Raw genomic sequence first — 528,561 nt, forward strand, 5'->3', positions numbered from 1 at the left:
AGACACATTTTAATTCATGCGCATGAAGGTCCCATACAAATGGGACCTAAGAAGTAGGGCAGCTTTTATACTTCTTAGACAAAGAAACAATACATTTGTGAGGAATTGACAGGACAAAGAAACTTCATTTTGGATGGCCAATCTAAACAGAGCTTGGGCTTGGGTAGTAAATTAGAAGAAGGAGTAAGGTTTGTTTATACAGGCTTCTTCCCTATGTTTCCTACCTCTGGTGATAAAGGTGTCCTTTTACCTCCAGGTGCAGGGAGGGCATCTTTCATATAAGATTTATTTCCCGCTCTTCAGGGAGACACAGGAGGGTCAGAGTTTCCTTCCTGCATCAACTGCTTCTCAAGCACCTTCAATTCAAAATCATCAATCTGTCGTGGTGGCATAATTTGGGGTGGCCCACCCTGAGCCCCAGCACAAATATCCTGTTCTAATAGGAAAACCATCAGCAAGGAGATTCAGAAAGCTTTATTAGTGGTCAAGTCCTCTTCCAGATGAAGTTGAATTTGATTGGTCATAAGAGGGCAAGGGAGATACGGGGAGCTCCTCCTGGGGGTGAGGGCTCTTCCCTGCTCGCATGAGGGACACGTCCACACCTGTTCCCTGCAGCAGAGTGCTCACATGCCCCACCCACCCTGGGCTCCCCAGGGCAGCCTGGGTTTCAGCCTTCTCCCCTGGCACCAGCCACAGTTTCTGGATTTTGACTTGAGTGACGTGCTCAAGTTCAGACTTCTGCAAAGTCTCAGGTCCCACCTGCAGGGAAAGAGGGCAGAGCAGGCATCGTTAGCTTTGGGAAGAGGCAGTGTGAAGATCTATGGTGGCCCCAGGACTAGGGTACAGAGGCTGAATCTCAAAGATGGAGTTCCTGGTGAAGTAAAAAAGAATAGCTTTATTGCTTTGCCAGGCAAAGGGGGCCACCGTGGGCTAATGCCCTCAAACCTGTGTGTCCCCACTTGGAGGGGGTAGTGAGGAGTTTTATAGTAATGGTTCACAGAGGAGGGTGTGATCCGCTCGTGGACTTTCTTCTGATTGGTTGGTGGGGAGGTAGGTGGGAGTCAGCATCCTCAACCTTCCGATTCAAAACTGTCTGGGGTCTCCGTGCTTGTGGGAGCATGCCGTTAACTTCTCTCACCTGGTGGGGGTTTCAGACTCTGCAAAACAGCTCAAAGAAACTGTTCTGTGTATCCCTTGAGGGGCAACCAGGACCCTTCCCCAAGGCTGCACTCTTGTTTCTTGACTTCTCCTCCTTTGTCTCTGCAACCCCTCCCTTCCCTAATTAGCACATGTTTGAATCTGTCCTTCGGAACTCAGGGAAGGTCATGGAGGCTGAATGAAGCCTGCAAACAAGAAAAGGGGGACACAGAAAGGCTTTTGTGCCCAGGAGTCCCACAGGGCCCTGCTTGGTTTCCGTCGCAACATCTCTTCACAGGGCACCAGAGTTGGAGAGAACACAGAACAGCACTGTTCACAAGCCCTTGACCACTGAAGTCATGGTTCACTTGGGTCCCTGTGCTTCCTTGGGTTGCTGGGCAGAGGCGGGAATGAGGCTTAGAGCCAGTCACCAAGCACCCTTGTCCTTAAACTGACCCTACCAAGTTCCCTCAAGTTAGTCACTCTGACCTTTCTCCTCTCGACCAGTACCTTTTGAGAGTATTCACAGTGAGGCATCTGGAGTCTTTGGGCTCTTCCTCCCAATTCTCAAACCACCTTTGGAGACGTACACAAGATGAATTATGCCCTAGCTAAGAGGAGACCAAACTGCTGCTCCAGTAAAGGGCGGCAGGGAGGGCCGGGTCTGGAGCCGGGGCTCAGAGCACGCCTGCAGCCTCAGTGGCATCAGGAGCTTACCAGCAACGCAGATCCGCGGGCTCGGCCCAGATCTGTTGAATCAGAATTGCTGGGGATGGGTGTGTCATCTGTGTTTTAATAAAGCCCTCCAGTGACCCCAATGCTCAAACGTGAGAAACACTTGTCTGAAAGACCATGCATCGCGCTGGGGGCACAGCCCCATCCATAACGGGCCAACAAGGCAACCAGCGTCTCAGTGTCCTCAGCCTGCGGCGGGAGCAAAACAATGAATCTCAGGGATGCCTCGCACCAGGTTCACCCAGCCAGCTTTGTAACAGAAGACAGGCTTTGCTCCCTTATCTCCCAGAGAAAGGGAGGGGCTTGGGGCAGGGTATTGATAAAAATTCTCTCCTTGACCAAACTTTAGGCAGGCTCCTGGGAGCCCTCTTCTGCCTGGCCTCAACCCTGGGCCCTGTCTTCAGCCTGATAAGTCAGTTTAGGGTGGATCTGCCTACCCTTGATATCTGATCACCCTGGTCTGCCTGAATCAGGAACACTGTTAAGTCAGCTTAGCAACAGTCTCCCCTGCCTTGGATGTCTTCTCTTCGTAACCTTCCACCCCGATCCCCTCTGGCGCCCCCACCCCTCCTTGGCTGTAAATGCCCTGCTGCTTTTCCCATTGAGGAGGTGTCTCCCCTGTCTCCCCTACTGCAAACAGCCCTGCCACCTGGTCCTGAATAAAGTCTTCCCTGTGGGTGTAACAAGTGTGTACATGTAAGAAGCTGCTCAAGCAGGTCTGATGTAGCTCCTTGGTCGGAAACCCACAAGCCCAGTGGTTATGAGCATGGGTGCTGAAGTCAGACAGACCTGGGTGAAACCTCAGCTCAGCTTCTCGGGGCTGTGTGACCTGGCAGGCTACCTAACCGGAACATCCTCAGCTGTAGAGTGGGGAATTCTCTCTCTCTCTCCGGTGAAAAGATTTAAGGAAGTAAGATCCTTACAGTAGTGAGCACAGCACTGGTCTGCAACAGGCAACAAACAAACCAAGTCTTAGCTGCTCAAAGTAACAGTTATCCTCAGATGGATGTGCTACATTTAACAGGATACTTCTGGATAAGGACAGGATGAACCACGGAAAATATATTTATTACGAATAAAATCTCCAGTACTCCATGGATGAGTCGGGGGAATAAATCACAGAAAGGAGTCACTTTATCCTCACACACACACACTTCTTGCTTTTTAAGTATTCAAGGGCAAAAGTGGGTCAAAAGCGGGTCACCTGAGACAGGTACATCTGACCCGGGGGCAGCAGCCCAGCGTGTCCGGGGCTGAGGCCCAACACCCCTCGGGAGCGGGTGCCCACAGTCCATGGAGACCCAGAGCCGCTGGGTGCTGAGCGTGTCCTCCAGGCGGAAATGGCGAAGAGCTGGCGGTTTCTCCCAGGCCACGGTCAGGGTGGTCCAGCCCCGCTGGAAACCCCAAGGGCACGTGAGCCGGAATGCTTTTCAGGAAGCCAAACTTGATCCAAATGCTTCTCTCACAGTAAAGACCCCACACACTCACTGGCCCAGGTTTACTACTCCCTAAAGGAGTCATTCCTCTGACAAGGGATTGAGAATAGAGGCGGCAGGCCCAGCTCTGTACCCATTTCCCAGAACAGAGTCCAGCATAAGTGCTGATGGATTTTCACAGGGCTTTGTCCTCTTGGAGCTCCTTGTTTCTGACAGTTGCTTCGTGATGGTTCTGGAGGAGAGTGGCCCCGTCTCCCCTTGTAATCAGCAACTGCTCCTCAAAGTAGAGCAGCTGGTCAACCTCAAAACAGTCACTGGCTCGCGGCACCACGGCTTCCAGAGCCGCCCGGACCTCTGTCTCACTGGCTCCCTGCTGCCTTGCTCTCTTCAGGTAACCGTAGACCTCCTCAAAGACCTCTGTGCCCAGCTTCCGCACCGCTGATCTGCCAGGCAGGTGAGGAGAGAGCAAGAAGAGTTATGTACTGAGATCACTTGGGAGGAAATGTACAGCTGGCCCTCCGTGTCCGCGGGTGGTTGATCTGGGGGTGCAGAACCCACGGACACAGAGGCCCAGTCCCACTGCCATTTTATACAAGGGACTTGAGCACCCGTGCGTTTTGTTATCTGCGAGGGGGAGGGGGACGTTTCCTGGATCCAGTCCTCCATGGATACCAAAGGATGACTGCATTTTAACATCATTAATTACACAAGTAGCATTGTAACCCTGGGATTTAGAGAAAAGACCTTGAACATTCAACAATATTCAACCAATACTTCTTGAATGTTTATTACATGGTAATGACTCTTCTGGGAACTATGAACACAGCATTCACCCAGCGAGGCAAATTCCTGCCCTCGTGGAGCTCACCTTCCGGGGTAAAGAATGAACAGGTAAAGAATAAAATGCATACCTATAAAATAGGTGGTGCTAAGAGCAGTGAAGACTAAGGCAGGGTGAGCGGTAGGGGAAGCGGGGTCAGGGCAGCCCTCCCTGAGGAGGGGTTGTAGAGAAAGACCCACTGGAAGCGAGGCCAGGACTCGGGGAAGAGGTGAAGGGATCTTGAGGCTAAAATGTGCAGGAGAAAGACTCAGAAGGTGAGTGTGGCTGGGATCAGGCAAACAAAGGGAAGAGGATGCTTGAGATACGAAATCAGAAATAGCAAAAATGAGAACAAGTCACGGACGCAGAACCCATGGATATGAAGCGCCAAGTATAAATATTTTTATAATTTTAACCGTGAGTTAATGTTTCTTTATTCTTTTGTTTTGTTTTGTTTTTTCTTCATTTCAATGGATTAGGTCAAAAGCAAAGTCAGAGGTTGTTTTCTGTTTTTCAGAATTTTTAAAGCATTACTGCTAGCCAGTGATGATGGAGATGCTGAGAGTGGCATGGAAGGCATTAGTCACAGGTGCTTTCACTCATGTTTTAAGCTTCTATTGTGCAGTACTAGTCAGCCTTGTAATCCCTAGAACACCAGGAGGTGGGTTAGGTATTGTGGCAGATGAAAAGAAGACGTAATTGATCCTGCTCTAGTTTAGAGGCTTGTAATTCTAGTGCAAGATATATGCATCTTAAATTTCAGCTAACATTTTTAGGGCACTTCAGAACTAGCAAAATGCTTTTACATTTATTATCTCAAAGGACCCTTGTGAACGAGGCAATACATTGAACCTTTATCTCCATTTTACAGAAGAGAATAAGTAGGCTGGCTTTCACAAACTCACACAGCTAGTGGTTGCTGGCACTTGAACTCAAACACAGGTCTCAGAACCTCAAGTGCTGGAGAGCTCGGCAGCCCTCAGGCCCCACATCCTTCAGCTTGTGTAGGTTTCCCACCTCTGCCAAGAGATTATCAGGACCGATCCCAGGATGCCTCACATCCCTAGTCACCTCAGCCACTCCCAGAAATCCAAGCTTTCCTTGGGACATGTACCAAACCATGGTCAGATCCTACTGCTTCCCAGCCTCAGACAGACTCCTATAACATTAGGGTCTGAGCCCTTCTCTACTCTCATTTACCAGATTGTGTGTAATCTGTCTCCTGCCTTCTTCCACCAACCTGCTCTGTCTTATCCATACTCTCTTAGTCACTAGGCTCCAATCACACCTGCCTCCTTCCTGTTTCTTAAATATAACCCAAGATTATTCCCACCTCTGGGCCTTTGCACTAGCTGTACCCTCTTTCCTGGAATGCTTTTTCCTTTGATCTGTACATCACCGCCTCCTCCTTGCCATTCAGATCTCAGCTGACATGTCAGCTTCTTGGAGAAACCATCCCTGACCACTGAGTCTAGTGGAGCCATCCAGTTACTCCACAGGGTCACACACCTCAACCATCTGCACAGCACATGTCACTCTTGGGTATTTTTCTTCTTTCTGCGTATGTTTCCTGTTACTCCCCTAATTACCCTAATCCCCTAATTAGCATACAGATTCCATAAAGGAAGGACTCAGTACCTAGAACAGGACCAGGCACACAGCAGGTGCTCACAAAATACTTGGGGGTTGCAGGAACAACCCAGACAGCCACTAAGTATCATCGAACAGTATCTCATGAAAGTTTACGGTTGGGAAAATCAGGGAACGCCCTGTGGAGGAGGAAGGGGCACCTTCTAACTTGGGCTGTAACAGCTGGAGGACAGCGGGTGGGAGCCAACCGTGGGAGTAGCGGGAGACCAGAGAGGCAGCCTGGCAGGTACGGAGGATGCGTGAAGAGGGTGAGAACCACATGAACACAACATTAAGAAACCTTAGAGGGACTTCCTGGTGGTGCAGTGGTTAAGAATCCACCTTCCAATGCAGGGGACACGGGTTTGATCCCTGGTCAGAGAGCTAAGACCTCACATGCCACGGGGCAACTAAGCCCGAGTGCCACAACTACTGAGCTTGCACACCACAACTAGAGAGAAGCCCAGGATAAAGAAGCCCCCAAATGTCCCCTGAAACCATAGTAACTAACAGTTCTTGAGTTTCTTCTGTGCGCCAGGCTTCATTCTGAGCAGTACCTCAGACCATCCTTTTAAATCCTCATAACAACAGTACAGATAGACGTTATTGTTATTCCTACTTTACAGACGAGGAAACTGAGATAGAGAAAGGTATAAAATAACTTGCCCACTGCCACCTAGCTTTAAGTGGTGGAGCTGGAATGTGAGTCCCAGCAGTTTCACCCCAGGACTCACTCTCTTCATCACTATGGTATGGACTTCGGATGCACAGAGACCACAGTTGGGTCCTGGCTCTTCCTTTCATTGGCTGCGTGATCTTGGGCCAGTTACTTAACCTCTCTGAGCTTGGGTTTTTCATATTTAAGTGGAGATTACACACACACACACACACACACACACACACACCACTTAGCAGCGTACCTGTCGCCTACCAGGAACCTGATAGCCATTGTTTTACTGTCATGTACCTCATTGTTGCAACAAATTGCACAGTAATCCTATTTCAGGTTAAGTGGAAGCTTCAAGTAATTTTGTAGTTCTACCACCAGCTAAGACACTGTTTTAAATATTTTAATATTTTCTAGCTGAATTTGAAAAAAAAATGACATAAAAAGGCTGGTGGCACAGTGGGAGCTTAAAAAAAAGTAATTTTGCAGAAATAATCATGAAAACCACGTTTAGCAGAAAGCATTAAGGAACACAGATTGTTCTTCAGACACAATTTAAGGAAACTTGAAAATGATTTTACAGAATATAAGAAATTCCTGTACATCAAATATGTGTGCAGCACTGCAGGAATAGAATGGTGCCACCAGCTTTCCTTCCATACTGCTGTCTTGATGATCGCTGGTGCTAACGAGCGCCAGGAACCTTTATGAAAGGTGGGCTTTGTGCCCCTCCTCTCCATGTCCAGTATTTCAAGTGGCTGTCCCTGACGCTGGTGGGCAGAGACAGGACAGATCTCCGCACAGGGACAGACGACTGCATTTCCCACGCTTGGGCGACTTGCGGCACCCCAGATGGGACGTGTGCTTTCAGGCCCTTTCTGAAAATGGTGTTGCCTTCTGCTCTACGCCCCGGGCAGCAGATTCTTGTTTGCTGGGCACCCTGCTGTAGCTAACCATTCCTGGAAGGGTTATTTTATTTGTGATCTCAACATCCCTTAGTAAATGCAGATGAATAAACTCATTGTTTAAAAAGCAAAATCCATCTAGGTGTAATTTATGAGACACACCTAAAATATAGGTCATTGAAAGGTTGAGAGTAAACAAATCTAAAAAAAAAAAAGATATGCCAGGCAAATAACAACCAAATGAAATCTGGGGTAGCTATATTAATATGAGACAAAATACATGTTAAGGAAAAAAAAGCGTTATTAGAATAAAGAATGCCACTAGATAATGAAAACATTTCAATTCACGAGGAAGAAATAAAAATTCTAAACTCACATGCATCTAATAAAGTAGAATCAAAATACATCAAGCACTACAGGGAGAAATTCTCAGTTACATCCTTATAATGTAGGATTTCAATACACCTTGCTCAGTTGTTGATGGAAAACATTCGAAAAATTAGTAGTAGAAAATCTGGATGTACTTAATAAGCTAAATTTAATAGACATATATAGGACCCTCTCCCTCCTGATGATTAGAGAACCTACACTCTTCCCAGACTCTCACGTAACATTTACAAAAACTGGCCATATACTAGGCAATAATTCAAGTCTCCACACATTTCAAACAATTGGTTTTATACAAGATCGAGTTATCTGACTACAATACAATTGTTAGAAACCTGTAACAAAAACATGCAGTAAACATTTCTCCATATTTTTGTTTGTAAATTTATTTATTCTAAATAAATTGTGGGTCAATCATGCCATAAACACTCATTTTAATCCAAAAGAAAAGTGACAGGTGTGCTAGTATTGTAAGACTGCACCGTAAATTTACTCTGACACTCGGAAAACAGGCTGTAATATTTCTGCAATGATGCGTTCCAGTATTTCAGGAAACATAAAATACAAAATTCTATTTAAGGGGACTCTCTTGCTGTTGTCTAAGATTTGGAAAGAGAGGGGAGTGTTCCCTCTGTTGTATAAGGGAAAAAAGGGGGCATCCAGGTTTGTTTTTTCAAAGGGAGGGGGGGCAGGAACCATCCTTTTACTTAGGAGGATATCAAATAAAAAGAACTTACATTTCCAAATGAAAAAAAAAAAGGATATTTTAATTATTTTTCACCTATTTTGTCCTATGCTTCACATCCTTGATCAATTTTATCCTCTTGTTCAAAGTATTTGAAGTGTTTAAGAGATCCTAAACACCATCTTAGTCCAGGTGCTTCCCCTACAGGCTGGTGCTCTTTGGGCCAGGTCACCGTCCTACCCAGACCAGTAGCAGACACAGGGGACCAGTTGAAGGAAGCCTCCCACGGTTCTAAAGAAGCTCCAGCTGCCTGGAGAAACCCCCAGTATGTATTTGGCTGATCCTCCAGCTGAAAAACTCCATGAAACCGCAAGGGAGCACTTCCTCCATCCTCTGTCTATCTCCTCCAAACTCAATCTCTCATCCTCCAAACTCCTTTACTGACCTCTTCTCATGCTTTCTTGTTATTTGTAAGCAATATATTTATCACATCTATTTATTTTCCCATCAGCTATTGATTGCTCTGTGCACCCTCTAATTATCTCTTGCTCAGGGGCTCTGAAGAAGAGATCTATGTCTGTATAGTTCTGTAAGAAGAGCAAACAGAAATGTCCTCACATTTCAAAGGTTATTTTAGTTTGGAAGCAAGCCCACACTTACAGAAGAGTTACAGGTATGGTTCAAAGAATCCTTTTTTGACTTGAGCCTTTTGGGAATAAGCTGCTGACCTGATGCCCCTTCCTCCCACACTCTGTGTATATTCTTTACAAATAAAGACACTCTCTTACATAACCACAGACCAGCCAACAAAATTACGAAATTACCACTGATACATTACAGCCATCTAATTCTCTCATCCATTCACGTTTCCCCAGTTATCCAGTAATGCCCCTTGTAATGAAAGGGTCCAGGTCAAAAAAATTATGTTGCATTTATTTGTTGTGTCCCTTTAATCTCCTTCAATGGCCTTGACACTTTCAAAGGTTTGAAGCAAATTATTTTGTAGACTGTCTGTCAATTTGCACTGTCCTTGCCCATGGGACGCACAAAGTCTAGCCCTCGCTCCTTTTACATAGCCTGAAAGACAGGAGTAGAGCCTTCTGTTACCTTGGGGCATTCTTAGAGAGCTCCATCTGCACCCGTTCAAGGTTTTCCCTTCTCCAGCATCCAAAAAATTTCCTGGTGGTAACAGTACCTTGTTGCTTTTGGTGCCTAGTTCATGACTCCTCCCTACAGCTTTGTTCCCAGTGTCCTGTAAGAAATAAGGGACCCCCTGAGGGAAAGGAAGCAGCTTGTGACGTGAGTTTCCAGACTTCAGGACTCGATATCTGCACTTGACTGTCTGGTAGGCATCTTACAGTTATCACGCCCAATTGAATCTTCCCTCCAAATCATCCTAACGCTGCAGCCCTGTCCACTTCTGTTCATGTCAGTTTCTGCCTTCTAATTTCTCAGGCCACAAACCTTTAGGTCATCCTTGATCTGTCTCCTTCTGTCACACTCCAATGATTCAGTGTCTCTCATAATCAGACCAGTTATTAAATCCTATTGGCTCCCACCATCTCCACCACTGCCACTGTGGTCCAAGCTGCCATGCTCTCTCACCTGACTGCTTCAGTAGCCTCTCAACTGGTGTCCTGATTCTACCCTCATTCCCCTACATTTTGTTGCCAATTCAGCAGACAGAGTGACCCAGAACCCCTCCCTCTCCTCTCAAAACCCTCTTTTGAGCTCCCCATCTTACCCAGAGTGAAGTCAGGGTCCTTCTGGTGGTCTCCACAATATCCTGAACGATGTTCCCGCCATACCGCCCCCCCCCAACTTCATTCCAGCTACACTGACCCCCTGACCTTCTCTGAGCACACCGGGCACATCCCATACCAGGGCCTTTGCACGTGCTGGCCCCTCTGACCAGAACACCCTTCCTCCAGGTATCCACATTTCTCTTTCTCATTCTCTCCAAGTCTTTGCCCTGGTGGCACCTTTTCAGAGAACTACGCTGACCACCTTCTTTTTTTTTTTTAATTAATTAATTTTATTTATTTCTTTTTTACAATAAACTGCATATATTTAGAGTGTACAATTTGGTATCCCAATCTCCCAATTCATTCCCCCCCAACCCTCCCTGCTTTCCCCACTTGGTGTCCATATGTTTGTTCTCTACATCTGGGTCTCTATTTCTGCCTAGCAAACCGGTTGATTTGTACCATTTTTCTATAGTCCACATATATGTGTTAATATACGATATTTGTTTTTCTCTTTCTGACTCACTTCACTCTGTATGACAGTCTTTAGGTCCATCCATCTCTCTACAAATGTCCCAGTTTCATTGCTTTTTACAGCTGAGTAATATTCCATTGTATATGTGTACCACATCTTTTTTATCCATTCATCTGTTGATGGACATTTAGGTTGCTTCCATGTCCTGGCTATTGTAAATAGTGCTGCAGTGAACATTGGAGTGCACGTGTCTTTTTGAATTATGGTGTTCTCTGGGTATATGCCCAGTACTGGGATTGCTGGGCCTGATCACCTTCTTTAAAACTGTAAACTTTACCCCCATTCTGCACTGCCAATCCATCCTCCCTGCTTTGTATTTTCTTCTTAGCACTGTTACTTTCCAGTGAACTCTGCTCTCCCCTTATATTTATGATCTGTCAGTCACCCCACGGGAAAATAAGGTCCATAGGGCAGGGACTGTCTTCACCTTTTTTGTTCACTGATCCCAGTGCTTGGAACAGTATCTGGTACAGCACAAATACACAATAAATACTTGTCAGATGAATGGATAAATACCTTGAAATCCAAGTAAGAAAGGAAAAAGGTGATGTTATACAATTTATTTTAAAACATTTGCATCTGAGATGGGTGTCAAGACGGTGAAGTAGGAAGACTCTGAGCTCACCTCCTCCCATGGAGACACCAAAATTACAAGTACTTACAGAACAACTACCTCTGAGAACAACCTGAAGATTAGCAGGAAAGATTTTTTTCCACAACTGAAGATATAAAGAAGGAACCACAGTGAGATGGTAGGAGGGGCAAAAATGGGTCCAGCCACATCCCCTGCTTGGTGACCCACAGGCGAGAGGGAAATCACAAGTACAGAGGTTCTCCCCACGGAGCAAGGGGTCCAAGCACAACAGCCTCAGCCTGGGGATCTTGCGTGGGGAAGATGAGGCCGGAAAGTCAGACTTAGAAAACTGGGCTTGTGTGTGGGAGAGCTGGAGGGCTCTGCTCTGGAAGGGCACGTGCAAAAGCTCACAGGATCCAAGTCCCAGCACAGAGACAGGGTTTTAAAAGGAGCCTGGGTCAGACCCACTTGCTGATCTTGGAGAGCCTCCCGGAGAGGCAGGAGGCAGTGGGGACTCCCCCTGGAGCCTGAGACGCTGGAAGCAGACATTTTGGGGATCTCAGTTTACTGCACTGGCAAGTACCACTTGGAACCCCCACTCTAGCCAATCAGACCAGGGATCTTCCTTGCCCACCGGTGGGGCCACAGCAACCACAAGCCACCAGGCTGCACAGCCAGCAGGGCTCAGCCTGGTTAGGAGAACACCCACAGCAGCGGGCCCCCCACCGCAGACGTGCACATGCACAGCTCACGTAAGGGACACCCCTGGAGCACACGGGCCACAGGGGACACACCGCTGCGGCGCGCAGGACATCTCCTGTCAGGGCATCTCCATGTCTCTGAGATCAGAAGACGTAATGGACCCACCTAATTCATAGGAATACACACAGAGAAGGAGGGAACACGAGGAGACAGGGAATATGTGCTCTATGTACATATACACATACACACACAGTGGAATATTAGCCATGGAAAAGAATGAAACCGTGCCATTTTCAACAACATGGATAAATGTTGAGGGTATTACACTAAGTGAAACAAGTCAGACAGAGAAAGACAAATAGCATACGATTTCACTTCTATGCGGAATCTAAAAACAAAACAAATGAACAAACAAAAAGAAAACAGACTCACAGGTTCAGAGAACAAACAGGTGGTTGCCAGAGGGGTAGGGGCGGGGGTGGGTGAAACAGGTAAAGGGAATGAAGAGGTACAAACTTCCAGTTATAAAATTAGAAAGTCCCAGGGCTGTGTTGTATAGCACAGGGGACATTATCCATGGTGCTCTAGTAGCTTTGTTTGGGGACAGATGGTTACTAGACATATTAGGGCCATCATTTTGTGAAGTATTTAAATGTCGAATGGCTATGTTGTACACTTGAGACTCACATAATATTGTACATCCATATCGTGCACATTAACATGTACATCAACTGTACATAAAAACAAAAGACAAAAATGAAAACACATGCATCCCTAGTATTTGTTCTGAGAATTAGCACATAGTGAAATTACAAGCGTAAGATCACTTTTGTGATTTTTAGTTGTTTTTCAAGATATAACTCTGATCAAGCGTCATTTTTAGTACTTATGTTCTTTTCATCCCTATTTCAAGTGGATTGGCTTGATGGGGCCTGTATGATACCTTTGGATGAAAACAACCTCATATTCCTCTGAGTGGAAAGGAACAAGCCTTGTTTTTTTTTTTTAAATAATTCTGTGTGGAAGGGGCTGTGTCCCTGCCGTCCTCTGCCACACTTGCCCACGGGGGCATCTGGAGAGCCTCACGTGAGAGGCCCTGGAGAAGGATGGAGGGGGAGCAGCCTAGGCGATGCCCTTCTGCAGCCGTCACCATCCGTCTGCCCTGCAAATTAAATAAGGCAGAGAACTGCGGCCTGGGGATTTCAGCCTCCTGTTCTAAGCAATATTTTAGCTTGACGGCAGAAAATGTCTGACACCATCCCCCTCCTAGAAAAGCCACAAGCAGTTTCTCTTCAGGGAGAAGGAATGAGTTTCCACCAGTGGTGCTGCATCATCAAGTTTCTAAGCTCCCTCAGCCCTGTCCCTCAGGAAGGTCTACCAGGAACGCCTCTCCCTTACCTTGGGGCGGATGTGCTTTGCAAACCATTTCTCTGCCCAGTAGAGGTTCCCCAATAATGGCTATGTTTACATTTTGGTTTCCAGATTAATTAACCACTTGAGGCGTATAAAACTGAAAGCAAAGGACTTTTGTCTGTTTCCTGGTCTGCTCCCCCCCTCAGCTTGGGGCCCCTGAGGACAGAGGGCCTTTCTTAGTCATCTTTGTGCCCAGCATGGTTCCGGCACAAAACTGCCCCTGCCTTATCTATTTATTCAGCATCTTTAATGAGTGCCTAGTCCAGCCACGTTCTAAAACGCCCCTGACGTTGGTGGGGAGGCAGCAAGAGGACCAGTGGAGGCCCACACGTCAAAATATTTATAAGTTATGAACCAAGCTAACACACTGTCAAATAAAATATGACCTACCCTCTCACCCTGACACAGTAACTCCATAAAGACCTGGAAGGCCAGCTTCAGTACTCTCAGGCTCCTCCCAGCTCTGCACTGGGACGCGGCAGAGCTGGGTGAGCCAGCCGCTGACCCGCATGCCTCGGTGCACATCCCGCCCCTGCTCCCATCTCTCCCCAGCCCGGCTCCATCTCCCACTGTGAGGGGTCCCTGCACACACGTCTGAAACCTCAGCCCCTATATCCAAGAGCCATCAATGCCTTCTGCAGACAGACAGCCACCCTGTAGGCCCCCTCAGACGCTGGGGTGTGCAAACTGGCAGCCCAGACCACCCCAGAGGAGGGGCCTGAGGCAGAGGTCCATGGACTCTGGAAATGAGCTTCAGGCTCAGGTGACCAGGGCACAGCCTAGAAGAGGAGACACAGGCTCTGAGTGTGCACGTCCCCTTGGCCCCACAGGCTCCTCGCTCTGTGGGGAGGGATGTGGCTGCAGGATGACTACAGTGGCACCAGGCCCCCTGCTGGCCTACTGCCTGGGGCCTAGGGATGGTACTAGGAGGGAGGCTTCCTTTGTCCATGTCATTAGGGAAGTCCTCTCTGGGGCGCAGGGGTAGGAACAACATTAGAATGCGGACTTGAACAGTAGGATGAGTCACTCAGGCCAGGATCTGGAGCAGAGCATTGCCCGCTGAGGGAAGAAGAGGTGGCCAGGCAGGTTAAGCTCTGTACAGAAGAAAAGAAGACTGGGGTGGCTGAGGCCCAACTCAGGGGAGAAGATGGACAGGAGATGAGGGCAGAGGTCCGGCGTAGGGAGCGACCTTAGAGGCCGAGGTAAGGAGTCCTGCCTTGACCTGGGTGCGGGGGGCTCTGCCGGGCTGACACAGCCTGAGCCCTGCATGACCAGGTCACTCTGGTGCTGTGTGACATGGATGCAGCAGGATCAGGGCACATGAACGGATCTGGGCACCACACAAAATGCTTCCGTGCCCTTGATGTAAAGATTCTTGTGATTACTTCCTCCCCAAACTTTAGAACCAAGAAAACTCTGCTAGGGTTGACTCAAGAGGGTTGACTCAGAGGGTTTCTCCTCTTGTCTAGGCTGCCCGCAAGCTCAGGGCTGAGTTGGTGCTTATTTGCAGGGTAAACTGTTCATTTATCAATCTGGCATCCAATCTCAATTTTATATCTTACTACCCATGCATGTTTTCACAAACTTTTCTCAAAACAGAAAACATTACAAGTGAATAACAACAGTAGTTAGAAACATAAGAAGTTGCAATTCAACACACTGGTACCTGACCAGTAGTTCTTTTGGTAATATGTATACCGAAAGTTGTTTGTTTTTTGTTTTGATTGTTTGCTGTATTGTAATTGAGGGGCAGGTAGCAAGGAGCTTTCAAATGCATGTTAACTTTTGCTACTAAAAAATTATAGTAACTTGTTGAGACTCAGTTTCTAATTTTTTATAAATTTATTTTTGGCTTCATTGGGTCTTTGTTGCTGCATGCAGGCTTTCTCTAGTTGTGGTGAGCAGGGGACACTCTTCATTGTGGTGCATGGGCTTCTCAGTGCAGCAGCTTCTCTTGTTGCAGGGCATGGGCTCTAGGCACATGGGCTTCAGTAGTTGTGGCTCACAGGCTCTAGAGCACAGCCTCAGTAGCTGTGGTGCACGGGCTTAGTTGCTCCATGGCATGTGGGATCTTTCTGGACCAGGGCTCGAACCTGTGTCCCCTGCATTGGCAGGTGGATTCTTAATCACTGTGACACCAGGAAAGTCCTCAGTTTCTAATGTTTACAGATAAATGAATGCCATGGCTTTTCATGACCCTCCCAATTTTATTACAGGAATGTCATAAAATATTTTAAGATATACAAAAAAAGTGTCAAGTGTAATACAATGAACATATCCAATTCTCAGTTTAAGGGTTCAAGCATCAGCAAATGCAGCTGAAGCTCTGAATTCCCTAATTATCACCCTCTCCCAGTCACCAGAGGTAACCACCATTCTCGATCTGGAGTTTTATCACCGAGCATTTAAAAAAATATTTTTATTATATGTGTAAGTATATATCCCTCAAAAATAAGTAGCACTGTTTTGTGTGCTTTTACGCTTCAAGTGAGTGGTATCATACTTGGTTCTTTTCTTGCCTTTTTCCTCAGAATTGATATTTAACCCCTTTGATGCTAGAGCTCACTGATCTTCTGTGCGTGCCATTCCATCACCACTCTGCATTTGTTCTCCTGATGAAGCACCTTTCAGCTCGTTTCTAGCCCTCCCCCTCCTCACTATCACTTTTACTAACAAAGCTGCCAGGAGTATTCTTGCACACCCTCCTCATGTGTTCATTATACCTTAAACTACAAAATATACACAGGCATGGAAAACCAAGCCTTTCAGACACAGTTCCTACATAAAGTCATTATTTTCAGAATGATTTACCATCACTCATATTCAATCCTTTATAATGGCTGCAAGATGGTTATTTTAGAAGAAAATGCAATACAGAGAGGGACGGAATGATTTAAAAATCAGAATTATGGAACTTTTGAAAAGCACTGTAAAGTACCAAGGAATCATCTAATCGAACACCTTCATTTTTTTTAAGCTCTTGATTGGAATATAATTGCTTTACACTTTTGTACCAGCTTTTGAGGTACACCAAAGTGAATCAGCTGTATTTGTACATATATCCCCATATCCCCTCCCTCCCACCCCCCCATCCTGGCATCACCCATCATCGAGTTGATCTCCCTTTGTTATACAGCAACTTCCCACTAGCTGTCTATTTTACAGTTGGTAGTGTATATATGTCTATGCTACTCTCTCACATTGTCCCAGCTTCCCCTTTGCGACACCCCCCGCAACCCCGTGGCCTCAATCCATTCTCTGCATCTGCATCCTTATTCTTGCCCTGTCACTGGGTTCATCAGTATCATTTTTCTAGATTCCTTATATGTGTGTTAGCATATGGTATTTGTTTTTCTCTTTCTGGCTTACTTCACTCTATATGACAGACTCTAGGTCTATCCACCTCATTACATATAGCTCCATTTCATTCCTTTTTATGGCTGAGTAATATTCCATTGTATATATGTGCCACATCTCCTTTATCCATTCATCTGTTGATGGGCATTTAGGTTGCTTCCATGTCCTGGCTATTGTAAATAGTGCTGCAATGAACATTATGCTACACGTTTCTTTTTGGATTATGGTTTTCTCTGGGTATATGCCCAGTAGTGGGATTACTGGGTCATATGGTAGTTCCGTTTTTAGTTTTTTAAGGAACCTCCATACTGTTTTCCATAGTGGCTGTACCAACTTACATTCCCACCAACAGTGCAGGAGAGTTCCCTTTTCTCCACACCCTCTCCAACATTTCTTGTTTCTAGATTTTTTGATGATGGCCCAAACCAGGATACTTTTGACAATGGAACAGGCACCATTGGTGATTGTGCTTCTATGTCAGGCAGGCACTGAAACCATCTCACACTAACCAAGACACAGCCCTTCTAATTATGGGCAGTTTGTACTCTGGGACCCAGTGACATTCTGGCATTGAGATGTGAATCTGTCCAAGAAAAATTGCACCAGACAGAAATCAAACAGGCCAGGAAGAATTTCCTCAAGACTATTGCAATAGGGGGGAGAGAGATGGATCTCTGCTCTGAATACAATAGGGGCAGCTGGGGATGTGCAGCCAGTGGGCAGGGAGGGGTCAGTGGATGGAAGACTACTAAGGGGATTGGTTTGGTATGAAGGGCATGGGAGTACCTGCTGAGCTGGGCCCAGTGGGACAGAGACTGCAGCTGAGGACAAGGCCTCATTGAGGAGAGGATGGACTTATAGAAGCCTGACTAAAGTTTAGTCAAGGAGGGAATTCTTATGGAATCTCATCAAACGAAGGGAGCTTTTAAAATTCACTCTTTTCCAGGGAAACCCATAGTTTCCCAACTATAATAACTCACTCTTGCTCTGAGAAATTCTTTCAAACATATTTATGTTCTAAGTTCTTTTCCTTTGTGATTTTTTTTCATTTTCCTTTGCAACTCTATTCTTGTGTTTGATTAGAAAATCTATCTCATCTTCTGATCTTTGCTTCAAATCCAGCAAAGTTAGGGTGAAACTGACTTTTGAAAAAGTAAGAATGTGGTTTGCATTGACCAAGGGAAGAACAGTCACAATTCAGCCAGGAAGAACATCACCGAGTGGTCCACATCTTACAGTGCATTGTTTAGTGGGGCTTAGTGAACAGAAGGAAAAGCAAGGGATTTATTTCACATGTATGTCCATCCTAGTGAAGGCCAGTATAGAGTCCACTCTCTGAAGCCAGTGCTCACCACTGGGAAGGCCCCTTCTCCATCTTGGAATCACTTTCCTCATTTATAAAATGGAGGTGTTTATCTTTGACAAAGGAGGGAAGAATATACAGTGGAAAAAAGACGGCCTTTTCAATAAGTGGCGCTGGGATAATCGGACAGCTACATGTGAAAGAATGAAATTAGAACACTTCCAAACACCATACACAAAAATAAACTCAAAATGGGTTAAAAGCTAAATTTAAGGCCAGACACTATAAAACTCTTAGAGGAAAACATAGGGAGAACAGTCTATGACGTACATCAAAGCAAGATCATTTTTGACCCACCTCCTAGAATAATGGAAATAAAATCTAGAATAAACAAATGGGACCTAATGAAACATGGTGCTGGCTTCACCGGTATATACTTATCTTCAAACTCATCAAGTTGTATACATTGAATATGTACAGATTTCTGTATGTCAATCATATCTTAATAAAGTGGTTTAAAAATGCAAAAAAAAAAAAAAAAAAGTAAAAGCTTTTGCACAGCGAAAAAAACAATAAACAAGACAAGAAGACAACCCTCAGAATGGGGGAAAATACTTGCCAATGAAGCAACTGACAAAGGATTAATCTCCAAAATATACAAGCAGCTCATGCAGCTTAATACCAAAAAAGCAAATAACCCAATCCACAAATGGGTGGAAGACCTAAATAGACATTTCTCCAAAGAAGACATACAGATGGCCAACAAACACATGAAAAGATGCTCAACATCACTAATCATTAGAGAAATGCAAGTCAAAGCCACAGTGAGGTATCACCTCACACCAGTCAGAATGGCCATCATCACAAAATCTAGAAACAAGAAATGTTGGAGAGGGTGTGGAGAAAAGGGAACTCTCCTGCACTGTTGGTGGGAATGTAAGTTGGTACAGCCACTATGGAAAACAGTATGGAGGTTCCTTAAAAAACTAAAAACGGAACTACCATATGACCCAGTAATCCCACTACTGGGCATATACCCAGAGAAAACCATAATCCAAAAAGAAACGTGTAGCATAATGTTCATTGCAGCACTATTTACAATAGCCAGGACATGGAAGCAACCTAAATGCCCATCAACAGATGAATGGATAAAGGAGATGTGGCACATATATACAATGGAATATTACTCAGCCATAAAAAGGAATGAAATGGAGCTATATGTAATGAGGTGGATAGACCTAGAGTCTGTCATATAGAGTGAAGTAAGCCAGAAAGAGAAAAACAAATACCATATGCTAACACACATATAAGGAATCTAGAAAAATGATACTGATGAACCCAGTGACAGGGCAAGAATAAGGATGCAGATGCAGAGAATGGATTGAGGCCACGGGGTTGCGGGGGGTGTCGCAAAGGGGAAGCTGGGACAATGTGAGAGAGTAGCATAGACATATATACACTACCAACTGTAAAATAGACAGCTAGTGGGAAGTTGCTGTATAACAAAGGGAGATCAACTCGATGATGGGTGATGCCAGGATGGGGGGGTGGGAGGGAGGGGATATGGGGATATATGTACAAATACAGCTGATTCACTTTGGTGTACCTCAAAAGCTGGTACAAAAGTGTAAAGCAATTATATTCCAATCAAGAGCTTAAAAAAATGTAATATACATCAAAAAAAAAAAAAAAAGGAAAAGGAAAAAAGTGTCCTGGTTTGGACAATAAATTATATGGTAGCACACATGTGATGTGAAATTTACTGGCTAAATTGTCATTGAGGACCTTAATGACAAGAGGACCTGCTGGACTTAAAAATCATGCTACAGCAACTACGAAGGACAAAGAGAGCAGCCTCTCTAAAGGAGAACCCTCCTTCCTGGTCCTGACTTCTGAGGCAGAGCTGCGTTGGGTTTGTATCCTTTTATGTCCCCGATTAAAATGTTTCTCCATAAATAAAAAATGATCTCCAGCACCTCATATCTCAAACATGTTCACCCATCGCCTGCATTATCCCTCTCCCTTGATGACGACAGATGGGTTTATCACAGCACATTTACCAGCAATGTGACATGCATTCCAGGGGGAGAGGGAGGGAGGGAGGGAGGAGACAGAGCCGGGAGAGGCCTTAGGAAAAACAGCTGACATCAGGGCATCACTAGCTCATTCTCTTTCTCTGGTGAGTTTCATTAAAGGACTGAAATGAATTTGCAAACAATCATTGGAGCTGACATCTGCTCGTGACAGGTGGGGGCAGATCAAGATTGAGCTGTGCTTTCACCTGCTGTGGAAAGAGAGCCAGGCAGGAGGGAATCCCTTACAGCCTCCCACCCAAAACGCTGGGTTTCTTGCCTTCTGCCAAAGGAGGAGACCCTGCCTTAAGGTGAAGTTTGTGAGTAATTTTGAGCAATGGCTTTTTTAGTTACTTCCACTTATTTGAAAATATCTGCAAGAGGCCCTTATCCTGCAGAGCTCTCCTAGGTCCAGAGGGATGGGCTTAGAGCTGCAAACTCCATAGACAAGACCTCAGACTCCGGTTCTAGGGTTCAGCTGGGCTGGGGGCAGAGGGGAAAGTGTTGGATTAGGATAATCTACAAATTTCCCCCTGCTGGGAAAGTCTAAGATTCTGTCCCCCGCTAGGTTTGTTCGTGCTGTTTTACAGGCAGGAAGACTGGAATGAGGAGAGAGCCAGGTCACGGCAGGGGGGCGGGGTGGGGGGGGTTGCCCTCTAGACTTCAGCGCTGGGTATGTGACCTGCAGGACAAGATCGTCAGTTTAGAAAGAAGAATCAAGGCAGATCCTGCTACTCAAAGCAGGACCCCACCTGCAGCCTCACCCTCACAGGAGCTGGTTGGAAATGCAGGCTCTCAGGCCCCACCCAGACCCACTGGATCAGAATCTCTGTTTAACAAGACTCCAAGTGATTCGTATGCACTTTAGAGTCTGAAAAGCACTGGCTGGAGCTGCGGATTACACTTCGAATAGCAGGACTCCAAAAAGCATTTCAAGCCATGAAATAGTTTTGAAGAAAATTCTAATGCTTTTATGGGATCAGGCCAGCTTCTAAGCTCTGAGGCATCACGTCTCATGCCAGTACCCTCTACAGAATTACTAAACTTAATTTTTTACAATATGAGTTTAAATCTGATAAAAGTAATAAAAAAAAAAGGGCCTTCATCAATTTCAGGCTGAAGCGCTCTCTCTTTCCCTCTCCCTCCCTCCCTCTCTCTTCCTCCCTCCCTCCCTCTTCCCCTTCCTTCTCCCTAAATCTCTGACTCGCAGCTTTGCATTAGTAATAACCTTGGATTCATAACACACTCTCAGCACTGTGTCTGTCTTAAGAGGGGAGGACATCGGCCTTGTCTGGGTGGGCGATTATGAACTGTAGTTTGTTTGGTAGTTTGCTGGGTTTGCTTGCACGTTTGCTCCTAATTCTGCAACAGCTAGAAGTCTCTCTGCTTAAATAAGCGGGAAGCCTCTTTCCCTTCAGTTTGGGAAATACTGTATTCTAATTTTATCTTACTGATGATCTGACTGAGAAGTCACAACAAGCATAAACCTGTGTTAATATTTTCCCACCTTTTCTTTGTATCTGGGGCAGATACTGCAGAAATCATTTGGTGTGAAATGAAGTTTCGATTAGTTCTAATATATGGGTAGTCATGGGAAGAAACGGGAAGAATTAAATTGCAGGTTTTAGTTGAACTATATGAAACTGCCACTTTTACAGGTTTAAAAAAAGTCAAATATTGGCAATTTTATTTGGTTAACCTCGTTAGAATGTTACAGGTAAGAATTTCTTGACCTAAAAAATATTAAGAGGGTTGACAGTGCTATTTGTGGAGGTTGGTTTGTCTCTTTTATTTGGAAAGATTTTTTGGAAGTTGGGGCAAATGCTTTAAAGACTAGACATCCATCTTTCTATTCTAAGCAGGTAGGGAAACGTGGGCTGTGGGAAGGTCAAGTTTGGTTATAGATTCAGGATGAATGTATGTGTCCTTGAAGGAGGCTTATAACCTTCTGAATCTGTGAAATATATAAATGGTGACACAGAAGTACATAGATAGTTGACACGCAAACTAGGGTAAGTTTCTTCTCTACTTCCTTTTTATGTCAGGTGTAGTTAATACTTACACTGACAGGAGTAAGAAAAGAAGACATTCCCCTTCACTATGTTAGCATCAGTCTTGGTTGGAATGTGAGAGAAGAGTCAGAGGGAAGAGTGAGAATCTCGCCCCTTTCTTGGCTAACTGCCACAGTTACATTAGGGGCCTACCATGTGCCACGGCACACTGGGCGTGATTCTACAATCGGCCAAACTGCGTCACGTTCTCATTGTGTGTTCAGGTGTGCGGGCCTGGGGTCCCACCTTGAGTTGAAGGTAGCGACCATGCCTTGTTCGTGATGGTGTGCCCAGTGCCTTCAGGGCAGCTTGGCACACCGTAGGCATCAGTGGCTGTTTTATGCCAAATTTTAAATTTGTGGAACAAACGATGACTTTTAATAACTAATCACATTAACAAAAATTGAAAATATTACATTAAAAATCTTTGTGGATTATGGAAACCAATTTGGCAATAAATATCAAGGATCACATCCTATGAATCAATAATTATAATAAAATCTCATATCCTATGAACCAGTAATTACATTTATCGTAGGAAAGAGCCTGAAATTCAAAAACAACATTGGGTACACAAAACGTTTCTGTCAATATTATATATGAGCTGGAAAAACTGAAAACGACTTAAAAACCCAAGAGTAGGATATAATATTATAGATAAATAAAAGATATTTTTTGGAATATTTAACAACATTGGAAAATGCACAAGTAAGGAGGCAGAGAAAAACCATGACACTGATGTCCTGCTTTTTTTTTAAACTTAGCATCACATCGCAAAGATGTCCCAAGTATTCAAAACTCTGCCAAAATAGTGTTTGTAATGGCTGTAGAATTCCACTGGATATAAATACAGTAAGTTATTAACTGTATTTTATAAATGTACACATGTACACACACTATTGTCTGGCACCTTGGTTTTCTCAGGTAACTGTGTAGTCTAGAGAGCTCACCACAGAAGCACACACAAAGGGCCGGGATACTACTCCATTGTAGAGACATGCACTGATTTTTCAAAACAACCTGTATTGATACTTTCAGCTATTTATAGCTTTTTGCTATTAAACAATCCAGCGATAGATGCTTTTGACAAACATTTCTTTGCATTTATGCAAGTATATCTGTGGGATAAATTCTGAAACTGCTGGATCAAAGCAAATGTTCACTTTAATAACTTGAATAAACATTGGCAAATTGCCTCCAAATGGTTACACCAGTGAACACTGTCTTGAACACTGTATGAAGGCACTGCTTCATTTTAAGATGGAAATAGTGGATGGGATACATTTGCATGGGCGTGTTTGAAACAGAGCTCCTAAGCTCCAGCAACACACCGAGCCATGAAACCTGGGTCTCCCTCCCTCCTTCCCTATGCCCTTCCCTCTCTGTCTTCCTTCCCTCCTTCCTGCCTTTTTTTTTTCCTGCCTTCCTTCTCTTTCCTTCCACCTTTCTTCCTTTGCCCCCTCTCCCTCCCTGCCTCCCTTCCTTCCTTTCCACCTTACTATTTGATCTAATGGGAAGAGAGACTGGCGATGAAAATGAGAGTGAAGGCCAGTGAAGGATTCATGTGGCAGTTAGTGAATTAGACGAAAACAGAAAATCAGCTTAGTTGGAGGCAGGGTGCTCCCTCTGGCGGGACAGATGCTGAAACTGGAACCACACAGAGGAGGTCAGCATGGCCCCTGTCTGAGGATGACATGCGATTCTGCGAAGGCTTCCATATTTTATGGTATCTGTGAGGTGACAGATGTATTCACTAACCTTATTGTGGTAAGTGTATCAAATCATGATGTACATGTATCAAATTATCACCTTGTACATGTTAAAAGATAAACTGAGGCATATTAAGAAATTTAAGAGTTTATTCAGCAAAAATAGATTTGAATGGAGTGGTGTGAAATTAGGAGGGGTGAGGAGCCTGCACTGACAGGAGCTCAGGGAGAGACTTCACAGAGAAAAGGTAGACGCGAAGTGAGGAGGGACTGACCGGCTGCAGCTTCAAGCCTGGCTGGTGGTTTGTGCTCGGTTGTCCTTAGGTTTCAATTTTGTAACCTTGAGACACTTACAGGATTAGATTTTGGTTTGCTGGGTCCGCTGCAACAGCATCAGAGCCACATCAGACTAATGACCTACTAGTTTAATTAACTTAGTGTACACCTTACCCTTATACAAAGTTACATGTTAGCTGTATCATGAGAAAGCAGGAACAAAGGTTGCAAGCAGACTGTTGCGGGAATACAGTACACAGAAATCTGCAGTGTGGGCAGGCCAGACATGGGTGAGGACAATTTGAGTGTGTCTCTGATTTTTGTGGGCACAGAAAGGATTCACGGAGGATCCTTGTTTAAGACGCAGATTCTGATTCCGTAGGTCTAGGGTGGGGCCTGGGATTCTGCATTTCTCATGGGCTTCCAGGTGACACTGATGCTACTGGTCTGGGCCCACACTTTGAGGGACAGGACTTAGTGGACAAGCCCCTTGCCAGAAACAACAGGCAGAGCATCCGCAATCAGTGGGGAGTGGGGTGAGAATCCCTGTTAGAGCCAGGGATGCCCCCTGCAAATGCTATGAGGTGCTAAAGTAAGGAGCAGGCTCAGCCTGTCACTGCTGCTTCAACCACCAGACCCAGCCCGAGGACCAAACAAATGCTGCATGAAACCTGTGCTTACTTTCCCCACTCTTACAGGAACCCTCACTTTTAAATCAGATCATGTTTTATTTGCTTCTTCTCCAAAAGTCAGTAATAACTTCTGTCCTTCAATATTTCCTTGATTTACATAATACCTGGTATCACAGGCACTGTCTGAGGTTTAAGTGACAATTACCTGCCTTTGGTTCAGTCCAGAGGGCGCCCACAGCCTGCAGCTGGAGGGATGGAGGCCGCACCCATTACTTTCTTTATCGGATGAGAAGAACAAAATGGATTAACGCGTGTAGTTTCAGTCGGGCTTTACAGCATTGCCACTTCCGTTGGGATTAAACCATTCGGAAGCTCCTGTACAACCTCCCTGTGTTCCACCGAGATATTTTCTGAAGTGTTACATCCGGCAAAGCTGAGGTTGTTAATGTATGTTTAGGAACCAGGATGCTTTTATATTTAATTCTTCCTGTGTGATCATTTCTTTGCCGTCAGTCCTTGCACATCAAGAGAAGTTTAGATGCTAACTTCAAAAATTCACAGGCTTCAGCTGACAGGAACATTTTTCACCTCTCTGATCCAAGCCAGACAGTGCGTGATGCTGGCAGGCTAGCTGTTCCCTCTCTCAGCTTCTGCCCAAGGATAGAGAGCCCAGATGATACCCGAGAACACACACACACACACAATCACTATGCAAATAGGAGCTGCGGCTTGAAGCCTTAGGAAAACTAGTGAATGCTTGCTCTGTTTTTCAAAACATAATCAAGAGGACAAGAATTAGAGAAGCACAGGTCTTCAGAACTTGATGAAGCTGTTCACTGTATCCTCTGTGTTTATGCCTAGAAAGGTGTCTGCATTTAAGAAATAGGTTGGATGTGAGTGAATGGCATATTCCTCTAAAACCCGGGGGGATACACAGGGTCAGCTTTCTGAGAAATAGATACAAATTAAGGATCCATGAGAAAAATTTCTAACATGTTTGTATTCACTTTAAATTTTGCTCTAATTAGGGATCATTAAAATATATGATGGTTAGCAATTAGGTTGTTTTTATGCTAGATTCATGCTTTCATTTGCATTAAAAAGTTCTATTTGAGTAGAAAATCAGAGAGGCATAATGTTTCTTTCCTTTTTCAAGAAATTAGGATGGGGACTTCCTAGGCAGTGCAGTGGTTAAGAATCCGCCTGCCAATGCAGGGGACACGGGTTCAATTCCTGCTCCAGGAAGATCCCACATGCCATGGAGCAGCTAATCCCATGTGCCACAACTATTGAGCCTGGGCTCTAGAGCCCGTGAGCCACAACTATTGAGCCCATGTGCCGCAAGTACTGAAGCCCATGCGCCTAGAGCCTGTGCTCTGCAACAAGAGAAGCTACTGCAATGAGGAGCCCGTGCACCGCACCACAATGAAGAGTAGCCCCTGCTCTCCACAACTAGAAGACAGCCCGTGTGCAGCAACGAAGACCCAACACAGCCAATAAATAAATAAATAAATAAATTTGTAAAAAAAGAAAAAAAAGAAATTAGGATGTTTGAACTGCATGTTTATAACAACCACAAAATGATTGTCTACCTGGTGTATGAAAGAAAACAAACAGCTTTTTGAGAGTTATGTTTACATATACACACACAGAAAGCCATGTGGCTCTTTACGCCTCTATATGGATGACTAAGAGAAATGCGAAGCTGGAGCCAGACAAAACCCTGTCCCAGGACACTGAATGTCAAGGCTCTTTTCCACCAAGGATGCTGAAGGAACTGCTCAGGTTTCATGGAGCAGCAAGAAGCACATAACCCTGGTCTGCTGCAAGGGCGCCTCTGACGTGGGTGGGCGGGCAAGCTGGCCAGTTAAAGAGCTACTGCATCAGCTCCAAACCCACCCTTCCCCGCTTGGCCCAGGCGTGCAGCCCGGCTCTGCTGACCAGCCGCTTTGCCACCGCTCCCTACCAGCCTCCTCCAGCAGCGGGTGGCAGAGGGAGGCAGGCGGGGGACCTCACCTCCCATCCCAGTGAGTGTCGGCCGCTCCCCGCCCGCCGCCACGGAACCCATGTCTGGTTTCTCCAGCATGTTCAGCCTTCCTGTAACCCGTCGAGAACCCAGCACCAGTGGCTGGCACCCTCTTTTTCTGAAACCTGGGTACCACCCTACGGAGCCCCTCGGCAAGCTCAGAGCCCCCAGCACGAGCTGAGCGGAGCCTCCTAGGGAAGGTCCGAGTCTCTGAGCCCGGAGCCTCTCCCCCAAGCATCTGAGGTTTTCACTGCCCCGATCTCGTCCTTCTGTTCTTCCGACCTCAGCGGCAGCTGTTCCTGCGCTGGCTCCTCTGTGATATGCCAGTGTCCCCTTCTGTCCTCTTAGCTCCCTGATACCCAGGTCACAACTCTGTGTCACACCCCCTCCACTAGAATAGCTGGTGTGTGTCTTTCTCCCAGCGCGGCCCTGCCTGTGGAGAGGCTGGTGGAGTGGCTGGCCAGGGCCCCTTCCCAAGGCGTGTTCTCCCAACACAGAAGACTTCCTCATAAGATCTGCTGTGTGATCTGATACTAAATCAGCTGTGGGTCAAGCCACCTGGTCCTTATCAGGACATCAAAGATGAGCACAAGAGAAGGTTGTTCTGTGACCGTCCACCTCCATCCGCTGCTACCCACACCCTAACAGGAAATGGGATGAGTAGGATGCGAGGTGGTGGTTACAGGATTCTACATCTTAACTTCCTCAATGCACACACACTCACCTGCAGACTCACACACTCATGCATACACACCCACCCACCGCACCACACTTTTCCACCATTTCTTCATGGAAAAATTGAAAGAAAGCAATGAGAGAGATTATGACCAGAATCCCAGGTGTGATTAGATGAAGAGAATTCTGTCATTACAAGAATAAATGCCAGCAACGTTGGGTTGGCAGCTGACACTTATTTCCCTGTACAGCGGACTAAAAAGTAAGTGCATCTCGATTTGAAATACTTTTAAAGGAGTGGAAAAAATTTCCAGTTCGTTTATTTTTAGGAAAACCACAATGTTGAAGTGCTGCTTGGTTCAGATGTCAACCAGGGGGCAACACTCTGACCCAAACTTTGCACTAAAACACTCCTGTTGTTGCAGGAGAAAGGCAGCCGTGTGCTGCACAAGTCCTGCTCAGGCATGTTCCCAAGTCCCTTTTGTTTGTGCTGGTTTAAAACAGCAAGATTGCACACGTGGAAACATAATGTGTAAAAGATGTCAGACGTGTTGCTTTGTCTGTAACACGAGGACTGGAAATACTTCTTGTGTCTTCTCTATTTCCCTTGCCTCTCATTTTTTTGTCTTCCTATTTAAAGCATCCTGAATAAAGCACTCGTGAGCACCTTAAGGGTCCTGAGACTATTGGCTGAATCACCCTTGCCCCTACTCGAGGTTAGAAGGGATCAACTCGAGGTTTGTGGTGCTTGTTACAGATGAAGAAGCTACAGTTAGAGGCTGAGTTGGCTGAACATTCATTTGACAAATATTCAGTGTCTTCTAAAGAGACAGCAGCAGGCTATGAGCAGATTCTTCAGAGAAAGGATCCCTGCAGCCCTCACCCACCCTGATACCGCACTAAACGGAAATTGCCTGGACCAGCCCTCAGGATCCTTGGAGTCTAGGTCTGTTGTGTCCATGGGCTGAAGACACTCCTGTCATCTGTAAAGTGAGCTCACAGCTACGCTGCTTGTCCCCCAGACTGCTTGTCACCCCAGACTAAACGTCCAAAGGCTAGGAAGATGCTACGCTGTCTCTGTGACACGGGAACTGTTACAGTGTTCCCAGTTTGGACATCACACCTGCCCACTCAGCCTGTGCTGGTCAGCGTCCAGCACTGAAAACCGTGGCTGGACACAGTCTGATGACTATCAGTGTGGCAGGCAGTGCTGCTGATGTGGGGGAGGAGGCCACCCCTGGAGGTGGGGTCACAGAAACGGCTGTGACTTACCCTTTCCCGGGTCCCAGGCACTGTGCTGGTCACTTAGCGTGTGTTACCTAATTACTTCAACCTGCGGAAAGAGGCGTCGTTATTCAGTTTACAGCTGATGAGATTAAATCTCGAAGAGGTAAAGCCGTTGCTCAAGATCATACAGCTGTTTACTGGCAAAAAGTCAGAGTTTGGACCTGGGTCTCCTTCTCAGGACAATCACACATCCTCATCGCCCCCCCCACCCCCCACTCCCATTTTGGCTTTAGGTGCTTTCTCCTGGGTGATTAAAATTTTATGGGCAAAACTCATAACTCCTTGGATGACTGTGGCCTGGTTATCTTCTGAGTTTTTTGTACCTACCTGGTAATTATGACAGGTTCTAATATTTTCCTAACATAAGTCAGCCAGTTCTTTAAAGTAAAAAAATAAATTCAAAACATCTCTAGCTTTTGAGGGCTTCCACTGAATTAGCCAGTGATTTACCACTGTTACTAAGTCTTCCTCTTCTCCAGTACGTTTGTCCCCAGACCCTGCTGATTTGCATACACCAAACGTTTGCAAGAAGTGTACTCTTCCTGCTGGTCTAGAGTGTTCCCTCTAAGTGAAAGACATCTGCTACTGCAGCACACTCTTTAATACTTCTGTTCTTGCATAATCATGCATTTTCCTAAACATGATTCAATCACTGCTGTTCAGCCAACAACTTGGAGTACAACAGTGGGCTTCCATGTGCTTCATCGCATTGAGGTCAAGATTCACAAGAAACAAATGAGAGGAGACTTCCCTGGTGGCGCAGTGGATAAGACTCCATGCTCCCAATGCAGGGGGCCTGGATTCGATCCCACGTGCATGTCACAACTAAATGTTCGCATGCCACAACTAAATGTTCGCATGCCACAGCTACGGAGCCCACCTGCTGCAACTAAGACTCGGCACAACCAAATAAGTAAATAAATAAATATTAAAAAAAAAAGAAACAAATGAGAGTAGGCAACATTATCTTTCCCATTTTATGGAGCAGAAAGCTCAGCAAGTCACTCAAAACTACAGAGCTGGTAAGTCACAGAGGTGATCTGGGAGTTCCAGCCAAATTCCCAAGGCTGATACAGTTCTGAGCACGTGTAAACAGAGGGCAAGGGACCCTCCACAGTGGAGTCTGTGGGAGAAGGAAAACAGTTAACAGGGCCAGTGGATACTTCCTTCCCTCCAGCCACGGCTTAGGAAGAAGCGCTGTGGTCCTCACGCTGCGGAGCTAGAAGCAACTGCTGGGCTGTCAACATTTACAGACATTCCGTCAGAGGTACTGACAGCAACAGTTTTAAAAAAAATGAAACATCATTTTCAAGTACAGTTTGGAAGATACAAACTGCTCGAGATGCCCTATTATGTTGTTTCACAACTCCTGTATTTTCTGTATTTGTCATTTTCTCTGCAGAGATACAGCCTGTACTTCCTTCTACTGATGTTCAGAAGCAGCCAAGAAACATCCCACTGCAGCTGACACTCAAGAGGTGCAAACGCCAGAGCCTCTGACACTGCTTTTCACTTTTAAGTGTGAAAGGATATTTGTCATGTACAAAGTAAAAGTTAAGAATTAAAAAAAATACTGAGATCCAAGAGATTAAGAACAATACAGTCTTTAGAAGGTAATAGCTAAAAATTGTTCATCAGTGAATTCATCTATGAAATCTCTCCCCATCTAGTCCTAAGAATTCATCTTTGAGGCCCCACTGTCTCCTATGAACACCTCGCATCAAGCCTCACATGAAAACCCTGCTCCTTACTGCAGCCCTATGTGTCATCCAGGGAAAACAAACCTCTGGTTGTCTGAAAACTGCCCTTAAATCCCATCACAGTCCATCTATGGGATTATTATAGATGAGTGAGCAATCTTTAGGAGACGTGGCGATGACATCAGGAAGAAACCCATATTTCATTCATTTATCCACTCACTCATCCTTTAGTTACTTATTGATTACCTAATCTTTGTGCCGAGGAGTCAAAGAATCTTGTGTAAGTCATCTCTATCTTTTTTCCATGGACAAAATGCAATAAGGAAGTCATATAATCACATTCGCCTTTCCAAATACACTGTTTCACCCTCACATTGCTGAACACAGGGGAGTTTTCTTCGTAATGCTCTTTCGGCTGCCTGGCAGAAGATCCCCCACCCTTCCACTTAGGCAGATAATTGTGTCTCTCTCTCTCTCTCTCTCTCTCTCACACACACACACACACACACACACACACACACACTCTCTCTCTCTTTCTCTCTCTCTCTCTCTCTCCAGGGCACTTGTCCTGTACCCAAACAACCTAGTCTAAAAGAATCTTGGTATGATTCGGGGGGTAATGAAGCCTCATTGTCTGGGAGCTGTGTTTAATGAGAACACTTTCCTGGTCTTCCTACCTTGCTTAATGGGGTCTCACAGCCAGTGTCATGGTGTCCATGCTTCTGATTGTGGGAGATCAGTGTTAGCCTGCATCTCAACTAGGAAATGACTCATTTATGACTTTTTAAAGTAGATCAAGTAACGACTTCAGAGACCAACTTTGTGTTGCTTTGGTTTTTCCCAAAGACTCAGTTGGGAAGGGATGTACACCAGTGAATTTTCGTATGTTTTTCCCAATACCATAAAGGCAAAATATTCACACAGAGACCAAGAGTCCTGATAGTCCAGAGAGCTACACGTCAAGAAAATAGCACAAAACATCCCGGAGGAATTAAGTAGCACTTTACACAGTGCATTAGAGGGGACATGAGTTACAGAGACTAGCCAGTAGTGACTGCACTTAAATGGAATCTTACCAATCCTTAGGTGCAAATACAAATAACTTTTACCCTGATACAAAGAATAGATCATCTCAGTCCCGAATAGAGTGGGCCATGCAGAAGACCACCAACAAAATATGTACCATATGAGGAGGAGAAAAATCTAGACCAGACTGGACAAGTCATGCAGTGAAAAAGTAATTTCCAAGGCCGAGGGAAGGAGGTGGAAATTCACTGTGCTCCCTCCATCTTGTCCTCTGCACCCTTTCACTTAGCCCTCCGATTTCTGCATTCATGAACTGTTCTCATGCCAAAAGGTAGAGTTGATCACGTTCTGCAAATACTTGAGATGTCTTTAGACAGTTCTAAGTTAAGAAACCCCTCCATGCTTTAATATATCAAGAACTTCCTGGCTATTACGGAAAATATATGTACACACATCCACATATATGTGTATATGTATGATAAGGCTTATATGCATAAGGCCTGCACACGGGCAAACCAGCCCAGCAGGACCCCTCCCTGAAGGCTGAAGAGGCTCCTCATCGAGTTACTGACAGATGTTATTCTGTGTCCGGCTTTTCTTAGGACATCTATAATAGTGATTGTTCTTTAACACTCCTTGATTAGGAGTTAGTTAATTCATGCATGGCAGTAGGGAAACATGCTCATCAAATCAGCCCGAGGCATCCCTGTCATTTATTCCTCAGAGACGTCACATCAAAATCTGCCTCCGGTTTTCTGCTCTTAACCCTTCTTCAAGGGCAATATATTTTTAGTAAAAAAAGAAAGAAGGAAACATTTAATTCCAATTAAAATTGACAGATTGTAAATTCTGTAGGTACTCCTAGTCTTACCTTCTTTTAAAGTTTTTAAAAAATTAATTAATTAATTGGCTGTGGCAGGTCTTTGTTGCAGTGTGTGGGCTTCTCATTGTGGTGGCTTCTCTTGTTGCAGAGTACAGGCTCTAGGCACGTGGGTTTCAGTAATTGTGGCATGTGGCCTCAATAGTTGTGGCTCGTGGGATCTAGAGCGCAGGCTCAGTAGTTGTGGCGCATGGGCTTCGTTGCTCCGCAGCATGTGGGATCTTCCCGAACTAGGGCTCGAATCTGTGTCCCCTGCATTGGCAGGCAGATTGTTAACCACTGCGCCATCAGGGAAGTCCTCCTAGTCTTGCTTTTGAATAGAGTTAGACCCCCTAGAAGACTACGTGGTCTAATTCATCATAGGACGGCTTTTTGTCACCAAGGAAGTCACCTTTATGAACTTCACATCTGCATTTCCTGCAGAAGGATTGTTGAGGGTGTGATTTCACTCAGTATGCTCTATTTGAAACTATATAAAGACAAAAGCTCTGTCTTCCCTGAGGAACCATAACAGGCACGTTCCTGATAATGAAAACTAGTAACTGTATTGTGTTTCTCTGTTTTGACTTGGCTTCCTGGAAGCTCAGAGCCACACTGTACACTCATCCACAGCAACTTTTGTCACACCTTGACTACCCCTCACTTCTCCCTGATCTTCATTTTCTATATATATTATTTTACTAGGCTTATTGTATATTGCATTTGATGTAAAAATTAAACTTCTCTCGGGTGTTAGAGGTAAGCTCCAATCAAAAAATATGCTCTTCATATGTGTCAACTGGAAATTTGATTTTTAGATCCCTTTGACAAAGAGTTAGAGAATAAATTTTTAAGTAAAATTTCAGTCTCTCAAAGGCAAAGACTCTATCTCCTATTTCCCTCTTCACTCCATCATTCTCTGCAAACAGCAGGGGCTCAGTAAATGCTACCGAAGGCAGTAAGGACTAACATTGCTTATTGAGGGCTGGGTCCATATTTCTAGGGCTTTGATGTAAACTGAGACTGGAACTTGATTCCATAGTAGGAGGTGTAGGATTAGAAGATAAGTGGATAAGATTTTAACTTCCCTTGTGAGGAGTCCTCTGATCTCATAGAGTTGGGCAGATTTGTGGCAATCTGGATGCCTGATAACAAGCTGTCCTGAGGCTCCTGCATCAAGGGCCTGGTGGAGCTGAAGAGAGTTTGGCAGCATTGCAACAGCAGGGGACAACCCTGGGCCCAGGACACTAGTGGACAATTGTCCAGGACCAATGACTTGAGTGAGAGACAAGGGAGACAGAGCCCTGGGCCTGGGCAGCAGCCTACGCCTCTGTAAGCTGCAGTCTCTCACCTGCACTGCTCCCCTCAAATATCAGCCAGTTCTCTGCTTTTCTCCATGATGTACATCATAATCTCCTGGGGTCAGAACACTGTTGTTGCAAAAGTACACTAGAAAGTAATCCTTTCTTCTTTCCTCTTGTGAGATGATGCAGAGACGATGCCCTGCCTTGCCTGAAATTCCTTTTGTCAGTCTCATTTCTGCCCTGAAATTGATGAGGGTGCATAGTTTGACAAGAGTAAGACAGGACCACGTGAGCTCAGCTTCCTATCCATGCTGCAGTCCAGGCTGCGTCTGTAACTGAGCATTAGAGCAGGGCCCCAAAGCCATGGCATAATCAGCACTGCAAAACAGAGAGGCTGAGACACCTCTGATGTGCTTGAGAAAATCTATTCCTATGCCTAGTGCGATTAGTCTGTGGAGAGACCTGGTTGATGAGTTGAAAAGATAATGCTACTCATGGAGCGGAATAATTAATATTGTTAAAATAATCACACTACCCAAGGCAATTTATAGACTCAATGCAATCTCTATTATAATACCAATGTCATTTTTCATAGAACTAGAACAAATAAGTTAAAAACTTGTATGGAAACACAAAAGATCCCAAATAGCCAAAACAATCTTGAGAAAAAAGAGCAAAGCTGGAGGTATCATGTGCTCTGATTTCAAACTATACTACAAAGCTACAGTAATCAAAACAGTATGGTGCTGGGATGAAAACAGGCACATTGATCAATGAAATAGAACAGAGAGCCCAGAAATGAACCTACACTTATGTGGTCAGCTAATCTACAACAAAGGAGGCAAGAATATACAATGGAGAAAAGACATCCTCTTCAGTAAATCGTTTTGGGAAAGCTGAACAGCTACATGCAAAAGAGTCAGATTGGACTGCTTTTTCATACTATGTACAAATATAAAGTCAAAATGGATTAAAGGCTTAAACATGAGACCTGAAACCATAAAACTTCTAGAAGAAAACATAGGCAATTTTTCTTTGACATTGATCTTAGCAATACATATATATATATATATATATATATATATATATATTTGGATCTTCTCTCAGGCAAGGGAAACAAAAGCAAAAATAGACAAATGGGACTACGTCAAACTAAAAAGTTTTTTCACAGTGAAGGAAACTATCAACAAAATGAAAAGACCACCTACTGAATGGGAGAAAATATTTGCAAATCATATATCCAATAAGAGGTTAATATCCAAAACAGACAAAAAAACTCATACAACTCAATATTAAAAAACAAACAACCTGATTAGGAAATGGGCAGAGAGGGACTTCCCTGATGGCACAGTGGTTAAGAATCTGCCTGCCAATGCAGGGGACATGGATTCGAACTGTGGTCCGGGAAGATCCCACATGCCATGGAGCAATTAAGCCCATGCGCCACAACTACTGAGCCTGTGCTCTAGAGCCCATGAGTCACAGCTACTGAGCCTGTGTGCCACAACTACTGAAGCCCACACATCTAGAGCCCATGCTCGGCAATGAGAGAAGCCACTGCAATGAGAAGCCCACACACTACAATGAAGAGTAGCCCCTGCTTGCTGCAACTAGAGAAAACCTGCACGTAGCAATGAAGACCCAACACAGCCGAAAAGAAAAAAAAGAAGAAAGAAAAGAAATGGGCAGAGAACCTGAAGAGACATTTTTCCTAAGAAGACAGGCAGACAGTCAACAGACAGATGAAAAGATGCTCAACATCACTAATCATCAGGGAAATGCAATTCACAACCACAATGAGATATCACCTCGCACCTGTCAGAATGGCTATTATCAAAAAGACAAGAAATAACAAGTGTTGGTGAGGATGTGGTGAAAAGGAAATCCTTGTGCACTGTTGGTAGGAATGTAAATTGGTGCACCACTATGGAAAACAGTATGGACGTTCCTCAAAAAGTTGAAAATAGAACTACTGTATGATCCAACAATTTCACTACTGGTTATTTACCTGAAGAAAACAAAACACTAATTCGAGAAGATATATGTTTACTGCAGCATTATTTACAATAGCCAAGATATGGAAGCAATCTAAGTGTCCATCAATAGATGAATGGATAAAAAAGATGTTTATATATACAAACATATATATATATATATATATATATACACACACACACACATTATGTATATATAATGGAATGGAATAGAATATTACTCAGCCATAGAAAAGAATGAAATCTTTCCATTTGCGACAACATGGACGGACCTTCCTTCAGGGTTATTATGGTAAGTGAAATAAATCAGATAAAGACAGGCAAATACCATATGATTTCACTTATACGTGGAATCTAAAAAACAAATGAACGAATATAACTAAACAGAAACAGACTCATAGACACAGAAAACAAACAGGTGGTTGCCGGACGGGAAGGGGTGGGAGGGGTGACTGAAACAGGTGAGGGAGATTAAGAGGTATGAACTTCCAGGTGGAAATAAATGAGTCACAGGGATGAAATGTACAGCCCTGGGAATGTAGTCAATAACTGTGTAGTATCTTTGTACGGCGACAGGCGGTAACTAGGATTAACACGGCGATCATTCTGTAACATATAGAAATATCGAATCACTATGTTGTGCACCTGGAATTAACAGACTGTTGTGGGTCAATTATACTTCAATAAGCTCATAGTAGAAGAGTTCAGGTTTGTGATTATCCGGGGTGGGGGTGGGGGGACTGGATGAAGGCAGTCAAAAGGTGCAAACCTTCAGTTATGATATAAATTAGTCCCGGGATGTAAGGTACAGCATGGTGACTATAATTACACACTGTGTGTCGTATATGAAAATTGTTAAGATTATCACAGGAAAGAAAATGTTTTCTTTTTCTTTTATTTTGTAAATTAAAAAATAATAAAAAATACTGGATGTTCACTAAACATATTGTGGTCTTCATCTCATGACGTATGTACAATAAGTCAAATTGTTATGCTATACACCTTAAACTTATACAGAGCTGTGTGTCAATTGTAGCTCAATAAAACTGGAAGAAACACATTTTTAAAAGAATTTGATTATACAAATATGCAGAGTTTTGAACGCATTCAAGAGTGTAATTAGTAATACACTGTTTACTCCAATATTTTAAATTAATATCTAGCCAATGAAGTAAACTGGGTCTCTGGAATTAAAAAAAAAAGGACGAGAGTCAAAACTCAACAAATGCAATAAACATGAGACTTTCTCCTCAACCTGTGGTTCCTGGTGGTGTTTAGGGTTTTCAACAGTGAAAAGACTGTAGATATTTCACAATAATACAGGGACAGCTGTGTTAATTCATTCTAATTCTATCACCAACATGCTTGTTTCAAAATAATGCCTATTGCCTCCAGCTAGGAGAAGTACACGTTTATTATAATTCAGTAATGGTCTTAATGGGAATCAAAGACATAGAACATATTTGGTTTATGGCCCTAAGAAGAAAAAACCTCGAACAAGGGAGACACCGGGAAGACTGCAGAAGCCCCGGTCCATGAACGTGAACATGGCCCCTGAAGTCCTTGATCTTGTGCCCCCTGCCCCCCAACACTGGACATCTGTTCTGTGCTTGACAATAGCTACAGGGGCTCTTTAGGATCATTTGCTTGGAAGCAGGATTTCAAATCTGTGAAAAGAAATTTGTGAAAAAACCTAACAGAACAAGCATTTTCATAGTCAATTAAACACCAGCTCCTAAGTCTGGGCTGTAGAGTGGCAACTGTAAGGTCAGTCAAGAGGTGTGAGCAGGGAGGCTTCTAGCCTTTGCTTGGTGTCCACTGAATAGAGCGCTATTTGATACCCATGCTAACGATGCCTCCATTTCACAGGTGAAGAAACTGAGGCTTGGAGGCAAAGAGAAAGGGGCCACAGAGTAAGAAGAGGAGCCAAGTTGCAAACCCAGATTATTCAGATTCTAAAATCCACATTCTGTTCATTTCAACAATTTACCTCTGATGCCTCCCACTGTTACTGAAATAGGACAGCTGGAATTAGGGCACAAGTGTGTTAAACTTCGGCTGGTACACACACACACACACACACACACACACACACACACACACACACACGTGTCTAGAAAAACAGGTACAGAAGACTTTTTTGGGGGAAGATGAGATCCTGAGGACAGAGAAGTGAGTGAAGCCCAAGCACAGAAGGAAAGCCTCAGATGTTGGCCTGAGAACATTTCATTTTGCTCCGAGAAAGGGAGGAAAGCAACAGATGCCAGAAAATGGGGATGAATGTGGGACTGGAGACCCCTGGGGGACGCAGTGGTCGCTGGTCCGTACCTCAAGATCCCTTATTAGGACTGAAGTCTGGTTCCCCAGCAGCTGGGAGCACACCGGCAGGCAGCCCTCCTGGGGACCTGCCCTCAGCTGAGCCCAAGAGCTGCCTCACCGGGACTCATGCCCTCCCTGTGTTCCTGCAGCCGGTGACTGGTGGGTGCAGGGCTCTTGACCTGAGTCCCCTCAAGCCAACGTGGGACAACTTTGCAGGCAGGGCCACCCCAGCTTATCCCTCTGCCCAGTCCTGCTTCATTCCCCTCTGACATGTGTGGATCCAGGGAGTCGGTCCCCAGAGGAAAACTTTTTGGAAGGAAATCATCTCAGTGAGTCTACCTGCAACAGGAAGCAAAAGACCATTTTTAAGAACAGGGATGCCTGATGATTATTTGAAGTTGCTTAAGTCCTTGTGACATGAAGCCTTTACCACAAGCTTCCAAAGCGTCAAAAAAGGTCCAGTGCCTTCACAGATAACGTAGATGAGTAAGGATGTTAAGGAAAATCAATAAAGAGGCTAGATTTTCAGTGTAAGCCAATATGGCACAGAATGGAGGCAACAGAGACAGAGAAGATACTCACCATACCCAAGGACATGCAGATGTCTCGGGAAGGGCTGTGAACCACCACGAGACGCAGACTTAGGACTTCAGCCTAAGCTGCCCTGGCCCTGGAGGGGCAGGACAAGCTGGCTGACACGTGGGTTACAGCGTGAGGCTGAGCCTTGCCTTCATACAAAGGGGAAAGTCATTCCTAGGACAGGCAACAGACACAATGGGTCCACTTGAGAGAGAAGGCATCAGCGGGGCAATGCAAGGGCCTGTCCATCCCTTTGCAGGAGATGAGCCCCTCCTCTGAACTTCCTGGGTGTTGGCTCCACTTGGGCAGAACTTGCATCCACCCTAGTCTTGTGAATCCCACTCAGGGTGTCCAGTCTCCCTAACTAGGGTATAAGGTTTCTGCCTTTCGCACCTCATGACACTTAGCACCTTCCATCTCACAGAGTCTCAGGAAAAGCACAATTAATTGATCACAGACCTTGAGACAGCTGAGTAGGAAGAAGATTGGCTGGCTCTTTAAAGGATCTCTTAAACCTTAAACATGTATTGATATATTTGGAAGGGCTGCTCTTTGGTGAAGGAGCCCTCGTTTGCTGGTCACCAAGCCTTCCTTACACACAAGCGTTTGTTTGTTGTTTTGAAATTGAAATGTTGGTTTCAATCAGCAGTTCCTTCAGAAGTGCTGACCTTTTATTAAAGAAATGGAATGTTGGAGGCATAATTAACACCTCTTCAATGAGATTTGAAAAGTGGGGGAGAAAAGAACCATGCTTCATCTATTTCTCCACTGAAGGGTTATTTCAGTCAGTCAGACAGAATGATCTTTACTCATAAAGCACTTGGAAAGCCTAAGATAGTAAGTTCTTTGTATTAAATATCTACATTTGACAAGGAGAAGCCTGAGCTCAGGGAATAAGATGCTGTCGAAATACAAACACCCACCAGCCCAGAAAAGCCTGTGATGGGCAGAGAATCTGACAGCAGCAGACTGGGCCTGCACACTAGCTGTGGCCTGGGTGTTACAGATTCTTCCTCTTTAATGGGGTGACCGCCAAATGAGAACAAGTAGCTTCCAAAGCATGAAGCAGGCTGGTGGTGATTAAGAGTTCCTGACGGGTCCCAGGCTCTCGTGTCACTCGCTCCCACTGTCACCGTCTCCCCTTGGCAGTGGTTCCCAGCACTGGTTTTAAAATTAACTAGGCTTCTATTTGAAATGTAGCTTTGCCACTTACTAGCTGTATGACAGTGGGAACATTTCTTAACCCCCTTCTTCTAGAATGGGGAGTCTTGCCCACCTCACAGACATGTGGTAAGAGCTGCATGTGATGTCAGCTGGGTGTCTGGTTTGGACCACTCCCTGGCACAGGGGAAGCCAGCTTCCCTCACATAAGCTTTGCTGTGGCTTTGGTCCAGTTCAGAGCCTGAGCTGAGACTATTACAAGCCTCATACTACTCCACATTGGAAACACTTTTAGCAAGCTTAATGCTCCAACACCACTTTTACAAGTGATTGCTCCTGTGCCATGAGCTATATATCAGGTTAATGAGAAAAACAATAAAGGTCATGGGCTTCTCATCTTCACTTTGACCTTCCTTGGTCAAGGTCTTCCTGTGATTGAAACTGAAAGAAAAATTTCAAGAACTTGTGAGCCAGCTATCCAAGACTGGAGCAATTACTACATTTGACCTCAGTGTTACTTATAGTCTCCCTGTGCCTTCTACAGCTTCTTAAGAGTTGACTTCAGCCCACATCACAGCACTCTGCCAGGTCTGTGCTCTGACCTTGGCAAGACCTTTCCAAACAGCTGACATGAGAGCTCAACAATGAAACTGCCAGGAAACTCTCCACAGCTCCGAGGCTCTCAAGCAAGGCTCTGCAGTCACAGCAGCCGACACACCGTCTAGTGCCATCTGGCCAGGACAGGCCTCTGTTATATGCACAAATACACAAGCCAGTTTTGAGCATCGGAAGGGCATGCACTTTGATGGGCTTGCTTGCACAGGTAAGTCATGGGTGCAGCCCACTAAACAACCAGGGTATGGGGCAGCTCCCTCAGCACCATCTTTCTTGCCTGTTCCTCAGTGAGGACTACGTACTAAATGCCTCCTTATGGGAGAAGCAGTGCCATGGGCGTGTGACACACCATCACTACACTGATGTGAATCATCTCACTTATGACACCAAAATCAGCACCCTGGAGAGATGATTCCTGCCACATTTAGGGATTTACAGCCCTACGAATCCCTTCACCTCATCAAGATAAATCACACAACAGTCACTTGCTAAGTTGTTAAATGCAAAAAAAAAGGATCACTTTTTATCCATGTGTGTGAGCAACACTATTTGACTCCCAATAAGCAATGTCTCTGGTAGACTGTATTGGAAATCTCAGATGAAACCTGAGGCCAAACTTGGCTTCTTCCCTTCCTCTCCAAATCTAGACTTGGAGACGTTCTGTGTACCCAACTGTCAAGTGTGTTTACTGAGAGACATGAAAATACAATAAGTCCCCTACATATGAATCTTCAAGTTGCGAACTTTCAAAGATGTGAACGTGCGTTCCAACAAAGTCAGGTGCGAGTGAAGTTGCAGCTCACCCTCCGTCTCCTATTGCTGACGAGCCTTCAGCTCTACCATCTCCCACCTCCTCTCCCTCCTCCAGTCAGGAACTCTTCTTCCCTGTCCGCTCTCTGTAGCCCCTGGATGCCCCTGTTGTACTGCACTCTGTACTTTTCAAGGTACTGTACTGTAAGATTAAATATGTTTTCTTTATTTTTGTGTTTGTTAGTTTTTTATGTATTATTTGTGTGAAAAGTATTATAAACCTATTATAGTACAGTACTATATAGCTAATTTTGTTAGTTGGGTACCTAGACTAACGTTGTTGGACTTAACGAGCAAATTGGACTTACGAATGTGCTCTCAGAACAGAACTCGTTTGTACGTAAGGGACTTACTGTACAGCTTCCTAAATTCCAAAAAATATACCAAAAGCAAGTAAAATAGACCCCACAGTAAAAGATTACACTTACAAAAAAGATAGACATACAGACAGAGAAAGATAATATAAAATAAAAAAGCTTGATAATGTGCTCTGTGGGGAAACTGAAGAAAAGGCATTCTCATAAACCACTGGTAGGAATGCAAAATGACATTTGGAAGTGTCTACCAAAATAATACTACGCATTTTTCTTTTGGCCAAGCAATCTCACTTACAGAATCTCTCTCAAACGTAAACTGGCAACAAAACAGAAAAGCTGAAAGTACAAGGTTATTCACTACAGATCTACTGTAACAGTGAAGGACCAGGAAACCCACATGTTCATCTAGGGGACAGGGTGAACAGACAGCAGTCCATCCCCACGAAGGAAATGCTGGAAGCCATGAGAAGGAATGAAGTATATTGCTACCTACGACCACGAAGTGATCTCCAGGACACACTGCCAAGTGAAGCCAACAAAAGTGTTTCTAATGTGCTACGAATTTCTCCAGGATAAAAATATTTGAATATATATTAAAAGTGAAAGAATGAGCCATAAAAAATTTAAAAATGATTCCCTTTTTGGAAACGGGAGCCTTTAGGGTAAGGCATCAAGGATAGAGACCAGTCTTCGTTAAATATGCCATTTTATGAATTTGACTTTGGACTCATGGAAACACTTTACATAATCAAGAAACAACAGTAATAAAATAAAACCAGTTTCTAAAAACTTAAAATAAATAAGCCTCTGTGTACCCCCACAGAAACTAATGATTCAGCTTAGCACAGATCAGTGCATGTGTGTGAGGGGAAGGAAAGAACAGTGTGAGTTAGAGAGAACAGTGCTTGGAGCTCACACAGAGCCAGGCCAGTGCTCTTCGTACCCACCAAGCCAATCTGTTAACTCGCTGGCCACTGTGTGGAATACACAGAAGGGTCTTTCCTCCGTCATGGCAATAATCAAGGATCGTTTAATTGCTGATCTGGTCCCACATAACAAAGCTGAATCAAACTGTTTCTAAGTAACTTAACTGAATCCTAAAACAAAGGTCAAGCCTGTTTACTGGAATACAAAAATATCTAGGACCCAACAAGGAAAAATTCACAATGCCTGACATTCAGTAAAAGATTACAGGGCATACTGATAAGTAGAAAAATATGATCTATGATAAGGAGAGAAATAAATCAATCAAAACCAACCCAGAAATGATATCAATGTTAAAATTAGCAGCCAAGGACATTAAAATAGTTATTATAACTATATTCTACTTGTTCAAATAGAGGAAATGCTGAATATGTTAATGAGACGTAACATTTTTCAAAAAGACCCAAATCAAACTTCTAGAGATGAAAACTACAATATCTGAGATAAAATATACACTGGATGGGACTAATAGCAGTTTAGACATTGCAGAAGAAGAGATTAAGTTGAAGACATAGCAATAGAAACTGTGCAAAATGAAACAGATGGGGAGAAAAGCCTAAAAAAGATGGAGCAGAGCACCAGTGAGCTGTGGGCCAGCGTCAAGAAGCCTGGTGTCTGTGTCGCTGCAGTTCCAGGGCGGGGACACACCTGCCTGCGGACAGCAGTTTGTTCCCCCTTTGCCGCGGGCATGGACTGGCAACGGGAGCTGATCCAGAGTGTGGCCACCACAAGAGGACCCTCCCCTCCAGGGGCAGATGCTCTTCAGGCGTCAGCCTCCAATGGGAGGAACAGGCTCAGAAGCTCCCCAGACCTTCAGGCCTTCTGCATGGCTTCTCCTTCACAGGCTGGTCTCAGTGAGGTGGATCTCAGCCCTAGAACTTGGTCCCCTGAGCAAGATGGTGGAGGCCACTCCTACCCCCACTGTCCCCAGGCACTAAAGCAGGAACCTGACAGGCCCCTCCCAGCGAAGTTCAACCTCAGAATTCCCCAGGTAGCAAGTCTCTAACATTAGGCTTCATGGGTCCAGAAGCCTTAGGGACAGCTGCTCTGAGGGGCCCGAGGCTTAACCCCAAACCTACCTCCCTTTGCAACAGTTCTGTGGGAAATAAAGGGATTCAGAACAACAAGGGTCTAACACATGACTTTTCATAGATCTGCACCAATATTCACAACTACTATCCAGTGACATTTGGGGCCTATGATGCTACGTGAGGAGTCCACTTACGGGATATTCTGCAACAGGCAACACTCTGAGCACAGAAAACAGATACACAATTGCCAGGGGCAGGGATGACAGGAGAAAGACTATAAAGGGGGATGGTGCTGACGTTTATATGTATCTATCAAAATTGACAGAACTGTATAATTTTAAAAGTGAATTTTATTGTATGCAAATAAAAACATGATGCATTTGTCAAACCTCATAGAACCATATTCTAAAAAGAGTGAGTTTTACTAGATATAAATGATCTCTTCCTTAATAAAATCAATAGAAAACAAGTAAACAAAAAAGTCTAAAAAACTGAGGCCTTAAAAACATACATAATAGAAATATATTTTCATACAATACTTGGCTTTTATTAAGATTGATCCCAAGTCATATTCTGGTAATAAACTCCTCCCAGGGTGGAATCCTCCTGAATCAGTGCTTCTCAAAGTGTAATACGTACCTGAGTGTCTTAAAATGCAGATTCTGATTCTGCATTTCCCGCAAGCTTCCCAGTGACATCCATGCTGCTGGTCTGCGGGCCGCACTCTAAGTAGCAAGGCTGAGGACGCCAGTGGGATCACCTGACACACGAAGGCCAAGAGCACCCTTCACTCTGACGGAACAAGCCCTTTGTGCCTGACTCGCTGCCTCGGGCTGTGTGAGTTACAGGACTGGTCCCTCGGCAACAGTGTGTCACTTACACACTGCCTGCTGAAAGCCGACCCTGTCATTCCACAGTGGAAGCCTGCAGCCAGGCCTGGAACTGAGTGCAGCTGATGGTGGTGAAGAAAGCTCTCCCTAACAGAAAGCCAGAAACTGCTGCCCTGAAGGGACAGGCTTCAGGAAGTCCGTGAAGCCACAGAGGCCCATCCACCCACCCATCTACACATGAATAGCAACATCTCTTCAAACATCCATGGAAATTACTCGGCCACGCTTATTACTTGCGATTCTGCGGATATCCCAATAACTTTGAGTGGTACCACGCAACAACTGCTCAAAGCCAGTGCTGCCTGGGCCCCAGCAGGGACATTCCATTTGTGGACCTTTCCCAGCAGGCATAAGAAGTGGCCCCCGACGGGAAGAGAAATGTTGGAGGATGGTAAATGGCTGGCTATTATAGTCAACAACTTCATGACATTTTCCCAGTGGATTGGTACCTCTTTTTGCATGCTAAAAATGCTATATAAATGCCTTCACAGGCAGCTTCTTTGCCTACAGATGCCCTCAGGTATAAAACATCACTTAGCAGGCTAACACATGACAACACCTTCAGATATTTGCTTAGGGCTTTTCAAAAGGAAGCAACCACAAGTGTATCCAGAGTCTATTTTAAGTCGTTAACGTTTATTGAGCATTACTATGTGCCGTGAAGAGCCCTAAGTGCATTTCATACATTTGTAATCCCAACTAACCCTAAAACAGCCCCAGGAGGTAGGAATCATCCCATTTTACAGATGAGAATTCTCAGGCACAAGGAGGTTGGGTAACTTGTCCAAGGACACGCGCTAGTAACGAGAAACAGGGACGTAAACCCCAGCAGTCGCTGTCCCCTGCCCTGGCCGTCCCTCCTGACTGCGCTGCCAGGGCCACCCTCTGCCTGAGGCTGCATGCATCTGTGCTTGCTGAGCCCAGGGGTTCCCAGCTGAGGGGCCCTGTGGAACACTGCACTGCAGTCATCACCTGCTCCTCCTTGCTTCCTTGCAGAGCCGTGCTCTCTCACAGCAGGAAAGGATGAAGCCATTTGCCTGGTACCCTGAAGCCACACACACTGGAAGGTTTGCTCTTACCTAGGTCCTACCTTTCTTACGTAAAGATGGGCAAAGCTGTGGAGGAAGTGAACGTGGTTCAGGAAATCAGGAGTTTGGTTTTGAACATCCTGAGTTTGAAATGCTTCATGAACATCCAAGGGAAGATGTCAGACAGCAGGTTAAAATTCACGTATTACTGCAAGATTAATGGGTGAAAAGATCTGATGAACGGTACGTTCTTAAAAGCAAAATGGGAGACTACATGGGGGTAGAGACAAAACAAGGTTTGCCATGAGTCGCGACTGCTGAGCTGGTTGATGCGCCCATTGGGATTAATTATCCTACTCTGACTACTTTTGTATATGTCTGCAACTTCCAAAAATTAAGTTTTTAAAAATTCAGAAGGACACAGCATCACTCATACAGGATACCATAAAGAGTGTATAATTTGGATCTAATCATGAGGAAATACCAGACAAATCCAAACTGAGGGACATTCTACACAACAACTGGCCTGCACTCTTTAGAAATGTCAGTATCATGAAAGGCGGCAGTAACTGAAGACCTGTTCCAGAGGAAATGACACCAAGAGGCGTAACAACCAAATGCAAAGTGTGAGCCTGGTTTGTATCCTGGGTAGAAAAAAACAGCTGCTATAAAGGCCATTATTGGGGCAGTTGGTAAAAGCTGGATAGGATTGGTATATCAAATAGCATATCAATGTGAAATTTCTTAAATTTAATCATTTACTGTGATTCTATAAAAGAATGTCCTTGTTCTCAGGAGCTGCACTTTTAAATATTTAGATGTGAAGAATCATGGTGAATGAAATTTATTCTCAAATTACATACACCTAATAATAATAATTATAATAATTTACATATATATTATATAGATAGATGTAGAGAGACTGTGCAAATGTGGCAAAATAATCGGTGAATCTAGATGAAGCAGATATAGGTGTTCATTCTGTTATTCTTACAACTTTTCTTAGGCTTATTTTTCAAAATAAAAACATTAATATGATTCACTTAATGTAATTAGTATCCCTATAATACATCCCTCAGGTTCCTTTCCTTATCACCTTTTGAATAAAAAGCTATCTTCTTTACTCTTTAGAGGTGGGTACCAAACACTTGACTTTCCTTTAAGAATGCCTCTCACATGCAGCAGTTTTATGAGCACTGTCACTGACTCATCACCGCAGGCCCTGCACATACCCTCGGCTGCTGGGGTGCCCCTGGGGGTCTGCCCTCAGTCGTCAGCCCCTGTGGGGATTGTCTTGGCTGAATGACACCATGTCGCAGTCCCTTTCCGGGGTAGCCCACATCCAGTGCTTGGTTGACCTGGGGTTGTATAGGCCTGGCCCTTTCACCCCGACTCAGGGAAGCCCTGTAGGGTCAGCCCAGCTGTAGAGCTCTCTGTGGAACCAGCGGAGGCCTCCACTGAGACCCTCTGCTTCCTTTGTCCTCCCTTCTGCAGATGTTGGCCTCGAGGACACCCCCTCACAGACCTCGTGCACAGAAATCCCCATCTCAGAGTCCACTTCCCAGGGACTCAGCTGTGGCAATAATATGATGTCCATTTTGCAGATGAGAAAACTGTACCTCTCTTACCTAAGCTCAGAAAGCCATCTACTGGTGAAAGTAAGACTCACACTCCAAATCTGTTGGCCTCCAGCTCCCCGCTTCTCTTCACCCTTCAAATCCTGCGTCTCTGTTAAGGCCGAGGTCAGGTTCTGGCTTCCCCCAGAGACGCCCTCGATTTCCTTTTCTCACCATGACGCCCTCACTGTCTGCTCAGTTTGGCACATGGCTATGGTCCCACTTGGGGACTTTCCTTAACCATCACCTCAGATTACATAACCACTGCATTGTTATTTAGTTTTCCAGTTTGAAGTTTCATGCTTTCCCTGCATTATAATCTCCCTGGGGACAAATGCCATTTATTGTTCTTCGCATCCCAACAGTTGCTGTCCAAGTGCTGAGGATGCGGCCAGTACCTCATCACCCAGGAAAGATTCCCTTTCTTCTGGCTCTGCTCTAAATCTCAGAACCTGAGGAAATACAACATCCTCTGAAGATCTTCAGCCCTGCAGCCTCAACTTCCTCTTCGCCTTTTCTGGAACGGTGTGGGGTTCCGTGACATGGACTACAAGGGCGTGGCACGTTATCCTGTGAGAGGAGCAGTACCATCCATGGGGGAGCAGCTCAGACTACACAGGTGAGCCAGAAAGCACTTGGTCAAATTCAGTCAAGCAACAAGGAAGAAAACAGAATACTGGAATAAAATCACTGGAATGCATCTTGGGCACTTCATTTGGCAAAACTGCTTTCATTTTAATTATTTAAAGCATTTTGTAATATGCTAGGAAAGGAGATGGTGTGTACTTTGCGAAAGTAATGAAGTTGTAGGTCAAAAATCTGACAACACCACATTATTAAATTTTAAGGGCGAAATAGGCGAGTCACTTTTCTTGTCTTTCAAGATTATCGACTGGAAGATTAGAAAAAGCCTTCTCCATAATATCCTCCCAGGAAGGACGAATGGAAGCAGGGAGGGGCGGGAAAGTTTCATCCAAACTCCCTCACTTCCAGATCCTGGGAGTCTCTTGTTGCCACGGTAACTGTGTTACTAGGTGACCACTCAGGTACAGGCAAGACATGAAAACAACAGACATCTAAACACATTATCAGCTTGAGGTTTGGAAATAATTTTCAGCATTTTTTTCTACTTTGTTTCCAGTCATCAGCCTGGATGGTGATGTGTTGTTGCAAGAATAATATAAATGCAAATTGACTGAAAAATAACTTTTGCCAAACTTCCTAACTATTCAACCAGCACCAATAGAGGAAGTAGATTTTAGAGAGAAGTTTCTGAGTTGGAACATCTGTAGGAGGGGTCCACAAACCATACAGCCCACAGGCCAAATCTGACCTGATATGTGTTTCTGTACATCTTGTGAGTTAAGAACTTTTGAACATTTTAAAATAGTCGAAAAAAGCAAAGGAAGAATAACATTTTGTGACACCTGAAAATTATATGAAATTCAAATTGCAGTTTAAAAACAATGTTTTACTACAGCACAGCCATACTCGTGAATTCACACTGTCCATGGCTGCTTTTGTGTTACAAGCGCAGAGCTGTAATGGTAACAGAAATCACAGGGACAATGGGACCTAAAATACTCACCACCTAGCCCTGACAGAGGAGTCTCCCACCCCTGACCTGGAGACATGAGTTGTAGAGAAGTTAGACTAGGAGGCTGTGGTCTGCTCCCTGCCAAGAAGTTTATAACAGGTGCCGTCTTAGTCTGTTTGGGCTGCTACAACACGGGCTGGGTGCTCATAAATAATGGGCATTTTTTGCTTACACTTCTGGAGGCTGGGAAGTCCTAGATCAAGGCACCAGCATGGCCACCTTCTGGTGACGCCCTCTTCCTGGGTCAGAGCTGGGGCCTTGTCACATGGCAGACGGGGCTGGGATCCATCTGGAGCCTGTTTTACAAGGCACTAATCCCACTCCTGAGGACCCCACCCTCATGATTTAAGTACCTCCCACAGGCCCCACCTACTAATACAGTCTCCTTTGGGGGTTAGGATTTCAACACATGACTCTGGGGGGAATACGTTCAGACCACAGCCAGCGCCTCCCATGCAGATTCAGGCCTCTTCAACTGAGCTGTGTACATTCCATTCACAGCTGCTTCTAGAAAAGTACAGCTGCGGTTTTCATGGCAACCAAACAGAACAGTATCACACTCTGTCCACACATTCTCACACGGCACTCTCTGTGGGGTCAGGCCACATGCTACTTACTCCTGCATGCGTTTCATCTTGGTCCTGGCCATTGCGCTGTTGAAAACTGTTGGTCCTGAGGGTGTGTCTGGAGCTGAGCTGGTGACGGTCCTTGTGTCTGAAAATCAATGGACAGCCCTTACTGACACCATCAGCACTTCAGCAACCTCAAGGGCAGTCAGAAAACAGAAGCTAATCCACCTTGGCCACAAGGTGATGCCACGCTAATTGGAGATAAATTCAATTATGATATGCATATTAATAGATTTATTCCAAATGACAGGATTATTTACAGCTTTAACATGCACAAGGAATTCCAGGACAAAGCCTCTCTCAAAAAGGATTGTTTAAACAAACACCGTTATTTAAAAGATGGGCTTTAGATACGCAGGGGGAAATACATCTATAGCCTTTGGCCAGTATCTTTCAGCAGGTGTGGAATTTCCTTTGATGACTGAGGAGTTTTTTCTAATAAGCTCAGTTTTCCCTTTATCTTAACCTCACACCTGAGCATTAGCTTTTCTGCAGTGGAAGGCAAGATGCTGACCGGGGGGCCATCGGCAGCCTTGAACTTCAGCAGAACGGAGCAGAAGGCCAAAGCTGGGTGCAGAAGGTAAAGAGCTGTTTACCAAAGCTGTGGAGTTAGAAAATCTGCTGAGAGCCACAATTTTTACCAAGATACCCTGGAGGCTCTTACAGAACATGTTAGAGCTGATGGGAAAGAAATACTCCATCAACCGAAATAACACTGAAGCTGAGGCTGCCCCCAGGTGAGAGGCAGGGTCAGCAGAGGTGGGTCTTCATGGGAGCTGAGGGAGGGGGGCAGAGTCCTCCCCGTGTCTTCATCCCTTAGGCCTCCCACAAGGTGCCTCATCCTGTCAGGAGAAGACTTGGAGCCCTAAGATCATTTGTAAACTATGTCCATGTAGTTGCTTTGTCAGACAATGTACCCACGCTGTGAAACCCCTGCTTTTCCCTCATATAACACGTGAGTCTGCTTTTGGGACCAAATGAGGAAGTGAGGGCCAACTCCCACTTTGGGTATGAGTAAAGCTTTCCCCCTATATTTTGAAATTAAAAAGATTAAATGCAAATCCTATCATTTCTTACACGGGCCCTTCTTTGTACATCCCCTGGGGGCATGCAGCGCACTTTGAGCTTCTTTTTCTTATGGACACCATCGAGATGGATGCTGTCTTGCTTCACTTTGTCAGAATCTCTGGTCTTTCCTTGGGCTCTCTCTCTAGATGCGGAATCACTGGTGTGAACTTTGCAAAGGGCACATTGCAATTAACTAAGTGAACGACATGTCCTTCCTGGTACATCATAGGTAGGTACTGGCGCCTGACGGCTCCCCCTGCTCTCACTCAGGAGGCTACCTCTCCCCCGCAACTCCCAGAGAAACCTGCCTCAGCCTCTGTCACCACAGACGGCTCCACAGCAGCGTCCTCCCCCAACAGCTCTGGCCCCACGGTTGCTTCTCTCCAGAGAAGGCTCTAGTGAGGGGGGAGACGGGCGAGGCAGAGTGGTTCATTTCATATGCATGTGGTTGCTTTTTATAACCCTCTTTCCTGGAACCTGAGAAGTTACTGAAACAACAAGCACACCATGCCAAGTAACATGCAAGCTCAAAAACTGGTGCTGCCAGGAAGGAAAGGAAGGGGATTGTGGGAAGACATTCAGAAGTCTTTCTGAAACCTTGTAAATGTTACTAAAAGTAATTAAAGTATGTGGGCTGAGTGACTGGATGCAGAATGTCCTGCTTGAGCAGTGGAGGAGCTAAGGGTGCTGGGCGTGGAGACTATGGGGGCATAGGCTACCGTGGAAACAGAATATTGACCCTCTCTGGGGGCGCAGCCCCTTTCTCACTTGCACACCTCATATCACCCTGTTTGGCCCTGGAGGATGGCTGGTTAGCCAGAGACGGGTAAGATTCCTCAGGGGAGGAACAACCTAAGACAGGCACAGTCGCAGAGGGGCCAACAGGGGTGGGGCACAGACCCCTAATCCTTCTGAGAGAGGTCTCCTTCCCCCAGGGCTGCTTTGCTCTCCACGCCCAGCTCAAATCTGCACCCTGCTCAGATCCACACCTGCTCAAATCGAACCCAGGAGGCAAACAAAGATCATTGCCCCAGTCATGTGAGGCCTTCGTGTGTTTATTTCAAAGATAGCCTTGTTTATGGGACTAAACTGGAAGCGTTAGACCCTTAGGCTATGCCAAGAACTCAATAAAAGCAACGTGGGATCAATCAGCGAGGCTCTTGATCCTAGAGGTCTTGAGTCCCCCGGTCCCATCTTTCTCTTAAATCTGTGTCTGTGTTTTCTTTAAGCTTGCGGCACCCGTCACTCACCTCGAGTCGCCGAGCTGGTCTCGGCAGGGGATGTTTCCCCATCTCTCCCAGAGAGAGCTGGCAGTCCTTAGGGCTTGTGTGAACAAAGGTCAGAGTGATTTCCCCGGAGCTGCAGTGTATTTCAATCTGGCTACTGCTCCCCTCAGTAAGGCTCTCAGCATCACGGGGAAAGATGCTACGCCTTGAGCCCACGCGTCGAGGACGGGGCAAATAGAATTTCAAGCAACAGGCTTGGTGAAGCTTGATACTCAGAGCAATCCCTTTCTCAGTGTTTCTTATTAACCAGCCTTTCTCCTTCCATCCCACCTTCTAGCCTTAACAGCAGTTGCTTTATGTCAACATACGCATTTGGCAACCATGATAAAGAACAGCTGGGCCAAGTCACAGGCTTCCTCTAACAGGAGGTCCCTGAGTTCTGGAGTACATTCTAGAGCACTGCTTCTCAAACTTGAATGTGATTTGAATCAGCTAGGGATCCTGTTAAAATGCAGATTCTGACTTAGTACGTGTGGGTGGGACCTCGGATTCTGCATTTCTAATATGCTCCCAGGTGATGCCACTGCTGCTGGACCTGGGACCACATTTTGAATAGCAAATGTGACAGGCTAGCTGCTAATCCTGGGGTCCAGTGCTAAATGACAATGCAGGGCCCCTTGTTAAAAAAGCAAGAGAAAAGCTGGTTTCTTTCTCTGCCTCTATCACGGGGCCTGTCGTGGTATTTTTTACTGGGTATTTATATCATGTCATCTTCCCTCAGGAACTGGGCTAGTACTCTCAAGGAGAGTGATGACCCTCACAGGGACCCAAGGGCCCCCGATCCCAGTCCTCCAGAAGTCATGCCTACCCCCCCACCCCCTGCCCAGGAGAGGAAATCAGCAGTTGGGGTGGGGGCAGGGTGAGGGGGTTAGTAATGGGGAGTGGGTGTTGGGAGGAGGACTCTCTCCAGGGAGGCAGCTCCAGAGCAAGGCTTCAAGGCCATGCCATGTGTTCCGCTGTCCCAACAGACTTCATTCACCAAACACAAATGCAAAAGTAAAATGATCAGGGAGTTCATTAAACCCCCTCCTGAGCCTGGGGCCCTGCGCTGGCTGCGTGCCCACGCAGCTCTGGTCCCAGAGCTCTGCCATTTTAGATATTTTAAAAATTCAATCAATCCTCAGTCCCTACGTTCATTTTTAGAAATTAACCTTCTCTGTTAATTTCAACAGCATTCTCACGCGCTTGGAAACAGCACGTGCGTGTGAGATGCCCACACGCTGTCAGGGGCACTGACGGCATCACAGGTCGGGGACTCCATGCTGTCCCCTCTCTCAGGGCCCTCCGAGCCACAGGCTGGGGACCCAGCCTCTCCACTGAGTCTGTCTCTTTTTGACTGACTTTGACTGGCCCTCACCTCTGCTTCACCTTTAGCTTTTTCTAAAGAACAGTGAATCCTGACAAGAAGCACTGCTTAGACAGCACTCTTCTCCTTCCCGGGACTTCTAAGACTGAGGAATGTCTATCGGCCGGTCACCAAACAGAGATTATACTTAATGGCGGGTGATTTTCAAGGTGGATATGTGCATGGTGGGGGCAGATTTTAGAGAAAGCTCCGACCACTCTATCCTGCCTGTGGGAAGTTCTGAAGATACCTGGCTCCGTGTGCCTCTGAGAAGAGCCATGCGTGCGGTGTATGCGGTGTGGCTGGGACCCAGTGGGTCTTCCCTGGCTGTGACTCCAGCCAGAGGGCAGCTGGGGGTCAGAGGCAGCCACACCCTGCCTCTTCCACCCACTCCTGCCTGGGCTGTGTGCTCCTTAGGAGGCACCACGACCCCATTAAAATACAGGGAGTGGGGACTTCCCCGGAGGTCCAGTGGTAAAGAAGACGCCTTCTGACGCAAGGGACGCGGGTTCAGTCTCTGGTTGGGGAACGAAGATCCCACATGCCGTGGGGAAACTAAGTCCAAGCGCCACAACTACTGAGCTTGTGGGCCTCAACAAGACAACTCGCATGCCTCAAACTACAAAGCCCGTGCGCCCTGGAGCCTGCGCACCACAACTAGAGAGAATCCTGTGCGCCACAAGGAAGAGCCCGCATGCCTCAACGAAGACCCCACATGCCACAACCAAGACCCGATGCAGCGAAAACAAACAACAAAGAAAAACAAACACAAACAAAACAAAACAAAAAACAGGGAGTGACCATCACGCTGCCTGAGCAGAGGAGGGCACCGTGCTCACAGCTCACCATGGGTCAGCATCAAAACGGAGGGCCAGACATTCTGAAAAGAAGGCAGTGACCGAAAATGTTATGTGGACAACTTGAGCATTTGCTCCTTTCCTCTCCCCCCACCCCCAATCATGTCCTTCCCCAGAATAAGCAGGGCCTTCTGCTCTAGGAAAATGGACCTGCAGGCAGATGCCAGGACTTGGTGGTTCATGACGAGTTTCCTCTAGAACCAGGACCCCTCCTCTCCCCACGTCCCTCGGCCTGGAGCCCGCCCCCTCACGTTCTCCTCCAATCTGCTCCCTGTCGCGGTAGGCTCCCTCTGTTCTGCCCCTTCCTTGGCCCCGTGTGTCAACTGTCCCCCCACCTCTCCATCCTTGGTTCCTCCATCCTCCTGTCCCAGGGGGCTGACTTGTATTTCTATTGACTTTTTGGAACTTCATTTCTATACAAATTCATTCTAGTTCATCATGAGCAACAACAGCAACAATGATAATGGCTCAACCTTTTCTGGTGAGTAAGTGCCAGTCCCTGGGCTACGCGTCTTATCTGCCATCATCTCACGGAAGGTTCCTAGGAAGCAGGTACATTTTTCAATGAGGAAAGAGAGGTTTGAGATGTCCAGCTCACACAACTGATACCCTACGCAGCTGGAATGAGACACCAGGCCTACAAGCTGGCCGCCCCTGTCTAAACGTCCCAGAGGGAACACCTCCTCCATGTTGTCCACCGTGCTGGGTGTTGGCCAAGGTGTTCCTCACCAGGTTTTGTTTTACTCTTCACTCTCTCTCCACTTCCCTACCCTTTTCAACTAGTTAGTAACTCCTTGACCACAGAGATTACATCCTGTTCATTTTTGCTTTGAACTTCTAACTCCATTTTTAAGTGCACAACTCAATGGCATTAGTACATTCACGATGTGCAACCATTACTACTATCTACCTCCAAAACGTGTTCATCACCCCAAACATTCTCCCCTCCCGAGCCCCTGGTGATGTCTAACATACTCTCTGTGTCTGTGAGTTGTAATACCCTAGATAATGTATATAAGTGGCGTCACACGATATGTGTACTTTTGTGTCTGGTTTATCTCACTGAGCATCACGTTTTCTGGTTCATCCACATTGTAGCCTGTGTCAGGACCTTCTTTTTATGGATGGATAATACTCCATTGTATGTATATATCACTTTTGCTTATCTGTTCATCTGTTGATGGACACGTGTTGTTTCTACAACAACGGACGAATGGACAAACAAAATGAGTGTTATGAGTAACACTGCTGTAGGTATTTTCACAGAGGTCTTTTGTCAGGTTTAGGAAGTTCCTTTGGATTCCTAGTTTGTTGAGTGTTTCTATCAAGAAAGGGTGTTAGATTTTGTCAAATGCTTTTCTGCATCTATTGAGATGGTCATATAGTTTTTGTCCTTTAGTCTATGAACATGGTGTATTACATTAATATTGACTTTCTGATGTAAAACTATCCTTGCATTCCTGGGATAAATCTCATTTGGTCATTCTCTATAATCCTTATAATCCTTTTTTTATTTTTTTATTTTTAATTTATTTATTTTTTTTGGCACACAGGCTTAGTTGCTCCGCGGCATATGGGATCTTCCTGGAGCTGGGATCAAACTGGTGACCTCTGCATTGGCAGGCGGATTCTTAACCACTGCGCCACCTAGGAAGCCCTAATCCTTTTTTTTAAATTGCTGTGTTTGGTTTACTAGTATTTTATTGATGATTTTTGCATGTATATCCATAATGAATATTGGTCCATAGTTTCTTATTTTTTCTTGTGATGTCTTTGGTTTTAGTATCAAAGAACAGCCTCACAGAATGAGTTGGGAGACGTTCTATTGTAGTCTATTTTTTGGAAGGGTTTGTGAAACTGGTATTAATTCCTCTTTGAATGTTTAGTGGAATTTACCAGTGAAGCAATCTGGGCCTGGTCTTTTCTTTGTTGGAAGCTTTTAAATTACTAATTTGACCCACTTGTTATAGGCCTATTCAGATTTTTTTCTTCTTGAGTCAGTTTCAGTAATTTGCATCTTCCTAGAAATTTATTCTTTCATTTAAATTACCTAATTTTTTGGCCCTTATAATCCTTTGAATTTCTGTAAAATTAGTAGCAATGTCTCCCCTTTCATCCCTGATTTCTTAATTTGAGTTTTCTTTCTTAATTTCTTGGTCAATATAGCTAAAGATCGATCAATTTCTTAAATCTTTCCAAAGAAGCAAATTCTGGTTTCATTGATGTCTTTTATTGTTTTTCTATTCTTTGTTTCATTTATTTCCACTTCACCCTTTATTATTTCCTCCCTTCTGCTTGCTCTGGGTTTAAGGTAAAGTAAATATTTTAGATGTTCAATAGGTGGGAACTAAAATCAAAGGTAATGTACGTAGTAGCTGTGGTCCTTAACCTATAAAAGGCTTGCAATCAATTGTGGAAGGCGGGATATCTACCTAAATAATCAGCAGAAGTAGTACTGAGGACATGTACCCAGGCATGGGGACTACAAAGAGGTATAATGAAGGTCTATGGAGAAAGCACCAGCCTTCAGGTAGGGGACCAGAGTTATCATTCTGTTTCTAACATCACCAGCTTCATGGCCCTCTAGTCACCTCAGTTTCCTCACTGTGTATTTAAATATTTCAGAGACTAAGGGCCTTCTTTCAACTCAAATGTTCTGTGACCTGGTATAAGACATATCCCCACACCTCCAGGGTTATAGACTTTACCTGGGAAGGTAACTCTTATAAACAAAGATAAAGCGCAAAGGGGCCCAATGCTAAGAGGCAAATGGCTGGGACCAGCAATAGATGCAACAGGCATTATATTGAACAACAGGATGTCAGGCACCAGCATCTTGAAGTTGCTCCCCACCTGTGAAGTATCGGCTGGTGAGGCTCATAACGCTTGATACCACCCATGGGAGTGTTTTGACAGTAAGATGAAAACACAGTGATATGAAGAGACATTAAGCAACTAGGAGCTGTGTTTCTTCAGAACGCAAAGCTCAGCTCATGACAATAAAGTTGTCAGGATCCCTCCTACTTCTGTGGTCTCTTACAGCAGAGCTGTTTGCCCTGAAGAAGTGACAGCTTGATGATCCTGACATTTCACCAGCAGAAAGAGATTCTTCTCTCATTTCTCCCCAAATTTCCCTTTACTCATTCCAGTTGCTGGACAAATGACCTTGATTGTAAAACAAGACCCTGCGTTTGCTCTCCCTGCTCAACGCCCTACCAGGTGGGTAACGAAGAGCTGCGGCAGGCACCGCAGAGGTGGATGTTCTGGCAAGTGAGCGCTTCCTTAAGCGCCTGGGATGTTGCTTAGTCAGGGATCCTCACAGGCTCTGTCCTTGGTGCACAGCATGTCCAGAATGCTTCTCACCTAATCTCCTTCAACCCACCTCTTTCTCTCAATTGCCTACGAAATACTCAGGGAATAGTGGTTCCTTGAGAGACACCCCTCTTTGCCCAGATTATTGAAAAGGCGCATCTTCACGGCCCACATTCTTTCTCCTCCTACTCATGAGGATGGCACATGTCCAAAGATTTGCCTAGGGGCTGGCAAACTTTTTCTGTAAAGGGTCAAGTAGTAAATATTTTAGAATTTGCAGGCCGAAGAATTTCTCTTACAATGACTCAACTGAAGACAGCCACTGGCAACAGGTAAATGAATGAGCGTGACTGTGTCCTAGTAAAACTGTATTTACGGAAACTGGCAGTGAGCCAGATGTGGCCTGGGAGCTGCAGTGTACCACCCCCTGGTCTAGATGATGGAGAATCATCATGATTCTAAGCTGGAGGGGACCATAGACCTCTTCAAGCCAAACTCCCTCACCTTCCTGATGAGGCAACTGAGGCCCAGAGAGGCTGCACGGCCTGCCCAACATCACAGAGTGGTATGGGGAGGGGCACAGGCAGGACTAGAGCCGTGGTTTCCTGAAAGCCAGGTGAATGCTCTTCCTAATGCCCCACAGAAGGGCCACATCCAGATAAGGATTTCCATGTGCTGATTTTGAAAAGTCAGGAGATCAGCTGACAAAACCCCTCCTCCAAAGGCTCAGATCTGGGGAAAATATTACACCTGTCACATCATGTCTCCCTTCTCCAACAGTGGCCCTGTGGCTTATCATAGGAGAGGCCGTGAACCAACAGGACACGGTGAGAGCAGTTCTACTGAGAGGCTCAGCTGACCCACGTCTTTGGGAAGACTTTTCCTTGAGCGTCTCCTATGATGATACTGGACATCAGGATGTCAATACAATTGGCTAAGAATCTTTGAAGCTGGCTGGTCCCCGTCTTCACTGTGTTACCCCAACACCCAAAGATGGAGTTGTACCACCCAGATCTCCTTTCAATGAAGGACGTGTCACCCAGCTGCCAGGAGTTGGGGACAGGGACAGCCTGCAACTGCGGTCCCTGCCTCAGCTGCCTCAGCTGCAGAGCCCAAGATCATGGCCTTCGCACGAGGCCCACACTTAACAACTGATGATGGTCGAGGCAGAAAGCCTGGTCATGTCCTGTGCAAATAAGACTGAGTCCTGAGCTCCCCACGGGCTCGGGTAGGGCTTGTCGGGCCTGCACTGCTCTGCAACGTCTCTGCCTCGCCCGCCTCCCTCCCCTCCTGTCCACGGGGGCCAATCCTGCATCAGTGTTCTGCCCACTTAGCTCCCCGGCAGACACTGCTTCCCAGAGAACCAAGCCATGACACATGGGGACTGGGGCTTGGGGCTCACGGAGGTGGCTGTCTTGGAGGCTTTAACAAGCTGAGTATTTGATAAGAGTGATGATAAAAATGACAATATAACCATCCTTATCCTCCTCCCCCCCCACCATCCCAGCTCTTTCAGAGAATTGTTTCTACAGGAAGAGAGCGGAAGTCACCACCTAAGGAAGTTGTTGCCAACCCTGCGGCAGCAGCTGAGTCCCAGCCAAACCCCAGGAGGAGGCTGGAGAAGAAAGCAGACAGGAGGAAAGGAAGAAGATGGGCCTGGAGAGAACAACCTGCAGACGCTTCCAGCAGGAAGGGAGCTGGGCACGCGAGGACGAGTGCATGAGCTGCTGAGGGGACCAGGGTCTGAGTCCTGACTCTGTGATGTCTGGTCACTTACAAAACTTCTGTGACTCAGTTTTATCACCTGTACAAAAAAAATCTGCTTTTTAGGGCTCTAGCAAAGCTTAAATGCAATGATCTATATAAAGGTATGTTGTCAGTTAAGGCCCAAGGTACATGTATCTACACTGCCTCTCTTGTCCCCTGGGCACCCCCTCCCCCACCCCACTGCTCTGTACAGGGCAGCTTTTCAATAAATAAACAGCACCCCGCTGCCTCTACCAAAATTAATTAGTTGGAAAAACAAGTGAGTCAGCTTGGATAAGGAAACCTGCTACTCACAGGGGAGGTGATAAATACCAGAAGATAGGAAATAAATAAACTTTCTATTTTTATTACATGGTTATTTTGCACAACAAATATTCAGCTGAATTGCATGGAAGATTAAAAACAACAGGAGTTCAGGGGTTTGCAAATGTTCATTTCCTTTTGAATACACCAGAAGAGGCCTCTAAGAATAGCACCAATCAATTAAAAAAAAAATAGAGGGAGTGTCTATTTTAGGATTGAGGCTCGGCAATTAAATGTGGATTCAGGGTAAGAGGTTTGTGGAGGCCAGACCCTAAGTTCTTCAGTTGTGCTTACGCTGTAGAGACAGTAGCCAGTGTTTGGGAGCATCAACACTCTCTTCTTCTTTCAGTAGACAAGACTCACAGAAGTCATCCATGGTCATTGCAGATAAATTAGAAAACATGGAAGGGAAAACCCCTCAGAGAACCATTATTATCACTTTGGTATTTCCAGTATGTGTGTCTATCAACTATAGTTTATTTCTTTATAACACCTTTCATGCCAATGAATATGTAACGACATCATCATTTTTCATAAATTGAGAACTTCTTTGTTCTAGAAGATACACCAGTCCCCATTGCTAGGCATTTACTTTGATTCTCAATGTTTACTATTGTAAACCACACTGCCATGAGAATCCTTGTATATATTTCTCTTTACACACAACTCTGCTTATTTCTTTAAATTCCTAGACATAGACTTGCTGGGTTAAAAAATATTTTAATCTTTCAAGTTAGTTTAACCTAAATGTTGAGAGCAAACCTTTTTCTAGGTTGTAATTAACACTCTCTTCAGTGGGGTCATAAATACATTAAGATGGAATGTGAGGCACCTTTTTAAAAACTTGATTCAACTTATGAAAACTTGTCAAATATAAGCCTGAGCTGAAGTGAGAGCCCAGGGGTTCCCGACACCCCTGTACCGACAGCCCTGGAATCACGTGGGAGCTTGTCAAAGGTGCAGATTCCTGTGCTCCCCCTAAACCTACGGCATCACGATCTCCTTGGTGATGCCCAGCGATCTGGCGGTTCTCACGCTGCCCCACCACCTGAACTTCATCCTCTCCCGTCTGGAGTTCTAGGGATTTGGTCTAGAGATGATGATACCCCAAATAACCTGGAAGTTCCCCAAAACATGAACTGTGAGCCCCACAATAGTTTCATGCTGTGAAACACTCGATAAACGTGTCATCATTTGTGAGGCAGCCTTATGTTTCCAACTTTTTGCATAAATAACCTAATAGAACTTTTAAGTGAACTGATAAGAAACCCTCTGCCCTAACAAATGGGTGGACAGTCTCCTGCCACTGACACAGCTTTACTGACCCAATCAGAAGTGGCCTCAAGAAGCAACTGTCTGGTGTATAATCACTGCTAACAGCACAGCTCGATGTTGCCCCTTCGAGAACAAGTCATGCCTAAAGTTCAAACGACCAGGTTGACTTGTTCATTTATTGGGCCCACCCAGGTAACAGCCACCTCGCCCAGGAAGGCGTGTCGATGGCTGCCTGTGCTGCACGCAATCAGACACACCCAGGAGCACCACTCAGCCTCTTCTGGGACTGAGATGGATGACAGGGGACCTTGTCTCTTCCACATCTTCTAAGCTGATGCTGTGGAATTCGAGTCTCAGCTGAGCACTCAGCCTAGCAGATTTGGGACCAGGCTTTTTGCTTCCACAGGCAGGCATTCCATTGAGACCATCGCCAGCTGGTGCTGGTGTGGTCCTCTGTGCAGGTGAGAGCACGGGACAGCTTCTCACCTTTTCCTTAGAGCATCAGTCCTGACAACTGCTGCTGAAGCAAAGGGCTCCCTCTGCAGTCAGCAGCATGGTGGATAAACTAAAGAATAACTACCTATCATCTACCCCTGCGAAAGCTGAAAGGCATGTTTAAGGTCTGTCCTTATCACAAGGAAGTTCATTACCGTAGTAAATAGTCATCATTATTTTGGGCTTCACATTCCCCTCTCCTGTTCAGGAGAATCCTCTCCTTCGTGAGCCAGAGGCCAGTCCCCACTACAGCAGCTACAGATGCCTGACGGTCACTTCCCAGCCTCCATGCTATCAGGGTGCAGGCACGTGGCCAGCCTCTGACGTCCTCCCTGGACTTACTATCAGAGCTTGTACTGAGGAGGAGTGGAGCTTGCAGAGGCCATCCAGGAAGGGGTGGGGCCCCAGCCAGGGACAGCCTAGCAGCCACGCCCCATGTCCTTCACTAGGCCTTGAGGGTGCTCAAGCGCCCTGAGAGGAGCCCCATGTGGAGGGGAGCTGAGGCCCCAGCCAATGTGCTGTGCGAGTGAGTGAGTGAGGTGTGTGGGAAAGGCGTCCTCCAGCTCCAGTCAAGTCTTCCTGTGACGGAAGACATCTGACTACAACCTTGGAGGAGACCCTGAGCCAGCAACCCGCAGCCAAGCTGCCCCTGCGTTCGTGACCTGCAGAAACCACGAGATAACAGAGGACTATTGTTGTTCTAGGCCAGTGTGTTTCTCAGTAGTTGGTAATGCAGCCACAGTTTAGGCACCAAGCTTTTACAGAGGGTCAGGATAAGAAACTAATAAATGAAGAATGTCTCTGCATATACTTTAAACCAGTTTTGAAATCATTGCTGGTTGTGCTGCTTCATGGTTACCGTAGAAGTACTGTGTTGGTAAGTTTTCATAAATACCTTAATAGGAAAAAGTAGGTGTCCTTTGGAGATGGATAAAGAATCTTAAAATTCATGTGGGGAAATGAATGTCAGAGTTAAGAATATTTGAAAAAATAAGAAAATTAGAAGATAACTGTCTTATTAGATGTTAAAATATTCCATAACGGTAGTGCAATGAGAACACTCTGGTATAGATAGAGGATTAAGAAGCTAGACCAGTAGGCCAAAAAAAGAGTCAGAAATAAACAATATACAGGAGTTGGAATATAACAAAAAAAGAAGTTAAATTAAATGGAAAAAATAGATTTTACTGGTGTAAAAACCTCAAGTGTGAAAAATAAGAGAATAAAAATTCTAGAAGAAAATTTAGGAGGCTATATATAAAATACTCTTAAAAAAACAAACAGTGGGGAAGGGATAAATTAGGAATTTGGGATTAACATATACACACTACTATATATAAAATAGATAAGCAACAAGGACCTACTGTATAGCACAGGGAACTATACTCAATATCTTATAATAATTTATAAAGGAAAAGAATCTGAAAAAGAAAAAATACACACACACATATGTATAACTGAATCACTGTGCTGTTCACCTGAAACTAACACAACACTGTAAATCAACTATACTTCAATTAAAGAAAAAAAGAAGGGGACTTCCCTGGCAGTCCAGTGGTTGGGACTTTGCCTTCCAGTGCAGCGGGTGAGGGGTTGATCCCTGGTCAGGGAGCTGGGATCCCACATGCCTTGCAGCCAAAAATAAAAAAAACCAAAGCATAAAAATGGAGGCAATATTGTAATAAGTTCAATAAGGACTTAAAAAAAGGGGGGGGGGGAATAAAAATATCGAGTCACTATGTTGTACACCTGAAAAAAAAATTGTACTTTTATTGTGATAACATTTAGATTATACTTATATTGTTTTGGTCAGTTGTACACCAATAATATTTGAAAAAAGTAAATCTGAAAAAACTGTTAAAAAAAAAAACAGAAAAGCATAAAAGTTGAGTCACATTTGCCTACTTAAAAAATAAAAAGTTTCCCCCACCAAAAATCCCAAAGAAACAATAAATAAAATTAATAGACATAAAACAGACTGGGAAAAAATTTGCTGCACATAAGACAGAAAAGAGGGTAGTAATGTCTTTATAATAATTCAGCTGAATACATTGAACATTAAATCAAGTGCAATGGCAGTGACTATTTCTCGCCACACAAAAGGGTATGGGATATTAAAGATCCTAGTAGACACCTTTTACAAGGAAAAGACTTTGTTTAGAAAAAATAATAAAAATTAGCTACCAAGATAGTCACGGCATATTCACCAGTGCAATGACTTGAACGGCTCACCACTCCTGGTCGGCCTGTGGTTCCTGCCTGCTCCTGTCCCTTCCACCTGAGAGGCCTTCCTGCCCACCTGCCCATGGCCAAAACTATCCTCATATCGGGAACGATCTCAGATGTTGCCTTCTCCTTGAAATGTCCTTGATGACTTCCATCCCCCAACTACAAGCAATATCCCCACCCTCTCAATCCTTACTCTCTGGTTGTATGGTTATTTGGGCCCTTGTCTTGGTTCTTTTTTGAAATCATAAGCCTTTAATGGCAGGATCCAGGCCTAACGCACCATCACTGTCTAATACCATTCCTCTGGAAATTATATAAACTCTGATGAAATCCCAATGTGTGAGTAATGAAGGAGTGCACGATTGCTGAGTTTCTCTCTTAGCTAGGTAAACCTGATTCCTGGAAATTTTTTTCTAAGAGTATGCTACTAAGAATGATTAATAACATTGTTTTAGGAATTTTTGTAAACTACAAACCCTTTCTCTACCTCCTTCCCATCACCACACATCTGCCAAATGTGTGTCTGGCATGGTAGTAGACACATAGCAGGTTCTCTGTAAACTGCCAGTAATTCTGAATCTATTGCATCCCTTCAAGTTTTAAAGAACTCCTAGAAACTATTAAATTTCTGTTTATAGAAGGGATAGTGGCAAATTTTGTACATTCACATCAAAATGATCCAAGTGGATTTTGGTCCAAAATATCCTTCCTCTCCTCCAAATGCAGTGGTTTCAATGTGTCAGTAACCAACAATAAGACACTATGTTGAAATCGCTTTGATTATTATGAGAAATCCTTTTCTGTCAAGGTGAAGAGCACAATAGTGCAAGGTCAAACGGCTGTCAGTCATCCCTACAGTTAACAGCTTAGAGTTCAAAGAGCTTCAGCGAAGGAAGTTTTGAAGGGATTCAGAAGCCCTGATGTCTTCTGGTCTGTAATCAGTCACATTTAGTTTAGGAGAGATTAAATAGTAATTACCAAGGTTCGATGGAAGAACTTAAGGGTAACAATTTTCAAAAAGCCAAACTGATCATTTGTGTCAACACACTAAAGAAATCATAATGGGCAGAGAGGTTTGGAAGCACCTCTCGTATTCTAATGACTTCTGTGACAACATCCTGCTTGGATGCAGTGCAAAACAAGCCTTTTTATAAATAGTTCACCCAACGTGTATCATTCTGATGATGACTTCTCTCTAGAAGTACAGCTAATTTCCCAGTCATTGAAAAGTGCTAAACTTCATATGCTGCCTTGGTTCATAATCTGGTTACCAAGAAACATAGAGACGGATTTTTCCTTTTTAAGGGAAAACAGAGGTCATCTTCTGCCCTTACTGGCTAGTGATGGGCCTGAACAGTTACTATAGCAACACTATGTGTTGTCTGTGGAATGAAAGCCCATAACCAGTTCCCCATCTCAGTTCCCCATCTCAAGTCACTTCTTTCAAAGCATCCTCCTTATTGTTTTTTAAAGCTGATCTTTTCTGACCATGCTTAAGAACCAGTGGTATCCTAGTCCACAGGGTAAAGTTTAAGCTCCTTAACGTGGCAACAAGGTTCCCCATGGCCTTGGCCCTGTGTACCCAGATTTGCTGATCCCTTTCTCACACCTTACATTCCAGCAGCATCAGCCTTCTTGAGAGTTCCATGAATACACCCAGCTGTTTCACACTTCTGAGTCCTCCACTGCTCAATCCTCTCTAGAGAACACTTCCTCTTCCTGACCATTTGGCTGCTCTACTCACCTTTCCATTCATTCATCTAATGATTATTGCCAGGCTACGTGTTAGACTCTGAGAACAATAAGACCTTGCCCTGCCCTCATGGACCCCAGCAATCACAAGCCTTCTCCTCCTCGGGGGAGCCCTGCCCCAGCTGCTCACCCAGAGTGGACCCCTCGCCTCCACGTCCCTTGTTCCCAGTATGCGTTGTCCTCATCACAGTGCCCCGTAACTACCTGCCTCCCTGAATAGACTGGGAGCTCACCAAGGGAGGGACCTTGTTTTCTCCATCACTCATAAACATCTGTAGGGAAGAAAAGAGTAGGGGGAGTGAGAGGCTGCACGTTTCAACCATGGAAATTTCATGTTTGAAGTATCTATCTGCCCTCAGAGAAACGGCTGCTGCCCACGTTCTTGGCTGTCCTCCAGGCCCCCATTCCTGGCCTTTGCTGTTCCTTTCCTCTCCTAATTCTACCTAGGATCCCTCAGCATCCTGCTCATGACTGGCCTTGCTTCTTGCATCCCAGGGGAAATTTTGAGGGGAATTTAGGGCTTCAGAAATGAGGTGCCTTTATGAGGGAGGATATGTCCTCCGTGTGTAAAAAAAGCACCTATTGGGTGGTATTGTTACAAAGCTTTGCACTGGTTTGTCCAGGACTCCACTTGGTGGCTGGCACCAGGTTCCAAATAGGTCTCAACATGGAAGTCTTCACAAAGTACCTTGAACCCACCTAAACGTCTGACACAGACATAAGGATGAAGAAAAAATACAATATTTGTTCCAAGGAAGCTCCGTAACTCTTGTATATAGTGCCAGATAGCCCAGCACATGCTGACATCACCACAAAGAGAAAAAAATTCTAGAAGAAGCTGTTTTCATTTTAGCTTATAATCAAGTTCTCTATAAGAAGTAAATTTGTTATTTTATACTTTAGTAATGTTTTGAGTTATAAATTAGGGTGGGTGTGCACGATAAGAATCTGGGAACTTATGGGCATTAAAGCCGTGGCTCTCAAAGTGTGGTCTGGACATGGAACATCAGCATCATTTGGGAACTTGTTAGAGACACAAATTCTGGGGCACACAGTACACCTGCATCTTCCCAAGGCCTCTAAGTAATTCAGATGCCTGCTCAAGTGAGAGGACCACTTGGTCTAAAGGCTTTAACCTGACCTTGATGTAGAGAGGAGACTCAGATACCAAAACTGTAATTCAAAAAGCCATCTTCTAATTCGGGATTTCCTGAAGTTCCACAAATGCTGCCTCATTCACCCTTTCCACTCCTCAGTGACACTGGAAGGGGAGGCCTCACTGCCCCTGTTTCACACGGAAATAAAACTGAGTCGGGTAAACCACCACCAGCACCCTTTCAGGGCTACAAAGTTATAACTTTCTTGATCCAAAGAACCAGAAGGACATTTGCATTTGTTGTTCTCTCCTCTCTTGTCAAGGGCTGGGAGAAGCCCTTAAAAATGTCTGCGGAAGATAATTAACAACCTGACATGCTCAACAGGCAACTGGCTATCTCCAAGATGCACAGGCTGATGGTGCCTGGGAGTGAGGCATGGCTGTCACGGGGGCCCCTGTTTAAGAGACAAGGCTTATACTCTGACACATCGAAGTTTCACGTGTCCCTGGGATCCTGTTAACATTCAGACTTGTATCAACAACCATGATTAATAAGCCCTAACTATTAGGTGAATCTCCCAGAATGTAGTTAAAGCAAAGCAGCTACCACCTACCTAAGCAATCTCCTGCCTGATGAGACTACGTGAGGGGGTTTCTCCACGGCTCCTATGTAACCACAGAGAAGCACCTGGAATCCAGAAAGCCATCACACTCTCTTCTGCAGTGAGACAGGTGTTTCAAAAGCTCGCTGGCCCGCATGTCAGTGTCTGCCAGCCCACGACTCCCTCTCCACCTCTCGACACACACTTTGGAGTTGAGCTGTCACTTTCTCTGTCCCTAAATCTCTCACCCCTCCCGCATTTGCTTTCTGTCTTCTCAGACTCACTGGCAGCTCTTACCTGCTCCCATCTCCTCCCCCGTTCCCTTTGTTTCTGCAGGTTTATATCAGCTTTATTCCTTTGCTGTCACTTTAGTGACACTCCAGGCAGAGATGAATGTGAATTTTTATTTCATGTTCTTAACTCTCATTTTTATAAAATCATACAGTCTAGAAGAGAATTTAGATATCATCTATCCAATCTAGGATTTTTTTTTTTTTTTGCAGTGGAATCTTTTTTAAGAGACAGTCTCATGTAGAAGTCTAATTTATAAAACAGATAAGAGTGAAACTATTTTGGTTGAAGCTGGGAAAGGAGCAGAGTCTGCATCTAATTTCTCTTAAAATATTTAAAAATATTTGTTAAGGGCCGCTTTTGCACCAGGCACCATGTTAGACAGGGCTTCTGTCCCCATGCTGCTCAGGGTTCCCCTCCCCCCTTGCTAGCTCCTGCAGGTCCCCAAGGAAGCCAGTTTGAGAATTACTGAGCTGGTCTAACTGAGGTCCAGAGAGAGAGACTGCTTGGCCAAAGGACAGCCTTCCTGGTCTGCAAATTCAAACTTGGGATAACAGTACCTCATAAGTGTTACTGATGTACAATTAAACAGGCACAGGGTGACGGCCAGGGGGAAACATTGGGAGCCGTGTTATGAGTGAGGCTTCTCACACAGGGACGTACAATACACTAGAAAAAGGCTATAAACTGTGCATAAACTCCTAATAAAAATAGCGCTGAATGCTGGCACACCTGAAAACTTCATCTTTATTCCTGCCATTCCCATTGAAGGGACTGCTTTTGGTCACACAATTTAAAGATTTAATATAAAATTTCACCATCAAATTTCAAAGAAAAAAATCTCACCCCTTTTCACCCAGGACCTATAAGAATAGAGTCATCCCTTGGTCTCCCTGGGGGATTGAGCCCCAGTGAATATTGAAACCTGAGGCTGCTCAAGTCCCCTGTACACAGAAGCCTAGTACAGTGAACACAGAATGCCCTCAGGAACTTCTGCCCAGGGCTGGCTGAATCTGCGGAAGTGAAACCTGCAGATAACAGACTGTATCCTCTGCTCTTCTATCTGTGTGTCAAGTGACAATTTATCATCCAGTGCTAGAAGTTATCACAGTTGGGTTTGTTGGGTTAAAAAAAGAAGAAAATAAGAAATAGGGTTTTATCTTTGAAGCACAGCAATCCCATTTATTGAGACCAACAATGCTGAAGACATTTCAGCTTTGTCTTTCAGACCAAATCTCTTCCAGGAACTGGCTGACCTTCAGAGTGATGGTCCTTTCAGCCTGCAGGAATGCAGTGTTTCTACAGGCCCAGTGAGGAAGAAAGAGTCCTCTCCCAGGAAACCTGTAAGACCTACTACCGCGCCCTACCAGGCCACCATGGATCCCAGTGGACCACTGAATTTAATGCGTTCATCCTCGGAGACCCAGGGCCGCCGAGCAACAATGGCAAACAATTCTCTTCTGCATTTCCTGGCGCGTGGGCCGGACATTCAGCCTCTGTTGGCCTCAGTTTCCTCATCTGTCGAATGAGGAGGCTGGACTAAAATATCTGTAAGATTCCTTCCAAGTGTTCTGCTTGTTGGATATTCCATTAGAAAAAATAGGCATTAGTATATTTTGGAATCTGAAGAGACTTACTCACCCAAAGTTGTGCAGCCCAGCACATGCTCCAGACACCTGGCCAGCGCTTCCATATCACTGTCCTGTCAGAACAAGAGAGATTTACTTCTCTGCACGGTAGATGTGGAAAAGTGTTCTCGCCACACGGAGGCAAGACAGAACACACAACAAATCGACTTGCAAACATATTGTGCAGTATGACCCCATTATTTAAAAAAGAAAACTCTTTATCTATATGCTTATCTCCATCTCTGCCCTCATATCAATCTGCTGCTCTATCTATTGCTCTATCTCTCTCACAGGAAGAGCACACACTAAAATGTTAACAGCAGTTTGACAAGGTGGGATTAAGGGGGTATCTTTATTTTCTCCTTTGTGTGCTTATGTCTTTTGTAAATTTTTAAAATAAACAAATATTACTTATTTAAACTATAAAAATGGTAAATACTGTGAGAATGAAGAGAAAAAGGTTTTATTCAATCTACTCAATACAACAGGAATCAAGTAAACATTTTTCCTAGAGAGCACCTCTACTGTTCTTCTTTGTAAATTTATGGTCTTCAAGGAGTCATAAATCTAAGAATCATACTTCTTATTGACTTTAACCCTCAATAAGTGTCAGGCACCCCCATAAGGATTTGGAGGGGAGAATCCCAGAACTGTATTTGATAACAGTTATTATCTTTAATGCAAAATAAATATCTGTCCTCTACCCAGGAGGCTGGAAATATCCAAAACAGCATCATAATGATCAGGGAGAATGTAAGCTCTTAATTACTTGCAGGTTTGTGGCTATATTGTGAGACATTGATAATCTATGGCTCACATGCTCTATTTCACAACAAGCTACACATTTCACGTTGTAGTAAATGTGGATTTTAGAAAATGCACTGTAGTATAATAGACTACCCTAAAATGTGACATAAACGTGTCAGGTTTCTTTTTATAACATCTGGTGGGGTTTGGGCAGCCACTTTTTATGCAAGTGGTAAAACCCTGCATGATTTCATTTTCCAAAGTACAGGAGTGCTGAGGAAGGCATCCCTAGTCAGTGCTGGTCAATGAGGCCAAAGCACTAATGGAAGACCCCAGTGCCCAGCCCTGGAACAGGGGATGGGTACCAGGTATAGAAACAGAAGGAAGAACAGGTCCCTCCCTTCTTCTATACACTTGTGATCTCCAAACTTAACAGGAGGCAGCTGTGGGTCAGACAGGAACTCGGCAGAGATATCCTCTGCAAGAAGAAAAGCAAAGCACACATCTGCAGGTGGTGATGCCAACCGACAAGCTGGATCTAACCAAGCCTGGCTCCTCCACGGACTGTGCTGGTCAAGGCCCAGTGGCCGGACTGCCCAGGTCTCAGTTTCTGCACCTGTGATACTAGGGGTTAAATCAGATGATGGTTAAGGAGCCTTCCAGCTCTCCCTATTTTTCTGGCTAACGAGCCAGATGCACAGACAGCGTGGTAGATTGCTTTCCAAGTGGCTGCATCAATCACTTGTCCCCGTGCTCCTATGCCATTCCTCGCATCAAGAGGTGGTGATCCTCCACCACCCCTGGAGCTGGCCCTGGAGCTTGCTTTGGGTCACAGAACGATGCAGAAGTAATACTGTGTGACTTCTGTAACTAGGCCTCAAGAGGCATGTAGCTTCCAGTTTTTAATCTCTTGGAAGCCAACAACCACAGAAAGAAGTCCAGGCTGTTCTCCTGGAGAGATCCCGTGGGGAGAGCCCCTGGAGCATGAGAGGCCACGAGAGGAAAACAGAGGCCGCCAGCCAACAGCCAGCACCCAGCACCACTGTCGGGCATGCAAGCGAGGCCACTGTGGACTCCCAAGGCAAGCTCTCAGCCAAACACAGTCTCAGGAGGGACTCTACACAGTATCACATGGAGCAGAAGAGCTGTCTTGTGAGCCCTGGCTGTGCACAGAGTCACAAGAAACAAGAAATCATCATTTGAAGCCCCTAAGTTTGGGGGCAGTTTGTTGTACAGGTAACTGAGGCACGATTTTGAGGTCACTGACCAGGTATTTTTTACTTTTCTGTCCCAGCACCAGCACAGACCCTGGTGTGCAACAAATGCTGAGTCTCATCTGTTTGGGTCTCCTCCAACTTCTGTGGTTTGCAAGGAAGGAAAACAGAAGAAGGGCATGAACTCTGGGCTCTCCCGCACTCAAAGTGCTTCATTCCTGGGAAAGTGGAGAGAAAGGCATGCTGCTTCTTACTTCTGTGTCCTGGTCAAGTCAGTTAACCTCTCCGAGCCTCAGTTTCCTTAATTATAAAGTGATGAGAATAACAGTCTCCGTGTCACACAGGGCTCTTATGAGACGCAAATGAAGTAATGCAAAGCCTTTACTACAGTGTATGGCTCACTGGAAATATCCAGTCAATGGAAAAAGAGAGTTACATAGGAGAGGATGGGATGGGTAAGGGACAGAGACATGGGAGGTGAAGAGTTCCACTCACTGCGCCGGCCACACAGCATGAAAAGTCTCAGGAAGCAACTGCGTTGAACCAATGCAACAGAAACAGCAAGAGCCAGAGACAGGGCTGCACGAAGCACCCAAACGGCTGGGGTACAGCAACCACATCTTCCCAGCACAGAGGTTAGGAACACTGTCCACGGGTGTGGAGAGGGCAGAAATAATTCTAACACTGTAGAATGAATGAATGAGTACTAACGTTTATTTAGTTCTTCATATGTGCCACTGTTGTACCAGGTTTGCTATTTTTCTCCCCATTTAACAATGGAGAAAACTGCTCGGAGGTTGTTGATGAAGAACCCACCCTCCCACCTCCCCCTCTTTAGCTGCATCTTGTTCCCAGGCTGTGCTCTATTTTATGTGTATCTCCCAAGGAACTGTTCTTAGACCTTCTCTTGAGTCTATACCCCAGTTCCTCCAAAAATACTATGGGCTGCTCTGGGTTAGGAGCCCTGATTTCTACTCTGCGAATGTGCAGTGGAGTACCTAAGAGGTCAGGCCCTGGAGACGTTGCCTGCGCTACCTCTAGTTGCGTGAACTCGGTCCTATTATGGAACTTGTTTGTGCCTCAGTTTTCTCAATTGTTAATCTGGGAGAAAAATAGCAAACCTGGTAGAGTTTAAATGAATTAACAGATGTAAGCTGGTACAACAGTGGCACATACACAGCCCTGCCTATCTTTCACGTCTTAGCTAGAAGTTCCGTCATGGAGAAGACCTTCTGGGAGCGTGCCGTGGCAGGCGCAATGCGGGGTCACGCTGCTGATTGGAACTTTTGCACTTTCCCCTTGTTTCACAGTGTGCATTGCTCTCTGCCGAGCTCAGCGCCTGTGGAGCACCTGTGTCGGCCTAGGTGCCACATTACAGTGTTGCCAGACTTCAGTCATTCCGGCCAACTGCCAGGAAGCTCATGTTCAAATGCTGTGGAAAACACCTAGTGGCTCCTTGGCTGATGCACCTAAATGTTCTTCCAGTCTCCTTCCTCCTAACCATCAACATCTCTAACAGGAACATGCCTCAGAGGCTCGAGGAGCATCCTTTAAGATTCAACTCCGAAAAACTGTCCCACAGATTCAAGTTCAGTCAACACCCAGATTTGTTTCAGAAACAGATGCAGTAACTTGGCTAATGAATTAGAAATGGCTTCTAGGAGGGAAACGGAAGTTGTTATAATATGTTCCCTAGTAATTCATATTTATTTCTTAATCTGGAAAACACAGAAAATTATCAAAAGAATATAAATATCACCCTAAATTCCATCATTATTAACATACCCACAAAAATACACACACAGTCTTTTCTAGACAGATATCTTTTAGATATTTGAGATTATACTATATATGTATACGTACACAGGCACACATACACTTTTGTTTGGATTTTCATCCTATGCTATTAAAAATTCTTCAGAAACATAATTTTAATAGTTATGTAACATTGTACTGTAAAGCCACATGAATTTATTTATCTATGCCCCTGTCACTGGACATCTAGATTGCTTCCATTTTTTGATAAATAACATTGCAATGACGATCTTTGCACCTAAATCTTTTTTTTTTATAAATTCTTTTTTATTATTATTATTTTTGGCTGCGTCAGGTCTCATTGTGGCATGTGGGATCTTTGCTGTGGCACACGGGATCTTTCGTTGTGGTGTGCGGGCTCCGGAGCCTGCAGGCTCAGTAGTTGTGGCGCACGGGCTTAGTTGCCCCGTGGCATGTGGGATTTAGTTCCCCGACCAGGGATCGAACCCACGTCCCCTGCACTGGAAAGCAGATTCTTAACTACTAGACCACCAGGGAAGTTGCTGCACCTAAATCTTTGACCTATGTTTACAGTTTTTTCTTTAAGTTAGGCATTCAGAAATGAAATTATTGAGTCAAAGAGTGTGAACATTTAGAAACCACTCTTCCTCTGCTCTGGCCCTTTGCTTCACGTTTCCACCCATCCCAAGTAGTTTATTTTCTCTACAATGCGCTTCAATGCCTTCATAGTTTTTTCAACCTCCTTTCTATTAAAATGTGCTTTCCTTCAAGAAAATATATGATAGACTCATTAACACAAAGATGACGGATAAGGCTTGTATGTTATCTCGAGATACTTGTGTTTCAGTAAGGATACAGCCTCACATCAGGGGAATTTCTCTCTCACTGCAGCAGTGTAGGCAGCAGCAAGTAGGTGTGTCAGGGAGGAGGTTAGGTGGTGTCTTCACAGAGCTGGAAAAATCACATTTTTCCATTTAGTTATCGGCCAGTCTGTCTGACCAAATAATCCAGATTATCTCCTCACTTTAGGGCTTTCACCCTAGTGGTGGGGAAAGGTTTAGTTCACACACACATGTGTGCACACACACACACAAAGCCACTTCATTACTCAGTTTTACTCAGTTCAGGTAGTGTGTACTAAACACCAATTATGTTCCAAATGTACACAAAGTTGAGGGAGGCAGACTGGCCTCAGCCCACCACGGTGGGACAGGCAGTCCACTCCACGTCCCAGGGCGCTGCTGCCAGTACCCTAGTGACGCACTGTTCTTTCAGCAGTAAATTCCCCGAGGATTACACAGCCAGGCTGAGAAACCCATTAAAATCAAACAAATAAAAGCCCGACAGTTGCCCTAGCTCAAGCCCATCTCTTGCCTGGGACACACAACAGCCTCCTTACTTCTCGCTCTACCTCCTCTGTGGCCTCGCTGCAATCCACCTCCGTCACAACAGCCACGACTTTGCCACTACATACGAGTAAAATCCCATCACAGCGGCCCACGCCCTGCAGGACCTAGCGCCTGCTGATCTTTCCAACATCATCCCTTCCCACTCCTCCGACTAACTGTGCTCCAGCATGTTGGTCTCTTTCTTTCAAACACACCAGGATCTTTCCCACCTTGGGGCCTGTTCACTGGCTGACAGTGCTCCCGCCTCACACGTTACGTGACTGTCTTTCTCATCCTGCAGGTCACCCGCTCAGAGAGCCTCCCTATTTGAATTAGGTTTGCTTCTACCACCAGTGGCTGACATACCGCAGTGCCTGTTTCTTTCTCTTGAGGCACTTACCCAAAGATCAATCAGTGCTTCGTTCATTAGCATTTGCTCCGTGAGGGCAGGGACCCTGCCTGCTGAGTCATTATTAGCTCAGAGCAGGCAACCAATAAACCCTTCGTGAATAGTTGGCGAAAGAAAAGCAAACAACAGGGCAACAAAGTCAAATAAAATATTCCTGTTTCTACCTCACCAGAAGATTTTGCCTAGATTCACAGCTTCTCAACCCTGCGAAAACTCTGGATATATTTCTCCCACCGAATTCTTTCAGAGGCGTTTATTTGCAAAGCTTCGTTCCAAGCCAGCTAACTGTGCATCTTCTGCTTCCATCTGCCTTTTCTTCTTGGCTCCCAGTTGTTCTATCATAAGGCTATTTTCTATCTGCTTCTGAGGTGACCCCAGAGACAGATATGACCTTACAGGCTCCCCACAAACTACAGCTTCCTTTGGTGGAATCCTTGTCACAAGGCTTCTGGGCGACTTTCTGTTGCAGCCTCCCAAATGGCCCCAAATAAGGAAGTTCGCCTCTCAAAAGATGGCCCCTCTGTGGGTTGACGCCATTGCTACAAGCGTTCCTCCCCTATGGCCACCACAGGGCGTACACCCTCAGGCACTGTGGGACACACAGCTTTGGGGGGGGTGGTAGGAGCCACATGTGGGGTGTGTGAGCGGCAGGCTCAGTGTCTCAGCGCAATTCAGCTTCCTGCTCCCTGGCCTCTCTGGCTTTCCTGGCTTCACGGCTCGTCCTCCCCGGGGCAGGTTCACTAGTCTTCCCGGTTCCACGTTCTAGTAGACCCCATGTTATTTTTCTATAGATCCTGTGATCCTACAGATTCCTACAGACCCAGGAACTGGACCCCTTACTGTCTGGGTCACAGATTTATCCACCTTGGTCTCAACCATATATGTGTGTATACACTCTGCTTCCTGGAAAACATAAAAATCTCAAAAAGAATTCAGCCGTGTAAACAAGCAATTCAGGAAGATTTTTTATAAGCAGTATTTTGTTGGAATCTGATACTTGGATAGACGCAATGAATCAAATTCTCAAAAAAAAAAAATTCTCATCTGGATGATCTATAACAGAACACGATAGTAAAAACGTAAATAGTTATAAGGTTTATACCCCAAATCAGAGCTACACAGCATCTTACATTTTTATCTTTAGTTCTTAGAGGCAAGCCCCAAATACTATCATTTGTACATGTCACAGCCATTGTTTTGTTCCTTGAAGTTTCAACCTTTGATCTGGAAGCTGACAAGATGCTGTTTTGAAAACATAATCCAACAATTATGCAACAATAATTCTATATCAATATTCTTGATAGAAAAAAAGAACCTATTTAGCATCTAAATTACCTAGGACAGTTTCAGCTACAAATAACTGAAAACCTACATAAAATAGCTTAAACAAAAAGTCCTAGTGTGTTACTTTTCAAGTATTCCCAGAGTCCTCTCTTTCCCAAGAAAGTATATCCTTAAACTTTTTGGCCAGAATTAATTGCATGTTCATCTTAAACCAATCGCTGGGAAATGGAGCCCGATGGACAGACTTCTGGGATGGATCAGGACCTACCCAAATCGCGAGAGAAGGGTGGCCACTGGCACAGAACTGAGACCAACTGAATGCACCAGAGGAGGGGGCACAGCCTGGAGGTTCCTGGACCCTGGAGCAAGCCTGCCTGAGTTTAAATCCAGCCCTGCCACTTGCCAGCATGTGTCTTGAGTACATTATTTAACCTGTAGGTGCTTCTATTTCCACATCTTGGGTTGTTGGGAGAATTAAACACATCAGCACTTTTAAAGTGTAGAGATATGTGCTTGGTACATATTAATGCTACGTGTGTTTGTTAAACAAAATGCTCAAGAATGTGTGTTGGGTACACAACCAATATGCACAGCATCTTGGCGTGAACTGGTTTGATTTTCTGCTCAAGCTATTGGAATGCATCGCAGCAGTTGAAGACAGCTCTTTCTGAAGAAGTTTGTCTCTCAAGCTGTTGCTGATGGTCATGTACCTAAGAGGCTCCGGTCACGGTGAGCAGGTCAAGCTGAAACCCGGTTTCAGAGGAAAAAGGTGAAACAAGGGGGGAACAAAGCAGTGAAAACCCACCCAGAGAAGCCTAGTCCCACGAGGCGAGCCTATCCTGAGTGTCAGGACAGGTGGCCTCTATGTGGATGAAGAGGAGACGGCAGAGGGACGACCCAAAGAGAGGCCAGGCAGGGAGTGTTAGATGCTGCGTCCCTCACTCCTCCACTCACCCTAGTGAACGCCTTCCTCTGGTTAAATGACAGGAAAAGAAATATAAGTTGCCTAGAAACAAAACATCTGTTTAAGAGAAACTTTGAGCAACTCTGAAACTTTAACGAGTTGCAAATAAACCAATGGGGGAGGCTTTAGTTACAAAGTTAGGTGAATGAAAACAATTTACACAGCCCTCTTTGAGACTGAATATATGGATGAAGAGAGAGAGCACTGATGCCAGTGAAATGGTAAGCAGTACACCTGCTGCTGGAGGAGTGCCTGCCAGGGAAGGAAGGCACGAATGAACCAACGACAGGCAACCGGCCGCCACGTGACCTTAGTGCGGGAGCAGTGTGGGCCCCAGTAGCCCCTGAGAGACTGCACACCCATTTTCAGGCACTCCTGAGAGCCCCCCGAGGCTTCCGCTTCCTGCTTCCGCACCTTGAGCGTCTGTCTGCAGCCAGTGCCCTCTGGTCCTCCCTGGGCGGGCGGCTACGCCGACTCCCATAGGCGTGTCCAGGGACGTGCGCTAACCAATACAGACACAGACACTTTCACGGCTGCAAAGTCCTGTTTCCAGAGGCTGGAAGCTGCTCCAAGCGCGTGGGAACAGATGCCTTCATGTGCTGCCCCACCTGACACCACAGCCTCTGTCTGCTGAGAGGCATAAGCGTGTGTAGGAGATGGATGTACCCTCCGTTCCAGCTGCAGCTGTCGAGAAGAGCACAGCCAAGCCCACCTCACTGAGACCCCAGGCACGTCCTCTCGTTCAGGGGTCCCTGTGTCCGTGGGAGGGAGGGGGGAGGGGCTGATCACCTTCACCTCTTGGTCACCCGGCTTCTGAGAGCTGTCCCGCAAGGTGACACCAAACCATACAGAGCCCTCTTCCCTACCCACCCTCAGGCATGCCGGACCTACTTTTCTCCTGAGAGACCTCATTTGAGGCCTCCTCCAAGCTGAAAAGTCACACTCGGGCCACTAGCAGCCAAGGAAGTGGCCTGCATGCAGGCTAAGGGCTCACGCCTCATTCTGTGCATGTGAATGTCACAGTGCTACTCTAGTTCTTCTGTAGTTTTTCTTCCCTTGATGACGTGTTATTTTTACTTATGTGAAATCTGCATTCAGTAAAATGCCCAGATCTTAAGAGTACAATTAAAAAAATGTAAGTACGCATGTAGCCACAACCGAAAACAAGATATAGGACACCTCTCTCATCCCCAAAGTTCCCTCCTGCCCCTTCCAGCCAATCCTACTTCTGCAGCGGTTCTGGTTTCCGTCACCACAGATGCACTTTATTTCAGTTGCTCTTCACTACCTTGGCCTTCTACTCTTCTTACCAGGCCTTCACGATGTAGCTACAGCTGGCCTGACGTCTCCAGCCTCAGCCACCTTCTTGCTCACCCTGTGATTTCTCCAACTGGCTGAGCCCCTGCATGCCCAGGGCCTTCCCACGTCCTCCTCCCCACTCTGGGGTGCTCCTCTCCCAGCCCCCTTTCCGTACACGGAGAGCTGCCTTTTCCCATCCTTCAGGTCATGGCTGAAAAGTCCTCTTCCAGAAACTTTCCCCACCCCCTCCTGGGTCTCCCCATGCCACCCAGTGCCCATTTCTTCTATCCCTTCAACTTCTTCCTTTCTTAGTCACGCCATCTGTTTGTGGACGGGCTTGTGGGCTACCTGTATCAACAGGCATTCAAGCACTCATTTATTCCACAGATTCTACAGAGTGTTTGCTCTGTGCCTTCTAAACACTAAACTAAACACTATTCAAGTTGCTGGGAATATAGCAGTGAAAAAAAAAAAGAAAAGAAAGAAAGAAAACCAACCAGAATCTCTGCCCTACTAGCTTGCATTCTAGTTGGGGGAGACAGACCATAAATGAATAAGCAAACAAACAGTGGTAAGTCAGATGGGGCTAAGGACTTCGGGGAGAAAGAAAGCAGGGAAGGGAAGAGGGTGTTCTCAGGCCAGCAGGTGCTATTTTACATAAGTTAGTCAGAGTCCTCTGCAGTAAGATGACGTGAACAGAGACTTGGAGGCACAGCAGCAGCAAATCATTTGTGTATCTGGCGGGGAGGGCATTCTGGGCTTCCAAAGGCAGGAACATGCCTGGTGTGTTCCGGAAACAGGAAGGCATCTGGAATGGCTGGAGTGGGGCCAGCAAGGGCAATTTCCATCGTGATGGAAGGATGGGAGCTGGAAGGCCTCTCACCAGACTTTGCCTCTTACGCTGAGTGAGATGGGGGAAGTGCTGGGAGACCAGTTAGAAATTACTGCAGCAATCCACTGAGGAGGTGACAGTGGCTCTGGCAGTGGGGTAGAGGTGCTAGGTAGCATTTGTATTCTAAACACACTGCAAAGGTCCAGACAAGAAGTTCTGCCTATGGACTGGACGTGGAATGCGAGTGAAAGGGTGTGAGTCATGGCTGGCTCAGGAGGTGCTGACTGGGACTGAGGCTGGGGTTTATCAGTCCACGTTGGAATACGTGTAGTTCAGGATGATCACTAGAAGTCCACATGACTTCCAACCCAACTCCGGGGCAAACTGGACATGTGAGTCCAGGGTTCTGGGGAGATAGAACTGAAGAATGGAAGACACATATGAGGGAGGTGACAGTCTGTGGACAGGACTTAAATACAGGTGGTGGCGTGAGATGCCTGTGAAGGTGGGGCTGTGTCTGTTTTTGTTCACCCCCGTATATCTGATTCCCAGAACACTCAAACAGGTGATGTACGAAGGAATGATCCAAGCAAAGCCCCACCCACTTTCTTTTCTGCAAGTTGCTTTACTAAGCTATTGTCCATCTCCTTCAACCATATCCACAAACAGTCCTGAAAAATGTCACTAAGTTATAGAAACTAAAACACCAAGGGGACCTTATCCATTTTCTGCACACTCAGATGAAACTTTCCCATCTCAGTTTGGTCTCATTCGAAGCCACGCCGTTGGCCATCTGCATTCATAACTCACAGGAAGACAGCAGATGCTGTTCAGCACAGAGCACAGGCCAGAGCTGGTGTCCCAGCTCCCATCTCACGGCCAATGACCGCCTCCCGCCCAGGGGAAAGGCCTTAAAGAGTGTGTATTGATGGGAACAGAGCCACATCTGCAAAACTCGAACTGCAAACAAGCCCCCCAGCTCCTGTAACACCAAACACCTCTGTCACTGCATTGGGAACCACTGGGCGTGACTGTCCGCACGTCCACATTTCACCACTGATGCCTGTTCCCTCTGCTTCATCAAAGCCTCCTAACTGCAGTGTTGCTAGTCAATGCCAGGTTTGTGGCAAGTCTGCGTCCGCAGGTTGCTTTAGGGTTTCACAGACACTCGTGGACATCCTCTGCAGAATTCTCAAGACATCCTGGGTTCCAGTCAGGAATGTAAAGAATGGAGAGAAGAAACAAGAAAGCAGGGCTGACGGAGTGGCACCACGACGCCTACCCGAGACCGTGGGCGGCAGGTTTCAGGAGCTGGTGGGGAGGGTGCTCCCCTTGCTGCCCCCGTGTCTGGAGTTCCAGCAGCTGGAGGGGAGCCTGCCTCCGTCGCTCCCCTCCCTCCCAACAGCTCACAAGCTCTTGAGGAACTGCTTTTCTCTTCACACGCCACAGCCCAACAGGCCAGAGGAGAAAGTCCTGCAGCTTAAGGAAGGTTTATTGGAACAGAAAGAGAAAGAATGTTCATGTTCCAAAAGGCGGCCCTCAAGACACACACTCCCTCATTGCAGGTTCCTATTTCTGACTCCAGTTCCAGCTTTCTTCCCATACAGATCCCACAGAGTAAGTGGGAACTTTGCCCTGTGCTAAATTATCAGATGTCCCATTTTCACACATCCTAGAGCTGTCCCTTAGGTCCCAAGCATCTCCTTATCATCTCCTTTACCAACTTCTCCAGTAAATGCTGTACTCACCCAGAGCATCTACCAGTAGGCCCGGGAGTGTTGGCTGGTTTGAATTCCAGCTCTGTCAATGCACTGAGTGACCTAGGAAATTGGTTATTCCTTCTGCTTTCTTTTTCTCATTTGGAAAATAGATGAAAGATGTTAATCCCAGAAAGTGCTGGTGAGCACACCGTGGGAAGGCACATAAAGGACTTAGCAAGGCGCCAGGCGCACTGCGAGATGGCTGTGTACTCACGACTGTTGCTTTTTCTGGTATGATGTGGACGCATGTGGTCCCAGATCAGCAGGTTAATGGAAGGACAGCACCTCCAATAACGTCCCAGACGTGTTATCCCCCTTTCCTCCCAGACTGAACACCAAAATTCTCTTTCCAGATATAAAAAATATTCAGAAAATAAAATAAAATTTCTCTGTGTAACTGAATCACAAAACAGTGGGGTGGGCCTTTTGTTCGCAAGGGCCATTTAGGAGGATTTTCATATTCTTTGCAGGCTCTTGTATGTCCGATGGTCAGGGCACCCCAGCTCTGATAACAGAGAGGGACAGGAATTGGTACATGTGTGTGTGGGGGGGGGGGTGGTGGGGGGGAGGCTGGAGAGAATAGCCCCAGAGGTACTGCTGCAAGGCAGTCAGCTCTGTGAAAACCAGCACCAACCTCTGCACCAATCTCACCCCGGCTCCAAGAGCAGCGTGGCTGTTGTCCCTGGCTCCCCACCCGCCTGTGCACGCAGTCCCCCGCCAGCAAGGAGGTGGCAGAGGCTGGCACGCTCCCGCCCGTGCCCTGCAAGGATCGCACAGACCCCGCCCTCCTGCCCAGTGTGCTCTGTCTTTATCCACCTACTGCCTGCCTTTGCCTTCTGACCCTGAACACAGCAGTGGATCTAACTGAAAGGATGTAGGGACAACGGCCTTGTACAAGGCCCGCTGTGCTGTGTCCCAGACAAGAGCAAGGTTTTGCTGGCCCCCGTCTGACCAGCAATGAGCTGTGCTTCACTCTGCACTAGAAACGGCAGAGAGGGAAGGGGAAACGGCCATGACGGAGACGAGGGCTGGAATGGGGCGGCGGTGGAAACTGTTACATCAAAGTCACTCCTGCAGCAACACACACTGCGTCTACAGAGGCCTGCTACCTGGAAAGAATGGCACCTAAACTGTGAGCTCGCTAACACTTCTGCAGGGCTGGCTGCTGTGCTGCCTGGGCCAGAGGCCGGGGATACGGATGGAGAAACGATTCAGCAGCAGGCCTGCTTGCTTCTGACAACCGATGACCACTGAGGTAATTCGAGACAAGACGTGTTTCCTCCACCATAAAGCTACATTAACTAGGTCTGATTATGCAAAATAGGAGGTGAATCAGCCCTACTATTTGGACTCAAGTGTTCTGGCACCTTCTATAAAAATTAAAAAAAAAAAAACTGTAGGAGGAGAGAAACCTGTATCCCACAACAGACGTGGGAGGCAGGCTCATTTTAGTTTCAATTTTCATAACTCAGCACTTTTCCTAGAACTGGCACAAACTTTGCCTTGCACACAGCTCAGTCATTCTCTTCAGTAAAACAGGTCTCAGCAGAGGACCAGATAAAGCAGTGGCCCCTCAGCTATTCCCTCGGACGGCTGAGCAAAGTGGTTTTCTCAGTCATCGTGGAGGAGCAGGGATTGTAACTGCTGTGCAGGAGAAGACTGTGTAAAGGAGAGGCTGCAAATAGGGGCAGAGAGTCTGGCTCTGCTACTTACTAGCTGTGTGGCCTTGGAGAAGCTCCTTCACCTCACCAGGCTGTTTCCTCTTGTGCAAAGTTAGGATAGCACAACATTCTCATCTTTCAAGGGACCTGAGTTTTAAAGTCAGCACTTCATATACTAATCAATTATAGACAAAAATATGCTGTTTCTTTTTTGAGCACCACATGAAATAGCTAGCTTGCACTTGGGGAGTACATTGTATGAAAAACAGGCGTCTTTAAATATTATGTCTCAGGCAATAATTCAAAGCACCAAGAGGTTCGTAATCAGAGAGACACACAGGTGCTGAGGGGCACTGGGGGCTCTGGATTTATAGCTCTCAATCTGGGGCATTCACTTTTTGACAGAAGCGTCGGGCATAACTGCCTGGGACCCCCAACTCACGCTCCCTTCCCCCCACCCTCGCCTTCTTCATCACCCGCACGTTCTCCCTTATTTGAATTCCAGCCAGTTAAATTCTAGTTAGATTGGCTTCAACCAGAAGACATATCAACACATACACTTGCGTCAAAGGGTCGTTGCAAGAACTGAATGGAACAATGGGCCTGTGGCAGCCACGGAGGGGCCCCTCACCTGTCTCTTCCAGGGTGAGCCTGCTGCCGGTTGTGCGGAGAGCTGCCAGGCCCCGGCTGCTGCCCCTTCAGAGTCACTGCACGTTGACGCCAAGGCCACACTCTTCCTGGGCAGCTTTCAGCTGCTGCGAGCGTGGTGGGCACACCAGAGCCAGGCCATGCCTGCCACTTTTGGGCTCCTCTAACGGGCAGTCTCTGCCCTGGGGCTCCCTCTCGGTGCAGCCAAGGCTTTTTCAGAACCGCACGGCAGGCTGAGGCTCTCACCACATCCTCTATTCTCCCCTCCCGCCCTTGCCCTCAAAGATGCAGACCAGCAACATGGCTTGAGGCTCTTCCTGCTCATTTTCACAGGCTTTTCTCTCCCATTTCTAGTTCCAGCATGTCATCTGCTCCCACAGGACCTAAACTGACTTAGCACATAAAGTACTGGGCATAGAATGAAGGTTCTGGACACATTAGCTCTTATTGTTATAATAATTATGACTTGATTAAATGAATGACTCCACTAGCAGAAGGTGCTCTGAGGGGCACCTACTCCCATGATGATCTGCTCCGAGAGGCCTCAGTGGAGTCTCAGGCCTGGCCTAGCCCGACCTTTCTCTCTGCCCTGGTGATGCCATTCCAAGGTCATTCTTGCTTTTCCTAATGCTTCACTGTGCAGACAGAATTTCAAAATCACTGGAGGATTTGGTGAAAACACGTTGAAAACTTCAGAATTAGCTCTGAAATGGGTCTCTGCAGCTCTCCGTCTTAGCAAGAACAAACACGGTGGTCCTAAGAGCCTTCTCCAGACAAGTGTCAATGAAAGCCACGTTCACTACACAGCAGAGCCTTTCCCGAGGGAGTTCGGAGTCACATCGTTATGGCCCACCTCGTACATGCTGCACCGGTGCCTACGGGACAGTGATTAGTTGTGGAGAGGGAGGTGATGGTCACGGCAGTAAGGGAAAGACGTAAGGGTCTACAGAGACACTCATCAGTCCACAGCCCTAAAACATGTCCATTAGGGCACGTGAAACACTTTTCAGTGACAGGTCCCACAAACACTGTTGAGAAACCTGCTATGATGACAGCTATAAAGTCCGTTCTCTTGAGATCTGAGAGGCCGCTTCCAATTCAGTGGCCACAGACTTCACAGAGGAGCCATCAGCAGCATGACAGGGGCTTGTGATAAAGGGGCTGTGGACGCTCTGCTTATCCAAGCAGAGAAACAACTGACAAACAGGTGCTTCACAAAACCGCTCTGGAGAAACCGCGGCTGAAAAGCTTGTCACGGGTGGCACCAGGGACCCAGTGAAGCCCGTGGCTGTCTTTCTTTTGGGAAGTACTTCCTCCATCAAAATAGAAACCGTGTGACTTCTGTTCCATCCGAAGGAAGAGGATATCAACTTTGACCTGATTCCTCACATAAAAGCCATGGGTGTGATGATCACCTAAGCAGACCTTGGGTGCTCAGGTCAAGGGCACGACTGGGGAGAAGAGGCGAATCCCAGAGATGGCGGCGGGTATCACCCAGTTCACAGAGCCAGCAGTGACTGGGTCCCAGCACGGGGTTCTGGAACTGTAATTTGCGTGTTGCTAATAAAATAACCTGAAATGAGAAGGGTAAACATCCTTCACAGCCCCACACTCACCACCTTTGGGGGAGGGGAAATTATACTGAAAAAAAATGGGGTTGTAGTTAGCTGTCTCTAATACAAACTACTCACTTGACATGTCCCCTCCTGCTTCTGTTATGCCAAGTCCATCCTAGTGTGAGACACCTTGTGCACTAAGAAAAAACCCTGGCTTGGAAATGTGATGGACCTGGGTCTGAAACATGGTTCTGACCCTTCCCCAGCTGCATGGCCTCAGAAACTCAGTTTCCTCATCTGGAAAACAGGGATAAGAATAACTGCCCAACAGGCTTTTGTGAGACAAAACACCAACATGTATGTGAGAGGCCTTAGCATCTTGTCCCAATAGATTATCTAAAATCAACCACAATCTGTCATATCACACATTACAGAGGCACAGCCCAGAGAGCAAAACTGCTGCCTGATATTTATTATTGGCCCTAATAAATAAAAAGGGATATGTTTTATACTGCAGTCGTAAACTCTCACATTAAAGAGTTTTGGAAGTATCATAAAAAAGCCACAAATGGCTACACAGCTTTATCATAATAACAGCTAATATCTCATTATTAATTTCTTCATTAAATTCTGGGCACTGGGGCTTCCCTGGTGGCTCAGTGGTTGGGAGTCTGCCTGCCAGCGCAGGGAACACGGGTTCTATCCCTGGTCCGGGAGGATCCCACAGGCCGTGGGGCAACTAGGCCTGTGCCCCACAACTGCTGAGGTCCATGCACCTAGAGCCTGTGTTCTGCAGCAGGAGAGGCCACCACAATGAGAGGCTCGCACACCACAGTGAAGAGTGGCCCCCACTTGCCGCAACTAGAGAAAGCCCATGTGCATCAATGAAGACCCGACGCAGCCAACAAATAAATAAATAAATAAAATAAATTTAAAAAAATATACTAAAAAAATAAATAAATAAATTCTGGGCACTAATCTAAGCACTTTACATTGATTACTTCATTTAATCCCCAAACCTATCCTGTGAGGTAGGAACCATTACTCTCCCATTTCACTGATTAGAAAACTGAGGCACAGTGTGGTTTAGTAACTTGCACAAGGTCATATGACCCACAAGTGACAAAGGCTAGACTCGTACAGGCAGTTTGCGCTCTAACAAGTTCACCAAAGACGGGACTCCTGGAGTGGCTGGCAAAGTTCTACTTCTTGACCTGGGTGGTGTTTGCCATATATTTCATTCCTTTGGCTTTCTGAAGTCAGTTTTATTTTATGAAACACATTTTAAAGTAATAATGTTAGTAGCTAAAACTTTACCACTTGATGCTTTGGACAGAAATAGAGGATGCGTTTTGCACATGGTGGGCTGTGTGACCACAGGCACAGATGAAGGCTCTGTAATACTGTAATGACATTCATCTCTGTTGTTCAGGACAGTGGCAGAGAAGCGGATGAACATTGTATTTTCAGTTTGTGGTAGGAGGTGCTTCTGTCCACAAGTCCATTGGAAAAAATGGGGAAATGGTGTAAGGAAAGTGTTCTTATTTTGGCATGCTGAATCCCCACTGCCTAGACTTCTCAGTATTTCTTTGTTTCTCAGTTTCTCTCTCTCATCCCTGTCTCTGCTCAGCCCCAGATCATGCCCTTCTGTTCCCTTCTCCCTGCCTCTCTCTCTCCTCATGGAGAACTCGAGAGCACTTCCTACAGGCTTTATTTATTGAGTATTATGATGAGTTGCTTAGTCTTCATTAGCAAGGACTGAGTGGATGGTGTACAACCTTCAGTTAATCCTCCTGAATTAAGTCTCCATCGACACAGGTGCCCTTTGACTTCTATCTTACTAGCTTAATGGTTCCCAGTTAGTAAAAAGCTTCTGTACCTTATGGAAGTTTAGAAGTAGGAAGACTATCAAGCTATGGCCTAAGAAGAAAATCAAATATAAGAGCGCAAATTGCCCAGAGTCATCTGCTTTTTCCTCACATCACTCTTGCATTTCCCCTCTCCTGCAGACACCCAACAGTGAAATCACATGCAGGGCTGTTTGTTAGCCTATGACCCAGACGGGGCTAATTCTTGTCATTGTTACAGAATCTATGCAAGGACACAGACTCAGACTCCAGCCCTGTAGGTAAGGGGGGACCTCAGAGCTGGAGTGGCCAGGAAGACCACCTCCTAAGCCCAGGATCTCTGGGCCCCATCCCCAGAACTAATAGTGCACTGGGACGTGACTCACAAATCTGATTACCAGGCAGAAAAGTATGTCATGTAATTTTAAATATCCTCCTCTCTCTTCTAAAGAGACACGTGCAATGTTTATCCGGCAACTGTATGTGGGATGCTCCTCCGTGTGCAAACAGTGTAGTGTGTATCATCCTCTCACCTGAATCAGTACAGGGTGCTCCAGCCCTCCCCTTCTCAACATGTCTGGACCAGATTTGTGGAATTCCACGGGGCCTTGCCTGCCCCTGGGCCTTGGACATCGAGACGCCTGTATAACACACCTGAAGTCCCCATCCCCGGCTTGGGTTCTAAGGCTCCCTTGACTTTCTGGGGAGGCACAGCCTGGTCAGCCCCTGGACAGCCCCACCACTTCCACGGGGAGCAGAGCATACCTGTTGGTGTGTCCTGTCAGCAGGTTGGGAGCCCTCATCCTCGACCTCTTCCTCCCGCACTGAGAACCCCATTTTTTCTTCCTCCCCCTCCTCACTTCCTTCAGAGTAGGAGTCAAATGCCTCAGCGTAATACTCTTCAGCCACAAGTGGGTCTTCTGGGATCTCTGAAATAAAGAATAAGCAAAAATCAGGTCCCAGCAGCCATTAAAATCACAGTGAGTCTAGGCCTCCCTGTTTCCCCAGAGATGTAGGTTTTGTTTGCACTGACAAAGCGTTCATGGAGTGCAGAGCTGAATCTTAGCTTCCTGAACGTACCTAGCGGAATGGAATAAATACTCAGCACAGTTCAACCAGTGGAGGAAAGGAGGGACGACTATTTGCAACCACCTTTGGAAAGTGGAAGAATAAAACCGTGAAAGAAGAAGAAATGATCTCTTTTAAAGTCTTCACCTTCAGGGGCATGAATCATTATTACCATGAGGGGTTTAGGAGCAAAAGCAGGCTCAGATGCCTTGGCTACAGGACCCTATTACACACCCACATGACGTTTTTGTGGAGACAGCTGGAGGGGATAAATGTCAGCACTCTTCCTGGGAATTTCTTTTTTTAAAGAAAATACTAGTAGGGAGACCAGGAAGAGGGATAGGACATATAGCAATGCATTTTGACAAGCTGAGGAAAATGTTAAAATTCTTTTCTAACAGGCTATGAAGGCTTTTGAGATGGAGTTCACTCTGGGGTCCTACTTATGTCAATATGCAGGATTTACTTAAACAAACAAACAAACAAACAAAACAAGGAAAGGCTGCCCAGTTAAGCTGATGCCAAGAAATGGCTACCTAAGTTACTTGATGCAATATTATTACTAACTAAAAATACAGCTCGTGCTTATAATGGTCTTCAACCAAGAAAGGCCAAAAATGGATCATGAAAAAGCACAGTGATATCAATTCCAGGTGCCAATGGGGGCCTAGAAATAGAGAAATACCCTTGGGGAGGGGAGAAAATTAAACACTGGTAGTCTCTCTACCTCATTAAAACCATGGGCATTTTATGCTTTGCACCATACTGCGACTTATAAACAAAATTATTCTTCTACATTGTGACACAGAGCACTGTTTTTCATCCCATTGTTGTTGCTATTTTATGTTTAGTGGCGAAAATATGGAATTTGGGGTCATAGAATCAAGATTTGAATCCAGCTCTACAGCCTCTTAGATGAGAAACGTGGGTGAGGGGTTTGAGCTGCCTGAGCTCTAACTTTTGCAGTGACGCTGCCGTAAGCGAAATCTAACAGGGTGGCTGTGGAGTTTCAATAGCGTGATTCTTATGAAAGCATCTGCACGCAGGGAAACTGTACACAAATGTTCCCTCAATTTCCACATCTATAAAACTGAACTTTTCATTAACTGATTCCAGAATCCCTTGAAAGTAAAATACTTAGTGTGTGTAGAAATCCCTGACAATGGAATACTTTAAAATCTTTGCTATCTATGGTTTCCCATAGAACACAAGAGGCAGTACCAAGGAATCAAAACTGGTCAGCTCAAAAGACAAAAATTACATATATTCAAAACTGCCTTTGTCAGTTCTTTCAGAAGGAACTTATTGGGAATCTCACACTTTCTCTCGGCAATTCCAACACAGCCTGCTTTCCCCTCAGCTCACCAGATGAAACAGATTATTTGTATACAGAGGCCATGTTTTATCAAAGTCTTTATTTGACTCACACTCAGAATGACAAGAGGATCACAGCAAGAGAAGTACATAAAAACCAAAATCTACTGGGAGGACAGCTCAGGTCTCCAGTTTTGCCCTCAAGCAGGGGCACGTGCTCACTGAGTGGAACGGTGGACAGAACCATGAGACTTCCGGCCTCCTTCTCCCCGTCGGCCTCTTCCTGAGCTTCTGTGTCTCCTTCACACAGATGTCCCTTCTCTCTGTTTCCCCACTTCCTCCCATCTCCTCTCCCTCTCCCCGCGTCTGTCTCTCTGACAGTTATTCATTTGCTGACTCGTATTTTCTCCCTCTTTTTCTCTATCCCCCCAACCCCACTTTCAAGCAAGAATATTTGCTTTCAAGTGTGACTATGAAAGAGTAATAAATATCATTTATGTTGTTGCCCAGTATACAGAAATGTGCTCGGATTTGTGTATATATAAAAACATCTTTATAGCTGAAACAAAAGCTTCATTCATCAAAATTTACCCATACTACAAATGACACGCTCTGGCATTTCTCATTCTATTCAATGTTTTGTTTGTTTGTTTATTGTTTTGTTTTGTTTTTAATGCTAGTTTCAACTTGCTAAACTGATCTCTCAACCCACAATTTGAAAAGCACTGGTTTAGAATGCTGACTGGCATCAAAAAGACCCGCATGTAAATCAAGGCTCTGACATCAGCTTCATAACATTAGGCGTTATTTAAGCGTTATTTCCTTCAGTTTTCTCACCTGCGAAGTGGGGATGGTGGCACCCGTCTCATGCAACCGTTGTGAACATTACATAGTATGATGGATGCAGTGTGCAGTGCACGTGGTGTATTCCCAATAAATGTGAGTTACTGGCCTTTAACATAAAACTTGGTAGTTTTGTCTGTAATGCTCAACACCAGGAAGAAAATAAGTATCCGGCAATCACAAATAGATACCAAGTTAAAATTTTTAACAATATTTTAAATAGAATCTCTTCTCAAAAGCCACACAGTACCCAACTCAAATGACAATAAGGAGTGGCTCCTCCGCCACCCTCCCTGCTGCTGGGCTCCGAGGGACCCTGGGCGTTTCACACTCGCCCCTCCTCCCGTCATCCCTCCTGTCCACCAGTTCCATCCTGGCTCCCTGCAGGCAGCTCAGAGGGAACCTCTGCAGCAGAGGCGAGCAAACTTCTGTTAAACGGCTGGATAGAGACAAGTGCTGGGTCTGGCAGGGTACACAGTCCGTCACAACTATCCAACCCTTTGTAGTCTGAAAGCAGACACAGACAATACACAAAAAAATGAGCGTGGCGGCGTCCCAACAGAACCTTCTTTACAAAAGCAGGTGGCGGCCGGATCACACCCAGCTCCACGCCACAGACAAATGCTCCTCCTGCTAACGGTTGTGCCTCACCCCCCACAACGTCAGTCCCTTTCCCTCTCCGACCAAGGATCCCCTCCCAGGGAGGAGAGGAGGGCAGAAATGGCCAGGGGAAAGTGCCTGTCATGAAACAGACCAGGATGGCCCTGTCTCCAGCATCTCTTAAGCAAGTGCCACTGACTTAGAGCAGCTCAGAAAGGGTGCATTTTCAAAGGGAAAGGTCAAAAAAAAAATGTCAGCTCAAACTGTGTTTGTCAAACTGCGTTTTTTGGACACTGACCCAATGTGAAGCCTTGTTAGGCTAAGGCTCATTTCTGCTGTCATGGAGGGAAAATGGCTGTGATAAATAGCTTTCATTTTTTCATACCCTGAAGGCTCGTGACAGATGCTCGGGAGTGGCATCCAGATCTCCACCACGCTGGGCGGCAGTGACGGAGCCCGTTTATGAAGGGATTCAATGATGGCTGCCTGGGCTTGAACACAGTTGTTGCAAATCCATGCTGGAGAAAAAGAGAAGCAATGGCCCTGTCCCAGGACAAGGATGCCCTTTGTCAGACCCTTCAATAGAGACCCTCATAAAGCCCTTCCTCTAAGACTTAAGTGGCAGCAGGATCACCTGCAGGGCTTGTTGAAACACAGATCGCTGGGCCCCACAGAGCTGAGCTGCTGATCAGGAGGTCGGGGGTGAGGCCCGAAAACGTGCATCTCTAACAGGTTCCTAGGGGATGCTGGTCTAGGGCCCACAGTCGGAAGACTGCTGCTCTAGGAGGCAGCCCGTTCAATGAAGGTGCTGTCATATACTATCACAGAAGCACTGGAATAAACTCACGAGGCTCTATCATATTGCTACATCGTCTAACATTTTGATGTTACAGACGAAAACGAAGAAATCAGCTTTATGTTTAGAAGAGCTCAAATTGCTGTGTTATTATCGGTCTCCACAACTCACTATCTCTGTGGAGTTACAGGGGACGGTTCCCATTTTATTGATGGGGAAGAACAACACTGTGAGTCAGCCGTCCACTCACAGCACTTTACAGGCTGTGAAAGCACATTCACATCCAGTATTCCACTTGATCACTGCAACAGTGACTCAAGTTACACCAGGAAAACATTTTTATCTCAACTTTTAGATAATTAAAGTGAGACCCAGACAGGCTGATAACCAACCCCAGGTCACACAGCTGCCTGCATGGCAGACTGGAATGTAAATTACCTGACTCCTGCTTTATTCCACCATGATAGTAATATTTTATGCTTAGCTAGGAATTTTCATCTTTACTGGTAAAACCGTGTCATAAATAAAAACTGTGATTATCTTCCCCATAACTCTGAAAGATGTCAGACAACAAGGGGTAGACTTTTGACTTAATGAGACAGAAAAATTGCAGCTTAGTCATCCTGGTAAATCATCTGGAGGGAGCTGGGAATACTGAATGCCAAGGGCCCTCCCTCAGACTCAGCCCAACTGTCACTCAGCCCAGCTCTGTCTCAGACGTGCTCAAACTGGACTGTGGGTCAGGACCACCCGGAGGCCTTTGTAAAACAGACTCCTGGCCCCAAAGCCCACTGTTTCATATTCAGCTGAGCTGAGCTGAGCTGGGGCCTGAAAGTCTACACAATGATGCTGCAACACACTTTGAGAACTACCGCTCTATCTTTTGGACCTTCAAGGAGAAAATGACATACAAGTGCCATTGTTTAATGATAAATTCCTCAATACTTCATCTACTATTACACCTGTTATTTAATTTTATACATGTTTATTGGAGTATAATTGCTTTACGATGTCATGTTAGTTTCTGCTGTACAACAAACTGAATCAGCTATATGCACACCTATATCCCCATATCCCCCTCTTCTTGAGCTTCCCTCCTACCCTCCCTATCCTGCCCATCTAGGTTGTCACAAAGCACCTAGTTGATCTCCCTATGCTATGCAGCAGCTTCCCACTAGCTATCTGTTTTACATTTGGTAGTATGTATATGTGAATGCTACTCCTCTCACTACGTCCCAGCCTCCCCTTCCCCCCGTGTCCTCAAGTCCACTCTCTATGTCTGCGTCTTTATTCCTGCCCTGCCACTAGGTTCATCGGTACCATTTTTCTAGATTCCATATATATGCGTTAGCATACGGTATTTGTTTTTCTCTTTCTGACTCACTTCACTCTGTATGACAGACGTCCATCCACCTCACTTCAAATAACTCAATTTCATTCCTTTTATGATTGAGTCATATTCCATTGTTATATATGTGCCACATCTTCTTTATCCATTCATCTTCTTTATGCCACATCTTTATCAAGGTGGACATTTAGTGCACCTGCTCTTTAAACTTCTAAAATGATCAGGAAATGTATTAAACAATTTTTTAAAAGCGCCAATAAGATAAGAACTTTGCTAAAAGGCAAAACCAAATTTCCTCTAAAGAAACTTAGTTATGTGGGAGGAACTTCTCCGCCTGTGAGCCTGCCATCACCCTAAATGATTCCAGCCATCCATATGCCTTGAGCAAATGTGGGTAACCAGCTGAGCACCATGGTTCCCAAAGGGTCCTCAGAAGCGTAGGAATAGCGTCACCCAGGAGCTTACTAAAACTGCCAATTCTCAGGACTCCCAGAGCTACTGAATCGGAGACTTTGGTGAGGGCCCAGCAGTCCACATTCTAACAAGTCCTCCAGAGGATCCTGATGCACACATCATTTTGAGAACCACTAGTTTAGCACAATGTATACAGCAGGCTCCTGGAGGGCAGAAGCTATGCTCATGCTGTTTATACCTCCAACTCACAGCTCAAAGCAGCCTCTCAAACTTCTTGTTGAGTAAGTGAATGCCTACATCTCTAATAAACTATCATACAGTATCTCGTGCAAACAATTTCCTAATGTTTATTTTGGGGAGGGGCAGAGACGGGAGGAGAAGATCAGGAAGAGATAAGAACTTTTATTCCCTGACAGCCCTCTTCCCTCTTCCTCTCTCACATCCTCTGATCTTACATCTCAGATGGAGTCATAACTCCAAACAGTAAAATATGTCTTCCTCGTACTACCATCTACAGCTACATCCTATAGGCCCACCAGGCTCGAGGACTCAGTTTAAGCTTGCCCAGCCTGGGATGGCACTCGTGTTAGACAGTGGCTTTCTGCAGCTGCCCCAGACTCTACTAGAGCTGCAAGGGCACCCTGCCTCTCTCTGCACATCTGGCAACACTGTCAGAATTGAATAATGTTTAGTGACCAAATGACTTGTGATTCGGGAACTCCAACAGACTCACTTGTACTTTTCTGCCTCTTCTCCGAGGAAATCAACAATATCCACAAGATACTTTTTAAAATGGTTCTCACTATATCCTCTATGCGGGGCGGGGCAGGGGCGGGGGGGAGAACCTCTTCATAAAGAGAGGATGCCCTGTATTTTAGCTGTGGTGAGGAAAGCTGGGGATGAGTAGGGGACCTTGGTAGCAGGCAGCTGCCCGGAGATGCCCCTCTTTATTTTTTCTTTCTTTCTTAGTTTTCTGAAAGAGGCAATAGCTTTATTACACTGAGCCAGAAAATACTAAGCAAAGTTATAATAAAAACAAACTGATTTATTATTAGATCTTGATGTGGCCTCTCCAAAGGCCATGTTCAGTGACAGTGCTCAGAATGACAACAGTCATTATTACACTGACAAGGCAGATCTCAGAACTCCTTATTTTCCCAAAAATGGCATTTGTGGATGTGAAAAAGACTGCCCTAATTATTTTAATAAAAATATTTAAAATAAAGATGTCATCTCATATGCAGGGAAAACCTGTGATTAATATGCTACAACATTCTCAAACAGCAGGGTAAAAGACAATGCTTTGAGAAGGCACTTAGATGCAGACATCGTCTCTACTAAGCTGGCTCCGTTTCCCCAAGGAGCTCCATCTTTTGTGAAGTGTGGGCCAATGAGGGTAAAAAAGACAGAAATGGAGCCCAAGTTAACTGGTGATGTCTGCTGCTTCTGAGAAAGACTGCAGAATAGTGACTAGGAGGGTTGGCTGTAGAGTTAGACTTAGGTTCAAATCTATTGCTCACTGACTGTGTGACCTTGGGCAACCACTACACCTTGATGGTCATAGTTTTCTAATTTGTAAGTGGGTGTAGTGAATACTATTGGTGTCCCACCCAAAGCTCCTTAGCAAACACACTCCCATCCACAAGTGCTGGCCTGCTCATTCTCCAGCTGCTGTGAGTGCCGTCTGCTGTGTTAGTCTTCTAGGTTTTCTATGACAGAATGCCACAGACTGGGTGGCTTAAACAACAGAAGTTTATTTTCTCATAGTTCTGGAGGCTGGAAGTCTGAGATCAAGGTGCTGGCAAGTTTGGTTTCTCCTTGGCTTGCAAGTGGTGCACTGGTGTCTCTTTTGTGTCCTAATATTCTCTTCTTATAATGACACTAGTCAGAATGGATTTGGGTCCTGCCCTAACAGCCTCGTTTCAACTTAACTGCCCCTTCAAAGGCCCTACAGTCACATTTTGAGGTCCTGGGGGTTAGGGCTTCAACATATAAATTTTAGGGGAACACAAATCAGTCCATACCAACTGCTAACAGGGCACAGATGCCCCCTTCTCCAGACAACTGCTCTCAGATCAAAGAATTTCCTTATCAAAGAGGTTACGTCTCACCTCCACCCCAGGTGCAGTTCTGGCCAGTGACTGACTGACTCAAGTGGAACCACCTCTGTGGTGTCACTCATGCCCTGAGCTACTGTGGGGTCAGGCGGGGCTGGTCTGCAGCTGGACCACACCCTTGCTCAGCAACTTCCACTGCCCTGTCCAGACATACCCCCACTCCTACCCCACCCCACCCAAAAAGACACATGCACCAGAATTACTGTCTCAGCCTCTGCTTCTAAGCAACCCAACCAAAGACTTAGGGGTAGTATAATACCTTAACTCATAGCTACAACATAAAATTTTATAAAAGCTAAGCGAGGCTATACAATAATGTAAACACCCCTTAAAGGAAAGTAGCCAGATGCCAGCAAGATTACATTCTTTTATATTATACATTTAATCCTCAGACTTTCTAGAAAACAATAGAGCCCAACCTATGGATACTGCTAAAGGGAGTCATTTGTTGACTATCAGTTATATCTCAGACAGCTAAAATTTTTATCTCTTAAGGTCTTGTCTACTTGCCCCGCTTAAGGTCTCCTTAAAATGCTCTACATATGCATAGTGTCCTGCACCTAGTAGGTGCTTAATAAATGACCATTATTATTACCTTAGCAGGTAGAAAATGTGAGTTTTCTTATGGCTGACAAGAGTGCAGGGGGAGAAAACAGGATCCCCTCCACCAGAAACAAGAGGAGGACTTTGGCCTTACTCCAGAAAAGGGATGTGGAAGGAGAGTGGGAGATTCAGAGCCAGCGGGACGGTGGATGGTCACGTGCTCTGTGAGATGCTGAGCTCATCAAACACGTGGTACAGGTGAGAAAGCTGGGCCTGCTGTCTGAACCCTAAGTGCCAGGTGGGGGCCACCAGCTTCTGTGCATGAGCTAAAGGCACAGTAATTATGAGGGGAGCTCTAGACCAGCTGCGGTTTGAGCCATGCTTCCCGAATCTCCCAAGGATGGGGTCTAAGCTGACATCTAGGGCACATCATTATTGGTGTGTAAAAAGCAGCACTCATACATAAAGACCAGCTGAAGACCTAGAGAAAACACTCCTTGGGCAGAGACAGTTGGACTCCACCATGCAGACAAGGATCATTCCTAAACCCCAGCCTTCTGTCCTCCTACCAGCTAATAAAGGTACCAGTCTCTCACCTCTGCACATATCTTCCCCTACACCATGAGAAGGAACGAACTGACCCTGAAACTTTACTGTTTTAGAAAAGGTATTTTGTCAACTTCTAAACTTCAACTTAACATTGGATTTTATTTTTCCTTTCAATTTTTAAAAGCCATGTATCCCCCCACAGTGAACCGTGAGATGGTTTATCAGGGTTACACAGTGAGTCATCAGCTGGGTCGAGAATACAGTTCCCACCGGCAGCCACTAAGATTGCTCACTGGAGCTTGGCAGTCACAGGGGAGAAGGGCGCACCCCAAGACCAGCGCTTGCTCCTTCCCGTGGTGAGTCATCCCTTTTGTGGGTACCAGGGGCCCCTGCTGGAGGTCCTGGGGAGGCCGTTACTCCATATGGCAAAGGGCTGCTGCATCTCTGGGGAGCAACTGTAACTTTCAGTCACCATTTAGAAGGGCTGGAGACTTACAGCAGCATATTTGCTAAGGGGTATTTTGAACCAATGTTCAGTCCAGGGAAGCATGTAGACAGCCCCCGGTGAAACGAGCACTCCAGAGTTCGAGGGAGAAATGAACATTCAGTGTGGGACTCCCTCCGGTCTCACCCAGCAGCCACAAATCTTGCCTAAAACACTTACCATGTCACTCTTCCCCACCAAGGACTCCCTCACTGCCAATAAAAGTGGGGATGGAATCTTCAGCTTGGCAGCCAAGGCCTTTTATCATCTGGTAGCAACCCACTTTCCCAGACCTGCCTTCTCCTACTGAAGGCTGTGGTAGCTCTCAGGTAAAGGTGGGTGCTGAAAGGGATTCTGATTGGGTGACCCTGGGCTAGGTCCAGGCAGCTTCTTTTTTTTTTTTTGGTGTGAAAGGTTTTTATTTTCTTTTGAACAATATTAAAACAAATAAATTATCGTGCAGTTCAGTAACAATGAGCACATGATAGCATTAATCTTTTAAAAGGCACTTCTGGTGAATTACACTAAAGTAATAGAGACAATTCAATAGTTATTTATCTTGCCATGCAGCTTCATTTTTATGAAGCTTTCCAGATGGTTCTCATATGTACCTTTAGATCAGGACCATGACTTTTGTAACCTGGACTCTACATTTTCCCCTGACCTTGTTCTTGCTTTCCAACTTCTGTACTTTTAAGAGCTCTCCTTCTAGAACTGCCTTGTTCAATATGGTAGCCATTAGACACATGGGGCTATTAAAATTAAAATTAATTAATTAATTAAAGGGAAACAAAATGACAAATTCAGTTCCTTATTTACACTGGCCACAGCTCAAGTGCTTGAAAGCCTCCTGTGACAAGATTATAGAACATTTCCATCCTTGCAGGACATCCGCTGGACGGCGCTGTTCTAGAGGCTCCTCCCCTGCTGGGCCACAGCCTCCAGCTGGAATTTGGCTAGATTTCTTTGAAGCCCTAGGACCTCTCGGATGCTCTGTCCCTCCCAGGAGCAGCACACCCTCCACCACCACCAACCCCACCCTTTGAAAGGGAAGGCAGAACCCCAGGCCCCGAGGGCCCCCAGCTCTCACAGTCCTGGGCTCAGCAGGGACAGGCAGTAGCTACAACCCACTCTGGCCTGGGCCTCCTTGCCTGCCCCTGGAACCACGTCAAAGGGTCCAGACGGAGCCTTCCTTTACACAGTGGCTATCAGTGGGGCTTTAACAGATGTCCAGCCCCCACCTTCACCCCAGAGAAAGGCAGCTCATGGGCCTCCCAGCTCCCCACAGCAGACACTGCCTTTCACGGCACAGCAGGGATTAAGTCCACTTTACTAATCATATCACCAACTTTACGTGGAACTAAATCTCAAATACAAACAATACATTTATATTCTTGGGGTCAGGAGTGCAGCAGTTGCTTGGTTTTATATCTTTTTGATGCTTTCTTCTCTCATGCAATAAGCTATAGGTTAGTACCAGTACCGTGACCTTTTCTAAAATAAACCCTCAAAACTAAGGCTAAAATTAGCCATGTTCATTAGCCTGCAGCATCACACATGAGGCTGTGAAAAGACATAATTTTCTTAGGCAAAATACATATTCATGACCCTTTCTGTATGGAGGGCTAAATTAACTACAGTACAGTATATATATAACAGCAGGTCCTGCTGTGAGGTTTTCTTTGAGAGACATCCCTCTATATGATCAAGTGCACCAAAGGGGCTACCCCCCCTACACACACACACACACACACACACACACACACACACACACACACACGACAAAAAGAAGCTCCATGATCCATTTGGGAGTAGGTCTCCCTCAAGCTCTCAAGTATATGCTTTTATTCTATGTGTCAAGATGATTCTCCCTTAGGCAAAACTATAACATTTCTCTGAAACATTTTTTCTGGTTTGAAGAGCAAAAGCCAAAATAAGTAGGTAAAGTCTGTGTTTTCTCCAGAAATAGATATAGGCCAGGAAATCCACTCTCTCAGAGGGAACTACAGGGAGATTGACCAGACCCTGAAGAAGCTGGTATGTAGGGCTGGATGCTGTGCTTTTGGCAGAAGACATCGAGTTCTGTGACTTTAGGTAGCTGGCTTAAGCTCCCTGGGTCTTAGGTGTCTCATCTGTAACATGCAGACAGTAATAACTCACCAGCCTGAGGGCAGGAGCCTGAACTAGATGATTCCAGGTTGTTTTCCTGCTCTAAGGGTTGCAAAAACATGACATGGAGAACGGACCAGACGAGAGTGTATATGAATTGTGTGGGGAACCTGATGAAACATGGATTCTGACTGGTGGGTCTGTGTGGGGCCTCAGAGTCTGCAGTGCTGACATGCTCCCCAAACCACACCTTGAGGAGCCACCAAATGTTTGTCAAGAAGTGAGATCACAACTAAGACTTTCACAAAGCTGAAGAATTTAAAGTGCTGTCAAAATGAAGCCTCTGCCTTTTCTCTGATTTTCCTTTGGCTGTATTTCCTCATTAGCAAGAAGCTTGGGTACATCAGAATGCATTTAGCAATTTGCTTGTTGGCAGAGAGGACATCTTGTGAGCCAAAAAGGATTTCTTCTCTGATGAAATCCTGAAGCTATAATTTCTCTTTTCCACCTCATTTCTCCTGGAAAATATTTGTTTCTCACTGGCAGCACCCCTCTGTTAACTGTCCAGCTGGAGGCAGGCCGGAAGCTGCCAGAAGATGTCTGCTCGCGCTAAGATGCTCTGAGCTTGCCAATGTGAACAGGCAAACTGAGTACGGCGACATGCGCCAGCGATCACAAAACACAGGGAAATGTACTGCATTGATACGGTGGATGAGGCTTAATTTAGATGCTTTTAGTTAAAGGAAGTGCATATCATACACATCGGTTTAGAAAAATGTTCGTGGTCCTCCTCAGGAACAGTTGCTGTCACTCTGCTGGGTTTTCCTGTGGGACCAGGGACTTCCTGTTGAATGTGATATGGCCCTGAGAGCAACGTAAACTCAAGCTTAAAAGGAACTCTTTCATGGCCTGTAAAATATAGAAAAACTTCCATTTACATGTCCCCAAAGTAAGTAATAGCAATGATTCCTTCCCTTTGTATGACCCTTCATGATGCACAGACTGATTTCAAATATATTTCCTCACTACGCAGTGTGAGATGGGTGGTGATAACCCCTTGTGTCCACACAAGGAACATAAAAGTCAGCATTCCTTGACCTCTTCAACTTAATTTGCAAGTGGCAGACCCCAAACCATCTCTCAAATTCCAGATCTAGTGCTCATTTGTATCAACCCATATTGATTGCATAATTCTGCTTGGCTGCTCTCTGAAGGTAACCACTCAGTTTGGTCACATACTTGCAAATGCAACCACAGCTGCTGACGGTGACATGAAAAGTTCACAGCAGCCTCTACCTCTTTTCCACATGCCAGCTCTTTCCCTTCTTCTCCTCAACCACTACCCATGCCACACACATGCCACTAACTACTATAGAGCACCTGCAAATAATGTCTAGAATCCTGGCCAGAGGTTAAAAGGTAACTTCTTTTTTTTTTTTTTTTCCATTCCGCCCCACCCCAATACCTGGGTTTTATTATCACATGTAATCCACTGAAGCATACAGGCAAGCCACTGAGGCTCGGCAGTGGCTCTACTCAAAGGGAAAGAAAAGGCATTAGCATTATAATTGTCACAGGAAGGGCAAAATCCAAACTCCGTACAAGGATCCCAATCAGGGAAGATAACAATCACTCTCAAAAGTCCCAAGGCTGCTAAATTTCTGTGATAAGAGACAGCCATCTATGATAACATGTGGACAAGGGCGTTTGAGACTGAATCTGAGGCGGCAGACTGCTTTCTTGGTTCCCCGATGTAAGCAGGATGCTCAGCAGTAAGGACTAGAGTGGTAGACTTCACCAGGCCCTGGGGCCATCCTTGCTCCACTCGGGTACTGGGACAATCAGACCAGGCTGACCTGCTATAGAAAGGTTCCAGAGCTAAGGGTTGGTCCCAGGTGGTAGCCCGGAATCCAAGCAGAGAGGAGAAGGATCAAGGTCACGCTTCCTGAGCAAAAGAGCTTCCACATCTCTTTTTGGTCTTCCTCACAGTATCCTACTCACAGAAATTACAGAGACAGTTCTTCCTCTTGAGACCAATTAAGACTGACCTACCTAATATATAGAATATAAAAAAATACAGAACTTTTGACATTCTCTCCTTTGGAAGTAACATATACATGATCCAACTATGGAAGAGGAAGAAGAAAGAAGAAGAAGAAGAAAGGCCAAAAAAAGGTAACTTCTTAAAATGTGAAGTCACTAGAAAGAGACTTCGGTAAAAATTACTTGCATTAGTTATCTACTGTTGTGTAACAAATCACCCCCAAACCATGGCTCAAAACAGTAATAAACATTTATTTTCTCCCACATTTTCTGTGAGTCAGGAATCCAGCAGTGGTTGGAAGGAGGTCCTGGCTCAGGGACTGTCATGAGGTTTCGGTTAAGAAGTCATCTGGGGCAACAGTCATCTGCAGGCTTAACGGGGACAGGAAGATTCAGCCCTAAGCTCACCCACGTGGCTCTTGGCGGGAGACCTCGGGTCCTGGCACACAGACCCTCCCCTCAGGGCGGCTTGAGTGTCCTCACAACATGGCAGCTGGCTCCCCCTAGAGGGGGGACCCCACAGAGCAAAGCAGGAGCGGCACTGTCTTTGCCACCTAGCCTTGGAAGGCACACCTTGCAGTTTCCACACATCCTATTGGTGTCACAGGTCGGCCAACCTAATGTGTGTGGGGACCATACAGGGGCAGGAATCACTGAGGGCCATCTTAGCGGCTGGCCACAAAAATAACCTAAAAGTTTCACTTTTCTTCCATGTTTTTTTGAGAAAAGTATTCATTTTATCTTCATGTATAAATAGCTGGGTTGTTACATTGAGGCTGTGTAATGAATCTAGTGACAGACTTTACACTAGAACTTTCTCCCAATAACCAAGTTGGTGGTACCTCAACCTTTAAAAGACTGTAAGTAGAAAAACACATGTAACAAGATTTGGTTCATAATTAGGGCAGATGTGGACTTGAATAGTCAGATCCTACTGAAATTTCACATGGTTCCCCAGGTGGTCAAAATCATATTTAGGGGAGTAAGCATGTAATTATTTTCAGCATCACATCATATTGCTAGAATGCTAAGGATTCACACAACCATGGGGAGAAAATAACACAAAGCTAAGATGTACTAAAACCTACATGAAGGTGAACATGAGCTAATTAAACAGGGAAATGGTCAGAATGAGGGACGCTGATCGGGGCATTTAATGTGATCCGTATTAGTCACAGTTTTCCAGGGAAACAGAACCAGTGTGATACGTGTGTGCACACGTGCATGCATGTGTGCATGCATGTGTGCATGTGTGTGTATGTATCTGTGTCTGTGTCTGTGTAGAGAGAGACAGGAGGAAATTGGAGACACACACAGAGAAGCTCAGAGATGGAGAGACACAGAGACAGAGAGAGAGAGAGAAATTTAAGTAATGGGCTCTTGCAATTGTAGCGGCTGGCAAATCCAAAATCTGCAGGGCAGGCCAGCAGGCTGGAGACCAGGGCAAGAGCTAATATCGCAGTCTTGAGTCTAAGGGCTGGCTAGAGACAGAATTCCTTCCTCCTGGGGAGGCCTCAGTCTTTCCTCTTAAGTCCTTGGAGTAGTTGGATGAGGCCTGCCCATGCTATCGAGGATGATCAGCTTTTACTCAGTCTCCTGATTTAACATTGATCACATATGAAACATACCCTCACAGCCAACATCTAGACTGATCTGTGCACGACAGCTTAGTCGAGTTGACACACAGAATTAATCATCACAGGATCTAATAGGAGGACTCTTTTACAACTTGTATCTGACAAAGAGGGTGAATAAAGTTGGCCAAGAGAACTCAGATCTCCCACTCAGGCTGCAAAAGTCCCAGACGGTAGAATTCCAGGTCACTTCCAGTACTGAGGGACATCTCAACACTTAAAGGTTGACTTGGAAACCAGTCAATCCAACCCTTAGGTTGAATTCCCCAGAAAAAGATGAGGGTTTTCATCAAAGTTTTTGTTTGTTTTCTAAATAAAGAAATAAATTTATTTAAAAAAAAGAATATCCAAGTTATAAATATGATATTCAGAGCCCAAAATTAAAAAGCAGTTTTTAGCATACTCCCCTCATGTCATATGGCCAAGGTTTAAATCAATCAGCGGCCACTGTGTTTTGTTTCTTTTTAGCTCTTTATTGGAGTATAATTGCTTTACACTGTTGTGCCAGCTTCTGCTATACAACAAACTCAATCAGCTGTATTTATACATATATCCCCATATCCCCTCCCTCCCACGACTCCTTCCCACCCTCCCTATTCCACCCCATAAGTCAACACCAGTCATCAAGTTGATCTCCCTGTGTTATGCAGCAGCTTCCCACTACCTATCTATTTTACATTTGGTAGTGTATATATGTCAGTGCTACTCTCTTACTTCATCCCAGCTTCCCTTCGCCCCCCACCCTGTCTCCTCAAGTCTGTTCTCTACTTCTGCATCTTTATACTTGTCCTGCCACTGGGTTCATCAGTACCACCTTTTTAGATTCCATAGATATGACTGAGCATACGGTATTTCTTTTTCTCTTTCTGGCTTATTTTGCTCTGGATGACAGACTCTAGGTCCATCCACCTCACTACAAATAACTCAATTTCATTCCTTTTTATAGCTGAGTAATATTCCACTGTATATGTGTGCCACATCTTCTTTATCCATTCACCTGTTGATGGGCATTTAGGTTGCTTCCATGTCCTGGCTATTGTAAATAGAACATTGTGGTACATGTTTCTTTTTGGATTATGGTTTTCTCTGGGTATATGCCCAGGAGTGGGATTGCTGGGTCATATGGTAATTCTATTTTTAGTTTTTTAAGGAACCTCCATACTGTTTTCCATAGTAGCTGAACCAATTTACATTCCCACCAACAGTGCAGGAGAGTTCCCTTTTCTCTGCACCCTCTCTGGCATTTATTGTTTATAGATTTTTTGATGATGGCCATTCTGACTGGTGTGAGGTGATACCTCATTGGCTTTGACTTGCATTTCTCAAATGATTAGTGATGTTGAGCATCTTTTCATGTGTTTGTTAGCCATCTCCATGTCTTCTTTGGAGAAATGTCTGTTTAGGTCTTCTGCCCATTTGTGGAATGGGTTATGTGCTTTTTTGATATTGAGCTGCTTGTATATTTTGGAGATTAATCCTTTGTCAGTTGTTTCATTGGCAAATATTTTCTCCCATTCTGAGGGCTGTCTTCTTATCTTGCTTATGGTTTCTTTTGCTGTGCGAAAGCTTTTGAGTTTCAATAGGCCCCATTTGTTTATTTTTTATTTTATTTCCATTATTCTAGGAGGTGGGTTCAAAAGGATCTAGCTTTGATTTATGTCATAGAGTGTTATGCCTATGTTTTCCTCTAAGAGTTTTATAGTGTTTGGCCTTATATTTAGGTCTTTACGCCATTTGGAGTTTATTTTTGTGTATGGTGTTAGGAAGTGTTCCAATTTCATTCTTTCACATGTAGCTGTCCAATCTTCCCAGCACCACTTATTGAAGAGGCTGTCTTTTTTCCATTGTATATTCCTGCCTCCTTTGTCAAAGGTAAGGTGCCCATATGTGCATGGCTTTATCTCTGGGCTCTCCATTCTGTTCCATTGATCTATATTTCTGTTCCTGCGCCAGTACCATACTGTCTTGATCACTGTAGCCTTGTAGTATAGTTTGAAGTCAGGGAGCCTGATTCCCCTAGCTCTGTGTTTTCTTCTCAAGATTGCTTTGGCTATTCCGGGTCTTTTGCATTTCCACACAAAGTGTAAAATTTTTTGTTCTAGTTCTGTGAAAAAATGCCATTAGTAATTTGATAGGGATTGTGTTGAATCTGTAAATTGTTTTGGGTAGTACAGTCATTTTCACAATGTTGACTCTTCCAATCCAAGAAACATGGTATGTCCCTCCATCTGTTTGTATCGTCTTTGATTTCTTTCATCAGTGTCTTATAGTTTTCTGCATGCAGGTCTTTTGCCTCCTTAGGCAGGTTTATTCCTAGGTATTTTATTCTTTTTGTTGCAGTGGTAAATGGGAGTGTTTCCTTAATTTCTCTTTCTGATCTTTCGTTGTTAGTATATAGGAATGCAAGAGATTTCTGCATGTTAATTTTGTATCTTGCTACTTTACTAAATTCATCAATTAGTGCTAGCAGTTTTCTTGTAGAATCTTTAGGGTTTTCTATGTATAATATCATGTCATCTGCAAAGAGTGACAATTTTACTTCTTTTCCAATGCAGATTCCTTTTATTTCATTTTCTTCTCTGATTGCTGTGGCTAACACTTCCAAAACTATGTTGAATAATAATGGTGAGAGTGGGCACTTTTGTCTTGTTCCTGTTCTTAGAGGGAATGCTTTCAGTTTTTCATCATTTAGGATGATGTTGACTGTTGGTTTGTCATATATAGCTTTTATTATGTTGAGGTAATTTCCTTCTATGCCCACTTTCTAGAGAATTTTTATCACAAATAGATGTTGAATTTTGTCAAAAGCTTTTTCTGCATCTATTGAGATGATCATGTGGTTTTTATCCTTCAATTTGTTAATATGATGTATCACAATGATTGATTTGCGTATATTGAAGAATCCTTGCATTCCAGGGATACACCCCACTTGATCATGCTGTATGATATTTTTAATGTGCTGTTGGATTCTGTTTGCTAGTATTCTGCTGAGGATTTTAGCATCTATATTCATCAGTGATACTGCTTGTAATTTTCTTTTTTTGTGTGACATCTTTGTCTAGTTTTGGTATCAGGGTGATGGTGGCCTCGTAAAACGAGTTTGAGAGTGTTCCTCCTTCTGCTATATTTTGGAAGAGTTTGAGAAGGATAGGTGTTAGCTCTTCTCTAAATGTTTGATAGAATTAGCCTGTGACTCCCTCTGGCCCTGGGCTTTTGTTTGTTGGGAGATTTTTAATCAGTCTCAATTTCAGTGCTTGTGATTGGCCTGTTCATATTTTTTATTTCTTCCTGGTTCAGTCTTGGAAGATTGCACTTTTCTAAGAATTTATCCATTTCTTCCAGGTTATCCAATTTATTGGCATAGAGTTGCTTGTAGTAGTCTCTCATGATCTTTTGTATTTCTGCGGTGTCTGTTGTTACTTCGCTTTTTTCATTTCTAATTCTGTTGATTTGTGTCTTCTCCCTTTTTTTCCTGATGAGTCTGGCTAATGGTTTATCAATTTTGTTTTTCTTCTCCAAGAACCAGCTTTTAGTTTTATTGATCTTTGCTAGTGTTTCCTTCATTTCCTTTTCATTATTTCTGATCTGATCCTGATGATTTCTTTCCTTCTGCTTGCTTTGGGGTTTTTTTGTTCTTCTTTCTCTAATTTTTTTAGTTGCAAGGTTAAGTTGTTTATTTGAGATTTTTCTTGTTTCTTGAGGTACGATTATATTGCTGTAAACTTCCCTCTTAGAACTGCTTTTGCTGTGTCCCATAGGTTTTAGATCGTCGTGCTTTCATAGTTGTTTCTAGGTATTGTTTGATTTCCTCTTTGATTTTTTCTTCAGTGATTTCTTCGTTGTTTAATAGCATATTGTTTAGCCTCCATGTGTTTGTATTTCTTAGAGTTTTTTCCCTGTAATTGATATCTAGCCTCATGGCACTGTTGTCAGAGAAGATGCTTGATATGATTTCAATTTTCTTGAATTTAGCAAGGCTTGATTTGTGACCCAAGATGTGATCTATCCTGGAGAATGTCCCATGTGCACTTGAGAAGGAAGTGTATTCTGTAGTTTTTAGATAGAATGTCCTATAAATATCAATTAAGTCGAGATGATCTGATGTCATTTAAAGCTTGTGTTTCCTTATTTATTTTCTGTTTGGATAATCTGTCCATTGGTATAAGTGGGGTGTTAACTCCTACTATTACTGTGTTACTGTCAATTTCCCCTTTTATGGCTGTTAGCATTTGCTTTATGTATTGAGGTGTTCCTATGTTGGGTGCATAGATATTTACAATTGCTATATCCTCTTCTTGGATTGATCCCTTGATCACTACATAGTGTCTTTCTTGTCTCTTGCAACATTCTTTATTTTAAAGTCTATTTTATGTGATATGAGTATTGCTACTCCAGCTTTCCTTTAATTTTCATTTGTGTGGAATATCTTTTTCCATCCCTTCACTTTCAGTCTGTATGTGTCCCTAGGTCTGAAGTGGGTTTCTTGTAGACAGCATATACAAGGGTCTTGTTTTTGTATTGAGCCAGTCTGTGTCTTTTGGTTGGAGCATTTAATCCATTTACATTTAAGGTGATTATTGACATGTATGTTCCTATTATCATTTTCTTAATTGTTTTGGGTTTGTTTTTGTAGGTCTTTCCTTCTCTTGTGTTTCCTTCCTAGAGGAGTTCCTTTAGCAATTGTTGTAAGGCTGGTTTGGTGGTGCTGAATTCTCTTAACTTATTGCTTATCTGTAAAGTTTTCGATTTCTCCATTGAATCTAAATGAGATTCTTACTGGGTAGAGTATTCTTGGTTGTAGGTTTTTCTCTTTCAAGACTTTAAGTATATCCTGCCATTCCCTCTGGCCTGCAGATTTTCTGCAGAAATATCAGCTGTCATCCTTATGGGTTTTCCCTTATATATTATTTGTTGCTTTTCTCTTGCTGCTTTTAACATTTTTTTCTTGTGCTTAATTTTCATTAGTTTGATTAATATGTGCCTCAGTGTGTTTCTCCTTGGGTTTATTCTGTATGGGACTCTCTGCACTTCTTGGACTTGACTGACTATTTCCTTTCCCATGTTGGGGAAGTTTTTGAGTATAACCTCTTCAAATATTTTCTGACTCTTTTTTTTCTTCTTCTTCTTCTGGGACACCTAAACTTTTTTGTTAGAAAGTGTTCTCAGGAGACACTGCCAGGGGTGGGAAGGGAACAGTGAGGAGCAGGAGGCCACACAAGGGGGCAGTATGGAGCAGAGTCCCAGGAGAGGTGATCTTGGCTCAATCCCACAGTGCTCAATAGACAACTGAGGCAACTGGCAGGAGGCACTGGAGTGTTTATACTCTTGCTCACAACAGTCACTTTAAAAATGTTGCCACCAGGGAACCGGGGGTGGGAGTGGGGTGTGGATTCCCAGACACCCTGGCTCTCATTGAGCTCCTTGGGTAAATGCAAGAGACCTTTGCTTCCATCCAGGGCTTTGGGGGAGAACAAGTAGACTTATGAGAATCTACTGGGGAGAACAAGTAGACTTATGAGAATCTAAATTCACACTCCTCATGGAGACAGGATCAAGATGGTGGAGTAGGAGGACGTGCACTCACTCCCTCTTGAAAGAGCACCAGAATTACAACTAAATGCTGAACAATCATCAACAGAAAGACACTGGAACTCACCAAAAAAGACACCCCACGTCCAGAGGCAAAGGAGAAATCGCAATGAGACAGTCGGAGGGGCGCAATCATGTTAAAATCAAATCCCATAAATGCTGGGTGGGTGACTCACAAACTGGAGAACAGTTATACTGCAGAAGTCCACCCACTAAATGAGGGTTCTGAGCCCCACATCAGGCTTCCCAACCTGGGAGTCCAGAAACGGGAGGAGGAATCCCCAGAGAATCAAACTTTGAAAGCCAGCAGGATTTGGTTGCAGGACCTCCACAAGACTGGGGGTAAACAGAGACTCCACTCTTGGAGGGCACACAAAAAAGTGTGCTTACCAGGACCCAGGGGGAAGGAGCAGTGACCACCTAGGAGACTGAACCAGACCTACCTGCTGGTGTTGGAGGGTTGCCTGTAGAGGTGGGGGACAGCTGTGTCTCACCGAGGAGACAGAGGCACTGGCAGCAGGGGTTCTGGGAAGTACTCATTGGCATGAGCCCTCCGAGTCTGCCATTAGCCCCACCAAAGAGCCTGTAAGTTCCAGTGCTGGGTAGCCTCAGGCCAAACAACCAACAAGGTGGGAACACAGCCCCACCAATTGGCAGACAAGCAGATTAAAATTTTACTGAGCTCTGCCCACCAAATTGGGTTAAAGTCTTACTGAGGGGCTTCCTAGGTGGCGCAGTGGTTGAGAATCCACCTGCCAATGCAGGGGACAAGGGTTCGATCCCTGCTCCAGGAAGATCCCACATGCCACAGAGCAACTAAGCCCATGTGCCACAACTACTGAGCCTGCACTTTAGAGCCCATGAGCCACAACTACTGAGCCCATGTGCTGCAACTACTGAAGCCCATGTGCCTAGAGCCCATGCTCCACAACAAGAGAAGCCACGGCAATGAGGAGCTTGTGCACCACAATGAAGAGTAGCCCCCACTCACCGCAACTAAAGAAAGCCTGCACACAGCAAAAAAGATCCAACACAGCCAATAATATAAAAATAAATAAATAAATAAATAAATAAATTGTATTTTAAAGTCTTACTGAGTTCTGCCCACCCAGCCCTACCCACCATCAGTCCCTCCCATCAGGAAGCATGCACGAACTTCCTAGATAGCTTCCTCCACAAGAGGGCAGACAGCAGAATCAAGCAGTATCAGCAGTATTTCATCTTGTGGAACTGAAAATCACAGCCACAGAAAGACAGAGAAAATGAAAAAGCAGAGGACTTTGTACCAGATGAAGGGACAGGATAAAACCCCAGAAAAACAACTAAATGAAGAGGAGATAGGTACCCTTCCAGAAAATGAATTCAGAATAATGATGGCGAAGATGATCCAGGACTTTGAAAAAAGACTGGATGCAAAGATCAAAAAGTTTACCAAAGACCTAGAAGAATTAAAGAGCAAACAAACAGAGATATGCAACACAATAACTGAAATGAACAATACACTAGAAGGAACCAATAGCAGATTAACTGAGGCAGAAGGGCGAATAAATGATCTGGAAGACAGAATGGTGATAATCACTGATGAGGAAAAGAATAAAGAAAAAAGAATGAAAAGAACTGAAGACAGCCTAAAAAGACCCCTGAGACAATGTTAAACACACCAACATTCACATTATAGGGGTCCCAGAAGGAGAAGAGAGAGAGAAAGTTCCCAAGAAAATATTGGAAGAGATTATAGTTGAAAACTTCCCTAATATGGGAAAGGAAATAGCTACCCGAGTCAAGGAAGCACAGAGAGTCCCAGGCAGGATAAACCCAAGGAGAAACACACCAAGACATGTAGTAGTCAAGCTGACAAAAATTAAAGACAGAGAAAAGTTATGAAAAGCAACAAGGGAAAAATGACAAATAACAAACAAGGGAACTCCCATAAGGTTAAGAGCTGATTTCTCAGCAGAAACTCTACAAGCCAGAAGGGAGTGGCATGATATATTTAAAGTGATGAAAAGGAAGAACCTACAACCAAGAATACTCTACCCAGCAAGGATCTCATTCAGATTTGATGGAGAAATCAAAAGCTTTCCAGACAAGCAACAGCTAAGAGAATTCAGCACCACCAAACCAGCCCTACAACAAATGCTAAAGGAACTTCTCTAAGCAGGAAACATAAGAGAAGAAAAGGACCTACAGAAACAAAAACAAAACAATTAAGACAATGGTAATAGGAACATATATATCGGTAATTACCTTGAATGTAAATGGACTAAATGCACCAAGCAAAAGATACAGACTGGCTGAATGGATACAAAAACAAGACCTGTATATATGCTGTCTACAACAGACCCACTTCAGACCTAGGGACACATACAGACTGAAAGTGAGAGGATGGAAAAAGATATTCCATGCAAATGGAAATCAAAAGAAAGCTGGAGTAGCAATACTCATATCAGATAAAATAGACTTAAAAATAAAAAATGTTCTGGCAAATGCTAACAACTATGAAAGAGGAAATGCAAGGCAGAGATAGAGACACAGATGTAGAGAACAAACATAGGGACACCAAGTGAGGAAAGTGGGGAGGGTTGGGGGGGAATGAATTTGGAGATTGGGATACCAAATTGTACACTCTAAATATATGCTGTTCATTGTCTGTTAACTGTATCTCAATAAAAATTCTAAAAAAAAAAGCGATAAAGTTTAAAACAAAAAATAAAAAATAAATTCGCACTCCTCATGTGCTATAGGATTTCCTAAAACATTAACATTAAATTGGTGTGGAGCAGTTATACAAGATGCCTGCCAGAAAAAGAAGAAATGACTCTGAAGGGACATTTCTACAATCGATGTTTAGCATTTGCTCAGAGAAAAATCCCCACTGAAGATAAACCCTCAATCCAAAATTACTTGCACACTCCAAACAATGTTGCAGTGAACATAAAACTTTGCAAACTTGTAGGGGTATTTCTAGAGGATAAACTACTACAAATGAAAATGCTGGGTCAAGAGCATTCCAGTCAGAGAGAATTTGCCCAGGTATATGCATGGTTTGCTCTCTCATTTCATTCAAGTCTCTATAAAATGCTACCTCCTGAACAAAACAAACAAGCAATACAAGGAATAAACATAAAGCAAATACTTATAAAACTACTATCTAGGTCAAGAAATTTAGAATGAATCAGTGCCCCAGAAATACCACCCACATTCTTGAATTCCATATCCCTTCCTGCTCTTCACCTTAGAAATAACCAAATATTTTTACTTTTATGGTAATTGCTTCCTTGATTTCCTTTCGTTTCTAAACTTTATATAATTCTTGAATGATACAGTCTAATTTACCTGGTTTTGATGGTTATGTAAAAAGAGTTATACTTCAGGGATTCTCTTGGTTCTTGCTCCTTTTATGTTTACAAGGTTTATATGTGTTTTCACAAACGAAGTCTGTTTATTTTTATTTTTGTATAGCATCTATTGTATAAATATATGATTTATTTGTTATATTATTAATAAACATTTGCATTGCTTCTAGTTTGGGGCTATTACAGCATTCTTGTGTATGTCCTGGTGTACATGTGCATACACATTTCCAAGGAATAGACCCAGGAATGAAACTGCTGAGCCCTACAGTGTGCATATTTTCTTCTTTATTAGATGATACAGAGCTATTTTTCAAAGAAGGAGCACCAATTTACACTCCAATAATGGAAGTATAATTTGTCTTTGCAGTTTCACATACTTGATAACACTTGTTATTATCAAACTTTAAATTTTTGTCTGTTTGAGTAGTAGGTAACTCAGAGTGGATTTTAGTATCCATTTCCTGGTTTACTCTGTATGGAATTGTAAGTTGGAAGTTATTTTTTTTAGCCCATTGAAGATGGCAATGACTTATGCTTTCCTTTATTGCTATTAAATCAGCAGTTAGTTAACTGTCACTCCTTCGAAGATAATTCCTTTTTTCCCCCCTTTGGACTCTGAATATCTGAACCTTTCGTTGTCTGAGGTTTTAATGTATCAAGCTATAGATTTCTTTCTGTTTTCCTACTTGGCATTGGTGGATCCCTTGAATCCACTGAATGATTTGTATCATCAGTTCTGGAAACTTCTCATCTTTAATTCCTTGAAATATTGTTTACATTTGTTTCTGAAACTCCAATTAAATGATTTGAGATTTCACTATATCCTCCATGTCTTTTGCCCTTTCTTCTGTAATCTCCATGTTTTGTCTCTCCATATTACAATGTCCGCAACTTTTCTTTCCATTCGTTAATTTCTGCTTCAGGTGTGTCTAATCTGCTATTAAACTCATTCATTGAGTTCTTAATCTCAATGTATTATAGTTTTCATTTCTATAAGTTCTATTTGGTTCTTTTTCAAAAGGCTATATGATGTTTATAGCTTCTTATTTCCTGCAAATATGTTCAAGCTTTTGTTTGTTTGCTTATTTAAACAAAGGAAGCACCACTGTTTTATAGACTATGGCAGATAATTCCAGTATCTCAAGTCTTTGGGGGTATATGGTATGTGTATGTCTAGTCTAGTGAAAACTTGTTGGTATTAACAAGCCTGAATTACCAGAAGCAGAACTCCATTGTGTTTTATAACTGTATTTTATTTTATTTTATTTGTTTTTTTTTAAATTCATCTTCTAACTTCTCTTCTAAATGCTACATTCTGTGAGTTACATTTTTTAAACGACTGTATCCTCAACATCTAGAATATTAGCTTGCAGATACTTTTTAAATTAAGTAAAAATATTAATTCTTTAAAAAATATACATAATATTGCTTCAGAACTATTATGCCATGTTACCAACAATGTATTAAAAAATCCTGGTTTTCCCCCACACTTTTACTAACCCTGCATAGTCTCAGTCTTGTAAATCTTTGCCTGTTTCACAAAAAGTGACATTATGGTTTTAATTTTTATTATTAAATAATTAATGAGGTGGAATCCCTGTTGTTAGCCATTTGTGACAGGTCTTCATGAAATTGGTAATTTACCTTGTTCATTTTTTTCTTTTTTTATTGAAATATAGTTGATTTACAATATTGTGTTAGTTTCAAATGTGTAGCAAAGTGATTAAGTTATACATTTACATACATATATTTCAGATTATTTTCCATTATAAGTTATTACAAGATATTGAATATTGTCCCCTGTGATGTACAGTAAATTCTTATTATCTATTTTATATACAAGAGTTTGTATCTTTTAAACCCATACCCCTAATTTATCCCCCCCCTTCCCCTTTGGTAACCATAAGTTTGTTTCCTATGTCTGTGGGTTTGTTTTGGTTTTGTATATAGATTCATTTGTATCATATTTTAGATTCCACATATAAGTGATATCATATAATACTTATCTTTCTCTGTCTGACTGACTTCAATTACTATGATATTCTCTAGGTCCATCCATATTGCTGTAAATGGCAATATTTCATTCTTTTTTATGGCTGGGTTAAGATTCCATAGTGTGTATATATATATATATATATATATATATATATATATATATATATCTCACATCTTCTTAAACCAGTCATCTGTTGATGGGCATTTGGGTTGTTTCCATGTCTTAGCTATTGTAGATAGTGCTGCTGTGAACATTGGGGTGCATATATTGTTTTGATTTAGAGTTTTTGTCTTTTCTGGATATATGCTCAGGAATGGGATTGCTGGATCATATGGTAGCTCTATTTTTAGTTTTTTAAGGAACCTCCATACTGTTCTCTAGACAATACTACAATTGGGAGGATTATACCTCCAGCTTTGTTTTTTTTCCTCAGGATTGCTTTCATAATTCTTGGTCTTTTGTGGTTCCAGATATATTTTAGGATTATTTATTCTAGTTCTGTGAAAAATGTCATGGGTAATTTGATAGGGATGGCATTCAATCTGTAGATTGCTTTGTGTAGCATGGCCATTTTAACAATATTAATTCTTCCAATCCAAGAGCATGGGATATCTTTCCATTTCTTTGCACCATTTTCAATTTCCTTTATCAACACTTTATAGTTTTCAGTGTATACATCTTTCACCTCCTTGGTTAGGCTTATTCCTAGTTATTTTTTGACATCATTTTAAGTGGGATTTTTTTTTACTTTCTCTTTCTGATATTTCACTGTTAGTGCAAAGAAATGCAACAGCTTTCTATTTATTAATCTTGTATCCTGCTACCTTGCTGAATTCATTTATTAGTTCTAATAGTTTTTGTGTGGAGTCTTTAGGGTTTTCTATATAGAGTATCATGTCATCTGCATATAATGACAATTTTACATCTTCCCTTCCAACTTAGATAACTTCTATTTCTTTTTCGGGTCTGATTGCTGTGGCTAGGACTGTCAGTATTATATTGAATAGATGTGGTGATACTGGGCATCCTTGTCTTGTTCCAGAATTTAGTGGGAAGGCTTTTAGCTTTTCACAATTGAGTATTATGTTGGCTGTGGGTTTGTCATAAACAGCTTTTATTATGTAGAGATATGTTCCACCTATGCACAATTCGGTGAGAGTTTTTAATTATGAATGGATGTTGAATTTTATCAAATGCTTTTTCTGCATCCATTGAGAAGATCATATGGTTTCTGTCTTTTCTTTTGTTGATGTGGTATATGACATTGATTGATTTGCATGTTAAGTCATCCTTGTGATTGTGGAATGAATTCAACTTGATCATGATGTGGTGTATGATCCTCTTTATGTATTGTTGGATTCAGTTTGCTAATATTTTGTTGAGGATTTTTGCATTTATATCCATCAAAGATACCGGCCTGTAAGTTTCTTTTTTTGTAATGTCTTTGTCTGGTTTTGGTATCAGGGTAATAGTGGCTTCATAGAATGACTTTGGGAGTATTTCCCTCCTCTTCAATATTTTGCAATCATTTGAGAAGGATAGATATAAGTTCTTTGCATGTTTGGTACAATTCCCCAGTGAAACCATCCAGTCCTGGACTTTTGTTTGCAGGGAGTTTTGTTTTGTTTTTGTCAGCTGTGCTGTGTGGCTTGCAGGATGAGATCTCAGTGCCCCAACCAGGGACTGAACCCAGGCCATGGTAGTAAAAGCCCAGAATCTTAACCACTAGACAACCAGGGAACTCTCTTGCAGGGAGTTGTTTGTTTGTTTAAATTATAGACTCTAATTCACTTCTAGTGATCAGTCTGTTCAAAAGATCTTTTTCTTCTTGACTCAGTTTTGGTGGGCTGTATGTTTCTTGAAACTTGTCCATTTCTTCTGGGTTGTCCAATTTATTGGCATATAACTGTTCAGAGTATTTTGTTTATTTGGGTCCTCTCTCTTTTCTTCTTGGTGAGCTTGGCTATAGATTTGTTGATTTTGTTTACCTTTTCAAAAAACCAGCTCTTGGGCTTATTGATCCTTTCTATTTTTATCTCTATTTTATTTATTTCCTCTTTGATCTTCATTATTTCCTTCCTTCTGCTGACTTTGTTCTTCTTTTTCTAATTCTTTTAGGTTGTAGGTTAGGTTGTTTATTTGAGATTTTTTTCTTGCTTCTTGAGGAGGGCCTGTCTTGCTGTGAACTTTCCTCTTCAAACTGCTTTTGCTGCATCCCACAGATTTTGTAAGGTTGTGTTTTCTTTGTCATTTGTCTCTTGAGTATTTTCTGCTTTCCTCTTTGATTTCATCACTGACCCACTGGTCTTTTAGTAGCATGTTATTTAGTCTCCGTGTGATTTTTTTCCCCCATTTTTCTTTCTGTGGTTGATTTCTAGTTTCATACTGTTATGATCATAAAAGATGCTTGAAATAATTTTTATCCTCTTAAATTTGTTGAGGCTTAGTTTGTGTCCTCACATGGCGTTTATCCTAGAGAATGTTCCATGCATGATTGAAAAGAATGTGTATTCTGGTTTTTTGGATGTGATGTCCTGTAGATATCAAATCCAACTGTTCTAATGTGTCATTTAGGATCACATCAATGTGCCTTATTGATTTTCTGTCTAGAAGATCTATCCATTGATGTCACTGCAGTGTGAAAGTCTCCTACTATTATTGTATTCCTGTCAATTTCTCCCTTTTTGTCTGCTATGTTTGTTTTATATATTTAGGTGCTCATACCTTGCTCATTTTTCTATTGAGTTATCTTTCCTTTTCTTATTGATTTATGAATTGAAATATAGAGATGTATATCTTATACATCATAGATTGTAAACATAAGAATTATAAATACTTTCTTAATTTGTTATTTCTCATTTGTCTTTTAATTTTATTTATTATGGCTTTTGCTATGTAGATGTTTTTTGTGTTTTTATGTAGGCAAATCTGTATGTCTTTTATGCTCTCCAGGTTTATTTCATAATTATTAGAAACTTCTTACTCCAAGATTATGAAATTCTTCTCCAATAGTTTCTTCTTTGATTAATGTTTTACACATTTAAAATTTTAACCCACTATAATTTACTTTTGTGCTGTATAAGGCATGAATCTAATTTTGTTATCAAACATGCAATTGTTTCAAGACCACTTATTTAAATATATCTTCTCTTCACTAAATAAAGCAATGCCATTTTCATATACTAAGTTCACATCACTTCAGCTTACAAAGGGCCTTCAATATACCACCTCACATAATAGTCACCATATGAAACGTGTTCCCATTCATTCATTAAGAAAATATTTACTAAGCACATTTTACACATGTAGGGAAACACTTACATTTACCAGTTTATTGTAAAAGGATATGAAAAATGATAGAGATGAACATCCAGATGGAAGAAATGGTAGGGCAAGGAATTTGGGAAGGGACATGGAGCTTCCGTGCCCTCTCTGTGCACCCCGCTCTTTCAGCACCTCTGTGTGTTCACCAACTCAGAAGCTCTCTGAATCCCATACTTTTGGGATTTTTGGCAGAGGGGAGATTACCTCTATTTCCAGCCCCCTTTCCCTCTCTGAACAATGAGGGGTGGGACTGAAAGTTCTAAGCTTCTAATCATGGCTTGGTCTTTCTGGTGACCAGCCCCCTTGCAGGAGCCCACCAAGAGTCACCTCATTAGAACAAAAGACATTCCTATCTGTCAGGAAATTTCTGAGGGATTTAGGAGTTCTGTTTCAGAAACCAAGGTCAGAGAACAAATATTAGAACAAAAGATGTTCCTAGTGCTCTCATCAAGTAGGAAACTACAAGGGTTTTAGGAGCTCTGTGCCAGGAATTGGGGCAGAGATCAATCCACTTATTCTATTGTGTTTATCATATAAAAACAAAGTTGAGAGGATGCACCCAACTGAATGATCCTAGATAGGATGAAATTTTCTTAGAGAAATAAAAAGGGAAAATATATTTTGTATTTTATAAATCATTGTGGTCTCTCCCATGTAATCAATTGTAAAGTCACATTTAAAACACAAGCAAAATTCACAGTTAAAATGGTGTGATAATTATTACCAAAATATTTAACTAGAAAAGACAATTTATACAAGTTTTACAATGCAAATAGCATGAGTATTATATTGTTTCACTCAATAAAATTAAAATGATTATTTTAAACAATGGGGAAGGGGAAAATGATTGGTGTTAAAGTGAAAAAATGTTATGCATTTCTGACTTAGAATCTGAATTAATAGGGTCCTACTGAAAAGCCCCAAGGAAACTTATAGGATCTAATAAATCTTGACAATGGATGAGATGCATATAAAGAAATACAAATTTGGACCCAACAGTGCTTTTGGCTGTGCATTCAACTAGAAAATTAGAACTGTGTTTATTCCATCAGTACATTAAGTCCTTTTGTCAAGTGCACCTAATTTTCCACAGGTCATTCAAATAAAAATAATTTTATATCTTCCCGAGAGAAAATAAAACAAAATAGGAATATGTTCATTTAAGAATATAGCTAGATAAACTAAAATAGAGATAGCTACATGTATAATTTATCAATAATGAAGTAGGAATATCCATCCAAAGACATGCTGTAAAATCCCATGCCACCAGGGAAAGAGCACATTTCACTGTCACCATAACTCCCAGTGTCTGAAGATTTTATCTCCATGACGATGAGAGCTAGAAATCAACCTGCTCTAAAGCATTGATTGCATGTGCTGATGCTACAGCTCTCTAAGGACTATTTTCCTGAAGAGTAACACAAAATAATTAATCAGACAATTTGCACCATATTTGGGATTTCTCAGTAATGAAAAACTGCTCACCTAGCAAATGCTGGAGCCCAACCTTTGGGTGATTGGTTTAGAAACTCCCAGACTCTTTGGAGGAAATATGGAGTGAGTGAGTGTGCTGCAGCACATAGTTAACCCTGCAGGAGGCCCCTCAGACAGTTTCAAGATCCTGCATCCACTTAGCACATAAAATGATCCCGATGAAAGCATAAAAGTGTATCATCTCAGTAAGACTGCAGATTTTATGACTATTACAATAACACTGGCAACATTACTTCTGTTTATTAATGATTTCACACCCATGAAATTCAAACAGAGTAGGGTTTTTACCTTTGAGCTCCCTATTCATAAAAGGGGCTCCTGCTGCTTCATTATCTTTTTTTCTAGTTTATTAAAAATTCATTTAACAGGGCAGTACAAATGAAGAAATTATTCATGAGATCCAAGAATATTTAATGCTGGCTCTTTCAGTGTCTTCCTTCATGCCCAGAGGAACAGTTCTCACAGAGTGGTCCAGGGACCCTGGGAGTCCCTGACACCCTTTCAAGGGATTCTAAAACTAACTTCCTAACAATACCAAGATGTTATTTTCCTTTTTTACTCTCATCCACTCAGGTATATACAGTGGAGTTTTCGAGACACTGTGTGACATGTAACATCACGATAATCATACGACTCCACTTATTTGAGGTTTCTAAAACACTCAAATTCAAACGGTCAAAGAAAGGAATGGTGGTTGCCAAGGGCTGGGGAGAAGAGGGTATGGGGGCACAGAGTTCTAGTTCAGCAAGATGAATGAGTCCTAGAGATCTGTTGTATGATACTATCCATGGTCAATATTAGTACACTACACACTGAAAAATGAGTTAAGAGGGTAGATCTCCTGTTAATTATTCCCCCCACAATAAAATTTAAATAATTAAGATAAAGTACCAAAAACACTAATAACAAACAAATCAATAAATAAAAGCAATGAAGGAGTGCAGGTCCTACCAAATATTTAAACATATCGTGACTCTACAACTGTAAAATTTTTTTAGTTGAGGGAATCAAGCCCAGTATTAATGTAAATATACAAGCAGGAATTTGATTACAAAACTGGTGTATATTTCTAATTATATGTGGAGAAATAATCACTTACAAACAAAAAATAATTTTAAGAATAAATATGCTATTTCTGTTAACATGCAACAGGTTTACTATTGCTATTTTTAAATGGCTATTGTTTAAATTCATAGGTATAACCACATAAACAAAAGCTCTTTGGTGTCCTGAAAAATTTTTTAGAGTGTAAATGTGACTTGAGATCAAAAACTTTGAAAACTGCTAGCCTAGGGTTTATTAAATAACTGACTCAGGGCTGTGTCTGCTCTTTTATTTATCATCACTGAGAACAAACTCCCAAAACAGGTGGTGGGAAGAAAGTGGGCTTCTGCAACAGGCAAAACTAATGTCAAATTCTGGTTTTGCTATTACTGGCTGTGTGACTTCGTGGAATTCATGTAACCTCTTTGAACCACAGTCACCTCATCTAAAACAGAGGTGATAATATCAAACTACTTCCCCCAAGAAAGTTGCCAATTACCAAAGAAAACAAACAAACAAACAAAAAAAAAACAGTACATTTACAGGGAGACACCACTCTCTGCAAAGAAGAGGCCACCTCATCCAGGTGGTTAAGGGTGACACATCAATATCACATACTCTATCCAACGTGATACACTGAGACATGTCACTCCTGTGCTAGTCCTGCCCAGAATGTGTAACCTCAGTCTAACTCTGAGAAAACGTCAGACAAGCCCATAGGAAGAGACATGCTACAAAGTAAGTGACCATCACCTATCAAAAGTGCCGTGGTCAGGGAAGAGGATGATAAACTGAGGGCTGTTGAAGGTCAGCGGAGACAAAGGACACAACAATAAACACAGTGTGGATCCTGGATTGGACCTTTTTGGGGGGGCGGGGGGGCTGGTAAAACCAGAATAAGATTTGTATTTACTTAACAGTATTGTTACTTTTCTGGGTTTGATTACTATACTTTGGCTAAATAAGATGTTAACAATAGGGGAAGCTGAGTGAAGGGTATACAGAAATTCACTGTACTATTTTTTGCAAGTTTTCTGTATGTTTAAATTATTTCAAAATAAACAATTAAGAAGTAAATTAATCAAATGGAGGCAATCATGTCTTCCATACAGCACTGTATGGGTTTAGCAGTAACCAGTGCAAAATTTTCCGCCATACCTTGCCTACAAATGGGCGTTTTTATTTTCATTCCTCTTTTTTTCAGTAATGATATACTTTACTTTTTTACCCCTGTGACAAATCATCTTTATTTTATTTTATGTTTTTAGCATTTGTTGTGGGGCTGGTTTGATGGTACTGAATTCTCTTAGCTTTTGCTTGTCTGTAAAACTTTTGATTTATCCATCAAATCTGAATGACAGCCTTGCTGGGTAGAGTATTCTTGGTTGTAGGTTTTGCTCTTTCATCACTTTAAATATATCATGCCACTCCCTTCTGTCTTGCAGAGTTTTTGCTGAGAAATCAGCTGTTAACCTTATGGGAGTTCCCTTGTATATTATTTGTCATTTTTCCCTTGTTTACTTTTAATATTTTTTCATCTTTTATTTTTGTCAATTTGATTACTCTGTGTCTTGGCGTGTTTCTCCTTGGGTTTATCCTGCCTGGGACTCCCTGCACTTCCTGGACTTGCATGACTATTTCTTTTCCCATGTTAGGGACGTTTTTAGCTATTATCTCTTAAAGTATTTTCTCAGGTCCTTTCTCTCTCTCTTCTTCTGGGACCCCTATAATGTGAATGTTGGTGTGTTTAATGTTGTCCCAGAGGTCTCTTAGGTTGTCTTCATTTCTTTTCATTCTTTTTTCTTTATTCTCTTTCACGGCAGTGATTCCACCATTCTGTTTTCCTGCTCAGTTATCCGTTCTTCTCCCTCAGTTATTCTGCTATTGATTTCTCTAATGTATTTTTCATTTCAGTTATTATATTGTTCATCTCTGTTTATTCTTTAATTCTTTTGGGTCTTTGTTAAATATTTCTTGCACCTTCTCGATCTTTGCCTCCATTCTTTTCCCAAGATCCTGCATCATCTTCACTATCAATATTCTGAATTCTTTTTCTGGAAGGTTGTCTATCTCCACTTCATTTAGTTGTTTACCTGGGGTTTTATCTTGTTCCTTCATCTGGGACATTTTCTTCTGCCATCTCATTTTGTCTAACTTTCTGTGACTGTGGTTTCCATTCCACAGGATGCAGGGTTGTATCAATAGTTCTTCTTGCTTCTTCTGTCTGCCCTCTGGTGGATGATGCTGTCTAAGAGGCTTATGTCTAAGAGGCTTGTGCAGGTTTCCTAGTGGGAGGGGCTGGTGCCTGCCACTGGTGGGTAAAGCTGGGTCTTGTCTCTCTGGTGGGCAAAGCTGGATCTTGTCCCTCTGGTGGGCAGGGCTGTGCTCAGGAAGACTTTTACCAGCTTGTCTACTGACAGGTGGGGCTATGTTCCTGCCCTGTTGATTGTTTTGGCCTCAGGTGTCAGCACTGGAGCCTAGAGGCTATATGGTGGGGCTAGTGGTGGCCTCCAGGAGGGCTCATGCCAATGGGTGCTTCCCAAAACTGCTGCTGCCAGTGTCCTTGTCCCTGTGGTGAGCCACAGCTGACCCCCACCTCTGCAGGAGACCCTCCAACACTAGCAGTAGGTCTGGCCCAGTCTCTTATGAGGTCACTGCTTTTTTCTACTGGGTCCTGGTACCCATGGGACCTTGTGTGCTCCCTCCACAAGTGGAGTTTCTGTTTCCCCCAGTCCTGTGGAAGTCCTGTGATCAAACCCTCCTGGCCTTCAAAGTCAGATTCTCTAGGGGCTCCTCTTCCCATTGCAAGACCCCAGGCTGGGAAGCCTGACTTAGGGCTCAGGACTTTCACTCCCATGGGATTGCTTCTGTGGTATAATTGTTTTCTCACACACAGCGGGTATGGTATTTGATTTTATCGTGATTGTGCCCCTCCTACTGTCTAGTGTTTTCTTCTTTGCCTTTGGATGTAGGGTATCTTTTTTGGTAGGTTCCAGTGTTTTTTTGCCAATAGCTGTTCAGCAGTTAGTTGTGATTTTGATATTTATATAAGAAGGGGTGAGCTCATGTCCTTCTACTCCGCCATCTTGTGCTAATCTCCCCCTTCTTTTCAATTTTTACTTTATATTGGAGTATACTTAATTTACAATGTTGTGTTAGTTTCAGGTGTACAGCAAAGTGATTTAGTTATACATATGCACATACCAATTATTTTTCAGATTCTTTTCCCATATAGGTTATTACAGTGTATTGAGTAGAGTTTCCTGTGCTATGCAGTAGGTCCTTGTTGATTATCTATTTTATATATAGTAGTGTGTATATGTTAATCCCAACCTCCTAATTTATCCGCCCCCCCTTCCCTTTTAGTAATCATAAGTTTGTTTTCTAAGTATGTGAGCCTGTTTCTGTTTTGTAAATAAGTTCGTTCATTTGTATCATTTTTTTAGATCTACATGTAAGTGATATCATATAGTATTTGTCTTTCTCTTTCTGATCTACTTCACTTAGTATGATAATCTATAGGTCCATCCATGTTGCTGCAAATGGTATTATTTCATTTTTTTTTTATGGCTGAGTAATGTTCCATTATATACATGCACCACATCTTCTTTATCCATTCATCTATTGATAGATATTTTGGTTGCTTCCATGCCTTGGCTATTGTAAATAGTGCTGCACTGAACACTGGGGTGCATGTACCTTTTCAAAGTATGGTTTTCTCTGGTTATATGCCCAGGAGTGGGATTGCTGAATCATATGGTAGCTCTATTTTTAGTTTTTTAAGGAACCTCCATACTGTTCCCCATAGCAGCTGTACCAATTTACATTCCCACCAACAGTGTAGGAGGGTTCCTTTTTCTCCACACCCTCTCCAGCATTTATTGCTTATAGACTTTTTGATGATGGCCATTCTGACCAGAGTAAGGTGATACCTCATTGCAGTTTTGATTTGCATGTCTCCAATAATTAGCAATGTTGAGCATCTTTTTATGTGATTTTGGCCATCTGGATGTCTTCCTTGGAGAAAAGTTTATTTAGATCTTCTGCTCATTTTTTGATTGGGTGGTTTGTTTTTGTTTTTTTGATATTGAGCTGCATGAGCTGTTTTTATATTTATTTTCATTCTTCTGCTGAAAATCTTTCAATGGCCTCCCATCCTTTTGTGAGAAAAATTTTTATTTCTTAGACTAAACTTAGCCTGACTCCAAATTGTATTTATAATTTTAACTAACTTTTTATTGTGGTAAGCTAACATAAAGTTTACCTTTGTAAGTGTACAGTTCAGTGATATGAAGTACATTCATACTGTTGTGCAACCATCACCACCATCCATCTCCAGAGCTTTAATCTTCCCAAACAGAAACTCTCTATGCATTAAACAATAACTCCCTCTCCCCTCTCCCCCAGCCCTTGGAAACTGCCATCTACTTTCTGTCTCTATAAATTTGAGTGCTCTAGGTCACTCATATAAGGGGAATCATGCAATTTTTGTGCTTTTGTATCTGGCTTATCTCACTTTGCATATCTAACCCTGTATGACCATGTCCCCCATAATCTGACGTCACTCCTCTCTGCTCCACTCCTCACAACCTCCCTCCAGCCCACTGGCCCTGATGCTTCTTGAACACACCTGGCACACTCTTGCCTTGGACTTTGCACTTGATGCCTCCTCTACCGGGAACACTCAACTCGCACCCAAGACACCCAATGGCCCACTCACTCACTTCCCTCAAGTCTTTAGTCAAAACTCAACTTTTTGGCCCATTTAAAATTTCAGTCCCTCCCTGAAGCATCCTTTCCCCCTTCTTGCATCATTTGTTCTCTTGAGTACTCATCGCTTTCCCATGTGCTCTCTACTTTACATGTTATTTACTGTCCATGCCACCACCGCCCTCCCCCAACCACCACTGAAAATAGGTTCCATAAATGGCACCTATGAAGGTACAAAGATAATGGCAGTAGGAAATTCCTAAAAGGAGGAATTCCACAATTCCTAAAAGGAAGCCCAGAAAGAAGGGATGAAAAGGAGTTCTGAAGTTATTTTTTCAGAACCAGACAAGGCAACAGCTTTTGAAGCTCAGAGAAGCAAACTGCCCTTGAGAAAATAAAGTCTATTATAAAAAACCTTTCAGAGGAACAGAAACACTACTGGCTGTTTTTTGATCACTATAAAAAAATAAAATTTCAGCACATAGGAACTGAAATAAAATAGATATTGTTTAGGCCACACAAGTATCTGGAGACGGTAACTCACAAAGCACACTTCTACATGCCAGGCCACATATTGATAATAAACAGACCATCACCCAACAACACATAAGAGACACACCTACCGAGGTGGCATCCCAGGCCAGCTCTCTGCTGGCTGCACCATCAAGCTTCTATCTGCCTGTCGAGGCCTCGTGAACTCAGGTTTTGGTGACTTGCTCCGCAGATGTCACTAATGACTCAGTCTTGTGTAATCTGCTGGTTGGAACACCCCTGGTTCATTGATATGATCCACTGGTCAGGAGGGAATTACTAAAGTCTGAAACATCTCCAGGGCCTTCGCTTGCCATACATTTTGTCTGAGGCAGGATAATGCTCTCTCAGCCCCATCACCAAATACCTGTAATAACGTTGTCTCTTTAGTGGAAAGCTGTCACAGCAAAAAGGAGAAACCTCTGGAGTGAAAGAGTTATGGCCTTAGGGCTGGGTCCTGGTTCAATAAAACCTCTTCTATCTTTACCTCTTTGCACGTCAATGTTCTTAGCTACTAAAAAAGGGTCATTAATAGCTATTATCAGTATTTGAGAATTTCAGCAAACTGATCTTTCCTTCCAAGTAAGAGCTAGAAAATGGAAAATAAAGAATTTTTTTGTGAGTTTGATTTTTAGCGAGCTGAAGTATAAGATCAACATTTAATAATCATAGTGATTATTGAAACAGGCTTCTCATCAGAATTACCTGTGGAACTTTAAAAACAATTTAGGCGCACAGCTTTTATTCTTGGGTGGTGCAGTCCAACGGGACTGTCTGTAATGATGGAACATTCTAGAAGTGCATGGTTTAGTGCAGGAACCGCTAACCTCATGGGACTCTTAAAGCATCCACCCCCGTTTTATTGAGATACAAAAGACATATATTAGTTTAAGCAGTTGAAGTGTAACTAATATGACTGAGGAACAGATTTAAAATTTTTATTTACTTTTAATGAATTAAAACTTAAATTTAAATAACTACATGGGCTAGTGGTTATCCAACTGGACAGCATAGTTTTAGACAAATTCTTCTTCATGTGTGCTCTTCAAAGCAGCAGCAGCAGCGTCACCAGGGACCTTGTTAGAAATGCGGACTCTTGGGCCCCATCCCAGACCTGCTGAATCTGAAGCTTGGGGCTGGGGCTCTGCCCTGGAGTTCTGGTGACTTTTTAAGGAAAGGGAAGCACTGATGAGTAGCATATGCCAATGCCCCTGGTGTCAATACTCAGCACAGCTGACTTCGAGCCATCCCCGGGGAGATTCGCAGGGGCCCTGAGAGCCCCCGCATGCGCTATGCCAGCGGTCTGCGTTTTCGCAAGCTCTCCAGGTGGTTCTGATGTAGACCGTCGAAACCAGAGTCTATGAAGACAGAGACCGTGGTGTTTGTGTCTTAAATTTTCCATAAGGGACGTCGATGCGCAGCCCTTTGGAAAGCCCGGACGCAGAGCACATACAAACAAGGGCGCCCTGACCGGAGGGGCCCCGTGGCTCCCCAGCCTCCTGCGTGTGAGGCAGCCTGACAGGGATGACGCAGACCTGCTCCCTCCTGAGCGTGGACAAGCCTGAGCCTCGGCCCCGCAGATGCAGGGCCACAGCCAGCTGCCTCCCCCCCCTTGCATGGCCGTCCCACGGCTCCCGCCCCCGACACAACCAGCGATGTCACAGGCACAGCCGGCTCTCCGGCAGACCAGGGGTGAGCAACCCCGCCCTCTACCCACAGCTGCGCTTTACTCTCCCCCCTAAAAAGAGGATTGAGGATTACATTATTACTAGGATAATCTAGAATTTTTATTTTAAGAAAATATCTTACAAATTTCAGAAAATTTCTGAAGAATTTTATAGTTGTTTACAACACACAATAGTAAAAAAACACTGTTTTGAACAAGCTATTATGTCACTTCTAAGACATATATGACCTCTTTAAAATAAATATGCCCTGCATATCTTATCAGATTTGTGGTAAGAATCAAACGATTTAACTATACACATAAAATTATATCTGGAATATTCTAATTCCATGTGCAGCCCTAATGGAAGCAAAATCATACTTTCATTTGAAATGAGCATAGACTTTTCCCTAGCTTAGAAATCTATATTATGTTATGGAAATCTATGTTATGGAAAAGCAGCCTGCTGAAATTCCTTTATATTCTAACTAAAGGAAAAAATAATGGAAAGAATTCAGAGCAGCTTGTCTAAAACCAGGAGGTCACTCATACATACAGCCTCCGAGGTAGCATACAGAACAAATCTCTGTGATTCAGAAAAGCTCCCTCATTTCATTACAAATACAGAGCAGAGAGTTCCATTAGAATAATTGCTTGCATTACTTGAATATTTCCATTGCAAAAGTCATAGCTATGCCTACCAAGCTCTTTATTTTAATCTACTGAGTTTGGCCTAAATCCCAAATGAGACTACAGTGGAAAAACGAATGTATATTCTTGCCCTTATTATGCTCCTTAGCACAAAATATTTTTACATTTATAATGTTTTTAGAGAAAATAGCTGGAAATTTCAGCTGCCAGTTTACGGGCTCAGGACGGCTGGCAAAGGAGCATCTTTTAAAGCAGTAACTTTGTCCCAGGTTCTGCTCCCGGGTGTAACAGTGGCACCCCAACCCTGAACAGGAGAACACACACGTCTGCAGAGACTCGGCTATGGCTCTGGGGGCTCTCTATGGCCTTGACAAAGAAGGTCATTTTTCTTGATGCTAAACTAACTGGCCCAGATGGATATAATTAAGACCATAATTTGACGGAGGGAACTAATAAGCCTGAGTGATTTTACATTTCCCATTTGCAAAAACTAGAGCAAGAAAAGTATCGTATTCCAAATTATACTTAATTCATAGAGTGAAGGTGCTTATAAACTATAATCAAAAGGTCTCCTGGGTGGTTAAACACTGAAATGTTATCTCATCACCAATTGCAAAGGTTTTATGTGGAACTTGAGAAAATACTGCAACTTGCTTTAACGTTTTATTTTTTCAGTAAGAAATTGTTGTGTGCTTTCTATGTTTCATGTACTATGCTACTTCTTTGTGTATCATCTAACTTATTCCTCACTTAAACCCCTAAGATTGGGTATTACTCACATTATATGAATAAGAAAACTGAGGCTTAGCAATATAATTTTTTGCCCAAGTTCACACAGCTGGCAAATGGTAGAAGCGGCGAAAAGATAGTCTGGCTCCAAATCTCTTTCAAGTACACTTGTGGCTTCCAGTCTAGTGGAGTTTTGCAAAATGTCTGTGGTTATTCCATAAGTTTCAGTTATTCTTACTTTGAACATATTGGAGGTAAGTTTACTTGAAGTTAGAGAAAAATATTAAGTTATAGACTGTTTATCCAAATACTATTTCTTTCATCTCAAGCACATGGATGACTCAGATGAAACACTGTGGCACCTATGGAGGGTGCCTCCCAGCTCTCCTCCCGTGGACTTGCTGCTTAGCTGCAGGGCATGCAGCGAGCTGCCAGCCCCTGACTGCAGCCTCTTGGGGACCTGCTGAGCCCTGGAGCTGGTGGCGATGGTAGGGCACAACACAAGATACCTCTACAGGAAATCTTTGCTTTAGAAGCTCCCCATCGGCTCATGGAGGCTCTCAGAACTTTAATGAAGTCTGAAGCTCTTCCTACCCACTCTCCTTCCTTCCTGCTCACCTTTCACAGATGTCAGACCTGCATCACAGACTCCCTCTGCTACTGCTGATCCCCTTCCATTTTTCTTCCAACAGACATTGCCCTCAATATATCTCTTGTACTTCTAACTCAGTCTCAGTGTCTGCTTCCCAGAAGACCCAGCCCATACAACCACGAAAAGTATTATCACCCTGGGGACCCGACCAAACCTGTTATTAAAAAATAAAGAGTAATCCATCAACCAATATCTGCTCACATTGTCACATGTCAAGTGTTGCCATGGATTCCATGGGGAGACTAAGCGGATGCAAACAAGAGGCGTGTGCGCCTGTGACACAACACCCCGTCACTGCTATCAATGGGAGTACACTCATGTTAAGGAGTCTGGGAGGATTACCTTATGGTGATGTCACCACTTTTATTAAACTAAATACTGATCTATTGTTATTGCAGAAGAAGAAACCATACTTTTGGCACTCTTGGTAGCTTCCATGAGAGATTATTTAAATGTAGGAGGATCTATAAAGAAAGACGTAAATGCTAGGCTACTCAAAAAGCAGGCACGGAGGATTTCTATTCCCAGGTTTCCAAAACTCCCTCTTGATTTTTCATCTTTCCAGTATCCATCTGGTAAACTTAGGGTACAGTCTCCCTTAAGAAGAAGGAGACAAAAATTATAGGTGAACACCAACACACACACACATCAGCCTCCTCTGGTAACTTGTTAGTCTACTGTTTGCCCAACTGAATTAATCTGTGCAAGAAATGTATGCTGCTTATGACAAAAAGCATTAGTGTTCTTATAGGATTTTCCCCCTAGAGTTAGCCATTCATTCAACAAATATTTACCAAGCATCAACTCAGAGCCAGTCACCATGTCAGCAAGTGAGACTAAAAAGATAAACCGTATATCACAGGGAACTATATTCAATATCTTGTAACATCCTATAATGGAAAAGAATCTGAAAAAGAATATATATATAAACATACACACACACACACACACACACACACACACACACTTATAACTGAATGTCTTTGCTGTACACCTGAAACATTGTAAATCAACTATGCTTCAACTTAAAAAAAAGTCATGGAAATCCAAAAAAAAAAAAAAAGTTTGAACCAGAAGGCATGGTCCACATACTCACTGAGCTTAAAGCCTAGCCCAGTGCTTTTCAAACTTTAACAGGCAGACAAACCACTGGGATTTTGCATCTTCTGATCTAGTAAGTCGAGGATGGGGTCTAAGGTTCTGCACTTCTTACAAGTCATCAGGATGGCAGTGATATGAGCCCAGAGACCATGCTTTAAGTAGCAAGGGGCCAGTTTACTGGCTCTCAGAGGCAAGGCCGTGACACACTCCTGTATGTGAATGTATCTCAGGGGTATCATCAAATGGGAATCAATGAATATTGTCAATACAATGGGAAACATATACTCTCACCAGGATACCTACTAGGTGGAATTTTGAGCTGAGATCAATGAAATGCAAGTGTATGATTTACTGAGTAAAAAAGAGGAGGTGAGACAATGAGGATGACATCAAGATGATACCAAAGAACGCTGGCGTTCCCGGAAGCAGGTACAAACGTGGCCTAGGAACACACCTACACAACCAGGGCACTGGCCCATGACCCTCATCAGTGACACAAAGCTAAATTTTAAGCATTAAAAAATTTTCCCCAAACCTGCTTTTTCTTAACCAGTAGTCACTTTCTAGCCCTCTTGAGTACACCACTAAAATTTCTCATCCAGGGCACCATAAACACACAAAGGCTAGTCTTGTTCAAAATGTGTAATCTCACAAGGAGGCCAAATGTATAACTAGAGGCCACATGTTCATAAGCAATTGCTTGTGCAAACTGTCAAATTATATCTTAAAATTGGGTTGTGAGGAGGTGGAAGGGAAAGGGAAAGTGGGGAGTTAATTTAATTCTAAGCTGTCTGCAGCCAGGAAAACAGGCCACATGGAGTTAAGCTGGGGAGAGGAGTTGGGTTTGGTCACTTTTCTAGATTCAAAAGAGAAAATTAATCTGAGATATAAGAAGAGTAAAGCCACTTTGATCTCTGCAACCCCACATGTCCAGGAGCAAAATGTAGTGAGAGAGAGCAGGCATCTTAAACTCATCTACAATTCTGTACTTAGCTGGCTAATCTTTAAGAGTAAGAAGAAAATTCCATTAATAATTTAAAGGAGCCATGCCAGAAAAAGAAAGCCAAACAAGTCAGGGGTTAGCAGGAAAGGATGGTCATGGTCAGCTGTGAAGTGGGGTGTGTAGGGTCATACTACACATCCATGGTTCATATGACATGCATTCTGACACATGGATGCCAACACACAGAACGGCAAGAGGAGTTCACGAAGACCCCGTCCTGCAGCCTCAGAGACGAGTCCAGCTGCGGAGCGTGAATGCTGACAACATCACAAACATTCTGAAGACAAACACGGGAAAATGGATCTTTAAAGAGCAAGTCAAACGCATATCACTGCTCACACACAGACATACTACTCTGAAACATGACAATCATTTTGGATATTTCTGTAGGTTTCCTATTTTTCTATTTTGATTTTTGTTTTTTTAAGAAGCAAGAGAGATAGAGAAGTCAGTGGAAAATGCTGTTAGTCATGAGTGACAAAAGGAATTAGATACTGCTGTAGCTCCTTGCCGGAAAGGTTTTGTTAGTGTTGTGGGTTTTTTTCCTGGAGATGTGTTATTTCGCTTGAAAAAAATGAAAGTTTGACAAGTGACTCTAGGGCTTATACTGAGGAGGCCCTCACTGCCATGAAACAGAACAGAAAGCCCCTTTACAAAGATCAGAGAGGACAAATTCAAATGCCTAATACAAATATCTAAATTAAAGTCTGGCCTAAACACCAAAGCAGAATATTTCAATCACTTCAACAAAAAATTAGCATATGAGTCAAAGACGCCCATGTGACTGGAAGTCGGCACTGTCCAGTATGGCTCTGTTCATTTCCTACAGCCTCTTAGCTTCCTCTGGGCATCGTGACGGTGCTCTCCAGGTGGTGGGTGCAGGAGCTCTGAGCACAGCCGTGAAGCTGCACACGTGGAAAACAATTTCATCAACTAAAGGAAAACCACACCACGGTACCTCCAACATGCCGTCTGGAGCACAGATTATGTGAGGTTTTAGTCTATCATATTTTGTATCTATGCCGCCTTACAGCCATGATGGATGCCTAGTTAATCTTCTGCTTAACTGATTCATTCCAAACCTGAATCATGCTAGGGCAAGCAAGGCCACTTAAAGATGCTCTCTGCTAGTGGTCCAGTGGTTAGGACTCCGTGCTTCCACTGCAGGGGGCATGGGGGGTCCGATCCCTGGTGGGAACTAGGATCTCGCATACTGCGTGGTGCGACCAGAAAAAAAAAAAAAAAAAAGAAAAGCTCTCTGCTCTACCAGCAGAGCCATTAGTTCAATAAGTACTGTATAATTTATGCTTAGCTAAGGAGTGGACTGTGGCATCACATACAGCTTTCCCAGGTGAGAACATTACTTTGAGAGGTCCATGGGTACTGATTTTCTTTGTAAATAACGGATGTTCTGAGGACTGAGTTTCCTCTTATTTCTATTATGCCCGCTTAGGACACAATGGTGAAGTAGCTGATGGGGCAGGTGTTATTTTGCATCCACTTCAATTTTTCAAATTTCAGCCTGAGGTACCTACCCAGCTTATCACGTAGAAGCAGCACTCTGAATTATTAAATATGCCCCTGGGTGGGGAATCAGCACATCTTCACTTGATATTAGATTCATTCCAATTATGCTCTAGAGCTTGGAAAATTAGGGAGTGACTACAGGGGCCTATTCCTGGAGTAAATGTGAGAGTCAGTGGGAAACACAAATGTAACTCAGCAGAATCCATGACAAACACGACACAGAACCACCATCACTTTATATTCACCAGTCAAGTCTCTAAGACAGTTAGAGCTCTGGAAGTGGTGGGGCATCTGGAAACTTGCATGTGGCCATCTCTTCTCAGGGCTGACAAGCCAGGCAGCCCCATCAGTGTCTCTGTCTCAGGTGGTTTGGATCCTGGGCTGTCACGTTCTGTTCCATTAGGCTCAGGCTGCTTTTGCGGGTCCTGGGTCTGGGGTCCTCTTAGACCTTCTGGTACAGCCCCCAACCACACCCATGTGAGCCCTGCCAGCAACAAGCCTGGGAGAGGAGCCAAGAGGTCTCAGCCCCTCGTGCGCTCGCCTCCAGAGAGAAGACCCCAGGCTATTAGCACTCCTGTGGGAAACAAGGGTGCTCGGTTGACATGAGAAGAAAACCCCACCACCACTTTCTGGACTAAGGGCTTTGTGTCCCAAATGACATCCCAAGACCGCCTGGCTGCCTTCAGCTCCACAGCTTCACGCAGTCTCTCAGCTATTTATTGGCTAAAACGCAGGCTCATAGGCATTTCTCACGTTTTCTTTTTCCTTTCTTTTTTTTTCTGGATATTTTAACAATTTTTTTTAAATTCATCAACTTTATTGAGGTATAATTTATGGACAATAAAATGCACTCATTTAAAGTATAGTGTCCAATAAGTTTTGACAAATATACACATCTGCGTAACCACCACCACAAGAGGCTCCTTGTGCACTTTTGTTGGAGTCAACTTCCAACACCACGATCCCCAGGCAACCACTGCCTCATTTCCATCACTAGAGACAAGTGCTGCTAGTTCCCGATCTTCACAGAAATGGAATCATCCCATAGAAATTTTTTTGCTTGTGACTTCTTCCGCTCAGCACCCTGTTCTGATATTCACCCACACTTATGTGTATCGACAGTTTGCTTCTTTTCACTGCCGAGTATTACACTGTATGGATAAACTACAAGTTTGTGTATCCGCTCACCTGCTGATTGACACTTGACTTGTTTCTACTTTTTGGTACTATTAATACAACTGCTAAGAACATTTGTGTTTAGATCTTCTTGTAGATATGCTTTCATTTCTCTTGGTAACTAGAAGTGGAACTGCAGTAGTAAACATTTTCTTTTTTTTTAATTAAAACAACAAAAATACATCATTGTCTGAGTTCAAATCACCTTATTTCCACTTAGACATTGAAAGGAAAGAGATGGCACCATAAGTCATAGGTCAGCCCACAACTGAAAGGGCATGAGGGCTTCCTATGGGCAAGCAGAGTACGACCCCCTGAGGTCCCACCTTTCTCTGAGCACAGCGAGGGGGCTCAGGACTCGCCAAGGAGTGGCTTAAAAGGAAATCAAGTGACAGCTGGTCAGGCTCTGGGTGGGCAGCCGAGACCGACACCAGTGCAGCCTCCACATCACGAGAGCCATGCTCTGGGTGCGTCTGGGCCCCCGCGTCCCAACCTACTCCAGCTTTGCAAGAAATGCTATTCTGAAACTCAGCTGTGAGCTGCTGAAAATAAGGCTAGAGTGTAATGAAGTTCCTGACAAAAATTAATGTGCGAGAAACCATCAGCATTACGTATAAGGAGTTAAACAAGGATCATTTCTTCCATGTTCCAGTCATGCTTTCTCATTTGATTATAATGGTTATCCATGACTTCAGCTAGATTAAGTCAGCTCTAGTCAGCTAAATGCTTACCAGATGTAAATAATGCCTCACCCTGTCTTGTTTCTCTGGAACGCACCCCTCAATCCCAGAGGGAATTTCCCAACGCAACACCAAAGACTGATTAAACATTTGGTGTAGAAGCCTAAAAAAATGGTTGTGTAACTTTATTTTACATAGACGAGCTAGATAAAAAATAAATAAAAACTTCCTCTGGGTGCTGAGAGTTTGGAGTCAAATCTTCCAAAAGGCAAAGAGAACGGGGGAAATAATTAACTACTTCAGAGTTCAACGAATTACAGTCTCCTCTCTCAGTTTCACCATTAAGCTGAGGGCACTAATCATCTTGCAGTTGCCCACCATCCAACCCATCATCGACCCCAAGGCTACATGTTCATAGTTCTCCATAGTCTCCCTTGTCAATTTAATATTTAAGAAAGAATAGAAATTAGAAAACATGAATTTACAGAGAGGAAAAAATAAGGGGAATGTTCAAAGTATTTCACAAGGCATTTGGCACAACTAAAACTACCACATGTTTTTTGGCTCTCACAGCTTATAATGGGGATCTAAGCAGTGTTGCCTTACGTCGGGAACAAGGTGGGCAAAGGAATGGACTGGCCCATTTCCAGTGTGGCTGGTAACTCAGCACATGGTCTGCCACACTGAAACCTCCTGACAGAAGACCAAGCGCGAGGTAAGGAGGATGCCAGCCTGAGAGTCCCGGGAGCTCTCTGGTTAGCACTAGCTTAGGAGTAACCTGCACTAGAAAGCAGGAACTTTAGAGTCCCTGAGCAAACTTCTTACTGTCTTTGCCTTCTCGTCTGTGAAATGAGTAGTAAGTACACTTTCCTATCTGAAATCCAGAGGCTGGGCCCAGGCCTCTTGATCCTAGACCAGCCACTCAACACCATGTCTTGGGGCTTCCTCTTTCTAGCTGGTGATGGCCCTCCAGCGGCACACAGGCCGTCTGTATCAGTGCCACTCAATGGCCTGCCTAACCCTTGGTTTTATAGTCTTGGAAAAAAGGCCCAGGGAATAGTTCTACACTTCCAAATTTTACCTTTGGAAAATAACAAATAATGTATTAAAGAAATACATGAAAAGAATCTAGACGCAAATGCATCTGTACACATATTTGTCTGCCAATAAAACCCGTTACCAGGTGGCTTCCAAAACACCATTTCAAAAGTTGGCAAATGGCAACCTGAAGAGCTTCAGGTTGTAGTCTCCCCATAGCTGAAGGAGACAGCACAAGCTCCAACAGCTCCATCAGGAAGACATCAAATGCAAATTTGGGCTGAGATGACCAGCCAATCCAAGTCTCACGACCTCCATTCTTTGGAAAGAGAACTCAGCTACTGCCAAAGAGAGTTGCAGCCACAAGGATGCACCTCGAGACCTTCAACCACAGGAGCGTGAGGCTACCACTCCCCCCACCCCCGCCCCAGGGCCATCGCAGCAGGGATACTGAGGCCCCTGACAGCTGAGGCTCCTGGTCTGCCAGTTCTCTCAGCCTTTCCCAGCTCCTTTCCTAACTCCTTTTATGCAGACATTTCCCCTAATAACATCCTTGCACTTTTAGTCTCATCTTGGCATCTGCTTCTCAGAGGTCCAGATAACAAATCATTCACCCACACATCCATTCACTAAGGAATGTTCGCTGAGTGCCTGCGATGTTCCGGGCACTTGTCCACGGCCCTGGGGAGAGGGTACAGGACTGCGAGGCCCCACGTTCCCAGCCCTTCCCCTCGGGCTCATGAACTGCTTCCCTCTCTCTGGCTTTTACCATGTGCTGGGCATGGGGCTGAGAGCACGTCACAGGCCTCAGCTCATTTGTTTTATTCTTGTTTCGTGGTTAAGGAAACTGAGACCTAAACAGATTGTTGCCAGGGGCTTCCCTGACAGGGCCAGCTCTTTTACCCTAAAACTCATGCTTTTCACCATTAGGCTACAACATTTCTCCCCAGTTTGGCTGACAGCTCTGAGCACTTTTTTTCTGGTTCATGAGGGCCAGGGATGCCACTTACTGAGGGAACCAGTACTTCCCAGCATTCACAGTCTTACACAGGTTAGTGGTGATGCTGTTTAACCCATGCAGAAGGGGAGGTACCTCGTCCAGCGTGAGTTTCCAGCTCATCTTCACTATGACAAAGAAGACAGGAGAGGATGGATAAAGCCCTCGGCTTCTCTGCTTTTCACCATCACAGCCCAGCTCTGGCAAACTGACAGGAGGTGGCCACATACACCCAGGCTTCTCACGGAGGCTGGCCAGGCCCACCGAGAGTCAGCCTCACCAATGCACACGTCATCCAAGAGCAGCCTCTGAACACTGGTGCAAACTCATACCGTGATCTCCAAGGTCAGCTACAGTGTCCTGTACACTTGACCCGAGTGTGCCGAGGTCCAGGGAAGGAACGGGCTGAGGCTCAGGCAGGTTCTCTGATGCTGGGTCGTCAAACTCCTTGCGAAAGGTAATGAACAACTCATGAGAAGCTGACTGGAGGAAACAGCTTTACCACAAATGAAACAACATTCTTGTTTAGAAGACGATTGAGAAACAAAAGCCTACCCAACCCTCTCCCTTAAACATGATGACATTTTCAAATCTCAAGAAGGCAGCTTGGGATGAGAGAAACAGTCCTGAATTAACTCAGCAGGTGACCTTAGGCAAAGCATGTAACCTCCCTAAGCCTGAGTGTCAGGGTCACAGTGAGGCTGAGACGGGCGGGATGCCCAGGGCGCACACGGAAGGAGGGGCTGACTTACAGCGATCCGCAGCTGAGAAAGAGCATCTCCTTCTGTCGTGCACCAAGGCCTCACACTCACCTCACCCTGGTCCAGACCCACTTAGCGTCCTCACTCAAGACTAGAGGTGCTGACTTCAATAATGCCCAAGTTCTCTTCCAGCTTTAAAAGCTCTGTGATTCTATGAATTTCAGCATCCTAAAAGAAAGAGATCTAAGAGGTGACATGAAAGAGTTTACACTTCAAAAAAATAAAAGTTAAACTTCTCAAATATATCAATAGGTATTTCAGCTAATCACTATGTGTGTGTGTGTGTGTATGTGTGTTCGCCACCCAGAGCTAATGCTGAATTGACCTGTTTTCCTTGATAAGTGGCTTTCATGGAGAACTATTCCAAGAGTGTCTTCTTACCAAAAGGAGAAAGTTCAAACTAATCTTAAATAAATAAGTAAAACATAGCTGTGTTACACTGTGATATGGCATCTGGAGAAATACAGTCAAAATATTTTTAAGAAGTCCATTTTTTGTACTATATAATTGTTGCAGGAGGTGAAACTGGCTCCAGATTTCAAAGGATCACTGATGGTGCAAAAAACAGAGACTGCGGGAAACATGCGTTTGCGTGTGCTTCAGAAATTATTTGAGAACAAGTATTTGGACTCTCAATTGACTTTGCCTTCCTGAAGTGCTCTTTGAAGAGAACAGACAGAATTGTTATCAGTGCTACTTTTAGAAGGAGCGGGAATCATCTGCTCTTTGATCTCTAGGATGATTCCACATTTGGAGGCCTGATCTGCCACACACTTCACAGAAACCATCACACCTGCATACGCCCCAGGATAAAAGAAAGGCTGGGCTTAGCGTGTGCATTGTGGTATCTAGCTGTTTTAAGCTACCATCCTTTAAAGAAATGGTGCTCATAGGATTCCACAGTCAACCACGCTTCAAGATTTCAAAGCCCAAATTCAGCGGAGCAGAAAATGCCTGCCAGAGTAAAAGGCCCTGTCAGTCAGGATCTGAAAAACAAAGCAAGTCACTCTCCTAACGCCTCAAAGAATGTTTATAACATTTAAGAGGTGACACAGCCAGCCTTTCTCTCCCCGAAATTTCATTCTATCTCCTACCACTACTTTTGAAATATAATGAGGTTTGCTTCAGCTGGGCAGACAGAAGGAAGAGGACTAGAGAACAGAGCCTCAGCGAGAGGAGGAAGAAATTCAACCACACATGCGCATCCGGGCAAAGAGGGCATGTGTGCCTCTTCTTTCCCTCTCTCCTCTTGCATCTGATTAATCTAGCTTATTTCTCACATCACATTTCATCCTTTCCAGCTCACTGATGCCTTTCCATGAGATGTCTGGGCCCTTCAGTCCATCTGCAAAGCGTCAGCTCCCCCTCCCTGGTTCTCTGAGTATATCACACTGGCTTCACTCTGGTGCCTATGAATGTGATCAGACTGGCCTCCTCTCTGCCTGGCCTCCTCTCTCCATCCCCCGCCTTTCCCTCAGGCTGCCCCTCCTTCTCTTCCATTCCCATTAAATGCTCTTTTTTCCTAAAGGGGTTATAAGAAGGTCCATTCTTAATGGCTTTTCTAGATCCTCCTTCATCTGAAGATGCTTTCAAGAACCCCAGTTTATGTTTATTACTAATCATAGTGATCCTGGCCTAGCAGCATCAGAATCACCAGGGAGTTTGTTAGAAATGCAGCATCCCAGGCTTCACCCCAGACCAGCCAAATCAGAATCTGCATTTCAACAAGTCCAACAGGTGATTCAGGTGCATTTTGAAGTTTGAGAAGCATTGCTAGAAGCCATAAGAATTTGGAGGAGGGCCAGTCGACTGTGAACCTGAGAGGTCAAAGAGGGTTCTCCTGAAGAGGTGGTGACATCTGAAAGAGAGAAAGTGGGATGCTACCGATGGGTCAGAAGGAAATGACTGACATAACTGCACAAAGAAGGATGAGAAACCTGGGATGCTGAGCGACCCTCCGCACTGGACAGAATCAGCCTGAGGAGGGTCTTCTCCTCAAGAGCCAGGGGCTGCCTGGAGTACTTCCTACCCCCATCAATATGCAACTTAGGAAATTTGCTTCTGCAAAGCTCAGGACCAAAGATGTTGGTGATACTGAATCTTAGATGACCAAAAAATGAACCACCATCTCTGCCCAAGACAGCCGCAGGCACCTCCCTCCTGCCTTTGCTTCCTGCTGATGGATGGAGACGGAATTGGGAGAAACTAGGCAGACACTGTGGAGGTTATGAATTGGGACTTCATAAAAATCTCTGTGAAGTCCTCACTTTCCTCATTTGAACTGGGCCGAGATCTGGACTCCTGTGTTCTATAGGATAATATAGAGCTAATAAAATCTTAAGTTACTTTAGGAACTCCCAAGGGCCCTGATTTATAGGAGGGACAGGACCTCATGTAGTGTAGTTGCTTCACACTAACAAAAATCATATCAGAAATTAAAAAGAACACAAAAATGATTATTTTGAAAGCCAAGGAAGAAAGGCAAAGAAGTTAAGTAAGTTATCAGACACTAAAATGTAAGATCATACTTGAAACGACATATTTATTTGCCATATGCTAACGTCAAGAATAAAGTTATTGAGGCTTTATAAAACAAAATATTACCATGTCTGTACTTCTCAATTTCCAATCTCTGGGGGTAAAATCCCTTAAAAGCAGAGGAACCTGAGCATTCCAGAGAAAAAAGTCCTGGTTTCTATCAGCTGATTAAACAAGTATTTTACACATATTAACAAATGCAGAATTCTTCTTGCCACGCCAGGCTCCTGGTGAGGATGTGCAGGAACATGCAGCCTCAGTCCTGAGGGGAAGATGGTCTGCCTCCACAAGCCATCATTTCCAGGCCTTGAATGTGTCTGGGGAGCTGAAGGAGGGCACTCAGTGTTTGCAGGGAGCTTGGTGGCATCAAGACCCTTCCTTGAGTAGGGGTGCAACACTGCTGCCCCTCAGCTGGCGATTTCTCCGCTCGCAGCTTCTGTGAGCAGGAACCATCCCTCCCCCACATCTCTGAGGCCGGCTTCCCTGGGAGTGGGAGATAGTGGAGAACGGGGGTTGGGGTGGAACAGTGCCAGCACCCCCTCACCCTCTGCTAAAGGGTCCAATGGGCCTTTAATGTCAGAGAAGGCTGGGACCCCATCTGTTCCAGCTTTGGGTTTTCAGAACTCTAAAGCACTGACAACCGCTAAGTAGTCGAGAAAGGTGGATCCAGTCAGAGGGAGGCAGAAAACAAGGTTCCCAGGCTCTGCCTTGTCTGTGAGTGAGCTCTGCCAGGGTCTCCCGCACATCCCAGGGTGCAGAGCTCTGGGATTACTGAGCTACAGTAGAATGAGTGTCCCCAGACCTCAGGGATCATCCCCACAGCCTCGGGGGGCTTGGTTCTTCCTGCGAAAGGAATCTCCCTCAGCTGCAGGGATTGCCAAAGAACAAATAACCAGGATTTGAGGCAATAAAGTTCTCCATAAAAATGACTTCTTCCCAAGTTGCTTTTATCAAAAGAGCTAGGAGGTTAGTGTTGATGTCTATTATCCAAATACAACCCTGAAGAAAGACTACCTCAAGTATGAAAGCCCACACCAAGGCCAGTGAAGACAGTTTTAACCATCAGAGGATCATACCTGCTATTCAAGGGCATGGGATGCAGAGGACACGAATCTGGGGTGCACATCATGTGACTCTGCAAGCCCATTTATTGCCGGATATCTGGGGTAAATCCCCAAAGTTTGAACGGGGTTATTAACACAACGCATGATGACACGGATGGGAGACAGAAAATAAAGAGGGAAAGAATGAAAAATAAGACAGGAGAACAACAATGGACTAAAGAAGTAAAGCAACAATAGCATGGCTGAAATTCAAAATTAGCTAGACGCACATTTGTTCTGCAGAGTCATATGTTTAACTCCCCAGTTGTTCACTCAGTGCTGATTAAGCCATCCTTACACAGCGGGCACTCGCTGCAGCCGCTCTGAGTTAGCGTCATCACGACCTGTGGGCCTACATCCGAAGACAAATCCCAGTGCATCCTGCAATTGGGCAACGTTGGTCTGGATGCTGTTTTTCCCTACCCTGTCCCTTTTCCTACCCAACTGGCCCCATGAATCTGAAGAATCTGAGGCAAGAAAAGGTCTTTTGTAAAATTTAAAACAGAAGCACACTTTGTAAAATTTAAAACAGAAGCACACTCACGTGGAGCACATCCACTGTCAGCTGCTGGAAGTTTCGAGATCTCAGCTCTTGCATTCGTTTGTTGTTTTCTTCATATTTTTCTTCCACAAGCTTTCTGCATAAAGTGAACAGAGAAAAAAGAGTTGCAGTTTGCTAAAACCACATCTCCCTTACACAAGTAAGTGTGATCCCTGTTTCAACAGGCAGACTGGGGTGTCGGGAAGCCAGGCCTGCAGTCTCTTCCCTGATCCAGTGAGCGCGGTGCAGCCCCCACTAGATCCTCTAAAGCACGCAGGATGCCGGCTCCCTGCTCACCCTCAGAAGCCAGGACTCAGCGGAGGAGGGAGGTGCCATCCCTGTGTGCGCTAGGCCTGTGCTGACAGGGGTGTGTCTCCCATGCTCGGTAGAGAGCCCAACACATAGCAATAACTAGGTAACAAACCCGTAGACTTGGAAAACAGACCTGCATTTCAAAGAATTTATGGAAAAGAATATAAGAGCCACTGTGAAGGGGAATTTTTCTCAGACATTTTCTGTTTCCTCTACAACAGGAGAGTTGGGTTTAGTAGACCTGCTACTAAACTGGAGGAAAGATTTGAGTTCTTGTGATTACTCGTGTGCTAATTTATACTTATATTTCCTGAAAAATCACTGAACATCCCTGTAGTCAAATTTTCATGTCTATAAAGTGGGTACATTATAACCCTCATGACAATGAAGTTGTTTTCTAGCTAAAACACATGACCTTTCTCAAATCCTAGAAGCAATAATCAAAACAACTCCGATGCAATTCATTCATAAAATCAAGAACAAATTTTATTGAAAAACCACTACCTTTAATAACAAAAATATTAAATGTCATGAGGAAGATCTATGACATTTTTGCATATTAAAAACAGTTTTAATCTGAAAAATAATTTGTAATGTCCAAGTTATTAAATTGCCTGTTGGAGATTCAATTTTCTTTTCACCCTCAACCAATGACATGAACCATGATACCCTGGAAATATCACCATTCCTGAGATATTAGAAATAGATCTGAGACTATGAGTTGATGCAACAGTTCAAACAACTTTCGTGAATATATTTTTTCAGCAAAGTCCACACTTAGTGGTGTACTGGTTGTACATATCTTCCAACTGAACACTGAATGAAATCACATTGGCACCTTGAAAGTGGTCATCGTGGGAGTATTTACAACACAGAATCAGCGAACAAATTAGTAGCTACTCCTCCAGTCCCCACAAGCCCAGAGGGGGCTGTAAAACATTCACCAGCACACACTACCCATGAAGCACTTCGACAGAAATCTTTTCCCACATTTATTAAAGCAAACGTGTGTTAAGGGAAAATTGTCTCTCAGGTCCTTACTTGGTCCATCATGATACTCTCTGTAAGTACAAGGACACCTCGAATCATTTTTCAGATACATTAACTAGGTCACAAAATAGACAGATTTGAGTTTCAGGTCTTTTTTTGTCTCTCTAGTTCCTGGTTGGGGCTTCTAAGTCACCAAAAAATTGGCAGCGGAAGAAAGAAGAAAAATTAGGAAATTGGGTCACATAACTACTGAAAAATCAGTCTTTGAGAAATTGGGAGCCTGGGGCTCTTTGGAACCCCCTTTTCATGTGTAAACTCTAAACACTAGTGATCTCTTACACCAGCAGCACTGCCCTGGGCACAGACTGAGAAGAGCTTCACTTGTTTCCAGTCTCCTTTCTAGGGCCAGCAACTTCCTGCAAGTACACTCTTCTCCCTGCAGAGCAGCGAGGGCTCTGGCAAACACCTGGGGAGTGTGGACAGAACAGTGAGGCCATCTCACCACCCTCTCAAGGTGTCAGCAACAAGGAAGCTTCGTCTGGAAGCTGACTCGTATTTTCATTCCTAATAACCTCCCTGATATTCAATCCTTCTTTCCACACCAGACTGAAAGCCTGATATTAATAGTTGCCTGGCATCCAATAACCACCTACAGCTCGATAACCATCTTTTGAGGGAATGAGTGAATGAATAAACTGATAAATATCCAATGGGAATGTGCATTTTGATTTCTTGTTGTGGTTTTTTCTTTTCTTCAGCGAATTCCTCTAGAGCCCTGGGAGGCGGCCCAGGGCACTGAGGGAAGGTCACTCACTTCAGCTTCTCGGCCTCCTCATCAGCTGCCTGGACTTTCCTCAGCCGCATCTTCTCTCGCGGTGTCATCTTCTGCACCTCAGACAGCGCCCGCAGGGTCTGTAGGTGGATCTTTTTTTGCCTATAGATAATAGAAATTCTCACATGCAACCCATCCCAAACATGCTCAGAAAAATTAAACAAGTATTTCACAGAAGTATCATTACGCTACTGAGAAGAGAAAAGCATCTCGAGACATGCCAAGCAAAAACTAATAAACTCTGGGTAGGTAATTAGCCAAGCAGGACTGTGGTTAATTGGCAATATTTTTCAAATTAGATTTTTGTTTAAAAGCAAATTACGTACTTTCCAAATTTCTGCTCATTTTGTTGCCTGTGACTGGTTTTCATAGTGTAAGACAAATTAGGATCTTGGCCATTAATGAGTAAATAGACTATTTACTCCATTAAGGGGTAAACAGACTAATTCAACCATGCGGGTAGGACACAATTTTGAAATTTAGGCAGAGTTTGAATCCCATCTCTACTACTCATTAGTTCTGTAGCCTTGGGCAAGTTAACCTGTCTGAACGTCAGTTTTCTCATCCATAAAGACTGGGCTCTCATGCGTGTTATATGAGGTAATGTACATACAGTACCTGACACATAACAGTATCCCCAAATGGTAGTATTATACTGTCTAAATGTTGCTGAATGCGCCTTATCTCTGGGCTTCATTCGTAGGGAGTTTCATGGCAGCGTGGCATAGTGATTAACTGCACGGTTAAGAACATTCTCTAGGTTCAAATCCTAGCTCCCAGGCTATATGCTATATGCCTTGGGGCAAGTAACTTCACCTCTCTATGATCATTTAAATAATAATAGTACTTACTTAATAGGGTTGTTGTGAGTTTAAATGAGTTAATTCATTTAAAGAGCTTATAACAGAGCAAATCATATGGTCATGATCCCTGAAAATGTTATTCAAGAGCCTCTTTCTTCAGTTACAGAAATGTGCTGATATTAATCATGTATCGAAAGGTCTGCAACCACATTCTCATGGCATTTGCTTCTGTGCCTGGCTTGGTTAGGGCCCAATAGTGGAATGCCTTTTGCACTCAACTCCCTCCTTGAGAAACACTCTGAGGAAATTGTAACGACCACTGTAGGCAGTTCTCATCCCTCTGGAATACAGTGCAGACCAGAGCCTCCATGGGCCATGCGGTTTTCAGGAGCGCACATGCCTTGTAAGACCAAATAGAGCCCCTCAAAACAGAGTCATATATCTTGAAAATAGCAGTGACGATTTGAAATCAATATCTCATAACGTGAAAGACCACGCAAAGAATTGGATTTGAGCACACTGTAATTGAAAGCACAGTCAGGCAAACTGTTTCACAATTGCAGTGCAAAATGATAGCTAAAGTTTGTCCCATATTTTAAAAATAAGATATCTACTACTCTCACATATCTTGTTAATAAAATAAAATGAGAAGTTCCAGGCATTCTTGAAAAAATAGGTAGTAACCCCAGAGAACTTGGTTACAAGAACGATGCCTAAAGATTTTTCTTCTGAGGAACAGGATATTTTAACTGGAGATCATGCATTAAACAGAGACTGAATACCTTCAATGGACCAGTTCCCTCAGTTTGAAAGTGGAGATGGAAAACAAACATAGCACAGTAGTGAAACCACTGGACTGGGGGTTAGAGAAGCATATTTGTATAACTTGGCCTTGAAGATCAAGCTGATGAGGGCTATGGTTCTCACTCCCTGCTTTGCACAGCTCTGGGAGGGACTGTCATTTTCACCGGGTCCTGACAAAATTAGAGTTCCTTCAGCAAAATTATAGATTTGGTCTTATCAGTGGTGTCCCCTGGAGTTATGCAATACATAGCCTGCACAGCTGCACGTGGCTGTTCTGACGTAACCTAGTATTCCAGGCTCTTGTAAGTTCTGGCATGGAAATTTTGAATGAGGTAGGAGAGAGAAATGAGACCAAGAAAGAATTATGGCTCTTTGTGAAACATACATTCTCTAGTTCTTATGTCCATCTCAAGAAAGTAAATTTTGGCTTATTTTCAATTGTCCCAGGACTCTACAATGTCAACTTTCCAATACTCTGCCACTTCCTGTTAAACAAACATGTGAAAGCCATTTCTGCTTAATCTGAATGTTCATTAGCATAAATATCACTAAACGTTTGAGAGATGAATTTCTCTATATACTTACAATGCAACTGCAGAGCTACCCTGCAGATCTGTAAGCTGTGCAGAGGTTTAAACTTTTATAATTTCAATTTGCTACCACCTGGGGTGAAGGGCTTTGGAACGTCATGTTATTGAAGCTCCTTAATTTCTTGGCGAGACAAAGTGAATTCTAGGATACTCCATGCAGTCAGCTTAGCACTAATAGATTTTTTAAGACAAATGCATATAACATTTACACTCAATGGGCTTTTATAAAAACAAAGCAATTACTTACATAGCATTAATTATATAAGCTGCCTCCTTTTGACAATTCAAATTCTTGTCTTTCAGGGTCATTTCTGAATATCCGCACATCAGGTGCTGAAAAAAAGAACAGCTGTAACACACCTTAAGGACTCCTCATCAGGGATGAAGAGACATAAAATGACTGGGGGCCTTTTCTGATGTGTAGTACTATTGACCATGTCTAAGGCTTGAAATCAAACCCACTGGTAACATTTTTTCTTCTGTGAAGGATTTAAAACATTAAACAGCAGCTCCTGTGCGGTCAGGCTCCTGCCCACCTCTCATCCTGCTCTGCCTGCTCTCTCGCTCTTGGTCACCCAGCCACAGGGAGGCCTTCCCTCAGCTCCAAGAACACACAGCTCTCTCCCACCTCAGGGCCTGTAACAGATGATGTCTCCACTCCCAGTGAAACCGAGGAGGACCCTGTGGGGCTCCTGGGCACGGAAGCCTTTCTGTGTCGCTGTTTCTTGTTTGTAGGAAATAGGCTTCATTCAGCCTCCATGACCTTCCCTGAGTTCCAACAGGCAAGTTCAAATAGTTGCTAATCAGGGAGGGGAGGGGATGCAGAGACCAGGGAGGAGCAGCTAAGAAACAATAGGGTAGTCTTGGGGCAGGTCCTGGTTCCCCCTCAAGGGACACATAACAATGTCTTTGAGCTCTTCAGCAGAACGAAAACCCCTAATAAATGGAAGATGTTAACTACTTGATGAAGCATTCTTCATTCTGGAGAAAAGGTCACAGTTCCATAACCTCAAGAAGCACAGAAGCTCATCATGAGACTACCTGAGGCCAGATTAAAGGAGTGCAGGCCCTGCACACACCCTGATCCTTATCAGTAAGGCCCCTCCCCACCCTTGAACTATTGCTTTAAAACTCCTCACCAAATCCCCCTGGGCTGGAATACACAGTTTTGAAGGCACCAGTCCTCTGTGTACCCCTTTGCCTGACAAAGCAATAATGTTATTCTTTTCTACTTCACCCAAAACTTTGTCTCCAAGATTCAATTCAGCACCAGTGCAGAGAGGCTGAGTTTCAGCATCACCAGCGCCAGGACTAGGGTGCCACAAGCAAGGCACTCACCACAGGTGCAAATGTAAGGGGCACAAAAAACTAACTAACCAAGATAAATACTATTTTTTTTTTTTTTTATGGCGCACGGGCTTAGTTGCTCTGTGGCATGTGGAATCTTCCCAGGGCAGGGCTCGAACCCATGTCTCCTCTTGGCAGGCGGATTCTTTACCACTGCGCCACCTAGGAAGTCCGATAAATACTATTTTAATGCAGTATTATTAAAAAAAAAACAACATTAATGACAAAAAGCCTTGGAGAATACAATACCAAAAGTTTAAAAAGCAACAAGACCCAGTCCTAAATTGCACCATTTCACCTCGCTTTCTTACCAAGCTGAACTTAGGTCCACTCATCAGCAAAGCCAATTTACTGATACCAGGTTGTGGGGAAGGCAAGGACAGCATTTACTGCAGGGTGCCAAGCAAGGAGAATGTACAGCTAATGTTCAAAAGACCCGAACCCCCTGATAGCTTTCAGGGAAGGGTTTTTAAAGGCAACATTTGGAGTTAGGGTTGCAGCCCATGGACTTTCTTCAGATTGGTTGGTGGTGAGGTAACAGGGTGGTGTTTTGGGAATCTTAATCACCAACCTCTGGTTCCAACCAGTCTGGGGTCTACATGCTGATTGTCCTCATACAGCCACCACCTGGACAGGGGTTTTAGTTTTTGCAAAACAACCCAAATGTATGCGTTACTGAGTCCAAGCTCACTCTGCTCACCGCACGATAGGCCAATGAATCGGACACGAGGTGCTGAGGCAAGGAATGTGACTTTATTTGGAAAGAAGGTAGACAGAGATGGCAGACTAGTGTCTCTGAAAAAACCATCTTATTGGGGTCCGTATGCCAGTTTGTTTTACAGAATTAGAGAGGGAGAGGTGGTGAGGAAGTCAAGTGAAAGGGCCATCAGTCTTGCAAAAGATCTCAGGGAATGACGAGCCTCCGTGAGGGGATATGTTAATTTCAGCCATTCACACAGGTGGGCAGGGCAGACTGTCTGCCTTGTGAGTCAAACAGAGGCACTTTACTTTAACATTCAGGCAGAGGGGCAGTGTTCCCTGAGGCAGGCTATCATGTATGATTATAATAAAAGCAACAAAAAGCAAAGGTTATAGTCCAAGAAACAGATCCAACATGGAGTCTGATTTAGCTCTTCCTGGTTACATATGCACTAGGTTATTATGTATATCCCTTGGGGAGGAACTAGGACTCTTTTATCACGGAACTATTGTTTAGGCTGTCATTACTTTTCTTGCTTGACTGCTTTTCTTTTCTTTCTGCATTCCCTCACTTCTCTAATTAGTAACTGCTCCAGTCTGCTTTTTGGAATGCAGGGAAAGCCTAGGAAACTAAAGCCCTTTTCTACAAACAGGAAACGGTGGACATGGAGGGACCTGCATACACAGGAAGGCACTGCAGGGTCCTACTTGGTTTTAGCTCCACTTTAATCCTAGCCCTGTTGGATCCTGTCCTCAAACTTTTGATATTTTGTTACTATGGACTTTTTTTAAGCATTACTTTGGATTTTTTTTTTAAAGAATTGCATTACAACATTATTTATCTCGATTACCAATTTTTTGGAGTCCCCTTTAATTTTGTACCAGGGAAAATGCCTCACTTGTCTCACCCTAGTGCCCAGGGATCTATTGGATGCCTTTGACTCTTTTGTTTGTTTGTTTGCTTGCTCACACCCTTCACTGTGGTTTTGATCCCAACAGCCAGGCTCTTTTCAGAGGTCTGCCCTCAGGCAAGTGGACAGGTATACCCTTCCAGAGCTGACAGCACCAGGGAGCTCCCACCACCTCCCCCTGTCCTGCTTATCCCACATCTTTAGGGCTTCCCCTCCAGGGCACGTCACCTAAGTCAGAGTTTTGTACCACCCACTCCCTGTGATCCCAACACTCTCCCTCAGGCTCTTTGTAGGGCACTGCTTTTCACCTCCTCACTGGTGTCGCAATGTCACCTGCTCCTTCTCTGACCACCAAAGCCCTTCCCTTCCCTTATTTCACAGCATCCTGTTTTCTTTCTTCCTAGTGCTTCTGATTGTTTACAATTATTTTATCTACTTGCTTACTTTTTCTTGGTTATTGGGTCCTCTTACTAGCAGTCAAACTTCAAAAGGACAGGAGCCATATCTGTTCCCGCCATTTTGGCACCCCTCACACCCGCCCCACCCAGTGTCTGCACAGTGCCAGGCGCTCAACCAATGAGTGCACATCAAGTCAGCACCCTCGTTTCCTGTGGGCCGAGAACTGGAAGCTGATGAAAAGGTGTGCCCGTTGTGAAGGTGAATGACTGATCCGCAGGTCCACTTAAAACTATTCATAAAATTAAAGGAAATCTGCCTGAGGGATTTGTATAGTAAAAGCCTATAAAGTCTGAAAAAAAAATTCTGAGAGGATATCTGCTTTTTCTTATCATTGAAGGCAGATTCTCTGCATCACAATTTCTAATCTACAGGAAAACAAAATAAACTCAGCTAATCAATAAAAAAGATACAAATTAGGATACAAAATAAAGGAGTGGAATAGTAAAGGCCCAATGAAATCCCCAGATTTTGTATCATTAGTAGTCCATTCTTGCACTAGCAGGGATGCACTTACAAAGTGTAGAGGTAAGATTTGTGAGCCAAGAGCTCTAAAGGTAGATGTTGTAGTTAGGCAGAAAATCACAATCCTCGCTTCTCACACCTGGGGCAACAGGGAACGGGAGTTCACACACCTTCTTTGGCAAAGAGATTGTCTACTAATAATTTCTCCCCGCTTAAAAATACAATCCTGTTTCTCCTTTCTGAGTGTTCTTAATGCATCTTATTCCCACAGCCCATCTACAAGTCCTAGAAGGTATATAAATGTTAATGTGTGCTTCCTGATATCCCCTTCATTTTAAATACCTGTAGTTGTTCATCGATGTAAGGAATTTTTAAAATTTCTAGAGCAGATGGTCTCAAAGAAGGACTCTTGTTCAACATGCTGTAATGTTTAAAAAGAAAATTATTGCTCAAATGAACTAAAATATAAGTACAATTTAAAACTGTTTCTGCAGCAATACATTTCTTTCCATACCTTTCCATGATGGCATTCAGCTGTCTCGGGTATCTCTCAGGCAGAGAGGGGGTGGCACCTTCAACAATCTTTAAGACAATGGATAAGAAATTGGAGCCAGTGAATGCCTGATTCATGCAGCACATCTCATACAAAATGCATGCCAGAGACCTGAAGACACAGAGAACTCAAGTGAGGAATAAACGTCCTCTTTTAAATTTGATCATCATACAAAACCTCAGATGTGTTAGGGCATTGGTTGTGAGGCATTAACATACACTTTGTTTTCTATTTAAATACATGTTTACTAAAAAAAGAGTAAATGGTGAAAGAAGAAAGCACAAAATGTAAGTCTGAATGTCCACTTTTTCTCAGAAGAAAGCAAACAATTCAACAGGTATATGCCTATACATAGTTGGGACACAATAAATATTCGATCAAGATAGTAAGGAATTTTCGAATTAACCTTTTTGAAGGAAAAATAAAATGCAGGTAAATATTGCCATCCTAAGGCAGTTCAGTTAATGTTATATATGCAAAATAAAATTTAAATTTATTAGTCTAGCCTTCCCTCTAATGTGTATCCAAGCATTCTGAAAAGGAAGCTAGCATCTTTATTAGTTTTCTAAATAGAATCCATTTTGCAAGTAGGGTGGGAGAGTGGCTGCTCGCAGCTCACATTAACATGTATAATTCTCCCTTCGGGAGTGTGAAAGAGAATATTAAAGTTCTAGATCAGTCCAACACTAATTTGTATGAACTATGCAAATCAGTCATCTCTAAACCAGCAGAAAAATCTTTTAAATAATCTACATCATTAAGAAAACTAAGGGGAAATTTTTGCCTGAACTTAGTGTTAAGAAAGAACTTTTCTCTTGAATAATGGGGTACTGTTATCTTCTGGGTATTTTGAATTATGTAACTGGCCAGGTCTCCCTTTTCTTATCAGTTGCTTGAAAGATCAGAAATAAATTTGCCGTTGACCTTGTGTAAGCTGTGTTTTACGTAACTTCAAACACTGTCCTGCTTTCTTATAAAAGGCAAGGTATATATCAATATATACATACATGAATATCATCATTTTAATCATTTTGTGGGTGTTCAAGAAAATGTGCATTTGTAAGAAAATTCTGGGATATATACACTGAAAATGTTTCTGGTTCCAGTAAATAATAATAACACTAAAAATTTCAAACTGATTGATACTTTACATATTACAAAGCACTTTCACATGTATCTCTTTAGTTAAGTATTTCTCTTTCCAAATTCAAGACTATTTCCATTATAGAATGCCAGAAAGAGGGGGACGTTAGGAGAAATCACATAATATTGACTAGAACAAGATCAATGTTAAGCTTATAAATTATGAAAATTATTTGAAGTTCAATACATTTTCATCCATCTGCAAGACTATCAAATGGTATTTGGTATAGTAGCACATATTTAGATTTCTATACCCAGGAAAACAATTTCCTTCAAATAAAGGTGAAATAAAGACACTTTTAGACCAAGAAAAACTGAGAGAATTCATGCCAGCAGGAAAGCACTAAAATCCTAAAAGGGAGTTCTTGCAACAGAAGAAAGGTGATTCTAGACAGAAACAAGGAGTGAAAGAAGGAAAGAACAGCACTGGAAAAAGTAATTCTGTGAATATCTTTAAATCAACATTAACTCATAAAACTATTAACTATCTTGTGGGATTTAAAATTAAGTAGAATAACATTTCATGCCACAAATAATGCAAAAGACAGAAGAGTGTAAATGGAGTTACAGTATCATAAGGTATTTTACTAATATTACTGGGAAAGTGGTAAAAGCAGTAATTTTTATTAGACTGTAATGTCAAGAATGCATGTTATAACGGCTAAGGCTACCACCAAAAGAATAGTAAAATAATGTATAACTGACAAGCGTAAAACTAACAAGTTACTAGAGGGAAGAAAAATCAAACAATAAAAATTCAAATTAAAGAAAAGCAAGAAAGGACAAAAAAAGGAACATAAGATAAGTGGGATGGGAAGATTAAAAAAGAAAAAAAAACTGTCATTAAGCATTTCAACATGATTGTATACACTAAAAAGATCAAAAGACACTACAAACTATTAGAATTAACAACTGAATTTAGCAAGATTGTTGGATACAAAGGTTATTTCTATAAGCCTGAAACATTTTAAAAACAAAATTTAAAATGTCATTTACATTAACATCACAAAATGTCAAATATGTTGGGATAAATCAAGTGTAAGATGTGCAGTACCCTAAACTGTAACCTCAGTACATTGCTGAGAGAAACTAAAGAAGATCTAAAAAAAAAAAAAAAAAAATAGGGAGGGATAGATCCATATTCTTGGATTGGAACGTTCAATATTATGAAGATGTCAATTTTTCCCAGAATGACCTATAGATCTAATGCAATATTGAACCAAACTCTAGCAGACTTTTTTGTAGGAATTGACAAGCTGATTGTAAAATTTACATAGAAATGCAAAGGGACAAGGGTAGCCAAGGCAACTGGAGAAGAACCAATTTGGAGGTCTTGTATTACCAAACAGCAAGATTTATTATGAAACTGCATTTCTTATGAAAGTGTGATATTGGCAAGGAATTAAAAAATAGACCAATGGAACAAAATAGAGCGCTCAAAAACAGATCTGCACATATTCAATCACTTGACTAATGCAAAGTAGAGAAAAGATGATCTTGTAATAAGTTATGCTCGGCCAATTGAACACCCATATGGAAAATATTGTATACAGACTCCTGTCTCACATCACACGCATGCACAAAAATCAATCACAGGTGGACCTAACTGAAAGGTAAAATCATGAAGTTTTTAAGAGAAAGCAGGTAAAGGTCTTTCTGATCTTGGGGTAAGCAAAGATTTTTAAAAAGAAAATGCAAAAAGAACTAACAATAAAGTTGTAAACTTCTACTCACAAAAAGACATCATTGGGAAAGCAAAAATGAAGATACAGAGTGGGAAAAGATATTTGCAATTCAAATATCCATCAAAGACTGGTATCCAAAAAATTCCATCAGTCAATCTTCTACAAATCAATAAGAAAAAGGAGAGAATCCAACAGAAAAACGGGCAAAAGATTTGAAGAGACACTATATGGCCCCAAATCATGAGATATTTAACATTATTTGTCATTAGAGAAATAGAAATTAAAACCACAGTGCACATTCATCAGAATGGCTAAAATGAAAAAGACAATTACCAAGTCAGTACCCGTTATGCTATTAAAATTTTTTTCTTGAAAAGAAGAAAGGCGAAGGTTTTCTTATTCTGACACAATATAGAGCTACAAGGGACTATCAAGATTTGCTAATTCCAATCTCAATGTATTGATGAGAAACCAAAGCTCAGAGAGAGGAAAGAATTTGCCTGGAAAGGCACCATGTTAGATCAATTTGTTTGGTACTAGTACTAGTTCTCATTCAATATTTCTTAAAAATGTTTTCTAAAAAAATTACATCTACCCCCTGCTATATAATCTATTGTACATGTAATAATTTGAACACTGAAAAAAATAAACAAAATTCATAGGTTTGAAAGGTAGAGGCTATCCAGGCACCCCCACACACTCTTCAGCGCTTGTGGGCTCTGAGTCATCCTCAGGACTTGAGGTGAAACAGAACAAAGGCACACTGGCTCTCTCCTGGCTCTGAGAGGTCTGAAGGGTTGGATGGGAGCAATGATCCCTGATCCAGGACATTTTGACCTGTCTTGGGGTCAGACTTTTACATTGTTACCACCCATGATACAAATAGCAACAACAACAATGACAATAATAATGAAAATAATCGCTGAAATTTTAATGATGGTGTTTGCTTTACGCCAGGCCCCCTGTTCGATGGACCTTACGTACCTAAACTCATATAATCACCCTCACAGCAGTTCTAATAAAGTAGGAACTATTATTACCATTCCCACTTTTCAAATGAAGAAACCTTAAAATTGGGTAAACTGTTCAAGGTTCCATATTGAGTGGGTGGTGGGGCTAGTATTGCAACAGGCTGTCTGGCTCTAGAGACAGAAACTCAATGCTATCCTGACTCTCTGCTGTACCGGTCAGAGCATTTCAGGTCCCTAAGGATGTCAGAAATCTTGGCTAGCCCTGAGAGAAGCCTTTCAGGCAGGGGCTGACTTTGCTGACTTGAGGTCCCACCTGGAACCATAATCCACTGTAAGAGATCCCTGGGGCTTTTGACAAGCCATGTGCAGGGCATCAGATCCTGGCAAACAGAGAAAGCACAGACAACTAAACCCTTTGGAGGAAAAAGAAAAGAAGGGGAGAAGAATCAAGATGGCAGAGTAGGAGGACGTGTGCTCACTCCCTCTTGAAAGAGCACTGGAATTACAACTAACTGCTGAACAATCATCAACAGAAAGACACTGGAACTAACAAAAAAAAACAGCCCACATCCAGAGACAAAGGAGAAGCCGCAATGAGATGGTAGGAGGGGCACAATCGTGTTAAAATCAAATCCCATAAATGCTGGGTGGGTGACTCACAAGCTGGAGAACAGTTATGCTGCAGAAGTCCTGAGGGTTCTGAGCCCCACATCAGGCTTCCTAAACTGGAGGTCCAGCAACGGGAGGAGGAATCCCGAGAGAATCAGACTTTGAAAGCCAGCAGGATTTGATTGCAGAACCTCCACAGGACTGGGGGAAACGGAGACTCCACTCTTGGAGGGCACACAAAAAAGTGTGCTCACCAGGACCCAGGGGGAAGGAGCAGTGACCCCATAGGAGACTGAGCCAGACCTACCTGCTGGTGTTGGAGGGCTGCCTGCAGAGGTGGGGGGGCAGCTGTGGCTCACCGAGGAGACAGGGACACTGGCAGCAGGGGTTCTGAGAAGTGCTCATTGGCGTGAGCCCTTCCAGAGTCCACCATTAGCCCCACCAAAGAGCCTGTAACCTCCAGTGCTGGGTTGTCTCAGGCTAAACGACCACCAGGGTGGGAACACAGCCCCACCCACTGGCAGACAAGGAGATTAAAGAGTCACTGAGTTCCACCCACCAAATCAGATTAAGGTCTTACTGAGCTCCGCCCACCCAGCCGAAACCACCATCAGTCCCTCTCATCAGGAAGCACCCACGAGCCTCCTAGATAGCTTCCTCCATAAGAGGGTAGACAGCAGAATCAAGCAGTATCAGCAGTATTTCATCTTGTGGAACTGAAAATCACAGCCACAGAAAGACAGAGAAAATGAAAAGGCAAAAGACTTTGTACCAGATGAAGGGATAAGATAAAACGCAAGAAAAACAACTAAATGAAGAGGAGATAGGCACTCTTCTGGAAAAAGAATTCAGAATAATGATGGTGAAGGTGATCCAGGACTTTGAAAAAAGACTGGATGCAAAGATCGAAAAGTTGCAAGAAAAGTTTACCAAAGACCTAGAAGAATTAAAGAGCAAACAAACAGAGATATGCAACACAATAACTGAAATGAACAATACACTAGAAGGAACCAAGAGCAGAATAACTGAGGCAGAAGGGCAAATAAATGACCTGGAAGACAGAATGGTGATAATCACTGATGCAGAAAAGAATAAAGAAAAAAGAAGGAAAAGAACTAAAGACAGCCTAAGAGACCTCTGGGACAACGTTAAATGCACCAACATTCACATTATAGGGGTCTCAGAAGGAGAAGAGAGAGAGAAAGGACCTGAGAAAATACTGGAAGAGATTATAGTTGAAAACTTCCCTAACATGGGAAAGGAAATAGCTACCCAAGGCCAGGAAGTGCAGAGAGTCCCAGGCAGGATAAACCCAAGGAGAAACACGCCAAGACATATAGTAGTCAAGCTGACAAAAATTAAAGACAGAGAAAAGTTATTAAAAGCAACAAGGGAAAAACGACAAATAACATACAAGGGAATTCCCATAAGGTTAAGAGCTGATTTCTCAGCAGAAACTCTACAAGCCAGAAGGGAGTGGCACAATATATTTAAAGTGATGACAGGGAAGAACCTACAACCAAGAATACTCTACCCAGCAAGGATCTCATTCAGATTTGGTTGAGAAATCAAAAGCTATACAGACAAGCAACAGCTAAGAGAATTCAGCACCACCAAACCAGCCCTACAACAAATGCTAAAGGAACTTCCCTAAGTGGGAAACATAAGAGAAGAAAAGGACCTACAGAAACAAAAACAAAACAATTAAGAAAATGGTAATAGGAACATATATATCGATAATTACCTTGAATGTAAATGGACTAAATGCACCAACCAAAAGACACAGACTGGATGAATGGATACAAAAACAAGACCCGTATATATGCTGTCTACAACAGACCCACTTCAGACCTAGGGACACATACAGACTGAAAGTGAGGGGATGGAAAAAGATATTCCATGCAAATGGAAATCAAAAGAAAGCTGGAGTAGCAATACTCATATCAGATAAAATAGACTTTAAAATAAAAAAATGTTACAAGAGACAAGAAAGGACACTACATAAAAACCAAGGGATCAATCCAAGAAGAAGAGATAATAATTATAAATATATATGCACCCAATATAGGAGCACCACAATATATAAGGCAAATGCTAACAACTATGAAAGCGGAAATCGACCGTAACACAATTATAGTGGGGGACTTTAACGCCCCACTTACACCAATGGACAGATCATCCACACAGAAATTTAATAAGGAAACACAAGCTTTAAATGACACAATAAATGAGCTTGATTTAATAGATATCTATAGGACATTACATCCAAAAACAGCAGATTACACATTCTTCTCCAGTGCACATGGAACATTCTCCAGGATAGATCACATTTGGGATCATAAATCAAGCCTTGGTAAATTCAACAAATTGAAATTGTATCAAGCATCTTTTCTGACCACAATGCTATGAGATTAGAAATCAATTACAGGAAAAAAACTGTAAAAAACACAAACACATGGAGGCTAAACAATATGCTACTAAATAACCAAGAAATCATGGAAGAAATCAAAAAATACCTAGAGACAAATGACAATGAAAACACAATGATCTAAAACCTATGGGATGCAGCAAAGGCAGTTCTAAGAGGGAAGTTTATAGCGATACAATCCTATCTCAAGAAACAAGAAAAATCCGAAATAAACAATCTAACCTTACACCTAAAGAAACTAGAGAAAGAAGAGCAAACAAAACCCAAAGTTAGTAGATGGAGAGAAATCATAAAGATCAGAGCAGAAATAAATGAAATAGAAAAAAAAGAAAACAATAGCAAAAATCAATAAAACTAAAAGTTGGTTCTTTGAGAAGATAAATAAAATCTATAAACCCCTAGCAAGACTCATCAAGAAACAGAAGGAGAGGACTCAAATCAATAAAACTAGAAATGAAACAGAAGAAGTTACAACGGACATCGCAGAAATAAAAAGAACCATAAGAGATTACTACAAGCAACTATATGCCAATAAAATGGACAACCTGGATGAAATGGACAGATTCTTAGAAAGGTATACCCTTCCAAGACTGAATCAGGAAGACATAGAAAATATGAACAGACCAATCACAAGGAATGAAATTGAAACTGTGATTAAAAATCTCCCAACAAACAAAAGTCCAGGACCAGATGGCTTCACAGGTGAATTTTATCACACATTTAGAGAAGAGCTAACACCTATCCTTCTCAAGCTCTTCCAAAACACTGCAGAGGAAGGAACACTATCAAACTCATTTTATGAAGCCACCATCACCCTGATACCAAAACCAGAGAAGGATACTACAAAAAAAGAAAACTACAGACCAATATCACTGATGAATTTAGATGCAAAAATCCTCAACAAAATGCTAGTCAGAGGATTCCAACAACACATTAAAAGGATCACGCACCATGATCAAGTGGGGTTTATCCCTGGAATGCAAGGATTCTTCAATATACGCAAATCAATCAATGTGATACACCATATTGACATAATGAAGGATAAAAACCACATGATCATCTCAATAGAGGCAAAAAAGCTTTTGACAAAATTCAACATGCATTTATGATAAAAACTCTCCAGAAGGTGGGCATAGAGGGAACCTACCTCAACATAATAAAGGCCATATATGACAAACCCACAGCAAACATCATTCTCAATGGGGAAAAACTGCAAGCATTCCGTCTAAGATTAGGAATAAGACAAGGATGTCCATTCTTGCCACTACTCTTCAACATAGTTTTGGAAGTCCTTGCCACAGCAATCAGAGAAGAAAAAGAAATAAAAGAATCCAAATTGGAAAAGAAGAAGTAAAACTGTCACTGTTCACAGATGACATGATACTATACATAGAAAATCCTAAAGATGCCACCAGAAAACTACTTGAGCTAATCAATGAATTCGGCAGAGTTGAAGGATACAAAAGTAACACACAGAAATCTCTTGCATTTCTATACACTAACAATGAGAGATCAGAAAGAGAAATGAAGGAAACAATCCCATTCACCATCGCAACAAAAAGAATAAAATATCTAGTAATAAACCTAACCAAGGAGGTAAAAGACCTGTACTCAGAAAACTATAAGACACTAATGAAAGAAATCAAAGATGATACAAACAGATGGAGGGACATACAATGTTCTTGGATTGGAAGAATCAGCATTGTGAAAATGACTCTACTACCCAAAGCAATTTACAGATTTAATGCAATCCCCATCAAATTACCAATGGCATTTTTCACAGAACGAGAACAAGAAATTTTATGATTTGTATGGAAATGCAAAAGACCCCGAATAGCCAAAGCAATCTTGAGAAGGAAAGATGGAGTTGATGGAATCAGGCTTCCTGACTTCAGGCTATGCTACAAGGCTACAGTGATCAAGACAGTATGGTACTGGCACAAAAACAGAAAAAATGGAACAGAATAGAAAGCCCAGAGATAAACTATGGTCAACTAACCTATGACAAAGGAGGCAAGGATATACAATGGAGAAAAGGCAGCCTCTTCAATAAGTGGTGCTGGGAAAACTGGTCAGCTACGTGTAAAAGAATGAAATTAGAATACTCCCTAACACCATACACAAAAATAAACTCCAAAGGGATTAAAGACCTAAATGTAAGGCCAGACACTATAAAACTCCTAGAGGAAAACACAGGAAGAACACTCTCTGATGTAAATCACAGCAAGACCTTTTTTGATCCACCCCCTAGAGTAATGGAAATAAAAACAAAAGTAAATAAGTGGGACCTAATGAAACTTCAAAGCTTCTGCACAGCAAAGGAAACTATAAGCAAGATGAAAAGACAACCCTCAGAATGGGAGAAAATGTTTGCAAACGAATCAACAGACAAAGGATTAATCTCCAAAATATATAAACAGTTCATCCAACTCAATATCAAAAACACAAAGAACCCAATCAAAAAATGGGCAGAAGACCTAAATAGGCATTTCTCCAAAGAAGACATAAAGATGGCCACAAGGCACATGAAAAGCTGCTCAACATCACTAATTATTAGAGGAATGCAAAGCAAAACAACAATGAGGTATCACCTCACACTGGTGAGAATGGGCATCATCAGAAAATCTACAAACAGTAAATGCTGGAGAGGGTGTAGAGAAAAGGGAACGCTCCTGCACTGCTGGTGGGAATGTAAATTGATGTAGCCACTATGGAGAACAGTATGGAGCTTCCTTGCAAAACTAAAAATAGAACTACCATATGACCCAGCAATCCCACTGCTGGGCATATACCCAGAGAACACCATAATTCAAAAAGACATATGCACCCCAATGTTAATTGCAGCATTGTTTACAATAGCCAGGACATAGAAGCAACCTAAATGTCCATCAGCAAATGAATGGATAAAGAAGATGTGGTACAGATATACAATGGAATATTACTCAGCTGTAAAAAGCAATGAAACTGGGACATTTGTAGAGACATGGATGGACCTAGAGACTGTCATACAGAGTGAAGTGAGTCAGAAAGAGAAAAACAAATATCGTATATTAACACATATATGTGGACTGTAGAAAAATGGTACAAATCAACCGGTTTGCAAGGCAGAAATAGAGACCCAGATATAGAGAACAAACATATGGACACCAAGTGGGGAAAGCGGGGAGGGTTGGGGGGGGAATGAATTGGGAGATTGGGATACCAAACTGTACACTCTAAATATATGCAGTTTATTGTAAAAAATTAAAAATTAAAAAAATAAAATAAAATAAATAAACACCTGTGATTCCACCATATGTTTCAAGAGAGAAAACATCCCCCAAACTGCAGGATTCCCTCTGTGCCCCTTCCCATTCACTTTTCCCCCAGGTGAACCCTATTCTATGCCTGATGTCTATTATTCCCATGTATTTATAATTATATTACATCTATATGTATGCCCCCCCCCCAAAAAAAAAACAAAAACAAAAACAAAGGAAGGCAGACAAGTTTGGTCTTTGCTTTTCTGTTGCTTGGCAGGGAGAGAAAGTTAATGACCTATTAATCACAACGTCAAACCCTGGTTTTACGGAGACATAATTCTACCTGAGTCATATTTGATGAATATAGTTGTTGCAGGAAGGGAGACCCCCTCCAGGGCCCCAGAGTGGGCTCTTGTCTGACACTTGGAAATGAATTGTCCGAGGAGACGCGTGCTGACAAAGCAAGAAACTTTATTGGGCAGGGAGCCCAGGCAGAGAGCAGCAGGGTGAGGGAACCCACAAGGACTGCTCTACCATGTGGCTTTCAGTCTCAGATGTTATGGTGATAGGGTGGGTTTCTGGGTTGTCTTTGGCCGATCACTGTGACTTAGGGTCCTTTCCAGTGGTGTGCACATCTCTCAGCCAAGATGGACTCAGGTGAGAAGAATTGTGGGAGGTGGGCAGGACATGTTGCGTGGCATTTCCTTTTGACCTTTCCCATATTCTTCCAGTTGGTGGTGACCCGTCGTAAAGTAACTCATGCAAATTGTTATTCTCTGCCTGGTCAAGGTGGGCAGTTACAATCTGTGTTTCCCCTAACATATTAACATAAAAAGATGTGGAATTATCTGGCTAGACAGACTATGGAACAATTAGATCTAGACGACAACTCAGTAATCAATTTTGATGCAAAATGATTCTCCTTTTGGAAATCCTGTCAGCTGCACTGAAAGCAAACTGCTTTCCATTTACCTACTTTATTTTGATCTACTGATTCACTGTGCTTGAGCACATGGAGAAGACTCCATTTATTAGCCAGTAACTTGTGGAAAGGGACCTGCTAAGGTCCCAGTGCACCTGCCTGGCATGGGATCTGGTAACTGAAATAGGAGACAACCTGATTGTAGAAACTACCATGACAGGGACTTCCCTGGTGGCACAGTGGTTAAGAATCTGCCTGCTAATGCAGGGGACAGGGGTTTTACCCCTGGTCTGGGAAAATCCCACATGCTGCAGAGCAATTAAGCCCATGAGCCACAGCTACTGAGCCTGTACTCTAGACCCCGAGAGCCACAACTACTGAACCCATGTGCCACAACTACTGAAGCCTGCGTGCCTAGAGCCTATGCTCCACAAGAGAAGCCACCATAATAAGAAGCCCGCACCCCACAACGAAGAGTAGCCCCTGCTCTCTGCAACTAGAGAAAGCCCGCACACAGCAAAAAAGACCCAACACAGCCAAAAAATTAAGTAATAAAATAAAAGTAAAGTATCGAAATGTAAAAAAAAGTCTGCACGCTACCACCAAAAAAAAGAAAAGATCCCGCATGGTGCAACTAAGACCCAGCACAGCCTAAATAAATAAATAAATAAATATTTAAAAAAAAAGAAAAGAAAGAAAGAAACCACCATGACACTTGGGGCAAAAGATGTTTTGTTTATCCTGTACCAGTTTTACAACCTATCTATTATGTATACTTTTTATTCTAATATCTATATATCTATGTATCTATATGTCTATGTTTTAATTTTCTCCAGTGTCCAACCAGGCATTTCTACATGGGAATAATTACATTATCTCAAACTCATCACTACTATCCTTTTCAAAGTCTCCTCTCATTTGACTCCCAGGTCTTAAATATGGTGATGCAAGAGCAGGGAAGGGTGGGGGGGCTGGGAGATGAGTTGAAAAAAACAAGAGGTATATTTTATTTAGAAGTCTGCAATTTGCATTCCCTTCTTTTTCCAAAATACAGCCAACTGTGAAGAAGTAAGCAAATAAATCCCTAAGGGGTAAATGTGGCAGTGAAAGGGAAGGCTGGGATCAGGTGTGTGTGAAGCCAATTATACCTGAATTCCATAAACTTGCCATCTGTCCAAGTTGACCAGAACTGCCCAGAGGATTTCTGAAGCACAGATTGATGATGAATTGCAAATTTAATTCTGACTTTGTCTTATCTTGAGGTAGCTAAATTAACCCTTTGAAATCTGCTCTGACTGCAAAGAGAAGCCTGCCTCACAGTGGTGCATGCCTCTGGTTAGGGAAATTTTATTGATCTTCTAGATAACATTTTTACGTGATGTAATCAAGGACCATCCTAACATATCCATCTAGAAAAGAGTATACATAATTTAAACAGTTGAATAAATAGAGTAATAGAAATGTAATACAAGAATAGCAGGTTTTGCTTTAGTGAGTGTTACCCTAAATAGAAGTCTTTACTGTGGTAATGTTGAATATCAACATAAACTCAGTCTAGATATGATGAATGACAACTGGGCCACTTGAACAAATTTAAGAAGCATGTTATTAATAATCACTGTTTATTTTTTTGTTTGTTTGTTTTGTTTTTTTGGCACATGGGCTTAGTTGCTCCATGGCATGTGGGATCTTCCTGGAGCAGGGATCGAACCTGTGTCCCCTGCATTGGCAGGTGGATTCTTAACCACTGCGCCACCTAGGAAGCCCATAACTACTGTTTATTAAGGGCCCATCACATCCCAGAACTTCTATCAGCTCTTCCCAAGCTTTGATATGCATACAAATCTCCCAAGGAATTTGTTAGAATGCTGATTCTGAGTGTCTGGGGGGAAATGGTGGATACACTGGGACCATAGTTTCTGTATCTTCTTTGAATCCCCATGTAAAACAGAGTAGCTAGAAAGCCAAGCTAAAAACTAGGGCCAACATTTTCAACAAAGTTAGGTGACAGAGTGTCTCTTTGAACCTCAAAGTACGAGTGCGTGGAGACAAATCACGATTTCCAAGTGACCTGCACAACGTCAGCATCTGTGTGAGAAGCAGAGAGAGTCAATGGCGTGATTGAAGGACCCAACAATAGAAGACCCTCAAAAGAGTCAACAGGTACTCATTATAAAGTGCAGGGGGCCAATCTAAGAACAGCAGCTAAAACTTGTAGGGGTTCTGCCTAAATCAAAAGCAAGGCGAACGCAAGAAACTCCCAGGGGAAGGCCTAAAGGGGCTGTGCCAGAATAGCTCAGGACTATCCAGTAGAACATTCTGCAGTGATGGAAATGTTCTGTATTTCTGTCTACAATAACCACCAGCCACATGTGGCTACTGAGCACTGAAAACATGGCTAGTGTGTCTGAGGAACCGAATTTTTAAGAGTATTTAAAAGGAAAAGTGAATGCAGGTGCACTCACCCCTTCTTACAAGAACACTGGAATCACAACTAACTGCTGAACAACCACTGACAAAAAAACACTGGGACGTACCAAAAAAGATACCCAACATTCAAGGACAAAGAAACAGCCACAATGAGATGGCAGGAGGAGCACAATTGTAATAAAGTCAAATCCCATCCCCACCAGGTGTGCAACCCACAAACTAGAAAACAATTACACCATAGGAGCTCTCCCATTGGCATGAAAGTTCTGAGGCCCATGTCAGGCTTCCCAGCCTGGAGGTCCAGCAATGGGAGGAAGAGTTCCCAGAGAATCTGGCTTTGAAGGCCAGTGGAATTTGATTGCAGGACTTCCACAGGACTGGGGGAAAGAGAGATTCCACTCTTGGAGGGCACACACAAAGTCTTGTGCACACCAGGACCTAGGGGAAAAAAACAGTGACCCCATAAGAGACTGGACCAGACCTACCTGCTAGTGTTGGAGGATCTCCTGCAGAGGCAGGAGGTGGCTCTGGCTCATGGAAAGGACAAGAACACTGGCAGCAGAAGTTCTGAGAAGTACCCACTGGCATAAGCCTTCCTGGAGGCCACCACTAGTCTCACCAAACAGCCTCTAGGCTCCAGTGCTGAGTCACCTCAGGCCAAAAAACTAACAAGGAGGGAACACAGCCCCACCCATCAGCAGACAAGGGATTAAAGTTTTACTGGGCATGGCCCTGCCCACCAGAGCAAGACCCAGCTCTACCCACCACCAGGACCTCCCATCAAGAAGTGTGCACAAGCCTCTTAGATAGCCTCATCCACCAGAGGGCAGACAGCAGAAGCAAGAACTACAATCCTGCAGTCTGCGGAATGAAAACCACAATCACAGAAAGTTAGACAAAATGAAAAGGCAAAGGATTATGTGCCAGATAAAGGAACAAGATAAAACCTCAGAATAACAACTAAGTGAAGTGGAGATAGGCAACCTTCTGGAAAAAAAGAATTCAGAATAATGATAGTGAAGACGATCCAGGATCTCAGAAAAACAATGGAGGCAAAGATTGAGAAGATGCAAGAAATGTTTAACAAAGATCTAGAAGAATTAAAGAACAAACAAACAGAGATGAACAATACAATAACTGAAATGAAAAATACACTAGAAGGAATCAGTAGCAGAATAATGGAGGCAGAAGAATGGATAATGGAGCAGGAAGACAGAAAGGTAGAAATCATCACGACAGAAAAGAATAAAAAAAAAAGAATGAAAATAACTGAAGACAGTGTTGACCTCTGGGACAACATTAAATGTACCAACATTCGCATTATAGAGGTCCCAGAAGGAGAAGAGAGAGAGAAAGAACCCGAGAAAATATTTGAAGAGATAATAGCTGAAAACATTCCTAACATGGGAAAGGAAACAGTCAACCAAGTTTAGCAAGTGCAGAGAGTCCCAGGCAGATAAACCCAAGGAGGAACATGCCGAAACACATAGCAATCAAATTGACAAAAATTAAAGACAAAGAAAAAATATTAAAAGCAACAAAGGAAAAATGACAACATATAAGGGGACTCCCATAAGGTTATCAACTGATTTCTCAGCAGAAACTCTGCAGGCCAGAGGGAGTGGCACGATATATTGAAAGTGATAAAAGGAAAAAACCTACAACCAAGAATACTCTACCCAGCAAGGCTCTCATTCAGATTTGACAGATAAAACAAAAGCTTTACAGACAAGCAAAAGCTAAGAGAAATCAGCACCTCCAGAGCAGCTTTGCAACAAATGCTAAAAGAACTTCACTAGACAGGAAAGAGACCAGCAACTTAAAACAAACTTGCACATATATAGACTACTATCTCAATATCTCATGGGAAAAGCAAACGCAAAAACTACAATAGATACACACACAAAAAAGAAAAAGCAACCCAAACATAATTCAAAAGATGGCCATCAAACTACAAGAGAAGACAACAAAAGAGGAAGGGAAGAAAAAAGACCTACAAAAACAAACTCAAAACAATTCAGAAAATGGCAATAGGAAAATACATATTGATAAGTATCTTAAATGTAAATGGGTTAAATGCTCCAACTAAAAGACACAGACTGGCTGAATGGATACAAAAACAAGACAGTATATATACTGTCTATAACTTCAGACCTAGGGACACACACAGACTGCAAATGAGGGGATGGAAGAAGGTATTCCATGCAAATGGAAATCAAAAGAAAGCTGGAGTAGCAATATTCATATCAGATAAAATAGACTTAAAAATAAAGAGACAAAGAAGGATGCTACATAATGATCAAGGGATCAATCCAAGAAGAAGATACAACAATTGTCAATATATGTGCACCCAACATAAGAGTACCTCAATATATAAGGAAAATACTAACAGCCATAAAGGCAGAAATCGACAGTAACACCATAATAATGGGAGAATTTAATACCCCATTGTCTTCAATGCACAGATGATCCAGACAGAAAATTAATAAGGAAACACAGAATTTAAATGACACGTTAGATCAGATGGACTTAATTGATATTTATAGAGTATTCCATCCAAAAGCAGCAGAATACATTCTTCTCATTTGCATATGGAATATTCTCTAGGACTGAACACAGGCTGGGCCATGAAGCGAGCCTCACTAAATTTAAGAAAACTGAAATCATATCAAGCATCTTTTCCAACCACAACACTATGAAATTAGAAATAAACTACAAGGAAAAAAACTGTAAAAAACACAAACACATGGAAATGAAACAATATGCTACTAAACAATCAATGGATCACTAAAGAAATCAAAGAGGAAATCAAAAAATACCTAGAAACAAATGAAAATGAAAGCACAATGATTTAAAACCTGTGGGATGCAGCAAAAGCAGTTCTAAGAGGGAAGTTTACAGCAATACAGTCTTACCCCAGTAAACAAGAAAAATCTCTAATAAACAACCTAACCTTACACCTAAGCCACTAGAGAATCAAGAACAACAAAAAACTAAAGTTAGTAGAGGGAAAGAAATTATAAAGATCAGAGCAGAAATGAATGAAATAGAGACAAAGAAAACAATAGTAAAGGTCAATGAAACCAAAAGCTGGTTCTTTGAAACAGTAAACAAAATTGATAAACCTTTAGCCAGATTCCTCAAGAAAAAAAGGCAGAAGACTCATATCAATAAAATCAGAAATGAAAAAGGAGAAGTTACAACTGACACCACAGAAATACAAAGAATAATAAGAGACTACAAGCAACTATATGCCAATGAAATGGACAACCTGGAAGAAACAGACAAATACTTAGAAAGGTACAATCTCCCAAGACTAAACCAGGAAGAAACAGAAAATATGAACAGACCAATTCCAAGCATGGATATTGAATCTGTGATTTAAAAACTCCCGACAGGTGATTTCCCTGGTGGCACACTGGTTAAGACTCCGAGCTCTGACTGCAGGGGGTCCAGGTTCGATCCCTGCTCAGGGAACTAGATCCCACATGCATACCGCAGCTAACAGTTTGCATGCCACAACTAAGGAGGCAGTGAGCTGCAAATAAGGAGTCCACCTGCCACAAATAAGACCTGGCACAACCAAATAAATAAGTTAACTAATTAAAAAAAAATCCCAACAAAAAAAAAGTCCAGGACCTGATGGCTTCACAGGCGAATTCTATCAAACATTTAGAGAAGAGCTAACATCTATCCTTCTCAAATTGTTTTAAGAAATTTCAGAGGGAGGAAAACTCCCAAACTCATTCTATAAGGCCACCATCATCCTGATACCAAAACCAGACAAAGTTGTCCCAAAAAAAGAAAATTACAGGCCTGTATCATTGATGAATATAGACACAAAAATCCTAAACAAAATACCAGCACTCCAAATCCAACAATACATTAAAAGGATCATACACCATGATCAAGTGGGATTTTTCCTAGGGATGCAAGAATTTTTCAATATCTGCAAATCAATCAGTGTGATACACCACATCAACAAATTGAAAAATAAAAATCATATGATCGATAGGGGTTGGGTTTAAGATGGCGAAGCTGGAAGACCTGAACTTACAGCAGCCACACCAAATTCAATGTTTGGAATGATTTCCTCTGAAAAAACCTTAACAACTGGCAGAGTGACACCTTCACTTTGGACAAAGGAGAGGGAAACTACATGGAAGCAGCTCTAGAGTTTGGAAGTCCAAGAAAATGGTGCCAGCATGATTGGTTGAGGGCCATCTTCCAGGTCTCAAACTTCATTCTGGGGCTTGGATAGTCTTTTTTAATCCCCTTTGTTGCTGGGATAAGCGAACTCTGGAGTCTGGATTCCTCGACCAGAAGTCAAGTCTGAGGCTCTGGGGAGGGAGCACAGAGTCCAGGACACTAGACCACTAGAGAGTCCTCAGCCACAGGGAAGATTAACTGCAGAGAACTCTCACAGAGGCCTCTATCAGAGTCTAAGACTTGGCTTCAGCCGACTGCCTGAAACTGCCAGTGCTGGATACCTCACACCAAACTACAAACAAGACAGGAACACAAACCCACCCATCAGCACACAGACTATCTAAAGCCATACTAAGCTCACAGATACCCTAAAACACAGTACCTGACATGGCCCAGCTCATCAGAGGGAAAAGACTCAGATCCACACACCAGAAAGCAGACACCAGACCCAACCATCAGGAAGCCTACTCAAGACACTGGACCAACACCACCACACAGGGCAGAAAACAGAAACAAGAGGAATTACTACTGGGCAGCATAGGGAAAGGAGACAGCATATACTATAAAGTAGACAAAATGAGAAAACAAAAAAACACCCTGCAGGCAAAGGAGCAAGATAAACACCCAAAAGACCAAATAAATGAAGAGGAAACAGGCAAACTGCCTGAAGAAAAATTCAGAGTAATGATAGTAAAGATGACCCCAAATCTCAAAAACAAAACAGAGAAAATACAAGAAACATTTAATAAGGACCTAGAAGAACTAAAGAGCAAACAAACTGTAATGAACAACACAATAACTGAAATTAAAAATAATCTAGATGGTATAACTGAGGCAGAAGAACAAGTAAGTGAGCTAGAAGATAGAATGGTGGAAATAACTGCCACAGAGCAGGAAAAGGATAAAAGAATAAAAAGAATGGAAGACAGTCTCAGAGATCCCAGGGCCAACATTAAGCATACCAACATTTGAATCATAGGCATCCCAGAAGAAGAAGAAAAAAAGAAAGGGTCTGAGAAAATATTTGAAGAGATTATAGTCAAAACTTCCCCAACATGGGAAAGGAAATAGTCAATCAAGTCCAAGAAGTGCAGAGAGTCACATACAGAATAAACCCAAGGAGAAACACACTGAGGCACATATTAATCAAACTAATGAAAACTAAACACAAATAAAAATATTAAAAGCAGCAAGAGAAAAGCAACAAATAACATATAAGGGAAAACCCATAAGGAAAACAGTTGGTCTTTCTGCAGAAACTCTGCAGGCCAGAAGGGAGTAGGAGGATATACCTAAAGTCTTGAAAGAGAAAAACCTACAGCCAAGAATATTCTGCCCAGCAAGAATCTCATTCAGATTCGACAGAGAAATCAAAAGCTTTACAGACAAGCAAAAATTAAGAGAATTCAGCACCACCAAACCAGCCTTACAACAATTGCTAAAGGAACTTCTCTAGGAAGGAAACACAAGAAAAGGAAAAGACCTACAAAAACACAGCCAAAACAATTAAGAAAATGGTAATAGGAACAGCCATGTCAATAATTACTTTAAATGTAAATGGATTAAATTCTCCAACAAAAAGACACAGACTGGCTCAATGGATACAAAAACAAGACCCTTATATATGTTGTCTACAAGTAACCTATTTCAGACCTACAGACTGAAAGTAAGGGGATGGAAAAAGATATTCCATGCAAATAGAAGTCAAAAGAAAGCTGGGATAGCAATACTCATATCAGACAAATAAGATTTTAAAGTAAAGACTATTACAAGAGACAAGGAAGGACACTACATAATAATCAAGGAATCAATCCAAGAAGAAGATATAACAACTGCAAATATCTAAGCACCCAAATAGGAGCACCTCAATATATAAGGCAAATGCTAACAGCCATAAAAGGGGAAATCGACAGTAACATAACAACAGTAGGAGATTTTAACACCCTACTTACACCAACGAACAGATCATTCAAACAAAATAAATAAGGAAACACAATCTTTAAATGACACATTAGATCATCTTGATTTAATTGATATTTATAGGACATTCCATCCAAAAACTACAGAATACACTTTCTGCTCAAGTGCACATGGGACATTCTCCAGGATAGGTCACATCTTGGGTCACAAATCAAGCCTCAGTAAATTGAAGAAAATTGAAATTGTATCAAGCATCTTCTCTGACAACAATGCCATGAGACTAGATATCAAATACAGGGAAAAAACTCTAAAAAATACAAACACATGGAGGCTAAACAATACACTATTAAACAACCAAGAAATCACTGAAGAAGTCAAAGTGAAATCAAACAATACCTAGAAACAAATGACAATGAAAACACAATGACCCAAAACCTATGGGATGCAGCAAAAGCAGTTCTAAGAGGGAAGTTTACAGCAATACAATCCTACCCCAAGAGACAAGAAAAATCTCGAATAAACAACTAACCTTACACCTAAAACAATCAGAGAAAGAAAAAAAAAAACCAAAGTGAGCAGAAGGAAAGAAATCATAAAGATCAGATCAGAAATAAATGAAAAAGAAATGAAGGAAGCAATAGCAAAGATCAATAAAACTAAAAGTTGGTTCTTTGAGAAGATAAACAAAATTGATAAACCATCAGCCAGACTCAGGAAGAAAAGGGAGAAGAAGCAAATTAACAGAATTAGAAATGAAAAAGGGGAAGTAGCAACTGACACTGCAGAAATACAAAAGATCATGAGAGACTACTATAAACAACTCTATAACAATAAATTGGATAATCTGGAAGAAATGGGTGAATTGTTAGAAAAGTACAATCTTCAAGTCTGAATGAGGAAGAAATAGAAAATATGAACAGATCAATCACAAGCACTGAAATTGAAACTGTGATTAAAAATCTCCCAACAAACAAAAGCCCAGGGCCAAATAGCATCATGGGCAAATTCTATCAAACATTTAGAGAAGAGTTAACACCTATCCTCTCAAACTCTTTCAAAATATAGCAGAAGGAGGAACACTCCCAAGCTCATTGTATGAGGCCACCATCACCCTGATACCAAAACCAGACAAAGATGTCACAAAAAAAATAACATTACAGGCCAATATCACTGATGAATATAGATGCAAAAATTCCCAACAAAATATTAGTAAACAGAATCCAACAGCACATTAAAAAGATCATACAGCATGATCAAGTGGGGTTTATCCCTGGGATTCAAGGATTCTTCAATATATGCAAATCAATCAATGTGATACATCATATTAACAAATTGAAGGATAAAAACCACATGATCATCTCAATAGATGCAGAAAAAGCTTTTGATAAAATTTAACATCCATCTATGATAAAAACTCTCCAGAAAGTGGGCACAGAAGGAAATTACCTCAACATAATAAAAGCCATATATGACAATCCAACAGCTGACATCATTCTAAATGGTGAAAAACTGGAAGCATTCCCTGTAAGAACAGGAACAAGGCAAGGGTGCCCACTCTCACCACTATTATTCAACATAGTTTTGGAAGTTTTAGCCACAGCAATCAGGGAAGAAAAAGAAATAAAAGGAATCCAAATTGGAAAAGAAGAAGTAAAATTGTCACTCTTTGCAGATGACACAATATTATACATAGAAAACCCTAAAGATTCCACTGGAAAACTGCTAGCACTCATCAATGAATTTAGTAAAGTAGCAGGATACAAAATTAGTGCACAGAAATCTCTTGCATTCCTATACATTAACAATGAAAGATCAGAAGGAGAAATTAAGGAAATACTCTTATTCACCACTGCAACAACAAAAAAATACCTGGGAATAAACCTGCCTAAGGAGGCAAAAGACCTGTATGCAGAAAACTATAAGACACTGATGAAAGAAATCAAAGATGATACAAGCACATGGAAGGACGTACGATGTTCTTGGATTGGAAGAATCAACATTGTGAAAATGACTATACTACCCCAAACAATTTATAGATGCAATGAAGTCCCTATCAAATTACCAATGGAATTTTTCAGAGAAGTAGAACAAGAAATTTTATGATTTGTATGGAAATGCAAAAGACCCCGAATAGCCAAAGCAATCTTGAGAAGGAAAAACAGAGCTGATGGAAACAGGCTCCCTGACTTCAGACTATACTACAAGGCTACAGTAATCAAGACAGTATGGTACTGGCACAAAAACAGAAATATAGATCAATGGAACAGAATAGAGAGCCCAGAGATAAAGCCACGCACATATGGGCAACTTATCTTTGACAAAGGAGGCAAGAATATACAATGGAAAAAAGACAGCCTCTTCAATAAGTGATGCTGGGAAGATTGGACAGCTACATGTGAAAGAATGAAATTGGAACACTTCCTAACACCATACACAAAAATAAACTCCAAATGGCGTAAAGACCTAAATATAAGGCCAAACACTATAAAACTCTTAGAGGAAAACATAGGCAGAACACTCTATGACATAAATCAAAGCAAGATCCTTTTGAACCCACCTCCTGGAATAATGGAAATAAAATCAAGAATAAACAAATGGGACCTAATGAAACTTAAAAGCTTTTGCACAACAAAAGAAACCATAAACAAGAGAAGAAGACAACTCTCAGAATGGGAGAAAATATTTGCCAACGAAGCAACTGACAAAGGATTAATCTCCAAAATATACAAGCAGCTCATACAACTTAATACTAAAAAGCAAATAACCTAATCCAAAAATGGACAGAAGACCTAAATAGACATTTCTCCAAAGAAGACATGCAGATGGCTAACAAGCACATGAAAAGATGCTCAACATTACTAATTATTAGAGAAATGTAAGTCAAAGCCACAATGAGGTATCACCTCACACCAGTCAGAATGGCCATCATCAATAAATCCGGAAACAATAAATGCCAGAGAGGGTGCAGAGAAAAGGGAACCATCCTGCACTGCTGGTGGGAATGTAAATTGGTATAGCCACTATGGAAAACAATATGGAGGTTCCTTAAAAAACTAAAAATAGAACTACCATATGACCCAGCAATCCCACTCCTGGGCATATACCCTGAGAAAACCATAATCCAAAAAGACACATGTACCACAATGTTCACTGCAGCACTGTTTACAATAGCCAGGACATGGAAGCAACCTAAATGCCCATCAACAGATGAATGGATAAAGAAGATGTGGCACATATATACAATGGAATATTACTCAGCCATAAAAAGGAATGAAATTGAATTATTTATAGTGAAGTGGATGGACCTAGAGTCTGTCATACAGAATGAAGTAGGCCAGAAAGAGAAAAACAAGTACCATATGCTAACTGATATATATGGAATCTAAAATAAATGATACTGATGAACCCAGTGACAGGGCAAGAATAAAGATGCAGTTGTAGAGAATGGACTTGAGGACACAGGGTTGTGGGTGGAGGGGAAGCTGGGACGAAGTGAGAGAGTAGCATTGATATATATAAACTACCAACTGCAAAATAGATAGCTAGTAGGAAGCTGCTGCATAACACAGGGAGATCAACTCGATGATGGGTGATGACACAGTACTGGGATAGGGAGGGTGGGAACAAGTCACAGGAGGGAGGGGATATGGGGATATATGTATAAATACAGCTTATTCAACATGTTGTACAGCAAAAACTGGCATAAAGAGTGTAAAGGAATTATATTTCAATAAAGAGCTTAAAAAAACAAAACCCAAAAAAACCCCATATGATCATCTCAATAGATACAGAAAAAGCTTTTGACAAAATTCAACTCCCATTTATTATGAAAACTCTCCAGAAAGTGGGCATAAAGAGAACATACCTCAACATAATGAAGTCCATATATGAAAATCCTACAGCTAACATCATACTCAATGGTGAAGAGCTGAAAGCATTTCCTCTCAGATCAGGAATAAGACAAGGATGTCTACTTTTGCCACTTTTATTCAACATAGTTTTGGAAGTCCTAGCTATAGCAATCAGAGGCGAAAAAGAAATAAAAAGAATCCAAATGGAAGAGAGGTAAAACTGTCACTGTTTACAGATGACATGATACTATACATAGAAAATCCTAAATACACTATCAGAAAACTACTAGAGCTCATCAATGAATTTGGTAAAGTCATAGTTTACAAAATTAATACAGAGAAATCTGTTGCATTTCAATACACTAACAATTAAAGATCAGAAAGAGAAATTCAAGAAACTATCCCATTTACCATCACATCAAAAAGAATAAAATACCTAGGAATAAACTGACCTAAGGAGGCAAAAGACCTTTACTCAGAAAACTATAAGATACTGGTGAAAGAAATTGAAGATGACACAAACAGATGGAAAGGCAGACCATGTTCTTGGACTGGAAGAATCAATATTATCAAAATGACTGCTACCCAAGGCAATCCACAGATTCAATACAATTCCTATCAAATTACCAATGGCATTTTTCACAGAACTAGAACAAAAAATCTTAAAATTTATATGGAGACACAAAAGACCCCAAATAGCCAAAGCAATCTTGAGAAATAACAACAGAGCTGGAGAAATCAGGCTCCCTGTTTACAGGCTCCCTATACTACAAAGCTACGGTCATCAAAAGAGAATTGTACTGGCACAAAAACAGAAATATAGATCAATGGAACAGGATAGAAATCCCAGAGATAAACCCATACACTTATGGTCAATTAATCTATGACAAAGGAGGCAAGAATATATAATGGTGGAAAGAGAATCTCTTCAATAAATGGTGCTGGGAAAACTGGACAGGTACATGTGAAAAAATGAAATTAGAACATTTTTTAACACCATACACAAAAATAAGCTCAAAATGGATTAAAGACCTAAATGTGAGAACAGACACTAAAAAACCCTTAGAGGAAAATATAGGCAGAACACTCTCTGATGTAAATCACAGCAATATCTTTTTTGAAATGTCTCCCAGAGTAATGGGAATAAAAACAAAAATAAATAAATAGGACCTAATTAAACTTAAAATTTTGCACAGCAAAGGAAACCATAAACAAAACAAAAAGACAACCCAAAGAATGGGAGAAAATGTTTGCAAATGATGTGACCAACAAGGAATTAGTCTCCAAAATTTACAAACAGCTCATGTGGTTTAATATCCTCAAAACAAACAACACAATCAAAAAATGGGCAGAAGGCCTAAATAGATATTTCTCCAAAGAAGACATACAGATGGCCAACAAACACATGAAAAGATGCTTGACGTCACTAATCATTAGAGAAATGCAAATCAAAACTACAATGAGATATCACCTCACATCAGTCAAAATAGCTATCATCAAAAAATCCACAAACAATAAATGCTGGAGGTGTGGAGAAAGGGAACCCTCCTGCACTGTTGGTGGAAATGTAAATTGGTACAGCCACTATGGATAACAGTATGGAGGTCCCTTAAAAAAGCTAAAATTAGAGCTACCATATGATTCTGCAATCCCACTCCTGGGCATATATCTACAGAAAGATGGTCCAAAAGGATACATGTACCCCAATGTTCATTGCAGCACTGATTACAATAGCCAGAATATGGAAGCAACCCAAATGTCCATCAACAGGGGAATGGGTAAAGAAGACGTGGTGCATATACACAACGGAATATTACTCAGCCATTAAAAAGAATGAAATAATGCCATTTGCAGCAACATGGATGGACCTAGAGATTGTCATACTGAGTGAAGTAAGTCAGACAGAGAAAGACAAATATTGTATGATATAGCTTATATGTGGAAGAAATGATACAAATGAACTTATTTACAAAACAGAAACAGACTCACAGACTTAGAGAACAAACTTAGGGTTACCAGGGGGAAGGCTGGGGGGAAGGGATAGTCAGGGAGTTCAGGACTGACATGTACACATTGCTATATTTAAAATGGATAACCAACAAGGACCTACTGTATAGCACAGGGAAATCTGCTCAATATTATGTAAGAACCTAATTGGGAAAAGAATTTGAAAAAGAATACATACATGTATATGTATAACTGAATCACTTTGCTGTACACCTGAAACTAACACAACATTGTTAATCAATAATATAAAATTAAAAGTTAAAAAATATCCAATCTGATAAAAAAAAAAAGTGAATGCATTCCTTCTGCCAATATCATCCCAATAGACTATCATGTTTTGGGGAATATTCACAAAATTTTAGAAATAAGGTTTGGGTGAATTTCAGATCCTGTTCATATCAGCTCTTTCTAATTACTTGCTTCCACAATTGAGCTTTACAACATCTGAAGGAAGATCAACTCGTCACCAGTCCCATGCCCTTACTCCCTAAGCATCTGGCCACGGAAGAACTGAGGACAAGACCAACAGCAGGTAAGAGAGAAGGGCAAGAAGATCACAAAGCGGCAAAGGGAAAATAAAAAAGAAAGATTTTTTGCATCTTTAGCTATTCTTGGGGTCATGGGCATAGACTCCATACAAACCATGAAGTCTGGGAAATAAACATGGACAGTGCTCAAAGCTGGGTGGAGAGGTGGGTTGGCAGCAAAGATGAAGCGTCTCTCCACTGCCAGCTGTTGCTCACTTGGTCGCTCACTGCACAGAGGCTGGGTGTGGCAATAGCATGCATTGCTTATGTGGCATAAGACACTTCACACTTTGCAATCTAAAAACGGGTACAAATGAACTTATTTACAAAACAGAAATAGAGCTACAGATGTAGAAAACAAACTTAGGTTACCAGGGGGTCGGGGGAGGGATAAATTGGGAGACTGGGACTGACATGTACACACTACTATATATAAGATAGATAACTAATAATGGCCTACTGTACAGCACAGGGAACTGTGCTCAATACTCTGTAATGGCCTACATGGGAATAGAATCTAAAAAAGAGTGTATATATGTGTACGTATAACTGATTAACCTTGCTGTACACCTGAAATTAACACAACAGTGTATATCAACTATACTCCAATAAAAATTAAAAAAAAAAAAAGATACTTTACATTTTGAGTGAATGGCTGTATTCCAATGGCTTTCATCATCTTTGATAGTCTCCAGAGGCTCTTTTAAGATGGAGTGGGCCTTAGAAGTAGTAGAATACCCCAAGTTAACTGAAGGCCTGCCTATCTCCCATTTTTTTTCTGCCAGACTTCTGCCCACTCCCGTCTGTTTTCTGTCGCTATAAGACCAACTCTCCTGGGTAGATTGCTTACTCTTTGCAAATATCCCCTCCCCTTCCATCTCCTGGCTGGGCTTCCTTCCTTATTGACATTAGGGTTGGCCACATGACCTCCCCAGTCTCTGGTGTGAGATATGAAGGGGAAGGTTCACATGCAAGCGCAGATGTGGCACTAGACACAACTTGAGTCCTGGACCCGGGACACTGGAGCAGGAGCAGAGCAGGCTTGTAACCTGGAGCAGAGGCTCAGGTAACCTGCAGTCCTCATGCAACGTGAAGAAGAAATACATTTTATAAGTACCTGAGATTTTGGGAGCTCTTTGTTATTTCAGCAAAGCTGACTTACATACCATCCCCTTGTTTACCAGCCTTCAGCAGCTTCTCATCCCGCAGAAGGTAAAGTCCAAGCTCCTTCGTATGGCTCTGTGGGTCATTCACCACATGAACCCTGATTGCCTCCTCAGCCTCGTGTATTTATTCACACACACATGCACGCACGCACACTTCGTCCTCAGCTATCTGGAGGACACCAAGCATTACTATACTTCCAGAGTCCTTACAGTGCTCCCGGGGGCTTTCAGGAGTCAGAGAAGGCCCAGGTCACTTGCAACTACTTTCAAATTCTCAGTATATTTTCTAAAATGAAAAAATACCAAAAACAGCATTCCAAAAATTATTATATATTTTGAAAATTTTACATTTACTAAATTAACATCTTTAACATGTACAGACTCATTTGGATATAACTTCAAACACCTATATTTGAGGCCCATGGTGAGGGAGAAGGCTGATGGCAGATGGCTCTTTTGGCCAGCCTCTTGCCCAGAACAGTCCACCACTCCTCCTCAGTGGGCATCCCTACCTTCAGTCATGGGCACCGGGTCTTTCTGCCTGAAAGGCATTTTGTCAAACTTTCCTCCATCCTTCCCCATCCTAAGCAGCAGCATCCACTTGCTGGGACTGTAGCTGATGCTCTGCACCCTCACCCTGGTAGTGAATCACTCACTCCTTTACACACCAGAGCCTGTACACACTGCTTATATTGCCCTATAATAACATACAGCAATTTGTTTATGTCTGTCAGTCTTCTGAGGACAAAGACCAGAACTTACACGTCTTGATGTTACACCCCACGGCAAGAGGGAGTAAAGCTAAGGGAGTGGACATCCTGGTAAGCCGACTTTCTGGGTGGAAAGGGAAGCCCTGATTTGTAGCATTGATGAATTTCCGTGGGGTTGAGAGGAGATGTGGGTAGTGGAGTCTTGTGAGCTGGTCTGAGCTGGCTCCCACACACCCTTGAATTATGGGAGTAACGGCAAGCTGGTGCTGGAGTTGGAAGGTGGTCCAGCGCTGGCGTGAGCAGGAGGAGGGAAGCTAGGAGGAGTGGAGGAGAGTCTGAGGCATGTGGAAAAGCTGCTTCTCCAGTTTCTCAACTGAGGCCCAGGTTCTTGGGATCCACCCATAAAATGCACCTGCAAGCAGAGTACCAGACTGCCTTCCTGGCACAAACCACTTCTCTTCAGACATTTCTTGAACTTCTTAAAATAAAGAAAATGAACAGTGCCAGCTTGCATAACAGAGACCCAGTCTAGAGGCTGTGTCTTAACTCTGCTTATTGTCCTCCTGACAAAGCCCTGTTCTAGTCACCACTAAAAGTAATAAATAATAAAGCACATCAAAACTTAGTGCCTTAAGACAACAGCAGTCAGTAATTTTGCTCATGAATCTACTCTCTTAGAAATTGACAGGGATTTGCTGCGCAAGCTCAGTTGAGGCTGGAAGATCCATTTTCAAGTCACTCACATGACTGGCTGATTGGTGTTGGTCATTGTTTAGAAGCTCAGCCAGGGCTAAAGGCCAGAGGCCTTGGTTCCTTCCACACTGTCCTCCCAGTGTGCTACAGAGCACCCTCAACCCTTACAACACAGTAGCTGAATTCCAAGAGCAAGGACCTCAAGAGAACCAGACAGAAGTGATGCCACCTTTTATGCCCTAGACTCGGAAGTCACATAGTATCAATTCTGCCATAATCCCAGTCTTACCCAAATTAAAGGGGTTTATTCACTAAAGGGGTTAAATTAAAGGGATTTGTTCACTAAGTGAATAACCAACCAAACAATAACAAGACCCAGAGCAGTGGGGGTGGGGAGAGTAGGTATCCAGAACTGCTGCAGTATATCATCCAAAATGTCCAGTTTTCACCAGTTATGAGACATGCAAAGAAACAGGAAAGAATGACCCATACACGGGGGAAACAGCAGGCAAAATAAACCACCTGAGAGAGCTCAGAGGTCAGATTTAACAGACAAGGATTTCCAAGCAGTCATTCTAAACATGTTCAATGAACTAAAGGAAATGGTATTTAAAGAAGTGAGGTATAATAAAATGTCACATCAAATGGAGAATTTCAGTAAAGAGAGAAATTATTTTAAAAATCAAATAGAAATTCTGGAGTTGAAAAGGACGATAACTAAAACAAAAAATTCCCCAGAGGGGCTCAACGGTATATTTTAGCTAGCAGAAGAAAGAATCAGTGAACTTGAAGACAGACTGACAGATATTATGCAATCTGAAGAATGGAGAGAAAAATTAATAAAAATGATCATTGCCTCAGAGCATGCGGAAAACCAGGAAACATACCAGCATGCACAGAGTGGGAAGACCAGAAAGACAGGAAAGAGGGAAGGAGGAGAAAAAATACTCAAAAAAACAAGGGCTGAACACCTCCCAAATCTGATAACGTTTGATGAAATACATGAATTTACATGTCCAAGGATCTCAACTAATCCCAGGTGGGATAAATGCAAATTCACACCTAGATACATCAGCGTAAAAATGCTGAAAGACAAAGAGAAAATCTTCAGAGAAAACATTAAGGCCTTGGCTGAATAAACTACTGTGTCCAGGAATAGAATAAGTGCAAACATTTAGATGATACATAGATGTATTTTGTTGCTCCAGAGCAATGTTCCATTTTGCTAAGTGAAAAAACCAGGTTATAAAATTATACATAGTGTGATTATTTTTTGTAGTAACAAATATACTTGGGTAGGAACATGAAAACTTAGCACATTAAATGTCGATCACAGAGTAAGTGCTCCCCAGACGGTAGCTATTCGTAGTTCTTTTGCTGCTGCTGTATTACACCCTTTTAAAAATCCACCAGGCCAGGCTGACATTATCTGCAGAGTTTGTATCAGGTATTTCATGCTTATCATTGAAAAAGTATATTAATACTCAGATTTACTGCCTCTGATGGAAGTGTTTCCCTATGTCAGCTCCTGCTGAATGAAAATAAAGATGCCAGCGCTCACTCCCCAAGAAGGCTCACTCCCCAGGAGGGTGAAGCCGTCCAACAGCTTGCTCTGAACCCACACAAGAACTGCCCAGAACATGGGCGGGCGAGAGAAATGGGCTGTCTTGCCCCAGAGCTTCCTTCACTGAGAGGTAGTTGATGGGGCTGCTGGCTGCCAGCTACTTGGAGGCCCCACATTAGCTACAGAACCTGCTGTCAGGTTGGCCTGTTTCTCCCTTTCCTAAATCCTCCACCAGAAAACAGGCTCATTTTCCTCCCTGCCCCATTCCCCTGTCCACCCCGGGAATGCTTTTCTGTGAGGATACTCAGGCAGGTGCTGGTTCCTCTCTATTTTCTTCCACCAAGCTAAGCCTTGTCTAACATTTCTGTGCAAGATCACTACAGCCTGACTCCAATGTTGGGTGTGAACTAGATTTCCCTTGTGTCCCCTACCCCGCCAACTACCATACCAGACCCCTGAACAAAACTTTGAAATCATCCCATTATATTGTCCCCACCACCATTACCTCCACTTAGATCACCCAAAGGATGTATGGCCATCTGGTTGACCTCTCACAACATGACAAGTAAGGCCAACAATGAATAGTCTGTTTCCTTTCTGCTTAATTACAGAACCATTATTCCAAAAGTATTGTCATTGCCCTTTATTTTTTTCTCCTATGAAAACAGTAAGTTCTAACTATTCACAGCTTAAACCAATTTAAAAAGCTAGTCTAGGAACCCAACTCATACATTATATTTTTCCTGTGGGAGAAAAAAATGTTCAGCAATAGCTTATAAAAATCAGCCATGTTCAAAGTGTTGTCCTCAGTGAACCTAATTACCCTAACTTTCCAAATAACTGTTTATAGACTTTTCGAACCTAACCCGCTTTTAAGAAAGGGACTGCCTGTACTTGATTGCTGTAAATAAATGAATCCCAAAAGGTTTAAGCAGATTGCAGAAGGAGGATAAAGTTACACTCGGGTGAGCATTAACAGATGAAAATATAGTTAGTATTATAACAATTCTTCTTCTTTAAGCATTATAAATAAATATGTACAGCCGTTCGTGCCAAAGCAAAACACCTGTCGATTATTCATAAGTGTTTCCAATCCTAAGAAAATATTCCACAGTAAACAGATGCTACACACTGAGATTCAGTGGAAAAATTCTCAACCCTATTCAATCTAAATTTTCTAAGAATGTCTCACAAAGATTACTCACCACACTTATATCTGCCATTACAATTTATAGTTCTGTTATTCTTTCCACTTTAGTTTCAGCAATAGACATTTCATTACCAGATAAGCCTGTTTTGATTCAGATACAACCAAGGTAATTACTAAATTAATAATAAGGTGGTTGTTTGGGGCCAGGGTGATGATAAATCCTTGGCTAGAACTTGCTGAGTAGTTAGTAATCTCTGCAAGGAGAGCTGACCTAATGCTTGCAAAAACATATTAAAATTCTCCTGCATTTCTATATTTGGGAGGTGTTGGCTTTTTTAAGTTTTGCCTGAGTCAGATATCATTTTTGTAAGCTTAAAACGTTATAGCAATATTGTCTGATAGTCCTATGATTCTTTATGCAATACTAGGAGCAGTGTTTGTTTTTTGTTTTTTGTTTTTTTTAAAGACGATAGACACAACTGAAACAAAAGACTATGCTCTCCTCTCTGTGGGTTCTGTTGCCCTGGTTTTCTAGGTGACTATCCATCTGATTTGGCAAGCAAATAGATACTTGTCAAAAGGAGTCAGCTTTCTTGCTATAGGTAATCCCAAAGACTTAAATGATGAGCTTCATAAAATTAATTTACTTTTCATTCAAATGACATGATGTAACATCTTCCTGAGATACCGTGTAACCATAATCATGAAGAAATTTTATATTTAAATCTATTTTTAAATATCCATAATAATAATCGAAATGAGTGTGAAGAGAGACTTAGGTGTGTAACTCAAATTCAATCCAAAGCCCAAGACTGATTTTTCTCTAACTGGAGAAAGGTACACCAAAAAGAGCAAGAAGATTTCTCCTGAGGGGCAGGGACGCTATCATTTTTGATTTTATACCCTAAGGGCTATTGCACAGCCATGGGCAAATAAATAGTAGATGTTCAATAAAGCAAAATTTTTTTAAGAACTTTTATTGAGATACAGTTAACATACAATAAACTGCATATATTTAGAGTGTACAATTTGGTATCCCAATCTCCCAATTCATTCCCCCCCATCAATAAAGCAAAATTTAAAGAAACATTCATCTAAACATACTGTTGTGGGTTTAGTCTGGTTTTTGTTTTTGTTTTTGGAGGGAATCAGAGAAGGCTGTGATTGAGGAAAGATGATAGGTGAATTGGAAAAGACCACCAGAGCAGAAACTAGTTAACAATGAAAAAAAAGCACTGAAGAACCTAGAAATGTGTAATCCCAAGAGTGACCGAAGGGGCAGGATGGATGGGGATTTGCCCTAGCCAGACCAAATCCTGACAGTGTTCTCTCCCATCTGGGAGAGACCAGAACAAGATCAGGAGTAATGACCCTGAAGAAAATCCCAAGGCATAACCCCTGTTGTGCTTACTTTTCCCTAAGCAGAGGAAAGATGACTCTCTACTTTATCTTCTTTAGAAGAATGAAACCCGCACAATCTTTCATACTGCTCATCTTTGAAAGCTCAGAACTACTTAAGTTGATTTGCATACAATAATTATTTACTTAATTAACAAGCTCTTAGCTAAATTGTCCTTTCAACCCTTAACAAGTTGAAAATTATATAAGCTTCCTCTTCAAAGGCAAGGAAATTTTCCCCAAATAGGATCTATTGCTAATAACAGAATACAGTTTTCCACACGGCTTCTTAACACTGAGATTTAAACTGGTTCCATGGTGAGAAAGGAGAAATTCCTATGGAACAGAGCTCAAAGAAGCTGAGAAATCTCAGATGTAGCTATCACTGACAATCCAGAATTTTTTAAATTTAAGTTTATCCTTAAGGCTAATATCTTTAGTAAAAATTCTTAAAAGCAACAAGAAGACAAAAAGTAAAGGAAAGCTATATATTCCCCACAGAGGAGGAAATTAACCTTAAAAAAAATAAAGCACAGTGTTTAGAATTACAAATGCTTTATGTAATAGGTTAGAAGAAATATATGAAAATTTAATGTTTATGATACATTAGGAACTTTCCCTTGTGGTTCAAGAAGAAAAAATCCAAACCAACCAGTTAATCTATGAATAAAGAGAATTTCTGAAATCAACTTAATGGAATATTATCAAGTTTCCAATCCAAAAGACCTTCTTTTACACTGCTCACAGAATAATATTTAAAAGGGATAAAGTGAGTGGATGTAGTAAGTAAATGAGCCTAAAAACAAAATGCACCATCTCTCAGGGTAGCAAATGTATAAAGCGCCTGGACCAGCCCATGCCCACTCACCAGATATCTGACTTTGTGTCATAGCCTTGGTGTTTCAGAGCCTCCGGACTCATATAATGGGGAGTTCCAGTTAAAGTGGTGGCTAGATCACCGGATCCCATTAGGAGTCGGGAAACTCCAAAATCCCCTGAAATAATAATTTTTATGAATATTAAATAAAACACGAAAATCAGTATTGTAATGGAAATTAACAACTGTCTAATCTGACAATTTTAATATGCAATGATTCACACCATTTTAAAGAGAAAGCAAAGTTATACATTTTAAATTACACATTACTGGTGAAAAGTTTTAAAAATAAAAGCCTTAGAGGAGAAAGGAAGACAGGAAAGTGAATTATGCAAGCTAAAACTTTTTCTTCTGGAATTGTAGAAAACCAGCAACTTGAAACAAAAAGCTATTTCAAATCTGAATAACAACAAACAGAATGATTCTGGAAGCACTGAATATAATGATTTTCAATTTTATCTGAAGGGGGAGAATTTGTTCTTCATTTACAATAAAGAAGAAATCTGAAATAAAAAACCTGAGACCTTTCAAGAACATGACTATAAAAATTTGAATCCATCAGCCTCAGTATGCTTGTTTAATTAGTTGCATGTGTTTATGTCTTCCCCTCTAAGAATATTTCACATAAGATCAAACAATCCAGTAACTGTGATGAATGTAGGTACAGTTCTAAAGGAGAACTAACTATATCAACATGTTAATTATCTGTGATAACTGCTTGTGATACAATAAGTGGGGGGAGTCGGAAACCTGTAGTAATCAAACTAGTAAAAAAAAGTCTGTTTGTTAATGGTTAGTGCCTGGCATGGAATAGGAGCTCAAAGGATATGTGTTGAATCTACCTAATATATAGCAAATGTTTTATACCTCAGTTTATATCAGATAATCAGAAACAAAATAACTGGATTTTTTGTTGTTGGCCACAACCAATCAAGAATAAAAATTTAAGAAATCTGAATAAACCAGTGATTATTCTAACACTTTTAGGTCATACTGCAATTTGATACATAATAGCCTCTAGAATATACTCTCTCATGGAATACATATTTTTAAAATCTTACCAATTTTAAGTAGATTATTTTTCAGAAATATATTCTTTGACTTCAAGTCTCGATGAAGTATCCTCCTAAAAAAGGAAAAAAAGGATATACAATCTCATGCAATTATAAAATTTTAAAAACCAAATATAAATAATATATGAGTGAATGTGAAGTGATTCACACATAAATATACACTCCCAGAGATATACCTTTCAATGTTTAAAAGCTTCAAAGCCACAATATTTTCTAATTTCAATGAGAAAATCAGAGTTTTAAAACAACGGTTTTAAAGACAGAGAAACATGTAGTTGAGAGAAGGATGATGTACGAGTATTTCCAACTATTTCAATAGGCCAGATTTTATCATGTTTTTGTAGCATGAGCTACATAGTACTATATCCAGTAACCATACACCCAGTTCACAGAGCAGGTATCACAAAGCTTTATAATCTATTATATACTATATATAATCTATTACATAGTGTATATATATCTTATATATTTATAATATACTATATATATTATAATCCAAATGTTCACGTTTTATATATATGTGGAAATAATGTTGATGATGATATTTAGTAATAGGTAACACTTAACAAGTCTTACTGTAAACTAGCAATGTAAATTATGTCAGTTAAGACTTTCATTTCTGAAATTATGAAAAATTAGACAACTTGAAAACTTTTGCCTAAAAAAAACACCTAAAAATGTTGAATAAAGTATATAAGTCTTTTCACATATGCACAGTGGAGCCCACAAGAAAATAAGGTAAATCCTTGGGGATTATACAAAAAGAAAACTGAAAATCAGAGGGAGCAATAGGGGCTGATTTCTCAGCAGCCTGAGGAACTTAGGACCCACAGGAGCCAAGACCTTGAGTCCATGTAATGTGGAGAGTTGGAACTAAAATAAATATCTAAAGTCAGAATCCTATATGTGGTCCATATCTTAAGTGGAAATACAATCCAGGAAACATTTACTCACAAGTAAACAAAATCATAAGCTTTTCTGTACAGGTCTGAACTCTGAGTGGAGAAAAAAATCTCTCTCTTCATATTTTGTAACCATGTCTCTCTGCTCACATTTGAAATTCAAATGCAATTGCTATATTGCTTAAGATATCCCAAACCAAGAAATTAACATAAAAATTGGTCCTCAGCTGTTAACACCCTCTTGGGGCACCTGGCAGAAGCAAAGGCAAACTGAGTCAGCAGATAATACATAATAAATTAACCCCCTGAGAATTTCAGATAATTTAATAGGATATAAAGTATGAAATAAGGATATTTCAAATGATTAAAATAATAAAGAATAGAAAACACGAGATAGAAACAGAATACTATCCAAAAATAGATGATGCTGATTTGAGAAACAACCAAATAGAATATCTTGGGGGAAAATGTGATCATTGAAATAAAAACTCAAGATCAAGGCCTCAGCTTCCAACTATGATGAAGTAAGCTTATATCACACTAAATCGCCCCCCTTCCACAGTTGTATAGAGAACACTGCAAAATTTAAACAGTGTAAAATCTGAGTAAAATTTTTTAAACAGATCTTTGAAGAGACCAGAGATCATCAAGGTGGACAAAGGCAGGTAGCACTTGAGGGGCCAGGCCCTAAAAGAAAGGAGATGCAGTGAGATGAGCAAGCACTTTCCATTGCATTTTCCTCTCCAGCACTTGGCAGAAGCAGAGTGTCGTGGCCTCACTGGGCGTGGAGTTCAGAGCTACAAAGGCAGCCAGGACTCAAGGGGAAGATTTTCCAGAGAAAAGGGAACAAGAAAGGAGTCAGTCTGACATTCTGAACGGATTTCATCCTGAGGCATTTGCTGAATCCTAAGCTGCTTGGGGCAAGACCCTCAGGAGAAAGCAGCTGCTAAGAGGCAAAAAAACTAAGCAGAGCTTTCAGTAGATTCACTCAGCTGAGGTGGGTAGGGGTGGTTTGGTAAATAACTAAAGCCTTCAGGTGAAAACCCTGAACACTGGAAATAAAGGCAAACTGGAAATAGACCAGGCCTCAGAAACCTAGCCTTAAATGATCTCAGTCCTAATTGGATCAAGGTGATGTGCATCTACTACCAGCCAGAAAAAAAACCAAATCCTCTCCAGAAGATAATATGATTCAATATCTCTACACTATTTTACATATATTGTCCAGCATTCACTCAAAAACTACCAGGCATGCCAAGAGACAAGACCAAATGACCAAAAACAAACTAACTAACTAAACAAAAACAAAAACAGACAAAAAAAGAGAAACAAATCCATATGTGACCTACCTATTGAAATTATTAGACAAGGATTTTAAAGTAACTATGATATGTTCAAGGAAATGAATGACACAATGAGAAAACTAGATTCTATAAACAATTTTTTAAAGAATTGAATGGAAATTCTAGAATTGAAACAAATATAATTACTAAAATTAAGAATTCAGTAGATATGTTTGAAAGCAGATAAAATGCAGCAGAAAAGATTTAGAAACTGGAATAATGGTTAGTGAAAAATATTCAGTTCAAATATTGAACAATAATATTGATACATAGACTAGGCAAGAAGATGAGTTATAGATACAATACATTAACAGCCCCCACATATATAAATATGTAAATACGTAAATCACCACTAAGTATTTTAAGAACAAGGCAAACTGTGTTAGAAGGCAGTTATGGGAAGTAACTGGCTAGTGCTGTGGTAATAGAACAATAACTTCTATGCAACACACCAGGTATCAAGCTACTTGGTAAATTTTTTAAGTAAAATTTATTGACTTTGTGGTGCAGTAAGCAAAAATGGTTCCAGAAGAAAAGTCCTGTCATGCACTTGGTTAATATTCTTTCCTTTGAAGTATTTAAAAATCAAGTCCAAGAAATAACAAGGTGATTAGAAATACAGGCAGTTGATATAAAATCTTTCTTCTAAAAAGCTCAAGTAGCCCTCCATCTATGTCCCCAGCATTTCTATGTTTCATGATGCCCAAGAGAGTTAAGTGCCCTAATTAAGAGAGGATGACAGCAGTAGGCAAATCTGTGGTCGAGCTCCTGCCTCCATCTCCCCATCAAGCCATTCGCCACACCCTCAGTCTCCAGGACCACAGCAGAGTGAGGGCTGTGGAGGCAGCTAGAGCAGGTGTTTCTCAGGCCCCAAGCCAGACTAGGACTGTGGAGACTGTACGGACAGTTTCACCTGCATTTCCCCTTAAGTCCTTATTTGAATAGCTTCTGAAACCTCAGCTCCCTCCCCACAGGTCTGTACTTATCCGGAGGGTCTCAGGGTGGCCTGCAGACTCTTCCTGCCGAAGCTGCTGGCACAAGCAATGGCTCCATGGTGATGCATGGCCCAGGCAGCCCCTGTTGCTGGTCTCTGCACGTGGCCTCCGTCCTAGACTCTGAGGCTCCTGCCTGGTTTCCTCATCAGTATCCTGGGCCCCCAAGACCATGATGAGCCCTCTTATCATGCTATAAGCCAGCAGTGATGTCAGGTCCTTCTCAAATGTAGCTACACAGTAGGAGCTGCTGACACCTGGCACTGGAGTGGGGTCTCCTTGAAAAAAGTGATCTCAGGACATCCTCAAGAAGGGGGAGCCAGGAGAAAGCAGGAATCTCCCACAATACCACAGACAGAACTTCTCTCTGATTTTCCATCTCCAGAGCTGGGGGATCATGCCTCCATCCCCTGTCACATTTACTGACCTGGATTCCCCAGTAGGTCCTTTCGCTGTGAGCCTCACTACATTAAAAATGAATTCCTCACACCACCTTCTGGGAAATATTTAGCCATTCTAACACAATACCTCACCAAGTGGCCGGGGAAAGGTGTGGGATGCTAGGTGACGAGGCACTCATCTTAGGGAAAGGGCCCCCAGCCTTTTTCTCTCCTCCACTGTGAAAGCACCAAGAACACCAGCAAGTGAGCTCCCTGCAGAGAGGCTGCTCTGTGCTTCATCTTAAAAAACTCGGTTAATTGAACAGAACCCCTTCAACAGAAATGAGCTGGGGGGTTGTTTGCTTTGTTTTGTGGTTTCTGTGTTAGCACTGGGAGCAAAAAAGGAGGAGCAAGACATTGTCTCTGCCCCCAAGAAATTCCCTCATGTCCAGTTCTGCTGTGGCATCTGGAGAAGATGACACTTCAAAGATTAGCCAACTAATTGGACCAAAAAGAAGAAAGGCTCTAAGTTCCTCAAATACTGGCCCAGTTTATGGAGGCTTGGGGGAGCTGGTGATAAGCCTTAGGACACAAACACCTTTAACAAACTTAGTTCTGTCTATGTGCCAGAGGTTCAGGCCCAGGGGGAGGAAGGACTTTCAGAGCTACATTCTCAAGATAGCTTTCAGTGAACTGTGACTATTCTCAGCTTTTAACATCATTATTTATAAGTGTCTGCCATATGCCATGGATTTAGAACATTACAAATGTATAAATAAACCAAATTAAAATAAGTACAGGAAAGCTCCAAAGGAATAAACAAAATCTTCGTCCCTTCTGTAACCTCATTCTTCTTAGTTTTTCCAGGGTCTTCTTTATCTCCTTGGTTGCTGCACTGTATCAGTCAGGGATTTCCAGAGAAACAGAACCAGTAGGAGATACAGATATGGATATAGATACAAAGGGAGATTTATTATAAGGAACTGGCTCATGCAGTTATGGAGGCTGAGAAGTCCCAAGATCTGCTGTGCGCAAGCTGCAGACCCAGGAGAGCTGGTGGTATAATTCAGTCCCAGTGTGAAGGCCTGAGACCAGGCGAGTCAGTGATCTAAGTCTCTCAGTCCAAGGGCAGGAGAAGATGGGGTGAGACATCCCAGCTCCTCAGTGAGGCAGGACAAAAGGGGGCCAATTCCTCCTTCCTCTGCCTTTTGTTCTATTCAGACCTTCAAGGGATGGATGTGTCCAACCGCACTGGAGAGGGCAATCTACAGACTCCACCAATTCAAACGCTAATCCCATCTGTAAACACCCTCACAGACACACCCAGAAGCAAAATTTAATCTGGGCACCTCAGGGCCCACTCAAATTGACACATAAAATTAACCATCACACGCATTACAATAATTTGCAAGGCATTTGCAAAAGAGGAGCCAAATCCATCTTCTTCTTTTTTCCAAAGTAATCTCCCTAACTCATTTGTAAGCAGTCCATGTAATTTTCGAAATGCGTCTGAATATGTACTCTACACCATAAGAGGAAAAGGCGGGAGCACTGCTGTGTAGACGGATCTCTTTTACTCACTATAGTTGGACAGATTTAGGTAGAAGCTGCGGGAAGCACTGTGGCCGGCTGTATTCTTGTTCCCAAGTATCTGCACCTCTTATGCCTGTGGCAGGGGTCCCCTTGGGAGGAGTAGGCACCTCCACTGTTCTTGGTCGCCTGATTCGCTGGGGTCAAGGGCATGCAAACAGACCAGGCAGTTGTCATGTCTGAGCAGAACCTTTAAGAACCACTGGGTGTTTCCCTTCTTCCCCTCCCTCTCTTGCTTTTCCCTCTGCCAGGAGAAAGCATGTTCCAGACAGGAGCTGCTCCTTCAGCTAGGCAGTGGGACAGGAAGACTTGGAGCTGATCTGCAGCTGCCTATGCGCACAAAAGCAAGAAATGACTGTCGTGTCACTGAGGCTGGGGTTTTGTGTTAACACAGCATGAGGAAGGAGTTTTAGTACTACAGTCTCAAAGTAGCTTTGAGTGAACTGTGAATACACAGCTTTACACATCATTATTTATATGTCCACGCCATATGCTAAAACAATCATTCTTTTGGATTTAAATTGCTTTTAAAACTGATAATTAAGATAAACAAGTTTATTCTCTGAAGGAAACTTATCTTAGAACTATACAAATTAAATACTGAAAACTAGGGCTTCCCCACTGACACAGTGGTTAAGAATCCACCTGCCAGTGCAGGGGACACAGGTTCGATCGCTGGGCCGGGAAGATCCCACATGCTGCGGAGCAATTAAGCCCGTGCACCACAACTACTGAGCTCATGTGCCACAACTACTGAAACCCACGTGCCTAGAGCCAGTGCTCCACAACAAGAGAAGCCACTGCGATGAGAAGCCCGAGCACTGCAACAAAGAGTAGCCGCAGCTTGCCACAACTAGAGAAAGCCTGCGTGCAGCAATGAAGACACAACACAGCCAATCAATCAATTAACTAATAAAAAAATAAAATAAATACTGAAAACTAACAGAAGTGAAAAGTAGATTAATGTATTTATGATCAGGAATAATACATAGCATTTCTCCATTTGAAACTGTTCGGGAGATTGGATCAAGATGGAGATACCTGCCTCCAATCCCACCCCAAATTCCCAGAAATGTGAGAAATTTTTCAAGAGGAAATTCATAATAGGGCTAGAAAACAATAGTTACATGTGGGCAAGAATTTTCAAAAAAGCCCTGAAAGAACGCAAAAAGAGGAACCCAAACCTGAAACACGCAGAGACTAACGTTGCCACAGCAGCGGTGGCTCAGGCCTGCGCACTACACTTTCCTCACTCCCGCCCACTCTCCATCCCCTTCCTGAGAGCACCTCCTAGAGGTTATTTGTGCTGGTCTTAGTTTCTAGGCTCTGATCCTGGAGGAACCTGAACACAAACAAGCCTTTCCGTTTCCCCAGAATCGAGACCCTCACTTCTAATGTCTTTTCTCCTTCTCCTGTCCCTTCCCCTTCCTCTGCTTTCCCTCCCTCTCCTTCCCCTCCCACTCCTTCTTCTCCTTTCTATATCTCTCTCTCCATATCCACTCAGCATATTTAAAATTAAACTCAGCACTATTGCTTCAAACCTGTCTTTCCAACTTCTTGCTCGCCCTCAGGTGATGAACAGGTTCATCTCTGACTTTCTCCTAGCACATCTCACAACCCACTTAAGGTCAAGTTTGGTCATTTCAACTTGTCAAGTTCACTCTCACTCTTCCACGCTGCCCACTGCTGCCACCTTGGCTCAGGTCTTACAACCTCATGCATGGATATTATAAAAGGTTCCAGTTTGATAATCCAAGTCCCCCTCTCTCCCCTCCATAATTTATCATCTAATCTCCTGAAGCTTGGTCACACTACAGCTCCACTCGGAAGGCTTCTGTGGTATCAATGTGTATGCTACAAAACAAAGCCCTCTACAATCTGATCTACCTTGATCACATCTACAATCTGATCTACCTTGACTCACAGATCTACTCATGTGCTCCAAGAGCCTTTCTGACAAGACCACTCATCATTTACCCTAAAAGTACCATGTTTTCCCAGCTCTGTGACTTTGCTCGCTCTGTTCCTTAAGGCTGAAAAGTTCTGACCCATCTTTCATTATATTCAAAACGCACCTTGGTGCAAATATCACTTCTTCCAAGAAGCCTTCATTGATTCCCCCAAGTAAAAACATCCCTCTACTGATCTCTTTTAGCACTTAAATTGTACTTTTCTTGGCACTTTTATCATCTGTTTTAAATTGAGTATAATTTACATTAAAGTGCATAAATCTTAGGCTTGATGAACTTTTACCTGCCGAGACCAGCTCGGCAACTCGAGGTGAGTGACAGTTGCCGCAAGCTTGAAGAAGACACAGACACAGACTGAAGAGAAAAGCTCTCGGATCAAGAGCCCTGCTGACTCATCCCAGGTTGCTTTTATTGAGTTCGTGGGCTACCATTCTCAGGTTACACTCATAAACAATCAAAGGCCTCATATAACTGAGGCAATTATCTTTGTTTACTTCCTGGGTCCGAGTTGAGCAGGTGTGGATTTGAGCTGGGCCTGGAGAGCAAAACAGCCCTGGGGGCAGGAGACCTCTCTCAGATATTGGGGGTCGGTGCCCCACCCCTGTTGGCCCCTCTGCGACTGTGCCTGTCTTAGGTTGTTCCTCCCTTGAGGAATCTTACCCGTCTCTGGCTAACCAGCCATCCTCCAGGGCCAAACAGGGTGATATAAGGAAGGCTCTATGCACCACCCCTGTTGGCCCCTCTACGGCTGTGCCTGTCTTAGGTTGTTCCTCCTCTGAGGAATCTTACCCGTCTTTGGCTAACCAGCCATCCTTCAGGACCAAACAGCGTGATATTAGTCTCCACGCCCCGCACCCTCAGCTCCTCCACTGCTCAAGCAGGACATTCTGAATCCCATTGCTTGGCCCACATACTTCAACATTTTCAAGGTTTCAGAAAGGTTCCCGAATGTCTTCCCACATTTACCTACACATTACACCTGTAATCCTCCACCCCGATCACAACGTAGAACATTTCCAGCATCCCAGGTTTCTTTGTTCCCCTTCCAGTCGAAGTTCCCTTCCAAATGTAACCTCTATTCTGACTTACCCGATATTAGTTTTGTCTGTTTTTGAACATCATACAAATGGAGCCATATATTAATAGTACCCACTCTTTTGTGTCTGGTTTCTCTCACCCAACATCACATCTCTGAGATTTATCAGATCATGCATATCAATCATGCATTCTTTTTTTAAATTGCAGCGTATCTCACTGTATGATTATACCATGAATTATTTAACCATTTCACTGTAAATGGACATTTGTCTGTGTTTTGGCTATTACAAATAAGGCTTCTATGGTCATTTTTGTACATCTTCTGTTGGACATAGGTACTCATATTCCATCTCAGGAATAGAATTACTGGGTCACAAGGTATTTGAATGTTTAGCTTTGGAGGTACCATCAAACATTTACCAATTCACACCCTAACAGCAATGGAAGATAATTCCAGTAGCTCCACATCCTTGCCAATACTTGTTATTGTCAGAGATTTTTAACCCTTTCTGGTGGCTAGGCCCTTATTCTATATTGAATTACAACCATAAATGACAACACTTACACAGGGCTTGACAGTTTGCAAACTTTCTAAGTGTGTAATATCTCAAAGCATGTTCCCCACAGCCCTATAAAGTAAGCAAGGAGAGTCCCGTTATGATCCCTAGTTTATAAATGAGGAAACAAAGGTTCAGAGAGGTTAAGCAGATCACTGAAGGCCATAATACACACACAGTGGAGACTCTGAACCCTGTATATCCACCAAGCTACACGATTTGCTGTTATCAGGGGACATGTTTTATCTCTGCAAGTTTACTAACAGCTTTCTGAGGTTAGGCTTTATTTTTAACTTAACACTATTTAATGAATGAATGAATGAACTTAAATAAAAAATTGAAATTTCTCCATCTATAGAGAAAAACTTTACAGCAATTGATTACAATAACATAATGAAAGAAGCATCATCATTTGTTATCAGAATCACAAAGGATGATATTTCTGATCCATAGATCCACAAATACCCAAGCATTTAGCCCTATTTAATGACTTGCCTAGAATGCTGAAACATTCTAAGAAAATGTTAGAACAAATTTAAACCCTCTCTTTGAAGGATTATTTTAAGCTCATTTATTTTAACTATTACTAACCATACCCAAAATGTATCAAAAAGTGCTTAGGTTCCTAAATCAACCAGATTTCAGTTTTATATTGTGTACACTGAATACCAAAGTTGGCATCTTTATGTGTGCTGTTTTCCTCACGTCTAAGTTAACAAATATGCCAAGGAATAGTAGGGAAAATAAAAGGAATACAAATACAACCGTATGTACACAGAAGTCTTATATTCAGCAGCTTTGGTAGTTTACTAAAAGATTATTTGATATTCTTTTATCATTGTCTCTTAGGATAGTGTGACACCATTCAAAAGATTGCTGTGAGCTGTCAATAAGTCAGTGGCTATCTGTCTCATCAAGCATGTGTTTCAGAAGATACATGGTAAAGCACAGAATAATCGGATTACTTTTTATGCCATCAGAAAGCACAGATGACACACTGAAGCTATGTGACATTCATGGATAGCCAGGCCTTGGTGTCCCCTACAATGTCCCACTTTTGTTCAAGAAGAATGTTCTCACACGCTCTGCCCTCTCCTAAGTTGAAAGCTAACATGGACCCCTCACAGTGTCCACTTTGATTTGTCTATGTGTGTTCATCTTTTTAAATGCTTTCATATCATGTTATGGGTCATTTAACATTTAACATCTAGAACACCTTACTTTTGACCTGAAAGAAAAAATACTAAAAAGTTTTAAAATACATTTTTTGAGGCCAAGATTGCAAAGGAAAATTATAAACAATTGAACCCATAAAGCATACTTTGATATTCTTTATCAGATCTTTAATGCCAAAACTGACTCTTGGTCTGAACACTTATATCTTCTGCCTCAATTCCTTAGCTCCTCTTGGGATGTGAGCACAGCTGGATGTGCACTGACACACTCCAGAACAACCACACAATCTCTCTGCAGCATGCTAGGGTATTCATAGCTCAAGCTTGCTGGAAGATGTAATAAATTCATAGCATTCTAAGGTATCTGAGAATTGCTTGTGGCTCACAGGATAGGATCAGATATAGAGGAATGTGTTTAATACAAGTTTCTGTCTTATATTGAAGGCCAGTTTGATTTCTAGAACAAAACAAAAAAGGTAATCAAATAAATCCTCTAGATACAAACATTCGACAGTTTCTCATGGAAAAGCATATCATAGATGTTTAACTATAGTCATTTACCTTTGGACTTGCTTCCTTTCAATTCTACCTCTCAAATTTCATTTTTCAAGTTCAGATGTGACTGTTAACAGGAACAAATGAACATACCTTTCGTGCATGTAGTCAACTCCCAGCAACAGCTGGATAAACCATTCTATTACTTGACTCTCTGGAAAAGTCTTTCCAGCTTCTTTATATTCCTGAATTTTATAGTCCAGATCGCGGCCCTGAAACAAAATAGCATAATTTTTCGTATTTTCCTTCAGTTAGGAATTTAAAGTCAGTCTCTCTCAACAAGATCCACCATTTATCACCGCACAGTAAGGGCACACTGGCCCTCAGGAGCCACCGCTGCACAGACCTCTCTGTGGCCTGACGCTGCCAGCCTCCTGAGCCCTCCTCTCAATCAGGCGTCCACTCTGGCCTATAAAGACTTGAATTTCTAACAGCTCAAGGTCACATCCCCAGGATGACCCTTGTCCCCCTTAAAGTGCCTGCTTGAGGAAACTCAAGGCTGCCGCAAGAACTGATTGTTCAGCCACACCTCAAGACGGAGCCCCTGTCCCCTGCTCTGTGGGGAGGGCAGAAGCCCAGCTGCAATAAGTGCCAGTTAGCAAACCCAGATGGTTTCACAGGAATCAGCCCCTCCCCACTGTCTGTAATATTTCAGTCCCCTGACTCGGCTTAGGCCCCCTCCTGTGTTGCCTCCCTTGCCCCCCACTCCCTTCCTCTCCCTGTAAATCGCCCAGTCACTTTGCACACAGAACAATGGAGCTCAGCTCTTTCCGCTCCTGTCGGTGGCTACAGAAGAAACTCTGTTTTCAGTGCTTTAACAATTGTCCGGCTGTGTTTATCATTGATATCACGCAAGAACAAAATCCTTCTAAAGGGTCTTAACTTTTATTACATTACCTAAAAATTACCTAAAAATTGTCTTTATTACATTACATTACATATTTATATGTACTCTCACAAAACCAAGAATAATTCTCCTTATGCTTAGAGTTTTGTATAACTATAGAACCCTAACATGTATACAGATTAAAAAACACAGTGTCAATAAAATTCAAATTGGTGATGCTAATTTAATATAAAGTTGGTCTTTATATTAATCGGTGATGTTCTGGTGCTTGCACGCGGTGCTGCTGCTGGAGTATAGATTCTTTTCAGTTTGGCAAGCCCTGACTCCCATGTCCTGTAGTTGGCTCACATCTCTTCTTCTCTAGCTAACTACAGCAGCACGCAGCAACACAGCACTGCTGATTCCTGCAGGGCCCAAACATATCATTTAAGTAGTAGCAGTCTCTGTCCTGCTACACACTACTGCTCAGTTACGGATCAACACTTGGTGCCAAAAACTAATCCAGATCACAAATGACAAACCCCTAAAGTTGCCTGGCAGTGTCTGGTACAACACTTTCTGATTATGCTGATTTAATGTATTTCAACTACCATAGAAATGAAGGTACAAAATGTTAAATTCTCTTAAAGGACCCCTATACCTTATCCCTCTTACCTTCAAATACTGAAAAATTAGAGACACTCAAGAAGTTTTCCTCTGAAGAAAAGGATGGGCTAAACTCGACTGGTCTCTGGAGGATGCTACCAACATAGGCCCACAGAGAGAAGAGGTCCTTGCTGCCTCCAGAAGGAGCATCCGAGCCGAATTAAGTTCCTCAGACTGTCCCTGACAGGGTCATCCTCAGACTCAGAAGAAGAGCAACCATTGCCGGTGGGACAAAGAGAAGTTACTGTAATCAAGCAACATGAGGGCGACTGACTGACTTACGTGTGATGCACTTTTATTTCCTTTCAGTGCAATGTGCTAATATTTGCCTAGCATCTTCTCTCCTTCCACACAGGCCATGACAAGTCAAAAGTGGCCTATTAAACAATTCACACCCTCACTCAAACTCAGTATCCTGCTGGATTTTCTGGGCCAAGGAGATAAGGTATGAATTAAATATTTGACTCCTTGTCAAAAAGACCTTCGTTTCCTTCTCATTCTCCATAACTGCCTTTATATCCTCTCTTTTTAATCCTAGAGTTCATCAAAATTCTGTTGGATCATAGACTTATATGTAAGTCATAGTGTCATAACGTTTCTATAAGTTGCACAAAACAGTTTTTGACACTAGATCATTATGGCATCCTGTGAAGCAGACACTGAAAAGCCCTTCAGATGAAAGGTGAGCTGTAAATGTATTTATTTTTCCAAACCCAGATTTCCTTTTCTATCCAAGGGGACTCTAGCAAACCTTTCTCTCACACAAGAAAGAAAAAAAATTTAATAAAAAAACAAGGTCTCCTTTCAATACCCCATTTAGAGTCTCTGAATATGATAAAAACACCTCCAGTGGCAAAGAGGTAATTATCTACATGTTGCCATCTCCTTCCTGAGTAGCTTCAGATAAGAAGAGACAGGAAGAAGGGCAAGAAAGCAGGAAGGAGGGAGGAAAAGGAAGGAAGAAAGGGAGGGAGGGAGGAAGAAAGAGGGAGGAGGGAAGGAGGGAGGGAGGGAAAGAGAGAGGAAGGAAGGAAGAGGGAGGGAAGAAAGAAATGAAAAGAAAAAAAAAAGAAAGAAAGAAAAGCTTGCCTTAAAGAAATATCAATGAAGTTGACAGCTTCAACCCAATGTTTCCTACTTTAGGAAAGTCATACATAAGTACAGTCACCTCTATGGAAATGGCCTTTGTGTATGTAATTGTCTGCCTCAATAATACTGAAATTTGGAGAAATTTGTCTGTATGTTCAAGTAACATTTCTTCAGGAATTTGTCTCCAAACCTCAATGCTGATTTTCATTTCCTATGGTCATTTAAAAACTATATTAGTTAAAGAAATACAAATTCCTACACATTTGTATCAGCTTCAGTAGTTTTCCTTGTGAGTGAGCAGAATTACGTTCCCTGTGAGTCTTGCCATAGAGGAGACTCTCCCATAGTCTATCAGCTCCGTATGCTCACCCCTCAAGTGTAAGCAGAGGTTGCTTGCCTGTTTCCTGCATTGATGTTAAGTGTGTGCACGTTTCCTGTGACTAAAGAAATATATACTTAGACTACTGGGGGGAAAAAAGAATAGGGCCTTCAATACTAGGCCTCAAAGTGAAATGCCAAAAGAGGGTACACAAACACCCCCTTCTCAGGTAGAACTATAAGAAAAAGAAATATACTAGTTCTCAGCATTAAGCAAGGGACGTGTTCTATTGACAAGAGGACAGAATGTCAACAGATTAAATTAATCAGAGACCTGGGTCTCATCCTCCTCAAGTTACTCCCCCTGCAGTTTTCATTTTGCATGTTTATCTGCTAGAAAAACTTTGTTTTGTATTTACTTTGTTCTTTAATAAACACTCTGTAGATTTTTTTAGGATTTAATTAAGGTAGTGCAGTCACAAATTAAGATACAATTTCATATGAAAGAGAAACAATTTTTTGTGAAGCAGTCTGATGTTAATTCAGCAATACAAAAAGCATTTACTTCTTTTGCTAAGCCATCATCGAGGTAAAAATCAAATGTTTTCGATGAAATGTCACACCTTGGTTTAAGAAGTCCTTATTACAATATCTGTAGGCCCATTCTGTTTCCTTGACTTTGTCTCTGAGAAATGTTTGATGATGACTTTTATTGCTAAGGCAACTCTAATGAACCAATATTAATATTGCCCTAAGTCTAGAATGCTGAAAATGCTTTCCTTCACTAATATCACCCCTCAAAAGTTGCAGGAAAAGCCTTGATGTTAAATTCCAAGGTTTCAAAAAGCTGTGACCCAAAATGTGCCGTTTGATGGATTAATGGTCTTGCCTCTTTCTGCCGTCCAAGTTAGCCAACATCAGACTGGCTTTGAAATGCCAAGACCTTGAAGAAAGGAAGAGCAACTCAAATACAGTGTCTGAACTCCATCTTTAATTGCCATTAAAAGGTTTTAAATCCTAAAAGGATTTGATTTTAAAAATTAATCCGTGTTTCTTAAAGTCATCAATAGAAGCACTTACATCCAGTTTAAAAGACAGAGGAGAGCCTTCTCAGAGCCTAAATACAATGAGATTGCAATGCTCAGAGCATATGCAAAGGGCAAAATAATCTCAGGATTTTAGGGCTGGAAGGAGCCTGAAAAATTGTTCTGCCCTACTTCTTCATTTTAAAATGAAAGAGCTGCCCCTGATTAATTCTCTGGGCTGACATCTTAAGATGCAGCTCCCTCACACTTTACATCTCCTTTAAATAAGATTCTGATACAGTGGACCTCAAAATTTTGTATGTAGCAGGCCTACCCAAGTTGCTTGTTTAAAATGAATATTCTGGGCTGTGTCAATAGAGACTCTAATTCAGGAAATTCGGAGAGGAGCAAGGAATCTGTATTTTTTAACAAGCACCCTAAGTGACTCTGGGACAGGTCAGAGACCACACTTTAAGAAAACGCTGCTAGATAATAACAAAAATGGGCAAATACTTAATATCTCATCTACTAGTGGAAACATTTTGTCCAACAGTTTGAAAAACTCCAAAGGCAAAAGATGCATTTGAGAATGTCTGAGTTGAATAAGAATTATTTTATAATGATATGTTTTTAAACTTGTAAATGGAGTTCATAAAAATTTGGGAAAATGTCAAACCACATTATACTCTTAAATGCAAAATAAGATCCAGTTTCTAAATAGTTACTAAAGAATGCCATGTAGGACTTCCCTGGTGGTGCAGTGGTTAAGAATCCGCCTACCAATGCAGGGGACAGGGGTTCAATACCTGGTCCAGGAATCCACATGCCGTGGAGCAACTAAGCCCATGCACCACAACTACTGAGCCTGTGCACCACAACTACTGAGCCTGTGCACCACAACTACTGAAGCCCACACACCCTAGAACCCTAGTGCCACAACTACTGAGCCTGCATGTTGCAACTACTGAAGCCTGCACACCTAGAGACAGTGCTTGGCAACAAGAGAAGCCACTGCAATGAGAAGCCTGCGCAATGCAACGAAGAGTAGCCCCTGCTCGCCACAACTAGAGAAAGCCCGTGCACAGCAACGAAGACCCAACATGGCCAAAAATAAATAGTATAAAAAAAAAATGCCATGTATTATCGTGACATTTATGTCTGATAATATAACTGAGTACTCTTGGGTTTAGGGCTGCTAATTTTCTTTCAAATTCTTTAAGAGTAAGTTTTCTTCCTGTTGAGGTAAATGTACATGAATAAGAATAAAATGGTAGAACTTATTTTTTCTTAAGAAGTGACATGAAATAATGCCTTCATCTATATATCACTGGACTGTTTTTTAAAATAAACTATTTGGAGTGGACGATCCTGATGTTATTTTTGATCACATATTTATACAAAGTCATATATGATAGCTAAAGCCACACCCCAAATGCCAAAAGTTCTAGGTTACAAATTGCTTGATATTAGTGCATTCATACATTTCTCTTAAATGAAGCTAGTTTTCCTCTTCAATTTTTACATCAACATTTTTAAGTAAAAATCAGTGGATTTTTTTTTTTTTTTTTTTTTATTTTTTTGGGGGGTACACCAGGTTCAATCAACTGTTTTTATACACATATCCCCATATTCCCTCCCTTCCTTGACGCCCCCCCCTCGAGTCCCCCCCACCCTCCCTGCCCCAGTCCTCTAAGGCATCTTCCATCCTCGAGTTGGACTCCCTTTGTTATACAACAACTTTCCACTGACTATTTTACAGTTGGTAGTATATATATGTCTGTACTACTCTCCCGCTTCTTCTCAGTTTCCCCTTCACCCCCCGCCCCCTCCCATACCTCGAGTTCTCCAGTCCATTCCCTGTATCTGCTTCCCTGTTCTTGTCACTGAGTTCATCAGTACCATTTTTAGATTCCGTATATGTGAGTTAGCATACAATATTTGTCTTTCTCTTTCTGACTTACTTCACTCTGTATGACAGATTGTAGTTCTATCCACCTCATTACATTACTTTTTTTGTGAAAAGGTTAAAATATTTCATAGCTTAAAGAAAGTAAATGGACAAGTCAAATGACTACTTATGGTACTTACAAAAATCATGAAGAGATCAGTTTAGATGTATAGAAACACAAGATACATGTTATTTACAGTTTTCTTTAGCTGAATAAAGTCTAGACCCGTAGAACTGGTGCAAAGAATTCAGGGAGGCCTACATACCCCAGCTGGAGCTGCCCAGGAAAACCAGAGGGCCCTAACGGGATGCACCTCTCTGAAGGTAACTCTCGTTCCCTTAATCAGCAGGAATCCCAGCAATGCAGGCCACTGAAGGCAGCCCTGATGTGTGGACACCTGGAGCACACACTGGGAAGGATAATGCTATAGACAATGTTCCTGTCCCCCAAAATGCACACGTTGAAATCCTAACCCCCCAGTGTGATGGTATTAAGAGGTGAGGCCTTCGGGAGGTGAATAGATCATGAGGGGGATTAGTGGCTTTATGAAAGAGACCCCAGAGCATTCCCTCCCAGCTTCTGCCATGTGAGGACACAGCAAGAAGACGGCCATCTACAAACCAGGAATTGGGTTTTCGCCAGACACTAAACCTGATGGAACCTTGATCGTAGACGTCCCAGCCTCCAGAACTGTGAGAAATAAATGTGTGTTGTTTATAAGGCACACAGTCCACAGCATTTTGTTACAGCAGCCTGAATGGCCTAAGACAGAAGGTCACTAACCAGCACCACAAAGATCAATATACCAGGAGTGTCTCTCATCCATGGCCTCAGAACAGAGCTTCAGCAGTGGCTCTGAAGGATGACAAAGGATTTGTCGTCCTAACAGTAGACTCAACATATCCAGCATGAAGTTAGAAGGACCCTCCGAGAACTAATAAGCCTGGTGGTGCATGTCATTGCCAAATTCACTTGCAAGAGTCTACAGAGACCCACTAGAGTTTCAACATTATAAAACTCAACACACTTACTTGGTTTATTTAAACAATTTGCATAAATCAGAAACATAAGAGGAGACTTTAAATTTCCTTTTTATATTACAAACAGATCCTTAGAAAGTACTTGCCTGAATGTTGCTATTGGACACATTAGTGTTTAAAAATTTGCATGTTTCCTCCATCTGGCATGAATCCTCACACTAAAGGCTGCAAGCCAAAAACTCAGAGGTAAAACTTAGCTCGCCTTCTAAAAAACAGCTTGGGGAGAGAGTGAGGTCGCACTGAGATAACGAACTATTATAAGAACAGCTTCCATTTTTGACACTTTACTAGGTGCAAAGGTCTGATTGTCCCTTTTTTAACTTTATTTTAACTTATAAAGTTAATAAATTAACTTTAATTTATTATTTCAAATACCTATAAAACGTGATAATGTACTAAGTGTTGTTTATCTTAAAGTTAGGATGAGGTCAGAAAAATAAATTAACTTGCTCAAGGAAATGGACCAAGATTTAAACAGAAGTCAGTGTGATACCAAAGTTCAAACACTTTCTACTATTTCAAACCCTATCTAGTTTCCTATTGATAGGAAATACAATAATTAATTATATCATCATTTTAAAACATATTTGTGTGTACATGTGTTTTTGTGTCTATGTATATGCATGTATTATACAGAGATAGATAAACATACAGGACATAAGTGAGAATAAGCCAAGGGAAGGGGCAGCTTTCATGTACACTATGATGATCTGGTGGACCTGTGCACTGCGAGATGATTACCACAGCCAAGTTGATAGACACATCCAATATCTCACATGGTTCCCATGTGTGCAGTATTGTTAACCATGGTCACCATGCTGTACATCAGATTCCCCAGAACTTGTTCATCTTGTAAGTGAAAGTGTTAGTTTTATGTTTTGCATAATTTACATAGAGAGGCTTGATTAGTGTGTCTGTGTTAAAGTCTATTTTTAGTTTAGGGCCACCATCTGAAACATGTTTGGTTAACATTGTTGATATGAATGATAAAACAATCCACCTCTATTCATTCATGTCCAGGTCGAAGTGGATAATTTCATGCTTGGGAAGGTAGGAACCATGAACTATCTGGCTGACTCAAATATTAAGGGAGGAATAGGAGAAGCCCAAGTAAAACAAAAAAAAGGAGCAGCTTTCCTTATACCCCTGTGGTCCTGGTCCTGGTTGGAATCCAACATTCCAGCCATGTGACTGCCAGAAAATCACTCCACCTACCAAATATAATTAATAGATAAGAATCCACTTCTCCTTGGAAAAGGATGGGGGCATGTTTAGAGGACACAGGAGCCAATCTGAAGGAGCCCCGCCAGCGAAAGCTGGACCAATTCGAGAAGGAAAGTTAATAATGACAGCATTGGGTTGAACCCATAGAATAAAACAAATATCCATGCGTCCACACTGATATAAATAATTGACTAAAGACATCAATGGAGGAGAAGAAACAGTTGAATAGCTCTAACAGGAGAATCCTAATTAGTAAATGTGGAAAGAATGAGAGAAATACATAATCACCATTAGGCAAATATCACAGTAAAAACTGCTCCAGGCAACTACCACTGAAAAAATGCTAAAATCGGGGCATGACAGTATGAGGAGAAACAGGATAGAAGGTTGCTCAGGGAGCCAGGAGAACAAGGGGTGTAACTTTCATGAGTAACAGCGCCCAGCTGGTGGCCTGAGCAGAAAGCCACCTCTACCAGCAGGGCTGGCCAGATGCCCCTTCTCAGCCAGACGTCTCTGCTCAGCGCTCCGTGAACACGGTTGCAGTTTTCTTCTATGACTCTGTTTTTTCAGTTCCACACTGGCCAGTCTCCCTTTTTTGCAGTTCCCGGCTGCCCATTAGAATCACCCGGAGAGCTTTCAAAAATCCTGATGCCTGGGTCATACCACAGACCAATTAAATCAGACTTTCTGGAGGAGGGCCTCAGTCCTCAGCAGTTTTGAAAGCTTTCCAGGTGATTCCAGGGTGCAGCCAAGGTTGAGCACTACCACTATATTGAGATAGTTTTTATTTAGCTATGTTAACATTACAGTGCAGGAAATAGACAAGCCAACCTTTCCTGCTTTCTGACAAAGTGCTTTCGACAAATATGACAGATAGAAGGATCCAGTGTTTAATCTTTTACCATCGGCATTTGACAGAAATACAGTGAGAGGCAGCTGGAAGCAAGTGGTAAAGAATTTGTCAAAAGAAAAGAAATTTCCTGAGTACTAACTTCTTTGTGGCTCACTACATGGGTTCATGATGCGATACAAAAATGAATCAGAGAAAGATCAATTGCACACGACGAGAGTCTGAGATGGATTCCATGATGTATAATGTGAGTTGAAAGGCTATGAGAGCCAGGGATCAGGTGAGGCATGATTTGCAGTCAGGAGTCTTTGTTGGGGGGTGGCATTTCAGCGGGCTGGGAGGATGGGTGAGAACTGAAAACGTGGGGCCAGGAGGAAGGACATTCTGAAAGGGCACAGACGAAGAGGTCCGAAACTGTGGAGGAGGGACAGGGGACAGCAAGTAGCCCCATTTCCCTGGCTGGAAGAGAATGGAAGACACCAATATTTGAAATATTCTGTCACTGGGTAGTTTGGGTACTTTTCCCTGTCAAAGATTTGGTTAGATCCTAACAAGAAGTTGTGAGAACTGGGTTATTTGCTTTTTACACTCATAATCTGATGTGCCCAAAGGGTTGGGTGGTGGATATAGCACCCTCGTGAAAGCATTTATATGTGTGTATTTCAATATTGAAAGGCCCCAAATTAAATTACAGAAGAGGAAACTTGGAGATTAAAAAATCCAGCTATTTCAATGGTGATAACATTTTCTTATGAGGTGCAAGTCTGGCCATCTGCCATTTCCAATATTATTTTGCCTCAATAAAAAGAGGATAATGCCAGGTTTGTGTTGAGTTAAGGCCAAATTTGAATGTGAAGATGAGAAATATCTCGGTTAGCAAGAACTAGCATCATTCCTCGGAGTCAGGGAAGCGCTTCCTGACATCTCAGCAGGTGGAGCGGGGAAGCCCGCAGCTGTTCCGCAGCCGCCGGCGGCCGTCACCATGGCAACCCCCCTGGGGTGGGAGGAGGAGCTCAGCCGGCGGAAAGCACCAGCGTTTAAATAGTCACGCAGAGGATCCTGGATTGGATACTGCGCGAGAAAAAAACCATTCTCATAAAAATGTCCTTTCTAAAGGCATAACTGGGACAAATGGGCTCAATTCGAGTCTGAATTGTGGGTTAGATGGCTGGTCCTCAAACTTCAGTATTCTTCAGCCTCACCTGGTGGGCTTGTCAAAACAGCGTGCCAGGCCCCACTCCCAGAATTTCTGATGCAGTACGGCCGGGGTGGAGGCTAACAACATGTCTCTCTAACTAAATATCTCAAATGATGCTGCTGCCGCTGGTCTGGGATCACAAACTGAGAGCCACTGGGTTACACACTAGCACTGCATCCATGTTAATCTCCTGATTTTGATCGTTGTACTGCAGTTATGTTAAGGAAATGTCCTTGGCCTTAGAACACACTCACAGGAGGACTTAGGACAAGGGGCATCAGGTCTGCAACTTACTCTCCCTCCAGTGGTTCAGGAAAAATAGATAGATAGATAGATAGATAGATAGATAGATAGATAGATAGATAGATAGATAGGATAAATAGAATAATAAAGCAAATGTGGAAAAATGACAATTGGCAAATCTGGATAAAGTGTATATGGGAGTTCACTGTATTTTGTACCTTTTCTAGTACATTAAAATTACATTAAAATTAATAATGAAAAATTAATATAAAGTCATAGCTTATTATCTAGATCTGTTCAATATGGTAGCCACTAGCTACACATGGTTATTTACATTTAAAGTAATTTAAATAAAGTTTAACATCTAGCTCCTCAACCACACTAGCCACACTTCATCGGGTGCTAAAGGGTCGCATGTGACTAGTGACTACCGTGCTGGATAGCACAAATATAGAGCACTACCGTCATCACACAAAGTTCCACTGGACAGTCCGTACTACAGACCAGGAAAGCCTCTTTGGAAAATTCAGTATGCAGACAGCAGCAGCAGAGGCGGCAGTAACAGTCATAAGCAACAGGAGTCAGTTGTTTCCCACATAAGATAGTTTATTAACTGAATGGGGCAAAAAGAAGAAAAGATTAAATTATAGCTGATGGATCACAGTGCGGCTACATTTGTAAATCCCTGCGTTCTGCACAGATCAGTGATATAGTTGCCAGAGTAGCTGTTCTTACCCACACTCCGCACACCTCATCATTTTACTGATTTTCTTAACAATCCGTTAGTTGAAGGAGAAATAAACACTCAGATGTCCTGGTTCTTTTTTCTCTCCTCCTTCAAGCAGAGGAGGGGCAAGATTGGATGGGGAAACTCCTAGCAAGGCTGTGCTGGGGAGACTGTCCTGAAGGGGAACAGCGAAGACCTGGATGATATCAAATTTTCAGATATTCTAACTTGCCTACTCTTCACTCTGGATGATGCCCCAGCTACTGTGTAAAGCAAAGCAAGGCTGGTTTTTGTTGCTGTCTTTACTCCTTCCAATTTGCTTCTCCTCCCTCTCCTTTTCTACATCTCAGACACCCAGCACCCTTGGACCCAAACAGGCCTGCCTCCCACTCTAAAGAACATCTTTTTTCTTCCCAACACCATTTCTCCTGGGCCCCAGCAACACCCAAGTGATGAACTGAATACATTCTGAAGTATGAATAGAACCAGGTTCTCCCAAGGTGCATTTGGCTAACACCAGCTCTCAGAATGTTCTGGGAGATGTTGTCTGAGCAAGGTCATGTTTGGGTATTCTCTTTCTGACCCAACTCCTAAAACTCCCCTGTCCCTAACCACTCAGGAGTGAATGCACAGACCCACATTACGCTGCACCTTGTCAGCCCCTCCCCCCGACACCGTTCTCAGCAGCTTCATGTCCACGTGGGGCTCAGTACAGGGCACAGCTGTTATCACTTGGGGAGAACATGGGATGGCAGGGAAAACGGCAAATACCTGAAGCCATAAATCACATGCCAGTTAATATGAAGGATTTTCATGGGGAAAATAAGCCATATTCCCATTTCCAAGTTTCCACTGGGGAAAATGAACCATAGAACTAGAACCCAGGACTCAGGAGGTGTCCCTCTTCTCTGTCCAGGCCTCCATTATGCCTGGATGTCCATTTAAATGTCCATCTAATAATCAAACTATTGTCGGAGGTTTGGAGGACGCACCCCCCAACACACACACCAAAAAAAAAAATGCTGGATCATTTTTCTTCAGCAATTCCTCCTTAAAATACATTTATTCTGAGTTTTCCAAGAAAGAGAAATCCTTCATCAGAGACAAGTTTGTCACTCTTAGCAGCAAGACACAACATCCCAGGTATTTATAGTTCACCTTGTGGTTGGCTAATTAAACTTCTGAGATGTCTCTTTACAGACAGCTTCTTACTATGAAATAGATTTTTATTAAGATTTCAAAAAGAGAAAGAGGGTCTCACCTCACAGTACTCCGTGATAATGCAGAAATTATCTTGCTCCACAAAGCTTGCATGGAACTTGACAATGGCTGGGTGGTCCAGCTTGGAAAGGAGCTGGGCCTCACAACTGGCCTGCACAGTCTCGTTTGGATTGAGGTCTCCAATAGAGATTTTCTTCAATACCTTTCTGCAGCCAAAAAAATTTTTTTCGCACATTTAGAGCTAAAAAACACATTTGAATAGATATGAACAGTGGTATAGGACCATCTAATTAATGCCCAGACCATGACCTACTCAGAGGTCTGCTATCACCTGTGGCTGCCTGCCTACGTCCAGGCAATGCCCTCCACACCTGCAGCTCTCGTTTGGTCACACGAGGCAGAGACAGAGCTAATCTTGAGCGGCGTGGCCGAAGCGGATCTTCCTTAGCCTCTAAATGTCTCTGTTTCTCCTTGCCTCTCTAAGGGCATCTCCATTTCTATCTTTTTCTGTCTCTGTATGTTTTCTTTCTCTCCTTGTCTGTTTTCTTGTTTCTGTCTGCTTTTCTATTTCTCTCACTGTTCCTATCTTGGTGTCTCTGTCTCTGTCTCTCCCTCTCACCATATACACACATATATGTGTGTGTGAAAATAATATACTTATAAAATCTGTCACTGTCTCCGTGCATCTGTCTTATTCTCTTTTTGACTCTCTCCTTTCCTCTCTGACTCTGTCTGCCTCTGTGTGTGTGTATAAGGACACATGCTTCTCTCTGTCTCTCAGTTCTAAAATTTTCCAAATCCATCAACTTAATATCAGCAGAATCAATATCTATCTATTTTCTTTTTAAAACTATCCTTAGCATATCATACTTTATTGCTACCAGTATTTAGGAGAAGAAAAAAATCTAAAAAACACTGACAGAGGTATTCAAGCATGTGTAAATGGAAAAAGAGCTCATTACATCTCCAAATTATTAATTTAAAAATTGTGATAACTAATGAGGAGTGGACCAAAACATTCTCTCTTCCCATCTACAGAAAGAAACAGACTGAAGAGCAAACCAATTACATGGCCATGGTGTAAACAGACTGCCGGGGAGAAGTGCTTTAGAGCACCAATTATGTGTGCAGACAGATTCCACTGATTGTAAGTGGGCCTGTGCTGCTCACTAAGATAAGCTCCACAGGGCCTGCACTACAAGACATTTTGCAGTAACGTTATTTAAGAGTTGCTACCTATGCCTATTAATGAAAACGAATTTATAGTAGAAACTCTCTTAATTAAAAGCCCTTTAACCAAATCCTAGGTTGACCAGAGCTCTGCAGTCCTTTCTAACAGATGCTGATGGCCGCCTCTGCGCTGGGGATGCTGTGGCCAGCAGGTACTCTCTGGACCACCTTCCAGTTGAGATGTGTGTTTACGCAAGTCATAGCATCTATTCCCAAAACTGTTTATGCCACCCGTGCCCTGTATTATAAATCTGTGACTTAAATATGGCAAACTGATGAAGGATGAGTGAGTGTTGTCTTTGCCAGGAAAACTAAGTCAAACGCTTACCACAAAGCTAAATAATAAGTTAAAAAAAAAAAGGCTGTTAAATAAGTAACTGGTAAGACAGTTTTAAAACATTGGTTTAAAAATGTATAAATCGGGACTTCCTAAGTGGAGCAGTGGTTAAGAATCTGCCTGCCGATGCAGGGGACACAGGTTCCATCCCTGCTCCAGGGAGATCCCACATGCTGTGCAGCAACTAAGCCCGTGCACCACAACTACTGAGCCTGCACTCTAGAGCCCATGAGCCACAACTATTGAGCCTGTGTGCCACAACTACTGAAGCCCACGCACCTAGAGCCTGTGCTCTGCAACAAGAGAAGCCACCACAATGAGGAGCCTGTACACCACAAGGAAGAGTAGCCCGCCCCCCCCACGCCCCCCCACAACTAGAGAAAGCCGCCCGTGCACAGCAACAAAGACCCAATGCAGCCAATAAATAAATAAATAAGTTTATAAAAAATAAAAAATAAAAAAATGTAAAAATCTAGCATTCTGAACTGAGGTTGCTAAATTCTCATTCCACTTTAAAGGTAAAAACTTGGAAAATTTAACTTACTGTGGGTAAGTTTATGCAATAAAGATGAAGCAACCTCTCATCAGAGGACATTAGATGTCAGCTGCATACCAAAAAATGAAAGAAAATGTACAATGGTATGTTTTAAGTTGATGTAAACGTTTTAGCTATGTCATTTCATTTAAAAATTGTTCCCGTATATAACCAAGGACCAGCCTCAATCACGCTGGACAGGGGCCATCCCATTGGTTTTGTCACGTCCTGAACACACTTCCAGACCCTTACTTGATAATGGAGCAGATTCTAGAGAAATTCTTGCTTGGTAATGTGTTCTATAGCGAGACTGTTCTAAAAAGAATTTGGTTAAAAACAACCTCCTGTTATTAAGAGTGGCATCCCAAACTGTTTGGTATACTAAAGGAGCTTGAAACGATGAATGCAGCTGTTTTAACTTCTGAAGATGACAAAGCCACAGCCAAATGAAACCTTCATGGTGCTTTTCCAGTACTTACTGTGTCCCAGCCAACGTGCAGTTGTAAAAGTCTCAGCAGTTAATAAGCAAGGTGATACAAAGCCTCACACAAACTTGCTATATTCTCTTGCTGTGAAGGAACAAATACTATCAAAAGCTTTAAGATACTTATTTTTTCCTTGCCAACCTCAACTGTTGTGCAACAGGGCACAGGATTTTACATATGGTTACCTGAGCCCCATCTGGCAGCCTGATGGTAAAGCATAACATCTCATTTGCCCACAGCTTAGCAGACGAAGGCGGGGCTATGAAGACAGGTGATATCTAATATAATCATCTCCAGCAGATGCGGAGACATTCAGCCTTCCTTACCTAAAACTGATAGAGGAAACTTCTTTGCATGTCACATAATGTGAGAGCCACATCAGCTGAGCAGAGCACAGAAACTTACCAAGTCAAGCACGCTTGCCCTGCTCAGTGACACTCAGCCCGTCACCCACTCCTAAGTCACACCACAGATATTTATTTGATCAAAACTTCAGCTGTTCCGGAGAAACTTTTCAGCAGCTGCAGAAACAGGTATCCCTTCAGACTCACTCATTTTGCAAACTTTCTGTTCTCCTTCCCAAGTGGCATGTTTCTTTCTAGAATCAGTAGCGAACTGACAAATTTTGGAGAGTGACTGGAAATTTGCGATAACTGTAGCTAATTTCATTCCCTTCAAATTGGCCCACCTTCTGTACAAATGGGGCAAATGATATCTTTGAGACGTTCAGGGTTGTTTTTCCCCAAATTTCCCTGTAGCCTTTTCACACATTTCCCATTGAACAAGCAGCACAGGCTGCCTCAGGAAAAAGATGACATCACAAACTACAGAGAATGTGAGTCGAATCCCTGGCTTGTGAGTTTTCAAAGGAGAGACCAAGGCCAAAGAGAAAAGATCTGGAGGAGCACCTGACCAGTGGGGTGAGGGTCCTCCCTGCCCAACCCTCGGGACCGGATGGAGAGGAGGCAGAACATTAGGCACTGCTGAGCCCTTGAAAATATGCATGTGCCCCAGGCTGGGTCCAGGATGGGTAGAAATAGAACTCCCAGATGGGGAGGGGAGCTCCAGGGCAGAGGCCCTGCTGTCTTTTCCAAAGCAAGAACCTCACATTTCCTTGCGTCCAGTAAGGGGTAGGAGTAAAGCAAAGGTCTTCAAGGGGCAATAAACCAAGGGGCCTAAGAATTCTGGAATCTCGGTGAGGAGTGCAGAAGCACCTGCTGTGTCTGCAGTGTGATTGGTGACCCCTGCCCTTGGGTCCCCTGGGGAAGACAGACAGTAAACAGATCAGTAAACAGGCAGTAAACAGAAATGTGTATACATGTCTATGTTTGTATTTTCTAAAACTTCAAATCTAGACGAGTGCTATAAAGTTAGGGTAAGTGAGTTCTGAGGCCCTCCTGATTTAAGCTACCATGACCCTCTGATTAGATCAGCAGCTACTGCACCCACTGAGGGCAAAGTCACAGGAATTAGATTTTTTTTTTTTTTGCCTGTGTTTGTTTGTTTGTTTAATTTATTTATTAGCTGCATTGGATCTTCATTGCTGCACAGGGGCTTTCTCCAGCAGTGGTGAGTGGGGGCTACTCTTCACTGTGGTGCACAGGCTTCTCAGTGTGGTGGCTTCTCTTATTGCGAAGCATGGGCTCTAGGTGCACTGGCTTCAGTAATTGTGGCACACGAGCTCAGTAGTTGTGGCTCACGGGCTCTACAGCGCAGGCTCAGTTGTTGTGGCACACGGGCTTAGTTGTTCCACGGCATGTGGGATCTTCCTGGACCAGGGCTCAAACCCATGTTCCCTGCATTGGCAAGCAGATTCCCAACCACTGCACCACCAGGGAAGCCCAAAGGAAATAGATTTTAACCACAGCTTAAATAAGAAAGTAATTTTTTTTGCTTTTTAAAAAGTTCAATATTCACCTGTTTAACAGATTATTAAATCTGCTCAGGACTTTCAAGATAAGAGTTTTCATCCATCTAGCAAGGCAGCAACTATTTTAACTAATCCTTTCTTAAGTAGTCAGCTCTCATTTTTTTTCTAGCTTACAAGGAAATGAAGTTTTATTATAGAAAAATTTAAAAACAAAACACAGTCCACAATCCACCACAGAGATAATCAGCATTAACAATTCTGTGTATTTCCTTCCCATCATTTTGCTACACTTTTTTTTAACGCTAGAGCCAAACAGTCTAGACAATTTGCGTGCTATGTTCATGAGACATTATCAGATGGCAGACATCTGTCATTTGTGGCTGCCCAGCATCTTTAGACAGCCCCTAACACAGTAGTAGATCCCTGGGCCATGGGTCCTGCCTTCCCTAGATAAAAACAAATAGACAACAAACAATTCCTCCATCTCTGCCTGCCTTGAGCTGGGGTGCCAGTGTGGGACCTAGGTTCTGCCAGTGAGCTGGACCAACTGGGGACCTTGCCTTGGTGTGAGCTGTGTGGAGGGACAGGGCGGGCACAGGCCCTCCCTTCGCTAATGCAGGTGTCCCAAGAACAGCGTGGGCCCGGGGGCAGTGGCAGTGGGCCACTTCCAGGGCGTGGTTCTGGCTGACGTTCCTGGAAATTTAGCCTTCCCAGCCCGAAGCCTCCCGCAGCTGTGAGAGCCACCTGGGTTCAGAACAAATCTCTGCCTGCCTCAGCCGTGCAGAGGGTGGCTGCTCATATCTGCACCTGGAGCCCCGACCCCTGCAATCATGCATCACAGGAGCACCATGAGGCGTTCGCACAAAGCACTCACTTTGGGGTGATGAAAACTCAACCTCCAAAAATTCGACTCATTAAGGTTAATTTTTATTCACTTATTTGAGTCTTAAAACTTAGGCTCTTCTGAGGGATTTGGGGCCGTTTTATGGGCAGGCGTATCATGAGAGTGGAACAACATCCTTTTAAAAGTCATTTAATCCCCTTTAATATGACATATAACTTTAAAATATAAAGGGACATGAAAAAATGGCAGAGTGATATTTATTCCAAAAAGTGGCACATTAATGAAAAATGGAAAAGCCGGGAACCAAAGGTACCTAAAGGAGTAGCTGAAAAAAATTGTGTTAGTGGAGAGTATACTACAGATGGAATTTTATTTTATTTCAGTTGTTTTTCCTTCTTTCAGCAATTCAAAAACATTTTTAATGTCTGTGGTCAAAGAAAAGGATACAGTTTCTTTACGGATCCTCATCATATACCATGTGCCTTTGTTTTTAGTAACGAAATCCCTGCTCCCAGCCCGTTTCAGGGCAAAATGCTGATTCACCTGGTCTTTTCCTCTCCACCTCTGATCACAGGCATGTTGCTGTTTTGGGACACAGATGGGGCTGAAATGACATCAGCATAGAGTGCAGGGACAGCAAGCCTCAGGTGCCCACGGCAGGCACCAGCACTAAGGGGCAAAGTCCTTCTGCTGAGCCTGACTTCAGACGCCACACAAGGCGCCAGGCGGCCACTGCCAAATACCTTCACCTCCAAAGTTCCACATTTCTGGTATTTCACCATCTACTGACTGCCTTTGCTAGGCCAAACACAATGCCATGTTCTGAGGATACGAAGATGAAAAAGATAATAAAAACTCCTGCCCTCCAAGAAAGCTCGGTCTCATGGGGAAGGCCAACAAGTATAAAAATAGTTGAACAACTTCATGATAAATACAATAACAGAGCTGGGGATGGAGGTGAGGACCCTGCACTCTCCTTTTAGAAGCGAAAAAAGGCAAAAGCTATAGACTAGAGCCCCAGGACATTCACTTTTGCACACAGAAACTACTTTGTAGTAAGCTGAATGGCCTTCTCCCCAGGTGGATTTCAAGTACCAAAAGAAATGAATTTATCATTCTTTACTGTTTGCCCTGTATAAACTAATAGCCAGTAGGGGGATGTCTATATTTGCATTACTTTAATAGGCTACAAAAGTTAATAAGCATGTGACTTTTCAAAAAAAGAAAACTATTTGAGAACTGCAATATTTATATATCGTTCTTCAGAGTAACACATGCACAGACACACACACAACCACAGTATACACTATGGAATGTGGAATGAAAATGTTATAGGGAAGGGTATTTCTTAAAAGATCTAAAAAACTGGCAGGTACACAAACCACTCCTTCCTTCCTCCCCCCCCCTCCGCCCCCACCATTTATCTATCCCAATTTTTATCCAAAAGAAAACATTTGAGCTTTATATAACTAGACTTTAAAAGATAATGTGAGTACTGAACCATGCTCTGTGCTAGAGGACTCTCCCGGTTTGGGGTCCCCAGGAAGCAAACCCTGAGACAAGATTTGAGGCAGGTAATCAGCCTGGGCAATCAGAGGGGGCAGGAAAGTGAGGTGAAGGCGGGGAGCCATTCAGGGGCCTGTTAGCGAGCCAGTTACCGCTGTGGGCAACTGGGCTTAGCTCTGTGGAGGAGCCCCGGGGGCAGGCATAGCACACACCTCTGGGCTCCTCAGCCTGAGCTGGGGTGGGGACCAGCTCCCTTCACCCACTGGCTCAGGCTGCTCCTGAGGGTACCCACTCCCCCACTCCCTGCCCTGACAGCCGGGGAGGCTTCAGGCAGACCTGCCTGTGAGGCAGATGGAGGCTGGGTCCTGTACAGGAAATGCTAATTGGCCAGGGGCCACAGAGGCAGGGGGTGGGAAGTGGGGGGGGGGGGGGGGCAACACCATCTTCCACAGGGAGGAAAATAAAAGAAACCTCCTCCACTTTAAATTCTACTCTACTCACACTTCTGAAGACAGCTAGGATATAGTGAATCTGAGACACAGGGCGTATCATACTGAATAATGACACTGCAAATCAATTATAACCTACAGATAAATTCCATCTCCTTTGCTTTTCAAGACTTAGTTTACAAAGACATTAGCAGCATATAGGAGTATTATGTATAGATAATAAGCAAAAATGGTAATAATAATACAGATAAAAACGAAGAACAAAGAAGAGTAGAAGTATTTTAGACATTTTTGTTTGGCAAATGTGCTATTCCTGGCTCCTGTTTAGATTATATTTTCATTTGTGGTGACAAGTTCCATGCAGTGTTTCAATGCTGGTACCATAACAAATTAGGCAAGTTGCCTCTGATTTTTAAGGAACAGAAAAGAGTAAATAGAAGTTTCAGGAGTAGGAGTTTTGAAGATAAATATTGCCTGAATAAAAAGTGTCTAATAATCAAGTGAATTCAATGACTTTCCCATCTGTATAAACTTAAAAAACAGAAATGGCTTGAACACACGTCTCAAGGCTGGAAATGGTGCTGACACTCAGCAGAGGTTCTCTGCAGGGAATCTCTGGCGTCAGTGCGAGAACAGAAGTGGCTTCAGGACGGACCCCAACCAGACCTTTCCCAGGGGCTCCTAGAGGTCACACGGTGAAGAGACAAAGCGTCTAACTGCTCTGCTGTGCAAAGCCTCCTCCCAGGGTTCGAGAGAGTCCACAGCCAAGCCCAGGAATCCATGAACGAGTGTGACTTGATGGAGGCGGGGTGGGGAAACCCGCGTATCTGTGCCCACATGACCAGGCAGCCATCTCCACCTGTGTCTAAGTCACAGCCTCTACAAAGCTGCTGAGATGGCCTCCTGAGAGCTCACCGGGAACAAACTGCCTTTCCCTCTCCTTTCAGCCAAAAACTGAGTGGGTTCCCTTCGTGGTGAGCAGCTTCCTGGAGCTCCTTTCCACAGCCCAGGAACGTTCTCTTTACCACCAGGGATGTAACGGAGCCAGCTCTAGTTCCCTGCAGAACCAGTGAGCGCCCTCCCGCCCCTCTCCTCCCACTGTGGACAGGTGGTCAGGCCGTTCTACCTTTCTTATTTATACAGATGAGTGAAGTCATTAAATATTGTGGCTTAATTATTTTACGAGACCCTGGTGACTGTCTCTCCCTCTTCCCAGCCCCTGGGGGGAATCATAACTGATCTAAGCCCCACCCTGTAACCCTAGTCCCCTTGCCAGTGATCCACCTAGACAGGTGGTGTAATTCTGGCCTGGGAGATGTGGGGAGGTCTCGTTTCAGTTTTCTGGGAAAGACGCTCCTCTCTGATAAAAAAAGAGAAGCATGGGAGGAGAGTCTCCTTTCCTCATATCTGCAATGCTATCACTTGTCTGTGGCTCCTTCAACTTTGGCGTCAGCTGGCATCCTGAAGGAACTGCCCTGAGAGGACAGTGAGGACTTCATCCCCTGGATCTGCTCTCCCTCTGGACTTCCTGTTAGGGAGATAAGTCTTTCTTATTGTTTAAGCCATCTTGGTGGCCAAAGATATCCTGACACCAACACTTCGCTACAAGAAGAAAGGAGACTTTTAAAGAAGAGAGTAGAAGCACAGGTGCAGAATGTGGTGAACACTCCACTCATGTGCACATGCTTCAGGCTGTGAAAACCCAAAGGAGGGAGGGAGGTTTGGCTGTGCTGTACATAAAGATCAGAACAGAGATAAGCCCCTTGAGACCCAGGACTGTCTTATTTCTTTAGAAAATGCTAAGTCTCCTAATTTAAACTGAAAAAGATAACTTGGCTCTTTCCTACTTGGACATTGATATGAATCTTCAAAAAATCATGACAAAGTAAACTACAATGAACTATACAAAAATGGATCTATGTTGAGAAAAAAGTATTTGAATAAAGGACTAGAAATTGTTGTTAGTAAATTTGGAAACTAAGATAACGGGATTTCTTTAAATAATTTGAAAACAATTTTATTAATTGATTCAAAATTCTCATATGTCAAAAATTTTAGCAGTTATCAAAAAGTATCATGATTCAGAAAGATTAAAATTCCAGCGCTGTTCTCTTTCTTCCCTTGGGTAGAGACACTGGAGGTGAGATAGCAAACAGGAGGTTTCTAAAATGAGGGAGAACAAGGAAAAGAGTGAAGTAAAGGGCACGGATAATCCAGCAATCAAAAAATAAAAACAAGATAAAACATACAAATAAAAAAATATTAGTTGAATATGACCATGAAAAAAAGAATTTCTAAAATATCTGGTCTCTCTCTTCCCCTGCTCTCCGCCCCAAATTAAGAAAACATACTTTAATAAATAACATGTTTTTTCTATATTTCTTTAGAGATAATATAAGGAATCAAGTAATACAAGGAATTACTTTGTTTTACATAGTCTTAAGCAACAAACTGAAGAAATTAAGGATGATGGCATTAGGTGTTAGAGGCACAAGGTTGATAATTATAATTTTTAGAAGGTAAAGCAAAGCTCCAAGAATGGGAGATGGTGCTTATTCACATGGCAGCATTGCGAGAAGCCTCCATCCAAGAGCAGCCTCTCCCCATCTCTCAGGGCTACGTCAGGGGCCCCGCCTCCAGGTTCCCATTGCCTCTAATGACAACATCTATTCACACAGGAGCTCCTGTGCTGACCCACAGGCACCCAAGCCAGATCGCAGCCCACTCACTGTGGCATCCCCAGCACCCGGCAGCGTCTGATGTGTCTGAATGGAACCAAGCTTGCACACTCCTCACCCCTCAAAATTCAGCTCATTCATGACCTCCACCATAGTGACTATCACTCTGACAATTCTGTGTTTTCGTATTTATTTCTTGCTCTCCATCCCCAGACTAAGAACAATTACGTTTTGTTCCTCAGTGTATCCTCGGTGTCTAGCACAAGTCTTAGTACATAGCAGAGGCTCCATCAATGTGTGTTGACTATTGAATGACCAAAATTAACACCACGCTAAGCACTGTTGCAGAGGTAGGAGAGACACAATTCCTATGCGTGATTTTTCCCCTTGTGGAAGCATATCAGCTTACATGCTGGGCATCCATCAGAAAATGAAAGTTTTTAAAAATGTGCTTCCTAACATCCTTGCTGGAATGGCCCTTATCTGGAAGTGACTCACCCATGGGGGCTGATAGTAACACTTGCATAGACAGAGAAAAATGGTAAAAAGATATTTCAACCTGGAAAATGGTTCTGCTCAGATGTTTCCTAACATCTCAGAGATGATAATTCCCACTGGATGACCTGGCCCAAGAGAAGCACAAAGCTGCCCGGTTTCTGATCCTGTCCCCTCATTCAACCTCTTTCCCAATCTTGAGATGGACTTTTATGTATTTATAGAATTTTAAAGATAGACCCTCAAGAGTAGATCCATCAAAGCAGCCCAACTTATTAAGGTCCTGAGGATTGAGTAGTTTTTTTGGCTATCATTTTTAAAAAAAAAATTTTACTGGAGTACAGCAGATTTACAATGTTGTGTTAGTTTCAGTTGTACAGTAAAGTGAATCAGTCATACATATACATATATCCACTCATTTTTAGACTCTTTTTCCCATATACATCATTCCAGAGTACTGGGTAGAGTTCCCTGTGCTATACGGTAGGTCCTAAGTTATCTATTTTATATATAGCAATGTGTATATGTCAATCCCAATCTCCCAATTTATCCCTCCTCCCCCTTCCCCCCTGCCCAGCAACCATAAGTTCGTTTTCTACATCCGTAACTCTATTTCTGTTTTGTAGATAAGTTCATTTGTACCATTTTTTTAAGACTCCACATATAAGCAATATCATATGATATTTGTCTTTATCTGACTTACTTCACTCAGTATGACAATCTCTAGGTCCATCCATGTTGCTGCAAATGGCATTATTTCATTCTTTTTATGCCTGAGTAGTATTCCATTGTATATATACATCACATCTTCCTTATCCACTATTCTGTCGATGGACATCTGCGCTGCTTCCATGTCTTGGCTATTGTAAATAGTGCTGCGATGAAAATTAGGGTGCATGTTTCAAATTATGATTTTCTCTGGATATATGCCCAAGAGTGGGACTGCCAGATCATATGGTAGTTCCATATTTAGCTTTTTAAAGAACCTCCATATTGTTCTCCATAGTGGCTGTGCCAATTTACATTCCCACCAACGATGTAGGAGGGTTCCCTTTTCTCCACACCTTCTCCAGCATACACTGTTTGTAGATTTTTTTGATGATGGCCACCCTGACTGGTGTGAGGTGATACCTCATTGTGGTTTTGATAATTAGTGATGTTGACCATGTTTTCACGTGTTTTGGTCATCTGTTATGTCTTCTTCGGAGTACGTCTATTTACCTTCCATCCATCTTTTGATTGGGTTGTTTGTTTTTTTGATTATTGAGCTGCAGGAGCTGTTTGTATATTTTTGAGATTACTTCTGTGTCGGTCACTTCGTCTGCGAATATTTTCTCCCATTCTGTGGGTTGTCTTTTTGCTTTGTTTATGGTTTCCTTTGTTGTGCAAAAGCTTTTAAGTTTAATTAGGTTCCATTTGTTTATTTTTGTTTTTATTTTCACTACTCTAAGAGGTGGATCAAAACAAGTTATTGCTGCAATTTATGTCAGAGAGTGTTCTGCCTATGTTTTTTTCTAAGAGTTTTATAGTATCCAGGATTGAGTAATGTGTCCAAGGTCACGGAGCAGTTACAGCAGAGCCGCCATTCACCGCTTGAAGGAGGAAACAGACCTCAACTCCAAAGAACAGACTTTCAACTTCAAGTTTAAGAGTTTCCCCTCTCTCATTTGTGTACAGGATCTGCAGTCTCTAGTCACTAAGATAGCCACAAACTTTCTCACTTTTAAACCGTTTTTCAAAGAACAATTATTCCTGTCATCTGCTCTCCTCATCCCCTCCTTAGCATCAAAGAGGAGAAAACAAAATGACTAGAATAGCGGTCTTGCTCCTGATGAAGCACTGGTGAAGCTATGCCTGTTTTTATTACTTATCATTTGAGTGTTATGGAAAATCTTATCAATAGTCAAAGAGTGTGTGCCAGTTACAGAGGCCCAGATTTGGAAGTTTGGGATGAGACCACATGGAAGAGGAAGACAATGTTTCCCAGGACTTACCTTTCCTAGTAAAGTGGCGAAATTACATTTCTGAGGTTGTCCTGGGTACCACAACCCTGCACGTGTGACTATGTGTGTGTGAGGGCCAGTTTTTAAAAAGCTACATTGTGCAAAACTCATTTGATTCAAAATTGTTCAACGATGCGGTAACATGCCTTGAGAACAAAAATAAATATCGGTAATATAAGATTCAATGCAATGAATCACTCATTCATTCTATCACACTTTAAAAGGTACTGAGCTTAGAGCAAACAAAGATCCTGTTTATGTCAGCAAGGAAATTAAGGAGCATGACAATGTCAGTAAGGATGTGAAAGAATAATTTACCGTAGATAATCAGGTTAGCTCTTGTTATGACTGTTCTATGCTCCAAATTTACAATTACTGTTAGGTTAATATTCAAAATGCAAAATTCTGATGCATAATTCATGTCAGGTTTTTATTTTGAAAATTACAGAAAAATCCTAGAATTGCAGATTTCAATGAGATAATCAGATGTGATGCAAAGCCTACCATGAAATCAAGATACAGCAACAAATTGAGTTTTAAGAAGCAATAAAAACCGATTAGCTCCATTTCCCTGACTAGGTAAAGCCAACAAAGGATAAACCCTGTGTAAAGTAAAATTAAATTAAGATCCAGGCAAGAAGAAAGTTGGTGCTCCAAAAATAAAACAAACAAAAAAACAATCTAGGGTTTCAGTGAAATAAAGTCTCCCAATCTTATTTGTAGCAGGCACTGGTTGGCCTCAAGTTAACACGAAGACAGCCAAAATGGAAAAAAGTTTGTATTTCCAGATTTCAGTCTCTATTTCATCATCACAGTAATTGTAACATATGGATTTGAGCTAAAACTCTCTCTTTAGCTGTAACACTGGGCAGCTGTTGCTGTGTTTAATTCTGAGATAGGAAGGGAAGTGAAGCTCTGGATTAGCATACCCCCATTAGAGCACTTAAGCAACTGATTCTGGGTCTTATTTTTGCTGATCTTATATATTTTGCTGAGTTGTGCTGATGTTGAAAAAAAATCTGTTTTTATGAACAGAAAGCCAGGGCTTAACCTACTGACAAAGCTCAAACTAGAATCTACTACTAGGAAGGATCCAGTTTCCCTGAATTACAGCTTATGGGTTTCGTCACTGATTTGTAACACATGAAGAAGTCACAGTGGGCTGTGTAAGGGGAGGACGGGATGGGGGACACTGGGCTGGCCTGCCTCTGATCACACAAGGCTTCATTTCCCAGAGTCAGGAGGCCGAGGGGACCTGGAAATGCCGCGCCTGCTGCATCTCACAGGGGTGGCGTGTGCCGAGCTGCCCAAGGAGGCTGCAGCAGCTCAGCAGGGAGGCCAGCTCCTCAGGTCACCAGGCTTAGCAAAGCACACTGCAAAAGAGTCTTGAGTGTGGTTTTCCGCCAGTGGTGTTTCTGGAGAATATGGAATTTATTTGAGGATAAATCAAAGTGTTTTCATGTTCATACAGTGAAAGGAAAAAGAACTGTTAGACCCATAAAGCACGGTATCTGAGAAAGCCTCAAAGGAGGACATGGGATCTGAGAGCAGTGCTTCTCAAATTGTGCTGTGCACACAAATCATGGGGATGCATCCCAGTACAGCCCAGGGTGGGCCCCAGACCACACATTCTAATAAGGTCCCAGGCGGCGCCCTGAGTGGCTGGTCCAGGCAGCACACTTTGAATAGCAAACTTGGGAGCAGGGAGGGGTCAGAAGGCTGCTGAGGCTGTGAACGCGGATGGCCCACAGCTCTCCAGAGGCTGGGGGGTTGGGGGCTGTGAAGAGCAGCCCAGCGAGAGGGTCTGTGTCTGACAGCAGAGGCTTGGGACCTGGGCTGGGCCCACCCCCTCACTTTCCAGGTGAGGACCCTGGAGGCGGAGAGGCTGTGAGACTGACCACAGGCCCTCCTGAGACTGTTCTACAGCCAACGCCCACAGGTGCCCGGAACCCCAGTCAGGTCTCAGACCCCACGAGGAGAGTCTCCCGCTGGCGCCCTAAACACTGCTTTGCGTGCGTTGCTTCTTGTTCTGGCCCCAGCAGTGATGAAGTGCAGCTGCCCGCGGACCCTCTGCACATGTCTTGCTACATAATTTCCTACTTTAATGTATTTGTACTCAGCCTCACCCCACAGAGCACTTGAGGTAACTTACATAGTAAAACAGGAAAATGAGACCAGCAAGAGTAGGTAGAAATAAGAACCAGGGAAAAAAGAACACAAATGTGCTGTTGCTATGCATGGCTTCAAGTTCAATTCCCGACGTCTTGCAACGTACCACAATTATTATTACTATTACTCTTGTTGCTGTTATTGATGGTTACATGTTGTAGGTGTAATTCTTGCCTGTTACAGGAGGGATCTCAATCTCTGGATCCTTTGTGATACAGAGCAGTTTTCACTTCAGTCACATTGCAGTGAAGATGTCCCCAAGGAGACATCACTAATTCTCTTAAAAAGGACTCGTTCAGAAACAGAACTCCAACTTACATATGGAATAATGCATTTTGATGTTGAACTTATGAGGAAAGCGTCTCAACTCTTACCTTGAGTCTCTAAACTCGGTACCTGTGTACAGAGCACCTGAGCTGTGCAAGACACTCTCCTTGTCCAAGGTACAGCCTCTGCCCACAAGGGCTTTGCAACCCAGCGGGAGGGCAGAGACAAAGCATAACAAGTTATCGGAAAGTGTCATGTACCTTAAAGGGACGAAATGAATATCCTAAAAAGAGAACCAAAGGACCAAGATATGAGCTGATCCTAAGAACACATCCAGCCACGAAAGTAGTGACAACAGCAGGGCCATGTAGGGAACAGTGCCTCTGCACCACATCCACTGTGCTAAGAGATTGTTACAATCCCCACTTTTGAAATGAAGAAACTGAGATACAGACAGGTTACGACCCTCACTTAAAGGCATGTACTCGAGTGAGTGACAAACCACACCTGGTAATAATCAAACTGTGACCGCCACTTCTGAACTCTGGGCCCCTCACCATTCTGGGATCCTGCCTTCTGAGTTCATGCAGCCAGACCCAGGTGAGCTGCATGCCAAGAACACAACTTGAAGATACATTCTCTGCACCAAGGTTAATAATCTGAAAAATCAGGAAAAAAGGGAGAGGTGCTCTCCTGCCTCCTCCTGCCAAAAAAGCACTGTTCTAATTTTCAGGAAAAGTGTCTTTCAGAAATTGTAGAACAGTAAGCCTGCACCAATCTCCGGCCAAGCTGAAGAACTGACAAACAGATGGCTTGTAAGCATTTGGAACATGAAGCAGTGGCCAGCAGAGGCTCACATGGGCTTACTACATTAACCTAACTCCTTTTTGTGAGAGGGTCATTTGATTGGAAGATCAGAGAGAAGCAATTAGTTATGGGATATCATGATTCCAGCCCATCTCATGAAGTCATATTAACAGCTGTCAATAAGAAGAGTCTGTGACATCCTTTAATATGGAAGAGACTCAATCTCCATGGCTGGCTGAACAAGCATCCCAAACATCCCAGAGTCTTGGGTCTCAGACTGTTTTGCATGTGCGCCCTCTTGTAATGCCCTCGTTTCCATCCCTAACAATATCTTCACCAACATTTTACTAATGACTCACATGAAGATCCCAAAAGTCATATTTACAAGTTTGCAGAAGATGCAGAGCTAGGCAGCATCATCAGTAGACACAGGCTGAGTCAATGTCCCAAAGTAATGGAAGAAGCTAAAATGTGATCTGGAAACCACCCAGGTTAGACTTGCAAGGATAAACCTGAAGTTCTCCAGTCACAGGTAGGAAAACCAAATCCTCAAATTGCAGATAAGTGAAACGTGGCTAAAGAGTAAACTGTCTCATCTATAAACATTCTGATGGTAGTGTGTGGGGAAGAGCGTAGTTGTCCCCCAAAATTCAATATGAGACCACAATATGATGTGATGGCTGAAAGTTCTCCTGAGACTCTAAGCTGATTTTGAAATGTATGCAATGTTTTAGGTTCAATATACTTGCTTCCACCTGGCCCACTGTGTTCAGGCCTGGGAACCTCATTACAAGGGGTATATTGTCACCAAGGAATGATGATTAAGATGTTCAGGGTTCTTAAAATCAGGTTGCTCAAGGAATAGAGGAATGAGAGGGACAGAGTTAATATATTTTGAGCAACAACTTATGAGAATGTGCTAGGGATTCCTGTGTCATTTGTTTCTTATAACCATACAGAGTAGTGATGACTTTCCCCCTTTCACAGACGAGAAAACTGAGACTGAGAGTTTGGGTTACTGTCCAAGTACATGAAGAGACTGAGATATGAATGCAGGGGAGTCTGACTTAAAGGCCAAGGCTCTTTCCACTTCAGGATTAATGTAACCTCCAAGCAGCAGTTAAAACATTGATACTATTGAGAAATTAGACTAAGGTAACTACATCGTACAGTCCCTGTATATGCCAGGGTTCCATGCTATTTCCTCTGCCTGGGACACCCTATCTTTACCCTTTCTCTGACAGATTCATATTCATCCTGTAAGACTTGGCTTCTACGTGCCCTTCTGCAATGTCTTCTCCACCATGTAAAAACAGGGTAAGTGCTGGTGTCTAGCATGCCCTGCAAGGGGTTGAAAGTGCCTATTTACATCCTGGTTGGCTTGCCTGGCCTGCAAGCTCTTTGAAGGCAAGAGCCATGTCCAATTTGGTTTTTAGTTTTTCTTCCTAACAGCTTTATTGAGATATACTTCAGGTACCAAAAAATCTATTCTCCGAAAGTGTACAGTTCACTGGTTTTTAGTATACTCTCAAAGGTTTGAAACTATCACTGTGTAATTTCAAAAAACTTTCATCATCCCTCTTTCGCACTGAATCATGGGCCCCCCACCACCAAATTCACAGGTTGAAGTCCCAACTCCCAATGCCTCAGAAGTTCTTTAAAGAGATGATTAAGTTACACTGAGGCCATTAGGCTGGGGCCCTAATCTGACTGGTGTCCTTATAAGGAGACACCAGGGGCATTCTGCAGTGGTACACAGAGGAAAGTCCACGTGAAGATGATGAGGAGACTGCCATCTACAAGCCAAGGAGGGAAGTCTAAGAAGAAACCAATCCCACTAGCACTTCGACCTTGGACTTCCAGCCTCTAGAACTGTGAGAGATACACTTCTATTGCTTAAGTCACCCAGTCTGTGATATGTGGTTACAGCAGCCCTTGAAAACAATCAATCCCCAAAGAAACCTCTCACCCATCAGCAGTCACTCACATCCCCAAGCCCCATGGTTCCTGGCCACCACTCATCTGTGATTTCTGTCTCTATGGATTTGCCCATTCTGGACATTTCATATACATGGAATCATGACTTGCGGTATTTTGTGACTGGCTTCTCTCACTAATGTTTTCAGGGTTCACCCATGTTGTTTCAGTATTTCATTCCTCTTTACGGATGAACAGTTTTCCATTGTATGGATAGACCACACTTTGTTTACCCATTTGTCAGCTGACGGACATGTAGATTACTTCTACTTTTTGGCTATTACGAATAATCTACTATAAACACTTGTGTGCAGGCTTTGGTGTGGAGGTATGTTTGTTTTCTTTTGGGTACAGACCTAAGAGCAGAATTGCTGGGGCAACTGGTAATTCCACGTTTAACATCTTGAGGAGCAGGCTGCTTGTGTTGCAACCTGGTTGCACCACATTACATTCCCATCAGCCTTGTATAAGGTTTACAATTTCTCCACATCCTCATCGAAGCCTATCTTTTTTATTCTAGCCATCCTTGTGGGTATGAAGTGAAGTGACCTCTCATTTTGGTTTTGACTTGCATATCTTTGATGGTTGATGACATTGACTATTTTTTCCTGTGCATATTGGTCATTTGTGTATCTTCTTTGGAAAAATGCATATTCCTGTTTGTTTTTACCCTCCAGCCCCTGGTCCAAACTGGGCATACAGTGGGGGCTCAATAAATAGAAGTCACAGACCACTTCCAGCAGAATCACCCCGGGCTCCTAGGTCCCAACTGAGACCTACTGGGTCAGACTTTCTGGCCTCAGAATCCACATGTAAACAAGGTCCTGGGAGGCTTCCACCACACACTGAGGTTTGATAATTACTACGTTAACTGAACTAAAGATTCTTTAAACGTCTGAAGAGCCGTGATGTACTCAGAGGTAAACATGAGATCTATGCTGCTCTAGACTGCAGGTGTGGGGCCAGTGGACGACAGTCACAGGCAGGAGGACGTCACCTCATTACATGGTATCAACTGAGCTTCACATTTGGCTGGTCTATTTGCTATGAAAGTTGCAGGAGGGAGTCCCAATTGGCTGAGATGTAAAACAGCATGTGGTCCTTGTAGGGAAAGTACCTGGTAGATTCCATTACTTTTAAAATATGCTGCCTTATGATAACATCCTGGTATTTGCTGTATCTAAAATGGGCTGAGTCTCCTCTGAAGAAGAATTAGTATGTTTTGCCTCCCTCTGGATGTTTTTCCTACGTCTTGCTTTTCTCTGATTCCCCCAGACCCATACAAGCTACCTCACTCTAGAGATCATAATACACGTGTACTGGTCCTCCTGTTCTCTGCCAGGTTTCCAGTTCCAAGCAACAAAATAAGACTTGGCTGAGTGAAGCCCAAAAGGAATTTATTACAAATTTAGTGGGTGGGGCACAGAGTCAACAGGAATAGCAGGAGGACCACAGCAGGGACAAGCTTCCTGCTGACATCACCGGCCCCGGGAACTCCATCTTGCTGCCCTTGATTTTTGCTGTCATCAGTGCCTCGTCCCCAGTCCAGGGCATCAAGTTGCAGAGCACACAGTGCTCAACTGATGGATGCCTGAGTTGATAATGCGTGGACTTAATGGGCGCTGGGGACACTGGGTGCCATGGGGCATGTAAAAATCCTCGAAGGCCCAATTCATGTCTTCTAGGAGCTTAGAATTTAGCTGAAGAGCTGCAGACTACAAAAACTGTTGTTAGGAAATAATTACAAGGTTCCCCATAACCACAGAGTACAATTTGAGGTGACAGAACACGTGTGCAGCAGTGTAACTGCAGTGCTGCCGGGCAGTCTGCACATCGCCATATAACCTGGCAGCTCGCCATCAGTCTTCAGGCTCTCTGGTCACCAAAAAGGACATTTTGTAACCTCGCAATCTGAACCAGAAAACCTTTCAGGTTAAAGGCTAAAATGGCTTTGCACCCTCTCTCTTCTAGGAGTATGGGGAGGGGAGGTGGACTGTCACATTGGGGAATAATGACTAATACAGTTCAGATAGAGAGAGAGGGCCGGTTGGCAAAATGCCTTGAATATGAGGCTTAATTTAAATTTTGTCTGACAGGTGGGACTCAAGAGCTGTCAGATGTTTAGCAAGAGTGACATTATAGGGACCTTCCTGGTGGCACAGTGGATAAGACTCTGTGTTCCCAACGCAGGGGGCCCAGGTTTGATCCATGGTCAGGGAACTAGATCCCACACACGCATGCTGCAACTGAGTTCACATGCCACAACTAAAGTGCCCATGAGCTGCAACTAAGGAGCCTGCCTGCCACAACTAACACCCAGCACAACCAAATAAATAAATAAATAGATATTTTTTAAAAAGAGAGAGAGAGACATTATAAAAATAGTATTTTGAAAAAATGTTTATCCTTGAGCTTGAGGAAAGAATAGAGTCTCCCACCAGCCAGGAAGCTAGTACAGATGCAAAATTACAAAGGCCTATAGTAGGAGGATAGTGGAGAATAAAGGTGCATTTGGAAGATTCTTAAGGAAGTACTGGCAGGTGACCGGACATGTGGTGGGCAGAGAAGGCAGTCATGTGTGACGCTATTTACCGGTCTCAGAACCAGGAGTGGGAACCACCAGGAAAAACGATGCTGTCCATTTGATTTGCTAAATTTCAGACACTGCCTAGATATTCAAATGAAGGTTTCCTTTAGACCCTAGAAATACGAAACTACATAACAGGTGAAGGAGCAAAGCTAGAGGTATGGGCTTTAGGGCCATTTCCTGTCAGGTAACAGGGAAAACAAGGAAAGTAAATGGAGCAAATGTGCAACACCACCTATGCTTAATCTATCATCCTTCACCCCAGAGAGTACTGTACCAGATAAACTTCAACTCAGTTAATCATCGGAAGGCTAGATAAATTGCCTCAATGAGGAATGCAATGAAAGCCAGTAAACAAGGACAAGATAAAGCATATTTTCTCTCATTAAACATGGCCTCCCAGGCCTTTATGTCTAAGATTTCATGTAAGGTTACAAAGATCTGTTCAAACAAGATGACCTCACCCTTGCTAATTATTCTTGGACCCCTGGAACCAAAACAGTAACTATTTTGAAGCTACTGAACTATGCCATACATCTATCATATGGGGGAGATTCTATTTGCTGCCCCCTCTCCCCTAAGAGCAATGTCCATGCTATTCTGTGCTCAGGGCTGGCTTCCTGGGCATGGGGCCTGTACACACATGGCCCGAAGACTGGAAGGGCCCTACCCTTGGCTTAATGCTCTGTAACCACAGGCTTGACATTCTTAATAATTTTTTAACAAGGGGCTCCGCATTTTCATTTTGTACTGGGCCCACAAAGTTTGTAGCTAGTCCCACCTATAATAAATATTTAAACATAAAAGCTATTTATAACTGACTCTTGCTAAACTAACCTACCTCACTCTTGGTTACTGGATCAACTTTGCTTTTACACATTTGATAAAGTGAGGTAGGGCTCAAATCTGTCAACTCCCTGTGTGTCTGTCACCGCTGTGAATGTTGACGTGGAAGGGCTGTGAGACCACGGTCACAGATGAGGAAGTCAGCAGGCCACAGGAACATTTACAGGAACTGAAACATCTTTATCTGCCAATGCAAATCAGGTATTCAGAGCAACGCTACCACCAGTGGGCTCACTTAAAAATTGACTTTCTAAAGTCAGTAGAAAAGGCCAATCAAACGGGAATCAACTAGGTGCACATGTTGATACAAATGCTGTTAAACACATATACCTCACTCCATGTGGACAGATCTTAATTTGGTTCAGTTTCTGAAGGGACTGTATGGAAGGATTAAATGCACATTGACAGAGCTCCCATGAATGATGAGACTCTGATGAGATTTTTATTACATTTCAAAATCAGGTTTTATTTCTTGTGGGTCTCACTTCCAAATTCTAATTTACATCAGGGAAATATAACTATTAAGTTAGAATAGTTTTATTCTAACTCTTCAAGAACGTAAGCAAAAGGCAAATTAATGTATATAATAAAATTTCCTCTTGTATTTGAATCTCCTGCTTCAGAAAAAGTACCTTGAAATAAAATTGAAGCAATTCATAGTAGTTTTAATGAGTTAAAATCTACTTTCATGAGAACCAAGAATAATAATGCTTCTCCTTAAAATAACCTGAAAATGTATTTTTAGTATTAAGGGTTCTCCTGAACTAGAGATCAGTAATACCTTGTAGTTTACCTAGAATTTGTTTTAAAAAGTTTTTACTTGAAGCATCCTCACTGAACTACTGAAAACTCCAATGAAAGGATGCTGTTGAAGTAGTCTGTTTTCTTCAAAAGAAAAAGCTATACTGTAATTAATGGGGAATAATGTCAATAAAAAGACAAATTTCTGGGATTTTCAGGATCAACCTTGATCAATTTTATATTCAAAGAAATTTAAGACAAAAGAAAATCAAATACTTCATCCTTAATCAATTACAGAATTTGTTTTCAAAATATAATGGTTAAATCCTCAGTTACGACACAGGAAATCTTACATTTATTCTCAGCTCTCTAGCACACCCTAGAGCTATGCCCACTGCCTCTCCTCAGTGACCTTAGCTGTGGTAAGGGAACTGTGATGGAGGCCTCGGGACATTAGGAGACGGAGATGAGTCCACATGTTTCATTTATATAGAATATAATGACAGGCAATATCCAGATACTGCATCAGCAGCTTCCAGCCCTCAGCCTGAAGAGGAGATTCTTCAGTGCCTAAACAGCCTTGCCCCGGAGCTGGTTTGGCTTTCCCTGAGACTGGGGGCCAAGGACAGAGGAGGTGCCCACCTGTGGAAGGGATGGGCTCTGACCCCCTTGGCTATCCGCTTTTCAAGGCGGAGACGGGGCCCACGTCTGGAAGCACAGCAGCGAGGCCAGCACCACGGACAGCACGCCAGCCGCTTTCCCATCTCCAGGGACTTCACGCAGAGGGAGATCAAGTGTTGCATGCCCTTCTCACTGCCGGGCACAGCCCATCTTCAGCAGGGAGGCACCATATCTTGGAGTGACACTTAGGAATAAAGAACGGTAGCCACTGAGCATTAGACCCACATGCTCCCCGTGAGAAACCATTAACAAAGGTGTGTGGAGGCTTTCAGGCCCCACCTGGAGGACTTCCTGAGGGCCTCCATCACTGAGCCTGATCATGGGAAAATACACAGCATCCAGGCTGCTGCTGGAAGCATGGCGTGAAGCTGAATGCCCTCTGAAACAGCCCAACTCCTAACAAACCCCCTCCCTACCCAAGGGCAGGGAGTGTGGAGCTATCTCCTTCGAGATCTCTCCCAACCAACACCACAGCACCATTCATCCTGGTGTGAAATCTCTTCAGCAGGGAAGGATACACAACGTGACTGAGATGGTGCGAACCAGCAAGAGATTTCATAGAAGTCTTCAATGCACCTCAAGGCAGTGAAATGAGGTTAAAGCCCTTCAGAGAAAAGCTCAAGGGCCATTTCCCCCTCCTACAGTCAACCTCCTTCCCCTGTAACATAGCTCCAACGCTCAGAAAAAGGAAATGAATAACACACGGTATAGGTGGTCTCTCTGCACTACTGCCCAGACTTAGAAACACAAACATATGCAAAAGTGTTGTATCCCTTTGCTACTGGGAAAACAAGAGCTTTAGTGAGAGGCTTTGCCCCAAAAAGCTTCCTGATGGCCCTTTATCTTGGCTGTTTTTGTCAGAGTCACTATTGATTACCATTCTAATACCAAACATAATATGAAAAATGGATAAACATTTATCAGATACACACCCAGCATGCCCATCCTCTTTCCCCGTTTTATTCTTTCCATAGCACTTAATCATATTTCAGTGCATTATATAACTTGATTTATTCATTGTGCCTCTCTCCTTAGCTCCACCAGAATGCCCCCACCTAAGAACAGACTTTGCTGTGTTCACTGCTGCATCCTAGGCCTCAAACAGCACCTGACACAGTGAGCAACCCACCCACTCACACTGCAGGTTACTTAAGGTACACACCGCTTCCTAATTGCCACTGACTGATTGCCTCTGTAGCATCAAGCACGTGGCTGAAATAAACTGGATCTCTTTATCTTTTCCTGTGGGACTCAGCAAGATAGATCCTCAAAGCAAGAGAGTGACCCCCACCCCCCTCACCCGGGGAACAGCAAGGCATCTCCATGTCCCCGGGGGGAGTATGGTCCGGCCAGTTAATGAAGACATCAGCCCTGCTCTGCTACATCTGGAAAGAGAGGCAAAGCAAGTTCAGCCTTGGAGCGAGGAGGAGGGAGGACAGGGTGGAAATGCTGCCCAACTGCACCTCTGAAGGGTCATCAAACTGGTCCCACATATCAGGAGACTCCCATCAGCCTATACTATACCCCTCCCTAGGCTGCCTCAGCAATTCCACACCCATCAGGGGGGCCGGTGTTCTTCCATGGAAGAGCCTCTCCTCCCTGCAGCCCCTCTGGGTTTATTGTCTACATCAATGCTTCTCACCAAAGTGACCAACGTGGCCTTCTGTTCAGGGCTGCAGATTCCTCAAGGGCTTCGAATATTGACACTTGACCAGAGCTCCAAACCAGATTGTTCCCTCTGTCACACAGACACACAGACAGCTCTGAAAGATGTCCCCCCCACCCCCCGCCAACTTTAAATGTAGTTCCCATTTCTGGGCCACTCCAGCTATAACACACTAGGAATTAGAATTTATAGTAATTCTATAATTATCTTGTGAGCAGTATAGTCACATTGCATTACATTTTTTGCATGTTAAATTCTTGTGTTTAAATTTAAATTTAAAACATACCCCATTTTTTGCCCTGTTTTATAAAGTCTCATATTTAATAGACCTCAAAAGGTGGCCCAGATCTCTCTCAACCTTTAAGAGACCCTGATCCCTCCCACCCCATGGCCCTCATGATAGAGCTTTTTGCGTTCAAATCCTATTTTCAGCCCAACGCCAGTGCCTGGAGGACAGTGGCCATAGCGGCTTCATCTCCTTGGTAGCCACCAGCTGGATGCTTGTTGGATGAAGCTGCTCTTGGCCATTCTCAAAGACAGTGGAAAGTGGGGGTTAGTTAAATCTATGGCTTTTTCCTTCTACATAGAGCATGCATACATCTTTGTGTACGCCGAAACTAGGAAATGTCCATCTGATACATAGATGGCAAGAAGAAACAAACCTACTTCATGCCAGTTAAAGGAGTCTGTGAAGACAGAAAGATTTTTCTGAATTTATTTCTCAGCTGACTTGTGCTTTTCCTGGAAAGAAATTAAAAGTACATTAATGACCTATCCTTAGCCTTTTATTCATTTAACCAGTGAAATTAAAATATTGGTAGACTGTAACCAAATGAAGATGCCATTATGGACCTGAGTTAATCCTGTTGGTAGAGAGGCTGCCCTGCTGGCAGTTGGTCTGCATGTCACTTTACTACCACCTGCTGGTCATGACAGTCAGTGTTAAAACAGTGACTTCCATTCCTGTTCCTCTTACTGAATCTCTTGTAAGTTTAAATACCCACATATGCTTGTGACCAATAATTTCAATGTGGAGCAGTGTCCAGCATAGGTAGTAACTCCTCAGGACACCCGTGCTAATCAGAGGGGCCTAGGGAAGGAGCTCAGTGATGAACACACTCAGGAGCAGCTCCTGAAGGGTCACAATCCAGCCAGCAGATCTCAGGCTCTGAAGAGTTCCTCAGCAAACGAACTGATTTAACTTTGTGGAACCCAGTATTTTCCAAACTCATTTAATCACAGAAGCCCTTTTTACACAGAACATCTATTAACATTTTCAGGTACTCTAGGGTTTAAGGTCAGAGGGCACTGAGCCTGTTCCAAAGAAATTCCAGCTGTAAATATTTCATTGTATCGAATGCCTGCCTACCCACAAACTAGACAATTTTACAACATGATTTTTGCTTATAAATAACTTGCCACCAGATTTACACCCTTTCTTACATCACCTGCAAGACACAGGATGGCAAAGTAACATGTTATCACTATCACTTCACAGCCAAGTTATTTCAAAAAGCGAAAAATCATCCCACCACAAGGCCTCAATAGCAAGGTTCCAGCAATGCTTCTCAAACTTTTCCAGGAAAATACCCCTAGTAGCAAATAAGGAAAAACTCATACCCTGGAATAGGACTGCCAAAAGCAGAACATGTCTCTGAGATCTCACGCTTTATTTTAAAAATTCATGCAAGAAACAGAGACATTCTTGGACAAATATTCAGGGTTATTCACTGCAGCAGTATTTTTAATAACAAAAGATTAAAAACAACCCGAATGTATATCAACAGGAAGATAGCTAAATTACATTGCAGCCATACAATGGAATTTATGTTAAAACAGTTGTTGAAACAAAGAATGGGAACATCCTCTATATACTGACATGGAAAGCTCTCCCAGATACTTTGGCATATGAAAAAAGTATGAAACAGAAGTGTGTAATACGCTAGTTTTTATCAGAAGGGGACAAAAATAACAACCTATACTCCAGAGTTGCTTACTGACTCACAAAGCAACTCTGGAAGGATCCACAGGAAACAAACTGGTCACGTCTCTAGGGAAGAGAATGGGAACAAAGGAAAAAGGGGGCAAGGATGAGAGGAGACTTTTAACAGTATAACTTTTTATATTTTTTGAGCCATATAAATGTGTAACCTATTAAAATTATATTAAAAATTTAAAAACTATGCAAATTTTTAAATTCTACTCCATGACATACTCACATTTGCCCTAAGGTGTTTTTAATTACCCATATATTTTCACTATAGTAAAACTAAAACCATATTTAATCTCCCACTTGGTGGGTCATCTGGGACCCATATGTATCATCCAGTGTGAAAGATATGGGTTCAGGCCATCTAAATCTTTGTTAAATATTTAGACTTCATTTCATCTGGAGAACCAACATCAACACAAAAAAACCTGGAAACACTACTAAAACATGCTTGCTTAACAGTTTGGGATTTCTATCTACAGGCTGGGGTTTTTAACCAGGGAAAGGTTAACCCCAGAATCTTAGAACTCTTATGCTCAAAATCAGTACTAACCCACCTTTGGTAAGTTAGAAAGTGCCGCCACACTAAGATGGCACCCAGAGTGGGAAGCTCGTGGACTTCTGTCCATCCTTCAATGCCCAAAGGCAAACCTCTGCTTTACAGCCACAGTAACTGGAACTTCAAACCCTCCAACTATTTCAACACATTTTTAAAAGCTTGGTGATTATTTTTTAAATTAATCAGTCTGGCTCAAGTCAAACAATTTCCTATTTTATTTCCTTAACAGCAAAAATAATTAGGCTTCTTTTGGTTACACTTTCACAACAGCTTCATTAAAATGCTTTTTATATAATATATGTGAAAAACATATGGCATTTCTTTAAATGAAGGATATGGTCTAAAAAATAAAATATTACTCAGATACAACTCTGATGGAACGAGCAAATGCAGCATGACTAATGTGAAGAAAATGTGCTACAGGTACCTAGTGCATTTTATCACAGAAAAGATATTCTGAGGACAAGTTTTTCATCCTTATTTATGTCCTAGGAGTGGTTTAATAAACCAACAGTGCTATAAATGTCTCCTAAATTCTCTCAAACTGAAGTTTTATTTCTAGGTGTAAATAAGGCCAGAATCGAAAAGACAAACAGCGTGAAGAGATGAAGCAGTACAGCAGGACCAGCAGGGAGTCATCTGCTCCTGCTTTCATCCCCTCTGGTTCCATTTCAGAAGGCTGTTCTCTCTGAGATCCCTTCAGAGAAACAAACAGGCAGCGGGACCACGAAGACTTGAAACTCTCCTGCAGTCGCCTGACGATCTGCTGGGTACTCATGAGGGGCAGAATGATTCCACCCTTAGGTTTTATTTCAGTTGTAATAATGAGTTATGAATAATTGATCTCTGGGTAATAAATTATTCAGGTAGGCACACAGTTTCCAAGGAATCCTGGAGGGAGTCTAGCTGTGGCATAAGACGAGTCAGAGGCAGCTGCCCGGGGGACATCCCACAATCACCCGGTGGCAGAGGCGGGGCAGTCAGGGCCCCACCGCGGGGCTCTTCAGTGAGGGGCCATATTAACGCCTTCTGAATTAGTATAAAATGGAAGTCCCACAGGGCATGCCAGTGTCCCTTGGCTATGTGAAACACTGAGCCCTGATCGCTTCATCCATAGACCAGCATGTTTGTTATCAGTTGAGTTTGTACTCATGTACAGGTGTGAATACACACACACACACATATATACACTTGTGGGTTCACGTATATATATACACATATACATAGCTTTTGTGTTTATGTACATATATACACAGACATACACACACACGGAGTTTTCAATGATTGTGCAGGGCTAGCAAAATAATGCTAAAATAAGCTTTACCTGGAAGAAATTATCTACTGTTCTTGGTTTTCAAACCCTGTTGAATATACCTTACCCCTTCTGAGCTCAAAACACAACCTCTTTAAAGACAGTCAGGCTTACTTCAGGTATGTGTCAGGTCCCACCCACATCAAACATCCAAATGCTTTACTCCCTAAGTAATGTTAAACTGCCCTGCAAATAACGTGTGTCACTGATCCTTCTTATAATTTTCAGTTCTAGAACAATTCTAAAAATAACAGAAATTATTAACAGAGCTCAATAATCATTGGACTGAAATATCTTTCAAAGAGCACTTGAAATAAAAGCAGCTGATCAACAAATAGCATATCCACTCTTGTAGAAACTGCATCCACACATACTGTGTGCTCATGGGAGGTCTGTGAGATGGAAGGTGTGGGGAGACAAGGGAGGCAGGATGAAGCGCTGCCAGGCCACAGTCTTCCTCAAACCTCTCCTGAGGGAAGGTAGGTAGAGCTACACAATTAGGTTTTCAGAGGTTTCTCCAAACTCAACTAATAGGGAAGTAGAAACATCAATCAAACTTTAATTAAAATGCTGAGTGCCAGCTGCATATGGGGAGTTGAGGAAACTGACAGCCAAACAGATTCTAATCAAAGCTTTAATAGTTCAGATTTTCTGCTCTTAGAAGTTTGGAAACCTAGAACATATGAATTTAACCTTCCTTCCTCACTTGCTCAATAAAGGTCATGAAAAACAAAGCCTATGATTTGTCTCTGATGTAAAAACTAGAAGATTGATTGGTCTGAACCCAAAGATTAAAAAGCAACATTAAGCTTAAGCCATCAAATTTCACAATGATTATCACTAGCAACTGCAAAATCAACCAGTTTAACAACCTTAGAGGTTTCATATATCACGGCCCAAGGTTTGCATTTTCTAAACACAGTCAGAAAGGTATAATTGGCATGTGATAAACTGCACATATTTAGGTACGTAATTTGATAAATTCTGACATATGGATTTGCCCATGACACCATCTCCACAGTCATGACGATGAGCACGTCCATCAGCTCCAAAAGGTTCCTCACGCCCTCTTTCAATAACTAAAACTTTGGGTGGATTTTTCACATAATTACTAAATAACAGCACTGCTGTGTCAAAGGTTTCATAATTGTTCATTCATACTTACAGTTACCAGGTAATAGGGGCTATAAGAGCAGCTGAGAAATAAAAAGTGATTGTATCCCTGTTAAACTATGGAACAGAAATTCGATTTCATAGTATTTTAAAGCAATGAGGTCACATAATATTAACTGCTTATTTTTAATGCTACATAAAATTATTTATACAATGCACAATTATTGTAGTACACATGTTGCTTTTAGAAATCTTCAGTATTAACTATATCTATTCATATTTCCCATATAAATACAAATTTATGAATCACTAGTTCTGAAAATGAAGCTTAGGAATAACTGACCAAGAAGCTAACGGTAATATAAGTGCTGTTGTTTTTCTCCCTTGTTGACTTTTAGGTCACGAACGTCATGCTAAGTTCACTATTTAGACATGGATGTCATGGCAACCAAACTTTTTCCCCAGGAAAGTCTGCTCCAGAGTAATAAAGTGACCCAGAAACTAATAACCTGGGAGTTTTCTGCCTTCTTTGACGATTGTTACAGACGAATCTCATTTTCCAAGGTATTTAAAGGTGGACGGTATCATAACTCAAATTTTCAGCTCAACCTATTATAAAGGTGGGTGCTGGCCAAAAGTACCCACACCTACTCCAGGTCAATGCACCCATCACAAAAGGGAGGGGCTCAGTTCACGCGGTCCTGCAGTTGTGAATAAGTGACAGCACAAGAAGCTGCCCATTATGTGCCAGGCCCAGCACTGGTCAGCCAGTCCCACCAAAAGCTGTGGGAGGAAAGGATCTTCCAAAAAGGCTGCTTGAACAGAACCAAGAACAAGGAGGGCCAGTAACAGATTATACTCAATGGTGTCACGCTTGCTTTGGCATCAGGAAACTAAAGTTAGCCCAAAAAACATTGTGACATCAACCATTAAAAACCTTGGATTTGGTCACTGAGCTTCCTCTGGAATCTATCAAAAACCATTTCAGTCTTTGCTATAACATATCTTGCTGGAAAAAAAAGTCCTTTATTTGTTAGGGGATAAAAACTTGAACTGTCCTATATCCATAAAGTTTTGTTCTTGCATATCGCACATTCATCCTTAGTATTTTATTTACTGAATAAATGAGACAAAAATCACATTTAAAATAACAGGCTTACACAAATCTTGTGTTTTTAAAACTTGGGGTAGTCAACAATGACAATGTAAAGGGAACAGCATATCCAATTACATTTAAAAATTATTATTTAATAAAATAGCTTAGATAGCCCTCCCCCATCTCATACATTTATGAATAATAATATTCCTTATTTCCTAGGGTTAGTGTTCAGTGTTAGCATTAGCAAAACTACTGGCTTCCCTACTCACAAATCCACCAAAACGATACACTGGAAGAACAGAGTGGAATAAGGAAAGAATTTAAACAACCAGTCTGAAAGTCTAATAAATATACTATAGTAACTTATCTACACTCTTTTCCTGTCAACAGTTGTATTTTAAATAAATCACTTTTGTTTTCTTTCAAACAATAGTAATGTAAGAAAAAAGCATTTTAAAAAGGCTTTTTGTGTGCTGTTGTCTTCCTTCTAAATGCTTCTTGGTGATTTGGCCTTCAAAGCAGGCTTGTCTGGCCCCTTACCCAAGCCAAAATGAAACAAAAGGTTTCCCTGCATCCTACTCCTCCTACTCATCCTAAAACATTTTATTTATTAGTCATCTCTCATCCGTAAATATTAAAAACGAGATAAAAAGCTCATGGCTTCTTCTATGCAAATTCATGCAGCAAAGCAGCCTCGGGAAGATGTAAATAATTTACCCCAGAACATAGACCTCATTACCATGATTGAGGTAAGTCAGTGTGCATCCCGCCTCCACTTCTCTCCTTTTCCCTTCCAGCTCCCAGACCTTACATGTTGTAAGATGCCCAGAAGCTCAGAGGCTTGAGTTACTGCAGACCAAGAACTGACAAAGCCCAAAGTGAAGTCTATATTCAAACTCACCCTGTCCAGATTTACCTAGGACAATATTCTCCAGAACATGAACTATTTTAAAAGAGATTTTAAGATGCACTCATATTATAATCTCTATTAAAAGACTGAAGATTTTAAGGGGAGAAGACCTGATCACTACCATAAAAAACTGAAGAAAGCTGTATTTTCTGGCAGGGCAAAATGAAAAGAAATCATTAGTTTCCTCCAAATTGCTTTCATAACTCTCTACTGCATAAACCATTGAATCCTATTAAATTAACTCAGCCCACTCAATAACTCGATTTTACCATCACAGATATCCACTGGGGAGAACGCCGGGTCATAATATAGAAATAATAGCTTTAATAAGAGTACAGAGAACAGGCTCAAAGCTGGACTCATTAAATCTACCGATGTTTTATTTAGAATGACTCCAAACTGAAAGTAAGGATATGTTAAAATAATTAAGTAAATCAGACAGAAAATCCATAAGTAGGTGTTAGCAGATGCAATATACAAACAGTAGCTTTGCTGAAGGCTGTTATTAAACAGCAAAAATTACTGTCACATTAAGTCACTGAAAGCTGTTTCAAATATTATAAAATCTATGCACTCTAGTTAAGAACTATTACTCATTTTAAATTATTTTTGACACTGGCAGGTAGTATAATCAATTTATTAATTCTCTAAGAGGAAATAACGTCCTTTTGTATAAACAGTGAAAACATATACACAGAAATTCCTCAATATGAAAAGTGATTTCTCCATTTCTCAATGTGTCAGAAATAAACCTGAAAATGGATGAAGTCCTTTTTTTCTAATTAAAACTGAGCATCTCAGCAAATGTGGCCATAATCCAAAACTGGCTCAAATATTCTTCAACGGAACGCACAGAATGGCCATCGCTTCTCAGTGATTGAAGTTTGGTTATTCATTAGTTTTCCAGACTTATACCACTGACAGAAAGGATATGCTGAAACAATCATTACATCAAATCTCTGAGGATGCAAAAAGGCAATATAGTTTTTTACTTCTACTTCAAAGAGAGTATCAGAATCTACATAACCAACAAGAAGGAGCTACATGATATTAAAGCCATATGGTAGACTATTACGCAGGTGTTTTAAATGATGCTTTCAAGAGTATATGATAAGATGGGAAAATACTTATATTTCAGTGTTTCCAAAAACAAAAAGATGCAAAACGGACTTCCTAGGTGGCACAGTGGGTAAGAACCCGCCCGCCAATGCAGGGGACACGGGTTCAATCTCTGCCCCAGGAAGATGCCACATGCCACGGAGTAACTAAGCCCGTGTGCCACAACTATTGAGACTGCGCTCTAAAGCCCATGAGCCACAACTAGTGAGCCCATGTACCGCAACTACTGAAGTCCACGCGCCTATAGCCCGTGCTCTGCAACAAGAGAGGCCACTGCAATGAGAAACCCACGCACCACAATGAAGAGTAGCCCCCGCTCGCCGCAACTAGAGAAAGCCCGTGTGCAGCAACGAAGACACAACACAGCCAATTAAATAAATAAATTTATTTTAAAAAAAAAGATGCAAAATTATATGTACACTGAATGGAACTGCTCTCCCATCCTTTTGCCTAGGTTCAGTGGTCCTCACACTGTTGTCCTCAGGCCAGCAGCAAAAGCTGTTAGAAATGCAAATTCTTAGGCCCCACCCAGACTGGCTACACCCAGAAGTTTGGGAGGAGAGCCCAGCAATGTGTGTTGTAACCTGCCCTCAAGTTCTGATGCCCGACAGCACATGAAAACCACTGGTTAGTTCTTAATCATTCTTGAGGTCTCAGCTGAAATGGCATGTTCTCAGGGAAGCCTTGCCTAACCAAAGCTCATCCTGTGATCTTAGGTCTGCTGCACCTACAGCAACCAAGACTTTTCTTTCACAATACTTAATGGCAGTTGGTAATTATTTACTTTTACGACCATACAATTAGTGTTTTTCTCTCGCACTAATTAGCGTTTTTCTCTCGCACTAGACCAGATATTCTCAGGCCCAGCTGTACATTCAAAACACCTGGAAGCTCTCAAAACTCCAGATGCCTGGGATGAGGCCCAATTAAAACAGAATGTATTGGGGTGTGACACAAACATATGTATTTTTAATATTGTTATTTTACTGTTCAGTCATGGTTGAGAATCACCCAACACAAACTCCTTAAAGAGCAGGTGAACAGAAAATAGTGACCAGATTTGTTGAATGAATATGTGGGGTTTCTTTTGCTTTTATTATGTGGATTTTTTTCAAGCTTGCACGTGGTACAAAATTCCAAATGTAAAAAAAGAGTTCAGTGAAAAGTAAGCCTCCTTCACTCCTTGTCCTTAATCTCTGAGGCAACCAACAGGCCCATTGCCATATGTTTCCCTGAAGATTAAATAAATGTCTGTCAATGCATACAGAGAAGAACAGAAGTTGGGTGGCAGGATTACAGACCATTTTCCTGCTTTCACGCACACCTGCACTTTTGTAAAACCTATGCACGTTACCTCCAGTACTAGAAAAGGAGGTAGCCTAGGGTTAACTGTATGCACACGCCCCTAGAGCTGTTCCGGAAACGCACACTTGTTCCGAGGGTTCCCAGGAAAACAGTCACTTGGAACAATGTTCTCTGTTATGAAGAAGAGACCCTTTATCTAGCTTAATGTCTAATTGTTCCACCTGTTTCGTTTTAGTTACATTTTCTCTTCTGATTACATATTCAGCTTCTCCAGACTCACACCAGAAAATGGTGGGAAGGTACATGAAAGGAGACCCTCCTTTGATGTACCAATGATCTAGGCCCAGAATTAAGAAGTGGTATCATGATTTATATTTATATTTATATTAATCTTATCTGAATTTGAGTAACATAAGCCCCTCACCAAGGCTGAGCATCTCTAGGTATACTAAGATGAAAAGCTGAGGAATGGATCCTAATGTGGTGGCTTAACCATGGTTTTGTCCTTCAAAAGCCCTAACCCCCTCGGCCCCACCTCTGTTGGTAGGTACAACTCAACACAACGCTTTGGAACTGGGCTGTAGGACTGAGATGTTCTCAGGAGGGGCTGGGCTGAGGAGAGCATTTAGCTTTACAATAAAGGACCCAGACTATTGTGGGGTTTTTTATTGCCTCTTTAAAACTTTTCACCTCCTTCACTCTTAAGGTCTAAGGCCACTCCCCTCTTGCTCTCAGTGTGACTAATTCTATCAGCGGCCCCCAGTTCCCCTCCTCCATATTGCTTCCATGGCTGGGTGGGAAATCTGCTTGTTACGACTTCCAAAAATCCACTCTAATACAGGCCCAAGGGCTCTCCTAGGAAGCAAGGGCCTGGGCCTCAATGTGTGGATTTGAGGACATTTCTCTAAGGATTTGGTCTTTCCAACTTAAGATCCTCACCTCATACTATATAGACATTTGATACTGGGAAGAACTGTCCTGTGGAGAGAGAAAGCATCTCCATGTTAACCATGTCAACCATATTTAGGCAAAGACCAAAGTGAAGGCGCACAGTTAAGGGGGCAAATATTTAGATATTTACATGGGGGGAATGAAAGCTCTTAGATAATGCACAGAAACTAGTAAATGACCGTATGTAGCTAAAAGGGAGCTGGGTAGTGGCCATTCCAACATCTCTAAGAGCAACCTGCCATATAGATGCTGAAGCACTGCACTGGCTGCTGGTTGTTAATTCTGCCTCTTTTCTAGACTAGAAGTTCCTAAGGGCCAAGCCTTCCATCTCATTGCTTCAGTTTCCTCCCTGGTACTCAGTCGGAAGCAAACGTTTATTACATAAATTGTATCAAATACTTGAGCTGACAGATGAAAAGACTAGAGCAGAAAATCAACTCCACATAATAATGTCACTGTATCTTAAGGGTGGTGAAATTTTTTTAAAAACCAGCATTCTATGCTGATAAAATTAATGTTGAAATTCACCAACTGTGGCCATGATTAATTATGCATTTTATCATGTACAAATAATCATAGAATTCAGGGTAAGCCTACTTCCTTAACATCTCTTTTCTATTAAATTACACACAATATGTTAAGGGCCAAAGTAACTTCCTGGCTTATTAAAATCTTGTAGGTTTACTTAATAAAAAATTGACAGCTTAACAAAAATATAAAATTATAAGCTAGAATTAGAATAATCTTTAGGAATATGTGTTAACATCACATAAAGCAGACTTTCTATAATTATGAAAGAAATTATTCCCAAATATTGTTTCATGAATTTCATGACATAGAATATAATAAAGTAAAACCTCTATTTTATTCACTAATCATTTTAAACTTAATTTTATTCTACTGTGATAACTAAAAAAACAATGCCAGATATTTTTATGCCAAAAAAAAAAAAAACTATCTCCAAACATACTTTAATCAAGTGTAATGCCTGTGGCTTTTTTTTTAATTCCATAACAAATGCAGAGTCAATAAAAATGTAAAGGAATGTGGTATTTACATTGTAATTAAAATTCACAAATTGATAGTATAGGAAAAATGTCGATGGTAGAGTGGTGCCCTCAAGAGGCACAGTGATAAATTGCACCTGTCTTACAGGAAAGTCCTCTGCTTAAACCTAAAGTGCATGTCGCCTGGTAACAAGTGTCCTACAGACCAGCTGGATTCATGGCCTACCTATGTCACTCCTTTAACAAGGGCGCCAAGGCCTCAGAAGGTTAGGGTGTGTCTGGAAAATACGAAGAGAGTCTCATCTACTCTCATCTGTTAGGGGAGCATCATTCATAACCTTACAGAAATCTTTTTAGAAGGTATTTTCTACCCATCTCTTAACCAATTTCCTATGTGTATGGCCTAGTATGTAAGCAGAATTTAAAACCTTATCTAACCAAAACCTTATCTAACTGCACAGGCAGCAGTGTTAGCAACTCTTAGCAAATTTTTTGATTTTTTTCAAGAGAAGATGAAAAACTCAACTTTATGAGAGCCACCCATTTTTAAATACTGACAACTAGTTTAGATTTAAAAAGAAACAACTCTGCAGGCCAGACAAAACACATCTGAAAGCTGAATGTGACCAGTATGTAATATGCTGTAGAGATTCTGATGATGAATGATTCCTGTCCAAGAGATGCTAGACTAGACCTTTGGTATCAAATGATTTGTCAATTATCCTCACTACTGGATTCATGCTACATACCTAGGCTTCGTCTGCCATCTTCAGCTCAAATCAGCTTCCCATTCAACCGGTCCCAGCCCCCTCTTCTCTCTCACTCTCCTCCCCCTCCCTACACACACACACACACACACACACACACACACACACACACTAAACTCACCCATCATTTCAAGTCTGATGCTTTCACATTTCATCTTTGTACAGCTTATGTTACATGACTTTAATCAACTTTTTAGCCCTCCTGTTAACTCTCAAATTCTTCACATTCTTCATTAGTTGAAGAAACCAAAATTGGATATGGTCTTCACATTGTGATTTTTATAACTCTTGGGTCAGATGTTTCCATAAAGGGTCTCTAGTAATTTCATAAATTTATCATCCTGTTCTAAATGGCCGGAAGAGTACTTCTAGGATTTAAGGTAAAAAATTATTTTTTGGTAGGAGTCATAAAGCATTTTCTAAGGACACGAGAAAAGTGCCAGCATTGTCCCCATTCTTCACATAGGAATTATCAAAAATTACAAACTTTAGGTGATACTTTTTAAAATTCTGGACACAGACCATTTAAAAGGTTGATTTTTAAAATAAAATAGTAGCATCAGTAACGTTTACTTTGATAGTTCCTGTGACATATTAAGAAGTAGAAGGAAGTTTATCACGCTGATTTTAAACACAATGGGCAAAAGCTGGAAGAATTTAGAGTAGCCTCAAAACCTCTGGATAAAAGAGTAGATCATTGGATGGAAATCTGTTCTTCTCGAGTTAAGGTCTGACTTCTGGGATCACTCTTCCTTCTCCTTCCCCTTCCTCCTGTGTTTCTGATGTACAAGTTTCTTATCCTAACTTTGGCTCCAACTAACTTTTCACTGAAGCAAATTCAAAAACTTCCAGCTAAAAATGAAGATTCATCCTTATTTGTAAGAGAAGTACTGTCCAACAGCATTAAGAGTTTTTCTCTACCATGAAAGTTTATAGGGTTTGACTAAAATCAAAGGAAAGGAAGTAACAGGAGGGTCATTAATATAAGATAATTTAAATGGGAGCCCCTGTTTGGTTTAAATGTCTAATTTGAGGGCTGTATGACTATAGACTTTGAAAAACTCCTCCATCGAAAAAAGCCAAAGAAAGTCAATACCGTATTTCCTTCAGTACACTCTAGTCACCTCAAATGTGAACTACCATCGATTTGCATTACATAACATTTCTAAAAATGCAGTCATTATAAATAATTCTTATTTTTTCATTCAAGTCCCAATCAAGTTAAGTGGAAGCAAAGCTGTAATTGAGACTTTGGTATGCATAAAAATCTTACTTTCACATAATCTACCCCCGGTCTACTCTAGGTCACTTGAGTACTTCACTCACCTGTTGAAATGCCTTTAAAAATCTCATCTGAAGACACCATTCAAAGAGCTTTTCTATCTCTTACTAAATTCTTACTTCAATGCAAAGAGCAAAGTAAACAGTACTCCATGTTTTTAATCAGCTAAGAGCTGCATACAGAGCAACCAACTCAAGATTTGCATGAAGTATTTTTTACTTACAGTTCCTCTCCTTGTTTGGCTTTCTTGTCCGACACCAGATAGACAGTTCCAAAACTTCCACTGCCGAGTTTCTGTAGAAGCGTGTATCTTCTCGCGATCAAGGGCTTTGGACACGTGGAAACAGCTATTGATCCACTCACGCACTTAGCAGCCTCTTGGAATTTCAGCATTGCTTCAAACAAGAGAGAACTGTTTGTTTGCTTATAGAAACTCAACATTCAAGTCTCCTAGGAGATGGTCAAGTGCATCCAAGTAGCGTCGGTCAATGCCTTAAAGAGGAAAAATCCAGAGGTCAGGTCTAACGGGTGCTGAACCATTCTTAACAAAAAGTGTAAGTTTCTGACCGTGATACCTGTGCCTTGATTAGTGGAGTGAAAGACCCAATGTTGGTTAACTTTAACTACTTGAGAAAATGTTAAAAGGTAGAGATACTGCAGATTCCAATAGAAGTCAGTCTTTCAAAAAAACAGAGCCCTCCCTCAGATATGTAAATTTGGCAAAACTGAGAAACAAATTCCCCAAAGTTCTGAAATGTATATATATTTTTCAATCAACAATCTGTTTAAGATTTTACACTCCCTGCCTACTTTTTAAAAAACATCCAAGTATAAGAACTTTATAGTTTTCTAAAACCTACACATCTGCATCAAGCTTTATGTAATTCTTTCTTATGTCTATTTTGATTGACAAATGGTGAGTTAGGATTAAACCAGAAATTAGCATGGTGCTGGTTTCTTTCAAATTTTTTTTCCTGTATACTTTAAACCATGATATTGAAATGAAGCAGGACCCTATGGTCTTTGCTCAACCTCCCCCCACCCCCCAAGTCCTCAGCCTGCCTTCAGTCTGTGAAAAACTTTAGCCAAAGAATAAATTTAATCAGAGAAGTGACAAAATGCAGAAACAAAGGAAAACAGTCAAAGGAGATCAAATAATAATAGTTTAGTCATTAAGCAGAGTCAAGGACCTTTACTTCCTCCTTAAGGGCTACAGATAATATTCTGAGTCATGTCCTGTGAGCTGTCTTGTAGATACTTAAATCCCCACCAGGTGGAAGAAGTTAACTACACGATGACCAGACTGTAGCCATGGCATAAGCTGTCACAATTTTGAGAACTGGCCTCAAAGAAATGTAAACAAAACAACCTTAGAACCGCAGACTAACCATACTTAAAAGAATCAAGATGATGCTGGTCAGACCACCAATGACCAATTTCAAGGTGACTGTCAGAGCTGACTGTGCTCTTTCTGCATGTAGCCCACTCCCTCCTCTAAAAAGCTCTTGCCCCCTGACTGTTGGGGGGGTGGGGCGGAGTCAGCCTTTGGACAGGCATCTGCCCTCACCCTGGTTGCCAGCATTTAAAATATAGCAAACTTTCCTTTCCACCAAACTTGCCTCTTTATTGGCTTTTGAGCAGCAAGCAGCTGGACCCCACTTTTGGTTACAATATTTGCATTTATTAGAATAGATGTCAAGAGGGATATGGATTCAAAATGAACTTTTTTCCCATTCTAAGCAAATTCTGATACTGTTTCTGAAGTTTTTTTTTATTATACACACTGTGTATAGAGTCATCTCCCTGGATTGGAAATAAGAGGCGTCACAAATGCAGTTCAAACCTAAAATGGTATTTTAGTGTTAGCCGAACATAAATTTGTTACAGGTAAACCTGTAATTCCTCAGGAAGCTATAAATGTACAGCAGAATTATGAAAGGCAGGACTGTTTCCTACGAGTATGTGCATGGTAAAATCACTTTTACTTCATCAAAATGTAAAATGTTTTCTTGGTAGTTTGAAAAGTGGGTTTTATTTTAAACCTATAAGAAAACATGACTTTAATAACTAATGAGAACAGACTATATAGCACAGGGAAATCTACTCAATGCTCTGTGGTGACCTAAATGGGAAGGAAATCCAAGGAAGAGGGGATATATGTATATGTGTGGCTGATTCACTTTGCTGTACAGCAGAAACTAACACAACACTGTAAAGCAACTATAATCCAATTAAAAAAAAAAGAAAACATAATTTTAAATTGAGGACTGTGCCTTGGAGTCAGGTCAGTCCACGTAAGACAAAAACCTATTGTGCATGATGACAAAACAAGATGTTATCTTCGTAGTTTGGGGTATGTGGCCAATTACAAATATCCTTGGAACAGAACATAAACAAGGAAATGTCTATTTACAGCATTTCCCTTCTTGAAATAATGTGTTAGTCGGTTGCATTTCACCTAATGCCAGTGAGAAGGGAAACTAGTAACCAGCGAAGGGAGGGAGGGATGGAGGGAGGAACCAAATCCCGAGTGGCTGTATGACCACGACAATACTAAAACATTAGCATTGGGTTGGAACTTCGGAGCTGGGGCCCCTACCTCAAAATGCCTGAGTTATGTGGGATTATCGAGATCACAGAAAATACTAGTGAAATCTACTGCTGAAAAACCAACTGGAGAGCAGGGCTCCCAATGTGTCTTTTGTTTGCTTCCTCTCATCCCGGAAAAGTGATGCTTTCCGGCCGAATTCAGCTCTTAAGAAAAACGTATGGACTCATGCTTTTCAACTGAAAAGGACCCGTGCAGTCATCCTGCCGAGGGGAGAGAGAAGATAAAGGCCCCTCGCCTGGGGAAGGTCAGAGTAGTTCCGAGAAGTCCCATTTCCCGGGGGCTGCCGTTTACAAAGGAGCGTGTGGCCCAGCAGGGGCTGAGCAACGCGGCGAGGCTACAGAGCACCTGCGGACCAGGCGGCCTGCGGCCCGGCCTCCCCGACCCCTCAGCGCCCCCTGTGCGACCGTAGAGCCGCCCGAGAACCGGCCGGCGTGTCCTCGCCCCGCCTCAGAGGCGAATGAGCCTCAGCGCCAGGGACACACCTTCTTTACTTCCTCGGTGCCCGGCACACAGCAGGGCGGGTCGGCGTGCAGCAGGCCAGCTGCTGCCCGGGGGTGGGGGAAGCGTGTGTGTGTGCGCACGCGTGCGTATGTGTGGTGGGGAGAGGGAGAGAAGGTGTGTGTGTGTGTGTGTGTGCGTGCGTGTGTGGTGGGGAGAGGGAGAGAAGGTGTGTGTGTATGCGTGCGTGCGTGGTGGGGAGAGGGAGAGAAGGTGTGTGTGCGTGCAAGTGTGGTGGGGAGAGGGAGAACTGTGTGTGTGCGTGCGTGTGTGTGTGTGGTGGGGAGAGGAAGAGAAGCTGTGTGTGTGAAGCGTGTGTGTGTGCGTGCGTGGTGGGGAGAGGGAGAGAAGGGGTGTGTGTGCGTGCGCGCGTGCGTGTGTGGTGGGGAGAGGAAGAGAAGCTGTGTGTGTGAAGCGTGTGTGTGTGCGTGCGTGGTGGGGAGAGGGAGAGAAGGGGTGTGTGTGTGTGCGCGCGTGCGTGTGTGGTGGGGAGAGGGAGAGAAGGGGTGTGTGTGTGTGCGCGTGCGTGTGTGGTGGGGAGAGGGAGAGAAGGTGTGTGCGTGCGTGCGTGGTGGGGAGAGGGAGAGAAGGGGGGGTGTGTGTGTGCGCGCGCGTGCGTGCGTGTGTGGTGGGGAGAGGGAGAGAAGGGGGGGTGTGTGTGTGCGCGCGCGTGCGTGCGTGCGTGGTGGGGAGAGGGAGAGAAGGGGGGGTGTGTGTGTGCGCGCGCGTGCGTGCGTGCGTGGTGGGGAGGGAGAGAAGGGGGGTGTGTGTGCGCGCGCGCGTGCGTGCGTGTGTGGTGGGGAGAGGGAGAGAAGGTGTGTGTGTGTGCGCGCGCGAGTGCATGTGTGGTGGGGAGAGGGAGAGAAGGTGTGTGTGTGAGTGCGTGTGTGGTGGGGAGAGGGAGAGAAGGTGTGTGTGCGTGCAAGTGTGGTGGGGAGAGGGAGAACTGTGTGCGTGCGTGTGTGTGTGGTGGGGAGAGAAAGAGAAGCTGTGTGTGTGAAGCGTGTGTGTGCGTGCGTGCGTGGTGGGGAGAGGGAGAGAAGGGGTGTGTGTGTGCGCGCGCGTGCGTGTGTGGTGGGGAGAGGGAGAGAAGGTGTGTGCGTGCGTGCGTGGTGGGGAGAGGGAGAGAAGGTGTGTGTGTGCGCGCGCGCGCATGTGTGGTGGGGAGAGGGAGAGAAGGTGTGTGCGTGCGTGCGTGCGTGGTGGGGAGAGGGAGAGAAGGTGTGTGCGTGCGTGCGTGTGTGGTGGGGAGAGGGAGAGAAGGTGCAGCAAGCCGGACGGAAGCGGGAGAAGGCGGCCCTGGAGCGGCGTGGCGGGGGAAGGGCAGGGGCCAGCAAACGGGAGGAGGCAGACCCGACACCGGCTTCTGCTAAGGCAGGGGTCTAACCTCAGAGGAAAACCTTGCCCCTAAGGTCAAACACATAAGCCCTTGCCTCACGTTTCTGTGATGTACATTTTCGCAAAGCGGGTTCACACACACGCGGGAGGCGCGAGCCACAGACCCTCCCTGGACCGCAGCAGGTGCGGGAGGTGAGAACCCAGGCGCAAGAGGAGGCGCGGGCTCGGAGGCCCGGCGGGCGGCCCAGAAACCATCGCCTCCCCGGCGCCGGGAGCCCGCGAGCCCCGAGGAGCTCCGCGTACCTTTCCGGGTGGGGAGCGAGGGGCGGCGGCGCCGCGCGCGCCGAGGGTCCCGCCCGTGACCGGTACGCGGGAGGAGCCGCCTAACAGCCGTGCAGCCGCGCCAGCGGAGCTCCTGACTAAAACAGCGGGGGGCGTTGCCGGGGAGACGGCGCAGGGTGTGCCGGGAAGTCCGGCGCATCTGCCGGGCGCCATTGCCGGGGAGACAGCGCGGGGCACGCCGGGAAGTCGGGGAGGCGGCCCCCAGCGGGTCACAAGAGCGGAAGTGTGTGCTGACACACGCGGGTGGGGATAAGGAGGGCGGCCCGGCGGGCCTCGCTGCCCTCACCTAACAGCAGCCCTTCGGAGCGTGCTTCCCAGCCTTCCTGTGGGATTTCGCGCCAGGCCCAGGGGCACCTCACCAACCCGCGCAGTCGGTGCCGCTGACTTCCGGGAAGCGGGCTCCCCGTGACGTCTTGGGCGGAGACTTCCGGTTTGGCTGGGGAGGTCAGGCCCACGTGCGGGGGCCGCTGGGGGCTGGTGGTGGAGGGGCCTGTCCTCTGCGAGGACGGAGCAAGTGGCGCTGCCGCTGCAGGCGGGGGTCGCGGCGTTGAAGGCCTGTGTTTGAGGCCTTGGGGCAAACCTTCCGTGGGCTCGCCTCTTATCCAGCGTGGGTTTGTTAAACATCTACTCAGCAAGATCCTGTAACTAGCTTGGGATGAGTTGACCCGGTCTCTGCTCGCATTTGCGTTACAAGACAGATTTGCAGAGAAGTAGGCACCCTGTAGGGTAAGGTGCTGTCCACCTAAAAAAAATGCATAATGTGAGAGTTTGGAGTTTAGTTTTCTTGGGCAAAATGAGGACTGCAGCCCAGGAGACAGCATCAGCAGATAGCTCTGAGAAACTGCTCCAAAGAGGCAGCGGGGGAAGCACGGTGTATATGTGGTTTTGGGAAAGGGAAAACATGCAGTCAGGCACGTGTTGTTTACAGAGGGTTATTGCTCGTCAGGAGGAGCAGTCCTCACCATGAAGGATTTTAGTGTTTTTCTAGATGTGAGGAGATATAAGAATTAGGCTCATAAATTTGGATCCTGAAAATATCTGACCATCTAAAGACCTGTTCTGCCTATTTTTTCCCAGAGCACAGAGTGCCTCATTTCAGCTCTCCCTGCCGAACACCTTTCAGGGGGGCATTGACAGTCATCAGCTGCAGCAGCACCTGATTTAATCTTCATAGAGGTAGATGGCAATGCCAGTTTTAGTTGACAGTGCTGAGACAGACAAGGCCAAGACTAGGGTGAAGTGTATTGCGCACTAAATGGAAGGGCAAGTCCCAAAACTCTAATCAAGATAAATAAATTGTAACGCAATATCTTTAAAAAATCAAAATCAGTGCAAAAGAAAATCCTTGCTTGACAAAATCCCATAATTTTAAACAAAGACAGGATCAGTAACAATGCCATGATGAGCCGTGTTGCAGCCTGAGGCCAAAGGAGAAACCAGTTATTTGTATCCTGTGTTTAAGACAGTTGGAAAAGGATATCCTCAGTTACTGGGCCGGACATGCAAAGACAGATAAGAAGAGCCTCTGGGGAGGGTGAAACTGGAGAGTTCATTTCCTCCAGGCTTCAAACTCTGAACTTTGGTAGTTAAGGTGGGCCCACAAGCCAAGGCCTCAAAGAAATTCCTAGACTCTGATTATCCAAATAGAAAAACTGGATCCCTATCATTGACCCTACACACTTTAGTTAACTGAAGTCTAATGCTTTCTGGTTTATTAATTATGTGATTGAGGTTATCATTTTTATAGCTTAGGACTTTTTACATTGACCCTACAAAACAAATACTCTGTTGTATAGCACAGAGTACCTCCATCCCTGTCCAAAGGGCAGACTCCATGAAACGATTGAGTTTGTGCGTTGACCCTTTTTACGTTGACCCTACAAAATAAATACTCTGTGTTGTAGGATGGTGACTGTCTCAGTATCAAAGTCCACAGAAGTTCTGTACATCAGCAGCCTCCATCCCTGTCCAAAAGGCAGACTCCATGAAACCATTGAGTGTGTGCCTTGTAACATATATGGAAAGCGAGAGAGAATGAAAAAGCACCTCAGCTAGGTGATGTTGCCTGAGAATCTAGGTAAGAACTAAGATGATGACACCTAATGTGTTCTATTTAAAGAGCTCTTCATAATGTTTGCTGTTGATTTGATGGTGCTGGACACACTAGCTTGGTACCCCATAAGCAACATCAATTACAGGTGTGTTCTCTTGTTTTAAACAGGCAATTCTTCAGACAGTCATGGGTATCCGAGGACTGATGAGTTTTGTTGAAGATCATAGTAATGAGTTTTTCACTGATTTGAAGTTGCGAGACACAAAAATTATCATCGATGGCTATGCCCTCTTCCACCGGCTTTGCTTCAGTTCAAACTTGGAGCTCCGGTATGGAGGGGACTACGACTCTTTTACAGATGTTGTTCAGAAATTCTTTGAATCGCTATTTGCTTGTAAAATCTGTCCATATGTTGTCTTAGATGGAGGATGTGACATTTCAGATAAAAAGCTTAACACTTTAAAGGATCGTGCTAGGGAGAAGATCCAGATGGCCCATTCCCTTTCTGCGGGCGGGGCTGGGTATGTGTGTCCCCTGCTCATCCGGGAGGTATTCATACAAGTTCTGGTCAAGCTGCAGGTGTGTTTTGTCCAGTGCTTTTCGGAAGCAGATCGGGATATTATGGCCCTTGCCAATCACTGGAATTGCCCCGTGTTATCGTCCGATAGTGACTTTTGCATTTTTGACCTGAAGAGTGGGTTTTGCCCATTGAGTAGCTTTCAGTGGAGAAACGTGAACACTGTCAAGGGCACACGAGACTGCTATATCCCTGCCAAGTGCTTTTCCCGTGATGCGCTCTGCTGTCACTTTGGCAATATGAACAAAGCTCTGCTACCTCTGTTCGCGGTGCTGTGTGGAAACGACCACATTAATCTGCCCGTCGTGGAGACGTTCTTAAGTAAAGTACGTCTCCCTCTTGGGGCTCCCAGTCCTAAGGGGAGGAGACACCACCGGGTGCTGGGACTTCTGAACTGGTTGTCCCGTTTTGCTGACCCTACCGAAGCATTAGACAGCGTTCTGAAACATCTGCCCCAAAAGAGTCGAGGAACCGTGAAGGAGCTTCTCTGCGGCTCCATGGAGGAGTACCTGCAGTCCCAGGGGAGGCTGCAGGACTTCTTCCAGCGCGGTGCCTACGCGTGTCCAGACACCTGGAATCCAGACTTACCGCCGTGGGTGCTCGCGGCCTTGGCCAGAGGCCAGCTGTCCCCTTTCATCAGCGATGCTCTGGTGCTGAGACGGACCATTCTCCACACACAGGTGGAAAACATGCAGCGACCAAACGCCCACAGGATCTCCCTGCCCATCCGGCAGGTCATCTATGGGCTCCTTGTGAATGCTCCTCCACAGCCCGGAAATGTGGCCTGGGGTGCGCTGCCTCCTCGGCCTCCAGCCTACAGCGAAGTGGAAAGGATTAATAAAAATATCAAAACATCAATTGTTCATGCAGTGGAACTGCCCAGGGATCATTCTGACTTAAGCAGCTTGACTGAGGTAAGTGACTGTAATAGCACCACAATTTCTGTAAAGCACTTTAGAGGTTACAAAGTGCTTTCATGTGTATCATCTCTCTTAATATAGCAAACTGAGGTTGGTTTCTGTATTGCCCCCATTTCATAGCTGAGAACACTAAGACTCTAAGTAACTACGTGAATCCTCAGCCAGGGAGTTGTCCCTGCTAGGACTCACACCTAGATCTTTGAGCTCCAAATCTGCCGTTTCCACTGTACTTCAATAGTACGTGTTATCTTTGCAGCTATTGCTGCTACTGTGTTGTTAACTAGCTATCAATACAGTGGGGTTAGTGGCTAAAAAAAAAGGAAAGGGAAGAAATTCTGAGCTGCAGAAAAAAGAAAGCTTGCCTTTAGGCCTTGATCAAAGGCTTACCTAACATCTCAGACTGCATTGGATTGCAATTAACAAGATTAGTACTGATACTTAGGCCTAATTTTTCATTGTTATCCATGAGAACATTTTTTAGACTTGACGTTTATGGCATCATGGTGATTTGCTTAGTCTGATACTGAAAACATGACTCATAGCCAAACTCAGCGTTGCTTAAACCCAAGTAACAGACCAACCCCCTTTTCAAGGTGAAAGAAATTCTCATGCATCCCAGTGTTTACTTAGTTTTTTGGTAATATTACATAATCACACTAAAACTTGCAGATAGATGTGAAGCTGCTTATGCGAACACAGATTTACAGACCAAATGCAGATGAGCTCACAATTCCAATTGCGATGCTTATTGGGGCTTTTTAGATCCACCTCAGTATTCAGCTCAGGAGACTTTCCCAGGCCACTTGAGGTGCCCGTCTGCTCCAGCACAGAGGGCCGCATCCAGCATCCCCAAAGGTCTGAAGCAGGGGCGGGAGTCCTCCCAACAGTCTACACTGCTGATTCTCCATGGGGGTGATGTTGCCCCCGGGAGACACTTGGCAATGTCTGGAGACACTTTTGATGGGCAGTACTTGGGAAGAGGCTGCTGTTGCTACTGGCATCTAGTCAGGAGAGGCCAAAATATGTTGCTGTACATCTTACAACTGGCAGGACAGTGCCCCCCACCCAAGAGTCATCCAGCCCAGAAGGCCTACACAGGTGACCAGCAAGTAGCCCTTTTAGCCTCCCCATTGGTGACAGCTCTGGCAGGAGGAACAAGAGTCACACCCCTGGGTCCAGGAGCTTCCTTGGCAATGGGGAACGACTGCTAATAGGAACAAGGTTTCTTTCTGGGGTGATGAAATGTTCTGGAATTAGTGATGGTTGCACAGGCTTATAAATCAACTAAAACCACTTTAAAAGGGTGAATTTTATGACATAGGAATTGCATGTCAATTAGAAAAGGAAGAAGTCCCACTGGCCTCTTTCCGCACAGGATCTAATCTTTCTTGTAACACTTCCGTAGACATAGCTTCTGAGGTCCCTGCAAGGGACGTGCCTGGTTATTAGTCACCACACTCAGGGAGACCCCAAGATAGGGTGTCCCCCTCTGGTGTGTAAGTTCATTTATCGTTTAAATCTAGATGCAGTTTTATACGGGTCATTTTATCATGCTAAGTAGCACAGCTAACTTTATCATGTTTCCAGGTTTAAAGAACTGGAGAGTTGAACATAGGTCAGATTCCAAAGAGGAATTTATTAAACTTCACCCACACCAAAAAAATGAACATTAGCAAGCGTGGTGGTTAGCATAACTGACGCTGTCCTGAGCCCTGCTAGCTCCTCCAGTCCTGCTGCTGACCCTACCCAGGACCGTACTGTGCCGTCAGTCACTCCTCTGTCATCAGGGGCTTTGTGATTAATAGAGACTGTTTAATAATCATTAGGACCAGTTGGCTTCTATGCTCTGTTAGTCCCCCCAAAATGAAAACCTTTTCTGGCGTATTCACAGCACCCATGAGACCAGCTACCCTTCTGTGAATCTTGACCGAGGATTGCATGCCCTGTTTCCAAGCACCTCCCCGCTCCCCCCACGTTAACCATAAACTGTCCCAACGGCCCCTCAGCCGTGCTCAGTGCAGCTGCAGTGCTTCTGATCAGTCATCGTCCACCAGCTCCCCTCCCAGCCTGAGTAAGTCACCGACAGCAAACTGACCCACTCATGACATGGCGTTCATTGTTCAGTCTCAAGATGCCTTCTCAGTTTGGTGGGCACTTCCCATTCCCTCCATCCTCCAGAAGCAACATTCTAAAGGATGTTTTGCTGAAATTACATTTCTACTCACAACATAAAGGGTGCTCTGTTGGAGGGTGCTTTTTTTTTTAACTTTTATCATGGCTGTGTGGAGAAGTAACTGATGTTCAGTGAAGTGTGTGTGTTTTAAGCGTACACACCCTGATGAGTCTTGATGTACGTTTACATCCGTGAGTCCAGCCTGCAATTAAGATGATGGATGTATCCACCAGCCCTAAATATTTCCTCTGCCTCTTTGCCCTTCATCCTTCCCGGAGTGTGCACAGTAGCAAAGTGCAGAGATAATTTACACTTTGAGGAGTTCTCACCAGCTCAACAGTCCCATGCAAAGAGCACTCAGATGAAGACTCGTCATCTGCACCCGGACTTTCCCCGTGTGACTCCAGTCACTCCCTCCTCACCCCTGTGATCTCTCTCCTCGTCTCTAACAACATTGACTAGTTTGTTTTCTACACTTTATAGATCATCTGGCTGCTTTTATTCCACATGATGTTGCTGAGATTCGTTCACATCACTGTGCGTAGTTGTAGATTGTTCCTTTCTCGCTGTTGTTTATTTTTACATTGAGGGAATGTACCACAATTGATTTTTCCATCTTACAGCTGACGGATACTGGGGCAGTTTGCAGTTTGGCCTATTATGAATAGTGCTGTGAACATCTGAGTGCACAGCATTTAGTGAAAATATGGTTCTGTTTCTGTTGCACACATAACTAGGAGTGGAGTTGCTGGGACATAAGATACGCATATGTTCAGCTTAGGAGATATACTGCCAAGTGCTCCTCCACAGTGGTTTTACCAATAAATACTCCCACCAGCAGTTTATGAGACTTCCTCTTACTTTATACCCTTCCCCGTACTTGGTATCTTCTATCCTCTTAAAAACTTTTAGCCGTCCTCATGGTTGCCATCACTTTAGCCAGTTTGGTGGGTGTTAATTCGCGTTCCTCTGATGACTTATTTGAACACCTTTTCTTGTGTTCATTGGCTATTTGCATATTCTGTTGTTTCTACTCAGTCTTTTGCCCATTTTCCTGTTTTTTGGTTTATTTCTATATACAGGTCCTTTGTCAATGCGCATTTTGGAAGCATACTGTGGGTTGCCTTTTCACTCTAGTATGTTTTGATAAACATAAGTTCTTAATACACTCTATTTTAAAATTTCATTTATGCCTGTCACTTTTGTGACCTACTTAAGAAATGATTGCCTGCTCCAAGGTCATGAAAAATATTTTTGCCTTTCACATTTAGATCTGAACTCTATCTAGAATTGATTGTGTGTGTGTGTATGTGTGTGTGGTGTGACATGGGGGTCGGGACACTTTTCCCCCATATGAATGTCCAGTTGCGTCAGCGAGTGCAGCGCGTGGATGATACTCCTGGCTCGTTGGAGGTGACAAGTGTTCTCATCATGTACCTGTATTCAAAGTGGGGTGAGATTTCAGTTCATTGTCTGTGTGGTGACATCATTTGGCTTTCCCTTGGCACAATCAATTGTGTATTTCAGCTCAATGTTGTTAGCTCTAATCAGCCCGTGATAATTCTAAAGGATATCGGGTGCAAATGTGATTCCAGAGAAGTGCAGGTACAAGTATGGAAACTTTGTGATAGTATCTGTTCATTTTGTTTGGTAAATATGATGTGGCAATAATCCTTCATCTGCTCTGTGCCAGCTCTTATAAAAGAAACTTTATACAATCTCTCATTTAGTCCCATGGTAACCACTTAGGGTAGAGTTTCCCTTTTGGCTTTGATACCGCAGTGGACAGAGCACTGTTCAGGTTAACCCTTGAGAGACTAACCATAAGGAGAGATGGAAGGGGTCATTCTTGGAGAGTAAGGCAGTGCCAAGACCAGCCTCTCTCTGGGTACCTCTGCCACTGAGACAGCTTATTCTGCAGACTTGTCACATGGGATGAACCCTAGCTAGATTTAAGGGCTGTGAGCAGAGTAGTTCCCCTTTGGGAAAGGAAAAAGGACTAGTGGGTTCCACAAAATATCTTGTGTAACTCATTCTGGTGCCCATTTTACAGATGATCAGACCTGACTATAGAAGAGCTCAAGGCTGCAGAGTTAGTGAGGGCAGAACCTCTGAAGGCAAAACCCAGACTCTGCTTGGTACATAGAAGCTGTGCCTTGGCTAGAGAATTCAGTAATTAGGCATTGTATGTCAGAAACGAATTCATGTATTTTCTTAGCTTTGCTTGGTATGTCTTTCTGTCGGTTTAGGAGATTATGAGGGATATATTTAGATTTAAGGAGTCAGTGCTCCTTCCCACAGGGGCGACCGACTGTACTGTAAACCACATCACATATTTCTAATTTTAAAAATTTAATCACAGTATTAAATTGTAAAAACCAGTTATTGTATTAAAGCTGTCATACATTGACGATGAAACTTTTGTCAATTATGACGTGTTTTTTCAAGTTAACATCTCTGTTTTCAGCTGTCAACACACTTACTGATTAGGTGTTAGGGGCCAAGAAATGTGCCAGACTGTCTCATCCTTCCAGAAGATTAAGAAGTAAATCTTTTCTGGCTGTGTGCAGACAACAGTAACACAAACTATTTTTCTTTTCCTCTTAAGAGTTTGATTGCAAAGTCTCCCTGAGGTGCCCTTTTAATAGTCCTAATTTCCTTATCTGTAAAGGTGTGTGACCTGGCAAGGCCCCTTATGGCCCCTTCTTTAATCCTAGGATGGTAAATCAACTACACTTCAAAAAAAAAAAAAAAGAATAAAAATTGAAGGAAAAAAAAAAAAAGATTCATTAAGGTAAAATTATTTCAGCCAGAAGTCCAAAGCCCTCACGGCTTTTTACTTCCTTTTATTTGAAACGTGGAGTGAACGTGTGGTGTGTTATTACAAGCACAATGTGGGCGGTCCTTAAATATTCTTGTTCCCTGGAGTCTACCCTCCAGTAGAAGCAGCCAACCTGGGACAATCTCTGTATGGGAGAAAAGAGATAATAAGACATTCAGCTGGGTCGGGACATGAGGCAGGACCCAGACAACCAGAAGGCTGTGTGGGGTGCTGCCGAGGGGGCGTGTGGTCCAGTCTGCCTCCCAGAGGTGATTGGTGACGGCGTCGTGGAGGAGGGGACCCTGAATAGTCACTGGCAGGTAAGGATAGGGTTGTTTCTTAAAGCAGAAGAGATAAAATGCAGATTCCTGGGCTCCCCTCACATTAACGAAGTCAATTTAAGGGGTGGGGCCTGAGGGTTGTTTTCACCAGCTTCCCAGGTGACAGGCACCCTGAAGATGCCCAACAGCCCACGCGGGGCCTGGAGCAGCATGAGTAAGGGCCAGTGGGAGGAGACAGCATGCCCAGCCAGGTACTGTACTTATCATGCCCCTTATGAAGTTTCTAAACACTTTGATGTGGCTAATTATTTTTCCACAGGAACATAAGAAACTGATATAGTTTCATTTGCATGAAAGTCTCTTCATACTAAAAAAAAAAAAAAAAGACTTTCCCCAAAGTAACATACAGGATGTTTGGTGTATATTTTCAGCTCTCCTTGGCTAGACGGCAGACACTCCTGTTAGAAACGCTGCAGGTGAAACAGAGCACCCTGGACCCGGTCCCTGCTGCACTGAAGCTGCCTGTGGCTGTCAGCTGCTACTGGCTGCAGCACGCGGAGGCCACGGCAGAGCTGCATCATCTGCAGGCCTTACTGCTGGGGATGCTGATGGGGCCCCTGCATGCCATGATGCACAGCCCTAGTAGGTATCTGCAAGCTCCAGGAATATGGGTCTGCATCTTATGTGCATATAATCAAAAGTTTAAACAAACAGAAATTCTCGGATTATTGACTTCCATCAGTTATGTCAGAACTTAGAAGCAGGGCACCAAAACATCCCTCGTTCCTTGGTAGACCTTCTGAGCCAGGTCAATGCTGGGGGCTTGACCCAAAGGGCACGGCAGTGAGGACAGGCTGACGCCGCCTCGGCCACCTGAAGCTCAGTCTGTAGAGCAGGACCCTGACGTGCGTCTCGTGCTCCTGTTCCCCGTCCCTCTCTGCAGTGCAGCCGCAGTGGCTCCCCTTGGAGACTTAGGTAAAATCACCCTTTGGTGAAACTTCCAAGCAGCCACAATTACAGTAAACATTCATGCTCGTGCTGTTTGCTTTTTTACTTTTTTCTCCACTGTAAGTTAAATTAGTATATAAGTTGTGATGGTGGAAACAGTAACTTCTCTTTGTATTAGAGAAATATACTCTGAGGCGGTTTCATCTTCATTTAAACATCCGGTGAAATAAATGTTGATGCTTAGGAGCACTTCAGTCCTTCAATGGGATTATTCTCTTTACAAAATTACGATTGCTTTATCCAAGCGTGTTTAATAGTTGTCACACTCTAGAACAGAACTACCTAACATGATAGCTACTAGCCACACGTGGCCATTTAAAGTTGAAAATTCAGCTTCTCAGTGTACTTGCCAGATTTCAAGTGCCCAGTAGCCACAGGTGGCCAAGGCTGCTGTACTGAACGGCACAGATTCCCATCACTGCAGAAGGTTCTGGACAGCACTGCTCTGGCACTTACTGTTTAAGATAAGTTCATGAGAGGGTGAGCCAGCACAGACTCCAGGACACCCCAGAGTGTGAGAGCAGCTGTCGGAAGGCACGTTGCAAAACAAGTACGTTCCTGTCTACCACTGGTTAGGACACAGTTTAGGGTGTTTCCTCTCATTGAACATAAATAAAGCTTAAGCAGATTGTCAGAGTACCAGTCTATTAAGTCTTCATCTGAGTCCAACAGAAAGGGCATGCCAAGGGTCTGTTTCTTTTCTTTTAGGAATGCAGACCCCACACCCAGGCAGGCTCAGTGCCTTGCTGCTGGCTCATTGATAAGAGGTGGGCCTCTTTTCCTTCCTTCCAAGCTGGTCCAGAAGCCAGGCTGCACGTGGAGCCAGGCACAGGCAGGTTTCTGGGGCGGCTGCTGCCTGTCCAACACTGAGGAAGTAGATGGTTTGCCCCATTCTCTCTGAGTCATAAAACAGAAGTTAAAGCGTGTTTTGAACACATGGGTCTTAACAGTAAAGAGAATGGAATTTTTCATAGAGACAGATTTAGGGTTTGGAGAGTTCAGATGCAGATGTGTTTAAGGTCAGATAGTAGATCAGAAGAAGAGATATTATTTTAAGGAAAAAGATAAAGAATTTGGGGTTGAATAAAGTTAGGTTTTCACTAAAAAGGTACCTCAGTATAAATATTTCAGTTTAATACATTGAAAGCCTTTTTACATTGACATGAAAATAGAAAAGAGCCAGTAAAGAACAGCATTTTGGTTATTTAAGCCAGTTTTTTTCTTTATGGAATTTGAAATTTTATGTATGGAAAGAATTACAAGACAATACAGTGTTTTGGGTTGTGTCTTTAGGTGAAGCAGCTCCGCGGGGTGGTGGTATCGAGATGCTGTATAAAGAGCTGCAGAGCGTGAAGGCGCAGCCTGGCCCAGGGCTGGACTTAGACACAGCTCACGTCTTCTGTCAGTGGCAGTGCTGCCTGCAGATGGGGCTGTACCTCAACCAGCTGCTGTCCACGCCTCTCCCAGAGCCAGACCTAACTCGGTAAGCACACAGGAAACTAGTTCAGGTGGCTGCACTACAAGTAAATACTTATGTTTACATTGAAAGCACATACTTTTTTTTTAAGTCAAACTTAGTGTAATTGGTCTTGAATCACTGTTATAGCCAAAGAGCTATAATATTAAATTAAAAAATACTAAATTATTTCCATATTTCCAAAGAAAGTTTCCATGATTTTTTTCAAGTTTTCCAAATTTTAAAACATCAGTTCCTTAAAGTAAAAGTAAAAATAAGAGGCACTTGTTGGTGGAATATAACTCTTTCCCTCATTTCTTTCAGGTCTTGATTAAATATCACATTATCAAGGCTTTTTCTGATCATCCTACTGAAATATTATTCTCTGCTTCCAGTCTCTCTAGTCCTGTTACTCTCCTGTGTTTCTGTACTTGCCTTTCTTACCACTTGGCGTATTGTTCCCTCATTCATTCAGATATGAAATGCTTGCTGTGTGCTAGGGTGTAGTGAGCAAAACATTTAAGAAGTCTGTGCTGTCACAGAGCTTTTATTTTAGGGAGGTGGACTGTTAGGTGCTTATGTGGATTTTTTGTCTGGGGATTTTGTTGTGCCAGGCAAGTGTGAAGAAGGGAGAGACAGCCCATGTTCCAAGAAGTGACTTACTGTTTGACTGTGGAGTGTGAGCTGTGTGGGAGGGAAGGGGCAGCAGTAGGGTGGGGGCCAGTAGACAGGGTGGTAGGCTCAGTGGATTGGACATCCTGGTGATTATCCGTAAAAGGGAAACGGTTAGAAAACGGAGTTAAGGTTACACGTGTGCTTTGTCTCTCCACCTGAGTCTAAGCTCTGGGAGGGCCGGGACTTGCCTGTTTTGTTTACTCTTGTAGCCCCAGTGCCTAGCATTCAGTGAGTACTCAAATATTTGTTGCATAAATGAGTGCTACACAGAGGCCTGTCATCGTATATGCTGGTGTGACTTGAAATATTTCAAGTTGAAAGCTTCCTAGCAGTAAATAGTGTTGTTAATGTTACTGAATACAAGTCCGTGTGCCCAACACACAGTGAGGCCAGACAACACCGAAACGTCAGAGTCTGGAGCAGAGAGAAGGTTTATTGCAGGGCCATGGAAGGAGACAGGTGATTCATGCCTTAAAAACCCCAACCTCCCCAAAAGCTTTCAGCAGAGCCCTTTTATAGGAAAGACGAGGGAGGGGCATGGTTAGTTGTTGCTGGCTTCTTGGTGTCAGATCCTTTGTTTTTGAGGTCAGGTCACAGGTCACGATGTTCCTGTAAATCTCTAACAAAACAAATGTTATTCTCTGTTCTGACTAAAAAGGGAAGGGTAGGCATTAAATTCTACCTCCTTGCCTCCTTGCGGCTTTTAACGCTTAACAAACCTCATAAGCAAAGTGACATCATTACCCCTCATTTTATTTACTTGTTCAAAGTCCCAAAGCTTGACTTTTGCCCTCCGAGGTCCAGGCTTTGGCTAAGAGGGGGTCCCTGCGGGGGCCTGTTACTGTGCCTGGGAGCTTTCGTCCAGCACCCAGTCTGGGTCCTCCCACCAGTGCCCAGGCCCCGCTGCAGGGGCAAATCTCAGCGGATGGTGCCCTCAGGGCCAGGTCCCCAGACCCTGCCAAGCCATCATCACCGAGGGAGCCAGGCGCCGAGGACCGCTGGCCCTCAGCCTGCCCCTGGGCCCCCAGCTCACCCACTGGCACCAAGGCCGAGGGCCTGGGACCCAGGGAGAGGCCACCATCCGCCCCTCACCGCCCCCCGCCCCAGCACCCCTGCAAGCTGACTGTTGCCAGGGCCAGACCTCTACCGCCTGGCTCCAGGCCCTACGCTAAGGGCTGCCCGTGTGCCCCACCCCCAGTTCACGAGGCAGCACCCAAGCCTCCGCTGCCCCACAGCCCACCCGCCAGGTTCCTCAGGAGCCGCCTCCGAGGCAACTTCCGGAACCAAGCCTCAGCGACTGGACGTGGCGTCTGCGGGCTGAGCTGGTGCTGGCAGCCGAGGGCAGCCGTGCAAACCTGCCGGCCTGGCTGCTATTGCATTAATATACCCTAGAGCTCTCCACCAAGGAAGATTAATTGGCCTTCGACCTAGGGATTCTCTCTTCCTTTCCTTTAATAGTCTAGGTCATCCTTGACTGGATCCTCTCTACTGACCACGGATCCCTTTAAAACAAAACAGCAAAAACAGTCCTTAACAGTGATTTCAGCAGCAGAGTTGTTCCTGCAATCTCAGCATCACCAAGGTTCTTCTTTTTTGTTTGTTTGTTTTGGACTATTTTATTTGCATTTTCAGGAAAGGAAACTGTTGAATAGTGGAGTAAGAATAAAGATAATAGGAGAAGATGGTCAACGAGGAAGAGGCTGAAGTGATCACATAGGGTGCAAGACCATGGTGATGCAGGAAACAGATCTGGGGTATGATTTCATTCAGTCATTCAACCTGTAGTTACTAAACACGAATTTTAAAATATTACAAGATTGTACTAGAAGTTTACAAACAACGTGTATTTTGAGCAAGTGGCAGGTGGGAGGAGATGAAGCAGGTAGTATTTTGGAACAGGTAGTACTTCTGCGAGTCCATCTCGCTGAAAGAGAAATTTTTAAATTTTTATTGGAGTATAGTTGTGTTGGTTTTTACTATACAGCAAAGTGAATCAGCCACATGTATACATATATCCCCTCTTTTTTGGATTTCTTTCCCATTTAGGTCACCACAGAGCACTGAGTAGATTTCCCTGTGCTATACAGTAGGTTCTCATTAGTTATCTATTTTATATATAGTATCAATAGTGTATATATGTCAATCCCAATCTCCCAATTCATCCCACCCCCTTTTCCCACTTGGTATCCATACTTTTGTTCTCTATGTCTGCGTCTCTGTTTCTGCTTTGTAAATAAGATCATGTATGCTATTTTTCTAGATTTCACACATATGCGTTAACACACGATATTTCTCTTTCTGACTTATTTCACTCTGTACGACAGTCTCTAGGTCTATCTGTGTCTCTACAAATGACCCAATTTCGTTCCTTTTTATGGCTGAGCAGTATTCCATTGTATGCATGTGCCACACCTTCTTTATCCATTCCTCTGTTGATGGACATTTAGGTTGCTTCCATGACCTGGCTATTGTAAATAGTGCTGCAATGAACATTGTGGTACATGTGTCTTTTTGGATTATGGTTTTCTCAGGGTATATGCCCAGGAGTGGGATTGCTGGATCATATGGCAGCTCTGTTTTTAGTTTTTTAAGGAACTCCATACTGTTCTCCAGAGTGGATGCACCAATTTACATTCCCACCAACAGTGTAGGAGGGTTCCCTTTGCTCTGCACCCTCTCCAGCATTTATTGTTTATCGATTTTTTGATGATGGCCATTCTGATTGGTGTGAGGGATACCTCACTGTAGTTTTGATTTGCATTTCTCTAATAATTAGTGATGTTGAGCATCTTTTCATGTGTTTTATTGTGGCCATCTGTATGTCTTCTTTGGAGAAATGTCTGTTTAGGTCTTCTGCCCATTTTTTGATTGTGTTGTTTTTCTGATATTGAGCTGCATGAGCTGCTTGTATATTTTGGATACCAAGGCTCTTTAAATGACTTTACACTGAGTAAACAATGGTTCTCCATCAGTTGCTAAGGTACTAGTCAATCCACCCTGGCAGTAAGTTATATATTAAATCTGTGGCTTCCAGTTCATCCCAGCTTATATTTGTGGAGTTGGTTTTTAATCCAAGTGAATGAATGACCTCACAAATGATATGATTAATTTTTCTCATATTTCAACAGACTGCCTGTTTATCAGAGGTATCTTTACCTCCTTTTCTTTGACGTGTTAAGAGGCCTGCTCAACTCTGGGCTAGCTGCAGAAGCAGCAAGCCTCCATCATTTAATTTGTTGATAAAAAGTCCTAAGTATCATTAGCCAAGAAGTAATCTTTGTAGCAACAATTCAGTTCCTTCTCTCAAGAAACAGATTATTCCTGAGTAACTTTAATAATGACTTTACAGAAGCAGCGCTCTCAGTGTTTGATGCATCTGTTGAAGCCACGTTAGTGACAGCTGTCCCAGTGCAGGAAACTCTGCTGTAACGACACCCTCTCCTCTCCCCTGAGCAGACTGTACAGCGGGAGCCTGGTGCACGGGCTCTGCCGACGACTGCGGACATCGGCCTCGGTGGAGAGCCTTCTGCACATGTGTCCCGAGGCCCAGCAACTCTATGAACATCTGTTCAACGCCACAAGGTCATGTGCCCCTGCTGAACTATTCCTAGCAAAGGGTAAATCAAGTTCAAAAAAAAGAAAGCAAAAGAAACCAGGTACCAGCTGGTCAGAGAACAGAGTGGGGACCACCTTGAACACTAGGGGTTGGCATGAGGGAAGCAACCGGTTTGAGCTGTTGATGGTGGGGACCTTGGAGGAGCACACGGAGGCCCCAGAGCTCGAATAAACTCAGTTTGCAACCAGGTTATAATTCTTACCAAAAATTTGTGTTACCTCCCTTGAAATGATTGACTTTTTTCTTTAGAATTGATTTGTTAGAGGATAAACATTGCAGTACTTTGAATTCCAAAGTATTTTGTATACTGCTTTTAGTAAATACAACTTGATTTAAGTAAACTTTTGTATTTCTGGAACACATGTGAAAACATGTTTGTACTTGCCACGGTCGACTTCAGTAAGTTAATAATAGTTTATAACTGTCAAATTGCAGCAACTCAGCCAAGCTGTTTTCAAAAAGAACAGGAGTCCTACGTCAATTACTTCCTATAAGCTGAAGCTGGGTTATCATCATTTAAAACAATCTTTTTACAACTGTCTCCTCTTCATCCTTTATTACGAAAGGTCTGGGCCCCAGAAGATAGACATGAGGAAGCCAGACAGAAAACGAGACCTTTAAGTACTTTGTCAAGGAGCCCTTGGCAAGGCTGATCAGTACTTTAGGTGTGCTCCAGGTTTTAGAACAGAAATTGAAACTGTAATGGTCCCAACAAAAGAAAAAACAGCATCCTATTAGTGGGATGTGCAATTAATTTGATGTCATAACCAGCATTTTGAAATGGAATATATCAGATGTACATATTATAGATTAGATGGTTGTGCAAAGTGTATTTCTTACTGTGGATTGCAGTCAAGATGCTGAAAGGCACCACTCTGGAAAACACTAGAGGCTGCTGACATTATAACACCTACAGAACTGTGAAGGCATAGCCAACTCCAAATAAAGAACTTGCAAATAGAAAAGCAAGTGGAATGAATATATTTGGGCAAGATCTGAAGATCTGAAAGTATACTCCAACTTTCATTTTTTATGTATTCATACAAATTGTGTCCCTCCTTTCTTTACTCTCACTGGGATATACATCCCATCAGCAGCTAAATGTGGTTTTCATCTGTTTTCCGAGCAGGCCTGTGTTATTAACATCTGGTGAACAATTCGCACGTTCCTGGAAGTACCACACTCTCAGTTAAGCCCAGCATCAAGCCACACCTAAGCCCATGCCTCCCAACAGCTAACTGGCTTTAGCCATTTACAAAAGGCAAAAACAAAATCTCACAAGCTCCTACTAAAGATTTCAACCTTAAAAGTCTGGCTTCTGTTTGAAATAAGAGTTTTGGAAATGAGGAAATCTCTGAGGGTGTGTGGGGCTCACAGGAAGGTCGCTCTCATGTCTGAAGTGATGGTTACCCTCAGAAGAAGCAAGAAGAGAGCTGTCACATGCATCGACGGCTGAGAAGATACGTATTTTTCCAGCAGGTAACAGATCTAATGGGGACTATAAGTATGTAAGATCTTTGTAATATCAGAATTCTCTCCCTTGACTCCTGGAGCTGGGGGCCAATCTGGAAGTTACACCAGTTACAAGGGTCCTATCTCCTGGCTTATCATCAACACTGCATTTTAAAACCAACAACCCTGCCTGAAAAACCATTCCTTCCCAGTCCCGCTTTGGCAGGTGACTGGTTTGACAGGCACCAAACTGAAGAGCATGGGCTACAGAGTTTAAAGTCGCCTGAATTCTATCATTCACCTTCTTTCATTAAAAGGAATTTTTCAAGCCAAGGGGAATTCCTTCAGGAGACATAAGAAAACAGGTTCCTTTCCCTGGCTGTTGCAATCAGGGCCATTCTCTTGAAACTACCCAGCCTTGCAGTAAAGGAGTTAAAATCGAATAATGTCCATTAACTCTTACTCTCTGAGAATTCAGGAAAGTTATGTACCCCAGTATATATCTTCTGGATATATTAAGTGAGAGGTCAGAAGCACTCCACAGACACCTGAGAAGGTTTACCAAAGAAATATCATATAGTATGTGACCCCCAAAAGTCACACTTGTGTAAGCTGCTTGGGGAGGTAAGAGTGAAATAACGAGAGAACATTTTATGATGCAATCTGTCAGGTGCAAGAAGGTGAAGTGCAGACTGAGAGCTACAATCAGGAGGCAGCAGTCATGAGGATGAGGAGGCTAAATCAGGATTTCCAGACATGGCCTTTGAGCTTGCCTTTAAGAGACAGGGACATGATTCTGATGAGGTACAGGAAGTGATGGAAGCATGTGTGTGGAATGTCTCATATTCCACTTGGAAAACCTGTTTCCTGTGTTTTTTAATCAAGTCTTTAGACCTTGCTCTTTCAGATTTAGTTCTAGCTAACGAAATCTCACCTGAGTCTTTGGGGATGTTCAGTCTTCAGTTAGCAATTTAAGTAACAAAAAGAACTCTGGACAGCAAAGATCAGTAAATTTTAGGAATAAAGTTGGAGAGAGAAGAACACCATAATGTAATACTGTTCTGTGTTTAGCTGTGATTAAACTTTTATTTGTACAAGTCCTTTTTGAGATACCTGGACCTGAGGAGTTGAATATGTATAGCCTATAAATACAAACTCCAAAGGCCTTTCATAATAATTATGACAAAAAAGAATTCAAATTAATTTCAGTATCTGAATTTCTAATTCAGGTTAATTTTTTTTTTTTTTTTTGGCCGCACCACACAGCAGATAGGATCTCAGTTCCCCAACCAGGGATTGAACCCCGGCCCCCTGCAGTGGAAGCATGGAGTCCTAACCACCAGATCACCAGGGAAGTCCCAAATTAATTACAGCTTTAGAGGATAAAGACCTTTATAGCTAGAAAGATCTTACAATTATCTTTTCCTCCTTTGTGTATAAGATAAATGAATCAATGACTGCCTCAGCTACCCTATTTGTAAAATTGGAATCAGGATAGTTCATATTGCTAAGGATAAAATGACATGTATTTTTTAGTTACTTAGCACAGCAGCTGGCACTAAAAACATGCCATGATGACAGCCACTGTACATCCACACATGAAAGCCAAGAGCAAAGCAAGGGATCTGGGAGAAGTGAGAGCAACAGCACCAAGAGACCATGGATGCTGGAGCTCGTGGCAGGATTTTGCAGAGGTAAAGCAGGTCAACACTATTAAATACGGCCACGATGAGAAGGGCAGGAATGTGAGAACATTAGGGCAGCCCCAGCAGAGTTGCCAGGCTGAAGCCACACTGCAAAGCTGAAAAGTGCCAGTAGAGTGTGAACAGGCAGCCAAGCTCAACCCCAGAAAACAATGAACACCAGAAGGAGCTAGCCCTATGTGAGCACTTTGCCCCTCCTGGTTTTCTTCTAATCAAGGAATTTTCTGTTGTGTTTTTAAACCCAATTTGAAAGAGTTCAGGATATGTTTAGAGAAAGGAGAAAATTAAGAGCAGGTATTACCTTTTCCTACAGCTGCAAGGGTCACATCCTGGCCCTACCCATAACCCTAAGACCACACACAGCCTTCCCCGTAGTGAGGTTCCGCAGTTCCCTGGGCACTGCTCTCTAGCCCATGCTATCTAGCTCCTTAGCAAACGTGAACCCGTGAACCGAAGCAGCACCTGGCAAGCAGTCACTCCCAAGACCAGGAGAATTAATTCCACTTCCATAAAAGGACAAACTCTCACTAGTAACTGACTGCAGACATAGTGACCTTGTATTTTTATGCAGTGTTTGTGAGGTACCCGGTATTTATCTCATAACGTCTTTCATTGGTGCATTTCAGTCAGGGCAGCTAGAAAATGATTCTGTACTTGTACCAATTTGAAATGAAATACTATTTCTTTTGGACAGATACATTAAAAAGACGTCTCTCCACTTGCAGCAACAGCTTTCTGAGCCATACACGATATGTTGCTTTGGCATTTCAGGTCTGAATAATGCGAAAATTCAAGTCCCTCCAGCTGTACAAATTCTAAGATGAGAACCTCATGCTGAGGAAGAATGTTTTGAACTTCAAAGGCATGGACTGTCCCCAGGCAGTGTACCAGTCTGTTAAAATGGGAGAAAGAAATGAAGAGGTATTACATGGAAAAGTGTTCCAGCTAGTCGCACTGGATTAAGTGTTCAGGGAGAGAAATCAGATTTCACATGAACATGTTGCAGTGCACATGCAATCACTTTTTTTTTTTTTCACCTCACGGCATGGCTTGCAGGATCTTAGTTCCCCAATCAGGGACTGAACCTGGGCCACGGCAGTGAAAGTGCCAGGTCCTAACCACTGGACCACCAGGGAACTCCCCCACATGCAATTACTTTTATTTCTAACTAGTATAGGTAACATTTTAGGAATTTGGTTAATATAGCTACATCTTTGGTTAAAATAGCTAAATCATACATATTTAAAAAAATGTTCCCATTAGCACTTTAGGAGATAAATGTTTTTTGCAAAAAACAAAATGAAACAAAACAATCAGAATGTATCAATACTGGATTTTTGATAATTTGTGAGACAATGATTTGACTCTGTGAAAACATTATACCATCGCATGAGCTGGCATACAAGATTAGGAGAACTTTTCAGGTGTGTTGATACACATAGTAGTGCTTTTTGGAGGATTAATTGAAGTGCTGGTTCTTGAACAACTGCCATGTGTGTATCTAGCCATCACTCCCCCCCATCTTCTTATGTGTTCCTCGTAACAGGACTAAATCGAAGGCTGTTGACAGGAAAGACAAGTCTACTCTGCAGTGTCTCAATGCCTGCTGTCATGGGTACACAGTAACGAGCTCTATTTCATAATGGAGTATGTGGATTAATCTACCTATTAAGGTTAACTTGTTCTGAAACCTTTTTTTGAGTAAATACATATAAATATTACTCTAAAAAAGATGGAGTTTATAAACATACCAATGAGAACTGCTGTAAATTATTGCTGAAATTGCTATAGCAACACAGCATGTTTATGTTTTCATTAAAATGCTGGGAAGAACCTTCTGTTTCCAGATTTCCTACTCAGTTGTCATTCATTTGTGTAGGATGGGGTGTAGCTGGGAAGTGAGGGAACCAGGGGGTTCTGTTGTGGATGTAAGTTAAACAGCTTTTAGGTGCTTAAGTGGCAAGAAACAGCTACTAAGCAGCTGGATATGTCTGCAGCCTAGAAAAAAGTCTTTGGGTGTTGAAATTATGAAATGCTTTCCTCTTCTATTCCTCTATTTACAAATATCTCCAGCCACTATATTGTACTATTATATAATCAGAGAAATGTTTTTAATAGTTGAAGACTCTAGGAAGGATGGCGTCAACAGAGCAAGCTTCTGAGGTTCCCCTGTCTTGCCCCCAAAACTAAGGAAAACAAGAGGTAAAAATGGGGGCAGGGAGCCTCTGGTATTGAAATCTGGGAATGGTGACATCCACAAATCCAAGTTCTCAATCACAAATCACTGTAGCCCTTCAAGCTCCCAGATTTATGCAAGTTTTTTTTTAAACAAACTGAAGAAACTGACCCCATTATAATAACCATAATCCATTTTATAAAGCTATTTTGATAATATGTCGGACAGCCAAGGGGAAGTCACTAAGAAACACTGTTGTAACTTTACCTTAGAAATAGAAATGCTGTGCAAACAGGTGTTGGTTTAGAATGTTCTGTTCCTTTTCCCTGACACTGGACTGATAGTATATTTTGGATAATATACCTCAGCCTGCTCAAACAACACCCACTGGTGTTAGGAGGAAGCAGCCGATGAGAGGGAAGCCCCCACTTCTCCTGTCCATCCAAGGGGGTGGGAGGGGCAGGTGGACCAGACCTTAGGCGGGGGTGTGTGTGTATATGTGTGTGTGTGTGTGTGTGTGTGTGTAGGAGCACAACTCAGATGGGGCAAAAGATCAGAACGCCCCACCCACTGTAAGAAGAGGGAGCTTTGGTGGTGTGGTGGGACAGATAAGGCTGGCATGCCTTTCCTGTTGATGATGTTCTGAGAACAGACTGAGTTGGACTTTTCCCACATAGGAGCCTCGGTGAACACGCAGAGGCATCACTGACAGCAGATTTGGCATCAGCTGAATCCATCTCAGAAAGAACATCCTGTTGGGAGACTGGAGGGTAGAGAAAATTGATGCCTTTCTGGTCCACTGAATGCAATGCATAGACCTACTCTGCCCTGTGTGAGTATCTATATGAGCAGGCCACTTCTTTCCGTAAAAGGTCAGCACGAATGCAGTGGTAAACAATATGGAAGTGAACGTGTGTCCTTGTGTTCCAATAACACTTGCAGGCAGTGGTCTGTCATCCCCAAAATGAAATCAACAGGACCACGTGGGTGAGTTAGGAAGGTATTAAAAGTTTATTTTAATATTAAAGGTATTAAAAGTTTATTTTCCCTAACTTATAACACCTCTAATTCATGGGCTATCTAGACCTGCTCCACAAAGGAAGATGCTTATAAATTCGAATGCAATCCTATTATGCAACTATATGGATGAATATGAGAAAAGACCATGAAGACATAGTCATTTATAAATAACTCCCTAAAAGTCAATCTAACAACACTTAAATATAAAGTTTGTCATGTCTGTCTTATCAAGCATACATTTTTCTGCCATTTGGTTGGGGCTTGCTCTATGTTGCTCAAAGATATTTTGTGAGACTCAACAAGTTGTTTCATATTGGCTTTTAAGGTGCAGACTTGAAAAAGAGCAAATGGTCAAGACATTACGGTAGGACTTCCTAGGTGGCGCAGTGGTAAAGAATCCACCTGCCAATGCAGGGGACACGGGTTCGAGCCCTGCCCTGGGAAGATTCCACATGCCACGGAGCAACTAAGCCCGTGCGCCACAACTATTGAGCCTGTGCTCTAGAGCCCGTGAGCCACAACTACTGAGCCCATGTGCCGCAACTACTGAAGCCCACACGCCTAGGGCCCGTGCTCCACAACAAGAGAAGCCACTACAATGAGGAGCCTGCTCACCACAGTGAAGAGCAGCCCCCGCTCTCAGCAACTAGAGAAAGCCCGTGTGCAGCAACAAAGACCCAGCACAGCCAAAAAAAAAAAAAGACATTACGGTATTTTCTTTATGACCATAGATGACACCAATCTGTCACTTCTAACTATAATTATCATTGGGAAAGCCTTAATAGAAAATTGCTTTTAATATAGTTTAGTGAATTGGTATAAAAAAATCTGTATCAAAGAGCATATTTTGTTTTGAGTTCAAAAACTGGAAATAGTCAAAAAATCGAATTGGACCTCTAGGGTCATGTAGAACAATGTGCCCAATTTCCAGCACTGTGTTCTCTGAATACTGTGAGATATGGTTTCTACCCTTATCTAAGCAGAACAATGCAATTATTGCTTGAGAAATAACAGTGATGGAGCGACCTGGACTGATGTATGAAGGCAGTTCAGCCAGGCGAACAGCCACGGGGCCACCAAAGATGTGGGGGCCTTTGCCAGGATATCTGTCAGTTCGACTAGACTTGAACACAGAGGGAACAGAACGACAGAGCCAGGCGGGTCTCGTGATCTGCACAGGAAACACTCCTGCCTGGAGCGGTGCAGATACAGGCAGGCGCCAACACTCACATGTACACAGGATGCTGGCAGGTCTAGATCAGAGAACTTACAAGGATCAAAACTAAAGCCTCAGAGTACTCTTCCTACCCAAACTTCACGACCTATACTTATTTTGAATGAAAAGAAGATTGTAGCCAATTTCTGTCCAGAGTTATCTGTCCAGAGTTATCATTTAAGTGGCTTGGACTTAAACTTTTTAATGCTTTCAAAAAAATAAAATGCTGCAATTTTATGCCCAAACTTATAGCTGCATTTATTCTTGACAGTAGTTACAAGAAGCTGCACCCCCACCCCCCCCACACACACCCTTTAGAGCCATCTGGAGAGGACATCCTGGTTGGCTCTTCTGCCGGGCTTTGAAGAGCAGGTAAGAACTCTGATTCTCAAGTTGAAACAGAGGAAAAAGGATTTCAAGTTGAGAGAATACTGTCCAAAAAACCCAGTAAGTGGACAGTGTTGGAACATCCACTAGAAAGATCCAAGGAAGAATTATGAGTACAACGGAAATGAAAAAAAAAAAACATTGTTTTCTACTCGCCTACCATAAATTATTAACTACATGAAAGAAATTACTTTTAAAAAATATCTTACTCTGTCAAAGCTGAGTTTAATTCATTTATTGCTTTACTTTTATCAAAAATTTTTTAAAAATCGATGCTTTAACAAATTATTTTCATACTATTTTGTATTAGTCAGCCATGGCTTTAATTCATCCTGTGCTAGAAACCTCATCTAACATGTCCACTGGGAAAGGATATCACAAACTTCACACTTCAAATCAACCTGCATCCCACTAAAAGCTGCTTGGCTCTGGTAATTCTCCCAACAGCTCCAGTAACCAAGCCAGAAAGCCAGAAGCTGTGGTGTCTTCCTCTCCTCCCATCATGTCATGTCAGTGCTCTCTCTTAGAAGGCAGAAACTCCATGCTTTCTCTCCGTACTGTTACAACTCAGTGAGTCCCTCTACCCCTCAAGCTTCTACAATTCTCTAACCAGTCTCTGTGCTTGGTCTTTACAGGCCACCCTCAGAGCTTCCATCAGCATGTCATAAGACAAAAATCCAAATGCTTATCACAGTCTTGAAATCTTCCAGCAGGCTACAAGTCAAGTGTCTTCACTTTCACCACTAGGCTCCTGCCTATCTGTCCAGCTCTCACATTATACACCTCCTGCCCTAGCTCCAAACTCCTGCGGTTTTCATCTGTCCCTTCCAGAAGCCACCAACATCTCTCAGAGGCTACGTCGTGCAATATCCTGCTGTCCCTGGCTGGAGAGTCTCAACTTAAGCTTGACACAGGTGCCACTTGTTCTAGGAAACTTCTCTGACAACCTCTTCCTATGAAGTTATTTCTCTCCTTTGGCTACCGTAGCACCTGGGGCAGTACTTACCACTGCACCACATGTATTTCACGTTCGTCTCCAGAGTTAAGACTGAGAACTTCTCACATCTAAACCTACCAAAATATCTGCAGACTATTATACCTACATTAACATCAAGGACTGGTTAACCACTATCCATTATTAACAATAACCAACTCTGAAAACCAAACCCCAAAATCCAACAAGAGTTAAGTCATACCAGGTGCTAACGAAGCTCAAGGAAGCCTAATTATCAGGATAATGTTTGTCCAGTCACAAACCAGTTAGGATTAACATTTTTCCACACCATGCTTTAGTATGCAGATCAGCTACTGTTTGGATTGCAGCTTAGTCTAAAAAGGCATTTCAAAGATTTCCAAATGCCAATCTCAAGGGAAACTTCCAGTGAGATGTGTGCTGGATTCATTTTAATGTATGTGTACTTTTTAAACAAATCATCAGACAGCCTGTTAACAGTTATATCCTCAGCTAACCACCTTTCTATTCGTAGTACATTCTAGGTACTAAAGAAAAGTTTACTGAGATGACAATCAATCCATCTAAGTCTGGGGCGAGTCATGTGTAGAAGTAAAATGCACGTGCACTGCCAGGTGACAAAGCAGAAAGCAAGGTGAAGTTAATTAAGGTTCTCAGCCCTTACATTTTATTGTTTGCCACCAGTTCATTTCACCGGGAGGCTGTTGTGAGTATGGCCAATGCTCAGATACTATACGAAAGAGATCAAAACTTGAAATGACTGCAGAAGGACCACCAACGTAAAAGATGTACCTTGCATGCGTGTGGCAGGTGAAAAATGTGTTTTATCCTTGTGGGTGTGGTTACTGCCATTAAATGAAGTCTGTGTCCTGAGAGGGGAGGTTTTTTAGGTTGCCTGGTTTCCAGTTGTTCCATCCCTGGATCATGCAGTGCCTAGCAAAAATCTGAGGCAACATGCTAAGCCTTGTTCCTCTGCAGCCAGTTTGAATCATCTGAGGATTGTCTACCTAGTTTGTGAATTAAAGTTCCTTTTCTTCCCTGATATTTAAGCACTTTGAAGTCAAAAAACTTCATGAGGTAGTCTAACAGGGAAAAATCAAATAAATATTGTTAGGGACTCTAGCAAGTCCCAGGGCCAGGGAATGGGGAAAGTTTTAAAATTTAGATACTAGTGCATTTGAATTATCCATGCTAATTCAGATAATATGCTATGCAAAATACACACACAGACAGACTCTAATTTGTTGTTTTTACTATGGGAAATCTGTTACACAGATGTAGTACATTTCACTTCTTTTTAAATCACAGACTCCATGTGCTATAAGTACTGCCTAATTTCTGTATCTGCAACTTCCATATGATTTTCATGTTAACAGTCCCAACTGGAAGAACATTAACTTACGAAAATAAATCATTCTGGGGGAAGTTTAAAATTTGAACATAGGATAGGCACATTTATTTCATATGAGTCATACTCTGAACCTAAAATGCAAAGCAAACGATTGACGTGCACTTAATAAGTATTTCAAGTCTTTGTAACAGAGAAGAAAACTCATTACAAAATTTAGATATGAGACATCACCATCACTAACGATAAAGTTGATTAGACAATGGCTTCCATGTACATTTGACTATCGAGCCTTAAAGAGTAAAGTAGAATAAACTGCAGACATCTCGGGTCCTTATATTGAACTGTTTCGGTAACAAGACTCACATAATAGGTATCTTTCCTATTGCTAACAACAGTACTGCAGTGCTAATAGTGCGGTTTAATATTGGTGATAAAAAGTGGTTTATCTTGACAGTTTAAAAAATTAAGAATAACTATAAAATACAAAATTCAGTAACTTCAGGAAGAATTAAACATGTAAGAATCTGAGACCCGTTTCTGTTTCAGAGAGAAAATATTCAACAGGAAAATGTATTTCTAATTTTGAATTTCTGGCCCAAATTTGCCACACACTCAAACTACCTCTACCTCATCCACCCATTACAGAAACTGATGGCATTCCAAGAGCAAATCTATCTGTTTCTCTAGCACGCCCAGTGAAGCAGAAAGAAGGCAGAGGACAATGCTGGAAGCAGGAGAGGGACAGGCTCTGGGCTGTGCTGCAACCTAGGCCAAAAGCTGCAGATACACAAGAGCAAGGTCAGCACAGAATCTTCCACTTAGACTCTGGTTCATAAACCATCTGTTTAGGTATGGGGCTTTTTTATTCTTTCTGTTTACCACTCTATACTTTCTAAGAAAGAATCTTTAAAGTACACATAATAAGAAGACATTAAAAATAATACAGTTCAGATATTCAGGTGAGGTACTTGGATTTACATTTAGGAGATGACTTTGTCAAGAAGATACTTGACAAAGTATGTATTGATATTTAACTCTAAAAGAAGGCATAACACATTAACATAATCTGCTATAAATTTCAGCCCAACCAGTCTTAAATATTTTTGACTCCATGACTGTTAATGACAGACATGGCTACCCTACCTAGACTGCCACTCAACAGCTCTGTATTAATTTTGCTAGAACAGAGCTTCATACCAAAAGAAAAAAAAAAAAAGAAAGAAAGAAAAGAAAAAGGCAACCATTTACACTTACTAAGAAAAGCAAACATTTACTTCAAATTGCAATATAGGCTTTTCAATCACAAAAAGAAAGAAAAGAACAGTGATCTGACAGTGGTCACATCCTGTGCAAAAAACTTCAGATACAAAAATGGTAACACAAGGTAGCTGAGCTGCTTACATTGCAGGGAAAAGGAAATACAGTAGCTGCAATATGGCACTCCTGGGAATCAACTTCTAAACCAAACAGAATGCCTCTGAAATGATTAAATTTATTTGTGTATTAGTAAGAAAGCCCCACCACCATAAATAGTACAATATTTAAAAATTAAAAAAAAATCATATCTATCTAGAATAGATAGTGTATTTCAACTGTTAGACCTCTTTAAGTGCAGAAGGTGGTTCAGGTTTTGCCTTTTTTTTTTAATTAAATAACTGCCCATACACTTTACGAAGTTCCACTCAACCGCAAAGCCAATTTAAATCAAGGAGTATGTTATCAAAGTTGCATAATTTCATTTGGGACTGTCAGCAGATTAAAGTCTCAAGTCTTTAACACCCATTTTTAGTCAAAAAGTTCAGAAATTCTCATATCTTCATTATCCGCTTGAATTTGCCCTTCTGAACGATCCTCAGACTGCAATTCCTAGTTTGCAAATAAAAGAATGCAATATGCATCATACTTCAAGAAAAGACGGCGGCGTGGAGCTAACGGGCTTCTGGGTCTTCTCCCTGCTCCTCTCAACCTTCTTGATAACTTCTGCCACTATGCACACTGATGAGGTGAGACCCAGGAGGAACAGCAAATCTGCAAGGGAACATAAGCTGGCTTTTACAATTCTTTGAACTGACAGTTGCAGAGCTTAATAGCTTACGTTTTTCTAGCATTTTACCACAGCTTTTAAATACATTATTTCTCAACCATTCCATAAAGTAGTCACAGTCAGCCTCAGTTTAAGAATAAGGAAAGGCTCAAAGGTACTAAACGACTTACCGGAAGTCACATAGCGAGGACAGGCCAGAGAACCAGAGCCCAAGTCCTCTGGCTGCTTCCTCTGAACCATACTTAACCTGAGAACCATGGCCTTTAACAGCAACACAAGCAAGAGGGATTTTCTATTTAATACATTACACAGCCCTTTTTAGAGGCTGTTTAAGCAGTGGTGAATAATTTGATTTTTAAAATGTCTATCAGAAGATTACTTAGAAATCTGCATCTATTCCACTTGGAAGTCACTGTTTAAAGACCACGTCTTTACAATGGTATCCACACTATCTCGATCTTATTTACTGCTTCAAACAACTGCACCTGTCTCCTTAAAACTCCATTTTTTTTTAAAGAGGAAGGAATGTGAATATGAAATTAAACTCATTTAACTTTAAGGTAAACTTTGACTTACTGCAAAAAAATACAGTGATTCATAAATATCCAAATTAACTTAAAAAACTCAAGAATTAGAACTAGCATTATCATAAAATGCATCTGTCCTCACACTCACACGGGAAGATTAATTTAAATGTACTGTATGGTGATGCATTTAATGCAGTGTGTGAAAGAATAATGTCTGTCTTCCACATCAACTTAATAAAACTCTCTGCTTTTAGGGCTGTTATTTCATAAGATAAGAATGTGCAAATTAGCAAATATTTATAAGAAAATGTTACTTTAAAAATCAAAACATTAATTACAAAGAAGAGCCATTTGGTTTTCAGTGAGCTTAACTTTAATTTTTTCTTCATACAAGATTAAAGAGTTATAAACTACAATCACTCTATAGCAAGTTTTCATTTGCTGTCTTTCAGAATCACCAAACATGATTTTGACAAGTAACAACCTATAAAAAATTAACAAGAAAAAAATTACAAAAAGAGTTGAAAACCTAGAGTTGGGTGAGTGACTCCCCTAAACATTTTTCAAAGCAAGCCACTTATTTCACTTTTTAAAAGAAAATTTTTCTTAGAACAAATGTATTAGAAAATACAATTCATTTATAATATGTAAATTATAAAGATAACATTTCCTTTACCCAGTATACTCAGGCTCTCCGTCTGAAAAACTTTCTGAAGTGGAGGAAAGTAAATAACTAGTAACTGTCCCATGATGGATCCGAGAACTGCATAGCAAAACATTTTATTACTGCAGAGTCCAATCTCAAACACAGATTTGGTCTGTTGGCAAAGCAGAGAATTCCATTATGACTCCTTGGTCATAGAAACAACCGCTCTACTGTTACATTCACCTCCAATTTGTAGTAAGCTGGACTGAATTCTACATTAGTAGTACCATGAAATCTCTAAATTTTAACTCTTATTTTGGAATAATTCAGGTGAAATAGGGTAAATTTTAAAGCAGCTTCTCTTATCAAGGGCTTTAAGAGAGATGCTATTAAAAAAAATAAAGACCATAGAAACGTCCTCTAGCACTCCAAAGCATAAGGAACTTTATTTGTATATGATTATTTTGCTAAATCATTTCTATCATTCATTAAGGTACATAATCTAAAAACCTTTCTAGAAGAATGGACTTAATTATGTGTGTCCTGAAAAAGTAAAAATGCCTTTCATAAAAGAAAAACCAAATACTAAATCTTCTTCAAAAATTAGCCTATATTAATGACAATTCACTGTACTTGGAAAGTTCCAGCATGGCGAATGGTAACAGATATGGTTAAGGATTCATAAGGTGCTCTAAAATTGAAATGAACAGTCAGGCCTCAAACGTAGCTAGTTTCCAAGAACAACATGCTCTGAAAAAGTACCATTAGGGTCTGTCCGATTATTTTTATCAGAGCACTTTGATCAAGAGAAGGCAATCCACCTTAAGATACAGCATGGGAAGAAAAGAAAATTCTAAATGTCCTAGGCTTCGACACACTGACGGAAATAATGAGAAAAAGTTAATATGCCCAAAACTGTTCTTGTGCTTCTAACAATACTTTCTTCTATAATGAGACTAATACTATCTAACAGAAGCCATGAGCTTTGTCCTATGCTGAGATAATGTTAACCTGAACCTATCATATAGCTACAGATAATAAGAAAATGAAAAGAAGAAAAATCAGGTGATGACAGTTGTGATTTACTATGATCTTCTGGCCAAAGTTAAGGCTTACCTCCCCAAATGCCCCATCCCTGTAAGGACACATTTCGGAGGCACATGTTTGTAGGAAGGCTATGTCTGAGTTTCTAACCGTGGCTACAAAAGTAAGCAAAACTAAAAATCTTGCCCACTTACAATTAGAGAGTACCCTACCCAATTGAATTAGTCAGCTGAGATCACCCAAGCATACCTGGGATCTGGAACTTAGAGCATTGAACATGTCAAAAAACACAAAGCACGTGAAGGTCATTGTTGTGTCCCGAGGTGTTATCACATTGTCTCGAAGCTGTTGAAAGGAAAAAAAGATTTTCAGCTGGCTGGATTTAATGGACAAATACTGTATGCTTTTAAAGGGTTAACATTTTCTTTCTCTCAGAATGAAATAACTTTAGTCTAAGATATAAAACAAATAAGCAACCTAAATTTCCCATACGCCATTTAAATAAGTCACCTAGGGACTTCCCTGGTGACTCAGTGGTTCGGAATGCACCTGCCAATGCAGGGGGCACGGGTTCAATCCCCGGTCCGGGAAGACCCCACATGTCGCAGAGCAACTAAGCCCGTGCACCACAACTACTGAGCCGGCGCTCCAGAGCCCGAGAGCCACAACTACTGAAGCCCGCGAGCCTAGAGCCTGTGCTCTGCAACAAGAGAAGCCACTGCACTGAGAAGCCCGTGCACCAAGAGGAAGAGTAGCCCCCGCTCACCACAACTAGAGAAAGCCTGTGCACAGCAATGAAGACCCAACACAGCCTAAATAAATAGTCACCTAATAAACAGCTATAGTCTACATAAAATAAGACATCTTCTCCCAAACCATAAACTGGATATGAAAACAACTTTCTTTTTTGATGACATTAAAGTAGCTCTATTAAAGACTCAGATTTTCTAACTTCTTCCCAAATTTTCATGTTAATTTTTATTGTACCTGATACTTCTCTGCAGATTTAGATAACTAATATATGAATCAGGAATTCTATTAACCCATAAATACTGAAATCAAACTATTTTTAAATGTTTTTATTCTATTTTTGAAAGAGCTCTCCTAACTTCCAGCCTTCTGTTTAATACACAAAAATAACTGAGTCCTATCGTACAGAATGCACATTAATAAAGCAGCTCATCCAGTGAGTATACCTCCCGCCAGAAGACAAACAGAGTCCCACAAACAATGATTATTGAGGAAACAAGTATTTTAAGTATCAGGTTTTTGGTCAAAATGCTGTCCTTCCAGTTGCGTGGAGGTTTACGAATGACATCTTTATCCACTGGTTCTACTCCAAGGCTTCAAAACAAAGAGAAAAGTAAATTGAAGTTTTAAGTAAGATTTGGATTTATTTCTTCACAACTTCATTGACCTTAATTATTCCGGAAACAAAATGTTGAATCATAAAGAAAACCTTGGCTACGATCACTCAAAAATAACCAAAGGTTTTATGACTCTTTCGTTTATTTGGCACAGTTTGGTAGGGGACTGATAATCAAAATCAGAAAATTGCCCAATATCATTTACATATAGTTTTACTTATATCAAATATGGCCTGAAATACATGACCCACCAACTGGACTTTGAAATATCTGCATGCAAGGAAGTTTCAACTAGGATGATTTGTTGTCATGGTCACTGACATGTATCACCCTGTGCTGAGAAGATGACACCTAGGGCCCCATTATTATAAAAGAAAACACTTAGATGCTTAGGTCCTTCAATACTTTCCCAAAGTCTCTAAGACTGACCACAGAACCGTGGTAATAGCACTAAAGCCAGAGATTTCTCCATTACATCCTATTCTAAGAAACAAAAAGCTTACTTCGAGGACAGGGACTGCACCCGTTCCCTACTCTGTTCTCAACTTAAGGCTGGGCATCTGATAGTATAAAAGCTCAGGTCATAATGCATGAATGAGTGCCCCAAAACAATAAATGATGTGCTCACATCACACAATTTATAACAAACATGATGCTGCAGAGACTTCCAATGCTCTCTGTGAATGAAGTCTTAGAGCTTAATTATCAGGGTTATCATGCCATCCTTGTCTTTCTAGTCTACACATGAGAAAACTCTTACCTCTGAGCTGGAGGTCCATCCATAATAATATTGATCCACAAAATCTGCATGGCATTGAGAGGGTTGGGAAAGTTCATTAATGTAGCCAGTGAGATTAAAGTTAATGCTGCTATACTCCTACCGAAAGAAAAAGTCATTTTAAAAAATGTGTCAGCATAGTATAATGCTTACTAATTTTACGAAATCACTTTCTTAGCATTTAAAACCCTCATGTTACTACTGTTCTTTTAAAGAAAGCCCGATTTTCCACCCAACCTGCTGTTTCATTAGTGTGGGCATTCTGAAACTAAGTTAACCCTGACGAGCCACAGCATTTTAATAAAGGACTTGCAGACTATTGTTCTTACCTAAACAAGAACAAGTAGAGGAAGATTTTTTAAATTAAGTTCAGGTAACAGTTAACAGTTTCAATAATATTTTTGAAACGGTTTTTTTGACTACAGAAAAGCCTTGCTACTTTTGGAAAAAGATACCAAGAAGAAACATTAAAATTTGACACCCCTTCCTTAGTTACTTCAGGAGCTATTAAATAAGCCACAAAGGTTTACATATTTTGATGATGATATAGACAAATAATTATCACATTTAGAACCTCTTTATCATGCCATTTTTAGTTTTAGAACAGAACTAAATTTTCACACTGGAACACTTACATATGAACTACCCTCAGAAATAAGAGCCCAGAAGCTTGCAGGCATTCTGTTTGAATTCTACTTTTAAAATAATTTACCTATAAGACCCACAAACTTGTCATAACTTCTGACAAACTTACGTGCTCAGCTGGAATCTAACAAAATTTTTAATGTTATTATAAATCCCTTTACCCTCTTCAATTGCAGACCTGAAAGTTAAAAATAAAATTAGGTGAGAAAGTATTATTGATAAGGATCTAGCGATACTGTGGAACTAATTTTGAAAATAAATTTCCAACTAATAAAACACATTAACAAGACTGTATTATATTTTTCAGATAATTAAAACTAGAAAAAAAAATAAGGAAACGCTACTCTGGCAAGGAATTAAAGTCAAGGCTGCTACACTCCACCCAAACTGACTTCCTAACATGATCATCTTTATTCTTAAAAAGACATTTCAACATTAAAATCACACACTGTGTTTCTACACAAGAGAATATTACACATTTATAATACTAAAATACTGATCTTCTTTACCCCTCCAAGTTTCTTTTTCTTAAAGGTACAAGATGCATGCATGGTAAGGGGTTAAATTAGTGTAGGTCAGAAATTAAATGGCAAAAAAAAAAAAAAAATTAAATGGCAATGAGATATGTAAGACGCACAGAATTTAAGCCATCTGCTGCTCCAGCACACAATCAGATATATGTTGCACCTGAATTATACAAGAATATGGTTTACAAAGATTCCTGTAAACTCTCGCATTCATTTTGCTGAATCTAGGAAAATACATATTTTATAAACAAACTGCCCTATCTTGCAAGATTTTTATACAGTTCTAAGAATGGAAATTAAATATCTTACATCCTTACAAAAGCATGGCAATTCTGGGTCCTGCGGGCCCACGTGCTCCGCTTGAGGCCACAATGGGTTAATGAGGCATCTGGGGCATCACTGAACTAAGACCCGGATCATTCAAGAGGTGATTACCAAGTGACCCCCGACCTGAACACTGTGAAACTGACACCTGCAGGTACTACAGAAGAATCTTAAATCAATTAGAAACTGTGGATGAAACAAATCTATTCAAACGATAGACTGCGTCATTGGCAACATGAACAATTCCTGACATAAGAAAACAGATATGGATGGGATCTTTATCTATAATACTTACCGTGAGGCCAGGCACATGCTTGCTTATTCCTGAGAGCCTGAACTGAACTAGAATAAAGGCTGCATGGAGGCTCACTGCTGAATCACCACACTAGTGGCCAGGAAAACTTGACACTTGGCTGGTACTCAGTAGTATTCTTAAATAAATATCCCTGCCATTCATTATGTCCATTCCATACAAATAATTTCCCCCCAAACTACACACTAGGACACAAAATAAGATTAATTAACCTAGTAAAAAAGTTTTCAACCAATGTCTAAAACTGCTAAACTCTTTTCTACAAATGGGGTGCAAGAAAGGATGGAAGGAGACTCTCTGATGCGCATTCACTGAAGAAAAACGTACATGATGGTTTGGAAATCATCATCCACCAGGATCATGTCTGCCGCCTCTTTGCAAACATCTGTGCCAGTCTGACCCATAGCAACTCCAATGTCTGCAGCCTTCAGAGCGACTGCATCATTTACTCCATCTCCTGTCATGGCCACAACCGACCCGTTCTTCTGCAGAGACTGGGGGCAGGAGGGGAGAAGCAGGAGGGAGGAGTTCTGATTAAAATGTTGCTTCCACACAGATAGGGATAAACAAAGCCTCTCTCTTTTTCTTTCCCACATCATTAAAGACTAGAAATAATATAGACCATCACTTTTTCAATAAACTTCAATATATGGAGGTCTTAAGATAAAGCTTAGGAAAAACTGCCACGTGTAAAAACTCCACATGTAAAGTCTGATGTAGAGTCAATTATGCAGTGGTTCTCAGGGCAATTTTGTCTCCCAGGGGACATGTGGCAATATCTGGAGACATTTCTGATTGTCATGACTTTAGGGACTCTACTGGCATCTAGAGGATAGGAGCCACCAGGCATGCTGCTAAACTTATCTAAAACACAGCAAAGAATTATCCAGCCCACAGTGTCAGTGCCAAAGCTGAGAACCCCGACCTTAATACAACGGAGCACTATTGTGATTAAAAGTCCATGAACTGATGGATACCATGTCAGCTGCTTTGTACATATTTGACTAACATAAATAATCACAGCCCTTTAAACACTGTTCACACTCTCAAAACATTTTTTTCTTTCTGTATTTACTCAGTTTCTAAGTTATTATTCGTATTCACACAAGGATGCTTTGGCTATAGACTCCTGTCAGAACATAATTCTACACTGTTCAAGTGTTTAAAGAAGGTTGTATTTGCAGATATTTCCTTAAAGTTTTCTTCTACATCTTCACTTGCAAACTAAATTCTCTAGTAATGTTTCCATCTCAGGCTTTAAAAAGCACATATTTTGCTTCACAATACTTCTGACTTTAGTGCTCTATCAATATTCCCAGTAATAATGCAAACATAATGAAAGACAAGCACAGCAGCATTTTGGATACAGAGATAAAACAATGTGTTTCTTAGAGACCCACCTTAATAATTTTCATCTTGTGCCTTGGACTAGCTCTGTAAAATACTGCAACCTGTTAAAACACAGGATATACTAAAAATCTTCAACATTAATATCAGAAAAACCTATGCACTTATAATTAAGAATATTTTTAAATTACCAACTTAAACTGTCTTTATTTTGCCAAAGAGATCAAACTTACGAATATGTCATATATTTGTTAGGACACTCATTTGACAGGGTCATTTCAAACGTTTAAGTGCTATAGGAAATACACAATCTAAACAATTTACCCAGTTTATCCTATTATGTTTAAGCTCTAAAGAGAAAACAGGCATATTTTTGAAATGTTGCAGAGACAGAGAAAGGAAAAACTCTCTTACATCTGTTTCCTCGACACTGACACGCAACTAAAATGGCCTTGTCCCTTTGTTCTGTCTTCAGGAGATTTAAAGAACAGCTGCTTCTCAACGTCTGTCCAGCCCTTCTTTGTTGTTAAAACATTATGAAGTGTCCACTCGTGCTCTTCAACTCGGGTTAATTCATTAGGTTCTCTCCCACTGTGTCTCCACCTGCTTATATCATCTCTCTCCAAAGAACATATTTAATCCCTTTTCCTGATCTCATCACCTGGTCTTCTGAAACCCTCCCACTGTGCCCCACTCAGTCATCAACAAATCCCTGGATGTCCACTATTTCCCACACTCTCTAACCTAATTCATCCACCAGACGTGGACTGTTCCAACAGTTCTCTCCAACGGCACCACCAGGAGAGCACAGAAGGGGTGGGTGTCCTCCATTCCCTTCTTTAGTCACAAATCCTCATTTCTGAACGTCACAGAAGACTGTACTTCACTTCCTGCAGCCAGTCACTGCTCTCGAGGCCACCCCCATGTTTCACAGGGATTTGTAACCAGTGCCCTTCCTGTCACTCCTTCCAACACCCCCGAGCCAGGTGACTTTAATGCCCACGTAACCCACCCTTCTTTTTCCTACTCTCCTAGAGGACGGGTCCACACTACTTTTCTCTCCTCATGCTTACAATTTATCCCCTTCTCTATTCTCACTCTTAGCTGACAACCTTGTTTCCTAGTTCAAAGAATACAGAGTCAGGTGAAAACTTCCACAACTCCCACCATCCAGTATCTGTATCCAGGCAATACCCCTCCTTCTCTCCTTTTACTACAAATGAATGAAATGAATGTTTCTAGTGCAGGTCAAATATCCTACCTTCTTACCTATCAGAAATTCTCCCCACTCTTGTATCAAAATTTTTCCCTTGCTGCTGCACCTTTACAATCATTATACAAACATGTTGTTATTCCTTCCATTCAAATAAAAATAAAACCAAAAACTTTCCTTCCTATCTCAGCTGCCACCCCTCCTTTCCCCTATTTATTTTTATTTTATTATATTTTTTGTCTGCGCACGGGCTTCCTCTAGTTGTGGTGAGTGGGGGCTTCTCTTATTGCGGAGCACAGGCTCTAGGCACACAAGCTTCAGGAGTTGTAGCACGTGGGCTCAGTAGTTGCGGCACACAGGCTCAGTAGTTGTGGCTTGTGTGCTTAGTTGCTCCATGGCATGGGGGACCTTCCCAAACCAGGGATCAAACCCATGTCCCCTGCACTGGCAGGCAGATTCTTAACCACTGCGCCACCAGGGAAGCATAAGCGAAACTCCTCTAGGGGGCTGCCTATACTGCCATCTCCCATCTCTCTCTTCTCACTCTCCCCTGAATCCCTCCTAATTAGGCTGCTACCCCCAGCCCTGCACTGAAAACTTTACTCAAGCACCAAAGACTCCCCACACTGCTAACACCAGTGCCATTTCTCATGCGACTTAACCCCACACACAGCTGATCACTCCCTCCTCCTGAGACACCCTCTTCTCCTGGCTTCAGGACCACCCTACACTCTTCTGGTCCTCCTCCTACCTCTCCAGCTGCTCCTCTTGTGCAGGTTTCTCCAGACCTCCCTGAAGTCTACACGTTGAAGTGCTCTAAAACTCAGTTCTTGGACTCTTCTCTATAATAAGAGGTCTCTCCCTAGGGGCTCTCATCCTGCCTTAGAATCTAGGTTTATTTATATGCCTTTTTATCTCTTCTGAAATCCAGATTGATAATGATAATCCACCTACCTAGTCCACATGTGCTCTTGGACATCTCAACTCAGACTTAAACATCCCAAACCGAACCCCTGTTATTTCCCCAAATACACGCTCACTCACATCCTCTGCCAATGATGGCGAGTGCATTCTCGCAGTGGCTCAGGCTCTAAACGTGGGGAGCCACCCTGATTCCTCCTTTTCTCTCACATGCCACACACAGGTTTGGTTCCATCCTGAAACATATCCAGAATTCAACCTCCTTACTCAACAAACATAAAGACCCACAGCCAACACACTGGGTTGATATCTCTGACCTGATTTTCTTATTTCTGCCTTTACGTCCTGCAGTCTATTCTCAACACAGAAGCCAGAATGAAACGGTTAAAAACAGAAGTCAGACCACAGTGTCCTCTGCTCAAAACCCTCAAAATCCTCCCATCCCTCTGAGGATGAGTGAATGGTGCCCAAGTCTTTACTGCCCACCAAGCCCTGCGATGAAGTGCTGGCCCGCCCTGGTCTTCTCCCCTGCACTCCACCGGCCGCCTCGTAGTTCCCGATGAACACCAAACACACTGCCCTGGAGGCCTCTGCCCTCGTGTTCCCTTGGATACTACATGCCTGCCCCTTTCATCACACAGGACCTTCTCAGTGACACCTTTCCTAGTCATGCTATCTAAAGATCTCAACCTCTCTCTTCCTTGCTTTTGTCACTGCTCTTCAGCACCCATCTAGCATAATCTATACATTTAACTTATCTTAGACTATAAGCTCTGTGAGGCAGAGATTTTGGCCCAGTACCTTCAGTGCTCTATAAACACATATAAAATGAACAAATAAATGACTGAATCTTAGGAACGTCATAAAGACTACTCCCAGATTCTCTCCCAACTTTAATAAAGGTCTAAAACAAAAGAGGATTATTTTCTCAGGTAAAAAATTCAGTTTAACTGTACTATCACATTGATTACCCTTAGTTCCTCTAGGTACCATAACTCATATGTGGAGAGCATTCTTCCTTTAAAAAGGTTCAAAATCCATTTGGAAACTCTTTAACATGTCTTTAAAAAGTACTAAACATACAGGTGTCAAAAGGCATATGGAAAGATACTCAACATCACTAATTACTAGAGAAATGCAAATAAAAACTACAATGAGGTATCACTTCACTCTGGTCAGAATGGCCATTAAAAAGTCTGCAAATAATAAATGCTGGAGAGGGTGTGGAGAAAAGGGAACCCTCCTACACTGTTGGGGGGGATGTAAACTGGTGCAGCCACTATGGAGAACAGTATGGAGGTTCCTTAAAAAACTAAAAACAGAGCTACCATATGATCCTGCAATCCTACTCCTGGGCATATATCTGGAGAAAACCGTAATTCAAAGATACATGTACCCTAATGTCCACTGCAGCACTATTTAAAATGGCAATTTAGAAGAAAAGTTTTGTTTCTAATAATAAAAGAAAAGCTTTTCAAAATGATCTGAAGTAAAAGCATAAGACCAAGATTTAACAGTTACATGAACACAAGATAAAAATGGGAGAGACTTGCTAGGTGGTGCAGTGGTTAAGAATCTGCCTGCCAATGCAGGGGACACGGGTTCCATCCCTGGTCTGGGAAGATCCCACATGCTGCAGAGCAACTAAACCCGTGCACCATGACTACTGAGCCTGCTATCTAGAGCCCATGAGCCACAACTATTGAGCCCATGTGCCGCAACTACTGAAGCCCACATGCCTAGAGCCCATGCTTCACAGCAAGAGAGAAGCCACCACAATAAAGAGCCCACACACTGCAATGAAGAATAGCCCCTGCTCGCCACAACTAGAGAAAGCCCATGTGTAGCAACAAAGACCCAATGCAGCCAATAAACAAATTTAAACATTAAAAAAAAAAAGATAAAAATGGGAAAAAAGACAAAGTAGGGGTTGAGGGACACAGGATGGGGGGAATGGGGAGCCCAGCTGAAAGGACTAAAGTAATTCATTAATAATATCTGAAGAAAAGACTTGGGTTTTCAAAAGACATGATAAACCGGAAAGAAGCCCTGGTATTTGTGGAATTCTTCCTTGGAGTAGGATGACTCTGAGCAATTCAATGAGCCTTTTTCTCTTTGCAGCAGCATCAGAGCATCTGCCATAATTGATGCACAAAAGTTCTCATTTGGAAATGACCAATGATGTAATCTGTCCAGGCTGATGATGCAATCTGTAACTTATTCTTCCTTCTCTAACTGCCTTTAGGTTGGTTCTTCAGAGTTCATTAGTATTTTTATCAGAGAGCCAGAGAGTGAACTGAAGAAACCAAATAAAATGAAATTTCAAATCTGTCCAATGTCACTACTTGTTAGCATCTCTGGGAAAAGGTTTGGAAGAAAAGGTTGAACAGAAGTCCAATGGGAAAATGTTTAATTAACTGCAGATTTCACATACATTTACTAATATACATTCTGTCTCAATACCCCTAAGGAACTTAATACAGGATTTATTCTTACAGAAATAAATGTCAGGAAGAAACTATCAGGATAGGACACACACACACACACAGAATCCTGTTCAAATATGGAAACACCTTCCCCACTAAATCTAAAACAAATCAGACACCCATGATGCTCCCGGAATGCTCTGAAAAGGCATTTCAATGAAAAAAAGGACAGTCTTTCCAACAAATGGTACCTGAATGATTAAATACCCATACATTAAAAAAAAATGAAACTTAACCTTCACACAGACAAAAATAATTCAAAATGGATCACGGACGTTAGTGTAAAACCTAAAAGTATGAGACTTCTATAAAAAAAAAACAGGAAAAAAATCTTTGTGACCCTGGATTAGGCAAAGAGTCCTTAGGTAACATATCAAAAGCATGAGCCATAAAAGAAAAAAATGATAAACTGGACTTCAAAATTTAAAACTTCTGTTCTTTAAAAGACAATGTTAATAGAATAAAAAGATAAACCACACTGGGAAAAAATATTTTCCAATCAAATATCCAATCAAGGACTTTTATCCATAAAACATAAATAACTTTCAAAATTCAAAAGTAAAACATTTTCAAAAAACAGGCAGGGTAGACAGTTCACTAAAGAAAATATATGAATGGCAAATAAGCACATGAAAAGGGTACACAAAATCATCAGTTGTGAGGGAAATGCAAATTAAAACCACAATAAGATACCATGAGCTACCATGATACACCTATCAGAATGGGAGCGGGGAAACGGGCAATGCCATGTGCTGGTGGGGACATAAGCAATTAGACCCTTCAAACATTGCTGGTGGGAATGCAGAACAATAAAGCCACCTTGCAAAACAACTTGACACTTTCTTACAAAGTTAAACATACGTTAGCCATATGACTCAGCAATTACTCAGGCATTTAAGAGAAATGAATATTTACTTTCATACAAAACCTATATACAACTGTCTAGAGTCATTTTAATCATAATCAGCAAAAACTGAAAATAATCCAAATGCCTTTAAACTGGTGATAGGTAACATACACCCAATACAGTGGAATACTACTCAGCAATTAAAAATGCAGTATGCTAAGTCAAAAATGCAGATTCAAAGACCTCATACTATAGGATTTCATTTTTAGAGCATTCTGGAAAAGGCAAAAGTATAGAGACTGTCACAGAGAGTGAAGTAAGCCAGAAAGAGAAAAACAAATACCGTATGCTAACACATATATATGGAATCTGAAGAAATGGTACTGACAAACCCAGTGACAGGGCAAGAGTGGAGATACAGAAGTAGAGAATGGACTTGAGCTCATGGGGCTGGGGGGAGGGGGGGGGTGAAGGGGAAGCTGGGACAAAGCGAGAGAGTAGCATAGACATATTTACACTACCAACTGTAAAACAGATAGCTAGTGGGAAGTTGCTGTATAACAAAAGGAGATCAACTTGATGATGGGAGATGCCTTGGAAGGCCGGGACGGGGAGGGTGGGGGGAAGTCGCGGGAGGGAGGGGATATGGGGATATATGTGTAGATGCAGCTGATTCACTTTGGTGTACCTCAAAGACTGGTACAAGAGTGTAAAGCAAATATATTCCAATAAAGAGCTTAAAAAAAAAAAAAGTATAGGGACAGAAAACAAATGGATGGTTGCCAAGCACTGGAGGCAGAGGGAGGAGCTGACCACAAGAGCATCTGGGGTGGGAGGAACCTGTACCTGACTGTATGGTGGTTACAAGGACCACATGCGTTTGTCAAAACTTAGAGCTGTATATTAAAAAGGAAGAAGTTTACTGTATGCAAGTGGTACCTCACTTTTTTTAAAAAGCATTATACATGCATTCAATTAAAACAGAACACAAGTATAAAGTGATAGTCTCTCTCCACTCTGTACTTCATAAATACAAGACACCACTATTAATTTCCACAGTACCTTCCGCAGAGGAAACTTGGCTCTTGCTACAGTTAACAAATTTGCACTGATATTCATAACAATCCCATCATAAATACTCTCAATGATAAGACTGATTTCAGTGATAAGATTTCACCTCATGATGTGGACCCACAAATCTGATGGTCATGTCCCACCTGTTTCCAAGTGAACAGTCTCATTAACACAACAACAGAAGCGGTCCAATGCCTAGACTAAGGCCTGTCTGTCTGAAAGGCTCTGGGTTAGGCCTACCTTTGGCACAACCTGTGAGAGCTGCTGGACATCCATTGCATCTAGTTCTTCTCCAGAGACTGACTGGGAGGTTTTGGAATATAATCCCAGACGACTAGCTAAAGCGAAATGGGAAAGCGAATATAATTAACCACATTGGTTTTGCTTGACAGGCTAGTCAATGTATTAATAGGATCTGTTATCAACTCATTTTCTCTTTAAGTATAAAATGTCTTTACATCAAGGGATCAGCACGGTAAGACAAATAGAATTCAATTAGTAAAAAGTGTGGGGTATTCTGTTTGGCTACTTTATTTTTGTTTACATTTAAGAATAAAGAGTTTTCACAACTTAACCCACCACACCTAAGAACTGAAACGAGGTCGAGCGGGGTCTGCTTAGAAGCTCAATTTTAATGAAGATCAGAGTGCATTTTAAATAAAGTAAACAAAGCCAGGCAAAATGGTGGCTCATCTGTGGTATCATGTACTTGTTTATGTAAATGAAAATAAATGTTGAGAAGTTTCTCTAGGTATAACCTTCCCAACGATGTTATAATTTCTGTGACATTCTTCTCAGATAAAATAAAGTGTGAAATTCCTGTCTCAGTCTCTTTCCATATTAATAAGATGAGAATTAATGAACTTTAGCAAATTTTAAATGTACCAGTATGAATTATAGTTTACAGGTTCTGGGAGATTAACTTCCATACCCATATTTTTTCCTTACACTTGTTAAGTAATCTTGAGTGACATTCAAACAACATAGGCATATATGTGATCAGACAACAGAAATCTAGACATAAGCTATTTTCTTTCAAATTAGGTACAAAGTCTGCTTTTAAAAAATTATACTCAAGTTGAAAGAAAAAACTAAATTTCATGTTTTCCTTCAAATTCATAATCTAGTGCTTTTATCCATCAGCATAGTAGACTATGAGGTTAAAAACAATCAACTATCCTTTTGTAAATAAAATAAGATGATTCACAATGCTTTAGTTATTTTCAACTAATAGTATTATTTTTTTAACTACAATAAAATTCTGCCCACAATTTTACAGAGTATGAGCAAACAAAAGCATCAATTTTAACTGTATAACTCAATATTATGCAAACACACTTCATGTCTAATGATTCACAAAACTATGCACTGCAGTAATTTAAGAAAAACTATCAAAAACAAAGGAAACAGCCTAGTTATACCAATTGCAACTGCAGTCTCCTGTGAGTCTCCAGTAATCATTTTTATTGACACTCCCGAGGCAATGAGTGTTGTAACAGCTTCTTTCACACCAGTTCTAGGAGGATCGATGATTCCCACCAGGCCAAGAAACGTCAGCTGTCCCAGTTCAGGACCAGAAGCCAAAGCAAGAACTTGGGAAATAAAAATAAAATGCGAAGAAAATTAAAAAAAAAAAAAAAAAAAGAAAAGAAAATATGAATCACAAAAATATTACAATTTACTTTACAAAAGCTGGAGACTATAACACTTCTCAGATCACTTAAGATTACAATGTCACTATAGTAATTATAGATACTATAAAAATCAAAGTTACAACATGCGAAGATATAGTTTAATGGTTCTTGATATGGGGTTAACATTAAAAATTGAGAAGGCAAGAGAGGAGCAAATAAGGAATGTTTTCACATGGCAAACACATGCAGCTCCTTTCAGCAGAAACTACTAACTCTTAAGAAAATACAGCTAATTAATTGGAAAACGATAGGTTTGTTGAGCTTTAAAGTCAATTTTAAACAGACACCTTTGAAGGTGGCTTCTACTAATGTCTCTTCATCTTTCCATCTTATAGGCCTCCAGAAGAATTCAATAGCTTGAAAAAGAAGGCTATATTAATTATATACAACATGTAACAATCGACAAACCCTGGGAAGAAGAGTTAATTTGTAAAGTGATTGTAAAACCACTAATACCACCAATAGTTTGTACTCTTTCACTCTTTCTGTAACATTAATAGGTGTTTTTCATTTGTAACTTTGGCTCTCTTAAAACTATATACATAATATCACCATACCATCATTTATAGTTAGCTTCCTGACATCCTTGGGAACTTAAGATATAGCACAAAGTACCATTCATTTCCAAATATCATTTAGCTTATTCTCAGCATTCTGGAACCTCTGGTAGCTACCTTATGAGCCAGAGGGATATGTCTCCATCTGGGATATTATAAGACTAAACAACTTGCCAAAGAAAACACACACAAAAAAGCACACAAAGTAAGCATACGTATCTCACAGGGAAACGGAAAAGTCCCAGAGAGATCACAGGAAGTATCCATTCTTATTCAAGCAGAAGGTTACAAAGGATGAGATACATTTGGAAAACCAAAGTTAGTGGCAAATGACTTCTATTTTTCCAACGCACAAATCATACCTAACTATTTACGTAGATGTGAGCCCCAAAGGCTTTCACGCTAGAGGGAATGAGCCACTTGACAGTCCCTGGTGTTGGAACAGAGGCAGATGGCAACAGAAGGGGGCAGTGAGTATCAATCTGCATGTCAGCAAATCCTAAGAAAGGGATAGCAGCTCCTGGCACCTTCAGGATGGCACAAATGAAGATCTATTGCTAGTGTTTGGGACAAAGGTATGTAGACCTTTCCTGTGTGACGTGTCCCCAACTCCCTCCTTATATTTAAAACATAAAAACAAAACATACTCCAATTTTAAAATTAATGGCCACATGTATTTTAAGAAACTTAAATTTTATAAAGCACAAAATAAGTTCACATCAAGTTAAACTTAAAATCTTCACTTATTTATTCTTTACTCTTCCTTATAATTTCAGCAGGAGGAGGAAAATGGAGCACAAGCAAATAGGAAAAGACATGAAGCAAGGGACAGTGCCCAGAAGGTTTCCCAAAGCCCTGTGAAACAGACATTCTCCTCCACCATGTGTGGTCTGTTCCACAAGGCTACAACACCAAAGCACATACACAAAGCTCCACAATCTTTCAGATGAAGAGAATGAGTCAACAACAAAGTGTGAAACCTCTGTTACAAAAATTAAGGAAAGCAGGAAGCACATATCAGACCTTTAAGACAACAAAACACTGCCCTCTTGAAGCCACAAGAATACCTTTCTTAACCTATCTTATAAGAGCAGAAGTTCTGTAAATCTATTCAAATGTTCTACCCCACAGAAAGCCCTTGCTTAAGTGAACCACAAAGAAGAATACTTTTTACATACTTGTTTCCTGCTCCCAGAACTGCGGTACCTGACTTCCATTTTGTAAATAATAATAAAAATTAAGGAAGCCACCTCTTCCAATTTTCTTGAGAAAGACTACTTAAGTGAGTGACAGTCTGTGTGTGTGTGTGTGTGTGTGTGTGTGTGTGTGTGTGTGTGTGTGTGTGCTCCCCACAAGCCACAAAGTAAAAACCGGGTATGGCCCCAAGCCCTGCTCTTCCACCCCACACATGATGTCCCTACAAGAAGTGGCCAATGTGTGTGTGCACAGCAGACCTCCTTTCCCTGTCACTGTCCAGTCAGCGGCATTTCACAAAGCAGGGTCTGGGCACCTCTTTTCTCTCTGGTGATCGGCAAGGGAGGGAGTCAGCAGATGAGGAACAAGTAAGTAACCACCTCAGTTTAAAGAATTAGAGGCTTAAGTCTTTTCACATTTAGGGAAGTATTTTAGATGAACAAACAAGACCAAGTGATGACATAAGGAGGAAGTAACATACATTACTTCCATCCATCACCCTTCTCACAAGACAAACGTGTCTGAAATAAAATTTCTATTACCTGCTCAGAGACCACTGCAGGTCTGTAAGAATTAGAGATTTCATATTTTGCTACATTTCCAACCTTCTATGTTTTGGGAGCCAATTAGCCAACTAAAACTTAACACTTCAGAAATGGCAGCCTTCTTCGAAGCCTGGAATAGAGCTGGGCGGCTCAGATGTGAAGCACGAATTCATCTGCAATTAAAAGAAGGCATTACCTCTCCACCTAGGGTGCTGTGCCAAAATGGCCTTACCTCTGAGCCCTGCGGAGCCCATCTGGGCCTTCTCTTGTTGGTACAGATCTCTCTGCTGCTGGGTGAGTGTCAAGGTCTGCCCTTTGTTGTGATATGTAGTACAATACTTAATCACCTGCTCATAGGCACCCTTCATAAAACAAATCTCTGGTCTGTCCTAAGAAGAAAAAACACAGCAAAAATAAATTAATTTCTATTTGTATGTATCTGCCACTGGAGTCAAAAACAAGTGGCAGGCATTCCCATAATCCCCGGGGAAGTTACTCAAGCCTAAGGCTTTGAATAGCATTCAATCTCTGAAGATTAAAAGCTCACATGGGAGTTTTCTGCATCCTCTTTAGAACACAGCATCTACGCCACATCCTCAGCCCCCACACGGAAGGCAGGGCTACAGTCAGCTCCACACTAGGCACTCTGAGATCTGAGCTCACGATATAACAGGAAAGGGAGACAGATCTACCATCAGCCCACAAGCAATGGTTCAGGCCTTCTAATTCTCAAACACCTTACAACTATGGGTATTATCACACTTTTTATTTTTTATACTAGTAAAGTAATACACAAAAGCTTACAATGAAAACCCACAGTCCCCTGCCCCAACCTCCTCACCACCTCCAGTCCTACTCCAGAGGCAAACCAATTTTAACTCTTCTGGCTGTTTTCCACACCTTCATGTTATGTTTTTATTGCTACTTTTTCATTTATGAACTTTATACTCTGTCTACTATGACAGATGATAGTCTGGCCACCCCACTAACTATTCCTTCTCTCCCCACTGTTGTATAGCACATGCAGAGCAAAACTCACCGGTATTCTGCTCACTTTCTAGCTCCTCACTGCTAAGCCAAGTGGCCACCAGAACAGTTTACAAATGTCCCAGCTCTCCTTGGAGGCACATGGTAGAAACGTATTTCCCTGACCCTCTTACCACTTTGAAGTCAGGTGTGATTTGCTTTGGCCAATAAACATGGGCAGTACGTGCGTCACTTACAAATGGCAATTTAGGAACCAGTGCACACTGTGCTCCTCCTCTGCCCCTGGTATGACAGTGCGAGCTCACACTGAGCGAAGCGTACATCTCCCCGGTCCCCAAGTGAGAGTGGGTAGATGTTATGGAGAAAGAGGCAGCAGAAGGTTATGATGTTGTTCCCATGGCCTATGTAAGCCAAATATATTTCTTTCCGCTCAAGTTTTATCTTTCATAAAGTTAACAACTGCCTCTTTTTTTATTTGCACAGTTTTCTCTACACCTATTCCTGACTATCCTCAAGCTCCTCCACATCACATGAACCCCTTCCCAGTGTCCTTCTCACACGATCCAATGAGCAGGTATTACGACTGGGGACCTCCCTCCTCAGGCTGTGCTCCCCCTTCCTTTTCCAGTGTGAGCTGGCTCATGTCCAGGCTTGCTGCACAACTGCCATCCAGGAGCCTCCCTTCACCCCTCTGCTGGTTAGAACTCACTGGGCTCCAAGTCTCCCTTTTCCTTAATTTATACTCGTACCATGGGATAACACATCTAGCAGTAACTTTCTAAGAAAAGGTGTGTGGGCTATGCATTTTGAGACTTGTATGAAAACATTTTTATTTTACCCCCCACACACATAAGTTCAGCTGGGAAGAGATGTCCTCTTAGTTGAAGCCTTTCCTCCATCATCTTCCAGCCTCCGGTGTGCAGAGCTGCATTTGGAAAGTCTAAAGAAGATACTTAATTCCTAAAACTTTGTGTATGACCTCCCCCTTGGCCTTCCTCCCACCCCACAATTTCTGGAAGCTTTTAGAATTCTAAGTGCCCTAAAATTACTAGATCCTGGGCCTTGGCGTGTTTATCCCCTCGCTCTCACCCCTCTTTAACATACTCATTGTGCTGAGGAGCTAGTGGGCCAATTTTATCCTGAAATAAAGGAAGAGGAAGCTGAAGAAGAAAGGAAGAAGCTGAAGTTCTTCCTCTAGAAAATTTCCGGATGTTATTTGCTATTGTGTTATTTTTTATGGTCTTTGGAAACTTTCTTCAGCATTCAGCACTATCTTTGTCTCTCTGAGACCCCTTTCTCTTTTGGCTTGGTCTGTGTCTTTCATCCTGAAGACTTTCCCCAAGTACCTCGCAATCCCTGTCTGTCTACTTACATTCAAGACCGAAGCAAATAAATGTCTAGAAACTGGGCACTGCAGGGTTTATCAACTGGTGGCCCTCACAGCAGAATGACAAGAGGAAGGCCAGGAGCAGGTAAAATCTACCAATGAACGAAGAACTTAGTTAGGACTGCTCCACACTGTAGAGATCTCCCCGGGACCAGTCAGCTTCTTTAAAACTCTTCCATCTTCTGGCTTAGAGAATGAGGATATGGGGATACCTGCCTGCAAGCACTCTGGGAAAGTGGAGTTAGGACCTAGGACAATGACCTGCCCTTAATCACCCTGTGTTTAGTCTTAAACCTTAATTCTGCCTTTCACTCTTGTCCCAAGATGAGATTTCTGGTCTGGCCCTGAGAAACAGAAAAGGTACGTTGGTTCCATAATCAGAATTTCAACCTGATCTCCTCTTTTTAGCCCTATGCCACAGGCCCCACCTTCAAAGATACCTGCCCCCTAAGTCTTTCCCATACTTTCTCTTTCTCAGTTTATCTTTAATTCGTTGGCTGTCATTTTGTAGGTTCCAGGATGAGAGCAGAGTGGATTGTCATGTTCAAACGAAAGTCCTCTGAAGACAAACTATTTGAGCCCAGGGCTGTTGTTAAATTGGTAAGTTTTTCATATCTGTGCCAGGCTGACTTCTAGATCCTGAGTCAGGTCAGTGGCTGTGGGTTTTGTTAGTTACATCGGTTGATTTTGTTTTGTAAGAGAAACTCTTCAAGTCAGCAAACGGAAAGAATAATCACAAACCTTTCCAGACTTATTTTCCGCCACTCCCTACCGCTACCCCTCAACTGAAAAGATTAAAAGTACAGCTTTGGTGAGGTGAGAGCCAAACTGCTGAAGTCACATCTTCAAACTTTACGTGAGCCACATTATCATGAAGCAGCATGTGATCACATGTAAAATGTAAAGAAACAGACCTTCCAAATAAACTCATATACATACTCTTGCTACTTAACTATATGGACAATGGACATCAGCTGAAAATTATCAAACTCAGGCAATTTTTGAAAGCTTTACATTCAAGGTTTAAAGTAACAGACATTTTATTTTTATAGTTTTGTTTTCAACTGTCTCCCTTCCCGAAGTTTATAAAAGTTCCTTTAAAGACCAAACAGAAATCTTTTTTTCCCTCATCATCAGAGTTCCTGGCACAAGTTCAACGCTGGGCAATTTAAAGCCAGTACGCTTCCCGCTTACTGTGGGTGAGGGGCTAACTCCCACCTACAGACACGTGCTTGGTTCCAAATGTTTGCTCACAGGTAAAAACACACAACCAATTACTAATTACTAACAAAGAAAGTTTAAAAATAACAACTACGTATTTTTAAGGGCACAGTCAGTTGAAGCACCAAGCTGGGAACAGCAGCGACGCGCGCCATGATTACACACTGCAAGCAGCTGCTGTAGTAACTGACCACACCGCGGAAAGCTGCGCAAGCACCTACAGTAAGGCAGTGCTTGAAATACCAGCACATTCCGTTTTGCCAGTCAGCTAACATGAATTATACACACTTGGCAACCACTCATCCACAAGATAACGTGGTTTCCTTCAGTCTGAAGACAATACTTTCTTCAGTGGAAGAACACAGACAACAGTCATCAAGAACAAAAAAGATGCTGAAAGACCTGTCACAAGCTCCAGGAGACGGAGACCAGGCTCCAGCTCACTTGAGTTGTTTGCTCATGCAGCAAAGTGGACACATCTGTGTGTAAATGCAAAGAGAACATGAACGCAACCAGGGATGAGTGTGTTATGAAACACGCACACTTCCAAGCTGGCCTGTGTTATGCTCGATGACTGCTCAAATCTAAAGGTGGACGGTAAATGAGAAACATCATCTAGTTAAACAGCACAGAGAAAGTTTCCTGTAAACAGATGGTGCGGTACCTGCTGTGTTCGGTGCACACACTTCACAGCCATCCACTTCTGCTCAGAGCTGAAAGGGTACTCAGCTTTTCTGATATAATCCTGTTGAAGTCCATCAAGACCCATCTGTATGGCACAAAATGAAAGTTAACTCTCACCAACATGTGACTATTTCTTCCTTTAACAAAGAAACAAGGGTCACAACTTATAGGAAGGCAGGCTAGAGATAACCTGGATTATTTTTCAAATAGCAGTGCTCTATCTGTACATATTGTATTTTTCTCAACAGCAGCACACATGTTCAACATGAAAGCCTAGGTGTGTAGATAAAGTCTAGGGCACGCTATTGAACTACATGCAGAGCAAAACTTCGACACTGACTATATTAATATCTCAACGGGCTCAAACGCTGGAAGGAAGCAGGATAACCGATAAATGAAGCTGCCCAGCCAATACGTACCCTATAACCAACAGAAGCTTCAGATTCAACTCCTCACTTCTCAGGGATTCGAATCTACGCTTGTTGCTGCCACCCTACTCCCTTTCACCCCATTCCCCACCCTGGCATGCTACCAGTGCCACGTAGTTCTTCTCCTTCCTAATACCCTTTGCGTTTCCTGCCAAATATTCAAAAATATTCCTTAAACTATTCAAAAACCTGGTTTATAGCTTTTTACTGTCTACTGAAACGTGTTCAGACTCTCCGCCCTGGCTTTCAAAGGTCCTTCAGTAACCCACCACACAGTCTACTTAACAACCCTCTGGGCCACTCAAACTCCATTCATTTCATCCAGGTTAACCAACTCATAAGCCACAATCCAGTCTATGCTTTTATTCTTGCTCTTTCCCTAGCTTATCCCCCCACCTCCACCTAAATCCTTCCTTCCCCTCAAAGTCCAGGCCCCAAGTCCAAATGTGCACTCTTCTTAGATGTGCCTCAGTGTTAAGACTGTCTACTACCTTGGTCTCCCTTCTATTTATTCCAAGCATGTCACTATTAACTCTCTGCCTAAAATGTGAGGTCCCCACCCATAAAGAGGTGGTTTCACACTCTTTATTTCTCGAAGAGAAAGTTAAATATAATACAATACTTGTTATTTAACTTTTGAGTATCTTTTAAAAAGCTATACTATGCTGTTTTAGTTACAGGGAGAACAAATGGTAAAGGAATGTGACTTTCTGTTAAGCAAACATATACATTATAGAAATACCAACTTTATCAAATTAAATGTTATAACAACCTACATTTCTATATTGAGTCTCAATTCAAGCAACCTCACTTAGAGGCATACTGTTTTATACAAGTCTCAAAGTCTCCTAAGACCGCTCTTAGAAGTAGTTTTATTCTTGTTATGGGAGTGCCAGGTTGGACTTTTAGGTTTCTCATTTAATCAACTGTAGGACTGATAAGAGGAGACAGATTAAACGGTCACTGAGAGCAGCACCCCATCTCCCCAACACAAGCTCTAACGCTATATTCACTTTAAGAAATTGACGATGGAAGGAAAGGGAAGACTGGAAAAAGAAAAGCTGACTTCTCATGCTGGCCTTAATATCTTCACATGGATATGCTAAAGAATGTTGCCTCTTATGCATTTATCAGCAATTACACACATTTATAAAGCTTTTCACACAACATTCTAAATATTATGGAAGATAAGAACATTTCTTCGTAAGAACAAATCCATCACTGGTCATTAGTTTGTATGCTGCATGTAGGAGACATAAAGTTATAGTGAAAAACCTCTATGCTCTGTGTTTCCAGGAAGAATAAAATTGGTTCCCAAAAGGCAGTAAAAACTATGAAATACTGTGCATGTTCTTCACTCCACATGTAAAAGCCAGTAATACTGAAATTTATGGCTTCACATTCTCTGGTGAGGGTGATATTTTCACATGTCAAAGAAGAGACCAGGCACATACCTTCATTGCAAGAGCAATTAAGGCTCCTTCCGTTGGCTTCCCCATTAGAGTATTGTTTCTAATTACAGCATCATTGCACACACAGCCCGCCTAGGAGAAATGCACACACTATGAAACCATCACTGCATCCTAAGTGACTATGAATGGAGAGAGCCACTCTCTCAGAGAATGCAGTACTGACCTCAACAATTCTGCTAACAGACGGGTTATAGAATCCATGAACAACATCACCATTAACAATCACTTCCCCAAACGGATTGTAGCCAACTCCAGTAACCTAAGGAGCATAAGGTAGAATGAATAACACAAGCCACAGGCAGTGACAACACTTGGGAAAACAAAAACGACGATGAGTTGTGCTCACTTCATTTTACCATCAGGACACTGTTAGTGTGTATACCTTGAAAAGCATCTAAATGTGTCGAAAAGAACATTTAATAGTGAAAGGAATACAGACTGTCATTTTCACAATGATAAACCTACAGTTAATTATACTAATTAACTACTGATTATGCTAATTAATCATTATAATGCATAGTATATTGTAAGTAGAAACAATATAACTGTTAATAGAATTAATATAATCTTATATTACTTCTACTTACAATATAAAAAGGATAAACCATGAAAATTTCTATACATAAGTGAGCTTAAATTTACATAAAATTACATTTATATAACACTACAACTTGGTATTATACAAATCTATTACCACATCTAACATTTGTGACGAACCTGTGACCTAGACAAAAGTGGAATTCTTTTTGCATATATGCAGGCTCAGAGACAAGTGATTTACCCCAGCACTTACAAGCTACTTCAACATAGTATATTACATATAAATTTTAAAAATCAGAGACAGAAACAAGTCAGATACTTATCCTATATGGCTAGAACAAACCAAGCCAAATAAAAGTTAAATTTCACAATAAAAATAAGACAGTTTAGAGGAATTAATAAACAGTTAATGCTTGACACATAAAATTATGGGCTCAAAACAAAAGTGAAACTTATCTCCATACCTGGACCATACAATATAAAAACCCCAATGACCCTTCTCAGTCATCTAGAAAAGGCACACTCAACAGCACAGAACTGGGTGCCCTTACCCACATCTAACACCTAAACATCAATAGTCTCATTTTAAGGCCTAGTAAACTGGAATTAAATAGACCAAAGTACAATTTCTGTCAATTTGCAAAATGCCTCCTTTGCTCAGAGAAGTGGCTGTAAATACATTTTAAAATACTGTTCCCATCGTGAGTAGTGTTAATAAAAATTCCAGCCATAAACCCTGCCAGTACGAGGTGAGATTGGAACTTGTCCTCACCCAGCTTCACAATTAACCAACGCACATACACTGACACGCACTTCAGGGGCTGCCAATATGTAATTTTTAAAGTAGAGTAATTCACTCATTCACTCACTCATTCTTTCAACAAGTTCCTGCTCTATTATACTTAAGAGTATCATGGGAAGAGGGACAGGAGATTTCACCTGAACTAAGAGGTATGGAGCTATGAAAACATGTAACACAGGGCGAGTTCTGGGTGGTCAGCAAAGCTTTTCTGAAGAAATGGGTTGGAAATGAGGTGTAAAGGATGAAGAGGCATTACACTGCCCTAAGTAGTGAGAACAGCAGCAAAGGTCCTTAAGTAGGAGGAATTCTGTCACACTGAAAGAACCACAAAGCCAATGTATTTGGTGTACAGAGAGCAAAGGAGAGATACAGGCTGAGGAAGGAGATGAGGGACAGAACACGCAGGGCCGTGAGCAGCCCCGTTTCAGGACCCTGGTCACAACGGGAAGCCACTAAAGCATCTTCATTTAGAGAGTTCTGAAAGGTCCCTCAGCTGCAGACAGAGCAAGGGCACCCAAAGTGTGGTAAGAGATGGATGCAGGGGAGACTGAAAGAGAGGCATCGAGGGGGATCGATGTTTCTGGACTGCACAACTGGAGTGGGGTCAAGGCTCAGGAAAATCACAAGGGATGGAAAATGCTCAGCTGCTGACTAACTTGCAGCCCTTGTGAAGACACTGGCATGGTTAGGAATGCTAAACGCCAAGACTCCTAAAAAGGAATTTTGCTGTTAAAAAAAAAAATCTAGAGAGTACCTCAGCGCGCAGGCCATCCGAAGTAAATATGTGGGTAACGGTCATTTCATTTTTCGTCAGGGTTCCAGTTTTATCTGAACAAATCACATTACAGCAGCCTAAAGAATAAATCACTACGGGTCACCAAGAGTCAGGGAAATGCAAGTTCACCACACAAACAAATCAAAGACGCTGGAAGCCTGCCCTGCTTCTCTGAATTTTTGTACAAATTGTACAAATCAAGCTCACAGACAATTTTAGATTGTTTTCTCTCATTGTGCTTACTTCACCATAGGTAATTTCTGGAATTAAAATTGACTAGATACTGATAAATGCTGACTTTTCCTTTATTTACAATTGAATTTCTACAAAGCTACTTGATATTAGCTTTATTAATATAGTGACTTTATACATTTTCTAGAAAGCTTCAAAGTTACCTAACTATAAACTCATATAATTTTTTCAGCCATTATTTTAAGGAATTTTCACCTTCTCAATATTAAAATGCAAGCTAGAAGTTAAATTCAACATTTTTGAATTCCTAGTTTCATAACATAGTTACAATTTTCATATCACACATAAAATTATGTTATAGCAATATAATTACTGTATGCTTACTGTTCTCAGTAAATTCAACTCAAGAATGACATTTTAGGATCTATAATTATCAATTACCTTTCCTGAAATGTCAAAAGAAAACAATTCTCTGTCACTCTATGTTTTTGTTACTTTTTTTCTTAACATGATTTAAGCATTAGAACATTCCGTGATGCAGAAAGATTTAAAGTTCCCTGATCTGAGTGATATGAATTTTTAATGACCTGTTTTTGGTTGTTAAAACCACACTGAACATTGCTACAAACCAAACACCACCATGTAAAACCTCTAAGACAAAAACCGTAAAACCTGAAGACCCCTGTGGCTGTAAACTGACAAGTCAATGGATGAGTGTGCTCTAACCAAGACTCACCCAGAGTTTCAACAATTGGCAGTTTCTTTACAATGGCCCTTTTCTTCACCATTCTCATGACACCAAGGGCTAGAGTCACTGTGACCACGATGGGAAGACCTTCAGGAATTGCTGCTACAGCCAAACTGTAACCAATAAAGACACAGCACTGAAGCATAAGTTTAGTACTACCCACAGCAATAATTCTAACCGGCTGTTACTTAAGGTAGAAGCTAAAAAATGTAAAATTAATGCTGTCAAACCCAAAAAATGGCCTTAAAATGAGGGAAAATTGATTAACATTTACTCGACACCTACTAGTTATGAGGTTAAGCGTAGTATTAAGAATATAGGTTCTGACACCAGATTGCCTAGATTTGTACTCAAAGCTTCAACTTTTACCTGTGTGACCTCAAGTCTCCACCTCTGTAGTTTAGTTTCATCTAGATAGTAACAGCTGTTTAGACAAAAATGTGTGTATGAACATTCATGGCAGCATTACTCACAATAGCCGAAAGATGGAAAGAACCCAAATGTTCATCAACTGATGAATGGGAAACTGTGGCGTGCCCATAGTGCTCTTCAGCCACAAAAAAGACTGGAGTACTGGTTCATGCTCTGAATGCAAACCTTGAAAACATCATGCTAAGTGACAGCAGCAGGACACATGTTGCATGATTTCATTTATGAGAGGTAGCAAGATCAAGCAAATCCAGAGAGAGAGAAAGCAGTTCAGTGGTTGCCAGCAGGTAGGGAGAGGGAAGAATGGGGAGTGATCGACTAACGGACACAGGGTTTTCTTTTGGGACTGATCAAAGTTCTGACACTAGATAGTGGTGACGGTAACATTATGAAGGTATTTAACTCCACTGAAGTGTACACTTTAAAATGGAAAATTTTACAGTATGTGTACTTTATCACAGTAAGAAAAAATTAATTACTTCACTATTTCCCTTCGTAATGTTAAAAAAAAAACCCACCTCAAATTAAATCTCTACTTTTGTCCCATTCCAAGGATGATCTCGTGACTCTGCTACAGATAAGGACAGGTACACACCCATCCTTCACGCCAACACTGCTCCCTGAACTCCCCTACTGCCCAATTTCTACAACATAATCTAGATACAATACACTTTTTCATTCTTTTATAGTTAAATCATTTTATAAATAATTTACAGGGGAATAAAATGGATTATGAACTCCACTAGAAATTTTCATATGAATTTTAACCCCAAATTATATTCCTGGATTTGAAACCATATACCTGAAATGGACAACATCCTTTGAATGCAACTGCTAATCCACTGTCATGAATAAACCTGGAACACATTCACCTTATAAAACAGTGATTTCAAATTCAAAAACCATTTCTAACAGGTTGTACGTTTATGAATTCTAGTTCCTCTTTCAGCATCTGTCTCTTCAAAATGCAGCATTTCTCAAAATACTGATATTTCATAACTTTTCAGACAATCATCCTCTTGGTAACACAGCAGCACTGCGTGATGAACTCCTCGCTGCAGAATGACTGACTGTAAGAGAGTGCCTGTCCTTCCCCTTTCATCCTTAAAAACAGTTCAGGGAACTCCCTGGCAGTCCAGTGGTTAGGACTTGGCGCTCCCTCTGCCAAAGGCCCGGGTTCAAGCCCTTGTCAGTGAACTAGGATCCCACAAGCTGTGCAGTATTGGCCAAAAACAACAGCAACAAAAAACCAAAAACCAAAAAACAAACCAAAAAAACCCAGTTCACTCATTAATTTAGGACTTAATGAAATCTAGAGTATTATCATCCATGGATTCAGCATTGAGATTTTACTTATGTGATCCAATTTCACCTTTGTCATTAGAGCCTACAGTGCTTGTCTCCTTGCATTCATCTTCTGATCTGTCTAATAATTACGAAAATTCTTCTGTCAATTCTTCTTTGCCATTATGGTAAAAAAAATTTTAAAATTCTGAATTTCTCAATTTTGTTTAATGAATGCAAAAAAATCAAAAAACCTACTAAGATTCTGTCTCCAGTCTTCCTTTATACCTTTTTAAATGGTAATGAATACTTTGGGCAACATAATAAGAAAATTAAAGGATAACAGAATAATTATGGTTGGAAATAATTGTTAAAACAATTGCTAGGGTAATAAAACAGCAAGATGTTCCAAGACACAGGGAAAATAAGGTCACTGAAGATCCCACATGTATTTTAGCATTTATAAGCATACAACAGACCCATATAGTTATTGCAAAACAGAATGAGTTTTATTCTATTAAAAATTTCTTAAACGTTTGGTCCTTTGGAAGACCTTGAGGTATGAATACAAGTCATGATGTGTTAATCTTCACAAATAGAACTGCTCCAAAACAATACTCAAAAACATATGAGTCCAATAGATAATATACCAATGGTTAATAAAATTCATGCCCCATTTTAAATTCATTTCATATTTAACCCAAGGCTTCTTTACACATATTTAAGCCAAGAGTTTCAAGCTGTATTTTTGCTCCTCCGAGGAAAAACTATATTCCTTCACTATATCACAAATATTTTTTAACTTCTTTTACCTGAATTGATACTTTGGCTAGACCTAGTTATAGATTTAAAATCACTTCCCCCACATACTTTAATTGTACTGCCCCACTGTCTTCTAATTTAATCCAGTATTGCTGTGGATAAAGGTTTAATAAAATCCTTTTTCCCTTCTGTATTTGGTTAAATCTCTAGCTCTGTTCCCTTAGTGATGACAGTATAGCAACTACGTTGCTGGGCAACACTGCTTATGATAAAAGGATCTCCTGATCAATAAATTATCTATGGACAGGGAGAATTATAATTATATGAAGCCACAGCTTCAGGTTTCCTGAGTGTGGTGACTAATAACTGGACGTGTTTCTTGCCAGCATCCTGGAAAGTGCATGCCTCCAGAGACACTGGGTCCTGCAGAATATGAGGCATTTTAACCCAGGACAGCTCCTGCCCTCACATGGTCATCTCATCTGCTTGGACCTAAGCTGAGCTGCTGCAGGGACTGCTGTAGGAACTCTCTCAGATGAGGAAGTTGCCCTGTGGTGCTCAGGACACAGGTATGACCTTATGAAAGTCTTGTGAGTTGAAATCTTAGTAGAGCCTAAAAGACCCTGTTGTGGAAACTGCATTTGCTAATGAGAAGTACGATACCGGTCTAATCCCCCTTCCTTTACAGATGACCGGATCTGTTTCCTTTAGTTTCACAATGATGTATCTAGGTGGGAGTTTTTTTCGTCCTGCGTGGCATCTGAAGAATCCTTTCAATCTATAAAGATTCAAGTCTCATTTCATTTCTTATATGATTTCTTCTTACCTCTTTTTAAAATTCCTATTACTTAAATATGGCATTTACTGAATTATTCTGTCACTTTTATCTCATTTTCTGTTTTGGACTTTTTACTCTATTTTGAGGAAGAGACTACTATGACTTTATACTGAATTTTTAATTTTTTATTACTGAATTTTATTACTGAATTTTAATAATCTTAATTTCTAAAAAAAATATTTTGGTTCTGTGATCGTTTTCTACAGCAATCTGTCCATCTATTCTGAATGCAGTTTCTTCACAAATCTCTGAAAATATGAACACTTTATTTTTAATTTTTCTTCTATTCTTGCATATCTGGTTCTCCTCTGAGATTGATTATTCACTTTCTATACTGTGGTCTTTCTTTCTTATGCTCCTAGTTTTCAGTTTGGCAATCCTTAATTGTCTATTTAAGTATAAAAATGCAATATTGGGTTGACAATACCAGACGTGTAGCATGGGGTTTAGTGTGGGGTTTCTCTGCTGCATACACGTAGGTATTCATTTTGCTAGAGCTCTTTTCAATATATGAATTCTGAACTATTTAAGTACAGTTAATACACTCTTATGTGCTCTTATAATACCTCCATAATGGAACATAAGCTATGCCTAACAAAGAAATAAGAGAGGCAGGGCTTCCTAGGTGGCGCAGCGGTTGAGAATCCGCCTGCCAATGTGGGGGACACGGGTTCGATCCCTGCTCCAGGAAGATCCCACATGCCGCGGAGCAGCTGGGCCCGTGCGCCGCAACTATTGAGCCTGCGCTTTGGAGCCCGTGAGCCATGGCTGTTGAGTCCATGTGCTGCAACTACTGAAGCCCACGCACCTAGAGCCCATGCTCCACAACAAGAGAAGCCACGGCAATGAGGAGCCCGAGCACCACAACAAAGAGTAGCCCCCACGCACCGCAACTAAAAAGATAGCCCGTGCACAGCAAAAAAGACCCAACACAGCCAATAAAACAAATAAATTAAAAAAAAAAAAAAAAAAGAAATGAAAGGCAAAAGAGACTTCACATTATAAACAAACTATTAGAACTTACCTTACACTAATAGTAAACATTTCCAGGATATCTTTTCCTAGTAACCAGCCAACCAGCATGATAATACCTGTAACAAAATCAAACAGCTATTTTTGCCTTTTATATAAAATCACCTGGGCATAGAAGGGATAGAACAGAAAGCTGAGGGCAGCAAAAGTCCCTGAATATAAAAGGGAAAGTTTATCAGATCACGATTATAAGATTTTATAAAAATCCATTAAGCAAGGGAGATTAACTTAAGGTTAAAGCTGTGTATGCATGCACACACCTACTGTTCATCTTTTGTGGCCACTGCTACCACCCATCCCTTAAAGTAGGAATATCTGAGAGTTCCCAATACAAAAGGACATTACCAGTATTTTCGTACAATGGGGAAAAAAAGGAGGCAACATATACATATGAGTTTTCTATTAACTATGAGGTTTGCAAAAATAAACCCTGGAACTGTACTTCTCATAACAATATCCAGACATCGCACGTTAGTTTGTACTGCAAACCAAGGAGTACTTTGGATTCGGCTCAAAGAATGATGTATCCATTGTAAGACAGCTAAAAACTGTAATTAACATTTAAAAATTACTACCTTAATGAATTTAAAAGTTAAAAACCAATTAACATAAGCCAAACAACTGATTCTTTAGTCTCTTCTTTAGTCTTTATCTTTGAAAAGAAGGTGGGGGCAAGGGATGTAACCACTAGTTTTGTGAGGAAAAACATAGTATCAGGGTTTTAATAAAGTAATTTCAAGACTGTATGTTAGGTTAATATGGACATTTAAAACAAAGTTTTCTTCATCTTTCTGCAACTACAAAGTAATGATCCAGGTTGTGATCCTCTTAGATCCCATCCCAAATACTATCCTGACAAAAGAAATTATGTCCAATGAATTATACCAGGGTCAAGCAAACTACAACCTACGGCCCTCCCATGTGTTTTTGCACGTAGTTGGTTGGAAAACAGCCACACCCATTTGTTTGTAAATTGTCTATGGTTGTTTTTGTGCTGATGGCAGAGCTGAGTATTTTCAACAGAGAATGTATGAACCAAAGGCTAAAATATTTACCACCTGGCCCTTTACCAAAAAGTCTGCTGACCCTTGATTTCGATCCTTCTCCTATTCTATATACTATCCTAACAAGAAAAATTATGTCTAATGCACTGTATTAAAACCATGTAATCAAAAAGTTGAAAACTTTTTATCACTAAATTTGGGGTGGATTCATGATACAGTGTTAATATAAACTGGAAAGATTTAACTGGCTAAACTGCCCTTCAATTTACCAAATTCATTATAAATTCTAAAAAATAAACAGCAATAACCAAATGAAGGGAGCTATGAGAACATACACATCATTTAAACAAAAAGAACGAAAAACCTTCCCAGCTTCTACTTTATGTTTACGATAATGAGAAATTGCTCAACAGAGGATTAATATTTACGGAATTATTTCACTGAAACTGTTCAGTACAAGTGTTGTCCTAAAACTGCATTGTGATTTTAAAAACCAGCAAGAAAAATTAAAATAACATCATGAAAGAAAAAAAGACTCCAAAACTGATGTAAGTGTTTAATGTTATGATAAAGACATTGTTTCAACTCAGTGAATACAGAATGGACTGCAGAACTGATGGTATTAGGATAATTAACTTTTGAGTAAAAAATAACTCTACCTTAAGTCTTGTACTAAAATAAATTCTAAATAAAATAGTAAAATTAAGTGTCAAAAGTAAAAACTAAAGTAGTAGAGTGATGTTTAAGTAAATATAAACATTTTCCCACATGGAGTTGGGAGAGCCTTTATGAATAGAACACAGAAACCAAACTGCAAGATTACCGACAGGAGAGTGCAAATAGAATCTCAGGGATGAGACTGTTTCATCACACACCTCTCTCCCCTCCTTACCAAGTTCATTACACAGCACTCAAAAGCAATTTAAAAATCAGGAGAAAAAAATACTTGTAACTAAAACAACAAAAGGATTAATATCCTAATTATACAAAGAGCTGTGACCAATCTAAGATTTAAGCCACAAGAGAAGAAGGGGCAAAAGAAATAGACTGGCAGGTCATAAAATAAAATTAAATTAAATTAAAATAAAATAAAATAAAATAAATAAAATAAAATAAATAAATAAAATAAAATAAAATAAAATGGACTAACCCACATGACAAAGTGTTCACTTTCTTGAATAATGAATTTTGAAATAAAATAATGAGAAGTCTTTTCTTCACCTGTTAATGACAAAAAAAGTTGGCAAGGGTGCTGGAAGAGAAACACTTCTACCTTGTTGATGGAGAGTATTATTTGGCAATGTGAAACAAAAGTCTTTAAAAACATGCCAAAAGTTTTAAAATCACATAGATTCTCTTTGACCCAATAATTTCACTTTCAGGAATGTATCCTAAGGAAATGAGAGGTGTTTATAATAAGACACGTGCACTAAAGAATCACACAATTTTTTTTCTTTTTACAATTTTGCAATATCCTTTCATTTTTAAAAATATTTACTGTTTATTTTATTTATTTCTTAATTGAAGTATAGTTGATGCACAATATTACATAAGTTACAGGTATACAATAAAGTGATTCACAATTTTTGAAGGTTATACTCCATTTATAGTTATTATATATATATATTTTTTGGAGTACAGTTGCTTTACAATATTGTGTTAGTTCACTTACATAATTTTTAAAAACTTTAAAAACCTATACATATGTCTAAAAGAGTACTGGATTTTTATATATGTATACATACACACTTATATTCACACAATGGAATACTATACAATCTTTAAATGTGTTTTAGGTGAGCACCTATTTAATGACAAGATGTTTATGATGGGATACATGAAACAAAAAAAGAAAAGTAGTCATAACACAATACTATCATATTTTATTGAAGACTAGAAAGACAAATACTAAAATGTTTATAGAAATGCTCTTTGTTATAGGCATTACAGAGTTCTGTTTTATCTTTGTAGAAAAGGACAACAGCTGAGGATTAGTTTTATAATTTAAAAAGTAACACTAGCCTAATGAATGAATGGATGGATTTTTGTATGTATGTATCTAACTCCCCCCTTCCCACTCAAAAAAGAAAACCTAAATAAATATATGAGATATACATACTCACTCTTCTCTTACCTATTATACCAAAGGAGTAAAAGGAAAGTTGTTTTCCTAAGAGGTCCATGCTCTTCTGCAGAGGGGTTTTTGGTGCCTTGACAAATTGGAGAAGAGTGTCACCACAATTGCCTAAATTTAGTGAACTTTACTAGGTGCCAGGGACTCTAAGTGCTTGACACACACATGCTCGTGCTTAACACACCCATGACATATACAACTCTCCCAGTAAGTACTGGCTCCTGCACTGAGAAAACTGTGAAGCCTAGACTTTTAAAAAACCATTTATTTGAAAAGGTCGGTGTTCTCTATGCCTCCGAGGGAAAATTCATCTAGCAGCTTCCCCTGGACTTCATTATCATCAGCTGCCCCTCGCTTATCTACCCTTAATCCTTTCTGGATCCACAAACATGACTGTAACCCAGGTCTTTTTATCCTGTTGGCTCCCTGATCTCTGGCGGTCCCTTCACCACCAAGCTTGGGATGGTTTTACACACTGCATCACATATGGGAGTCTTGGCAGGCTACCTGAGAAATCCAGATGATTTGAGGAGAAAATGATATGTGTAGAATGCAACTTCTTTTTTACATATAAGAAGGTATTTTAAATGAGAGAACTAATCTTCAATATCCTTAAACAAGGATATCTTCCAAGTTATTTCACTTTGCAATCTTTTTTGCTCCAGATACTTGGAATTATGTAAAGCTAGGAGTTTTGGTAGAAGATATGTTCTAAAGTATACATATACTATTTAGTAATCTTTAAAATTAATATGATAAAGTTAATTTCTAAAAATAATAACTGGCTTGTTAATAACTGGCTATAAACCTTTTTCTCCTATGAACAATGAATAAACATCAGAATGTTTCAGAATATTAACAATGTTAATTCAAGCCCTTCCAATTACAGGCTTTCCAAATATGCTTTTAAGCACAGACAACTCAGTGGTATTCTGAACAAAATTATTTATTTCAAAAGTAATAAAATAATCTCCAATATTCTCTTTTTGTCTACTTACAATGCAGAATATTTCAGATTTGAAACTGAAACATCATTAACAAACCAAGTACTCACTTCTTCTGCTTGCATCATTTTAAAAACCTCTCCGAATTCAGAATTTTCTCCTGTTCCAATGACAATACCCTAAAGGGAAAAACAAGAAAATATATTTACATTCCAATGGAATCACCGCTCTCAACCAAAAACCAAACTCTTTCATTCCCTTTCTCCAAAACCACTCAAGACAAGGTGTCTGACACATGTATCTAAGGTTCCCTTAGCAAATTTACTTTTGATGTTACTATAGAGCCTTGAAAACAAACATCTCATTAAACTTATTACCGACTCAATTCTGAGGCCCATTTTTGGTCAATATTCATATTTCTGAAATCTGAACCTTTCTTATATGCAGCAGAGACATTTAAAGTAGTTTCCCTTTCAAATGCTATTGAATGATGCCTTTTATAGCTGTGTAATATAAAAAATAAAATATTTGAAATCAGTAGGTGAGTGATATGTAGTCAGAACATCATAGCTAGTACCACATCAACTGAATTGAAACTTTATTTAACTAATGGTGAAAATATCCACAAGCCACTGTTTCTATCTGGAAGAAAAAAAAAAACAAAAGAACAGGTACTGAGGACTATGCTTTTACAGGATTCATTATTACCCAGTAAATGGCAGAACTATGGATGTATTATACCTCAGGGACACGGCTTCTCCTTAGTCTCACAAATAGCTGCCAAGGATTAGCTTCAATTCTATCATTTCTTCGTCATATATTTTTAAAAGATCCTCATAAAATTAGCCAAAAACGAACTGAGAAAATGGCTGAAAACAAAATCTTTAAAATAAGAAAGAAAATTTACCTTTGCTTTGCCACATCTGACCAGTGTTCCCATGAAGGCAATGTTACTTCTTGATGCAAGATCTCCATTAGTTGCAGCAAGCTGAGGAGCTGTCACCTTAGAACAAGGTGTTGTCTCTCCTGTCAAGCTAGACTCATCAATGGAAAGATCCACAGCCTTGGGGAACATAAAGCACTCCAGTAAGTTCAAGTCTGAAGACTCCCTGTGTTAAACTCAACATCTAAAGAGTCTATAACCATCACTGTTTCCATAAATATCCTCCCTCTTCTATAAATTAACCAAATCTTCTACCATACCCATTACTTTAAGACAGTAGACCAGACTAAATACAATCATACTTAAAAATGAAGCTAAGTCAACAAAATCTGACATGCAAAGCAGACAGACCCATGAGACTAAAACTAGCATAAACTTCAAAATACAGCTTGGGAAAAGGAGACACTAGCTGAGACAATCTTTATCTATAGAAAACTCGACTCATGAGTTCTCTAAAATTATTTCCTAATTTTGCCGTATCCTAAAGTCCTAGAAACGGGTTTGGCAGATTTAAACCAACCATAACAGAAGAGAAATACAACTAAAAGGTATAAAAGGTACTGAGAAATAAATAACTTCATCATTTTCAGTTTAATTTTCATGAAATTCTTCTTGCTCTACATTCCTACATTAATTCTAAATTTATGTTAGCAAGAAACAAACATGTATATAAGTGTTTCCATGCAGACCATATATAATATCATATCCTCATCCAACTTTACAATGGGGTTCAATACTGAAGGCTGAAAAGGATCATACACCATGATCAAGTGGGGTTTATCCCATGGATGCAAACATTCTAAAATATATGCAAATCAATCAATGTGATACACCATATTAACAAACTGAGGAATAAAAACCATACAATCATCTCAAGAGATGTAGTAAAAGCCTTTGACAAAATTCAACACCCATTTATGATAAAAACTCTCCAGAAAGTGAGCATAGAGGGAACCTACCTTAACATAATAAAGGCCATATATGACAAACCCACAGCAAACATCATTCTCAGTGGTGAAAAACTGAAAGAATTCCCTCTAAGATCAGGAACAAGACAAGAATGTCCACTCTCACCACTACTACTCAACACAGTTTTGGAAGTCCTTGCCACAGCAATCAGAGAAGAAAAAGAAATAAAAGGAATCCAAATTGGAAGAAAAGAAGTAAAACTGTCACTGTCAGCAGATGACATGACACTATACATAGAAAATGCTAAAGACACCACCAGAAAATGACTTAAACTAATCAATGAATTCAGTAAAGTTGCAGGATACAAAATTAACACACAGATATCTCTTGCATTCCTATACACAAACAACGAAAGAGTGGAAAGAGAAATTAAGGAAACAATCTCACTCAGCATTGCAACAAAAAGAATAAAATACCTAGGAATAAACCTAACTAAGGAGGTGAAAGACCTGTACTCAGAAAACTATAGGACAATGATGAAAGAAATCAAAGTTGACACAAACAGATGGAGAGACATACCAAGTTCTTGGACTGGAAGAATCAACATTGTGAAAATGACTACACTACCTACAGCTTCAATGCAATCCCTATCAAATTACCAATGGCATTTTTCACAGAACTAGAGCAAAAAGTCCTAAAATTTATATGGAGACACAAAAGACCCCCAACAGCCAAAGCAATCTTGAGGGGAAAAAAAGGAGCTGGAGGAATCAGATTCCCTGACTTCAGACTATACTACAAAGCTACAGTAATCAAGACAATATGGTACTGGCACAAAAACAGAAATACAGATCAATGGAACAGGAGAGAAAGCCCAGAGATAAACTACAGTCAACTAATCTATGACAAAGGAGGCAAGAATATACAATGGAGAAAAGGCAGCCTCTTCATTAAGTGGTGCTGGGAAAACTGGACAGCTACATGTAAAAGAATGAAACTAGAACACTTCCTAACAGCATACACAAAAATAAACTCAAAATGGATCAAAGACCTAAATGTAAGGCCAGACACTATAAAACTCTCAGAGGAAAACATAGGCAGAATATTCTTTGACATAAATCACAGCAGGATCTTTTTTGACCCACCTCTTAGAGTGATGGAAATAAACAAGTGGGACCTAATGAAACTTAAAAGCTTTTGCACAGCAAAGGAAACTATACGCAAGACGAAAAGACAACCCCCAGAATGGGAGAAAATATTTGCAAACGAATCAACAGACAAAGGAGTAATCTCCAAAATATATGAACAGTTCATCCAGCTCAATATCAAAAAAACAAACAACCCAATCAAAAAGTGGGCAGAAGACCTAAATAGGCATTTCTCCAAAGAAGACATACAGATGGCCAAGAGGCACATGAAAAGCTGCTCAACATCACTAATTATTAGAGAAATGCAAATCAAAACTACAATGAGGTATCACCTCACATCAGACAGAATGGGCATCATCAGAAAATCTATGAACAATAAATGCTGGAGAGGATGTGGAGAAAAGGGAACCCTCTTACACTGTTGGTGGGGATATAAATTGATACAGCCACTATGGAGAACAGTATGGACGGTCCTTAAAAAACTAAAAATAGAATTACCATCTGACTGAGCAATCCCACTGCTGGGCATATACCCAGAGAAAACTATAATTCAAAAAGACACATGCACCCCAGTGTTCACTGCAGCACTATTTACAACAACCAGGACATGGAAGCAACCTAAATGTCCATCAACAGATGAATGGATAAAGAAGATGTGGCACATATATGCAATGGAATATTGCTCGGCTGTAAAAAAGGAACGAAACTGGCACATTTGTAGAGACATGGATGAACCTAGAGACTGTCATACAGAGTGAAGTAAGTGAGAAAGAGAAAAACAAGTATCGTATATTAATGCATATATGCAGAATACAGAAAAATGGTAAGGATCAACCTGTTTGCAAGGCAGAAATAGAGACACAGATGTAGAGAACAAACATATGGACACCCACGGAAGAAAACACAGGAAATGGGGTGGGGAGGGGGGGTTGGGATGGGATGAATTGGGAGACTGGGGTTGCCACATATACATTACTGATAAGAAAAAAATATCAAATTGTACACTTTATAAACATTTGAAGTTTATTGTATGTCAATTATATCAACAAAAGTTCTTTAAAAAAATACTGAGGGCTGCACTCCTAACAGAATTAAGAACTCACCTACCGAAGCATGAAAAACAATAATTATTTTATACGCAGAAAATACTGCAGATGTGACCTGGCTGTGTTTGTAAGTACGGCCCACAGAACAACAGTTCCAAGGATGTTAACAGGCACTGTGTGTAATGTTATAGATGGATGATCGCTGATAAACTGACACACACATATAAACACATACACATAAGGGAGGAGTACTATGGACAAGTAAGTTTTAGAAACTGTGTTAAGAGTTAAACAGCTTCAGAGATAGGATTAAAATGGCGGAGTAGGAGGACATGTGCTCACTCCCTCTTGCAAGAGCACCAGAATTACAACTAAATGCTGAACAATCATTAACAGAAAGACACTGGAACTCACCAAAAAAGACACCCCACATCCAGAGACAAAGGAGAAGCCGCAATGAGACAGTAGGAAGGGCGCAATTGTGTTAAAATCAAATCCCATAAATGCTGGGTGGGTGTCTCACAAACTGGAGAACAGTTATACTGCAGCAGTCCACCCACTAAAGTGAGGATTCTGAGCCCCATGTTAGGCTTCCCAACCTGGGAGTCCAGCAAAGGGAGGAGGAATCCCGAGAGAATCAGACATTGAAAGCCAGCAGGATTTGATTGCAGGACCTCCACAGGACTGGGGGAAACAGAGACTCCACTCTTGGAGGGCACACAAAAAAGTGTGCTCACCAGGACCCAGGGGGAAGGAGCAGTGACCCCATAGGAGACTGAACCAGACCTGCCTGCTGGTGTTGGAGTGTTGCCTGCAGAGGTGGGGGGCAGCTGTGGCTCACCGAGGAGACAGGGGCACTGGCAGCAGGGGTTCTGGGAAGTGCTCATTGGCGTGAACCCTCCCAGAGTCCACCATTAGCCCCACCAAAGAGCCTGTAAGCTCCAGTGCTAAGTAGCCTCAGGCCAAACATCAAACAAGGTGGGAACACAGCCACACCCATTAGCAGACAAGCAGATTAAAGTCTTACTGAGCTCTGCCCACCCAGCCCTACCTACCATCAGTCCCTCCCATCAGGAAGCACACAGGAGCCTCCTAGATACCTTCCTCCACAAGAGGGCAGACAGCAGCAGTATCAAACAGTATCAGCAGTATTTTGTCTTGTGGAACTGAAAACCACAGCCACAGAAAGATAGAGAAAATGAAAAAGCAGAGGACTTTGTACCAGATGAAGGGACAGGATAAAAACCCAGAAAAACACCTAAATGAAGAGGAGATAGGCACCCTTCCAGAAAAAGAATTCAGAATAATGATGGTGAAGATGATACAGGACTTTGGGAAAAAAAAGAGTTAAACAGCTTCCCCTCCTGGAGCGCTTCTCAAAATTTACAATGCCCCAGTGTGAATCACCTCAACAGGAATACAGATACAGCAGGGGTTGTGGAAGTGTGGTCTTAGCAGAGCCAGCATCATCTTTCACACCTCAGAGCTTGTTAAGAAATTCACTACCCTACTGCAAACAGGGAGGTGTGGAGATTGAACCTAACAGACTGCATTTACAAGCCCTCCAGGTAATTCTGATGCACACTCAGGTTTGAAAATCAATAGAAGAGTGTTTTCCAAACATCTTTGATCCATTTTATTCCCGAAGCTCTTGTTCAAGGATCATTTGGACGTTCTCTGGGAAACTAGAACCTCATTCATGATTCTACTCACTATCCAGGTTCATTCACTCACCCAACCAACATTTACTGACAACCTAAACCATGTGCTGGGCACTGGATTAGATCTTAGAAAGAAAACAAGATAAGAAAAGGAATCCAGTGCAGTTAAATGATTGTGCAGCCACACTGCTCTTATAAACTGATCTGGTATTCTGAATCAGGCCTCCTGATACAAAATTCATACTATGTACAAAGTACTCTGAATTTAAATCTTGCTTTTTTCTTTTTTGGGGGGTGGGGAAGGGGAATAAATCTCATCTTTTTAAATGGTTCATTTTGTTATGAGCATAAATACCTTAAAAAATCTCACATAAAACAATTATTAAAAATTGAGTTCATGGCTTCTTTCTCCACATCTACATAATATTAAAACTTTTGATTTGATCAACACTGATTTACTCACTTAAAAAGTATTTATTAATGCTTATACTGTGCCAGGTCCTGTACTATATCACATACTGGGAATCCGCAGTCAACAAAACAAAGTTCCTGCCCTCAGCTTTTATTCTAAGGAGAAAGTGATTTGAAAAAATAAACAAGCGTGTATAATATAATGCCTGATAGTGGGGGAAAAAACATGATAAGATTGGAGAGTAACATTTTAGGTAGAGAGAGAACATCTCTCAAAAGCAGAGAGCTTTATGGGCTTCCCTGGTGGCACAGTGGTTAAGAATCTGCCTGCCAATACACGGGACATGGGTTCAAGCCCTGGGCTGGGAAGATCCCACAAGCCACGGAGCAACTAAGCCCATACGCCCCAACTACTGAGCCTGTGCTCTAGAGCCCGTGAGCCACAACTACTGAGCCCACACGCCACAACTACTGAAGCTCATGTACCTAGACCCCCTGCTCCACAAGAGAAGCCACTGCAATGAGAAGCCCACACACTGCAACCAAGAGTAGCCCCCACTCTCTGCAACTAGAGAAAGCCCGCAAGCAGCAATGAAGACCCAAAGCAACCAATAAATAAATTAATTAATTAAAAAAAAAAACAGCAGAGAGCTTTTGGAGAGCCCTGATTGGTGAGAGGGCCCCAAGGCTGGGCCACAATCAAGAAGGAAAGGTTCTAGGCAAAGGGAGCACAAGTACAAAGCCCACAGGGGCAGGAACATGCTCGGTGCATTCCTGTGCTAGGCAGGCATATAACACTGCAAATATAACCAAAAGCTTACAACATTAGATCATAAAGTTTAAAAATGTTCAGAATAAAAAATTATATCATACAACTCCAGAGAGACCAAACTGTGTAGCAAGCATTTCCTGAAAGTTTAGTACCAGGTAAATGTGATGAATTTTAGTTTCAAAACAGGCTTATAAATAAAAAGTATTCCTTAAAACACAGATCAATAGTGCTCGTCTGTAGAAGACCTCCCATTTTATATAATTATGCATGCAAAGATGAGCCAGGTAACTTTGCGTTCATTACTTCAACCCAACTACAGATGTTATTAAAAACACCTGCCATGTTCAAAGGCAATGGATTTTTTTTTTGAAGAACCCATTTATTTGACTTTTCTTCCCAAATTAATCTTAGAACTATATAATTTTTCACACTAACACATTTATTACCAAGTAAGATAAAAGTCAGGTCTTTCTTCAAAGGTGATGCTAATACTAAAAACAATCAGTTGGCACCCCGTTGCTTACTACCTGCCAGGCGCCAACGATACACACCTATACTATGTTATCTACTAACAGCTACTTAGCTACTAGCAACTCCAATGAGGCAAGCACTAGCAGTATTATCCCTATTTTACAGACAAACTGAAGGATTAAGTGCCTCACCCAACATCATACAGCTAGTAAGCTATGGAGATGAAATCTAAATGTTGACAAATTAACTCCTATTTTTCTAAATTACAAAAGCTAACAAAAAGTTTACTTTGTTTAGCAAGCTCCTCTTTAATGTTACAAAAATCAGAACCGCTTGTAATTTTCTAAGCTCTTCATTAGAAAAAGCTGCTAATATTTAAAAACAAAAGCTTGTATACAGGCTACAGAACTCCTTTCTCTGTGAGAAAGATGAAATTTATGTTTTCCCACTAAAGACTTTTTTACTTTAAATGTAAATCTTAAACAAGGATAAATACTAACATTAGGTGGTTGTCTATAGGGATAAGGAATATAAAAATAATCTGACTTTTTAAAAAGAGGGGGGGAAGCATGGCTTTATTCACTCTTTCAGGGACCCAGCTCTTCAGTATCAGCCTTAGCAGCGCAATAACCATTTAAGAGAGTAAGAATTTTTGTTCAAATCAGGTTTTTCTACAGGAATGAGGCAAGTAATCTTTTGTACAACAACAATTAGCCCTGTCTTAGTATACAAACTAATGTGGAAGAAAAGGGAGCTTTGGCCCCTTATCTTTTTTCCTATATAATTATAAATTTGTGAACCTTAAAATTATTAACAATGTTATCAATGAAATTTGTCTAAATCATACAATGTAGCATAGCTCTAAGTGATTAAGTTACCCAAATAGGACAAACTCACAGACATCTACACTGAGAGACATTATAACCAAACTGCTGAAAGTCAAAGACAGAATCTTGAAAACAGCAAGAGCAAAGCAACTCAACATCTACAAGGGATTCTCAATTAGATTAGCATCCCATTTCTTATCAGAAACCATGCAGGCGAGGACCAACAGAATGACATATATTTAAAGTGTTGGGAAAAAAAAAATCAAAGAGAATTCTATATCTGTGGGAAGACATTCGGGAACCTTTCTGAAACCTTGAAAATGTTGAAGTATGTGGGCCGAGCGATGGGATTCAGAATGTCCTGCTTGAGCAGTGGAGGAACTGAGGGTGCGGGGCGTGGAGACTAATATCACCCTGTTTGGTCCTGAAGGATGGCTGGTTAGCCAAAGACGGATAAGATTCCTCAGAGGAGGAACAACCTAAGACAGGCACAGCCGCAGAGGGGCCAACAGGGGTGGTGCATAGAACCTTCCTTATATCACCGTGTTTGCCCTGGAGGATGACTGGTTAGCCAGAGACGGGTAAGATTCCTCAAGGGAGGAACAACCTAAGACAGGCACAGTCGCAGAGGGGCCAACACGGGTGGGGCACAGACCCCTAATATCTGAGAGAGGTCTCCTGCCCCCAGGGCTGTTTTGCTCTCCACCCCCTGCTCAAATCCACACCTGCTCAACTCGGATCCAGGAAGTAAACAAAGATAATTGCCTCAGTCATGTGAGGCCCTTGATTGTTTATGAGTGTAACCTGAGAATGTTAGCCCACGAACTCAATAAAAGCAACCTGGGATGAGTCAGCAGGGCTCTTGATCCGAGCCGAGAGGTCTTGAGCCCCCCGGTCCCACTTTTCTCTTCAGTCTGTGTCTGTGTCTTCTTCAAGCTTGCGGCACCCATCACTCACCTCGAGTCGCCGAGCTGGTCTCGGCATATATCCAGCAAAACTATCTTTCAAAAATGAAAAATTAAGAAATTCCCATTTAAACAAAAGCTAAGAGAATTCATCACTAGAAGAAATGTGAACAAGAAATGCTGAGTCCTTCCAGCTAAAATGAAAGGAAGCTTAAAGCCATGTGAAGAAATAAAAATTTCAATAAAAACAATAAGAACAACAACAAAAGAATAAATAAATAAATGAACAGAGGATCTGAACAGACATTTTCTCAAAGAAGACACACTGACGGCCAACAGGTACATGCAAAGATTAACATCACTAATTGTTAGGGAAATGCAAATCAAAACCTCAATGAGATATCACCTCACACCTGTAAGAATGGCTATTCTCAAAAAGACAAGAAATAACAAGTCTTGACAAGGATTCAGGAGACAAGGGAACCCTCATACACTATTAGTGGGAGTGTAAATTGGTGCAGCCACTATAGAAAAATGTATGAAGATTCCTCAAAAAAATAAGAATAGAATTACCACGTGACCCAACTATTCCATTTCTGGTATTTATCCAAAGAATACAAAAACACTAATTTGAAAAGATATCTGCACCCGTATGTGTTCCCTGCATCATTGTTTACAACAGCCAAGATATGGAAATAACCAAAGCATCCACTGATGGGTAAGTGGATAAAGATGATGTGATCCACACACACACAAACCCACACACACACACAGGAATACTACTCAGTCATAAAAAAGAATGAAATCTTGCCATCCGCAACAACATGGATGGTCTCTGAGAGTATTACGTTGTGAAACAAGTCAGAGAAAGACAAATAGCATATAATTTCACTCATATGGAACCTAAAACACACACACACACACACACACACAACAAACAAACAAAAAGGAACTCATAGATACAGAGAGCAGACTGGTGATCACCAGAAGGAAAGGGGGTTTGGGAGTGGGCAAAAGGGGTGAAGGGGCCAACTGTATGGTAATGGATGGTAACTAGACCTTTGGTAGTGACCATTTTGCACTGTATACAGATGTCAAATTATAATGATGCACAGCTGAAACTTATGTAATATTATACACCAACTTTACTTCAAGACACCCCCCCCCCCCCCCCCGCAAAAACATCAATGAAAGCATTTCCTGAAAAGCAATTTGCTATTTGGAATTTACAATAAAGAATACTGTCTATTAAAAGTAAAATGAATGAATGAATGAATGAATCTATGTATTTCTTTCTTTATTTCCAGTAAAGGGAACTGTGTAGATTATTGTTTTTTTGAGTTTTTAACCACTCTATTTCTTCTAATATAAAAGACAAACCCATGTTAATGGGCACACACTGTATAAACATGTAATCTGTGATGACTATATCAAGGTGGTGGAAAAGTGAGCTGTATAAGAGCAAAGTTTTTGTATACTCTTGAAGTAAAGTTGGTATCAATTCAAACTGCAATGTTATAAATTTAGAATTTTAATTGTAATCTCCATCATAACCACTAAGAAAATATGTAAAAAATATACAGAAAAGGGAATTGAGGAGGTAATCAAAACATACATTAAAAAAGTGAATCAAACACAGAAAGGGGGAGATTGGAGGAATTGAGAAACATAAAAAATACAACATATAGAGAAAACAAAGAGCAAAATGGCACAAGAGAGTCTTTCTCTACCAGTAACTCTCTAAATGTAAACAGAGTCACAATTGTGTGGTATATCCACATAACAGAATACTATTATTTGACAATAAAAAGCAATGATGTATTGATACATGCTACATGATGAACCTAGAAAACATTATGTTAACCGAAAGAGGCCAGACACAAAAGACTATACAGTGTATAATGCCATTTATATGAAATGTCCAGAACAGGCACATGTATACAAACAGAGCAAGAAGACTAGCAGCTGCCAGGCTCTGTGGCAAGAGGAGAAATATGGTGAACGCTAAAAAAGGTAAGGGCTTTCTTTTGGAAGTGATGAGAATGTTATACAGTTAGACTGTGGTAATAGTTGCACAACTCTGAAAACCACTAAATGGGTCATTTCAAATGTGTAAATTATTTGGAATGTGAATTATATATCTCAATAAAGCTGTCTTTTAAAAAATATATTTTTATACATGGTGGATGTACCAGTACTTTTGGCACAGACTAAGAGCTAGTCAGGAATGCAGAATCTCAGCCCCACCTCAGACCTGCCGAAACAGAACCCAGATGAGTCCTGCGTATATTAAAAGTTAGGATGCATTGCCCTCAGAAAACTGAGGCCTGAAAATAGTAAGCAGCTTGCCTAAGCTCACATGGTTAATTATTTTCACATGAAGATACATTTTATTCTTTTAATTAATTTGCTGGCAAGTTGGTGTCTCCCAGTAGAAAGGGTATAAAACTCTGTCTTTTTTCACTTCCTAGCCTCAAAGCCTAGTATAATATTCTATACACAGTACTCAAATATTTACTGAATGGCTAAAATGACTTCATGACACAGGCTGATTTCCGAAGAGAGGGATTACATTTTGCCTAAATTAGCATCATTATCATTTTAAAATATCACTATGTGCCTACATGCTGGCAAATGTTGGAAAAAATTCTTTTTTGAAAAAAGAATAGCAAACAAAATTGGAACCTGAGTTTTGTCAGGATATCAAGTTTTCCACTGAGGAAATGGAAAATGTACTTTGTAACTCTGGGAGTCAGAATGCTCTGACAGGAAGACAGCTCCCCTGATGGAACTGCTGCTTGCTAGTGGCTGTTACTGAAGAGTGTGCAAGAACGGAGCCTTACGGAAAGGGATATAGTGCCGAACTGAGGTTTCAGGCAGAGCTCGCCTCTGACTGTAGCCAAAGGGTATCTGTGCTTATCCAATCACACTCAGTACCTCTGTTTTTTACTCGCCCTGGAACTGAGGGACAGAAGGGAACAAACCTAAAGACACCAAAAACTACTCACTGAGCCAAACTACTATCCTATAATAAAGTGCATGGATTCCTAAAGTAAAAAGGGTCGCTATGTAATGCTAACTGGCTTGTTCTAAGTTCAGACTTCTGAACTTGGCCCCAGTAGACCTTGACTCCTAGTGGAAATAACATCTATACCCTGATCTAGTGTCATAAAAATGGCTTCCTGGCTCTCAACTACATAAAAGTGGTACTTGTCTAAGAGGAGTTTGATACATTTAGAAAATCATCGTATCAAAAATTGGGTTTGAAAAAAAAAAATGGCAACTGTACCCTGTGTATAGATCTTGAAGACAGTTTCAAAGAATGATATGGGCTAATAACCCTAAGCACTTGAGCCACCAAAAAAAGTGTCAAGAGAATTACTCACTCAGAACTCCAAGTGGAGGAAAATCTTACATTTCAGGCATGTTTTGGGTTTAGTTAGAAACTTGTAGCTAAGAGGTAAAATATTTTCAACAGCCAAAAGAAATCCTCTTTTCCTCTGACTTTTACACTGTTTTCTCTCACAAAAAATTCTTTGTTCAAATATTGATATAGACTTTATCTGGAACATTATGGAAAATATGTTTCCAAAAAGGCAAACTGTACTATTATATAAGTGTATACAGTCTATAAGATTGCTTCATCTAAAGTCACTGATCAATCCCTTGGCTGCCACCAATTAACTGGCTTTTAAAAAACTACAATAAAATTCCTCAGGGAAAAAAACTGGCAAACATGCCCATAGCTCAATTTCTGTAAGTTTTCCTATCCCAGCTCCATGAATAATTCTAAGGTTCCTATGCTGGTAAGGCTACTGCCACCAACACATATTCGCTCATTCCCCAGCTACGGAAAACTGATTCGGGCAAGAAAACAATATACAGAAATCCTGAAGTTATTAATATTAATCTTCTTCAAAAAGAGTTTTATAAAAGAGAGTCTCAGCTCGCTATGGACTGAATTCTGTCCCCTAAAATTCATGGTGAAGCCCTAAACTCCAATGTGATGTGATGCTAACTGGAGACAGGGCCTTGGGGGGTAATCAGGGTTAGAGAATGTCATGTGGGTAAGGCCCTCATAATGGATCAGTGGCTTTGTAAGAAGAGAGTCACTCTCTCTACCATATGAAGACATAGCAAAAAGGCTGCAAGACAAAAAGAGAGCCCTCACCAACAACCCAATTCTGCCAGGCCCTGACTGTGGACTTCCTAGCACCCAGAACTGTAAGAAACAAACGTCTGTTATTTCTCAGTCTATTTTATTTTATTACAGCCTGAACTGACTTGAGACACAGCTGACAAGATGCGACTACAGGCTCAGGCAAGAATTATAGCCACAATGTGAACCACTGAAATTATGACAGGAACCCTCGAGCTGCAGCCATGACAATGCTGAAGTGGCAGCCTTGGCCATGGGCCATGTTCGCAAGGAAAGAACTACACTGCAGAAGTCCTGGGCTTGCTTTTTCCAAAGTGAAATCCATGTGCTTTATTTGTGAGAAATTAATACTATCCCAAGACTAACTGAGGAGTCTTCTGTTTCCTTTATACTCTAATGAAGAGCTTGTTTCATGTAGGAACATCAAATAGCCAACTAGCCTTACACAATCATTCATCACAACCAAATTCAGCAAACACTCCAATAAGCCAATTTAATTATGAAAAGTTAGTAACCTTTATCCAGAAGGGAAAGTGACCGTATCAGCCTTCTTATTCTTCAGTCAGCATATTTAAATCTAGAAGGAGGAAAGGCTCAACTCTTTCAGGAAAGTTGCCTCAATCTACTGTCAAAGTAGTTGCAGAAACCTGCCTGTTGTACCAGGTAGTAGATGAAGTGAATAGGGGAGAGAAGCGGTAGAAGGAATGAAAGATGTTCAACTATACAGGTAAAGTGGAATCATATCAACCTAAGCACAGCACTGCCAGATAAAACATGTGCTTAAGTGTCTGAAAAGTTAACAAGTAGGGGAAAACAATCACAACTTATCAATTACTCCACAGAGCATGCATTTCTAATGTCTATAGCCTCAAGCTTTAAAATGTCAAAAATCTCCTCGCATTACATTCACAGTAAGTTTTCAATATATATTTGCCAAATGGATAAAATATGTACTAATCCATATTCTGATGAGTTGTTTTTCTATATGCATGATAATTAATTTTAATTATTTGAGCTAATTCTCAATTAACCTTTGTTTAAATGAAGCCCTTAAATACTTTACTAAGTCAAATGATGTTTTGAGGAGGTTTCTATGTCATTATACTGCTCAAATTGTTCAAACAATGGGAAACATCATCCTCTAGCTATGCCACTAAGGAGGTCTGCTTCTGAGTTAGCAGAGAAGCACTCCGGAATAAACGGTGACAAAAACTTCATGGTTTCAAATTAGGGTTCTTTGGGGGAGCAGAATATGACATATCAAGTGACAGGCCTACTACATCTCTAAGGAAGAATAATTCAAGGTCTTGTCATTAACTAAATATTAGGAATAGGAGGAAGGGACAAAAATTAGTAAAAAAAAAAAAAAAAAAAAAAAAAAGATAAAAAGACCTACTAAGGAGAGAAAGAAGGAATAAAGTAAAATTAACATCCCCAATACTTGCTGTATTATTTCCACTCAACAATTAAAGCAATATCTTTCTAAGGATAAATTTTAAGTATCTGGAAGAAAGACCTTTCTTTATTTCAAGATTAAATGAAGCTTGTACTTATTATAATTCCAAATGTTCTGCAGGCTTTCCATAACCTCCACAGGAGAACGCTCACGCTTTGGGACACACCACATATTCAAAGAACGACAGCTCCGTACATGTCAATTCCAACAGCCGATGAGGCTGACGTGCTCATGGGCTATGAGGGCTTCTTATACTAGGTGCCTTCAATACATTCTGCACATGGTGGCAGGATTAAAGGTAACATCATTGCCAACTGGGTATGACCTTCAAAGCTAAATCCAACCAATAAAATCTGAAGCAGAACTTCATACCCAAGGGCCCCCAATTCTGATCACACCTTACATTTTCTACCTTTAACACACTCCAGCTCTGGGTCCCATACCAGCACACTCATAGGGATCTAAATGCTGCTGCTGCTCCACCTCTGTCCAGCCCTACCATTCGATCATCACCACCAGAGCAATGCTGTCAGAGGCATTCTCTCATTTCTCTCAAATCAGAAGCAACCTCTCGCTTCTCTAGATTTTCTATCCCATTCTTTGTACTTCCCTTTCACTTACCCAGTTCTACTTTATGTTATGGTGATCTGTGTACATCACAGTCTGCTCCCTGAGGGCAAGAACTCTATTACACCATCTTTGTGTCTCCCACAATGCCTAACACTCATCTCCATAAAGATCTGGTGATTCACTAAATGGACACCACAAAAGGCTCTATGGGAAAGATAAATACATTTTAAGGGGGAAAAAAAAAAAACATGTTTAGATATGTCATTCTTTTAATTGCATTTGCTTTTTATATGTACTCTGATAATCTGTGTTTTAAGTGACTATTTAATCCACTTACGATTAAAATAAGCACTAACACAGTGAGGTTCTGTAGATTGCCCTACTATGTGTTCTCTATTTGACCCATCTACTTACTCTGTGTTCCCAATTCTGTTCTTTTTTTATTTTTTTGCCTTCTTTTAGATTAAAAAAGTTGTTTCCTTTCTTTATTAAATTAGTTATACATCTGTTACTATTCTTTTTAATTTTTTTATTTTTATTGAAGTATAGTTGATTTACAATGTTGTGTTAATTTCTGCTGTACAGCAAAGTGATTCAGTTACACATATATACATTCTTTTTTTTTGAATATTCTTTTCCATTGTGGTTTATCACAGGATATTGAACACAGTTCTCTGCACTATACAGTAGGACCTTGTTGTAAGCATCTGCTAACCCCAACCTCCCATTCCACCCCTACCCCAATCCCTGCCCCCTTGTCAACCCCAAGTCTGTTCTCTATGTTTGTGAGTCCGTATGTTTTGTAGATAGGTTCGTTTGTGTCATATTTTAGATTCCACATATAAACAATATCATATGGTCATTTATCTTTCTCTTTCTGACTTACTTCACTTAGCATGATAATATCTAGGTCCACTGCTGCAAGTGGAATTCTTTCTTTTTTATGGCTAAGTAGTGTTCCATTGTATATATGCACCACATCTTTTTCCATTCACCTGTGGATGCATATTTAGGTTGCTTCCATGTCCTGGCTATTGTGAAGAGTGCTGCTATGAACGTAGGGGTGCATGTGTCTTTCGGAATTAGAGTTTTGTCTGAATATATTCTCTCGCCCCTTCCACCATGTGAGGACACAGCAAGAAGGCCCAGATATGAAACAGAAAGAGGGTCCTAACCAGGATGCAACCATGCTGGTGCCTTGATCTTGGACTTTCAGCTGCCAGAACTGTGAGAAGTACGTTTCTGTGTTATTTTGTTACAGCTGCTCAAACAGACTAAGACATCAAACTCACCTCAAACAAGCGCAAGTCAGCAGGAACTCTGTCCCCAACAGAAAGGCAAACTGTATCACCTGGAACCAAGTCTCGTGCAAGTGTATGTTCCAATTTTCCTTCACGCACACTGTAACATGAAACAGAAACAATCACGGCTGAAGACAGCAAGCCAGGCCACTTATTTTAAGAAATTCCTCCCAGTGGGCTTGCCTAAGGGAAAATACATTGCATTACCACCACTTCTAAGGGGATAAGTCAAATACAGAAACCAAGATAAGACTTATTTTTGTGCTCTTGGTAATTAAGATGCACAGATGATTTTAAAAAATGGGATTGAAAAAGCTGACCAGTTGTTCAAACTTAAAATGTGAAAATTGTAGCAACCTTCTCAATCACCTGGGTCTGTCTGAATACACATCACTGCACTCACAACAGTGCTTGACACACAGTCACACACAAAAAGCGTCTGTTGAATAAATTCGTCTCAAGACTCTCAAAATTAGAAGTAACGAAAGTTTTAATAGTATAACTGGCTATACTGAATAGAGCATGAATTTTTCATGTCAGATTAATGGTTTCTACCTTATGTTTCAACAAATATTGGGCCACAATGTGTACTGTACTAGTCACACTTAATTTCTACTTTTAAGAGCAGAAATCCATATCAGAAACAAGGATCATACCAATGGCATTCTGGTGGCATAAGTTTACTCAGTTCTTCAAGAGATTTTTCTGAACGATATTCCTATTTAAAAAAAAAGAATATTAAGATATTTATAAAGAAATGCAAATATGTACGTTCTGAAGACCATATGCTAGTTAGACTTAATTAAATATTGACCACAATCATTATTTTAACATTTCTCCCAATTTTTATCTTTTTCTTTACTTGCATTTATATTCCTACCCGTCAAAGCTTGCCCCTTATTAAATAATGTTAAATTATAGTGACCAATTTTTGATAATTAAGTATTCTCAATTATATAAATATATATATTTTGGCTGCGCCAGGCAGCACGTGGGATCTTAGTTCCCCAACCAGGGATCAAACCCACGGCCCCTGCATTGGAAGTGCAGAGTCTTAACCACTGAACTGCCAGGGAAATCCCTCAGTTTCATATTTTTATATTCAATGTGCAAACCTAAGGTCAAGTTACTTATAAGAAAGTGAAGAAAACTGATTAGGGAGTCCAAAGAATATATAATTTTCAGTCATTAAAAATTAAGATCACTGAGCCTCATAATTAAGATAATTTTACTTTTAGTGTTTAATGACCAAGGAAAGTCAAAGACAATTAACTGCAAACAACACTGGCATTGAGGATTCAAACCCATAGCAACTGCAAAGGTTTGTGAAATCAGTCTGTGTGGGAAGAACATGTGTTAAATAAGGAGTGAGATGTGGCTGCCCTACCCTGACAGACACCTTTCCTGTAACTGTGAATTACCCAGAAGGGGAAATTCTTAGGAGCCCTAACTGTGAGGCTCTGGCCGTCCTCCATCCATGCAATCACAGCTGACAGTCAGAGGCATCCTTCACCTCACTATACTATTTGGTTCAGTAACATGGCCTGTCTTGCTTCATGCAACATCACTGCTATTTTTGTCTCATGTCTGCACTAAGTACACCAATCTTTTGATCTAAGGTTAAAAAGGGAGAAGAAGGGATTGGGAGAGTAGTGGGAGCAACAGTTGGGGGGTGTTTTGAAATGACTGCAGTGCTAGCACTAATCAAAATTGCACACCCATCACAAACATTTTCAAATAGAAAATGCAAAGCTGTATAAGAATAACTTAGAACTAAATCTGTCTTTACTAGTTAGGCAAGAGGAACAAATGTGAGAGTAAGGTAAATCTGTAAATATAAAAATCACAAGACACCCAGTATAATATACAGCATAAGGAACATTACAATAACTTTGTATGGGGACAGATGGTTCCTAGACTTACCATGGTGATCATTTCATAAGGCATGCAAATATCAAATCACCGTGTAATGTACCTGAAACTAACACTACTGTACATCAACTCACTCTACTTCAATTTAAAAGAGAGAAATTAAAAAAAATTATCCCCCAAACATAACAAGGATATTAAGGAATTTGGAAGTTTTACCCCAAAATTCCACAGAAGGTTAGAAAACACTCACCAATCCTAGATCCTAATAATAAATGTCATAGAAGCAGAGCGATCTTTACCTCCCTCTTCAGACTTCTTAGCCTTTACTCCCTAAACTACAAAGATATCTCTATATCAAAATGATCCTTCAGTACATCACCAAAAACTTGACAGCCATCTCAAATGAACACCCACAAGTTATGTTTTAAATTTACTGTAAGGTGGCATCAATATATGACTATACAGAACAATTAGCCATTTTTATGGCTGCAAGGGCATACAATGGGGAAGGAAAATGGAGATTAGAAAAGTGGGGGAAGGCAGACATAAATAATAAAAGACTATACAATGCACTCTCCTAAAACACAGGTAAAAACACAAAAATAAATAATCCTAAAACATTAAGACTTTCTGATCGTTTTTTACAGTTTTTTGACAAAGCACTATGGTAAGTTCAACTGACAGTAAAGAGGATCTTTGCAGAGAGGGTTTTTAATTGCTGTTTATAGAAAATTTTGTTGTCTCCTAAGCACATTTGGGGAAAAGGCTCACGTCTGTGGAAGAAACCAGACCTACCAATCTGAAACTGGGCTTTTCATAAATGTTTGGATTCTTTCTTGAATTTTCCTTCAAATGAACCTACCATAAAGATACTTGGCAGATGATTTCAGCCATTACATTTAAGACGTGTAACATGCTATCTCTGTGTAAAAGTCCACACTGAGTACGTTAAAAGAGCAGTTTTGTGGGATTTCTCTGAGTGTGGGGCGATTTAGCAAGCCACTAAGGTCTCCCACCCAGAGTGAGAACACTGTAAGAACCCTTCTGAAGCAAGCCGTGCCATACACCTGCAGCATCACTCAAGATGCAAAGGGTTGCAGGTTACTGGTCCAGTGGGTCTTTCCACCCACAGGACCCAAAAAATAGTGTTGAATGAGGCCCAGTCCGGAACGCCCTCTGCTAAACTGAGCCCGCTGCCTGCCCTAAGGCAACTCTGATCTGCTCTAAGCAAGAGGATTCCCTAGATACAGGATCTCTGATGGTGTACTAATGCAACTCACAAACTTGCTGCAGATAATCTAATTCCAACCAGCTTTTCTACACTGGGTTACCATAAAACAAATTACTAAATTAGAGATTACCATAGGACTTTTAGATGATGACAGGAAATACCCAAGGATGGGAAAATAACCACAGCCACTTAAAATACAGTCTTACGATTCAAAACAACGTGAACTTCATATAACATGTTACATTTTTCCCTAAACTAGAATAATTCTGCTAGTTTTATTAACCATGCTTTAAAGCTTTTAACTAATCAAATGACACCTGTCAACTTTGTTCTAAAACCTGTAGAAGTTATCAGATTTTAAATTACATAAAACTAAGCCCACATTTTTATTTATGTCTTGTCAATAGAAATCCAGACATTATCTCCACATTATTCACATTAATTTTTTAAATGGGGTTCCTTTTCATATATTTTCTTTACTGTTTCAATGTCTATGCTGAACAGGGAGTTCGATCCAGATCAGAACACCCCTTCCATGGAGGAATGAGGAATTTGAAATCTGGCCCAATTTTTTAAATGGAAAAAAATTGAAAGCCTATTGCTAGGGACTTTCCTGGTGGCTCAGTGGTTGAGAATCCATCTGCTAATGCAGGGGACACAGGTTCGAGCCCTGGTCCAGGAGGATCCTACATGCCATGGAGCAACTAAGCCTGTGTACCACAACTGCTGAGCCTGCGCTCTAGAGCCCGCAAGTCACAACTACTGAGCCCATGAGCCACAACTACTGAAGCCTGCGCACCTAGAGTCTGTGCTCCAAAACAAAAGAGAAGCCACTGCAATGAGAGGCCTGCGCGCCACAACAAAGAGTAGCCCCTGTTCACTGCAACTGGAGAAAGCCCTCCCGCAGCAACAAAGACCCAACGCAGCCAAACAAGTAAATTAAATAAATAAAAAGCTTTAAAAAAAAAAAAAAAAGCCTATTGCTAGATTTTATTTCTATTACTGTACTTCTTGTTTCCATCTGCTTCAGTTACCTTTAACACCATTAAATAAACAACTAGATTCTCTTCATGCCATTGCCTAAATCAAAGCAGTTGAGGTGGTTCCACAGACTTCCTCGGAGAGGTACTGTTACTGTAAATTATTTCAAAAACAAAGAATAAATTGTTCTCACCAACATACCTATCCTCCAATAACATTTTAATATAAGCCACCTTGATTTTTTTAAGCAATTAACTAAAATACCATTTTTATGCTGTCAACATAGGCTACTTACTCACCTGAACAAAGGCAACTGTGACGACAATAAGTATTGCCTAAACAAAACAAAGAAACAAGCTTTTTAAATTAGACATTGTAACTTCTGAAGCAACTGTTAATCATCTTTTATTTTTCTGACTCTGTCTGCACTGTCAAGACACCAGACATTAAGCACAGAACAGCCAGGGAAAGAATCACAACTCTGCCTTGAGGCCTGTGGGAAAAACCCAACAGGGACAAGGGTCTGCCTCCCTAGGACGGCTTCTCAGACTCTTTGATCTCAGGATTCCTTTCTGTGCTTACAAACTGAGGACAAGCTTTTGTTTATGTGACTTACAGCTATTGATATTTACCATATTAAATATTTCTTCAATTACTCAGTTTTTATTTCTACTTATTAATTCATCTAAAAAAAGCCCATTACATATTAACACATACATTTTTTATGAAAAATATATCCCCCCCCAAAATTGTGAGAAAAGTGGCAGTGTTTTCAATTTTTCTATCTTTAGTGCCTGCTTTAATACAAAGCCGGATTCTCATATCTGCTTCTGCATTCAATCTGTTGATATATGTTGAGTAGGCTGAAGTATATGAAGAAAATTCAGCCTCATACAGATATTGCTGGAAAAGGGAGGAGTATTTTAAAAGCCTTTTCAGATGGTTGTGGACAGTATTCTTAGCTACTACACCAAAATTAGACAACTGTTAGTTACTTTAAAAGTAATGGACAATGCAGAATCTAAAACTATACCAAAGAACTTTTCATAATCTGTTACATTAAAATCTGTTGATCTCTTGCATTTTGAATGCATCTTTTGTCACTGAATATTTTGTGTCATCATGCACTGGTCATTTAGAAAAGATCGATTCACTTGGTTATTCAAATCTTTTAAGTGTTGACACATTTCATAACAGTAAAAAAAAAAAAATCACTTTCACTGAAATCACTACTGATCTCATCAGAATAAGGTCTTAAATACTGGGAAGCTATCCAGCATAAAGTAATGCATACAATTTTTTAAAAATTCTAATTATCACTGAAAGCTTGACTTTTACCACTGGTAACAAATTCTGTCAGTTTTTTTCTTATAGTTATAGGTTCATTTCACTCACTTTCAAAAAAAAGCATGCCAGTTATCCAAGTCTGTCTACCAGTCATTCTTTAGAGTAAAAGGCACACAGCCTTTCCTTGAAACAACCATCATACTTCAATGAGCACTTCCCATTTCATCACACAGAACATTAAAAAGGTACATACTTAAGGATCAAGATTTAATAAAATGAATTTTTACTGTTTTATGAAAAATATTGCTAAGAGAAACAAAGAAAACAATAACTAGTAGACAATCTGGTGCCATTATTTTGATTCAAGCCAAAGCTTTAAACAATTTTACCCGCCATCACTTTTGAGCCACTGATGCAAATGTCTATAGCAAAAAGACAAATAATGTTTTAGTTTTATGAAAGTAGTTTTGACCTCACATGCTCCCTAAAAGAATCTCAGAGACTCCTGAGAGGCTGCAACCAAGAGCTGGAGAATCACAGCTCTATGTTCATTTCTACTATGTTCTTAAGCATAGCACACTTTCTTTAATCAATGCTTGTACTTACTATAAATTTCTATACTACAATGAAACAGAGGGGCAAGAAAAAAGAAAAGATGATGATGAAAGCCAGAATAACCTAGCTGGAAAGAATAAAATCTTTCACAGTAAATATAGAGTGCGTTGTTAAATAATATTTTTAATTTCAAAAATGTCAGGCTTTAGTTCACAATTAGTCAAACATATTCTCAACTGGAAAGTAAAATAAATTCGATATTTAACTGGAAAATTATTATAAAATATTTCATATCTGTGAAATTATCAGATTGTTAAATAATTCTCAGAGGTGCCAATCACAGACCCTTGAACATTACCTGAGATCATTGCAACTAAAATCAGAATTTGGATTTTAACAAAAAAACCTGAAGAAACTCTAAGACATGTTTCCATTCATTTTCTAGAGTAAAAGCCAATCCTAATTTATATGATTAACTAACAATTTAAAAATATATATAAGTTTTTCTTACCACAGTGATACTGACAGCATCATCAAACTGATGCATTAAAACACTGATGACTGCAGAAGCCAGGAGCAGCATGATAAGGGGATTCTTAAACTGAAAGTGAAAACAAACAGCAATTCAACAGTTTTGTATGAATGACAGTTGTGTACCATCACAGCAAAAGCCTAAAAAAAAAAAAAGAAGCCATCAGGGCACTATTACTTACAACTAAGAATTTACCAATTCCTTACACTACACGTGTATTTTCAGCATATTGATTTAATAAATAAGCTGTTCTGAATTTCTACTGGGGCTAGTATAAATGGAGAACTTTTAAGCTAAAGGTTTACATTAAGCACTGGGTAGGACACCTAAATTATGAATTTCAAACATTCCTATACTAGAAGTAAATGGGTGTAGATTACAATTCTGTGGTTAACCCACCTATCATAGGAATAACCAACCTTCCTGGGGCTACAGCTAAGAGCAGACAGTAAGATCCTCACCACAGAAGAAGCTGAAGATTTTCCCAACACTGCTTTTCCTGACACATAGCTAGCAGAGACAAAAGTATCTAAAGAAACAAAACCACAGTACCAGTTCAATCAGGCAGCTCTTAAATGACCTAGTACCAGAGCCACCCCAAGTTCCTCCAGTTGGACATCCTAGTTAAACGTAAGAGCTCTGTTGCCAGAGTGCCTTTCTCTGATGAAACGGTGCCAATCGCTGTCAAAGTCCCAAAGTAACTTTGCAAAGAATCCACCCTAGCAGAGGGCCTCAGCCCCTAGATATCATACTCTGAAGGTAGATGCCGCCACCACCTCCTCTTCCCTGTATGGCTCCTTTCCTTGGCACAGTGGCTGCAACCCTGCTTCACATCAGAATCATGTGAAGAACTTCCAACAAATGCCCAGGTTCACACCAAAGCAATCAAATCAGAATCTCTGGGCACAGGGCCCGGGCTTCAGCATATTTAAAGCACTCCCCAAGTGATTCTAATGCACAGAGGGTTGAAAATCATTGCTCTAGCAAAATAAAACTACAACGTGGTTCAGGCTTGACAAGCCACACGCAAACTGAGTCAGAGTAGCTGGGTTCGAATCCAGCTCTACTTTTGTGTGACCTTAATTTTTTAAGCCCCAGGGGTGCTTCATCTACTAAAATACTACCTTGTACCAAGAACTGTGGCAAGGATTCACCAAGAACGTATATTAAATCACTCTGTAAACTACAAAACCCTCAAACATTAGCTGTTACCACCACACTTTGAGAGCAAGGCCCACGATCTTTTATCTCCCCCTATAAAAAAGCTGTGCCATGGTACCAAGGACACCGCCTGATAGATGGCAGGCTCCAGACAAATGTCTGCAAAACAACAAATTCAGCGTTCTCTCAGGGGAGTGAAGAGTCGCCCAGTGCTTTATGATTAACCATTGATATTTATTGCTAATTATTGCTTGCACTTAGCTACATTACAGGCACTATCTCATTCCGTTCTCACAGCAATCCCACGATGCAGGTACTCTAGCTATGAAAAAGGATCAAGAAAGCAAAACATTAAATCATTATTGCCTAGTGATAAGTCAAATCACTGTAATTTATAAACCCAGAGTAAACTTCCTGACGTTTTAGGTAATGTGGAAATGTGTTAAATGTGAGAATACAAATATACAAGTAAAATATATTCCATTAAAAATAAGACTGATACAAGGTTCTTCTCTAAAACTTCAGTTTTTCTACTTCAGACAAACTCATTTAACAAAGCTAAAACTGGTAAATTTTGGTTCATTAACAGGGAAGGCCCTTTAGAAAAGATAAGCATAGATCTTTTTAAAAAAAAACCTGCAGGTGTTAAGGCATTAGAAAGTTTCTATACTAAAAAGAATTTGTTTGGCAAACTAACCCTACTAACTGAAAACTGCCCATAGGAGTTTTGTAGCTTTTCACTAATATACTTGTTAAGATTAAAAAAAAACCCTACAGTAAATCTTTCTGAAAAGATTAGGATATTAATAAAATACAATTAAAAGTAGCTATCATCCACTGATGGCTTACTATCTAAGATTATTATCCCCATATTACAGATAAGGCTCAAAGCATAATAAAGAGCACACAGCTAGTACGAAATGAAGGTGGAATTTGTACCCAGGCAGTCTGGATTCCAATGACCTAACTTTTACTAATTTTCTAAGCTAGCCATATTACTTTAAAAAAAATTAGCATTTCTACAATAAAAAATATGTAAGTTAAGATACCTGCAAAGTAAACTACTGTTAATAGTATCACCTCCATGTGATATAAGCCCTTAAAGATTTGCACACTAAAAATTACAGAAATTTCAACCTAACAGTAAACTCTAAAAAACAAAAAAATTTAGGTAAAAAAACATTTAAAAAATTATTTCCTTTCTCCATAAATAACTTCACAAAAGTAAACAACTACATTACAAAAACACATGCAAGTTACACAGCAGGAGAAAATAAAAATATCTCACCTGAGAAATATACTTCTTCCAAAGTGGCTCATCTTCACTGATATCAAACTCATTCCAACCATGGAAGGCTCTCCTATGATTTACTTCACATTTGTTTAGACCATTCTGAAGATCAGCCTATGAGATTTTACATACAAAAGTTATTGAAAATATTAGCAGAGAACAAAATAAGAAATCACAAAAAAAGTACATAATGTATGATCACATTTATAGGAACTTCTACGACAGTCAAAACAAATCCATAAGGACAGAAGCACTGGGAGGGATTAACTGCAAAAAACATGCAGAAGCTTTCTGGAGTGATGAAAATTTTCTGCATCTTAATTGTGGTGATGGTTACATTTGCCAAAATGCAAACTGTACATTTAATATGGGTACACTGTTTTATATAAATTATACCTCAATAAAAGTTTTTTAATGTAAGCAACAAGAGTTTAATAAACAAAAAAATTATGATTTTCTATTGAGGAAAGAGGAATAACACAAACCAGTCACGACATACAGAACGCAAAATATCACTATATTTTACCTAGTTTTCTTCATTTTCACTGCTCTCTTGTTTTTTAAAATTAGCTTCTCCAAAATATCGTGCATCTTTCTTGTTCTCTGAGCCTATCACAACTCTGAGGTTTGTATTAGCTTTTGTTCTTGGACTGTGTATTTATTTCAAGAAGAAATTCTGGTTCCTAAATTACTCCAAATAATGAAGTTAAGATGAACTGATTCTTGGGACATTTTATATCCTATAAACACCACTTACATTCTTCAGTCACTGACTCTCATGATTTATTATTTTAACTATCACTAAAGAAACTACTTTCATCTCTAAAATAGTTTCTCTGCCCAAAAGCTTTATAATAGAGTTCAGTAACAGAGTCTTGCATCACATATATATTTAGAGTAAGTGGTTTTAAAATGGAGTAAAATACAAACCTCACTCCAAAACAAAACCTCAAAAAAAGATATCCAATGTTTTTAATGCCATCGTTAAAATATGCAACTTCTGAAGGGAAAATTTTAAATATTCTTTTCATGTTTCATTAGATTGTGCTTTCTAAAACTAGGAAGAGATTAAATTACACAAGCAAAGTTTACTTGCAGTTCTGAACTTGTACTTAACTTTTACATTAGAAAACACACACAAAAGAGATAAACTCCCAACTCTATGTATGTTAATAATTAAATTGATTATTTTCCTAATCCTACTAATCCTCACACAGCACTAACAGTCCCCAGCAATGCTAATGATCTAGAGCTGCACGTTTCAACTAGGTACCCACTAGCCACACACACCTATTTAAATTTCAGTGAATAAAAACTACATTAAATTAAATTCAGTTCCTCCCTTAAACCATCCACACTTTAAATCCTCAACTGCTGTGTTCAACTAGTGGCTACTGCACTGGGCAGTGCAGAACAGAATATTTCTCTCATCACAGAAAATTCTACTAGATCGCACTTATCTATGGAGTCTAAGTGACTCATTCTACTATCCACTCCCTTCCTCCCCACCAAGCACTTACTTGGAGAATGCTTGCAACTTCACTGACGGGTAATTCACTTGCTTTTTTTGATGTCAATACAGGAATCATTGTCTCATTTTCAGCATTAGGAATTTTTTGAAAACGTGCAACCTATGAAATAAAACCAAACGAAAAATATTTGAATATACTAAACAATTCTAATGTCATTTAGAATAAATGAAAATCCAAATGTCCCCAGAAACCTTTTTTTTAAGTTAAAAAACAAATATTTTCAGAATAATGAGTATCCACTCCTATTAAGATAATTTTATACTAACCATCTGCTACTCCAGAAGAACATTTCAAAAATTAAGTCACCAGTGCTAGCTAGAACACAAAACAATTTTCACATTTTAAAAAAAAAAAAAAAAAGATGCTATTTCTACACCAATGTAATGAGTAAAAAGTAAAACAGATGTCCTGTCTAGCAGATCCCAATGATTACATGGAGTCATAATCCTCTAAACTCATTATGTTTAACACGAAGGACAGGAAACAGCTAAGCTTGCTCCATTTTAACTACTCCTGTCCATCAGCTCATTTTTTAACTATCCAGAAAGGACACCAGGCTACTCTATCGAAGCACCATGACAGAACATCAGACTTGCAAACCCATTTCCAAACAAGGGGAAAGGGAAAGCAGAGAGACCAGACAAACAGAGGACACACAGGTGAGTGAAGGGGCTGTGAACAAGCAGAGGGAATCGCAGTGATGATGATAACCATGGCACCTACTTGATGCAGCTTTATAAGCAAATATCTACACAAAAGTGCTTAACACACTTCTAGAAATAAATCCCCAATCCAGACTTGATTCTTTACAGACAAAAAGTTTTGAAAAAGTATGAGAAAGGGAGACAAAAGCTCCGCACTGAAACTTTAGAGAAGGAAACACTCCAGCTGCCACACACCCACTGATTTAAGCAATACTGAAACTGAAGTGATCATCTTATGGTCCACATACAAATCTTTAGGCTTTCAGGTGAAATGTTTCAACCTTGAATAATCAACATATTTAGGAAAAAATATTCCCCTAAAATATTTTTTGAAGCACTTCTTTAAGACAACAAATAAGGTCAAAAAAAAATTTAAGTTTCTATTATTATTAAAGTGTCATTATAGAGGCCTACATTCATTTAAAACAACAACAACAAAACTTTGTACTTATTCCAAAAAATGGTAAACAGCTACGGAAAAAAAATTTCCTCAGTGAAAATAAGTTCTGGAACAATCAAATACATGTCTTCTAATCTCATCTGTTACAAAGGCATTGTTAAATATTTAAGTATTTTAAAGAAAAGAGCATAAGTATTTTTCTTTTAATGAGAAGATATTAGTGACCAAAAATTCTCAGGAAACTGGAAACATTATCTTTCTTGACATGATTATTTTATCTTGTGAGATCATTAAGAAGGATCAAATGTGTTTATAATGCCTGCAGTGACAATGCAATTAAGAAAATCTTTTATTTCTAAGATTCACACACAAGTTTCTTCATATATAATATGTGGATAAACAGTGCCTAAAGTTGTTTGAGGGTTATATCCATTAATATAGCATTTGACCCACTAGTATTAAGCACTGAAATACCTATTTTCTCCCAAAACTATTTAATATTTATATGTACCTACTCAATAAAATAAGTTCAATAAAGAACTAAATTAAGGTTAGTAAAGCTAGATTTGCAATAACTCTTCTATTAAACATACTTCTATTAAATGTATCACTAATATATTGAAAATTGCCATCACCAGTACAAGAACCTTACTCATAAAAGTCTTTTTTAAAAGTTATCCTTTGGTAGTTGATACAGAAATAGGGTCTATGTTGGAACACACTTTACATAAAATCCCTCAGGATCATTACATGGGCTCAAAAGAGCTCAAAAATCTCAACAGAAGGAAGTGAGACTATTTCATTTAATAAAGGATAAGATAAACTCTAAATATATGAAGGGCAAGAGGGCAGCCCCAAAACCAAAGGGTGAGTTTACAGTAGCCCACCTTGAGGACTCAGAATGAAGAGTGCCCAATGCTAGGGACGGGGGCAGAGGCTGGATGGCCATCCGCAATGAGGACCGGTTTCTACAACACAGGAGGCCACAGCACAGTACATTCTTGGCCAAAGGCAGTGATGTTAACTGTATTTATGCTTACTAGACTCAATGTGAACTTAAAATTATGAAATCATTAAGTTTTAATCCTCTTTTCTTTTTAAGTAAATGTTACAGAGATTTACCAACTCAAATGGGTTGTTAGTTATGTAAATCATAAGAATATTTTAATTTGTTCATTCATCTACTCTTTCAACAAACACCTGCATTTATTGAGAATCTGACTCTGTCCTAGGCCCTTAGGATTTAACAAAGAGCAAAATGGGGGTGGGGGGGCAGTTGGAGGAAAACAAAAGACAGATTAACAAAGAACAGCACAAATGAATTGAAACTGAAATGATCACTACTATGAAGAAGTGCATGGCTAAGGGCGCTTGCAATCAGAGACTACAAGCAGGACAGGAAAGGTCTGATGAGGAAGTGATGCTTATGAAAGTGAGAGGCAAGAAGCTGCCTAAGGGAGGGGATGGAAAAACAGAGGGAACTGAACGTGTGAGGAAGGGGCAGCATGGCGAGAGTGAAGCACTAAAGAAGGCCGACATTCATCCACTCACTCACTCACTCACTCAGTCCTCTGACATATAATCAATGCTTCTTATCCTTGGTACTGGGGACACAAAAGTGACCAACAGCTAAGAACTCTAGCCTCATAGAGCCACATACTGATAGGGAGCAAAAGACCATAAACAATACTTTATATTCACAATTGAAAATATTCAAAAGTGGAGGAGTCTACAAGTGTGGGCAGGCACAGTATATATGGGAACTTTCTCTACTTTTCACTCAACTTTTCTGTGAACCTAAAACTGCTCCAAAATAAAGTTTGTAAGTAAAATAAATGATAAGCAAACAAAAGAATAATAATACGTTATGTAATAAATGTTCTAGAAAACAATTAAGAAAAGGATAAGCAAGGGAGGAGTTGCATTATTTTATATTTGGGGGGGGGGGACAGGATGGCAAGGAGGACCTCTCCAGTAAAGCAACATTTGGGCAGAGACCTGAAAGAAGCAAGGGAACCAGCTATGAGCCATCTAGGTAGAAATGTCCAGGAGGAAGGTGCGTATGTGTGCATCCAGGAGAGGTCCAGGTTGAAGCAAGTACGTGCTGTCATGAGCATACAAACGGTATTAAATCTAAGAATAAACATGTACACCAGCACAGAAGAAAGGGAAGAGGTCTGCAGGCTGACCCTAGGGCATCCTCCCAACAGACAGAAATCCAAGATGAGCAGTGACCAAGAGAAAAGACCAAGAAGGAGCAACCAGTGAGGTAAAAGGAGAACCAAAAGAGAAGTATTTCAAGGAGAGTGTACAGGGCTGGGCCAAATGTTACTGAAAAGTTAAGATAAGAACTGAGAACTGACCTGATGACAAGGAGATAAAGAGATGAGTTTCTACATAGTAGAATAGGGGAGGCCAAAAATCAGATAGGAGTGGGTTCAGAGGAAACAGCAGAAGAGAAGTTAGAGACAGCAAATATAAATAATTCTTTCCCAAAAGAGGAGCAGGGAAATGGGATTATAGACAGAATGAAATATAGTGTCAAGAGTGGGTTTGTTTTTTTTATTTAAGATGGAAGAGATAACATCATGTTTGTATGTTGATTAGAATGATAACTGACAACACAGGAGAGAAACAGCACAACTGATAAAGCGCTGTTCTGGACTAAATGAGAGGGGTGGAATCCAGCCAGTTTGGAGTAGGGCTGGGCTTAGATTAGGCAGTGGACAGCTCATTCAGTTACAGGTGAGAAGGCAGGGTAACACAGGTAGGATGCAGGCACGTTGGTAGCTATGGTGGAGGGAACATATTGACAACTCCTGAGAAGTATCTTAATTGAAGAAATCAAGACAACATACAAAACAAAAACAGCCTAGAAGAGTGCGTGGGGAACCTACAGGGTCCTATGGACATACTGTAGAATTTCTATAGTGATCTTAGGAGCAAAAGGAAGACCTTGAACTGTGGTCTGAAAATAATAATAAATGAAAGCCACAAGTTGGAAAATAAAAGGAGTGGAGGATAAGAGTGATGAGAATACACCAGTCTGGACTCTATTACGTAAGTCTAAACAACAGCTAAATGTAGCTTGGACAGGGGAATGGGGTGCAGAAATAGTAGAGGTAGAGGTGAAAATAACAGGGCATGATGATGAACTAGGTTTCTAGCTTCTCGTATATGCTAAACAATAACACTATTCACCCTAGTAAAGAATACTTGGAGACTCTTCAACAAATGGTGCTGGGACAACTGGATAACCACACAAAAAAGAATAAAGCTGTACCCCTCCCTCACAGCACATATAAAAATCAACCCAAAATGGATCAAAGACCTAAATGTAACAGCTTAAACAATAAAACTCTTAGAAGACATGGGCTTAAATCTTCTTGACCATGGTATCCTAGACATAACACCAAAAGTACAAGAAACAAAAGAAAAAAGGATTGAACATCATCAATATTTTAAAACTTCGTGCTGCAAAGGACGCCATCAAGAAAGTTAAAAAGATAACCCACAGAATGGGAAAAAAATATCTGCAAGTCATTTATCTGATAAGGGGCTTATATCTATAATATATAAACTCTACAATATATAAACAATTCAGTAATAAAAGGAACCAATAACCCCGTTACAAATGAGTAAAAGATTTGAACATATATGCCTATAAAGAAGATATATAAATGAGCAATAAGCACATGAGAAGCTCCTTAACATCACTAGTCATGAGGCAAATACATATTGAAATCACAATGGGATAATACCTCACAACCACTAGGATGTCTAAACTTAAAAAGACTGACAGTAAGAAATGTTGGAGAGAATGCAGAAAAACTAGAACCCTCATATACTGCTGGTGAACTGTTAAAAGCTGCAACCACTATGGAAAAGTTTGGCAGTGACTACATATTATTATGCTATTACAACATTTCAGCTTAAAAACAATCTTTGAGTGATTTAGTAATGCTTCAATTTTGAGAATTACAAAATACAAGCAAATCCACACAAGTTTAGTTGAAGGTAACCATCTTAACCGTATGAAAGTAAATCATTTTAAGAGATAATATGTCTTTCACATGTCATTTAAGAGTTCACTGTCTGCAGATTCAGGTTTCAGGGAAAACCTTCCTGAGCGAAGCCGTGAAGAATGGATGGCAGAGAATGGCTAAGATATGCCAAGGAAGTATTCCAAACAAGAGATGAACACTACTAAAAGTCACAGCAGTAGAAAATTAATTTGTATGTAACTAGGCCAATCTGGTTAAAATGAAAGAACTGTTTTATTGTGTACCTCTACTAAATGACTCAGATCTACCCAGACAGAAAGACAAGCTGTAAGTTTCTAATTGGATGCATTTAAAAACAGCAGAAACTTTCAGATCTTTAGGATGATGTAATTCAGTTATATATGGGTCCTATATACATAAGGCCCCATAGCAGACCTAATGAACCCAAATTTCCATTTTACCAAGATTCCCAGGTGTTTCACTCATATTTTTGAGTCTAAGCACTGTTATCTATCAGTTTCCAATTCTGATACAAATCAGAATTACATGGGGGTTGCTACAGACTGAATTGTGTCCCCCTTATTCATAAATTGAAGTCCTAACCCCCTGTGTAATGGTGTTCAGACATGAGGTCTTTGGGAGGTAATAAGGTTATGAGGGTGGAACCCTCATGATGGGATTAGGGCCCTTATAATAAATACAAGAGCTTGCACATGCATGAACGGGCAGGCAGGCAGACTCTCCCCACCCCTACACCACCCCCACCATGTGAGGACACACAAAAAGATGACCAGCTGCAAGCCAGGAAGAGGACCCTCACCAACACCTTGATCTTTGACTCCCCAAGCCTCCAGAACAATGAGCAGTAAATGCCTGCTGTTTAAACCACCCAGTCTATGATGTTTTATGATAGCAGTCAGAGCAGACTGACAGAGGAGTCTTCTTTTTTTATTTTAATCCAAGTGTCCAGGCCCCATCCTAGACAGTGTGAATTATTAGGTCTGGGGTGAAGCCAAAATATTTATTTTTAAAAGCTCACCAGGGTGGATCTAACATGCAGGCAAAGTTGATAATCCCTGGCCTAGAGGATGGGGCTGAAAGGCATGATTAGATTAAATACAAACATTATAATATTTTATTTTTGAAAGGTAAATACCTTCTAACACGAGCTACCACCAGAAGTTTATAGGCTATCCCTGGAGAAAAATCAGTTTTACAAATTCTTTTATTTCATTCAGCACGTGGACAGAAATCTGATTTTTAAAAGAAAATCACCAAAGGTAGCCCACATTACCCGACAGAAGTCAAGCCAGGCAGGAAAACACTTCATCTCTGACAAGTTGGGAAGTATTAAACAGAGTTGTTGAAAGTTTTCAGGTCAACTCTTTGACAGTAAGTTTTCCAAGTTTCACTTGCAAGTAATCAAAAAGACCTCTGAGGCCCAAGAAAATCTAGTGTGCCAGGCATTAAACTTGAATGAACGAGGCACCCCCACACAGTTGTTTAATAGCTATAGCATGGGAAAGCAGGGTTACCCTGGGAGCTCTAAGGGCCAAACCACACAATGCCATTATAAAAATGTGAAGAAGGCACAGACAGGCAGAAGAAAAAACAAGAGTGACAAAGCAGTTCCAACAAGACAACACTGAGGACAGCAGTTTCAAGAACTGCAGGTTCACAGTGATTTACAGAAATCAAGTAGACCTGCTCAACTACTTGCTGATTAAAGCCGAAAGTGAATGACACTAAATAATCCCACCTAGATGTGGTTGTAATTACTAACACAGAGAAGCTCACATGCATAAAACACACTCCAAGTAGAAGGGAGAATTTGCACTTTTGGTACCTATCTGCAAGTCATATTTGTAAGAAAGGCCTATGACACTATCACGCTAGTCAATTTTGGTCCCAAAGGTATCGACCAAATGCCTCCAAGTGTCTTTGACCTTTTGGTTGAGAACAAGGCAGCCAATATTCTTCCATAACCCTGTGTAAGTGCATCTATATCTACACCACACCACACTCAGCTGAGGGGGTAATAGTAGAGTGCGGAAGGCATCAAACCAAACATCCCCTTTGAATTGGGAAGACAGGACAAGTTCCCATGCCCACTCCTACTTCAAATACAATAGTTTTGTTTTTATGTATTTTATGTTCTAGCTTCAGGGGGAAAAACAGTATTTAAACAAAAAGTTTTACAGCTCTAAGGGGGGTTGGGGGAGGGGGTGAAACATTCCAGTACAGTGATTCTCAAACTTACTAGTTTCAGGTCAACTCTTGACAATAAAAATTTTCCAAGAATCACTTGCAAGTAAACAGAAAGATGCTAGTGATCAGAAAGATTACTAGTGAACATCAGAATCATCCGCAGAGCTTGTTAAAACACAGGTTACTGGGCCCCAACCTGAGTTTCTGAATCAGTGGATCCTGGGTAGGTCCAGAAAGCACACTTCTAACAAGTTCTCAGGGAATGCTGATGCTGCTGGTCCAGGGACCAAGGCTCTAGCCAAGGTCAGACCTGACTAGATCCCAATCTGTAATCCCAATTCCATGTCCCAGAACAAGGTACTTAACGTCTCTGCGTCTTTTTTCTCAGTGGAAAGTCGGAATATTACCTATTTTAATTTCAACAAGAACTAAAAGAAACACCATTTATACAAGTGTGGCACGGTGCCTAGTGTGTGGTGGGCACTCAAACAGTGGCTCCCTTCCTCTAAGGTAACACTAGTGATCCAACACTCACGCACTTGTCTCACCCCTACTCTAAAGCTACACAAGGATATGACCTGGTTTTTGTCATCTTGGTACCCTCTTCAAAGTTCTTAATAATATCTAGCATCAGAAGTACTATTAGTAAAAAAGAAAATACTGGGATTTTGTCTTAATGGACAATTACTTAGCAACAGAATACCGTTATCCTGAGACATACCTATGTCTCTTAAATGATCTTTCACTCAAAGTAAAAGTGACAGAACTCATCAGAAAAAGAGTTTATGTAACCATCCACAAATTTAATCTACTATCTTCTACAAGGACTAGGCAAGTTCATGTATTTTACCTTTGAAAGTGTTGTGATTACAGTTTCCAATTGCCAGACATGGTATTTTACTGGCAAATGTAGCAGCCATCCAAGCAGGAAAAGTCAGTCTGTCCCTGATGAAGCTCTCCAGGGATCAGACTGCTCACAGGGAGCAGAGCAGAAGCTGGCAAGTGTCTCCAAGTGGGCAAGTCTTATTAATAAGTGAGGTGTTTATCAAGAATACAGGTTCTATGATGTAATGTTGACAAAAAAAATTAAAGCTGCACCTGACCAGTGGTAACTAGGTCAGAACAATGGTTCTCAACCCCAACTGTATGTTAAAATCAGTTGGGGAGCTTTTAAAAATTCCTACAGCCAGAACTCCAGACCAGTTAAATCAGAATCCACAGGAATGGTGGTTCCCCAGGATGGGTGGCTACCAGGGATAGTTCTTTTTTAAAAATCTCCTGAAGTGATAACATACAGTCAGTGCTCTAACCCATCCATCAATTTACAAGAAATACAGAATACAGAGAAGCACATTAAATTAACCTCAAAAGAATATACTCAGCAAATTTCAGGCTGTGAGAAATTCTACAGAACAAACAACCTGATTCTGTAAATAAACTACAAGGAAAAGTAAAGAGGGGACATTTTTAGACTAAGATATTAAGAGTTAGGTCAACCAATTACAGTGTATGGGCCTCATTTCAATCTTGATTTGAACAAACAAACTCAGAAAAAACTAAATCAATCCGAGATAACAGCTGCATTTAACTTTTACATCTCTTTAGTCTCCTTAAATCTGGAACAGTTCTTCACTCTCCCTGTCTTTCATGACCTTGACACTCTGGAAAAGTACAAGAAGGGAGTACTATAGGGATATTCTACAAACTACAACTTGAGTTTGTTTGATTTTTCTAATTGGATACAAGTGATGCATTTTTGGGGAAAAGGGAAATATCACAGAAGTAACGTTGTATCTTCCTCAAAACATCATACCAAGAGGCATATGATGTTTGTGAGAAATGGAGTACTGCCTGCCATATCAGTAAACAAAGGCTGTCACAGTCATCAGCAATTGGATTGCAGCCACCACCGTGAGCTGGTGAGCCCTGAGGGAATTCCGGATATGAAAACACAGAATACTGGCTCTGGGTAGCTGAGGTGCATATCAAAGGAATGATTTCAGTGAGCCCAGACTCTTGCATCTTCCCATACACAGAAAAGCTCTAAATTCCTTAACTTGGGATATATGGTTTTCTTTAACAATAATCTTTTGACGGTCAGACTACCTGCCCTTTGTTGCAAAACTTCTACATAACCTGGCTCCCCGCCTCACCTTCTTGGAGGAGCTCTCTCAGGGTTACCTGAGATGCTGCCTCCCCGGCTTGAAGTCCTAAAATTTCCAGCTGAATAAAATATAACTGTCAACTTGTAGGCTGTGAATAATTTTTCAGTTGACATTTATTATATATGTCTCCCCAGAATTCATATGTTGAAGCCCTAACCCCCATGATGTGACTATACTTGAGACAGGGCCTGTAAGGAGACAATGAACATTAAATAAAGTTGTAAGAGTGGGGCCCTAATTCAAGAGGAAAAGGAAGACCAGAAGCAGGCACACACAGAAGAAGGAGGTGAGAAGGCAGCTGCCTGCTGCCAGGAGGCCTCATCAGAAACCAAGCCTGCCAACACTTTGATTTTAGGCTTCTAGTCCCTAGAACTGTGAGAAAATGAGTTTCTGTTGAGCCACCTAGTCTGTGGTATCTTTGAGTACTTCCTAACTTTCTGGCACCGGAAGATGCTCCAAGTTTATCTTTGTATCTTCCCTATCCCTACATCAGAATCAACCATTTCTCCAGGGAGCCTTAGTTCCTTTCATTGACAAATATTATTTGGAAGTGTCATGGCTTTAAGGCCATCACCACAGACTGAGTTAAGGAATATACACATACATGCACACACATCTGTATCTATTTTTATGTTTATCTGTGAGTATGTTAAAAACCGTAAGTACATACTGAAGCTGGCAATGCCATCCAACTCTGCAGAACTTCATTTCAGCCCTTCCCTTTCCTTATCTGGAACACTTTTCTCCTACAGTGAAAAACCTGACTTTCATTATCACCATTATATATATTTATTTCTCTAATCTACAGTACACAGAGTAGTTTTGGAGTTCTAACCACATCACTGTAAAAAAAATAAATCTACTAACTCGAGTACAATATTTGTATACAGTTCTTTTTGTCTTTAGTGTCAGGTTTGTTTATAGTTCTTTGGTCAACAGCCTTAGTCAAAACCCTGTACTCCTAAATTACTTAAACTAGCTCTTCCCATTTAAGTACTTATGTTATTTATCTGAAATATAGTTAGATTCACTTGTTCCTGTTTGTATTATTCCATTTGGGATTTGGGGGGTATTTTTTTCCTAGTCCTCTCCACCATCTTTGTTAACCTTGTTTATTTGAGTATATGAAACATTAATTTAGTTCTAACACTTAAAACAACTCAAAACAGGTAAAATCAGACAAGTGTCAAGCCCTCTCCATCCTTTCAATCTCTCTCTACCCCACGCTCTTTACATAACCAAGCTCGTTTCTAGTGTATCTTTCCTTTGCTTCCTTCTGTTCAAATGAGCACGTGTGTATATTTTATTTCCTCTTCTTTTGTTTAGAGTAACGTAACCAATAGATACTCTCTTTTTCACTTAACAATATATCCTGGAGATCAATTCATCAGTCAGTTCAGTTCCGATATCTTCCTCATTCTTCTTATAGCTTCACAGCACCTTGTTTGTTTACACACCCCCCCCATACATACACCAAAGGTTATTCAACCACTCTCCCATGTAGAAGGTTGCAAACAATGAGCCATAAATAACACTGCATATGGATTTTCATATGGTTGGAGCTGCACTTCAAAGAAAATTCCTACAATTGAAACTGACAGGTCAAAAGGCAAATGCAAATACAGGGTTCTGTTGGATATTGCCAAATTCTCAAAAAGAGTTGTACAGTTTGCCTTGTCAGGAATGTATGTGTGTTTCCTCATGCCCTTGCCAAAAGGACGGACTGTTATACTTTAATTTTTGTCAATCTAACAGCCAAAAAATGGTATCTCAGTGCACTTAAATTTGCATTTCTCTAATTATGAGTTTAAAATCATTTCATATGTTTAGGGGCCACTTTCATATGTTTTGCAAGGGATTATCCTTAATGTATTTTGATCATTTTTCTATCAGGTTACTGTAGTCTATTCTCTCAGTTTTTAAGAGTTATTTATATATTAGAGATCTCAGCCCTTTATCTTGATATATTACAGATATTTTCTTTTAGCCTGTCAGCTGTCTTGACTATATGTTTTTTGCCATGCAAAAAAAGTCTCATTTTTATGTAATAAAATTTATCAATCCTATCTCTTACTGTCTTTATATTTTGAGCCATTCTTGAAAACTCAATATTAAGAATATATCTTACGAACTAAAATACCCAGTTCCATGTACTACCTGGTACTCAATAAGAGTATAATGACAATATTATACAAGGTAGAACTTAGAAAGTAATTGCCAAACTTAATACAGAATCTTTAAAGAAAAAAAAAAACAAAACAGTATGTCTTAGTCATAACTACAAAATTAAAAGATCTACCTTTACAGATATTAGCTGAAAATGGATCAACTACCTAATATAAGCACTAAAAGCCCTAAAACTCTAAGAAGAAAAGAGGATGAATCTTCATGACCTTGGATTCTTGACAATGGACTCTTAAATATGACTCCAAAAGCAAAAGCAACAAAAAGAGAAAAAACAGATAAACTGGACTTCAGCAAATTTTAAAACTTTTGTGCATCAAAAGACATTATCAAAAGAAAGAAAAAACTTACAGAATATAAATTACAGATTATTTATTAATAAGGATTTAACATCCAGAATATATAACAACTCCTGAAACTAAACAACAAATATACAAAAAACCCAACTGGGATATGGTCAAAGGACCTGAATAGACATTTCTCCACCTGTGTATGTACAAATGGCGAATAAGCACATGAAAAGATGTTCAACGTCAGTAGTCATAATGGAATGCAAATCAAAATTATAATGACATACTACTTCATATATACTAAGGTGGCCAGGATTTTTTTCTTAATTAAAAAAAAAGGGAAAATGAGAAGTGCTGGTGAGGATGCAGAGAAATCGAAACTCTTGTTTATTGCTGGTGGGACTATAAAATAGTGCAGCTACTGTGGAAAACAGTTCGATGATTCCTCAAAAAGCTACACATAGAAAAATCACATGACCCAGCAACTCTACTCTCAGATATATACCCAATATAATTAAAAACAGAGACTCAGATATTTGTAGGCCAATGTCCAATGCAATATTATTCACAGCAGCCCAAAGGCTGAAACAACCCAAGCATCCATCCACAGATAAACGGATACACAAAATGTCATATATACATACAATGGATTATTATTCGGCCACAAAGAGAAATGAAATTCTGATACATATACAACATGGATAAACCTTGAAAATATGCTAAGTGAAATAAGCCAGAAACAAAAGTACAAATACTGTATGAGTCCACTCAAGAGAAATATCTAGAATAGGCAAATTCATAAAGGCAGAAGGTAGATTAGTGATAACCAGGGGTAGGAATAAAGAGAAAATAGGAAGTTATTATTTAACAGGTACAGACTTTCTGTTTAAGGTGAGGAAAAAGTTTTGAAAAACACAGTGGTGATGATTGTAAAACGCTGTAAATATAATTAATGCCACTGAATTGTAGACTTAAAAGGGTTAAAATAGCAAATTTTACATTAAATATATTTCACAACTTAAAAAATTCTTCCAATGATGCACATAAAAATATTCCAATGATGTTACCATCCCTTTCAACCTAAAGAACTAGATTACAACATTTACAAATTAACCAAGTGAATCTAGTTTATTACTCTGGCACACATTATTACAAATGTTTCAAATCAGGGTCACCACTATACAAGCAACAGAGAATGTGATGGTTTGGTCAACTCCCTATAGCTGAAACCCTGAAATATAGACTTCCCACACCATGGTCACTGAAACATACTCAAAATACCTAAGAACCCAAGGGTAAATGTTTGTTCTTCATGCATTCTTAGACCTCAGTCAAAACGCAAAGATGAAGATTGTTCTCCAAAATGAAAGCACAATCTGAAACAGTGATTTCCATCAAAGTCCTGGTTATTTCCTCCCCTAGCTCTGTTCCCTCTGATTAAGTGTTCTACTGATAATTTAAATCTATCCTCTCAATCTCAGTTTCTGCCCCACACATTACAACTTTCTCCCTCTCCCAAGGTAGACATTTTCATTGCCATGCTTATCTACTAATTCATGCTTACCAGACTGCTAAGTACTTTTCCTGAAATAAAAAAAGTAAAAATAGTAAAGAATGTGACGGCTCCAAGCCCACCAACCTCCCTTGCTATATATCTTGTTCATTATACATTCAATAATGTTTTACACAGTGGCAACTGTACTTTTTTCTGAGCCATTTAGTCAATGTTTAACTCTGGTATTAATGCTGGCAGCCCTGTGGCAATTTCTCTAACCCACCAGACAGAATTCTTCTTGGTTCTTCCCTCCTTCCGTTAGCAAATATTGCTTACCCCATAATGACACACACAGGTAAAGAACAGGATCACTGACCTTCTCAAGTTTACCTATATTAGCCATATTACCTTGAACTTGAAAAAAAAAAAAACCTCCAATATACACACTTCTTTGAACAAAAGTCCTTCTTAAAGAGCTTTATGAGGTATATTTGCAGTTTTTTTTTCCTTCTGCAACAATGCCATATAAAAAAAAATCAGTCATACAGATTCTCTTGCCAAATTTCATCCATCTGATTCCAAGTTTCAGTAGACTTTTTTTTAAGGGTCCAAGTAAAATAAAAGCAAAAGTGTTTCATTCTAATTTTCAGCATACAGAACTCTGTAAGCAAGATTCAGAAATAGACTCTGGCATTCATTCCCAACTGCTATAGTCTGTTGAATACAGTGGTAAACCACCTGTAATCCAACTGACACTAAAGTCTTACATAAAATGAACAAACCAATCCAAAAAAGCTCACATTTTTAATATGCTGTCCTTAAAAAGAAAAGACAAGTTCAGACAGTCTCCCACTTCATTAGCCAGACAACTAGAATTCTGCACTGCTATCAGCTGCTTCTTTTCTAAGCCAAAACAAACTGGTATTGCACTAATACACTATGGCTTTTAAAAGCAAAGAAAAAACAGTAATAATAATAATAATACAAGTCTTTGACTAACTCTATTAAACAATCACATTCTAAGCCCAACCCCCAAGGAAACTATAGTTCCTACCTCACTCTAAACACTCACAACCCACGTGTATCTCTAAAAGGAATGTGACCCTACCGGAAACCATAAGAATCCTATTAGCTATACTTAAATATTTCATTGCTTGACACAAATAAGTTTGCTTTACATGTCCTAACAATGCCGCCCCATACAAGGATGGTATATCCTCTATTATTAGTAAGATATATAACTGATTTATTTAGTGACAAGTGAATCTGGACCAACTCAAAAAGCCTTAGAGATGGCTAGCTAAATAAAAAGTCCAAACACACACCTTTGTAAGTGGCCTATGTAGGCCAAGAAGTCTACCACTTAGTCCTGCCTGAAATGCATGCTCCACACCTCACTAAGCTTCAGGTCTCGTTCATTCCATGAGACGTTCTGTGACATCTCACAACTCTGAACTAAATTACTCACCCCTGGTAGCCTACTTAGCTACCACAGTTCCTCCAAGTATGTCTTTATCCCTCCACTACAACGTGACTTCAATGGCTTCCAGAACTGCAGGCCACACAAACCAGTGCTGGCCATGCCTGGCACACATCTGGTTCTCAGTAACTGTTAAAAGCATAAATGAATAAATTACCAGACTTCTTCCTAACCATTTCAACTAACACTATGTCCCTAAACAAAAACTGGGCACCCTTATAATTAAGAACTAATTAATCCCATTAAGTTCATACTTAAACAACTTTCTCTTTCCAGATCTATATGGGGGGGACCTCTTGTCATCCAAAGCAGCTAATGAGTCAAAGGAAGGTTCAATGATCCAACTGGTTTCACTTAAATGTTAATGCTCTATTTGCTCTGTATTATAAATAGCTGCAGAATATTTAAATAGTTTTTACATTTGTTTATGAATAACTGGGTTTCTTTCTATTGAAATACATGTTCTCATGCCCTGGAGAAGAAAGGTGAAAGATAAAAAAGCAATCAAGTCTCAAGTTACTCATTCCACAGCATCTACTTACACAAAACTTTTATAACTTCATCAGGAATTCCCATGTACGTTTTTAATTCCTTGCTTCGATTTTCAATTCTTTTATTAAGGTATAATCAAAGACACTCCAAAACGATACCACTGAACCCAAAGTGGCAAAAAGTAACTTGGCATGAATCAGTAATTTGAATGAATTTTTAGTTGTAAACCTAATGACTTCAAACCTAAACTATAAAGAACAAAACTTTCCAGCCATAAGTGCACTTTCATGTTAAAAGATGAATTATCTGTCCTTAAAAGACTCACAAGAAATATGGTATTTTTGTTATTTTGAAGCTTTGAGTTTAAAAAAACTCGTGATTCTGCATAATAGTAGTTTACAAATGTATCACAGTAGTAGTTGGGAGAGATATAACAGAAAGAAAAACTAGTAGTAGTAAGAATAAGGCGATACAATACATAGAAACCAAGAGGAAATCCTGGAGCTGAAAAGCACAATAACTGAAATTAAAAATTCATTAAGGGGACTTGGGCTTCCCTGGTGGCACAGTGGTTAAGAATCCGCCTGCCAATGCAGGCGACACGGATTCGAGCCCTGGTCTGGGGAGATTCCATATGCTGCAGAGCAACTAAGCCTGTGCGCCACAACTACTGAGCCTGTGTGCGTAGAACCCGTGCTCTGTAACAAGAGAAGCCACTGCACTGAGAAGCCCGCACACCAAAATGAAGAGTAGCCCCCATCTGCCACAACTAGAGAAAGCCCACACACAGCAATGGCGATCCAATGCAGCCAAAAATAAATAAATAAATAAATAAATAAATAAATAAATAAATAAATAATTTTTAAAAAATTCATTACTGGGACTCAAAAGCTGATTTGAACTGGCAGAAGGAACCAGCAAACTTGAAGATATGACAAAGGAAATTTAGCATTTGGAGAACAGAAAGAAAAAAATTGAAGTGAACAGAGATAAAGGACCTGTGGGATGCCAATAAGGAGGAAAAGGTAGAGAGAATATCTGAAGATATAATGGCCAGAAACTTCCCAAATTTGATGAAACATGTCAATATAAACATCCAAGACACTCAACAACCTCCAAGTAGAAGGAACTCAAATGGACCCACACTAAGACATTATAGTCAAAAGACAAGATGAAGAATCTTGAAAACAGCAAGAGAGAAGTGATTCATCACATAAAAGGGACCATCAATAATACAATTAGATTTCTCATCACAAACTATGGAGGCCAGAAAAAAGAAGACTGATGTATTTAAAGTGTTAAAAGAAAAAAACTAAACTAAGAATCCTATATCTGGAAAAACTGTCCTTCAAAAGTGAGAAAGAAATTAAGACACTCCCAGATAAAAGTTGAGAGAGTTCATTACCACTAGACTTGCCCTACAAGAAATGCTAAACACAGTCCTGCAGACTGAAATAAAACGACACTTGACAATAACTTGAAGTCATATGAAGAAATAACGATCTCAGTAAACACACAGAAAATTATAAAACCTAGTATTGCTGAAACTTTGGTTTGTAACTCCACATTTTGTTTCCTACATGATTTTTTTAATTAGGTTTTCAGACACACGATGTATAAAAGGTAACTTGGGAACATTAACAACTGAAAGGAGTGAGGGTGGAAACGTAGAAGGGCAGAGTTTGTTTCTGTTATTGAAGTTAAATTGGTATAAATCCAAATTACAGTGTTGTAACTTTAGAATATTAAATGCAACACTCATGACAACAACAAAGAAAATAGCTAAAAAGTAAACACGAAAGTCAGTAAGATAGGAACTTAAATATTTCACTACAAAAAAATCAACTAAACACTGGCAGTAGAGCAGGAAATAAGGGACAAAAAAAAAAAACAACAACTATGTGGCATACAGAAAACTATAGGAAAATAACAGAAGTCACTCATCAGTCAGCCTTAAAAAAGAAGTTCTGAAGTATGCTACAATATAGATGAACTTTGAGGATGTTACCCTAAGTGGAGTAAGCCAGCCACGATGAATGATTCCACTTACATGATGTACCTAAAATAAGCAAATTCATAACAACACAAAGTAGAGTGGAGGTTACCAGCGGCTGGAAGGAGTGGGGAATAGGGAGTTACTGTTTAATGGGTACAAAGTTTCACTCTGGGGTGATGAAAAGTTTCGAAAATGGTGGTGATGGTTACACAACACTGCAAATGTACTTAATGCCACCAAATTGCACACTTAAAATGGTTAAAATAGCAAATTTTGTTATTACTTACAATTTTAAGAAAATGTAATACCAAAAACTACTGACTTGTACACTTTTGGGGGGGGAGTTGTCACTCAGCATAATTATTTTTTTTTTTTTTAACTTTTTATTTTACATTGGAGTATAGCCAATTAATGTTGTGATAGTTTCAGGTGCACAGCAAAGTGATTCAGCCATACATATGCATGTATCCATTCTCCCCCAAACTCCCCTCCCATCCAGGCTGCCACATAACATTGAGCAGAGTTCCCTGTGCTATACAGTAGGTCACTGCTGGTTATCTATTTTAAACACAGCAGTGCATAGTACATGTAGATTCCAAACTCCCTGACTGACTATCCTTCCCCAAAGTCTGAGTCTGTTTCTGTTTTGTAAATAAGCTCATTTGTATCATTTCTTTTTAGATTCTGCATCTAAGGGATATCAAACAACATTTCTCTTTCTCTGTCCGATATGTTTCATTCAGTATGACAATTCTAGGCCCATCCATGTTGCTGTAAGTGGCATTATTTCATTCTTTTTAATAGTTGACTGATATTCTATTGTATATGTATACCACATCTTCTTTATCCATTCCTCTGTTGATGGACATTTAGGTTGCTTCCATGTCTTGGCTATCGTAAACATTGCTGCAATGAACATTGAGGTTGCATGTATCCTTTCAAGCCATGTTTTTCTCTGGATATATGCCCAGAAGTGGGATTGCAAGGTCATATGGTAGCTCTGTTTTTTAAGGAATTTCCATACTGTTCTCCACAGTGGCTGTACCAATTTACATTCCCAACAACAATGTAAGAGGGTTCCCTTCTCTCCCCACCCTCTCCAGCACTTATTATTTCTGGATTTTTTGATGATGGCCATTTTGACTGATGTGAGGTGGTATCTCACTTTAGTTCTGATTTGCATTTCTCTAATAATTAGTGATGTTGAACATCTTTCCATGTACCTCTTGGCCATCTGTATGTCTTCTTTGGAGAAATGTATATTTAGGTCTTCTGCCCATTTTTTGATTGGGTTGTTTGTTTTCATGGTACTGAGCCTTGTGAGCTGTTTGTAAATTTTGGAGACTAGTCCCTGTCAGTCACATCATTTGCAAATATTTTCTCCCAATCTCTGGGTTGTCTTTTCACTTTGTTTACAGTTTCCTTTGCTGTGTAAAAGCTTTTAACTCTCATTAGATCACATTTATTTATTTTTGTTTTTATTTCTATTATTCTGGAATATGGATAGAAAAAGATATTGCTGCAATTTATGTCAGAGAGTGTTCCACCTATGTTTTCCTCTAGAAGTTTTATAATGTCCAGTCTCACATTTAGGTGTTTAATCCATTTTGAGCTTATTTTTGTGCATGGTGTTAAAGAATAATCTAATTTCATTTTTTTTTTTACATGTAGCTATCCAGTTTTCCCAGCAGCATTTGTTGAAAAGACTGTTTTTCCATCATTGTGTAGTCTTGCCTCCTTGTCCTAGATTAACTGGCCATAGATGCATGGGTTTGTTCCTGGACTTTCTATCCTGTTCCAGTGATCTATATTTCTATTTTTGTGCCAGTACCATACTGCTTTGATAACTACAGCTTTGCAGTATAGTCTGAAGTCAGGGAGCCTGATTCCTCCAGCTACGTTTTCCTTTCTCAAGAGTACTTTGGCTATTCGAGGTCTTCTGGGTCTCCATATAAATTTTAACATTTTTTGTTCTAGTTTTATGAAAAATGCCATTGATAACTGAATTTGCCTTGAGTAATGTAGTCATTTTGACAATATTGTGTCTTACAATCCATGAACATGGTATATCTTTCCATCTGTTAATGTCTTCTTTGATCTCTTTCATCAGCATCTTACAGTTTTTGCAATACAGGTCTTTTGCCTCCTTAGGTAGTTTTATTCCTAGGTGTTTTATTCTTTCTGACGCAATTGTAAATGAGATTGTTTCTTGAATTTCTCTTTCTGATCTTTTATTGCTACTACATAGAAATGCAACAGATTTCTGTGTATTGCTTTTGTAACCTGTGACTTTACCAAATTCACTGATGAGCTCTAGTAGTTTTCTGGTAGTGTCTTTAGGCTCTTCTATGTATAGTATCATGTCATCTACAAAGTGACAGTTTAACTTTTTCTTTTCCAATTTGTGTTGCTTTTATTTCTTTTTCTACTCTGATTGCTGTAGCTAAGACTTCCAAAACTACATTGAATAAAAGTGGTGAGAGTGGACATCCTTGTCTTGTTCCTAATCTTAGAGGAAATGCTTTCAGTTTTCCACCACTAAGAATGATGTTTGCTGTAGGTTTGTCATATATGGCCTTTATTATGTTGAGGCAGGTTCCCTCTATGCCCACTTTCTGGAGACTTTTTATCATAAATGGGTGCTGAATTTGTCAAAAGCTTTTTCTGCATCTATTGAGATAATAATATGGTTTTTATTCTTTGATTTGTTGACGTGGTGTATCAAATGATTGATTTGTGGATACTGAAAACTCCTTGCATCCCTGGGATAAATCCCACTTGATCATGGTGTATGAACCTTCTAATGTGTTGTTGGATTCGGACTGCTAGTATTTTGTTGAGGATTTTTGTGTCTATGTTCATCAGCGATATTGGCCTGTAATATTTTTTTGCAGTATCTTTGTCTGGTTTTGGAATCAAGGTGATGGTGGCCTCATAAAATGAGTTTGGAAGTGTTCCTTCCTCTGCAATTAAGGATAGGTGTTAGTTCTTCTCTAAATGTTTGACAGAATTTGCCCAGAAGCCATCAGGTCCTGGACTTTTGTTTGTTGGGAGTTTTTTAGTCACAGTTTCAATTTCAGTGCTTGGGACTGGTCTGTTTATATTTTGTATTTCTTCCTGGTTCAGTCTTGGTAGATTGTACCTTTCTAAGAATTTGTCCATTTCTTCCAGGTTGTCCATTTTATTGGCATATAGTTGCTTGCAGTAGTCTCTTATGATCCTTTGTATTTCTGTGGTGTCAGCTGTAAACTCTCCTTTTTCATTTCTAATTGTATTGATTTGAGTCCTCACCCTTTTTTTCTTGATAAGTCTAGCTAAACGTTTATCAATTTTGTTTTATCATTTCAAAGGACCAGCTTTTAGTGTCATTGATCTTTGCTATTGTTCTCTTTGTCGCTATTTCATTTTTTTCTGCTCTGATCTTTGATTTCTTTCCTTCTACTAACTTTAGGTTTTGTTTGGTGTAAGGCTACGTTATTTGAGATCTTTCTTATTTCCTGAGGTAAAATTGTAGTGCCATAAACGTCCCTCTTAGAACTGTTTTTACTGCATCCCATAGGTTTTGGATCATTGTGCTTTCATTTTTATTCCTCTCTAGGTTTTTTTCATCTCCTTATTAATTCCTTCAGTGATCCATCAGTTGTTTAGTAGCATATTGTTTAGCCTCCACATACTTGTTTTTTATAGTTTTTTTCCTATAGTTTATTCCTAATCTCATAGCATTGCAATCAAATAAGATGCTTGATGTGATTTCAATTTTCTTAAATTCGCTGAGGCTAACCTTGTGGCCCAGCATGTGGTCAATCCTGGAGAATGTTCCATATGCACTTGAGAAGAACGTGTATTCTGCTGCTTTTGGATGGAAATCTATATAAATATATCAATTAAGTCCATCAGGTCTAATATGTGTCATTTAAGGCCTATGTTTCCATACTGATTTTCTGCCTCTATGCTCTGTTCATTGATGAAAGTGGGATGTTGAAGTCCCCCACTACCATTGTGTTACTGTCGATTTCTCTCCTTCTGGCTGTTAGTACTTACCTTATATGTTAAAGTGCTCCTATGCTGGCTGCATATATATTTACAATTGTTATGTCTTCTTTTTAGAGTGACCCCTTGATCATTATGTAGTATCCTTCTTTTTCTCTTATAACAGTCTTTATTTTAAAGTCTATTTTGTCTATTGCTACTCCAGCTTTCTGGTGATTTCCATTTGCGTGGAATACCTTCTTCCATCCCCTCACTTTCAGTCTGTGTGTTCCTAGGTCTGAAGTGGGTCTCCTGCAGACAGCACGTATACTGGTCTTGTTTTTGCATCCACTCAGCCAGTCTATTTCTTTTGGTTGGTGCATTTAATCCATTTACATTTAAGGTAATTATTGATATGTATGGTCCTATTACCATTTTCTTAACTGTTCTGCATTTGTTCTTGCAGGTTTTTTTCCTTCTCTTGTGTTTCCCACCTAAAGAAGATCCTTTAGCATTTACTGCAAAGCTGGTCTGGTGTTGCTGAATTCTCTTAGCTTTTGCTTATCTGTAAAGTCTTTTTGATTTCGCCATCAAATCTGAATGAGAACCTGCTGGGTAGAATATCCTTGGTTGTAGGTTCTTCCCTTTCATCACCTTAAATATATCTTGCCATTCCCTCTGGCTTGCAGAGTTTCTGCTGAAAAAGCAGCTGATAACCTTGTGGGAGTTCCCTTATATATTGTTTGTCATTTTTCCCTTGTTGCTTTTAATAGTTTCTGTCTTTAATTTTTGTCAATTTGATTACTATGTGTCTCCACGTGTTCCTCCTTGGGTTTATCCTGCCTGGGACTCTCTGCACTTCCTGGACTTGGCTGACTGTTTCCTTTCCCATGTTAAGGAAGTTTTCAGCTATTATCTCTTCAAATGTTTTCTCGAGTCCTTTCTCTCTCTCTTCTCCTTCTGGGACCCCTATAATGAGAATGTTGGTGCATTTAATGTTGTCCCAGAGGTGTCTTAGGTTGTCTTCAATTCTTTTCATTCTTTTTTCTTTATTCTGTTCTGCAGCACTGATTTATTCCATTCTGTCTTTCAGGCCACTTTACCCATTCTTCTGCCTCAGTTATTCTGCTATTGATTCCTTCTACTGTAGTTTTCATTTCAGTTATTATATTGTTCATCTCTGTTTGTTCTTTAATTTTTCTAAGTCTTTGTTAATAATTTCTTGCATCTTCTCAATCCTTGCATGCATTCTTTTTATGAGGTCCTGGATCATCTTCACTATCATTATTCTGAAATCTTTTTCTGGAAGGTTGCCTATCTCCACTTCATTCAGTTGTTTTTCTGGGGTTCTTATTCCTTCATCTGGGACATATTCCTCTGCCATTTCATTCTATCTAACTTTCTGTGATTATCGTTTCCATTCCGCAGGTTGCAGAATTGCAGTTCCTCTTGCTTCTGCTGTCTGCCCACTGGTGGAAAAGACTACCTAAGAGGCTTGTGCAGGCTTCTTGATGGGAGAGACTGGTGGTGGGTAGAGCTAGGTCTTGCCCCTGGCGGGCAGGGCCATATTCAGTAAAACTTTAATCTGCCTGTCTGACAAACAGTGGGGCTGTTTTCCCTCCCTGTTAGTTGTTTGGCCTGGGGTGACCCAGTACTGGAACCTACAGGCTATACGGTGGGGCTAGTGGCGGCCTCCGGGAAGGCTCATGCCAATAGGTGCTTCCCAGAACCACTGCTGACAGTGCCCTTGTCCCTGCGGTGAGCCACAGCCACCTCCCACCTCTGCAGGAGACCCTCCAACACTAGCAGGTAGGTTTGGTTCAGTCTCCTATGGGGTCACTGCTCCTCTCCCCAGGTCCCGGTGCACACAAGATTTTGTGTGTGCCCTCCAAATGTGGAGTCTCTGTTTCTCCTAGTCCTGTGGAAGTCCTGCAATCAAATCCCAGTGGCCTTCAAAGTCAGATTCCTTGGGGATTCCTAGTCCCATTGCCAGACCCCCAGTCTGGGAAGCCTGACGTGGAGCTCAGAACCTTCACTCCAGTGGGAGAACTTCTATGGTTTAACTGTCCTCCAGTTTGTGAGTCACCTACCCAGCAGGTATGGGATTTGATTTTACTGTGACCATACCCCTCCTACTGTCTCACTGTGGTTTCTCCTTTGTCTTTGGATGCGGGGTATCTTTTTTGGTGAGTTCCAGGGTCTTTCTGCTAATGGCTGTTCAGCTGTTAGCTGTGATATTGGTGCTCTCTCAAAAGGAGGTGAGTGTATGTCCTTCTACTCTGCCATCTTGAACCAATCTCTGACTTGTACATTTAAAATGGGTGACTTTGTATCTGAATTTATAGCTCGATAAAGCAGTTTTTTAAAAAAACCTAAGAACAAAACTTTTTTTAACTAAAAATCTTGGTGCAAAGAAGCTTATCTTCCACCTTCCATCATGCACCCCAAAAAATCTTGAACAGATACAGACATTATTTTTGAAAATTGTGGAAAAGAGAAAACAATGACCACTTAAAACCAGTACATATCTGAGAACTTCTCACAAGGTTAGAATACTAAGATTGTATAATCTCCTGATACCAAAGCATGATTTAAATTCCGTCATGTGACAAAAACAGAAATCACATGGGCTAACCTGGGTAGATTTCTGGCTAGGTGGGCCAAAAGTATTAATAATTCAGTGCCACTGGGTTTGCTACTTGGCTCTATTCTGTTTAATAATCTAGGAACAACTCAAATACCTAAATAACATGCTTATCCAAGATGACTTCAACTCAAGCCAGAGAGGCACAGCCACCTGGCCTCATAATTCAAACAAGCTTATCAGGCTAAACCAATGGGTAAAGACAATATACCACTACCTTCACATTTACAAAGGCATATATATATACTTTATTAGAGATAAACGTAAAAACCAAAATTCAAAAACCAACTACTACAGCACCAGATGCTAAGGCTCTATACTGCTGAAAAGGTAAACAACATTTTAAACTGCATTATGAGAAGCACAATTTTTAAGCCAAGAGAGTAATGGCCCCAGAGCACTATCTGATCCAACCACACTGAGGATTCTACATTCAGCACAGAGCATCATCAGGGTCTGCCCCAAAGCGTGGCATACAATGGTGATATACTATGGAAATGAGGTCTTAAGAAGGTTGGTGGAATAAGTTAGGAATATTTGGCCTAGGGAAGAGAATCATGAAGGGCAGTGCATGACCATTAACTGGACTTCAATAAAAGTTTCTAAATAAAGGATATGACAGGCACCTTCAAATGTTTTAAGGCTATTAGATGAAATACAACATTCTGCTGAGATTAAAGAACTAGTATCAACAGACAAATGTGTAGAGTTTCCAATCACCAAAAACTTTCTAGGAGAGAATACTGGTGATTTTTATATGGGGTGGGAAGTTGGTCCCCTCAAATTCTAAAATTCAAGGGTTTAGAAAAGTGCAGGGAGATACCATTGCCTATAGCCTGTGGTACTAGGGCTCCCAACAATGAATTAGTAACTTCAGTTAAGGAAGATACTGTGAGATGGTTACCTTCTACACTGAAGTTCCAGAACATGGACCCAAAGAACAGTGGCACACTCAGCCTCCAATGTAGACTGACACTTAAATATTCTTCATTTGACAAAATAAAAACTAGCACAATAGCAACTCCTATTTTTCTCCCATACTTAGAATACTTGGTAATGAAACAGTAAGTTCTAAATGCTATTAAATATTTGTATCCAAGAGCTAATCCACTTTCAGTAAAGCTATACAAATTGCAAAAAAAAACCCACAAAACATTTACCTCTGCAGACCAACAGGGATCATACACAAAATAATCAACTTAAGAGCAAAAACAAAATCTTTTATTCCTAAAGTAATGTAAGTTCTTAATTATATTACTAAGTCATTTTTAATGATTTTAAAAAGTAAAAATAAAAACCCGCTCATTGTATTTTAAGAATCAAGTAGTAAAAAAAGGGTTTAATGTAAAAAGTGCATCTCTCCAATCCTACTGCCCAGAAGTAACCTCTGTTAACTCTGCTTATACTGCCAGCCATGTCTATGCCGATATAAGTTTTGTTTTGTTTTAATTACAAATGGAATCACATAACTATGACTTGCTTTTTTCACTCAATACATCTTGGACTTCTTTCTATTTCACCACACATACTGATCTGCCCCATTTTTTTTAATGGCTCACAAATCACTTCATTATACAGTAGTGCCCTAGTTTCACTAGTCCTCCTGATGAGAGACATTTAGGTTATTTCTATCTTTTACTATTATATATGATGCTATTATATTTATATGATAAATAAGTCTTTACACAAGTATCTTTATATGCTTAAGCAAGTACATACACAAGATGCATTCCTGAATGTGGAACTGTTGGATCCATTTTTCATTCTGACAGCTATCACTAAGTTGCTCTCCAAAGGAATTGTGTCAAATGAACTCCCAACATCTGTCAGGAACTTCTATTTTCCCTGTAATCTAGCCAGATTAAGCATAACCACATTTTTTTAATCTTTGACAGTTTGATGAATGAAAAATGTTACTTTAATTCACATTTCTTCATTACTGAAATTGGGGACGCTTTCATATATTTTTTGGCCTTCTGCAAGCTTTTCAGTGAAACACTTGTGCATATCATTTGGCCATTTTCCCCTACAAGTTACTGGCTATTTCTTACAGATTTAAAGAGCATTCTGTAGGAAGCAGACTTTTGTCATTTGTTTCAAGTGTTTTTATCACTGGTTTATAATTTATCTACCTACTTCTTTTTTCTTTTTTCAAATTCTGTATGATCAATCTTTTGCATTATGATCTTGGGGTTTCATCTCATGCTTGGTTTTGAGAAAAAGCCTTTCTCATTCCAGCTTTTTTTTTTTTCTTTTAACCAGAAGTTAGCTAACTGTCCCTACACCATTTATTGAATAATACAGCCCCCCCCCCCCAACCCCCACCAACCACTAAGTTATTCTCTGGAGAAGAGGGCAAAGAGGGGAGGAATAAAATACTGCTAACTCGAACTTTTAAAGCCATTTTGTACAGTTACCTAGAATAAAATGACACCCAAATGTTCAAAAACATCTTCTTATGTTTGTACCTATGTAAGAACATTACATCTTCAAAGTAAAGAACAATTCAGGGCAATGCCTGTGAAAATTCCAACTGCCTTTTGTACAGAAATGGACAAGCTGATTCTAAAATTCATATGGAAGGGGCTCAGAATAGACAAAACAATCTTGAAAAAAAAAAGAAGAAAGCTGGCAGACTCAAATCCTTACTTTCAAAACTTACTGTTACAAAAGCTACAGCAATCCAAACAGTGTGGTACGGGCATCAACACAGACACATAGATCAATGCAACAGGATTGAGAGTCTAGAAATAAAACCATACACCCATGGTCAACTGATTTTTAACAAGGGTGCCAAGACAATTCAATGGAGAAAAAAATAGTCTTCAACAAATAGTGCTGGGATAACTGGATATTCCATGCAAAAGAATGAAGTAGGACCTTCACCTAACACTTTTCATATATATGAAAATTAAAATGGATGAAGAGTGAAAGCTATAAACTATAAAATTCCTAGGAGAAAACACAGATCTTTGTCACCTTAAGCTGGCAATGGTTTCTTAGATATAACATCTAAAGCACAACAGAAGAAAAAAATAGATAAACTGAACTTGATCAAAATTTTAACAGGTTGTGCTGCAAGACACTAAAGACACCAAAGAAAGTGAGAAGACAATCTAAAATGAGAGAAATATTTACAAATCTTATGTCTGATAAGGGTCTTATAAATACTGCAGTAAACACCTTTGCACAAACCTGTTGGTATGCTTGTGCAAGTACAGGTATACTACATATTGTTATCCAGGATCCAGAATACTGAGAGAATCTTTCAACTCAACAACAGAAAGCCAAATAACAAAATCATGAAAGGGGCAAAGGATTTGAATAAACACTTCTCCAAAGATACACAAATAGGCAAAAAGCACATGAAAGGGTGCTTGATATCATTAGTCATTAGGGAAATACAAATCGAAGCCACAACATGATACCACTTCATACCCTATGGGATAGCAATTTTTTTAAAGAAGGAAGAAAATAAGTGTTGGAGACGATGTGGAGCAATTAGAACCCTCATACACTGCTGGTGGTAATGATATAACCTCTGTAGGGGTTCCTCAATAAGTTAAACATATAATTACCATATAACCCAGCATTCCACTCCCAAGAATACACCCAAAAGAACTGAAAACATATATTCACACAAAAACTTGCACAAGAATGTTTACAGCATTATTATTCATATTAGCCAAAAAAGTAGAAACAACCCAAATGTCCATCAACTGATAAATGGATAAACAAAACGTGTCACATCTATACAACAGAACATTACTTAACAACAACAACAAAAAATGAAATGATATATGCTATAACATGGCTGAATATTGGAAACATGCTAAAATGAAAAAAGTCAGGCACAAAAGGTCATATACTGTATGACTACATTTACATGAAATATTCAGAATAGGCAAATCCAGAGACAGAAAGTGGATTAGTAGCTGCCAGGGGTTAGGGAAAGGAGAGAACAGCAAGTGACTGCTAATGCGTAAGGGGTTTCTTCTGGGGGTGATGGAAATGTTCTGGAATTACATTAATGCATAACCTTGTGAGTACACTAAAGAGCAATGAATTGTGTACTTTAAAATGTGAAATTTTACAGTACGTGAATTATCTTCTCAAAAAAAAAAAAAGGGTAAAGGACAGGATCTGCAAAATAATTTAAGTCATGATTTACCCCAGCAGTAACAGAATTAGTATTCAGTCTGCAGGTAACTTTGGGTCTAAAACTATGCATCCAGGATAAAGACTAACTGGGGGACTGATTTAAGCACTTATAGTCATGGGACCATAGATGGAACAACCTTCCAAGTGCAGAAGATGTAGAAATGAGAGCTGTAACTAAAGAACCAGATAAGCAAGCCCAAGAGAATGGTGTCCAGAGCACAGTTCCTTTCAAGTAAACTGCTATGAGCCAAAACACACTATAGCTGTATCTAACTTTAATCAAATCCAGTCCTTTATGAATATATCTTCATTACTGATAAATGGAGGAGGGATATAATCACCATTTACTTCAAGAAGATTTAAAAAATTAAAAATCAAACGGGATGTGGAAAGAAACTAAAAGAGAATATAAACAGTTAATAAACAAACCTAATTTTATTACAAATGAGTAACATAAACTTACAGAAGTAGGTAGGGAAGAATAGAACTAGCCTAAGTAACTTGGAAAACAAATTTAGGCTGTGTACTGTAAAGCTGAACACCAATATTGTACTCTAGTTTAAAAATGTGTTTCCCAGACATCAACTACATGGCAGAATGAATAACTACCTTTGTGTCTCCCTTTCAACCTACAGCCAGTAAAACAGCCACAACGCAATAAAATATGCCTCTGCCCAACACACCAGGATGCCGAATTCCACACATTAGTACATCTAAAGGTGAGTGGGCTGGAACACACAGGAGGCACTGCCTGCAGTCCCCACCCTACCACCTCAGCAGCTGAGCCCTCAGCCCCAGAGAACCCAGTAGTAGCAGGAGAGATGGTACACACAATATCAGCCTCCAGCCTCAGCGGCCCCCAGACTAACACTGTACCACAAAAAGAAAATGACAATTCTCCAGAAACCAAACTTAATGTCACAGAATACTGCAATCTGATAGAGAATTCCAAGTAACTGGTCATGAAGAAACTCAATGAGCTACAAGAAAACTCGAAGCAGTTCAATGAGCTCAGGAATAAAATTAATGAGCAGAAAGAACACTTTACCAAAGAGACTGGAACTCTTAAGAAGGAACCAAACAGAAATTCTGGAGCTGAAGAACCCAATAAACAAGATAAAGAATGAATTATAAAGGCACTGGAAACAGAGCAGACCATATGGAAGAGAGAATTAGCCAGCTCAAAGACAGAAATCTAGAAATGATACAAGCAGAAGAGGAAAGAGAAATAAGATAACTTTTTTTTTTTTTTAAGATTTATTTATTTACTTTTGGCTGTGTTGGGTCTTTGTTGCTACACATGGCTTTCTCTAGTTGCAGCAAGCAGAGGCTACTCTTCATTGTGGTGCAAGGATTTCTCATTGCAGTGGCTCCTCTTGTTGCAGAGCACAGGCTCTAGGCACGTGGGCTCAGTAGTTGTGGCTCGCAGGCTCAGTAGTTGTGGTGCATGGGCTTAGTTGCTCCCTGGCATGTGGGATCTTCCTGGACCAGGGATCGAACCCATGGTCCCCTGCATTGGCAGGCGGATTGTTAACCACTGTGCCACCAGGGAAGCCCTAAGATACTTTAAAAATGAGAAAAATTCTACAAGAGCTAACAGACTCTTTTAGGAAGGGCAACATTAGGGTAACAGGTATCCCAGAAGAAGAGAGGGAAAAGAAATAATAGCTGAGAACTTCCCAAGTTTGGGAAAGGAACTGGATATACAAGTCCATGAAGCTAAGAAAACACCTGATGACCTCAAGGCAAAAAGACCCTCTCCAAGACACATTATATTAAAATTGTGAAAAGCCAATGACAAAGAAAGAATTTTAAAAGCAGCCAGGGATAAAAGGATGGTAACCTACGAAGGAACCCCACTCAGGCTACCAACAGATTTCTCAGCAGAAACTCTACAGGCCAGGAGGGAGTGGAATGACATTCTCAAAACACTGAAAGATAAAAACTGTCACCCAAGAGTACTCTAGCCAGTAAAGTTATCATTCACATATGAAGAAGAAATACTTTCCCAGACAAGCAAAAGCTGAGGGAGTTCTTCAACACTACACCTGTCATCAACCAGAAACAAAAAGGCAGAAGTACACAAAACTCTGAGTAAGGTGACAGACTCAGAACACTTTATAAAAGTACTTAAGAACCTATTCTGATAAAGGTTAAAGGGAGAAAAAAAGTAGAAAAAATAACTACAGCAACTTCCATTTGGTAACAAACTCAACATAAAAAGGGAAAACTAATTTGAGACAACAAAAACACAAAAGAAAAAAAGGATAAAAATTGTATAGGTAATTACTTCATCTCATCTGAAAAAAAAATTTTTAATGTGTTTCTCACAGGGGAAAAGGTTAGCAATTCTGAAACTACTTTTGTGTGTGTGCGCAAGGATTGAACAAATAAGTAAGCACACTGTGAATGAGAACTAAATTTCTTACCTTTGGAGAAGGAAATAAAAGGAAAGGGAAAAAGCTGGGGCCAAGGGGGAGACTAGAATGAACCTTGAGGTGTGGGATGGGAACTGTCAGCATCAGTATGAACTTATGGTTTTTAATTTACATATAGATGGATAGGTAAGGAAATAAAAATGTTTGTATGTATATTGCAAATGTGAATTACTAAACATATATTTGCTAGCTCTACTGAGAGGACCTAGAAACAGTAACACCCCAACAGTACTGAGCACACCTGGCACCCAGATCTTGGTTTCTAGATACCATTCTCCAATAAAATGAATCTGCCTCCTTCGGAAAAATGGTTGATTGCATGGCTGGTGCAAACAGGAAAAACATGAGATGCACCTGGAACATACTGTGGTACCAGAAAGTGAATTAGCACTCACAAAATGATGGGTGCATTATAGAAAGGACACAGCAGGCAAATTTGAAAGTGCTCTCAATAACCAGAACCAGAAGATTTGAGCAACAAAACATTGGGTTTTAACCCATGTGGTAAAAAAAAAATCCACAGATCCATGTAAATAAACAATTGGACAATTAGTAAATGGAGGAAAAAGGATGATTCTTCCTTAACAGCAGAACTGCAATTAATAACTATACAAGGAATGAGGGTGTAGGAGTTCAGAACAGGTCTCCCCAAGATGTGCCACTTTTGCATGTGGATTATTTTGAGCTAAAGGCAACAGAGATCCAGTAGGCTCAAGTGAAACTACTGTTCCTCCCTTTACAACCTACTGTAGAATTTGAACTGGGGATTTTACCCAGAAAAAGAATTATAACCAAAGATAAATTTTATGTAAGTGGCTCCATCTATATGGCAGGGAAAACATCTAATTACCAAACATAATTCTCTTGTCCTTGAAAGCCCCAGACACCTAATCCCATTCCTTATCTCAGAATGGCATATACATCTCATTTTACCTTTCTGTCTTTGAACCTCTCATCTATGTGGGGTCTCTGACTCTTTCATGACTGTGGAATACAAACTGAAACTACATACAAATTAAAATTTGATTTTCTCCTGCTCATTTGTCTCAGGCCATTCTAACTCCTAGACCAGACAGAAAAACCTAGAAGGGTAAAGTTTTCTTCCTCCCTGACAAAAGAAACAGAAAATCACCATTAAGCAAACACTACAGTATTAACTGCTGCCACCAAGAACCACTGATAGATGCAAAAACTAGCCTGTGAAAAGTGTGATGAGATAAAAAGGATGTTTGAAGTTTCACAGTACCTCCCCACAAGAGGAAAGTATTAATTACAAATGAATTATTACATTACAAAGGAAAAATTATTTATTATTAAGCATGCAACTATTGTTTTTCAAAGCCTTCAGCTGGCAACAATTATTTTACCAGTAATATCAGAGTTTAAAAGAGACTGTGGTCCTTGGGACTTCCCTGGTGGCACAGTGGTTAAGAATCCACCTGCCAATATAGGGGACATGGGTTCCATCCCCGGTCCAGGAAGATCCCACATGCCATGGAGCAACTAAGTGTGTGCGCCACAACTACTGAGCCTGCACTCTAGAGCCCGTGAGCCACAACTACTGAGCCCATGTGCTGCAACTACTGAAGCCCACATGCCTAGAGCCTGTGCTCTGCAACAAGAGAAGCCAGCACAATGAGAAGCCCGCACACCACAATGAAGAGCAGCCCCCGCTCACAACAACTAGGGAAAGCCCACCCACAGCAATGAAGACCCAATGTAGTAAGAAATTAATTAATTAAATTAAAAATAAAAAAAAGACTGTGGTCCTCCATCGTTAAATCACTTTCCTTGAAATCTATGGACTAGCCAGTAATTCAACCATACAAACAAATGGTAGATTCTTTCATTCCTTCTCCTACTTCCTCCTATGCCAATGGCATTCATTTCATGCAGCAGTTAATTGGTGGACTTAATTTTACAGGCCAAGGCAAACCAACCCCTTATGAAATCAAAGACATGACTGTGGCCTTCGCTGCACCCTAAACTTACCTGACCTAAACGGCTAAAGGTACAACAGGGAGCTGTGTAAACCATTCCAGCAATTCATGTACAGATACAACTTAATAGCATCAAAAGCTACCAACTTTGAATCCTCTAGATTTAAGCAGAATGAGAATTTCTTTGCTGCCCAAAATCACCTTTACTTTATTAATCTCATGTGACAGATGGGGAAATTAATGTTTAGGGAGACAGAACTGGTTTTTTCCCCTAAAGGAAAGAGATACCAGCAAAGCACTCCTCAAAAATGAGAATGCCACACAACTATGCACATGTAAATAAACATTAAACACACTGAGACTATGATGAGAACGCATTTCCAAGGGAAGGGTCCCTTGTATTAGAATTGAAAATACATGTGTCCTGTCCCTAACATGAGTGGAACAGCTGGTGGTAATGTCTACACTTTACAAAAGAGAATAAAAAGGTACTTGACAAGCAAAAGACACCTATCCACACCCTAAATAAGTCAATCTGAAGGAAAGTGCTGACTTCTGAGAGGAGCCTCCTTGAAATTTTGTAAATGGATAAAAAGGGAAAGGACATCACAGACATAGGAGGTCTGGCATTTTCCAAAACAACGCAGAACATTTCAGTCTTAATTTCAGAGAACAGTAATACTGCTTTCAAACAGTAAAAGTTCTGAAAGCAAGTTAAATAATGAATTTAACCTACATGATTAGTAGGTAAAAACTTTTAATCTAGATTTTAACATTTTTGCCTACTGACAGAAACAAATCATAAAATTCTCAAACCCCAAGCCAAAGTAGAGTCAAAAACATAATCTGATGAAACCATGAGAAAAGCATTATGATAATAAAAGCTACTAGTTTTCCTAGGCAGCCCACTCATTTTTCAGAAAAATATGTGAAGCCTTGAAATTAGAAGCAGTTTAAAAGACCAAAGACAAAAATAATTTCCTCAAATCTATTCATCAACCAAGGTAAAGGAAATTAGTATTTCCTGAGCCGCTTTTTCGTGCCAGGCACTTACACATCTCGACCTATTTGATTCCAACGAGTCTGAGGTATAGCCATCATTTATCCCTTTACAAGTGAGAAAATCAAGGCTTAGAAGAGCTAACTTTCACGCCTTTGGCTAGAACAATGTTTCTCAGTCTCAGCACCACGGACATTTGGAGCCAGGTTATTCTTTGTTTTGATGGGGACAGGAGACTGTCTTGTAAATCATAGGATATTTACCAAAATCACTGGCCTCTACCCACTGGATGGCAGAAGCATCCTTCCACAGCTGTGATGAACAAAAACCTCTGTAGACATTGCCAAATGTCCCACAGAGGGCAACAGTGCCCCCAGCTGAGAGCCACTGAGTTAGAGTGAAGAAGTATTTTCATTCAATGGACAAAGGCTACATGCCAGACCCTATGCAAACTGAATCAGGGACAACTGAGGGTTTTTGCCCTCAAGAGCTTGCTTTGAGCTCTGGTATTCTAGCTCAAGCAGTCTCCACACACAGTGTGACCTTCAGCACCCTGCCTCTGACTCACCCCCACATCAGCTAACTCCTCCAGCGAAGTCAGCGGCACCTCCACTCACCCACTTGTGCTGGTTCAGCAGCTTGTAGTTACTTCTGACTCAACCCTCCCTTTCATTCCCTGTGATCAAGATACTGCCCAAGTTCTGCTAGTTTCTCCTAGGAGTAAAATGTCTCTCTCATCCATCCCTACCCTCCATTCCCATCATTCTAATGTAGATACAAGGCCAATTCCCCGCCTTTTTTTTCTACTACCAGTAGAAATCAGAAGATACTCACCTCTCTCGGTTTCTCAAATGAATTAGGGATATCAAGATATCATCAAGATATCATGACTGAGGGCTTCCTGGGTGGCGCAGTGGTTGAGAATCTGCCTGCCAATGCAGGGTACACGGGTTCGATCCCGGGTCCAGGAAGATTGCACACGCCACAGAGCAACTAAGCCCGTGCACCACAACTACTGAGTCTGCGCTTTAGAGCCCGTGAGCCACAAATATTGAGCCCATGTGCTGCAACTACTGAAGCCCATGTGCCTACAGCCCGTGCTCCACAACAAGAGAAGCCATGGCAATGAGGAGCCCGCGCACCACAACGAATGGTAGCCCCCACTCGCCGCAGCTAAAGAGTCCAACTCGAGGATGGAAGATGCCTTTGAGGACTGGGGTGGGGAGGGTGGGGGGGGCTTGGGGGGGGCGTCAAGGAAGGGAGGGAAGATGGGGATATGTGTATAAAAACGGGTGATTGAACCTGGTGTACCCCCCAAAAAAATAAATAAATAAATTAAAAAAAAAAAAAAAAAGAAAGCCCATGCACAGCAAAAAAAGACCCAACACGGCCAATAAAATAAGTTAATTAATTTTTAAAAAATTAAAAAAAAAGATATCATGACTAAACTACCAACCTCTAGGGTACGGGGCTGGCAGATATCAAAGAGTCAGCAAAGACCACAGCCTCTTTTTCTGGAGTGGGAAACCCATCCCATCACAGACACTTGCACTCAGATGTTAACTCTCAGTAAACAGCAGCCCTGACAAGCATTAAGAAAAGGACACAGGAGAGATTAGTTCACATGCCATTAAAAAGCGGCTCGCATGCTATTTCTGGCACTTGTGCCATGAACCTCTTTTGCCTGCTCCAAGGGAATGTATAACTGACACTCAAGAGGGAAGTGAGGTAAGATTCCCAAAGAAAGCTTGAACCAACTTGCATTTCTGCCCCTCTCAATGTATAAACCCAGAGGTAGGTACAGCAAACATGCCCCCAGGGAAATTCTAAAACAGAAGGTCAGACAAAATCTAGTGAAATAACTGCATACAAAGGCATTTATATATATGAAACATATTCATAACATGATATACAGCACCAAAACGTTAATTAATTTATACTGCAAATGAGAGGCTTAAAGATGAGAAAAAATCCAGGATCTGTTTTAAAGCTGATCTCTCTCCTAGGCAGAGAACAGAACTTCATTTTATTAATGGTTCTTAGGAAATGCTTTATCCTTTTTGACTTTAAGACACCACAATCAAGGTAACTTTAAATCCAGTATCTGAAATCCACAATCTAATTAAAAGTTTTAATTTATACTTCACAGTTTTAAAAAACAATGATCAAGAAAAGTATTACAGGTAACATTCTAAATATTTCTGCCTTATTATTTCTGAGTTCTCCTGTAAAGAGCTGAACATCAAATACCAGTACAGAGTAGCAAACATATTCAGTGTCAGGGTCCTACTGCTATTCCAACTGCATTCGTTTTATGTAAGTAAATAAGTGAAAATAATTTCTACAAGGATCCTACAATGTCTTAGAATTTTCTGAAAGAATAAAGAATGTGTTGTGATAAATTGCTATTATTTGCTCTTGGGGAACACAAGTTTAGGTCAGTAATTTTATGAAATGATCAAAAGTCAAGCCAAAAGACCTCCCTTAAGCAAGAAATTATTAACAGGAATATTAAAGACAGAATTCCAATCCACACATTCTCTAATATCTGATGCAGAAAGAAAGAGACTGAAGTTCAATCAGAGGCCCAGTTACAACCATCTTAAAGTGATGTTTCTGACCCCTGCTATTACTGTCTTTCTCTGTCCATAACCTATGATAAATTTGTAACATTTCATTCAATTTTTTCTAAGTGTATCCAATAAGCTTAGCCTAAACTAATCTAATGGAACACAATTCAAATAACTGCCTTGTACAGTTTGCCCTCCTTAGCCACAGGTTCTTCATGGCAGATTCTACCAATTGCAGATCAAAAATTAAAAATAAATAAATAAATAAATTCCAGAAAGTTTCAAGAAGCAAAACTTGAATTTGGTGCACAATAGCAACTATTTACATAGTTTTTAAAACTATTTAGATTGCATTAGGTATTATAAGTAATCTAGAGATGATGTGCACAAGGCTATATGTAAATTACGACACCATTTTCTATAAGGGACTTGAGCATCCTCAGATTTTGATATCCATGGGGTTCCCAGAAGCAATCTCCCAATACTAAGGAATGATTGTAATTCTAAGACGTATAGTTTTGTCAACATTAACTGCACACCTTGAAGATGGAAGACATATTAACCAATGCATATAAACACCAGCCATATAAATTCAAGAGGAAACTGCACCGGTGGCCTGATATTTTTTTCCTTGAGAAATCCTTTCTTGTATGAAATGAATGATGGCATTAACCTAGAGTTCTTTACTTTACTGCCTTTAGTAAAAGGCAGTAAAGTAAAAACTGGTTGTCCATATGAAAATTGTAAAAATAATCTTGTCACGACTGATGCCTGAAATCACTAAAAAAAGAATTTGTCATTTAACAAAGTAAACGTGGGAGGAACTTTTGAACTTATAAAGAGATCTTTAAGATGTTACATGTAACAACGGTGTAATTTAAAGCTATCCCAGCTAACTTTACCATCAAGCTAAGGTGTTCTTTCCAGCTTTAAAACAAAATTTTACCTTGTTAAACAAATTACAGTTAACCAAGATCTCCAAAGAAAATCAGCCTTAAGCTCCAAAGGGAATGTTCCCTAGGACACAATTTTGATTGATATTGCTTCAGTTAACAGAGTTCTGCTGACATTAAATGAATAATAAAAACATTAAGACAAATCATGTACTTAGGACTCAACTGTCAGAAGACTACTGCTTACAAATATTCTCTGCAGCATTCTTCCTCTGGGTTAAATTACTACAATTTATAAATGCTATCACACAATTTCCTTTAGTTTCAACTCTTTTCTACAAATACTGATTAAGAATGTTATTTTATCAACAAAATTGCGAACATAATAAATTACATTTTCCACATCTAAGGATATAAAATATTTTATAACCTGGTTGCCTATTTCTAGTTAAAGAAATACAATTAATATGGTTTCTCATCCCTTTTTCTTTACAGTTCCTCCAACTACCTTAACACAATCTTTTCTTAACACATTTCTAGTGATTAACAATTTGAACCTGAATAAGAAACTATTTTAAAAAGTAAAGTGTAAAGAAACATACTATTACCTTCAAATGCTCTCCAAAAAGACTGGGGGAAATTATTCTAGATGCAGTAGCCCTGCCTCTAACCTTAAATTAAGCATGTCCTAAAATCTGGAAGATTATTACATTTCTATATTTAAGTCTATGTTAACTAGTCTCATGTGCATTAAATTTACACTGGTTTTTCTACGGAAAAGACCAAATTTATTCCAAAGAAAAAAATCCATTACTGGGAAGGAGAAATTATTTGCAAAATTCTCCAGCTAGAAGTATCTTTTCTAATAAGCCATCCCTTTAAACATACAAATGATTAATTTTCTAAAAATCAGAAAAAGAGCCATTTACTTGTGCATCTCTGATTCCTAAATGGTATCTTTTTAGATCTGTGGTAAACCTGCAAAAAGGAGTTCAAAGGACGTGGCTAAAATCCTAACCCACCAATGGAAGTCTAGGACCAGTCCCTGAAATTCCAGGAAACTAACATTTCAGATACTTCTAGTGACTGACTGGAAGTATTCATGATGCATCCTAGAGGCTAAGGTTAAAAACTGGTGAAGGTTTTCCAAGAATGTTTAAGTGGGCCATGGGAGAAAAGTCCAGAAGAACAGAAACTGAAGCACCAAAAGAAATGAGCACCGTGGCTGAAAGGAGCCATAAGGATGAAGTTGTAGACATGGCACTCTCCCTAAGGACCTCCAGGATCCCACACCCGGGACCATGAGCAATTTCATCCTGTGCACACCTAGAGGTAGGCAGAACTTATCTACACACCAGCTGGAGGAGTGTCTTTTTCTGGTAAACAGTAGCAATCACTCAGTCACTCAGCAAGCTAACTGTGTGTCAACCACTGTTCTGGGTACTTTACAAACCAGGCTTCATCCTTCCTCACACTCACCCTCCAAAAGAGGGCATCATCTCATTTACAGACGGGAAAACTTAGCAGCAAGGAAAGCTTAGAAACGTAGTAACTCATGAGATTTTTAGAAGAGAAAAAAAATTACCTGTTAGGATTCAAATCCAAGCCTGTCTCTTTCTACACTGTCCCCTGGTTTGCTGGCAGGGCCCCAACTTTCTCTATGGGCTTAAAGCCTTAACACTATAGAAAACTGCACTTTAACTCCACCACATACAGAGCATTCTAGCCACTACTGTACCCCCATCAACATTCAATGTCGTAACAGCATTAATGGTAGGTGGCATATTAGTATGCAAACACTGGGCTAGGCTATACAGAATTAACATTTACTAAGCACTACTATCTGCCAGATACTATTCTAAATGCTAACAACCTAAATGTTACTCATAAGGTACGTTCTATCAATATCTTTATTTCACAGATAAAGAAACTGAAGTACAATAAAGCTCTCATGTGCACAAGGTCAAATGATGGTAAGTGGGGATCCAGCATTCAAATCCCAAGAGAATTTATACAGGGTTTCTCATCTAACCCTCCTAACCCTGATGTAAGCTCAGTACTTACTATCAATTCCAACTTATAGATGAAGAAACAGGCTCAAAAAGATGAATTTGCTTAAAGTCACACAACTTCTAGTGATTAAGGTATAATCCCAACCCGTTTTTGTTTCACACCCCTAAGATGCTAATATACCTTATACAAAACAGAATACTAACTATAAAAAGGAAAGCAATAGTAATCTATTTCAAAATGGCCAACTAGTTTTGAAAACTTCTAGGCTACATACAAGTCCTTTAAAATGTTCAAGAAAGGAAAAAAAAAAAAGTGTCATGGTAATGAGAATGACAAAAATGGCCTCTTCATAATTATGAGGCAGAAAACCCCCACCAGTTTTTAAGAATTGTATAATCTTTTACTGTGAGTCCAAATCGTTATCTAGTCATAAAGTAGGGAGGCTCAGTCAGACACAGGCGTGCACCAAGCTCCCTTCTCACAACCACTCCCTCCCACCTAAACAGACAATGAGAGTCAGCTGTATTAGTCACGCTCCTTTTCCTAAGTGACCAAGAAACAGAAAAGCAACATCTAACAATCCATGGACTTGGCTACACTCTTAAATCTGGTAACATTCTAAAAGCAGAGGCTCCAGTTCTACATGTTAAGATGCAACTACCAAAAAACAGGTATATGAATGCATTTAATATTCTTCGTCTCGAGTGCAGAAAGAACCTGCCTTCCTCAAATCTATCTAAGAGACAAAGCGGAAAAAAAATTCAGAAAAATGATTTTCCATACTACCAGACAAAAATGACTGCTTTCTAATGCTGTTTCTAAAGATCCAATTAAGACAGTTAAAGTCCTCTGCAGTTATACACACCAGTATTTCAGAAAATGTCTTCCACCAATTATCCAACCGGAGTAAAATTAAGCAAGATAACCATGCGCCTCATCATGTTTCTCTCCTATCCCGGGGGGCTCAGATAGCAAAACACATTAGCGCATACGTAAGAAATGTCTATTTTAAAATAACTAGTCCTACTTAGGACAATCAAGCTTACATTTTCAACAACGGAAAAAAGGATTAGAAAGCAGCCAGCAACCCCAATTACAGCTCCTTTGTACCAGATATAGATTTTAAAAACCAAAGATACACGAGGACAAAATATAATCTGTAAATATCTTTAATGGCATCTTGCTGCCCCACTTAAAAAAAAAAAAAAGGAATAAGTGAAAAAAGATTATCACACACAAGTCAGATGTCAGTCCAAAGAATAAGCGTGGTTGTTTCCGGAGAAAAAAACAACATTTACTCATAGCTGTTCAACGCTTTTAAAAGATAATCAGAGCTGTGTATGAAATGCATTAAGTATTTTATAAAGCCAAAAGAGGCAAGTAACATGTGAATGATAACCCAGTGCATTTGCAGCGTACAGTGGACAAACAGGTTCCACTGTCAACCTCCTAAAGCACGTTGTGAATACGCGGAGGAACTTTAAGAACGGAAATCACCTCATAATATTTCGTTAAAATCAGAGTTGATTTCTGTGAACTAAAAAACTATTTTTCCCCCAAAGCTTCATTTAATAAAAAAAAAAAAATCGTTTTCTTGCTTGTAAACGAATCCAGGTAAACCAAATCAAGGCTTGATATGCAAACATACAGGGATGCAGTGCAGAGCCTTCCCTCCCCATCTCCACTTCCCCTCGAGCGATCCCTCTCCGAGACTACGGAAACATGCAGAGATGCCGTCTGAAATGAAAACTTCCCTTTCATCCCCTAAGCTAAAGAAAGCAGGTTCCTCGGGAAAGCAGAATCAAGCTCAGTCACCCTACAGAACCTTCGTTCCGAAACGCTCTATGTTACCAAAATAAAAGCTAGACATCCTAGGAAAGCAATTCCTTGGACACTTCACAATCAAATGAAAAACGAAAATCAGAGAATTAAAAAGGTGGAGAAAGACAGACAACTTAAAAGCCAACCACCACACCCTCAACTCCGCGCTGCAACCCGCCTGCCTTTACCTTCATCTTCCATCGAAACTGCACTTGGGTTGATGGCTACAAAGTCTTTAGTGTCAGCCGCGGCCACACTGGGAAGAGGGAGAAGAGGAGGAGGACAAGAGGAGAAGCCCCCGGAATCCCAGGCCGTCACCCCCGCTCCCGGCCACGCGGCCCGCGGCTGCGCCCACCACCCCTAGCAGCAGCATCTGCAAGAGAAACCGGAGAAGCGACGCTGACGCGGGCGGGGAGGGACCGCCGCCCCCCGGAGCCCCAGGCCCCGCGCCCCGGCCGCCCGCATCCCCCACCTCACGCCGGCGGGGCGGGGCGGCGCCCGGGAGACGCCCCTGACCGGGCACCCCGGACGCGCCCCCGAGACCCGGGAAGTTTCTGGAAACGGGGGACAGGCGGGAACCCCGGCGCCGCCCCACAGCCCCAGACCCCTCCTCTGGGCTGCCAGGGACTCACCCGCGGCTTCGCGGGAGCGGCTCGCCGAGCGGCGGCGCCGGACGCGCGCCTCTCCCGGCGTGAGGGCGGCGACCAGGAAGGCGGGCGGGGCGGGAAGCGGAGCAGGTGAGGGACCGGTTTCGGGCGGCCGGGCGGCTCGCTGCGGCCGCGCCGGTCTGCTCCCGCCTCCGCCTCCTGGGCTCCGCCCTCCCTGCCGCCCGCCGCCCCGGCGCGCCCCGCACCCGCGCCCGCCCCGCACGGCCGGGCCCCCGCGGACCGAGCTTTGTCGCCGCCACTTCCGCCGCGAGGGGCACGCGCAGGCGCACCAGCACGCCCGGCCGGGGACGGCGGAAGTGAGCGGAGGCCCGGCCAGGCCGCCCGTCCGCCGCGGGCTCCGGCTGGGGGCCCACCCCCCGCACGCCGGGTCCCCACCTGCCCCGCAGCGGCTCCTCGCCCACCGCGGAGACGTGCGCCGCGTGTGTACGCAGCCTCCGGGCGCGAGCGTGGGAGCGCCGGCCGCGCGTCCTCGGGAGGCAGCCGCGGGGTCGCACCGAGCGGGCAGGCGCAGCCATGTTCGGGGCCCTGGGCGTCTGAACGGTGCGGCGGGGAGCCCCTCCTGCCGGGCGGCCGTCACAATCTCGGCGGGCGACGCGGGGACCCCGCGGCCTCACCTGCGGGCCCGTCACGGCTGCTCAGCCCTGGCCGCGGGGCCGGTCCCCGCGGGGCCACCTCCCGGGGTTCCATCCCGACGGGGTCTGCGTCGGCGCCCGCGTGCGAAGAGAGCCAAGACCAGCTCCGAGAGCTCAGGGGAGGGCTTGGCACCCGTTCCAGGGTGGAACCCGAGAGGCTCCAACAGCGAAAAGCCTCGCGTGCCCGGATGGAAGCTGAAGAACGGGCATCACCTTCAGTCGCTGGCTCTCTTTTGCCACTTGAACTTTTCACTTGCTCGGCACCTAACCCAGACCCCCAACAAGTCGCTTTTGACAGACGGTTGAGTTTAATAATCCTTGTCAAGCCAGACACAACAGACGTTGAACCTGAGTCCTCTCGCACCCAAATCCACTAGAGGGCAGGTCGACACCTGCTCAGTCCCGGCGCATCTTGCAAAGAACTCGGGAGACGGTAAAAGAAACGTCCTTCCTTATATGCTGAGAGGTATTTCTCTCCATCAACACTTAACACCTGTTGAAAATTTTGCCTCTTACCTCAGATCCTGTAACGTATCCCATTGTGCCCCCTTACCACGTGTTCAATATCAAAATAAACAAACGGACCGGGTTACCTGTTCTGTTTGGTCTCAGTTTAAGTGGAACTCGTCTAGAATTAAAAGTCCTGGGCAGCTTTCTAGATTGAAGAAACATGGAGATTTTATTCAGCGAGGTCACTTTTAAATTTCAGAAGTGAAACCACAAAAAGCAAGATGAAACATTTCTAGTCTCGGACTTACTATATGTTTGACCATCTTTGGCTTGAATGCTTAATAATGTGTGTCTACCTAGTGGTGATGCACATAAGCCTATGACTGGTACAACAGTGAAAGCCTATATCTCTTGCTCACTGTTGTATCAATTTGTAATGATTATTACTATACTTGTTAGAGCTTGACACCACAGCATCACATTAAAAACATAAGGAAGCATCTAAAGTAGGAAATGTACAGGTATATACATTATTTGTATTAACATATGATCTTATAAAAGAAAAAAGAGGGTAATTTTCTATTGGATTGCTTTAATGAGCTCAGACATTTTATCTAAGGCAGCTTTCCAGAATTATCTGTTGTGAACTGCAATACTCCTGCATTAACACTAAATTTCTAATTCACCACCACCCCCAAAAAAAGAAATTTATTACTCCATGGCTTATCTGTAAAGTAACTTACACTGGAATTTTGCTCTTTGGTTGCCTAAATTGTGAAAGTCATATTCCTGTTGCCAAGCCAATAAAGAAACTGGGTAACACCAGCTGTGTCCAGAAGGGTTCTTACATACTTCGTTCTTAATCCGCTGTCAGTCATCTCACAAATTCCAAGGCCTGGGAGCAGCAAAAACCCATAAAGAATAGCTTTCGACCACTTAGCAGCTCCTTAAGTTTCATCAACACATCTCTACAGAGTGGACCTCTATACTATGCCTGTACACCTCCTCCACCAAGCTAGCCAATATCAATAGCACAAACTTTGACTTCCCATGTATATGAAAGGTAGCATTTATTAGCAATATTCAAGCCAGAGCAGTGGGGAGTGCTTGGACCACAAGCTTTAGAAATCTTCCTTCTCCCAGCATCTCCTCCTCTGACCAGCTGACCTACCATGAAACTTTTGTGTAGCAATGTCCACCTCCTCATCTCAGGGGAAGGGGACTAAAATATAGGTACACTGCATTACGTACATACACAAACGTGTGTATGTACTTTTACATATATACATACATGCATATATATTATGAGACTTTATATGTAGGTCTAGGCATAATAACTATCCTTTTATCCCTCAGAAGATCATTGTGAGGATCTGATAAAATGAAGACAGGTTGTGAATTATAAGCACTATAAAAGCTTAAGATTATCATACACAGAAACAAGCAAAAGTATGGACTATTAAGAGGTAGAATGAGATTGATGGCAATGAAATGTGTTCAAATTTCCTCTTAGTTCTTCTTTACAAATCAACGCTCTAAAAATCTACTCCCATTTTGTTCTGAATATTTAGCCTACAAAATTAAATGTATCTGATGCAAAAAGTGGTCATACACAAGCAATAGAGGGGAAATTTGTCAGGCATCTCTGCTTGGGGGAATATTAACAAATAAGGAAGACAGAAAGGGCACACATGATGTTCTAATTTTATTTATATTGTGCCTTATTACGCAAAAGTTGTGAGGCATCTTGTTTTTAATATAAAATTCGATAGCTGGCATTTTTAGAAACCTGGATGATAAAGATATATGTGGCTTTTAGGATTTAAAAATTAACTTAGAAAAGATCATTTTAAATCTTTCCTCAATGTCTTAAAGACTATTTTAACATGGTTTTAAGTACCAAAGGTTAATAATTAAGGAATTTTACATAGCCACTAAGAAAAAAAGTCATATTTTAAGTTGAATATTTTAAAAGCATATAGACAATATTTTTTGTAAGTCAACCTACTCCAACAGAACAACAGAAGTATTTTTCTTCTTATAGCATAAAGGACATACTAGGGGTCAAGTTTGGGGAAATGCAGTCCTATTGCAAGAAGTGGCCTATGAAATGAGTGTCATAACAACCACCTGCCCGAATTGCTGAGAATCTTCTATGTCTTAGCAGTACTGGAAGAGTTAAAAACTGGAAGCAAGAATTAAAATCAAATGGGCTCAGGACATGGAAGCAACCTAAATGTCCATCAACAGATGAATGGATAAAGAAGATGTGGTACAGATATACAATGGAATATTACTCAGCTGTAAAAAGAAATGAAATTGGGACATTTGTAGAGACATGGGTAGACCTAGAGACTGTCATACAGAGTGAAGTGAGTCAGAAAGAGGAAAACAAATATCATGTATTAATACATATATGTGGAATATAGAAAAATGGTACAAATCAACTGGTTTGCAAGGCAGAAATAGAGACATGTAGAGAACAAACATATGGACAGCAAGTGGAGAAAGCGGGAGGGTGTTTGGGGGGATGGAATTGGGAGATTGGGATTGCCATATATACATTACTAATAAGAAAAAATAATCAAATTCTGCACTTTAAATATATGCAGTTTATTGTATGTGAATTGTATCAATAAAAGTTCTTAAAGAAAAAAATTTAAAAATAAAAATACACATTAAAAAAAAAGTCAAATGGCCTCAAAAATGAGCAGAAGAAACAAAGAATCTTATTCCAAGTATGACTGTTTCCACATTCAAGGGTTCTGAGCAGGCAGTGATATTTAGGATCTTTGTTATGTAGTCCTACAAATCTTCTGGGTTGGAGATGAGGGCAGGTCGGGGTGCAGGTGAATGAGGGTAAGAAAGGGAAGGAGGAAAAGTGAGTATGAGTTCATGTCTAAGAGCCAACTCTGCACTTCATTATTTCCATGGAAAATAGACGTAGAATATTCCATATTACATAGACCCCAAGATTTGAGATAAAAACGTACCCATCAAAAACTTTCAAAACTGGCGTCATTCATCTCGGGCCCAAAATATTTTGTCTGTAGTAAATATATAATAAAAGACCTATTGAATAAATGGATAATCTGGAAAATGGTCATCATAAAAAAAATTTGTTGTTGAATTAATAAACATAATCCCAACTTTACTTTGCTTCTTGCTTTCTATGATCAAACTAAAACATGAGCTTCTACTTTCCTTTAAAGCAAAGAAAAATTAAGGGATTTTCAAAGGTTTAAAAGTGAACTCACATCTCCAGACCATAAAGGGGTTAGCTAGGACAACCTGATCTGAAGGGGAATAGGTATTAATCATTACAAGAAGTGTTAAATATTAAGCACCGCCCAGAACAAGTGCAATTTCACACTTCAATTTTGAACTCAGGTAACCATTTGAAATTAAAAGACAGCAATGTTGAGGTAGCTGCTTCTATGCAAGTAGAAAATTTCAGCTTAGCTTGTGCTTTGAATCTTGATAGCATATATATCAATGCCTGACAAAGTCAAAAACACTGGAATTCCCAGCACAGTCTTGAGTAATTTCCTTAGGGACCACAGTATCTACTCTTAATTCTTAAGACAAGACCACTAGCAGACTAGGTGTAGGCCACAGGTCTTAGAATAACCAAGTAATTTAAATTGCGATTGGCTGGTACCTTCTACTAACTTTGAAAGCCTTGCTAATGGGTTGGTTGTCATAAATAGTTGAAATTATTGGACAGATTCCATAGTGTGTCTGCTGGCCCCCTGCTGTGTTTGCAGTAATAGCCTAGGCCTCCTCCCTTCATTTAAAGGCTTTCTCAATTTCACATCAGAAACATCTTAAATCTCTTTTTACTCTGCTGCAGGCTGGGTCTGAGAGAGCCTTGGGAAAGGTTGCATTTCCTCAGACCTCCGAAATGCTTCATTTTTCACTTAAAAGTTTTCCACCCAGCCATTTTCTAGAAGTCAAATATTTTTGCAAAGCTTGCATCTTTGCCCGAACTTGTCCCATGTTCTTCCAGGCCCCCTGCAGAAATCATTTCTCTCCACTGTGCTTCCTATTGTGAGAACAAATGAGGAAAAAAGGCACAAAAATGCCATTATGATAATAAATGAGAGGGAAATCCACAGCCCAGAAATTGCCCAAGGCTTTATGAAGATGCTGAAGTTTAGCCCTGGACAATCGAGCGAACAGACCATACTCCTGTTGAGCATCCTACACAAAATAGGAAAACCTGCACCAAAGAGATGGTTTGTGAGGTAGATGATAGAGAAGGGGAATTACAAATTGGCAGGAAGGAGCTTGTGCAACAGAAGCAAATTGTAAAAACTTCAGGTTAGAAAATCCATCACTACAAATAAAGATCAGGTGGAAAATTAGATTAGCAGCATTTACAGTATGCCCTCAGACTTTATTTTTGTTTTTTTGATTATAAAAGACAATGATTATGTAGCCTATTTCAGAAGATATTTAAAATAATTTAATATTGCCAAATGTCCTTTATTTGGGGGTCTAGGAAAATGAGGATTCTGGAAAGAAGAAAAGCTTTCTACAAGCCAGAAACAAGTATGCTGAAGTGCGAACTGGCGGCTTAAACCAGTCCAACCAGTCTGCGGCTCAAAAAGTTGAGTGCAAAACTATTTCCAAAGAAATATATTTCACAACTACTGGGATTACTGGTATTCTAGATGGGCAGTGTCCCACTCTAGAATGTATAACAGGAAGCTGACAAACTAGAAATGGCATCAGGCCCTATGAAGAGAGTAAAGGCAACTCTGTTCTATTCCAAATGATAAAGTGCATCTTGTAATGTACGTTACAGTGATCTGCAAATATCCCCCTCCAGAATCCTTAGTCTAAGCTGGTATTTCTCAAAGTGTGTCCCTCCCCCGCCAACTAGCAACTTCAGTATCACTTGGAGACATAAGAAATGCAGACTCTCAGATCCTACCCAGACCTACTGGGTCAGAAATTCTGGGGATTGGACTCAGCAATATATGGTTTAACAAGCCTTCCTTTTTTCTCCATGATTCTCAATTCTGGGAAGCACTGCAGCCTTCTTGTTCACCCTCTTCTTCATGGAAGAGCCAGTACCAAGGATGGCAGAGAAGTCATGAGAGGAAGCCAAGTCCTTTAATATATAATTAAGCCATCAATCAACCAACACTGGAGCTGGTCCTACTACAGGACTTCTGATACTGTGAGATAGTAAACATTTTTTGTTACTTGCAGCTAGAAGCATCCTAACTGATAGAATCTTAAATGAAAAAAATAGTTTACTTTAGATAAATAGGTTAAAATGTTAGTTGGTGGATACTTAGGCTGCTCCTATAAAGTTAAAAGAATTCAATATAATATGATATGTCCAAATGATAAAATAAATTACTTAAAATGCTAAAGGCAATGTTAATCAGTAGGTAGTTAGAGAATAAGATGTAAGGCAAAAACACTGAACAAGAGAGTATTATCTGTTTTTTAACAGATTTCCATCCTAGCATAGAAAGTAAAAAATTGGCTATTGGTTGCAGAAGCTGCTTTGACAAGTTTTCTTATTACTAATTAGGAGTACTTTAAAATTATGTAGCTGCACATTATACTTGGAAACTCACTAGATTTTAGAATTTTTATTTTCTTATGTAGTTGTGTGCCCTAGCACCAGACTTTTTCTTATTTAATTCTTCAGCCAATGACTACTTAGTGATAGATTCTACTATGAAATTGTTAAAATAAAAATTAAGTTTATGGCCTCCTAAAGCATCACAGTCTTTTTTTTTTTTTGACACTTGACAAAGATATTTATTATTTTGAACATCAACTTGCTTCTATTTTTTGACTCAAAGCATTAAAAGTTAAAAAGCTATGACTTTTGTTTAAAATCTATGTGTATTCTTCTCTAGTTTAAATGATTAAATTGCTCGTTTTAACCCTGGAAAATTGCTGCATAGGTAAAGATGCCAATGTTGCACATTTGATTAGCGAATTTAAATTACTTTTAGGAAACTGAGAATCAAGTTTCACTGAACAGCCAGCAAAACTACACATTTGTTTAGGGCTTTTTAGTTGACATAATACTTCCATGTACATAATTAAGTTTAATTCTCACAACCTTATGAAGTTAGCAGACTAGATCGTATTAATTGCTTTCTATAGCTGACAAGGCTGAGACTCAGGTGAAGCTCCTTTCATAAAGAATTTCTCACTATTTAAAGTCAAAGCCAGGAGTCAAATATCCATCTTGGCTTCAATTTCCTTAATGCTTCCACAATGACCATTAGAGAATATAGAAGAAGCCGCCCTCTGAATTACATTTTATACTTTGTCATTTTGTTTTGTTAAATTCTTGCATCTTTAAACTCCATGGGCACCTTGCAACCTTGATAGTTATTAATTCCTGAGCCTAGAGTATCTGCACCGTAGCTCATTTGATGACATTCAAGAATGTATTAATTAATGACTTGATTTTAGAACAGCCTTGGTCATTGTCTGCATCTATTCGTTTGTTCTTATTTAACCTTTGGACACCATCCATGGGGAAGTCATGCTCCAACCGGAAGATGTTATAGAATCCCTTGGATTTATCTTCTCAGAGTTGAAAATTACTGTTAAAATGGGGGCGTTATCTTATGAGTAAGTAATCACAGACAGGCATTTTAGAGAGATTAATCAATAAGTGAGACGTTCATTAACATGCTTTATTGAAAAATCAACAGAATACATATTAAGCACGTGTTCTAAGTATCTAAATAAGAGCCACTAAACAGCATTAGGAATACTCATTCCATCTTTCCAAGTTGTAAAATGTTTCTTTGTTCTGAGTCTTTATAATTATATCTACATATTTACTAGAGTAGGGACAAGGGGAAAATTGAGAGGTTTGTTTTTAATGCTAAGACCTCATAATGGCTTTAGATAGTAGGGAGGACATAACAACTATTCCACCTTTTTATATTCCATAATTTAAATCAACAATTAAAATGGTCAGTTCTGCCTCAGTTTAATCAGTAAACAGCTACAAAAGAACTAAAGAGATAAGAACATATTTTCGATTCTATTCTTATAGCATAGACACTGTTTCATGATTTCTTGCATTACTAAGCTTTCTGTCATGCTACCAAGGCTGGGGCCGCTGTGGCTGGAAAAGGTCAATAAAAACCTGTGAAGCTGTACGTCGTTGTCACCACCCCCCTGACTTCAGCAACGACTGTCCACCTTCTAAAGGGCACGTGTGCTATTCTTGAGAAGGTACAGCAACCCCGTCAGCTTTGATTTTCAAAATGTTCATCATCAAATGACCTACATCAGTAGTTCTCAAACAATGGTCCCCGCCACCTTAGAACTTTTTAGAAATGCAAATGTGGGGCTCCACCTCAGACCTACTGAATTAGCAACTCTGCAGGTAGGGCCCTGCAGTCTGTAGGTTAGTACTTCAGGTGCTAATCTAAGTGCTGATTTACGAGAAACATAAAACTTTCATGTAAAAATATTTCAATTGTGCTAACAGTCCTCAATTCTGAAGAACGACTGACAGTGTATATCGGAGCTTTACACTTCCTCCGGCATTCTTAAATCATAAAGGGCTTTGAACTTGGAGTCACCTGTTGGCTTAAGACCAGTTATTTTAAAAGAGCAAGGGAAAGGCATTAAGACCATAAAGAGATCATACTTCTCCCCTCTTAAGTAACTCTGGAGCATCACATCCGTATAGCCATGCTTTCGTACGGAAGAGAACAAAAGTGCAGTGCAGTGGCGGTGGAGCTAGGGTTGTGTCCCCAGCTATGAAGTCAGCCTTTGTTTTCCTATATCAGGTCAGGACTTTTGAAACAATGCTTCTTTGACCAGGTGTATCAGGCTTTGGCAATACCAGTTAGATGAAAGAAGGGGGAAAAAAGCTTCATAAGTAAAAAAATGCCATTCTTTTGAAACAGTGTATTCCTCAGAGAAATAGTTTCATCCCTCAAAAAGAAAACCATAGCTATGTAACATTTCAGAGGCTATAAAAAATTGTAAATGTATTAACAGAAATTGTATGTTGGACACAGAGCAAAAGGGTAGTTTTTCAACATTAGTGAAATAGAATTTTACGTTAATCAATCGCTTTAAACAATTTGATTATATACGACCATATGCACTCATATAATAAGACCAAAATACGGGGGGTGAAGGGGAAACTGAGACGAAGCGAGAGAGTAGCACAGACATATATATACTACCAACTGTAAAATAGTCAGTGGGAAGTTGTTGTATAACAAAGGGAGTCCAACTCGAGGATGGAAGATGCCTTAGAGGACTGGGGCAGGGAGGGTGGGGGGGACTTGAGGGGGGGAGTCAAGGAAGGGAGGGAATACAGGGATATGTGTATAAAAACAGATGATTGAACCTGGTGTACCCCCCAAAAAATAAATTAAAAAAAATAAAAAATAAAAAAAAATAAAAAAAATAAAAATAAAAAGACCAAAATACTTCTATAATATGCTTTACTTATTTTGAGGTGTACTTATAGGCCATAGTCTAGTTTAGTGGTAAATATTATAGTAGAGTTAATGGTACAGGACACAACTATAAGGACAGTTACTCAAAGAACAAAGGAAGAGAAGATGAATTAAGGATTTCCACTAAGAGGAAAATATACACAAGAAAGCTGGGTATTCAAATACATTACCAGTAAGAACAATTCAATAAAGAAATCCAACATAAAGGTGATTTTACCCAGAGATAAGTTGTAGTAACTATGTTATAACTGCAATAACATATGAGTTTACAAAAGCTTGATTACATCTCAATGAAATCTTAAAGATTTCTTTTCGTGCTGCTATAATTTTTCTACTGTGTAGTCTTTAACAGCAATAACATGCCCTTTCTCTATGTGTGTTAACTGGCCTGCTTGGAAGGATAATAAATTGTGTATTTAATATTAATTAGACCAATATAGGAGTTTTGAGATTTTCTGTATTTGCAAATAATCCCATTACAAATAATGTCTTTTGCAAATATAAATGGGGGTGGGGGACCTTTGAGTTTTAGCAGCACCAGAACATCTTCATCTCCATGGTACTACTTACTATAGAACCAAATACACTGAAGGGATATCCTCTGCTTCATTTAATGGATTTGGAAGCTCAAGCTGCTTAGAAGAGGATCTCATTCATTACTTTGGAAGCTGCCCTAAGGCATGGACTCTTGCATATTGTAGTAAAAAACCTTTTTCTTTGTTTTTTGTTTGTTTGCATACCATTCCCAGAGCTGGATTTTCTTGGAAACCAAGGAAAATTGTTTCAGGGCCCCTCACTTACAGGTGACCCTTTTAAGGTCCTAAAAGAGACCCTAGCAATGGTCTCATGGTTTGGGAAAATTCGCAAAAGATATTTTAACTGCACTTGGTTTTAGGGTACTTTTTCTGCTGACTCTTCCCCCTACACACCTCTCCTGGCGTGTGCCACTGGAGCAGCCAAGGGCAGAATTCTGGATCTGGCTTAAGGGAAGTTGAGATGGGGATACATTTAGATTTTATTTGGATTTAGTGATATATAAAGCTGGTTCATAGTCACGTCTCTGTATGGCTAGGTCATTGCTAGCTGTCCGGGTAGAGAAAGGACATCTAGGAATATTTCCACTACCTACAGTACTAAATCACAAGCCCTGAAATCTTTGTATAAATGTGTCCAGTGGTACCCAGCACCTGAAGTGCGCGGGTAGTAAAGGAGAAACAAAGCCATGAGCTAGTCTATGGAACTATTCTAGACTCTAATAAAAAACAAATATATTAACTATTCTAGGAGTATGTGAATTATCTTTCAATTATCTCTTTCGAAAATATTAGAAAGTCATGTTCACATGAAGTGGTGACTAAAGACTCTGCAGTCCAAAAATGTAGGAACAAGACATCTTAGGATGCATCTGTGAATTAGTAAAAATTCTTATCTATTTTTAGATTTTATGATGCTTACTGTATTTGTCACCCAAATTTGTAAATTGTTTTGATTTCATTCTCAGTCTTCACTTTGTATCCAATTAATATTTATAATTTTGTGTTCTTTTTCTTGTTTCCTCAAATTGAATAACCTTCAAACCTTTCAAAAATGTGGATCTCCACCTAAAAAGATTTAAGGTGTCTTTCCTGCACAGTAGTTATGGTGGTTTTATTTTTAACCCCTTTATCCTCAATTAATGAGAGAACACACCAAGGAAAAAGGGAGGAAAAGAAAGGAAGAGGCAAGGGAAAGAAGCGGGAGAAAGGGAACCTACCTGTGGGAGGCATCTCATTATGAGGGAATGAATCAGGCTGTAGAGTCAGACGGGCAAACCCGCAGCTAAAAGCTTCCTGCCATCACCTATAAGCTATGTGCTAAGTTGCCTCACCTCTTAAAAGCTCAGTTTTCTCATCCATAAAGTGGGGATAATACCAATTTTGTAAGGTTATTATGAAGATTAAATGACAACATATATAAAGGATGTCGCCAAGTACACATGTAAGACATTTAGTAAAACTTTTAAATTCCTTATTCTTGAATGCATAATCCAAGTTGTATTTCTTGAAATAACCTTACTAATATGTTGCCTTGAGGATGAACAGGAAAGAGAGAATTCCAGCATTTTTCCTGCTCTCTTCACAGCAAATTATGAGCAGTACAACATACGTGGGAAGCTCATTTCTTTTTCTGTTAAGACATGGAACTATTTGTACAAGGTGAGAAAATATGTCATCTTCCATTCCGAACAAAAGTTAGCAAGTAAAATGTTACAAACTGTCTAAGAAATGTGATAGGATAGCAAATTTAGAAGTCTGCATAAAAAGCTACACTGTGGTTCACAAAAAAAGAGTTACATTCGAATTAATGTGATTATTTCAAAGACAAAGGTTTTGGTGTTCATCCATTCCATCCTGTGTTTCAAAGGCGTTTGAGCACAGTAGATTAGGAAAGTTGAGGAGCAGATAACAAGATTAGAAGTAGCTCAGAAGTTAACTCAGGGTCCAGGTGTCTCCCAGGCGTGTCTAACACTTCACAGCTATAACAATTTGGACAAGAAGGGGGTGGGGGGGGGGGGCCACCTTCAGAAGAGATCCTAATAAGCAATTAGTTGTCAGCGCTACATGAGGAAAAAAAGAAGGTAAAAGAGGCTTGATATTAAGAAAAAAAAAGTAGTTAAAATGTCACAAAATAACCTGAAATTTCTCCATGTACCTGTTTATCAATGACTTTATAAGGATACTTAGCTATTTATCTTTATATTGGAGGGGGTTATAAAATCTATAAAAGTATGGGTACAGGTAGTTCAGTGGTGGTCAGCCTCAGAAAAGCTAGTCAGTGGTGCATAAGCTTTTCACCTGAGGTGTTTTCTGGATGTAGCTATATTTCCCTTCCTTGATGGAAGATGACATGCTACTTGAGTCTCCAGAGATGTTTGATTCTGTCTTGTTTGGCCTTAGACTCCAGAGCAACATGCTCAGTTTGCGGAGTATTTACCACTAACCGAATAAAACTAATGAACTCTATCTAGCTGGTGCACCTGTGCCCTCTCCTTGTTCCTAAGGTGTCTGAACTGTCCATCTTTCCGTTGCTCACTGCATCAGAATCTTGGGGCTGAAAGGGGCCTCGTGAGTCATTCAGTCTTTTCTCTCCTGGTGCAGAAACCATCACTACGACGTCCCCTGAAGAGGGTCATGTACCCTGCCCTCTGCAAAAGGGGGCCCATTGCTGTACCTCTCCTTTTTAGAAAGTCCATCTTTATTGTTGTATCACAGCCTCTCCCTGCAATTCTGCCCAATAGTTACGGTCATTTCCTCCAGAACCTCCCACATGCATCTCCATTTCCCTCTACAAATTAGCCCTGTGTGTCTTGTGAAGCACACAAGAAACAAATACATACACAGAACAATCCGCCCTTAAATTTCTTCCTCACGGAGCCTAACATTCAGGATTCCTTCAGACACCTCTGTCTCGGACTAGCATTCATTACCCCCTAGTCCCCTCCCCACTGCCACCTGCACCACCCAGCCCCTGAGAGCCAATTCCACAAACTTGTTCTCAGTGCCTTCCATCCAACACGCACTTTGCTTGTCCTCCAGGACATACTGGGAATCAAACAGCCCCACAAAGAGGTGTGCCGTTTCTACTGGGCTAAGGACAGCAATGAGAGTTATAAGGTGCCTCCAAAGTATGTGCTGAGAGAGAGGACCAAGGTGGGAAGGTCAGAAAAGGCTGCCCTCAGGGACCTCATATTGAGTTAAGATCTCAAGGAAGAGTAGGTATTAACTAGGGGAAGTTACTGAGGGGACAATTGACCAGCACCTGGCAGGGAAGCAGGGAGAGGAGAAGGGGACTATAGTTGGGGTGCAGAGAGCAGAGGGAGGCCAGGCGAGCTTGCAGCAGAAGTGTGCATTGAGGCGCTCCATGATGGGGAACTCTGTCTTTATCCTAAGAACAAGTAGAAGCCAGTGAAAGATCGGAAGCGTGGGGCTGGGGAGCTTCATGGTCAGGTGTGTCTCTAGAAGACCCTCCCTGGCTGCAGTGTGAAGAACCCATTAGGCAGGACAGCAGTGGCTGGAGGGAGACCAACGAAAAGGCTATCACAGTACTGCAGACAAGAAGGGAGACGGCCTCTTAGGCTGGGGTGGCAAGAGGGAGAAGTAGACTGAATGACTTGGAGGCATATTTGAGAATAAAATTGAAAGGATCTGCGGATAAATTAGATACTGACTGAGGGAGCAGAAAGTGCCAAAAATGACTCCTAGGTCTCTGCCTGAGTGACAGGATGGGTGGGGGTGCATTTTCTCAGACAGAGAAGAGAGGTTTGGGAGAGAGGAAGAGTATGAGAGTGGGTGCTGTGACCAGAAGGCCCTTAATCTTCACGCAAGCCATCAACTACAGTCCTCGGGCTGTGGAGTCCTGCAGACTGAATGTTTGCGTCCTCCGCACTCGTAGGTTGAAATCCTAACCCCGGTGTGACGGTATTAGGAGAGGGGCCTTCGGTAGGTGGCAGGTCATGCGGACAGAAGCCTCATGAGTGGCATCCATGACCTCATGGAAGAGAAGCCGGAGAGCTCCCTCCTCCCCTTCTGCCACGTGAGGACACAGCCAAGTCAGCATCTGCAACCGGGAAATGGGTCTCACCAGACACCAAATCTGCCAGCACCTTGATCTTGGGCTTTCAGCCTCCAGAACTGTGAGAAATGAATTTCTGTTGTTTATAAGCCACCCAGTCTATGGTATTGGTTACAGCAGCCTGAACAAACTCAGGCATGGAGAAAACCATCGGAGACTTTTTTTTGGTGAATAAACAGCTCTCTCTTTTTAAAAAAAAAAAATTCTCTCTTCAGATAGAGGAGACTGTTGCATTTACCATGATAAAATAGTTCAACTTTTAATGTCATATTTAATAGTCACAAATATTGAGGTTCAGCTTCATATTATCACAGCAATTTAACCGTCAGCGTTACCTTTATATAATCACACAAATTCCTCCACAGAGAAGGGGTAGAATCTCTGCCCTGTATCTTAAATTCTACAATACAAGGATCATCTTTTCATCCTGCTTCTAAAGATTTAAAGCTTTTTCCCTACCCAAGTGCAAGGACATGGGGCAAAAGCCTTTAGTTTTCCCCTGAGATATCATTTGAGCTATCAGTAGCATTTCATGACTTTTTTTAGAGGTTTTTTAAAATGGATAACTTTGGTATACTCTCAAGATAGAACCAACACACTTACTTTAAGAAGCTAAAAGCTCTTAATGTTTGTTAAACCAAGCCATAGTGGCATTCCTATCATCTTACCCTGAGGGGAAAGCCTGCTTAAGCAACCCTACACCCTATGCAATGTTCCAAATCTCAACAGAGCTTTTTGGGTGTGGATGATGGGAGTCAATTTTTATATGGTTATTCAGGGCAGGTACAAGAGGCACAATGAAGAACTACATTTCTAAGCTCCAAATTAAATCCAAATATTTATTTAACAACCCAGCATTGAGGTTAGCATTCACTAAGAAACAAAGCAAGAAATAAAACTTCAGTGATCCTGTTTGAACTGGAAAATGCTTCTTAAGCCATTGGAGAGCAACTTTAGAACAGTCTCCAAAACAAAATCTGGTTCTGATCCTTAATTAAAGTGTAGCTACCATACACGACCAACCCCCAAAGACCACTCTCCTCATTTTAAACAGACGAATCAGGGCAGGTCTTGAACCAGAAATACCTGCTATGACTGTAGTGTATGGTTTTTGCCTCATAAACACTTGAGCACAGCTCTTTCCACTAATTAAGACTGGAAGCACCACAGAAGGGCTACACTACATCAGATCCACTTTTACAACCTCAAATGAAAAAACTTGCTTAATCATCAAACAAATTCCACAAAAGAAGATGACAAAGCAGAGCTCTGGTTAGCACAGCATTCAATCCTAGCTCGGTCAACATTTGTGTCGGTATTTGTATGTAAGGACATCAATGGTAACATGATTGCATTTTCAGATAACAAGAATATGGAGAGATAGTAAAAAAAATTGTGTCTATTAATTTTGTTGGAAGATGATATTATACTAGTTCGAGGGTCTAATTCCAAAAATATATATTTATCTATAGCTATTGTATTGAATACGTGCCCCTGGCCCCCAAGGCCACCCTCCTCCACCTAAGCAGATTTACCATTAAATAGGCAAGACATGCCAGGTCAGCTCTTAGATCTTATTTCTTGTTCAGAAAGAAGTCTTTCTGTTCAAGAGACAGCAAGGCACCAGACCATCCCAAGCTCTTGTCTAAGAACTAGGCATCCTGTATTTTCTGATCCCTCATCTGCAGGACACATGGAGGAAGAGAGTCCAGTTGATGAGGACGCCGCAGGGCGGTATGAGCTGTGTGGCTGTCACTGGATTATAAGAGATCAGGCATGGTAGAATGGGTCCAGTATAAGTCAGGCAGACGGGAGTTCAAATTTGTCTGCAGTACTTTCTGGCTGGGTGGCCTTGGGCGAGGCCTCTTATAGTCTCAAAGTCTACCGCCCCTCTCCTTTGTAATGAGGATCCAGCCTCTGGGAATATAAAGATTAGAGACAGCCAACGCAGGCCCTAGAGCTATAGACATTACTAACCTCCTTTCTAACTTTCCAGTGAGCTTCCCAAGGTTAGCCAGGATTGACTCTGACCTCATTTCTCTAATTCTGTGAGACACTATGCCGCAGAGCTGTTAATTGGTTTCACAAAGGAATTGAGTATGTTATTTTTCTTATTTTCTCTGTTAGTTTATATAGCAAGTTAAGAAATCAGCACAATGCTCATAGCTGCTCCAGGTCATCCCAAATGGTTGTCAGCTGGGGAGGGGACCACCACTCAGTCCAAGTCAGAGGATCCTGTTAAATTCTAAGTCTTCTATATGCATTTGGTAACACTTTAAAAATAAACTTAAAAAAATAAACTGTACAAGCAATATAGCCACATCTCTGAAAATGTATAATACTGAGAAAAGGGGGTGGGGGGTGGGGAGGAAATCACTTAATCCACATTCCATACTTCTAGCCCCATCCTTTTAGCCTCCTTCCCCTCCCCACGGCTCCCTCCCCTCCCCCCATCATGAGGCCTGAAGAAACCCGTGGATGTGGACTTAGCCAGGGTGGCCAACCCAGAACAAGCACCTGGGTCTCTGGCTTTCCGCTTCCAAGGTAAGCGCATGCTGAGACTTGGAAACCAGGAGATCTCCTTGTAATCATGACATCTTGCCTAAATAAGAGACCATCTGGACCAGCCTAGCCCCCTTTGTGAGCACAGTCTGCATTTCCAGCGCTCGTAAAATCATTAAAGCATTGAGTAAGAGCAGTCTCCCCTCAAACAGTAATAATAATTCTCATTTCCCAAATTATGCATCGACTTTTGGGAAAACCTGTCATTAGAAGATTTTCTGTCTGCTGATCTTTGCTTTCCTGTCTTAAAAGTGTTTTATTAAGTAGGGCATCTTGTTCAAATACAGGACACTGCTACTGCCGCCCTCCCATGCAGTTCTGCAGTTCTAGTTACAAGCATGATGTACATGCAAGACTCTTTTGTGTCTTTGATGTGGCCACATTTGTCCTTCGCCACTGCCATCCTTTTTCCTCAGTGAACCACCAGATTTAAGTGGATCAGATACAGCTATTTCTTCTTACAATTTGCTACAGTTCAGAAAAGCAGTTTTTAGAAATGTCTTTTTCATAGATTGTAAGGGATAGAATGATATAAATCTCAAAACAATAAAATGAATGCACGGTTTTTAAAAAGAAGTGATCAAACATTTCAGCAGGTTTTTTAATGTTTAAACTCCCACATGCTAGGATCTACTACTAAAATCCTAACTTTTGATTGGCTAAAAAAGACTAAAACTAGCAGTGCTCCATCCCCTAACTTTCCCCCAAAAAGTGACTAATTACTGCTGAAAGATCTTCACAGCTCATTAGTAATCTTTTTAAGGCTATCATACTTACAGTCGACGCAACGTTTTTTTGTTTGGCAAATTAACGTGGCCATAAATATATACAAAAAGACAAGTGTATTTCTATTGCCTGATATTATTCCTTGTCGAGATATTAATAGTTTAAAAATTTGTATTTGAGGCCCTAGAAAATTATCAAGGAATCCACACAATTTAACTCTGATAGAGTAGTTTAGTCTAGCTTGCAGAAGAAAAGGGAAGCACGAGGTTTTTTTGGTCGTGTTGTTGTTGCTGTTGTTTTTTTACAGAACTTGAGCTTAATCTCAAGATCCAAATGTTCCAAGTTCAAATAAATCCCCCACACGCCTGCTTGCTCCTCTGCCAAGTCTGAACAACTGAAAGCAAATGCCGACTTGTGCCTGCAAACAGGTAAACTCGCAGAAAATAATCACTAAGCCACATAAAAGCAACACCCAGAAGCAAACCCCCATCACCCTTAAAGGTAACACAAACAAAATGGTACCTGCTCTTCGTCTCTTTGGTTTCTCAGCATCGATAGATATTTTCTAATTGCCTGGAGAGGATATTGTTTGAAATAGGAGAATCTTGACTGAGGCAACAGACTGTCCATGGTGGGGAAGGCACGGAGACCCTTACTTGCCCCTCCCTGTCCGCAGCCACATGAAATCTAGAAGCTGCACAATTCCTCAGATGCCTAGAGATACGCTTGCAGCCTGACCACTTTCCTGCAGACAAAGCAGATGGTCTTCTCCGTGCTGCTTCCTCTTTGCTGAAAGCAGACAGCCACGTCCCAGCACCGCCCTAAAAGCGTCCAGAAATGCAACGCTCCGAGGGCAGCAGGAGCCAGGACAAATCCAGGGGCTGGTCCGCCGCATGCAAATTGCTTAGTGGTAGTGATGTGACTGTCCTATTTCTAGCAACAGCGTTTGGTTGCAAGCTATGTTAATATTAGGTAGCTGGTGACTTTCCACACCCACAGAGTCTCATGAGCTTTCATCTTAATTCTTCTGACAGCTTTTCTAGCTCTTAAAGAGGACATGACATGTGTTTTTTCCTGTTTCCTTCCAGAATTCTTATCAGCATGAGCACACACAGACAACCCTCAGCTGCCTCTCAGCTCTAAAGTGTTGAATCATTCAGCCTTGAGAAGCATTGTTTTAGGGGATTTCTAAAAATAAATTTAACAAATTACTTCATTCTTCACTATTATTGGGGAGCTCAGTGTCAGCACTTAAGACAGTTGGTTTACACTGTCATGCATTATGCAACATGCCCAGTAACCAGATACTTGACGTCAGCTGAACAATAGCTGCAAACAGACTCCGCTCTGAGTTAAAAGGCTTCTCTCCAAGAATCCTTATCGCAAATCCACACGCTGAATCCGGGAACATTAAATTTCCCCAGGCTTTATTCTGAGCTTAAGGAAGAAAAAATATTATACATTTACTTTCTAACTATGCTTAAAAAAGAACACATGGTAAGAGGTCTGTGGTCTTAGAGGACATGAAATCATAAAATTTGAAAGTTCAATATTTCCTTAATACTCCATAGAAGTCACAGGGTTCCTGGACAAAGTCCCCAAGTAGGCTCTGCTATTTTATTACCCTTTTCAACTTCATGGTAGCTGGTTTATTTGATGAAACGTTTGGCCACTGCTGTGAGGGGCTGTCATGCAGTGACCAGGGTACACATCAGTCAAAAATCATGAGGCCCAGAGATTTGCTTCCAATGGAAAAGGAGAGCCAGTCTTTCCCTCTTCAGAGAGGGCACTGCAGGTGGGTTGTGGGGGGCACGCAGAGCTTGAGGAACCCATGTTGCAGCCTGGGCCGCCCCCTGCCCCCTGGACAGCCTCCCTGACACCCTGGCTGGGCCACTTGTCTTCAGGGAACACGCTTGATTGGCTCACGTGGGCTGTGCTGCGAGCGGCCCCAGCCATCTGTCAGGCTGGCGACAGCCCACTTGCAAGGTGATCTTCCAGCCTCACCAGAGCCAGGCTGGCAATTCCAAGAAGTCCTGAGCATAAGGCTGTTGGGCGGGCTGCTCAGACGAGGCCCTGCCCTCCCGCCCCTCTCCAGGGCGCTGCTGCCTGCTGCCCCATAGATGCTCTTGCATCCTCCTCCCCATAGGCTGGCAGCTCTAAGGAGGGTCCCAGAGAAGCCCCAGAATGCTAAGGGCACGGGTCATGCGCTGCCTGGCAGCTCCCGGGAAGAGGGGTGGCCCTCAGGGCATTGGGAGCAGGCAGAGTTCCATTTATATACACACTCCAGGAAGCCACAAGCTGCTCCATGGATTCTCTTTGTGAAAATATCTAAAATTCAGAGCCGCCTCTGATCGTGGGCAGAGCCACACCCCCACAGCACAGCTGGTGATCAAAGCTTCTTCCAAATGCAGCAGCGTGAGGCAGACCTCATTTCAAATGGTTGTTTCACAATCACTTTTCCTAGGTTGAGGAGAGTGATGAAAAGAGATGGGGAGGGAGAAAAAAAACCCAAACCAAAAACTTTACCCCGTCTAGCATAAAAAGCATAAAAAGCAAAGCTGGTGAAACAAATGCAACTAAAATTCCCTTAGGTGTTTAGTTGGTGATACATACAAATTGTGTCTAATATTTCCTGGGCCTTTGGGCCAGGCATTGTGTTAGATTCCTTACATGTATTATGTCATGTAATCCTGTAGCACCCTATGGGGCAACTGAGGCTCAGAGAGGGTAAACAACTTGCCAAGGTCACACAGCTACAAAGCAGAGAAGGAATTTCAACCAAACAAGCTGACCCCAAAGTCTCAGTTCCCAATCAGTACAATACACAGCCTCTCAGCCCACATCCAGAAATGGATTCCTAAGGACCCCTCTAAGGATTAACCTGAAGAAGGAAAGGTGTAGAGATGCTTTGCTAAAGGAAAATACAAATGTCGAAGATGGGATTTTACAGACCAAGATGATTAGGTTAGAGGCCAGATGCATCTTTATGAAAAATCATACAGCTTCCTATCCTAGATTCTCTATACATAAGGCTAATACTCTTAAAGAGTCCTTTATATGTAGTGAGAGAGTAGCATGGATGTATATACACTACCAAATGTAAAATAGATAGCTAGTGGAAAGCTGCTGCATAGCACAGGGAGACTAGCTCAGTGCTTTGTGAGGACCTGGGGTGGGGTGGGGGGCTGGGGAGGGTGGGAGGGAAACTCAAGAGGGAGGGGATATGGGGATATATGTATAAATATAGCTGATCCACTTTGTTATACAGCAGGAAACTAACACGACATTGTAAAGCAATTATACTCCAATAAATATGTATTTTACCCACTCCATTTTTCCTTCTCAAGATTGCTTTGGCTATTCGGGGTCTTTTGCGTTTCCATACAAATCGTAAGATTTCTTGCTCTAGTTCCTGACTTCCTGACTTCAAACTATACTACAAGGCCATAGTGATCAAGACAGTATGGTACTGGCACAAAAATAGAAAGGAAGATCAATGGAATAGAATAGAGAACTCAGAAGTAAGCCCAAACACATATGGGCACCTTATCTTTGACAAAGGAGGCAAGAATATACAATGGAAAAAAGACAGCCTCTTCCATAAGTGGTGCTGGGAGAACTGGGCAGCAACATGCAAAAGAATGAAATTAGAACACTTCCTAACACCATACACAAAAGTAAACTCCAAATGGATTAAAGACCTACATGTAAGGCCAGACACTATCAAACTCCTAGAGGAAAACATAGGCAGAACACTATATGACATCCATCAAAGCGCCATCCTTTTTGACCCACCTCCTAGAATCATGGAAATAAAATCAAGAATAAATGAATGGGACCTCATGAAACTTAAAAGCTTTTGCACAGCAAAAGAAACCATAAACAAGACTAAAAGGCAACCCTCAGAGTGGGAAAAAATAATTGCCTATGAAACAACGGACAAAGGATTAACCTCCAAAATATACAAGCAGCTCATGAAGCTTAATACCAAAAAAGCAAATAACCCAATCCACAAATGGGCAGAAGACCTAAATAGACATTTCTCCAAAGAAGACATACAGATGGCCAACAAACACATGAAAAGATGCTCCACATCACTAATCATCAGAGAAATGCAAGTCAAAGCCACAATGAGGTATCACCTCACACCAGTCAGAATGGCCATCATCACAAAGTCTGGAAACAACAAATGTTGGAGAGGGTGTGGGGAAAAAGGAACTCTCCTGCACTGTTGGTGGGACTGTAAATTGGTACAGCCACTATGGAAAACAATTTGGAGGTTCCTTAAAAAACTACAAATAGAACTACCATATGATCCAGTAATCCCACTCCTGGGCATATACCCAAAGAAAACCATAATCCCAAAAGAAACTTGTACCATAATGTTTATTGCAGCACTATTTACAATAGCCAGGACATGGAAGCAACCTAAATGCCCATCAACAAATGAATGGATACAGAAGATGTGGCATATATATACAATGGAATATTACTCAGCTATAAAAAGGGATGAGATGGAGCTATATGTAATGAGGTGGATAGACCTACATTCTGTCACACAGAGTGAAGTAAGTCAGAAAGAGAAGGACAAATATTGTATGCTAACTCACATATACGGAATCTAAAAATGGTACTGTTGGACTCAGTGACCAGAACAAGGATGCAGATACAGAGAATGGACTGGAGAACTCGAGGTATGGGAGGGGGCGGGGGGTGAAGGGGAAACTGAGACGAAGCGAGAGAGTAACACAGACATATATATACCACCAACTGTAAAATAGTCAGTGGGAAGTTGTTGTAAAACAAAGGGAGTCCAACTCGAGGATGGAAGATGCCTTTGAGGACTGGGGCGGGGAGGGTGGGGGGGGCTTGGGGGGGGCGTCAAGGAAGGGAGGGAAGATGGGGATATGTGTATAAAAACGGATGATTGAACCTGGTGTACCCCCCCAAAAAAAAAATAAATAAATAAATAAATAAATAAAAAAAGTGGAAAAAAAAAATATGTATTTTAAAAAAGAGTCCCTTATGAGATGATTCTAGTGATCTTGAAGAGTTTGTATCCATAGATACAGGTTTTCTGCTTCCCAAACTTTGAAAACTGCTGTAATCTGTTTCTGTTTGACATAGGTTGCAGTGGTCCATTTCTCTCAATATTTAACACAAACATGATGTGGGGTTTTACACACCTGGTTTCTCAGGCGAGTGTCATCATCCCTTTATGTTCACAGTGTGACCACCTCTGGTGCCTCCGCCTGGAGGGGTGCTGTGTGGATTGCCGCTGTGACTCAGCTGCCTTGGTGAAAGGCAGTCGGCCAGAGTGCTGGCGTCTGCAGTGTGCGTCTGCAAGAACCAGAAGGGCTCAGGGTAGCTGCCACCTCAGGCAATAAGAGGTTTATTCTGCCCCCTGCAAAGTACACAGTAAAGAGCAGAGTGATGACGTATTATTTGTACAGCTCCCTCCCACATTTTGTCCTCTCTTCAACAGAAAAATAACCAGCAGAAACCACAAACCCAGGAAAGCCATTGATGGAGGCAGCAGTCCCACTGGGAAAGAATATTCATGTGTTCTCTTTGATTCCTAAGAATCATCTGCTTTTTCACAAGTAGCTTAGAACATGAGGAATCTCAATCTCTTCACTTGAAGAGCAATATAAAGAGGCAAAACCAAAGGCAGAAAAAATAGTGACAAGGGGGTGAAGAGAGACATTTCAGAGTTTACTTTTTCAAATGTTGCAGAAGATGATATGAAAATGTGGGTTTGTGAAGCCACCTAGCACCATATGTTGCACACAGTAGGTATTTCATTAATGCATGCCAATGTATATTTATTAAAGGAGAAAGGCAGAGAGGAAAGAATGCCACTTAAGTGTTAAAGTTAGGTTGAGAAACAGGAAGGGAAAACAGAAAACATGTCTCCAGGATACCTTTAAGTTGGCAGAGGTTCCAAATTGCATCAGGACAAAAACTACAACCCCATTAATCCCCTTCTCTTTTTCTTTCCCATCAGAGCTGAGAGTTTCCATCAGGAAAATGGTTCCACTCTCTGGGAATTAATCCAGGCCAGATATCAAGTGAAGGGCAGGCAGTTAAGATGATGGAGAAATAGCTAGCCCAGGAAAGAAACCATTTTTACATTATAAATCCCACTGAGAAATCACTCTCTTCCCACTAGGTCTGTGGAAACTGGCCCAGCCTTCCAACCCTGCAAGGACAGTTTTAAATGAAATCAGGAGAGAGGAGAAGGAGACATTTACTGTTGGTCATCAGGACAAGTTCACACGGCACCAACATTCTGCTTTTTTGCGCAATGAAAGCACTTGTGCTACTTCCTCTGACATTTTCTCAGTGACCCCACCACGTAGGGGGTAATTATATCTGCATGTGGTGCATTTTTACTTTCCCAGAATGCATGTTCAACCCCCCACCCATGTTCCTACTATAACCACAGTTAGTTCAACCATCGTTGATGTTCTAGCTGCTCTATGAGCTACACAACTTTTATGCCATCTGCGTCCCAGTTCCAAGGATTGATTTCTCAAAGTTAACAACTGGGAATTCCCTGGAGGTCCAGTGGTTAGGACTTGGAGCTTTCACAGCTGTGGCCCGAGTTCAAGCCCTGGTCAGGGAACTAAGATCCCACAAGCCACACGCCTCAGCCAAAAAAAAAAAAAAAAAACAAACAAACCAATAACTGCACCCATGGGACACATGCCCTGTACCAAAAAAAAAGTTCTTTTCTGCATCGTTTAGGGCAAACTTGAACATGCATGAGAATCACCTGGAGGGCTTGTGTAAAGCCAAGATTGCTGGCCCCACCCTCAGAGTGTCTGAGACAGTAGGTCTGGGGTGAGAAGCAAGAGTCTGCATCTGTAACAACTTCCCCAGGGAAGCTGATGCTGCTGGTCTGGGGCCCTCACCTTGAGAACCATTGGTCTGGGCACTGTCGGGTAGACACCACTGCAGCAGGATTCTCAGGTGGTTTGAAGGACAGATGCCCTGTTTGCCAGAGCACTTTGAAAGCTCCCATCAGATCTACATCTTAAAATGCACTTCCCCAGCGGTGGTGGTTTTTTCTGGAGTCATCTTTTTTCTTGAAGCTGCTCTTCCACGAGGGAGCCCCTGCACATGGCACCTTCCAAATGGGCCTCCAACCAACTTCTGTCTTCTCAGCCATATCTTGACTTGATGTCTGGTTTCTCTTAGACTCTCTCACTCAGCTCCTCTTACCAACTCGTGGGGGTGCTAACAGTATTCTCAGCTCAGAGATCAACTCTCTCTAAGCCCAGGGCCAGAAACCACAGCCAGCGCTACCTAACCCTCCCTCCCTCCCTCCTCTGCCCCTGACACCTTGTTCTCTTCCAGCTAGGGGAGGAGGCATCTCACTTGGATCAGGAGCCCCTTCCACCAAGAACCTCCCAAACCTCAATTCTCCTCAAACCCACCCCAACTCTGTCTTCAGTGCAACTCTGTTTTGGGATGGATCCTCCACTACCCCTGTCTCCTCTCATCCAGTCTTGAGTTTCCTCTCAGGATTTAACTGAAACCCATTCCTTTGACAGAAACCTAACACGTCCCCAGGCTGGGTCTCTGGAGCTGACGCCTTCCATACTTTGCTGCTTTTGAGAAGGTGAGCACCAACCTGGGAGAAGAAGAAAGAGGTGGGCAGGGATGGTTCAACCCTGAGGAACTACCAAATCGGCAGTTGTGCTACTGATACCAATTTAGCAGTAATATGGCTAAAACCATACTATTAGTTTTGCAATTGTGTATAAAACTAATAATGTGGTTTTAGAAATAAGGAAAATACGTGTTTCCCTTAAGTAAAAGAGCTCTGCCTAAGTAGGAGGCTGGAGGGAGGGGTGGGTGGGGCAGGTTGATGTGTTCCCCTCTAATGCCTGGTGGTTGAAAAATTAAGGATGTAACTGAAAGCAGATGTAAGATTGACATTTGCCTCCCTTGGCAGGTGATGGCCCTTGGGATAAAGAAGTGATCTAACCCCCTTTTCCCATTTCTGTGACCCCATTGCCTAGGAAAAAGCTAAGGGGCCAGAGAGCATGGTACCTTGGAAAGCATGATACTTACAGTTGTCCTGGTTCTGATGGGGAGGCCCAGGCCTGAGGTGCTTATTTGGTCACTCACCCAATTTGGTCGGGGAGTCTGCAGGAGGTCGCAGGCAATGTTACCTAAAAGAAAGATAGTGCGCAGGCAATGTGGGGTAGAGGAGGCATACAAAGTCCTGTTCTTCCACACTATTATCCTTGAATTTTTTAAATACAACAGGCAGTTACCCTCCACCTGTAAATGATATGTGTCTTTCCTGAGTTGGATCACCAGAGAGCATTGGTGCTGGTGCAACCCAGACTGTAGATAGGTAACAGTAACCTGAGTGACTATGACCAGGTAAAAACCTGGGTGTAAATTTGTCTTTATTGCTAAAATCTCAGGTGTCAAAGTCAGAGGTATATGGGATTATTTATTTATTTTTGCAAGATTTGTTGTGTTCTTTTTTTTATTTTTTTTGCCTCACCATGTGGCTTATGGGATCTTAGTGCCCCCACCAGGAATCAAACCCAGGCCCCGGGCAGTGGAAGCACAGAGTGCCAGTCACCGGACCTCCAGGGAACTTCCAGGTGTTCTGTAAAAATTTGCTAATCCTGTGGTCCACACAGCAGCATTGGCATCGTTCAGTCCCAGAAGCTTGTTGGGAATGCAGAATCTCAGGACCACCCTACATCTCCTGAATCAGAATCTGAATTTTGACAAGATCCCCAGGTGACTCAAATGCACACGAAAGTCTGAGACCACTGCCTGGGAATAAACACAGAACTCCTACACACACGAATTGCACCCTGCACATAACTCGATCCCACCACTTAACTCTCCAAGATGCCTGTTTCTTGTCTGTAGACCCTTGTCTAGGAACTTCTTCACCAGTCTCCTCCAGGGCAGTGACTGTGTCTTGTCCATTGTTACATCACAGGGGCTTAATAGGGTTTTTTTAAAAAGATGAATGACTCATTGTGCATATAGTGTAGCATTTGGTTATGAGCTGCCTTGAATTTTCTCAGATCCTGTTGGCCTCTGAAACCAGACTGGTTAAGAGTAACAGCCCACTGGTTCACGTCTTCATCTGTTCATGTAGGACCTCCTGTTGCTGCACACTGCCACCTGAGTATTTCTGGGTATTTTCAAATGTCTCATACAGTTTCAAGCAAATTCTGGCCAGCTGCCAGGTAGCATTCACTGCTCCCTATTTCTGTTCTGGTCCCCCAACCCTGTTCACATGTCACTGCTGTTGTCACCTGCTGTGTCACTGTGCACCCACAGTGAGGCCTTGAGTCTCTTGAGGTCCAAAGCATCTTCCAGTTTCCTCATTTAACGCACTGCTCTCTGTCCCTGCACTTTGCAGTCTGGAGCTGTCCTCCCAGGGGTGCTCCTGTCCGTACATTCTTGGGAGGGTCTTCAACTGCAGCTCCCAGGACCCCCTTTCAATCTGCCCCCCTTCTGTCTTCAGCACAGCTCAGAGCCCTTACTGTGGATTCCTCACTTCACCAACCACCCTTCTGGGCAGGATGCCCTTTACAATGACTCCAGGCCAGTATTCCAGCCCCAGGTTCCACACCTGGGTCCTGGAATTAAATACCTGTGGCCTGCCACCAAAGGAGAACCAAGTTATTTACTAGATATACTCCTCAGCTGGTTGTTATGGACCACCTCCCCTTTTCTCAGGTGCGAGTCTTATCAACATCTCCAAGTGCTTCCATGAAAGTTTGAAGGGAGGGCCACACACTGCCCCTTTCTCCCATGCTAGGGTATAGACCCGTAGCACTACTAGGGTCTCTCCAAAGAAATAATTCTCACAAAATCATTTCTCTGCTTTTCCACTCGCTTGACTTTTTCTCTTTTAACAAAGACTCTGTCCTTGACCAAACTGGGGTCAGCTCCTTTGAGTTTTCTCTTTAACTATGTCCCAACCTTGTCTGCTTAGTTTAGTTTTGGCAAAGTCCTTCTGGGTCAGTTTAGATTAAATCTTTCACCTTTGATATCTTATCACCATGTCTTCAGCACGAATCCTGTCAAGTTGGTCTAGTAAGAATCCCCTGTTGCAGTGGCCATCATCACAAAATCTGCAAACAACAAATGTTGGAGAGGGTGTGGAGAAAAGGGAACTCTCCTGCACTGTTGGTGGGAATGTAAGTTGGTACAGCCACTATGGAAAACAATTTGGAGGTTCCTTAAAAAACTACAAATAGAACTACCATATGATCCAGTAATCCCACTCCTGGGCATATACCCAAAGAAAACCATAATCCCAAAAGAAACATGTACCATAATGTTTATTGCAGCACTATTTACAATAGCCAGGACATGGAAGCAACCTAAATGCCCATCAACAAATGAATGGATAAAGAAGATGTGGCATATATATACAATGGAATATTACTCAGCTATAAAAAGGGATGAGATGGAGCTATATGTAATGAGGTGGATAGAACTACAGTCTGTCATACAGAGTGAAGTAAGTCAGAAAGAGAAAGACAAATATTGTATGCTAACTCACATATACGGAATCTAAAAATGGTACTGATGAACTCAGTGACAAGAACAAGGATGCAGATACAGAGAATGGACTGGAGAACTCGAGGTTTGGGAGTGGGCGGGGGGTGAAGGGGAAGCTGAGACGAAGTGAGAGAGTAGCACAGACATATACATACTACCAACTGTAAAATAGATAGTCAGTGGGAAGTTGTAGTATAACAAAGGGAGTCCAACTCGAGGATGGAAGATGCCTTAGAGGACTGGGGCAGGGAGGGTGGGGGGGACTCGAGGCGGGGGAGTCAAGGAAGGGAGGGAATACGGGGATATGTGTATAAAAACAGATGATTGAACTTGGTGTACCCCCAAAAAAATAAAAAAAATAAAAAAAATAAAAAAGAATCCCCTGTTGCAGAAATCAGTCCATCGAGAAACCAAGCATCACACTTGGAGGGTTGGAAAGCTCAGGTTTATTAAGCTGGCAGACCCAGACGAGCTAACGCTCCAAAGTTCTGGGCCCCGAACTCAGGGTGAGCTTTACTTTTAGAGTGCACATGTTTACAGAGCATGGAAGTTTCCAAACAGAAACTTACAAGAGCAGGTGCAGAACATTCCATTTTTTAGCAAAACATCTTAAAGTTACATTCGATTTTTAGGTCATTCTGTTTTTCTGTTTTTCTACGCGCAGCAAGCATATTTCACAAAAGCAAAACAAGCATGGAGTTATTCTTAGCTGAGTGTAAGTTTCTAACTTTCCTCTTCACCCTTAGTCTTGATCTTTCTTCTTAGTAATTTTCCACCCAACGACCCCAACCCTGCTCCTTGGCTGTTGTTGGGCTGCACCCCATAGGCCTGCAAGCCTTATAATTGCCCAGCCTCCAGAATGAAGAAAGAGCCCAGAGACAGTGACAGAGACATCAACAGTTTATTGGATAGGTGATCTTACAGGTCCAAAACAAAAGGTCCTGGAGTGACATTCCCACCGTGTGTGGCAGATAAGAGGCAAGACATGACAGCAATCTTCGCTACTGGGGGAGAAGGAAGCCACCATTTATAGGGGCAATTGATGTCAGGTTGACTCATCAGTTACCAGGGAAACCAGCAGCTGGGGCAGGGGGCAAGCACATAGGCAGTTACTGATTAATAAGTCCTGTAATTAAGAGGACTGGATAGTCATGTGAGTGAAGCAGGGGCTGGTCGGGCAGGGGATATAGAGAAAGCAAGAGAACAGCCATCTTGAGTAGCCTGACCATACAGCAATCCATCTCCGCTTATCCTTGGTATTTTCAGAGTTGAGCCCAATCTCTCTTCCCCACTGCCAGACCTCCCTTGCAGTAGTCCCTCTGGAATAAAGTCTCCTTTACCATCTTTAACAAGTGTCATGAATAATTTCTTCTTTAACACAATGTGGGTAAGAGGCTCAAGCGGTTGTAAAACATGTTTGGGTTAAATAAAGTCTTTGAAACTTTTTGTATGATTCTAGTACAGTGCTTCTCAATCTTTCATGTGCATATAGATCACCTGGTAGGTGTGGCATGGGCACGAGATTCTAGACTTCTGACAAGTTCCAGGGCGATGCTGAGCTTCCGTGCACCCCACCCTGATTAGCAACAGTCCAGCACCTCATGTGGAATGCAAAATCAACAGCATCTCAGAGCCTCCGGGGAAACTTCAATTTTAATGTCCTGTCACATGAGTGTCCCCCATAACGTTCTTCACAATTTGCTCTTTTTCTATTGACTTTCGTCTCTTCCCCTAATGTAAGCTCCATGAGGACGGGAAACACACCTACATATCTATCATCATTTTATTTCTAACACCAGAACAAACAACAGCAAAATTAGAAGCCAGAGAGCAAGTGGCACCTGACGTAGCAGAACAGAGGCGCCGAAGCCTGAGGCAGCAGCACAGAAAGCTGAGAAGAAATCCAATGGGTCGTGCAGAATTCCCCAGAGGCTCAGGAATTGGCAGAGCCAGTAACTCGGGAAGTGAGGGTGGACACAGGAAGGTTGGTTGAAAAGCTTTAAGAAGCATTTGGACCAGATCCCTCCCCACTCCATTAAGGAGCGGATGGAAATTTCCTTGCAGAGGATGGGTGTTTATCTTCTCTCCTGTTCATTTGGTTCTTTGGGTTTGTGCTCCTCCTCCCTTTTTTTTTTTTTTTTTAAATACATTGTTATTTGAGAGGACTCAGAGGTGATGATGAATCCGCCCTGTGTGCAGCTGCCTCCTTCTTCATTCTTTATGTCTCAGCTTAAATAACACCTCCTTGGAGAGGGTTTCCATAGAATACCTGGTTTTATCTAGAATTGGTTCCCCCTGACTTTTTTTCTCACTAGCCGAGGCCTTTCTGGTGTAACTGGTTCATTGAACACAGGGAACTCATAGAGTGAAATAAAAAGAAGCATTATTTTAGATGCCTACTGTCCCTTTAAATGTGCTGTGTATGTGCCTGCGCGCGTGTCCGTGTGTGTGCGCATGCACGCGCGCGTGTGTGTGTGTGTGTGTGTGTGTGTGTGTGTGTGTGTGTGTGTGTGCGCGTGCATATGTGTGTCCCTCACCTTCCCCTATACAGGAGTAAACTTTTGGGCACTCCTGATGACTTTTTTAATTGCTCCAAGGAACTAGAAAATCCTACAGTAACTTTAAGTTGTGAGCACAGTTTCAATTTGATACTGCCTAGTCTCAGAGAAAAGTTTTCAACCTGATTTACCTGTAAGTCTAGTCCCTTCCCTTTAGCTGAGACCTGCTATGCACTGACCACTTGCAGCAGAAGAGAGAGGAGTGGTCCTCCTGCTCTCTTTCCCAGTCTCGTATTTCTCCTCATCCCCTAGCTTGCTAACTGAGATTTCTGGATCTGCCAGTGCAAAGGCAGGGGGTAGGGAGAGAAGTAATAGGATGGACAGTTCTCTCTTGGCTGGTGCTACTATAAGATGTCCTCATTCCTCATTCTCTCTGGGCCTGGCAGATGCTTAGAACTTAATCTTTCCCTGGTGGCTCTCCATTTATTAAAGCCTTTAGCCCCTGGCTCAAGTTATCCTCTCCACTCAGGCCTGCCATCGTCCTGTAGTGCATGTCAAACCTGTCAATGTTTGGCTTTTGGGTTTTCTAACTTGCTCAGTGAGACTTCCCTAGCCCTGAAGTTATAAAAGTATTTCTATATATTTTATAATGTGTTTTATTTTTTTACATTTAGATACTTAATACCATTTAAATTTTATTTTTGTACATTCGTCCCATGGCATCTATGGGGGACTGGTTCCAGGACCCCTCTCAGATACCAAAATTTGTGGATGCCAAGTGCCTCATATACAATAGTGTAGTGCAGTCACCCTCTGTATCCACGCACTCAGCATCTGCGTATTCAACCAACTGTGGATCGAAAACATTTGGGGAAAAAATTCTGGAAAGTTTGAAAACTCAGAACATGAATTTGACATGCACTGGCAACTATTTGCATAGCATTTGTGTTGTATTAGGAATTGTAAGTAACCTAGAGACTATTTAAAACATATGGGAGCATGTATGTAGGTTATATGCAAATACTATGCCATTTTATATAAAGACTTGGGCATCTTCGGATTTTGGTCTCTGCATGGTCCTGGAAACAGTCCCCTGTGGATCCTGAGGGACAACTGCATTCAGTTCTAATTTACACTGTGTATTAGTTTTCTAGATCTGCCATAACAAAGTACCACAGACCAAGTGTCTTAATAGAAAACTATTTTCTCACACCTCTGGAGGCTAGAATTTTGGGATCAAGATGTCAGCAGGGCTGGGTTTTTTTGAGCCCTTTCTCTTTGGCTTGTAGACGGCCATCTTCACCCTGTGTCTTCACATGGGTTTCCCTCTATACATTATCCGTGTCTAAATATCCTCTTTTATAAAGATCCCAGTCTACATTGGATTAGTGCATAACCTAATGATCTCATTGTAACCTAACTACCACTTTAAAGTACTTATCTGCAAATAAAGCCACATTCTGAGGGACGGGGATTAGGACTCTAACATATGAATTTGAGCAGGGCTGGAGGAGGGGAAGGAGGACACAGTTCAGTCCATAACAACTTGGACCGGTTTTCAGATGCCCTATTTGTCCATTTCTGTGTTATTGTTACCAAGTCCAAGCTCGCTCTGCTTGTCGCACGACAGGCCAATGAATCGGAGACAAGGTGTTGAGGCAAGGAATACGACTTTATTCGGAAAGCCGGCAGACCGAGGAGATGGCAGACTGGTGTCTCCAAAAAACCATCTTATTGGGGTCTGGATGCCAGTTTCTTTTACAGAATCAGGGAGGGAGAGGTGTGAAAGTAAAGTAAAAAGGGTTATCAGTCTTGCAAAACATCTCCGGGAATGACTAGCCTTGGGGAAGGGGTGTGTTAATTTCACAGGTGGGTAGGGTTCCCTGAGGCAGGCCATTGTGTATGATTAAAGTGACAAAAAGCAAAGGTTAAAGTCAAAGATACAGATCCAACATGGAGTCCAATTTAGCTCTTCCCTGTTACATTATCACAGGTACAAATTTATAGATTACTTAGAAGACAATCTACTACTTAGAAATTAATTTTTCTTAATAGTTTGTTACATCCTTTGTAAAACTTTCCCCAACCTCTTCTTTCTCCTACTAGAAACAAATATCTCCCATTGTTTTTTTTTTTGTTGTTGTTGTTGTTGTTGTTGTGGACCATTTTTAAAGTCTTTATTGAATGTGTTACAATATTGTTTCTGTTTTATGTTTTGGTTTTTTGGCCAAGAGGCATGTGGGATCTTAGCTCCTCAACCAGGGATCGAATCACACCCCCCGCATTGGAAGGCAAAGTCCCAACCACTGGACCACAGGGGAAGTCCCCTCCCATTGTATTTTATATGAACCTCTATTATAATAATGTTCCCTTTATAAAGAGGTGTGTTCTAGCTTCAGACTAGATTGCAAGTTCTTAGGGCTCAAATAATTACAATTTTAAAATTATTAATTAAATATTCATATTTGACATTATTAACAGCAGTTTGTTGATGACTTACTATGCTTCAAACACTGTGTTGTGAGTTTTGCTTGCACCGACTCATGAGTACCCTGTGGAGTAGGAATAAGTCTCAAAAAGTAACGTTTATGTAACAGGGAAAAGCTAAATTGGACTCCATGTTGGATCTGTTTATTTTACATTAACCACTGTATTCTATTGCTTTTGCTACAAGTTTGGAATGTTGCTTTACAGCCTGAAATGTACAGGGTAGCCCATTCTCAAGCCTCTGACCTTCAAAGGTATAAGACTTTTCCACTCATATAAAGTTGCAGAACAGAGAATAACATTTGCCTTGTTGGAGGTTTACAGATCCTGACTCCGCCTACGCGGACAGCTGCAAGAACAAAGGATTCTGGCATCAAGAAGCCTGCAACAACCAACAACACCCCCCTTTGCTTTTTAGTATAAAAGAAGCCTGAATTCTAACTCATGCAAGGTGGTTTTTAGGAGACACTAGTCTGCCATCTTCTTGGTCTGCCAGCTTTCCGAATAAAGTGGCATTCCTAGCCTCATCTGCAATTCACTGGCCTGTCGTGCAGCAAGCAGAGTGAGTTTGTACTTGGTAACAGTTACTTACCTGAGGGAACACAGCATGTAAGTGAACAATTGACAGTTTCAATCCAGTTCTATTTGAATCCAAATCCCAAACTCTTCACCATTGCTCAGTGTTGCCTTCATGGCTATTTTGTATCCTCCTCCATCTCCAAGCAGAATGCCTGGCGCACAGTTGGTCCTAATATATGTGCTTATAAAATGAACTAAGCTGAAAAGCACACCAATCAATGTTTATGTTGTCATTCTTTACAATTAAAGTCCTGTGACTAGTGAGCTATTTTAGGTCTGGTTAAAGTAACAGATACGTGACCAGGGTCCTCTCTATGCCCATGACACATGGAGCCTGTACTTCCAAATAAGGACAGTCACCTTTTCCTGCCTGTGCACTCCTGGTCTTTAACAAAACTCTGGGCTCAAACCAAGCTCCATTACAGCCGTTTATTTAATGCTACGATTTCTCAGCACGTCAAGCCAATGCCATAAAATTAGATATCAAGCCAATGCTATATCATTTAGATATCAAAAATGAAACAACTTTTATGAAAGAGATTAGCACACAGACAGTCAACAAATGATAATTCTCCGTCATCACTGGAGAATTTACACACTGGTTTACCTATGAGCAGTATACTATATAACAACGTATATGATCTGGTGAATATCTTAGTCAGCTTGGGCTGCTGTAACAAAATACCACAGACTGGGTAGTTTAAACAACAGAAATTTATTTTCTCACATATCTGTAGGCTGGGAAATCCAAGATCAAGGTGACAGCCAGTCTGGTTTCTGGTAAAAACTCTCTTCCTGGCTTGTCAACAGCCGCCTTCTCACTGTGTCCTGATGTGGTCTTTCCTCGGTGGGTGCACACGAAAATGGAAAGACATGGGGACCACTCTAGTGTCTCTTCTTAAAAGGATGCTAATCCTACTGGCTTTTGTTCCCACCTTTCTGACCTCCTCGAAAATTATTTACTTCCTTAGTGACCTCATCCTGAGGTTAGGCCTTCAACTCGTGAATTTTGGGGGGACACAAACATGGAGTCCATAGCGATGGGTCAAGTGACCTGAGGGTGGAAACAGGCCCTTGAAGATCTTAGCACACTGCTGGGCTCAGGAAGGATGACCAGAACAATGCTTCCACATAACCGTTTCATCCTTCCTACATGCGAGGACCACAGCTGTATGAAGTTTTCAACAATGCTGCCTATTCAGGGTTTATTTATAATGCTTGAGTTCCCTGGATGAAAGTCCTCTGTATTATTTAATGTTGTGAAAATTTATTCAAAATGAGTAAAGTCTCTGTTACTCTCTATCTTCAGCATTAAAATATTGATATAGTTCTCACCCTCCTTCATAGTTGCTTTATTTAAAATTGGTTTTGTTGGAGTTATTTCCTTGAACTATCCCAAACAATTGAGATGGGCTGGGACCTGGCACCCTTTGCTGCAGTGCTAGCACCTGGACAAACGTCTCCTTGAGCAACAAAATACAAAGAAACTATAAGGGACTAAAAAAAAGTTGCATGCATGTGGGGGCAAAGTATGAACAAACAGATACAAAAAGACCAGAAATCCCCCCAAAACAGGGTGTCAGGAGCAAAAGCAGGGTACTGCACATGCACCCTGCACATAGCACCACCAAGGGGGTGGGCAGACCACCTAAGCCACCCCTCTGGCCTGACCCCTGGACCCACCCCTACCCTCACCCCATATAAGGGACCAACTCACATCCCCTCAAGGAGCGAGCAAGGGCACCCGTTACATGTTCTTGCCCCCCCTGCTGCAGCAGGGGCCCCATTAAAGCCTTGCCTGAATTTCTTGTCTGGCCTCTGATCAATTTCTATTGATTAAGGAGGCCAAGAACCCTGGTCGGTGACATACTCTGTGGCAACCATGAAGGGACATTGTCCCCTTCCTGGGAGAGGACCTGGGCAAACTCCAGGACCATCGAATGCAGCTTCCCTGTGGGTGATAAGTGGCCACCTGAACCTCTTGTTTCAGTGTCACCACATTTGGTAAGTCTGCCTTCCTTGCCCCTGGGGGCCTCAGGACCCTCATTCAGGCAATGCTTTCCCCCTCCCCTTTGTCCCTTTCCCTCTTAATCTCTCAACTTCTCTCTCTGTCCTCTCCTCCGTCTGTCCTCTCTTACTTCTGCCCTATCCTTCTGAGAGAGTGGACATCAGGTGGCTACAGCATTATTCCTCTCAGCTTGTGAGACCTGTTCCCTCTGGCTGGCAATGGCTCACCTCATACCGTGCAGACCTTGGTCCAGTGGGCGTTCCCTGATGGGAGGTTTCTGAGAGTGAAACAGAGGTTCGAACCTCATAACGTGTAGTGGCTGGAAGTCTGATCATCCAATATTCTCACCTTTATCTTCCTGCTGCCAAGAGAAGTCTCATCGAGAACAGGCTAAGCAGCAGATTTCTATATGCTAGTGTATGCATGGGTGAGAGTCCCACCTGCGGGTTGCAGTCCCACAGATGATGTATTGGGTGGGCTAAAAGGTTTGTTCTTTTTTTTCCGTAAGATGGCTCTAGTAGCACTTAGTTGTCTTTAATTTCATTCAAAACAATTTTGTTAGATTGTATGTGACAGCTGTCATATCAGTGTGCATTTAAAAAAAGACAACAAAATTGGTGAATTTTAGTGTAGCCATTTTAATATTGAAGATGGAAGGATAAAAAGCAACATTTTTAGCATGTTTATGCTTTATTATTTCAAAAAAGGTAAAAATGCAACTGAAATGCACAAAAAGATTTGTGCAGTGTATGGAGAAGGTGCTGTGAGTGATCGAATGTGTCAAAGGTGGTTTACGAAGTTTCATGCTGAAGGTTTCTTGCTGGGTGATGCTCCACGGTCGGGCAGACCAGTCGAAGTTGATAGCTATCAAATCGAGACATTAATTGAGAACAATAAACGTTATACCACGTGGGGGAGAGCTGACATACTCAAAACATCCAAATCAAGCAATGAAAATCATTTGCACCAGCTTGGTTATGTGAATCACTCTGATGTTCGGGTTCCACATAAGGTAAGTGAAAAAAAAAAAACTTCTTGACCATATTTCCACATGGGATTCTTTACTGAAACATAAATAAAATGCTCCATTTTTAAAACAAATTGTGATAGGCGATGAAAAGTGCATATTTTACAATAATGTGGAAGAGATCATGGGCCAAGTGAAATAAACCGCCACCAACCACACCAAAGACCGTTCTTCATCCAAAGAAGGTGATGTTGTGTATATGGTGGTATTGGAAGCTCTATTATGAGCTCTCCTTCTGGAAAACCAAATGATTAACTCCAACAAGTACTGCTCCCAATTAGACCAACTGAAAGCAACACTTGATGAAAAGCATCCAGAATTAGACAACAGAAAACGCATAATCTTCCATCAGGATAACGCAAGACTGCATGTTTCTTTGATGACTGGACAAAAACCGTCACAGCTTGGCTGGGAAGTTCTGATTCATCTGCCGTATTCACTAGACGTTGCAACTTCGGATTTCCATTTATTTTGGTCTTTACAAAATTCCCTTAATGGAAAAAACTTCAATTCCCTGGAAGACTGTAAAAGGCACCTGGAACAGTTTTTTGCTCAAAAAAAATAAAACGTTTTGGGAAGATGGAATTATGAAGTTGCCTGGGAAATGGCAGAAGGAAATGAAACAAAAGGGTGAATACGTTGTTCGATAGCGTTCTTGGTGAAAATGCAAAATGTGTCTTTTATTTTTACCTAAAAAACCGAAGGCACTTTTTGGCCCATCCGATACAACTGGCTCATTTCTGGCTTGATCACCCCGGTGGGCAGTGGACAGGGGGCTCCCTGCTTCACTGGCCTTTCTGGAAGCATGCGATTGGTACCTGAACAGTCACCCACAGGGGGTGCATTGAAATGGCAATCTCTCTCTTTCTGTCTCTTTCTCTTCTTCAGTCTCTTCTGTCCCCCCTGCCTTGACCTGTCCCTTGGTCCTCACCCCTACACCCCCATCCCCTTCATCCTGAAGACTACTTGTTTGTCTCTTTGAGTTTCTGTCATTGGTACAGGTTGCGTCTTAGTGAAATTAAGAGGCTCTTTGTTCTATAAAGTTTTGTTTGTCCAACTGCCCCTGCACGTCTCTGCTAAAATTGTGGGCCCAGTAGAGTACTGAAGCCTTGAAATGCAAACACAGCCCACATTGTCTGAGACTCCAGACTTGGGTTACTTAGTAGAACTTTAAAGAACAGACAAAAAGAAAAAAAAAAAAGGGAGACAGAGAGAGAGGGAGAGAGAAAAGCTTGCATTTCTCTCCCCTGCCTTTAAAGAACAGCTGTTCTGCCAGGGCTCTCAGGAACTCTGATCCTCCTATAGTCCCCCAGACTGAGGGAAAAAAAAAAGGTTTCTTTAAACTCAGGCAGGAAAACTATGAGATCTCTGGTTCTGTCCTTCTTTATGTAAAAGTTAACTTGTAAGTGAGCTTAATTGGCTTTAAGGAAATTTAACTGGCTTAAAGGAAATTGAGCACTTGTATACATTCTCAGAAATATAAATGAAACTCACCAGAGTACATTTCAGATTAATGTAAACATGGGAAACGCCCAGCGAATCCCCAAAGATTCTCCTTTGGGTTGCAATCTTAATAACTGGAGACCGTTTAAATTAGACGGTTTAAAAAGAAATAAGTTGATTTTTGTTTGCAATGCAGCCTGGCCCCAGTATGCCCCTGCCCCAAAATGAGGAGGGGTCCCATATGTGCAGGCCTTCATGAAATCTTATCGAGACTCTGGTGTGACGGATTCCTGTCATGTGTTGAGCCTCTATTCCTGTGTTGCCCCCGAAAGAGTCAGAGCCAGACCTCCTCACTGACCCACTCTTCCAACCGCCAGCTCTCCATCTGCTCACCAAGCCTGCCTCAGGCCCCTGTTTCTTCCCCTTCTCCGTCTTCTTCAGCCCTCGGACTCCCATCTTACCCTGTCAAATCAGAAACCCCCAAATCAGAGCACCAGTGTTTTCCCCGACGGGGCTCCGATCAAGTTCAACATTAGCCCCTGCTTTTGCCCCACAAGGCCTTTACCCGCTCCAGGAAGCAGCTGATGCAAATGGAGGGATCACTGGAATGCCTGTCCCCTTCTCAATGGGAGACTTAGTGAGGTTTGGCAGGTTCTCAGTGAACCCTGGCAAGTTTAGGGACGAATTTATCAGGCTGGGGTTGGCATTTCTCCCATCTGGCAGGACATCATGGTTATTCTGGCCCACTGTTTCACCCTGCATGAAGAGGAGTGTATACTGAGAAAGGCCAGGGAACATGCAGATGGCCTACTGGCCACCAATCCCCACCACCGCATTTACCAAGGCGGGGGGGGGGGATGCAATCCCAGAGCACAACCCACCCTGGGACTATGAAGATCGCGTGGGCCAGGCTAGGAGGAGACATGACATCACTTGTCTATCATAGGGAATGAAAGGGGTATGGTGAAGCCTGTACATTTTGATAAGATTGGAGAGGTCATGCAGGAAAAAGATGAAAACCCGGAAGTCTTCCTGAACTGGGGGCAGAGGCATTCAGGAAGTACACCAATACAGACCTGAGCTTGCAGAGGGGAGGGCACTATTAGCCATGCATTTTATCACCCGGGCTATTCCTGATACCCGGAAAAAGTGACGAAAGCTTGAGGCTGGGCCCCAAACCCCATAGTCAACTCTGGTAGAGGGGGCCTTCAAGGTCTGAAACAACAGAGACTCAACGGAGGAGGCCCATGCGGATAAGAGGCTAATATAGAAGATGCAGCTCTTGGCTGCTCTGATCCATCCACCACCTCGAGGGGACCCTGGAGGGCCGAGAAGGCTGGATAGACAGCCAAAAATCCACTAGGGCCTGAACCAATGTGCCTTTGTCAGAAGGGGGGCCACTGGAGCGGGGTATGCCCTGGCCCCCTCCTGTGGGATGCCTGAGGGGCAATCCCACCTGTCCCCAGTTCCTTGTGAATCTCTCCAGTCTCTCAGATGAGAGATTCCCACACGCCGGGCCCGGGCGCCTGCCCGGCTGCGGACCCCATTCGAACCATCCTCATGACTCCAGCCTCAGGTCCCTCAATGTGGCAGGTGGGAGACCTGAATTTCTTGTGGACACGGGAGCTGCCTGCTCTGTTCTGACTTGGCCAGCTGCCCCCTCTCCAGCCGTGACTGTACAGCGATGGGAGCTGATGAACAGCCAAAGGTAAGGCGTTTTACCTGCTGAAACGGGTCCACTATGATTACTCACTCCTTTTTGTGTATGGCAGAACGCCCTGTGCCCCTCCTTGAAGACATTTGCTCAATAAGTTAGGCGCCAGTATATTTTTAGGACAGGTGTAGTCCAAGGAGGTAGAGAATTCAGACAGAGAATGCATCTATTAGTAGCCCCAGATGACACACCTGCTGGTCATCAAAATAGTCCCCAAGATCTCCCCCAAGAAATTAGGGAACAAGCAGATCCTGTAGTTTGGGATACCTCAGTGCCAGGAAGGGCAAAATGTGTTCCCCAATAGAAACAAGATTAAGGCCTGGGGAAAATACCCTGGCAAAGACAGTATCCTTTAGAGCCTGAGGCCCTGAAGGGGTCCAACTGCTCTTCAGCAAATTCCTAAACCATGACTCACTAGGCCCTTCCAATCTCCTTGCAACACCCCGATCCTCCCTGTTCAGAAGCCTAACGGGAAGTATCTGTTTGTGCAAGACTTACGAGCAGTGAATGAGGCCGTCATCCCTATCTGCCCATTGGTACCAAACCCATACACCCTCCTCACCCAAGTGCAGGGAGTGCCCAGTATTTCTCTGTTTTGGACCTCAGAGATGCATTTTCCTGTATTCCCCTACATCCAGACTCTCAATACCCTTTTGCCTTTGAATGGAGGGACCCTGACACCCTGGAGGCTACCCAATACACCTGGACAGTGATTCCACAGGACAGGACAGTGTTTTCAGGACAGGCCTCATCATTTTGAAAATGCATTAGCAAGGAAACTGAGGTGACTGAGTCTTGAGATGGGAACTCTGCTACAATATGTTGATGATTTATTGATGGGAGACAAAACAAGATTTAGATGAAAATACTCTTAGGGTCCTAAATCTTCTGGCAAAAGGGGAATATAAAGTTTCCCCAACCAAGGCTCAGATCTCACAGCAACAGCTTCAGTATTTAGGATTTTTTTAGACCCCAGGGGCATGAGCCTTGGCCATAGATGGAAAAACAGCAATGAGGGCATTACCATCTCCAACCATAAAGAGGCAACACCAAGGCTTTCTCAGGATGGCTGGGTTCTGTCCTATCTGGATTCCAAATTATGGCCTTATAGCAAAACCCTATATAAGGCTCTAAAGGGAGGAGAATGGGAACCCCTTCTATGGAATAAGGACCAAGAGTGGACTGTTGAGACTTCTAAAGACTGAGTTGAGTAGGGCACCAGCACTGGGGCCTCCAAATTTGGACAAGCCCTTTACTCTATACCTTCATGAGAGATCAGGGATAGCACTAGGAGTCCTGACCCAAAAACTGGGACCAGATCAGAGACCAGGGGCTTACTTTTCAAAACAACTAGACTCAGCAGCCCTAGGATGGCCATACTGTCTGCGGGCAGTAGCAGCCACAGCCCTGTTGGTTAATGAGGCTTCCAGGCTCACCCTGGGGCAACACTTAGATGGGTTAACCCCTCATCAGGTACAATCTGTGCTGGAGGTCAAAGGACATCACTGGTTGACTGGAGGAAGGTTAATGAAATATTAGGCCCTCCTAATGAACACCCCCGATATTATCTTAAAGGTGTGACAAACTCTGAACCCGGCAACTGTGCTTCCAGTGGTCGAGAGTGGAGACTTATTGCATCAGTGTATAGAGACCATAGAACAGACTTACTCCAGCAGGCCTGATCTTCTAGATGAGCCTCTTGACAGCCCTGAGGTCGAATGCTTTACCGATGGGAGCAGTTTTGTTGAAATGGGAACCTGAAAGGTGAGGTACGCCATAGTTAGTCTAGATGAAGTCACAGAAGTCAAGGCCCTGCCACACCAGATATCAGCCTGGAAGACTGAACTAATTGCATTAATGAGAGCTTTGTAATTAGGGAAGGATAAGAAATTAAATATTTTTATGGACTCTAAATATGGATTCCAGAGACTTCCCTGGTGGTGCCGTGGTTAAGAATCCGCCTGCCAATGCAGGGGACATGGGTTATCCCTGGTCCGGGAAGATCCCTGCTCACATGCCTCAGAGCAATGAAGCCCATGAACCACAACTACAGGACCCACACTCTAGAGCCCGTGAGCCACAACTACTGAGCCTGTGTGCCACAACTACTGAAGCCTGCGCACCTAGAGCCCGTGCTCTGCAACAAGAGAAGCCGGAATGAGAAGCCTATGAACCGCAACAAAGAGTAGCCCCTACCTGCCGCAACGAGAGAAAGCCCGTGCATGGCAATGAAGAGCCAAAGCAGGCAATCAATCAATCAACCAGTTTAAAATATGGATTCCATGTGCTGCATGCTTATGCTGCCATTTGTTAAGAAAGAGGAATGTTAACAGCTAGATTTGATTCTGCCTCTTTTAGAAGCAGTGCAGCTTCCAACCCAGGTGGCAGTAATCCACCCTAGGGGCCATCAGAGGGAACCAGCCGAGGGAACAGCAAAGCTGACCACATTGCAAAACAGGCAGCTCGATTGCCAGGGCCTCAGCAAGTTATAGCCCTCGTGATTGGCCCCCATGAACTCCCTAGCCTCCCCCCGTATTCCCCACAGGAACAAGAAAACACTGGGCCTATGGGAAAGGAAGCACAGGCTGGTATGAAAAGGAGGATAAGGTTCTAATCCCTGAGGTCCAACCGTGGAAACTCACTAAGAGCCTGCATGATGCCATGCACAGTGGGACTTGACTCAAAAGGCTTTTTCAGGGAAGAGGCTCAAAAGAACAGTAAAACAGTAACACTTACCTGTGATTTGTGTGCCCATAATAACCCACAGCTCCATGTAATCCCCCTTTGTTACTCAGGCCAGTTCTACATTGAGGGACATATGTATCTCGGGGGTGACTGGCAGTTAAATTTCACCCAAATGCCCCTCGATCATGATATAAATATCTTCTGATATTTGTTGATACTTCCACAGGATGGGGTGAAGCCTTCCCCACCCAATCTGAAAAGGCTATGGAAGTCTGTGAGTCCCTTTTAAAAGAAATAATTCCTCGGTCTGGACTCCCAAAGTCCCTCCAGAGTGATAATGTGCCCTCTTTTATGGCCAAAAGCACACAGGGACTCACAAGGGCCCTAGGGATAGACTACAAGCTACACACCTCTTGGCACCCCCAGTCTTCAGCCGAGGTAGAGAAAATGAACCATCCTTTAAAGAAAACCTTAGCAAAGCTCTGCCAAGAGACTCATGAGCCCTGGACCAACTTGCTTCCTACTGTACTCCTCAGGGTCCGTGTAGCCCCTGGGGTGGTCTGAGACTTAGTCCATTTGAAGTGAGCTATGGGAGGCCTTTTCTTACCACTGTCATTCTACTAGATGAGGACATGAACTAGGCCCTGAAATATACTATTAATCTAGGACAAGTTCAGAAGGCAATCCGGGACTATTCCCACAAGGCACTGTCAGCTCCCACAAAAATACAGATGAACGATCAGTTCTGTCACAAGCAAACCCTGGGAACCAAGTTCTTCTTAAAACCTGGAAAGAGGGATCTCCCCAAGACCAACTACTGCAAAAATGGAAGGGTCCCTATAGAGTACTTTTAGCTACCCCCACTGCTGTCAAACTGCAAGGGATATCTATTTGGGTACATTTGTCCAGACTAAAGCTTTTACCTCCAGAAACCCCGCAGGTCACAACAGAAGAACAATACACCTGTGAGCCAGTGGAAAATCGGAGATACCTATTCAGAAGACAGGCACCACTGACAGGTAAGAAAAATGATGTAGTGGCTTAGCTCCTACTTGCCATTCTTGCTATTGTGTGCTTGCTTGCATTTGCTGATTTGCTCAGCCTCCCCTGCCAGGGAAGGGGGTCCTTTGTGCTGGGTTTAAGGGAAACACTCCACATAGAAATGCTCCTCCTGTTGACTCTGTCCATCTTATTGGGTCCTGTAACTAGGGGACAATGGCAAGAAAATACACTTATCAACATTTCCAGAATCATATCCAAAGGGAAACATTTAAAAGAATGCTGGGAGCAGTATCAAGCAGTATCAGCAGTATTTCGTTCTGTGGAACTGAAAACCACAGCCACAGAAAGATAGAGAAAATGAAAAGGCAGAAGCCTTTGTACCAGATGAAGGGACAAGATAAAACCCCAGAAAAACAACTAAATGAAGTGGAGATAGGCAACCTTCCAGAAAAAGAATTCAGAATAATGATAGTGAAGATGATCCAGGACTTTGAAAAAAGACTGGATGCAAAGACCAAAAAGATGCAAGGACAAAAACACAACAATCCAAAATGTATGGGATGCAGTAAAATCAGTTCTAAGAGGGAAGTTGATAGCAATACAATCCTACCTCAAGAAACAATCAAAATCCCAAATAAACAATCTAACCTTACACCTAAAGAAACAAGAGAAAGAAGAGCAAACAAAATCCAGTTAGTAGGAGAGATATAAAGATCAGAGAAGAAATAAATGAAATAGAAACAAAGAAAACAATAGCAAAAATCAATAAAACTAAAAGCTGGTTCTTTGAGAAAATAAACAAAATTGATAAACCTTTAGCAAGACTCATCAAGAGAAAGAGGGAGAGGACTCAAATCAATAAAATTAGAAATGAAACAGGAGAAGTTACAATGGGCACCACAGAAACAAAAAGCACCATAAGAGACTACTGCAAGCAACTATATACCAATAAAATGCATAACCTGGAAGAAATGGACAGATTCTTAGAAAGGTATACCCTTCCAAGACTGAAACAGGAAGACATAAAAAATATGAACAGACCAATCACAAGTAATGACATTGAAACTGTGATTAAAAATCTCCCAACAAACAAAAGTCCAGGACTGGATGGTTTCACAGGTGAATTCTATCAAACATTTAGAGACGAGCTAATACCCATCCTTCTCAAACTCTTCCAAAACATTGCAGAGGAAGGAACACTCCCAAACTCATTCTATGAGGCCGCCATCACCCTGATACCAAAACCAGACAAAGATACTACAAAAAAAGAAAATTACAGACCAGTATCACTGATGAATTTAGATGCAAAAATCCTCAACAAAATACTAGCAAGCAGAATCTAACAACACATTAAAAGGATCACACACCATGATCAAGTGGGGTTTATCCCTGGAATGCAAGGATTCTTCAATATATGCAAATCAATCAATGTTCTACACCATATTAAAAAATTGAAGGATAAAAACCACATGATCATCTCAATAGATGCAGAAAACGATTTTGACAAAATTCAACACCCATTGATGATAAAAACTCTCCAGAAGGTGGGCATAGAGGGAACCTACCTCAACATAATAAAAGCCATATATGACAAACCCACAGCAAACATCATCCTCAGTGGTGAAAAACTGAAAGAATTCCCTCTAAGATCAGGAATAAGATAAGGATGTCCACTCTCACCACTAGTATTCAACACAGTTTTGGAAGTCCTTGCCACAGCAATCAGGGAAGAAAAAGAAATAAAAGGAATCCAAATTGGAAAAGAAGTAAAACTGTCACTGTGCACAGATGACATGATACTATACATAGAAAATCCTACAGATGCCACCAGAAAACTACTTGAGCTAATCAATGAATTTGGTAAAGTAGCAGGATACAAAATTAACACACAGAAATCTCTTGCATTTCTATACACTAACAATGAAAGATCAGAAAGGGAAATTAATGAAACAATCCCATTCACCATTGCAACAAAAAGAATAAAATACCTAGGAATAAAGCTACCTAAGGAGGCAAAAGACCTGTATGCAGAAAACTATAAGACACCAATGAAAGAAATCAAAGATGACACAAATAGGTGGAGAGATATGCCATGTTGTTGGATTGGAAGCATCAACATTGTGAAAATGACTATACTACCCAAAGCAATCTACATATTCAATGCAATCCCTATCAAATTACCAATGGCATTGTTCACAGAACAAGAACAAAAAAATCGTAAAATTTGTATGGAGACACAGAAGACCCTGAATAGCAAAGACAGTCTTGAGGGAAAAAAAAAAACAGAGGTGGAGGAATCAGGCTCCCTGACTTCAAATTATACTACAAAGCTACAGTAATCAAGACAATATGGTACTGGCACAAAAACAGAAATATAGATCAATGGAACAGAATAGAAAGCCCAGAGATAAACTATTGTCAACTAATCTATGACAAAGGAGGCAAGGATATACAACGGAGAAAAGACAGCCTCTTCAATAAGTGGTGCTGGGAAAACTGGACAGCCACATGTAAAAGAATGAAATCAGAACACTTCCTAACACCATACACAAAAATAAACTCAAAATGGATTAAAGGCCTAAATGAAAGGCCAGACACTATTAAACCTTAGCAGAAAACATAGGAAGAACATTCTTCGACATAAATCACAGCAAGATCTTTTTTGACCCACCTCTTAGAGTGATGGAAATAAAAACAAAAATAAATAAGTGGGACCTAATGAAACTTCAAAGCTTCTGCACAGCAAAAGAAACTATAAACAAGACAAAAAGACAACCCTCCAAATGGGAGAAAATATTTGCAAATGAATCAGCAGACAAAGGATTAATCTCCCAAATATATAAACAGTTCATCCAGCTCAATATCAAAAAAAACAAACAATCCAATAAAAAAATGAGCAGAAGACCTAAATAGGCATTTCTCCAAAGAAGACATACAGATGGCCAAGAAGCACATGAAAAGCTGCTCAACATCACTAATTATTAGAGAAATGTAAATAAAAAACACAATCAGGTATCACCTCACACCAGTTAGAATGGGCATCATCAGAAAATCTACAAACAGTAAATGCTGGAGAGGGTGTGGAGAAAAGGGAATGCTCTTGCACTGTGGTGGGAATGTAAATTGATACAACCACTATGGAGAACAGTATGGAGGCTCCTTGCAAAACTAAAAACAGAATTACCATATGACCCAGCAATCCCACTGCTGGGCATATATCCAGAGAAAACCATAATTCAAAAAGACACATGCACCCCAATGTTCATTGCAGCACTATTTACAATAGCCAGGACATGGAAGCAATCTAAATGTCCATCAACAGGTGAATGGATAAAGATGTGGCACATATATACAATGGAATATTGCTCAGCTGTAAAAAAGGAACAAAATTGGGACATTTGTAGAGACATGGTGACCTAGAGACTGTCATACAGAGTGAAGTGAGTCAGAAAGAGAAAAACAAATATTTCATATTAATGCATATATGTGGAGTATAGAATAATGGTACAGATCAACCAGTTTGCAAGGCAGAAATAGAGACACAGATGTAGAAAACAAACATATGGACACCAAGTGGGGAAAGCGGGCAGGGGGTTGGTGTGGGATGAATTGAGAGATTGGGATAAATAAAAAGGAAAGAAAAGAAAAGAATGCTGGATATGCCATCAACACCTCCATCTGGCTACTGATTCTTGCATTTCCCCTGAACCTGCCAGGTACAATGGTAATAACTGCCATCCCCTCGACCTCTGCTGGTCACACTTGCACCTTCCAGAGGGCCATTCCAGTGCTTTAATCTGACTCCCCCATACAACTGGACCCAAGGTGTGGGACAAGCTCTGTTAAACTGCACAAACAGCATTTGTCTCACAGGCCCCGAGAACCCCCTGAGGCATAATCACACCAGACACCCTGCCTCTTATATAGGAATAAACTGTACCTACAACCTTACCCACAGATGCCTTGCTTCAACTTATGGCCCCATATCCCTAAACAACACAAAAGCAGAATGCGAGTGGTGGGAAGGAAACATCCCATCCACCTGGTCAACCCAATTCAACCCACCTGTGGAACTCCAGGCAAACAGCGATCTGGCCTATGGAGCACAATCTTCTGATGGTGTCAGCAGGATCATACATGAGCATCTTTTGAAAAATGTTGTAGAGCTTTATATGCTTAATTATCAACATAATGGTCTGCTGTCTCCTGTTTAAGTACTCACAACAGTTATGTCCTTCAAAGACTATCCGCTCTTAACAACAATGAGAGAGACATTCAGGTCTGCACCCCTGAAGGATTTGTTTTCCTCTGCAGACACCCAAATATCGTATGTTATGGACTGATGGTCAGGCCCTGTTCTTTTTCCAACCAAGTTATGACCTATAACTGTATTGATAATGTCCATTGCATTGCATAGAAGAGTGCACTATAGGGACTATAGGTATAAGAAGGATTTCATGTGTAATAGGGCCACTTTGGCTAACCACCAAACCCAGAGAGCACCCCCCTCTGTGGGGAGGCTTTACCTGTCATGAAGCAACCCTGAGAAATCTCACCAGACAATTTGATTTTCCGACGGAACAGATGGGACAAGCTTAACGGAACATAAGACCTCCCTTGTTTCTTTGGCTAATGTATTGATAGTTCTTGACAATCGCCTAGCTCTTAAGTACCTTCTGGCAGAGCAAGGTAGAGTTTATGGAATCACTAGTACTTCCTGCTGCACCTGGATCAATGTGACAGGACAGGTAGAGTTAATATTAAGGAAACACACAGCCAGGCAGAATTTTGGCAATAATTTTGGCACGGGTGATATTGCCTCCACTGTCTGGTCTACAATGAAGGTAGCCCTCCCAAAGTTCACCTGGTTCCTTCTCTTTCTAGGCCCTTTAGTGGCTATTACTATTTTTCTCCTTTTTGCCCCTTGTTTATTTAACCTTCTGCTTAAGTTTGTGTCTCCTAGGCTCCAACAGTTTCAAGGAAGACTCGTGATGACTCAAGGAATTCAATCCATTCCAGAGAAGGTGGCCCAGGTCCCTACAGGTCCTTGGAACAGTCGGTGAGGGACTTCTTTTTTTTTTTTTTTTTTTTTTGGAGTATCTGATCTTTTTCTTTTTTAATTTTATTTATTTATTTATTTATTATTTTTTGGGGGGTACACCAAGTTCAATCATCTGTTTTTATACACATATCCCCATATTCCCTCCCTCCCTCGAGTCCCCCCCCACCCTCCCTCGAGTCCCCCCCCCACCCCAGTGAGGGATTTCTATGCCTCTAGGATAGGCTGGGGTCTGTGGTCCCTGTCCAGCAGGAAAAAGTTTCAGAAGAGACCTTAAGAATAAGGGTATAGAATCCCTCAGTGGGGAATGAGACACACTGGGACCTGGGACTCTTTGTTGCAGTGCTTGCACTTGAACAAATGTTTCCTTGAGCAACGAAATACAAGGAAACTATAAGGGACTAAAAATAGCTTTGTGCGTGGCAGTTGAGGCCAATTACGAACAAGAAGTTACAAAAAGACCAAAAGCCCCCCAAAACAGGGTGTCGGGAGCAAAAGCAGGGTACTGCACATGCATCCTGCACACAGCACCACCAAAGGGGTCGGCAGACCACCTAAGCCACACCTCTTGCCCAACTCCTGGACACACCCCTACCCTCACCCCATATAAGGAACAAGCTTGCCCCACCCCCTCAGCGAGTAAGCAAGCAAGGAAACCTGTTACTTGTTTTCGCTCCCCCCTGCTGCAGCAGGGGCCCCACTAAAGCCTTACCTGAATTTCTTGTCTGGCCTCTGATCAATTTCTATTGATTAAGGAGGCCAAGGACCCTGGTCGGTAACACAATCTCATTCCTTCCTTAATATTAGTTTTAAGACACTTATATATAACTCTATCTCTCTAGAGGTCTTTGTTTATTATAAGATTTTTATTGCTATAGAATTCCTTTCGGCTCTTTATGATTTCTCTTGCTCTGAGGTCCCATCTGGATCTGACATCCTAGGATTCTGAGATGCTCTGTGATGAAAGCCATGTTTTAAACTCAAAGCTTGTCAAGCGCACAAAGAATATAAGGATGGAGCAACAAAAGAGCAACAGAAGTGCTGTTACTGTTACTGTTCTGCAGAATTGTAAAAGTAACTCAAAATGACAGTACAGTCGAGTCCCCTTCCTTCACACAGCTGTAAATTCATAAACAAGTTGTTTTCCAAGAGCATGTCAAGGTTTTCTCCTTCCCAAGAATTTTCCCCCAAGTGTTTTTAATGGCTTTCTACCATGCATATCTTATCCCATAAAACTGACTCCCCGCCCCCTTTACAGCAGGTGCTCAACTCTCCACTTCCATCTGCCTTGTTTCTTACAATTCTATCCTTGTTAGGAGTTTCCCTCCTTTGTTTTCCAAAGAGGCAAACTTGTAACAGGTGCCTTCACTTTACAGGCTAACCTTGCCAGGGCTGCTAAGTCCCCTGCAGCCTGTGGCTGGGTGTGAGAGATAACAGATGTCTGATGACTCATTTCCAATGAATGCAGTAAAAGTTTGTGGTAAAAGTTTGTGGAGGTGACCAAAGGCTTGTACAAAAAGTAAAGGGCAAAGGTTCCCACCAAAAGTAACAGAACAAAGGGAGGCGTGGTAACAGTCACCTCAACGTGAGGGAAGTCTAAGCCCTCCAATCAAATAGTAACAAAGTACACATTGTAACCTCTTTGGTAGGTGATGTTCAGGAAAAGGTGTGAACCTGTAGTACTCAACCAATGAGGAACCAGGGGAGGGATTTGTGAACCAGGGGGTAAAATGCTTGCCATGGCCATCCTGGGGTGTGTCTACCCCAGACACCCACTCTTGCAAGACTTTTATTAAAGTCTCGCTTTGCTGTGCTCCGAGCTTCCATGTCCTTTCTTTGGTTATTGGACAGGTGAACTTTGTTTCCCACACTGGGTGTCTTGCTATGGGTGGAAACAAATGCAATGCTGAGACTACCATTTGAAATTCAATATGCATCAGACTGGCTATAACATCTGAATGAAGAATTTCATTTTGCTAATTTTAAACATGGAAGAGCTAAATAACACACAAAATTTTTTACTGGACAATATATTTTCAGTATTGTCCTAGCTTGAGTGCTCTGTCCCTTCCTACCTCCAAATGCACAAAGTTCACTTTGTCCTTAGAAGAGAAGGGGTCACTATGACAGAAGTCACATTCTGCCTTCTTTTCTGAACATTTTACCAAAGCAAACCTGGGTCTGCTTGGCCTTGCATGGTAAAGTCCAATCTACTGATCTCAGATTGTGGTGAAGGAAACTGGAGCATCTTTTGCAGGGCACCAAGCAAGGAGTCCAGGTAGCTAGTGCTTAAAAGGCCCTAACTCTGCAAAGGCTTTCAGGGAAAGGTTTTTAAAGACAAGGTGAGGGAGGAGCATTGTGGGGTGTGTGATCAGCTTGTGGACAATTTTCTGATTGGTTGGTGGTGAGGTAATCAGTAGTCAACGACATCAACCTTCTGGTTCCCATTGGTCTAGGGTCAATGTTCTTGTGGGCAGCATACAGTTAACTTTTTCCACCTGGTGGGGGTTTCAGTATCTGCAAAACAGCTCAAAGGACATGACTTAGAATATTATCTACAGCCCTTGAGGAGGAGCTTGAGGTCCTTGACTTTGTTTAATGGCTAAATTGTTATTATTTTGTTTTGCTTGCTGTTTTCCTTTCTTTCTGCATTTTCTCACTTCTGTGATTGAATTTACTCTTTGGAACTCAGGGAAAGCATAGGAGTCTAAAGTTTTTCTACAGACAAAAGGCAGGCAGAGGACATGGGGGTGGGGGGTGGGGGTCTGTTCCAGGGAGGCCCCATAGGGTCCTGCTTGGTTACAAATGCACAACCAGGTCCATAAGCTCACCAGGCAAAATTTAACACAACCATTCCTCTGGGACCGCAATTCCTGATCAGAGCCACAGGGAAAGAGAAATAAGATATCCCCTTCCTCCCAGGCAGAGTGTGCCAGTTATTAAGTAGTTGTGTCCCAATGCCAAACACGTCATTCTATATTTTACCTAGTGATGCTCGGTTTCTACAAATCATTTTACCCCTTTGCCAGCTACTCCGCCACTAGGCTCTGCCAGCGGAGGGCAACTGCAAGGCTGAAGGAGTGAAAAGGGACTTGCTCCTTTCTGTTCCAGTTTTGCTTCCTGTTCTGGAGAATCACAGCAGTGGTGGTCCTTCACCCAGGCAGCAGCCTCTGGCAGCAGCATTTATTTCTATCATTTCTGCAGTGGAGGTTAATCCAGATGCAGATTTCCAGCACTCAGAATCAGCATCACTGTCCCTCTCAAAGGCACCAGCACAGCCAGCCAGCACCCACTCCTCAGAGGCCTGGGTCCCAGCCTCTTTCCCAACATGGTATTAAGAATATTCGGTGGGCTCAGACTTCTTGCGTTTGCACCCATAGGATTGACGTTCAGGTCATTTTATTTGAATGTTAAGGGTGAGGACATCATGAGAGGGCTGGAGGACTTGGGGACATTCAGATTACATGTTAAGGACTCACAAAACTGTATCTATAAGCCAAACATCTTTCCTGGGTCTATTTTTTTGTTTTTATTTTTTCTCAGCTGCATTGGGTCTTCATTGATGTGTGTGGGCTTCTCATTGCGGTAGCTTCTTTTGTTGCAGAGCGTGGGCTCTCGGCATGCGGGCTTTGGTAGTTGCAGCACACGCCAGGCTCAGTCTCACTGGACTCAGTAGTTGTAGCAGGCAGGCTCTAAGGCACACAGGCTTCAGTAGTTGTGATAGGGGCAGGAGGGACTCAGTAGTTATGGCCCACGGGGTTAGTTGCTCCATGGCATGTGGGATCTCCCTGGACCAGGGCTCGAATCCATGTCCCCTGCATTGGCAGGCAGATTCTTAATCACTGCGCCACCAGGGAGACTCTTTCCTTGGGTTAAACGGAGAGCCTTTGTGTGCCTCAAACTCAGAATGTCTGCAATTAAATCATTGTCCTCCCCCTTAACTCAGTGAATGTTGACACCATCTACCACTTCCCAGCAAGAACTACTTTTTACCTTTACAAACAGCCTCCAAGTATCGTCAATTTTACTTCCTAAATGTCTCCTACTTTCCATCTCTACTTCACCACCCTGATTCAGGTCCACTGATCTCACTGCGTTACTGTAAAACCCTCCTAGTGTCTCTTTGCTTTCAACTCTTTCCCTTCTAATCTCTCTAGAGTGAGTATGGCTTTTACAAGATCTAAAATGATAATAAAAACTTATCACTTCAAGGGCATAATCCCAGATCTGTCCAGGGACTCTGAAAGACTCTCTTACCACTCCAAATCATTTAAGATTGTTTTAATCACTGGCTCTGAGCAATGCGATCATCTGTCTTGTGTTGGTTACTTCATGTTTCTTGGCCTATTGTTCATTGAGCTTGGATCTGTGGGTTTATAGTTTTCATAGTTTGGAAATTTCGGGGCCACCATTTCTTCCAATATTTCTTCTGTGCCTACAATCAGCAACCCCAGTAACAGGTATATTGGGCCACTTAAAATGGTCCCACAGCACACTGATTCACCCTTTTTGCATTCTCTTTTCTTCTTGTTTCACTTTCTATACCTTCTAGTGCTGTGTTTTGAATTCTCTAGTCTTTTCTTTTGTCGTATCTAATCAGTCCTTAATCTCAGTGTATTTTTCATCTCAGTCATTATAGTTTTCCTCTCTAGAAGTTCTACTTTTATTACATTTTTATATTTTCCATGTCTCTACTTAACATTTTGAGCATGTGGAATACAGTTATAACAGCTGTTTAAATGCCCTCATCTTCCAGTTCTAAGGTCTATGTTAATTCTGTGTGAGTTTCACTTAATTGATCATTCTCCTCGTTCTGGATCGTGTTTTCCTACTTCTTTGCCCGGTAATCTTTGGATACCAGAAGTTGTAAAATGTACCTTGTTGGAAGCTGAATATTTTTGTATTCCCAGTTATTCTTTTGACTACCTGGCACCTGTACCTTCTAATGAGGCAGGGCTTGTATCCCATCATAGAAACTGAAAATGCCAGACCCATTTTTTTCCAGCATCCATGCAGTGAGGATGAAAGCCATGACCATGACCAATACCAGTTCTTGTTCTATACTTTAAGGAAGGAGCAAGTGCAGCAAAGAAACTGAGACCACACTGAGTTCATTCTAGTGACAGGAAGCAGCAGCAGCAGTGAGGGCAGCTACATCCATTCTTTAGAGGCTATATTCCTAGTGGCCATAGTAACAATGGCCTAGCAGATGGCCAGCTGGCACCCAGCAGCGTAGCAGTGGGGTTTTCATTAGACCTGTTCCGTGGTAAGATTTTTGGAATCTTTTCCAGCTGTGTAGTCTGCCAGCCTGGTTGTCCAGTTTTTCTAGAGATGCTGCGTGCCACCCAATATTCTTTAACATTTTTTATTATTGTGTGGACAAAGAATGTCTTTTTTGTAACATGTCTGATTTTCTTTAATTAACAGTAATCTTTTGATGTTCTGACTACCTGGGTTTTTTTTGTTTTTTTTTTTTTTTTTATAAAAGACCCCTATATATCCTGGCTCCTACCTCTTCAGAGCAGTCCCTCAGAGCTATCTGAGAGGCTTCTTCCTGGGATTAAGTCCTCAGCAGGCCTGCCAAATAAAACATGACTCTCAAATTTTAGGTTATGCATTTTTTTCAGTAGACAATTGAAGTGCATTTGTGTGTGTGTGGGGGGGTGTGTATAGTTATATATTTGTGTTTATATATGCATAAGTGTGTATATATCCCTCTCACATAAGTGATAATTTTTCACAAACTGAATTTTCATGAACTGAGCACATGCTTATAACCAGTGCCCAAATCAAGAAACAGAGTATTACCAACATCCTAGGAGCTTCCTTATTTCCCTCCAGTCATTACCCTCTGCCATCCAAGGATAATCATAATCGACTCCTAACATCAAAGATTAGTTGTGCCTGTTTTTTTTTAACTTTATACAAATTGAATCATATCACATATTCTTTTGTGTATGTCCACCATTGTATTTATAAATTCATTCTTATTGTTTTGTGTATTTGTGTCTTGTTTATTCTTGTTGCAATAGTAAAGCATTCCATTTTATAAGTATACTAGAATGCATTTATAAATTTGTGTTGAGGGTCTTGTGAACTAAAAATGCCACCTGCCGTATCAGTAAACAAAGGATGTTACAGCCATCAGCCACTACAGCTGCCCCTGATGGTGAGCCCTGAGTGAAAAGCTGAGGTGCATATCGAAGGAATGATTTCAATAAGGCCAGACTCTTGCATCTTCCCATACATAGAAAAGCGCTAAATTCAATGTTCTGGCCACCTGGCCTTTGTTGCAAAAGCTCCTGTGTATCCTAGCCCTGAGGTATGCTATATATCTGAGATGCTGTGTCCTGGGCTTAAGTCCTCAGTTTTGTCCACCAAATAAAACATAACTCTCAACTTTCAGGTTGTGCATTTTTTTTTTTCAGTCTCCAAGACCACACTTGGGTTCAATGATTTGCTAGGAAGACTGACAGAACTCAGAAAAGTAACCGTTATATTACAGTTAAGGCTTGTTACAGTTAAAGCAATCAGATTGAAATCAGCAAAGGGAAAAGGTGCGTAGGGCTGAGTCCAGAGAAAAACAGGCACAAGCTCTAGGTGTCCTATTCCAGTGGAATCGCATGGATAGCACTTAATTTTTCCAGCAAGTATGGGTGACAACAGGTACAAAGTGTTGCCAATCAGGGAAGCTCTTTCAAACCTTGATGGTTTTGGTTTGATTTTTTTTTTTTTTTGGAGATCAGTCACTGCAGGCATGTGGTGCCCACGTGACAGACCTCAGCTACTCAGTCTCACCCTCACCCATAGGTCAAACTGATACATCACGACCTAAAGGCTCAGGCATACAGAAACTGGCATTCACAAGTCACATTATTAGCTTAACATAATTGGCATAGCCCACGGCTTTAGGCACACAAAGACACTCTTTTCAGGCAGGATATTCCATGGGCTCAGAGATCTTCTCCCAGGACCCAAGCCAGGGGCTATTTCTGAAGACTTTGGGAATATACAGGGTTTGAGCAATCCAGGCTTTCAGAAGTAACCCTTTCTGCATACTATCATACCATTTAGGCAGTTTACATTTTTATTAATATGAATAGTGCTGCTATGAACATTCTTGTACATATTTTTGGTGAAGATTTGGGTGCATTTATATTGGGTGGTCCCTCAGTAGTGGAGATAATAGATCACAGGACATGTATTCAGTTTTCATAGACATTGCTAAATCGTTTTCCAAAGTGACTATGCCAATTTAAACTCCCACATCAGTGTATGAAAGTTTTCAATATTCTTTTTTTTTGGGGGGGGGGGTGGGGGGCTGCCTCATGGCTTGCTGGATCTTAGCTCCCCGACCAGGGATTGAACCTGGGTCACGGCAGTGAAAGCTCCAAGTCCTAACCACTGGACCAACAGGGAACTTACACAATATCCTTTTTTTATAAACAGTTTTACTGAGGTAGTACAACTGACACAATAAAATGCATACTAAAGTGTACAATTTGATAACTTTCGACATATGTATACGTCTGTAAAACCACCACCAAAAGCAGGATAGTGAATCTATCATTCACCTCCAAATCTTTCCTTGTAAGCCCAATATTCTCTTTTTCTTTTTTAGAAATCACTTTTTATTTTTAAAAAAATTTTTTATTGAAATACACTTGATTTACAATGTTATGTTAGTTTCAGGTGTAAAGCAAAGTGATTCAGTTATACTGGGTTGGCCAAAAATTTCTTTCTTTTGAAAAAATCTCAGTGAACTTTTTGGTCAACCCAATAAAGATATTCTTTTTTAGATTCTTTCCCATTATAGGTTATTACAAGATATTGAGTGTAGCTCCCTGTGTTATACAGTAGGTCCTTGTTGGTTATCTTTTCTTTTTTTCTTTTTTTTTTTTTTCAGGCCGTGCCAAGTGGCATATGGAATCTTAGTTCCCTGACTAGGGATTGAACCCATGCCCCCTGCTTTGGGAGCAAGGTGTCTTAACCACTGGACTGCCCGGGAAGTTCCTGGTCATCTATTTTGTATATAGTAGTGTGTGTATGTTAATCCCAAACTCATAATTTATCCCTCCCCCACCCCTTCCTCCTTTGGTAACAAGTTTGTGTCGTGTGTTTGTGAGTCTATTTCTGTTTTGTAAATAAGTTCATTTGTGTCATTTTTCTTTAGATTCCACATATAAGCAATATTATATGATATTTGTCTTTCTCTTTCTGACTTACTTCACTTAGTAGGATAATCTCTAGGTTCCAATGGTCTCGCTCCTTTTTTTTTTAAAGATTATTTTTTTTGACGTGGACTATTTTTAGTCTTTATTGAATTTGTTACAATATTGTTTCTATTTTCTTTTTTTTTTCTTTTTTCTTTTTGTTTTAATGTTTTTTGGTTTTTTGGCCCCAAGGCATATGAGATCTTAGCTCCCCGATCAGGGATCAAACTCTTGCCCCCACTACACTGGGAGGTGAAGTCTTAACCACTGGACTTCCAGGGAAGTCCCTCAATATTTTATTAATGAATCTGTTTTCTGTTTAAATTATCCAAAGTCAGTTTCTGTTGTTCACAAATGAGACTTCCTAGTTTATATAATCCCATTGTACATTTTTTTGCCTTTGTGTCCAGCTTGGTCTTCTGCATTTCTTTTCATTTTGACAGATACTTGCTGAATATATACACTGTGTGCTAGGAACATCGACCCTGATCTTTGTCTATGTGAGTCAGTCTGGCTGGACTCCAGGTCCTTTGATTGCAGCTTTGTCCTCAGAACTCCTGGTAATTCCATGCTTCCTTTTATTCCCTATTCTCTGCACAATCTATTTCTTGAACTCTTATAGTTCTGTTCCTAGTCCTTCCTGATTGACATAGAACCAAACTCCCGGAGGCCCAACACTAGCAGAGGGTTTCCTGGTGTTAAGAAGAAAAGGGGCTCTCCCTCAGGTCTTAATTAAGTTGCATAGACCAGTGTTATGGGTTCAATTGTGTCCTCCCGGCGAAAAGATATGTTGGAGCCCTAAACTCCAGTTCCTCAGAATGTGACTGTATTTGGAGGTAGGGCCTTTGTGGAAGTAATTGAGTTAAAATGTCATCATTAAGGGTCGGCCCTAATCCAACAGAATGAGTGTTCTTATAAAACGGGAAATTTGGACACAAAGACACAAATGAAGAGTTGATGATGCAAAGAGAAACGGGGAGAAGATGGCCGTATATAAGCCAGGGAGAGAGTCCTGGAGCAGACCCTTTCCCCACAGCCCTCAGGAGGAATCGTCTCTGCTGATGCCTTGATCTTGGACTTCCAGCCTCGGGAACTGTGAGACAATACATTTCTGTTTAAGCCACTCAGTTTGTGCTACTTTGTTATGGCAGCCCTAGCAAACTAACACCCAGGTGAGACTCATCAGCTTTTCTTACTTGTTTTCAGATCACGTGTGTACAATAGCCGGTCAGAGCATAGTGGCTGCACTTTTGGAAACACTGCTATAAAAACTGAGGTTGGAGAGAAGAACTTGGGAGGAACAATCTTAAATCTAGCTCCAGGTTATCTGGCCATTCACAAGACCTTGAACAAGGCCTGGCTGAATTGTGGAGTTCTGTACTCCTTGTTCTTACTGTTCTCATAAACTGATAAGCGATTCACTTCTAAAAAGCCATCTGTGGGGACACATGGACTGCTTCACTTAGTGGCTGTTATGATCTGTTCACAGTCTCCAGGGGCAACTTGGCAATGTTTCTCCCCCAGGTTCTTTTCTGGGGAACTTTTCTGAAACCAGAAGATTAATAAAATTTTGATAGAGGCAGGTACAGCATGTCTTGAAAACTCCCTGAAATATCCTCATCACCTTTAATCGGGTGATCTGGCAGGTTACCTGCCTTCAAAGACCTGACTTCAAGCTGAGTCCTTGTGAGGACTGGATTTTGCTTTATTTGTAAAATGTTGTGAAGTTTTGGAACTCCTCCTGTTTGTCTTGGTGGTCAAACTTTTGATTAAAGAGGGAAAAGCAGGGGCAAAGAGAATGACATAAACAGAAAATACATTGGGAATATTAAGTGGATTCAGAGCTGATGATTTATTGCCCTTCCAGCTCAACCTGGCAATAAAAATATAGCAAATGTGTCTCACGAGAAACTTCTTTTCTATTTCAAGTCCCTCCTTTGGCTATTTTCACCCTTCAATCTCACCCCCCCCCTTTTTTTTTATCTTTAAGTCTGGATTTGAATATATTTCAGCAAAGCTGCATAAATGACCCTCTTGGCTGAGCCTCAGGGCTCAGATTCTGAATACTGCCTGGAGGTGAACATGGTGACATACCCTCAGGGACTTGTTCTGGTGACATTAAAGAGCGTCTTGGTTTGCTGAGATCGAGAGCCTCTTCCACATCTCTGGTTCACTTTCTCTTGCTTCCAGGGACTAGTGACACTGGTCTGTCCACAGAGCTTGCTTTGTTTCTTCCTCTTTTCAAATTCAGATGAAATTCACATAACTTAAAGCTCACCACTTAAATGTTTTTGAAGCATACATTTTAGTAGTTTTTAGCATGTTCACAATGTTGTGCAGCCATCAGAACTATCTAGTTCCCGAACGTTCCATCACCCCAAAAGAAATCTTTTACCCATCATCTGTCACCTCCTGATTCCTCCATCCCCTCCAGGCCTTGACAACCACTAATCTACTTTCTGTCTTTGTGGATTTGTCTATTCTGGACATTTATATAAATGGAATCATACAATAAATGGACACTGTGACTGGCTTCTTCCTCTTAGCATGCTTTCAAGGTTTATCCATGCTGTACCGTGTATCAGGATCCCATTCCTTTTCATGCCTGAATATTATTGCATTATGTGGATAGACCACATTTCATTTATCCATTCATCAGTTGATGGACATGTGGGTTACTTCCATTTTTTGGCTTTTATGAATAATACTGCTAATGAAAATTCATGTACAAGCTTTTGTTTGGATATGTTTTCAGTTCTCTTGGATATATACCCAAGAGTAGAATTGCTGGATCATATGGTAACTCTATGTTTAACTTTTTAAGGAACTGCCAAATGTTTCGCAGGGTTTTTTTCCAAGAGTAGGATGGTAAGATTGATCTCAGACACACTGTTGTTGAGGGGCGGCTGAACTGTCAGAGAGAAATGCCTACCATGAAGTTGAAGATGCGGGAGTGGTCCCCGATGAGATGCCAAAGTTGCATATTTCCACTTGGGCATAATCTAAATGCAGTGGTCGTTACCACTGCTGGGGGATGCGGGCTCTGAGGGTGATAACAGGTGAAAAGAAGGGAACGCGAGAGACCTATCGCAGGTCAAACACAGCTTGGGATTGTGTGTCAGCTGTGCTGTCAATTTAGTCACCACAACACAGTTCAGTGGCTGCTGTCATTAGCCCAATGTTGTAGATGGGGCAACAGAGGCTCCCCGAGGTTAAGCCTGTGAGCTGGCTCGCATAACTTGTATGTTGCAGGGCCAGGACTTACTGCTGGGCAAAGACCACAGACACAACCCGAAAAAATTTAAGGGATTAGAGGTAGATTTAAAACAAGAGAGTACCATTAGGAGTACCAGGATGAGGGCTTCCTGGTGGCGCAGCAGTTAAGAATCCACCTGCCTCTGCAGGGGACACAGGTTTGATCCTTGGGCTGGGAAGCTCCCACATGGCCCGGAGCAACTAAGCCCAGGTGCCACAACTACTACACGTGTACACAGCAGCTACTGAAGCCCTTGAGCCTAGAGCCCGAGCTCCGCAACAAGAGAAGCCACTGCAAGGAGAAGCCTGTGCACCGCGAAGAAGAGTAGCCCCCACTTGCCGCAACTAGAGAAAGCCCGCGGGGCAACAAAGACCCAAGGCAGCCAAAAATAAATAAGTAAGTAAGTAAGTAAATAAATAAATAAATAGCATACCAGGATGGGATAAGTAACATATAGTCTTCTAGAATAAAAGAGAGATATTTTTCTTGTTACTTGTTGTAGGAGGTTACCAAATATGCCAACTGTTACAAAGAGGTTAATTAAATGCAAAAATATGTGTATAATAATATCCATTTATCTCATTTATGACCCATTCTATTCCACGGGATGTTTCCTGTTCAGACTTTAACGCAGTCTGCGCTATATGCTGCTGGCCTACGTGCATTTCTCTCTGCAGAGCACCAAGGACATCACTGAATCTCTATTATAGGCAATAAGTGCATTTCAGAAGGAGTAAGGAAACCCATTATTTATAGAGAAAACAGTTTCACAAAAGCTGGAGTTTCAAAGCAAAATGAGATTTTCTCACATTAAGCCGTGAATCAAAGTTGGAGCGCATAAGACTAAGTAACTCAGTCCTAGAAGGAAAAAAACTTATATTGCAGTGTTGACATAAAACCGTATTTTATGGGCAATGAGGCGGTACCCTAACCTTTCCTCAGTATTTTATATCTTCAGCTTTTTTCTTTTTCTTCTTCAGATGGTGATGAGTGGACCTGAGATTAAAGTACCATTATTTCAGAGCACTGAAGCACAACCTCGTGATAGTGACTCCAGAAATCTCCAGCGGTTTTAGCCAGCAACCTCTTTTTCATTAGCAAGTCTCGATTTTGTTGGGGCTAGAATCTTTCCCTACTTTGGATTGCTGGTTTACTTGACACTTGAGAATGTTTTCAAGGATAAAACAAGGTTGGAGCCGGATCCATGAAAGCCTTTCTATGGAAGCCTTTGTGTGGAAAATTTCCATGACAAAATCAGAAACAAATGTTTTTTGAAGAAAATTAAGGTAAAAATAAAATGAGGTCGATGCCAGAGTCAGTCTGTATTACTCACGAGCCAATGGATGAATTGATTCCAGTAGTTGTTTGCTTTGGTTGCTCTCAGATAAAAACAGCTTCTTTATTTTTTTATTGAAGTATAGTTGATTAACAATGTTGTTAATTTCTGCCACACAGCAGTGATTCAGTTATATGTATATATTTGTTCTTTTTGTAAATATTCTTTCCCATTATGTTTTATCACAGCATATTGAATATAGTTCCCTGTGCTATACAATAGGACTTTGTTGTTTATCCATTCTATATATAATAGTTTGCATCTGCTAACCCCAAACTTCCAATCCTTCCCTCCGCCTCTCATCTTCCCCCTTGCCAACCTCAAGTCTGTTCTCTATGTCTGTGATTCTAAAACAGATTAGTTTTTATAGAAAGGATTCTGCTACATATACAGTTTCAAGTGCAGGGATGAAGGAAGCCTCTTTGATCCTTCTCTGAGGTGACCTAGTATCTGCTGAGATGCCCTCCAGAGGATGGCTTGGTTGCTGCTATCACTCAAATTGCAGGTATTGATGCCTAAGAAAGTGGGCCCTTTCCAAACTGAAGTGTGGGAATACAGACCACAGAGGCGTGAGAGAGCACTGGAGGAGAACAGTCATTGCTGTGTGGGGTCCGTGGCCAACAGATGTGCCTAATTAACTCCTGAGAGGCATATACATCCTTTCAGAAGATCTCAGTATTTAGTAGTTGAGAATTTACTGTGCAGAAAGGCTCTAAGGTGGCCTTCCACGATTAGGTCTCCTGGCATTCACAACCTTGTGTAATCCTTTCCTCTTGAGTGAAAATGAGACCTGGGATTTGCTTCTAACCAATATGGTAAAGGTGATGAGATGTCACTCTTGAGATGATGCTCTGTTGCATAAGCCTCTGTCTTGCAAGCAGACTTGCTCTAGAGATGCTCCTTTCTGGCTTGATGAAGTCAATAGCCATGTTGGAAAACTCACATGGCGAAGATCTGCAGGTGACAGTCTCTAGGAGTTGAGGGTGTCCTCCAGTCCATAGCCAGTGAGAAACCAGGACCATCTTCCTTAACAACCACAAGTAAATGAATTCTGCCAACATCTGATTGAAAGTGGATTCTTCCCCAGTTGAGCTTCCAGATGAGATCACAGCCTTACCCAACACCTTGAGTGCAGCTCTGTGACGTCCTGAGTAGAGGACCTAGTTAGCCTGGACTCCTGACCTACAGAAACTATGAGATAAGAAAATTTTTTAAAGGACTTTTATTGAGATATAAGTGACATACAATAAATTGTGTATGTTTAAAGTGAACAAATTTGACATTTTTTCTTATTAGTAATGTATATATGGCAATCCCAGAAATGTGTGCTTTTTTAAGTCATTGAGTTTGTGGCAATTTGTCATGCAACAACAGAAAAAGCATTCACATATTTTACCTATTGATCCATAAGCTTAATTGTAAGTTTAATAAACAATTTCATTCTTAGATAATGGCACTTAATGAGACCCATGGTTGACTTTTTTGAGTAAGCACCATAGTATTTCAGAATGGATAAGCAGATTCTGTCAAAGTGGGGTTTTTTTTTTTTTTTTTTTCCTATGATTTGTTAGTGGCCATGAAAAGGCTCAAGTAACGGGACATTGCTCTATTCTAAATATGAAAGGGATGTTTGTATCAAATTGAACTAAAGGGGATGCTGAAGGAAAAGAGAACAAGTTCATTGAAGCCTTCCCATTTGTGAACATTTCCTAACGTTAATTGCACCTATGTTGATTACTGCTTGTTGGTTATTCGAATTTATTCTTTCTATTTGGTTATCTATAGATGGATTCCAGCTCTTACCCAAAGGGGATTTAGGGAGGAAAAAAGGTCTAGAACCCAGTTTATGTGAACAACAGTAAAAGCTGTTAATGTTCCGTCATCCTGCAAAAAACAGAGACCATGGCTTTGGGCAGCAGAGACACTCTGGTTAGTACAGGAATTCTCAGAAAGACCTGTGTTCACTCTTCATCTCTTCTGCAGTCATCTTACTCTTCATGGTTGTCTGTCTTCCTTGTCACTGGTTCTTTTCTGTCTGTGATCTATTTAATCTCTTCTCTAAGGTTTCATTAGAGTTTTGACACTGCCATTTGATATTCTGAACATTTTGACATCTCTTGAACCTTTTAACTATTTGATTAAGTAAATAATTCTTCAGAATTATACAAGCACATGCAATTCTTTGAGTAATTATTGAGTAACTGCACATTCACATCAGTAGAACATTCTTATAAATACTGCATTAAGTTCAAAATAGAAGACATTTTGACGTACAACTCACAGAGAGTTCAGAACACATTTTTTGAAAGATTAGGTAAAGAAATGTGCAGGAACTAATTTATTTCATATCTGTCACCTGCCAGTGCCTGCAGTTATTAATGACCTAGTGAGATTTTCATTGGATTTGCATGCCTGGGCATGTATTGACCAGAATGTGAAACCACCTCAGCTAAACTTTGGGAGAAATCATGCCTGGCATTTCTGACAAAGAAAGTCACGAGCCTAGGGAGAGAATCAACCATGCTTTTGAGTCTTTTTAAAAAATATTTACTGGGGGAGTTCCCAGGTGGTCAAGTGGTTAAGATTTGGTACTTTCACTGCCATGGCCCAGGTTTAATCCCTGATCAGGGAACTGAGATCCCACAAGCCATGAGGCATGGCCAAAAAAATAAAATAAAATAAAATAAAAAATTTACTGCCTGCCCCCATAGATGAGCTGATATGACTTAGGCCACCTGGACCACACCCCTTAGCACAAGCAATTCCTGGCATTCAAGAAGATTCAAGATGGATATCTGCTTTCCACTCCACTGGAAGGGCTAATGAGACCTAAGCTATGACCCTCAGGAAAGAGAATCATGGTATCATATTACCAATGGGAAAATCAATCTGCTGTCAGCACCACCGCACATGTCAGCTGCTGGGACCACTGTGTGAACTCCCTGCAGCCCTTGCATCTAGTCCAGAATCTTCTTCTTCTTTTTTTTTCTTCAGAATCTTCTTTGTAGTTCATGACAATGACAACTGTTCAGCTCCAAGTCCACAAATAAATGTGTTTTAGCCAGAATTTCCTTTATTAACCAGATTTTCTCTGCTGCCCAAATTTACATACTTTACCTTCTGCAGGAGGATGGGGCACCAACAACTTTGAGGATTCCTCACCCAAATTTGATTCCAAATTTTATTCCTTCCTAAATCCTTATCGGGTGAGAGCTGGAATCCAGCTATTGTTTTGGTGCGTTTCATCTCCACAGCCAGCTGGCTCCTTGTCCCTTCTCCACTTCTATTCTTAGCCCTCCTTCAGCCCCAAGGATTTTTCCCTCCTCTGGACGGAAACCTTTTCTCTTCCATAATGACTGCCTGACTGTCTCCCTTCATCAGAGGGAAATTTGACCACAGAGCACATAGTGGCTAATGCTCCGTCCTCCTACCTGTACAGAGTCAGGTGGCAGCCAAGTCCTTGCCTTTTCCAATAAGAGGGAAATGAGATTAGAGTTCAGCACTTGGGCTATTATTTCATAAAGAGCTCAGTGCTTCAGCACCATTGTCTGATCTTTATCAGCACAATTCAATTTTCAGGATGCAGTGGAGAGAAAAACTATGTTCAAGTTATCTTCCTCCTTGTACAGGAACATCCAACAAGAGCCTCCTCCTCCCAATTCCCAGAAGAGAAGAGCAGCCCCCAAACCTACTGCTTGTCGTCAGAAACATCAAGATGAGTCCCTTCAGTTTTGAGACTTGATGGCTTTGTACTTATTTGCTCACAGAGAATTGACCTGACTTTCCTTCTTCTGACAGCTTTCTGTAGGGCCCTGCAGGATAGCTTTGATTACCTAGTGATTTACAGCCCTTCTCATTTGCTTCTCATATCTTGTTTTCCCAGGGCTTAAGGATCTTCCCTCTTACCCTGTTGCCTCAAAGCATTTTGCCTTCTCATCTTCGAGAATGCCAAGACCCCTCCTTTTTATATCCTTCTGATTCTCCCAAATAATGATCGTCTGTTCTCTTTCTTCCTTCTTAATTTTCTCCCTCCCACCTTCCCTCCCTCCCTCCTTCCTTCCTTTCTTCCTAGCATCAGTGTTTTCATCACAGGGCCAGACTTTTTATAAACACAAATACTTTAATTTTAATACTGATTCCTTAATAGAGAAAGAAAATAGCATTTTCTTATTCTCTGATTTGTTTGGTTAGTCATCTGCAATTGTTTTTGTGTTACAGAGCTTTGTGGTGAGAGTTACCTCAACATTCCTGATATGTTTGCAAAATCGTATGCCAACATTCAGATACAGAGACAAAGACTGAGTGCATCCAGTTTATTTGCAATGTTGGGAGATGGAGAGAGAGAGAGAGAAGTAACATAAGGAAGGGAAGGCAGTCTGTAAGGGGTACACTATTAAGGCATTTACCATAGTGTGCAACTAAAGTTCAGTCAAAACTTTGAAGTTTTGGGAAATGGTGTAAAACATATACTTCATTATGACCCTATTCAAGAGGCAAGGGAGCTGAGGTATTTATACATACAAACCCTGTAAATTATTGGTTAAGGGACGGCCCTGGTGAGTTACAAATTACTCAGGCACTCTGAGCTGGCCTTGCATCCAGGCAGAATGGGTGCCAGCAGACCTAGGACAGCCATCTGATAAAGCTGTAGGTTCTGACTGCTGGAAATCAGTCTGACATGCATAGAAGTGAGGGCACTAATGTATCTGCCATAGGGGACCAAATGCGAGCACTCGGAGGGCTTAATTTATCCCATCACCTACCTGATGAGCCACCACTTTGGTGGTAGCCCCTGTTGTGATCCAAATGTTCTCCACAAATTAGTGACTGAGGTTAGTGGCTGACCAGTATAGTAGACATTTGCCATTCTTCTGGCTGTCCTGCCCCCAGAATCTTTCCTATTTGGAGGACTTCATGTTATTAAGGGACTTGGTAAAATGCTCTCACTCCAGAGGCCAAAAGGTCTGAATAAAGTTTTCTTTCCTTGCCTCCTTGTAGCCAGGGTATAGGCAGGTGATCTGGCCTCAGCCATTCATAGATTCATGCCCAGGATTTTTTTCTTAGTCAGTTCTGGCTGTTGTAATAAAGAACAATGGACTAGATGGCTTATAAACAATAGATTTTTATTTCTCATAGTTCTGGATGCTTGAAACTCCAAGATCAGGGTGCCAGCATGGCTGGGTTCTGGTTAGAACCCTCTTCTGAGTGTCAGACTGCTGTCTTCTTCTTGTACCCTCATATGGTGGAAAACGGGCGGGAGAATTCTTGGGGTCCCTTTAAAGAGCACTGATCCCATTCACTGGGGCTCCACCCTCATGATCTAATCACCCCAAAGGCCTCATCTCCTAATAACATCACATTTGGGGGTTAGGATTTCAACATATGAATTTTGGGGGGATGTAAACATTTAGTTCATTACAGACTTCTAATCTCCTGGAGATGCGGGATGCAGGAGCTGTGGGGAGTTGTTCCTGATGGTGTTTTGCGATGCAGGAGCAGAGGCATCAGTGCAAACGTCATCTGGTCCCTACCCCTGCCCCAGCCTGACTCCCCTGGTTTGTACAGGTTTCTCCAACCAACTCATTTTCTTTCCCTTAGCGAGTATTGGTTACTCTGTCTGCAGAGGAAGAGGCTGAGACATGGAGGAAGTAAGTCATATTCCCAGAATGATGAATTGGAGACCCAGGTGCCATTGTGTCTCCTCTGTCATGTGCCCTTGCCTTTAGAGTTCTGTTTGGGAATACCCAGCTGCACGTGGGCGAAAGTCCAGAGCAGGGGTTGGCAAACTATGGCTCAGGTTCAGCTAGCCAATTCTTTTTGAAAATAATATTTATTCGGAACACAGCCACACCCACTTGCTTCTGTATTGTCTGTGGCTGCTTTTGAGCTGTGACCACGGAGTTGAGTAGTTGCAACACAGACCATATGGCCTGCAAGCCTAAAATATTTACAACCTGGCCTTTTACAGACAAAGTTTGCAAACCTCTGGGCTAAGGGAGAGTTGTAAATAATTTAGCTTCACTGAGCATCCTTTTTTAAAAAAAATAAATTGATTGATTGAGTGACTCTGTTGGGTCTTTGCTGCTGCGTGGGAGCTTTCTCTAGTTGCTGTGAGCAGGGGCTACTCTTCGTTGCGGTGTGCAGGCTTCTTATTGCGGCGGCTTCTCTTGTGGAGCATGGGCTCTAGGCATGCAGGCTTCAATAGTTTTGGCACCCGGGCTCAGTAGTTGTGGCTCACGGGTTCTAGAGCACAGGCACAGTAGATGTGGCTCATGGGCTTAGTTGCTCCAAAGCACGTGAGATATTCCCACACCAGAGATTGAACCTGTGTCCCCTGCATTGGCAGGAGGATTCTTAACCACTGCACCCCCAGGGAAATCTGCAATTTAGCTTCACTGAATCAGGCTTCTGAGAGTCCTCTATCTGGTGTCACTTGGCCTGCACTGTCCCAGAGACAGTAATGATTACACAGTAAACTGAATTCTAAGTACAAAGCAATAGCCATTTTAATGATAATAAGAACTGTCATTAAGGCAGACTCTCTATGTTCGTGTGATGAACGCTTTACTAACATACTTTTGCTAGCCTGATTCCATGTTCACAGAGGTGAGGGCAACTTGTACAGGTCAGTGACAGAGCTGGATTTATCCTGCATTCATCTCTAGAGGCTGGCTCTTCACCACCACACTTTACAGCCTTCACATCCATCACGAAGAAGAAATCAGAAAAAAGACACATTTTCTAAGGCTCTAGGGAGACAGGCAGATAACCAAGGATGCCCTCAAGAAGTTGGTGCCAATGAGACAGTAGACGTCAGGTTCCCCAGAGCAGGAGAGCCAGGTCGTGATGGGCCCTTCCGCCTCCCAGGGTGTCAAGATTCCACTTATAATCACCAGGCTCATTTTTGTCTTCTCCTTGAAACATGATGACAAGCCACTCAAGGCAGCTCTACCTATAGACACCTCACGAAGGGGCAAAGGAAGCCAAAGCTGTTAGCCCCCTCCCACTAACATTTGATTTCCAAGAGTTTCTGAATTTTTATATTGTGCGATATTTTGAATGACCAACCTGCCAGGCCTTTACAACTTCAGCAGTAAGATGGAGAGTACACCTGCTCTTTGCACAAGAGCACAGCAAAGGAGTGGGTCATGAGTCCTCTTAAAGAGGGTTTAAAATAGGCCTGCCTTGTCTTGGAATGTCATTTACACAGTGCCTGCCTTCACTAGGAGGTTCCAGCTGGTTTATGAAGTGGTGCCAAGGTCCTACCTGATCCCCTTGACTTCAGCCCTGACCTGCTCCCTCTAGGTAGGTTACTCATGGTCTACCAGGAAGTTCAGCCTTACCTACCCCAGGTATCAGACAACCAAGGATGCAAGCAGCCTGAAAGGGCCCACTGCAACCCAAATATGCTGGAGCTTGGTGTTGGTTGCCCTCAGATTTTGGCCTCCCAGCACCGAACACAGAACTGCAATGTTAGTCTTGGCGTCTAACTCGTGGCTGCCAGCCTGGGCACTCTCCAGCGCAGGGAGGACCTCCCCCTCCTCTGGGTATTGCCTGTGCCTAGCACACTGCTGGGCACACAGTAGGTGGTCAGAAAAAGACTTAGGGGACCACCATATCAGCCTTAGAGGGAGCTGAATCTGAAGGACAGGTGGCCGTGTTTCTCTTTACTCATGCATGGATTTCCACGGGCGCCTGTGGACTAGAGCCCAGGATGGACTTCAGCTCCTGACACCCAGCCTGGTTCTCTGGGTCTCATTGTTCTGCCCTGGTCTGGCCACAGCTCCCATAACCACCTGCTGCCAGGTTTTTCAGTGGCACCATTTGGAATTCTGACTCAGTGCTTCACCCACGCATTAGGACTCAACCCTTTCCTCCCGGATCTGCAATGCTGACCATTGGCTGTTTGCCCCTCTTCTTTGGTTGGCCCAGGAGTAGGGCAATTTCCTTTAATGCCTGTCCAGCCACGTGGTATGTGGTGTGTCTAGTAGGGCCACGTACCCAGAAAAAAACAAGATTATTAGTAATACAATGAAACGACATGTTATCAACAGCCACTATTCCACTGGATGATCAAATCTACCTATAGGTAGGTTATTTTTATCCCTATTATATAGATGAGGAAACTGAGACTCAGGGGAAAAAAGAGCTTGCTCTAAACCATTAGTATTCTGTTGCTGCATTAAAAAATTACCGCAAACTTAGCGCCTTCATGCAGCACACATTAATGACCTCAAAGTTCCCATGGGAGGCATCTGGGCACAGCTAGGTTGGGTCCTCTACTCAGAGTCTCACAAGGCTGTGTCAGGGTGTCAGATGGGCTACATTCCTGTCTGGATGCTTGGCTGGGGAAGACTTCAATTCCAAGTTCAATCTCTTTGCTGGCAAATTTCACGTCCTTGCAGCTGTGTGACTGAGGACCCGAGTTTCTTCCTGGCCATCAGCTGAAGGCCACCCTCACTCAAGGCTCCACTCAAGGCCACTGCAGTTCCCTGCCACACAGGTGGCTCATAAGGCTGTTTGTTTTTTCAAGGCCTGAAGCAGAATCTAACACTCCCGTCTACTAAGATACAGTCTTATATAAGGTGACATCATATCATCTTTGCTATATAATGTACCATTGTTGAAGGAATCGGTAGAGGTAGGCAGGTCACCGAGGCTGGCAATACAGGAAGCAATGTTTATTGTACCGGTACAGGCCCAGTGGACTCACATCCAAAGGCTGAGCCCCGAAACAAAGAAAAGTTTCCCCTTTTATAAACCAGTTCCCGTGCATTTTTGGGAACCTATAGCTATGTTTATTTAGGCAGGGGAAAGGTTCAGAGGCCAGAGTGCAGAAGTTAGGTTTTCCCTTATCTCCTTGACTCAGATGTCTGGGCTGTTTATGGCAGGATCTTTGTAAAAGAGGCCATAAGTTACTTATTCCCTGAGGCTTGCATTCTCTTTTGTTTGCCTCTTCCTTCCCTGCTTTTGTTATTAACCTGCCTCATTCTCCCCTTTGATGCTTGGATCTGACTTAAGGTCCAATAGCATCATCTTCATCTTGACTTACTGGTTGACATTTCCATAGCATCATTGCCTGGGTGGCCGTTTCATTAGTAATGATTTTAACTACCGCCTGGAGTCGAATAATTTTGTTAAGCATGTAAATTGGGGTTCGGAGCCCCAGGACCCATCTTTTGCCCAAGCCGATGTCACCAAGTAGGGATTTAGTGCTTTTCTAGGTATGAGGAGATGCAAGGGTTGGGCTCATAAAATCAGCTCCTGAAAATATCGAACTATCTAAAGACCTGTTCCACCCGTCCTGCAGAGCACAGAGTGCCTCATTTCTGGTCTCCACCCTGAATTTCCTTCAGGGGATGTGGAAGGTCAGTAGCTGCAGCAGCACAAAGTGATTTAGTCCTTGTACAGGCAGATGGCAAGTTCCAGTTTGTAGTTGACAGGGGCCCCTCAAGGCCATAAATTCGACCACGCTTTGGGAGGCATTTCATGACCATTTTGTCCCACGGTGCTAGGAAGGCTCATTCCTAGGTCTGATGAAGAGCTCGCCGATAGGCCACTCAATGTGCCAGTACTGGGCTAGGTCTTTGTAACAAAAGCCAAAGTTCTCTGGACCACCTGTATTCCTAATCTGTTATGGTCCAGGAAAAATTCCCTCTTGTTGCATCTTCCCATATCCAGAGTTGCATTATTACAATCATTGATCACATACAGAACTATATATTTGATCAACTGCTTCAAGTAGCCTAGTCATCATTATTTTTGTTGGCGGTCAGTCACACATTTGGTAATACGAGAAGCAATAATATTGAAAGGTAGGCAAAATACAAATAATATAGCTAGTAGCTTCAATAGAGTTACAAGTAAATACTTAAGCAACGAGCTTCCCACACCAAATCAGTTTTGAAGAGGTCAAGACTTCACAGTGGGTAGCAGAAATCTGAACAGGTATTATTAATTGGCCAGGTGAGGGGACCCACGAACAGGACTATAGTTTTTTTGTTTTGTTTTGCTTTGTTTTGTTTTTAAGCAAATTTCCTAAGGGTCATCTAATTAGAGCCTTGGAGGGGAGAAACCCACCAAGGCAGCCCAAAAGTACTAGTCATAGATAATTGACCGCAAACCCAACAATTGGATTGATTTTCAAAATTAGCATAGGATTGTGCCCATGATAGAAAAACATGTGATTTATATGTAAAGGTCCAAGAAATCAAGAAAATATTATAAATGCTTATACGAGTCAGGTCCAGCATCTTGGGCTGGCTGTCTACTTCTGATGTCAGCTTCTTCTCGTCCTCGTGTGAGTGTAGTTTCTCCTTTGATAATGTCCTTCCGTCTAGGTTGCAGGTTGTCTTTTATTTTATTTTTATTAATTAATTAATTAATTAATTTATTTTTTGGGGGGGTACACCAGGTTCAATCATCCGTTTTTATACACATATCCCCATCTTCCCTCCCTTCCTTGACTCCCCCCCCCAAGCCCCCCCCACCCTCCCCACCCCAGTCCTCAAAGGCATCTTCCATCCTCGAGTTGGACTCCCTTTGTTATACAACAACTTCCCACTGACTATTTTACAGTTGGTAGTATATATATGTCTGTGTTACTCTCTCGCTTCGTCTCAGGCAGGTTGTCTTTTAAATTACGTCCTTTTAGTATCCATAATCATCCAAAGAGAGATTACTGAGATAAGCTTCAGAAACAAACTTAGAGTGTCCTTTTAAAAACTTAGTTGGATTTTACATTACTATAGCGCAACAGCAAGGAACTTTCCAGGGAGTGAATCTTAGTAAATACAGAGCCCCATCAGCAAAACTGGCATTTAATATTTATTGAAACATAATCTTCTTCTCTCTAAAATTATCCTCATTTTTACCTAATATAACCAGATTAGGGCTAATTTGTTTGCAAAATAAGTCTGGTCTCAAAAGAAACTTGGCCTGATAATTTATGTAACTATAATTGATCATATAGGCTTTTGGCTTTGTTGAAACTTTTATAAGGAGCCTCAGGCTGGACTTTTAAAAGACCTTTCAGGGCTAGGAAAGCCATGCCAGGGGCTTGGGCTTATCACAGATTTTTGTCTAACAAATGTAGCTGAATTCCTCCCTTTTCAAGGTTCCCCAAATACCTTGAGTTTTCTATACCTGTTAGTGAGGTAGCCTTTCTAATTTATCTGATAAAGCTGCTGGGAACCTAAGAGTTTCCAATGTCTGGAGGGAACAGAGAGAGAAAAGATAAATGTTTCAACCCTGCTTGCAAATGTACAATCTAACGAATTATTGTAAATCATAATTAGTTTGAAGCGAAGGTTTTCCTTGCACCTGGATAACAGATTTAAACCAGTATTTTTTAGATAGAAGCCATAAAATTTATAACCATATTCACCAGTTTACTCAGTCCTATGTAACATCCTTTTGTTAACAGCTTATGCAGCCATCACGTTCCTCATTAGGATTCTTTAATTTTTTTTTTTTTTACCCCGTTCAGCATTATGCTCTGAAAGTCAGAAACTTGTATTTATCCAAATGTCCTTTGTATAAATCTTCTTGAAGAGGAAGCATTTTGCAAAGGCATCAGAATAAAACCAGAAGCGTCTTAAGACATAAGGCTTAAGAAGGTGTGTTTAAAATCTGATTGCAAGGTCAATCAATTTGGTTATTGTTGTGTCATACAACATTTTAAGATAATAACTAGAATTATGACTGATAACATTTTACCAGGACATATCAGAATTTTAGGAACTCCATATAATTTCTAGAATATCTATATTAATAACAATTACCATGCACTAAAATCTAACATTTATTCATTTGACAATACTTCCTATATAATTTAATGTACCAAATGAACCTAGTTTATATCTCTCTTTGGGATGTTTCAGGGGCCCTTTGAAGCATCTTAAAGTTAGCTAGAGGTCAAAAGGATTTTATCAGAATTTGTTTTAGGAAGTTTTGTCCAAAATACCCAAAAAAAGGGTTTAGAACACTGTCAGATAGGCTCACAGGTAACTGTGAAACAATAGTTAGTCACTTAGCCAAAGTAACAAGAACAGATCACTTAAAAGGTAAGGAAACTTAAAATCTTTTATCAAAGGGCAGTTCAACATTTTAAGAAAACTTGTCCTCTTAACAGAGAGAAAAGCCAAATTCAAGTTTTGCACCAGCTTACTTTCCAAATTAATTTACTCAGCTGAATCTATCTAAACTTAGTCAGTCCTGATCATGCACAAAACCCTTTTCTCGGAGTCCACTTTCCACAAACCATCTTATCACTTTCTGTATCACTATTTTATTTCCCATTCAGTCACCTGTAAATCAGACCTACTTTCTTTTCCCTCAATAAAGTGTAATTCCACTCCTCAGGTCTTCTTTACTGAAAACACACATCGTACTTTCCTTAAGCAACCATGAACTGTCCCTTTTGACAGCATTCTGTAGATTGGTGAACATAAATACCAGTGATATTTTCTAAAAACATTTGCTTTCTTTACAGAACATGGCACCAAGCATATTTATCAATAGTCCTAAATATCTTTTTGTCTCTCTGTAAAAGGAAGCCAATGTTTAGTAATTTATGTTTTAGTATCTTATTTTATTTGAGAATGATCCAGCTGGTCAATAAGCTTTCATTACTTAATTTAGGGCAACTCCAGAATTTCAAGTTACCAGGATCTGGAGAGACTATTTTAGGTAGATATTCCTAAAGCATAATTCTTCTTCACAGAGTTTATCTAAAAGCTCTTATCTCATTTACATTTTCTTTCCTCAGAAGTTTCTTTACATCAGGTTACTTTCCATGCTGACAAATTTGTAACAGACACAACAAGACCTTATTTAGCTTATATTACATCTAGGCACAAAAAAATTTATATAAAAATTATACTTAATGTTGATGACCCTAAAACATGTCTATATTAATCAAACCAATTAGCTTAAGCCATCTTCAATACCAGATATCAGTTTAACACTAAATTTTTCAGATATCATGAACCTGAAATTCATTCTGGCCAGACTATTTTCTATTTCTGAGTATTTATAAGCGCTTAATAATAATTTTTTTAAAGGCAATTAGAGCTCTTTTATGAATTCTTTTGGCAATACCACACACCTAGAATGAACATATAGATACATATGAACACACATACAAACACAGAGGCCTCATGATTCTCATTCTAAAATTTCAGTACTGAGTCAGGTACAACATAAAAGCCATCAGTCACAAGGGGTTGGATTTAAATTGGCTTCTAGCAGATGGAACAAATCGAGGTCACCTATCTAGATGGCTAAACCCTTTTACTATTTGCAGAAGAGACACTTAGGATTTCTATTTATCTTTGACAAGTCAAGTTTTAAATTATTTTAATTAAAATTTTTTTAATCTGCATTTAAAAAGTTAGCAGAGATACGTGTTCCTTAGATGACCAGATAAGACATTTACCTCTCGAAGGTACAAGCAATTTCCTCCTAAGATGTCCTTGTCTCCCCTTTGTTAACAAGTGTAATCTATTTCTTTGACCAGGAAGGAGAGGGGTCCGCACGGAAAGGGCCCCGTCCTAGGGCCTAATAACCCAGGTAGCGCCGATGTCACCCCTCCCAGAAAGCCCAGTATTCCCAGACAGCACCACTCTGTGCCTCCCTGAAGATGGCCCTGATCATCACATGTCTCAGGGAGATGGGACTGAAAGGAGGCGGCCCCTTGCAGTGGGGTTCGCGGAGGAATAACTTCAGGTGGGGCTCCGGAGGGGGTCTGGGGTGGTTGACCCTCTCGAGGGCACGGAGCAGGCAGAGGAGCAGTATGTGTACTCCTCGCCTACGTGAAGAGCCTGAAATCCTTGGGGGATCAGGGGATTATGAAGGAAAGGTGACAGAGGAAGGCAGCCTCGTAATGAGCATCCAAAAGTATGCCAGAACACGACAGAGTGTGCCGCTCCACACGGACCCGCCTCAGGGACCTAGAGAGAGGTGCAGATCTGTCTGGCAAGAGGGGCAAGTCTTTTTGGGGAAAACCTAATTTCTCAATACGTCGGCTCAAAGAGTCTGCTGATGGAAGGGGAGAGGGAGCCTTAAAATTTTAAGAAAACTTTGGCGAAGGGCCTTAGGGCAAAAGGGCCATTTGGACATGCACAATTGCTAAATCAAATCAGTAACCAATTCCCCCCTGTGTCAATGACGCAAAGACAAACAAGGATGGGTGTCCCCTCCGAAGAGGAGGCCATTCAGGTGCCCACCTGGCCGTGTCCCCCTGGGGAGCTTAAGTGCCTCTTAGGTTTGGTGGGTGGTATAGAGTCCCACTTGAATCTGACTCGTAGAGAGGGACTGGGTCCCCCAGAGACAGATACCGCCCTGAGCCATAGGAGGTCACCACGGAACTACAGGTGAGGGCCCACTCAGACTCCGTAGCCACAAAGGCCGTGGAGCCACACAGTCGCCCTGGAACGAGGACGTACCAGGGCGCTCCCTCACACACATATTCACACCAGAGTTTATCACAGTGCCTCCCCCTCTGGGAAGGCCTCTAACGGGTGGGTGCCCTCCCGGGTGGGTGCCCTCCCCCCGTGGGAAGGCCCCTGCCTGGTGGGCACCGTCTCCCTCTGGGAAGGCCCCTGCCTGGTGGGCACCGTCCCCGTCTGGGAAGGCCCTGCCTGGTGGGCACCGTCCCCGTCTGGGAAGGCCCCGTCCTCATATGAATGGTTCCCTTTCCCCCCCTTTTGTTGCTTCATATAGGGGTTTTGCCATTATAGAGAAGCTGGGTATCCAAATTCTACAAAAGCCTACCGCCCTGAGGAATTCTTGGACCTGGCACCGGGTTGTAGGGACTGGGATTGAGCAAACGGCTTGTTTTCTTTCTGGGCCTAACCGTCGCTGTCCCTGTGAAAGGTGGAACCTGAGATATTTTACACTTTCCTGGCAGATCTGAGCTTTGCTTTTAGACACTTTATAGCCTGCTTCCCATAAGAGGGTAAGGAGGCACCAGGTTCCCTCCATGCATCGTTTTTTTTTTTTTTTTTTTTGTTTTCTTTTTCCAGCTAATAAAAGGTCATCCATATACTGGAGCAAGGTGCAGTCCAGCTAGATAAGCCCTTAAATCATTTGTTAGGGCCGTCCCAAAGATAGTCGGGGAGTTTTTAAACCCCTGTGGCAATCTGGTCCAAGTCAACTGACCCTTATCTCCATTTATAGGGTTTCCCCATTGGAATGCAAAAATGTCCTGATGTGGTGGAGCTAGACAGATGCACTGAAGCCAAGGTGGCTTTATCAGGACTACATCCTGCCAAGAGTCTATATAGGGGAATTGGTCTGGGTCTCCTGGGTCTCCTGTCACTACTTTATATATTTTATTGATTTGTTCCCTATCCAAGGAGCCCTCCAAGGGCCATCCGGCTCTGAATGGTGGCCACTCTATTTCACACAAGGTACAGAGTTTTCTAGGGGTCAATTTAACTCCGTAGTCTCCTGAATATCCCTTTTTAAATTTTTTAATCATGCATTCTAAGGGGTGGGTTTCCTTTGCTTGCCACCCATTTCCTCCGGTCCTAGCATCAGACGACACGCACACACACAAGGGAGGGCAGGAGTAGGAACATCGGGTTTTGGAAATGTGCTTCGCCCATCTCCGGCCGCTTCCCTCGCGGAAATTTCGGGCACCTGTTAGCATGTGGTGAGACGGAATAAGCCCCACGTCAGGATTTCTCCGAAGAGAGTCACCTTAAGCCATATGAGGATTACCATGGAACCAGATCAGGACTCAACACTCGCTTTGGTCTTAATTGATCGTCTCATTCACTCGCATTCATTCAACAAGCTCCAGCCCTCCGCCCAATCCTTTAACCTTAAGAGTCACGGTTTCGTCTCCTCCTCTCCCCCTGAGAGGGTCTTGGAGGTTCCTCGGGTGACTCTTGGGAGGTGATCAGGCTCCCCTTCCGTCACTTAAGGATGGGCCTATTAAACCAAAATGAACCCGGGTTCTTACCAGTCTATCGGGCGGTGCTCCCTGCACTGGTTCCTGCGCCTCTCCGGGTTCCGCTGTGCTCTCGGAAGTCTCACCCCGACACGCCGGGAGGGCTAGTCTCCTACGGATCAATTGGTCCGCGGGCGCCAGGTGATGTCACCACCCCCGGCGTCCCAGGGCTAACACTCCGGAGACAAGGGAGGTGAAAGCACCGTCTCTGTATACCGTCTCCCGATCCCGGACGAGCCCCCAGAAATGTTGAAGGAATCGGTAGAGGTAGGCAGGACACCGAGGCTTGTAATACAGGAAGCAATGTTTATTGTACCGGTACAGGCCCAGTGGACTCACATCCAAAGACTGAGCCCTGAAACAAAGAAAAGTTTCCCCTTTTATAAACCGGTTCCCGTGCTTTTTTGGGAGCCTATAGCTATGTTTATCTAGGCAGGGGCAAGGTACAGAGGCCAGAGTGCAGAAGTTAGGTTTTCCCTTATTTCCTTGACTCAGATGTCTGGGCTGTTTATGGCAGGATCTCTGTAAAAGAGGCCATAAGTGGGGGGGGAGTCAAGGAAGGGAGGGAATATGGGGATATGTGTATAAAAACAGATGATTGAACCTGGTGTACCCCCCCCCAAAAAAAAAAAAAAAAAAAGAGGCCATAAGTTACTTATTCCCTGAGGCTTGCATTCTCTTCTGTTTGCCTCTTCCTTCCCTGCTTTTGTTATTAACCTGCCTCACCATAATTGCAGTATTGACATCTCACCATGTTTACCATATTTAATTGCTTAGAAGTAAATTATAGATTGTACCAGCTCTCAAGGGGAGAGGATTACACAGGGTGTGACCGTGGAGTGTGGCTGCCACCGTCACAAAGCTGCTAAGTGGGAAATGGGGGACTAGAGCCCCTGCCACACTGCCTCCCTGCAGCCCCAGGCTCCTTCCCTTTCCAGCTGCCTCTGCTGTCTCGTGGAATTGTTCTGTCTCATGAATCTCAAGTCATGAAGATTGGAGACACCTTTGACCTTGCCCTGAAGGTCATGCTCACAGGTTTCTATGGCCAAGTCCTTTCAGTTTTCTAGTACAAACCATCTTGAAGAGGGTTTAAAACTGGCCTGCTTAGTTGGGAAGACCATTTACACAGTATTCAGTCTGTTGGGAGATCCAGATGGTTTATGACCATAAAACAGCCAGCAGAGGGCTTCGAGCATACCTGGGCAAGAGGCTATGTGAACTCAAGACTGTGTTACATGGCGCTGAACTCTACTTCTCCTGAGGACTGCTACACATGCAAACAAAGACTGAGCAAACATCCAAAGGAGGAGAAAAAGACTCAATGCTATTTTTCAGTTTAAGTCAATTCAGAAATACTTACATCTGGGTAGAGTTTAACTTCCTTCCTCAAGGAAATGCAAAGGAGATAGATCTGAGCTGTAGCGTCTATGACAAAAATTGCCAATACATTAGACACTTTTTTGTCTCAGCGTCACATTGGCCTTTTATTTCCGAGGAGACAGACCCTGTCTCCAATCCCACAAGATGACTTTATCACAGACACTGCCACATATCTGTGAATGTGCCTGATTTCTTGGCCCTCCTTTATTTTAATTTTCCAAATTATGCTACAGTGGAGATCTGATATGGTGAGCAGATACCACAGAGAGTTTTGTCTACTGTTTATTAGTTTGTGCTGAAAAACAGCTCTGCAGAAACATAAAGTGGGTTCTCCTCCTGAGTCTGAGACAGATTCTAAGTTCATTCAAACTCACTTTTAAAAAGCTCAAGAAAGTAATAGCAACACAAGCCAGTCGTGTCAGAGATTCGGGGTTGCTTTAATAGGCATACTAAGTTTTTTTTTTTTTTCTCACAGGGAGTCAGGCTTCCCAAATACAACTTTTTAATATGCCAGCACATTGCTGGATTCTTCTATCAATCACCACAGAAGAATGTCACCACAATGAAAGAGCATGGGGAAAGCAAGGAATTCAGCTGAACTGAATTTAACAAGTGCCGTAGAAGCAGACATCAGCTGTGCATGCAATGCTCTCGTCTTAAAAACATGTTGTGAGTACGAGAGAAGACAAAATATTTTCATTTTGCCACCCAAACATAAAAAAATATATATTCCATTGACAAAAATGTATTGCTTTTTAAATTGTTTTTGAATTGGAGAAAAATATTTAAGCAGGTTACACCAAGGAAATAAATGACAAAAGAATGTACAGAACTTTACAAAACTAGAAATTGGATTGAATTCCATAAAGAAGGAGAATGAGCGGCTGCTCAGGGCAAGTTGCTGTTACAGTGACCTTGGGCCACAGTGGGAGAATATAGCTGTTATTTTTGAAACTGATTCTTGATTCCTACAGGGTTCTTTGTTTTCTGAGCTCATTGGAGTTAGGGCAGGGCTTGTTTGTTCTGAGAGAGACAGAGAGAGAGAGAATCCAGATGTGGAGAAAATTAGACCTGTAACTGAGGAATTAGACCCCCTGAGATAAGATGAAAGGGGGTAGGGTACAACCTTGAAAAGAATGACATAGCTGTTGAGGATACAATATAAACTGGTTAGAACTGATTGGGCTCAAGATGGCAGAAGACTCAACTTCCAGGAGACCTTGAGACTCAATATAGGCTCATCGTATACATCAACTAAATGACATGACCACAGGCGCCATGACAGTTCCAAGGTTGATCATAAAAGGCCAAAAAGTGGGCGGTTGCCCAATCCCTAAAAATCTCTACTCCCCTTCTCTCAAAATAGTTGGAATCATCCTCCCATTCATTAGCCTATGAAATTACCCAGAGTATAAAACTAACCACCCCATATTTCTGAGATGGCTTGCACTCCGTCTGTGGGGTGCGTTTCTCCCAGGACCTCTCGCCTTCTGAGATGGACTGCATTCTGTCTATGCAGAGTGCATTTTTCTCAATAAACCTGCTTTTCTACTTAGTTCTCGGGGCAGAGCCCGCCCCACCTGCCCACTTGTATCCCACATGAGCGTCCCTGTACTAATAAATCTACTTCTTGCCTATCATTTTGCCTCTCCATGAATTCCTCTGCACTGAGACATAAAGAACCTGAGCTTCAGTAAGTCCTGAGACCAGGTGCATGTGTGGTTCCAGCTGAGAGACTGTGGGTTCAAGTCCCATCTGAGGGTGCGGTTTCATGCCTGCAGCACAGAAAGCCAAACTCTTGACAGCAAGTGTTTGCAGCAAAGTAAGTGTTTATTGCAGGGTGTCAGGTAAGGGAATGGGAGACAAGCCTCAGGTCTACTCTCACTTGGTCTTTGAGCTCTGGGTTTTTTAAAGAGGGAGAACAAAGAAGCTGGAATGAATCATTATCTTGTGATGTTTCTTAATCTTAGTTTTGAGAGTTGGGATGTCTTGGTTTAGGGTTCTCAGGCCAGGTGGTACATGGCTCTGGGGTCTGTTAGCTCATCTTGGCCTGGAAGAACAATCTGAGTTTGTACTGAATGATGATCTCGACACCAGCACTTTGACTCATCTGACTCTGAGTAATTAGTATTCAGTCAGCACAGGACTGAGGTCAGAGGGGACAAGAAAAGGAATAAAGTTTTGGACAGAGTAATCATAAACTCAGTAAGGGAACTTGGTTTCAGACCCACTACGGAAAACGTCCTCTATTCTCATCCCAACCCTTCCCCAGCCCAACACCCGGGAAAAGTTATGGGAGAAAGAAAGAAAGAGGGTGAGATAGGTAATTACTTAATCCCTGAGAATACTTTCTTATCTAGTAGAAAGCTAAATTGAAGTAGTGAAATAATTTAAGCATCTCATGTACGTGTAGAGGAAGAAGTTCCCAGAGTTTCTTCCGAGTGAGTTGGTACTCTGGAATTCTCTTGGCCTATCCCTCCAGCTGCTGCTCTGGGCATCCCATCCTCATGGAGTGGCAGTGGGGGGAAGGTAACAGAGGTGAATCTCACATGATAATGAGAAGCTGAAACACAGAGTGGAATTGGAAATGGAATATCCTCTTTCAAATGGAGAGAGTATGGGTGAGATTTAAAGAGCATACAGGAAAGAGAGGAGAGGAAGGGGGAGTGATGTGCAAATTCTGGGGAAACACTGATCTCTCTTTGATAGGCCCTTGTTTAGAGGAAGCAAAAGAGAAATGAATCACATGCAATTTCCTTCCAATTCAAAAATTTGGATTTATAGAAAACTTGGACTCGGGCCAGCCTGGGGCCAGAATGAGCTGACAAGATTGAAGTCAAGGCATGTCATCAGAACAAGGGGTAAAAGCGACACAATGGCTCGATTCAAACAGCTTTAGAAACAGAAAAGGATTTCACTTCCATTATCTAGGCTTTTAGCAGAACCAAAAATTCCAATTCACAAAGGCTCACAGTATAATCTCACTCTGTGGTACTTGTCAGTTTCTCTTCACGTGACATTTATTCTCTTCTTCCTTGTTAGATAAGTGCCATACTTTTCGGCCTTGATTTTTTCATTCTAATTTTAGGCCTCACCTTTTTTTCTGTCTAGTTCAGTAGTGATGCTGGCTCACTTTTCACGGAAAAAAAATGTTTCCATATTAGTACAGAGTTGTTAGACCAAGCCCCAGGACATTGTTTATCATCAGGAAGAGAAATCTAGCGTGCTGCTGTGGCCTGCATGCTTTTAAATTTTCCACGTGTTTAGGTATAAGAACTGACAACAGGTGAGCTTTCAGAGGCATAGAATAGGCTGAAGAATAAGGGCACAGACTCCAGACCAAGACTGCCTGGGTTTAACTCCCAGCTTTACCACTTATTCCTTATGTGACATTGGAAGCTATGAAATTACAATGTCTTGTTTTCCTCATCAGCAAAGTAGGCGTAATGTTAATAGATACCTCCTTGGGTTATTGTGAGGATTAAATGAATTAATGTCTCCAGAATCCAACTACTTACTATCTCCATTCTTGCCTACCAATGGTGTCTGTGTCACCATCATCTAGTAGGGGAGGAAGAAATTTGCCTCTACCCTTCTAGGTTCTTCTGGCTGCTCTATGAATTAAATTGACATGAGATAGATTAGCAGGAGAAAATCAAACAAAAGTTTAATAACACGTATACAAGGGAGAGACCCAGGAAATCTGTGTAGCTTGCCAAAATGGCCAAAGCCCTTACCTTAGATACCATCCTCGGCTAAAGATCAAAGAGGATGTTGAGGGTGAGGAGAGTCAGAAGAGGTTACCAGGAAAAGTACAGTAAACAAGGGTAAAGTTGTTATTCAGATTCAAGTCAGTGCCTTCTCTATTGTTAAGAGTTTCTAGAGACTTGGTCATCCTACTCTTCATGGTACAGCAAGGGAGACACCCTTACAAACGGGGGTTTCTCTCACAAATGTGAATGTTTCTCACAAAACGGTAAGTCCTACTTGGTTTTTAGAGTTTTCCCCATTTCTGCTCTTTCTTAGAAAATAATCAGCTTATGGTAATAAGCATGCCAAAGAAATATATTTTGGGCTGGCATATTCTGCTCCCTTATAATCTCTTTATGGACTACAGTCTCCGAACTAGACCCTCTGTCTCGACTTTTGCTCTGCCATGCCACAGTCTGTTTCCCGACACAGTATTTGACCTGCAACTCGGTTTGCCTCTTAATTGGAGTTGAGCCAAAAGACATATACAAGCCAGAGACAGGGAGAAGGGATGGTTTATTAAGTGTAGCGAGTAAGGAGAACACCAAGGATCTTTCCCAAAGCAGTGTCTCCCCAACAGCAAACTTGGGGAAGTTTTAGGTTAAGAGTACATGCATATTCATGAAGGGGCTTGGGCAGTTGGCAGAGTCCAAGTTTTAGTTGAGTGAAGTCAGGGTCAGAAAAGAGAGAAAGAAAAGCAGGCATGGCTTTCTTGACATAAGAAAAGCCATTTTGGAATGTAAGCCTGGCCACAGTGCTTGCCCTTGAACAGGTCTCAGTAATTAATGGTCTTAAGGGAACAAAAGAACAAAGAAATGACTTATCAGGCAAGATAAGTAGCAACAGCAAAGATAACACATCAGGTATAAAGACTCCCAGTTCTGTTTCAAAGGTAAAGATTAGTCTGAAGCTCAACCACCACATCTACTGGAGCCTGAGGGATGATGATGTTGATATTTTCTGACCCTTGTGACTTTAATCAACTAAAGCTTGGGGGCTTCCCTGGTGGCACAGCGGTTAAGACTCCATGCTCCCAGTGTGAGGGACCTGGATTTGATCCCTGGTCAGAGAAGTAGATCCCACAGGCTTGCCTCAGCTGAGAGTTCACATGCCACAACTAAGGAGCCCATGTGCTGCAACCCTGGAACCAGCACAACCAAATAAATAAATATATAAATAAATAAATAAAATGAAAAATTATTAAAAAAAACAACTAAACTAAAGCTTGGACTCTGTTGACCTTTGCTCCAATTCTATGCTGATTTCTCCTCTGCTCAAGCCCCCTCATGACTATGCGTACTCCACCCACCCCCCCATGAATATGCATATACCCTTAGCTTAAAACTTCCCCAACTTTCCTGCTTTAGGAAAGATCCCTGGTGTTCTCCTAACTAGCTGCAAATAATCGATCCTTCCTTCTCCTGCTCTTTCGCTTGACTGTGTCTTTTGACTTGACACCCACCAAGAGGCAAGCCCAGTTTTTGGAAACAAGTGTTCTTTTTTCAGGTAACTGCACTGTTCACTCCATCACCCCCTCTCCATTTTTAAACAGCTTTATTGGGATATAATTTACATATGCAGCTGGAGCATGTCAACTGCTATGCCAGTAAACAAAGGATGCTACAGCCATCATGCCATCAGTCTCTGCAGCCAAACCCGACTGTGCACCCTGTGGAGATCTGGGATGGAAAAGAACGGGATACCAGCCCTAGATAGTTAAGGCACAGATCAAAGGAATGACTTCAATGAGCCCAGACCCTTGCGTCTTCCCATACATAGAAAAGTGCTAAATTCATTAACTTGAGATGTCTGGTTTTTCTTTAATTAACAGTAATCTTTTGATGTTCCAACTACCTGGTTTTTGTTGCAAAAACTCCTACATATCCTGGCTCCTCCCTTACCTCTTTGGAGCAGTCCCTCAGAGCTCTCTGAGCGTCTGTCTTCTGGGCTTAAGACCTCAGTACGTCGTCAAATAAAACACAATTCTCAACTTTTGTGCATTATTTTTTTCAGTTGACAGTTTTGGAGACCATGGAGAGACCTGGAGCAGACTTCCCTCCTTTGCCTGAACTCTATGAGGATCTGGAGCCTGGTACCAACAGAGGCCTCTTGTGCCCTTCCATCTCCTCTGACAAGTCTGAGTCAATCTTTCCTGGTTCTTGGATCTCCTGTTATTGGCAGCTGATCCTATGTTTTATTTGGTGGTGTTAAACTTCTCTCTGGAGGAGATGGTTAACCTTGAAACTTAGTTTCAAGAAGCGATACCTGGGCTGTCCTCAGTTGAAAGACACTGGGAAGATTTTGCTCAGTTTTGACACTGAGTGAGCTCAGTTAACTGGGAATTAAAGGAAATCCTGCCCAGAAAATGACTAAGATGAGGCTCTTTTATTTCATATGCAGTTAAGTTAGAGGAAGCTGGCTTGATTAAAACATCTTTTCAGAATTCTCTCCCTGTGCCTATCATGTATATATGTTCTACCTGATTTTCTTAGGTGGGGTGTGTGTGTGTGTGTGTGTGTGTGTGTGTTTGGAGAACTTGGTCTCTGCCACCCAGAAGGTACATACATAGTGTACATTTAGCAGTTAATCGAATGGACTGGGATTCTGAGCAGGTCTTTGGCTGTGCCAACTCTCACGGGCTTTTTGCTCTTTTAACCTTCATTGTGTCAGCCTGTACAATGAAGGCCTTTACTTTCTTAGACTATTTTTGGAAGTCAACTTTCTGGATCTTATTTACTTGGCATCCTTCACACTCTTTGTGGGGATGCCTCTTATGTCTTATTGGTTTGAGTCACTGTTATCTCATTAATGGACAGATGACGGACCCTTTAAATTGGAGAAATTTCTAACTGGTACATTTTTAAAGACCTCTCAGTATAAAGAGCTGTTTTATTGGTAGCAAAAAATTATATATATATAGGTTAACCTAAGAACTCCTTTAGTTTAAAACAAGCAAACTATGTTTAAAAGGTTGAAAGAAATAACTGAACAACAGTTGCTTGGGGCAACATTTAGGCCAATTATTCATGTTAACAGATTGACAAAAGGGTCTGAGGCCCTTGGCTCAGCCCCTCACTGGAAGCCCCAGAGACTTTTATACAATATAGATTAAATGGTTGGGTGATTAAAAACTAAGGAAAACTTCTAGTACTCCTTATAAGACCAAAACTTGTTGATTGTGTCTTAATGGAAACTAGAGTTAAAGGTATAAAAGTTGAAAATTGAGATGAAAGTTTATAAAATTGGTGTATTTTTTTAATGGGCTTTATATAAGATGGTTACATCTCTTTTGCTTAGTTATATTGTGCGATAGACATGTTTCATTGGGAAATGCTTTACATGCTTAGTGTTATAATGAAAGTGTCATATGAATCTGCTCCCCAGGAAATATTAACTAAACATGCTAATGGAAGCCAGTAGGGTTACCTGATCCTGTACAATACAAAGTAAAACTTAGAGCTAATATTCAGGGTATATAATACAAATATTAATAGAGATTTTGCTCTGGGTCTAACCTGTGCACTCAGAAAGAGGGCCTTTGTTGAATGCCTTATACAAGCTTTTGAAGGCATGATAAATTAAGCCCTAAAATTCTAGAATATGGAAGTGTTAATTTTTAGTTTAGTTTAATATTCTTCACAAATATAAGAAATATTCTTCACCAATATAAGAAAAATTAAAGTATGTATAGTTGGGCAAATCAATCTTGTAATATCATTTGGGCAGCAGACCAGTCCTTTGGAGAATTAAAGGCAACTGTCTTTGTCTGGCAAATCTCAACAAATCAGAAATGTGAATATAGCCCACTTTAATCTGAGTCAGAGCCTAATTACCTCAATCAGGTAAAACCTGAAATCAAGGGGAAAAAAATGGGGGTGGGGAGCATTTTTAAGCTCAAACTACTAGAAATACTCCCTCACCCAAGCTCTAATTCATAGTCACCTTAAGCGTTTATCAAGGACAAATACAAATCCTAAAAGTCTTTTCCACAAATAGCTTAGGCTTAGTCATCTGAGCAAACAATTTTAACTTATTCCAACTGTTATTTATAAACTAGTAATTTTATATTGTAATACCTAATTCATAACAAAGTTTTTAAAGTGAAGCTCTGAGATCTCTAGTTTTGTCTATTTGTGTCTGCACACATTATACATGTGAGATGTCTCTACCTCCAGAAAACATTATCAAAATTAAATTTATAGAAGGGCTCTATTTAATTGACTTAAAAGTAAGCACTTACAAACAACATATTTCTAAATGTGAAAGCAACTGGCCAGAATGAATTTCATGTTCACGTGATCTAGGAAATATTCAACATTAAATTACAATCTGGTATTAAAGCTAGCTTAAGCTTGCTGGTTTGGTCAATACAGACATGTCTTACTTTTATTGTCCCTAGGTTTACTGAAGGTCAATAAGGACATATTATTTCTGTTACAGCATTTGTCAGCAAGAAAAAAGTTTTTTACTTGGTATGCTGATATTTTCCATAAGTCATAAAATAAAGGTAAATGAGATAAGAGCTTTCAGGCGAACTCTTTAGGAATGTCTTGGCTACATTTATCTAAAATAGTTTCTCCAGATTTTTGGTAACTTGAGTTTTGCTAAGTTAAGTTAAATGATGGGAATTCATTGAATATCCAGGTCATTTAAAATAAGATAAAATACTGGAACATGAATTGCTAAACAGGTCTACATTTCCCTAGTTTTATCTCCTTATGAGGGAAACTAAAGGTGTTTGGGTTTATTAGACTCATGTGTTCTACCACATTAAGGAAAGAAATTATGCTGTGAGACGATGTATGTTTCGTGAGGCTATGGGTATTCCAGTCAGGAAATGCTGATAGGACAAACAGTTCACAGTTACTTGCTGCTTGTCAGTTTTCACTAGAGATTAAGGTTTTTAAGGGTTAAAACTGTAATATGTAATTAAAGTTACTAAAGATAATAAGGTAAACATTTCAGTATGCAAGAAAATAGAATGTGTGTTTTCCCCAAAGGAAGATATAAGGAATGGAAATACGTTTTAAAGAGAAAGAATAATTTTGTCTTAGAGCTGGTTGTTTCTCAATGGAAAAATAAGGAACAAACTAATATGAATATAGAAAATCATGGAAGGTTTGTAAAAGGGAGCCCTGAAAAGGAGTTTTGTACATGGTCAGGCAGGGATTATATTTAATTAAGTAAATAGATTTTGTTATTAAAAGTAGACTGGTGCAACACTGGATTTAGTTCCTCTCTCTCTTAAGAGGACAAAGCGCTAAATTCATTAACTTGAGATATCTGATTTTCTTTAATTAACAGTCATCTTTTGATGTTTCAACTACCTGTTTTTTGCTTGTTTGTTTTCTTTTGCAAAAACTCCTATATATGCTGGATCCTCCCTTACCTCTTCAGAACAGTCCCTGAGAGCTATCTGGGAGGTTGTCTCCTGGGCTTAAATCCTCAATGTCTGCCAAATAAAACACAATCCTCAGCTTTTAGGTTGTGCACTTTTTTTCAGTTGACACATATCATAAAATTTACCTGCTTTAAATACACACTTCAATGGTTTATAGCATATTTACAGAGTTGTGCAACCATCACCCTCTTGGGGCCCTGGGTCACTGCCCCAAAATGTGCCTCAATGGTATATGGATTTTAAATAAAGGACTTATGAAATGGCTAGTGCAACAGGGACACTCTGACCATTTTGTCTGTCTTCCTGAAAGCAGGAAATGTATGTGTCATGTGAAAAATGCCCTTCTGTTAGTTACTGAACCAGGTCTGTTTGCCTGACACACACCACAACAAGCCAAACACTGAGACACCAAGGTTGCAGCCAAGAAAGAGTTTGCTCTCAAGGCAGCCAAGCGAGGAGATGGGAGAACAAGTCTAAGGTCTGCCTCCCCAAAGGCAAGGGTGTTGGGATAGTTATAGGATGAGTATGGGAAAAGGTGATTGTTGATAGGGAAAAAGGTGAGGTAACCAGTGTTCTATGCTGGTATATCTGGGTTACATGCTTCTGCACTTTCAAAAATGGAGGTGCTTAGCATGATCTGAGGGTGGAGTTTTCTGGCCCTCTGACTCCAAAAGGCCATTGTTCAGACACCAGTGCAGGCCCAGTTTTTAGGTTGGTGGTCCCAACAGCCTTACCTGGCTCACACTGGACAAGAGCTGAATCCAAGTTCCTGTAAAACAACTGAACTAGGTGAAGCTGGGAAGGTATCCAATTAAAGACAGCGAAAAAAGGAAGGAATTAAAAAAATAACTACAGCGAGATTAATCAGTAAGGCAGTTTACAAGTAGAGGGGTTTTAATGATTGGTTCCCCTCTCTGTTGCTCTGCAAGACAAGCTCAAGAATTTCCACTAGCCATCAGCATCTGTTCACTCTCTGGGGCATGGTTTCACTCCCTGCATCTGGAGGCAGAAGGACACTTTTATCACCAGAGGTAGGGAATACAGGCAGAGAGACCTATATAAACAAACCTTATTACTTCTTCAATTTACTACTCTAAGCCCAAATTATGTTTAGATTCTTCACTGGATGGACACCCAAAGCCTAAGTTTCACTGTCCTGTCAATTCCTCATAAATGTATTGTTTCTTTGTCTAAAAAGTATAAAAGCTACTTGCTTCGGCCACTTCTCTGATCCCTTTTCTATGAGACCTCCATGCATGGAATTAAAATTTGTGTCTTTTTCTCCTGTTAGTCTGTCTTGCATAAATTTTATTATTAGTCCAGCCACAAGAACTTAAGAGAACTTTTCATCACCTCAAAGGGAGTGCTGTACACTTTAGATATCATTCTTCTATTTCCCTATCCATCCCAGCCCCATTCAACATATAATCTACTTTCATGTATCAGTGCTTAATTCCTTTTCATTGCTGAATAATATTTCATTGTATGGATATACCACATTTTATTTATTCATTAATCAATTCATTGGTATTTGACTATTACAGCTAATGTTATTATGGACTTTGTGCATAGGTTTACTTGTGCACATACATTTTCAGTTGTCTAGGGTATACACCCAGGAAAGGGATTGTTGGGTCATATGATATTTCCATATTTAATCTTTTGAGAAACTGCCCAGTTATTACCCAGAATGAATGCACCATTTTACATTACCAGCAGCACAGTATGAGGGTTCCAATTTCTCTACATTTTCTCCAACACTTATTATTATCTGACCTTTTGATTCTAGGCATCCTAATAGGTGTGAATCAGTATCTCATTGTGGTTTTGAATTGCATTTCCCTAATGACCCATGATATTAGACATCTTTTCATGTGCTTGTTGGCCATTTGTGTTCCTTCTTGGGAGAAATGTCTATTCAAATTGTTTGCCCATTTTTAATTTTGTGGTTTCTTCTTGTTATTGACTTGTAAGAGTTCTTTACATACAAGCCTCTTGTCAGATACATGGTTATCAAATACATGATATATTGATTTACAAATATTTTCTTCTAATCCATGCATTTTATTTATTGTTTACTGTGTCCCTTTGCTAAAACATAAGCTCTGCAAGACCAGACATCTTCTTCTTCTTGTTCAATGATGTATTCCAAGTGCCTAAACACACATAGCCATTATTCAATAAATATTTGTTGGATGAATATATTAGTCTATTTTTCAAATAGTAACTGCTATATAAGTTGTTGTTTTTTCCTGTATGGTGTTAAAATCATCCTATCAATCAGATCCATAGACCCTTACCAAACAGGCTCCTAAGCTGCTTAAGTGTTTTTTCCTTCACCTTTAGGTATTTTTGTTTCATCATTTATAAAGAAAATAATATCTCAGTATTTACTCCATATGTGGTATGAACATGCAATGAAATAATGTCTGTAACACGTGATTCAAACTAGACAGAAGTTTATTTTTCACATAATAGTGTGAACAATCAGGCCTTTCTGCTCTATGGGGAGACCCAGGCATCACATCCCTTCTGTCTTGTTCTTCATCCACCTCTTAGAGTATTGTTCCTTGTTATCAGCTTGCTATTGGTGCATAAAAAGCTACCCCAAAACTTTATGGCTCAAAACAATCTTTTCTATTTTTTTCTCTCTCATGCTTCTTAAGACTGGCAATTTGGTTTGTGCTCAGGTGGATGGTTCTTCTACTGGTCTTACCTGGAATCACTCATGCAGATATAGTCATCCAGAGGCCTGACTGAGGCTGGAGAGTCCAAGATTGCCTACTCACTTGTCAGCTGGGCAGCTCTCTCCACATGGCCTCTTATTGCCAAGGATGCTAACCTAGGCATCTTTACATGGTAGTCACAGAGTTCCAAGGGAAAAAAAAAGAAAAAACCCTAGAAGTTGAATAGCACCTCGAGACCTAGGCTTAGAACACTGTTACTGTCACTTGCACCCAACTGTATCTGCCAAAGAAGATTAAAGGGGTGGAGAAAGAGACTTCACCTTTTGACAGGAGCAGCAGCAAAATCACATTGCAAAGGGGCATCCCAATACAGGTGGGATAACTTTGTGGCTATCGCAACCTATCACACTCCCTCCTCTGTATAGTTGATGCTGTCTCTTGACTGCCACATTTGCATTTTAGTTTACCCTAAATCTAATGAATCAGGAGCCCTGCAGTGGGGCCCTGCAATGTGTATTTTAACTAGCTGCACGGGTGATTTTGATGCACCCCAAAGTTTAAGAACCATGCTCTGTTAAATATGGCGGTACTGGGTCCAAATCCCTTCTTGAGTTTAAGGTACCCACGTTCAAGCTGCAGCAAATCTTGGCTGCTGACACAGCTGTGTTCCTCACTGGGAGTTGTCCTCAATTTCAGGGGCCTGTCTTGCCCAAAGTTACACTCCCTTCCAGCATGTGGTCCATGGCCAATAACTGGCTGATGTAGGGATACAAACGTCCTACCTCTTGTCTCAAACTGGGACAACTCTAAAGAGGTTTCTCAACTCCAGAGCTCTCCGTAGATCAGCTAAAGCCTCAGCGGTGACTATGTTGCAGGTCAGCTTCTTTGTCTGCCCACTTTCACAGGCACGCCTTAGAGATATTGCAGGTTTGGTTCCAGACCACTGCAATAAAGCATGTACCACAATAAAGCAGTGATACGGATTTTTTGGTTTCCCAGTGCATATAAAGGTTATGTTTATACCATACTGTAGTCTATTAAGTGTGAAACAGCAGTATGCCTTAAAAAATGTACATACCTTAGTTATCAATACTTTATTGTTAAAAAGTGCCAACCATTTTCTGAGCCTTCAGCAAGTCACAGTAGTGACGTCAAAGATCACTGATCACAAATATAATAATATAATGTATATAATATTATATAATTATTATATATAATAACACGTTATTATATATAATAATATAACAAATACAATAATAATGAAAAAGCTTGAAATATTGTGAAAATTACCAAAATGTGGCACAGAGACATGAAGTAAGTAAATGCTGTTGGAAAAATGGCACCAAATGACTTGCTTGATGCAAGGTTGCCATAGACCTTCAATCTGTGAAAAGCACAATATCTGCAAAATGAAATATAATGAGGTCTGCCTGTACTTTCCTTACTCCCTTACAGGTGTAGCTCTTGAGAACACCTCTAATATGCCTTTTATACACAACTCTCCATCTCACAGCCTGTTTCCTGGGAATGAATCCAAGACATGTTTGAAAGAATATATGCACAAAGATTTATAGTAACAGAAGATCAGAAACAATTGAAATGCCCACAGTAGAGGACTGGTAAAATAAATCATGCAGCCTCTGAAGAGAATTACAATTTGTACGGAAAGAGCTCTGAAAATAATAATAGCAGTCATGAAAGGTAATAAGCATATAGCACTTACCTTAGACCAGGCACCGTTCTAAGGTCTTTATGTGTAGGTACTGTTCCTGTGCCCAGGTGAAGAGGAGTAGAGATCAAGGAAGAATCTTCCAGGTAAAGGAAATTGCATATTTGAAGGTCCAGGGGCAAGAAAGGATTTGCAATATTTTTAAAATTTGTATTATACACACACACACAAAACAGTGTAATAGAAGTACATAGTGTGAGTGGAATAAAGACCAGAGATGAGGCTAGAGAATTAAGATGGAACTGGGAGGAGAATGTAGCATGACTGGGGCCCTGGGACCAGTTAGGAAGTTGTTATTCTGGTCCCAGCAGGAGGCAACAGTGCCTTGGGGTAGGCTAGTGATAACTGACTTAGGGAACAGATTCATGAGATGAAGTTAACCCAATCTGGTAACTTGAACCTTATGTGGGAGGAAAGGCAGATTTAGGTTTGTTAGTATGTAAGGGGTGGGCGTACTTTCAGGAGCTGGGTTTGAATATATGAAGTTGGGAAAATCCCTAGTAGACATCCAAGTGAAGCTGTCAAGGAAACTCTTGGATCTGTAAGTTTTGGATTCAGTCTGAACTGGGGATTGAGTTGGCATTGTGTCTGTGTTATTTAAAGGCAGTGACTAGATGAGTTTTGGAAATTAGCATTGATGGAGAAGGCTTTCCTTCTGATTACCCTGAGGATGGACAGACTGTCATTTTATTTATATGTATATATATTAATAAATATCTATGAATAAATGAAACTCTGTGAGATGCCTTTAAGGGGGAGATGGAAGAGAAGGAGCACAGCAAAGGTGATTGTAAAGGAGTGTGGAGATAATGAGGAGAAAAAGGTGCTCTGGAAATCCAGACCAACTGCTGCAGGGAACTGGAAGCTGGGCCCTGGGTCTTGGCACTGAGGCCATTAGTGACCTCCATAAGAGCAGTGTAGGGTAGTGGAGACCAGACTGTGATGGGCTGAAAAATGAATGTGGGGAGGGGAGAAAAGAAGGGAAGAAGGGAGGGAGGGAGGAAGAAAGGAAGGAGGAAGGGAGGGAGAAAGGGAGGGAGGAAGGGAAGATGAGTATGGTGTGTGTGGAAAGAAGTCATTTAGAAAGAAATACATGGCACTCAATGACAAATTTCCCATCTAAAATGTCTATTAAGGACGTAGTTGTATGACTCTGAACAAGTCACTTAACCTGTACTTCATCTAGTAGTTACGAATATTAAGTACTTTAATATACTATGAAATGCTTATAACAGTATCTAATGCATACTTAGCATTTGAAAATTTTGAATTTCTTGAAATGAAATAGAAACTATCGCTGTTGTTCTTAGCATTGTGTAACTGTCACAAACGCCACACTCTCATAAGACAGGAAGTGAGCCTGGAGTTGAAATAGATTTTTTTTTTTAATCTCATCAGTACCAAAAAAAAAAAAAAAAGACAAATAAAGACTAGAGTAGAGCCACAGGAGTAAGAATTCATGTCATTATTTGTTATTATTTGTCATCCTAATTACCATCAATATTGCCTAACAGGTAGCCTGACTCTTAGGGAATCAGGATGACTGAGTTTCTGGCTGAAAGTGAAATGAATGTTCACTCCTGGGAGGTGTTATTTCTTTCCACTCCAAAGAACCAGCTGGTGCTATGAAAACAGTTAATTGGATTTTTCCACCTCCCTCAGAGAAAGCTTCTAAGAGAGCCCATTTTCTTTTCACATGGGAACATTTTATTCACAGAAATCTTGTTTTAGTGACTATCCATCTAGTCAATTCTTTAAGAAGAGTCTGGTACTCCGCCTATTGGAGCCATTTTGACCAGAATGAATGCAAATGATTGAATGACTTTTCTTGTTGGGAGAGAGGGGAAATGCTTTCAAGAAAGTCCATACTTTTTTTCTAAGAAGAAATAAATGTTACTGGTTCTGTGTACTATAGACTTTATTCAGAAAAGCCATAGTTATGACTTCTGTCTACATTGTGCTATCCAATACAATAGTCACAGTGCAGTACAGCTAGTGCAACAAAGGAACTGAATTTTTAATTTTATTTAATATTCATCCATTTAAAATTTAAAACTAATACTTAATTATGTTATTGGAAAACTCTTAGGTAACTTTTGAGCAACTGGAGTATGTAAGTGTACTTTTTCTTTTTTTTGGCCATGCTGGATGCAGGATTTTAGTTCCCCAACCAGGGATCAAACCTGTGCCCCCTGCAGTGGAAGTGCACAGTCCTAATGACTGGACCACCAGGGAATTCACTATGGTCAGTGATTTTTTAAAAAAATTATTTACTTATGTATTTACTTTATTTATTTGGTTGCACTGGGTCCTAGTTGCAGCAGGTGGGCTCCTTAGTTGCAGCACATGGTCTCCTTAGTTGTGGCATGTGAACTTTTAGTTGTGGCATGCATGTGGGATCTAGTTCCCTGACCTGGGATCAAACCTGGGCCCCCACATTGGGAGCTCAGAGTCTTAACCGCTGCACTACCAGGGAAGTCCCTAAATTTACTTTTCTTAACTGTAAATTTTATGTAATGTAAATATAGATCAAGAATTTTTAATGAAAATTAGCATCTGAAATTAAGATATGCTGTAAGTATAAGATACACAATGGATTTTGAAGACATGAAAAAAAGAATGTATAATACCTCATTAATAATATTTCATGCTCACTACATGTTGAAATGATAATCATTTGAATATATGGGGTTAAATAAAATATATTATTAAAATTAATTCCACCTATTTCTTTTTGGCTTTTTTAAGTTGGCTATTGGAAGTATTTTAATTACACTTGTGGCTTATATTATGTTTATGTGTATATATATATTCCAAGCTTCATTGAATTCTATCAAAACTACTAGGTAAAGGGATTAAAAAAAAACAGGATGGCTATCATTTTATTTCAAGATAGTGAACTTTAAATTAAAGCTATTGTGCTTATTTTGAAGACTTTTTTGATAGTGACTACCTGAATCAGTCACATTTAAAATAAATTATAAAAAAATAAAATAAAATAAATTATAGTGGAATATTTGGGAATTTGTCCTAAGAAAATATCAAAATACAGAGAAAGTTTTATGTTAGACAAAATTCATGGCAGCTTAATTTGTAATTAGGGAAAATTAAAAATAATTTGTGTGTACAATAGTAGAAAAATGCTTGAATAAGTTGTAGAACATTATCTTAATTGAATATCATGACATTATTAAAAATGCTCACATAGTAATATGTAAAATGTTTACCACCCAATGTTAAATGAATAAAGCAGTGTACAAAATGATGTTTGTACATAAGTAGAACATATTTTAAATTATATGTACATATAGACATGAACTGGAAATGCACATAAAAAAAGAAAAATATTTGATTTGTTAGACTAGTGGAAATGTGAGTGTGTTTGCTTAAAAAGAGGGGAACATTATTTTATATAATTATTATATAACAAACATGTTATAAGCATTATAATTTATTATGTCTGTGTAATAAATAAATATACAGTGGATAGGAAAAATATGTTAGAATGAGTGGAAACATTTAGAAAATTCTTTTAGTGAATGAAAATATTCCCAGTAAATCACAACATTCGGATTGAATTAACTGGTGTGTCCATGTAATATAGGATAAAGCTTCTTTTCCTTCTAAAACTGTACCAAGGCCAAATGTTTTTCTCAGAGTCACATATCCTACTGACTTTATATCCTGTTGGTGGTTTTAGGAAAAAAAGAGATCAGAAAGCATTTGGAAATGTAATGAGTACGCTGATTGTTAGAAGAAAGACCAGGTTAAGACTGTCAGAAACATTTGCAAATGTGTGAATGCATTCCACCCAAAGAGAGAAGAAAAAGAATGTCACCAAGAGGATAATTTTGTGCTAATATCAGGTGACAGCATTGTGGAGCTTCCTCTCTTTTCCTGACCAGATTTTTCATTTTCCTTCTTCCAATTCATTCTGACAATGATGTCTAGCCTAATTACTTTTTTGGGCATGGCTTTACTTGAGGTTCTTTGTCCCTTAAACTCAACCTTACATAATTGTTTGCATTTGTTTCCTTGTAACCCCTTCCAATACTGCTTTAGTTAGTGAATTTCTATTGACTTTGAAAACAAAAGGTATTCATTTTCCTATATTTTGAAATCTAAGTAAGCTTGTCTAAAATCAGTTAATCAGCAAGACTTGAGGTGGGGTTGTAAAAATGTTATTAGCATGTGCAAATCATTAATCATTTTTATATTGTAACGCATTTGACCCATATCACTTCATAAACTTGGCTACAGAGGAGAATTAAGTGATTTGAGGGGATGCAATCTGAATATTGAAGAAGGATAGTTTGTCTTAATATATTAACCTTGGAATAATTTTCAAGTGAAAGGCTTACCAGCACTGGTGCTGACATTTATACTTACTTTATATTTACATAATGTGCAGAATAATTTTCATTCACCAATTATACACAGCACTGCTCAAGCTAGACGATCAGTGTTTTAGAGGCTGCTTGGCTTAATGGAAAGAAAGTAGGCCTTGAAATCATAGAACACTAGGTTCTAATCCAGTCCTGGCTATACCATGCTTTAGGACAAGTTACTTAACCTCTTTGAACTTCGGTTTCCTAAACTTTAAGATATAGGTGATATCACATATCTCACTGCATTGTTGTGAGCATGAAAGAATGAGAAACACGTATACCCTACTGGCACGTAATAGGTTCTCAGTGCAGTGAAGGTAAGCATTGGGCTCCACTAGCCCCCAAAGATTGTTCCTCTGCTTTAACAAGATGTTCTGAAACACTGAAGAGGACCCAGAGAAGAGAAATAAAAATCCTGAAGTAGAAAAATAGGCAATTCTCAAGCAGGTTTTCAGAAATAAGAGGATCTCAAATGAATTGAAATAGAGCGTGACAGTTGCGTGCATTATCTTATAGACCTCTTCAGATATGTGGGGGAAAAAAGGAGTTCATGTCTTTCCAGATACATGTTTCAGAAAAATAAGTGAGCTTAAGTTGCAACAAGTGATTTAAGGTCAGCAAAAATGACTACCATTCTAACTGTGAAATGTTAGAACCAATTCTTTCTTTTTTTTCAATTGAAGCATAGTTGATTTACAATGTTGTGTTAGTTCCAGGTGTACAGCAAAGTGATATAACTGAATGTACATATATACATACACACACATATATATATAACTCTTCAGATTCTTTTCTATTATAGGTTATCACAAGATATTGACTATAGTTCCCTGTGCTGTACAGTAGGTCCTTGTTGTGTTAGAACTACTCCTAAGAGAGGTTTTAGAAATTCTTGGGTGGGTATCCTACGCAGTGTCCATTTCCCCTCCCTGCTTCTTAACAGTGTTCAGATTCTCTTTTGCTTATCTAACCCTCCTCATGCAGCCCAAAACTTTTGGGGATAGAAGCTCCCTTTCCCCCTAGTTCTAGGGCTGGATTTGCAAATGCCTTATGATAATGGACATATCTATCACCCGGGCAGTCGTGGGAGTTAAGATGTCTAATCAGAGTGAAGTTCAGGACTCTTTGTTGAGCTGCTGGGAAATAACCTCTTTCTTTGAGAATGGTCATTGTACACACTGCAATATATATTATATATATACACACACACACATATATGTATATATATGTATAAATAACTGAATCACTGTACTGTACACCTGAAACTAACATGACATTGTAAATCACCTATACTTCAATAAAAAAAAATTTTTTTTAAATGGTCATTTTGACGTTCAGATGAGAAGCCTGAAACTATGGCAACCATCTCTGGGTTAATGAGAGAAGCCAGCCTAAGAGAGGAAGAGTGGAGAGACACCAGAAGAAATAAGGACCCTGATAACATTGCAGTGCTGACCAGTCAAACCAACAGCAATTCCCCTGACCTTTGGACTTTGCAGGTACACGAGCCCAAATCCCCTCTATTGTTCAAGTGGTTTTCTCTTACTCCAACAGAGGATGTCCTAAAATTTACACTGTGGCCATCCACTCTGAAGGTTTTATCTCATTGTCAAGTGTGTTTCTTCACCTCCAAATGGGCTACAAGCATCCTCAGGAGTAGCAGTTATGAGTTACTTTGGATTTCTTGTCACAACTAATATCCTGCCCTTTGTGCAGCAGACCCTCTGGGAGTGTTTGTTTACTGAGGATTGGGGCTGACTGGTCCATCTTCAAATCATAATGTATCCTACAAATCTCAGCAGGAGCACAGATTGGTTTTTAGCTTATCTTCAAATTTTCTTCCCATGTTGGGCTCTCACTGTCATTATCTTTCGGATGGGAAAATGGTTTCAGCAAATGAGTTTGCTACCTCTCATTCAGCTCTCTGCCCTTCCAGTGTTAGCCAGAACCTGGACTGTCTGGAAAAAAAATAAAAGTTTTAGGGGAATTCTACTAAAACCATCATTGCAGTCACAGCTCATTTTTTTTTCTTTCAATCTTTATTGGAGTATAATAGCTTTACACTGCTGTGCCAGTTTCCACTGTACAATAAAGCAAAGCAGCTGTATTTATACACATATTCCCATATCCCCTCTCTCTTGAGCCTCCCTCCCACCCTCCCTATCCCACCCCTCTAGATCATCACCAATCATTGAGTTGATCTCCCTGTGTTATGTAGTTGCTTCCCACTAGCTATCTATTTTACATTTGGTAGTGTATAAATGTTAATGCTACTCTTTCACTTGTCCCAACTTCTCCTCCCCGCTTCCTGTGTCCTCAAGTCTGTTTTCTACATCTGTGTCTTTATTCTTCCCCTGCCACTGAGTTCATCAGTACCATTTTTTTGGATTCCATATATATGTTAGCATACAGTATTTTTGTCTTTCTGACTTACTTCACTCTGTATGATAGAGTGTCCATCTGTGTCCATCCACCTCACTACACATAGCTCAATTTCATTCCTTTTTATGGATGAGTAATATTCCGTTGTATATATGTGCCACATCTTTATCCATTCATCTGTCGATGGACTTTTAGGTTGCTTCCATGTCCTGGCTATTGTAAATAATGCTGCAATGAACATTGTGGTATGTGTCTTTTTGAATTATGGTTTTCTCAGGGTATATGCCCATGAGTGGGATTGCTGGGTCACATGGTAGTTCTATTTTTAGTTTTTTGAGGAACTTCCTTACTGTTTTCTATAGTGGCTGTATCACTTTACATTCCTACCAACAATGAGGGTTCCCTTTTCTCCACAGCCTCTCCAGTGTTTATTGTTCCTAGATTTTTTGATGATGACAGGCTAACTAGTGTGAGGTCATACCTCATTGTGTTTTTGATTTGCATTTCTCTAAAGATTAGTGATGCTGAGCATCTTTTCATATGTTTGTTGGCAATCTGTATGTATTCTTTGGAGAAATGTCTAAAAGAAAGTGGTCTTCTGTCCACTTTTGGTTGGGGTTTTTTGTTTTTTTGATATTGAGCTGCATGAACTGCTTATGTATTTTGGAGATTAATCCTTTGTCAGTTGCTTCATTGGCAAATATTTTCTCCCATTCCGAGGGTTGTCTTTTTCTCATATTTATGGTTTCCTTTGCTGTTCAAAAACTTGTAAGTTTCATTAGGTCCCATTTGTTTACTTTTGTTTTTATTTCCTTTGCTCTAGGAGGTGGGTAAAAAAAGATCTTGTTGTCATTTATGTCATAGAGTGTTCTACCTATGTTTTCCTCTAAGAGTTTTATAGTGTTAGGCTTTACATTAGGTCTTTGATACATTTTGAGTTTATTTTTGTGTATGGTGTTAGGAAGTGTTCTAATTTCATTCTTTTACAAGTATTTGTCCAGTTTTCCCAGCACCACTTATCGAAGAGTCTGTCTTTTCTCCATTGTATATTCTTGCCTCCTTTATTGAAGATAAGGTGACTATATGTATATGGGTTTATCTCCGGGCTTTCTATCCTGCTCCATTGATCGATATTTCTGTTTTTGTGCCAGTACCATACTGTCTTGATTATTATAGCTTTGTAGTATAGTCTGAAGTCAGAAAGCCTGATTCCTTCACCTCCATTTTTTCTTCTCAAGGTTGCTTTGGCTATTCAGGGTCTTTTGTGTCTCCATATAAATTGTATAATTTTTTGTTCTAGTTCTGTGAAAAATGCCATTGGTAATTTGATAGGGATTGCATTGAATCTGTAGATTGCTTTGGGTAGTATAGTCATTTTCACAATGTTGATTCTTCCAATCCAAGAACATGGTATATCTCTCCATCTGTTTGTATTGTCTGATTTCTTTTATCAGTGTCTTATAGTTTTCTGCATACAGGTCTTTTGCCTCCTTAGGTGGGTTTATTCCTATGTATTTTATTCTTTTTTGTTGCAGTGGTAAATGGGAGTGTTTCCTTAATTTCTTTTTCTGATTTTTCATTGTTGGTGTATGGGAATGCAAGAGATTTCTGTGCATTAATTTTGTATCCTGCAACTTTACCAAATTCTTTCATTAACTCTAGTAGTTTTCTGGTAGCATCATTAGGGTTTTCTATATATAGTATCATGTCATCTGCAAACAGTGACAGTTTTACTTCTTCTTTTCCAATTTGGATTCCTTTCATTTCTTTTTCTTCTCTGATTGCTGTGGCTAAAACTTCCAAAACTATATTGAATAATAGTGGTGAGAGTGGGCACCCTTGTCTTTTTCCTGATCTTAGAAGGAATGCTTTCAGTTTTTCACCATTGAGGATGATGTTGGCTGTTGGTTTGTCATATACGGCCTTTATTATGTTGAGATAGGTTCCCTCTATGCCCACTTTCTGGAGAGTTTTTTTTTTTTTTTATCATAAATGGGTGTTGAATTTTTTCAAAAGTTTTTTCTGCATCTATTGAGATGATCATATGAGTTTTATCCTTCCATTTGTTAACGTGGTGTATCACATTAATTGATTTGCATATATTGAAGAATCCTTGCCTACTTGGGATAAACCCCACTTGATCATGGTGTGTGATCCTTTTAACGTGCTGTTGGATTCTGTTTGCTAGTATTTTGTTGAGAATTTTTGCATCTATGTTCATCAGTGATATTGATCTATAATTTTCTTTTTTTGTGACATCTTTGTCTGGTTTTGGTATCAGGGTGATGGTGCCCTCACACAATGATTTTGGCAGTGTTCCTCCCTCTGCTATATTTTGGAAGAGTTTGAGAAGGATAGATGTTAGCTCTTCTCTAAATGTTTGGTAGAATTCACCTCTGAAGCCATCTGGCCCTGGGTTTTTGTTTGTTGGAAGATTTTAAATCACATTTCAGTTTCAGTGCATGTGACTGGTCTGTTCATATTTTCTATTTCTTCCTGGCTCAGTCTTGGAAGTGTGTATTTTTCTAAGAATTTATCCATTTCTTCCAGGTTGTCCATTTTATTGGCATATAGTTGTTTGTAGTAGTCTCTTATGATCCTTTGTATTTCTACAGTGTCAGTTGTTATTTCTCCTTTTTCACTTCTGATTCTGTTGATTTGCATCTTCTCCCTTTTTTTCCTGATGAGTCTGGCTAATGGTTTATCAGCTTTTTTATCTTCTCAAAGAACCAGCTTTTAGTTTTATTGATCTTTGTTATTGTTTCCTTACTTCTGTTTCATTTGTTTCTGATCTGATCTTTATGATTTCTTTCCTTCTGCTAACATTGGGATTTTTTTTGTTCTTCTTTCTCTAATTGCTTTAGATGTATGGTTAGATTGTTTATTCAAGAATTTTCTTGTTTCTTGAGGTAGGATTATGTTGCAATGAACATCCCTCTTAGAACTGCTTTTGCTACATCCCATAGGTTTTGGGTTGTTGTGGTTTCATTGTCATTTGCTTCTAGGTAGTTTTTGATTTCCTCTTTGATATCTTCAGTGATCTTTTGGTTATTTAGTAGTGTGTTGTTTAGTGTCCATGTGTTTGTATTTTTTACAGTTTTTTTTCCCTGTAATTGATATCTAGTCTCATAGTGTTGTGGTCAGAAAAGATGCCTGATATAATTTCAATTTTCTTAAATTTATTGTGACTTGATTGGTGACCCAAGATGTGATCTATCCTGGAGAATGTTCCATGTGCACTTGAAAAGAAAGTGTATTCTGTAGTTTTGGGATGGAGAGTCCTATAAATATCAATTAAGTTCATCTGGTCTAATGTGTCATTTAGAGCTTGTGTTTCTTTATTTAATTTCCGTTTAGATGATCTGTCCATTGGTGTAAGTGGGGTGTTAAAGTCCCCTACTATTATTGTGTTACTATCAATTTCCCCTTTTAATGGCTGTTAGCATTTGCCTTATTTGGGGTGCTCCTATGTTGGGTACATAAATATTTTCAACTGTTACATCTTTTTCTTGGATTGAGCCCTTTATCATTATGTAGTGTCCTTCATTGTCTCTTTTAATAGTCTTCATTTTAAAGTCTATTTTGTCTGATATGGGTACTGCTACTCCAGCTTTCTTTTGATTTCCATTTGCATAGAATATCTTTTTCCATCCCCTCACTCTCAGTCTGTATGTGTCCCTAGTTCTGAAGTGTGTCTCTTGTAGATAGCATATATATGTCTTGCTTTTGTATCCATTCAGCAGTCTGTGTCTCTTGGTTGGAGCATTTAATCCATTCATATTTAAGGTAATTATTGATATGTATGTTCCTATTACCATTTTCTTAACTGTTTTGGGTTTGTTTTTGTAAGTCTTTTTCTTTGCTTGAGTTTCCTGCCTAGAGAAGTTCCTTTAGCATCTGTTGTAAAGCTGGTCTGGTGGTGCTGAATTCTCTTAGTTTTTGCTTGTCTGTAAAGCTTTTAATTTTTCCTTCAAATCTGAATGAGATCCTTGCTGGGTAGAGTAATCCTGGTTGTAGTTTTTCCCTGTCATCACTTTAAATATATCCTGCCACTGCCTTTTGGCCTGCAGAGTTTCTACTGAAAGATCAGCTGTAAGCTTATGGGGGTTCCCTTGTATGTTAATTGTTGCTTTTCCCTTGCTGCTTTTAATATTTTTTGTTTGTATTTAATTTTTGATAATTTGATTAATATATGTCTCAGTGTGTTTCTCCTTGGATTTATTCTATATGGGACTCTCAGTGCTTCTTGGACTTGATTGACTTTTTCCCATGATCGGGAACTTTTCCACTATAATCTCTTCAAATGTTTTATCAGACTCTTTCTTTTTCTCTTCTTCTTCTGGGACCTCTATAATTTGATTGTTGGTGCGTTTAATGTTTTCCCAGAGGTCTTTGAGGCTGTCTTCAATTCTTTTCATTCTTTTCTCTTTATTCTGCTCTGTGTCAATTATTTCCACCATTCTATCTGCCAGGTCACTTATCCGTTCTTCTGTCTCAGTTATTCTGCTCTGCATTCCTTCTAGAGTATTTTTAATTTCAGTTACTGTGTTGTTCATCCCTGTTTGTTTGCTCTTTAGTTCTTCTAGCTCTTTGTTAAACATTTCTTTCGTTTGCTCCATCTGTGCCTCCATACTATTTCTGAGATCTTGGATCATCTTTCCTATCATTATTCTGACTTCTTTTTCAGGTAGACTGCCTACTTCTTCTTCATTTGTTTGGTCTTGTGGGTTTTTACCTTGTTCCTTCATCTGCTTCATCTTTCTCCATTTTCTTATTTTGTTTAACTTCCTGTGTTTGGGGTCTTCTTTCCTCAGGCTGCAGGGTCATAGTTCTTCTTAATTCTGTTGTTTGTCCCCAGTGGGGAGGTTGGTCCAGTGGCTTGTGTCGGCTTCCTGGAGAGGGGGGAGCTGGTGCCTGTATTCCTATGTGTGGAGCTGGATCTTATCCTTCTGATGTGCAGGGCCACATCTGTTGGTGTGTTTTGGTGTGTCTGTGAGCTTAGTATGACTATAGGCAGTCTGTTTGCTAATGGGTGGGGTTATGTTCTTGTCTTACTAGTTGTTTGGCTTGAGGCATCAGCACTGGAGCTTGCTGGCTTTTGGGTGGAGTGACCCCTGGGAGGGCACTTGCTGATTAATATTCCATGGGGTTGGAAGTTCTCTGGTGGTCCAATGTCCTGGCCTCAGCTCTCCTGCCTCAGAGGTCCAGGTCCAACCCTTGGCCAGGGCACCAAGACCATGGAAGCTGCACAGCACAGAGGAAAAGGATGAAGAAGAAGAGAAAAAAGGAAAAAAAAAAAGGAAGAAGGGGAAAGAACAGACAAAACCCCAAGAGAGGTGGTAAAAACAAAACTAAGCAGTAAAAATCACACAAAGAGATGTACACACTTGCACTCGCAAAACAGAAGAGAAGAGAAAACAAAGAAAATAAGAAGAGAGAAAACAAAGAAGAGAGCAATCAAACCAATAAACATACCCACATACGAATATATACAGTAAAGATTAGACTAACAAATATGTAAAACTAGAAACAAGTCAAACAAACCAGGATGTCCTCCATTTCTTCTAGGTAGGTCTCTGCACCTGCTGTGGGGAGGACTGTGGAGAGCTCAGACTGTGATCTGGTGTTAGTCCTGTGTGTGTTTGCCCCCCACAGTCCACAGTTGCCCCCTAAGCCTACAGCCTCTATTGTAGAAACACTCATCTATTCAGGTAATCCACAGATGCAGGGTCTATCAAGCCAATTGTGGGTATTCAATCTGCTCCTCCTGTGGCTGTTTCCCTTTCTCTTCTTTGGTCCTACAGTCCTCAGGGATCAATTCTGGTTTTGGTCCCTTCTCTGTGTGTGAGCTGCTCTCAGGCGTTGGTTCCCTGCCCAGGCAAGAGGGGGTGAAAGAGGATGATTGCGGCTCACTTGCTCATTCAGGCTGGTGTGGAGGGGGGGATATGGCAATCTAGTTGAAATATGCGGGAGTTCTTGCAGCAGCAGAGGTTGGCCTGAGCCTGAAGTGTGCTGTGTGTTCTCCCGGGGAAGTTGGTCCTGAACACGGGAACCTTGGTGGTGGTGGGCTGTACCTGCTGCCAGGAGGGTGTGGCCAATGACTTGTCTTGCACACAGGACCCTTGGTGGCTGCAGTGGCAGACTCTATGTTCTGACATAGCAGCTGCAGCTTGCAGTGGTGCTCAGGCAGGTGCTACCCTGCAGCCTGTGAGCACATGGAACTTTCAAGCACCCTGAAACATAGGTCTCCTGCCTCTCTATCAGGCCCAGGCTTTCCCCAAACTCCCTCCCAGCTAGCTGTGGTGAACTAGCCCCCCAGGGTGTTTTCATGCAGCCAGTCCCAGTTCTCTCCTTGGTGTTTGTTCGCCAAAGCCCAAGCCTCAGCTCCTAGCCCCCACCTGCTGCCGCGGGTGAGCAGACAAGCTTCTCAGGCTGTTTGGCATCAATCCTCTGTGCAGGAATCTTTCCGCTCTGCCCTCCATGCACCTGTTGTCTCTCTCTCCTCCAGGGGCTCTGAAGGTCCCCCAATCCATCTTCGCCAGTGAGGGGGTTTCCAAGTGTGTGGAAGCTTTTCCCCCTTCACAGCTCCCTCCCAGAGGGGCACATCTCCTCTGGATTCCTTTGTCTCTTTTTTTGCCTTTTTTCTTTTGTGCTACCCTTTACGTGGGAATTTTCTTGCCTTTTTGGAAGTCTGAGGTCCCCTGCCAGCTTTCAGAAGGTGTTGTGTAGGAACAGCTCATTTTTAGAATGTGCTAAATATTTTTGGAAATAAAACTTGAAACTCTCAGAAATCTTGGAAAATTAATATTTTAATTTAACTGTATGTATGGCTATTGCCATATTATATCAATAATAGAAAAACTGAACCATTAGCTAATTCTCCTTCAAATAGCTTGTGATGTAAGCATTTGAAATATGTCTACGGTAGGAAGAATTATGTGTGGCGTATATGTGATTAGCATAGTTTATCACATGCCACGGGCTTCAAAAACCAGTGTAGGGTGAATGTCAGATCCTAATCCTGTGTGGTTCCTTTGACATCCTGCTATTGCTGGATGTTTCAGTGTCCTTGTCATTATTGTGTCTTCTTACCAGTCTTAAAGCTAAAGCATGGGGACTTCCCTGGTGGTTCAGTGATAAAGAATCTTCCTTCCAATGCAAGGAATGCATGTTCGATCCCTGGTCAGGGAACTAAGATCCCACATTCCGAGGCAACTCAGCCCACACGCCTCAACTAGAGCCTGTGTGCTGAAAACTACAGAGCCCACGCACTCTGGAACCCATGCACCACAACTAGAGAAGAGAAAACTCACATGCCACAACTAGAGAGGAGCCCACGCTTTGCAACAAGAGACTCTGCATGCCTCAATGGAGATCCCACATGTGGCAACGAAGACCCGACGCAGCCAAAAATAAAAAATATATAAATAAATAAATCTTAAAAAAGAAAAAGCTAAAGCATGGGAAGGCTTTCTTTTTCTCCTTTCATGAAAGTTCATGACTAAAAGCTTTTGTAATTAATTTATGTGTGCATGTAATAATAATTTAGCTAACTTTTCAGTTCTCTGAAGTGACTTTGTCATAACAAAAGCTATCTCCATCACTTCTCAGTGAAAACAACAAACGCCACTGAAATCACATTTCCATCCTTTCCCAAAAGGGAGACTCCTCTAATTCTAGGTGGGAGCTTGTAGGACTCAGGACAGCTTACAGAAAATGTCCTGGTTTGTAGGACTCTTGGTATTAATAGAATTGAAGTTCTTTGTGTTTGCACAGAATAAATAAAGAGCCAAGGCTGACAAAGTACAGGCTCATGGCCAAGTTTCTGACCTTTTTAAGACTTGCAAAAATCAGAGTGTATTCTCAAACAGCGAGGATTCAATGCCACAAAGAAAAATGAAACTATAAAACCTGACCAATTTTTTATCACAATGTCCACCATCCTTTTCTGAAAACATCCAACAGCCTTTGGTAAGACACTATATTAATTCTTCTGTTAAGCATTTTTCCTAGCTCCCCATTTGAAATAACTTGCCTGATTTCCTGGTTATGTAGCACCTCCCCCCATACTAATTGCAGCCACCATCCTAAATAACACTTACATAATCTTTATCATGTATGAACCACTCTAGCCACTTGGCATACATTAACTCAATTCTCCTAATAACCCTAGGAAGTAGATACTATTATTAGCCCCAGTTCACAGATGGGGAAACTGCTGGGTTCGTCCAAGAACATGCAGCTAGCAAGGGGCAGAACCAGGATTTGAGCCCAGGAAGATTAGCTCTGGGAGCCTGTACTTTAAACCACCGCGCTCCACGGTCTCACAGCTGACCTCAGGGTTGAGAATCAAACTGACCAGCAAATAGGAACAATTCTAAGGCCAGATCAACAACCTGTCAAGGCTGCAGTTTTGCCTTGGACATTGGTTTCCATGATCAGGTCAGTATCTCAACATTACTGCTTGCTTTCCCGAAACATGGTCTTTGCCCAATGGAGCTAACCCTTCATAACTAAAAACCTAGCTTGCTAAGCACTCTTCATCTCTTCACCACCTTGTAGACTCCACTGGTTACTTCTGCCTGTGGCCCATCACCAGGCCTCTCTGTGCCTGACTTGGCCCAGTCTTTGCCCAGTTTGTTAGCATCTATCTCTCCCAGGGATGGAGGACAGCTCTCCAGGATTCTTTCATGCTTTTGCTGGGAAATTCTTGACTTCTTGTCTGCCTGATTGTAAGCAAATAGAGTAGAGGGTCTCTAGAGAAAGAGAACCAGACAAGGCTTTCTTGACATAAGAGAAGCCATTTTTGGGCTAAGCTATTTTGGGACCTAAGCCTGGCCACGGTGCTTGCCCTTGAACAGGTCTCAGTAATTAATGACCTTAAGGGAACAAAAGCACAAAGAAACAACTGTTACCAAGCAAGAGAAGTAAAGTAGCAGAAATAACACATCGGGTGTAAAGACTTCTGTTTCAATGGTAAAGATTAGTCTGAAGCTCAACCACCAGATCTACTGGAATCTAAGGGATGCTGCTGCTGACATTTCCTGACTCCTGTGACTTCAATCAACTAAAGGTCAACTCTGTTGACCTTTGCCCCAATTCTATGCTGAATTCTCCTCTGCTCAAGCCTCTTCATGAATATGCATATACCCTTAGCTTAAAATTCCCCCAATTTTGCTGTTCAGGGAGACATCGCTTTGGGAGGATCCTTGGTGTTCTCCTTACTTGCTGCAAGTAATAAATTCTTCTTTCTCTCACACTTTGGCTTGGTTGTGTCTTTTGGCTCAATACCCATGAAGAGGCAAACCCAGTTCCTAGGCAACATAATGAGTCTGTATTGACTATGGCCCTTGTCATCCTCAAAACCCACCCACCAGCCTTAGTTCTGACCCTTCCTCTTGCTGGGTCTTTATCCCCCTCCACCAAACTTTCCTCTCTCCACCTTTTGACCGTTCTTTCGGACCATGTTTTCTGTCTTCTCTCCACTTTGCTTATTTTCCCAACTCTTCCTAATATCAACCAGTTTGGTTTCTCCTACAGACGTGCTATTTTCTCATTGCATGTTCTCTTCTACTTTTCTCTGTTCATCTCAATTTTCACATCTTCTTCTCCTGTTACTAACTATCTGGTTTGGAATCACCAATTTTCCAAGATAAGAGATCTTTCACCAACTGTTTATGTGCTAGAAAAACATTCATATTTTAGAGTTGTATTTGTCTGATTTGCAACTTTCAGAACTTCAGTTTACTCATCTGTGAAATGGGATAATAATACAGAGATAAGCACTTTGAAGACTACATGACACTAAACAAATATTAGGCATTATTAGTACAAAGAACACTAGGGAGTCTTTAAAATATGGAAAGAGTAAGTGATTTCGATTCTGCATCATAAACCAGCCCAAGAATTAGCCACTCTGTTCCTGTTCTCTAATCTTTATAGCCAGTGTTGATATATAGAGCAGAAAGAAGCAAGTGCGTTAGGACAGCTCAGAGCTTGTAATAGCTGTAGGCATTATATACACAGGTATCTGGAGTCTCTCAGCATCTTTTGTCAAATTCTTCAGCACCCTCTTCAAGCCTCTGCTTTCTCCACTAGACTGGGAATAAAACTTAAATTAAGCCAGAGATTGCAAACTGGTGGTTTACTGGCTAACTCTGATTTTCTGATATACTTTGCATGTGAATGTATGTAGATAATATCATAGATTGGGTTTTCCTAGAAGCAGTGTCTTAGCCTAGAATTCGGGTACATGAATGCTTCCAACAGAAACTGATAAAGGGATCAGGAAGCAGAATAAGGCAGTAGAAGAAGCCAAGGCAGGGTGTGATTTCAGGTGGCACCCCAGACTCAGCCTCATGCCACAGGGAACACTAGAGCAAAAATGATGTTTTTCCCACCTAGGGTTTATACCTCATTGAGGTAAAGGAGGTAGGCTTTTATACCCCCCACCCAATTGGCTATGGATGACCAGGAAGAGGGGAGGCCATTTCTCTAGGCACTTCTCCTGTCCTTATCAGGGATTAACCCTAAAGCCCAAGAACAAACTTCTGAAGGTCACAGAGGTGAAACACTAGCAGCAAAGCATGTAGGAGCTGAGAGATGGGCACACAGAACTGGTAAAAGTGATATGAGGGTTCCTGTTAGGGTGCTAGCAAGGGTCCATTACAGATGGGGTGCATGCTCTCCAGTTTGCCAGAGCCCAATACTTGCTCTTAGTAGCTGCAGCTCCGAGGTTTCTACAGTGGAGGGGCTTGAGCATGGCACTGTGCTTAGAAGTGGGGTGCTGGGGCCAGGGGCACTGACTGGAGGCTATGCTCGCTTTAGCACTTTATACAAGATGAGAAAACATCAGTCGTTCATGTCTGAAGATGGAAAATGTCGTGGAGATCATGGGAGTTGGTAGTACAGTCCTCTCTTCCCAACACCTGCCCTCATCTTCACCACTGTATTTGGCACTTTGTTTATTTTGCCTGCTCCCTACAGGCATTTCAGTTTGGCGACTACATGACTTGTGTGATGGAAGATTAACGGCATCATGGAATGTCAGATCTAAAGAGACTTGGAGTTTTGGGTTCCTCCATTAACTTTACAGATTTTGAAAGACGTTCCAAGCAGTTGTGACTTTCATAAGGTGGGAGCTAGTCCTGGGAGAGACCGTGGTAGCACCCAAGTCTCCTGCCTCCATGGGGTTGCTTAGTCTGGAAGGTGGCTTCATCTAGCACCTCTACACATGGGTTAGCAGGCTGACTCCACAGGGAGACTGAGGCGGATGAGCTTATTAAATTACAGAGCACAATGTAAACGTTTAAGTGTGGTTATGACCTCGAGAATTATCTTGTCCTGCTGAAACTGATGAGTTTTGAGGGGCAGCAGCGACAGGTTATTACACAGAAAATGAGGGCATTAAATCTAATTCTGCCTATGATGCCTTTCTAATATCTCCTAAATGTGTTTTATATCCTTAACGGTTCCCACAAATTCATCTGTAAAGCCTCGCTTGATTTTAGTTCATTGGAGCTGATGACTGAGGTGGTTTAGGAAATTGGCTTATACGTCTCATTTTAAAAATGTAAGTGATTCCATCACTGTAACCCTCTGAACTATTCCAAGCATTAGTTTGTTGAGAATACATCCCTAGGAACATGGAAATGCCAATTCATTGAGATAATGCCCAAATTGACATTTAGCATGGTGCTTGGCATAAAAAAAAAAGCAGCCAATAAAGTTATTTTTTTTTCTTTAAGAACTTTTATTGAGATACAATTGACATACAATAAACTACATATATTTAAAGTGTACAATGTGATTTTTTTTTTCTCATTAGTGATGTATATATGGCAATCCCAATCTTCCAATTCATCCTACCCCAACCCCCCTGCCTCCCCCCCCCTTCATGTTCCCCCCTTGGTGTCCATATCCAATAAAGTTTTTTAAGCAACAGCAAAAAATATATAAAGGACCATGGACTTCTGATTTAGGTTGGAGGGCAATCTTAAGATGCTGTTCATTTAAAAATTTGCCAAGATCTCCATGGGAAGCAGGAAGCTTGACATGGCTACTGACTGAGACAATTCTCAAGAGGAGATCCAGGGAGGTCAGGCTGACTGGTAGACATTCTTAGAACCTGAATCCAGGACAAAGGAGATGGTGATGATCTAGAAGACAAGCCTTTGAGCTGAAATATGAGGGTCCAGTTTGACTGATGGGCTGAACCTGGATTGGATGTACACAGCAGGAACCTGGGAAGGCACTGCAGGGGACTAGAAAAAGAGAGGCAGAGAGGACTTCGATTCCAGCCATTTTGTAGCATAGTGAACCTGTCCCGCTCTGGGGAGAGGGCAAAAGCATCAGGCTCTGGCCTGAAGAACTGAGGATCACACACTTTGAAAGCCTGGAAGTGAAGTGGTACCTGCAAATCCCCAGGTTATTCTAGGCAGCTAACAATTAGCTTGGCACCGAAAGTGCTCTCATTTATCTGTCTTCACGGTTGACATCTGACGAACATTTGATTCACACCGAAGTCTCTGACACATGATGTTGGATATAATTTATTTGGCTCTTAAACAACACAAGTGCAACAACCCAGATGCATGGTGTCCCTCCCTCCCCCTTTCAGAGGCACTATTATTTTAGCTACAGGGACCCGCAGAAGATTCCACACTACCAGAGCTGCCCCCAAGCATCCCAGGTCTCTCCTCCTGTCCTGTTAGCCACCCTCCTCCTTCTGTGTGCAGTTCATGCACGTGAGGGGCTGAGTTGGCATGAGGATTGGGTGGTTTAAGCCTTCCTTTTTTTTTAATCGTCTATTTTTAAAAAAAATTTATTGAAGTATGGTTGATTTACAATGTTGTGTTAATTTCTGCTGTACAGCAAAGTGATGCAGTTACACACACACACACACACACACACACGCGCGCACACACACACACATCCCTTTGTCGTATTCTTTCCAATTAAGGTTTATCACAGGATATTGAACATGATTTCCTGTGCTGTACAGTAGGACCTTGTTGTTTGTCCATTCTCTATATAATAGTTTGCATCTGCTAATCCCAAACTCCCAATCTATCCCTCCCTTACCTCCCTCTCCCTTGGCAACCACAAATCTGTCCTCTACGTCTGTGAGTCTGTTTCTGTTTTGTGGATATGTTTATTTATTCACATTTTAGATTCCACATGTAAGTGATATCATAAGGTATTTGTCTTTCTCTGTCTGACTTACTTCACTTAGTATGATCATCTCTAGATCCATCCATGTTGCTGCAAATGCAAGCCTTCTTTTTTTGCCCCATAGATCATTCAATTGTCCTCAGAACATCAGACCAGGCCAAGCAGGTAGAGCCAAATTTCATTTATGAGAGGCACAAGTTTACATGGAAAGAAGGTGAAGAGTCAGCTCGTCCCTCCCCTGGATAAAGGGGTGATGGGAAGTCACGCTTCCTTTTGGCAACTCCTTGTATAAGGTACAGACAGACCACTTCCTTTTGTTAATAGGCCTATTATACCAAGTATGGGTAGATCTCCCAAACATAGACAGTCTCTTGGCAGACTGGGAAAACAACCCATTCTGGGGAAGGAAAGATTTCTTCAGTTAGCACAGTCTTGTCCAGCCCTTGAAGTCAGTGGGCCCCACTGACTGTGTGTGAAAGTGCATTTGATTTCTGTTCTGCTTTGTTCCTATACAGATCAAAATAACAGAGGAGCTGTTCTATTAGTCTCTAATGAGTAATTTCCTTTTATAACATAGAACTCTGGATTAAATTCTTTTGGTTAAGCAGTGGGGGGCTATTTTAATTCTTCTTTGCACCTGCAACACCCTAGATGCAAAAAAAGTTCCATAAATGGTACTTATGTTAATTAGTAAGGGAGACTGGCTTGGGTCTTTTTCAGTAATCATGCCTCTCATTTTACCACTGTGTCTCTTTCTGGAGAGCACTGGCTCTAGGTTGAATTGCAAAATAGATTGAGGTGTCCCAAGCCGTCTGGGCTCTCTGTCCTTGCTGCCTCTCCACATCACTGGCAGAGAGGCCTTTTCCCTCAGACCCTGGTGGTCTTAGTCCTCTCTAGTAAAATCTACTCTTGGTTGTGTGTAGTAGAATTCTAAGAGCTTAAAGCATTACCCTTCCTGGACTTCCCTGGTGGTGCAGTGGTTAAGAATCTGCCTGCCAATGCTCAGGACATGGGTTTGATCCCTGCTCCAGAAAGATCCCACATGCCGCAGAGCAACTAAGCCGGTGTGCCACAACTACTGAGCCTATGTGCTGCAGCTACTAAAGCCTGCATGCCTGGAGTCCATGCTCTGCAACAAGAGAAGCCACCGCAATGAGAAGCCCGCACACCACAATGAAGACTAGCCCCTGCTCACCACAACTAGAGAAAAACCTGCGTGTAGTAGTGACGATCCAATGCAGTCAATAAATAACAATTAAAAAAAAAAAGCATTACCCTTCCCAAGCCTGTGCTTAGAACAGAGGTTACCAAGGTTCCCACTGCAGCCGCCAGATGACTGAAAGGAGGAGATGGTTTGGGTAGCTCCTTCTCAGCTCCGGTCAAACGTGACAAAGAAGGGGATGCTGACCCAGTATTGCCAGGTCTTTTCATTTTTCAAGAGAAGCTGAAAAGCTCAATTTTACTTGGAATCTCCAAATTTTAAAAGTGATATATATATATATATAATTGATTTTATAAGTGATTTATATATATATAAAATTTAGGTCAGTTAGACTACACACACACACACACACACACACACACTCCTTGCTATTAACCTAACAGAAATGAGTGGACACGTCCATTAAAAATCCTGTACAAGAATGTTCACAGCATCAGGCCAAATGCTCCTTGTTGAACACTGGCTCCTAAATTAGTACCAAAATTACCTGTTAATGAGACAAAACTGAGTCGAGAACTACTACAACAGTGTCTTTGTAGTGTCTCAGAGCGGGAAGGGTGAAATCAAGATATTTATTGGAATTTTGAAGTCTGCTTTAAGGTAAGTCTTTCGATGTAAGGCAGTGGGTCTTGGTTAGGACCTGGGAAGGGTGATGATAATAGCTTAGGATTGATGGACGCAGCCAGGCCAGGCAAGGATTTAAAGAGACTAGGAGTGTAAATGGTTGTTTGATGAGTTTCTTTCAGGAAGTTCCTAGAATGCGTAAAAAAGTGGTTTGCAACCTTTATCTTCCTGGACAAGAGTTTCCTAAAGCAGTACACTTATACTGATGAAGCTAGTAGGATAGCTAGTAGGATAGCTAGTCGTGTCAATGTAGATGGTGATGTAGCTGAACGTGGATGGTTTGGGTTCTCACCGTCAACAAGAGAATGGATAAATTGTTGTATATTTATAAAATGAATACCACTCAGCAGTAAACTGAATAAATTGCTTCTACATACAATAACATGTATGAACTTTACAGGCATAATGATGTGAAAGAAGGCAGATGCAGAAGAGAATATACTGCATAATATGTTCAAGAACATATTAAAAGTTCAAGGTCAGGCAAAACTAAGCTATTGAGATAGGTGCCAGAAAACCAGCCCCTCTGAGGGGAGGGGCAGGTGATGGTCATGGTATTGCCTGGGAACGTTACTCACAGGGTGTTGGAAACAGTCTGCATCTGCGTGGTGGTTACATGGAGATTCAGTGAGCTCTATACCTAAGATTAGTCTGCTTTTTCATTTAATATATGTCTTAACCTCAATTGAAAAACATGAACACATTCAAAGAAAAAGATACGTAGTATATACATTAAAATAGTTGTCCATGGTAGGAAAGGAATGGGAGTGAAATATGGGTATAAAAAGAAATTATGGAAACAAAAAAGGGGCCTTGCAAGAATCAAAGATGACAACGCGTCATGAATTGTAACAGTGTGATGATTCGCTCAACTGTCTCCTCTTGAGATCTAAAATTACGCTTCAAAGATAATTTAAAAGATAGTTTAAATTTAAAAGATAATTTCTAAGAAAAAGTAAAATCAGCTCTGTACACGTGTCAAATACTCTGCTGAACTCATGAGGTACGCAGTAAGACATTACAAGCAGTTCAAAGGACGATTTAAAGAGAAGAGGCTTGTAGGGAATAAAGGACTCTGCAAGGAATTTCCAAGTAGAAGCAAAACAGCTGTATACGCAAAATGAATCTATCTGTCCATCCATGGAATAATCAGTACATTTCATTGGGCACAATTCTTTTGCCTTTCTCTGGGCAAGAATCATTTATAGTATCAGTTTTCTACTAACGAAATTATTTAAAAAAAGAAACAAAGATAGTGAAAGGAAGAGTTCACCTGGATGGGTGAGCTACAGAGAATACCACCATTTAGTCTTTTAAACTTCTTCTGAGTATATATACATATATATCCATAAAAAGTATACACACACACACATAAATTTAACACTAGGAAGTCTGAATAAAACACATATACAGGCCTGTTTTAGCCCATGAACCTCGAGTTTTCAAGTGCTGATTGAAAATGTTAAAGAGACCTTAAAGATCATCTATTTTAAAAATGCCTCAAGCTACAGGAATGGCACTTTCTTGTAGATTCTAGGCCACAAGTCAGCAGGAGGAGCACATTTTAAGAAACAGCCTGTTCTTCCAAATGTCTAGAAATCACCCTATCTCAGCCACCTCTCTTCCTGCTGGTGTGGTTGGCCCTGATTCGGGAATCTGGTTTCACTGTAAAATTAAAAAAAGAAAATCTCATATGAGAAGTGCTAGTGTAGATTTCTGATAGAATATCAAGATGCCGTTTTCATGGTTATTTGTCTTCCTAGGTTTCTGTCTCAGATGGCGGGAGAAGATGCAGCCCAATTCTTGATCACAAGCCAGAAGGAAAGGAACAAATTCATTTATAGCCCAGCACTGAGCACAATAGAATTTCATGACTCAGTCGATACAGATAATTAAACAGTGTAGGTCAAGGACTAGACATAACTGTTCAACTTCCTGCAAATCCATTAGGCAAGAGCTTGAGAAACATGATTTAAAAGCTGCAATGTTTAATCACTGGTGCATTTTTAAACGTGCTTTATTGCTGCTAAACAATGTTGAGAAAATAATAAAAGCCAAATCCTCAGCAACATTACTTTATCAAAAAATTAACTTCAAAATATAGTAATGATCTTTCTTTTTTCTCACTGTGTGAATTCCCTACTCTTCTGCTTTGCTCCTGTAGTTTCTTCTCCCTGGACTGGCTTCTCTCCTCTCAAAATCTTTCTTCCAGGAAGCCCTCTTTAGGGATTGCAGTGTGCTAATTGGCTAGCAGAGGCTACTCTTCATTGCGGTGTGCAGGCTTCTCATTGTGGTGGCTTGTTTTGTTGTGAGCATTGGCTCTAGGCACACAGGCTTCAGTAGTTGTGGCACATTGGCTCAGTAGTTATGGCTCTCGGGCTCTAGAGCACAGGCTCAGTAGTTGTGGCACAGGGGCTTACTTGCTCCACGGCATGTGGGATCTTCCTGGCCCAGGGATCGAACCCGTGTCCCCTGCATTGGCAGGTGGATTCTTAACCACTGCGCCACCAGAGATGACCCCTTTTAGCATTTTTAATACATAGTTTCTTCTGGCGCTTTTAAAAAATATCAACTTTACTGAACCATAACTCATGTATAATGAAATGCACCCATACTGGATGTAAGTTTGATGGGTTTTGACAAATGTATACAACGCTATAACCACCAAGACAATCAAGATAGATCTCCATCACCTCAAGAAGTTCCCTCATCACCTGTTTTCTGTCACTACAGATCAGCCTTTCCTGTTCCCAAGTTTCAGGTGAATGGAGTCCCACAGTACGTACTTCCGGCCTCCAGTTTATTTGGCTGAGTATAATGTTCTTGAGATTTATCTCTGTTCAGTATCTGTTCCCTTTGTTGGCTGAGTTGTACAAATTTACAACAATTAGTTGGTCCATTCACCTGCTGTTGGAGATTTGAGCTGTTACCATTTTTTCACTGTTATAAATAAAGCTAATATGAACATTTGTGTGGACATATATTACCATTTCTCTTTCATATATACACACGTACACAGACACATAAATATGATTGTATGGTAAATGTACAAATCAAATGATTTTGTGAGAAAACTGCTGAAAAAAGTGATTGTACCATTTTCAGTCCCACCAGCTGTGTACGAGATATTCAGTCCTTCCATATTCTCAACAGCACTTGGTATTGTCAGATTTTTACATTTTTGTTACTCTAGTGGCCATGTTGCGATATCGTATTGTGGTCTTAATCTGCACTTGCCTGAGTGCTGCTGATGGTGGGTGTGTTTCCATACACATATACCTTCCTTTGTGAAGCTCTAACACTGTTTTGCTTTGCAGCTCAGGGCCCGTCTTCTATTTCTTAAATACTCCTAGCTGGTTTGTCCTCACACTCATTACCTTGCAGTGTGTTTATTTTGAAGTTCTTTTCCCAGATTGTCAGGGACTGGCTCCTTCTCATCAGCGAGATCATGAATGTCACCCCCGCAGAGAAGTCTTTCAGTTGCTCTTCAGCTCCTTAACCTGTCCGGTTGCCTTCATGACACTTTTATAACTGTCTGAAATTATCTTATTTATATATTGATGTTTGCTTATCTTTTTGTCATCTGTCTATCTCCAGTGCAATACAGACTCCACAGAGTGAGGCTTTTGTTTGTTTGGTTGGTTCATGGTCAATAAGGACAATTAAACAGATCAAGGACAATTATAGATCAAGGGCTAGACACAACCATTCGACCTCCTGAAAACCATTAGTCACAAGCCTAGGAACTATTATTTAAAAGCTGTATGTTAGACTGTTGGTGCATGTTTAAAAGAGCTTTATTGCTGCTAATAGTAAAGTGTATGGAACACTGTAGGTTCTCAGTGGGTATTTGCTGAACAAACAGTGGTATAGATTTCACAAAGCACTCTCAAGGAGTCTCACTTCCATCATTCATTTATTCCATACACGTTCACTGAAAACTATGGAAATATGACAAGCATTGTAAGGATATAAAGAAGAATAATTATTCTTACTCTCAAGTTGTTTATGATCTTTTTCTAATGGAATTTCATTGCAAAAGAAATACCTTTTAATGATAGAAAGTGAAACAGTACAGAAGAGAAAGTCATGGTTTCTCCAGGATCAAAACTTCTCAGTGATAACTATTATCAGTAGTTTCTTTTGTATCCTTCCAGAATTTAGACAATCATACACACATACATAAACACACATACATTCAAAAATGGCATCATAGAAAACACACACTTTTAGATTGGTTATGGTCTTATGGTAGAGACTAGGATTGATGGATTTAGTAAATAAAAATACAGCGAGCCCAGTTAAATTTGTTTCAGATAAATAACAAATAAATATTTTTAGTGTGAGTGTGTCCCAAATATTGCATGGACATACTTCTACTAAACATTTATTTGCTTATCTAAAAGTCACATTTAACTAGGCGCCCTGTGTCTTATCTGTCAGCCCTGGGTGGAGACGGACGTCCAGCATGATATGCTACAACATGGTGCTCTATATGTGGTCACAGAAGCCAAGGCACAGGTTGAGGGACCACAGAGGAGAGACTGACTGAGTCTACCAGGCAGAATCAGACATTTGCACTGGAACCCAATGTACGAATAGGCGTTTGACAGTTGGAATTAGGAAACAATGGCAGGAAAGGGGATATACAAAGGATAGAGTTGTGGAAAGATTTGAGTGGGTTTGGAAAATAGGATGACCTTTAGTGTCATGGAGGCTTTAGTGCCCAAGAAGTTTGTGGGGATAAAATAGCTGGATCGGAAAGAAGCCAGAACACAGGCAGGGTCAGACCATGAAGGACCCTGCGCACAGCCTACCAAGAGGAGTTTTTACTCTATAGACCAACATTTGTCAGCCTCTTCCTACCTCTACCTTTATTTTTTTTTTTTTTTTTTTTTTTTTTTTTTTTTTTTTTTTTTTGGCACACGGGCTTAGTTGCTCCGTGGCATGTGGGATCTTCCTGGAGCTGCGATCGAACCTGTGACCTCTGCATTGTCAGGCAGATTCTTAACCACTGCGCCACCTAGGAAGCCCCCCTCTACCTTTAAAAAAAGAAACTCTGGAACCCCTTTCACAGAAATGTGTAATCTTGCAGATCCTTTTTGGACTCATTTTTAAAATCATTTTTATATTATATTATAATTGAGTGAATGGAAACCAAAAAATATAACTGTTGTGTTATAAAGTTTATTTTAAAATACTCAATGTCAGTAATATACAAAGATAAGTCTTAACTCTCTCCCAATTAAAAATAAATGCCTGCCTAATTTATTTTTAACTCTAAGTGTGATTTATCAACTGATAAATTAGGATATTGAGACAGGCTGGGACCTGGGACCCTTTGCTGCAATGCTGCAATGCTTGTACCTGGACAAACATCTCCCTGAGCAGCAAAATACAAAGAAGCTATAAAGGACTAAAAATAACTGCCTACATGAGCAGCAGGGGCAAATTCTGGACAAAAGATACAAAAGACCAAAGAAGCCCAACTGCTGCTTCTGAAGAGCCTGGAGAAAAAAGGTGCCAGGAGCAAAAGCAGGGCACTGCACATGCCCCCTGCACTCAACACCACCAAAGGGGTGGGCAGACCACCTAAGCCACTCCTCCTGCCCCAGCCCTGGACACACCCCTACCATCATCCCTTGTAAGGGACCAAGTCACATCCCCTCAGGGAGCGAGCAAGGGCACTTCTCCCCTCTGCTGCAGCAGGGCCCCCAATAAAGCCTCGCCTGAAATTTTTGTCTGGCCTCATCAATTTCTGTTGATTGGGGAAGGCCAAGAACCCTGGTTGGTTTCAATATGATTTATTATACTGTGTTTGACTTTGAGGCCAAATATACACTAAAATGTGGAGGTAAAATTTAATTTTGTTCTATGGCCTCAAAATATTTGAAATTCTCCTGATTTGATGTTGGTGATTCTTGCATTTTTGCAATTTAAAATATCAACAGGTTTGTGTTTATCTTTTTATGTTTGACTTTTTAAATGACATGATAAGAGACAAGGTTTCAGACTTCTCTTGGTAAATAACGCATATGCATGCTGTTTATATCAAGCAAGTTAAAAGCCAAAGGGAATATAATTGCCACTATATTCCCTCTTTTTAAATACTGTTTTCGTAATTACTTGATATGACGTCAAAGCTTTTGATAAAGTCATGCATGAAGTTCCCTTTGAGGCAAATTAGTGGCAGTGTTATTTCTCCCCCTCATCATCTTGCTATATTTTGCTACTTACGTTCTGTAGGCTTTCTGTCTTTAGCCATTTGTCCTTGCAGCTGATGAGTTACCATAGGGCAAACATCCCTGAAACCACCATTCATGTCAGAAGACAGACTTTCCAACATATGTCCTGTTCAGTCTCATCTCATCCTTACCCCAAGAGTAAGCACTATCTTGACTTTATGATATTTACATCCGTATTTTTTTGGATGGTTTCATAGCCCAAGGGAGCTGAACTAAACTTTTTAATTCAGTTTTGTCTGCTTTTTTTTTTTTTAAAGGTTTGTCTTTGAGCCTCTTAATTTACAGGTTTCCTCTTTACCTCTTTTTTCCCCCTTGTAATTATATGTTGTAGAAACATGCTGATTTCTCCTGTAGTTTCCCACAGCCTGAATTTTCTGGTTATATTCCCCGTCTAACACGTTCATCTGCCCTCTGTGTCCCTGTACGTTGGTGCTGGATCTTGAGGCTTAGATTCTGATTTGATTGTTTTGGCAAGACTGTTTCACAGGTAGTACGCTTTCATCAGGGAGTACGCTTTCATCAGGAAGCACCTACGTCTGATTGTCCCTTTTCTGTGCCCTGAGCATCTGTGGATGTTTAATGCCCAGGTGATATAATTCTTTAGGGCTTGCAAAATGACCATGTTCTGATTCTCACTTTCCTTCTTCATTTATTTGTTGGAAATCACTTATAAAGGGAAACCTTGACACATCTATTTATGTGGCAACATAGTTCACTCAGGAAAGGCAGGATAAATAATTCTTTCCTTTTATTTATCAGTTTTCAAATGAATAGCACCTCCAAGGTAACCAGTTACCTGTGTGTGTGTGTGTGTGTGTGTGTGTGTGTGCGCGCGCACACATGCATGTGCACTTGGTACTGAACTTATGGATTTAAATATATTTGATGTGTTTAGACCTCTGCCAGCTAAAGAATGTCCCTCACCATGTGGTTCTACAAGGATTAAGTGATTAATCAAGGCAGCTGCTGACCTTTCACACACCCTGAAGGAAGTTCAGGTTGGAGATCAGAAAGGAGGCACTCTGTGCTCTGGGAAAACTGGCAGAACAGGTCTTCAGTTAGTGATGTATTTGAGGAGAAAATATTATGAACCCAATTTTCTTGCATCTTCCCATGTTTAGAAAAGTACTAAAACCATTCACCGAGACATCTGCCCCTCGCAACCAGCAGCAACCTTCTACTGAGAGGTGTGCTTGGTGGCACTTACCCGCTTAGCCAAAATTAAAAATATTCTGACCTCCTCCCCTGCCCCTTCTCAGTGGTTCCTTAGAGCTCCCTGAGAGGCTGTCTCCCAGGCTGCGGTCCTCAGGAAGTCCCCACATAAAACTGAAACTCACAGCTGTCATGCTGTGTGTTTTTATTTCAGTTGACACCTCTTACAGATACTACACTTATTCATAGGAAAACTGTCCCATCTTTGGGACACCTCTTCAAGTTGGCTCCCAAGTCCTCAAAAGATGTATTTTTGAAGTCTTCTTAACAACAGGAAATAAGAATCTGGATATAAGAAAAGACCATAACGGAAATAAGAATTTTGCACCAAAAAGATTTGGCTTGGCTCAATTAAGACATTTTGTTCTGTAGTCTATGCCTCCCATATTTTTATTGGAAACTGAATATTATTTAATATTGTCAGTTTCATGCCTGTGTGGGTGGCAACATTTACCTAAGACAAGCAACATTAGAATGTGGGTCACAGAAACTCTACCTGAACTGAAGAGAAATTAGAAGGCTGTTTGACAGGTCCCAACTGTCTTTCTTGCTGGGAAATGACAATGGCTGCTCTTGAAGAGGAACTTCCCTCTGCCAGAGGGGATGCACTGCCAGGCTTTGACAATAATTCACAGTCTCTGGAGCATTGGAGCTGTCTGCATCCATTTATGTCTCCAAGCCTCTTTGTCCTCAGTTGCAGCTTCTCTTACTAGACTTTGGGTTTACTTGCTTTGAAACTGCTTAGTATAGGGAAATGGTTTTTTACTGAAATATTTTAAACATAGAGAGAAACAGAAAGGCTAACATTACAAACAGTTGAACAGTGGCTATCTAGACTTCAAAAACTGTTATTTTGTCATATTTCCTTCAGACCATTTTTAAAAATTTATTTTATTGAAGTATAGTTGATTTATAATGTGTCAATTTCTGCTGTACAGCAAAGTGATTCACTTATATATATATGCACATTCTTTTTCATATTCTTTTCCATATGGTTTATCACAGGATATTGAATGTTGTTGTTTATCCATCCTATATGTAATGATTTGCATCTGCTAATCCTAAACTCCCAATTCATCCCTCCCCACCCCCTCTCCCTCTTGGCAATCACAAGTCTGTTCTCTATGTCTGTGAGTCTGTTTCTGTTTTGCAAATGTTTGTTTGTGTCATATTTTAGATTCCACATGTAAGTGATATCATATGGTATTTGTCATTCTCTTTTTTGACTTACTTCACTCAGTATGATAATCTCTAGGTCCATCCATGTTGTTGCAAATGGCATTATCTCATTCTTTTTTTAAGGCTGAGTAATATTCCACTGTATATATGTACCACATCTTTATCCATTCATCTGTCGATGGACATTTAGGTTGTTTCCATGGCTTCAGATCATTTCTTACTTTTTATTTAAAAAAATTAAATTAATTAATTAATTAATTAATTAGGCCATTGTGTCTTAGTTGCAGCACACTGGCTCTTTGTTGCAGTGCATGGGCTCTCTAGTTGTGGCTCATGGGCTCACTAGTTGTGGTGCGTGGGCTCTAGAGCACAGGATCAGTAGTTGTGGCACGCAGGCTTAGTTGCCCCACAACATTTAGGATCTTAGTTCCCAGACCAGAGATTGAACCTGCGTTCCCTACATTGGAAGGCAGATTCTTAACCACCGGACTGCCAGGGAAGTCCCCAGACCATTTTTTAAAAGAAAGGGAACATTAACCATACGGCCACCTTTGTTCCCTACACTAATCCTAGTTCCCTCCCTCATTGCAGAGGCAGCCTCTATTCCAGTGTTGATGGGCATCTTTCCTGTGCTTGTCGTTCTGCTTATGTTTACATGTACCTATCTATGAAAAATACTTAGAATTGTTTGTTTTTCAAAGTTTGTATAAATGCTATCATACTGTATGACATCGTGTCCATTAACTTGCTTTCCTCACTGAACATTTTGTGTTTTGAATCTATCTACGTTTGTGTATCAAGTTTATTGATTTCACTGCTACATAGTATTCCATCATCTGGATATACATGATTTATTCATTCATTCTGTTATTAATGTACACTTATGTTTCTAATTTTTTTCTGTTACAATGCTTCAACTATCATCCTTGAGTATGCACGCGGCAGAGTTTCTCTAGGGATACATGTAGAATTTATATATATGTCCTAGAATTTCTGGGACACAGAGTATCATAAATCTTTAACTTCAATAGGTATTGCCAAATCACTCTCTGATGGGGTTATATTAATTTACATGCTCACCAGCAGGAGTTGAAAGTTCCTATTCCCCATATTTAGTGTTATCAGACTTAAAAAATTTTGCCAGTCTGGTGGATATGAAATCATACCTCATTGATGTTTTAATTTTTATTTGCCTGATAACTAGTGAGGTTGAATTTTTTTAATTTATTGGCCATTTTTTCTTCAGTGGGTCGTAGGGCAGGGCTCTTCAAATTGTTGAGGAGTGATGGCTATGATGGGGCTGTATCAGTACTTACACACTGGCAGTCCTTGTGTCTTCTTCCCTGATTTACATCTTTACCTTACTTTGAATCTATGCATCTTCCCGTTCTTCCTTACATCTCTTGTATCAGCTGCCTGAGAGAATAACACACAGCAAATGAACTGGAATAAAGAGGAGAAATAAGAAAAGAAGCTTAAAGTTAACAACAAAAAGAAAGATAGCAGAGGCAGTGAAATCTGCTTGGACATAAGAACCAAGAAGCTCCCGAACTCTCTATACTGTCCATTGGCTTGCGTAGCCCACTAGTGCAATATTTCACTAAAGAACTGTCAGGGGAATCACAGAATTTAGACTTTAGGCTCTGCCTATACGCTCCATAACTTTGTTTTTTGAGATCTCTGCTTTCTTCTTTATAGTCTTTGGAGGTACATCTTCATTGTCTGGTGTTTTGGGTAGACAGGTTATTGTCTGAGGTGGGCTGCGCAGGGGGTACGATTGGGGCTCTGGAATCAGGTACTAGGTTCATCGCTGGTTCTCTCACTTACCAGCTTTGTCAATTTGGAAAAGTTTCTTAACCATCCTGGATTTAGTTTCTTCAAGGTGACAATATTACCTATTTCATAGGGTTGTAGTAGTCATTTATGGAGATAACATATGTAAAAAATAGAACAGTGCCTAGGACACAGTAAGTCCTTAATGTCAGTTATAGTTAATCATCTAAAGAAAGAACACATAAATGAAAGTATAGTGTATAAATTCAACATTTTTATCTTGAGTGAAGAACTCTGAAAGTTTGTATGACTTTCCTAGAAGCAGATGTGATACTTTCTGTGATTGACAGACATACCAGTAACTTCGGGGTGACTTAAGTGGACATGATTCAACTGATAAAAGAATTTCAGCCTGGTGTTGGGGAAGAGATGACCATATTATGAGAACAGTGATTCATTTGTTCATTTAGCAAGCCTTTATTGAAGACTTACGACACACCGTGAATGCGCTGTCCAAGACAATGGGGAAATTAAAAGTTTAAATGCTACTCAGTATCTGCCATTAAAAAGCTGAATAGGGGAAATATTCACTTAAGTAAATTAATTAATTCAACAAATTTTACAACAAGGGTACAGTGGGAGCACCAAGAGGGAGTTGCCAGTTCTGTATGAATGCATTAGGAAAGCTTCCATAGAGAAGCAAGTAATGAGGAAGGAGACCTCCCCAGCACCTTTCAAATTCCAAGAGCTAGTTGCTGTTGGGTGGAGCCGGGGGGGGGGGGTGCCCTGGTGAGGGATGGATTGGGAGGAGAGTCAAGTTAGGAGGGTGCTTGAACCATGTAATCTATGGACTCATTGCCAGGCCAGAGATGCAAGGTATTCAATGAGAGGAACCATGGTCATGACCAGGAATGTGGAAGCATGATCAAGTTCAAGACAGGGCCACACCCTCTCTGGAAATGATCAGCGAAGTTGGAGATCCAGCCCAGAGAAACAAGAGGTTTGCAGTCCAGAGCTAGCTGCAGATTCAGGATTGTTCAATCAGTAAGCCTCTCAGGCTGTGTCCAGCGCCAGCCTTGCGATGGTGTGAAGTTATTTCAAGAAGCTGTGCCAAGTTGAACAGATGCTGCCTAATTTGCCATGTCAAAAGTCTGACTATTTTCTGGCTATTTTTCCTCTTTATTCTAGTTCATGTAGGTACTATCATCCTTAGCACAATTTTTGCTAACACGTCCTGAAATGTTAAAATCCTGCTTTAAAAAAGTCTCCTTTCTGTTGAGCCATATTCAGATAGTAAAACACGTGACTTATCTGTATTCTGTGAAATATGTCCTATGGAACTTGTGTTTAGTGTGTTAGGTATAAAATTACATCATCCTAGTTAAGGCTAAATGAGGGATTGCAGGAAGAGGGGAGTAAAATGTGATGATTCAATATGGAGAGTGGCCCAAAAGATAGAGTTGCTTGATGTTCCAGCTACTGAACTCATGGGCCAGATTTAAATGTTGCAAGCACGTCCAGCACTGACATGCATCACCAACTGCGTGCCAGAACTGTGGCCCACTTGGCAAATAATCCACATAGTGTGACTTATCTTCCCACTTGTGCCATTAATTTGGTTTCCATGGATTAATGACAGTAAAGCTTGATGAGAATTCTGGCTGGATCGAGAATGATTTAACAGTCTCTACAGGAATGGTCAGCATGCTAGCAGGGCAGTAGCACTCCTGTAACTTTGCCAAAGTTCACAACTGGGGAGAGATAATTAAACCCAGGCATGAAGCTCAGAAGTCTTTGAAAGTTTCCTCTAAGGTTACCTTCTGCTTCAGGATTTGAGGCTGAATTCAAAGGTCATCCTCTGAAAAGTCAGAAACCATCCAAATCAGCACATTTAAAATAATTCTACTAATACAACCCCAGACAGCTTTCTCATCATTAATTCAAAGAACACCTGTCTCTCTTCACATCTTCATAATAAACTACTTTTGTCCCTTGACAAATGTATCCTCTGTCACTCTGCCAAGTCCTTATCTACATGCTGGATTCACGTTAATAGAAGAATACAGGTGATGTTAATTGTTGCCATAAGAGAGCTCAGCCTTCCTGGATATGAGCACATTAGCTTCTTTGTGGTTTGGGCCTTTCCTGGAATCCATGGTCAGATATAGTACAAAGTTACACTGCATCTACGGGATTCAACTGAACAGAAAGAACACTGCTCACATACTAAGCTTAGTCTTAAAATCCTATATTCTCAACTTCCTACCCACAGTGGAATAGCTTAGGAGAACAACACCGGTCCAACTTGTTTCAATCTCTATGACAGGACAGATGAAGGCCAGTGGGGGAGCAGGAGTGGTCAACATAAGGACATAGTTTGGTTCTCAGTGTAATTGAACGAGAATCCAAAACCAAAGTGGGTGAACTAAGGAAATATGAGCAGGTATGTGAGGGACACTATGGGCAAATTTTGGGATAGGCTGTGGGTCCTTGTGTGTGTTCCTCTGCTCTCTATGCAGAAATAGGTCAGTAAGTCAGATCCACTTAAAGGGCTGGCATGAGATGTGTTTCCTTAGTGTGTGTGTGTGTGTGTGTGTGTGTGTGTGTGTGTGTGTGTGTGTGTAAGCCCTTTATTGGAATATAATTGCCTTACACTGTTGTGCCAGTTTTTGGTGTACAACAAAGTGAAATTCTGCATCTACACATATATCCCCATATCCCCTCCCTCCAGTGACTCCCTCCCACCCACCCTGTCCTGGCCCTCTAAGGTATCACCCATCATCGAGCTGCTCTCCCTGTGTTATGCAGCAACTTCCCATTAGCTATCTATTTTACATTTGGTAGTGTATATATGTCAGTGCTACTCTCTCACTTCATCCCAGCCTCCCCTTCACTACCCCTCCATCCCGTGTACTCAAATCCATTCTCTGCATCTGCATCTTTATCTTTATTCTTGCCCTGTTGCTGGGTTCATCAGTACCATTTTTTTAGATTCCATACATGTGAGTTAGCATACAGTATTTGTTTTTCTCTTTCTGGCTTTCTTAGCTCTGTATGACGGTCTCTAGGTCCATTCACCTCACTACAAATAACTCAATTTCATTTCTTTTTATGGCTGAGTAATATTCCATTGTATATGTGTGCCACATCTTCTCTATCCATTCATTTGTTGATGGGCATTTAGGTTGCTTCCATGTCCTGCAATGAATATTGTGGTACTTTTTTGGGGGGTTGTGGTTTTCTCTGGGTATATGCCCAGGAGTGGGATTACTGGATCATATGGTAGTTCCATTTTTATTTTTTTAAGGAACCTCCAAACTGTTTTCCATAGTGGCTGTACCAGCTTACATTCCCACCAACAGTGCAGGAGAGTTCCCTTTTCTCCACACCCTCTCCAACATTTCTTGTTCCTGTTAATGGTTTCTTTTGCTGTGCAAAAGCTTTTAAGTTTCATTAGGTCCCATTTGTTTATTCTTGATTTTATTTCCATTATTCTAGGAGGTGGGTCAAAAAGGATCTTGCTTTGATGTATGTCATAGAGTGTTCTGCCTATGTTTTCCTCTGGGAGTTTTATAGTGTCTGGCCTTACAGTTAGGTCTTTCATCCATTTTGAGTTTATTTTTATGTGTGGTATTAGGAAGTGTTCTAATTTCATTCTTTTACATGTAGTTGTCCAATTTTCCCAGCACCACTTATTGAAGAGGCTGTCTTTTCTCCATTGTATACTCTTGCCTTCTTTGTCCAAGATAAGGTGCCAATATGTGTGTGGGTTTATCTCTGGGCTCTCTATTCTGTTCCATTGATCTCTATTTCTGTATTTGTGCCAGTACCATACTGGCTTGATCACTGTAGTCTTATAGTATAGTCTGAAGTCAGGGAGCCTGATTCCTCCAGCTCTGTCTGTCTTTCTCAAGATTGCTTTGGCTATCCGAGGCTTTTTGCATTTCCATGCAAATCATAAAATTTCTTTTTCTAGTTCTGTGAAAAATGCCGTTGGTAATTTGATAGGGATTGCGTTAAATTTGTAAATTGCTTTGGGTAGTATAGTCATTTTCACTATGTTGATTCTTCCAGTCCAGGAACATGGTATGTCCCTCCATCTGTTTGTATCGTCTTTGATTTCTTTCATCAGCGTCTTATAGTTTTCTGCATAGAGGTCTTTTGCCTCCTTAGGCAGGTTTATTCCTAGGTATTTGATTCTTTTTGTTGCAATGGTGAATGGGAGAGTTTCCTCAATTTCTCTTTCTGCGCTTTCGTCATTAGTGTATAGAAATGCAAGAGATTTCTGTGCACTAATTTTGTATCCTGCTACTTTACTAAATTCATTGATTAGAGCTAGCAGTTTTCTGGTAGCATCTTTAGGGTTTTTTATGTATAATATCATGTCATCTGCAAAGAGTGACAATTTTACTTCTTCTTTTCCAGTTTGGATTCCTTTTATTTCTTTTTCTTCTCTGTTTGCTGTGGCTAACACTTCCAAAGCTATGTTGAATAATAGCGGTGAGAGTGGGCACCCTTGTCTTGTCTTGTTCTTGTTCTTAGAGGGAATGCTTTCAGTTTTTCACCATTTAGAATGACGTTGGCTGTTGATTTGTCATATATGGCTTTTATTGTGTTGAGGTAATTTCCTTCCTTGCCCACTTTCTGGAGAGTTTTTATCTGTGTGTGTGTTTTGTTTTTTGTTTTGTTTTGTTTGATTTTTTTGTTTTGTTTTGTTTTATTTTTATTTTTTAAATTTTTTGTTGTTTTTATTTCTTTTTTTCTTGTTTTTACTTTTACTTTTATTTTTATTTATTTATTTTTTTGGCTGCACTGTGCAGCTTGGGGGATCTTACGTCCCTGACCAGGGATTGAACCCAGGCCATCTACAGTGAAAGTGCGGAGTCCTAACAACTGGACCACCAGGGAATTCCCGGATGTGTTTCCTTTGATTTCCTGGTTCCTTTGGGTTTACATGGTCTGCTATATTCCGTTTCAAAGGTGAAAGACAGAATTCTGTGATTGTTCTGGTAGCCACTGCCTTCCTAGTGAACCAAGAACTGGATCAAGGTTTGATATTCTCAGGAGCCCACTGCATCTTCTCAAACTTGGTCCAGTGGGGCTTGGCACTGGGTATGAAGCAGGAGATGGGGGCTTTGTGGCCAGCAGAGGAGAGTGGAATTTCGATGGAGGCACGTGGAAGGGGGATGTTGAAATATATATGATGGGTAGACTGTTTCTGTTATCCAGGAGTGTTCCCAGCAGAGGTCCTCTGGTCTTTGGCAGAGGTGGGGGTATTAACAATGGGAGGAGAGTCGGATGGAAGCTACCATTTTGAGTTTCTCTATGCCTCTCTGGCATACAAGGCTTCTTGAACTGTAGGTATGGCATCTTGGTATAGACTGGCCCCTAATTATTGTGGAAGGCCACATTCTGGGTGGAGAATTGTATCCAAATGTCATGGTAACTCGATCAGCCTTTAACTCCAGGAGTTCTATCTCAGCAGCTGTAGAAATGGAGCAACTCTGAACCCAAATGTTGTGCTCTATTAGATAAATGGTTTATAGAGGGTGGGAAGTGGGAAGACAGATGAATTCTTTGAGATCTTTGAGTAGCATCCTACAGAATAAAAGCATGAGACTGCTAGAGTCAGAGATTGTGCGGTTGGCTCTTCCATGGAGAGGGATAAGTTCCTTGCTGATCAAAGAAGCAGTATCTGGAATATATGATGGAGGAAGATGAGGATACAAGTAGGAATGTCTTTGTATGGGGGTGGGGGCAGTCTTAAATGAAATTTATTGCTAAAGTGTCCTCATTTAGATTTAGAACTGGGAAAGGATGTATCAAATTCTTACATCACCTTGGCCTTTTCCTTTTATGATTTTTTAAAAAATTGATGTATAGTTGATTTACAATGTTGTGCTAGTTTCTGGTGTACAGCAAAGCAATTCAGATATATATATATATATATATATATATATATACACATACGTATATATATATTCTTTTCCATTGTTGTAGGATACTGAATATAATTCCCTGTGCTATGCAGTAGGACTTTGTGTTTATCCATTCTCTATACAATGGTTTGTACCTGCTAATCCCAAACTCCGAAACCATCCCCCCCCCCCCACCTCCCTGCCTCAGCAACCACAAGTCTGTTCTCTATATCTATGAGTCTGTTTCTGTTTAGTAGGTAAGTTCATTTGTATCCTGTTTTAGATTCCACATGTAAGTGATATCACATGATATTTGTCTTTCTCTTTCTGACATACTTCACTTAGTAAGATCATCTCTAGGTCCATCCATGTTACTGCCAATGGCATTACTTCATTCTGTTTTTATGGTTGAGTAGTATCCCATTGTGTATATGTACCACATCTTTGTCCATTCATCTGTCGATGGACATTTAGGTTGTTTTCATGTCTTGGTTATCGTGAATAGTGCTGCTATAAACATGTAACTTTTTGAATTATAGTTTTGTTTGGATAAATGACCTTGGCCTATTCCTAACTCCCAAAGTCTTTGGTGATTATGTTAAGGTTTTAAATGGAGTCATCCAGGGTAGGTTCTAGGTGAGAGTCTTTCAGGCTATGAAATAGAGCAGATCATCCTACTAGATTAGAGACATTTGAAGTCCTTGACCCCTGGGCCTCCTCTGCAGAGCTCTGGAGAGCCAATAAAAGCTATCACATCTTCTTGGTCAGCTGAAAACTAGGGTTGGATGATCAAAGATATCTTGCCCCAACAACTTCCCAAGGCCTGCAGGCATCCTGTTATCATCTATTTTAGATTCAGTTCTCTGCCTGGTGGGACCAGATCTGGGCAAGGGGAAGCCAGGGATTCCACCTAAAGCTCTTGGACACTTATTTCCTGGTTTGGCCCCATAGCTGTTCTATTGTCATCAAAGAATACTAAGATCGGGGAGTTTTGTGATGCCAGGATTGATGAAGAGCTGAAACTGCCATCTATGTCCTGTGGTACTCAGACATAGAGAATCATCAGAGTCACCTGGAAGATTCTTTAAATGATAGAGTCCCAAGCTTCTAGAACTTGTTTTATAGAAACAAAAAACTAGCCTTCATCAGGTGGTTCTTATTATCAGCCATGTTTAGGAACCACTCTATGCAGTATCTTTGAGATCCAGAGTATTGAGCAGAATCCTGTATATTCAACAAATTATCATTCTTGCTAAACTGGTCAAGATCATTGGTGCTCTGGAGGCCCAGCTCTATGTAGGTCAGGGCCACCAGAAGCACAAGGATCAGAGGGTAATTAAGTTAAAGCTGCTGTCATGTTTTATTTACACTGTTTCTTTTTCTCCTTGATACTTACAGAGGCCATTGTTTTCTGGAGTATATCCTGGTGCTGATCCATCACAGAACACTTGTGATGGGTGGGTATGCTGGAGGACAGCTCCTCAGCCTCCTTCTCTGATGGTATTTCCTAGTGGTCATCAGGAGCCTTATGTTCCAAGACTCCATCCTGGTTTGGATATGGAGGCAACTGCCTGTCATCCTTAGTTTCATAAGAATATATTGTAATTTAAACCTGAGGTTAGAATACAACAGTGTATCGGAAATCCCTAGCCAATTTCCTTCCTCTCTATTAACTAAACCTGTGGGATCAAGTAAGTAGGGAGATTAAAAAAAGTGTACAATGAGTTAGCCAAGGCAGAGAAAGTAACTGTGATGGTGCTGATATTGGTGATGGTGGAGATGGTGGTCACCTTGGTGACACTGGTGATGGACATGATGTAGGAATAGTGCTTGCAATCTAGGTAAATGCCTGAGATGACAGCTATTGCCTGAGGCTGGCCTGGGGCTAGTCTTTATTTGATCTTGTTCACGTGATGAGTGGTGGTGAGTCAGCTCCTTTTAAAAGGCTAGGAACAGTGAACAATATATAAATCAAAGTTTTATAAATTAAATATTTCCAGTTTGACTCACCATAATTTCAGAGGCATTAAATCTTTATTTCTGAATGACCTTTCATTGTCAGTGATGGAATATTTTAGCCTTAAGTTACTCTGCCCTATTTGCCTCTGTAACATATAGCTACTTTGTAAAGAAACTCCTAAATGATTATTGGAAGTCATATTTGAAGAGTCATTTTGTAATGAGTAGTTGGCATATGTACAATATATTAAATATTTCTATTTTTCATCAGATAAAATTGTTTTACACTGAGACTTCTAAGAGAAATATACCGTACCATCCCTAAGGCTACATAGCACATGAAGAATAATATGTAAAAGGCTTAAAAGACAAATTATCTATATATTCCATTTTTCCCCCTTGGGATGTTGACAGATGATTCCATTAGGAAATTTTTTAAAATAGCAAAAATGTGATAATGATATTCCAGACATTAAAATGACTAAAATAACACTTTGTAGCAACATGAAATCTTTTTTGCTCTGAAGTTTAAAAGTGCTGAAGATAGTATATTAGAAAAAACAGAATGTTTAAGGGAATAATTTCACTTAAAGTAAAAACATATTCAACCACAAAGTCTCTAATGTAAATTTCAATAGGGTAACACAATTCAATAAACCTATAAAGATCTTAGTCCAATAACAAATTATTTTGATGTTCTTATGTTCCTTTTTAGTATTTTTTGTCAGTATCGTCATCAACCTGCTATTTTTTGTTGAGCAACATTGTATGCTTGGCACCATGCTGGGCATCTTACATGTATAATCCCTCTGAATGCTCAGAGCAGCCCTAGGTGGTATCTGTAATTGTCTCCATTTAACAGGTGAGGAAACGGAGGCTCAAGCGTTTTTAAGAAACTCACCCAAAGACAGGGATGATTCCGAATAAGATCAAGATTAAGCTCTTAACTACTATGCGATGCTTGTCCACAAACATACATAATTTTTACACAGTCTCTGAATTCCTTTTTTTTTTTCCACTTGACATTGAATCACAAACGTTTGCCGTGTTTGCTGCAGTCTTAATCCACCCCGCTGGGCCCATCGGCGGGCATCCTCTCCGGGACGCACTGCCCTCTGGTGGAATTCTGCTCACAAAGCGCCAGTCGCCCACTCCCCAGCCCCTGGCATGAAGAGGGGGTTTCTAATTGCATTACTGTCTATTGTTACTGTATTATCTTAGATATGGTGAAATGTTAAAAGGCCTTTTCCCTACCACCTTTAATGTAGAAAGAGACGATCGTGTCCGATTTTCTGCGTTGGGGGGGTTGGAAAAGAAAGTGACTCCCAGAGAAGTTCTGAAATGCCCTCCAGGGAATGAGGTAAGAGTTAGTTGTTCCTGGCGGTGAGATCTCCAGGACTGCTCTGTTCCCTGAAGCAACCGGATATATCAAGCATCTCCCTTCAAGCTGCACGAAAAGGCTTGAGGATGTGTCACACGGTGTTAACACCCGCACTGGAAGACAAAGTCAGACTTCCTGGGATCCATAAAAAAACTAGGAAATATATTTAAAACACAGGAAATTCAAACAGATCAGGATTTGTTTTGCTCTGTGCTCACATTAATTCCTCAGTTTTCATATTTTTCTAAAGAATCTCTTTCACTTTGATATTGCTAAAAATTGTCATTATGGATTAAAATGCATAATTGGATGGCCTTGGTTTAATTAGGAAGGACTTGGGTTGATATTGCATTGTTTTGCAGACTCACAGAGAGATCAGACCTGTGGTTGCCAAGCCGGAGGGGGTGGGGGAGGGGTGGATTGGGAGTCTGGGATTAGCAGATGCAAGCTAGTATATATAGGATGGATAAACAACAAGGTCTTACTGTAGGGAACAGGGAACTGTATTCAGTATCCTGGGATGTCATAATGGAAAAGAATATGTGAAAGAAAAAATATGTATATACACACATATATAACTGAATCACTTTGCTGTACAGCAGAAATTAACACAACATTGTAAATCAACTATACTTCAATTTAAACAACTGCCTTGTTTTGGAGAAAGTGACAGGGATGGGTTTTTGTTTTTGTTTTTTAGTGAATTAGGCCATTATTTCTGCTATTGTTCATCAAAAAAAGAAGCCCTGAGCAAAACTGCTGATGCTATCACACGGGAAAGGGCTGACTGGTGAGTTGTAATTACTTTGTATGCAGCCGGTGGGGCACACTGTGGAGAGGAGGGAGGAAACCTGCCATTTTATCTTTATTAGCAAGCTGGCTCTTAAATATTAGATGTCTTTTTATGCTTAGTGAATGAACAATATGAAAAAGGAAAAGCAGCAAAGACAGGCTCACAGGGCATGTATAGTGTTTAATAAAAGATGAGCTGTCCAAGGGTTCTCAAGGAAATTATATCTCTTCATGCTCTCCCTTTAAAATTGTTGATTTCCTCTGAGCTTAGGTTTCAGTGTAGGGAAGGGGATGCTCAAAAAACTAACAAAAAACAAACAATTTTTAAGACAAATACTTCCCCAACTAATACACAAATAAATTACACAAAGGGTAAAAAAGTCCATGACAAAAATGCTCTTTAAGGGTAGAAATATACAAGAAAGTCTTGGAATATACATTTAGTAAACTCATTTTGTTCACTGAAAGTTTTTCTTTTCCAGCTTTATTGAGATATACTTGACATGTAACATTGTATAAGTTTAAGGTATACATGTGTTATACTTGACATATAACATTGTATACATTTAAGGTGTATAACATGTTGATTTGCTACACATATATTGCAAAATGGTTACCCCCATAGAGCTAGCTAATTCCTCCATCACCTCACATAATTATGGTTTCTTTATTTGTGGTGGGAACATTTAAGATCTACTCTCTTAGCAATTTTCAAGTGTATAATACAATATCATTAACTACAATCACCATGCAATACATTAGATTCCCCAAACTTACTTGTAACCAACATTTTGTACCCTTGACCAACATTTCCCCATTTTCCCCACCTCCCAGCCCCTGGTAACCACCATTCTACTCTCTTTCTTGATGGGTTTGGCTTTTTCTGATTCCACATATAAGTGATGTCATACAGTATTTGTCTTTCTCTGTCTGACTTCACACAGCACAGTGCTCTCAAGGCCCATCCATGTTGCCACAAATGGTAGGATTTCCTTCTTTCCATAGCTGAACAATATTCCACTGTATATCTGTACCGCATCACCTTTATCCATTCATCCCTTGATGGAAACTTGGGTTGTTTTTATATCTTCGCTATTGTGAATAATGTGGCAATGAATTTGGGAGTGCAGATATCTCTTCAAGATTCTAGTTTAATTTCCTTTGGATATATACACATAAGTGGGATTGCTGGATCATATGGTAGTTCTTTTTTTTTTTTTTTTTTTTTTTGAGGAACCTCCATACTGTTCTCCATAAAGAATATATACGTTTATTACATACTTCGTCCTACTTGCTCTTCTTATAATGTGACCTTGCATGCCTCCGTTGAGAGGTGTATAGGCAAGGGAGGGGGTTTACATCCCTTCCCTTGAATCTGAGTGGACCTTTACATGTGCCTCACCCAGTATAAGGTGGCAGATATGACACTGTGTCACACTGAGGCTAGATTATAAAAGGCACCGCAGCTGCCCCTTGGCTCTCTTTCTCTGCATGCCCACACTGGGAGCCTATCCACCACGCTGTGAGGATGCCCAGGTCACATGGAGAGGCTCTGTGAGGCATTGCAGCTGACAGCCCCAGACAGGCCTCCACCATGGCCAGCACCAACCTCCAGACATGTGAGTAAAAGAAACTTCAGATGATTTCAACCCGCAGACTTTAAGTCTCTAGCTGAGGCCCCAGGCATGTGGAGCAGAGACAAGCTGTCCTTTTCTGAATTCCAGATTCACAGAAACCATGAGAGAGAGTAAATTCTTTTTATTTTAAACCACAATGTTTTGCAGTAATTTCTTATGTAGCAATAGATAACTAAAATGTATAGGTTAAATCAGAACACCCCCATTTATATATGAGGGTCTCAATCAGGAGAAAGGAGTCAATCTTCTTGAATTCCATTACATACAAAACAATCAAAACAGCCATACCTATCCTATAACTACCAGATTCTTCCCTATACTACCCACTTTATCAGTGGTTCACAAAAACATTGTGGTATTGATTTATTATGTGGCAAGCACTGTCAAACTGAATCAATTAACATTTCCGGGGAATTTTCATTCCTGCAAGCAAACCACATTCAGTTGCTAGAAACACATGAACTAATGGCCATCGTTTAGTTTTATTTTTCAAGCCACATAGGCATCCCCACCTGCTACATACCAGAGATCTGTAAAGGTCAGACTGTAATGTAAAAGTCAGCTCCAGTATAACTGCAAATCCTGAACAGTGATGTCCCCTGGAATTAAGTGACTTTGAAAGATAAATTTGTTAACTGTTTACAGTAATTTATCAGTTAAGGGAGTCATTTGGTTAAAAGTAACAGAAAATCCAACCAACCGTGGCTTAAACAAATGCTTATTTTTCTCCTGTAATGAGAAATTTGGAGATCAGGGCTCCTGACATTGGTTCAGAGGCTTGACCATCATCAGCGCCAGAGGTTCTGTGATTCTCTTTTCTTTTTTCTCATGGTCTTGCACTGTGGTCACATTATGGCTATTGCAGCTCTGGGTAATCTGTGATCAGGGCTGAAGGAAGGTCAAGGGGGAAAATGTGGTGCCAACAGAGTCCTGCTTACACCTCAGTGGCCAAAGCACACCAAGACCACTCCCTAGAGTAAGGGAGACTGGAAAAGACCAGCCTCTATAGCAGAGGCAGCAAGGGAGAAGTTGGATGGGACTAGATGTTGGATGAACCTGCAGTGTCTGAAATTAATACAAAAATGACTTTCTCTTGGTTAAATATTCACGAAAACATTGACCAATAGAATGCATACATATATTGGGCCTTCTTTTCACTCATAAACTCATCCATCTGATTATAACCTATATATTATACATATACATCACAGTTTCCAAAACTGCATGGATGTTTCATCAATCAATTAGTATACACAGTATAATCCTATTTTTTTTGTGAAAAATAAACATGAACAAATAGGCATTCAAAATAATGTGAAAAAATAGACACACTAAAATATTGACAGAATTACGCATCTTCCCCCTTTTATATTGTCTCACTTTTTTTTACAATAAAACATATTAACTATGGAATAAGAAAAAAAGAGTAATACATGTAGAAAATTAGCATTTAAACTGTTAACTGTTATGAAAAAATATGTTTGTGTATAACTGCACCACTACTTTGCTGAACACCTGAAACTAACACAACTTTGTAAATCAACTATACTTCATTTAAAAAAAGGAAAGAAAATAAAAAAAAAAATAAAATGTTAACTTTAAAAAATAAAAACCAATGAGAGATCATCTCTGTTAACATTGGTATACAGCCTTTCAAATAGATACACACACACACTCATACATTTGAACATTTACTACATCAAAATCCTAATATATGTTAGTGTTATCTCATTTAATCCAAACAATTACATGATAAAGTTCCTAGAGAATCTTCACTTCCCATATACTTATTATCTAATGCCCAAAGTTACAATGCTGAACAGAGCAATGGTCATGAAAAATAATCACTAATGAAGAGACCACTGGTAAACTCGCTGCCTAGCCAGATACTGTCCTCCACTCAAAAACTAGCACATATTTTTGTCTAGCACATCAGTATCTTTGTGTTTCTCATTTACTACTTTTGACTTACTGAGAATTTGATCTTAGGTAAGTTATTAACCTCTCTGTGCCTGCATGTTATCATCTGAAAAATGGGGATGTAGTTATCTACTCCATGGACTGTATGGGCAGTTTAATGGATTAATACCTGGCACATTTTAAGCCCTGTACAAGGGGTGGTCTTTAAAATTATTATTACATGCTTAAGTATAAAGGTTAAATAGATATTGGATACATGAGCTGAGGGGCTGAGGAAGAGTTCGAGAGAAAAGGAAATTAGCATTGTCAACATACTGATGATGTTTGAAGTCATGGAACTGGAGAGAAGGAGTTAATTTTTTATTTTTTATTTTATTTTCCATTATGATTTATTACAGAATATTGAGTATAGTTTCCTGGCTGTACACTAGGATCTTGCTGTTTACCCATTCTGTATACAGTAGTTTGCGTCTGCTAATCCCAAACTCCCACTCCACCCCACCTCCACCTCCGCCCACCCTTGGCAACCACAAGTCTGTTCTCTATATCAGTGAGTCTGTTTGTTTCGTAGATAAGTTCATTGGGGTCATATTCTAGATTGCACATATAAGTCATATCATATGGTATTTGTCTTTCTCTTTTTGACTTACGTTGCTTAGTATGATCATCTCTAGGTCCATCCATGTTGTTGCAAATGGCATGATTTCATTCTTTATTATGGCTGTGTAGGATTCCATTATGTATACGTACCACATCTTCTTTATCCATTCGTCTGTCGAGAGACATTTAGGTTGCTTCCATGTCTTGACTGTTGTAAATAGTGCTACTATGAACACAGGGGTGCGTGTATCTTTTCGAAGTATAGCTTCATCTGGATATATGCCCACGAGTGGGGTTGCTGGATCATGCCAGCTCTATTTTTAGTTTTTTGAGGAACCTCCATACTGTTCTCCATAGCGGCTGCACCAATTTACATTCCTACCAGCAGTGTAAGAAGGTCTGCTTTTCTCCACACTCTTGCCAGCATTTATTATTGGTAGACTTTTTAATGATGGTTATTCTGACCGTTGTGAGGTGGTACCTCACTGTAGTTTTGATTTGCATCTTGAGAGAGGGAGTTTAGACGAGATCAAGTACCTAGAAAAACAGATGCTATTAGCATGTTATTGAATTGGTCCCAAGTGGTAGGCACCATGTTTGCTGAACCATTTACCCACTTCTGCAGAAAATCTTTGCTTCTGATGCTTACTTAACATGTTAACAAATGTCTTTCCTATAAAGATTCAAAGGAAAAATCCCATCTTGATCTGGTCTAGGGAAAAGTTTTCTTTCCCTATTCATTAGTTTATTTCCCTTTCCTGGACAATGGGAGCTACGTAAACCACAAATTTAACTCTTGCAATGAGTTGCCATAATTTCAAAGCTGAGTTGAAAATTCACCTGCACTTCAATTCACTGATTCTATGTGCTAGTTCTTTGTTCTTTCCGATGAATATTTATTGTTTCTGTTTTCATTGTCTGATTTAATTTCGCAGAGTCACTCCAGATCCTTTGTGGAGGAGGGTTGGTGGAGGAGCTGAAGTGGAAGAACAGGCTGGATTAGAGGGATGGCTTTGATGAGTGGATTCTCATGCCTGCCTCCCCACTGTGGCTGGCTCCACTCACTGCCCCTCCCCACCCCCCACACCAGACTTCTCTTGGTTCCCTGGTTCAAAATTCTCCGAACACCAGTCTTCACGTTTACTCTTTCCTCTGCTTACATCACTTTCCCCTACTTTTTATGCAGCCAACTGCTCATCTTCCAGTTCCCAACTGGAAGTGAGCACCAATGAAGTGCCAACCCTTTATGAAGGTCTTCTCTGAATGCCACCCTCCCTCAATCATATATCCTCACAGACCCTTGTACTTTTTCTTCATAGCACTTATTATCATCAAAATCTTTTTATTTTATTGACAACTATCATCTTCTTTTAAAAACTTTCTCTCTTGTATTTGCCTCTATTCAAGAACAAAGTGTCACCCGATCCCATATTCAAAGGAGTCCAGCTCTCTGTACTCTGCTAATCCCTTAGCGTGTGAAGGGATGCAGCTCTAGGTCAGACCGCTTAGGTGGTTTGATTTTTATTTTTTTATTAAAATTTTTTTTAACTTTTAATTTATTTCTTTTACTTTTTAATTTATTGGCTGCATTGGGTCTTCATTGCTGTGCGCAGGCTTTCTGTAGTTGCAGAGAGCAGGGGCTACTCTTCATTGCAGTGTGTGGGCTTCTTATTGTGGTGGCTTCTCTTGTTGCAGAGCACAGGCTCTAGGCGTGTGGGCATCAGTAGTTGCAGTGCATGGGCTCAATAGGTGTGGCTCACAGACTCTAGAGCACAGGCTCAGTAGTTGTGGCGCACGGGCTTAGTTGCTCCGCGGCATGTGGAATCTTCCCGGACCAGGGCTTGAACCCATGTCCCTGCATTGGCAGGCGGATTCTTAACCACTGTGCCACCAGGGAAGCCCAGGTGTTTTTAAATAAGACCCAGAAAGTGATAGCAAAATGAAATAATTTGCAATTTGAAAAACATTTCTGCCATTTCTTTCTCTCTGAAGTATTCAGTCCATGTTCAGATTTCGCCAACTTTGCACAAAATGCCTTTTATGGCTGTTTCTAACCCTGAATCAGGTTGAGGTTCACATATTGCAACCAAATTTTATGTATCTTTAGAGTCTTTTAGTCTGGAAAAGTTTCTCCACTTCCTTTTTGAAGAATCCAGGCTAATGTTCCATTTTCTAGGTTCATCAGACTGTTTCCTGATGGCAGGGCTTAAACTATTCCTCCATCCCTTTTATTTTTTTATAAGCTAGAAGTTGAGGCTAGAGCAGGGCTATCTAATAAAAATATAGCCTGAGCCACAAACATAATTTAAAATTATCTGGTAGCCACATTTTAAAAAATGAAAAAAAATTAAATTAATTTTAATAAGATATGCAAGATATTTAACCCATTATTTCTAAAATATGATTTCAACATATAAAAATATTGAAAAGGTGTCAATGAGACAAAAATTTGGGGATGGGTATTAAGGTCTTTAAATGATGGGTGTTCTTCACACTTAGAGCACATCTCAATTTGGAGTAGTCAGATTTCAAGTGTGTCAGATGTGGCTAGTGGCTACCATATTGGACAGTGACGTCTAAGGGCTTGATTAGATTCAGGTTAAATGTCCTTGGTAAGAATGCTTTATTGGGTGATACTGTGTACTATTAGTGATGTTACCTTTGAACACGTGGATGAAGTGCCAGAGTTTTCCACTATAAAAGATTTACTACCCCCCTGCCTCCAATGTAAAAAGTAACCTGTAGGTATTCTTTGGGCACCATGCGTCTATCTCGTTGCCCCACAGCCTTTCACCCAATGATTTTAGAATCCATTGACGATCCTTGTGGGAACTAATTATTATACCGCAGGTTACGAACTGTTAATTTCCCATAATTTCTTTTACATCTACTAGCTGGCAATCATCTACAAAAAAAAGGAAAAGATATAAAAACAGTTGATTGAACCTGGTGTACCCCCCCCAAAAAAAAAATAAAAAAATAAAAAAATAAATAAAAAAATAAAAACAAACAAACAAAAAAATCCCCAAAAAACAAAAAAACCCCACATATTGGCTCCATATTCTCCTCTGGCCACTACACTAAAAAAAAAAAAAAAAAAGAATGAACCTCCATTAAATTTTGTACTTATAATTCTAAAAAAAAAAAAAAAAAGGAAAAGATCTGCTATTAATTTCAAGGTGTTGTTAACATTAGGGATTCTCTTTGCTCCTTTTCCTTAGGAGGCAAGATTTGCAGCGAGTCCACGTGGACACCTTCTGGGACTGGACGTGCACTGGTGAGGCCCGGCGAAGGGAGGAATGAGGAGAGGTCAGGACGATGCAGGTGTGTGTTAAGGTAAGGCTAATAAATAAATGTCAGCATTTTGCTGGCTTAACACATGGGTGTTTGCTTTTGCTTTCGTAAAGGTCCCCATGTGGGTGTTGCTGTTTTCCAGGTGGTCTTTCTCCAGATGGTAATTCAGGGACACAGGCTTCTACCATTTTGTGCTCTGGCATTACCGGAGGCCTTGAAGTCCCCTGCGTCTAGGCTGAAGGGAAGGGGAGAGTGAAGGTCATTCATCTCCTAACTTCCTTGACCTAGAAGTGAAACACAATTTCCACTTGTACTTCATAGTGAGAGCTAGTCACATGGCCCCACTTATATGCAAGGGGTGGAATGGGGCTGGCAAGTATAGTTTCTATAGTACAGCTACTTTCCAGAAACATCTATTTTTTCTGTCACTGCCACAATGCAGCTGAGAGGCTGTTGGCCAGAGGATAGAGGAGTGTTTGCTGACTGTTTCTTCTTTTTACTCCACCAGTGGCAAGCAAATCTTATTTTTTAATTTACTCTGAAAAAGACTAGGTGAGATTCTTTTAAAGAAAAATCTCCATGTAAACATGATTGCTATTTAAAAACAGAAAAAAAGAAAGAAAAGGAAAGAGGATAAGCAGTGAGTACAGAGAGCATTAAAAATATTTCATGAGTTATTTCACAAAATGTAGTGGTAGGGAAAAAATAGTGGTAGGGAGAAAATACAGTAGTAATCGAAATTGTGACAGATTTATCACATTTTTACACAATGAGTTCTCTATTGGAGAGATGTTTAAAGCACTCACATACATGGTAACCAGAGTCTGAAATGTAAACATAATCTTAAAATATTATTTGCTAAATAACTGTATGTATGTACTAATTCTTTCATTTATTTGTTGTTTTATTGAAGTATAGTTGATTTACAATGTTGTGTTAGTTTCAGGTGTAGAGTGAAGTGATTCAGACATATATATGTGTGTGTATATATATACACATATACACACACATATATATATTATTTTCCTATATATATATACATATATATTATTATACATATATATATTATTTTCCATTATAGGTTATTACAGGATATTGAGTATAGTTGCCTATGCTGTGCAGTAGGTCCTTGTTACTAATTTACTTTGTATGTACTAGTGTGTATCTGTTAATCCCACACTCTTCATTTATCCCTCTCCCCGCTTTCTCCTCTGGTAACCATAAGTTTGTTTTCTATGTCTGGGAGTCTGTTTCTGTTTTATAAATAAGTTCATTTGTATCATTTTTTAGATTCCACACACAAGTGATATCATATGATACTTGTCTTTCTCTGTCTGGCTTACCTCACTTAGGGTGATCATCTCTAGGCCCATCCATGTTGCTGCAAATGGCATTCTTTGTTTCTTTTCTTTCTTTTTTAATGGCTGAGTAATATTTGTACTAATCTTTATATGTATTTTACACATACCTTATCCTGGGACTCATGATCTTGTTCTTAATGGTCACAAATCTGGTAAAGCCATATCTTCTTACTCAACAAGTATCTATTGAATGCCTACCATGTGTCAGATACTGTCTTAGGTGTAGAAAATATCCTGGTGAATAAGAATTACAAAATCACTGTCCTTATGGAGTTTATGGTCTGGTGGGAAAACAGACATTAAGCACATTGTTACCCTCTAAAATAAAATGATTTCAATGATAATAAGTGCTATGAAGAAAACATTTAGGGTCCATGAGATTATTATATAATGGTGGGGGTGAGGGGAGGGTTTCAGGGAAGGTCTTCCTGAAGTGTTGGCACTTAATCTGAAGCTTGAAAGTTGAGTGCGTTTTGGCAGGGTGGGCAGGGGTCAGATCATGCAGGGTCTTGTAGGCCAAACTAAGGACTTTTAACTTTTGTCTGAATACAAGGGGGAGAATCTGGAAGGATTTAAGCACAGATGTCTTATAACTATAGCTGTATTCTAAAAAGGTTACTGGAATAGTAGCTATGTTAGACATTGAAACAACTTTATAGTGATTAAAACAGAACTCTCAGATGAATTAAATGGCAACTCAACGGACAGAAGAGAAAGTTCATCAGAAGACTCACTATACGTAGGAAACCTGTATATGGTAAATATGTCATTTCAAACAACTGGAGGAAAAAATGGATTACTTGTTAACATTTTCTGATATCACAGTATCCCTCTAGAGAAAAAATAAAGTTGGACCCATATTTCAGAAATTTAAAACTACAAAAAGGCCCAGAAGACATCATGGGAGGAGTACAAAAAATAATGTTGTGGGTGCAGAATGCCTTTTGTGAGTAGTAGATTTCAAAATCCAGACATCACAGTAATGATGGTGGTTTATCTTAGGCCCTGGAGAGATGGCAGTGGGTGGCTTCAAAGCATATTTTGGAGGTGGAATCAGCAAGAGCAGGTTATTATTGAATGGGGTGGGTGAAAGAGGGAAAGAGTAGAAAAATGTCAAGAATGATCTGAGGACTTCCAAATTTGTAGTTTGAGGAACCCAGTGGGTGGTAGTGCTGCCTACTGAAATGGGGGAGAATGGAGGCAAGGATGTTGCTGGGATGATAAAAAAAATTTCAGCTCTGGATTAAAACATTTTGTGCTTCAAAGGACACCAATAAGAAAGAAGAAGATAGCATATAGAAAAACTATTTGCATATCTGATAAGGGATTTGTATCCTTAATATAGAAAGACATCTTAAAACTCAATAATAAAAAGACAAACGGATTAAAAAAATGGGCAAAGGATTTGAATAGACATTACTCCAAAGAAGATATAAGAATGGCCAGTAAGCATGTGAAAAGATGCTGAACATCATTAGTTACTAAGAAAATGCAAATAAAACTGACATGAGATACTACTTCACACCTAGTAGGATGGCCATAATAAAAAAGGTAAATAATGATAGGTGTCAGTGAGGATGCAGAGAAAATTGGAACCCTCATACATTGCTAGTAGGAATGTAAAATGGTGTAGCAACTTTGGAAAACAGTTTGGCAGTTTCCCAATATGTTAAACATAGAGTTACTATGTGACTCCACACTTCTGTAACTGAAGGTGGGGTCCGGCTGCTTGCCACTCAATAGCCAAGAAAGGGGCAAAGCTGGTGGAAAGGAAAGTTTGCTTTATTTTGGATGCCAGCAACCAGGGCAGGGGGGAGGGGGAGGGTGGACTTCTGTTCAAAGGCCAACTCCATCCCTGACAATGAGGGGGCAAGAGCTTTTACAGACAGAGGGAGGGGGCTACATGCAGAAACAGCACAGTCAGCTCTGACAGGCATCTTGATATTGGTCATCGGTGGTCTGACCAGTGTCATCTTTTGTTTTTTCCCTGATGGAGGACTTTTATTTATTTTATTAAAAAAATTTTTTTTAAATTTTTAATTTTTAATTCTTTACAATAAACTGCATATATTTAAAGTGTACAATTTGGTATCCCAATCTCGCAATTCATTCGCCCCCAACCCTCCCCGCTTTCCCCACTTGGTGTCCATATGTTGGTTCTCTACATCTATGTCTCTATTTCTGCCTTGCAAACCGGTTGATTTGTACCATTTTTCTATAGTCCACATATATGTGTTAATATACGATATTTGTTTTTCTCTTTCTGACTCATTTCACTCTGTATGACAATCTCTAGGTCTATCCGTGTGTCTAAAAATGTCCCAGTTTCATTGCTTTTTACAGCTGAGTAATATTCCACTGTATATATGTACCACATCTTCTTTATCCATTCATCTGTTGATGGACATTTAGGTTGCTTCCATGTCCTGGCTATTGTAAAAAGTGCTGCAGTGAACATTGGAGTGCATGTATCTTTTTGAATTATGGTGTTCTCTGGGTATATGCCCAGCAGTGGGATTGCTGGGTCATATGGTAGTTCTATTTTTAGTTTTGCAAGGAACCTCCATACTGTTCTCCATAGTGGCTGTATCAGTTTACATTCCCATCAGCAGTGCCAGAGCATTCCCTTTTCTCCACACCCTCTCCAGCATTTCCTGTTTGTAGATTTTCTGATGATGCCCATTCTAACTGGTGTGATGTGATACCTCATTGTAGTTTTGATTTGCATTTCTCTAATAATTAGTGATGTTGAGCAGCTTTTCATGTGCCTCTTGGCCATCCGTATGTCTTCTTTGGAGAAATGCCTATTTTGGGCTTCTGCCCATTTTTTGACTGGATTGTTTGTTTTTTTGATATTGAGCTGGATGAACTGTTTATATATTTTGGAGATTAATCCTTTGTCTGTTGATTTGTTTGCAAATATTTTCTCCCATTCTGAGGGTTGTCTTTTCATCTTGCTTATAGTTTCCTTTGCTGTGCAGAAGCTTTGAAGTTTCATTAGGTCCCACTTATTTATTTTTGTTTTTATTTCCATTACTCTAGGGGGTGGATCAGAAAAGATCTTGCTGTGATTTACGTTGAAGAGTGTTCTTGCTATGTTTTCCTCTAGTTTTATAGTGTCTGGCCTTACATTTAGGTCTTTAACCTATTTTGAGTTTATTTTTGTGTATGTTGTTAAAGAGTGTTCTAATTTCATTCTTTTACATGTAGCTGTCCAATTTTCCCAGCACCACTTATCGAAGAGGGTGTCTTTTCTCCATTGTATATCCTTGCCTCCTTTGTCATAGATTAGTTGACCATAGTTTATCTCTGGGCTTTCTATCCTGTTCCATTAATCTATATTTCTGTGTTTGTGCCAGTACTATACTGTCTTGACCACTGTAGCCTTGTAGTATAACCTGAAGTCAGGAAGCCTGATTCCATCAACTCCATCTTTCCTTCTCAAGATTGCTTTGGCTATTTGGGGTCTTTTGCATTTCCACACAAATCGTAAAATTTCTTGTTCTACTTCTGTGAACAATGCCATTGGTAATTTGATCGGAATTGCATTGAATCTGTAAATTGCTTTCGGTAATATAGTCATTTTCACAATGTTGATTCTTCTAATCCAAGAACATGGTATGTCCCTCCATCTGTCTGTGTTGTCTTTGATTTCTTTCTACATGATCATCTTAATAGATGCAGAAAAAGCTTTTAACAAAATTCAACACCCATTTATGATAAAAGCTCTCCAGAAGGTGGGCATAGAGGGAATCTACCTCAACATAATAAAGGCCATATATGACAAACCCACAGCAAACATCATTCTCAATGGTGAAAAATTGCAAGCATTCCCTCTAAGATCAGGAACAAGACAAGGATGTCCACTCTCGCCACTGCTATTCAACATAGTTTTGGAAGTCCTTGCCACAGCAATCAGAGAAGAAAAAGAAATCAAAGGAATCCAAATTGTAAAAGAAGAAGTCAAACTGTCACTGTTTGCAGATGACATGATACTATACATAGAAAATCCTAAAGATGCCACCAGAAAACTACTTGAGCTAATCAATGAATTTGGTAAAGTTGCAGGAAACAAAATTAACACACAGAAATCTCTTGCATTTCTATACACTGGGGGTTTCAGTGTCTACAAGACAGCTCACAGGATATGGCTCAGAGAGGTCCTTGACTACGCTTAATGACTAAACTATTTAGTCTTGTTGAACTGTTTTCCTTTGTTTCTGTAATTTCTCACTTCTCTGATTAAACTTATTCTTTGGCTAAAGTTTTTCCACAGACAAAAAGCAGGTGGAGGACATGGCAGGGAAGGACTGTAAGTCCTGCTCTGTTTCACTTCCACTTCTAGGTGTTTAGTCAAGAAAAGTGAAAACATGATCACAAAAAGTCTTATATACAAATGTCCATAGCCCCATTATTGGTAATAACCAAAAAAGTGGAAACAACCCAAATGGGTATTAACTAATGAACGGATAAACAAAATGTAAAATATTCATACAATAGAATATTTGGCAATAAAAGGAAATGAAATACAAG

At 41.4% G+C, this 528,561-nt stretch overlaps 3 protein-coding genes and 1 non-coding gene across 24 annotated transcripts; 2 read left to right on the top strand and 2 right to left on the bottom strand.

The window, feature by feature from the left end:
* Positions 1–2,914: 2,914 nt before the first annotated feature.
* NEK11 (NIMA related kinase 11) lies at positions 2,915–248,946 on the bottom strand. Of its 10 annotated transcripts, none has more exons than XM_057737893.1 (16): positions 248,855–248,946; positions 244,003–244,271; positions 206,233–206,398; positions 193,910–194,028; positions 183,303–183,367; positions 182,233–182,359; positions 148,701–148,850; positions 148,529–148,607; positions 144,556–144,641; positions 142,094–142,213; positions 139,981–140,074; positions 135,367–135,481; positions 86,674–86,837; positions 68,537–68,597; positions 49,206–49,302; positions 2,915–3,751 (listed from the first exon to the last, which is right to left on the bottom strand). In XM_057737893.1, the coding sequence occupies exons 2-16, from the start codon at positions 244,218–244,220 to the stop codon at positions 3,484–3,486; spliced, it is 1,929 nt and encodes a 642-aa protein (XP_057593876.1). In that variant the 5' UTR covers positions 244,221–244,271; positions 248,855–248,946; the 3' UTR covers positions 2,915–3,483. The 10 variants fall into 10 exon arrangements, with proteins under 10 accessions (XP_057593876.1, XP_057593874.1, XP_057593875.1 ...); XM_057737891.1 differs by lacking the exon at positions 248,855–248,946 and adding an exon at positions 248,530–248,726 and having other exon boundaries at positions 244,003–244,174; XM_057737892.1 differs by lacking the exon at positions 248,855–248,946 and adding an exon at positions 248,530–248,667.
* Positions 23,774–23,877, top strand: LOC130856187 (U6 spliceosomal RNA). The gene has a single exon (XR_009054482.1). It is a non-coding gene; the product is annotated as a U6 spliceosomal RNA (small nuclear RNA).
* On the top strand, positions 248,283–264,703 carry ASTE1 (asteroid homolog 1). Of its 10 annotated transcripts, none has more exons than XR_009054219.1 (7): positions 248,780–249,012; positions 250,473–250,645; positions 250,790–252,112; positions 257,825–258,035; positions 259,695–259,884; positions 262,165–262,286; positions 263,989–264,125. XR_009054219.1 is itself a non-coding variant. In XM_057737908.1 (6 exons), the coding sequence occupies exons 3-6, from the start codon at positions 250,808–250,810 to the stop codon at positions 264,317–264,319; spliced, it is 2,037 nt and encodes a 678-aa protein (XP_057593891.1). In that variant the 5' UTR covers positions 248,283–248,418; positions 250,473–250,645; positions 250,790–250,807; the 3' UTR covers positions 264,320–264,700. The 10 variants fall into 10 exon arrangements, 8 of the variants coding, with proteins under 8 accessions (XP_057593891.1, XP_057593885.1, XP_057593886.1 ...); XR_009054218.1 differs by having other exon boundaries at positions 263,882–264,124; XM_057737908.1 differs by lacking the exons at positions 248,780–249,012; positions 262,165–262,286 and adding an exon at positions 248,283–248,418 and having other exon boundaries at positions 263,989–264,700.
* A 9,607-nt stretch (positions 264,704–274,310) lies between these two features.
* ATP2C1 (ATPase secretory pathway Ca2+ transporting 1) lies at positions 274,311–398,949 on the bottom strand. Of its 3 annotated transcripts, none has more exons than XM_057737888.1 (27): positions 398,719–398,949; positions 339,192–339,302; positions 337,669–337,785; positions 335,199–335,288; positions 333,145–333,180; positions 329,418–329,479; positions 328,753–328,861; positions 313,090–313,245; positions 312,293–312,361; positions 311,239–311,314; positions 308,093–308,159; positions 303,744–303,868; positions 302,795–302,892; positions 300,862–300,957; positions 300,681–300,770; positions 298,779–298,883; positions 294,752–294,908; positions 291,951–292,121; positions 290,770–290,867; positions 284,042–284,092; positions 282,969–283,135; positions 281,587–281,655; positions 280,815–280,931; positions 279,884–280,031; positions 278,937–279,032; positions 277,674–277,815; positions 274,311–276,454 (listed from the first exon to the last, which is right to left on the bottom strand). In XM_057737888.1, the coding sequence occupies exons 1-27, from the start codon at positions 398,824–398,826 to the stop codon at positions 276,324–276,326; spliced, it is 2,862 nt and encodes a 953-aa protein (XP_057593871.1). In that variant the 5' UTR covers positions 398,827–398,949; the 3' UTR covers positions 274,311–276,323. The 3 variants fall into 3 exon arrangements, with proteins under 3 accessions (XP_057593871.1, XP_057593873.1, XP_057593872.1); XM_057737890.1 differs by lacking the exon at positions 398,719–398,949 and adding an exon at positions 381,353–381,487; XM_057737889.1 differs by lacking the exon at positions 398,719–398,949 and adding an exon at positions 380,703–380,849.
* Positions 398,950–528,561: the final 129,612 nt, after the last annotated feature.

This window comes from Hippopotamus amphibius, chromosome 6 (genome assembly GCF_030028045.1).
Source record: "Hippopotamus amphibius kiboko isolate mHipAmp2 chromosome 6, mHipAmp2.hap2, whole genome shotgun sequence".
NCBI classification, from domain to species: Eukaryota; Metazoa; Chordata; class Mammalia; order Artiodactyla; family Hippopotamidae; genus Hippopotamus; species Hippopotamus amphibius.

What these genes read in the sequence shown, in the direction of transcription:
- NEK11 (XM_057737891.1), bottom strand. Translation starts at nt 248,707, where the DNA reads ATGCGCCGGACTTCCCGGCACACCCTGCGCCGTCTCCCCGGCAACGCC. An exon ending in AGCTGACCTTGGAGATCACG is followed by an intron (nt 86,838 to 135,366) that starts GTATGAGTTTGC and finishes TCTTTATTTCAG; the next exon opens with AGATCCCAGAAGACCCACTT. An exon ending in CTGACAGGACACACCAACAG is followed by an intron (nt 68,598 to 86,673) that starts GTATGCTCTGCT and finishes TTGTTCTGACAG; the next exon opens with GACAGTGATATGGAAGCGCT.
- ASTE1 (XM_057737908.1), top strand. Translation starts at nt 250,808, where the DNA reads ATGGGTATCCGAGGACTGATGAGTTTTGTTGAAGATCATAGTAATGAG. An exon ending in TGCCATGATGCACAGCCCTA is followed by an intron (nt 258,036 to 259,694) that starts GTAGGTATCTGC and finishes TTGTGTCTTTAG; the next exon opens with GTGAAGCAGCTCCGCGGGGT. An exon ending in CCAGAGCCAGACCTAACTCG is followed by an intron (nt 259,885 to 263,988) that starts GTAAGCACACAG and finishes TCCCCTGAGCAG; the next exon opens with ACTGTACAGCGGGAGCCTGG.
- ATP2C1 (XM_057737888.1), bottom strand. Translation starts at nt 398,826, where the DNA reads ATGGACAGTCTGTTGCCTCAGTCAAGATTCTCCTATTTCAAACAATAT. An exon ending in GTTAGATTCCAGCTGAGCAC is followed by an intron (nt 280,932 to 281,586) that starts GTAAGTTTGTCA and finishes TTCTTTCGGTAG; the next exon opens with GAGTATAGCAGCATTAACTT. An exon ending in GGAGAGCCTGAGTATACTGG is followed by an intron (nt 276,455 to 277,673) that starts GTAAAGGAAATG and finishes GTTCCCTTGCAG; the next exon opens with ATTTGCTGTTCCTCCTGGGT.